Consider the following 538,983-nt stretch of genomic DNA (forward strand, 5'->3'; position numbering starts at 1 on the left):
GAGGGCTTTTTCTAGCTACTTTTGTCCACTTATGGAGCTGGGATTTGACCGAACCACTTGAAAACTGCATTGTTTCTTCTTCGTATGGTTTCCACTGTGTTTTTCCTCATTTCTTTACTTGCATTTTCTTTGTGTTCTTTTAAGTATTGATTATTTAAGTATTGATTATGATTTCCAATACAGCTTTGGATTTGATTTTTTCTGAACGTACTATATCATATTGAGATCTTCATTTGTCATTCTCCTTTATTACAGAAATTTTCTTCCAGTGAATGAACATTAATTTTGCCCTTACTTACTCACTGCTCTTTAGTAACAGTGAGACTCAAACATCCGAGAGACCGAATGAATTGGCCGTGAGGTTATGGGTGCGCAGCCGTGAGCTTTGAACCCCACTGTCGGCAGCTCTGAAGATGGTTTTCAGTTGTTTCCCATTTTTGCACCTGGAAAATGCTGGGACTGTACCTTAATTAGGACCATGGCTGCTTCCTTCCAACTACTAGCCCTTTTCTGTCCTGTAGTCACCATAAGACCTATCTGTGTTGGTGCAACGTAAACCAACTTGTAAAAAAAGAAATCCAAGAATGGTGCATGTAGGTGTGAACAGAGATGTACAGTAGTGCACTGGAAATATTAAAGAAATCCAAGAATGGTGCATGTAGGTGTGAACAGAGATGTACAATAGTGCACTGGAAATATTTTTTCACAGTTTTCTTGTCATCTGAAAGATAGATTGAAATTCATGGTCCTTGGTCTGGGAAAGGGGTAGTCTTCTTAAAGACGTGGTTGAAAGGGGTGGTCTTCTCGAAAAGTTTCACTGTGCATGCTGTCTCATCCAGAACAAATGCCAGGTCAAGGGTTATGTATTATTGTTAAAAAAATATTGAGGGGCAGTGGGGAGCTGAACTTATTTTTCATGTTACAGTTACATGTGACACATCATAAACCTTTTAACCTGTTGACGAGTGCACCTAAGGACAGTCAGTAGAGTGCGCACGGCATTTGCCGTTTGGTCCCACATGAGGGAGCATGGCATTTGACGTTTTAGGCTAGCACTAAGAAATGAATTGCTTACTGACGTAATATGACATCTGGCGGCGTTTATTGGAACTTTTTCAGTTATTTGAATAGTGTCGCTGTACAAATCCTAGTTCTGTATGACAGTGGTCTCTGACGGAAATGCGTATACTCCCTACAGTGTAAGAGTTTGGCGCACCATTAGCTTAAAGGTTACAGCAGTGTTACGATTGCTGCCAATGTGGATAGTTGTTTGTGCTCTTTGTAGCTATAAATATTTTTGGTTTTCATAAATGTAACTGTGAAAGTTTCTTCTTTTGTAAATTACAAGTGATGCAATTGAGTTTCTGGACACAAGTGATGATATTATAGATGAACTAAATAGAGATATTAGTGAAGATGATGTATTAAAAAAGTTTTGAAATGAATGTTTTCTCGATCCAAAGTATCTTTTCGCGTGTCTCAAAGTCTCTCAAAGTTGTAATAAACAAGTTTATTGACATTTAAAAAAAAAAGATTTCTTACTTCCCAGAGGTTGTTTATCAGTCAAATTTGTACTCGGATGTGGTTAATGAGATTTGTATAGAATAATTTTAATTTTCTGTGACTTTTTTGTTTCCCTACAGATTTTATGTAAATTTTCTTTATTCATTATTTGTTAATGTGTTTTATAATCTGAAACTCACTTGGGACCAGGGAGCAAAGTTCTCCAACATCATTGTACAACGTATTGTCAAAAATGTGTGTATACACTTCAGAGAAACTCATATCAATATTTGGACTATACCAAGGAGATAGGAGCCACAAGTAAGCTTAGAATCCCAAGTTATTTAATTGATTACAGTTTGTTTTTTTACTATAATCAATTCACTATCATGAAAACGTCACAGTCAATATTTGTAATTTTTTTACATGTATTTCACTTGTGAAAATGTAATGTGAGGAGCTGCATTATTGCATGGTACATACTGGTAATTGTAAATGTCTTCAAGGACAGAATTTTTGTGACAGAGCACCTTCTCGTATGTTCTGCTATGCTTCATTACTAATGCTGAGTAAGGAAGTAAGGTGCAGTTTGAGAGACAGAAGTATTGATTGCAAACTGTTCATTCCCTTGATATATGAGAGTCATGAGACTATACAATTCTTAATAAGACTGAAAAAGCCAAAGAAAAATGTTGAAATTAAATGCTCATAACAAAAGCCCAGAAGTTCAGGCATTTATTTAAAATAGGCAGGCAAATAAGCACTTAAAATTCAGGAAATAGGGAGAAAATTATCAAAATAGGCATTTAAAAATTACTCAAATATGCAGTAAATCATTAACATAGTAATTAAACATAGGCTACTTAATATACCTCCCTATCACATTTGAGAACTTACTCTTTCTATTCTTGATTACATGCCACAACAATATGTTTTCGTAAGTTTTCAACTGTCATAGATAGCTGCTTGTCACAGAGAACTTTTTCATCATAGAAAACAATCGTTTAAGTTTTTCTAGGTCTGTATTAGCACTCATCACACATTTACATTTGTCACTTTGCCTTTGTCTTCTGGGGGGGGTCCCAGCCTCTGGTTTACTCTTATCTTCAACGATCACCACAGATAACACCAGCGTATCATGTCCTTTCTCCAACTTCATAATTGCTTCTGGTCGTACACCAGAATGTGCTGGTATAAATGTCAGATCACTGTTATGTTCTTGATGGTATTGCAACTTCGTCTTCTGATACAGCATCGATCACCTTGCATATCTTGTTTAAATTGTTGGTGTCAGCACAGATCCAGATTCCCCACCTGGCTAAAACCGGTTGTGGAGGTAGAGAGACCTCTGGTGATATTTCCTTAAAAATCCAGATTCAGAAGATTTTCTTTGTGTTCAAAATGAACTTGTCAACATGGATACAAACTTCTTACTTCTTCAGTGATTCTGTGCAGCCTGTGAGCTAGACATTAGATGGAGCTTTTCTGAGAAGAGAACTTTCAAGGCTTCAGCAGCTTTTATCATATAAGGTGGCACATCTACTGCAAAAAGCAGGACATCATGTCGTATTCCATGTGGTCTGAGTAGCTTTAAGGAATTTGTAAACAACTGTGTCATTGTTAGTGCATACTGGTAATTCTAAAGGTCTTCAAGAACATAATTTTTACTCCCTCTATCTCTTCCGCTGTCAGAAGAAATATGGAAGGGTCAATTTGTGTTGTTTCCATATTTCCGATGATGTTGGCCGTGTAACATCCCATTGCATCTGTAGTTTTGCCAGTGAATATCCAGATTTTCTTTCCCGACACTCCTGTACGAATCCTCTGCAGACCTTCTTCATTACAGACAGTCAAATAAGTTTTTCTGAGTGTGGATTCTGACGGAACCTGTTCTTTAGTATACTTCTGCATAAACATTCTGAGGGACTGGTTTTCCAGTTTCCAGAAAGGAATTTCTGAGTCTAAGAAACCTCTCCTTAGATCCAGAGAAAACTGAGATTGTCTGCTGGATGTAGCAACCGCTGCTGATACGAGAGAGGTCTTCTGCCCAGATGTAGGTTTGGTTATTGCAAAACGTTGAATTACAGAGTGCCTTTTTTCATGATTTCTAGACTTTTTATGTATGTTGCAGAAGAGAACCATCAGTAGAAAGCGTGTCCGAACCAAATTCGCAGACGTATCTGTATAGTTTACTAAACAATGTACTCTATTTCGGCGTGATAAAAATTGTAAGTGTTCATCAATGCCCAAAATACCTTTAGCAAGTTCAGCAGCCAACTAACTGCTTATTCCATCTGATACAGAAGACTGATTATCTTTCTTTGGCCTACCTCCTTCCAGAAATTTGGAAAATTGAACTCTGCATTGTCACAAAAGGAGTGTTTGGAGAAGAAACTAGAATACTGATGCAGGAATGAGGGTGCGAAGGACAACACTAGTGGGATCTATAATTGGAGACATGCCTAGACACTTCCCTCATTCCTTCTCTTTCCCTGATTAAACCTCAATAACCTTGCATTTTTCCAGTAATGAGGTCTTTTATCATTTAAAGACCTTTGTTAAGTTACATAAAGGTTGGGATGGGATAAGGAAGAGAAATTTACAACTTTTTATAATTTTATCTATTTTTTTCTAAAATTGCCAATTGTAGGTAAAAAGCAACTCAAAATTTATAATTCATATTTTTTTAAATTCTAATTAATATAGGCAATGTCTAAATTATAGATTGTTTGATATAATTTTTCTTGTTATGTTGTGTAGAATTGATATACAGCGTGATTCAGCCACCCCTTCCAATGTAGTTTTATGCAACCCACAATATTCATTCCGCCCTGAAAACTTCGGCCTTGCCGGTATGCTCGGACAACACAACTGGATATCTTGGTATTTACTGCCTCACCATGAGAGGACGCCATAATCTTATACTCGTATTAAACACTGGAAGACATGCGCGTGCCTTCTAGATCATATGAACGTGACACGCCGGTGAAACACTAAATTGATATTGTGACAACAGTAAACCTAATACTTGCTATAACCTGCCCAGTGTGTCGTACGGAACCGTAGTGTAGTTGGTAAAGGCATGGCGAAGCGGGCTTGCATGTCAGGTGGGAGTTTCAAGTCCGGGGCAAAGATAGCAAATTTCTGAAATATTTGTTTAATACGTACCGCACGCAATGTAATTTCACTACCCGCTTTCATGCAAATTGTGTGTAAATGAATGTATTTGTGGCTCTAAGAAGGGCCGATTAGTTAGCAGACCGGAAATAATAGAAACACAACTGCCCTGACAATGTTTTATCACAGCAAATGCTCGATGTGATGACCGTTTTGGTTTATGCACATTTGGGCCTGGTGTCCAATAGATCGTCTTGCGTGCTGAAGCATTCCATGCGTAATTGCTCGGCAGGCGTCCATGATGAGTTGCCGGAGCTGGTTGGGGTTTTCCGGCTCTTGAGTGTAAACGACGTTCTTCAAATATCCACACAAAAGGAAGTCTAACAGCATTAAATCTGGTGATCTGGTGGGCCAAGAAACAGGGCCTCCTTGTCCTATCCATTTCTCTGGCAGTTCTTTGCTCAGATGGTTACGAACGAGTGAAGTCGAATGTGGTGGAGCTCAATCCTGTTGCGACCACATCGTCAAATGATCGAGGAAGGGCACATCCTCCAGCATCAGTGGGAGTTCCTGATGCAGAAAGTGCAGGTAGCATGGGCCCATCCAGTGACCCTCAAAGAAATATGGTCCAATCAGGCGATCCCCCAAGATTCCACACCAAACATTCACTCCTCATCGTACTTGATGGGCCGCCTGTCGCACCCAGTGAGGATTGTCTGGACTCCAATAGTGCATGTTGTGGCGATTGACGTTCCCATTATTGTGGAAGCGCGATTTGTCCGAGAACAAGATATGCGATACGAATGCTGCATCTTTGTCCAGCCTGCCTAATAGCCACTGACAGAACTCTTATTTGAGCTTTGAAAACCCACCCATAGAGCTCTTGGTGTAGCTCAAGAGAGTATGGGTGAAATTTATGTTCATGCAGTATTCACCAGACGGACAGCTGGCTGGTGTTCACCTGTCGTGCACTCTCCCTTGTACTGATGTGTGGATTATTATGAGTTGCCTCCAGAACGGCCTCTTCTGTTTCACCCAATGTAACGGGCCTATCGCGGACTGGTGATTGGCTGGAAATCATGCCTGTTGTCCTTAGGCATCTTTCAACACGGCAGAATGTTGTAGGAGCCGGGTGTCACCTGTCGGGAGACCGTTTCTGGTACAGATATAGTGCCTTGCACGCGTTTTGTCTTGCTTCCCCATAAATGAGGCGCTTGTCAATGTATTCCTCTGTGGAAAACATGCCGAATGACAGCAGAGATTACAGTACATTCAGGCCCTAACCAGCGGAGTATGCTCAGGGCACAAGGTGAATAACAGCGTCATTCTACTGTTTGAATGTGACAAACGTGGGCCTGAGTTTACATGTTCAATCATCATACCGATGCAGAAATATTTGAATGATGCAGGATTCGGACCGCCGCTGGCACATTCCGTCAGTTGCTAGGCAAACGCCTAACCACATTTGCTATGCTACACTGCTGGAAATATGCTGGTAGTACGACGAGAGCAGAGTACATACACCGTCCGGTTCTGTGTTTAACCTATGAGAGGTCGCAAACAGTGTTTGTTTGGGCTCTAAATAATTACGAATGTGTAGTGTAATAATAATAATAATCGTATGGCCTCAGCTACCGTGTGCAGACATTTCAATTTGACGCCATCTGGCTGTCTGCTCGTCAATTTCGACGTTCTGCTTTACTCTAGGCCCACTAGATGGCAGACCGAGTAAACCGAAACTCTCTTGGGCGTCTATGGCTGAGATTTAATGAATTTTGTCAGGTAAACACCAAATGTGTCACCAGAGATCTTTTACATGCCGACATTGTACGACATAGAGTGTCTAGTGGACTTTTTTCCGCCCTACAAAAATCCAACTACCTCTGCCGGGTAGATCTTGGGATCTGGAGGCTGACACTCTACCAACTAATCCACAGAGGCAGATTGTAATGTCATAGGATTCTGCTTACGGGCTGTCCCTTTCAATACCTTTTCCCCAAACTTTCGGCTAGTGGTGGGGGACGTTTTAGCCCAGAAACAATCGTGTTGTCGGTGCGTGCGCGCTTTTCGTGAACACCTGGAGCATTCCTCCGTGTGCGATCCGGCGTGTTTTTCAGCAAGGCGGAGGGTTTTTATCCATGTGCGACCTCCCATATTATGGAAATTACGTAAATATTTATGCTCAGTGTGTAAATATTTCAGTAGTGTAGTGCGTTCTGACATTCTGCATTGACATGGAAGAAGAAAACTAAAGAATTCGGAGACTGTCGGACACTGTAGAACGTGAGGAGCTGCAAGAACTGCTAAATGCAAATAGGGAACGTCCACTCCGAAGACAGTTCTTCACTAAACAGGCAGAAAGGACGCCAATTGATGATGGTGATGTGTTGAAAAACGACTCCCATTCTGAAATTTGTTCCTGAATTATAGGAACTAGGTAAACTAGATGAAGTAATACAATAAACCAACTTGTGTGGTACTGGAAGAGATCGGACAAAACCCTGGAACATTCACACACCACCTAAAAATGTTAGGAATTTTGGTCGCAATAAAATACAAACCCATTTATCTCAAGTGTGGAGACAAGCCATTGAAACATGCTCTCCATTAGATGTGTAGAAACTTTCTCACTGACGATATGATGAGTGACATAACCAAATTTACAAACATATGAATGGAGGAAAAATGAAAGTAATTACTCGCGGGAAAGAGACGCTGTGAACACGACTGCAGAAATTCCGTCTGGTATTTTGTGTATATGTCAGGAATTCTGAAAGCTCACCGCCTGAATTTGGAAGATCTCTGGGCATCAGTTGGTGCTGATGTGGAATTCTTCCAAAATTGAATGGCTCTCAAGCATTTCATGTTCTTACTATGAGCTCTTAGATTTGACGATATAAGTAGCAGAGAGGAACGAAAATCGCTTGATAAACTTGCGCCAATCCGAGAGGTGTTCAAGAAATTTGTGGAAAACTGCCAGTGTAATTTTGTAATTAGTTACAAAACGCATTGTTAAAGTAGGCAATAAAGGTGTTTTTTTGGTGTTTTAATTAAGTACAATTTATTCTAGATTTAATTTTTTTAACAAAAGGTACGAAAAAATTAGTTTAAAGCAGACGTATGATGACTATGAGTATTTATTTATGTTACTGTGATTCTTCTTCGTTTTGCCTCGTTACTGAGGCGTCATGTGAGAGAACTCTGTAGGGGGCCGTTCACCATGTCAATCCATCACATTGGTACTCGTCCTCGTTGTCTGGTTCCCTGGACTTTGCCCTCAACAATCAGTTTTTGAAGACTACCATCTCGGCGCATTATATGTCCAAAGTAGCGTACGATCCACTGAGAGACCTTACACAATAGACAAACTTTTATCTGAAGTTGGTTCAGGATTGATGTGTTCATGCGATGAGCTGTCCTAGGAATCCTTAACATTTTCCTCCAGTACCACATTTCAAAGCTTTCTATCCATTCACGATCACGTTTGAGGATGGTCCACGTCTGCGCCATACAAGAAGACTAGAGATTCAACGAGCTTCTTTTTTGTATTGATGGTGATGTTATTATCTTTCCAGATCTTCCACAGACGGATCATTGCTACCATTGCTATTTCAATTCTTCGCTTTATTTCATCTTTGGAACCACCAGAATTGGATAGTAAGAAGCCTAGATTACATACTGATGTACAACTTCACACCCTTCAATCTGTTTGATAATTATGTGGACTGTTGTTGTTCTTACGATCAACAATCATGACTTTGGTTTTCTGTCGATTTAGGCGTAATCCAATTTCTAGGCTTGCTTCCTCTACTCTCTTGATCAGCTCTGTCAACTCCTCTTCAGATGATGCTATTAGCAAATTTCAAGTTGTTGATCTTGCATCTGCCAATAGAAAATCCTTTGTCCCAGCCATCTAATGTTGTTCTCATTGCATATTCACCATAGAGATTGAAAAGTAACGATGACAGGATACATCCCTGACGAACTCCAGCCCTCGTACGAAACTGCTGAGACTGTTTGTTTTGAATCTTCACAGTGGCTGTATTTTCCAAGACTTGAGGAGATCAATCAAATGGAGTGGCAAACCCATGTCATCCAAAATTTTCCAAAGATGGTTCCATATGACAGTATCGAAGGCCTTTTGGTAGTCAATAAAGCACAGGTATACCGGAACATTGAATTATCTAGCCTTTTCTATGATTTGTCTTAGGCTTAAGATCTGTGCTCGAGTGTCTTTTCCTTTCATGAATCCAGTCTGGACTTCCGGAATTTGATACTCTAGGAATGCCCGGAGTCTCTTATGCAGGATATGAAGCATAACTTTACTGGCATGTGAAATCAAAGCAATTAAGCGATAATTTCCACATTTTTTCCTCAATCCTTTCTTGTGGATTGGGACAAAGATTGACTGTACCCATTCCTTGGGCCATCTTCTAGAATTCCATATTGCTTGGCAGATTTTCAACAGCATTTCAATTCCAGCATCGCCTGTAGCTTTCAAGACTTCTGCACTTATTCCATCAGGTCCACACGCTTTTCCAATTCTCAGCATTTTCAAAGCCATTTCTACTTCATCTCGGAGGATGCCAGGTTCAGGATCTGACTGTCGATCTTCACTTGGTCTTGTGCATTACATTGTTCACTGTACAGATCCTGGCAGTACAATCTCCATGTTTCCAGAACATTCTCTATATCCACAACATCATCACCCTGTGAGTTCTGTACATTCCAGGAATATGGCTTGAATTCTCAAGTGATTGTTCTAATTTTGTCAAAAAGATCCTTGCTGTGGTTTTGGTTTGCATGGTCTTCAATCTCAAATGTTACTAAGGAAATTATTCTTATCTCTTCTACAAGAAGACTGAATCCTTCTATCGAGATCAAACATTTGCTCTCTTTTTTCTTTAGTGTTAATGCCAGATTTTTTAAGGCACCTTCTTTCTTCTACAAGCTGAAGGGTCAAGTCAGAGATCCACTGTTGCCTTCTAGTATTTGGTACTCGAGATTCATTCAAAGAGGACACTATCCAGGTTTTAGTCACATTCCACAGCCCTTCTGCAGTTGTTACTGGATCCTGTAATATGGAGGCTCTTCGTGCCAATGATTCCTTGAATGACGGCATATTAACTACTTGTGGTATCCTGTGTGATCTTTTTAACTGTTTTTTGAAGTTTTATTCTTATTTCTGTTCTAAGAAGCTGATGATCACTGCCACGTACTGCACCTGGACAGGTTTTGGTGTCCATTACAGAAGACCTCCATCTTGAACTGATCAGGATGTAGTCAGTCTGATTTTTATATTGACCATCAGGCGAAGTCCATGTGTACATGTGCCGTATATGATGTTTGAAGACTGTATTAGTTATAGTGAACCTGTTTTGAATTGCAAACTCAAGAAGCCTGTTCCCTCGTTCATTTCTTTCTCCAATTCCATATCTTCCTATCGACGTTCTGACATGCTCATCACGTTGTGTTGAACCAATTTTGGCATTGAAGTCTCCCATAACAATAGTTAGTTCTCTGCTTGGAAAAGCTGAAACAGTAGCATCAAGATCTTGATAGAAGCGGTTGATTATTTCATCAGACGCATCTGCTGTTGGGGCATAAACCTGAATGATGTTGATTGAAAGTGGCTTGCATTTGAGACTTAGTGTTATAATGCGATCATTAACAGGTTTATATCCTTTCACTAGGCCATTCAGTTTGTCAGTGATCACAATTGCAACCCTGTTACTGCTTTTTTCTTCATTTCCAGAAAAGTAGACCCAATGATCACCACTTCTAAAATGGCCATTGTTTTTCCAGAGAGTTTCACTTAGCCCAGCCACTCCTATATTACACCTTTCCAGCTCTTGTATTATCAGGTGAAGTTTTCCTGAAGCTAAAAGTCCTTTCACATTCCAAGCCCCCTGTGGGTGGGGGCGGTAGAATAACACCCACGGTATCCCCTGCCTGTCGTAAGAGGCGACTAAAAGGGGCCCCAGGGGCTCTGAACTTTGGAGCGTGGGTTGGCGACCACGTGGCCCTTAGCTGAGTCCTGGCATTGCTTCCACTTACTTATGCCAGGCTCCTCACTTTCATCTATCCTATCCGACCTCTCTTGGTCAACGCTTGTTCTTTTCTGACCCCGACGCTATTAGGTTTGCGAGGGCTAGTGAGTCTTTCATTTTCACGCCCTTCACGGCCCTTGTCTTTCTTTGACCGATATCTTCATTTTTCGAAGTGTCGGATCCCTTCCATTTTTTCTCTCTGATTAGTGTTATATAGAGGATGGTTGCCTAGTTGTACTTCCTCTTAAAACAATAATCACAACAACAACAAAACAACTCACATTCCAAGTAGCCACATTCTGCTTTGTTCTTCCAGTCGCAAATTTTGCTTATGCAGCATGGTTGTCTACATGCACATGCCCAATAGCACATTTCACACTTTGCAGCCTGGTACCGCAAAAGTGCCGGTTGTCAGCCGGGTCACATGACGAATTAGATCCATTTAAAGCAGATATCATGATAGTGTTCATGGGGATAATAGTGTAGTGAGGTCCCCCTCTCTTCCACACCGCAGTACCACAACCGAAAAACCAGTCATTCTGGTGACGCTTGAGGCTCCCCGCTCTTGACCCATCTCGAGCATGATTTGCTCTGTGCATCAAGTCGATACTGATGCCGCTGCTGCCCAACATCAGGTTTTCAGTGGATTCCAGTGGCATTTCCTCCACTGAGGGACCACCGCCCTTCCTCAAGGAGCTCATCCGCCCGAAGCCGTTGGCTCCCTGAGGGTGTCAGGTTATTTCTCGCCGCCTAACACTCGGTGTGGAGTCGCTGGCTGTACGGTGTACTCCATACCGTCAAAAATACGTCCATTGTAATGGTGCCAGCAGGTGTAGACTCCAGTTCCTCGGCAACGTCGATAAGAGCATGTATAGTTTCCGTCTTTGTCATAGTTTCCATGGCATTGATGGCAGATAGAACAACATGGCTGACAATTAGGGCAATGCAAATATAGTAAATAATTATATTGAGTGTCTCTCTTAGTAATGTTGTCCATGGATTGAGGGCAAAACAAGATGACTATCGCGTATGGCATAAAAATACAATAGACTTACATTAAAAATCAATATCAAATGATCACAAATTCACTAGACAACACTCACACACAGTAAATATATGTCACAGTGTCATAAATACTGCCAGGAAGCCGCTAACAAAGCACAGTTCCCTTTATATATAGATATTTGATGCTCTTACACCACACTAGATCTTGCATTTGGCAGCCATACTGTGATACTCCACCTATAAAGGAATATCAATTGTCACACAAATATATCATGTGAAGCTCTGTTTGTCTTTATCATGATCACAGAGGAAAATTCTGTGAGCGACCTCTGATGTTCGAACATTCTACGCGCTCTCTCACGGGTTCAGATATTAATTACTGCACTGTTACCTAGTTTTGTGCATTGATTCCCTTCTTTGTTACACCCAGTCACGAGGCATGACACATTAACTTAGTTATATAGTAAAAGGATGTTGCTACACGATTTCAAGGCATCACGTTTTGCGAACGGATGATATAACATTTTGCTAGGGTTCAGAATATTATGTAAAATGTGCTCACTGAACATTAATACCAGACAGTACGCCTGCAGGGGAGTAGCACCCCTATAACCATGTGCACGTTAGTTGGGCTGCAGCAAACGATATTGGAAGGGGCTGCTGAATCATACTGTATATTAAAAATTTAGAGATAGATGTCAAATAAAATAAATCGAGGTTTTATCAACTGAAGTCCACTAGGTGACTAATGGGTCGAGAGTCTGGTCAGTCTGCGCTTGTGTGTGCGTGGACCTGACCCTCGCTCAGCCTTATTCCCTGTTTGATAATAGAATAGAAACAGATAAATGGGAAATGAGATTCTCAATAGAGATTTATGCAGTGTGAATATATCACCTAATTTATGTAGCTCCTTTTTATTTCTGTTTACACATACAGTACTGTATTGAAAATCTTTATGCTGTTTATTTAAAATGATAAAATTTGCAAATAATAGCAGAAAGAATCTGTAACAATGCAAATAAGAAGTATTAAGCTTTAAAATATGCATAGAGAGCTAAAATAAGCAACAAGGACAAAATAAAAATTATCCCTACCATTCTCAAATACACCAAAAGAATTTTAATATCTATATTTAACCAATTTAACACTTTAGCGTCGACGTGTACATTTGCTTTTTCCGCGGTAAACTGCTGAAATGCCGTATACATTTTTCAGGTTGTTGTGGGCTACGGATGTTCGTAATTTCACTCGTAGATGATAATCAAAGACATATTTTATGTTCAAAGTTACTATTTTTGTGTCCCCCCATTGGTGTGACATATGGTTATTAGGTTGACTATGCAACAGAGAAAACGCATGTCACCCCTACAGGGGTGACGGCCTTTTTACCTTTGTTGTTGTGAAACACTGTGCTCTGTACTGTGAGCTGTTGAATTACGCGCCTTTCAACGAGTTCCTTGTAATTTACAGTTTTGTGACAAGAAATTAATTCATGTTATGTGTTTCTGTGTTGAGTAAGCCATGATTACCGATAGAGAGATAGAAGAACAACCTGAAAAGGGTTCGAGTGTTGAATCAAGAGATGTTGACATTTAGGATTTGCAATGTGATGCCACCTTTTCCGAGTCAGAATTCAACAGTAGTTTCTGTATTGAGGACACTAGCAAGGATTCCGGTGCTGCATCGGGCAATGATTCAACCAAATCATCAGTCAGTGACAATTACTGGGGAACATTCCCAGGTTTGCAGAAACATTTTTTTTAAATTCACATGTAGCCCCGGTTTACAATTTCATCTGAGTGCTAAATCTCAACCAGTATGTAAGAATAAAGCAATAATACACTCCAATCCACATTATTTTCCTTGCCATTAATAATTGAATTCTGATGGTTGCGTATGTCACCCCATATGGGGTGACAAATGTCAGAGAAATTCCACTGTTTGTTGCGCAATGCCCAGCGTGCTGAGAAAGGAATGGGCACTGCTCTGCACTTTATGAACACCTTACGTGAACAAGCAATGCAAAACAACAGCGAATGGTAGCGCTAGTTTCGTGCGACGGCCTAAAATTGAAAGGCCTGGACACACTGCCATGTCACCTCATGAGGGGTGACATACTATATTTTGTATGAGGGTCCGTCACCCCACATGGGGTGACATCGTCTTCAAAGTGTTAAAAAAAAAGGCATTTTGCTTAACTTCTGGATTTTACTCATAACCATCCTGGGAATATTAGGATTGTGGTTGTCTTCTCCACATCTCATTTCCTTTTCCATATGGTAGCTAATGTATCAGGGCTCCCCATCTCTGCCTGTCTCTCTACCATCTCTGAAGACTCTTGTCTGCATCTTTGCAATACTCTGTACAACTGAGGTTTTCCACTGCTTTCTGGGCCTCCCTCTAGGTCTCTTTCCTTCTGTCTTCTCACTGAACGTTCTTTGAGGTAGGTCACACTTCTGGGATCCTCATCAAGTGGCCAAACAACTTCAGTGTGGTTCCATCTATCTTATTTTGAATTCTTTGTACTCCTATAGCATTCCTGACTTCTTCATTCCAAGTTCTCTCTCTCACTTTCATTATTTGAGCTGCTGTTTCGTTCCTTAAATGTCCATATGTTCCTGAAGCATAAGTCAGGATTGGTGCATAATACTGTTTGTACAATCTGTCTCTGCATTTCATGGGCACTTCCAAGTTCCACACTATTTCTTTACCTCTCTGGTAAAATCCTGATACTTGTCCTATTCTTGCATCAATTTCCTTGTCCACCTTTCCATCTTCTGACAAAAAATTTCCCAGGTGTTGTTTGAAGTTTTGTGCGACCTCCAGTGGTGTATATTGCCATGTATATTTATTATCCCTACGATTGTGATATTAATCTTTAAAAAATGTATTTTGTGATAAAAATATGATTAACAGAAAAGAGCAATATATCAACTGTTTAAATTGTACCCTAAGTATTTGCAGTAGTAACTGGAAGAGAACTTGCTGGCAGTACACATCTTCATTGATTTAATTTACATTCATTGAAATAGTGCACTGGTGCTTGACTGCCAAGGTGACTTTATTGGTACATAGGTGTCAGAAGTAATGAAGGAGCAATGTTTGTTGAAGTACTTCATGCCATACTATTCATTATTTTTAATCAGGGGAATCTTATATCCTATAGATACACATATATACTAGCAAAATATGTTTGGGAAAGTAGCTTTGATTATGCACAATTCCTCTTATTTACATGTTGTAAGTAAAGAGGAATCAAAGATAAGCACCCTCTCACTTCCTAAAGGTGAGATTTTGAGGACACTGTAGCTCCCAAATTCAAACTGACCTCTATTGGTGGTTTTGCAATATTTTGATACTTTCTAATCTACTGAGACATTGTAAAGCTCAAATTGCATTAAATGTGTTGTAAATTTGGTCGCACAAAATATATTTCTCTGTTGTGGTTTTAAATTTGTTTGAATTGTTAATTGCAAAGGCAACATCTTGTACAGATCAGACTCTGAATCATATCACATTGTATCACCTGTTTAAAGGTGGTATGTTTGAATTATGGAGATAATATTTGGAGTGGGAAATGCCTCTTAAATTTCTGTTTTACTCCTGATCTCTGTTAAAAAGTGCTACATGTATTTGTTGAATGTTAATTGTGCTCACACAAAAGTGCAGTATTACTACCGTTGGAAGCATTGTGTGAAGTTTTGTTAAGAGTTTAAAAAATTAGTAACTTGCTCCATCCTTAGTGAGTCATTGAACAAGAACTGTATGAAGGAGCTTCATATTTTACATTCATGGGACACAGTTCCATATTTACAGCAAACAATTTTTATAAAAATTAAGAGAAAAACAAAATAAGTGTAATTTATTATTATAGATATCAAGTATTATGGCTGACTAATTTTCAGCTCACAATATTTATAAATAAAGTAAATTATTGCATATTCTCAAATTATTCCTTTTTTTTTTTTTTTTTTTTTTGCTGAGTGAGAATCATTATTTTCAGTCTCTTCCATTATTCCCCATATTTCTGTATGTTGTCATTTTTTACCATGTTGCAAAAAAAGCTCAATTATGAACTCTCAAGACAAAGATGACAGAAGTAGTAAATAATATATTTAGGCTACATTGCAGGTGAGATTTAAATTTCTTCCTCTATTGCGGATTCTGTTTGGATTATCATAAATTTCATTTTACCAGGGTTCTGATTTAATTTCAAGTGTTTTTTGCAACATGGTATAAAAGGGTAACATAGAGAAATATGGGGACTAAATAGAATTGAAAACTATGGTTCACACTTAATTAATGTATTTACGTCTTTGAAAACAAAGATGATATGCCACAAATCTTATACACCAGGTCTTATTACATACACCCTCAAAACCACCTTGGTGACCAACAGGGATAATTCTAAACTCCAGGCTGCTGAAATGAAATTCCTTTGCACTGTGGTACAAAAGACTGGGAAGGAAAATATTAGAGGTGTGGGAATAGTAAATTCTCTCCTCAACAAGATTCAGGAATCAAAACTGAAGTGAAAAGGGTGCCAGTAAGCAGAACTACGAGGATGGAATTTGAAGCTGAGGTGGAAAGTCAACCTGAGGGAAGACTGAGAAGAAAGTTTAGAATATTTAGTGAAGAAGGATGTAGTCCAACTCAGCTGAATGGTCAGCGTACTGCCCTTCGGTTCAAAGGGTCCCGGGTTTGATTCCCGGCCGGGTCGGAGATTTTATTCGCTTCTGATTAATTCTTCTGGCTTGGGGACTGGGTGTTTGTGTCCACCCCAATACTCTCCTCTTCATATTCAGACAACATACCACGCTACCAACCACCACAGAAACACGCAATAGTGATTACATCCCTCCATATAGGGTTGGCATCAGGAAGGGCATCCGGCCTTAAAACAGAGTCAAATCCACATGTGCGGTGACAGGTATGGGAAAAGCGGTAGGAGAGGAAGTGAATAAGGATGTACTGCAGTGAGGACACGTTAGTGGAAAAAGAGTGATACAGCCCCAGGGGCTCTAACTTCAGAGCATGGGTTGGCGACCACAGGCCCCATAACTGAGTTCTGGCATTGCTTCCAGACTCCACACTTTCATTTAACCTGTCCAACCTCCCTCAGTCAACTCTTGCTCTTTTCCAACGGTATTAGGTTCTCAAGGCCTAGGGAGTCTTTCATTTTCACGCATTTCGGTGGCCCTTGTCCTTCTTTGGCAATATCTTCATTTTTTTGAAGTGCTGGACCCCTTTCATTTTCCTCTCTGATTGGTGTTAATACAGGATGGTTGCCCAGTTTTACTTCCTCTTACAACAATGATCACCACCACCAAAGAGACTACACCACACCCAGACATCTGGAGATGGTTTAATATGATGAATGTCTTCATAAAGTGGCTCTTTCTTACTCTTGACCACACACAAAACTAGCACAGTGACAGAAAATTAGTATTTTTAAGATGTGTTGCCAGTAGGGAAGAAATCTAAGACGATTGTTTGCCACATAGCAAATACAAAACTGTATTTCAAGTATAGTCAAACTTGTGTAACTGGAATTTTCAATTTGTGTTTTTTGTTTCCAGATAGAAACTTACATATTTTACATGTTACATATTTTCTATAACTCGATGTGTTAGGCTACTAAAAATGTTGACATCTTGAAGGATATTTCAACACCAACACACCGACTTAAGAAACTAAGGCCGAATGCACAGACAAGTTGTGACAGGCGCGCGGTGCAGGCAAGGCGATTGGGCAGAAAGAGCAGAAAGAGATGGAGAAATGGCTAGTTTTTCATGTGATTTTGTTCAGCATGTATTCTAACATGGAAGTAACAGTGGCGTTGTAGATCTTAATATTTTAGCCCCAGGGCTTTTAAATTGGGAGCATGGCGACTGTGGGGCCCTTAGCTGAGTCCTGGCATTGCTTTCACTTGTGTCAGGCTCCTCACCTTTATCTATCCTATCTGACCTCCATTGGTCAACACGTGTTCTTTTTTTACCCCGCCGGTATTACGTAGGTAAGGTGTAGGGAGTCTTTCATATTCACGTCCTCCGTGGCCCTCGTCTTTCTTTAGCTGATACCTTTTTTCGAAGTGTCAGACCCCATCCATTTTTTCCCCTGTGATTAGTGTTATATAGAGGATGGTTACCTAGTTGTACTTCCTCTTAAAACAGTAATTGCCGGGCTGAGTGGCTCAGACGGTTGAGGCGCTGGCCTTCTGACCTCAACTTGGCAGGATCAGTCCTGGCTCGGTCCGGGGGTATTTGAAGGTGCTCAAATATGTCAGCCTCGTGTCAGTAGATTTACTGGCACGTAAAAGAACTCCTACGGGACAAAATTCTGGCACCTCGGCATCTCTGAAAATCAAGAAAGTAGTTAGTGGGTCGTAAAGCCAATAACATTATTATTAAAACAATAATCGCCACCATTCTTATTGTCTTACCAAACTTGACCAGTCAGAGTAAGTTTTAGGTTCATGCTTTGTAGTTTAAACAGAAGAAAGCGTGGAACCTTTGACATAATGAGAGAGCTAGAAATACATCCAGATAACTACAGGATGTCCTCATCATCTTCCCTTATCCAGCTCTGGCCAGGTTTGAGGCATTTATGGTACTTCTCCACCTTCCTCTCTCCTTCCACCATTTTTCTTCCATCATTTTATCCCAGTCCAGGTTTCTTCTTCTACTCCTGTTTATTGAACCACTCCACTTATTTCTAGGTCTCCCTTTTACTCTCTTTCCCTCAAACTTCATCTCCATCATCTGTTTTGGTATTCATTTTCCCTCCATCCTCTTTACATGTTCAAACCATCTTAGTTTACTGCTATCAGTTCTCTCATTTAGGTTTTCCATTCCAAGCCTTCTCACATCTTCATTTCTCAGTCTGTCTTTCCTTGCCTTTCCTATCATACTTGTTAGGTATTTTATTTCGCTGACTTGAATTCTACTCTCCTCCCTACTTGTCATTGTCCAGGTCAATTTGGGTGCATAATACATTTTGTACATAAACTCGAGGAGGAGGAAGAAACAAAATAAAATAATAAGTGAGTTATTCCACCTTTTCAATACAAATTAAATAGTGTTCATTAATTAAACATTAAATGGGACTAGTTTCAACCTATTTAAAGGCCATCTTCCGCCATATCGCATGTAGAACAAAGTATTTGAAACACAGTTGTTTTAAAGATGGTCTTAAAAACTGTAAGTTTGACACTATGAAAAATTGTTTATAGAATTTCCTGAAAACACATTTGTTGTAAGAAATTAGTTCACTTAGCTGTAGGAATATACGAGAAGAAGAAGTCTTAAAATATTCTTCGTAGTATTCAAGAACTAGATACAATTCACATTTCACAGTCTTGATGAGATTTGGAAATGGGCATATATGCATAGTGTTGTGGTAGAGGAGGAGGAGTCGGGATATTCTTATCACTGCGAAGCGTAGATATACTTTAAAATCATTTATAATCTTGATGAGATGTAGAATTGAGCATATATGCAAAGTATTGCCTTAGTAAAATGTGAGTTGAAATATATCATTGCAGTGGAAAGGCAATTATATATAGTTGTGTATTAAAAAAAAATGTAAAAAATGTTGAAGGTATCCATGGAGAATAATGACTTTAAAAAATGAAAGTGAAAAGGCACTTGAAGATATGAATTAAGTTAAAAAATTTATATTCTTTATATTAAAATGGTGGAATGAATTCTCATCTAATGCTGATATAAAAGAAAGGAAAAATAAATAAAATTAGAAAAATGTAGGAAATTTAAGGGATGTAAAATATTGAAAAAAGAAAGAAAGGAAATTAGCCAAAATATGGCTCATCTTACAACATTTACGTAACCAAGTGTTGGACATATTAGTAAACTAACGTACTTGGAAGCAAAAGACTTGAGGTGGGGCTGAAAAATGAGGGAATGGGCATATATGCATAGTGTTGTTGTGGTAGAGCAGAAGTAGTCTTATGATATTCTTCTTATCACTACAAAGCGTATATACACTTTAAAATCATTCATAATCCTGATGTGATGTAGAATTGAGCATATATGCAAAGTATTGCTGAGGAGAGGTGGAATGAATAGAATGGAAGATTGAATTTAGATTGGTTAAATTAAAATTTTTAAGAATAATGATAAAAAGGTCAAAATGAATGTTTGTTTTCTTCACATATTTCAGGGCTGCCGACTGGGATTCGAACCCACTATCTCCCAGATGCAAGCTCACAGCTGTGCGCCCCTAACCGCACGGTCAACTCGCCCGGTGATGTGGGAATCGAACCCACCTCTACTCAGTTGACCTCCCAAGGCTTAGTGGACCCCGTTCCAGCCCTCGTCCCACTTTTCAAATTTCGTGGCAGAGCCGGGAATCGAACCTGGGCCTACGTTGGTGGCGGCTAATCACGCTAACTACTACACCACAGAAGCGAACTACAACTGAATTGTAATTTTTAAAAATCGTGAGTAACTTTCACCAGCGCTATGTGTAGGCTCTAGTAAACTCTATTATGCTTCCACTATGCCTTCGCGAAACATAGGTTGAAGATCGAATGTGGTGCAGCTAGGACGACGATGTCACAGAGGCTAGACATACAAGATGGCACGGCTTGGACGATGTCACAGCGTGTTTAACAAGGCTACAAGGACTATCTTTATAAGATAGAGTTTTGCTAAATTGTGACAAAAAGTAAGTTTATGGCCGCAAGCCACGATAATTTCAAATCACGCGGTTTTCTAATTTTCAACGAGGGTGGCAGCCTTGTGGGCACACATGATGCAGGATCTACTGCAGGCAACAGAAAATAGTCTTCATGACAGCTGACCCGGCTGACCAAAGCAGGCGAATAGCAACATATAAAATGTTCACAAATCTGAGATTTATAGTGCCTCTGTTTTAATTCTTCTATATAAGTAAGAATGCTGCTAGAGACAGCTTGCGAGTTTATGGCAAGCATATAGGAAGGATCTCTCCTCTACGCTACTCAGGTATCGTATCGCGTCATTTTCATGATTTTTTTTTCACCCAGTGAACTCGACAGGAAACTGCCAGATTATAACTGAACATTTTTGAGGACATATTTCCATGTAAATTACGAATTCTCTTGTCCTTCTTTAAAGTTTTGTACTTCTAGAAACATCACCTCTAATAGTCCTTCTCTTTTTTTAATGAAACGAATGCATGTTTATACTGTCCGACTCGTTGGCTGGATGGTCAGTATACTGGCCTTCGGTTCACAGGGCCCCGGGTTCGATTCCTGGTCGGGTCGTTGATTTTAACCTTAATTGGTTAATTCCAATGGCTCTGGGGCTGGGTGTGTGTGTGGCGTTTTCAGCATTAGAAATCATCCTAGGTAGGGCCCTCATCTTCAGGCATGCAGGTCGCCTAATAGGCCGTCTACAAGAAAAAGACCCGCACCAGGCCTCTCCGGAGGCCATACGCCATTATTATGTTTATACTGAGTATTATTGCTAATTAGCCCAGCTGTAGAAATATAAGAACATTGTAATTTAAGTAAATTTTATTATTTTTCGGATCAAATGTGAAAAAATACCATATAGATCAACATAGAAATACTGCGATGCATTTGATACGAGTACAGAAAACTGTGTCATTGCAGCTTTTCTACCAGTCCACTGTGAACAGCGACCAACAACAATTTTCTGTAGACCTGTGCACTGCAATGATGGGAGCTAATATCCCCCCTGCATAAACTGGAGCATCTTCAGACTTCAACAAGCTGCCGGGAGTAATCACCGAGTAGGAGACGAGTGGCTTTGCCCCGGTGGAGTCATTTAGGGTTGTGGAAGAAGTCAGGAGAAATTTTGACCGAACCTCTGGGAAGTTAGCCGCTGTCAGCAAAAAGTTCCATAGGCCTAAGAGTCCTGCAGCAATATTCAGGATGGAAAACGACGGTAAAAGTAGTCAGGGTGCTATGAAGTGAGATAGAAGAAGCAGTTAAACTAAAACCACATGAAGTGACTTCATTGAAGTTTTGTCCAATCACTTCCTGTGATGTTGAGAGGTTTATCTCAGTACAAAACATTCTGCCCGACTGGAGAACAAGATTGTTACCGGAAAACATTGAAATGTTGCTTGTTGTAAATTCCTTTTATAGTAATTGAGCGTGTTATTGAATTATAAGTATTTTTTCATGCCTATTTTACACGTTAGTGCCTATTTACATGCCTATTTTGGCTAATTTAAGAGCCTATATGCCTGCCTATTTTAACTGTTTTTAGTGCCTATAATTCTCGTCTCCAGTGATCACAAAGCTGTTTTTGTCTTAGTTAAAAGTGTGATAGAAAGGAAGGTCTTAAAGGTAGGACCGTTAGGCAATACTATATGCCTGATAAAACAGGTATGAGGGAGTTTAAAAAAAGTAAATATGATCGGTGGAAAACGGTAAATAAAAATGTAAACATACTCTGAGATGGGTTTAAAGCAATTGTTCATATAGAACTGGCAGTAAAGGAAATCGGCTAAGGATAAAATGATGGCAAGCATAATTGGCAGTTATACAAATTATAGTAAAAAGGAGAGGTCACAAACTGCAGCCTTGCCTCACTCCTTTCTGGATTCCTTCTTCTTTTTCATAGCCCTCGCTCCTTATCACTGCAGACTGATTTTTATATATATTTTAGATAATTCTTTGTTCTCGGTACCTGATCCCGATCACTTTCAGAATCTCAAATAGCTTGGTCCAATCAGCATTATCGAATGCCTTTTCTACATCTATGAACGCCATGTATCCTCTAAGATCAGACGTAAAGTCAGGATTGCTTCACGTGTTCCTACATTTCTTCTGAAGCCAAATTGATCTTCTCCCAACTCACCTTCAACTTGTCTTTCCATTCTTGTGTAAATAATACATGTTAAAATTTTGCAAGTGTGTGACACTAAACTTATAGCATGGTAGTTTTCTTACTTGGGAGCACCAGCTTTCTTGGGAATAGTTATAACAACATTCTCTAAAAATATAAATTTCATGATGATTGATCTGTATTGAACTGTGACTTCTCTTATGTTGGTCAGATTGGAAGGAGTTTTAAAGATAACTTACTTGGAACATGTCAATGCCCTGAAATATAATAAATTTTCAGCAGTAGGACAACAATGCACAATTACAATCACAAGTTTAATAACATTAAGCAGGATATGGAAATCCTCAAGGGTATGAAAAAAGGATCCCTCCTTAACAGAAAGCTGCTTCATAGATTTGGACCAATATTTTAATTCAAATTACAATCTGAATTACATATCCGCAAAACTGAATATTTTATATGACCTGCTCATTCATATTTTCAGAAACACAAAATCAGATAGTCAAAGTCCGATTTTTCGTTCTTTTCAAGGTATCTTGCTTCCGCAATCGTCTGTATTCCTGCATCCCTCAGCCAGCCTGTATCCCCTTCCTTTCTGCCTCCTTTCCTTCCCCACTCTCCCCTCTCTTCCTCCCTGCACCTCCTCTTCAAGGCTTCTGTAGAACCTCATCATCACTCTTCAGTCATGCCCCACATCCAGCTTTTGCTCCACACGTTGCAGCACGAGGTGATTCCCATACAACATATGTCATTTATTTATATTCTTCCCCCAAGCATAACTCTCTAATCTTGGCTATTATTTATTCAGGTCAACTTTACGGTCCGCATTGAACTGCAAAATCCCACCACCTTCTAAAAACTACCAATATATTTCGACTTCCATGCGCAACAATCATCAGCATTCAAGAGTCTTTAAACAGAAGAGCCCTTCTAATATCATGCATCTTATTCATCTTTTTTGAATATGTGTTTATGTACATAACTCAAATATTTTTAACATCTTGAGAAGACACCTTGACTTCAGCTCAATTGAACTTTTAATTGAATGCAACATACTTAAGGAGCCAGCATTAATCGAAATTCTATGCGTCAACCTTAACCAGCATTTTATGGCTCTCTATCAAAAACAAATTTTTAACATAGTGAAACTCATTTCTTGAGCCTTTCTTTGATGCATATGTGGTATGTACATATCATTTTAATGTCATTGATACTGCACTGTGTCTTAAATCGATTGAACTTTTAACATAATATATTTATATAACCATTCTTAACTTGGATTCTATGGGTTGTGTATACATTTTTATTTTAAGGCCATTGTGTCTGTATATTTATTTTATTCGGTGTATTTGTGTGATTTGCTTTATGGCTGATGATGACCTACAGTTAGGTCGAAACTAGTCCCGGAACAAAGATCACAATGCATAGTTTGTATTCAAAAGGTGGGCCTTAAATATTTAACTATTACGGTATTTTGATAACAACATTCTACTGAAAATCGGATGGCACTTCTCGTGTTTCATACATCTTACACACTAAATGGAATAACCTTGGCATGGTGGTTTCTCTGAAAGCAGTCAGTAATTTAGAGGGAATGTCATCAATTCCAGGCGCCTTGTTCCTATTTAGGTCTCTCAAAGTTCTGTTGAATTCTGACCTCAAAATTGGGTCTCCCATTTCATCAGCATCAACAGCCTCTTCTTGTTCCAGAACCATATCATATGTTCCTGCCTTGTCTTCTTTCCCTAGAAGTGGTTTTCCTTCTGAGCTCTTAATATTCATAGTTTCCCTTTCATCAAAGGTTTCCTTGATTTTCCTGTCAGCATCCACCTTTCTTAGGCCCATACAACCTTCAACATCCTTGCACTTCTCCTTTAACCATTCTTCCTTGATAGTCGTCATCATCATCATCATCATCATCATCAATCAATATCCCACTCCAGTCACTCAGGTGTGGTTAACAAGCCTCCTCCACTCCTTTCTGTCCTTCCACTTTTCCTGCTCCATTACTTCCACCACATCCAATCCAGCTTCTCTAATGTCCTTCCAAATCTGATCCATCCACCTTCTTCTTGCTCTCCCAACTGGTATCTTTCCCTTAACTTCTCTCTCCAATTCCCTTCTTGCTACCCATTTCTTTCCCATTCTTTTTTATATATCCGAACCATCTCAGTCTTGCTTTCTGTATGTTCTGTACTAACGGTTCTATATTTAGCTCTTCTCTGATTTTAATATTTTGAGTTCTATCTCTTCTTGTCATTTTAACAGATGTTCTTAAAAATTTCATTTCTACTGCTTGGATCTTACTATCTTGTCTCTTATTAGTTACCTACCAGCATTTCTAGTCCGTATGTTACAATTGGTATGAAATACTGTTTATATAATGTTAATTTCATTCTCTTGGGTACTTTGTCATCCCATAAAGGGTCTCTGACTTGATGATAAAATTGTTGTACCTTTACTTAATTTCAGAATTGATTTCATTACTTCCATTAATAATGCTACCCAGATATGTAAACTGTCCTACATTCTCTAACCGTTCTCCGTCTATGTTCACTTGGCTTCTCTTTTTCTCTTTTCCACAGTGCATGACTACAGTTTTCTTTTTACTAATTACCATTCCAAACTTCTTCAGATTTCCATTCCAAATGTCCAGTCTCCTTTGTACTTCCTTTTCTCTCTTTCCCCATATCACCACATCATCTGCAAATACCAAAGCATTCACTTCATCACTACTGATATTCTACACGTTTTATGATTTCATCCATCAATATAATAAACAATAATGGCGACAGCGCACTTCCTTGCTTGAGACATTTTTTTTGTATAAAATGTTTCAGAGTCACCACCCCCCACTTGTACACTGCTTTTACTCTCATGATACAACATTTTGATCTTGTTAATTAATGATTTTGATACATTCCTTTTCCATAGGCATTCCCATAAATGTTTTCTCTTAACTATATCATAAGATTTTTCCAAATCCAAAAATACAAAGATGATTTCCTTGTTCCTTTCCAAATGTTTTTCCATTATCGTTCGCACTGCCCAAATTGGCGACATACTGGTATACCTGTAAAATTTGCCGCTAGTTTGAAATGGTGAAATATATCAAAATCAAGAGTATCCCTTAATGACTTGGGATTTCAAGCTGTATTCTTAATAAATTTCAGCTCAATTAGTTTTCGAGCCTATCCATAACAAACAACCACACACCATCTCATTTTTTATTAATAGTATAGATACAGATGATGTCAGCGTAGATTTTATAGAGCTAGTTGAGAATAAATTATTTTGGGTAAACATCAAATGTGTCACCAGGGATTTTTTGTGTGCCAACATTGTACGGCATGGAATGTCGAAAGGAATTATTTCTGTTCCGTTCTTCAAACGGATGGTACGTAGGCCTACCTCTGCCAGGTTTGCGGTGGTGGCGGCTGCAATTATTATTTTAAGAGGAAGTACTACCAGGCAACCATCCTCTATTGACTCTTATCAGAGGAAAAAATTGGAAGGGGTCAGATATTTCGAAAAATGAAGGTGCTGGCCAAAGAAAGAAAAGGGCAAGGAAGGGTGTGAAAATACGAAACTCCCCTCGAAAACCTAATACGGTACCTTCGGGGTCGGAAAAGAACAAGAGCTGACCGAGGGAGGTAAGGCAGAAAATAGCCTATGAAGGCGAGGAGCCTGGCACAACTAAATGAAAACATTGCGAGACTCAGCTGGTACCGTACTTATAGTCTTCTGCCTCCTCGACAATGTGTTACGTATTACCAATGCGGAACAGGTTCCACGATAAGATTACAACCTACAGACATGCCGAGGCTGATTGGTACCGTACCCAAGGAAGACAATCATAGTGTACTCGTCAGCGAATGACGGGCCATCATGATCTCCTGCAGATACACAGTGAATGTGAAATGTCGTATGGCTTTTAGTGCCGGGATATCCCAGGACTGGTTCGGCTCGCCAGGTGCAGGTCCTTCTATTTGACACCCGTAGGCGACCTGCGCGTCGTGATGAGGATGAAATGATGATGAAGACAACACATACATCCAGCCCCCGTGCCATTGGAATTAACCAATTAAGGTTAAAATCCCCGACCCGGCCGGGAATCGAACCCTGACGCTGACCGTTCAGCCAACGAGTCGGACAGATATACAGTAATTAAATGATATAACCCCTCTGGTGACTCGATCGCTATTTCCTTCTTTCTTTTCATTGCGCACTGGGCGTTGCTTGAGGGTGATAAAAGAATTTGCAATTTCCGGATACAAACAGAATTACAGCAATAACTAAGTCTATTCGAAAAAAAAAAAAAAAAAAACCCTCCGTTTCTTTCTTTGGTTACATGCGGGACCTTTCTTTCGAGCGAATAAGAACCCCTTAAGTTTTCAGTTGCGTATACACCTACTGCAGAAAAGAATGGAATCGTATGCATACAGTTTATCACTGCACACTGCAGCAGTGCTGTTCAACGAAACATTGCATGCATTCTTCGTAGAAGATATTTGATTGCGTGTTGCAATACTCCGTAAGAATTTAAAATGAACCTACTATAGCCTACATAATAATAAAGCAGGAGAAATTCCCGTGACGCAAATCGCTGACATTGAAATCCTCGTTTCTCTGTCAACCAACAAACACAGGACCATCGCGTAGCCGCTATTTTCTAAGGTTGTAATGAAACAACCACAGCTAAAATAGCTATATAGAAATTAAATAAGATACATGTGACGACAAATACACTCTATAGTGAATACCAAATACAGTATACTGCACTCTAGAGTGTATTTGACGACGATGTGAGGTAGAGAAATCAGAGCCATCTACAGTGACTGTAGTCGGCTATGAGAGAAATGCATCTATCGTTGCGTTGGCACACCTTTTTTTCCTCTTTCTTTTCATTTCCTCCCCCCCACTTCTACTTTTAAATGACAGCATGTCGGCCGTCGGCCACAGGTGACATGGCGCATGATGTGTGTGTTTTGAAGAATATCATAAAATGACATGGGCGTTAGCAATTCCCCTTGAGATCTGGCGACAGTTACGTATTTTCATTCCAGAAGCCGTGTGTACCATATTTAATTCCTGGGTATGTTCGGACTGTATAGTGACTCTTAGTTTCCCAAAATATGGCCAACCCTTTTGAGGAAGAGGTGGACCAGGAACGAAATTTGCAGTATTTGAAAGCCTCCTCAGTGAATAGTGATATAAGTTATTCGGACATTGCTACGAAGCTCCTTAATGAAAATCTGCTTTTGACAGCGCTTGAACTTCATACGGAGTTAATTGAAGCTGGACGTGAAGTGCCGAAGTTGAAGGAGTTCTTTTCTAACCCTGGCAATTTTGAACATCAAGCAGCAACACGACCGGAGTTAACCTCAATTCGTTAGTACAAATTTTGTGATAATGCAGTTTTCTCAGAACACGCTTGATTTCAGAAAAGGGCACCTACAAATATCTCGTACATTGTCTTGGGTTATATTTTTCATGGATTTTAGCCTCTGTATCTATCTTATGCATGCATTTGTCTTAACGTAGAACCCCTAGAACACTACTTACTACAGAAATTGAAAACAATTACTATTAGGGCTCTCTGACAGGCACTTACCATGTTTTTGATTGCTGTGTCTAGTCTCGATGCATATGTGTATTTTTAACCACATTGTTATGATACTTGGAAGGATAAAAGAATAATGTAATGATTAGGCATGTTACGGTTAATGTATTATTTAAAGACTTCCTTGACAGGCTACGATGAAATCTTTATATTGCAGATAATGTTCTTTAGGATTCAGGTAATTTAGTGAGAATCAAGAAACTGACAGGGACAGTAACAGAGGGGTGCAGAGGAAGTAGCTCTGATTTTATTACAGGATGGTGTAATTTAGTTTAGTAATGTTTTATTTTACCTGGCAAGATTAAGGCCTTCAGGCCTTCTCTTCCATCTAACCAGGAACTGTCTATGGAGAAAGATGTAGAACTGAAAGAAACAGGACTCTTAGATATGAACACTCGTTCTGTTACAAGGGATCACAACTTCCTTATTATGGTCTTCTGTATTTTCACTAATTATTTATAATTCTCATCAATAAAGTCCAAAGTCATGATGAGTTTATACAAGCAGCTCTTTTATTTTCCCTCTATTCAAGGCCTGTAACACAGAACGGAGTGAAAATTTGCTTCTTAATTAGGACTTTAATTTTTAAGAAAAACTTTTGTAGGCTAAGTTGACAAGTGATTAAAACTAAGACATAACTTACTGGACAGTAAAAGCAGGAAATCCATTTATAGGTCTACTCGTTCAGAGATTCTTTTGCCAGCGGAATACAGTAGAGAACTCTGTCTTTTGTTACAAATAATTCAGCTAACAGGTTTTAATTGCAAGAAGGTCAAACTGAGAAGTTTAAATTTGGTAATTGGTTACATAGTAAAATTAGTCATCCTGATTGAAGTTTCTCTTGCAGTGCTATCTACTTCTATGTTTTCAGAAATCCTCGTCAAGCAATATAGAAATGTACGGAATCTTTTTTATGGCTTGCTCCGTGTGTCAGGGGAACCCGCATGGAAGGCGATAGCTGGGTGACTCATTTGCCGAGAGATATATTGCTCTGAGTGGTGCTGCGGAGCCAGCTAAAAAAAAAAAAAAGACCCTGTATAATGGAAATGTCAGCTGTGATTGCTTGCTAACTTCCTCTAATTTATCAACTTTTCTTAGGTTCAGCACATGCATTTTTTAAAGTGGCTACGCAAAGGATAGGTTTAAAGATCCAACATGGCACGGCTCAGTCAACATCACAATTCAGGAAATAGGGCAGCCAACATTGAGACATTAACTTACACAGCAAAAAAACATTGCAAGGCAATGTATTCCATGTGTGAGAGTGGACGAAAATTATATTAGATTTGCACATTAAGCAAAGAGGATTCTGGGCTCGCACCGTGGTGACAATGACAAGGCATTGGTTGGTTAGCAGTGTTCTCCCTAGGATCTTTTTAATGAGCACACCGCCCTGCCGTTTTTACAGACTTTCTACATATTGCACCTGCTCACCTCCTGAGTCCCAGACTAGCCTTAATCTCAGGGGTGATCAGTTCGTAAAATATAAAAAATTTCATTAAAAAAAAACAAATATATATCGGCGCACCAAATGAACACAGGGACGAACGGGGCAAGCAAATTAAGGTAACGAGGGACGGCTCATTCATGGATACAAATTATAGACTGGGATAGAATAGGACTGGGAAGTGACAACTTAAATTTCATGGGCATACTGGACTAACTACAATAAAAAGATATGGAAACTGTTTCCTATTGAAATTGCAATGAGGAGCAATTATTGACTTATTTTGCAAACTGCACACGATGACAATTATTACATTGGGACACTTCCATCCTGAAAAAGAAATGACATAATACTTGGATTCACCTCACTACTCTGGTAGTGTAAAATATTTGGTGAATTCGGCCCATTGGTTATTGGGGATTGAATCCACATCCTATGAGTGGATGTTTCACCGCTGGATATCTTCTTTCGGAGACGAAGGCATGAGAGTAACTATTTACTGTCATCTCCTCGTTCCGTTTGGACACGAGACACTTCCAGTATGTACATTCTGGTGAGCCGGACCCCCACCGTGGAAATGTTATCTTATCTAAAACGGGAATTTATAGTACGGACAAACTCTAGCCTATTATTTCCAGATTCACGAACATGCCAGGTATAGCCCTTTAACTCAAAGCTTAACTCAATATTTACTTTTGTCAATACGTCAAGACGTACGGAAAGGTTCATTACTATGTTCTGACAATGAAGACGTGCTATCCATGGGTTATTTCGCATCTACCGCTAACAATCTCCCACGTGGAAACCCAACATCTGGTTCTGACCAGTTCGACACATGACGACTGTTCCTATCATATCTTCCTATGATTATTAAATAATTATCATTATCATCCTATATCTGATCATTATCATATTCTGTGATTACCATAAATTATTTTATTATTATCATTAATTTCAATTATAATCCTATATTTGATTATTATTATTTGTCATCCGGGATGATTATATGCCAACCCTTGCCAACGTTTCAAACGAAGGGTCGTTCTTCCTCGTAATTTATCCGCACAATTTAATGATCAGTTTCCTAATAAAATATTATTATTATTATTATTATTATTATTATTATTATTATTATTATTATTATTATTATTATTATTATTATTAATAATTTACTTTTTTTGCCAACTCACAAACATTATTATTATCTCTCACTCGCAAACACACCCACCAGTATTACTATTATTATAGAACTTGCGAACGCACAAAGCACATAAAGCAGTATTATTATTATTATTATTATTATTGTTATTATTATTATTATTATTATTATTATTATTATTATGACCTTCCGTACGCAACACAAAATTTACTCTCTGGCACTTTCATAATCTGGTTGTCTGGTAACAAATTTTCATACTAACATACAAATAATCACCGCAGTGATTGAAAATCAAATAAATGGGTTAGCACAAACAGAAATCTAACACTTGAATTGAACTTAAATCAAAGTATTCACAAACAGCATGCATTAATTGAAAGAAATATCCCATATTTACATTATATACAACAAACAAATACTCAATTAATTAATCTAACCCATTATTACGTTAATATAAATTAGTTCGTCCGTCTATCGAAAAATAAAATCATGGATTCGGGAGGCAGGCCATGTTAAGTAACCATAATTAATCTACACTAGACCCCGTTTTGTCTCGATAACATCCCCAAATATTAAATTGGTGTACTCATTCCTATGTAGAATTCCATTGTCTCTTAGCAGATGAGAAGCCTCATGGCCCCATGGTAATTTACTCGTCCATCATATCGCACTTTATAAATTTAACGAAATAAAACACTTCTTGGCGACTACCCGTGATTAATACCTTACTTAGAGAATTTACATTAATTTAAACAAGAAAAAAAAACACTTATAGTTGCCTCTAGACCCTTTACATTTGCACAATTATTCTTCCGTGAGCCCGAATCACACGTCGTGACACATTATGATGAAATGTCATTTCATTCGAACCGGCGCGTATCGCGTTCTTTATCCGCACTTCCTGAAGTATTCGATGCTGTCTTGTGATCGCCTCGCTCCTACAGTTCCCTGCTACAATAATTGTTACACCGTCTATCATGAAATATTTATTTCAGGCTCTGAACACTGCCTTGAAAAAGTATTGTTGGCGTTCCTGTCGATCCTTTAAATTCCAACACATGAAATGTTGAGAAATGTATTAATTTCACATACAGTGATACTGATAATTTACACTCGATATACTGAATAATTATCACTGTTCGTCTTCACCTTCATGACTACTAACGTACTTTTACTCTAACAGAATCTATAATGCGTTTTCTGGTACTGAGTTACAGAGTCGCCGTGTCAGCCTATCAAATTATTTCGAACAACTGGTTCGACTGGTGACCGATAACAACTGGTGACTGGTAACAACGGGTGATGTGAGGTCCAACTGCCGGTTATATATGGACGGTATGGTTTCCCGCCGGGGTCATCCGCGGTCATATCAGAGGGAGGGGTTTGGTTATCCTAAATCGGTATTTGCAGGTGGATTTGGATCTCTTAATTTATCCCACTTAATGAACTGGCGATACATATTCATGCGTCATATTCTGATCTCATAGCGTTCGGCGATCACGGAGATATCGCTTGATTTCTGTCCTCCACTTTTCGCGCGCTAAGTCGGCGTCCGTGATGGCGTGATCGTCTTGACCAATGGCGAGCTCGCACGAGTCATTTCCAAGAATTCTTTACTTTAATTTATTACAATTACAATTAATCAACATTGGGATGATATCACAAAAATCCCCTCTGTTCAATTTTCTGGTTGGAATAATTTAATTACTTTTATTGGAGAAGCTAATGGGAGTTCGCCCTTGTTTCTCTTAAGTTGGTGCATCTGCGAGTCTCTGATAAATTTTGTCAATGGCTACCACCGCAGTGGTTAGTTCAAAAATCGCTTCCTTGCAACCTGACAACAAAATTTCTCGGGGCGTTGGAAATCCTAGTACGTCATATTCTTCGTATTTTGTGACACATCAGCTGCACCTTGTTCAGAAATAAATGCTCTCTCACTTCCTTGTAGTCATTACTTCTGTTGTTGTGAGCTCTAGATTTAATCCTCTTAACTTTCTGACCAGGAAATATTCTCCCCATAATGACAGGCTTCACTGTGGCGACAGATTGTCGCGACCACGTCTGGCTATGTCGAAATTCTTCTTTCCACACCAAACTGACATTGTAGGCCTACATAATTTAATATTCCCATATGTCTGCATTTGTATTATAATCATGATATGTAGGGCCCATCTCATCCGGGTACATTTTCCTGTTGCTCGGTAAAAATAATCTTGTGATAATCATGATATTTTTTTGCTATATCCGCTTCAAACTTTCATCATGATTTGATTGCTACTTCCATTCCGTTTCGATGGTGACTGATTTCGTCCCGCAGATTCTGGTTATTGAGTCTCAATTCTTCATTCTCTCGTTGAATCAGGTGGATCATGTTAACAAAATCCTGGACATCGCTGTCAGGCTCTCCACATTCTGAGCATGGTCTTGCTTCTATTTGCCTATGGATCAGTTGGACTTCTTCTCTTCCGTCTTCTTCATTATCCTCTCCTTCGTCCTCATCTTCTTCTTGGTTGTCCTCTGCTCCTATTCAAACTCTCTCGTTTTCCTCCTAGCTCCGAGTTGTCATTCGTCCTCGAATCTAGGGGCGTTTGGATTTAGCTGGCTACTATGTTGAGAATGTGACAACGGCGCATTCCTTTCCCCGTTGCGACCACTATTAGCCTCCTTCTTCCACTTGTCTTCTAAATATTGCTTGGTCTCCTGATGTAGCTCCTCCATAGTTTGTATCGTCACCTCTATGTATGGTTTCCCATCCTCTCGGTCCCAAATACTACATGGCTTGTCATCCTTTCGGTCATGATTTTTTATTGCCTCCTTCCATTTCCTCTTCTTCAGCTCATCGAGGTACTGCTGGGTTTCTGGGTGTCGATCCTCCCCATTTCTATGGTATTCCTCCGTGTAAGGCCTTTGGTTATTCTGATTTCTTCCGTAGTATGGCTGAGTTTCGCTCCTTCCACTCCGATATCCACGGTATCCCCTTTCGTCATGGAATTTAACATGCTTGGTTTGCCGGTTACCTTCCGCAAATCCTCCTCGATTATTCCATTTTCGAGGTCTCCATCCCTAATCATACAACCTCTTTGGCATTTGATCGGTACTCGTTCCCTGACTTCTGGTATTTATGGTCCTGGTTTCCATCTTCCTTTCAACATTATTGATCTGTTGCTTTCTATGCCTGGGTTGCCTTTGATTATAGTGATACGTGGTCTGATCTAACAGACGCAACAGAGCTTCCACTTGTACTGCCGTCCGAATATTTGACGCAATCATCATCCGTTGAACCTCAAATGGCAGCTGCTTCCCAATAGTGCTGATGAGTTCTGTCTCACTGACTGGATTGTCTAGCTCGCGCATCTTCTGAAATTGCGCCACGAAATACTCTGAATATTTAGTTGGGGACGATGTAGAATAACGTCTGGAGAACAACTCCAACCTTAGATCTTGTTGTTCCTCAATGCTCCAAAATTTCTGTAAAAAGCCTGTCGGAATCCCATAAAATCCTCGAATGTGTATAAGAAGGCCCTGAACCACATTGCAGGTGCTCCGTCCAAAAACTTCTCTACAGTTCGTAATTGCCGCTCCGCCGGAATCTTATTCTCACGAATATAGTTAGTGATCTCGCGGATGAAGCCTTTCGGGGTTATATGTCCTCGAGCGTCGTATCTAGGTGGTTTGTCGTCTGACATTTTGATGACGTGGACCACAGATGTCGGAAGGGCATTCGATGATGATGACGATCCGTCTCCTACTTCAAACTTAAGTCCGGTCGTATCAGCTTGTGACATGCCTTCCTTTTTATGAAATCCCTGATTGTCTAGGATATCGAACTCTCGGTACTGGAGATGGAAGTCCTGAACTGACCCTGGCTGTTCTAATCTGGCCTTGACCTGTTCCAGATCTTTTCTAATTTCATCCAGCTTTTCGGTATTACTGTCTGACATTTGCTTGGACACTGAATTCTGCCCCGTGTGAACCTGAAATTGTTCCACTATTCTGACCTCTGTGTCAGCGATCGTCTGGCTTTGTTCCACCAACCCTTCAGTTTTTCTAAATAATGCTATATTTGCCTCCTCACACTGTGTGAGTCTCCGGCTACGATCTTCCGAATTTGTCTTTATATCCTCAATTTAATTTCTGAGACCGGCTAGTAGTACTAGGGTACGAACAGTTTCACCCCGTAACTCATCGATTCCCTTTTCGTGCCTGTCCAAAGTACTTGCAGTATGTGCACCTTTACTTTCCACGTGGCTTCGGATGAAGTCGTTTTCCTTGCGACATTCACCCCTCACCTCTTCGATGTGCGCGTTTCGCGGTCGACCAACCTCGGAGCTGAGAGCTCCTGCATACTGGCCTTTACTTTCTCCTTAATTTCGTTACTTTCTAGTAACGCCTCATCCCTGAATCGATCAACCTTTGCATTGACACCAATAATACAAGAGTCGATATGCCCTTTCAATTCGTCCTTAGTGAAATGACACGCCTCCTGGACTTGGGTCATTTGGTCCCGTAATTCCCGTCCCAGTGAAATACTGGTGGCATGAACCTCGGCTATTTGTTCCGGGAGTTTCATTTTATTGATTTCACACGCGGCCTGTACCATATCGACTTTATTTTGTAACGAAATATTAGCTGCATGTATTTGTTCCGTCAGTTCCTGTTTAGTAGAAACACTAGCGGCATGAACCTTGTCCACTTTATTTTCTAGCGCAACACTGGTGGCCTGCATTTGTTCCGTCGTTATAGCCAAAGCTCGCATCACATCTTCCAATGTGATAGCTTTCACCTCTCCCTGTCCTTCTAACTGTTCACCTTGGGGACTCTCCCCACCTTCATCTGACATTATATCAAATGAGAAAAGAGGGCCGATCAGCCTCTCATCCTATCGCACACAATTACGACAATTTTGGGTCTAGGCCCTATCATACGGTTATATCCTTGTTAATATTTTCTAAAATTTTAAATTTCCAAATTCAAAACCAAAACAATATTTTTCGCTTTCACATCGCAAATTTCTTAGGTAAAGTATTTCAAATTTGCATATTAATTGCCCTCACGTGCGTATTATAGCTGAAATTCATATCATCAGTCACTCCAGACTATGACAACAACAACAATGATCGATAATACAACGATGAAAAACTTGAAGTCACCTGTCTTGAAATAATTTGAATTTAATTAACACAGTTCCATTATCCTTTTATTAATACTGGTGCTCAGTCACATTTTTACCAAATACATTATTCCTAACAAATTTTGCCCATATAAAATTCCTGCCCATGGATAGTTACATTTATGTGGAGTCTCATTAAATCACAATAAATTTTTAGTTTCATAGAAAAAGGGAATTAATAAATTAATGAGCCTTTATAGCAATGAACTACTATTGTATAATTATCCAGTCTAGCTCCGTTCGAAACTAACCTTACTTTAACATGAATTACTACTTGACACATCTAATGTAAATCCACTATTAGCTTAACCGTGATGCGGTCAAAATTTTATTAAAAATCCTGATTGGGTTTACATTTAAGTTAAAAAACTGGGCCTATCTATAATGCAATCGGGCACTGAGTTGGTCGCTCATGATATCGTCGCTAATACAACAAAGTTTGGTTTTTTTTTTGATGCGTCAAAATATAAAGTCACACGTTGCTCAAGCATGATGCAATTGGCCCTTTACGTTGGGCGCCATGATGCACCCGCTCACCTCCTGAGTCCCAGACTAGCCTTAATCTCAGGGGTGATCAGTTCGTAAAATATAAAAAAAATTAATAAAAAAAATCAAATATATATCGGCGCACCAAATGAACAGAGTTATGAACGGGGCAAGCAAATTAAGGTAACGGGGAACGGCTCATTCATGGATACAAATTATAGACTGGGATAGAATAGGACTGGGAAGTGACAACTTAAATTTCATGGGCATACTGGACTAACTACAATAAAAAGATATGGAAACTGTTTCCTATTGAAATTGCAATGAGGAGCAATTTATTGACTTATTTTGCAAACTGCACACGATGACAATTATTACATTGGGACACTTCCATCCTGAAAAAGAAATGACATAATACTTGGATTCACCTCACTACTCTGGTAGTGTACAATATTTGGTGAATTCGGCCCATTGGTTATTGGGGATCGAATCCACATCCTATGAGTGGACGTTTCACCGCTGGATATCTTCTTTCGGAGACGAAGGCATGAGAGTAACTATTTACTGTCATCTCCTCGTTCCGTTTGGACACGAGACACTTCCGGTATGTACATTCTGGTGAGCCGGACCCCCACCGTGGAAATGTTATCGTATCTAAAACGGGAATTTATAGTACGGACAAACTCTAGCCTATTATTTCTAGATTCATGAACATGCTAGGTATAGCCCTTTAACTCAAAGCTTAACTCAATATTTACTTTTGTCAATACGACAAGACGTACGGAAAGGTTCATTACTATGCTCTGACAATGAAGATATGTGCCGTCCGTGGGTTATTTCGCATCTACCGCTAACAATCTCCCACGTGGAAACCCAGCATCTGGTTCTGACCATTTCGACACATGACGACTGTCCCTATCATATCTTCCTATGATTATTAAATAATTATCATTATCATCCTATATCTGATCATTATCATATTCTGTGATTACCATAAATTATTTTATTATTATCATTAATTTCAATTATAATCCTATATTTGATTATTATCATTTGTCATCCGGGATGATTATATGCTAACCCTTGCCGACGTTTCAGACGAAGGGTCGTTCTACCTCGTAAATTTTCCGTGCAATTTAATGATCAGTTTCCTAATAAATTATTATTATTATTATTTTTGTAAAAATGAATCATCGTCCATAAAATATTTTAATTTCCTGTCATAATTATTATTCTCAAAATACTATTGCAAGTTCTTCTGCCTCTTCAACTTTTCATTATTATTATTATTATTATTATTATTATTATTATTATTATTATTATTATTATTATTATTATTAATATTATTAGTGGAGATTATCATTATTGTATCACTTATTCATCATGGATTTAATAGTTTACATAGATCTCACCATAATTATTCTCAAATTAATCAAATTCTTCCCATTATTCCTTTTCCTATTATTATTATTATTATTATTATTATTATTATTATTCCGTGGTTTCCCATTTTCACACCAGGCAAATGCTGGGACTGTACCTTAATTAAGGCCACGGCCGCTTCCTTCCAACTCCTAGGCCTTTCCTATCCCATCGTCGCCATAAGACCTATCTGTGTCGGTGCGACGTAAAGCCCCTAGCAAAAAAAAAAAATTATTATTATTATTATTATTATTGTGGTAACTTAATTTCACTATTACACAACCCTTAGCGATATTTATGGTTAATGCATAAGCTTTTACAATTTCGGTCTACTTTGCCACTAAGCAATTGATTTAAGACAATATTCACTTGGATTATTATTATTATTATTATTATTATTATTATTATTATTATTATTATTATTATTATTATTATTATTATTAAAAATGGAAAGTTTGATATTTTAATTTCAACTCTTTAGAATTGTCACATATGTTAAATCCCATTATGAACCACCAAGATCTGCTTTATGTCGGTCGGGACAACACGGTATTCAGGATCGTACTTTCAAGTTCGTACTGCCGTTAATTTTATGGGGACACCTGTCCTCCCAAGACGCATCTCACAACCTATGGCACATCGCGGCTGGGCAAATACCTCCAATGCCGGCAATTGCTAAACTATTCCTGCCAATTCATTTGAAGTCCATCTTTTTTCCATTGGAACTCTTCAAACATTTAATTCGTAAATTAATCCTCGGTGCGTGGATTCTACCACTCATAACACCGGAATCGGCATTTTATCTCATCTTAGGCCTTGAGATTCATCTATTTCATCATTACAAACAGTACGGCTCAATCTTATTTCATGCCGGATTTTCGTCCCTCATGACTTCCAACTCTAAATATGGGCTCAAACCACTCTGGGCTTTCAACATATCGTGACCATTCTAATTCACGTGCCTCTATCGCTTTGAAACAAATTGTAATAGTTAAGATAAAGTCCAAAAACGTGAAATCAACAATTTACGTAAAATCAAACTTACTGCCCGAATTAAATTCTTTAACGCTACATGTCATCTCCACATTGATTATTATTTGCACTAGCCAACTCACAAAGCATTGTCATTATTATTATACTTCAACTTGCAAACGCACAAAATCTTTATTAATAATAATAATAATACTAATAATTTACTTTCCTTTGCCAACTCACAAACATTATTATTATCTCTCACTCGCAAACACACCCAGCAGTATTACTATTATTATAGAACTTGCGAACGCACAAGGCACATAAAGCAGTATTATTATTATTATTATTATTATTATTATTATTATTATTATTACCTTCCGTACGCAACACAAAATTTACTCTCTGGCACTTTCATAATCTGGCTGTCTGGTAACAAATATTCAGACTAACATACAAATAATCACCGCAGTGATGCAAATCAAATAAATGGGTTAGCACAAACAGAAATCAAACACTTGAATTGAACTTAAATCAAAGTAATCACAAACAGCATGCATTAATTGAAAGAAATATCCCATATTTACATTATATACAACAAACAAATACTCAATTAATTAATCTAACCCATTATTATGTTAATATAAATTAGTTCGTCTGTCTATCAAAAAAATAAAATCATGGATTCGGGAGGCGGACCATGTTAAGTAACGATAATTAATCTACACTAGACCCCGTTTTGTCTTGATAACATTCCCAAATATTAAATTGGTGTACTCATTCCTATGTAGAATTCCATTGTCTCTTAGCGGATGAGAAGCCTCATGGTCCCATGGTAATTTACTCGTCCATCGTATTGCACTTTATAAATTTAACACAATAAAACACTTCTGGGCAACTACCCATGATTAATACCTTACTTAGAGAATTTACATTAATTTATACAAGAAATAAAACACTTATAGGTGCATCTAGACCCATTACATTTGCACAATTATTCTTCCTTGAGCCCGAATCACACGTCGTGACACATTACGACGAAGTGTCATTTCATTCGAACCGGTGCGTATCACGTTCTTTATCCGCACTTCCTGAAGTATACGATGCTGTCTTGTGATCGCCTCGCTCCTACAGTTCCCTGCTACAATAATTGTTACACCGTCTATCATGAAATATTTATTTCAGGCTCTGAACACTGCCTTAAAAAAGTATTGTTGGCGTTCCTGTCGATCCTTTAAATTCCAACACATGAAATGTTGAGAAATGTATTAATTTCACATACAGTGATACTGATAATTTACACTCGATATACTGAATAATTATCACTGTTCGTCTTCACCTTCATGACTACTAACATACTTTCACTCTAACAGAATCTATAATGCGTTTTCTGGTACTGAGTTACAGAGTCGCCGTGTCAGCCTATCAAATTATTTCGAACGACTGGTTCGACTGGTGCCCAATAACAACTGGTGACTGGTAACAACTGGTGATGTGAGGTCCAACTGCCGGTTATTTATGGACGATATGGTTTCCCGCCGGGGTCATCCGCGGTCATATCAGAGGGAGGGGGTTGGTTATCCTAAATCGGTATTTGCAGGTGGATTTGGATCTCTTAATTTATCCCACTTAATAAACTGGCAATACACATTCACGTGTTGTATTCTGATCTCATAGAGTTCGGCGATCACGGAGATATCACTTGATTTCTGTCCTCCACTTTTCGCGTGCTAAGTCCGCGTCCCTGATGACGTCATCGTCTTGACCAATGGCGAGCTCGTATGGGTCATTTCCAAGAATTCTTTACGTTAATTTATTACAATTACAATTAATCAACATTGGGATGAAATCACAAAAATCCCCTCTGTGCAATTTTGTGGTTGGAATAATTTAATTACTTTTATCGGAGAAGCTAACTGGAGTTCGCCTTGGTTTCTCTTTGGTGCATCTGCGAGTCTCTGATAAATTTTGTCATTGGCTACCACCATAGCGGTTAGTTCAAAAATCGCTTCCTTGCAACCTGACAACAAAATGCCTCGAGGCGTTGGAAATCCTAGTACGTCATATTCTTTGTTTTTTTATGACACATCGGCTGCACCTTGTTCAGAAATAAATGCTCTCTCACTTCCTTGTAGTCATTACTTCTGTTGTTGTGAGCTCTAGATTTAATCCTCTTAACTTTCTGACCAGGAAATATTCTCCCCATAATGACAGGCTTAACTGTGGCGACGGATTGTCGCGACCACGTCTGGCTATGTCAAAATTCTTCTTTCCACACCAAACTGACACTGTACATAATTTAATATTCCCTTATCATGAAATCATGATATCTAGGGCCCATCTCATCCGATTACAATATGTTAGTTATAAAATATTAATACATATTTGAGTTGTTGGGTGTTCTAAATTAAAACATAAATACTATAAAACTATTTATTTAATAATCGTTATTGTGAACAAAATTGCATATATTGGAGTTTAAATGTTTAGCTTGACTATCGCGTAGTGTCATGCTCAAGTGGTGTATGGATTAGTGTGGAATCGCATATGTGCACTCGATTCTGCATGACGGTACAAACCTGTATGGCACTCCACAGTAACAGAGTGATAAGCCTCGAGTTACATGATTATGAACGTGCAGTAGAACACTAAAACTTCAAAATACTCTTATGCCTTGTTTGTGATAACACTAAAATAGTTCAATTTTGCTTTTAATGTTTACCTGTCTGATATTATTGTTAATGCCCTGAGGGGGATAAATTGATATTTTTCATATTTTTTACGTCGAATTCCCCGCCCGACTACACATTTCTGCTACCTGGCTGATGAACATTTCTGGGGAGATCTCTGGTTAGGTTAGGTCCCAAACTTTCTCTCTCTCTCTCTCTCTCTCTCACACACACACATGTGCGCGAGAGCCTGGGGGGTGGGCATAAATCCCCAGGTTAGTTGCAGCTGCGGAGACAATTGGTCTACGTTGGTATGCCAGTACGTTTCTGCGCATTTTATTCCTGACACTTTCACTTCTGGATCTCTGGCACAAGAAATAAATTGCTTTAACCTGTGACTGATTAACAAGTCAGTGAATTTAACTTGATTGCTAGTTATTGTAAACACGACTACGATCAAGCGGTTATATCCTGCACATGTGAGGACAATTTCTAATTAACAAACTTGCCTTCATCACCCCTGGCCAGAACCAACAGAGTTTCGGTTAAGTAGGGGTGGTTAGCAGCACTTCTCCTCGCTGCTACTTCTGGTTTGCTTCACATAATTTTAATATGTTTTTACTGTTTCCTAAACATGCATACCTGCAATTGAATCTCTATCCTAACTTCTGGCTCAATTTGGCAAACATCATGTTTCTCTCCCACGGACATGAGTTACTGCACTTGTTAAGCTAAAAATTGATGTTTGCAAAGGATTTGTTGGGATTTTTCTTGTTCATTCCTGCCTGCTGCTTTTTGCCTTACTTCATTCTTGTTAGAACACCATTCTCTTTGAGGGAAGAATATCGTTCTTTTTTTTCCCTTCTTTTTTTTCTGAGCAGAATGTGATGATCCTCTAGGCTCTTTAAATCTAGTCGGCATGTAAAAGAGCTCTGATGTTTAGTGTTTACTTAACAAAATTAATTTAAACTTCACAGTTGGTTACCCAGTAGAATTCTGGTTTTTCTGCCCTCCGATAGGGTAAGGCGGACCATCAGCCTGTGTGGTGCGCTGATGGACGATGCTAGTACAGTAGAGTCTCGCTCAACCGACCTTCGCTTATCCGACATTCCGTGTTATCCGACACTGGCAGACTTAATTTTAAACTTTTGGTGGAGACTAAAGGATCTGCCAATATCTGGCCCCGTTCTGCAAGAAAAGGCGGTGTATTTCCAGAAGGAGGTTTAATGAAGGGGACCCTAAATTTACTGCCAGTGCTGGGTGGCTTCATCGGTGGAAAAAACGGTACGGAATTAGGCAGCTTAATATCTGTGGAGAAAAACTGTCAGCTAAATCCGACGAGGTTGTGAAATTTAAAAAGGAATGTCAAGTAATAATACTTGCTGAAGGATTAACCGGTTAACAGATTTTTAATTGTGATGAGACTAGGCGAAATTTCAAGATGCTGCCATCAAAAACTCTCGCAGCCCAAGCCGAGACGTCTGCACCTGGCTACAAGCGTAGTAAGGAGAGATTTAATGTTCTTGCCTGTTGTAATGTTACTGGGTACTTAAAAGGAAAATTGCTTATGATTGGTAAAGCAAAGAAGCCTAGGGCATTTATAAAAATATTTCTGTTAATGCTCTTCTAGTCCATTACACGAATCTGAAGGCTGCCTGGATGTCTGCTGACATCTGTAAAGACTGTTTTGTTACACAGTTTGTTCCAGATGTAGAAAAATTTCTAGCTTCAAACACTCTCCCTAGAAAACCTCTTCTTCAACTAGACAACGCTCCATCACACCCAAATGAACAGCAACTTAGAAGTGGTGACATCAAAATCACGTTCCTCCCTCCTAACGTGACGACATTATGCCAGCCAGTGGACCGAGGTGTACTGGAAACACTGAAGAGGAAATCTCGGCGGAAACTCCTTTCATCCTTGATTGTTGGCAAGTTTCTTTTCGTAAGATACTTGGAATGTTTTCGTTCAATACTGCATTTACTGTGCAATTGAACCGATAATTCAATAAATAGAGTGCTGTAAAATATGTTATTGTTTCAGTAATAGAGTACGGGCTTCCTGTTTGTTTTAGTTAATTTTCAAAGTAATTCTGTATTATCCGACATTTTCGCTGATCCGACATACCCCAGGTCCCGTTTGGGTCGGATAATCGAGACTCTACTGTATAACTAATGGATAGTGCAGTAACAGCAGTGTGGACAAACATTTCTGTTAGTCGCAGAGAATACATCCACAATATCCCCTGCCTGTTGTAAGAGACTCTCAACGTGGGAGCGTGGGTTGGTGACCACCAGTACCCGTAGCTGAGTCTGGCATTGCTTCCAATTACATGTACTAGTCTCCTCACTTTCACCATTCCTATCTGACCTCTTTTCTGACCTTTACAGCATACAGGGTGGCCAAGAAGTCCCTTTACATGTTATATCATAGGATACTTGGTTGTTCACAGATCGTCGTTTATGAACGTCTTCTTTTATTATGCCCCATAGTGCTTGTCTTATGTGCTGAGTTCTGGGGTTCTTGGAGGCCATGGCAACGGTGCTGGAAGGTCTTGTGATCTAAGTCCAATCCAGCGGTTTGGAAAAAGTTCATTTAGCTGGTTGTGGACACTCAGAGCATAATGTGCTGGAGCACTGTCGCGTTGAAGTGTCACGATTTCATTTATACCTTCAGCCCATAATTCTGGAAGCAACCACATGTTAATAATGTAAAGGTAGCTGTGCTGGTTCACAGGACCATCAAAGAAATGCGTTCAAGCAGATGGTCTGCTGTTAACCCTGCCCAAAGCATAACATGTGACAGATTACTTTTTGCCCCAAATAAGACGTTACGATTTTGTAAGCTACGATAAATCACACACTCGTCAGAGAGCATAACAGTGTTTTGATTATCTGCATGCAGGAAGTGTGCGAGCAGCATTTCACATGCATACACACGTTGCCCCAAATCAGGACTATGGTTTTGCAAAGTCGATCGTGGGATATCTAATTCCGCAGAACTCTTAAGGGTTGACTTCACCGGCTATTCAATTAATTCTGCCACACAGCACAAGTTTTGGTGCGAGTCGTAGGCCTTCAACTACGTGGTGCATCGAGAACACTTCCCGTTGAAAAGGTTTTCTTCTCCCACGTAAATAATGTTGGTCTTGATGGTGGTGGTTTTCCAAACCTCAGAATGTCTGTCGTTGTCTTCTTCGTATTCTGACGTTGGTGAATCCAAATAGAAGCCACTGAATGCTCGTCATCAGTGAAAGTTCTTGATCACGGTTTAACTCTTTCAACTGAAGGTAGTGAACTATGCGAGCTTTGCAGTGTAGCACATGACACGTCTTTCCCACGCTAACCGAAGTGAACGTGTCATTTGCAGGACTTGGTTTATGGTGGGAAATTGTTATCTCAACAATATGTAACAATAAATAATGTTGATAATAAATACTTGTAATACCTGTGTAACTGTCCTAGGCAAAGCGACTTCTTGGCCACCCTGTACAGTTTGCGAGCCCTAGGGTGTCTCACATTTTTATGTCCTTTGTGACCCTTCTCTTTCTTTTCCTGACACAGTCACTTATCAGAGGATTGGACCCAGAGCTATAGTGAACATTTTTACTGACCCGTGCCATTAACAAAATGGCGCATTCCCTTCCGCCCAACACCGAGCGAAAATGCAGGCGGAAGTGAAAATAATCGAAAAGAAGACAATGAAAAGAGTAATCAGTAGGGCTCAGAAGTTGAAAACCTGTAAATTGCCTAAAAAAAGACCTAAACATTTCCAAAGAAGGGCCTAGAAACTGGTGAAAAGGATGTAAAAATGCGATCCTAATTCATTCATAATTTTAGTTTTAGTTACATATTTAATAAGGAAAATAATATTTTAAAATGCAAAATTCTGGCAGTGTACAACATACAGTGTAAAAACGTATGTGTAAAATACTTCTTCTTTCAGACATTATATATTTTTAGATTAACATAATTTAAAAAAGGAATTCAGTATTTGTTAAAAGAGTAATTGCAGAATTTAGAATGAAATGTTTTTTCCACGTAGAATGAATTCAGCAAAACCACGGTGGACATCTTGGAGAAATGAATTTAAATTAGTATAAATGGAATCACATTTGACTTAACCACACTAGTGTTACCGGTACAGAAACTGGAATTCAGAAACCTTACCTCAGTTGGCTTTGCTGTAGTCATCTCCAGGTTCTTAAGTGGAAAGGATCGTCAATTTTCAGGCATGTTACAAAACATCGAGAAACTTCTCTCCACATCAACGGATGTTAAGGTTTCATACTCGAAGCAAGTGAGACTTCCTCTTCAAAAACTCTGACATCAGAATTTTCTCCTTTCCATATTTCACTTATCATGCAAATAATTTGATACCCCTGGTTTTTTCAAGCACGAGTTTCATTTTTAAAATTTTATTTTATTTTGTTTTCTCTCTTACTACAGAGAAGATGTTTAACAGGTGATGGATGAACTAATGAGGATTCGAATTGAGAATGGGCAGTCGAAACAAGGTGAAGTTGCAATAAAGGCCATTAAGTCCTACATAAAAGCTTAAAAAAAGGACAGATAAGCCAAAAATGCCAAATAAAGGACAAATTAAACCCACCATTTTCTGGCCTACAATGACCCAGAATGAACATACATTATGTTAGGCCTGGTCTTCGGACACTCGAGAAAAAAAAAAAAAAAAAAAAAAAAGGATTTTTCCTCAACTTTTGAGCCCTAGTAATCAATATACAAAACATTAAAGAGGAAAATAATACAAAAATATATGGTAAAATAGTCCACAATGCATTGCATGCTTACATTATAAGGAAGTAGAAATTATGCATATGTAATGTGGAATTCCTTTGAGGGGAGAGATGTGTTCATTGCGATGTCCAGGAACCCACCAGCCCAAGTGCATGTTCTTCTATAACCTCATGAAGAACAGCACAGGCTAGCACTGTGAAGAGGAGGTGGCCCTCCTCCTGATTGAATTGGATAATATGATTACAGCGCTCCTCCGGTGATCTCCGGTACTACCGAAGGAGGCAAAGCAGTCGTGGAGCTTTGGAGGTTAACTGGAGGGCCGCCTGCTGTTCACAGCACTAGTTTCACCTACGGACGTATTGGGCTGTAATTTCAAACTTACGCCCATGAATGTAGGCACCCTATGAAAGGCGTTGTCTGCATACACAGAAATTGGTCTATATCACTGATATTCCATAAAATACCCTGTAGCAAAGAACATGTAGTCATTCAAAAGAACGACTGCCTCCGTGCATTAAAATATTTTATCAACAAATTAATTACCATTGACATACACTGACTGACAGAGCAAATGCAACACCAAGAAGGAGTGGTTCGAAAGGGATGAAAGTTGGGAAAAAAACAGAGACGGCACGGACGAATAATTGATGTTTATTTCAAACCGATATGCAGGTTACACAATGCGCACGGCATCGACTCAGTAGGATGTAGGACCACCGCGAGCGGCGATGCACGCAGAAACACGTCGAGGTACAGAGTCAATAAGAGTGCGGATGGTGTCCTGAGGGATGGTTCTCCATTCTCTGTCAACCATTTTCCACAGTTGGTCGTCCATACGAGGCTGGGGCAGAGTTTGCAAACGGCGTTCAATGAGATCCCACACGTGTTCGATTGGTGAGAGATCCGGAGAGTACGCTGGCCATGGAAGCATCTGTACACCTCGTAGAGCCTGTTGGGAGATGCGAGCAGTGTGTGGGCGGGCATTATCCTGCTGAAACAGAGCATTGGGCAGCCCCTGAAGGTACGGGAGTGCCACCGGCCGCAGCACATGCTGCACGTAGCGGTGGGCATTTAACGTGCCTTGAATACGCACTAGAGGTGACGTGGAATCATACGCAATAGCGCCCCAAACCATGATGCCGCGTTGTCTAGCGGTAGGGCGCTCCACAGTTACTGCCGGATTTGACCTTTCTCCATGCCGACGCCACACTCCTCTGCGGTGACTATCACTGACAGAACAGAAGCCTGACTCATCGGAGAACACGACGTTCCGCCATTCCCTCATCCAAGTCGCTCTAGCCCGGCACCATGCCAGGCGTGCACGTCTATGCTGTGGAGTCAATGGTAGTCTTCTGAGCGGACGCCGGGAGTGCAGGCCTCCTTCAACCAATCGACGGGAAATTGTTCTGGTCGATATTGGAACAGCCAGGGTGTCTTGCACATGCTGAAGAATGGCGGTTGACGTGGCGTGCGGGGCTGCCACCGCCTGGCGGCGGATGCGCCGATCCTCGCGTGCTGATGTCACTCGGGCTGCGCCTGGACCCCTCGCACGTGCCACATGTCCCTGCGCCAACCATCTTCGCCACAGGCGCTGCACCGTGGACACATCCCTATGGGTATCGGCTGCGATTTGACGAAGCGACCAACCTGCCCTTCTCAGCCCGATCACCATACCCCTCGTAAAGTCGTCTGTCTGCTGGAAATGCCTCCGTTGACGGCGGCCTGGCATTCTTAGCTATACACGTGTCCTGTGGCACACGACAACACGTTCTACAATGACTGCCGGCTGAGAAATCACGGTACGAAGTGGGCCATTCGCCAACGCCGTGTCCCATTTATCGTTCGCTACGTGCGCAGCACAGCGGCGCATTTCACATCATGAGCATACCTCAGTGACGTCAGTCTACCCTGCAATTGGCATAAAGTTCTGACCACTCCTTCTTGGTGTTGCATTTGCTCTGTCAGTCAGTGTATAAATCATGTCTCATTTACTGTAGATACAAACCTGTGGATACTCACAACCATTAGGCTATATCTACATAGGTTCAATAGTTTCTCAGAAAAATGTAGGCCTTACCCATGAAGAATTTATACAATATCCTGCGTTTATTATTATTATTATTATTATTATAGTATTTGTAATTTCCGTGGCTTAAGCAGCAGCACGCCGGCCTCTCACTACTGGGTTCTGTGATTCAAATCCCGGTCACTCCATGTGACATTTGTGCTGGAAAAAACTGAGACGGGACAGGTTTTCCCCGGTGGAACTCCGGTTTTCCCTGTCATATTTTGTTCCAGCAACACTAAAATATCATTTCATTTCATCTGTCACCCATTAATCATTATTATTATTATTATTATTATTATTATTATTATTATTATTATGGAAATATTCCCATTACATTGGTGTCAGAATACAGTAGGTTCAATTTACATTTGAATTCACTTTTAATGTCTTGATATACTGTATGTCAAAAAGACGACAGATGTGAACAGAAATATAGGATGATTAGTTATGAGCTGATGGAGGAGTTCAAGTCTTTTAAGTGCTGTGCTGTAAAACATGGCACAATTGAATAGTAATCAATCAATCAATCAATCAATCAATCACCAGTGATTTGCATTTAGGGCAGATGCCTAGGTGGCAGATACTCTGTTTTTTTTTAAAAAAAACCTATTTCTTCAATAACTGCAAAGAATTTGGAAATTTATTGAACATCTCCCTTGGTAAATTACTCCAGTCCCTAACTCCTCTTCCTATAAACGAATATTTGCCCCAATTTGTCCTCTTGAATTCCAAGCTCTGAGTGAAAGTTCACCTCTGTCCCATTAAGAGCAGTAGAAACTTTCAGCTGTTCGCAAGAGTATAGGTTGAACGTAAGATTCGACGAAAGAGGATATAACTACTGCAGTAGCGTAGCAAGGATCAGCTGAGGGGGGGAGAACACAATGAAGGTGCTTGTGTAGTGCAAGACTTGTCATTAAAAGGATGCTGCTACAAGTGAATTATGTTGATATTCAGACTGCAGTACAGGACAAAATCTTACCTTGAACTACAGAACAAGAACAATACGATTAAGGTCAACAGTTTTACAGTAAATGTTATGTTCAGTTTACAATCTAAAATCCATCTTTCGAAGCTTCTTACAGAATAGATTCAAGAGATCTATTGGTTCCAAAATTATGTTTATGAATATTTATTTGGTTTATTGTTTGTCAGTTTCTGTTTATTTTGTAATCATTCCAAGGTGGGGGTGATACCATTTTAAGGGAAGACTGTGATGATGGATATGGTGGCGTTGCTATTCTGGTATACACAACATTATCTTACAGACAGCTAACTATCCAACATAGTGTACCATCGCCATTTCAACTGATTGCAGCTAGTATACACCTTCTAGAACTCTTACGATAGCAGCTGGATATTGCCCACCGAGAACAGCAGTCACCTTGGATATTTGGCAAGAAATCATGACGCAACTTCCTCCTCCACAGATCATCTGTGGAGACTTCAACGCTCACTCCACAGCATGGGGTTGTCCAACTACCGATCGCTACGGCAATGATATAGTCAATATGGTCGAACATTATAATTTAGTCATCCTGAATGATCATTCCCCTCCATTAGTTTCTTCACCAAATCGGCAGAAATCGGCAGTTGACCTCACTATTGCCACCCCCTCTTTATCCTTGTCCACCAACTGGTCCGACCTTACTGATTCTGGGGGTTCCAACCACTTTCCCATCACAATAGAGACTTCTCCTCCATCTCAGCACCAGAAAGTGTCAACAGGAAAATGGAACTGCTCTAAAGCAAATTGGCCAGTATTTACAGCCAATGTGGATGAAGAGATATTACGCCTTCCACTGTAAAATTCTAGTGGTGTCAGCTACAATCTCGATATCTCTGCTATGGAGAAAGCTGCATCCGATTCAATTCTCCTGAAGAAAGTTGGATCTACACACACGGGAAAACCAGCTGTCTGGTGGACCCCAGATTGCTCTCGAGCTGTTGTACGATGACGGACAGTGCTTCGGCAATATTGGGAACAACCCACTTTTGAGAGGTACCAGCAATGCCTGCACACTACAGCTGAAGTAAGGAGATTTTTGAAAGAAAGGAAAAGGCACAGCTGGAAGGAATTCTGTGCATCATTAGATAGCAATGCCAACATCTCCGACGTCTGGAACAAAATCAAAGCCTTCCGCCACAAAGATCATAGTCCACGATCCCATACGATCTCACCAGCCTGTATAGAGAGATTCTTTGACAAAATAGCTCCACCTTTCGTTGATTCTCAACCCCTTCAGTTCAACACGAACCCGTGTACTCATTTCTTATGCTCTCCCTTCACATTGGCTGAGCTGCAAAATGCAATAAAACAGTCCTCAAGTACTGCACCAGGTTTTGATAATATTTGTTACCCGATGCTGGCCCATTTATCAATCCATGCTCTACACTGGCTGCTTCGGATCATAAACGAAATATTGTCTCAAGGAGAATTTCCAATATCGTGGCTAACACAGATTGTGATACCAATCCTCAAATTCGGAAAGGAACCAGAGGATCCGAACGCTTACCGTCCTATCGCTTTGTCTTCATGTATACTGAAAACCCTCGAGTGAATGATTAAACTTCGACTCAAATGGTGGTTAGAATTTCACAATCTTCTACCACAAACTCAGAATGGTTTTCGAAAAGGAAGAAGTACCTATGATAGTCATGCACTGCTCACTACGGACATATATCAAGACATTTGCTATGAACAGTTATATGCTTTTTCTGGATATTTCTGCTGCATACGACAATGTTGATATCTCAAGATTAGTATCTAAATTGGTGGACCTCGGCCTTCCTCATCCGCTCATCAAGGGCATTTACAATCTTCTACATACCAGATGGATATATGTGTGTTATCATGACAAACCACTTGGCCCACGGAAAGTCTCACAAGGTCTGCCTCAAGGTGCTGTGCTTAGTCCCCTGCTCTACACCATTTACACCAGTGATCTAGAGAACATATTTTCACCCAGGATTAAAATATTACAATATGCTGACGATGGGTGTGTAAACTAGTGCAAGCTCTCTCCAAACTGTAGAAGCCCACATGGCTTTAGCTGTATATCAATTAGACCATTGGCTCCTTGAAAATAATTTATCACTATCACCTTCCAAGTCTCAAGTAGTGATATTTATGCGAAAAAAACCTGAAAGTCTCACCCTTAACCTTGAACTTAGGACCATACAACTTCAGAGTCAAACCTCAGGCAAGGTTTTTAGGTCTCACATATGACACTCGACTGACATGGTCGCCACATATATCTGAGCTTACACCAAAACTGGAACGATCTATGAATATTCTTCGTGCTCTCACCCGAACATGGTGGGGGGCTGATCCCTGTGTTCTCCTTCTCCTGTATCGCAGTTTGATCCGATCCAAAATTGATTATGGGAGTATGTTTTATTATAACGGAAGCAAAATCGCTTTGCGCAAGCTGGACAGAATACAATATAGCTGTGTCAGAACCTGCATTGGAGCAATGGCTTCGACCCCAACAAATGCGTTGTTACTAGAGTGCGTCGAACCTCCTCTTATTGTACGTCGACAGTATTTAGCAGACAAATTTGTATTAGCCAGGATGTACAACAATGAACCACCAATCTGCAGCAGTCTGGTTGATTTAGAAACAGTTATGAGAGAGCACGGACACCGAAAATGGATGAAAAATATATGCCTTCTGAACAGTCTTCAGTTTCTACGCCCCATACTTCCATCATCAACACCCCACAAGTCTTGCCCTGCTTTTGGGATTCTGTACTCGTACTTATTGTTTTTTGTTCCAATACATCTTTTTACAACAGACTTACTTTCTCTAACCAGAGTTCAGTCTTACTTTGTGGAATATACTCAAAGACAGTGGCCCAATGCTCTTCAAATCTTCACTGATGGCTCAAAAATACCCTCACCGCCTGCAGTGGGATGCGCTTTTTACTGTCCTGCAACTGAAGAATTTTGTTTATTCACTTTACCAAATGACTGGACTATTTTCACAGCAGAAGCTGTCGCTATTTCCGAAGCTCTAGCATACAGTTTAAGAGTTAAACCTTCTGCAGTTCTTATAATTACTGACTCTCTCAGTGTCTTGAAGACTTTACAGTCACCTACTACATACAAACTAACGGTTCATCAAATTCAGATCATTCAGAGAATTCGGCAACTTACTCGTCTCAATATTGCTGTGCACTTTCTTTGGATACCTAGTCATAAAGGTATCAAAAACGAGTATGTTGACTGGCTCGCTAGAGCAGCAACGCATTTGGGCGAACGGCTAGATTCACCAGTGTCTATTCGAGACTTCGTGCCACGTATCAAGCAGCGTTCCTAGACGCAAATTGAAGAAGAAAAGGGAAACGGGGAAAACAATACGCTGCAGTCCAACCATACCCTCCTCACTCACCTTGGTTCTCCAAATGGAATGCTTGTCGCCGATACATCACTTCTCTTATTCGCATGAGGTTCAATCACGGCAGTTTTGCAAATCATCTCTATCGGATAGGAGTCCTAAACTTGCCCTACTGTTTCTGTCACCGCCAAGCAATCGCTGACCTCAACCACATCTTCTTCTCATGCCATCTTTATAATGTACAGCAGGAAAAATTCATATCAACTTTACTTTCATTGAACTTCCAACTACCATTCAACATCCAGTGCATTTTATCATCCCAACAACCAGAGGTGTAAAATGCAAGCGCTATATTCTTAAAAGATACCGATTTAAGATTATGAAGTTTGATGTGATACTACTTCAGAAAAACTACATAAATATACTACAGTTGCAGTGTCCCAATTTATTCTTTTTTCTCTTTGTATGTGTGTGGGCGCATTCTGTACGGGCTCAGAACGTCATAGCAGTATAATATTATGGAAGATTCATATGTGTATATGTATTCTCAGTGTATATTTAATGTATATGCTTTGTATTCTTATGCATTTCTAGCTGGCTGTTTGGTCTGGCACCTAAAGCCAATTAAAAAAAAAGAAAAAAAAGGTGGGTGTGTGTTTCTAACCTTGGCTATGCCCCTGAACTGCTGCTGCTGCTACTACTACTACTACTACTACTACTACTACTACTACTACTACTACTACTACCACCACCACCACCATCCAAGTTTTCATTCTGTCCCTGTTGAGGACAGCGGATTTCCTTGACGGTAACACCGTATCTCAGATCAGGGAGATTTTATTTGGTGGAAGAGATGCTCGGTGAATGTGAGAGGTTTAATGGCCGTTGCCTGTACTAGGAAGTGTTCTCACATTTGTTTAAGTACTGGAGAATGGAAAACCATTCTGAGGACTGCCGACGGTGGGGACCAGCACAGGAGAATATAATTCTGCCAATAGCGATGAGGACAAGAGGCAAACAGTTTATGGAATCGGTTCCACCAGACGTACACTCACACAGCAAAAGGCCACGTGGTTTGAGTGACGTAGCTATCATCTTGGTATCTGTAATGCAGTCAAACAATTCAAGTATCAACTTAACGGAGGGGTGTAGTTTTGCACAGTAATGGTGATCAATTATAAATGTCCTGTAAAAATATGCATTCATTTTCCCCGTACCAAGTTCAAACTATGCGCTTCTCATTCAATTGGAGGTTTACCGGAGGCACCGATTGAAAGCGCCAGAGCCTCCTCTCCGTAAACAACCACTCCGTTAACAGCGCTAGCACATGCCATTCTCCATTGCTGAAGTGGCTACTAGCATTGCTATTGGATAACATGTAATGGGATGTGGAGTCATTCCCAGCAATTACATTCCGTTACCAACTCCCGCAGAATAAAAGTACAAGTAAATAGCACCTGTAAAGAAGCATGCTGTCCGCACAGCAAGAAAGAAAAAGGTCATTTAGTAGCTGTAACCTAATGTTAACATTGATGCTTTTATGGCTCGTACTTGTAGACATGGCTTTTGTGCTTACGCCGCATGAAGATGTTGATAATATACGAAACATGTACCACTTTTGACCATTAAAAGTTGCCTTAAGCAATCATTGTATCGACTAGGTGGAAAATAAATAAATACTTAATTGTGAATCTGAAGAAAACAAGGTGAAACTCTTTACGTTTCACAGAGAACTTTGCTCCGCGACTTCAGAAGGAAATCTTGACTGTTCATGAGGAAGACATCTACAGTAATGAGGGTTTGAATTTAAGAATGCTTCACTGATGGAGCTGTAGTGGTACACTTATTCGTTACCAGATGGCTCGCTGTATGTTGGCACAGCACTTCAAGCAGATGCTGATGACAAAATTAAGCTCCAATTAAGATGATCTATCATACCGTATGTGTGTGAGAAGTAACAGAGCGGACATCAGACAAATCAGGGATGAATTTGGTAGAAGAAATAGAAACTAATAAAATAATATAAATTCAATGAAAGACACCAGGATAGAATAGAACAAAGCTGAAGACCATTTCTCCACATTCTTTCTTTCCATCTGTTAGCGACAGGGTTAGCTTAGTGTTTGATTACGACCAGGGAGTGTTGTTACTTGTTGGCAGCTCTGAGAGGTGTAGGATGCAGCATGCGATGTCAGGGTTGATGCTGCACGAATTACCAATTACGTGGTAGCTGAGGCCGTACGATGATAATCTTCATCCTTCTCCTCGTCAACATCTCTAGGCTGCATATTGAGCTTAATTGTGTTTCTGTTATTCTGATTGGTGTAGGCCTCTTACTCAGACACCCCAGGTTTGATTTCCGCCATTCCAAGGATTTAAATTCTGAACTAAATGCCAGAATGGGGTTGATGCAGACTGAGGAGCTGTTGATAAATGCAGCTGGTCATGAAAGTTGAGTATTACGACTGAGGATGATGTCACAATCCATCATACCGAGCTCGATAGCTGCAGTCGCTTAAGTGCGGCCAGTATCCAGTAATGGGGAGATAGTGGGTTCGAGCCCCACTGTCGGCAGCCCTGAAGATGGTTTTTCGTGGTTTCCCATTTTCACACCAGGCAAATGCCGGGGCTGTACCTTAATTAAGGCCACGGCCGCTTCCTTCCCTTTTCTATGCCTTTCCTATCCCATCGTCGCCATAAGACATATCTGTGTCGGTGTGACGTAAAGCAAATAGAAAAAAAAAAGCGCAATCCATCATACGATTACAAAAGCAGATTGCAGATATTATTTATTTATTATTTAGCCTATGACTTACATAAAACACAGAACCACGGATAAACAAAGATAAGTTCATGATGGACATTTTCCTGCAGCTCATATAAATTACAAACCAGGTTCTTGAGCCATTCAACTACATTGGATGTTGCATCAATAAAATCTTGTCTCTCACCTGGGTAACACTGGATAGGACACTCAAAGGGGATGTGGTAGATTGTCTGGCATTCTCACAGTTGCAGCAGCTAATGGTTTCCAACCCCATTTATATGCCAAGGCAGTGTCCATGATTAGTGCTTATCTGATTTAATCGTGCCCATAACTGACGGGTTAGCTGGAATCCATTTTTTAAAATTATGCTGTTTGACTCGTTGCCATTGTGAAGATGCCTTAGTGGTAGTGATGGGATAATCAAATACAAAATTTGATTATTTCATTTTATTCGATTGTATTTCCCATTCCATTATTTTTCAGTTATTCATTTGAATGAATAGGCAATCGAATAGTGAATATTTTTTCCATCTGATTATATTTTTTATTATTCATTGAAACTCCATTCCAATCAATGAGGCAATTGAATAGTGATTTTTCCATTCGCTTTTCGATTATTCATCCGGAACTGCATTTGAATGCATGAGGCAGTTGAATAGTGAATGCTTTTGAAATAATCAAATGAAAAGTCATGTTATCAAGACAGTTAATTCACTCCTTTAGTTTCATCATTTGGAGATACGTTTGGAAAAAGGCGTATTTCTATTTTTCATATTTTCTTATTTCAATTGATTATCCATCCGACACACTTAAACCGAAAAATTGATTTTTGATGGATCCAAATATTCTATGCGATACAACTGAATGATATTAGAAACTAATTCGATGGAGGTTATTCAAATATTAAAAGTATTCGATAATACCATCACTACAACTGAATGGTATTTGAAACTCTTTTGATTATGTAAATAAACGGATGGAGGTTATTCGATTATTAAAAGTATTCGATAATCCCATCACTACCTGGTGAATCATTCCTCATTCCATTTCTGCTGTAGCTTGAAGTTGTTTACTGAGTGAATCAATCTTGCTGATATTGGATTTCTTCAAGATGTTTGGTGATGCAATATCATATGATCTGAAGTGTCAGCATTGAATGGTAACTGTGGCTTTGACACAATTTTTTTAAATTCTCAGATTAAGCTCTTTTATCTCCTAAAATGTGGAGGAGCAATATCACAGAGAGTTGGTAACCAGTAAACTGGGGTGGTATTAATGGTCCCAAATATCAGCCTGGACGATGATCTTTTTAACATGTCAGCTGTTGAGCCAAGCTGGTGCACAATAGTTAGCTACGGGGTAAACTAGGCCAAGTGCAGTGTCCAAAGTACATTTGCTTGAGCGCCCCATGAAGTGGTCGTCAGTTTGCACAGGGTGTTGTTTCTTGCTCCTAGTTTAGCTGAAGTCTGAAAAAGGATCTGTCCAGTGCCACACCCAGATTTTAGGGTGTTTATTTTGGTGAAGCTGTATGCCCTCTTTAGGAACTTGTTACTCAGATGGAAGCAACTTACTTCAGATTTTGTCATATTAGGGCAGAGTCTCCGGTTTTTGAAATAGTCAGTCAGTATAGGCAGATCAGTCGTAAAGGTTTCTTCAGGCACAGTAAAGGATCGATGTTGTCCCATATTTCCTGCTGAAGGTTTGTGGCATGAAAAGGTTGAGAAGGGTGGTGCAAGAACAGATCCTCGTGCCAGACCATTGCTTAAGTTTGAACTGGCTGCTGGTTTTGTTGTTCGTATGTCCTGTGAACAAGCTGTTACTGAGAAAACTATTTATTATGTTTACATTTGCTTGAGCGCCCCATGAAGTGGTCATCAGTTTGCACAGGGTGTTGTTTCTTGCTCCTAGTTTAGCTTGCAGGGTACTACAATTAGTAGTTTGTAAACAAGTTGTTTACCGGGTGAGATGGCTGTGCGGTTAGAGGCGCGCAGCTGTGAGCTTGCATCCGGGAAATAGTCGGTTTGAACCCCACTCTCAGCAGCCCTGAACATGGTTTTCTGTGGTTTCCCATTTTCACACCAGGCAAATGCTGGGGTTGTACCTTAATTAAGGCCACAGCCGCTTCCTTCTCATTCCTAGGCCTTTCCTATCCCATCGTCGCCATAAGACCTATCTGTGTCGGTGCGACATAATGGAAATTGAAAAAAAAAAAAAAATGTTTTCTCCAAACATTGTCATATGCTGCAGACAGGTCTGTGAATGATGATGATGCTGCTGCTGTTTTAGTTGTGGATATACACAATGTAGACAAACAGAAAAGAGTTCCACATTCAAACAGCTAAGTTGCAGCACTTGTTCCATGCAGTGGTCTCCTCCTCCATTGTATGTAAGACCTGTAGTCCACCAAGGAAATGTTCAGTTGGGACTTTCCTGTACTCTTTGGTGTACTGTCTGGACTGCACCAGTCATATCAATTCCCTGCTGAAACGCCACTTGTACAGATTCCTAGACCAGTATGGTATTGGTTCAGCCGTACCCATCTGTTTTGATCAATGGAAATCAGGCACTTCGGCTGATGGATTGCTGATTAGTTTTTGGTTACGTGGATTTGCCTCCAATGGGCTTTGTCCTTGTTGGTCTCTCATGTCACGTCACGCTTAGAAGGGACCGAAGAACGTAGGAAATCCAAAATGGAATATCAACAAGTTAAGCCAACAAATGATATTTCGGTATTTGGCATTTCATCACACAAGCTTCGTCCCAAGTTAAATACGAGAAAAACATAGGAGTTTTCTTCAGTCTAACTTGAATACCGGTCCATCAAAAAGTAATCGTATACAGTTTTGCAACGTTGTAGGAATGAAATAGGGCAACCTCAAGTTCATTCAGGCAATAAAATAGTGTATATTACAAACAATAATCTTGAATGCAGAGGAATTTATGATTAACGCACCACAATTCACAATAACAACTTATAATGTGAAAAAGTGTTTAGTACTAAGACACATTGTAGCACCACATTCAATGTATTTTCTCACAACACATCATCTGTTTTATGTAGGATTTGTTTTTAGTAACTTTATGGAATGTGACTGTGGACCAGCTGAGGATGACCCAACATGTAGGGGCCTACTGATGTAATACTAGAAAATGCCATTCCATTATGCATTCATAATGTAAAGTGTTTTCCTGATGTATTGAAAGGTGGACCAAGTAAATTCTTGTGTTAAGAAAATTCTTCTTTTAAACACATAGATAGATAGATAGATAGATAATGCCTTTATTGGTGGCAAAGTTAGGGCTCATGGCCCTCTCTTACACTTAACCACTAGATGAGTATACATTTACTTAACTTTTAATTTTGAATACAAATAAAACAAATAATATTAATAGCAATTACAATAATAACCATGAAAGAATCCTTAACTTAAAAATACACAAAATAAAATACACTCAAATGATGTAACTACAGTAATCCATTCAATCATCTCATTCAATTCCTTCATTCACTCAACAATTATCAAGCAAGTCACCAGGATCTACACAGCAAATGCTCACGGCAAGCCACTTTAAACTTGCGATGAGAAGGATTGTCTCTAATGTTCGCAGGTAGCAAATTCCATAACCTAGATACAGAGATTATGAAGGAGCGGTTGTACACAGAAGTGCGGTTTACAGGTATGGCAAGAGAGGAGCCAGATCTTGTATTGTGTTCATGATAGGAGGAGAGGTAAGAAAAAGGTGAAGATAGATAGTTGGGAGTATTAGTGGAAAGTACTTTGTGCATAAGTGGGAGCATGTGAAGTTCACGGCGCTGATGAACTCGAAGCCACGACAGCTTCTTATAATAAGGTGATATATGAGCATCATGTTTGCAGATTAAAGATATACCTTAACGCAGCTGTTCAGGCTCCAGTCCAGTTTCTTGTTACTGTCGCAGGTTATCTCAGTCAACACAGTGTCACAGTAGTCAAATATAGATAGTATCAGAGAGCAAATTATTTGTACTTTAAGTCGAACAGAGAATACATTAGCGAACTGTTTCACGGGATATAAGCATTTATGTACTTTATTACATGTGTTTATCACCTGTCGAGTCCAATTTAGGGTCTAAATCATAATAATGCCTAAGTTAGTCACTGAAGTAGAGTAGGGTATGATTTTATTGTTTAAAATTATTGGGGAGATGTCCTTTTGCTTGAGGGAATATAGGTTTTTACTGGTACCGATAATAATAACTTGAGTCTTAGATTGTGAGCTAAAATCCTGCATTCAATTACAAACCTCACTAAGATGTTGAAGGTCAGAATTTATTTTAGTAATTGCTGTATCAATATCACTCTGTTTTGAAAGATAGTAAATCTGTACATCATCCGCGTACACTTGCAATTTGCAGAATTTAAGAGCTTTTGATATATCATTAATTTGGACGATAAATAACAGTGGTCCGAGAACCGACCCCTGAGGGACACTGAGGGTCTTACTTTGCCATCCTGAACTCAAATTTCTAACTGTCGCACGTTGCAGGCAATTTTCAAGGTAAGATGAAAAGAAACAAAGTGATACACTATTAAAATTTAGCTCTCGAAGTTTCTGCAGTAGTAACTGACGATTGACAGTGTCGAAGGCGTTACTGAGATCTAATGATGTCAGTACAGTCACGTCCCATTGGTCCATTGCACGTCTGATATCATCTGTCACTCATAGTACAGCTGTTGCAGTGCTATGTCCTTTCCTGAAGCCAGATTGAAAGGAATTAAGGAGGGAATGCTTGGTAAGGTATTCGGTAACTTGTATATGAACTAGACATTCAAGCACCTTGGATAAGGGTGGTAGGATGGATACAGGATGATAATCTGAAGGAGAAACTAACGTGGAGCTCTTCGGGATGGGTCTAATTAGTGCATCTTTCCAAACATCTGGGAAAACTGAATTGGCTTTACATCGCACCAACACAGATAGGTCTTATGGCAATGATGGGATAGGAAAAGGCTAGGAATGGGAAGGAAGCAGCCATGACCTTAATTAAGGTACAGCCTGGTATGAAAATGGGAAACCACAGAAAACCATCTTCAGGGTTGCCGACAGTGGGGTTCGAACTCACTATCTCCTGAATGCAATCTTACAGCTGCGCACTCGTAACTGCACGGCCAGCTCCCTCGGTCACAGATCTTTTGCATGTTGCCATCGTACAACATGAAGTGTCATATAGTTTGCTCTTCAAAAATGCACAAGTACTGCTGGGTTAGAACCTGAAATCTTTATATCTGCAGGCGGACACTGATCTGTTATTCATTATCTGGAATAAAAACGATGTATCTGAGTGAACAAACGTATCATTTTCCCTGGAAAAGAGAATTTGTGTTCTTCTACTCCTTGTTCTTGTTTTTCTTCTTTGTGTTTAGGTCGCTTAGGACTACATGGAATCAACATTTGTTGGCTTTCCTTTTAGCTCAGTATTCATCTTTGTCTCCCCTGCTGGCGGGGTCCACTACATGGATTCGTTGTCTGTCTTGGCCATGTCGGGTGGAGATTGATGCTCTTCAGTTCTTTGTGAAGGGTATCAGCTCATCGCTGTTTTTGTCGTCCTTTTGGTCTCCTACTGGTGACTTCTAACATGTAAGCCGTCTTCACGATTGTGTCGGTGTCTGCCCTTAGTACATGTCCAAACTATCGTAGGCGACTCTTGCGCATTTTTTCTTGTATCGGTGCAACACCAAATCTCTCCCTGATGTGATGTGATCCAGTTTAGTGACGCCAGCTGTCCACCTCACCGTCTTAGACTCGATGACGCCCAGTTGACGCTCTGTCTCAGTCGTAGTCGGCCAACATTCGCAACCATACAGTGCAACAGGTCGGATGACGGTACGAGATTGTCTTTAATCCTCTTGTTGCAAGTGATGCCGGTGGTTGTTCTCCATTTCATTCAGGCTGCGGATATCCTTCGACAAGTCGGCCATCATCAGTAATCGTGGAGCCAGTATTTAGCTCAGTATTCATACATAACGAGTGGGTGTGTTTCTATTGATCTCTTCTTCCTCAAAACCTTGTGTTTATGTGCTTCTGAGTCCTACAGATTCAGCAGTCCTAATTCTTGAAGGACTCCTGTTTACCAGCCTCGTGGTATAGGACGAGTGTGTCTGCATCTCGCCCAGAGACCCTGGATTTCATTCACGGCCAGGTCAGGAATTTTTACCTGGACCTTCAGGTCCACTTAGCCTGTGTTATTACAGTTGATGAGCTATCTCCCGTAAGATGGCGGATCCGGTCTAGAAAGTAAAAAATGACCACCGAGAGGATTCGTTGCATTGACCTTGCCTCACGTTGCAATCTGCAGGACTTCAGGCTTAGCAGTGGTCGCTTGATTTGCAGGAGCTGGTAGTACGGGGGATGTACCAATTCGGTCTATTAGTCTTGTTTTTCACGAATGTGTGATTTTTTGTTTGACAGTCTATTTGGGTCTGTTCTTTCTAGATGTCCCAGGAATTGAATTCCCAGTTTCTGCATTGTATCTTGATTTTGGAGATTTGTTTAGATATCTGTATTGGTCCGTTTTTGGTTCTTGATCATAGAATTTTTCTCATGATTTTGTGTTCTTTAACTTCTGATTGCACCTTCAGCGTTTTGTGTTCGAGATTGAGACTTTCTGATTTATGAAGTGCTTCTGGGTTGATTACTGTTATATGTTGGATTTTGCAGTTCAAAGAGCAACATTTTTGTTATAAGTATTTTCTCTTTATTGAAAAACAGCTTTCATTTTTTTGAGCCTTATTTCTATGGATTTCTTTTCATTTCAGTTTTCTGTGATCCTTTCACCAAGGTGTTTAAATCTTTCACCGGGCGAGTTGGCCGTGCGCGTAGAGGCGCGCGGCTGTGAGCTTGCATCCGGGAGATAGTAGGTTCGAATCCCACTATCGGCAGCCCTGAAAATGGTTTTCCGTGGTTTCCCATTTTCACACCAGGCAAATGCTGGGGCTGTACCTTAATTAAGGCCACGGTCGCTTCCTTCCAACTCCTAGGCCTTTCCTATCCCATCGTCGCCATAAGACCTATCTGTGTCGGTGCGACGTAAAGCCCATAGCAAAAAATTTAAATCTTTCACACAGGAGCTCTCATTTTTGCCGAATTTGAGTTAATTTAGCATTGTTTGATGTCTGTCAAAAATTTTGTTTTTTCTGAAGAAATTTGCAGTGGAATTTTTGCTGCTTTTTCTTGTAGTATTTTAAGTTGCTTTTGTGCATTCAGGATGTCTTTGATGATTAGTACCATGTCCTCAGCAAAGGCTAGAAGTAATTTTAGCCAGGCTGAGTGGCTCCGGCAGTAGAGAACTGGTCTTCTGAACCCAGCTTGCTAGGTTTGATCCTGGGTCAGTCTGGTGGGTTTTTTGAAGCTGCCCAAATACATCAGCCTTATGTCAGTATATTTAATGCCTCTCTAGAGAACTCCTGTGGGACAAAATTCTGGCACCTTGGCATTTCTGAAAATCATAAAACAGTACTTGCTGGGATGTAAAATCAGTAATATTATTATTAGCAAATTCTCCCAATATTGGAAGACGTTAAGCAAATAATCAATTCTTCTTGTTGTTCCAACAGGCTTTTGTTCTTTCCAAGAAGGCTTGTTTACGTTCTTCCAACCACTTTGGTCTGTACTGTTTTTGGTATTATTATTATTATTATTATTATTATTATTATTATTATAGATTTATTCTTGGTGAGTATTTCCTTGATCTAGTCTAAATTCTGCTAGTATGTTAATGTCTATATAAATTTGGGTATAAAAGAGTTGATAAATGTATTTAAATGAACCAATGATTATCTCTAAAAGAGTATTTGTGTTAATTCGTGTTTTTTCCAGAAATTATGCTTTCAATTGTCAACTTGGAATGAGCTTCTTTTTATGTGTTTTAAAGTTCTCAGCCATAGGTTTAACCTAAAAGTGAAAATGTGTAACATAATGATGTGTTCTACATTAATGTGTTCTTAAGTGTAATTTCTGTCTTATAGTATAGTTTAAGGGGAGTTCCAATGGCTTGTCATGAGAACAGTTATTTTCCTAACATCACGTCTCTTTTCCTCAGTAACTACTGGTTATGATGATGAAAGTTTGCTGCCATAATTTGTAGACATTTCTGACAAATTGGATACAGACATTTTACTTTCCTATCAATGGGAGAGTACTGACACTGAAGAAAATGGAAATTGCAACATCCAGAAGGAGTGGTTCTACATTGCTGCAGTTGAACATGCAGGACGAGTGTTCGGTTGTGATTCAATAATTACACTTTCAGGTCCCTCTGACCGCAAGTTTGGACAAGAATCAATACAGGATGTGCCCACCACGAGCTGCAATACATTGATGAATTCGTCGAGGCATGGAGTCAATAAGGCCCTGGATCGCTTCCTGAGGAATTGTGGCCAATGCTTGCTGCAATGCACGAGTCAGTTGTTCCAGAGTTGTGGCTGAGGATGGTTGGTCACTTGTCGACCCATCATTTCCCACACATGCTCAATAGGACTGAGGTCCGGGGATCTGGTGGGCCTTTCTAAGGTTGTGATGTGGAGAGCTTATCTGGAGATGCATGCAGTGTGAACCTGGGCATTGTCCTGCTGAAACATCCCATTAGCAATGTTCGCCATCATAGGGACAACCACTGGATTGAGTACCCTATCAACGTACTGTCGAGCAGTCATAGTGCCCTCAGCAAGCACTAATTGTGATTTCTGGTGTTGGCCCTGTGTGCCTCTCGACAATAAGATCTGGGCGGCCCCTCTCCCTCTCCCTGGTACATCGGCGCACATGATTCCGGCAATCACTGCAGGCAAGACAGAAGCGCAGTCCATCACTACAGACGACCCTATGCCTTTCGTCGACCCACGTCGATCTTTCTTGACACCAGGCCAGCCTTACACGTCGCTGTTGTGGGGTCAATGGAACACCTTCTGCAGGGACACGGGCTCGTAAGCCAGCTGCATGCAGGTGATTACCAACTGTTTGTTGTGTAACGTGGGGTGCCACAGTTACTCGAATTTGCGCTGCTGTTGCATGGGATTCCATCCGGGCCATCCGAATGATGCGGCGATCCTCTCTCACAGTTTTCTGTCGCGCTGGGCCTGTGCCAGGTCTACGAGTGTGGGTACCTTCATTTGACCACTGCTGCCATACACGTTGTACCATAGATGCCTGTCGGCCAACACGTGCAGCGACACTCCATAGCTATAATCCAGCCTCACACAGCCCAATTATCCGAGCCCTCTCCAACGGCAACAGTTGTTGATAGCGTGCTCTTCTCTGTCGTCAAGGCATGTTTGACGGAGAACACTTCACTGCACAGACTGCAAGTCAACTACGCTACACCAGAGTCCGTATACTGGAGTTGATTCCTCTGCAACCAATCACGTGGGGAGACCTGTAGCAACAATCCAATGGGTCTGAAACTTTGATCGTTTACATACCTACATGACATCGTTCCATATCTCGAAAATCAACACAAACGACCAATGCCTTCATGGTGTTGCAATTTCCATTTTCTTAAGTGTATAATTTTGTTCATTGATGTCAATGTTTTTCTCAAAAGGTCTTTATAAAGTTCTGTGTATTATGGAAATCACTCTTCTTAAAAGACTATCTGTGTTAAAATGTTATATGTGTATCGCAGGACGTGTTGTTTTAGGAGCCAAGAAAAAGGAATATTGCTTAAAAATCAAGTTCTTTAAAAAACACACTTGACCTTTCACCACTTCCGGTGGTGTTCTTATGAGGCTCAGGAACTGACCCACTGACCCACACTTACATGCTGTACATACATTGATTCAGTACATTACTCACTCTTCTGGAGCTGCAGGCCTTCAAGGGCCTTGTCCTCTCCAATAGTAAATATACCCTTTTTTTGGCTGCCAGGATGTTCAGTATTAAGTTAAAAGAAGGTATATGATGGTTCCACCTTTCAATACTTTTAAAATAAGAAATGTAAGTTTTCATTCCTATTTAATTAAAATTGGTACCAATTTCGATCAGTATTCAAAAAAAAAAAAAAAAAAACCACAGAAATAAGATGCACAGTGCTCCTTCAAGATTTTAGTGTTTCACTAGCAGAAACCAAACAGAATTATTTAAACTTCACATTCTATTTTTCTATGCATTGCCTTACACTTATTTGTAATTGGCTGATGATGACCATGAATACTGGTTGAAACCGGTACCAATTTTAATTAAATAGGAATGTAAACTTACATTTCTTATTTTAATAGTATTGAAAGGTGAAACTATTATATACCTTTTAACTTAATATTGAACTCGCTTCAATACGGAACAATATGAAATGCTTATCTGTTAATGCCAGGATGTTGTTCGAGAAAATTCTTTGTTGCTTGCTCCTGGTCCATCTTTATGGTGTATCCGAGGTACCACAGTCTCCTCTTCTTGGCGTTTGTAATAACTTTAAGGACACTGTATAGGGGTGTAGACTTCTTCGTTGGTTGTGATGTGCCACTCTCCTTGATTGTGAAACACACCAAAGATCTTCCGCAGATCTTTCTCTCCCACACTCGTAGAAAATTCTTGTTGCACTCATTTAGGGTCCTAATATTGCACACATACAGCACAACTGGACAGATTATAACCCGGTACACAGTAAGTTTCACTCTTCTAGAGAATGTTGCAGTAGTGTCTGGAAGCCAAGGTAACACCTGTTCCCAGCTTCCACCCTCAACTTGTTTTCCTCAGTCATGAGGGCTCCAGGTACTTAAAGTGTGCTGCTCTCTCATAGGTTTTGCCTGCTTATTCCATGCCTCTTATGCTGTAGAATCTTGCTTTGTCTTGAGAGTTCGCCCTGTACTTGGTATTTCCTTTAGTGATCCACAAGCCCTCGCTCCTGTGCTGCGGACCTTCTGTCAGGTAGTTTGTACCTTCCCCGAGCAGAACATCATCGTCTGCAAGGCAAGTACTGGTGGGTTCTGTTACAGATGTTACCTCTTGGGTTCATTGGCATTTAGTGCATAGTGTGCTCCAGGCAGAGGTTAAACAGGCTTGTGGACAAAAAGGTTGGTGATATATGTCGGCACCTGCATCTCTTCCAATACTTGCCGTATGCTGTTGTAAACCTCCTTGTAGTTAACGTAGTGCTGGTGAATGTTGACGTAATCGTAACACTTTTCAAGAATGCGGTGTAGGGACAGTATGTGGTTTGTTGTTGATCTGTTCATTCAGTGCTTTCGGGGCAAAATTTCCAGCACCTCTTCTTATTGTTCTTCTCCTCCTCCTTTCATGCTACAGATGACCATTATTCAGCTGTTGGGGTTTGATTTTGCTCAGTATTGTCGCATCTTCTGGTGTAGCTCCTTTCTTTCCAGGGGTACCTTTCTTCTTTTTCTTCTTCCGAGAAAACCACAGACTTTCTTCAGGATCTGTCTTGCAGTCCATGTGCTTTGTAGGTAAGTCTGTCATTCCCAGTTCTTGTTTGTTCTTCTATTTTGCTTTATGTCCCACTAACTTCTTTTATGGTTTTCGGAGTGTTTGTTCTTCTAAGACTCTGTCAGACGTGGTGTGGACTTCCTTGTTAATGCCAGAAGGTGAACAGGTGGTTAGTCAGTCTATTAGGAGACAATCTTGTCACATGATCATAGAAAGCTACCTTTCTTTTCTTGACACAGTCAGAGACACCGTCTGTCTGAGAGTAGAGTTGTGAATCTCTGGTATTCTCCATCTTTGAGTATTGGACCTAGAATCTACCTGAGGATTCTTTTCTCTCTGACTTCCAGTTTTTCATCAAGCCTTTTCTGTTTAGTGACAGGTACTCCATGCCATAAGAGCTTCCAGGCAGATGACTGTTGTGAAGTATTTCAGCTTCAGATTTTGTAGCAATAATAATACACTTAGTTAGCTCAAATGCTACTGTACAGTCATCCGACCAGAGGTCCTGTTTGTAGCAGAATGCCTTGCAATGAATAAGAAAGGTTTTGTAGAAACACTAGAAGTCAACAAGGAAAGTCTTGGGTCGCAGTCACAGAAAATGGTGAGTACAGAAGAAGAAGGTAGAACCTGGAGCTATATTCACACGTATAAAAGATAAGACACCATTTGCAAAAGAAGAACTTTCTGCAGTCACCGGGCGAGTTGGCCGTGTGGTTAGGGGCGCACAGCTGTGAGCTCGCATCCGGGAGATAGTGAGTTCGAATCCCACTGTCGGCAGCCCTGAAGTTGATTTTCCGTGGTTTCCCATTTTCACACCAGGCAAATGCTGTACCTTCATTAAGGCCACTGCCGCTTCCTTCCCATTCCTAGGCCTTTCCTGTCCCATTGTCGCCATAAGACCTATCTGTGTTGGTGCGACGTAAAGCAAATAGAAAAAAAAAATTCTGCAGTCACCTGACACGAATGTTTCAGATCATCATCGGTCACTGCTGATCTGCATTTAGGGCAGTTGCCCAGGTGGCAGATTCCCTATCTGTTGTTTTCCTAACCTTTTCTTAAATGATTTCAAAGAAACTGGAAATTTATTGAACATTTCCTTAGGTAAATTAATCCAATCCCTAACTCCCCTTCCTATAAACAAATATTTGCCCCAGTTTGTCCTCTTGAATTTCAGCTTTATCTTCATATTGTGATCTTTCCTACTTTTAAAGACACCACTCAAACTTATTTGTCTACTAATGTTGTTCCATGCCATCTCTCTATTGACAGGTTGGAACATACCATTTAATACAGATATAGTTGGTCCGTTATTGGACATTATAAATTTTCCAGCTAACTCATTCCTGGTTGCCAGCGTTTCACCCCAGTGTGCTAAGTTGGGCTCATCAGTTGGTAAATAGCACAACTACCAAGACGTATGGCTAGTGCATACACATCACATACCACTTAGTTGAGCAGCTCGTGTCCTTTCTCCCAAGTCTTCCCAGCCCAAACTTTGCATCATTTTTGTAACGCTACTCTTTTGTCGGAAATCACCCAGTACGAATCGAGCTGCTTTTCTTTGGATTTTTTTTCAGTTCTCGAATCTCAGTTCTTTGCCTACTTTCTGGATGAGAAGACCAAAGGAGGTAGTAGAGGACTTACGAGAAATGGAAATCACATGGGAGACATTCTGAAATGTGTTCCTCTTTGAAGGGAACTCCAGGAAAAGTCCAAACAGGAAATGGGAAAAAGGTGTGCTGAAGAGAGAAAGGTTGAAGACCATGGAAGAAAACAGTTGGTCCATAACTGGCTGAATCAATAAATTAACTGTTGTTTAAAACATGCCAGCAGATAAAATACACATGGCTCCCTGGATACTTAATGCCAAGTATTTAGAATTTCAGATAAGTCCGAAAAGTGAAAATAGACTTTTTAAGAATACATTTTTACTTTTGGAACTCCCCTTAAGAAATATAGTGATCATGCACTTTGCCTACTTTTTTCATGCTGTTCACTCTGTACTTTCAGCACGTTCTTCCAGCCAGGCCACTCTTGATTCCTTAGATCTTGCACGTTACTCAGAAGATGGAGAACGGGGAGTTGACGAGAGGGTTGCTGTTCTAGAATTTGAACTTCGTAAAGCAAAGGAGACAATAAGTGCCTTGCGAGCTAACTTGACTGTAGCAACAGGTAGAATAGCTTTATAGTGTTCATAGTGCTCACACTTTTTTATCCCTACTAACACAGTATGAGCGACACTGAAATTATTGCAGCCCATGTTTCTCTAGCAACTAAGTGTTTGATTGTTTGTTTGTTTGTTTGTTTGTTTCTTTCTTTCTTTCTTTCTTTCTTCATTTATTCATTTATTCATTTATTTATTTATTTAACTTAAGACTAGTTTACACGACAACACTAGGTTTCGCAACTACTTTTATGATTATATGGATGGTTGTTCACATGGAGATACTAGTGTATTCCGTAGTTTCATGATATATTCTGCATTTTACTTCAGTATTATCTGATTTTTATCGATGCTCACTTCCTTGCAGCAACTACAGTCGTGGCAGAGATGATGTGACTCTAAAGGCTGAGAAAGGAAACAGATGAGTAGGGTCACATTTAGGATGTCCTGCGGTCTTACTAATAATATAATTGTAGAAGATTGAATCTAAAAATAAAATGTCTAACTCTACATGTTAATGTGATATTTTGTAAACATTAATAAATCATACGTTACAAATTTTAATAACTTCTTTTAAAAATTATTTTTGTTAGGAGGGAATTAGTAATGTTGAACTAGTGAATTCTTGGCTTATAAATTTACTAGTTGTAGTACCAGTCGTTGACAGGACTATCATATAGCATATGCAAAGTTATCTGACTCCCAAGCTACTTTCCGCCAATATTCAGGCTTGCTGATTTACTCAGGATGCAGTAGTAATCCCATTTATTGGAGATGAATGGGAGCAGAAGAGACAAATCACATCACAACAATAGTCAATGTAATGTTATTCTTGATCAATTTTATGAGCTTTCGATATATATTGAGTTCTTCCTTTTTTCATAACTGTCTCTTGTATTATTCTTCAAGCGATGGTTCCTTTGCAATTTTTCTCATTTTTACAATCATCTTCACTATTTTCCTTGTTGGTATGGACCGATGACCACGCGGTTTTACACCTTGAGACAATCAGGACAAAAACCTCTTCCATTTAACATGATTGAACAATATTTCCATGTTAGAAATGCTCGGGTTGATATAACTAAGAAACAAAAGTCTAAATTCATGAATTCTATTATGATAGTTGCTACGTTAAAACTGTACAAGACATAAATGATCAGAAATCGTGTTCTCTATAACATTTGTTATGTAGTACTTTTCAATAAGACCAATAAGGTACGAGGTGTGTTCGAAAAAAGACCGAACTGTGGCTAGAAAAACTTTATTATGTAGCTTACATCATTTCACAGACTGTCCCCTTCAAAATAGTCCCCTGCACTATCAACAGCGTGTTGCCAACGTTTCTTCCACTTTTGGAATGCTTCCTGGAATGCACTTTCTTTGATGGCGCGAAGTTGCCTCGTCGCATTCTCCTTGATCTCTTCAATGTCTTGGAAACGATGTCCTTTCAAGGTGGTTTTCAATTTGGGGAATAAGAAAAAAGTCTGCTGAAGCCAAGTCGGGAGAATAGGGCGGATGGGGCACAACAGGAATTTGGTGTTTTGCCAGATAACTGCGGACCGAGAGAGTGGCATGTGCTGGCGCATTGTCATGGTGCAACATCCAGGATTTGTTTTCCCACAGTTCAGGCCTCTTCCTGCGCACAGCATCTCTCAAATGCGTTAAAACATTCTGGTACAGTTCTTTGTTCACTGTCTGGCCTCGGGGTACAAACTCGTGATGGACAATGCCTTTCCAATCAAAAAACACAATCAGCATCACCTTGATGTTTGAACGACTCATTCGTGCTTTTTTCGGTCGTCTGTTGATGTGGAAGGTCGCCCAGGCCTAGGGTCTTCAACATTTCAAATGTTTCCACAAACGTTTTCCCAACTTTGAAGCAGAACTTCACGCACACGCGTTGTTCCTCAAGCTGTTTCATTATAGAATTCGACGAACATGTGACACACGCAATCACTTCAGAGGCTCTAACTCAACTGATAATGCAGGCAATGGAATGCGGAAAGCAGCGGTCTGTTGTCAGAAGTTGCCGCTAGGCGCCGCCATAGTCACAACTCGCTCAATGTTGCGGTTTGCGCACAATTTACAAAGTTCGGTCTTTTTTTAAACACACCTCGTATTTAAAAATTAAATTTAAGATGCCTTCCCCTAAACTATAATTTTATTCAGCGTGAATAAAATTTGGTAATACTAAAATTCAAAATAGCTTAGATAAGAAACAAGAAACCTTGAACAAAAAACTTTACAGTGTTACTATAAATCAAAAAACATAAATCAGTCAAAAGAATCCTCCATTAACATCGAACCCAATTCAACCTTTCACCCTCCAACTAAGAATCTAACTGACATTGTTTTCGAGGACAAAGAGTTACAGATTATCAACAAAGGACCCAAACATAATTGGTCTAATCCATACAACCAAAAGCAATACATAACAACCATTGCTGAAGTAGAACAAGTCATAGCTCAGCTTCCAATAGATCAACAACTTGAAACTAAATTCGAAGTCAAAAAGAAACTTCAAGAATTATTTAAAGATCAGAAAGTTAACACACCCCATTTACCTTCTACAGACATCAAAGGCTTAAAACAAAAAATAAAAGATAATGCCCTTATAATCACAAAGGCGGATAAAGGTAATGTGTCAGTTTTAGAGCTGGGATTTTTATGTAGTATCAAGTAGCATAATATGTACATAAATATGTAACAAAAAGCACCAAAATATGTAGCAAAATATGTAGAATGGGCAAAATATGTAATATCATATAATTAATATAAACTTACCATTTTGTCAGTTACAACACACTAAACACGCTTTATATTACATTTTCCAGCACAGTGAACAATTAAGTATTTTTCAATGTTCTTTGGAGTCATATCATATGAATATATCACACACATATTCAATAGAAACTTATTATTTTCAACACGCAAAGCACGTTTATTCCTTAAATTTTGTAGCACAGTGAACTATTAAGTATTTTTCGATGTTCTATGGGGTCATGGAAAGGCGTTTGTCACTTAGGATGTTCTTATATGCAGAGAAAGATCTTTCAACATCACATGATATAACTGGGGCAAATTTTAGGAGAGGAATGTTCACTGGAGAAATGTCCTCGAGAGGATCAACGTCATCTCCATTTAGAATTTGGCACACACTGTGAAATGTTGAATAACCAGGATTTCTTTTCAACACTTTTTGCAATTTACTCAATACACTTGCACCAGTTTCCCCATGCACAGCACTTAGTTTTTCAATAGCATCCTCTATGATGGCAATAGAATCTTGCAGTGGCAGTCCTGATGTTTCTAGACGTTTGATGGTTTTTGGAAGCCAGCAGAAGTTGCCCCTAATGTAGGTGATCGAGGAGACCACTTTGGAGTCACTAAAGGCAGTTTGTGATTCACTAATAGATACAGCATTTTCAGGATCAAAAGAATCTACCACAGTCTTTGTAGCATCTAGATGCTCACTATAGAATTTAACCGCTTCTATCCATGTCCCCCACCTTGTTAACACTGGTTCCGGCGGCAGTGGTATCGCTGGCAATTGCTGTTTGTAAGATAGCACTCGTTGTGGAGCTTTTAGAAAAAACTTTTTTGTTGCTGAAATTAATCTATTCACTTGTGGAAACTTAGCTCTAATATCTTCGGCAACACGTTGCAGTCCATGAGCCAAGCATGTAAAATGGAGCATATTGGGATAAAACACCTTCAAAGCAGTTGCAGCCTTAAGCATATATGCTGCAGCATCAGAATACATCACTAATACCTTTTCCTCTTTCATCTCAGTCAGCCACAGAGCTCTTAATCCATCATTCACAAATCTCGCAATAGTTGAGTGATTTGTATAGTCTAGCTCATTACAGTAGATCAAACATGGTTTTGAGGCGCTGTCAGGTTGTAGCTTCCCCACCACAAGATTTGCAATAAATCTACCCTTAGCATCTGTTGTTTCATCAACAGCAACCCATATGAATGAATTGCCTATATGCTGTCTTGTTGTGCATTACCTCGTCGTAGCAGACTTGAAGATAATTCTTGTGTAGTGTTGATTGGTTAGGAACATGTTGTTTGCAGTATTTTTCCAGAAAAGATGTGAATTCAGGCACTTCAAGTTTATACCATGGAATATTGGCTGCAATCATTGCACTGCATAAGTCTTTATATGAAGGGTTACTTGAAGGTGAAGGCTGCATCTGTGTTAAAAGGATTTGTTTCTTTTGTAGACCTAACTGTTGGTTTTTTTCTATGCAGAGCACTTCGTGCATGTTGCTCAAGCTGGGATTTCATTGAACATGCGATATGTTTGTTACATGCTTGGCAAATCACTACTTTGCAATCAGTTGCAAAGGACTCGTCAACTGCAATCCATGATTTTAACTTTGAAGCCAGCGAGGACGCTACTGGTGCCATATTGACTCAAGAGGAAACTGATGTTCATGAACTATGTTCTTCAGCTGTTCAAAAGAAACTAAAACCTAATTGAGACATTTCAAAGGAAGACAGCTCTAACAACATATTTGGAAAATCCTAAGTACATAAAAAAGAAGTTACAGAAATGCGCTTAGAAAAATATTCCTGGAAACTGCAACATGAAAGTGGCTAGTTGTAAAGCAATTAACTCTAAAAGGGATGAAAAATTTAAGACTGGCACGTGTAAAGTAACAGTTTTCCTGCAGCTAATTGGAACCTTTAGAATAACCTATTTCGCAAGGGTCTCTACCTGCACCTATCATCCTCTCAAATACCTGTCACTCAATTACCTTAATCCCCCTGTTGAGAGAACAGACAACAGCCCCACATTATGTGTGAAACTTCAATTCAGCAATTTATTATATGTGAAAACAGGAAAATGCTAAAATATGTAATTTTATGTAATATCACTAAGAATATGTAGAATACCCAGAAATACAAAAAAATATGTAAAATGAAATTCGGTAATAATAACCCTAATATTGTGTTTTGTGAACATATGACTTTTCCCAGCACCTAAATAGCAAGGAACAAAATATGTAATTACATAGAAATCCCAGCTCTAGTTATTATCCACAAAAAATAATACATAGAAAAAACCGAAGCATTTTTCTCAGATAATACTTTCACTAAAGTTAAAAAAGACCCGACTAACTCTGTCCAAAGAAAACTAAAACAAATACTTAGAAACATTAATTTCATCCTTAATGAGAATGAAATATCAAGCCTAATCAATATGAATCCAAGACTACCAACAGCAAGAGCTTTGCCTAAGATACACAAGCCTGACATACCCATAAGACCAATCATTAACTTCAAAAACAATCCCACCTACAAAACCTCTAAATTTATCAATAGCTTTCGAAAAAAGTACTATACTTTCCAAAGCAGAACCACAATTAGTAATTCAATAGAATTTTGTAAAATTATTAAGAACACTAAATTAAAACCATCTTTCACCTTGAACTCATTTGACATTACTAATATGTATTCTACAATCCCCACGAAAGAAACTCTAAATATAATTAAGAACAACCTAAGGACATACAGGAAACTTAGTAACCATGAAATAGAAGAATTTATGTTACTCCTAGAATTTACACTTAACAATAATTACTTTCCCTTCAATAACACAGTATATCAACAAAGTGGTCTCCCTATGGGATCTCCAGCATCAGGTATCCTTGCTGAAATATACATGGATCACTTAGAAAAACATAAAATTTTAAATGACGGAAAAGGTATCATTATCTGGCTAAGGTTTGTTGATGACATCTTTGCAATTATAGATGAACAAATCAATAGTAGCACTAATTTATTAGACCAAATCAACAGTTTAGACCCTTTCATAAAATTTACGTTACAAACCAAGAACAATAAAGAACTAAATTTCCTTGATTTAACAGTCGAAAGGAAAGGAGAAAAATTGTCCTTTACAATCTTTAGCCTTTAACATTCCCTTGTCCAAAAACGATCTCCAAAAAGACATTAATCTCATTTACAAAATAGCGATAAGCAATGGATACACAAAACACTACATACATTACATTAATGAATAAAATGAAGAATAAACCTCAAACGCAGCTGGTAACAGAACATAAAAAGAAAAACTTCTCCACTTTTACTTATAATAATAGGAATATTTACCAGATTACTAATATTTTTAAGAAACTCAATTTTAAAATTGCTTTTTGCACCAATAACATCAATCAATGTTTAATTTTCAATCATCAAAGCATTTCAAGTAATAACAAATATTTAAATTCGGGGATATGTAGGCTTAAATGCTCAAATTGTGCCAATTCTTATATCGGACAAACAGGCCATAATTTCTTAGTAAGATATCAAGAACATATTAATGCTGAAAAACATAGGAAGTACTCGGCCATGAGTCTTCATATGACCGAATATAAACACAGTTTTACATCGATAGAAAGGGACTTGACCATTCTACGAACGTTAAACAAAGGCAAATTAATGAATATTCTTGAAAATATCTATATTGAGATTGATCAGAAACAAAATCCCAGCCAGAATATTAACGAAAACATGGAAAATATCAATATATTATTAGAAGAGGCTACCAAATTAGACTCATCTAGAAAAACCATCAAAAAGGATCCCAAAAAACAACCAACACACCTCCTTCCGATTAGCTCCACCCTACACAATATTCCCCCTACTTTTCCTTCCGTTTCCTCTAGCCTATTACAGCGCCACTCCTCAGATAGCTCCACCCTACACAACATTTCACCCGCATTCCTCACTTCACCTACCTCTCCTTACGATATTCCCCGTCCACCGCAAGTGCCTCACATACGTACACAGAACTCAGTCAGTTAACGACACGGCGTAAGGGAGGACGTCAAATATGACACGATTGACTATAAGGTAATTAACTCTATTATCCTTTATTCTCATGAACATACATTTTTACACGGTTTTCTCCTTAAAATATCCTCCTTTTTACTCATTCTTTTATCGTTTCAGACTCATTTTAATAGTCCAACTGCAATTCAACTTCAACTACGGTTGTTTTATCAAGAGTTCCCCCCCGATAACTATACGTTAAGAAAATCTTGTATATCTCTAATATTATCTTCAAGATTAACAAATATACATGTCCCCAACATAAAGAAGAACCTTATCGCGATTTTACTTCGTCACTTGGATACTGACTTGTTGAAATTTTTAACCAACATGAATGAATATTTTATTTTATCATCATAACTATCATACGTGTTTTAATTTGCGTGCCATTTTGTCTAATCTTTTAGCTATTGTATCATCATAACTATCAATGTGTTTGAATTGTCTTGCCATTTTGTCAAATCTTTTACCTGAAGATGTTCCATAATCGGAATGAAACATGTCCTAGAGATTAAGCTGGTTTATATTATGTAATTAATAAAACTATTGTATAGAAATTGATAAGTATTGGAAGGTGGGAACCTACTTATAACTTAACCTTAGAACGCCTATGATTCGATCGACAGGAAGGCATTGACATACCTGCCAAGTATTCCAGTTTTCCCGTAAAATGTACGGATTTTGAGTGTGTTTTGCGGTTGTTACGGATGAACAGCGTTATTGTGTACGGATTTTGAATATCCACGCTTGGTTTTGCTTTCTGCGGTCAAATTGGATTTGTTTGACTTTCGATAGTAGCTGGTAATACGAGATGCAATGTTTGAAATTTGACCGGTAAATGTATCGATAATCACATTATCGATTATCACCGTGCTTTTTCACCTGTTCGACCTCAACTGCTACTTCATTCAGTGAGGTGTTCCCACACAAGTAGCAGGCTGCGATTTTGAAGAAAAGAAATCCGTGAAAAGTAGCAGGCTGTGAATTTATATAAAACAACTTCAGTAACTGCGTCGTGCTTCGTAGCAGCTGAAAGGCTTTGTTTGTGTGCATGTGTAACATTGGTGGTAGTTCTGAAACTCGTGGAATTGTGTGATGAATTTCTAATTGATTTAGTAATGTTCGTAATGAGTTCAACTAAGAAACGATATTATCAGTCTTTGCAGGAGGCATATTCTGCCTTGTTTTATACGATCACGAAAAGTGTTCCCAGTGTTAAGTGAAAACAGATGAGCACTCTTCAAGATGTATTTAATTTCAGGGGTGATCATAACATATACAGTAAAACCTCAATGCATTGTTTTTCAGGGGGCAGGGAGAAAATGACGACGGATGCGGGAAAACTATAAATGTGGGCAACATAAAAAATAGGGCAAAAGCAAAATAATAAAATACGGGTACTGTGTTGGGACATTTTTCATTATGTAAATATATTATTGGAGGCTGGCGCAGGTCTTTTGAGTTGTCATGTGATGGGCGATCTACACGCATATGAAAATGCGGCCCTACCAAAGATGAATTCTAATGTTTAATTCGGCAAACAGACAGACCCCGAACCGTTGGAATTAACCAAGGAAAGTTAAAATCCTCGACCCAATCAAGATCCCTTGAACCAAAGGCCAACACTTGCTAACCATTTAGCTCATACTATACATACCTGTATCAAAATATTGCAACCATGATATAGGCCTACGAGATTAAAATAATAAGCGTGACTTTTACGCCATTTCGTTTCACATTTCGTAATAATTGAGAACCTTTAAGTTCAGTTCTCTTATTGCAAATTAAAGATCTACGCGGATATTATGGCGATAACCTGTATTTTTGAAAAGATTCCGTAGACCCTTTGCAAACGATAGGTTAGATACCCAACACAGTGTGGCTCCCCGCAGCTCAGTTCAGACGATGTCACAGAGGTTAGAAATTCAACGTGGCGTGTCTTGAACGAGCGATTTCTACGTAGCTGCCAACTTAGGAACTAGTTACAAGTCTAGGCTATGAGAAAATATTATTGGTCTGGCTTGGTTAGGTCCGGCTTTTCATGTCTATTGGGCAGAGGGCAATAAAGCGGTCAACAGGCCTCTAGCATCCCACACACTCCACAAGGTACGACACGATTAATCACCCTGTGACTAATTGAAAGTTTAAATTAATAAACTTTTTTGTTTGTGCTTAATTGTTGTATAAGACTTGCAAGTCTTCGACTTGTTAAAAAATAAGGGTGGACAAATACAGTTTTAACACAGTTTCATTGTTATTGATACGATTTTAGATTGTGATGAAGTTGATCACGATAAACTTACACGATTGCCAATTTTTCTAAAAACCTTTCTTCAGCTGATGTTGATGCAGTATAGTGTCGAAACTAGTACTGAATGAAATATAATATGTTGCAGTTACATCTACGCAGCAAAATTATAATGCATTGAATAAGGTGTACCAAAATTACTTATAATAAAAACGTAATTAAAATGTACCATATTTGGCGCACTGCACAAATAATCGCGAAGTTGGCATCCCTAGCCAGCCCATACCAGCACAGAAAATGGTGACAAATTTGAGTTTTATGCTGTCTACCTTTTAATTCTTGTAAATAACAATACTTCTAGGGGTCGGTTAGAGGGCCAAGGAAAAGTGTTGGCACCAGGAGGCTCGTAGTGAAGTTGTGCGTGAATAACCTGCGCACAGCACTCCAGCCTGGAAGATCCTTGTTCAAGACTAGCAACTCCGAATCGGTCGCACGTTCTCGCGTAACAGGTTGCTAAGAGTATTCAGCATTTCCTCTAAATTAAAAAACTTTTACGTTTTTTTCTTGCGTACGATCGATCAATGTGGGAAAATTGTGACCGAGGACAAATAATTTTTCAACGATCGATGCGATAAAACGATAGCTTGAAAAACGATAGATGGGGCAAATTTAATATTGGTTTATATGGAACATTAAGGGACCGAATAAATTCAATGATGAATACGGGAAAACGACAGTTCCGGGAACGATGCATCGAGGTTCCACTGTATTTGACTTGTATTAGTATTGTTTATAATCCCCTCCCCCCTGCCGTCCTTTTTCATTAGGCCCCATTCACAATGCAAACGTAACCGTAAACTTGACGTAACGTAACCATAAAATTAATGTAAAATTTGAGGTATTCACAATGGAGGAACGTAGCATTACGTAAAGAGTACACAGCAGCCAATCAAAACACTGCCATGTTATTTAGCATGGAAGTTTTGCGCTATCTCGCAGTTTTATATTTTAATACCTTGATGGAATCAAACAACTTGGTAGTAGAATTCATATTAGGCCTACTTCAAACACCTCTTGCTTTGCTCCTGAGAGCTGTGTACCTGAAAAGGCGAACTAAGCAATGGTGCAGAAAATGGGTCAATTTCGGTAATCTACACTAAGAAATGACCCTCATCAGTTTTTGTACATGTGGATGAAACCTGAACTGTTTGACACTGTCTTACGATTTGATTCCCCTTTTCTAATAACCCCGATGAGCTGTTTGGATCTATTTGTTGGAATGATATCCTTTTTGTAAACTAGTAGTCCGTCATAATGTTACGAATTATACAGGGACACTGTTTTATCTATGACAGGGATTCTCTCGTCCGTCTCCCGCCATTTACCGTCAGATTTCATTGCTACAGGATATTTATTTCCAAGTATTATTTTTCGGTACAGCGTCTTTTTGTCGAAAGAAGTCATTATATCGTTCACAAAATACAATGTTTACATCTGCTCTGATTGGCTGGTTCTTAAAGCTTTAAAATTAACCGCAAGAGCTTGGAGTTTGCAGTCCCTAATTTTATGGAGTCGCAGTTAAGTTTACGATGGTGCATTGTGAATGTTTCCATTAACTAACATGGCCGCCAACTACTAAGTTCATGATAATTTTAAGTTTACATTACGTTAAGTTTGCATTGTGAATGGGGCTTTATATCCCAAGACTGTGTGTTGTTAAAAATTTCCCGCTTAAGGATCTTCCGAATTTCTCTTTTCGAAAGTTGGCAGGTATGCATTGATAAACGTCCTGGAAGAGTCTGGGCTGGACAATAAGACTAGAAACATTATCAACCGAGTGAGTTGGCCATGCGGTTAGGGGCACGTAGCTGTGAGCTTGCATCCGGGAGATAGTCAGTTCGAACCCCACTGTTGTCAGCCCTGAAGATGGTTTTCCATGGTTTCCCATTTTCACACCAAGCAAATGCTGGGGCTGTATCTTAATTAAGGACACGGCCGCTTTCTTCCCACTCCAAGGTCTTTCCTATTCCATCGTCACCATAATTCCTGTCTGTGTCGTTGCAACGTAAAACAAATTGTAAAAGAAAAAAAAAAAGAAACATCATCAAAGAAACCCTGACTAACACCAAATTAAAGGTTACGTTTCTAGGTTAAATTTCAGAACCCTTTGACATCAAAATTGGAGTCCAACAAGGGTATGGTATATCACCTATTCTTTTTAATTGTGACTTAGAAAAGGTCATTAAGGAATGGAGAAAAGCCCCCAAAGGAAAGGAAGTTCAAAGTGGACTCAGTTTTAAGGGATCTTAAATTAAACTTCATATAGACTGCTAGGCTTTTGCAGATGATCTTGCAATCTTAGCACCGTCTGTTGTAGCAACTGAGCAACAGATTGAGGAACTTTATCATCAAACAGGCAAAATAGGTCTCAAAAACAAAATATATGGCCAATATTAGGGACAGTCAACACAGGGCGATGTTCAAAATGTTGAAGTTTTCAAATGTTTAGAAGAGTGGCTAGATATTAAGAACAATGAAAAACAGGGTTTATACAGGGTGAACTTTAATAAAACCGACAAACTGCGGGGACTGATTCCTGATTGGAAATGGAGGAAAAAATGTCCTACGAACATGTATCCGGAAATGGATAGCGTGCGTGCAACGACAACAAATGGTCCTGGAACACAGTACATAGCTGAATCGCATCCATGTCATAGCAGATGTTCAAAGTGGCCTCCATGGGCTGCAATGCATGCGTTCAGGCGTCGTATCATGGATTGCCTCACTCTTTCACACATTCCGGCCTATTGCTGAATAGCGTCACAGGCGTTGTGAACACGCTGTTGAAGGGTCTGCACATCAGGAACTGGTGCAGCATACACAACGCTTTTAAGATGTCCCTAGAGGTAAAAATCCAGGGAGTTTAAGTCCGGTGATCTAGGAGGCCATGCAACAGGGCCTCTGCGTTCTATCCAGTGCCTGGGGAATATGTTGTTGAGGTGTTGGCGAGCTGTAATGCTGAAGTTGGGTGGTGCTCCATCATGCAGAAACCACATAACCTGTCTTATTGCCAAAGGCACATTCTCAAGCAATCCAGGAAAAAGTATTCTGCAGGAAGTCCAGGTACGTTCCTCCTTTGAGGCATTGTGGAATAATAACTGGTCCAAGTATATGGTCGCCAAGAATCCCTGCTCAAACATTGATGCTGAACCGATGCTGGTGAGATGCTTCAACCATTCTCTGGGGATTTTCTTAGCCCACAGATGACGATTATGCAGATTGACGATGCCATTTCTGGTAAAGGTTGCTTCATCGGTAGAGGACTGACACGACAGAAATCCCATAACTGTGATGGTCTGGTGCAAAATCCATGGACAAAATCCTTCCCTTAGAGGGAAATCTGCTGTTGATAATCCTTGCACTCATTGCAGGTGATAGGGATAATAGCGGTTGTTATACAGGATACACATAATCGTAGTCTGGCTTACACCATGTTGGCGGGTCACTTCCCTGGAGCTTGTACTAGGGTTCGTCTCAATGTCCTGTAGAACCTGTTCCTCCAGATCTGGTGTACGCACAATCCGCCACCTCCCTGCACGTTCGTCTGTCTGAAAGGACCCATGATCATACAAACGCCCAAAATTGGCTTGAAACATTGTGTGATGTGGTTGGTGTCTTTGAGGGTACTTGTTTTGGTATAGCCGTGCTGCCTCTCGACTGTTTCCATTGGCTTGGCCGTACATAAACACCATCTCGGCTTGTTCCTGACATGAATACCAGACCATTCTGCTTCTGACAGTACGCTGCTTCAATCACACTATCTGTAACAGAAGAAACACACTGCAAGTAGTCAGAGAAAATTTCATTCATCTGTGCCCTCTATCGTCGCAACGATGCATTTCCAGACACATGTTCATAAGACATCTTTTTCTCCATTTCCAGTCAGGAATAAGTCCCTGCAGTTTGTCGGTAGAAAATAAAGGCAGCAAAGATGAAGACGCTTGAGACATACAATAAGAGAGCATTCACATGGGAAGCTAAGACCAGAAGTTTTATATGCATCAGAAACACTGAGCTTGAGGAATAAAACCTCAAAATGAGAACTGAGGAAACTAGAACGAAGGATAGGGAGAAAGATCTTAGGACCCATTAAACACAAAGGGAGCTCAGAAAAAATGAGGAAGTGCGTAACAAGGTGGGCAAAGTAACAGGAAAAGGAGGCTGACTTTCTTCGGTCATGTGTTCCGTATGTCTGACGAAACAGATCCTAACACAAGTTTGGAATCTCGAAGGCACCAAGCAGTGGCTGAGCGGGATAATGAAACAAGATGTCTGAGATAGATGCATCTTTAAAGAAAAAATCCAGGATTGGAGGCACCTGAAGAGGAGGTCAAACCCTGGTCAGAGGACAGAAGAAACACTCGCACGTGGGCAAGGATACGTAAACATGGTTGGAAACCTAAATAAACGTGCTCCAATAAGTCTGTAATAATGTTTTTAAAAAATGTGAAAATATGTTTGGTTGTTTATGAAGCTATGAATGACATGATCCACCTGGGTCACATACAATATTACAGTATGACCTGGGGTAACAAATCTGTCTCTTCATGGAACCAAGAAACTGTGAAGGAAGTGCCTCAGTGGCTGTGAAGGTGTGTGGAGAGGGATGGTGATGAAGAAGAAGATCAGCATTTTGGCATTTAAGAATAGGGTAAACCAACAACATTGATTAAAAATAAAAAATGTTGCCAATTGTTTACATTGAAGGCAGAGCTGCTGATTAGCAAAAGTATTTGAAAGGATACTACAAAGGAGGATGCGAAGAAAGGGGGAAGGGCAGTTAGGGGAATTGTTGTATTACTGTACAGGGAGGGCGAGATGTTCCCCGTATCCCTGTTACTGTTTAGTATCAAATGTTGTTTAGGTTATGTTACTTACGCATTAAGCGTCCAGTATATCTGTGTGTTCCCCATCATGCTGTAAATACAATTTTATATATCTCCATGTTCTTGACTTTTTTTTTTTTTTTTTGCTAGTTGCTTTACGTCGCACCGACACAGATAGGTCTTATTGCGACGATGGGACAGGGAAGGGCTAGGAGTGGGAAGGAAGCGGCCGTGGCCTTAATTAAGGTACAGCCCCAGCATTTGTCTGGTGTGAAAATGGGAAACCACGGAAAACCATCTTCAGGGCTGCCGACAGTGGGGTTCGAACCTACTATCTCCTGATTACTGGATACTGGCCGCACTTAAGCGACTGCAGCTATCGAGCTCGGTGTTGACATATTTCTGGGCATGTCTAATGTTACAGTGCGAAATGTATCTTCAAAAACATTGCACAGTTTTTCATTTGTAGCATAACGACATGAGATACCTGCGCCTTAATGACTCCCCATGACGAGTTGTCGTGTGTGGTGAGGTCAGAACTTCTTGGTGGCCATTTGAAGGGAGCTGGTGCTACTAGCGAACCACGACATATCCACTATCCTGGGAAATGTTCGTTTAAGAAGTCGTGCATTGCAAGAGCGTAGTGAGCAACCATATGCGTTCTGTGAGGCTCCTTTCCTCAAGCTGGGGTATTAACCATGTTTGTAACATGTGTAAATAATTTGCGCCATTCGCACACCCTTCAAAAAAGTATGGTCCAAGCAGATGTGATGTCATCGCTGCCTATATCATTACTTTAGGCAGGTTCCTTTCCAACTTAACTCTATAATGATGATTGACTTTGGCCCATATGACAACGATTCTTCAATGTGAGCTGCGATAAATAGCACATTCATCCAAAAACATAACCTGGGCATGGCCTGCTGCATTTGGGAATTTAGTTAACAAAGCACGGCATGCTAAAACGCGCTCATTCCGGTCTCTATCCGATAACTTGTTTACGAAAGTCGGTCGAAAAAGTCTGAACTTAGGGTCTTATGTCTTATTTATTGTAATCTCATATTGTTATCCTCTGTATACCGAGTTCCAAAGCACGTTTACGCATTGAATGGATTGTTCAATCAAAGCACAGACTCCGGCACATGTTTCTTCTCGTATCTTCTTATTTCCACTCCTCGGCCTGTCTTCAACACTTCCCGAGGCAAAAGCACGTCTGTCCCAATTGATAAGTGTTGCTTTTCACGGTGGAGCCTTATTGAATCTTTCCAGGAATGGAGAATGAATGATCCAATGCATGCCAACAGTGTGGAAGTGTCCAGATCCCTGTAGGTTGGACAGAATAGTTCTCGGATATGACTGGACTGAGACAAGGAAGTGTGCTTTCACTGTTGTTGTTCATAATGGTAACAGATGAAATTGTGAAGGAGACAAAGGAAAAATATGGAGCCAGGGAACTGAAGGCGTTGTTGTTTGTAGATAACATTATGCTGAGGGGAGTAAGTGGAAGGGAAGTACAAGGTCGGTGGATGTATTGAGTGAGTAATTATGCCAGATTGTGGTGTTTGGCTTGGAGAAAAAGATAAGGGGCACAAGATCTTCAAATTTGGAAGCAAACTGATGTTGGATACAGAATTCGACATGGAGATCAGTAAAGGATTGGTAAAAGGATATAACAGAGTGTGAGGAACTTGATCTGGAAGAAGGAAGTGTAAAGAGGTGATGTATAAGATGTATGATTCTGAAACATGCAGCAAAGACCTGGGCACTAATGAAAAAGCAAGAGAATAAAATCCAGACCATTGAGGTGAAGTTTTTTAGAAGTGTGGTTGGAAATACAAAAGACAGGGTAAGAAAAAAAGGATGTCTGGAGTGAAATCATAGTGTAATAGCTTTCTGTCAGAAATAAACTGACAAGTAAGATGGTTTGGATGTGTTAAGAGGATGATGGAGACTGTGAGAACAGACTAAGGTGGTTGGATTCTATCAAGAAGGAGCCTGGATTGGAACACAGTTGAAGAGCAGCTGCTTAGTTAGAGAAGATGAAGTGTGCCATTAACATTGTTATTTTTCTGGAGCTGGAAAAAAGGAAAATTGATCATTATTTTAGAAATGTTCATACCAATGTTCCATGTCAATTTGTTAGAAGACAGTACTTGCCTCTGAATATGTTGAACAGTAGACATCCCTCTCTTATTATTCCCTTGTTTTCCATTTCTTTGGTGCTATAACTTCTTGCAAGTTATAGAGACAAGATCACAGCAGTGTCTTAAAAAAGCAAAGGAAGTAGTTTTTACATTTCTGTGTATGAAATCAAACATTAGATAAACTTACAATAAGATAACCGTACTGATAGGAAAATACTGTATTTACTTGCATACATCGTGCACTTCTTCAAATTTCAAGTTCAAATACAAATTGTGAGAATATGCAAGGGCCAAATCCACTTATGCGATACAGTACGCACCCGCGACCCTACAGATGTGGGAAAAGTGGTGGAAGAAGAAAAAGATGCAAGGAATTAGGGAATTGAAAAATGATTAAAATTAATATACTTTTAAGAGTAATAAAGCATCATACCAAAACCAAACTAAACCCCATGGTGCAACAGTCTGGAAGGGCCATGGCCTACCAAGCCACTGCTGCTCATCCTAAAGGCCTGCACATTACGAGGTGTTGTGTGGTCAGCCCTTATTCTTGGCTTTCTAGACTGGGGCCGCCATTTCACCGTCAGATAGCTCCTCAATTGTAATCACGTAGGCTGAGTGGACTTCGAACCAGCCCTCAGATCCCGATAAAAGTCCCTGCCCTGGCCGGGAATCGAACCCGGGTCCTCCGGGGAAGAAGCAGGCATGCTATTACCCCTACACCAGCATCATACTTTCATATAATATCACAACTCAGATAAAACTTGGTTTATCCACCTATTCATTACTCTACAGGGTCTCTCATATAAACTCAGACCGAACGCACAATGTTTGTACTCTGCGCCACGGCAACTGCCTCAGCCAAACTTATCTCGAGCACAGCTGTCCTGCTGTAATCCTGTATACAATCTGATGTGAAATCTTGCCTTATAAAAGATGCTGGAAGTTTCGTCCTTCCTGTGTTATACAGGCATTGTATCTGGTAACCACATTCTGGGTGACGCGAGTGAGTTGTACCACTGTAATGTTTTTGATTTCATTCTTAATGTTTTCTTTCAGTTCCTCCAATGTGTGAGGATTTGTTTGATACACATTTTCTTTCAGTTTACCCCACAAGTAAAAATTACACACTGTTAGATCTGGAGAACAAGGGGAAAATAGACCACCACTGATCACTCTGTCTGCAAACACTTCCGAGATTGTAAGAAAGGAATCTTCTGCTGTATGAACAGGGGCTGAATCTTGTTGAAACCACCCATACATTCCATTAACTGATGGAAGAGCAGCGTCAAAATTCTATCTTGGTACCACACTGCATTTACTGTCTCAAAAAGACTAGGCCCAGTTATTCGTATTGCACTAACAGCATACCAAACACCAATCTTCCTATCATAATGAGAGACTTCATAAACGCCATTAGGATTTTCAGCACAGCAATAGCGAGAGTTATGACTGTTTGCATGATCATTAAGATGAAACCAGAACTTTTACATATGTAAATACGGTTTTGCAATGATAACTGTCTCACCATGTTAACAGCTGAGATGAATGGAAGGTCAAGAACTATTAAAGAAACTATTATAGTTTTATTTTGAGTCCACCTTGTCAATACACCTTATAATGATAGAAAATTATTAATTTAACATCAATGTTTCGGGAAAATCATCCATTCTCTTCATCAGTGATGTCAGTTCAAGGAATCACTGATGAAGGGAATGTATGATTTTCCCGAAACGTATGTTAAATTAATAATTTTCTATCATTATAAGGTGTATTGACAAGGTGGACTCAGAATAAAACAATAATAGTTTCTTTAATAGATTCAAACAAGTCAATACAGGATCAAATAAAATACCTATTATGGTTAAGTTTATCAACAGGTCAAGAACTATGCACGCACCTCCCATACTGCAGCTACCGTAGCGCAGAGTACAAACACTGTGTTCAGTCTGGATTTATATGAGAGACCCTGAATACATTTCAATCTATGAAATTGATAAAAGTCACATCAACATTGCAGACATGTTTTGACCCTTTGGGTCAACATTAGTACATTACAATAAGACAATAACATTATGAACAAGTTGATTAAAAGTCTCCTTTGGAGAATTATAGTGTTCAGTGTCTGTGAGATATTAAGACGAATTAGTAATATGATGAATTGAGAACATCCTTCCTAATAAAAGTTCTTTACAGTTCTGTTGCTAAAATACATTGTTCGTTAAAATCAGACATTGACTTATGTCGTTAAAACTATGAAAAACAGAATAGCATGGTGTTGCTCAAGTCTTCCGATGAATGGTTTCGAATTCTTTTATCAGTCTCATAGATTGTTCAATACACTATACATTCAGTCTCAGAGCTGAACCTGCCCATAACGGAATTGTACGGGTCCATAAACATTTTCTGTTGTGGACAGCTAGATATACAGTTGAAGTAAATGCATAACTACTAGTTATTGGGGGTGTGGAGTTGAACCCCGGCCCAAACATGGACTGGGAGAAGATTAAGGAGTTGATAGGAGAAGCTGTTAAAGAAAATGCTGGAGTCGAGCAGGTAAAGAAAATGACAAAGGACCAAGCTAAGGGTTTTGAAAATATGAAGGTATGGTTCCAAGAACAATGGGGAGGCACGGTAAAAAAGGTAGAAAGTAATGATATTACAATTGGAGTGTTAAGGGAGAAAGTTAAAAACATGGAAAAGGAGGTGGTATTTTTGAAGAAGGAGATGGACAACATTAGCCAAGAAAGGATGAAGAAATGTATATTCATAAATGGGTTGCAGGAAGAAAGGAGTGAGTAAAAAGCGAATATTATATACAAAGTGGTGGACGTCGTCCAAAATAAAATGAAAATCAATTTCAGCGAAGCGGATATTGACGATGTTGAAAGGGTAGGAAAAGTGAAAGTACAGAGACCAATTAAAGTGGAGTTATTATCAACTCGGATGGTGGACATAGTGTTAAGAAATGCAAGGAACTTGCAAGGTGAAAAAATCTAGGTCAAGAGAGACTTGGGAAGAGAAGGGAACAAGAACCTGAAAATTCTGAAGAAGCATATAGGGAAAGCTAGGCACCAGGGTCTTAGGGCATATATAAAGGATCAAAAGCTGGTGGGATCTAATGGTATTTGGTGGCATGTCTGGTCTGTGGCAAAATTGAAAGTCATGAAGGAGGAGCTCAAACAGGAAGAGGACCTAACAACGCAGCAAAATGGCAGACAGGAGGCCGTCCAAGTGGAGGGAGGGAACGTGGTAAGGATTAATGGAGAGTAGAGTCAAGAGGACAGTTCAGTGCAGTGCAGTGAGGGTGCAAATTTAAGACCACAGATACAGGAAGTGCTGTTAGATAATGTTGCTAAAGAAAAAACAGATACAGTGATTGATGATTTGAGGGAGGAAAGGAAACGGCGAGGTACTATGATGAAAGGGTGAACCAGGAGCCTTAAGGACCTGTGGGGGGGGGGGAAGGTATAGATGAAAAGGAAAGGAAAGATAGTAATAAAATGTCAAAGTACGATGGAATGGAGGTAGAAGGAGAGAGGAAGTGACGAGAAGCAATTACAAAGATGTAAATGGGGAAGGCAGGGAAAAAAGCTGTAACTAGACTGGAAGATAGGCCTGTAAATATTGAAGGTTTATTGGGTAAAATAGGTAATAGAAGTAAAAAATTTTAATAGAAAGTTTTGACATTATAGCACTCTTAGAAACATGGCTATAGGTAGGCAAGGAGATAACTTGGGGGGGTTACAGTTAGGCACAATTCAAGAAAAAAATTGAGTAATGAAGGGCGTTCGCCTGGAGGAATAGTTGTGCTAGTTAAAGAAGAGATCAGTGAATTAATAGAGAATATTGAAAGCGACCTGGAAGAAGTTATATGGATAAGATTTAACATGGGTAGGGAGAAAGGGAGATAAAAATATGTTTGCTTGACTTTTGCCTACTGTCACCCCAAGGGATCCCTATATACAAACAATAAGTTTTTGAGGAATTACTAACAGAAACCATTATTGTTAGAGGGATGTATGAGGAGGACGGAATATTATTACTTGGGGATTGGAATGCCAGAACAGGTGAGCGAAGTCCAATGTACAGTAAGGAAGACGAGATGACAATAGGGATAGGAAGAAGAAGTAATGATAAGGAAATTATTAGTTACGGGGGAAAACTTATGGAATTCTGTGAAGTAGGGAACTTTTTCATCTTAAATGGTTGTTGTGAGGGTGACTGAGAAGGTAAAATGACTTATTTTACAGAACAGGGGTGGGGGTGAGTGTTATTGACTTGGTAATGAGTTCGGAAGACTGTTAGAGAAAATCAAAAGTATAGGGGTAGGTGATTGGGTTGAGTCACATCATGCACCGGTATGGGTGAGAATAGTAAGAAGGAGAGAGGAATTAAAGGAGGGAGACAGAAAAAGGTCCTCAGAGAGGGGTAGCAGCTATACTAAATATAAATGGACAGAGAACACAAAACAGGAACTAGACGACCTGATGGAAAATGAGATACAATTAATTAGAAGTGGATGGGAAAGAGCTTTGAAGGAAAATAACATAGTGTGCTGGAGTTAATAGAATATCCTATAAAGATGGTGGCACGGGCAGTTCAAGATAGTAGAAGGAAAAGAATGGAAGGTGGAGGGTGGTATAACAAGGAATGTGAGGCTTTTAGAAGAATAGTGATGAGAGCGTTAAAAGATTATAGAATAAAAAGAGGGAGCAAATAACGACAAGTCTTTTGTAGATTAAGGAAAGAGTATGAATGTTTAGTCCTTAGCCCTAAGGCTAGTTGGATCCTCAACAGCTCCGCCATCAGCTGTCATAGATGGCTTAGGCAGCACTGAAGAGGCATACTAGGGAAATGCGGAGTGTGGTAGTTTCCCGTTGCTTTCCTCACCAAGCCAGAAGTTTCTATTACATATCATTCTGCCAAGCCCACTGAAATGCATGCATCATCTGACCCTATGAGCAACATTTTTACACCATTCATAGCAGGGACTGGCTGCATAAGGAATGGCATTACTAGCATCACTCATACCTCGGTCACTTTCATATTGTCAAAGCCATGGATAAGACTGAGACAGGTCAATGAACGTAACAAAATTGCTCTAGCCTATACCAGAAGACATAGTGCACTGTAAACACTAGGTCCCGTCAGCAATACAAACTTAAAATTGCTGAGAGGAAGAAGCTATGGATGAAGAAACAATCAGAGCTAATAAATAAGGAATGCAGGATGAATCAACCTGAAAGAATGTGGGAAAGAATAAATATAATTAATAGAGTAGGGAAGGGGGTCCTGGGAATCAACCTGGGAGGAGTCATTATGATTCTGGCAAATGGGAGTGAAATGCGTTGTTGCCAATCATCTGTAACATGAAAATATTGGATTCAGCAAGAGAATACAACTAGTCTCTTTCACTCCAACTCCAGCACATAACCTGCAAGAGGTGCCCCTGCTAAGCCGAGCAACCCAGTGGAAGGTTGGGTACCAATCCCAGCGGAAAGTTGGGTCAGCGAGTAGATCAGTGCTGGGGGTTTCAAGGCTTACAACCTTGACAGTTAACAAATTATTACCTGCGGGTAACCACCCCAAACTTTTTCTTAACTCTCGCAACATGGAGAAAATGACTAACGGGAAAAACTACTCCAGGTGGTATAAAATCCACCCCCAGTTTTGATGGGGCAAGCAAGCCTTTGGATTCTGGGGTGCTTGCACCTTGTGTTAGACGAAGAAACGTTTTAAGTTCTTGGCGACCATCAACATCAACTCGCTCCTAGTGACAGGATAACTAAAACATACACTAGATGTTTTAACTAAACACAACATCCTGATAACAGCTGTACAAGAGACCAGATTCCTCGATCAAGAAGTGATAGAATAACAAGGTTATTGGATCTACAAAGGACAACCCTGTGAAAGAGTGATGAAGAATATGCCTCATTTGGGGACAGGCTTCGTAGTTAGCAACAAAATGATCAACTCCATCATCTCCTTTTCATCTCCAAATGGAAGAACGTCCACTATAGCTTTTAAAACTTTCAACAAAGCATACACAGTTGTTAACTTCCATGCACCTACTAATGACACCAACAGGAAAGATATTGTAAATGTAGAAACCTTTTGGAGGGTACTCGAAGAGACAATGGACTGGATCCAAAGCACCACATAACTATTTTATTGGGAGACTGTAATGCCCAGATTGGCAAAGAGAGAAAATTCAAGAACATAGTTGGAGATTACCCATCCCACAAGAGGACCAACAGGAATGGAGAAAGACTGATTGATCTGTGCAGAAATTATAACTTAGTCCTCAAATTTACAGCTTTCAAATGCCTTCCTAGGAAAGCCATGACTTGGAGATGCCCTAACCCAATGCTTGGGGAATTCCAACTGGACCACGTAGCCATCAGTAGAAGCAACAGCAACGAAGTGCTGAATGTCAAAAGTATTGAGAAGACCACTATCTTTCTTTGATCAAAACCAATTTTATCCCTCTTAAAAGAAGCAGAGAAATCCACTGCATCAAGTCGCGAATTCCAAGGTTCAATCCAGCCAAGCTGAAAGATAATTACTTCACAAAGACCCTTGCTAAAAGCAAAGACAAAAAATTGGCCCCAACTACAGAAGGCACTAATAGATGCAGCGACAGCCACCATCCCAGCGGTCAGAAAGAACAAATATCCATGGTGGACAACTATTTGTGACAAAGCATTAGAAGAGAGAAAGCAAGCATGGCTAAAATGGAACCATAACAAAAGTCTGGATAACCATAAAAACTTCTTAGAAGCTAGGAAAACTGCTACTAAAATTATCAGAAACACCAAAAGGCAGTACAATAAAGATATCATTGAAAAAGCATAGAGGGATTTTCAAGCAAACAACACTAGAGACTTCTACCAAACTTTAAAATCTCAAATAACACCCTATTTAGCCCTTACACTTCACCTTCGGGGAGCTGACGGAAAGCTGAAAATGAACAATGAAGAGTGCGCCACAGTTCTAGCAGAGTATTTCAACAACCTTCTAAATTCAAAGGAACCTAAGGAGAAACTGCATTTCGAACCTCAGAATGTTACTAAGTCTGACTCTCTCCCACCAACAAAGGGGGAGATCCAGAAAGCCATTTCAGAATTGAAATCTAACAAAGCAGCGGGCGAGGATGGAATCATAGCAGAGCTCTGGAAATATGCTGATGAGGAGTCAATCCAAAGTATCCATGAAATCATATCTAATATCTGGGTGACGGTAGAGTTACCTAGCGACTGGACCTCAGCTATCATCTCAATAACTACAGAGGGATTTCCCTTATATCAGTGACGTACAAGATACTCTCCAAAGTATTACTCACAAAAGTAGAGGCTCAACTAGAATCCTGCATCGGAGAGTACCAGGCTGGGTTTCGCAAGTCAGTGTCATGCACCGAACAAATCCTGAACCTCAAAACCATCATCACTTACAAAAAATCCTAAGCACCTCACCCTAAGCGGCAACATTTGTTGACTTTCAGAAGGCCTACAATTCAGAGTCACTCTTCCAGGCACTTGCTGAACTGGGACTAGATAAGAAAACCTTGAAACTAGTGAAAGCAACTCTTACCAATACTACAGCCAGAATCAAATTCAGAGGGGAAACTGTCCCAGAGCTTTGAGATCAAAACAGGTGTTAGACAAGGGAATGGCTTATCTCCAATCCTCTTAACTGCCTACTCGAAAAAGTCGTTCGTGAGTGGATGAAAATGCTAAAGGATGACTCTGGATTGAGAATAGGCTACAAGAAAGAGAAGTTAACAGTCAACTGTTAGCCTTCACAGACGACCTTACACTCCTGGCATCCAATGTGGAGGAAGCTATCCTTCAACTATCCTCTCTCTACCACATAGCAGCTAAAGTAGGTTTGAAGATTGCCATCAACAAAACACAGTTCATCACCAACATCAGAGATGCACCCTAATCAATCCCACTGGGGGACAAATCAGTACAAAGGACTAACTCCGTCAGATACCCAGGAGAATGGATAACCCCCAAACATGAATGAAGATCAGGCCATGAACAGCAGATGCATCAAATTGGAAAGCGCCTACCACCTATGTAAGAGTATGTACAAATCCAAATCTCTCTTCCGTAACATAAAAAATCAGGCATTACACTACTGTAGTGAGACCGTCAGTACTATACGTCTCAGAATGCCTAAACATGGTAAGAAAAGGGCAACTTAGAAAACGGGAGCTGAAGGAAAGGAAGGTCCTGAGAAAAATCCTGGGCCCTATTAAAGAAGAAGGCAAGTACAGAATCAGGCATAACAATGAACTGTACCAACAATTGGAGAGCATTACAACATCTATGAGGAAGAGGAGATTGAACTTCTATGGTCATGTCATGAGAATGGACAATCAGACTCGCCTCCAGAATCTTTAACACCATCTCTAGAGGGAAAGCGACTAATGCCAAGTGGGCAAGACTTGTCAGAAAAGACCTTCAAGAAATGGACATTGTTCCCAGTGAAATCTATGACAGGAATAGGTACAGAACATTGATCAGAACATCCAACTCTCTCCATTCACTAACATAAAAAATAGTACGTCCGGGAGGAGGTGTGAAATGGACTCAGGAGCGAAAAGACATTCACAGTGCATGTCAACTGTTCCAAAAATTCTACAGGATTACAATTACTTATTCACTTGTATTGAATTATATTATATGTATCTATATATACTTACATTACCGCAGCCGAAGCAAATACGGGATCATTAAGCTATTCTTCATTTTACATTGACGTTTGAAACCACAGTGCCTGATGTTGAATATATCGTGCTGATCACCGGGAGCTGGCAAGTTACTTCAATTGATCTACTCATCTTCAGCTTCAGCACGATTATGGATCTTCATAGGTGTTCGATTGTGTTATGACTTTGTGCCTGACAGTGTATACAAGCTAGCTCATTTAACCGTTCTCCGCTTTTCATAAACATTATAAGACTTTGCCTAACACTGCGTGTGCCATACTACCGTTCAGAAAATTACGCACTGTTTCTTTTAAGTGACTTACATTATACTTCTGAATTTTACAGTGTCTACCCCCGTCATTTTTATATCGCTTCTTCTACTGATCCGGAGTGAACTTGATCTTTTATTTTCTTTTTCCTATGCATTGTTTTTCATGTGTTAATCGGCTGGTGATGACCTGGACTAGGGTCGAAACCGGTACCACTTCTACTTATTATTAAATAAGAATGTAATCACTGCATTTCTTATTCTTTTGTATTGAATAGGTTGAACCTTTTTATTTATTACTAGCTGATGTACCCGTGCTTCGCAACGGGATTATCAGAAAGACTGACTTGGTGGTTTTCCTAACTGAATTCAACATAGGTCATTACCAAAAAGGTCAATAGGAATGTAGCGATTGAAAGCAATGTTATCGTATAAAATACTCGATCAAATGAATAACCGCACACTCTCACGCTTTCAACGAACAGTACTACGGTGTCGATCTAAGAGTCCAAAGTTCCAGAGCTGGAATAACCAGGTCGCAGACTGCCGTGAACACTCCTCTGTCATTATTCCGTTAAATATGCACACTACTCATTCCAATCAGTGGCTCAGAGTAGGGATTGTATAGCTCGAATACTATGATGAACCAGTGTGTTACGTACCAGATATATCAGAAAATGTATGAACCAGAGGAATGGCATGCTAAAGAAGAAAGTTATCTTACACCCCAGCTACTTCCCGCCAATATACAGGCAGGCTGTTACAGTTGGTACGAACAAGCGAGTTGGCCGTGTAGTTACGGGCGCGATGCTGTGAGCTTGCATCCGGAAGATAGTGGATTCGAACCCCACTGCCGGCAACCCTGAAGGTCGTATTCGGGAGATAGTGGGTTCAAGCCCCACCGTCGGCAGCACTGACGATGGTTTTCCATAGTTTCCCATTTCCACACCAGCAAATGCCGGGACTGTACCTTAATTAAAACAACGGCCGCTTCCTTCCACTTCCTAGACCTTTCCTATCCCATCGTCGCCATAAGACATATCAGTGTCAGTGCGACTTTAAGCAAAAAAAAAGAAAAGATGGCATTCCGTGGTTTCCCATTTTCACACCAGTCACACCAGGCTGTACCTTAAAGCCAAGGCCGCTTCCTTCACACCACTATTCATTTCCTATCCCATCGTCACCATAAGACCTACCTGTGTCGGTGCGACGTCAAGCAAATTAAAAAAACCTCGGTACGCTGCAGTAATCCTATCTATCGGGGATGAGAGGAAACAGAAGACAAAAAGCACATCGCAACAAACAAGGGTCAATGTAATGTCATTGTTGATAAAGTTTATGGGCTTTCTATATTGCAGGCCTTCACATTAGTTTTCTTTCGACTCTGTGATATTAGGGTGTCTTACAAAGTAATTTATATCATAGACTGTAGTTCCTTATTCTCAGACTTTACATACCGATTTTCACTAAATTCTGTTTACCAATTTTCTCGTGACTCGGCGCTGATATGGACTTAGTAACAAAAATCCAAATTCATGAATATCTCCGATTATATGCGGTACGGTAACAATGTATAAGACATAAGTGATTGGAAATTGAATAACTTCTTACATAACTACTACTAACTTACGACATAACTTAAGTTATGTTAGTTATGTAGTATTTATCGATACGACCACTAATAACATAAATAACTTATTTGAGAATTACATTTCAGACCTTCCCCTAAACCACCATTTCACTCAGCGTGAATAAAATAATTTGCAGCCTAGATTGCATTAGTTCATCACCCGACATTACATACCGATTTTTTAAAAATTATTTTCAGCCGTTTTATCATGATGTGTGTGCATACATACATGCATACAGACAGACAGACAGAAATTATGGAAAAGTAAAAAATGCGTTTCGTTGTTATTGTTGACATGACCGATACAGAAATACCATTATTTTCAAATTCTAAGTAATGTACAGACAAAACTCTTATTTTATTTATATAGATTTATCGATACGACCACTAATAACATAAATAACTTATTTGAGAATTACATTTCAGACCTTCCCCTAAACTACCATTTCACTCAGCGTGAATAAAATAATTTATAGCCGAGCTTGTAGCGGTTCATCACCTGACATTACATGCTGATTTTCATTAAATTCTCTTCAGCAGTTTTCTATTGATGCGTGTACAATCATACAGACAGACAGACAGACAGACAGACAGACAGACAGACAGACAGACAGACAGACAGACAGACAGACAGACAGACAGACAGACAGACAGACAGACAGACAGAAATTGTGGAAAAGAAAAAAATGCATTTCCTTGTTACTGTGGACATGACAGATACAGAAATACCATTCATTTCAAATTCTGAGCAATGTACAGGCAAAACACTTATTTTATATATAGATTACATTTCAGGCCTTCCTCTAAACTACCATTTCACTTACTGTGAATAGCATTATTGACAGCCTATATTATAGCGACCTATTCCCCGACTTTGCATACCAATTTTCGTGAAGATACGACCACTAATAAAATAAATATTTGACAATTAAATTTCAGGCCTTCCCCTAAACTACCATTTCACTCAGCGGGATTAAAATAATATATAGCCTAGATTGTAGCGGCTCATCACCAGACTTTACATTCCGATTTTCATTAAATTCTCTTCAGCCGTTTTCTCGTGATGCGTGTACATACAGACAGACAGACAGACAGACAGACAGACAGACAGACAGACAGACAGACAGACAGACAGACAGACAGACAGACAGAAATTACGGAAAAGTAAAAAATGCATTTTCTTGTTACTGAGGACATGACCGATACAGAAATACCATTCTTTTCAAATTCTGAGTAATGTACAGACAAAACTCTTATTTTATATATATAGATTTCAATTTTAACTGTGAAGGACTACTGGTCAAAGAAGAAAGTTGCTAGAGATAAGAACCACGTGGTCCATAGCAGGCCCAAATGGAACTAAAAAGGAGGGAAGGGATAATAAAAAAAAAAATAAAAAAAAAAAAAAAGTTGATTATGATCAGTGGGTGACATATTTTAGCGAGTTATTACGAGGAAGAGATGGAAAGGAGGCAGTTCATGTGGGGCAATATGGAATGTTAGTATATATGAACTAGATAAGGAAATTATAGTAGAAGAATTTCAGGGGGTGATAGGTAAACTGAGGAGGAGATTGGCAGGGGGAAATGGTATTGGCAATGAATTTTGGAAAGAAATAAGTAAATACAGTCAGATGGGGGAGGGAATTGTAAAATTATTTAACAGGATTTTTAATGGGGTTAAAGTACCAAAAGAATGGGAATATGGGATTATTTGCCCAATATATAAAAAGAAAGGGAATAAAAACCTCCCGAATAACTACCAAGGTATAACTCTCTTAGACTCACTGAGCAAGATCTACACAGGAGTCTTGGCAAATAGGTTAAGAGATTGGTCTGAAGAGAATGCTATATAATCGATATTCCAAGGAGGATTCAGGAAAGAGAGGCAAACGGTAGATAACATCATGACTGTGAAGATGATAATAGATAAATATAAGGGTAGGGAAAGAGGTAGTGTATTTCTAGCAGCTTTTGACACCGTGTGTAGAAGAGCGGTAACAGAAAAATTAGGGAGGTTGGGAGTTTCTAGAAAGATGAGTTGAGCAATTAAGGCGTTATACCATAACGTATACTGCAGTGTCAAATTAGAGGAAAATTTAATTAGCAGGCCGATAGTGTACAAGGATGGTCTGGAACAAGGCTGCAAATTATTGCCAATATTATTTTTATTATTTTTAAATGATATACTGGATGGGCACGAAGGAGCAAATTGGGCTGTACCGGCAGTGAACAATTTAGAGATTCCAGGTTTGATATTCGCAGATGATATATTGTTAATGACTCTAACAAGAGGGGATTGCAGAGAAGTATGAATATATTAGCGGAATATGCAAAGAAGTGGTCATTAAAAATTAATTGCATCAAATCGAAGGTGGTGTTTATATGTAAGAGGAAGAGGATGAAACATGGAATGAAATGGATGATACAGGGGATGAGAATTGAGGACGTTGAGAGGCTAGAATATCTAGGAGTGCTGCTAAATAGCAGAGGAGGATGAGACGATCACATTAAGAGGGGTAAATTGAGAGGGATCGCAGCTCTCGCAGTGGTAAAAATTCTAGTGGCTAAATACCCAGGTATAAACTATAAGATAGAGTAGAGCTCTATATGGGGTACAATTATGGGGACAGGAAAAAAGGGACAGTTCGAAACAGATAATACACAAATTTAGTAAGGTAGTTATTAGACTGATGATGTAGATGGCGATTCCCATAGGGAATCTGAAATATTTGTTCCGAATGAGTAAATTTATAATACCAATATAAATGGTCCATTATTGGACATTATAAATTTTCCAGCTAACTCATTTCTGGTTGCCATCGTTTCGCCCCCGTGTGCTAGGCTGGGCTCATCACTTGGTACCTAGCACACCTACCAAGACGCTGGCTAGCGCATACCGTGGAGGCCACTGCATAGGCTAATTGTAGCCACCAGCTGTGCCAATGCACTATGAGACACTTAGTCTCATTACCAAAAATTGAAGCCTGCTTCGCCATCAGATGATATAGATGTTGATTCCCATAGGGAATCTGAAATATTTGTTCCGAATGAGTAAATTTATAATACCAATATAAATGGTCCGTTATTGGACATTATAAATTTTCCAGCTAACTCTTTCCTGGTTGCCAGCGTTTCGCCCCCGTGTGCTAGGCTGGGCTCGTCAGTTGGTACCTAGCACACCTACCAAGACGCTGGCTAGCGCATACCGTGGAGGCCACTGCGTAGGCTAATTGTAGCCACCAGCAGTGCCAGTGCCCTATGGGAATCAACATCTATATCATCTGATGGCCAAGCAGGCATCAATTTTTAGTAATGAGACCAAGTGTCTCATAGTAACATAGTAACAGTAACATATGCATGTCATAAAATATCAATGCTTGTTTTCTAAACCAGTTGTTGTTTGAGTCATCAGTCCATAGACTGGTTTGATGCAGCTCTCCACGCCACCCTATCATGTGCTAACATTTTCATTTCTACATAACTATTGCATCCTACATCTGCTCTAACCTGCTTGTCATATTCATACCTTGGTCTACCCCTACCGTTCTTACCACCTACACTTCCTTCAAAAACCAACTGAACAAGTCCTGGGTGTCTTAAGATGTGTCCTATCATTCTATCTCTCCTTCTCGCCAAATTTAGCCAAATTGATCTCCTCTCACCAATTCGATTCAGTATCTCTTCATTTGTGATTCGATCTATCCATCTCACCTTCAGCATTCTTCTGTAACACCACATTTCAAAAGCTTCTATTCTCTTTCTTTCTGAGCTAGTTATCGTCCACGTTTCACTTCCATACAATGCCACGCTCCACACAAAAGTCTTCAATCTTTCTAATTCCTATATCAATGTTTGAAGTGAGCAAATTTCTTTTCTTAGGAAAGCTCTTTCTTGCTTGTGCTAGTCTGCATTTTATGTCCTCCTTACTTCTGCCATCGTTAGTTATTTTACTACCCAAGTAACAATATTCATCTACGTCCTTTAAGACTTCATTTCCTAAATTAATATTTCCTGCATCACCTGCCTTCGTTCGACTGCATTCCATTACTTTTGTTTTGGACTTATTTATTTTCATCTTGTACTCCTTACCCAAGACTTCATCTATACCATTCAGCAACTTCTCGAGATCTTCTGCAGTCGCAGATAAAATAACAATATCAACGGCAAATCTCAAGGTTTTGATTTCCTCTCCTTGGAATGCGATTCCCTTTCCAAATTTCTCTTTGATTTCCTTTACTGCCTGTTCTATGTAAATATTGAAAAGGAGACAAACTGCAGCCTTGCTTCACTCCTTTCTGGATTGCTGCTTCTTTTTCAAAGCCCTCGATTCTTATCACTGCAGACTGATTTTTATACAGATTGTAGATAATTCTTCGTTCTCGGTATCTGATCCCTACCGTCTTCAGAATTATAAATAGCTTGGTCCAATCAACATTATTGAATGCCTTTTCTAGATCTACGAATGCCATGTACGTGGGCTTGTCCTTCTTGATTCGATCCTCTAAGATCAGACGTAAAGTCAGGATTGCTTCACGTGTTCCTACATTTCTTCTGAAGCCAAATTGATCTTCTCCCAACTCAGCTTCCACTTGTTTTTCCATTCTTCTGTAAATAATACGTGTTAAAATTTTGCAGGCATGAGATACTAAACTAATGGTGCGGTAGTTTTCACACCTGTCAGTACCGGCTTTCTTCGGAATAGGTATAACAGCATTCTGCCGAAAATCGGATGGGACTTCTCCTGTCTCATACATCTTGCACACTAAATGAAATAACTTTGCCATGCTGGTTTCTCCTAAGGCAGTCAGTAATTCAGAGGGAATGTCATCAATTCCAGGTGCCTTGTTCCTATTTAGGTCAGTCACAGCTCTGTCAAACTCTGACCTCTAAATTGGGTCTCCCATTTCATCCGCATCAACAGTCTCTTCATGTTCCAGAACCAAATTATCTACATCTGTACCTTGATACAACTGATGGATATGCTCTTACCATCTTTCTGCTTTGCCTTCTTTCCCTAGAAGTGGCTTTCCATCTGAGCTCTTAATATTCATACACCTAGATTTCCTTTCTCCAAAGGTTTCCTTGATTTTCCTGTATGCAGCATCTACCTTTCCCAGCAACATACAGCCTTCGACATCCTTGCACTTCTCCTTCAGGCATTCTTCCTTAGCTACCTTCCACTTTCTATCCACTTGATTCTTTAATCGCCTGTATTCTTTTCTGCCCTCTTCATTTCTAGCATTCTTGTATTTACGTCGTTCATCAGTCAGGTCTAGTAACTCCTGAGTTATCCACTGATTCGTAGTTGATCTTTTCTTCCTTCCTAACATTTCTTTAGCAGCCCTACTGACTTCATTTTTCATGAGTCTCCACTCTTCCTCTATAGTGTTTCCTTCAGCCTTTTCATTTAGTCCGTTTGCAACATGTTCCTTGAAACAGTCTCTCATCTCTTTTCTTTTTGCATTCTTTCCTTTCTTCAATTTCTTCAACTTCAGATGGCATTTCATGACCAATAAGTTGTGGTCAGAGTCCACGTCTGCTCCTGGGAAAGTTTTGCAATCCAACACCTGGTTTCTGAATCTCTGCCTAATCATAATGAGGTCTATTTGATACCCTCCAGTGTCTCCAGGTCTCGTCCACGTATACAGCCGTCGTTTGTGGTGTTTGAACGAAGTATTGGCAAGGACTAAATTATGATCAGTGCAGAATTCAACCAGCCGACTTCCTCTTTCGTTCCTTTGTCCCAATCCAAATTCTCCTACTGTACTACCTTCTCTTCCTTGGCCTACCACTGCATTCCAGTCTCCCATCACAATTAGATTCTCGTCACCTTTTACATATTGTATTAAATCTTCTATCTCCTCATATATTCTTTCAATTTCTTCATCATCCGCTGAACTAGTAGGCATATAGACCTGCACTATTGTGGTGGGCATTGGTTTGGTGTCTGTCTTGACAACAATAATTCTTTCACTATGCTGGTCGTAGTAGCTTACCCGCTGCCCTATTTTCTTATTCATTATTAAACAAACTCCTGCATTTCCCGTTTGATTTTGTGTTGATAATTCGGTAGTCACTTGACCAAAAATCTTGTTCTTCCTGCCAGTGTACTTCACTTATACCAACTACATCTAACTTTAGCCTATCTATCTCCCTTTTCAGATTCTCTAACCTACCACAACGATTCAAACTTCTAACATTCCACGCTCCGACTCACAGAATGTCAGTATCAATCTTCCTGATGATCGCTCCCTCTCGTGTAGTCCCCACCCGGAGATCCGAATGGGGGACTAGTTTACCTCCGGAATATTTTACCCGGGAGGAAGCCATTATCAGTACATCATTCATACAGAGAGAGCTGCATGTCCTCGGGAGGTAGTTACGGCTGTAGTTTCCCGTTGCTTTCAGCCGTGTAGCAGTATCAACACAGCTAAGCTATTTTGAGTATTATTACAAGGCCGTATCAGTCAATCATCTAGACTGCCGCCCTTGCAACTACCGAAAGGCTGCTACCCCCCTTTCGATGAACCATTCGTTAGTCTGGTCTCTCAACAGATATCCATCCGATATGGTTGCACCTGCGGCTCGGCTATCTGCATCATTGAGACACGCAAACCTCCCTACCGCGGCAAGGTCACATGGTTCGCAGAGGAGGTTCAGAGGACACATAATATCATTGTATATTTTAATACTATCACTCATATCATGTGACTTTCTTCATTAGATTTAGTAATGTTTTAAAATCATAAGTTAACTTTGGATCTCATGACCAGCTGAGGATGACCTCTGTGAAGGTCGAAACTGGTACTGTATAGTAATAAGACATAATAAAGTATTTAATAGGTGGACGGTACCCATTCTTTGTGATTGTGAATGCAAGTATCAATACGGACATGAAACTCATACTCATACAATATACATCTGGTATATTGAAGAATGTTACATTCTTCACATAATATGTACAAATATGTAATATTATTAAGAATATGTAATAGTATGTAAAATGGAATGCAATTCACAGAGTTTTTCATTTTCAGTTGTCTATAAGTAAGGGAATGTAATTACATAAGAATCCGGCCCCCAAAACCTTATAACAGAAATTAAAGTGCATGAAATATACAATGGTTAGATTATATGCGAGTAAATACTGTACAGTATTACTTTGTGTTCATGCTTCAAACTGTCTTATACTTTTTTCAGTCTACCAAGTTTTAGTGGAATAATATCTGTTCTGATCATGAAGTTTCAACAATTGCAGAGTCTGAGACCACTACTCCAGATGGAGACGGTTCTTCAAAGCTGCCGTGCAACGAGCCCATCAAACCTCATGAACAGCGAGCTCTCAACTTCCTTCTCAACGAATACTTGTTGCAGCATGGCTACAAACTTACCTCCATTACATTTGCTGATGAAAATGAAAACCAGGTGAGTAAATCATTTTAATACTGAATAATAATTGTTTTCAGAATTAAATTAGATAACTAATTTGGATCTTCCTGCAAAGATCAAGACACAAAAAGATGTAAGGGAAGGATGTATCCTGTCTCCAGTATTTTTTAACTTATACTCTGAAGCTATTTTTCATTTTGTGTTTCTGAAACTAACCGATTCAAATTTCGTTGATTATTTTAACCATGATGGTTCAGTTTTGTCCGTATTGACTTTGCTTCATTCTATGAAAACACTTGTTAGTCTTCACATTTTATTACATTACCTCACGTACATGTTTCGAGAGCTCAACTGCTCCCTTCCTCAGCAGTACAAAACATGTTAGACAAGTGAGATTTTGTCTTAATTTGACAAATTTTGGATACCAGATGAAATTGGAGCGAAAAGAACTTCACGATTATGGCCCGCATGGTTGCACAGAATTAATAGGAGAAATTCCGTTTTATTTTTTATTTTTTAAATCTTAGCAGTGTAAAATAAGGAACAGGATTTAAAGGAAGACAAGTTTTTTCAAGAAAAGAGCAGAGAGCCTTTCAATATTTTAGCATATAGTGACTGATTTAATAGGATTTTATTAATTTTTTGGTGAGTTTTAATTTTTAATTTACTAAATGGCATAGTAGGGTTAAATGATTGAACAGTTTAGACACAGAAAAGGGATGTTTAACGTTTTCAAATATTATGTATAATTTATCTTATTGATGACAGTGTTGGTCCTAATGTGTCAGTGACCTCAAGATAGACCAAATTTGGAAAATGAGAATAAAATAACACTTTAGTATTACTAGGGATGTTTAAATTCTGTACAATGAATAGTATAGGGTAGAATTAAGACATAGATTATAATAGCAAGTCCAAGGATTTAAGGATTTTTGTTGATGTTTGGTACCGCTGAGGAAAGGAGCAGTTGAGCTCTTGAAACGTGTATGGGAGGTAATGTAATAAAATGCAGAGTATTGACAGGGCGGAAAGTGTTTTCATGGATCAAATCTTGTTGGCGTAACTGATAACCATAATGGTCAATAATAAATTGATTCTTATTGACAACCAATATATCACATTAAAAGGTCAAAAGGCATAGCCATTCCAATGTGATATATCTCGTTGGCATGTCGTGAAGTGTTAAATGTTACCAGTGCAGCTATACGGTGTCAAACAATGGACAGAGTGATCCAAGTGAAGGCTTTTAAAGTATGAATGTATTGCAGAATGATCAGAATCCAACAAGGAGCATCAACCCTTGAGAAATGCAGAAAAGGAGCCTATTTTGTTCACATCTTCTGAGATCATACAAAGCAAAATAGAAGGGAAATGTGGACATAAGCTGAGGAGATTCCTCCGACTGTGATTGGACGTCCATAATATGGCATAACTCCATGGCGATCTGTGAACAGACCAGAAGAAGGGTAGAATTAATCTGACTGAATTGGAGTCGTTCATATTTGTAACCCATTGTGTGGAAGGAGACCCAAAGTAGCCAATGAGAATTTTACGGCAGAGCTGAACAAAAGTGTCTGGGGTATAAACATTGAATTTCTATATTTTGACTTCTTGTGCTACCTAGTGTCTTCTTAACAAAGTGTTACGGAGCAGTGTGAGTCTTCATCACTCATCTTATCCCAATTTTGGAACCACAAAAAACTGAAAAACGATCACCCGACTTTAGGTTATGGCTTTTAATGCTGGCATTGTCAGAGACGTGTTCAGCTCGTGTGGTGCAGGTCTTTCTATTTGACGCCCATGGGGTCTTGCGTGTCTGGGCACGAGGAGATGATAATTGATGATGATTATTGTAGCGGCAATTGGGGGGTTTAATAAAACTATTATTAAAGAAAGAGCATTTGGAACATTAAACAAAGTTTAGAATCATTAAAACCGTATCATAAAATCAAAATTAAACAAGGTAAAAATCATGACAACTACAGGCAGGATGTGGACAGCAGAAGGAACCCTACAAGGTTGTGTATCAAAGAACTTTAGTGGCCGAAACTGTGACTGGTAACCCACCAACCTGGACCCAATGTTTGGGAAGCTAGGGTCTGCCTGTCACAAGTCAGGAGAAGGGGCGAGTGATAGAGGAGTACACCTCTTTAAAAAAACCTTGGTCCAGCTGAACCAGTTCAAAAGTTTTATAAAACAGAAAGTGGTAAACTGTCATACAATTCTACAAAATTGTGAGTCATAAGCTTTTATGTAACACCACATTGTTGTTTTACTGGTGTTCCTGAAATTGATGAAGTAATTGTTGTACACCACATTGTCAGTACGTAAACCTATCTGACAATTTCCTGTCGCCTGTCTCCTATAAAATGGTAATATTCATGAAATAGGGTTCAGGTTGTTCAAAGTGAGAAACTGTCAATTTATGATAGTGAATTCTGGTTTCATACAGATACCTGGATGTAGAGGCGCGCCGCTGTGAGCTTGCATCCGGGAGATAGTAGGTTCGAATCCCACTATCGGCAGCCCTGAAAATGGTTTTCCGTGGTTTCTCATTTTCACACCAGACAAATGCTGGGGCTGTACCTTAATTAAGGCCATGGCCGCTTCCTTCCAACTCCTAAGCCTTTCCTATCCCATTGTCGCCATAAGACCTATCTGTGTCGGTACGTTCCAACTCCTAAGCCTTTCCTATCCCATCGTCGCCATAAGACCTATCTGTGTCGGTGCGACGTAAAGCCCCTAGCAAGAAGAAAGAAAGATACCTGGATGCAAATACTTACAAAAGGGTCCCTTTCCAGGGTTACGGTGAAGTCCTTAATGGCTGCTTCGGCGGAGAAGGTGACCTTTGGAATGGCAGCTGCAGGCAGATGAGGCAATAGTTGCAGAGATCCAATGACCTAAATGGCAGAGGAAGGTTAATACCACCATGACAGATAGGCCAGATGAGTTGTCTTCAGGCAGTGTCCTCCATGTTAGGAGCGGCTGCAGGGGTGTCTGTTCTCCATGTTAGGAGCAGCCTAGTTGATATGAGGAAGGACATGGGAATCCACCTCATTACTTTTCCCAAGACAACCCAATGGCTTTGCTCAATTCTAAAAGTTTGTACATCATCATCATCATTATCTAAAGGCTTTGCCTTGTCGCTGCAACCATTGATCTCTTCTCTCTGCGATCCTTTTCATCTCTCCATAACCTTGGCATCCCATCATCTCAACTACCTCTTCAATGATCTTCTTCCGTGGTTTCCCTCTGTCTTTCTTTCCCATCACCTTGCCTTCGAACAAGTTCTTTATGAAGTCATTATGCCGGAGAATGTGACCAAAAACTGACGCTTTTCTCCTTTTTATCGTTGTTATTAAATGTCTCTGGGTGTTTATTTCTGTAAGCACTGCTTCGTTAGTTTTCTTCTCAATCCAGCTAGTTCTTGTCATCTTCCTCCATAGCCACATTTCCACTGCCTTTAGTCGTTTCACGTCCTCCTTCAAGAGAGTCCATCCTTCACAGCCATATAACAGCACACTCCAAATGAACGTTTTGATAAACAATTTCTTTTGTTCAGTATTTAAGGATTTATTAGTTAAGAGCTGCTTCTTCTCCTCAAAGGCTTTCTTACACAGGGAAATTCTTCTTTTTATTTCCACAGTGCATCTGTTGTCATCGGTAATAACTGATCCTAAGTAGCAGAACTTGTGCACCTGTTTTATCAAAATATTTTCAATTCTGAGCTGTGCCTCTGGCTTCATTTTAGATTTGCTTACAACCATAACATTAGTTTTATTTACATTAATGTTAAGTTGGAAATCTTTTAAGATGGATGTTAATTTGTTGAGCATGATCTGCATGTTCTTCTCATTGTCAGCCAGAAGTGCAATATCGTTGGCAAATCTAATACAGTGTACAGTTGTTCCATTTATTTTAATGCCAGGTGTTTTCATGGCTTCTTCAATGTACAGATTAAATAGTAATGGTGATAAGGAACACCCCTGTCTTACTCCTTTCCTGATCCTCACTGTGCGTACTTTATCATTACTTTCGATGTTTATTCTTTGATTGATGTAGAGGTGCTGTGTAGAGGTGATGTGCTTTTCTGTCTTTCCAGTCCAAATTAATGTCCTTCATAATTTTGAACAGTCTTTTCCACTGAACATTGTCAAAAGCTTTTTCCAGGTCTATAAAAGCCATACATGTATTTCTGTTAAGCTCTAGTCTTCTCTTCAAGATGGTTTTAAGTGCTATAATAGCTTCTCTTGTTCCTACTCCTTTCCTGAACCCAAACTGATCATCATCTAGATTCTGCTCAATTTTCATTTTGATTCTGTTTTTAATATGCATGTGAATATTTTTGCTGCATGTGAAACAAGACTTAGTATTCTGTAATTGGAGCTTTCTGTTGAATCTCCTTTTTTGTGCAGAAGTACTGCTTTGCTTTCTACAAAATCCTCTGGCATATCTCCGTTTTCATAGCAGTACCTGGTTATTTTGAAGAGTTCATCCTTCATCCTTTTTCCAGAGTTTTTCCACAGTTCAGCAGGCAGTTTGTCTGGTCCAGGAGCCTTTTTCTTTTCCAGCTGTTGCAGTGCTGTTTCGAATTCACTTCTCACTATGGGAGGACCTAGTTCATCTTGTGAAACCTGGTCTTGTTTTATGATGTACTCATCTACATTGTCAATTTCTTCTCCATTATATAGATCCTCCAAATACTCTTTCCATCTCTTCATTACCTCCTCATCTTCTATTAAGACTTCCTTCCGTATCTTTTATTACACTGGATTTCATTTTAGCTTTGAATTGTGTTCTTTTTACTTGATTGTATGCTCTGTCAACATTTCCGATTTTCATATCATGTTCTATGCTTTTACAAATGTCATCCATCCATCTTTCTTTCGCCTCTCGGCACTTCTGTGTAACTAAGTTTTTTATTTTCTTATAGTTTATCATTCCTTCTGGAGTATTTTTCCGGTGTTCTTTGTTTCTTTCCTGAATGAGATTTAGTATTTCTTCAGTCATCCAGTTCTTCCTGGGTTCAAGCATCTTTTTTCCTAGCACATCTGCTGCCGTTGTAAGTGAAGCTTTGACAGCGTCCCAATCTGTTTCGTTGCAGTTGTTGTACATGACCGTGTCTGTCTTTTCTTCGAATGCTACTTGTGTTAATGGATCATTTAACTTTTCTAGATTCCATTTCTTGCTTCTTAGTTTCCTAAACTTCTTCAGCCTAATTAGACATTTTGCTAATACTGGGACATGGTCGCTGTCGATGTCTAAGCCAGGATAGCTATGGCATGACGTTACCTGATTTCTATACCTTCTCTTAACTAGAATGTAGTCAATTTGGTATCTGTTATTATTTCCTAAATCTTTCCATGTGTAACGTCTTCTATTAGGCATGTCAAATACAGTGTTCATTATGATCATGTCCTGTTCTTCACAGAAGTCCATCATACGTTCTCCTCTATCATTTGTTTGTCCTAGACCGAATCTGCCAGCAACTTTTCTAGTACTATTGCTGCCAACCACAGCATTGAAGTCTTCCATTATGATTATGTTATCTTTGTCATTGTTTAGTTTAATTATATCTTCTGTTTTATTATAAATTTCCTCAACTTCATCGTCGTCATGTCCGGTAGTAGGGAAGTATACCTGTATTACCATATCTGTTGGTTTGGCAGCTATTTTCACCATAATTATTCTATTATCAACATGATATGTGTTTAACACGTTGTTTGCCCACTTCTTTCCTAATATTACAGCTACTCCATATTGTCCACCATTTTCATTTCCACTGTACACAATTCTGAATGGGTCACTGTGGAAATCACCTTTGCCAGGCCATCTAGTTTCACATAATCCCATGATATCTATTTTGTTTTCATCCATAATTTGTTTTGAGTTCTTCTAGTCTTCCTGTTCTTAGCATTGTTCTTGTATTCCATGTCCCTATTTTAATCCCTTCTCCAAACTTCTGAGGTTTCCACGTTCTGATGACCTGGGATACCTCAGTTACTCCCCTGCCGGATCTTGGTGTTCGAGTACCATGATCAGTAGTATCTAAGTTACAATTCGTACTATCCATGGTTGCTATACTAGGAAAAATAATGTGGTGGTTTCCCATTGCCTTCCAGATCGCAGTTTTACTGCCATTCAAGTCTTCCTGACCATGCCAGTAAATTTTCAGCGACAGTCCAGTAGACACCTTAGTCCCGCACTGTGCTGATACTGATAGCGCTGCTTCCACTACCAGGAAGAGAGACTCCGCCTTTCCAGGTGTTGGGACATATCTTTATCCACCCTTCAAGCTGTTGGTCCTCTTCACCTGTAACCCTAGGTAGGGGCCCTATAACAGGGTGCTACCATCCGGAGCCAGATGGACCCTGGTTTTTTAACGAGGTTTATACTCCTCCTGCTCCTCATTCCTCATCACTTGCGAGATGAGGGCCCGGGCTTGCAACCGGCATGGCAGGAGTTAAAAGTTCGTACCTACTATTAAATATAATTCCGGAGTTTCAATTCCCCCTATTGGATCTCCGCGGGGGGGGGGAGACACAGGGTTGAGAGAAGCCTCGAATCAAATATATTCACTCCGCAGAGAGATATGTGGAACCTGAAATGTGAGGGGTTTACTACAGACTGGCAAACTATCAATGACACTACATGGCATGAAGACCTTGGGACTGTGTGAGACACACTGGAAAGGTGCTGGACATTTCACCACTACCAATGGTAACACAGTATATTTCTCTGGACATAATCATCAAAGTTGGAATGGTGTAGCGGTCGTCGTTCCACAGAAGTTATGTAGTGCAGTCATTGGATACTGTCTTCATTGATCTTTCTGCAGCTTATGACACAGTCAACCATCGGATTCTTCTAACAAAATTGTATGACATCACCAAAGACTTCCATCTAATGTGCAACATTAAAAATATTCTCCAAAACCGAAGATTCTTTGTGGAATTTCAGGGAAAAAGAAGCAGATGGAGAACACAGAAGAATGGGTTACCGCAAGGCAGTGTGCTCGCACCACTGTTATTCAACATCTATACTAATGATCAGCCTCTACCTGAAGGTACCCAGAGTTTTATCTATGCTGATGATTGTGCAGTCACTGCTCAGGCCAACTGTTTTGAAAAGGTAGAACAGACTTTATCCAAAGCTCTGAAAGAATTTACCAACTACTACAATGAAAATGATTTGAAGCCAAATCCTGCGAAAACTCATAGCTGTGTATTTCATCTCAATAACAAAAAAGCAGCTAAAACCTTACAAATCACCTGGGAAGGAATCCCTCTTCAACACTGTTCGACTCCAAAATATCTGGGAGTGATTCTGGACCGTACGCTTACGTATAAGAAACATTGCCTAAACGTGAAACAAAAAGTGTCTGCCAGAAACAACATAGTGCGGAAACTTCGAGGCACCACCTGGGGAGCTCACCCTTGCACTGTGAGAACAAGCGCGCTAGCACTGTGCTACTCCACTGCTGAGTATGCTTGCTCCGTGTGGCATAAGTCCAGCCATGCCAAAAACATAGATGTAGCACTAAATGACACCTGCCGTATTATCACAGGTTGTTTAAGACCTACTCCCATAGATAAACTCCACTGTCTCGCTGGTATAGCACCACCTGAAATCCGACGTGAGATTGCTGCTAGGCATGAGAAAAGCAAGGCTATGACTATGGAAGGCCATCCTTTGTATGCCTGTCAACCAGCACATCCTAGGTTGAAATCAAGAAAGAGCTTCTTGACAACCACTGAAGCTCTTAAAGGAACTCCACAACAAGCAAGAATCTCAATGTGGCGGGAAAAATGTCAACATTTGAGAGAATGGATGGTTCCAAAGGAAGAACTTCCTCCTGGACATTCTGAAAAGTGGACAACATGGAAGGCTCTCAATCGATTACGCTCCAGTACCACGAGATGCAAGACCAACCTACAGAAATGGGGCCTTCCTGCGGAGACAGTTTACTGCAAGTGTGGTACTAAGCAGACTAACGAACATCTTCTACTGTGTCCATCTTCTCCAGCCACTTGTACCATTAAAGATCTAATGAGAGCAACTCCAAATGCGCTTGTCGTGGCCAATTTTTGGTCAACCAATGTTTAAAATTTTTTGGTTTAATTTTTGTCTCTCTTACTTTGTACTTCTGACACGATAAATAAATAAATAAATTGGATACTATCCTGTTAATGATAGAATTATTTTCATGAACATGAATTCAACACCTAGTAAATTAAATATTGTACAGGTGTATGCACCAACATGTGCTACTCATGAAGATGAGATAGGCAAATTCTACAGTCAATTGAATGCTTTATTGATAACATTCCTCAAAGAGAAGTTCTCATCATTCAAGGCAACTTCAATGCTAAGATTGGTGACACGTCATCCAATAACCATCTTAGTGTACATATTTGGCCATATGGGCTTGGGACTAGAAATGATAGAGGAGATCGTCTTCTGCAAGTCTGTATAGATAAGGAAATGGTTGTTACCAATACACTCTTTCAACATCACCCTCACTGCCGATTTATGTGGATATGCCCTGGAGACAGGGTATGAAATCAAATTGATTTTATCCTGATCAGAAGTCTGAGGAAGTCATCTGAATGTGATTCAGACCATATCTTTGGCACATGAGAATGTGACTGAAACTCAAAACCATAACAATTCATTCATAGGTTGTTCTGCCATCCGGCAAGTCCAGTCATGGCTGTGACCTCCATATCTCTCGATCTTGTGCCCTTTTCTTCACTGCTGCATAATCTTCCTTTCTTTTTCTAGTGCTGTCTAATAACTGGTATCGTCTCCTTCCCCTTCCTCGTTTTCCTTTTATCATCCCTACAGTTGCTATTCGTAGTAAAGTGTTGTGTCTTAGATTATGCCCTATCCAATTTTTCTTCCTATTTTGGATTATGGTCATCATGCTCCTCTCTTCTCCCACTCTCTTCAGAACTTCCTCATTTGATATTTTATCTTCCCACTTTACTCCTTCAATTCTTCGCCAAATCCACATCTCAAATGCCTCTATTCTTCTCTGTTCTTCCTTCCTTAATGTCCATGTTTCAGCGCCATATAGAGCTATACTCCATATGTAACACCTTGCAAGTCTCTTCCTCAGATCTTTCTCTAGCGGGCCACAAAGCAGTTTTTTCTTCTTGTTGAAGCTTTCCTTGGCTAAGGCAATTCGAGCTTTTATGTCTGTTATAGAGTGAAGGTCTTCAGTCACAATACTTCTAAGATACTTAAACTTATTCACCTGTTCAATAATTTCTCCCCCTATCTTGATTGTTGCTTTTTCACCTTTACCTCCAAGTATCATGAATTTGATTTTCTTTTTGTTTATGCTCATTCCGTGCTCTTCACACTTTTTGTTTAATTCTCTCAGCATTTTGCGGAGGTCCTTAACAAAGGCACTGGAAATTAAATTTGATGGAATGTTCTAACACTGCTACAAGGTGGCAAGCTGGAAAATGCGAAACAAGAGATGAAGAAAAATCAACTGGACGCCTTAGGAATGTGTGAAGTAAGATGGAGAAGCTGTGATGAGGTAGAAAGTGGAGACTACAGGTTGTTTTATTCAGGAAATGAAATTGGTGGTAGTAATGGCGTGGCAATTGTAATGGAGGATTGTAATGCAGAGGTTGGTGAAGGAAGAAAAGAAATAGTTGGAAAATTCGGACTGGGTATAAGGAACAACAGGGGTGAAATGTTGGTTAATTTCTGCAAAGAAAACTCACTTGTGATTGAGAACACTTTGTTCGAACATCACAAGAGACACCGTTACACGTGGACGTCCAGGTGGAATGGTGAGAGGTATCAGATTGATTATATCATGATACAGAACAGGTACAAAAACTGTCTAAAGAATGCAAAAGCACACCCCAGAGCAGGTTCAGACCACAATTTGGTGGTGGGAGATTTGCAAGTGCGGTTGGAAAAAAGTGAGAAAGGGTACACCAAGAGAATATTTTGACCTAGAAATTCTAAAGGAAAATGGTAAAGATAAGGAGCTGGAAGACATATTTATATCAAAATGGAATAGAGGTTCTAATGAAAAAAATGCAAATGAGACTTGGAAGAGAATGAGAGGAAACCTCACTGATTCTGCAGAAGTAGTAGTTGGGAAAATGACATCTGCAAGAATAAGGAAAGAATGGGTCACAAATGCATTGCTGAGCAAGATGGAGGAAAGAAGGAAATGGAAGAATGTAGGATCTGAGATTGGGAAACAAATGTACAGAAAACTGAACAATGAATTAAGGAGAGAAACAGATCAAGCAAGGAAGACATGGATGGAAGAGAGATGTGAGGAAATAGAGAAACTAGAAAAGGAAGGGAAATATGAAGTGATGTATAAATTAGCTTCAGAACTGGTATTTGAAGGGAGGAAAAGCAGGATCAGTATGGAAATAGATGTGATGGCACATTGGTGTATAAACCAGAAGAACCAAGTGAAAGGTGGAAAGAGTATATAGAGTTCCTATATGAGTATGGTCAAAGAACAAATGATATAGAAACAGCATTCTGGAAGGGGAGGTAGGAAAAAGCTCTGAAAGAAATGAAGAATCGCAAAGCAAGTGGGGTTTATGGATTACCGGTTGAGCTTTTTAAGAGTCTTGGAAATAAAGGAGTGAAAGAGTTAACATATCTCTGTAATAAGATATATGAAGGCGGCGAAGGCAAATGAGTTTCTTTCAGTAGTAATGGTATCAATTGAAAAGAAAAAGAATTCAAAATGTGAAGATTTTAGAACCATCAGTCTGATCACACATGCAGCCAAAGTATTACTAAGAGTACTGAACAGAAGACTTCGTGGAAGGCTAGACAACTGTATCGCTGAGGAGCAGTATGGCTTCATGAGAGGTAAAGGAACAAGAGATGCAATTGGACTATTAAAAACATTAGGTGAGAGATACATTGAAAGAAGAAGAGAAATAAATGCTGTGTTCATTGACCTGGAAAAAACTTTTGACAGAGTACAGTGGAAAAAGTTAATGAACATTCTAAGCAGGAGCAGAGTTGACTGGAAGGAAAGAAGGCTGATTAAGAATCTGTATCTACAGCAGAAGATAAGAGTGCAGATAGGGAATGAGATGACAGAGGAAACCACAGTTGGAAGGGGAGTAAGACAAGGCTGCTGTCTCTCCCCCATACTTTTTAACATGTATTTGGAAGAGATTATCCAGAAATGCATGAATGGAAAAAGAGGAGTGAAAGTTGGTGGTAGAAGAATAGAATGTATTAGATTTGCTGATGACGTGGTCCTACTGGCAGAGAGTGAACGAGGTATGATGACGATGCTAACAGTTCTAAATGCTGTCTGTGAAGAATTGGGAATGATAATTAAGAAGAGAAAGACAAAATGTATGGTGATATGCACAAGAAAAGTGAAGACAACCATAAGTTAGGCCAGGAAATAATAGAACAGTTGGATGCTTTCAAATACTTGGGAAGTGTAATAACAGAGGACATGAGGTGCAGTCGAGAGGTGAAAACTCATATTGCGATTGTGAAGGAAGCATTTAATAAGAAGAGTAGACTTTTTTGTGGGGGCATCGATAGCGACTTGAGGAAGCGATTTGTGAAGTGCTTTGTATGGAGTGTGGCACTGTATGGAGTTGAGACATGGACATTGCAAAAAGAAGATGAAAGAAGACTGGAAGCATTTGAGATGTGGATTTGGAGAAGAATGGAAAGTATACAATGGATAGAAAAAGTAAAGAATGAAAAAGTCTTGAAGATTTGGGGAAGAGAGAAATATATTCAAAGTAATCAAGAAGAGAAAGCACAATTGGATTGGTCATTCGATGAGGAGAGATTGCTTGCATATAGATGCTATAGAAGGAACGGTAAATGGAAAAAGACAAAGAGGACGGAGAAGATATCAGATGCTGGACAGTATCAGGATAGAATACAAGTATGAGGAAACAAAGAGGGTGGCAAGAGACAGGATTGCGTGGAGAGCTGCCATGTGGAGACCTGCCATATGGCAGAACACTGATGACGATAGAGCTCTATGTAGCTTCAGCGAGGCTGTTTGCCCCAAACTACAGTCATTAGGAATAAATTCCACTGACACTGCAAATTTGGTATGGAACAACCTGAAGATTGCTGTGAGTAGTGCAAGCAAGGAAATAAATGAGCACAAATCATTCCCTAGGAAGCCATGGTTAAGCGCCGAAACTTTGAGGCTAATAGAGGAAAGGAAACAACTAAAAAGAAACAATGGTTTTCCGTGGTTTCCCATTTTGACACCAGGCAAATGCTGGGGCTGTACCTTAATTAAGGCCATGGCCGCTTCCTTCCCTTTCCTAGCCCTTCCCCGTCCCATCGTCGCCATAAGACCTATCTGTGTCGGTGCGACGTAAAGCAAAAAAAAAAACAATTATCAAACTGATGAATATTTACAAATGCATGCATTATTATCTCGGAATATTCAAAAGCATTGCAGACTTGATAAGGCAAACCAGATTCATGAAATCTGTGAAGAGATTGAACTGCATAAGCAGCACTGTCAAGCCCGTGATCTCTTTGTGAAGGTAAAGAAAATTACCTGCGACTTCAAGCCCCGTTCGTGGGTTGTGGAAGATGAAGATGGTACCCTCATTGAAGAGAAACAACTGACCATTGAAAGACAGAAAAGATATTGTGAAAATAAATATGGAGTTATGACTACCAGAAATGTTTGCAAAAAGTACATCTCTAAACAAATTCAGAACCGGAGCATTCAATACTGAGGAGAGAAGTAGAAGATGCAGTTAAACACTTGAAGAATCATAAAGTATCAGGAAGTGATGGCACCACTGGGGAAATGATTAAGGAAATGGGAGAAAAAGGAGTACATTTAATGCATTTCATCTGGAACAAGATACCGGTCTGTGGTGTATGGCCACAAGACTGGCTCATTTTCATCTTCATTCCACTTCACAAAAAGGGATCAACAAGGAAATGCGGGAATTATCGAACCATCTCACTAATATCACATGCAAGTAAAATATTATTGCATATCATAAATGAACGTTTGAAGTGTTACATTAGATATCAGCTCCCATCACAACAGGTTGGCTTTGCCAAGGGAAGAGGAACTAGAGAATAGATTCTAAATATTGCCATTGATGCTTTCATGGCCCATACTTATAGACATGATACTGTATAGGCTTTTGGGCTTATGCCATGTCAAGAAAATAAGGTGAAATTCTTTACGTTTCACAGACGAAATAACAATAGGGAAGCGAACTACCTATGTAAATTCTTAATGGCTGGCAACCAGGTATTACTGTACTTAATTGATAGCCAGTGTCCCTGTTGAAATTGTTAGGATTTCTATGTTGATGTTGAAATTTACTCATTCGGGATAAATATTTGAGGTTCGCTGTGGGAATCAACATCTATGTCATCTGATGGCCAGGCAGGCATCAAATTTTGGTAATGAGACCAAGTCTCTCATAGTGCATTGGCACTGCCGGTGGCTCGAAGTAGCCTACGCGCAGTGGCCTCTCCGGTATGCACTAGCCTTGTGTCTTGGTGGATGTGCTATATACCAACTGATGAGCCCAACTTAGCACACTGGGGCGAAACGCTGGCAACCAGGAATGAGTTAACTGGAAAAATTATAATGACCAATAACGGACCATTTATATTGGTATTATAAATTTACTCATTCGGGAAAAATATTTCAGGTTCCCTATGGGAATCAGGATCTATATCATGGTAGCATAAACACAAAAAAGAAATACAAACCCTGATGAATTGAAGTTGCATCAAACAAAATTACAAGTTTAACATTTGAAGCGACCACCACCACCACCACCACCACCGGTCATAGGAATTTTTTAACATTAAATCAGAATTACTGAGATCAAGCTTTATGAAGAATTTAAGTTACAAAACTGTTAGGAAAGGCTTGCCTCGTGCCAACGTGAACATGGATGTAAAACCTTTTTACACCATCATAAATTACAGTTGTTTTCTGATAGAAGTCTCAATGGGTAAACTCTTGTGACAAATTAAAACCTGAAATCAAATAAAATAAAGTTACATTAGGAAATTTAAGATTTGCTTACTCCAAGAGAAGTCAGAGCTCCCATGGAGCACAGAGCTTCCGGACAACACGTCCGCTTTACATAATGCCGCAGAGAGAGAATGAAACTCCCATGGATGCACTTCCTGAAGGTAGCCCGCACTGGGTGGTGCAACAAGAAATGGCACAGCAAAATTAATGACCAGTGACTGCACAGTAGTTACCTTTTGATTAATTTAAACCAATCAAATTTGTAATTTGACGCTTGTTGTCTTGTCCTTGGAAACTTCTCGAAGCTTATATCTTGTGCAAGTTCCATAAAAATCTACATGTGCAGTACAGAATGTCCCCCAAATTTTGACGATAAAATTTAATACAATTTTAAATGATCCAAAAGTTACTTGAAGAAGGCGAAGTATATCAACTCTTGCAGCATATGTCACAATGATGGTGATCATAATTAAGTAGGAAAAGGATGAAACCCATTGTCAGGATATAGCCTACTCCTGCCGAATAACACTAAAGGGCTTGACGTTCCCGTCTGACGGACAAAGTGGCATCAATAAGGGCATATGGATACTGCGGAGATGTTTGAAATTCTATCCAGGCTTTTGACATGCAGTCAAATAATTAGAAATTGTGTCCACCTCTCCTATCTTCCTGGCTGACATTGTGAGGGTGAATTCGTTTCCCACCAGTGGGACTCGAACCGGCTAACCACGGTATCAGGTCAGACCATATAGACTTGATGCCTTACCAATCGTGGCCACCAGGCAGGCATAGCCATTGATAGAATTTTATGCATTGAAAATGGGTAATACACATCTAAATACTCCTTTAAGACTTAAACATGCACCTGAACTTCACTTACTCTCTTCCCTGTAGGTCCAGAAACTGGAGCGATGGTCCAAATCTGGCGTTGCTTCTACTACTCCATTCCATCTTTTATATCAGACATTCCATATCACATCACACACAAAAAATCCAAAATTTTAGAAAACTTAAAATCTGGATGTAGGAAACAAAATATTTTCCTAAATAAATGGCGCTCACAGAAAAAGTATTTAAAATCATTGTATAATATTATTTGTTGTAACTTCTGTGCCTGTATTTTCAGATATCTGTTGAGATAGAAATTGAATGTGATTATTGAGATAATCATTAAAATGAAGTATCCTCAAATCTGAAAGTGCTCTGGTATGAAACAGTCTCAGTAGCTTTATCACTGACTAATGAAGTCTTCAAGTGGGGTTTTCACAGGGCAGTTTGCACAGTGAAATAGGTGCTCAAGATCTTGAATTGCATCACAGTTGAGTGCAGCCTTGGTTGTCTGTATTAGAGTTTCTAACCTGTCAACGGTCTTCGAGACAGGACAAGATTGTTAAGTATTAATTTGTCATTATCAGGTCATTAGATTTTGGTAAATACTTTTTTGCTGAAGAAGAGAATGACGTTTTCTCAAAACGTGTACAAATAATAATATGTATTAAAAAGTTTTTTGTATACACTAGTATTGACAAGGTGGATCGTACACTCATATTCATAAAACTCATTCATTGACTGCATTTGCACAAGACCTACAGTGCCAACAGCTCAAGGCCTTATGGTGTGGGGTGCTATTGGGTACAACCACAAATCACAGTTGGTGCGTGTCCAGGGTACTGTGACCAGTTTGACCGATGTGAATGACATTCTGCGACCCGTAGCCATACCCTTTCTGCATGACACTCCAGACTCCATATTTCAGCAGGACAATGTGCGACCACATGTTGCTGCATGAACACATGCCTTCTTGTTGTCACAGGATGTCAGACTGTTGCCCTGGCCCGCCTGATCACTGGACTTGTTGCCAATCAGAAATGTGTGGGATATGGTCAAACGACGGGTGCGACGCTGTGACCCAATGCCAACCACCAATGATGAACTGTGGAACCAGGTGAATGTAGCATCACGCATTGAACAAGTTATCTGTGCCCATGGAAGACCCAGTGCCTACTAGGCAACAAGACACATGCTGAACCTAGGTGACTGAAATGCTAATCATTTCTGCAGAACATACTAATGAACATGTCCTGTGAATGTGAACTTCCTATCTCTCGTCTTTTAAGGTGTTCTGTTTTATATGAACATGAGTGCAGTATCTCCTGTTTTTGAGTATTGTGACATTGTCACAGACGGCATGTTATCAAGATTTTTCTCTACATATTAATATAGAAATCCCAGCCCTGGTTATAAGAAATGTAAAGAAACAAACAAGTACCAACACATAAAGAGGGATGGGCTCCTTCTGTGTTCCTAGTTTTTTTTACATTTATCTTTGGTCCTCCTTTTTCTTGTCTTTATCCAGTGATGTATGTTTACTTTAAAGAGCTACTCTGTTTTGAAGTTCCTCTCTTATCTTGAGATTGAAATGTCCAGTCCCAATGCTTGCTTGTTTACCATTATTTTTCAGTATTTGTGTCATTTGTTCTAGGATTTTGAAGACTGGGATGATGTCGGCCTTAACATTTCAAAACCTGCTGAACTCTTGAGCCTTTACCGTGACTTCATGCGCAATGCTGGGCACGCGCGGTCACCGTGTCAGAGTACAGCGTGTCAGACTGATCCAGTGCAAGAAGATCTGAAGAGAGACATCCAGCTGCAAGAGATGGTTAGTAATTTGTTTATCCCGCTCTCTGTCAGTGTTCTTCCACCACTCCTTGGGCATATCAGTCACTCTTCTCTCCACCTCTTTGTTCACTTTCTCTATGCATCTTTTCTTCAACATACCTCTTGATCTCCTTCCATCGTTCTTGAAATTCTTGTTTCTTCCATTCTTCTCACATGGTCTGTTTCTCTCTATTCCATCACCTCCTCATCCTTGTACAACCCAGCACCATACCCAATGCAACGATACATACGGTCTTTTAAAGGGTCAAATAAACAATTTAGTCCTTGGAAGCTATCAAGTATGCACCTTACCACTTTCCAGGCAACTGGCTGTAAAAAAAAAAATCTATTGTGAGATTCAAACCTCCTACCTCGAGCACTGTCCACTATTACATATCTCCCCGTCCGCTTGCCATGTGAGCTACAACGACACTTGACCTACGGCGCCCACTTCTCAGCCTATACAGTACCGTGCTCCTGTTCTCTGCATCCACCTCCTGTTTTAAAGTACGTGTTCTGCGTATCTGTGCTCGTTTTACTGGTTTGTACCCATAATGAATTAATAGTGGCGCTTACGATTCCTGCTGTCTTCTAACCCGTAAACACACATCTCGGTATGTTACCCTGGTTTAGGGAGAAGGACTGATGTCTTTCAGAATTGTAGCAAATGTGACGGGATGCATAAAACTGGATCACAAGGGGCTGGTGGACCATCCGGTATATTTGCTTTAAGCAAATTAATTATTTGTTGTACATGTTTTGTTTCTTAGGAACATCTTCAGCTACATTACATTGCTGAGGTAAAATTACAAGGAATTATTCTTCTCGAAAAACATATTAAAAAGTACCTTGATATGCTTAAAAATATATTAATTAAAAAAAATTAAAATAATGAAAATATGTGAGGAGGGTTGTGTGGGCCAGTTAAATAGGAAGGGAAAATGGATCTACTTATGTTCTAACCTATTTTAAAACAATTTCTATTTACTTGAACAGATTTTAAAATTTTTTTAGTATTCAGCACTTTTGTTCATCTTTGATGTGTGTGTTTCCTAGTTGTTTATTATTAAAAAGTTTTTGAAAAAGACATTTTTCTTGTTGATGTTCCATTTTAAATTTAAAAGTATTTTCTTCAGCTGCTCTTTTCCAAGGTCAGTATTGTTGTTTGATTTAATTTTGTGAAAATGGGTGTCGTGAATTTTGTTTATTACGGGATCTTCTGACTCTGCAAATAACCTCAGCCTTTTTGGGTGGGGTTAACTTCCAGTAAGTAACCAGGGGAACCTGACCCCTACAGAGCGCGTCCCCAGGTGGCGAATACGGGGTCCCTACAGTACGTAGGGCTGGTTGAAATACCCAATACAACCTGCGGACCAACAGGTAGCCCATTTCCTGGGGGCTTTAAAATACTGGGACACCCTCTCTCCAGGGGTCATAAATATGGAGGGGCCTTGCCCTGGGTTATGAATGAAGACCTCAACGGCATCTACGGTGGAGAAGATGGACTTCGGTACGGTGGAGATGGCGGAAGGGGCAAACCCATAGTGTCTGTACTCCAGAGGAGCGGCTACAAAAGGCGTCTGACTCTATGTTAGGGGAAGCCTAATTTGAACCTGGCAGAAGGTGATAAAATGCCTTTGAGAGTGGCGAATCCATTGTACAAACAGCCTATTAAATGAGTGCGAGTGAATTGAGGCCTCGGAAAATGCTATGGCGTCGCCCTGAAGTGACGGTGCAGTTTCCGGTGCTTTGGGGCAACTGTGATAAGTGGGCTACCAGACATCACAAGAATTGCTATCATCAATGTCATGACTCTGAATGGCAAGGTAGAAGAACTGATAGAGTATATGGAGAAAAAAGACATAGCAATGATGGGAATAAGTGAGACAAAATGGAAGGGGAAAGGTCAAAAATTATTGAAGAAAGGGTATAGATTATATTGGAGTGGAGAAAAGATGGCAACAAATAGTGTTGGTGTTATATTGAGAGAAGACCTAGTGCAATATGTGGACAAAATTGACCAGATCAGTGACAGGATAATTAAAGTTAGACTTGAACTTGAGAGTGGAATCAAGGATTTTATACAGGTTTCCATACAGGTTTATGCACCCCAATCGGGGAATGTTTAGAAGAGTTTCTAGAAGAACTGGAAAGTTGTATTGAAGACAAAGAGGTTATAATAATGGGAGACATGAATGCACATGTTGGAACAGACAGACAGGGAAAAGAAAAGATAATTGACCCCTATAGTTGTGGAAATCAAGATGGAGATGATTTGGTAATAGATTTTTGTAGAAGGAATGGATTAATTGTTGGCAATATGTGGTTCAGAAAAAAGAACTCACAAAAAATAACTAGATATGGTTGGGGAGATAGAAAGACAGACAATGATTGATCTTATTCTGGTGGAGAAGGAGAAATGTAGACAACTGGAAGATGTGACAGCAATGCCAAGAGCAGATTTCGAAGGAGACCGTAAAGTGGTGGAAGCCAAATTGAGACTTGGTAAAATAACAAAGTTAATAGAAAAAAAGGGAAATTAAAATAAAGGGATGGAAGTTAAAAGAGAAATTGCGGGAAAAGTTTCAAGAGGATCTGAAGAAAGAAAATCCCAAAGATGACTTGAACAGTGTGGAAGAGGAATGGACATGTTTCAGAAATGGATTTGTAAACTGTGCAGTAAACATCTGTGGAAGACTATCAGGGAAGAAGAAAAAAAAAAAAAAAAGGAAAAGGAGACTCCATGGTGGAACAGCAAGGTAAAGGAAGCAGTTAAAGAGAAACAAGTGGTTTGGAGGAAGTGGATAGGATGCAGTAGTACAGAGAATTGGCAGAAATATAAAAAAAAGCCAAAAAGGTATGTAAGAAAATAGTACAAGAGAAACGGAAGAGCTGGAAAAGTTTCACAGAAACTTTGCAGGAAGATATAAAGGGAAGTAAAAAGGTTTTGTGTGGTTTGGTGAAGAATAGTTTACGAAAGATGAGAAGAATACTTCTCAGAATTGCTAATTATTAAATACAGTGAACAGGTAGATGAGAAGGTGCAAAAAGAAAAATAGGGGAAAAAGAAGAAGAAAAGGAGATATCAATGTTAGAAATAGAGGAAGCCATACAAAAGATGAAGAGCGGTAAAGCAGCAGGAGTCAATGAGGTAATTACGGAAATGATAAAAGGAGCAGGACCAATAGGGCTACAGTGACTGTGTAGATTATTTAGAATAATCTGGAGGAAGAAAGAGATCCCAGAAGAGTGGGGAAAGGGTTTAATTATCCCAACATTTTAAAAAGGTGATAAAAAGGAATGCAATAACAGAGGGATCACCCTTATTGCCCATGTAGCTAAGATATTTGAGAGAGTATTGGAAGGAAGACTGTGGAGGAAACTAGAAGGAGAAATGGAAGAACAACAGTATGATTTTAGGAAAGACAGGTCAACGTTTGACCTGATCTTTACATTAAGACATATGATGGAGAAAAGATGGGAGTTTGGAAAAGACATAGTGATGACCAGGGAATGGATTTATACGTACTAATAATGATTGAAATATGTACATATATATTTAGTTATTTTTATTGAAATATGGAATTATATATGGACTTAAAATTACACATATAACATTAATTCCTATTTAATATCAAAGTTCAAAGGAGCTAAACAAGTAGATCTACATGCAACATAATGTTGTACTTCTCATTTTAATATATTTGAAGAACACACGATCTTTTATTCTCTGTTACCAAAACAATGGATTACAAAATGTTCTTTTAAGTGCTGGAAAGTGAATCTTCTCCTATTATCTCTACGGACAGATTTATGACTGAAACTGTGTTCAACATCGGAAGAGGTAATGGGGGCATAATTCAACTTCACAATATTTGCTGGGGTTAAATCCAATGTTAATTTCACACTTAAATCTTCACACAGCATTGCAGCAACCTTTGGCATTTCGTCATATCCAGGGTTCTTTGAAAGTACAGTGGCCATCTTCATGTTTGCTACATCTGCAACTTTACCTGTACCACAATTTAGTTGTTCCAAAGTTTTATTCACAATTTCACAACTTTCAGAAAGTGAGAGATGTTAGTTTTGGAGCCTTTTTAGGGTTTTTGTGATGCATGAAAAATTATGCTGAAAGTAACTAAAGTCATTTCTCACACTTGTATCACAGACATCTGTTTTCGCGGCTTCAATTGAGGCTGCAACTTCAGAGTCCATAGCATGCAGAACGTTCTTAATACAGTCTATATATTCAACATAATATTCAACCGCTTGCAGCCACGTACCCCACCTAGATAGAATCGGCTTGGGCGGCAATGGAATCTCTGGGTACATTTCTTTCAAAAGATGAACTCTTCTGTGGGCTTTGAGAAAAAACTTTTTTCACTGAGGAAATCAATAAATCTACTTTGGGGTAACTGCCTCTTACCACTTCTGCCACACGATGAAAGGCGTATGCTACACATGTTAAATGAGTCACCTTAGGATATACAACACATAATGCTTCTCCGGCTTTTATCATATAAGGTGCGGCATCGCTAATAAAAAGTAATACTTTATTATACTTAACGCCCTGTGGCCAGAGGATACCCATAGCCTCATTGAACGTTTTGCCATAGTTTTTTTATCGCACTTTTCTAGAACATCACAGTGTAAGAGAATCCGTTTACAATAATCTTCGCTTAACAAACCAATGATTACGTTGCCAGTTAGCCTGCATTCTTTGCCTGTTGTCTCGTCAATAGAAACCCAAATTGGACAGTCTTTAATCTCTTGCCTTATCTTCTGAACAGTTTCATCGTATATGGCTGAACATTTTTCTGAACGCTGACTCATCCGGGATGGATCGTTTAGTATATTTCTCGAGGAATTCCCTGAAGCACTGATTATTCAGTTTGAAGAGAGGTATGTCAGCAGAGATGAGAGCTCGGCAGAGATCGGTGTTGAACTCGGACGTTACACTGGAAGTTGCTGGTTGTGTCAGAAACAACTGTCTCTGCTTGGAATCTCATTGTTTGTTAGCCTGGTGTTTACTAGTTGAAACGTGCTGTTGCACACAAGGAACCTTTGAGTAGATGTCACTGTACAATGACACAAATTACAAAATAATATCTTACTGTCAGTTGATAAACCATCTTCTTTAAATTCTGATACATAAACTTTCAATTTTAAACTGGTTGACTGAGCTACTTTAGGCATACTGTAACAATGTTAATGTCTTCAAGAATATCAGTATACAACTGCACACACTGAACGTACAAGAACACTATGATCCGTCTCACTGCTAATTCAAACTATGAATGACTGGTAGTGAACTAGATGGAGTTATGAAGCAATCAAAGGGAATGCCCGAATTACGAACTAATCCGGAAACCACTAGCACATCGTCGATGAATAAGATTTCCCTACTTACGAAATTATGGCACAGAGACAGTCAATGTTATGTAATGCAGCTTATCAGTGTTGTAAGTGTGATTCAGATAGTCATGGTACTGACTGGCTGATCTCCACTTCTGGGCTCAACCTCTCTCTTTCTTCACACCGCTTATCAGCTTATTTTATCAGCCCAGACATGGACAGGCATGATAATGACCTGCACACCAGTTAAAATATTAATTTTTCAAATATAGATTTTTAATTTATTTCTCCATTATTGAGATTACTGCTAATTTAATATAATTTAATACTTTTTAGCTGAAATATGGACTACTCTGATTTTAATGACTGAGAATATGGAACATATGTGCTAAACTCCAAAATATGGAAAAATATGGAAATTTTTCAACTCCACACGTCATGATTCGTAAAGATAATGCAAAATATAATTAATTTTACCTTTACATATAAATCCGTTCCCTGGTGATAACATTTTGAGAAGGCTTATGACAGTGTGCCCATACATTTGGTATGGGACACATTAAGGAAAAAATAAGTTAACAGAGTGGAAGTGCAAATGATAAAAGATATGTACAAAAATTGTGTTAGTAGTGTGAAGACTAGTATGGGAAAAACAAAATGGTTTAAAGTCGAAACTAGTCTCCAACAGGGAAGTGTACTATCCCCCAAACTATTCATCATTGTCATGGATGAAATTCATAAGAACATTGAACAGAGATTGGGAAGACAGGCAACAAAAACCATGTTATTTGCAGATGATATAGTGATATAGGGTGAGGATGAAACAGAAGTGCAAAAACAAGTAGATGTATGGAATCAAGAGATAGAAAAATTTGGGATGAAAGTAAGCACAGAGAAAAGTAAAACAATAGTGATGACAAGGGGAAAGAAGGAAGAGAAAAGATAAAACTGAATGGTAAAATTCTGGAAGTGGTTAAAAGTTTCAAGTACTTGGGAAGTGGGATCACAGAAAATGGAAAGATTACCAAGGAAATTGGAAAAAGAATACAACCAGCAAACAGCTTCTACCAGAGTGTAATGGTTATTTTGTGGAACCAAGATGTCTCGAACAAATGTAAGAAAGTATTATATTCAACCTATTATGAACCCATACAACAAAACGAGAGGAGAGTAGAATAGAGGCAGCGGACATAAAATTCCGAAGAGGTATTGAGGGTAAGACCAGAAATGTAGAATTAGAAATGAAAAGATAAGGAAAAGGACAGGAATCTTGAAACTTCATGACAGGATAGAAACAACAAATTAAGGGTTATAAATTTCATGGTGTTGGTCCGTATTGAACTGAGAATAACATATGAGTAACAACACAGTAAAGGTTTCCACCTATTCAATACAAAATATATTAACAATATTTTAAAATTACATGGTACTAGTTTCGACCCATCTAGGGGTCATCATCAGCCACATCAAAGCAAAGATCACTCTTGACGAAATCCTAAGAACATGTTAATTTTAACAGTAAGATTATTATGGAATAACAAGTGAATGTGGTAAATGAAAAGAGATGTTAGTATGGGACAGGTGAGTAATAGCTAATAAATATACAAGGAATATACATAAGAGGTTTGGAACAAAGTATAAAAGGGGGCTTAGTGTTGTAAAAATTATATAATCATGGAAAACAGTAAGTCCTTATAATGAAGAATGCAATGTGAAATGACACACATAAAATTATATATGGCTTAGGAAGAGTGGAGGTGGTTTAGGAGGGGAAGAGGGCTTAAGGTGGGGTTGAAGGGTGCGGGAGAAAGGGTAATTGTCTCGGAAAAGTACCTTTGATTAAATTTAGGATTGAGTTTTGGTTGGCTGCATTATTGTTTCTGAGGAAAGATAAATAGATCGAAGAGTATGTTGGGTTTCTCTGAGATTTCATTGAGATTGTGACTGGCGTTAAAGTATTGGTCTAGGTGTATGTAGTAATTTTCCATTATGTCGAGTAAAGGGCCCTTGTTTGCTAATACGAGGATGTCCATTTCTTGTTCGATATTGGTGAAATTATTGTTATAATCTTGCATGTGTTGGCCGATGGCTGAAAACTTGTTGTATTTTATTGCGTTAGTGTGCTCGTGGTATCTGATATTGAAGTTTTCACCGGTTTGCCCGATGTAGGTTTTTCCATAGGTGTTACATTTGATCTTCTAAACTCCTGATTTTAAAAAACTGCTGGTCCTGTTGATGTGTGAAGTATTGTGTAAAACGTTTATGTTCTTATAGTTGGTTTTGAAGGCTATTTTAACGCATTGTTTCTTAAAGATATTGGTTAACTTGTAGATATCATTGTTGAATGTGAATGTGGAAAATGTTAGAGGTTTAGTTGTTTCTTTTTTGAGGGTAGTTTTTGGGCAATATTTATGTTTATTGATTATCCTTTCTATAAAATGGTTGCTGAAGCCGTTGAATTTTGCGATTCCGCGGATTGTGTTGAATTCGTTCTTTAGATCTTTCTTGGTCATAAGTATGCTGAAGGCTCGGTGAACTAGGCTGTTGTATGTGGCTCGTTTGTTGGACTGGGGGTGCACTGAATCTTGGCGAATGGTGGAGGCTGTTTGAGTGGGTTTTCTGAATATTTTATAACTGAAAGAATCTGAGTTTCTAGTGATGGTTAAATCTAGAAAGTTGATTTTTAGATTTGATTCGGATTCTAGTGTGAATTTGATATGACGATCAATATTGTTGAGTCTTAAGAGGGTGGAGGATGCGTTAATTGATTTCTCATTCATGATTACAAAGACATCGTCAACATATCTGGCCCAAAAGAGAATGTTTTCAAATTCATTGTCAATTATGGTGTATTCGAGGAAATCCAGGTATATTTCTGCTAAGATACCAGAGGCCGGTGACCATCTTGTTGATATGACATTGTCGAAAGTGAAAAAGTTATTATTGAGGATTAGTTTTAATACTGTGATAAAGTCTTGTATCTCTAGTTTGCTTAAGTGGCTGTTTTTGTTTAAATTGTTTATAATTATCAGAATTAATTTTGATACTTGTATGCTTGGGTACATGTTTACAATATCGAAAGAGTGGATAGAGTGATCAGGTTGCAAATTGAACTTGTTAAGTTTTTCTACTAGCTCTGATGTGTTTTTAATAGACTTTTTGGATAAAAATTGATAATTTTTCCTTAAGAAACATTGGATGAATTGTGATATTTTGTATAAGGGGCTTGGTCTATAGTTGATAATTGGGCGGATGGGAACTCCGGCTTTGTGTATTTTGGGAAGAGCTTTAGCAGTGGGGAGACCTGGGTTCATTTTTATGAGTTTGGATTTTTCCTGTTCGGTAAATAAAAATGAAGTGTTTTTAAGAGTTTAAGTAGTTTTTGAATTTTTTGGGTGGGGTCTTTTTTGATTATGGAAAATGAGCTGTCTGTGAAAAAGTTTTTGTTTTTTCAATAAATACTTTTTTATCCATGATAACTTGCATTTCCTTTGTCAGCTTTGGTTACGATGAGTTCGTTGTTTTTAATTTTCTTCTTGAGGGCGTATGTGAACTTTTGTTCAGCTATTTTTTCTCTATTAATGAGGTTATTTGCGGGGTTGGTTAAATTGTGGTGGAGGATACCAGTCAGTTTCCTTTTAACATCGATTCTAACCTCATTTTGCGTATCTTCCGGCATTTTGCTAATAGCTAGCTCTGATTCCATGATCATAGTAGCGGCTATGTTGAGGCTGTTCAAGTTTGGCCAGTTGTGTTCCGGTCCTTTCGATAAAGTTAAGCGTTCACTTTCACTTAAGGGCGTGTTTGATAGATTTACGACAGCTGGATAAACTGTGTACGATCGAACGTGTTACTATTGGAGTTTCTAGTTTGTTGGTTATGTAGTTGGCAGTTTTTTAGCCTGTTGAGTTTAATCTCTAAATTTGACTGTTTTCTGGCTAGTTCGTAGAATAATTTGTTCTCTACTCGTTGATAGAAAAGTGTCCATTGTGCGTTTGAAAGTAGTTTAGTTGCTGCGAGGTGAGCGTCGTATAATTTCTGATTCAAAAAAGATTTTTTCCTGTACAAGAATTTAATTTTGTCTCTTAACCATATTAATTAATTCAGATAATTATAAACAATTTGAACAAAAACAGCCACTTAAGCAAACTAGAGATACAAGACTTTATCACAGTATTAAAACTAAACCTCAATAATAACTTTTTCACTTTCGACAATGTCATATATCAACAAGATGGTTTGACAATGGAGTCACCGGCCTCTGGTATCTTAGCAGAAATATACCTGGATTTCCTCGAATACACCATAATTGACAATGAATTTGAAAACATTCTCTTTTGGGCCAGGTATGTTGATGATGCCTTTGTAATCATGAATGAGAAATCAATTAACGCATCCTCCACCCTAAGACCCAAAAACTACCCTCAAAAAAGAAACAACTAAACCTCTAACATTTTCCACCTTCACGTTCAACAATGATATCTACAAGTTAACCAATATCTTTAAGAAACAAGGCGTTAAAATAGCCTTCAAAACCAACTATAAGAACATAAACGTTTTACACAATACTTCACACATCAACAGGACCAGCAGTTTTTTAAAATCAGGAGTTTAGAAGATCAAATGTAACACATGTGGAAAAACCTACATCGGGCAAACCGGTGAAAACTTCAATATCAGATACCACGAGCACACTAACGCAATAAAATACAACAAGTTTTCAGCCATCGGCCAACTCATGCGAGATTATAACCATAATTTCACCAATATCGAACAAGAAATGGACATCCTCGTATTAGCAAACAAGGGCCCTTTACTCGACATAATGGAAAATTACTACATAAACCTAGACCAATACTTTAACGCCAGTCACAATCTCAATGAAATCTCAGAGAAATCCAACATACTCTTCGATCTATTTATCACTTTCCTCAGAAACAATAATGCAGCCAACCAAAACTCAATCCTAAATTTAATCAAAGGTACTTTTCCGAGACAATTACCCTTTCTCCCGCACCCTTCAACCCCACCTTAAGCCCTCTTCCCCTCCTAAATAACCTCCACTCTTCCTAAGCCATATATAATTTTATGTGTGTCATTTCACATTGCATTCTTCATTATAAGGACTTACTGTTTTCCATGATTATATAATTTTTACAACACTAAGCCCCCTTTTATACTTTGTTCCAAACCTCTTATGTATATTCCTTGTATATTTATTAGCTATTAGTCACCTGTCCCATACTAACATCTCTTTTCATTTACCACATTCACTTGTTATTCCATAATAATCTTACTGTTAAAATTAACATGTTCTTAGGATTTCGTCAAGAGTGATCTTTGCTTTGATGTTGCTGATGATGACCCCTAGATGGGTTGAAACTAGTACCATGTAATTTTAAAATATTGTTACTATAATTTGTATTGAGTAGGTGGAAGCCTTTACTGAGTTGTTACTCATATGTTAGAAACAACAAAGCTAAAGTGGTATGGGCATATGATGAGAATGGGAGAAGAGAGAGTACCAAAAAAAGCTTTTTCAGAGAAGTTAACAGGAAAGAGACCACGTGGAAGACCCCGAAAGAGGTGGACAGATTCAGTGTGGGAGTGCATAGGGAAGAAGGGAGGAAAACCGGGAGATGTACTTAAAAAAGGAGAAGAGTGGTGGAGAGACAGGCAACGATGGAGGTACTTGATCCACAACCCGACCCGGGAAGCTGGAAATGGGAAATGGAGATGATGATGGGATCCTCTGAAGCTGATTGCTGTCTTATTGTTGTTGTGAAAAAGGCTTCCCCATAATCTTTTGTGTCGGCAGCCTACTGTGAGATGGAAAGCTGTATCAGTTGCCGCTAGACCCCTTCGGCTATCTCCAGTGCTCTGGTCATTTGTATCAACTCCTCGTTAGACCTGGTGAGTAAACAGAGTAAACTGCACAAGCTAAGTGTATCCTTTTGACTTGGATCCCTCCAAAGTTCTCTCGGAAAGTCCTGTAAAGCCCACTTTTTACTCAGTTTCTCATCTTCACTTTACTGTATGTTTTCTCGAGCAGATCCTCTGCAGCCAGATATGAATAGAAATACAGTAAAACCTTGTTAAGACGTTTCCACAGGGGGCAAGGAGAAAGCACGTGTTAAGCGAGAAAAGGTGCTACTGAATATACGAATAAAAACTATCCAACAGGGATATGGAAACACTATACCCTATCTCAAATAACCTGGGAGATAATGTAAATACCAAAAACATGTGGTAAATGCTGCGGTACTGTCTATCTTTTGGTAAGACATTAAAAATACTTTACATGTGTTAAGTAATGTTATTTCCACTTAAAAGTTATGTACGTCATCTAAATGCATTTATCTTCACTTTTCACTTTTAAAAAGCTGTTTAGTTTCAATTTATAATTGATACTCGTGCATTAAAGTGCCTTTTGAGAGGGACAGTGTGGCAACAGTGGAACAACTATTGCAGTGTTCAGTAGCAGTTCCTTTAGCTAACATACAACCCATGTGCTTTCTGTTTACTGTCGTGTTCCGGGTGTTATGGGCGCACTAGTGATTTTTCACATTATTACGAGTACGAGTTTCTTTCATGCTAATATTTAGTAATATATGATTATTAATTAAGTTGGTAGTCAGTCTTTGTCTTGGTGTTTAGGATTTAGTTAACCGTTTCAATTTACATTTACATAACCTGTGTTAAAGTTCTGTGTGGAGTGAATATGGGTGAGCGCGGTCCTTCTCACATAAAGCATGAGAAGTGGAGAAAAACAGTGTGTTCGCAACATTTTTAAGAAGTTTAGTGACGCAAATCCTGGTAGTACTCTCGAAAATATAACGAGGTTACTAGCCACTATTACTTAATGTCGTCCCACAGCATATTAAGAACTCGTGTGGCACGTACCTAGATGATATCGCATTGCAATCGGGAAGGCAAGTTTTAAGGTTACCTCCATACCATTGTTCCTTAAATCCAATTGAAAGTGCGTGAAACCAGGTTAAGGGCCATGTGGCTAGGAACTACAAAATTTTCATCCGTGCAGAAGTAAGAAAACTATTGGTGGAAGGGATTGAACTAGTGACCCCTCAACATTGGGAAATGTGTATAAAACGTTCCATCGAGATGAAAGAGAAATGAATGTGGGATATAGACCAGTTAGTAGATGATGCCATTGAATGAAGAGTGATAAATGTAAACGACTCCGACAGTGATGACGAGACGATGATAATATGGAGGGAATTAAGTAACCTATCTTTCTTCTGCAGGCGACGTTGGTGAGTACATTAACTTTCAGAATTGTATTGAATATCATCTTGATTCATTCTGGTGATTGTATAAATGTTGGGTCTTCTCGTAACATGTTACAGATTATTTGAACTAGTTATCGATCTCGCGGTTTCTTGACTAATGTTTTAATGCGACTAGTACTACAGTGGCCGGACTTGTTATTCTTATCTCCCAGATAATTTGACATAGGGTATAGATATACAGTAAACTCTCGTTAAGACGTTTCTGCAGGGGACAACAAAATAGAATGCGTTAAGCGAGAAAATGTACCACTGAATACACGAATAAAAACTATCCAACGGGGGTGGAAACAGTAGATACGATTTTTTCCGTTATGGCATTTTTACGTTGTATATCCGCGGGTACAGTGTAAACGATATCTACTATTTCTAAATATGAGAGGATAATATTTAAAGGTGTGAAAAACACGAGAGAACGAATGTGAAGACCATTTTCTGCTGGGGATTATAAAATAACAGTGCACTGAAAGTTGTGAAAATCATCAGACGACAAAAATGTGAAAAAATTTCCACGGGGAGGGGGCATGAAAATATCAAGTATTATTGTAGATCACACCCTTTCTTAAACAAATGGTAGTAGAAGCCTTTTATTTCAGATCAGTGGGTTATTAAACATTATTTTCTGGTCACACTCTTAGGCAATGAATTTGAGGTTACACTCGAACATGTGCGACTGCAACTTTGGCTGCCATTTTGAAACTTTGATTTGACCAACTCGAATGATTGAGTCGATGCCAGTTTTGCGCTACCTCTGCATGGTTAAAGTTGTGGGTGCTAGTCCACTTTCGGATAGATTTTAATTTTGTCTTCATTAGTACGGAATTTCAAGACATTTTCCAAATTCATAACTAGGCCATCACAAGACATATACACCACGCTAGTCAACTTCAGGTGATTATGTCTCTACTTCAGATGTAGGCGGGCTCTTGCTGGTAAGATGTGGTGTTTCCAGTGCGCTATGTCTTCTGGTGTGGGCTAGAGCAATTTGTAACTTTAATTGACCTGTCTCAGTCTTATTTTTAGCTTTGACAATATGAAAGTGACCGAGGTATGAGCGATTCTAGTAATACCGTTCCTTATGCAGCCAGTCCCTGTTATGATTAGTGTGAAAATATCGCCCATAGAGTCGGTTGGTGCATGCATTTCAGTGGGCTTGGCTGATATGCAATAGTAACGTCTGGCTCGGTGAGGAAAGCAACGGGAAACTACCTTATTCCTGCTGCTTAGGCTGTCTGTTATAGCCTTTGATGGAGCTGTGGAGGATCAAACCAGCCTTCGGGCTGAATACCCAACAACATACAGATGTAGGCTATCAGGCGACACATATTCCCTACCCTTCATCGTACCACTCAACACAAAATAAATTTTTAATTTCTGAATGGAATGTGAAATACAAGCACAAACAGGCTCACTTTGTTATTCAGCAGTCTCGCTGCTAACTGGCAAGCAAAACTAAACATTCCTGAGGCTAACAGTTTGATTCCTGAAGGTGCAACTTATCCTGTGAAGTTTAGGAATTCAAGACCTTTTGCCGTGTCACGCACCTGTAGTGAGGGCTCTTTCTTACCCGAGTTGGAAATTACGTTCCTTTTACAAGGGATGACAACATTTTCAGGGCTAGGAAATATGTGATCATACTAAGTGATGAAAATGAAAACCTACAACCTGTTTTCAGTCAAGGACCGGGTCAGGAATGGAATGAATGAAGTCCCCATCTTGCGGCGAGGATATGAATTGTGCCGGCTGCCGAAGCCTGTCGCACTCCTCTGGGGCAATGATTAATGACTGACAGATGAAATGAAATGATAGTGGAGAGTGTTGCTGGAATGAAAGATGACAGGGAAAACCGGAGTACCCGGAGAAAAACCTGTCCCACCTCCGCTTTGTCCAGCACAAATCTCACATGGATTGACCAAGATTTGAACCACAGAACTCAGCAGTGAGAGGCCGACGCGCTACCGTCTGAGCCACGGAGGCTACTTGGTCGTACTAAGTGACAATAACGAAAATTCTTGACGCGATAAGTGAGTTTTTTTTATTATATAGACTTAATAAGATGAGACTCGGGACTTTGAATTTATGACGTTCTAAGCGGGAAAACCTGTTAATGAGGAACACACTAACAAGGTTTCACTGTACCATCTATTACGTATTGTTGGAATTGGGAAGAAATGCATGCTGCTCCAATTTTTCATCTTCCTGGTGTGGTCTAGCTGGAGATGAACAAACATCACTAGCTGCTGTTTGTTTATGCTATCTTTACTTTGTCACACACTATTTCACCTTCTCTGCAAGAAGATGATATTGAAAAAGAATTGTATTGTGATGATTACAGAGTACAGATGCCTTTTGCAACCACTTCACTGAAGTACATATGTTGCTGACAGGAGAATGTTATTTTGTTTTATCTGTCGCTGGGACTGGGGTTCTCTTCCGCCATCTAAACGGTTGACTCTGTTCTCCTTTCTGGTGAATTTATGTGTCATTTTCTACACAAAGGCCAAAGAGAGGATTCCTCCGCCCGTATCCGTTGGTCCCCCTTTTGGGTGTCAAGTTTGGTAATGACCGCTTGACCCTTGGCCGGACAGTTGCAGGTAGTACCTTGTAATGTCAGATACGGTAGCAAGATAATCCTGACCTAAAGTATGATAGGAAAGACAGATGTGAGGAGTTTGGTATAGAAAACCTATATGAGAGAATGATAGGAGTAAACTAAAATGGTAAAGAGGATGGAGGAGAAAAGAATACCAAAACATTTGATGGAGATGAAGTTTGAGGGTAAGAGAGGGAGAGGGAGACCTAGAACAAAGTGAATAAAGAGAAGTGCAGGAAGAAGCAGCCTGGACTGGTACAAAATAATGGAAGAGGAATGGTTGAAGGTGAGAGAAAGGTGAAGTGCCGGCAGGAGGTGGATAAGGGAAAAGGGAGCGGGATGGTTAATTTAGTGAAAGTGACAGTTTTAGTAAATGTAGGAGGGTAAATATGAAAGAGATAGTGCTAAGGGGGAAGGTGGCAGTAATTCATTCACAGGCAACAGGTGGTGGTGTTCGTGATGGGATTTTTCATATTCCGGTACAGAAAATTCTGCTAATCTTTCTGTTAGTGTTTACGTTCCCGACCACTTGGAAATGAACTCGGCAGACAAAACTGTACGCCTAAAATAACTCGTTGATGGGTCATGTGAAGTGAATGTTGGACTCGTCACTAGAGGATAAGAGAAAATACAGGGTCTCTCTTATAAACCCAGGCCGAATGCACAGTGTTTGTACTCTGTGCTACAGCAACTGCCTCACATGTGGCAGCCCTGCTTTAAGTGTGTATAAAATCTTACATGAAATCTTACCTTATAAAAGATGCTGGAAGTGTCATCCTTCCTAATGAGGGACTTCATAAACATTAGGATTTTCTGCGGTTCAATAGCGAGAGTTATGACTGTTCACACGACCATTAACCTTTTAAGTGCCGAGTTCCCAGTTTACTGTTTGGTACCTCAGTGCTGAGTTTTTTCATTCGTACATAAAATTTTTTGTAGAAGTCTCAATTTTTAACTTATTAGTGGGGCGATTGGCTTAAAATGTTTATAAATGTTGGTTGTTTATAAATCTAAACGCAAATGGAAAATCCTATACTTATGTTCAATATTATTTTGAGAGAAAACAAAATTCACTTATGAGCCCATGGGTGCATTACCTTTATACAAAGTAAGGAGCCCAGAATAATATTATTTCCTAAAATCTGTAGGCAACTAATACATGTAACTTTTTTTTGTTAGTTGCTTTACGTCACACCGACACAGATAGGTCTTTTGGCGACAATGGGACAGGAAAGGGCTAGGAGTGGGAAGGAAGCAGCCGTGGCCTTAATTAAGGTACAGCCCCACCATTTGCCTGGTGTGAAAATGGGAAACCACGGAAAACCATTTTCAGGGCTGCCGACAGTGGGGTTCGAACCTGCTATCTCCCGAATACTGGATACTGGCCGCATTAAGCGACTGCAGCTATCGAGCTCGGTATGTAACTTCTTAGAAGTATATAAGTTGATATTTTAAAATACTTACCAAACCTGGAATGTGGTGATAGTTAAATATTTTCTACTGGTTGTTTGTGATGCTGATTTGTTCAACTATCTGCACCAATTCCACTGGCAAAAAAGTTTCTAAAAAAATCAATGATTTTTGGGTTTTCATCAAACATTACTTGGCCCTCAGAGCCTGCCACAGTTACCTGAAACTCTGGTGAAGAAAAGTAATCCATCCGCTACGAAATTAGCGATAAAATAGCTTTTGTACAAAACCGTGTTTTTCTTCTTTAGTTTAGAAGGAGTCTCTGTTTCTCTCTCGCATACAATATTTTTGGCACTCTCTCTATCGCTTAACAGTTCCTTAAAATGATTATCTCCATTATCACTTTCTGCTGTGGTTAATAACTGAAAGATTCTGTGATCCGAAATAACATCGCTGTAAGAGCAAATGAGTTGTTGTTTCGCCATGTTTGTTTACATCACAGATGAACTCTACAAATGTCTACAATGCTCTGTAAGTTACTTCCCGAAGCTACAATCTCTGATCAGTTAATTCTACATAATGCCCAACAGATGGCAGAACATATCAGAGATCAAATTTGCACTCGAAAGTGAACCGGGAAACTCAAAAAAATTACAATTCTCGCTCACCGTCTATAGACGGGCGTAGCACTGGTGGACCGGCCGCGTCAGCCCGTCTATAGGTGGGCGTAGCACTCATCGGGTTAAGATAAAACCAATTCTCATCCGAAAACAATACAAGCTGTGGGTCGAATAAACGATCATTCAATGATGCAAGACACCACTCGGAATATCTCACTCTTGTGGCCGGATCAGCAGGTTTTAAACAATGGGCCCGTGTAAACCTGTACGTTTGATGTGTAACAGCTTTGTAGCTCTGTGTGCAGAAGAAACCGAAAACCCTACTTGTGCTAATTTGTGAGTGATATATTTGGTGACAGTTCAAGATTTGCACCAATGTCATCTAGCTTTTCCTCTGTTAAAACTGTTTGTGTGTGCGCATGTTTCTTATTGAGCACTGAGCCACTAGTTTCAGATTAATTTACAATTACGTGAATCTGTCCTCATGAAGGTGGCACTTCGCCAGGAAATTGCTGAACAAATGCATCACATCCCCATCGAGCCGACTCTTGCATATGAAAATATGGTGTTGCCATCATAACTGTCTCATCATATCAACAGCTCAGATTCAGACTGGTTATTGATGCTAGGTCGAACAAGTGCACGCTCCTTACAAGGTCAAGGCCTCTCCTACAGCTGCTTAGGTCTCCGAGAGTAAAAGCGCCGGTCGGTTTATAAGAGAGACCCTGGAGAGGGAGACTAAGGCGATGATGTGGAACTAAACCATGCCACAGAGCTAGCTGCAAACAGAGGATTGTGCAGGCACTTAGTTAATTACAGAGGCCTTCAGACTGAGCGCTGAAAAGCGAAACATAAAGATGTATTATGTGTGTGATTTAGGACTGTGTTCATTTAAACCATTGTTGTTGCAGGTTGTCGAGGTGGAGCAGTTGAAAGAACAGCTCAGCAGTCTGGAGCAGGAGAAGCTGGAGCTCAAGCGACTCTGGAGCATGGACAACAGGCTTGCTCTGGCAGACGCGTCCATCGCCACCACGCCTGGCTCTGACTTGGGGGGCACGACGGCGGAGAACGTGTCCATGCACAGCGCCACTCCCGAGCGCTTCGAGCTCCTCGAAGCCGACACCAAGGCTTCGGAGGACGCAGAAGGTCGCACCGTCCTGAGGGGAGATGACGATGGCTCTGCTGTCAGTTTGGCCGACACGGATGTGGAATGGACTCGCCTGGCACTACCGAATGTCGACCAGTCCATGGATACAACACCTCCGGTGGAATCATCTCCAGAACCAATACCCGATACCACACCTTGTATCTCGTTGAGTAGTCCCATGTCCAGGTGAGATCGTAACTTCACTTTTCAGATACATGGTATAACAAAATTCATTACTCCAAACAAATATGTATTATTGAATAACGATGGGTCAGTTTTTATTGTGAATGTGAATTAAACTATTTCATTTCAGTTTAATTGTAACAGGAACATCCTCTTGCTGTCTTTGGTACATGTTCAAAGACACCAGGCAGAGAGTAAGCAACTGCAAACACCTGAGCGACGAGCTCTTCAAGTCTCAAGTTTCCTTAAGTGGGGTGAGGTCACATGTTATAAAGAACCTTCATTCATCAGTTTCCAATCTATAATTAAAACATAATAAATCATATATAGCAGAAAATAAAAAGGAGAATGACAACTTGATCATGTTTGTCTGGATAAGAATCACCACCGGGAAATCTACAATGTCAACGTTCTGAGAGGGGCAGATACCGGATCAGATCATTACTTCTTGATAGAAATAAAAATTAACTTCACCCCATTGACAAAGAAAAAGATCCCACCCCAAAAAGAAAGGAACTTAGACCCTCGTAAATTGATAAATAACAAGGAATATGAAGAACGAACTAGGAATATAAAAATAACATGATCTAGAGGAAATAATTCCCAATTGAAACAAATAGCTGAACAAGTAGCCCCAATAAATCCAAGAAAAAATCATCAATGGTGGAATCGGTGAATGTGATAAAACAGTGGAAGATAGACACTAAGCTTGGCTAAGGTATTGGAGTCAAAAAAACTGAAGAATCACACTTGAAACTCAAAAAACAAAGAAAGATAACCCAAAAAATGATAAGGCAAAAAATGATAAGGAGGGTTAAACGCCAATACCAAAAAATACACTTCTAATGATAGAAACAAATAGCAAGAAAACAAACTCAAGAGATTACTACAAAATATATAGCAGACAACTACAAAGATATGATCCTCCAGCATCAGTGTTAAAAGATAAAAATAATAATATGGCCCATAGCGATAGAAAACATACAGAAACATTTAACAAATTACTAAATTGGAAAGATCCTCCAGAACTTCTTGAATTAAATACAGAAACCCCAATTAAAACACCAGCAGAAAATATGAACCCACCCACAATCCATGAAGTCTACAAAGCTTTGAAAGAGCTCAAAAACTACAAAGCAAGTGGAGGAGATCAAACATTTGCAGAACTTCGGAAATATGCAGCAGAACCATTGAAAATATCATTACGCCAATGCATAGTGAAAGTCTGGAACAAAGAAGAACTACCAGAACATTGGACTACAGCTATAATACATCCATTACACAAAAAAAGGAGAAAAATCAAATCCAGACAACTACAAAGGAATTTTCTTTTCAGATTGTACATTCCTTGTAATTCCCTGTCAATAATTCTATACAATCATAGTAAAGATCAACTTGAACTGGAACCAGGAGAATACCAAAGAGGATTTAGGCCCTAGAGAGGCTGCCTGGAACAGATTAGCAATGGATGTCTACAAAAGAAGGCAAAAGCAACAAGTCATAACCTTTGTAGACTGCAAAAAAAGCCTATGATTGTATCCATAAATCTTCAGTGAAGATACTAAGGAACTTTGGACTTCATTCCAAATTAATAAAAATGATAAAATTAACCATAACAAACACAAAATTCAAATTAAAATTCAGAGGAGAAATTTAAACAGGGTTAGGACAGGTTTATCGCCATTAATTTTCAAATGTGCTCTAGAATACGTGATGTGGTAATGGTACAAGGAAAAGCCTAAGAACATAAAAATTGGAACCAAGAAAGATCAAATAAACTTAAATTGCTCAGGATCCGCAGACGACTAACATTTAAGAAGTCAGAAATGAAATAAGTCTACAAAATATAGCCCAAAAAGTAGCACTACAAATATCATTCGAAAAGACTGAGATATTGCTAGCAGATCGACTAGTAATAAACCTTATAACAGTAAATAACAGGGAAGTAAAAATAGTTAAACAATAAAAATACCTATAGGTCATTGCACATTAAGAAAACAGTACTGCTCTTATGGACCTACAAGGAGTGAACACACCCCCTCTTAGAAACCCATAATTCCTTGTGATCAAGGGATATTATACTGTACTTTGTAATGTATTATGAAAGATAAAAAAGATGAGGCATTTTTGCTCGTGAGTTATTAAAATAACTATGTAAGAATTTGTTTTTCATAAATACGCTTGTAGGGAGGAGGCACACTGACGGACACAGCCATTGCTTCTTTTCCTTCTTCTGTGTTGCTCTCGTACAAGCCTTGTGTAGTCCCTCACTCTGTGAACTGCCAGCAGATCACTTCTGTAGTGAAGTTGTCTACAGTATTTATTTGTTGCATATGCTTTAAATCAGTGCCTAATTGCAGTAATAATTATTAAATTAATGTCATAATGGTCCACCTTTTCAGTACTATAATTATAGTATATTACTATATTATATACTATATTATGACATTAATTTAATAATTATTATTGTAATCACAATTCAATACGGATCAAAACCATGAAGTTTATATCCTATGAATGCCTAATTGTCTTGTGTTGAGTGATGGTTATGTGATAAGTATACGTGTGTGATTGCTTTCTTTAACATTAATACAGTGATTTATTTGTGTTATGGCTGAGAATTACGATACAGCATCACAGTAGTTCCCAGCCTTGCCTGGAGAAATTCATTAAATAAAGTTAAATATATCCCTCACCCCTCGAGCCCATAAAAATTATTCGTCTATTTTCTCCCCCAATTTGCCTTACACTTCAATGCTGAGGTTTTTTATGTGCCTTAGTTTACCTCTTTTTTGCTGCTTAGTTTCTTCCGCTTTTTATCTTGAACTGAAATATTGGATTTCACAAATTTATGGGCCGCCATTTACACGTGATGGTGTTGAGCAGAGCCGTTTGATATGACAACCCTGTTGACATAATGGAATGAACTATAGGAAAAATTACATCATACACCTTGGAAGAGAAACCTGAATGTCAAAGAACTAATAAAATGGTAAGAGCTCAAAAACTGACATGGTCTACCTACAATTAAAAAATGTCTATTGAACAAAACAAAATTAAAACATTGCACGGCGGTGGTTCAACCAGAGGTGAAGCTTTTTATAACCTTTTCACTGCCGAATATTGATGACCAGGTGAACCCTCTGGGCCGGGTTTTTTAAAGAGAAAGAAGCACTTTTACAGATAAATTTTTACTGATAATATTAAGGGAATTCATATGGATCCCTTAGCCACGCTGCCCAATACGGGGTTGGGGATGAGGTGAGATGATATTTTAAAGCGTGTTTTTATGGCCGGATGCCCTTCCTGATGGCAACCACAGGTGAGGAGTTAATGGAGATGAAATGATTGATGGTGAATGAAACTGGGTAAGGACGTGGAAGGAATTGGCTGTTGCCTGTGAATAGGAACTGTCCCGGCATTTGCTTGGGAGTGAAATAGAAAAACAACAGATAACCATTCTCAGGAGAGCAGAGCTTGGCTTCATAGCCATAGCATGTTAACATGCACGACTACTCTGCTCAGTGATATTATTGCTGAAATTGTTTATCCAAGAACTGGATTACCAAAATCATTAACATTTGAAAAAAAAAAAATATCTGAGGAGGGGGCGACGATTCCCCATCAGATTCATCATTACTACTTTGTCTAGCACTTTCTTGTAGTTCAGTATCGCCCCCGATATGTTCTCCATCTTCCATATCAAAATACAGCTCTCTGGAATCACTAGTTATGAGGAAACATTCAATTCCTATATCAACAAGAGATGAATGCATACTTCGAGAGGCTACACGTTAGTGGGAAAGATGTTTCACTCCAGCAAAGCCGCAATAATATCAGATCACTTTCAAAACACACGAAATGGAGTGGTATATCTGCTGTACAGAACTTCTTTGAGCATTTCCATGGAAATTCAAAGCATGACACTACATCCTGTTCATATACGCGATCAGTGAAGTAGACACTGCACCAAAACGTATATGGACAGGTTTGGTGGATGAGGCACGGCGTTCAGCGTATACATATGGGTTTTGGCATTCAATGGGTTAAAGTCACTCAGAGAAACAGAATTGACAGAATCCTAAAATTAGAGAGAAGAGGAACTAGAACACGCATAAATAAAGAATATAAAAAAGATGGACAATGATTGATAGTGCCAAATGAAGTGGTGTACAGAGAACTAGAGCGCATCACGGTTACTGTACGGAAGAAGAGGATCTCGTTTTTTGGTCACATTATATGGAACATTTTATGGCCGGATGCCCTTCCTGATGGCAACCACAGGTGAGGAGTTAATGGAGATGAAATGATTGATGGTGAATCAATAATTAATATATAGTATATTACTACAAAATATTTAGCAGACAGCTACAAAGATATGATCCTCCAGCATCAATGTTAAAAGATAAAAATAATAATATGGCCCATAGCAATAGAAAAAATACAGAAACATTTAACAAATTACTAAATTGGAAAGATCCTCCAGATTTCCAACAGTGGAAATGGAGTTTCAGAGGTTTCAGAGTTTCAGAATGGACAGAGTAAGAAATGAGAGAGTTCAGCAACTGGTAAATGAGGTACCCCTACAGGAAAAGATAGAAAAATCAAGGCTGCAGTGGTATGGACATGTTAAAAATGAAATGGCATATGGCTTTTAATGCCGGGAGTGTCCGAGGACAAGTGCGGCTTGCCAGATGCGGGTCTTTTGATTTGACTCCCGTAGGCGACCTGCGCGTTGTGATGAGGATGAAATGATGATGAAGAAGACACATACACCCAGTCCCCGTGCCAGGGAAATTAACCAGTTATGGTTAAAATTCCCAACCCTGCCGGGAATCGAACCCAGGACTCCTGTGGCCAAAGGCCAGCATGCTAACCATTTAGCCATGTTAAGAGAATGGGAGACGAGAGGATACCAAGAAAGATGTTAGAAATGGAGTTGAAGGGAAGGAGACCTTGAGGTAGACCGAGGTGAAAGGTGTAAAGAAGAGCATCGAGGCAGGAAGAGGGAACTGGACGACAGTGAGAGAAGAGAAGTGGTGGATAGAGACCCTTGTGTTCCAAGCAGACCCAGCCTGTGGTTGGAAACTGCTCCAGATGATGATGATGATGATGATGATGACACCAGAAACCAGATTACTAAGAGAAACTCTGGAATCTGAAACAACAAGTAGGATGGATTAAGGAAATTAGAGTGGGCATGGAAGAACTCTGGACAATTTGCAAAACAAAACAGAAAATTTAATAAACTGAAAAACATAAAAATAAAATTTAAACCAAAAACAAATAACATACAATGAAAAGGGTGTTTACAGATGAGAACAGAACAAATTAAAAGCTCTGGACAATTCGGAAAGAAAACTTATTGGAGAAGATGATCAGAAAATGATTGACAGAAGTGGTCCAGTGAGACCGTAAAAGCAGCGGCAGCAGAAGAAGAAGAACAAGATAAGAAACACAAATTGGGACAAACACAATGGAAATTGAGTGTGGGAAGAATTGAATTGAATTTATTGATGATGATGAAAAGCCCCTTTATGTAGCATCTCCGTATAACACAATACAGGTTTATGAACACACTAACTACATTTTATGAAATAGAAAGAGAACACAAAAGGACAAGGTCAGAACTTCACTCTTGATATGGGAAGAAAGAAAGCTGGATAAACACAGAAAAAGGGGAGAGACGTGGGATAAAGAGGAACACAAGTGGTGAAACACAGGACAAACACAAAAGGGAAAAATGAAGCCAACGGGTCAGTGTTAGAAATGATAAGGAACAAAAGTGCAGTTGCTATCTTTCTGTTTGTGAGTTGATTTGCACTTGTTTGTTCCTCCCCTTTGGTCTTTTCTGCCATCTCTAGAGGTTTGAGGATTGAATTTTGTTACATGTGGTTAGTGGAATTCCATGAAAGTCACATGCTTTTTGCTGGATGGTTGTAAATGATTTAAAAGCACTAATTTTTCAGTTTTACTGTTTGTCAGTAACTTCATTGTTAGTAAAACTGACCAGGTGAGAATTTATCCTTGATTGAGAATTTGTAATTATTGAAATGGAGTTTTATCTGATACATCCTGGTACATTGATACAGAAAGAAACAGTAATTTCCCTTCCCAGGGTCTGACAGAAGACTGTAAATATCCCTCTCTTAAATCACTTGGAATGTGTCCAGTGAGTGATAGGATCTTGGTATAGCAAATATCATAATTAATGTGCACATGTATTCTCCCTTAACATGAAATAAAACTAAAAATAATGCCCGATACTGCACTCGCTGTTGTGAATTTATTCTCAATAGATGATAACTCGTAGTTTTGTTCTGCCTAAAGTTTCGAGTGCAGAGCATTCTGCTTTATGTGAAAAGGTACTACCATTAATTTCTAGAATGAGCTCCAGTTTTCATTTGTTTACAAGAAATGACACTCTTCAGAAAGATGAAGCGCATAGTGTTATTGTGTTGAAGTGTCAACATTTTAATTGAAAATTTAATGTGGGAGGGGCAACTGGATTGAATGGTAATGAAAGTTAGCAGGACAAATACACCTTGTATCCTTACCCTTGAGGGAGAGAAAATTGAATGAATGAATGAATGAATGAATGAATGAATGAATGAATGAATACCTTGAAATATCTGGGGAGTACAATATCAAATGACGGAAGTGCCAACGACGACATATTGAACAGGGTGCAAAAAGGATCCAACTTCTTCCATCAACTACAGAACATAGTATGGGACAAGGGCGTTCCTCAGAAGGCTAAACAGATCCTGTTTAAGAATTATCTCCTGCCCATCATGACAAATAGTCTGGAGAGTTGCATCACACCTAAAAGGGAAGCAAGTCAACTGCAAGCTTGTGAAATTAAAGGAAGGACACGATTAGAAATGATCTGATATGAAGAGGCCTGCAGGTCGGTCTGACCATGGAAGAAAGGCTTAGAGTGGAAAGGCTGAAGTGGCTAGGACACGTTAAGCGGATGCAGGTGACTCGAACACCGAGGAAGTATTTTGAAAAGATTGTTCCAGGACAAAGACCTATTGGATGTCCTAGAAAAAGTTGGTTAGACCAGATTAGAGAAAACCTAGAGAAGAGACGAGAAACATGGGATGCCCTAGAGAGAGAAGTACACCAGAACTGAGCCTAAACCATTCCTGTAGATTCTGTAGCCTCCTGCCTTCAATTTTACCTTGGAAGGTAAGCTGAAGGAATTTTTGAATGATATGCCCAGAGTACTCAAGTTTCTTCTTTTTGATGTACATGACCTTTAGCTCTTTGTTCAGGCATTGGAGTACTTCATTGTTATGTTTTCTTTCAACCCATGATATTCTGCGGAGGTGTTGGTGGCACCACATCTCAAAGAATCGAAGTTTTTTGCTACTTGTGTCTGTTAGGGTCCAAGTCTCAGCACCATAAAATAAGACAAAGTACATAACACCAAAGTACACGAACACAGAGCTTGTTCAGAGTCCCTGTTACAAAGAAGTTTGCTAATTCTCTTGAATGCAGTCCATGCCTGTTCAATTGTGGACCTAATTTGAACAGCATTGCTCCAGCTGTGATCAAGTACACTGCCGAGATACTTAGAGTGTTCGACTTGCTCCAATGATGTGCTAGCTACTGTCAAGTTAACAGGTTGAATGACATGTTTGCTTGTGATGATTACTTTGGCCTTATTCGTGTTTAAACGTAGACCTGCTGCAGCACCGTGTTCAACCACACAGCTTAGTAATGTCTGCAGATCTCCAGCACTTGTTGCAAGCAGAACAGCATCGTCTGCATATCGCAGATTATTTATTATGATCCCATTAACAACGATGCTCTCCTGTTTTCCTTCTAGTGTTTCAGAAAATACCCTTTCAGAGTAAATATTCGAAGCGGAGATAGAACACAGGCTTAGCTCATTCCTTGCTCTATGTCAATAGCATGGGTCTTTGTGCTGTCAACCTTAACTGATGTGGTCTGATTCCAATACAGGTTAGCAATAAATCGATATTTCTACCATGCATGCCAATATCATGTGGGGTATGCAGCAATGTTTCATGTCACCTCATACGGCAGGTAGTTACAATTACTAATTACTTTTTCACAAAGTAATTACAATTACTGCACAGAATGCGAGTCTTTAGCGAATCACTGACATTTTTTTTTCACATGAGGATGGAATGATACCAAAATTTGCAATGAAAAATATATTACTCCATTTTGTGTTATGTAGCATAGAGACATCAGTCGGTCAGACTAATCAGACTTTCAAAATTATTGCTCCCAAGCAAAGTTTGAATGTCACTTTAGTGTTTTCGTTATTTTGAGGATAACTAATTGAAAATATTTATTCAAACAGGGGAATGCCTTAACCCCTCCACTGTCACTTGTTTATTCCAGCTCTATTCTCGAGCACGTAATCCCTGTGGGTGGGAGCGGTAGAATAACATCCCTTGTTAGAGGTAGACCAAGAACTCTCAACTTGGAATCTTGGGTTGGCAACCATGGTTTTGGTAGGTGAGTCTGGCGTTACTTGTATCAGTGTCCTAGGTCAACAACCATGACGATATTAGGTTTTTGAGGCCAAGGGAGTCTCTAATTTTCATGCCCTTCATGGCCTGTCACTTTCTTTTGCTGATACCTTCGAATTGTCAGATCTCCTTCCACTTAGTGTTAGTTGTCCAGTTGTACTTCCTCTTAAAACAGTAATCACCACCACCATCATCTCGACCACATAGTACACAATTATCTACATATCAACCAAGAACGAAGACAGTCTGCCAGTAAATGAACGAATGCACAATGTATCCTGGAATTATATCCTTGGCACGTTGCCTTGCGATTGGTGGGGCTGCTAAGTTGCCAAGCTCTGAATGCACGGTATATTGATTTCTAGACTGTAATGATTACAACTTTATTTCCATAAATAAATTACAAGTAATAATTACTTTTTGTGAAAAGTAACGATTATGAGTAAAAATGGTTAAAAAAATAATCGTTACAAGTAATTCAATTTCTTGCCAACTCTGGTTGTATCACAGAGAGAAAGAAAATCCACAAGAGATATCTGCCCTAGAACAAGGGGTACCATACAGTAACAGCATCAAATTAATAGTAATTTTCACACCATCTTAGGGTAAAATGAGCTAACATATTTTTTAATTTTGAAATTCCCCTGTTGTATAGCTATCCACCATCAGCAAAACTTTATCATGATGTCTCTTTCAAATGCAAAATGATACTTCACACAAAAGGAACGGTGATAGGGATGCTGAAAGAGTTTTAGAGGCACAAGAGTGCTATATTACACTGATCCTGAACATATTTTTACAACACGTGCCAGTACTTTTCTCTCTAGATTTTCAGATAAAGGGGTATGTATTATATTGGAGTAAATACAGTGAATATATAAGAAGCATATGGAGAGCAGTGACTTAACCAGTTGTAGAGAACACACAAAAGAAACACATTAGACCTAAATTTTTGGCTGCTTGCCGTGGTAGAATGTGATGATAACACTGGGGAAGGAATATTTCAGGTGCTGAATAGAGAAATTAAGATCAAGGTGCTGAAACGGGAAAACTTTTTATCATTTGGTTGCAACAATGCAAATACAATGGTTGGTAAATTTAATGGAGTGTCAACATTTTTGAAACAGCAGAATCCTTTGATGGTTCTACGAGGCTGTGTCTGTCACCTACTTCACTTAGCTGCCAGAAGGCTACTAAAACATTGGAAGCAAGTGCAAATGTGGAGACATTGTTAGTAGATATATATATATTTATATATCTTTCTTAAAGAAACTCCAAAAGAAAAAAAAATTGAAGATGTATCAGGTAATGAGTATACCTTAGCTCAAAAGCTGCAGAATCTTGAAAAATGTCAGCACAAGATGGTTCTCTCTCACTGCTTCAATAAAGAGGGTATTAGAACAAAGGGAGCCATTGGAATTGTTGTTTCATAATTGGTGAAGAAGTTAAAGTCAGAAGAAACCAGCAGTAGCAAATTTCTTGCAGTGAAAGCATCAATTGAAAATGATGCCATGCAACTTAACTTGTTATTTGTGAAGAACACACTCCCTGTTTTCACAAAGTACAACATCATGTTGCAAGTAGAAGCTCCCTCCATACATGAAGTGACAGGATACATAAATGAATTGTTGATGGATTTAATGGTGAGGTTTATGAAAACAGTTAGAAGTAAGTTTGAAAAGCATTACCGATTTAAAATTCATTAGCAGGAGTTGTCAGAAAGATGATGTAACTGGACTTACAACAAGACAGCACATTAAGCGAGGAAGTAAGGCTGGCAGCTTATCTGGAGATGACATGAGACAGTTCTCCAAATTGGTAAGAAATTTCTTCATGTGACTCCATTTTGGACAAATTCCGTTTCCGTGACTGTGGTTAAGCATGCAGTAGTAGTGGATGTTTCATTTTCATCAGTGACTTTTTTGTTTGTTTGTTTGTTTGTTTGTTGAATTGTTTCAGAACATAATTAAGAACACTGACCAAGACAAACTGAAAGTGGAATTTGCTTCCTACCAAGCAGATCCTTAAATGAAGACATTTCAAACTTTTTTCCTCAAATTTGCTTTACGTCGCACCACACAGATAGGTCTTGTGGCAACGATGGGACAGGAAAAGGAAGCAGCCATGGCCTTAATTAAGGGACAGGCCCATCATTTGCCCAGTGTAAAATGGGAAACCATGGAAAACCACCCTCAAGGCTCCCGATTGCAAGCTGATAGTTCCGTGACCCAAACCGTGCAGTGGGCTAAAATTTCAAACCTGAAAAATGAAACCTTAAATATTCTGCAAGTGATGCTGATGCCTCACAGAAATGCTTCAACTGAGCGAATATTCAGTTCTTCTTCAAGTGATGCTGATACCTTGCAGAAATGCTTCAACTGAATGAACCTTCAGTTCTTCAAGTGTTGCTGATACCTCCCAGAAATGCTTCAACTGAGCGAATATTCAGTTCTGAGTACAAAGACTCTTACAAGGGAACATCGACAATGGTCAAGTCGCCAATCACAAAGAAACTTGGAAAACACATTGAGGTACATGTAAAAACGATGTCGGCATCAATTTTGGGTGCCAACATTCATTAGGGCGTTAACTACGGGGCCTAAAAGTTGCGACATTTCAAATTCTGCGCGATCAGCGATGAATACCTGCTGGCCAATGCTAAGCCTGCACACTGCGTGCTTGGAGACACGCCTCTGCACCTCCTCCCCTCCACGCTCCAATTGGTTCGCCACCACACGTTTCCCTTTTCCCCGCTCTTGCCAGCTGCTTAGCTGTTTAACGGGACCGGCTCTATACTTTGCTTCTTTTCGTACTATAATTATTGAAATCCTTTAAATAATGTTCCGTTTCACACATAATGATAATAAATAACCTGCACTAATATACCCGTATTTTATTCCAATGTCACATTTTCATTCCTGCTAATTCCGGTGAGTTGTCACATTCGTGGGTACAACTCCGAGTTAAGTACCATTGGGCGTGGTCAAACGTGGGATGGGGAACTGCGTCCTACCTACGCTTAAATTATTATTTACTTCTAAAACGCCTTAAAGCTGTCAGTAGTGTCCTTTAGATTTGACATACATATGGAATTAATTAAATTAAATCGTCCACCACTAAATAAATCTCCCGCCTTTAAACAACGTTAAATACCTTTTTATGTAAAGAAATTACGTGCCCGGGTAGAGGATCTCATTGAATGTTATAGGTCCAGATCTTCATTTTATGTCCCCTCACCACCCGTACCCATTTTGTTTACGCTATCAGTTGTGTCATAACGAAACAACATCGCGGACGACAACAACAACAATTATAAACTCAGAGTTTGAAACTACTGGTATTTTCCGTATTGCGTACTCTGGTATAAGGAATAGGCCTATAGGTAGAATGATTTTATTTGTGCTTGTACTGAACGATTTATTTATGTTTTGCAGTGACAGGCACAACACATTTCAATTGCAGCAATGGTTGCCGAATATAAATACATTTAATGCATAGGCACCTTTGATATGAGTATGACATGGAATGTAGTAAAGTTTGACGTAATAAGAAAAGCCTTGAAAAATAAGAAAGATGTGCATTTATATATGCAGTAGATATACAGTAATCACAGGCAGGCCTGTAGTCTTACTGTACCGGTACTTTTGCATTATAGCTGACAAAGGTCTATGTATTCAACAAGTACCGATATTAAAGTATCACACTACAGTCTTCTGGGTATAATGGCAGTTATATACGCAAAAAGTTAAATGGCTATTGTACGAACTGGTACAACAACAAACAATTACAAGGCAACACAATAAATTACTCCGTATAGGCCTACATTACATCGAACAAACTCCCCGCCAGTAACTGATAGTAAACAAAAAACACTTTGGTCTATTCGAAACATTAAAAAATAGTGAAAAGAAAAACAAAACAAAACACAATTAATAACAGGTGCCATTTTTTTTGCTAATTGCTTTACGTCGCACCGACACAGATAGGTTTTATGGCCGCGATGGGATAGGAATGGCCTAGGAGTCGGAAGGAAGCGGCCGTGGCCTTAATTAAGGTACAACCCCAGCATTTGCCTGGTGTGAAAATGGGAAACCATGCAAAACTATCTTCAGGGCTGCCGACAGTGGGATTCGAACCCACAATCTCCAGGATGCAATCTCACAGTCGTGCGCCTCTAACCGCACGGCCAACTCGCCAGGTGCAAACGTTTTCATAAACATTTCAGAAAACGTAAACTGACTAATACAGTGTGGAAATTACAAAGGAGAGATATGAGGAAGGCTAATAGATTACCCAAAGTGTAGCACCGGTTCTCTTCGACAGCTAAGAAAAGGGGCTGGCGAGGGGAAGGGAAACGTGCAGTGGCGAACCAATTGGAGCGTGGAGGGGAGGAGGTGCAGAGGCGTGTCTCCAAGCACGCAGTGTGCAAGCTTAGCATTGGCCAGCAGGTATTCATCGCTGATCGCGCGGAATTTGAAATGTCGCAACTTTTAGGCCCCATAGTTAACGCCCTAATGAATGTTGGCACCCAAAATTGATGCCGACATCATTTTTATGTGTACCTCAATGTGTTTTCCAAGTTTCATCGCGATCGACGATTTAACTATTGCCGATGTTTCCTTGTTAGTGCTCTGCTGGTCGTGTATCCGTGGGTACAGAGAAAATTATATCTTCAATTTCTTAAGATGTGAGGAAAGTATTTAAAGGTGTGAAAAACATGAGAGAACAAATATGAAAACCTTTTCCACTGGGGCTAATAAAATAACAAATGCACAGAAAGGTGTGAAAAATACCAAACAATAAACGTGAAAACGTGCATCGGGGCCAATAAAAATATCATAATAGTATTGCAGATCACACTCTTTCTAAAACAAATATTAGTAGAAGCCTTTTATTTCAGAGCAGTGGTTTATTATTTTCTGGTCATGCTCTTATACAATGTATTGGAGGTTACACTCGACCATGTGCGACCAGGAGGAATGTCTTTGGCCGCCATTTTGAAGTCGACAAAACTTGGAGTGATGGATACGAAACTCGAACTCAACATTCGCGACCTTTGCGGTTAAAGATGCGGACACCAGTCCACTTTTTGACAGATTTTAATTTTGTGCTCATTAGTGAGGAATTTCATGACTGTCCGTGTCCGTAACTAGGCTCTCACAAGACAAATATGCATCACAGTAGTCAGTTTCACATGATTTATGTTCCTAATCCAGATATAGGCTACCATATCACGCGACAAATATTCGCTACACTTCACTGTACCACTCAACTCAAAATCAATTTCTAACTTCTGAATGCAACGCAAAATACAAGCATAAACAGGCTCACTGCTTTTTAGCAATCTCTCTGCTAACCGGTAAGCAAAACTGAACATTCCTCAGGCTAACAGCTTGCTCCCTGAAGATGCAACTTATCCTGTGAAATTCACAAATTCAAGACCTTTTCTCATAATCACAAGTGTGGTGACAGCTGTTACCTGAGTTAGAAATCGCATTTCTTTCACAAGTGATGACAAATAACCTTTTCAGGGCTAGGAAAAATGTGGTTGTACTAAGCGGTAATAGTGAAAATTTGTGACAGTGAGTTATTTTTATATAGATTTAACACGATGAGAATCAGGACTTTGAATGTACAATATGCTAAGCGACGAAACATGTTAATGAGGAATGCAGTAATGAGGTTTCACTGTAACTGTGAAGATGCTGCAAGAAAAGTAATTTAGTTATGTTTGTGTATGAAATTGTTTTTAATACGTAGGAGTAGGAAGGGAAAAAACCCACAACAATTTTGCCTGAAATGTCACGTTCCCCACAATGTCTTCTGAGATTCATGCTTCTGATGAGCACTGCTGCTCTGATGAGTGGGGAGGAACATTTTGATGATCTTGACGATGCCCTACTTCTGAGGTAGTCTGGTTTTGCCTGTTTGCAGCATTTTATGAAGGAGAGAAACAGCATAATACTTACGTCTATCAGCTAATCTTAACTAGGATAGCTGACAGAGGAACGGGCTGATGCAGAAACGCAGGGGTACATTTAGAATGAATTGAACGTAGGCATTATGCACCTGTTAAAGTTTACACTCAAATGAATGTTGTAGACTAAATTACCATCAAATATTGGGAGTATTAGTTTCAAGCTGGTGACTAGTAGAAAGTCCCTTATTTTGGACAGTGAGTGGAATGAACTGAAAATATGTTGACAAATTGTTTTGATTAATTACTTATTTCCTCGATAATAATAATTTTGTGCATTCACTTACACAATCTCCACATTAACAGCTACATTGAGTCCTGGCTTCTCCCCTTTCTCACCTTTGCTTCCACATCAATTTAAAATAATTTTTATTCATGATTTTTATTAGTATATTGAAAAACCATTACCATTTTCTGGAAGAATTAGGATCAAGGATGTTTTTAGAAGTAACAATTTAGTGTCAAAACAGATATATTTTCTACAATTATTTTAAAAGGAATAAATAGCCTTTCTGCTATGATTTATTACAATTTTCTTGTCTGTATGGTGATACAAATATGACATGTAAATTTGATCATTTATGAATCCGATTAGAATTCTAGAATTATTCGCTAGTTGCCCAATACAAGACCAACTACAGTACTCAGACCACAATACAGAAGAAAAGAAAAAATATTTTCCCTTTGCATAAAGCTAATGATCATGAATACATCTTTCAATAAATAAAACTCAAATATTGATAACGAATGATTTATTTACATCATTTCAGAGAGCAACCAAGGCTACGGCAGCAACTAATGTGACGTTACTGACAGTACACTTTCTATTTCAATGCACTCTATTTATACAAATCCACAGCCGCAGCATCTTTGACAACCAAGGCCTATGGTAACGACTAATGTGACGTCACTGATGGTACACTTTCTATTTCAACACACACTATTTATACAAACCCACAGTCCCAGCATCTTTGGTAACCAAGACATTGATACTTTGTCATTATATGAATTTTTCATTTAAACAGTGTTATGTGGCTGAAGATGTTTATAATTAAGGCTTGGAAGTTCATGCCCTAAAAAACTAAGAAATATGCTCTTAAAAACTTGAAATATGCCAATAAATATACACTATTAAAATTAAAAAATGGCAGTAGACAAGTCAGGTTAGTATTGATAAAAATAAACTTACATTTATCCCTTGGAGGTTGAAGCAGAAATGGTCCCGCTGTAAATGCTGAGTGATGAATTGCAGTTGACAACCATCACTTTGCACAAATTTTCAACTGAAAATTCTGTTGTCTTGCAAAACATTTGTAACGTGAAAAACTTCTTTCCACATCACGAGATGTTATTGGGGCATATTTAAATGATAACTGTTCCACAGAAAGAGGCAAGTCTCTAGGTGTGACAGACGGTTTTCCTTCGAAAATGTCTCGTATTGCACAACAGTTTATAACCAGGATTTTTTGAAGTTACATAATTTAGTTTTTCTTTTACTTTTTGTCCTATACTACCAGGAACACAATTTAGATTGGATATCGTTTTTTTTAAAAACAGTATTTCCTTTAAGGGAGATCCTACAGCTTCCAGTGACGTTTGGCGGTTGGCAAAAAAGAAAAATGGGCATTTATAAAAACAAGATTCTCTTCTAACGCAATACCTTACAGAATATTTTGCACTGTTTGTATTGATGCAGCTTCATTCGAGTCCTATGAATTAACAACCTCTTTGAATACTTCTATGTGCTTAGCATAATACAAATCTGCATCCAGCCATGTTCTCCATCGTGTTAACACTGGTGCAGGAGGAAGTGGGATATTGGGTGCTGTTGATCTAAGCACCTTGACTCTTGAAGGAGATTTAATAAAAAGTTTCTTTGAACAGGCCACAAATCGATCTACCAGTGGGAAAGAATTGCGTTTTATCTCAGCAATGCCATTAAGAGCATGTGCCTAACAAATTATATGAATGAAGTTAGGAAAAGTGCCTTTCTGTGTTTGTCCTGATTTTACCATATACTGCAAGTACCTGCATCGGTAACAGATAAAAGTAGCCGGTCGTATTTGATTACAGATGACCATAATCATTTCAATGAGTCCATCACACACTGCGTTACAGTTATATTGTTAGTGGCTGGCAATTCACACACATTAAGAAGATATGGTATAGTCTTTTGTTCCTTATTTAAGGTGCCCACAATTACATTAGCAATAAATCGCCCCTCAGAATCAGCGGTTTCATCAGTAGACAACTACACAAACTGATCCGCTAATTCATTTAGTAAATTTGACAATACGTTATTGTAACAACGTCCTACGTAAGTCTTACGCAATGTATTTGCTTCAGCGCATGTTGTCGAGTGTATTTGGCAAGAAAATGTTTTAATGTGGGGTTATTAATTTTATACAAGGGAATATCAGCAGCTAAAAATGCTTGGCACAAGTCGTATGAAAATTCACTAATCCTACTTCCTAAACATTCTAATAGTTGTTTTGGCTGAGTGGCTCGGATGGTTAAGGCGCTGGCCTTCTAACCCCAACTTGGCAGGTTCGATCCTGACTCAGTCCGGTGGTGTTTGAAGGTGTTCAAATACGACAGCCCCATGTCGGTAGATTTACTGGCACGTAAAAGAACTCCTGCGGGACTAAATTCCGGCACCTCGGCGTCTCCGAAGACCGTAAAAAGTAGTTAGTGGGACGTAAAACAAATAACATTATTATTATTATTATTATTATTATTATTATTATTATTATTATTATTATTATTATTATTATTATTATTTGTTTTTGAACAGGCTCTTTATTTGCGAGTTTGCTGGTTAAGTTCTCGTTATGTTTTGCTGTGTTTATGTTTTGAACTTTTTGAAATCTTTTCTCACTCCCTATAGTTTTCTCACACGCTCCACAGAACAGTACCCTATTATCTTTAGATAATATTAAGTCACCTGAAAACTCCTCCTGTAAATTAGTTAATCTAAAACTCGAAGTTGCTCTTATTTTTGGCATTTAAAGAACTTTTTAACGGACACTTTATATGCGAAACATACTTTGGTCACAGCCAGTCGACAGCTAAGCACAAAACTTGAGGGTGGATGATGAAACAGAGGATTCACTGTGTGACATCATAACTCCTCACCACATGACAAGTTGTGTCATCATGCAGAACATTACTGCCAACATTAATCAAATGAAAAAAGCTGATTAAAATATGCCATGTATGCACTAAAATATAGAAATAGGATGCATTTATCAAAATCTCAAAAATATGCAGTTATATGCAGCATAAAAGCATGTTCATATGACTGAAAATTCCATAATTTGTGCACATCTATATATATAAAATAAGAGTTTTGTCTGTACATTGCTCAGTATTTGAAAAGAATGGTATTTCTGTATCGGTCATGTCCACAGTAACAAGGAAATGCACTTTTTACTTTTCCGTAATTAATTTCTGTCTGTCTATCTGTCTGTCTGTCTGTACACGCATCACTAGAAAACGGCTAAAGAGAATTTAATGAAAATCGGTATGAAAAGTCGGGGAATAGGTCGCTACAATCTAGGCCATAAATAATTTTATTCACGCTGATTGAAATGGTAGTTCAGGGCAAGGCCTAAAATTAATTCTTAAATATTTACATTATTAGTGGCCCCATCTCATGAAAAATTGGTACGCGAAGTCAGAGAATGAGCCACTACAATCTAGGCTATAAATTATTTAATTCACGCTGAGTGAAATGGTAATTTAGTGGAAGGCCTAAAATTTAATTCTCTAATATTTATATTATTAGTGGTCATATCAATAAATACTACATAACCAAACGTATATAGAATTAAATTTCCGACCATTTATATCTTATACATTTTTTACTGTACCGGCTATGATAATACAGATATTCATGAATTTGTATTTTTGTTGCCAATTCCATATCAGCACCGAGCCACAAGAAAATGGGTTAACAGAATTTAATGAAAACCGGTGTATAGAATTGGGGAATGAGAAACTACAGTCTAAGCTATAAACAATTTTATTCCCCCTGGATGAAATTGTAGATTAAGGGAAGGCACCTAAAATGTCAAATACCTATGTTATTGATCCTAACGAAAAGTCTACTACATAACAAAAGTTATAGAGAATACAATTTCCGGTCATTTATATTTTATTCAGTTTTAACGTAACTATGATAAGAGTGGTATTTCAGATTTGGAAGGAAACTAAATGTGAAGGCCTACATTATCTAAAGGGCATAACATTCCATTCACCATTGTTTGTTGTGATGTTCTTTGTCTCTTTTGCTGCCTCTCAACTCCGATAAATGGGATTACTGCTGCGTACCGAGTATAATAGCCTGACTAAATATTGGCGGGAAATAGCCAGGGAGTTAGAAAACTTTCTTCTTTAGCATGCCATTCCTCTGGTTCATACATTCTCTGATGCGCTGTTTTGAATGAGCAGTGGGCATACTTAAGGCAGAGGCTCACGTAGTAGAGTACTAGTAGTAGTAGTTTTTTTTTTTTTTTTGCTAGTTGCTTTAAGTCGCACCAACACAGATAGGTCTTATGGCGATGATGGGACAGGGAAGGGCTAGGAGTGAGAAGGAAGCGGCCGTGGCCTTAATTAAGGTACAGCCCCAGCATTTGCCTGGTGTGAAAATGGGAAACCACGGAAAACCATTTTCAGGGCTGCCGACAGTGGGGGTCGAACCTACTATCTCTCGAATACTGGATACTGGCCGCACTTAAGCGACTGCAGCTATCGAGTTCAGTAGTAGTAGTAGTAGTAGTAGTAGTAGTAGTAGTAGTAGTTTTTTTGTTATGGCAGGGGAAAATCTTTTAAAGACACCACTCTGTGTGGGAGTTGGATTTCCACCAACTAAAAACCCCTGCCCTCTTCACTCAGACCATTCTGGAACTGCTTGTCGGCATGACATCAGAATGGAGTGATGTATGTTATTAAGTTCTTCCTTCCTCTTCTTTCTCCTTCATCCCCATAATGCTTGTCGCCATTGCCTTTACTGTGTTCCAGGCAAACGGGCTCTCTAACATAATCTGAACCAGATTCCCTGGCATGAGTTGTCGGCCAAGTTGTTGGCAGGCTTTTCTTCGTTCTTCTTCCCATCGAACACAGTAGAAAAACGTGTGTTCTACTGTATCCCTTTCAGAACAGTACCAACAACCATCTCCCTGCGTCTTTCCCATCTTCATGGAGTATACGCCGAATCTTCCATGTCCTGTCAGGATCTGCGACAGATAGTAATCTACCTGCCGATGTCTACATTTAAGCCAGTCTCCTATGTTGGGTATTAGCTTTTTTGTCCATTGGCCAACATCGGTTGTGCCATCCCATCGGTCTTGCCAGTCTAGTAAGAGTTGGTTCCTCGAGGCTTTCTTTTCCTCAGCAGATATAGTTGCACCCCTTTCATGCCAAAGTTTTCTCTCTACAACGAGGAGGTCAATGGGAATACTGGCAGCTACAACTTGTAAAGCTGCTGTCGAAACAGTTCGATATGCACAGGTAACTCTGAGCAGCATTTTCCTCTGTACTCTTTCCATAGCTCTTCGGTGAATCTTCCTCCTGAGTGCATTGTGCCAGATAGGTGCAGCATAAAGTAAAATGGAATATACTGCAGAGCACATAATCTGTCTCTTAACTGTTCTTGGTCCCCCGATGTTAGGCATAAGTCTGGCTAATGCCGATGCCTTCTTCTCTGCCTTTTGGGTTACTGCCTTCACATGTGCACCAAATGTGCAATTCCTGTCAATAAGAACCCCAAGGTATCGTACAGACTTTCCTGGGATAATCACTGTATCATTTAATAAGAAACGGACATTTTTCCAATTCCTGGAACCTTTCAAAATTACAGCCTCAGTCTTATGTGAAGCCAATCTCAACTTATTATTTACCATCCAAAGGTTAACTCGTCTCAGTGATTCATTTACTCGGAAGGTCAGTTCTTCTACATTCTCTGCTATTACCACTATTGCAAGGTCATCTGCATAACCAATAGATGTTGTCCCTTTTGTCAGCTGCAGGCGTAAGACACCATCATATAGAATGTTCCACAAGGTGGGTCCTAGGACAGATCCCTGTGGAACGCCAGCACTCATTTCAAGATCTTCTAAATCATGAAATCGTATTCTTCGTCCTTTGAAGTACTTAACGATTATTTGTTGTAGATACTGAGAAATGTTCATCCTACGAAGTTCTCTCAAAATAATGCTCCAAGAAGCAGTGTTAAAAGCATTTTTGACATCTAGCGTATCAAGGCACCCCATTTCTCACTGCTTTCTGCCTGTATTTGAATCACCCTCTCAATAGCTTGGGTTGTGGTTCTACCCTTTCTAAATCCAAACTAGTTCAAAGAAAGTCCTCCCTGTTGTTCAAGTTCTTTCTCCAGTCTAGTTTTAATCAATCCTTCGTAAAGTTTGCTCAAGGTGTTTAATAAGCACAGTGGCCTGTATGCTGATGGATCTAATGATAGTTTCCCTGCCTTCAATAACAGCACTAGCTTGGCTACTTTCCACTCATCGGGGAATTCACGCTTTTTTAATAAATCATTGAAGACTGATAAGATCCAACCAGGTGCCACCTCAACTGCATACTTGATGGCTTCTGGTGGGATTCCATCTACACCTGGTGCCTTACCAGTCTTCATATTGCGTGCTATCTCTTGTAACTCAACCATAGTGAACGGTTCTGCAACACAAAAATCTGATTCCGTTTCAAGTCTGTCATTAGTACAAGGGAACAACTCCATTGCTATGGCTTTCCTTCTATCAGCTGGGAGCTGAACTGGTACCCTGTTGATTATTCGACTGGTCACTATCTTATATCCCGCTCCCCAGATATCACTGTCTAGATCTTCGCATAGTTTTTGCCAGAGATTTCTCTTAGAATCCTTTATTAGCTTCATTAGTTGCCTCTTTGATGCCTTATAGTCAGCTTCTAATGGTATTAAGTTGACCTGGCTGATTTTTTTCCTAGATCTTGTAAGAATTCGTCTCTTGCGATTGCAGTCTTTCCTTTGCTTGTCTATTTCATTGTTCCACCAGTAAGGGACTCGTGTTTTATATTTTGTTGATCCCCTCAATCGGCTGGTCCTACAAGCATCTTTAAGAGCAGTAGTTACATCTTTTAGAGTATGTTGCACTGTATCTACAGTTTGTGACATCCACTCGATTGCAATTTTAAAGGTTTCCCAATTATAGTTCCACACCGTTTTCGTGATATCATTAAGCTTCTTCGATCCCTTAACTTGAAAGTAAATAAAACGATGGTCGCTGAGAGATTCATCTTCCATAACTTCCCAGTCAACAATGAATGATGCTATACCCTGCGCTGAGCAGGTGACGTCTATGAAAGACTCTGAGTTCCCTCTGGAAAAAGTTGGTAAGATTCCAGTGTTATGAACCACCAAGTCTAGGGTCGCTATCCATTCTGCCCAATATTCTCCCCTACGATCTGCAGTTGGTGCCCCCCACAGAGGCGACTTGACATTTAGGTCTCCGAGAATGATAGATTCAATACCTGACGCCATGCAGTCCTGAACTATTGCATCTACTTCAACTTTGAAAATATCAAAAGGGATGTTAGGAGAGATATAACAACAATAAATCTGGTATTGCTGAAGTTGAATACACAAATATCCTTCTTCTGCCCTTATGCTTAGCACCTCCAACTTATCATTTAAAAAATATGCAGCTCCATCACATCTTTTGTCTGTGAACCAACCACCTTCGGCTACTCGCCTTCTGTTCGGCTCGCTAACAAGCACTAAGTCTGCTTTCTTTTCCAAGGCTGTCGCATACATGATGTCATGACTGTCGAATTTCCTCATGAGATTCGCCTGCAGTATGTCCATTATTGGTCGTTTAAATTCAACTTCCTTGCCTCTAATATTAGCTTCCTGTAAGTAGGGCATTTCATTTGATCTGAGCGGTGGCCCTCCACTTGGCACATGGTGCAAAACGAAATGTTCCCACAATCTTTCGCCAGATGGCCTTCTTGTCCACAATTTAGACAGCTCCATGACCGGTCGTCCTTAACGTCGTAGTGTGGTGCTTTATGTCCAAATCCAAGACATTTAAAACACCTTGCGACTGTAACTTTTTCCTTCACCATACAGGTTGCCCATCCCACATTTATTTTCTTTTTCTTTAACAGTATTTTCGATGGTTCCGTTGGCAATATTACGGTAGCATTCAGATTTTGCAAGTGATAAAAATCATTGCTATCCGTATTGAAGATACTGAATGTAGGATGCTAAAAGGTTAGTTTTTTCCACCTATTCAATACATATAAATTTTATAAATTAGGAATTTATTATTGATTCCACTTGAGACATGTTTCGCCCTTCATTGAGGGCATCATCAGTCAAAATATCACCTCAAGGTAAAAAATCAGGTAACTGGTTAGTAATTGACATGTACAAATTAATACATATTATTACTACAATTACAAAAATTAAGTATGGGAAATAGTTGTACAAAAGTGATGGTTGAACATATAGGTTTATAGATGAAAAGTCAGCACCAATGCCTAAAAATTAACATAGTAGAGTTCGGCAGTGGTGCTCTGGAGAAACAGTTGACGCAATCATAGGAAAATAAAAAGTTAAAAAATATTTACATTAAAACAATAAAGGGAGAAAAGGTATAGTGTTCGGCGTCAATGTTTGTAACCAAAAATTAATGTCAAAGGTTGGTAACTATACAGTATTTACATTGTTCAATTGAACAGTTGAGATAAAGTTTTAAAAAATATTTACATTATAACATTCAGCGTAAATGTTTGTAATAAAAACTAATGTCGATAGTTGGTAACTATATAGTAATTACATTATCTAATTGAATAGTTGAGAATTTACAAATATATACATAATTACACAAGGGCAGCTGGTGTGCAAGGATAAAAAAATTTTAGTACCAAGTGCGTCCTGATGTTTTAGAGGTTGGAAGAAGGAATTAGTAATGACATTTCAGAAATATGTAGAGCAGTTTATTTTAGTTAAAATCACCGGGGGTAGGGAAATATATCATAGCCAAATGAGGTTTTATAGGCATCAAGCTGGAAGTTCTTCAGTTGCAGTGCCGAGATCGGTACGGAGACTGGTCAGTGTGGATGGAGATTCATGGGTATTCCGTGCGTTTGAACGGCAACAATGGTGACAGTTATTAGTGGGTAATTGCTAGTTATATGGGTAATTGCTAATTATGAAAATGTTGCGGGTTGAAACTTCGCTTATTCTTTTAGTTGACTTCTGTAGCATCGAATGAGAATGTGAAGACATCGGTGTGAAATGCCGGTGAGACAAATTGTTATTGTTCCGTGGAATAAAGTATGGCGGACTTCGGGATGAAGTTATTGTTCTTTTCTGGTCTGGTGAGATAGAATAGAGTTGCTTGTGTTGTGAACTGCTGTGGAGAGATTAGAATGTATACGGCAACTGCAGAGTCAGAGCGTTAAAGCTGGGGTGGGGCATCTTCTCATTCTGACTGCGAAGAGGAGCTGTAGTGGCACGCCATATTTGTGCCGATGTGCGCTGGGTTCCGGCGTGTTGTTGAAAGTTGTATTGTATGCAGTGGAAGTTATCTGTAATTGAGATGTTAATAGTATTAGTTAGTGTGTAAGAAAGGTTTATGGTAAGTAATGAAGAGTGAATGTTATGTTACATACCTGATGTGTCGCTGAGAGGTAATTGATGATGAGTATTGGTGGACTAAGAAGGAGGCTCAGTCGGTAATACGCACATGCGGTTAGCAATGGCGGCGAGAGGGGTGGAGAGCTTTGGGGTGGGAGGGGCATGGGCGGAGTCATGCGCAAAGGTGAGCTGTCAGAATATGTTCAACCATCACTTTTGTACAACTATTTCCCATACTTAATTTTTGTAATTGTAGTAATAATATGTATTAATTTGTACATGTCAATTACTAACCAGTTACCTGATTTTTTACCTTGAGGTGATATTTTAACTGATGATGCCCTCAATGAAGGGCGAAACATGTCTCAAGTGGAATCAATAATAAATTCCTAATTTATAAAATTTATATGTATTGAATAGGTGGAAAAAACTAACCTTTTAGCATCCTACAAGCATTCAGATTTCCGAACCTCCCCGGTCTTACGGACGTAATATTGATCTGAGATTCTTCGACAGCAGCTTCTAAGGAGAGTGCTGCTCTGAGATAGTTTTCATTTAAATCCGGATCCATACCGTACACTAGAATTGTTGTCTCCTTCCTTTTTGTTGAAACCTCTATTTCCTTGACGTTTTTAATTATCTCACGTTGTAATACGTCAGCCTTTCCTTTGCCTTCTACAGTAAGTATAAGGTCATCCTTTGCTGTTTTCCTTATTCGTTTTATTTTAACGCCAATTTTTTCGATGTTTACTCCTTCCTTTACTGTTTTAAGCAATTCGGCGTACGTTTTTCCCGCAGCTTTGCACGTAACTGTTTCCTGAGTATTGTCATTTAAGGATTTCCTTTTTGATGTTAATCCCACAGAAACAGCCTGTTTTACCTGCGTTTTACCCGATTCCAAGCACCCTATTTCAATATCACTCTTACGAAACATCCATTCCAAGATTTTCCTTATATAATTCCGATCAAGGGTATCCGGGATAGTTATCAGCACCTTCTTTCTTGCATGAGTCTCAGTTATCTCTCTCCAGTGGGTGAGACATGAATACAGGCTCTGCAGGTCATTTACTCCATCTTGATTAAATGAATATGGTATTACATATACATATCGCAGCTTCTCCCGCTCTCCTCCTCGACTCGTGTAGGTTTGCGTAACAGTGCGCAGGAATTCCGTCTTACCTTCCTCCAGATTAGAGTTCAGCAAGTTAGAGATTTCTGTATGCATATTCTTCATGCTTCTCATAATTCCATCCTCCTCTGTAAGATGTTTGGGATTTACAACCATTGATGTATCCCAATCAGTCAATTTCCCTATATTTCCGGAGATGACGTGCGTGTTACTGTAAACACAGTCAGGCCATTCCTTATCCAATAGCTTCTCAAACTCGTCAAAGCATGTAGCTTCCAAGAGGGTCTGCTCTATATCTAGCACTCTGTCACTGAATTGTGCCTGTGTCCCAACATCACGGGTTATTTTCTTACTGGAGGTAGTGCCCTGTTCCAAATCACTCCTAGCCTTTGGATCTTCATTCACATTAAATTGTTCCCATTCCCACGAATGACTACGGATTATTTCTGCCATTTGTCCCATTTCTTTAATACCTTTCTTTATCTCCGCTTTTGTATTGGGAGTCATCTTAACTAATGCTAATAAGTCTTCACTATGCTTGACTAACTTATCAATTTCTAGTCGCATCTCTTCTAATCCTACTCTTTGGTTTATAGTCTTCGTACTCTGTAGTTCCATGGTTACGTCCAGCTCCTCATCCGACATAGTATCTGTTTGGTTTTCTACATCTATTTCAACCTCTTTGGATTTGACATTTCTATTCTCAGTACCTCTACTCTCTTTTCTCTTTGAAAACATAACCTTAAATCATTTAAAGCAATATAAATGGCCTATTTACCTTGTCAGAAAAGGGATGCCTCTTTAGCTCTTCAAAGAGAGATAATACCGCGTTCTGAAGGGCAGCACTTCCACTTATAATCGCAATATATTTTAACCATACACAGCCTTTAAAAACACCACTTAATTAAGCAAATACGCGGAGCACTAAACAACACCAGCCATTCAATAGCAGCACGCGAGTAGTAGTAGTAGTAGTAGTAGTAGTAGTAGTAGTAGTAGTAGTAGTAGTAGTAGAACAACAATTAGGGCTATTCCAAATTATAGCACCACAATTCACTAAATAACTCAAAATTCAACCCTGAAAAGAGCTGTTTCTTAATAAAAGTGTCTTCCTCTTAATTTTTATTAAGTTCTATATTCATTTTATTCCAAATTAGCAGTGAAGAGGAGGTTTCTCCTCTGGCTTGAGGGAAAATTTGCCTCCAAGTCATATCGATTTTTCCACCACCACTGTAATGAATTGATACTTTCTAACTCATCGGGTATTCCTACGAAACAGATTAGTAAAAGGGCATCGTTTTTGCCTTGCGAATCGCCACTATGTGACTGCCTCCCTGCCGAAAAGGGACGAAGAGTGTTCACGGCTCACGGCAGTCTGCGGTTTGGTCAATCCAGCTCTGGAACTTTGGACTGGTAGATCAGCAGCTTAGTCCTGTTCATTAAAAGTGAGAGAATGTGTGGTTTTTCATTTGATCGAGTATTTCATATGAAAGCATTGCTTTTTTCGCACCATTCCTACTGACGTCATTTTAACGCATGTTCGTTTCAGTTGGGAAAACCACTAAGACAGTCTTTCTGAGGACGTAAAAAGGCAGGTGGAGAGCGAGTGTCTACCATTATAATGAAAACTCCCAAACCTGATTGTGACTGATGGTATGCAAGTGGGTTTACCATTACAGTGAAAATTCCCTAACTCGGTCTTCATATGAGAAAAGATGTTTGGTGACATCCCCGTCATGTTTCTAGGGTAACATTAAGAGCAATGCAATTTCATACAATCTTGCTCACAACGTGTACAGTACCTAACCTACAATTCAGTATACAATGTAGAATTCCGTATCGAAGCACGGGTACATCAGCTAGTAATGAATAAGCATACATTTTTAACCCCTAGAAAAAACATGCAAATGCAAACTTCTGAGCCCTATTCATAATATACGAAACATGTACCACTTTTAACCAATAAGTTGCCTTAAGCAATTTAGTGTATCGAAAAGGTAGAAAGAAAAAAAAAACGTAGTTGTGAAGGCCTATGGTAACGACTTATGTGACGTCACTGATGGAACACTTTCTATTTCAACACACTCTGTTTATACAAATCCACAGCCTCAGCATCTTTGGTGACCAAAGCTACGGTAATGACTAATGTGACATCACTGACGGTACACTTTCTATTTAAACTCACTCTGTTTTTACAAATCCATAACTGCAGAATCTTTGGTGACTAAGGCCTATGGTAATACCTAATGTTATAATAGTTGTAAATAATAATAATATGTAAAATAAACACCTAATGTGACGTCACTGACCGTACACTTTGTTTTTCATCACACACTGTTTATATAAATCCATAGCCTCAGCATCTTTGGTGAGTACACTTTCTATTTCAACACACTCCATTTATAGAAATCCACAGCCACAGCATCTTTGGTGACGAGGTCTGCGATAACGACTAATATGACATCACTGATGGTACACTTTCTATTTATACAAATCCACACCTGCAGGATCTTTGGCGAGTACACTTTCTATTTCATTATGCTCTGTTTATACAAATCCACAGCTGCAGCATCTTTGTTGACCAAGGTCTACAGTAACGACTAATGTGACATCACTGACAGTACACTTTCTACTACAACACACACTATTTATACAAATCCACAGTCGCAGCATCTTTGGCGACCAGGGCCAACAGTAACGACTAATGTGACATCACTGGCAGTACACTTTCTATTTTTTACATGCTCTGTTTATACAAATCCACAGCTGCAGCATCTTTGACGACCAAGGCCTACGGTAATGACTAATGTGACGTTACTGACGGTACTCTTTCTATTTTAACACTATTTATACAAATCCACAGTCGCAGCACCTATGGCGACCAGGGCCAACGGTAACGACTAATGTGACGTCGGTGACGGTACACTTTCTCTTTCAACACACTATTTGCACAAATCCACAGACTCAGCATCTCTGGTGACCAAGGCCAATGGTAACGACTAATGTGACGTTACTGACGGTACACTTTAACTATTTCAATGCAGTCTATTTATACAAATCCACAGCCGCAGCATCTTTGGCGACCAAGGCCTACGGTAATGACTTATGTGACGTCACTGACGGAACACTTTCTATTTCAACACACACTGTTTATACAAATCCGCAGCCTCAGCATCTTTGGTGACCGAGGTGTACAGTAATGACTAATGTGATGCCACTGACGGTACACTTTCTATTTAAACACACTCTGTTTTTACAAATCCACAGCCTCAGCATCTTTGGTGACCAAGGCCTATGGTAATGCCTAATGTTATAATAGTCGTAAATAAGAAACAATAACATGTAAACATGTATAACATGTAAAATAAACACCTAATGTGACGTCACTGATGGTACACTTTGTATTTCATCACATACTGTTTATACAAATCCACAGCCTCAGCATCTTTGGTGAGTACACTGTCTATTTCAACAAACACTATTTATAGTAATCCACAGCCACATCATCTTTGGTGACCAAGGTCTACAGTAACGACTAATGTGACGTCACTGACGGTACACTTCCTATTTATACAAATCCACGGCCGCATTATCTTTGGCGAGTACACTTTCAATTTCAATACGCTCTATTTATACAAATCTATAGCCGCAGCATGTAAAATAAACACCTAATGTGACATCACTGACGGTACACTTTCTATTTATACAAATCCACAGCCACAGGATCTTTGGCGAGTACACTTTCTATTTCAGTACGCTCAATTTTGTATTGATATTTTATACTAGGTTTTCATCGAGTGAAACTCATTATTTTACATTTATTAATATTGAAAGGCAGGTTATTATCTTTGGTGCACTTATTTAGTTCGTTCAAGTCCCTTTGAAGTTTGATGCAGTCATAATCACTTCAGATCAATTTAAGTAACTTTACATCGTCGGCAATCAATAGGACTTGAAAAAATGTTATTCTTTCGGGGAGGTCTTTCAAAAACAATAAAAATTATAATGGCCCCAAATTCGATCCTTGTGGAACTCCTGAATGGGGGTGAACTTACTAGATAGGTGCATTTTATACGTTACGACCCAACTCGGTCATTTTGACTTTAGTGTTGTTATTCATTTTTCTTCTCCCTAGTCTTTCTTTCTCCATTTGTTCAACTTGGTACTTTATGCGTGTTTGGCTCAATTTTATGGCTGATTGCCCTTATGGAGTGATGTATGGTTGGTAGTGTGTTGATAGGGAGATGTGTATTAAGGCAAACACAAACACCCAGAATCGAAACCAGGGCCCTCTGAACCGAAGTACGCTGTGACGAGTGCATGGCTTCTGAAACCAGTGGAATGCTCTTAACTATACACACTTTTGTTCAATGTTGCTAAAAAAAATGCTTAAGAAGAGGTACAACTCTGTAGGTTATTAAAGAGTACGGGAAATATCATTCTTGTCCACTGAAACTGAGCTGGAGTTACGTATATTCACTGGCAGATATATTTGGAAGATGATGAAAATGATGGTGACAGTGTACTTCAGGATCGAGACTCACACAGCGCCTTATGCCCATAACTGAAGGCTCCACCGTAACAAATTTATAATAAATTCAAAAATATCTCCTTTAGAAACCTGATCGAAAAGACCATGTGCGACTTGACAAGCGGCTCTTTTTTCCATGGCTGTTGCTCTTGTTGTTGACTTACTAATTGCAGCAGTAATGCCGTCCAGCAGAAATGAGGAGATAAAGCACTCCTCAGTGTAATGAGCTTGCAACTCAGTGATGTTACAGCATTTAAGGCCTAGGCTTTTCAACCTTCTCTTTTATGATTCCTTCCTCTGCCTTTCTTCCAGTGATCATTCCTTCACATTTTTCTTCTCAGTTTGATAGTTGTTTATAACTACTACTATACACAGAAATGTAAAAAATATGCAAAAAGAAATGAACAAAATCAAATAAATTGTGTTGTTGGAGCTAACTTCTGGCTGTTACACTATATAAGGAAAGTTGTCCTAAGATATTCTTGTGTGAAGTTCCTACATCTATCAATGAAGAAAGAAAATATCCTTTTAACATTGCATGATGTCAGACGTTCACATGAAAAAAAAATATTTTCATGAATTCCTCTTCTGTTGCAGTTTCTTTGCTACTTTGTCAGATTGTTTTGTACCCAGGATTTTTATTTTATGTTTGACTGTGCTTATCAAATACAATTTTAGCAATATCATGAGTAGGGGTATTTCATTTGCCATGACAAAGAATAGTGCAGTGTATTCAAAACTTTAAGGAAGAAAACAACAACGCAGTTCAAACTGGTAGAAGAACAAAATAACTCGGAAATATGTCTAGTTGACCTTGTTCTTCCTCTCCGTTTGTCTCCTTCACAATGTTATCGCTATCCATTATGATCTGTGATTCTTAGTCCAGTTACATTTTGAAACCATGAGGCACACAGGCAGTATTCAGGAAAGTAAAGCTGAACATGTGTTGCAGGTCCCTCCCAGCTGCGTTTCAACGTGAAGTGTTGGCTCGCTGTTTCATCAACACGTCGCGACAGCAGGACGGGCACATCCTCGACGACATGCTTAATGAAGGAATCTCAGAAGATCGTTTAGTGAACATATTAGCCCAGAGTTTACCTCGAATAATTCCCAACGTTATCCTTAATAAACGTGAGGTAAGTGTATGGTCATAATGAAGGGGAGGGGAGGAATAGATTATCAGAAAAGACAGATATTCCATTCCTCTTGTTCTTATTGGATAGTTATATTCTTTTGTTTTTGTTATAGTAGAAGCCATTTTCCTTTCTTAGTTTTGACTTAGTTAATACTCATTCTGTAGGCTTTTGAGGGACGTGAAGTTCCCGTGCCAATCTCACAATCCTCTTCCATCCTTTTCGATCTTGAGCATGCTCTATCCCGTTATCAATTTGGAGGGTCCGGCATATCTTGTAGATCTCCTTCTTCCAGGTGCTTTGGGATCTTCCTGAAGGTCTTTTCCCGTTAAGATATCCCTTGTATAGATCTACTGGTGCTCTGTTATCCTGCATCCTCAGTACATGTCCAGCCCAGCGCAATCTGTTGGATTCTATCAATCAGTCAATATCAATCAATACTGATCTGCATTTAGGGCAGTCGCCCAGGTGACAGATTCCCTATCTGTTGCTTTCCTAGCCATTTCCGAAATGATTTCAAAGAAATTGGAAATTTATTGAACATCTCCCTTGGTAAATTATTCCAATCCCTAACTCCCCTTCCTATAAATGAATATTTGCCCCAGTTTGTCCTCTTGAATTCCAACTTTATCTTCATATTGTGATCTTTCCTACTTTTATAAACGCCATTCAAACCTATTCGTCTACTAATGTCATTCCACGCCATCTCTCCGCTGAATGCTCGGAACATACCCCTTATGATGATATAGATGTTGATTCCCATAGGGAATCTGAAATATTTGTCCTGAATGAGTAAATTTATTATACCAATATAAATGGTCCGTTATTGGACATTATAAATTTTCCAGCTAACTCATTCTTGGTTGCCAGCATTTCGCCCTCATGTGCTAGGGTGGGCTCATCAGTTGGTACCTGGAAGGATTACAACAACTATCAAGGTATCTCATTGATTAGTATACCAGGCAAAGTATTCACTGGTATCTTGGAAGAGAGGGTGCGATCAGTCGTTGAGAGGAAGTTGGATGAAAACCAGTGTGGTTTCAGACCACAGAGAGGCTTCCAGGATCAGATTTTCAGTATGCGCCAGGTAATTGAAAAATGCTACGAGAGGAATAGGCAGTTGTGTTTATGTTTCATAGGTCTACAGAAAGCATATGACAGGGTACCGAGGGAAAAGATGTTCGCCATACTGGGGGACTATGGAATTAAAGGTAGATTATTAAAAATATTGAAAATAGGTGCAATGAGTATGATATAAAAATTAACCTCTCGAAGACTAAATTGATGTCAGTAGGTAAGAAATTCAACAAAATTGAATGTTAGATTGGTGATACAAAGCTGGAACAGGTCGATAATTTCAAGTATTTAGTCTGTGTGTTCTCCCAGGATGGTAATATAGTAAGTGAGATTGAATCAAGGTGTCGTAAAGCTAATGCAGTGAGCTCGCAGTTGCGATCAGCAGTTTTCTGTAAGAAGGAAGTCAGTTCCCAGACGAAACTATCTTTAAATCGGTCTGTTTTCAGACCAGCTTTGCTTTACGGGAGCAAAAGCTGGGTGGACTCAGGATATCTTATTCATAAGTTAGAAGTAACAGACATGAAAGTATGATTGCTGGTACAAACAGGTGGGAACAATGGCAGGAGGGTACTCGGAATTAGGAGATAAAGGCTAATTTAGGAATGAACTCGATGGATGAAGCTGTACGCATAAACCGTCTTCGGTGGTGGGGTCATGTGAGGCGAATGGAGGAGGATAGGTTACCTAGAAGAATAATGGACTCTGCTATGGAGGGTAAGAGAAGTAGAGGTAGACCAAGACAACGATGGTTAGACTCTGTTTCTAATGATTTAAAGATAAGAGGTATAGAAGTAAATGAGGCCACAACACTAGTTGCAAATCAAGGATTGTGGTGACGTTTAGTAAATTCACAGAGGCTTGCAGACTGAACGCTGAAAGGCATAACAGGCTATAATGATGATGTATGTATGTATGTAGGCCTATGTTTAAGGTCTTTCAGCACATCTGTATTTCTTTTGTGTTCCCACTTAGTGACTCCTGCTGTTCGTCGCATGTATTTCATTTCAGCTGTAGTTATTCTTCTCTCATCGCATTTCCTCAGGGTCCACACTTCACTTACATAGCAAAGTACAGGTCTTGCCAAGGTTTTGTAGATTCTTGTATGGGTGTGTTTTTGAACTAATAATGGTCTAAAAACTTTATTGATGATTCCCAAACGTCTGTTGAATTTGGAGATTTTCTCGGGTATGTCCAGTTCTTCAAAGAAAGTTTGTAGCCGAGGTATTTAAAATCATTTACTTTTTCCAAAATGTTGTTATATAAGCAGATCTTGCTTCTTACTGGTTCCTTGCCACAGAAAGCCATTAGTTTCTTCAGGGGATATTTCCATTGAGTACTTTTCTGAGACTAGGTTTAGGTTATGCATTGAACACTGTAAATCATCTTCTCAGGTGGCGACCAGCACTAAGTCATCTGCAAATAATATTGTGTCCGGCTGTAGATTTCTGTTAATGTGGATGGAACCATGTCTTATTTCTCTAAATTCTCATATGAGCATTCATATAGATTATGAACAGGAGAGGGGAAAGACCGCAACCCTGTCTTACTCCTGTGTTATTGTTTTCCACTCTGATAATTTATCGTTGACCTTTATGGAAATCAGGTTATGTTTGTTGTAGGGTGTGGTCAGATATTAAAATATTAAGTAGGGTATTGCGGTTTACTTTGTCGAAAGCTTTTTTGAAGTCCACAAAGGCAATATGTGTTTCTACGTTTAATTCCCTGTGTTTTTCTTGAAGGATTTTCATTGTGAAATAGCCATCGCTGCAAAATCTTCCCTTTCTGAATCCAAATTGTTCCTCTCCCAGAATATTCTCATAGTGTTTGTACAGTTTATTTTTAATGATGATGGCGTATATTTTACAACCAGAATTTAATAAGTATATGCTTCTGTAGTTTCCACAATCATTTTTGTCACCTTTCTTGAAAACGGGTATAATTATTGCTTTATTCCAGTTTTCAGGTGGGTTTTCTCCTTTCCAAATTCTATTTAGGAACTGAGTGAAAAGATTCGCATGAATATTTGAGTAACTCTATATTTAAGCCATCTTCCCCAGGTGTTTTATTGAACATTAGTGTTTTCAGGACTGCAACTAGTTCTGCCATTTGAAACATGCTAATATGGCATGTTCATTAAATTGATGTTTTCTATATTGCAAAGAACTTGTGTCAGCCTCATCTCAATTGACTTATGTATTTCCATGATTGTACCCTGGTCGTGTGCATGGAGGATCGTTCTTTCAGCGAGACCTTTGTCTTATCTCTTTGGAGTGAATCTTTGCATTGTTATGAGTGCTGAATATAAAGATGGAGCCCTCGCAGATTGGAGCCGCGTTCTTATGTTATAAATGGGTTTATAACAGATTCAAACATGACCCATACTACCGTGCTTCTTATTATTTAAATTACTGATATGGCAGGTACGTTAATCTTTATTTTAACCATGCTTTTACGGTGTTTGTAAGACATTCTTCACTATCATGCATAGCTGATTGATATGCGTCCTTGTACTCAGAGCGAGAATGCGTTGTCTGTTGTTGACGTGATAGCATTGTGTTCGTGGCTGGGTCTCTGATTGATTTATTTTGGTGCACTGCATTGTAAAATACTTTGCCATCGTATGAATGTATGCCCTGCGTCTCGGCTCGGAGATCCATTTCGGGTCGTACGGAGTGCATAAGTGATGGGCTTATGCGTGACCGTTAGGTCACTAATATGTTGCTGCTAATTGCCTGAGCTGTGTACGCTCTCCCTAACATATGTGAGACCCCATATTTGTGATCAAGTGAGTCACATTATACGACTTTGTGTTCAACTTATTTGCCGGTGCAACTGCTCGTATCATTTGCCGATGCTGGCAGTGTATGTGTTTGTTTGCGTGTGTGGGCGTGTGAAAGGAGAGTAAGGATGAGGTATCAATCAGTTTATTAAATATTTTAATCTTTTCTGGACCTCATGCTTGTCGTGGGTAGGGTTATTCTTGTTTTGCCTTGGTGTCCGTCCTGGCCGTTTGCTGACCTGGAGGCCACCATGTTGTTTATTTTCATTTGGGCTATGCGCTTACCTGTGCTTCTCTTTGGTTTTGAACTTTAATTCTTTGGTCCAGAGATGCTGCTCTCTGTGCTAAGATGTGATCTTGTGTGTTTATGTTTCTCTGGGTTTATTGTTTACTATTCTTTTTCTGCTCCTCGCTACATGGGGAATTATGATGTGTAGTAATTGTTGAGACGATGTGGAAGTAATAATAGACGCGTGGGCTTGGAATTTCATTATGCTCACTGAAAGAATGATCGAATTAATCCGTGTGGATTGTAATTGCATCACGGTATTATGTAGTGAGACTACTGTTGAAAAGGTGAGTGTGTTGTATTAATAATTTCAAGTGTTTTGAAAAGAAAAGATGTGGTCACACATCAATGATATGATCTCCAGTTGGATGGGTATTGAACGTGTATGTATTATCTCTTTTTGTTTGCTGGCTTCATTTCTTATTTGTTCCTTTTTTTGAATTTTCTAATATTTTCAATAAACCCTCATTTGAATTTGTTTTTTACTGTTAGTAGTCTTAGTGTTTATCCCATACTGCGTTGAACTGAGGGACATTTACAGTTCAGGGCTGTGTCATTAGCCTTTCCTGGTTGGGGTCCACGCCTTGATTCTCCCATTGTGCGTATCATTATATGTGTTCGATGTGTGGATTGTCTGAGTGAAGTGTCTGAATAGGTGAGACGTTCTGTGACCATACATTTTGAAAGTGATTTGACCAAGTGTTGCAGGAGATTGTGTTAATTCTGAGTGTGTCTTTAGTTTTCCTATTTAAATTTTTCAAAATTTTGTAAGTCTGTGGTTGAGGTCTGGTTATGTCATTTTCTAAATGAGATACAAAGTCTTCCCAGTTCCTCTATGGTATTAGCGCACTTCTCTCTTTGCAATTGCTCGCTTTCTGTGGTATTTAATTTTGTCCTCATCTTTCTTAGTCCATAAGTACTTCCTGTAGGCCTTCTGTTTGTCTTTGATAGTTTCTTTGATGTTTTCATCCCATATTCTGAGTCCCCTGTTCCTCTGCCATTTCGTTTCGGTGCCAAGCCTTTTTTTGGCTGCTTGTTTGAAGATGGTTGTGTTAGGTCTTTCCATTCCTCTTCAGCATTTTCTGTTGTTGGAGTTGATTGCGTTAATTCAGCTAGTTGTTGTTGGTAGAGCCATCTAATACTAGGATCATGAAAAAGTTGTACTTTGTAGAGAGAGGTTGTATTTGATTTTGTTGGTTTCTTCATCTTGCTGTGCCATCGAGGTTTTATTCTAATGGGACAAATTAATAGGTAGTTATCTGTTTCTAATTCTGGGCCTCGAAAAACTCTTGTATCTAAAATCATCTCTGCTACTTTGATATTGCAAATAGCATTATCTAGTATTGATTTCGAGCCTCTTGCAGAATGAAACTTCAAAGTTACCTACTTTAATGTTCCTTTCAAAGTACTAGTAGCAATTTTTCCTGATACCCATTATACAAACGAGGTGGCAAATAGAGTGCGGAAGAACTCTCACTTTTACCAGCAAGTACGAGCACTCCTCTAGGATCCCAAGGTACCAACAAAATGAAAGCTGGTGATGTTCAATCAGTATTTCATACCAATACCTATGGTATCGAAACCTCCAACCTCACTAGGACTCATCGAGCTTGCAGGCATCTCGAATGAAGTTCCTTAGATCCACAATTCAAACAATAAAACTGGACAAGTTAAGGAATGATGTGGTTAGAAAGGAAGCTGGTATTGAGACATCATTGTTAGCATGTCCAGACTTAGGTGGTTTTGGCATGTGATGAGGATGAAGCCAACAAGGACAGCGTTTGTTAATTTGGAGAGGCATGTGGCAGGAAAACTGATGGTGGGAAGACCAAGAACCCACTGGATGGACATCGTATATAGAGATGAGGGAAGGACACTGGAGGACATTGTTAACTAGCCTGAATGGATGAGGCTGACCAACAGTACCCAGGAAACTGGAACTATAAAATGATGATGATGATGATGATGATGATGATGATGATGATGATTGTAGTTATTACTACAAAATATAAAACGTGAAAACATAAAAAAAGAAGCATTAAATTGGCACAGGTACACGAACATGTGTTCATCAAGTGACTTCAAACAGTTCCTGCCCACTTCAAGAGCATTTGAATTAGCTTAAGTCAAATCATTCATTGTACATCTGGATAGGTACAACAGACAGCATAAGAGATGCTGTGTTGTTTGAAATTCGCCCCAGTCATACTGAACTGTCTTAGTTGGAAAATATCACTTATATATACACTGCCGGAAAAATTAATAGCAACTTCGTGAATTTTCTCCTCATATCAAACTAGATTGTCCCTTGTTCTTGCAACTTCATCTCACTGTCTGTTCTTCCGGATTGGCCAGTTCTCTGTGATGATGAAGATGTGGATGACCTATTCCAATTCTCCAGAGTAAAATAATGCCTAAGAATGAAGTAATACCAATATAAATCTGATAGCCAAGCAGGCATCAATTTTTGGTAAAGAGACAAAGTCTCTCATAGTACATTGGCACTGCCAGTGGCTCCAAGTAGCCTACGCAGTGGCCTCCACGGTATGCACTAGCCAGCGTCTTGGTAGGTGTGCTAGGTACCAACTGATGAGCCCAACCTAGCATACGAGGGCGAAACGCTGGCAACCAGGAATGAGTTAGCTGGAAAATTTATAATGTCCAATAACGGACCATTTATATTGGTATTATAAATTTACTCATTCGGGACAATTATTTCAGATCCCTATGGGAATCAACATCTATATCGTCTATATCATCTATATCATAAGATTGAAGTGTCGTCTTCTTGGTCCATAAATTGCATGGCTGTTTCTGCTAATTGATAGTTTGCAGGGCACACTGGAAGTGCCAGCTGAGCTTGTGTGCATCCGTCCTCCAACCCCACAGAAACTCCTTACTCCATGTCCTCTCAGTTTGAAGGTCCTGAAAAAATTCTGTACAGGTAAACGTACATCTCAATTTGTAAGACCCCGATTTTGAGGGCATCAACGATATAAATAACCAACTTGTACAAAAACCAACAATTAAAAAGTTTCAAGAAAAGCCTTTCTTCCGCTTCTCGGGAAAATGTCGATCTAGTATCGACGCACTCATATTTACAGAGGTTCCGACACCTGCACGGCTTTCTTAATGGAGGGGAACATTATCTTATGGTACTAACGTTCTTATTTTCGTTTTCATGACTACCTAACTCGGAAGAATTCACTACCATTACGGAAAACATATTCATGATTACTTGTAGGCCTAGGAACTCGCTCATTCGCTTCGTATGAGAGACTTTTTTTTTGGTCGCTGGATAGAATCATACTTAAGTTCTGGCCATTTACACAAAAGATAGAGAAATATACGTACCCCCAAATCTTAAAGTACCTTGTTTGAAGACTTAACATGAACAGTAAATTGATTTTGTGTTACTTAATCACAACTGAACACCGTCCTCTTTTATCACACATTTCTTCTGTATTTAAGCTATGTGGGCTTTCTTTCTATTGAACAGAAGCATCACAACTATACTTTAGTACCTGTGAATGTTGAAACATAAGCATTTTAAACCATATTAATATTGACACAGTTTTAAAACTCTATTTACACTGATGAGTACAGCGGAGGGAGCTTTTTGCCTAACAGCTGAGATTTCAACATGCTCTGCTCACAGCAGTGATTCTCTCACAGACGGTGGTGCCAGTGCTGCCTCTAGTGTATTATTTACTAACTCTATGGTCTCATTGATAGCTCCTCCATTACACACAAATAGGCCAGCCATGCTGCAAGGCATGCAGTTCATACAGAATCTTATGGGCGACTCTTAGCCACGTATCGGAGAAAGCTGTAGTTAACTGCGCTCTCTCACGCTTTCAACCTGATGTTCTGTCGTTCACAGATCCTAACAAGGTTGCCACATCACCAGTATCTGAATGGGTATTGATCTTTAGCTCGCTAACAACACTCATTATGAAGGATGGAACTACTCATCGATGTATATTATATCTTTCATTCTGGTGGTTTTGCAGCTCTGGAGATCGTGTTATGAAGCTGCTCCTGTAGTGAGCTGTCCTATTTAGTGGTGAAAAACTAAGGTACAACCTGTTTCCAAAATATCTAGGAGTCACCTTGGACAGGACTCTGTGCTACAAGGATATCTAATCAAACTCTCTCATAAAATTGTAGAAGGGATAACATCCTACACAAGCTTTGTGGCAGTTCCTATTATAGAGCCTCGACTGACTACGTGCGATTAACAAGTATCATTCTGGTGTAGCTGGAGAGTGCGCATGTACATAAAGTAGATACCACGCTGAATGATACCATTCGTTGCATAACTGGTACTGTGAATTCAATCTCCTGCCATTGGTTACCCGCACTCAGTCACATCCCATCACCCCATCTAAGGAGAAGGGAAGCACTGTTGAGAAAAGCAAAGATGATCTGGTTATCTCCCTCAATTCCAATTCACCAGGATTTTTGTTACCCACCGCCACAATGACTTTGATCTAGGAGATCGGCAAATGTACTGGCTGGTCAATTAATGACCTAAATCATTGTTGGCAGGATGAATGGTCAAATGCAACATCTGGAACTAGTGCTTATGTGTTAAACCCAGCAAAGAAAATGAAGGGTTTCCACCTACACTACCAAGAAAATTATGGTGTCACCTCGACCTATCATCGCATCATCGCTGCAAATATTTGTGCCATAAGTGGTGGTGGAAAGGTATTAGGAATATGGAAATGATATGGTAGTAATGTTTCTAGATATTGAAAAGGCATGTGACGGTGTCCCAAGGAATTTGGTATGGAAAACATTGAAAGAGGCACAGAGAGGGAATGAAACAATGCAGATGGTAATAGCAGTGTATTAAAATTGCGAAAGCTGTGTTAGAACCAAAGTGGGTCAAACTGAATGGTTCAGAGTTGAGACAGGGTTAAGACAGGGAATTGTATTGTCTCCCTTACTCTTCGTTATCATCATGGATAGAATTCTACATAATATCAAGGAGAAGATGATGGGCGAGCAAGTAAAGTCTATGCTCTTTGCTGATGACATTGTAGTCAGGGGAGATAATGAAGAGGAAGTACAAACACAAGTTGATTTATGGAATGAGGAGATAAGAAATTTTGAATGAAGATTAGTACTGCGAAAAGTAAGATTTTGATCATAAGAGATAACAGAAAATCCAGGGGAGTGATAAAAATAGGAAATGAACCTCTTGAAGTAGTGAAAATGTTTAAATATTTGGGCAGCATGATATCACAAGATGGAAATTTGGATGGAGAAATTGATTTAGGAATACAGCAGTCTGCAAGTTTCTACTAGTGTGTGAGAGAAGATGTGACAATGAAGTGCAAGAAGGTTTTATACCCGTCCCATTATAAACTTATACTGTCCTATGCTTCAGCAGCCTGGACGTTAACTAAGCAGAACCAAAGTAAGATACAAGCAGCTGAAATGAGGTTCTTGAGGAGCATACAGGGAAAGACAAGACAAGATAGAATACAAAATGAGGAAATAAGGAGAAGCTAGGGAGTTTGTAAGCTTAAAGAAGAGATTGATATAGCAAAGCTAAAATGGTTTGGGCATGTGGTGAGAATGCCAGGAGAGAGAATACCAAAGTGGATACAGTGGATACAGTGACTGGAAAGAGGCCTAGGGGACATCCTAGAATGAGATGGAGGAGTTCTGTTGTGGACTGTATTGCAAATAGAGGAGTCTGTAGCAATAAAGTACTAGAATAGGAATGGTGGATAGATGATTAAGCTCATGGGCTTTGGTACACTACCCTACCCAGAAAGAATCTGGAAACGGGAATGGATGATGATGATGATGATGATGATGATGATGATGATGATGAAGAAGTGGTGGTGGATAGATTCTCCAATGTGTGAATGCAATGAGGAGGAGCAGACCGTGGACCATGTCATCCGGCACTACATTCCTACTCCGGAAACCTCAGTGACCTGTTTCATCTGGTGGTAATTATTGTTTTAAGAGGAAATACAACTGCCCAACCATCCTCTATTAACACTAATCAGAGGGAAAAAATGGAAGGGATCTGACACTTTGGAAAATGAATGTATTGACCAAAGAAAGATAGGGTCTGTTGGGCGTGAAAATATGTCTAGGCCTCCATACGGAATACCGCCAGGGTCAGAAAAGAACAAATGTTGACCAAGGGAGGTTGGATAGGATAGAATGAGTAGCCTAGCACAAGTAAGTGGAAACAATACCAGGACTGAGCTGAGGGCTCCGCAGTTGCCTACCCGCGCTCCCAACTTAAGAGCACCTGGGACCCTTTTTAGTTGCGCCTCGTGACAAGCAGAGGATACTGTGGGTGTTGTTATACATCGCCTTCTACAGGATATCCTGTTTCATCTCATGGAAGTAATTGTGGAAAATTTCATGGAATTTAGCTAGTTATCTGTCTATGAAAAAGGGCAAAACCAGAATGCGGGAATGTTGTAATTTTCTCTCAGGCTTTTCCTTCGCCATTGACAGTGTACTTTTTCTAGTAATTCTGTTGTGTTTGTTCTTCCAGGAGGTCATTCCTCTGATGATCTGTGCAATCCATTTGCATCCAGATGCCACCGAGAGGGATCGTCTCTTGAATCTTCTGTTCAACCTGAAGAAGAAGCCTCAGGAGGAAGAACGGAGGATTATCCTAGCAGGTGAATCATATTTTTATTGCTCCCACCACTTGCATATTATAGTGTTTATCCCATTCCTGATCCTGCTTTTTAATCTAACAGCACTTTTTCCAGCTGAATTTAGTCTTCAAATCAGGATGTTCATTGGAATCAGTGATACAGCACGTTCTTATACAAACTTGAAAATTATGTTTAACTTTCTGCTTCTAATAGTGATTCGGCTTATCTCATTGCTCATCGTTCCTCACTTCCGGTTCACAAAGCTTCATAATTTTGTAGGTTTGTTGATAAAATAAAAGCCTTTTTGTGACTTAATGAGTTTGACTTTAAGAAATGGAAGATAAAAAGCAATCGAAAGTATCCACTTAAGGATAATGACCTATCTTTGGTTTACGTCCTTTTCTAGTAATGATGCTTACTAAGTATAAGTGAAACATGTCCTCGTTCTAACATCTGTATAATGGTTATACCCTAAACATAAGGATTGGTATATATTGGAAAGGTGGTTTAATTAATGTTGTAACTTCTATATTCTGAAATCCAATACGGTTTATAAAGAGATTCATAACTTGCAAATACCTAGTTTTTACCAGAGATGCTTGGAGATTTGCCAGGGAGAGAGGCAGAAAATGTTTTAATCCTCTTAATCATGCAGACAGATTTTCCTATGTATGTTGCAGCTTGCTGAATACACTTGCTGAGGGGGAAGAGTAACTCTTTAGTTTCTTGTTTCCATATCACAGCAGACTGCTACTTTAGATATTACTTTTCTCTTTTCACTATCACACTCTTGGACATTTTAGCCCGGAATGTTTGTTTCTGAGTAGGAGTTCTAAGGTTTCGCTGCTAAGTACTCGGATTTTTCTCAGCCATTGTAATACGTTTCAAAAGTTCAGTTTTCACATATATTATTCTTTGCTTTACTGTAAAAAATAATAATGGAATTCTAAGTTTTGTGATTACACTGACTGATATCTCACGGCGATGCATAATCGAGTCATTTTTTATCTCATAGGTTGCCAGTCTGTATGTTCACGATAACCGAGACCTACAGTACTGATTCAGTACTAGGGAAATGAAGTGTCACTAAAACTTTTGCAGATACTATGTTTATATTGATATGTTGGGTTTCTTTTCTGTGTTTATCTTATCTCTGTGGGTCAGTGGTGGATTGTCGGACTCCAAATCAAGGTTTTGGATGAAAAGTCTATTAGACACTCCATGTCGTATGATATTGGCATGTAAAAGATTTCTGGTGACACATTTGGTGTTCACCCGATAAAATCAAAACTTTTCTCTGCCTTCTAGAGAAGAACAGAATGTCAAAATTGTATTGCAGACAAGCTAGATGGCATCAAATTACAATACCTGCAACACTATAGCCGTGGTAATAATAATAATAATAATAATAATAATAATAATAATAATAATAATAATATTTTAGGAGAAATTTCTGAACCATTTGAAATCAAAACAGGCGTTGGACAAGGGAAAGGTTTATCTCCCTTAGTTCTGGAAAAAGAAAGTAGAGGTATAAATATTGGTAGATGTATCCAAAACAATATTTACCTTGCTTGTCTAGTATTTGCTGATGGCATTGCTATCCTACCTAACTAAAGACTGGAGGCAATTCAGTCTGTAGAAACATTCCATAAAATAGTAGCCAAAACAGGACTCCAAATTTCGTATGAAAAGCCAAAATACAGTATATGGGAGGGACTAGATTAGGTTTCAACAGTCAACTGTTAATCACCAAATATGAAAATATTGCTCTAGTAGATAAATGTAAGCATCTAGGTGAAAATATTGAACCAGCAGGGTTAAATCAGCAAGCTAATAAAGAAAAATCGCAAAACTTCAAAGAGCATACAAAATTATTTGGATCAGCTAGAATAAAGTAACTACAGTGGCACCTCGATTCTCTGTTTTTGGAGGGACCATAAAAAAAATGTACAACATGGAAAAACGGAAAATCCGGGTACGAATGAACCATCAACAATTTGGCTAAACATCACAAAAAAGAATATGTATGCTTATAATCTTACAAACGCCACTAAACCAAACCAAACTGCAGTCCCAATGGACCTTCCGCCTACCAAGCGACCGCTGCTCGGTCCGAAGGCCTCCCGACTACGATGTGACGCATGGTCAGTGTGACGAATCCTCTCGGCCGTTATTCCTAGCTCTCTAGACCGGGGTCACCATCTCACCTTTAAATAGCTCTTCAATTAAAGGTAATTGTAGAATGAGTGAACCTGGATCCAGCCCTCATATCCGGGTGAGAGGCAGGCAAGTTTGAACGCGGGCCCAGCTTCAAACATTAATTACCGGTACGCGACTTAAAAATCTTGAAACTTTACATTCAGTTTTACCGGGGAAACTTCTTCAGTTTCCTCTGAAAACTTCTTTCAGTTCAGCAACTTTGATCAGTTAAACTGTTCGAAAAACCTAATAACACCAAGCCAAACAACAATCGACCACAAGTAGTTTTTAGTTATCTAATCAAATAAAGCACATTGGATACAAAAGCGCCCAACATGATGGCGAAATCCCTTTCTTTTTAATCTTTCGTTGTAATTTGGTCATCGGTATATTGTTCATAGTCAGTTTATGGAAATCTTGTACTGCGTAAATTAGGCCTACATACACTTTTTAAAGGTTATGTTGAACTTGAGAATATGGTTTCGAATGTAAGTATCGATTCTCAAGTTCTTGAATGCATTATATCCAGTTCTGCCCGTCACCAATCACAATCAAATTGGAAAGAAAAGAAATCATCAGAACTTCCCAAATTATGGTTATTCGCGACCTTGAGCTCAGCTGGAAAGCACGCTTGCTGTACAAGTCGGTTTGAGTGCGAAATGATACCAAGTTTTTAAATGGAACATGCGCAGATAAAACGACTGCGGTCTTTATAACATTTTAACACAAAAACGTGAAATTCCCAGTCTTATATTAGGACCAAAACAGTAATAGGCAATCCCAAAACCTCCCATGGCTTTATGTATGTAAGGTGCAACATCTGTTAAATGTAGATGTTTTGCAAGTACGAACATTTGACGAAACTCATTCCGCCTTCAAGTAGAGCTGTCGAAATGCGCTCTGTCTCCTTCCAATTGTTGTGTACACTCTTTGCTTTATGATTTCGGTTCTCTAAACAATACCACCCGAAAACGTGATGCTAAGATGGTCCCTTATGCAAGTTAACCGCCGATCGCTTTTCCGTATAGTACTTCCTCAAATTACCCCAATGACGGGACGTTAACACCAAGATCCGTAAGTATGCCATAGCCACCCTTTCATGAGATCCAGTTTCTTGAAAAACGCGTGATCAAGGGTTTAGCATTGATGGGACTGAAATTTCTGGACGCTTGATAAGGGAAATCGTTTCTTCAAGGAACGCATGTGGGATTTTTACAACATGACTTAATTAGGATGCTCGCGGGACCACGTAATTTGAACGAATAATACGGGAAAACGTAGCTTCCGGGAACGTATAATCGAGGTTTTACTGTATATCAAAAAAGGCAAAATTATTACATTATAACACAGTAGTTAAAACAGAAGCACTTTATGCATCTGAAACTATTATAATTGGTGGCAAATCTCAAATGAAGATGATCAAAGAACAAGAAAGAAAAATCCTCAAGGAAAATCTTAAGACCAAGAGGCAAAAATAGAATTTGGATGGAAAAAGGAAATCACATGAAATCTATTCAAGTTACAGAAAGAATCACAGATATAATCAGGAAACGGTGATTACAATTTTATGGTCACTTATATTCAATATACAAAGTTAATCCCAAAAATAATGTTTCCAGTTTTTTAAATAAATATAAAGACCTGTTTATTTCTACAATGGTTTACATCATTTTACAGCTTGAACATTTAGCTATTTTCTACATGCATTTTTGTAGACGTTGTGACAGTTTTTATATGTCCATGTCATACCAGCTCACCGCCATGCTGTTTAGGAAGTTGTGAGCGACGCTTCGGGAAACCTCAGGGACCTAAGTGTACAGATAATCCAGGGTGGTCCGCCGATCTTTACCCATAATTTGCTCAATCATCACGACTGTCTCAACGGAAATGTACGGTCTCCCGCTCCTTTGCTCGTTCGTCGTGAATTTCTGTCGGACCGGCTGTAAACTCTCTACACCACTTACAAAAATTTTTGACATCTATGCATGACTCACCATACACTTCCGTCAATTGGCGATGGATTTCAATCGGTTCAGTACCTTTTGCGTTCAAAAACCGAATAACTGCACGCACTTCGCACTTGGCAGTAACATCCAACGGGAGCTTCATTCTCAACGGCGCTAAGCCTCAGCGCGGTGTGCGCAAGTTCGTACGCGAGCGTAGGAAACACCGTTCACAATATTGTGACCAACAGCCACTAGGAGATTATTTTTGGGATTACCCTCATAGAATGGATAATAACAGGCTCACAAAGAACATTTTAAACTTAGCCTTATCAATGAAAAATCACAGTAATTGTCTAAAAGAAATCAGTGAAGACCTAAATGAAATTTTCATTAATGAAGAAACCATTCAAGGTAGAATAAAATTCAGAACCTTAATTCACAAACACAAATTTTCTGTAAAGCTCCTCTGACTAAATACGGGATGGACTGAACAACGTAAAAAGGAACACACTGAGAGGATGAAGGTATATTGGCAAGAGGAGAAGAAGAAGAACAAAAAAAAGTGCTAATAAGTTCAAACGCGCTCCTTAGTTGGGCATAACGAATTTAAAAAATATTTTCTTTTTCCTTCTCTTTCCCTATTTTCTTTTCATCCGACTCTTTCCTCATCAAGACTGAGGATGGCCCCCGTGATGAAGCTGGGAAGCAGCGTGTTCTGGAGAGATGGATGTAGATTGATGTGGATGTTTCGTGTTTTCAACTTAGTCCTTGTAACACTGAGCTGTCGTTTTGCTCATCCTATTATGTACTGTCTCTGTGTATTACATTTTATTAATGCAATGAAGAGTTGTTGCGAGCAGTTAATTCCTTAACATTCTGTCTCCTGCAGGTATCGTTGGCATCGCTCGATGTTCGGGTCTGAGTCTCGTGGAGAATGAGATCTTACCTCAGTGTTGGGAGCAACTTAGTCATCGGCATGTGGAGCGAAGGTTGTTGGTTGCTGAAGCCTGCAGTGCATTAGCTCCATATGTCTCTGTAAGTTCATGGATCAGCTATAATATTCCTATGTTTATACAAGGTGTGGCCTTTGGTCATGGATGATAGCATGATAACTACTTATGTTACCTGTTTCAAGAGTTCCATTTGTTAGACGTTATTTCAACAGAGCTAAATTTCGTTACATACATATTGTACATACGAAGGCTATGCCAAAAGTTCTTAGCAGCCCATAAAGCATAATTCTGCGGACAATGGGATTCATTTCATTTGAAGGAGCGATTTGGAACATGTTTGTGCAATAGTGTTGGCTACTTAATGCAAGATTCGAAGCAGTGCATCTATTCATTCAAGTGTCTGAGTGAATCGATTCACAGGAACGGCGAGCTCACGGCACACGATTCAGCTTACTCCCAGGGAACAGTCCTGAGTGGCGCACTCACGGCTCACTAGTGGGACACTGGACGTTGGCGGGGAGCCGAGCTTCTGCTGCAGCGAGACATTGAATCAAGGCACACCGAAAGAATCGTGCACAATCACGGCTCTGTGAGACACAAGATACACATGGCTCCTTATCGGCACACTGGACACTGTAATAAATAACACTAGTATGTTTTTATTGTTCACCCACCTAACAATACAACACAAAAAATAGGACTTTGTCCTTATAAAAGTTAACATAAAATTAATACATTGGATGGTACATGTATTGCCTATCAATAGTAGGCATCATCAGCCATATTTTTTACTTAAGAACAGATCAGGTACCCGATTGGAAATGACTTATGACCTTAATTAAGGCCATTGCTGCTACCTTCCTAACCTTTCCCATCCTGCGTCGCCGGAATCCTTCGATGTACAGTAGAAGTCCGTTATAGCGAGAATTCATAACAGCAAAAAATTTACTCGCTATAACGGATTGTCGTTATATCTGATTTTTTGTAAAAGTCGGGAACCCCCCCCTCCCCCTTACACATTAAAATCAGTATGAAATGACAGTCAGCTTGCACAAAACTTGTATTTCCGCGGATAATATCCATTCTAAGGCGAACTTGTTTGTAATTTTTCGAAATCTGATATTACGTGAAAGTGTATGTTTAATTTCATTCTGAAAAATTATAGTACCATATTTCTCCGAATCCAAGACGCCCCCACCTTTTCCTTCAAAATATTTATATCAGTCTTAAAAAGTGCTTTGTAAAATCACAGTACACATTTTAGACTATTTTTAGAGCTGAACATTGGCTTTAGTTATGGCGTATTATTTTTCGACTGCACAATTATTCTCTAATTCAGTGGGTTTAATAGCCATTCACTTGTAATTGGCATCATAATATCAAAGAGAACCCGTTGAAAATTTGTCAGCAATACCTATTTCACGCTTCTCTACAATACAATACAATACTTTCACTCAGCGTCAAATACAACTGGCTGCCGCTAGATGCACATGCCAGCTTTGGCCAACTTCAGCGGCTAGCGATGAATAGGCCTAATCGTGGACGTTGAAGGTCAACGAATGAGTTTATTGCGCCGCGGTATGATAATTCCGCTCTTGCATTTTTTGTGCACATACCCCACAATTTCATCTGCGACGTCTTTAAAGTGTCCATGTTGCGGACCACTGAATGCATTTTTTGTGCAGTACGTATTTTTTAAGCTATCCTTGTCTTCACGCTAACGCCGAATATTGGCTTTAGTTAGGCCTATGCCATATTTTCTTTTGGGCTGCACGATTATTCTACATTTCCGAGTGTTTAATAACCATTAACTTAAAATTGTCATCATAATATCGACGAGCACCCGTTGAATATTTGCTGGCAATACTTCCACGTATCTTTACAGTACGATTATCCATCATGCAAATATCCCTGCTATGTATAAAACTTAATTTTACTAAGCGTCAGGTACAGTGGATGCGCTATAACTCTGCTACTGAGTAGCCATGGCCTTTCTAAGAATTCGAAGGCTTGCATTTTTTATGCCATTCTGCAGATTTGAGAAATGATTGTGTAGAGAGGCTAATATTGTGTAATTCTCTCTTCACTATTTCCCGAGATCCAGCAACGTTACACATAGGCACTGAACAACCGGTCGCCGCGGGCTAGCGATGTATAATAAAGAGACGGTCGTTTATTGTCAACGAGTTTTGTGTGCACGCGAGGGGGTTGAAAAGTAGCACGGTGGTTACTACGGTAGTTGCCAACACCGCGAATGCAAGACTACCCTTGATATTTCACATGATATTCTGAGGGAAAAAATTGTTGTCTTGGATTCGGAGAAATACGGTATCACTCCAGAGGCTTCTGTGGCAAACATTTCTGTTTTCTTCTTCAAACAGCGTCACCTAACCTATTACATGTTATGAATCTCATTGCAGTAGAATAACAACTGCCAGATCGTCTCAAACAACCAACAAGGCTAGTCACCTCTCTGTCAACACTAGGGTTTTCAACATGCGCTATATTGCAAAATCTCCCACATCTAAGGCTTTATTGAACACCCTATTTGTTGAATCTATGCTAGACAGCTCACAAAGATTGTTTTAGAAGGAGACACAACACATCTATACTGATGTTTCAAGCGCCTTTTAACCTTATCACGCAGCCACTTGGAGTTAACAACTCTACTCTAATTCTACGTACCTGATTCTCAATCAACAACATTCGAAGATTTATTTTTCGATATTTTAATTAATCCACGCTTCATTAATATAAAATAATTTGTACAATCCAAATGTATGTCAGATCATTATGACTGTGTTTCGTTCTACAAATAACATATTGGTATTATAAATTTACTCATTCAGGACAAATATTTCAGATTCCCTATGGGAATCCACATCTATATCAACCAATTTATTTTACAAACTATTGTATTGTATATATTCGTACACATGGGACTATTTGCTACCCGACAGTTGAGTCATCAGCATCCATTTAGCAAAACCATATATCCAATCAGAAATGTATATAATATGATGTTATTTACACTCTAAAACATTTCTGGTGGCCAACTGTGGCAATATGTACATTCTAAAACACTTTCTAACGGCCAAATGTTTTAAAGGTAGCACATTGTTTTATAAGTCTTCCTAACATATCTGAGAATCAGATTGGTTACACACTAGCGTAAAATGAAAAATGAATTTGCATGAAGCAAAGTTAAATTTTAAAATGTTTGTATTCATTCTTATAAGATCGTAAACGGCACATTGTTATGTTGTGGTTTGTAGAACAAATAGGTTATGATGTACTGGGCTTCATCGATCGTAGGTTCAGCAAGTGTGATGTATACCCTTGAATTTGTTGATAATTTCTTAGTTTGTTGTATATAAAGTTCAACATGAGTGCTAAGGGAATCTCCATCCGATGCTAAGCCGTTTAGATCAGAGGGAACATGTACTATCTGCAAAACTTTTAGTGATACTTCGTTTTACGGGGATGAGGAGTAAGGAGGGAGCTACAACGGTTCCGGTAATACTGCCAACTGAATGGAAATGAAATCTGAATTGAATCAATATATATTTTTACTTTGCTATGTAAATAACAACAGTATTTAAAGTGTTACAATTATACCACCAGATGTCTCATAGCGATGCATAATCAATTCATATTTTTTGTGTCGGAGGTTGCCAACACGAATCTCGAAGATAACCGAGGTCTACCGTTTCAGCACTAGGGATCTCACTAAGTATACATTTCATTACCCCACCTATTCAATACAATTAATTCCACGGTTATGTGGTTAAATGAACATAGAAATTACTAGATTTAAAGGGACATGTTTCACCCTTCTTTTATTGGGCATAGCAGCCTTATTTAATCTTAAAACAAGCTTTGGTTTGAGGACATTATCACTTATAAAAATTGAACTGTTGATTTCTTAAAAGTATTAACACTGTGTAATAGTTATTATACCAAATAAAAATATTGAGACATAACATATACAACACATGCTAAAATTACAGTACTTTAAACAATTTAAAATGTTCATCTAAAAAGAAAAGAATTTTGTGTCATATTAATTCTAAAAATAACACATGTCCGACACTGAAATGGATCCTCTTCGTAAATAGTTTGAACATACGCATCGCTTGGGGATCGGATTATTGAACCCAAGACTTCAGTAGACAAGAATGGTATGACAAAACGGAAAAGCTGAGGCTGAATTATGTTTTTTATGAACAACACAGGAGCTAAAAATACTTGACCAGAAAGAAGGCGAATGGGTTAAAATGATCTCATGTTGAGTAAACAAAAATCATTGTATGATGACTAATGCAAGAAGACATTGATATGTTGGTTAAAGTCGCTGCTGAGACAAATTTATCAGAGATTCGACGGTTTTATATGACAGTCTATTGAATCTATTGAGCAGGGCTGAGTGGCTCAGACGGTTGAGGCGCTGGCCTTCTGACCCCAACTTGGCAGGTTCGATCCTGGCTCAGTCCGGTGGTATTTGAAGGTGCTCAAATATGTCAGCCTCGTGTCGGTAGATTTACTGGCACGTAAAAGAACTCATGCGGGACTAAATTCCGGCACCTCGGCGTCTCCGAAAACCGTAAAAGAGTACTTAGTGGGACTTAAAGCAAATAACATTATTATGAATCTATTGAAGTTGTAGACATCCAAGGAAAAGAACCCGTAAACTATGTCCATCTTAATGTATCAGCAGCGTTCCCTCACACTGTTTTGGATTGACTCTGATAAATTTGTCTCAGCAGCGACTTTAACCAACATATCAATGTCTTCTTGCATTAGTCATCATACAATGATTTTTGTTTACTCAAATTGATGAGATCATTTTAACCCGTTCGCCTTCTTTCTAGCCAAGTATTTTTAGCTCCTGCGTTGTTCATAAAAACATAATTCAGCCTCAGCTTTTCCGTTCTGTCATACCATTCTTGTCTACTGAAGTCTTGGGTTCAATAATCCGATCCCCAAGCGATGCGTATGTTCAAATTATTTACAAAGAGGATCCATTTCAGTGTCGGACGTGTGTTATTTTTAGAATTAATATGACACAAAATTCTTTTCTGTTTAGATGAACATTTTAAATTGTTTAAAGTAATTTTAGCATGTGTTGTATATGTTATGTCTCAATATTTTTATTTTGTATAATAACTATTACACATTGTTTATACTTTTAAGAAATCAACAGTTCAATTTTTATGTGATAATGTCCTCAAACCAAAGCTTGTTTTAAGATTAAATAAGGCTGATGATGCCCAATAAAAGAAGGGTGAAACACGTCCCTTTAAATCTAGTAATTTCTATGTTCATTTAACCACATAACCGTGGAATTAAATTGTATTGAATAGGTGGGGTAAGAAATACTCTTTTGTATACTTAGTGAGATAGCTGTTTTCAATACGGAACAAGGATGAGAGTAATGGTTTGTAATCAGCACTAGGGAGCCGAGGTATCACTAAAAGTTTCGCGGACAGTAGAAATGTGAATCCGACTCAAGCTCTAACAAGTGGTAGTGGTAAAACTGCAGATGTTCTCTTTTGTACATGTGGATCTTCCTAGTACTGCATTGGAGTCCTGTTGTATGCTATCTGACACTCCTGAAGCAATGTGTTGTGTGCGGTTGATGAAACTAATCTACTTTGATAAGCGGAATGTTTCAAGCTGTTAGTGGAAAGATGTTTTGGATTGACATTAGTAGACAAATAAGTTTCAGTGGAATTTTAAATGTAGGAAAGATGATAAAATGAAGATAAATCACCGGGCAAGTTGGCCATGTGGTTAGGGGCGCACTGCTGTGAGCTGCACTGTCAGCAGCCTGAAGATGGTTTTCCTTGGTTTCCCATTTTCACACCAGGAAAATGCTGGGGCTGTACCTTAATAAAGGCTACGGCTGCTTCCTTCCCACTCCTAGCCCTTTCCAATCCCATCGTCGCCATGAGACCTATCTGCGTCAGTGTGACGTAGAGCCAATTGTAAAAAAAGAAAAAAGAAGATAAAGCAGGATTCCAAGAGCACACATTGGGGCAAATACTCATTTATGGGAAGAGGAATTACGGATTGGAATAATATATCAAGGGAGATGTTCAATAAATTTCTAACTTCTTTGAAATCGTTTAAGAAAGTGCGAAGTAAAGAACTGATAGGGAACTCACCACCTGGGTGATGCAGATTATTGATTGATTGATTGATTGATTGATTGATTGATTGATTGATTGATTGATTGATTGATTGATTGAACACGGTGCTCACCCTACAAGCAGCCTCAGGTTGAACAGTAAAATCAGTCTCGTGCACTTCCAGTGTAGTTAATCATATCGCATGTTTCAGAGCTCAATTCGCAACTCCCTGATGCTGTCCATGCTACAGCAGATGCTGCTGGAGGATAAGGACGAGACGGTCAGAGAGATGGTGGTCCGCAGTCTGGCTCTCATTGTCACGTTCATGGACGATAAGGACAAATACTTCCAGGTAAGCGATCAGCAGATTTGTATTATGTTCGCTTGTGAGGTGATTACCTGCTACATTCAGTCCGGTTTTATGTGTAGTGCGAGGAGTTGGCTATGACAGCAATGGATGATCCATCGCGGAGTGTTGTGATCTCGGCTACTCGAATCCTAATGCCGGTTGTGGCTAAGTGGGCCCTGGACTTGGGACGTCTGCAGTCTCACCTGCTCTCTCGGTTACTGCTGAAGCTGAAGTCTCAAACAAAGGTATCGTAACATTCATCAAAGATTGTACACTTACGTGTTCTCTGAAAATAAATTTCAACACCTGTAATACGAGGGCTGATCAACAAAGACTGAGACTGATTTTTTCCCGTAGCTTCCGTGATAGTTTCCTATCTGTAATGTAAATATTTGAAAAGAGCCGTTTTTTTTGTATAGTGTCCCTAGGCAGCAGCACTCTCTTATCGGTAGGTTGGTAGTAATGCTCTATTTTGTAGACGCTACGTGCATTTCGCATACCAGACAATGGAGGTGATGTGAGAGAAGCAGTACGGCGCAATCAAATTCTGTTTTCATTTAAACCATACAGCCACAGAAACTTATGAAAAGCTGAAGCATCATTATGATCCTGAAGGAAAACAAGCAAGCACAGTGTGGAAATCACCAAAAAGGGCAATAGTTGTTCCATCTGCAGGGAAAGTGATGGTGATCACATTTTTTGACTGTAATGGAATGATTTACCAACTTGCAGTTCCCCCTCACACTACTGTTACTACATGTCAGTATTGGCTACACTGAAGAAGCACATTGCAAAGAAACAACCAGAGCTTTCTCGGACTGGGTGGCGACTTCATCATGACAATGTACGGCCTCACGTCGCAAATAAAGTAATGCAGTTTCTGGCTCGATTCAACATTACCTGTGTACCGCATCCATCTTATAGCCCTGATCTTGCACCCTGTGATTTTTTTTAAAAATTCCCATCACTAAAGGCAAATCTTAGGGGCATTCGATTTGAGAACACTGAAGCAGTGCTCAAGAAAAGTGAGGCGATTGTCAAGGACCTGACAAAGAATGGTCTGCAGCATGTGTTCAAGGACTGGCAGAGATACTATAAAAAATCCATTGAAGTAGGAGGGGACTACTTCGAAAAAGATCATGTAAACATTGAAACGGAGTAATAAACATCTGTGAAAAAAATCAGTCTCGGTCTTTCTTGTTCAGCCTTCATACTATAAAGCCCCTCTCTTTTACCATAGACAATTTCCTAACTTCATTCCTCATGGAGGATTTTCATCTTGACAGATTTTCAATCTTGATGTGGGGAGGGCTTAATAAAAAATAGAAGTAAATAACTGTGAAAAGCATCAATGAATAATGAGGTCTTAAAGCTAGAAACCATTCATCAGCATCTGGTGGTACTTGTGCAGAATTTTTATCAGAGCAACATGGCAACTGTTTGGGTTAACCAAGCAATGTTCAGAAACTTCAAAGGAGAAGCTAGTACAAGACAGTGCTGCATTCTCTTACCCATCTACACGAGAACTGTCAGAGGACTGGGAAGTAGGTATTTCTATCGTGGGTAGGAAGATCAGCAATCTTAGGTACCCTGACGACTGCTGATTGTGGGCAACTGTTGGGGAGGAACTACCAGTTCTCATGGAGAAGCTGGTATTAATTAGTAGGGAGTGTATCTATGTATGTTCAATCCTCAGCCCTAAGGCTGGGATGGCCTGTAAATCAGTAGATGAAAGACAATAATAATGTTATTTGCTTTACGTCCCACTAACTACTTTTTTAATTTCTCGGAGACGCTGAGGTGCCGGAATTTAGTCCCGCAGGAGTTCTTTTACGTGCCAGTAAATCTACCGACACGGGGCTGTCGTATTTGAACACCTTCAAATACCACCGGACTAAGCCAGGATCCAACCTGCCAAGTTGGGGTGAGAAGGCCAGCACCTTAACCGTCTGAGCCACTCAGCCCGGCAGATGAAAGACAAAGGTAATGATTGTCGACAGACAGAAAGCCAACCAAGCAAATGTGAGGTAGATAGCTGGTGTCGAGGTCGTCCAGAAATTTGTCTACTTGGGCTCCATGATTTCCAATACAAGAGGGTGTTCCGAAGAAATCAAGAGAAGATTGGGTATTGCCAGGGCCGCCACCACAAAGCTGATTATGATATGGAAGGACCGTACTGTTAAAAGAACACGAAACTGGAACAGTCTCTACTCCCTCATGCAGCTGACACCTGGACAATCAAACAGGCAGATATGAGGAAAATAGAGAGCTTTGAGATGTGGGTTTACCAATGCATTTTCCGAATTTCTTGGACTGAACACCAAACTAATGCATCCGTGCTGGAAGAACTAGACTTCTCAAGCGGATCATCCAGGCTTACGTCCGGTATTCGAACACATTGCCAGAAGAACAGGTACTCTGGAGAAGCTTATGGTGGAGGGAAAGAGATCGCGAGGAAGACATCAAATTAGATGGGTGGGCCAGCTGCAGCCTCCTTCCACGTGACAACCTTTATAACGACAGATGTGGAGAAAGAAAATCAGGACAGTTAACACATGGATGCCGCCGTACCCTGTCAAGGGTACAGGATTGAGGAGGAAAGCAAGAAGCGGTTATATTCAAATTTAACAACATAATACATTAAACTAGAAAAAAAGAGGCAGTATACAAGATATTAAATAATAAGATCGAAACAGACTTTCAACATATTAGATCGTGCTACGTACATGTAGTACGTGTTGAAGAGATGTTAAGTACAGAATAAAAATGGCCAGCCGGACACCAGTGGGATCCGAACCCACAACCTCCCGATTTCGCGTCGGTTGCTCTACCAATTGAGCTATGGTGGCCTAGGCCATCTTTGTTCTGTTTGAAAGGATCTGAGCTACAGGTCTGGCACTGCTGCTAGCACACTGTAGAGTGAGTTTAAGTCGCCCGTTGTGGGGCATGTCAATGAATATTGAATTTTCACGACCGCATTGTAATCGAAACAGACTTTCAACATATTAGATCGTGCTACGTACATGTAGTACGTATTCCTCAAGAAGAATATGAGGAATTAATCAGCTCAAAAAGTTCAGCAGAATTTAAGATTCCTTGTAAAACAGTGGGCTGGTCCTATTCTATGGGAGCATGTAACAAAAGGAAGATAAAATTTAAAGTTACAGTTCACATGATTATCAAAACAGTTACTCTGATCCAACAGGTAGTAGCTTGCACCTACAGCTACAGTACATAAGTGCTTTTGAAAGGAGCTGGTAAAAAGTAGTTTAACAAGCCCAGGAACAACAAGGAAGTCTAGCAAAAAAAGAAAAAAACACTCATTATACCTTACATACAATTTAAAATAAGAACAAATGATGTGCTTGGTGTAACCTGCCCTGTGTATTTTTTCAGCAGATTGTTGTTACATGGCAGAATAGGCAGAAAAGTTAGTAATATCATTAATATCATTCATTTGTGATACAAAAAGTAAAATAAAGGAGTTCTAATTAATTAATTAATTAATTTTAATGTTCGAAAAATGTTTAACCATTTTTACATTAACTGCAAGGTCATTTACCTGGTTGGAATTTGAGAGTTTGGCCCATATTTTACAACCAAAAGTAGAAATAAATAAAAGCAAGGGGTATTTATAAATATCATATCATGCATGTGACATTCTGAACCATTTTTCATTAACTGCAAGGTCATTTACCTGGTTGAAATTGGAGTGTTTTGTTCATATGTTAGCACCTAAAATTAAAATAAATAAAAGAAAGGAACATTTATGAATTACATATCATGCTAGTGACATTGTCAAAGATTTTACATTAATTTCACGGTCAGTTACGTCATTTACCTCACTAGAACTGCAGTGATTTTTCACAGAGATAATTTTCGAAAAGTAAGGGGTTGCGATATTTTCCCGTTTTGTGAAGTACTTACTGTTTTCTGGCTTATGAACTATCCACTGCAGCATTAGAAGTCCAGTTAGAGTTTTCGTCTCAGTTGGATTTGTATCCACTCAATTTCTTGCTCATGGCCATGGTTTCAATTTCGGATGGGCTTATAAAAACTGTTTAGCATACACATTGGTCTGTTCGGCAATAAGTTGAAACATATCATCACCTATGAACTGTTCGAAATATTCCAACACATTGGATTCTTCAACGAAGTCCACATTTACACCACTAGCACCAGAAAATACGAATTTCTGACGTGAAACACCACGCTGCGGGAAAGGTTGAAACATGTCTAGCACATCACCTTCATCCGATTCATCATGTTGTTCACCTTGTTCTTCATTCTCATTCTCTGAACCACTTTTACTATCAGACTCACCTTCATTTGTATCAAATCACTCATGTTTGGATTTCTGAGAAGATAAATCGTCACAGTCATTCCCTAAGTGTTGAATAATCTCGTCTTCTTCAAGCGTTTCGAACTTACGCTTTGGACTAGATGCTGCCATATTTGGCCTACTGCGGACAAGTAGCACCGCACAGTTGTAAAATAAAAATAAATAAGCTTCAAGAAGCGTAACATGTAATATTTGCTGAAATGGTGCAGGAAAAACATCAATTAAGACGACAATACACGACGTGGCAAAGTAGCTCGTCATACCCAGGAGATATTTGCGGTAAAAGACGAGTACGTATATATTCATCATGCCCATTACCCTGTAACATTCAGCGTACGAATATGTACGTCATGCCCAGTTAAGAGGTTAAGGTGACTGGAGAAGTCACAAAAGAACTGCATAATGAAAAGATTTACTCTGCTGCTTACCAAGATCCCCCACACTCATAGCCGATCTGATCTTGCAGGCTGCCGAGACAGGAAGACGAGGTTTGCTGTGGGCTATTCAGCCTCCATGCCTTGACCAGTGTCCAGTCGATCGTCTCACCCTAGCCAGTACAATTTAAGCGTGTCGTACAGCTTCGGTGAGGTTCTCAAACTCCCACATCACAGTTCTTATTTTCTTGAAGGTTTACACAAAGATCACCGTCACTCGCTGGCATGCCTGGCGTCCATCTTTTTGGAAAAAAGGTGCATGGCACATACAGGATAAGAAGAAAGCCACATTAAGCCAGGAAGTGAGAAGAGACAGGAAAGAGAAAGCTGAATGCAATAGGGAGGCTGAAACAAGTTCATGGTCCTGCTGTAGAATGAGTAGAGTTGCAATTTAAAAATCTTGTAATTATTCCATATTGACTTTACAGTAAAGAAATAGTCCACCTTGGTCAATAACCAAGTGTTGATTACAAACAGCAAGCACTATTAGACCTTCTTCAATCTTGGAAAAGAATATAAAGTTTATAGAAATGCTCTAGCAAAAAAAAAAAAACACCACACTAAAAGTCTGTAAAAAAGAATTGATCTTGAAGGGTTTCAACTTGTCATAATGTAAAAAATACAAAAACCTAATAAATAATCATAAAAGAGAATATATAGAAAACAAGTGTTCTTGAAGTCTTGCAGAAAAGTATTAATCATATCAGAAATATCGTGCTGTAGAAAACTTACAAAAATGACAGAAAAATTAAAATGAAATATATTGTCGATATGGAAGACAAAAGAAATGTAGCATAAACATGAAACTCATAGACTGCCAAGCGACAAGGGAGAGGGAAGAGGAAATCATGGGAGGGGGAACTTTTATGAAATGACAGGAAGAGTTATTAATGTCAAAAAGAATGTTAGTTTGTTCAGTAATTTCATTTAAATTGAAAATGGGGTTAATCTTTTATCTAAATGGATGAAAATATTTTCATAGATGTTCAATAATTTGCCCTTATTTTCTTTATGGAGAATTAATAGGTCTTTTTCAATTGTCGTGAATTCATGCTGGAAATCTGACATATGTTCATTTACAACTGAAATTCTATTGTACTTTTTAACTTTTACATGTTCTTCATAACAGATATTGAAATTTCTATCAGTTTGGCCAATGTAGCTTGAAGTGCAGTTTCGACACTTGAGTTTGTAAACACCTGAATTGAAATAATCTTACTCTTATTCACTGTGTGTGTGTGATTTTTTTTTTTTTTTTTTTTTAATAAGTTGGAATTAGTATTCTGAGTTTAGAAAGGTAATTTTTTTTATCTTTTTATTTTCATCATCATCATCATCATCCTAAACCATCTCCAGTTTCCCGGGTGTGGTATATGAGCCTCCTCCATCTCATCCTGTCCTTGTACCATTCTTCCTCCACCAACTTGTCCCAATCATGACCTCTCAGCAGTACATCGCTCTTAACTAAATCTATCCATTTCTTTCGTGGCCTTCCCACGGGTCGTCTTCCTTCTACTTTTCTGTCAAATTCCTTCCTTGCAGTTCTGTTTACTGGCATCCTCTTCATGTGACCAAACCACTTCAGTCTTGATATCTGAATCTTATTGAGGAGAGAATCATCTATTCCTACTTCTTCTCTAATTTTCTCATTCCTAATCTTGTCTTTCCTGGTTTTCTGGATCATAGTGCGTAGGAATTTCATTTCAGCTGCCTGAAGTTTGGAATTATCTCTATTGGTCAGTGTTGTGGTTTTGAGACTGTATGGTGTATAATAGGACTTGTACAATGTCATTTTTGTTTTCATGGGTATTTGCTCATCCCACAGCAGGTGTCTTACCTGGTAGTAAAATTGTGTTGCCTTATTGATTCGATTGTTCACCTCATGTTTTGCTAGGTTGTCATTTGATATAACGCTACCCAAGTATTTGAAAACTGGAACGCTGTCCAGTTGAGCTTCATTTAACCTGACTATTGGTTCTGCTCCTTCCCCATACACTTTCAACACCACTGTCTTGGTCTTGCTGATGTTTAAACCATATTTCTTAAACTCCTCATTCCAGCTTTGTATTCTCTCTCCCAATTCCTCTTCTGAGTCACTCCAGATCGCAACATCATCTGCAAATGTGAAGGCTTTGATATCTCCATGTTCTTTCCTTTTAATAGATTTCATTACTACATCCATTACAATAATAAATAGAAGTGGTGACAATGAGCTGCCCTGCTGCACTCCTCTCTTTGTTTCAAACCAGTCCGACAAACCACATCCTACTTGAATACAGCTTCTGTTCCCACTATACAACATTTTCACTTTGTCTATGACGCTGTCTCACACTTGAAGTTCTTTCATGCATTGCCAAATTCTTTCCCTTGGTACACTATCGTATGCTTTCTCAATGTCCAAAAATATTAGAAATAAAGGCTTGTTCTTCTCCCAGTATTTTTCCATTAGCATCCTAATTGCAAATATAAGGTCTGTAGTTGACCTTCCTGGTCTGAAACCATACTGCTCTTCTTCCAAAATTGGTTCAACAATATCTCTGATTCTGGTCTCTATTATTTTTTCCAATATTTTCAGGACATGAGACAGTAGTGTGATACCACGGTAATTAGTACATTTTCGTCGGCTTCCTTTCTTGAACAGAGGTACAATGATGCACATCTTCCAGTCCTCAGGAATAGTATTTTCCTCCCATATCTTGTTGAGCAGTCTATAGAGTCATTGGATTCCTGGAACTCCCGCTGCTTTCAGCATATCTGCACTTAGTTCATCTATGCCCACTACCTTTCCTTTCTTCATGCTCTTGAGCGCATTTTGAACCTCAAGCCATGTAATTGGTGGTTCAGTTGTGGTTCCTCGACTTGGCTCTCCTCTATCCGTTATGTTTTCTGTATCTCCATTCAGCAGCTTTTCGAAATAGATCTTGAGTTCTTGTTTAATTTCTCCCTCTTCTTGTGCCAGAGTTCCATCATCACGTTCTATTGCTTTTATGGTCTCTTGATCCCTTCGCTTGTTTTTCACTACTCTTTATAGCAATTTCATATTTCCTCTACTGTCCTCTTCCAGTTTGTCTGCAAACTCATTCCATTTCTTCTCTTTTTCTTCCCTTACAATGTTCTATACAGCAAGTTTCTTGTTCCTGTATACTCCTTGGAGTCTTTGTATTTCTTGTTCATTTCATTCTTGTTCCTGTTTTTGTTTTTCCTTGTCCAGTGCCTTCTTTATTTGGTTTCTTTCTTTCACTGCTGTTTTCACTCTATCATTCCACCAGGGTGTCTCCTTTTTTCTTTTGATAGAACTTGTAACTCCACATGGGTTTTTGGCTTCTCCCACAAAGGTGTCTTTGAAGGCCTTCCATTCTTCATTAACGCTGGTTACTTCACACTTCGGCAAACTCTGTTGAATCCTTAGTTTGTATTCTTCCTTTATTTGGACTTCTTGCAACTTCCAAGTTTTAACCCTTGGTTTTTTCGTAATAAGTTTCTGCGTTTCATTTGCCTTATGTTTGAAGTCTACTACCAACAATTTGTGGTCACTGTCCATGCTTTCACTAGGAATGACCTTTACATCTGTGATGTACCTGCCACCATCTTTATTTGTGATTATGTAGTCAATCACTGTTCTATACTGGCCATCTCAACTGTACCTTGTTATTCAGTGACTGTCTCTTTTTTTTTGAAGAATGTCTTTTTGATTATAAGATCATTTCTTCTGCACAGATCTAATAGTTGTTCTCCTTCTGGGTTCCTTTGTCCAAATCCATGTGGACCAATGATGTTCTCGTACCCAAGTCTGTCTACCCCAACTTGCGCATTTAGATCTCCAATAATAATAATAACATTTTCCTCATTAACTGTATCTTCCAGGTCTTGCCGAAATTTCTCTTTGTCTTCCTCACTGCAGCCTGTCTGTGGGGCATACACTTGTATGATGGTGTACTTAGTGTTCTCCAGTTTCATGAACATTTTAATGATTCTATCACTTTTGCAGATAACTTCAGCTGTAGCATCAGTCCTTTCGTTAATTAAGAATCCAACACCATTTTTCGCTACCTTCTCCTGTCCACTCCAGTATAATTTATAACCTCCACGAAGTGTCTTACTTCCAATCCCTTTCCATTTGGTCTCACTTAATCCCAATATTGATATTTTTCTTTTATCCATCATGTCTTCTAACTTCCCAGTTAATGATAGAATGTTCATAGTTCCAATTCGGTATTTGGGTCTCTTTTTTATTTGGGGTTTCCTTTCAGAACATTGTATATCATCAGCCTTACGGCCATCATACTTTACAATTGTCTGAGAGGACGTGTCAGTCCGGTCTATAATATTCTTTCCGAGGCTCTTTTTCTTATTGAAAGCAACTGTATTCAATACTCTCCTGCTGACTTGCTAGGCCTAACGCATAAGAGGATTTTCTTTCAGGGTTTACTCCCTTAGCCTTTGAGGATGCCTTCCTCGTCCTACAAGGCAGTAGGTTCCATCTGTACACCCCAGAAGGATGGGTTGCCTCTTCCGTCCATCTTCTCCGCCGTAGATGCCGTTGAGGTCTTCACCCTTAACCCAGGGCAAGGGCCCTCCATATTTATGACCCCTGGAGAGAGGGTGTCCCAGTATTTTAAAACCCCCAGGAATTGGGCTACCTGTTGGTCCGCGGGTTGTATTGGTTATTTCAACCAGCCCTACATACTGTAGGGGTCCCCTATCCGCCACCTGGGGACGCGCTCTGTAGGGGTCAGGTTCCCCTGGTTACTTATTGGAAGTTAACCCCACCCACAAGGAGTAAGGTTATTTGCAGAGTCTTTTTATTTTATTGGTGAAAAATATCTAATTCCCTCCATGGGAACTTAGAATTTTCCACATCAGTCTAGTCGATTATAGAGACTAGTCGCTAGATATGGAGTCTTTTTTAGTAATTTAGTGGTATGATTTCAATGATAATGACTAGTGACTTTTGTAGAGATTTTAGGAGCCATTTGGAGACAATTCTGACTAATTTCAATTTATCTCAATACAAATAAAATAAGTGTGTCTGTACATTGCTCAGAATTTATAAAGAATGTTATATCTGTACCGGCCGTGACCACAGTATCGAGGAGAAAAGCACGTTTTAATTTTCAGTAATGTCTGTCTGTATGTATGTATGTATATACGCACATCATGAGAAAACGGCTGAAGAGAATCTAATGAAAATTGGTATATAAAGTCGGGGAATAAGTCGCTACATCTAGGCCATAAACAATTGTGTTCACGCTGAGTGAAATGGTAGTTTAGGGGAGGCCTAAAATATAATTCTCACATATTTATGTTATTATTGGCCCTATCGATAATTCTACATAATTAAAGTTATATATTATTAAATTTCCTATCATTTATGTCTTATTATACATTTTTACCGTACCGGCTATGATAACAGAGATATTTATGAATTTGGATTTTTGTTGCTAAGTCCATATCAGCGCCGAGGTATGAGAAAATGGGTGAACGGAATTTAATGAAAATTGGTATGTAAATTGGGAAATAAGGAACTACAGTCTACACTATAAATAATTTTTTCACCCCATTCAAAATGGTAGTTATGGGGAAGGTGCCAAAATTGAATTTTTAAATACATATCTAATTGGTCATATCGAAAAGTACTAGATTACAAAAGTTATAGAGAGTACAATTTCTGATTATTTATGTCTTATTCAGTTTTACTGTACTGACTATAATAATATTGTGAAGATGATTATGTATTGTTTGAGTCATCAGTTCATAGACTCGTTGGATGCAGCTCTCCATGCAACCATATCCTGTGCTAACCTTTTCATTTCTACGTAACTATTGCATCCTACATCTGCTCTAATCTGCTTGTCATATTCATACCTTGGTCTAATCCTACCGTTCTTACCACCTACACTTCCTTCAAAAACCAACTGAACAAGTTCTGGGTGTCTTAAGATGTGTCCTATCATTCTATCACTTCTTCTCATCAAATTTAGCCAAATCGATCTCCTCTCGCCAATTCGATTCAGTATCTCTTCATTCGTGATTCAATCTCTCACCTTCAGCATTCTTCTGTAACACCACATTTCAAAAGCCTGTATTCTCTTTCTTTCTGAGCTAGTTATCGTCCATGCCACGCTCCAGACGAAAGTCTTCAAAAACATCTTTCTAATTCCTACCTCAATGTTTGAAGTGAGCAATTTTCTTTTCTTAAGAAAGCTCTTCCTTGCTTATGCTAATCTGCATTTTATGTTCTCCTTACTTCTGCCATCATTAGTTATTTTACTACTCAAGTAACAATATTCATCTACTTCCTTTAAGACTTCATTTCCTAATTTAATATTTCCTGCATCACCTGCCTTCATTCGACTGCACTCCATTACTTTTGTTTTGGACTTATTTATTTTCATCCTGTACTCCTTACCCAAGACTTCGTCCATACCATTCAGGAACTTCTCGAGATCTTCTGCAGTTTCAGATAACAATATCATCGGCAAATCTCAAGGTTTTGATTTCCTCTCCTTGGATTGTGATTCCCTTTCCAAATTCCTCTTTGATTTCCTTTACTGCCTGTTCTGTGTAAACATTGAAAAGGAGGGGGGACAAACTGCAGCCTTGCCTAACTCATTTCTGGATTGCTGCTTCTTTTTCAAAGCCCTCAATTCTTATCACTGCAGACTTATACAGATTGTAGATAATTCTTTATTCACCTTCAGAATCTTATATAGCTTGGTCCAATCAACATTATTGAATGCCTTTTCTAGATCTACGAATGCCATCTACGCAGTGTTGCCAACTTATATTTTCAAGGTCCGCTAAATACTACAAAAAATCTGCTAAAATTCCACCAAGAAATCCAATCTCAAATAATAAGCAATAAAAATGAGCAATAATAATAATAATAATAATAATAATAAAAAAATAATAATAAATAATAATAAAAGTAAATGTGTGCACTCACCTGATCTGTGAGTTTCACTGGGATTAACCCCTGCCTGCGAGCCAGCGAGCTAAAACTTGCAGGCATTTTACTGCCGGGTGCAAACTAGGTGAATCCCCTACCTCAAGGGCCACACACAGAACAGGCCAGTTCATTAAATGTTCTTCCTTCCTAGCATAAATATAAACGCTACTCTCTCGCAGTTTCGTTATCTGTTGTCATTCGTCAACTAAGAGATAAGTAACCTTTCCCCATGCATTACAAATTTATGATACCATGATTTCATAACATCAGGTCCAAATAACATGTTTTCCTCATGTGGCTGCTAGCTCCTGACAATAAATACGGAATAGCTCGGAGACAGACTGGAATACAAATTTAGAAAAAATGTAAAATGGATACAACACTAAATTCTGCTATAATAAATCTAGAATTCTGCCAAGAAATCTGCTGTCCGCTAAATTATATATTTCTCCACCGACAGTCTTCTAATTCCGCCAGATTTAGCGGAAAATTTGCTAAGTTGGCAACACTGCATCTACGTTGCTTGTCCTTCTTGATTCGATCCTCTAAGATCAGACGTAAAGTCAGCATTGCTTCACGTGTTCCTACATTTCTTCTGAAGCCAAATTGATCTTCGGGAGATAGTGGGTTTGAACCCCACTGTCGGCAGCTCTGAAAGTGGTTTTCCGTGGTTTCCCATTGTCACACCAGGCAAATGCTGGGGCTGTACCTTAATTAAGGCCACGGCCGCTTCCTTCCAACTCCTAGCTCCTTCCTGTCTCATCGTCACCATAAGACCTGTCTGTGTCGGTGCAACGTAAAGCAACTTTAAAAAAAAATAAATTATATTCTCCCATTTCAGCTTCAACTTGTTTTTCCATTCTTCTGTAAATAATAGTGTTAAAATTTTTCAGGCATGTGATACTAAACTAATGGTGGTGTAGTTTTCACACCTGTCTGCACCGGCTTTCTTGGGAATAGATATAACAACATTCTGTCGAAAATCGGATGGGACTTCTCCTGTCTCATACATCTTACACACTAAATGGAATAACGTTGCCATGCTGGTTTCTCCTAAGGCAGTCAGTAATTCAGAGAGAATGTCATCAATTCCAGGTGCCTTGTTCCTATTTAGGTATCACAGCTCTGTCAAACTCTGACCTCAAAATTGGGTCCCAGTCACGAGCGAGACATCGAGAAGTGCGGACGTTTTAGTGAGCTGAGGTGCACAATGTGGGAATAATGCTACAGCAATACAGGCTAAGAATTGGAAGATGGCATGGTGCAAGGCGGTGTTGGAAGGAAGGTGGAGCTGAGAGAGGAAGAGAAATTAGTGGTTATAAAGGTCTGTTGGAGATTATGTTGTTTGCGACGGTTATTGCGACGTTGCTGGTGGTAGGAGGTATAGAATAGAACCCGGGTCCAAACCAGGGGCCGTTCAGTTGGGAGAAGCTTGAAGAGATCAAGTGAGTGGTGAAGGAAGCGAGCAAACGAGAAGAAATAAAGGAAATGATGCAGGAACACCAGGCAACCCAAATGAAGGAGATGAAGGAATTAAAACTTTTATAAAAGAAGAAATTGGAGGGGTAAATGACAAGTTAGTGGAGATAGAAGATGAGGTAGGGAGCTTGAACAAGAAGGTGGTGGTACTGGAAGAGGAATTGACAGCAATGAAGAGAGAAGTGAGGTTAGCGAGGGATGAATCAGCAAGAAAAAATGTGTTTGTGTATGGTGTACCTGAAGAAGGAACAGAATCAAAAGTGGAGTTAGTATTGAAAGTGGTGGACATAGTTTTGAATAAAATGAAGATATAGATGATATATATAGAGTAGGAAGGAACAAGGAACATAGGCCAGTGAAGTTAAGATTAATTTCAACCCTGATGGCCAATATAATTCTGAGGAATGCTGGAAATTTGGAAGGATCGAACATTTATTTGAAGGCTGAGATTGAGAAAGAAGACAGGATGCTGTTGGATGTCTATAAGCGGCATATGTGGCATGCTAGAGCTCAGGGATTGCGAGCCAAGATAGTGGGAAGGTGTCTGGTAACTTCAGGCAGAAATTGGTTGCGATCGTGGACACAGGAGGAACTGCTGAGGATGGAAAAATGTGGGGAGGAAATGAGTTGCAGAAATCAAGAGCAGGGCGACATCAGTACGGAGAAGGAAGAGAGAAGACGGGACTGCGGTGTCAGCGGTCAGGTGGCGGAGACAGCAGAGTCCTTGATGAGTCAGAACAAGCCAGGAAGGAGTGAATCAACAAGTAGGACACTAGACCATAGTGAAGTGGATATAGGTAGTGAAGAGGTGACGGGAAGGGAAAGGAGTCAGGGTGGTGACTCAACCTCCCCAAATGAGAGAAATGCAGAAAGAAACCTGGAGAGAAAGCAGGCGTTGAATAAGGCGAGGTCATTAAGTTTAAAAGATCTATGGGGTGGAAGAAAAGGCTGTGGCACGGAAAAGGCGAAGGATGGGGGGGAGAAGAAAGAGAGGGAAGGGGAGAGGGATGGGGTGGAGGCAAAAGGAAGAATTACGAGAAGTAAGAGGGGAAGTGGTGAAATGCAGAAGTATAGGGAGGGAAGGGGAGGAAATAAATAACTAGAGATGGTGATAGGGGTGCTGAATATATTTATTTATTTATTTATTTATTTATTTATTTATTTATTTATTTATTTATTTATTTATTTATTTATTTATTTATTTATTTATTTATTTATTTATTTATTTATTTATTTATTTATTTATTTATTTATTTATTTATTTTATTTATTTATTTATTTATTTATTTATTTATTTATTTATTTATTTATTTATTTATTTATTTATTTATTTATTTATTTATTTATTTATTTATTTATTTATTTATTTATTTATTTATTTATTTATTTATTTATTTATTTATTTATTTATTTATTTATTTATTTATTTATTTATTTATTTATTTATTTATTTATTTATTTATTTATTTATTTATTTATTTATTTATTTATTTATTTATTTATTTATTTATTTATTTATTTATTTATTTATTTATTTATTTATTTATTTATTTATTTATTTATTTATTTATTTATTTATTTATTTATTTATTTATTTATTTATTTATTTATTTATTTATTTATTTATTTATTTATTTATTTATTTATTTATTTATTTATTTATTTATTTATTTATTTATTTATTTATTTATTTATTTATTTATTTATTTATTTATTTATTTATTTATTTATTTATTTATTTATTTATTTATTTATTTATTTATTTATTTATTTATTTATTTATTTATTTATTTATTTATTTATTTATTTATTTATTTATTTATTTATTTATTTATTTATTTATTTATTTATTTATTTATTTATTTATTTATTTATTTATTTATTTATTTATTTATTTATTTATTTATTTATTTATTTATTTATTTATTTATTTATTTATTTATTTATTTATTTATTTATTTATTTATTTATTTATTTATTTATTTATTTATTTATTTATTTATTTATTTATTTATTTATTTATTTATTTATTTATTTATTTATTTATTTATTTATTTATTTATTTATTTATTTATTTATTTATTTATTTATTTATTTATTTATTTATTTATTTATTTATTTATTTATTTATTTATTTATTTAACAGAAAAGTTCCCATGAGCCTCTGGCTCGTGATAGGGACAATACAGTACATACTTTTTTAAGGCAACACAATAATTACATTTCATATACAATGGCTTTTCTGTAAAGTGACAAGTAATTTTTTTTTTTTTTTTTTTTTTTAATACATGTTAGGATCGTAATTTTTCAGAAGTATATTCAGATGTTGCATGGCTGTAATATACTAAATATGTACAATATATATATTATTGTATTAATTAAAGCAAGTTATATAGAGATTATATTAAGATATCTGTAAAAGAGTAATATTCCTTCAGTTTTTTCTTAAAACATATAACCGATTTAGAGTTCTTTATAACAGGAGGCAACACATTGTATTCCCTAAACATTGATGATTCTATGCCTTTCACTCCGTACTTTACTGAATTAGAATGAGAGGGATATATCCTTAATGATCCTCTAGTTTCATATCCATGAATTGAGAGGTTGATGGGGAAGTTAGGAAATAGGGAAATTGTGGATTTAGTGAAAGATTTTGAGATAATTGCTCTAATAGAGACGTGGTTAGGGAAGGGGGTTGAAATTACATGGGACGGTTATAGAGTAGTAAACGTGTTAAGGAAAAAAATAGGGAAGGGGGCATAGTAGTTTTAATAAGAAATGAGATAGCTGAATGGGTGGAGACATTACAGACTAGGGTAGAAGGGGTAGTGTGGTTGAGAGTAAAAATGGGGAAGGGGGCAGCAGAAGCAATTTGTTTGGCACTGCTTTATAACATCCGAACGTTTCAGTTTATGCAAATAAACATTTTTTTGATGAACTGATTGAAGAAATAAACACAATTAAAAGGATGTATGTTGAAGATGGGATGATTTTATTGGGGGATTGGAATGCGAGTGTGAGCAATAAGGTACCGGTGTACGAGAAAGAAGTAAAAGTTGACGGGGAACTGCAAAGAAAGAGTAAGGATAATGGTGTAAATAGTTACGGAGAAAGGTTATTAGAGTTATGTGCTATAGAACATTTATTTTAAATGGGTGGATGAAGGGGGACAGTGTGGGAGATTTGACGTGTGTTGTGTTTGAGTCATCAGTCCATAGACTGGTTTGATGCAGCTCTACATGCCACCCTATCCTGTGCTAACCTTTTCATTTCTACGTAACTATTGCATCCTACATCTGCTCTAATCTGCTTGTCATATTCATACCTTGGTCTACCCCTACTGTTCTTACCACCTACATTTCCTTAAAAAACCAACTGAATTTTCTTTTCTTTTTTATTTATTTTTTACATCGCACTGACACAGATAGGCCTTATGGCGATGATGGGACAGGAAAGGGCTAGGAGTGGGAAGAAAGCGGCCGTGGCCTTAATTAAGGTACAGCCTCAGCATTTGCCTGATGTGAAAATGGGAAACCACGGAAAACCATAAAACCAACTGAACAAGTCCTGGGTGTCTTAAGATGTGTCCTATCATTCTATCTCTTCTTCTCGTCAAATTTAGCCAAATCGATCTCCTCTCACCAATTCGATTCAGTATCTCTTCATTCGTGACTCGATCTATCCATCTCACCTTCAACATTCTTCTGTAACACCACATTTCAAAAGCTTCTATTCTCTTTCTTTCTAAGCCAGTTATCGTCCACGTTTCACTTCCATACAATACCACGCTCCAGACGAAAGTCTTCAAAAAATTTTCATTCCAATATCAATGTTTGAAGTGAGCAAATTTCTTTTCTTAAGAAAGCTCTTCCTTGCTTGTGCTAGTCTGCATTTTATGCCCTCCTTACTTCTGCCATCGTTAGTTATTTTACTACCCAAGTAACAATATTCATCTACTTCCTTTAAGACTTCTTTTCCTACCGGGCGAGTTGGCCGTGCGCGTAGAGGCGCGCGGCTGTGAGCTTGCATCCGGGAGATAGTAGGTTCGAATCCCACTATCGGCAACTATCCCATTTTCACACCAGGCAAATGCTGGGGCTGTACCTTAATTAAGGCCACGGCCGCTTCCTTCCAACTCCTAGGCCTTTCCTACCCCATCGTTGCCATAAGACCTATCTGTGTCGGCGCGACGTAAAGCCCCTAGCAAAAAAAAAAAACCTCATTTCCTAATCTAATGTTTCCTACATCACCTGCCTTTGTTCGACTGCACTCCATTACTTTTGTCTTGGACTTATTTTCATCTTGTACTCCTTACCCAAGACTTCATCCATACCATTCAGCAACTTCTCGAGATCTTCTACAGTCTCAGATAAAATAACAATATCATCGGCAAATCTCAAGATTTGGATTTCCTCTCCTTGGACTGTGATTCCCTTACCAGATTTCTCTTTGATTTCCATTACTGCCTGTTCTATGTAAACATTGAAAAGGAGAGGGGACAAACTGCAGCCTTTCTGGATTGCTGCTTCTTTTTCAAAGCCCTCGATTCTTATCACTGCAGACTGTTTATTATACAGATTGTAGATAATTCTTCGTTCTTGGTATCTGATCCCTATCATCTTCAGAATCATAAATAGCTTGGTCCAATCAACATTATCGAATGCCTTTTCTAGATCTATGAATGCCATGTACGTGGGCTTATCCTTCTTGATTCGATCCTCTAAGATCAGACGTAAAGTCAGGATTGCTTCACGTGTTCCTACATTTCTTCTGAAGCCAAATTGACCTTCTCCCAACTCAGCTTCAATTTGTTTTTCCATTCTTCTGTAAATAATACGTGTTAAAATTTTGCAGGCATGAGATACTAAAGTAATGGTGCGGTAGTTTTCACACCTGTCAGCACTGGCTTTCTTGGGAATAGGTATAACAACATTCTGCCAAAAATCGGATGGGACTTCTCCTGTCTCATACATCTTGCACACTAAATGAAATAACCTTGCCATGCTGGTTTCTCCTAAGGCAGTCAGTAATTCAGAGGGAATGTCATCAATTCCAGGTGCCTTGTTCCTATATAGGTCAGTCACAGCTCTGTCAAACTCTGACCTCAAAATTGGGTCTCCCATTTCATCAGCATCAACAGCCTCTTCATGTTCCAGAACCAAATTATCTACATCTTTACCTTGATACAACTGTTGGATATGCTCCTCCCATCTTTCCACTTTGTCTTGTTTCACTAGAAGTGGCTTTCCATCTGAGCTCTTAATATTCGTACACCTAGATTTCCTTTCTCGAAAGGTTTCCTTGATTTTCCTGTATGCAGCATCTACCTTTTCCAGGACCATACAGCCTTCGACATCCTTGCACTTCTCCTTCAGCCATTCTTCCTTAGCTACCTTGCACTTTCTATCCACTGGATTCTTTAATCGCCTGTATTCTTTTCTACCCTCTTCATTCTTGTATTTTCATCGTTCATCAATCAGGTCTAGTATCTCCTGAGGTATCCACTGATTCTTAGTTGACCTTTTCTTCCTTCCTAACATTTCTTCAGCAGCCCTACTGACTTCATTTTTCATGACTCTCCACTCTTCCTCTATAGTGTTTCCTTCAGCCTTTTTATTTAATCGTTGTGCAACATGTTCCTTGAAACAATCCCTCACACTCTTTTCTTTCAACTTGTCTAGATCCCATCCTTTTGCATCTCCTTTCTTCAATTTCTTCAACTTCAGATGGCATTTCATAACCAACAAGTTGTGGTGAGAGTCCATGTCTGCTCCTGGGAAAGTTTTGCAATCCAACACCTGGTTTCTGAATCTCTGCCTAATCATAATGAGGTCTATTTGATACCTTCCAGTGTCTCCAGGTCTCATCCACGTATACAGCCGTCGTTTGTGGTGTTTGAACCAAGTATTGGCAAGGACTAAATTATGATCAGTGCAGAATTCAACCAGCCGACTTCCTCTTTCTTTCGTTTGTCCCAATCCAAATTCTTCTACTGTACTACCTTCTCTTCCTTGGCCTACCATTGCATTCCAGTCTCCCATCACAATTAGATTCTCATCACCTTTTACATATTGTATTAAATCTTCTATCTCCTCATATATTCTTTCGATTTCTTCATCATCCACTGAACTAGTAGGCATATAGACCTGCACTATTGTGGTGGGCATTGGTTTGGTGTCTATCTTTACGACAATAATTCTTTCACTATGCTGGTCGTAGTAGCTTACCCGCTGCCCTATTTTCTTATTCATTATTAAACCGACTCCTGCATTTCCCCTGTTTGATTTTGTGCTGATAATTCGGTAGTCACCTGACCAAAAATCTTGTTCTTCCTGCCAACGTACTTCACTTATACCAACTACATCTAACTTTAGTCTATCCATCTCCCTTTTCAGATTCTCTAACCTACCACAACGATTCAAACTTCTAACATTCCACGCTCCGACTCGCAGAATGTCAGTATCCATCTTCCTGATGATCGCCCCCTCTCGTATAGTCCCCACCCGGAGATCCGAATGGGAGACTAGTTTACCTCCGGAATATTTTACCCGGGAGGAAGCAGTCGTCAGTACACCATTCATACAGAGGGAGCTGCATGTCCTCGGGAGGTAGTTACGGCTGTAGTTTTCTGTTGCTTTCAGCCGTGTAGCAGTATCAACACAGCTAAGCCATGCTGAGTATTATTACAAGGCCATATCAGTCAATCATCAAAACTGCCGCCCTTGCAACTACCGAAAGGCTGCTACCCCCCTTTTCGATGAACCATTCGTTAGTCTGGTCTCTCAACAGATACCCATCCGATATGGTTGCACTTGCGGCTCGGCTATGTGCATCATTGTGACACGCAAGCCTTCCCACCGCGGCAAGGTCACATGGTTCGCAGAGGAGGGATTTGACGTTCATTACAACAAATGGAGGGAGTGTAGTGGATATAGGAATAAGCTCAGAGATAGCGTTAAGGAGAATAATAAGTTTTGATGTGTTAGAATGTGGGTTAACGGAACATATGCCTATCAAAATAAAATTGAGAACTTTGGTTGCTGATGAGAAGGGAAAGATGGAGTAAAGTAGGGAGAGAGATAGGAATGGAGGATGGAAGTATGTATGGGATGATAATACTAAAGAGAAATTGAGACGACATTTGAAAGAGGAGGGAGATATATTAAGAGTAGGAATTGAAAGGCGGCAGAAGGGAACGATATGGATAACGTGCTAAAATTAATAGAACACTCTGTGTGGAGGGTGGGGAAGAAAGTGAGGAGAAGGGTAGAGGGGAAAAAAGAATAAAATGAATGGATGGTTTGATGAAGACTGCAGGGGAAAACGTGAGGTTGTAATGAGAGCCCTAGCGGAGTTTAGGAATGAGGGTGTGCAAGAAAAAAGGAAGGAATATTGTAAATTGAGAAGGGATTATAAGGAGGTATTGAATGAGAAAAGAGGATGGAAGGAGGCAGAAGCTGAAAAAATAAATAGATATTGTAGAGAGAAGAAATTTGAGAGGATTTGGGAGTCAATAAACAAGATCAGAAGAATGAAACCGGTGGGGAAGGGGGATAAAATAGGAGAAAACGAGTGGGTTAGGCATTTTAAAAGGCTTTTAGAAGGGGAAGGGAAATTGGGTAGAGAAATAGACAAGTCACATATAGGAAGGGAATTGGAAGTAGTCATTACAACATTGGATGGGGAGATAACAAGGCAGGAGGTAATTAGAGTATTAAAAAATGCTAGACCCAAGGTTGCAGGAGGTGTGAGTGGTATTTCCAATAGTGTATGGAAGGAGGTTGGGGCAAATGAAATGATGTTGAGGGGGATTGTGAAATTCTTTAATAGGTTGCTCGAAATGGGGAAATTTCCTAGAGAATGGAGGAAGGGGGTATTATGCCCTATTTATAAAAATAAAGGAGCTAGTAGTGATCCTAACAACTATAGAGGAATTACACTCCTAGACTCGTTGTCGAAGGTGTACACAGGGGTTTTGGCGAATAGGATAACAAATTGGGCGGAACAGTACGGTAGGATATCTGAGTTCCAAAATGGATTTAGGAAAGGAAGGAATACAGTCGATTATGTTTGGATTCTGGACACTTTGATTACAAAGTATGTAAGGATAGCAGGGCGTAAATTATATATAGCAGCGATCGATTTAGTAAAAGCCTTTGATACAGTCAGTAGGGAGGCGCTATTTTTGAGATTAAGGGAGATTGGAATGTTGAAGAAAATGAGGGTGACAATAGAAACAATTTATGAGGAAGTGTTTGTGATGATTAAATTGCAGGATGGAAGGTTGAGTAAGTGTTTTGAATCGAAAAGCGGGGTGAGACAGGGGTGTAAGCTGTAACCGCTACTACAGTGGTTACACAAAACAAAGCACTAAATACAGTAAAGGGGGGAAGGTAAGAACAACTACACAATATCAGAAACCACTACACACTCAGAGAAACATTAGCTGAAATTACGCAGATCTCTGCCGACCAAAACATACGTGAATATCAGTAGGGCCAACTAGTAGACAATAAACCAGGAAAGTGGAGACAGGCAGGACCTACCGAGGGCATGGAAATGGCTTAGATTGCAGATTCCGAAATAAATCAACTGTGATCCTTAAATTTGAAAAATGTTATTTACAAAAGGATTTTACAAGTACATTCCAAACAAAATCCCCCAACTTGCAACTTACGAACTATATGCTCCGTGATACACATAACTTAGAGGTTCTTTGATAATGTCTTTCTGCAAGTTCAAATTTCTAACCAACTATACATTTAGTTACAAATCCAGTTGTACAATGCAATTTACAGTGAAGTAAACGTACTCTCCAAAACTCTAGCGTACCTCAAGAGACACTGAACTACCAGAAGCAAACCACAAGGTAAATATATTAAACTACAATCTACATATTTAGTGAAACAAGAAATGGGAATGCCTCGAAAACAAACAGGCAAGCCCAGCTGAAAAGCTAAGGCGTCATAAATAATTAATTTGGCGAATCTAGGTTAGGCTAGGGCAGACTCCTATATGAAAAACCAACCGAACATTACGGAAATTTTAGCCGGAACGGAATTCAAGAGTGCTTACCCGAAGGTGGCCCATCCCGGTAGCGAGGCGTCGTACACGACATAAAACTTCAGACAGACCAAGACAAGACAAGATCAAGACAAGACCGAATTCTCACGAACGCTGCCTCGCTCTCTATATATAGGTAAACCCTGGCCTTGGAGTAGCCAATCAGAATGCATGAGTCCGCCTACCCCTCCTAGGTTCACCAATCACAATTCCTACTACAGTCGCGAACTTTAACTAAGCTTCTTGAATACGCACGTTTGCGAATCTTCCATTTCCACATAACCAACAAAAGGCAACACACCCTGTTCAAAAATTCCTGTAACAATTTTCTAGATACTTCCAGTACGTACAGAACTGAAATCTACTATTTATAAATACATATGTTACAAATATTACACTGTACAGGTTAGGTCGTTACAAATGAAACATATTACCACACTTTACAAATAAAGTCTTCAATAAACATTTTCCACTTCCACTACATTGTTCACCTGTGACATAAGCTATCCCCGATATTATTTATATTATTTATAAATAATATTTTAGAGGATCATGGTGGAGAGGCATGGCAATGCCCTTGGATAGGGAAAATGGAGGTTCCGGGGTTGCTATTCTCAGATGACCTATTGATTTTGGCTTTGACGGCAAGTGGGTTGCAAAAAGGATTGGACAAAGTAGTTGAGTATACTAGGAAATGGTCTCTCAGAGTAAATGTAAGAAAGACTCAGATAATAGTGTGTAGGAAAAGGGGTGGGAGAAAGAATAAGGAAGTCTGGAGGCTAGATTAGGAAGAAATTAGACCAGGGGGAAAAATTGAGTATCTAGGTGTAATAATTAGTAAGAATGTTTCTTGGAAAAATCAGTGTAAGAGGGCAAAATTTAAAGGAAGGGGAGCGCTTGCGGGAGTAGGGGTATTAGAAAAGAAATTTCCAGATGTTAAATACAAAATTCAGAAAATGGTGTTTAAATCACTGGTAATGGGCAAAATGCTATTTGGGGTCGAAGTATGGGGAATGGAGGAGGGCAGGGTTGAACTAAACCAGGTGGTGGCGAAATTTAGTAAGATCATGATGGACCTCCCGAACTGTACAGCCAATGCTGGTGCTAGATTAGTCTGTAAAGAATTGATAGAGGTTGAAATCCCTAAGAGGGTGTTCAAGTATTGGATTAGATTGGAGGAAGGGAAGGGTGGGGCATTAGTACAAAAAACGTTTAGTTTTCAGAAAGGTATGACGAATGGAGGTTACTGGGTGAATAAGTGCAAAAAATGGTTACAAAAGATTGGATTGGGGGTATATGGAGAGGTCTGGGGGGCTGGTAGGATTAAATGGGTATGGGAAAGGATAAAGGGAAGACTACTAGATATTGAAAGACAAAGCTTAATAGGGGAATGTAGAGAGAGAGTCTCTTTATCAGTATTAAATAAATTGGTGGAAGTAATAAACCCGAAAACGGAGTTTGAGGGTAGAAGGGATAAGAGAGGTTTGTATTGGTGGGTATTGGGTGTTCCGAGGAACGGGGATGGGTAGTGATAGATGTGTGTTATGTGGAGAGAAGTGGCAGGACCTGCATATTTTTAATCAGTGCCAAGCTTTGGGGGAGATAAAGATCAAACTACTAAGTAAGCTTGATATGGTAGGGGAAAGCTATAAGATGACATCTTGGTTATGTAGAGAGTGCAAGAAAGGAACGAATATAGCGAAATTCTTAAATGTGGCCAGAGCTAGATTTATAAAGAAATTGAGGGAGTAACAGGGGTTGTGCAGATAATGTGATTCTTACCGAGGGAGAAAGGGGGGAGGCATTCTGCTCAGAGGAATGGATATCCGCCCTGAGCAGATGCGGGAAGGGTATCATGGTAACCCAAGGTAACTAGAATAAAAGGTAGGCTACTCCGGTGGTTGAAGCTTCCATTGGCTGGAGCGCTATGACGTCACGCGATATGAACGACAGCGAGTAAGGTACACAGTCGCAGTACCGCAAGCCTATAAGTTCTCATGCCGGTGAAACATCTTCTCAATCTTTCATCAGATAAGTCTGGTTTAGTCCGATTCAATAAGTAACGGCACTTCCAATAGATTTTAAAACATGAAAATGCGTTAAATTTTGTCACATGCTGAGCAGGTAGAACATCGACTATCAAATACATGACATATAATACGATAAGAAATAAAATATTGCCATGCAACTCAAAATAATTTATTTATTTCTTGGTGAAGTAAATATTTATATCAAATGGCATAGGAAAATATACATCATATCGACATCTTTATGGAATTATATTAAATTATTAAAACGTACGTGTCAGGAGACTTAATTACTTGATGAACCAGCTCAAAGCTTAGCCTTCTTATTGGCATATTTTCTCAGTGCTACTTCCTTACACTTTGCATTAAAATGCCATATCCTAATAAATGTCCTGGTCCTTACGTTAGAGACAAATTATTTTGTCATGGAATACTGGAAATTTTAACTTAATAATAGAAATTAGAGTTTTCATTACGTTTTTGCATCTGGATACAGTCTTGCCTTGAAACACACCAAATGAAATTTTGAACTGGGCTATGATTTTTAACCACTCATGACTGGGATGTGTGAGGTCCTCTTTCGTAATAACCGAGATCCAGTAACAGGTCTCTTCTCGCACAACATTTTTGTCTCTTTCTTCGTATTTACTGTATATCGGATCACGGATACTGTATTATTTCACGAGCTTCGAAATATATTCAGAAATATAAGTTATTAGCTCATAATAATGTCAATGTTATTGGATTTTATGTCCCACTAACTATGTATTTGAGCACCTTCACCACCGGACTGAGACAGGATCGAACCTGCCAAGTTGGGCTAAGAAGGCCAGCGCTCTGCCATTTGAGTTGCTACTCAGCCCGGCTATTAGCACACAACAATAATTATACAAAATATGATTTTCATTCAGTCATTCATATCTGACACGTTTTTGCCGTACGAGCTGTAATAATGGAGATATTCAAGAGTTTATTACAAAGTGTTTCAACAACCAAGCATTGCTGACGAAGTATTGTTATGCCATCACCGTAGCAAACTAACTGGCTATGATAGTTGTTGTCGTTACTCTCTTTATAATATGCAAAATAATAATAAAGTTATTTGTGTTACGTCTCACTAACAGCATTTACAGTTTTCCGAGACTTGAGGTGCCGTAATTTCGTCCCACGGGAGTTCTTTTACGTACCGACAATTTATAGCGCCACACACGTTTCCATAATATGTTGACTGCATTTTAATCAGTACAGTGGTTCTACTTCAGATACTGACAACACGAACACTGTTCACGTAATGAACCACTATAAAATTATTATGTATCCATGATCCGATATACAGTAAATACGTAGAAAGAGACAAAAATTTTGGTTGTTCGGTAAGTCACTTGCTTTCTTGGCTTACGCTGCGTGAACCATCAACGATAGACCCCAAGTGTAAGCGTACAAAATGTAGAGCATAGAAACCTCTACAAAAAAGTCCGCGATGGCACATACCTATTTCCAACCAACTGCCCTCTAGAAGCGATTTTATGCTATAGGCCGAGGTAAAAAATATACCTCCTTAAAATTAAATAAGTATTTCGATATTATCTTCGAGTTCCTCATCAAAATAAATTATTTGGCCTCCTCCAGTATTTTATAAGGATTACAATAACCTTGTCAGGACATTATTTGCTTGAATGGTTCAGAAGTTATGACCATTTTAGACTGTAGTGGTAATAGTGTCAACAGGACGGGTGAGCGCTGTCTCATATCACATGACGTCATGCAGAAGGCGACCAGGGAGAGAAACAAGTGAGCGCGATGCGGGAAGAGACACCCCTGATGGTAACCATGATATCAGAAGAGGAGGCTGTAGTGTTAGGGGAAAGGGGGAGGAGCACCTTGCCCTGTGGAAAGGTGATCTGCCTGGGGCAAGTTGTTGGGAAGTAGATAGAGAAGTAGTGGGATGGGAGGAGGTGATAGATTAATGACTTGAGGAATATGAGAGTAGATGTGGATCGTTCGTTGTTGAAAGGCACTAAGTCCACATTTTTGACAAATTCATTTTACAGCGATTTTGCGTTCTGAGAAGCAAGATGCATGTTTTGGTGTTGAAAGGAACCATTTCCTGGCAGCGCTTGTGCCATTACCATAGCCGTCAGGTTAGTTATTCCGTGTTGAAAGGAACTTAGTCCTGCAGTTAGTGCGTTTCAACACGGAATGTCTACCAGCACCAACCAACCTATGCAGAGAGTGCTGCTGTGTCCCGGATGTCAAGATTGGCGCGCTTGTTTCATTTGTTTACATAGATGTTGAGTGTTGTCACTGACAATATATCCTACATGGTTGTTGTGCTTTGCATATTATTACTCTTCTTCTTCTGTGTTCTTGAAGATATTTTCATCATGGACAACGAAGTTATGGCAGGAAAGAAACGTAAACGCAACGAAGAAAATTATTCCAGGAATAAAGTAAAGTGATCAAGGGTAAAGGGTACTGCATATACAAGCTATGTAGGAAAGGCAGTTCCTTAGAAAAGTATTGGACCTTCCTGCAGGTATGGTGGAAATTATAATTTTTACCTAGATAGAATCTGTTCAACCATTTCACTTCCATAAAAGGGATTCGAACGATTATTGATACTGAAGTTATGATTACTTAATGGATGTCAGACAAAGAATTTACCTAGGTAACTTGTTTGTTTTAGGTGCAAGTGTCACTGCTTCAATATATTGCAAGAAGAAGAGGGGCTGCAGATATTTAATGCTTTTTACGATTCATCATCATCATCATCATCATCATCATCATCATCATTTCCCTTTATCCAGCTGTAGCCGGGTAGGGGCAAATATGGTTCCTCTCCACTTTCTTCGGTCTTTCCACCACTCCTCCTCCAACACTGTGTCCCAGTCCAGGTTTCTTTCTATAATGCTGCGTTGGATGGTATCCTTCCATCTCAATCGTGGTCGTCCACGGCCTCTCCTTCCTTGGATTTGCATTTCCATCACCTTTTTTGGCATTCTTTCGTCGCTCATTCGCTTTATGTGCCCAAACCATCTTAGTCAGCTCTTCTCTATTCTACATTCATTTTTTCCACTCCAATTTCTTCCCGGATTTTCTCATTCCTTATTTTGTCTCATCTACTCTTCTGTATCATACTCCTCAAGAATTTCATTTCGGCTGCCTGTATTCAACTCTCATCCTTCTTTGTCATTGTCCAAGTTTCTGCTCCGTAAGTTGTTATGGGTACGTAATACATCTTGTACATAGTATCCTTTGCTTCCATTGGCACATCTTTGTCCCATAACACATTTCTTACACTATGATAGAAACAACTTCCAGCTTGAATCCTTTTACTAATCTCAGCATCCAGTCGAGCATTCTCCATTAATTCACTCCCCAGGTATTTAAACGTTTCCACTACTTCCAGGGGCTTGTCTGCAAGTCTAATCTGACCTTTCCCTTCTTTCTCCCCTCTAGTCATAACAAGAGTTTTACTCTTTTCTACACTTATTTTCAATCCACATTCTTCAATCTTCCCATTCACCACATTCAACTGTTCTTGAACCTTCCTGTCCTCTTCTCCCCAAATCACAATATCATCTGCAAATAACATCATGTTCATTTCTCTTCCTCCATATGCTGCTTTTGCTGTTCTCATGATGTCATCCATTACTATTGTAAACAGGATTGGTGATAGAACACTTCCCTGTCTCAGCCCACTAGTTATTTTGAACCAACTTGTTCTGCCAACTTGTGTTTGCACGCAACTACAACATTCCTTATACAATTATGAAACAAAAAATGAACAGGATATCCACTTACAGGGACTGATTGAATGGCATCCCATTAAACGACGAAGACCTAGGGCTGTTAATCAAGACTGAGAACGATCAAAAGTGGAACGTGAATCACCATATACATATTTTGTTCTTAGAAATCAGGAGCGTCTGCAGGTCTGTAGGAATGCATTCATTAGTTTGCACGGAGTAACACAGAAGCGTGTATTCAGGATTGCTAAGCTGTTGGCGAAAGGCGAAAGCCCAGTGGACAAGAGGGGATTCAATAAGAAGAACAGTGCTATATCACGTGAAATCTGCACTGAAATTCGGGACCACATTCTCAAGTTTCCAGTCAAAACTTCTCATTATGGGGGTAATGAAGGAAACTATTGGGATGCAAGGCTGAACCTTAAAAAAATGCATGATTTATTTTGTGAGGAACATCCTAATCTTGAAGTAAAATGTACATTTTATGTTGATTATTTCAATAAGAACTTTGGCTACAGATTCGGTAAACCCCAAATAGATATGTGCAGTATCTGCGAAGAACTTCAAGTCAAAATGAATTCGCTGCACTTATCACAAAATGTTAAATTAGCAGCAGCAAGTGAGCTAAATATTCACAAACACAGAAGTCACAAATTTTATTCTTCTATGAAATCATGCCAGTCTGATAATACAGCCTGTGTTGCCTTTGACTACATTCAAAATTTACCTGTACCTCATATACCTGTCAGGAAATATTCTACCTAAGGCAGCTATGGGTACATGTATTTACAATACACAACCTTCAAGACAATAGTTCCTAAGTATACATGTATCATGAGGGGCAGGCCAAGAAAGGGGCCAATGCAGTGTGCACATTCATATTGGACTAACCAACGAGATTAAACTAGGCACGAAGAAACTTCACTTGTACTCGGATGCGTGTCTAGGCCAAAATAGGAATCATTCATTTATTCGTTTCTGCATGGGCATGGTCGAAGATAAACGATTTGAGGAAATTATTCACCGCTTCCCTATTAGAGGTCATTCCTTCCTGCCTTGCAATAGGGATTTTGGTGTTTTCAAGAAACAAATTAAGCGCTGCGACAGAATCTACACTCCAAAAGAATACTGTACAATAATAGCTAATGCAAAAAAGGATGTTACGATAAAAATGGTCATGTTACGATAAAAATGGTCGAAGGAACTGACATCATTGATGCGGATGCGTGGTGGCCTAAGCATTATAGGAAAACAACTCTAAGTGATGAATCAACAGGGAAGGACGTTCCTAGAAGTGCGAAGGTGGTGTTTGCTCCTGCATCGTTTTCCGAGTTCCAGTATTCTGCAGATCATCCTGGCAGAGTGATTGCTCGTCCCTTCATTGGGAGTATAGCCCATCACACATTCCATTTGTCTCAGCCTGGGCCAAGAAATGGTCCTCTTATGAATCAGTTGATGAAGGCCTATGAGAAAGGACGATTACCAATCAAAACAGCAAAAAAGGATGATCTCAAGAAGGTTCATCGTTATGTAACGACTTCTGAGGCGAGTAAAGCATTCTTTGATGAATTACTAGAATGGCCGTGTCAGTGAAAAAGGTTTACCTGTCTTTTTCTAACAGTATTACTTGTTTTGCTAATATGCTTTTGTTCCTCAATATCTGTGACTACAGTGCAGCTGTTTTATTAATAATGGGTTTATTTAAACATACCGCATAACCGAATAATAAACAATTCCGTGTATTGTTTGAAGAAAGTAACAGTTATTCCATTTAAGTTACCTTTTATTTTCATGTTTGCATATACATATATTCATTTAGAAATAAAGGAAATACACCAAGAACAAAAAAGTTATTGCTCGTTTACAGGTTCTGTTCGTTCCATGTTGAAAGGAACTAAGTCCAGTTACGTATTTTGTCTGTAAAAGTGTTAGTAGCATACGGAACAATACAATTTTTACTTTATTATAACGGCATGTGTGTGCACTTTACAATGTACAAACAATTATGTCTCATATTACAATACAAGAGCGGAAAAATAGTTTTTTGTGTTTATCTCAAAACTTTAAAAATTGGACATAGTGCCTTTCAACAATGAGCTATTCATGTGTTTATAAGAAGAATTGGTAACAAGGGAAAGCCTGAGAAAATTAGGTAAGAGTTGAGAAAAGGGGAGGTTGAGTAGGCTTGAGGGTAGTGTAAATTTAAGAAGCTGGTATATAGTTTAAGTTTATCATGGATAGTTGAAATGAAGCTTAGGTGGAAGCTTTAAAAAAAAAAAAAAAAAAAAAAAAAAAAAAAAAATAGTGAGATGACTGAGTGAACTAATGGACTTGGAATGGAGTACTGTCTGTTTGTGTGTAAATGAGGAGTGGAAAAACAAATGGATTGTTTAAGTGTATTTGTGTGAGGAGGGAGTATAAAGAAGGTGTATGTAATAGAATTGAGATAGATTAAGTGGGACTGTAGTTAAGGAGAAAATGTTGGCAGTATGGAAATTATGAAAGTAGGTCATATGAAAAAAAAAAAAGGTTAAATGGTGTAGATGCCTTGATGAGGGGTGTAAAATTGATGGATTGTTGATGTTTATGTACTAAGTTTAATAGGATGGAAGAAATGGGATAAGTCTAACAGTTTGATGTAAGTATGGTGCTGTAGATTGAGAAGATTGAGTGAACTAATGGACTTGGAATGGAAACTGTTTGTTTGTGTGTAAGTAAGATGTGAAAAAAAGAAGTTAAATTGTTTTAAGTGCGATGATGAAGGATGTGAAATGGTTGTTTGTTGATGTTTAAGTCTTAAGTTTAATAAGGTGAGATGTAGTGGGCGAGAATAGTGTGAGAGAGGAGAACGTGACGTATCAAGGGAAGACAGAGGGGTTCAGACTTGACTCACCCCAAAGAAGTTAGGCTTGAGCATGTCTGCACGGGAAGAAAAAGGAGAGGGAAGATAGAGAGCTGACAATGAACGGAGTAGGTGTGACATACATAGCGGAAGTGTGTGGCAGGCCATGTGTTGGGTCTGGTTTCCGCCAAGATAGCTTGTCACACATGATAGGGAAGGAATACGTTGTCAGCAAGTGTAGATGAGATATGAGATCAGTTCTTACGTGGCGAGGCTGGTGGCTGCGATCAACAGGTTGGTGGGCATGTATTCCATACCAGGGCTGACTCAGCGACCAGTCTACTAAATTTTTTTTTTTAGGTGGTAGGTAGGAGTAGGGGAATAGGGTAGTTTGTAGTGTGGTGCTTCCTGCACGTATGCTGGCTATTTGTGTACGTATGGGAGGACACTGAGTAGATGTAGAGGTAGATAATTTAATTAAGTAGTTTTAGGAGAGATGTAGTGCCTATTCTTTGTTTGTTCTGTGTTTCGCTCTGTCTTTATTACCTGTAAGCTGATGCACAGTGGGTCAAAATCGAAATCTAGGAGGACAAAATTTTTTTTTTTATAATTAAAAAATCAAAATTTGTTACTTCTACAGCATTCTCATATAATTGCCGCGCACTATTCTGGGATATAAACGCATCTTAGTGTAAATCTGTCACCACTGTTCTAGGTGGAATATTATCTTACCTCCTGCGCTGTGCGTGCGTATCTCACAGTCTGAATTGGAGAGTGAATGTAAGTGACTGTGGTTTGGTTGTCTTTGAGGTTAGTGTGATGCTTTAAGGTGGAACATGCAGCTGAAGGTATGATCTTTACATTTGTAACGGGTTTCAGTTATTAATGGGCGTAATTGTTACGTAATTTTAGCTATATTTGCATCATGTAATATTTAACTATTATATTTAAAATTGTTTTTTCACTTAGAGTTTTAGTATGTCGCGTCACTCTGCGTCACTGTCTACTTAATGTTAAAATGTAGATAAAGTCTTGTAGTTTACGCCTGTTATAAGAATTTTTGCATCTTTTTGCAACTTACTTAGTTATTTTACGTTTTAGAAGATGCCGCGCAACCAGTTCTCTCACGTTTACAACTGTTTGAAGCACTGGGTTCGAAGATTGTGTCAAAAGTGGAACTTTGTGACTTTGTCAAAAGTAAATTAGGGATAGACATTTGTTCTGAAGAGATAACTGAATGTCTACAAGGAGATTTAAAGGATTTTGTTGATAATTTTACCAGGCAGTGGAAGCAGGTTCATAGAAGTAGAGCAAAATTCATTTCAAAATATTCTGGTGGTTAAAAGAGAAGATAACATTTTCGAAAATTGTGTATGATTCTAAATTAACAGAAAATTTAAATCCTCCTATTCCATCGGCATCGAAAGTCGGAAGGCCTAGAAAGCTTTTTCATGAAAGTAGTGAAAAAACAAAGAGACGAAAAATTCAACCGCTATTCTCTGCACATTCAGAACAAGAACTTATTCATGTCACACTAGTATCATTGCACATGTCTGCAAAAATGGTTAAAGAAACTCTTAAGTCTCCACATAGAGCTACTAAAATTAAAAAACCCTATATATCACCAGCTGTAAAACCTGTACCACTTACCGGTGAAGAGTCTCTATCATTCCTTGTAGATAACAATTGCAGCAAAAGCCAATATATGAATATGCGACTTGAATGCAAAAATAGGAACTGTAATATTTTCCCACCTTACCACATCATTAGAGAAACAAAACAGAAATGCTATCCACCAAGTGAATCAATAACAATAACAGAAACATGAGCCACAATAACATTGCAATCACTGGTCGACCATACAATTGAGCGCCTGGCAGTAGTTCAAGAAGATGTTTTGAAACAGTATATTTCTAGCAATGATACAGTTCATATTATATTAAAATGGGGGTGTGATGGTTCAAGCGGACATAGTCAGTATAAGCAGAAATTTACAGATGATGATGGCAGTGACAATGATATTTTTGTAGTTTCAGTTGTTCCATTACAAATCTATTCTTTAAATGTAGAAAGCAACAATGAAAAGAAAATTTTATGGCAGAACCCACGACCTTCTTCGACACGATTTTGCAGACCTCTTAAATTATTGTTTGAAAAGGAGACTGTAGAATTGACTAGGCGAGAGGTTCAATTAGTTGAAACTGAAATAACGTCCCTCCAACCAATTAAAATAGAAGTTGATGATCAATACATATATATTAATCAAACTCTATTGCTGACCATGTTGGATGGAAAAGTCTGCAATTCTATTACAGGTTCATCAGCACAGAGGTGTTATGTGTGTGGTGCTGGTCCCAGAGAAATGAATAACACACTCACAAAAACAGTTTGTCCTGAAGAGAGCTATAAATTTGGATTATCTACCCTCCATTGTTGGATCCGTTTGTTCGAATGCCTGCTATATACATCTTACAAAATAGAAATTAAGAAATTGTAAGCAAGAGGGGATGAAGATAAGACAAAAATAGAAAACAAAAAGAAAGTAATACAAAATAAATTTCGATCAGAAATGGGTCTGCATGTTGACAAGCCAAGGCGTCGGAAATTCGAATGATGGCAACACTGCTCGCCGTTTTTTGAGGATCCAGTCTTGTCATCCAAAATCACGGGTATAAATGAAGAGGTAATCAGACGTTTTTCTACAATTTTGTGTGCTCTTTCTTGTCAGTTTCCTATAAATACACCCGCTTGCAAAACCTACACCCAGGATACAGCAAAATTGTATCTAAATCTGTATCCATGTTATTATATGCCAGTCACTATGCATAAAGCATTAATTCATGGTGCAGATATAATTGATTTTTGTACTATACCTATCGGGCAATTGTCAGAAGAAGCCCAAGAAACACGTAACAAAGTTTTGAGAAAATACAGATTTGGATATTCTAGGAAATCCTCACGAAAACATACAAATGAGGACATATTACTTATGCTGCTGATATCTTCGGACACAGTAATTTCTCATAAAACCACACTTCTACATAAAATGAGAAGAGCATTATCCAGTGACTCCTGAAAGAACCAGATGTACCGGCCCATCATGAACAGCATGCGGCAGTGAATGACGATGATGCTTCAGATGACACACGTGATGAGTCATCAAGGTCAGGGTCATCGAGTGATTAGTGATAGTGACTGAAGTGCTGTCTGCAATTATCCACAATTGCAGTCTTCCAAATTAAAGGTAAACTGAGTACAATCTATTGTAGTTTATTGTAGTTTAGGCTCTATCCAACTCCTAGTCAAAGACAATTTCTTGCATGTGTAGACGTAGATGTAGCTTAAAAAAGGTCTTAACTGATGTTTATTATGAAGTAAATAAATTATATACGTTGCTTTCACTCTAAATTCACGATTAAAACGTAAAAATAATTTTGTCCCCCTAGATTTCGATTTTGACCCACTGTGCGATGGTGTACACTAGGGTGGGTAATAAAGATATGTATGTATGTAAAAAATTTGGTCTCCCATTTCATCAGCATCAACAACCTCTTCTTGTTCCAGAACCAAATTATCTACATCTTTACCTTGATGCAACTGTTGGATATGTTCCTGCCATCTTTTTGCTTTATCTTCTTTCCCTAGAAGTGGCTTTCCATCTGAGCTCTTAATATTCATACACCTAGATTTCCTTTCTCCAAAGGTTTCCTTGATTTTCCTGTATACAGCATCTACCTATCGTAGGACCATACAACCTTCGACATCCGTGCACTTCTCCTTCAGCCAGTCTTCCTTAGCTACCTTGCACTTTCTATCCACTTGATTCTTTAATCGCCTGTATTCTTATCTGACCTCTTCATTTCTAGCATTCTTATATTTCCGTCGTTCATCAATCAGGTCTAAAATCTCCTGAGTTATCCACTGATTCTTAGTTGATCTTTTCTTCCTTCCTAACATTTCTTCAGCAGCCCTACTGACTTCATTTTTCATGACTATCCACTCTTCCTCTATTGTGTTTTCTTCAGCCTTTTCATTTAGTCCTTGTGCAACATGTTCCTTGAAACAATCCCTCACACTCTTTTCTTTCAACTTGTCTAGATCCCATCTTTTTGCATTCTTTCCTTTCTTCAATTTCTTCAACTTCAGATGGCATTTCATGACCAACAAGTTGTGGTCAGAGTCCACGTCTGCTCCTGGGAAAATTTTGCAATCCATCACCTGGTTTCTGAATCTCTGCCTAATCATAATGAAGTCTATTTGATACCTTCCAGTGCCTCCAGGTCTCGTCCACGTATACAGCCGTCGTTTGTGGTGTTTGAACCAAGTATTGGCAAGGACTAAATTATGATCAGTGCAGAATTCAACCAGCCGACTTCCTCTTTCATTCCTTTGTCCCAATCCGAATTCTCCTACTGTATTACCTTCTCTTCCTTGGCCTACCACTGCATTCCAGTCTCCCATCACAATTAGATTCTCGTCACCTTTTACATATTGGGTGAGCTAGTAGGCATATAGACCAGCACTATTGTGGTGGACATTGGTTTGGTGTCTATCTTGATGACAATAATTCTTTCACTATGCTGGTCATAGTAGCTTACCCGATGCCCTATTTTCTTATTCATTATTAAACCAACTCCTGCATTTCCCCTGTTTGATTCTGTGTTGATAATTCGGTAGTCGCCTGACCGAAATTCCTGTTCTTCCTGCTGACGTACTTCACTTATACCAACTACATCTAACTTTAGTCTATCCATCTCCCTTTTCAGATTGTGTAGTCTACCACAACGATTCGAACTTCTAACATTCCACGCTCCGATTCGCACAATGTCAGTATCCATCTTCCTGACGATCACCCCCCTCTTGTGAAGTCCCCACTCGGAGATCTGAATGAGGGACTAGATTACCTCTGGAATATCTTACCTGGGAGGAAGCCATCATCAGTACATCATTCATACAGAGAAAGAGCTGCATGTCCTCGGGAGTTAGTCAAGGCTGTTGTTTCCAGTTTCTTAGGCAGTCCATATAATCTAGGTGGCACTGCATCCCCCGGGGACAGATGTTTAACCTCCTCTTTTGGAATTGAAGATTGCCTTAAGAGCTTCACAGTGGTGTTGGACACACGAGCGGTGGGGTCACGTGAGCTCAGTCTGTAAACAGGCTCTGATAATATAGCGGAGTGGTTATGGACACTGACGAGTATAAGAATAAGATCCCAGCTATAGCCGAGTGGTTATGGACACTGATGAGTATAAGAATAAGATCTCGGCTATATTGTCAGAGCCTGTTTACAGACTGAGCTTCCATGACCCCACCACTTGTGTGTCCAACACCACCGTGAAGCTCTTCAGGCAATCTTCAATTCCAAAAGAGGAGGCTAAACATCTGTCCCCAGAGGATGCAGTGCCACCTAGATTATATGGACTGCCTAATTTCCATAAAAAGGATGTTCCCCTCAGACCTCTTGTTAGTGTGATAGGTTCTCCTATGTATGCTCTGGCTAAATACCTAAGCAAATTGTTTCAGTCACACATAGGACATACTGAATCATACGTCATGGACTCTTGGTATTTCGTCAACAAACTGTCAACCATAACCCTTCAACCTAACGCACTTTTGGTGAGTTTCGATGTGGAGTCCTTGTTCATTAAAGTGCTGATTCACTCGGTCATGCCTGTCATTGAACACCTGTTCCTGAGGACATTACTAAGCTATTTTACCACTGCATGACTTCCAGCTATTACTTGTGGGGTGGGAATTTTTACAAACAGAAGAACGCAGTGACTATGGGAAGTCCACTTTTGCCCATAGTGGCTAATTCCTTTACGGAGCATTTTGAGAAGGAGGCTATTGCTTCGGCGCCTGTCAAACCTATGATATGGTGGAGGTGTGGTAATGATGCATTTGTGGTCTGGACAGAAAGTCCTGAGAAACTTCATCTATTTCTAAACCACATAAATCAGCAACATCCTTCAATAAAATTCACTATGGAGATGGAGTCCGACGGATGCCTTCGTTTCTTCGATGTTCTAGCAAGAAAGAAATCGGACGGCTCCCTAGGATACCATCTATCGTAAGCCTACCCACACAAACCACTATCTTCATGCAGATTCTCACCACCATCCAGCATGAAAACAAGGCATTCTCATGACACTTGCCAAAAGAGTGAGACGAATTTGTGAGCCATCAAATATCCAGGTGGAGATGGACTCTCTGTAAGTCGCATTGAAGGGTAATGGTTACAGCGATTTGCAGATTCATAGTCCTGCATCCCAGAGAAACAACCAAGCAAAGCTCACAAAAGGAAGAAGTGAAGGGAACTGCCTACTTGCCTAAAATTCACAACACCACAGATCGAATTGCCAAGGTCCTCTGCAAACACAATATAAAAACAGTGTTTGGCACCACCACTAAAATTGCTCCCAGTCTGAGTAAAACTAAGGACAAATTGTCCCCACGTTTACATCCTGGGGTATACGAAATTCCCTGTACTTGCAGTAAGGTATACATCGGCCAAACATGCCGGTCCATTCGTACCCGTATCAAGGAACAGAACGTAATATTCATCTCAACCAGCCAGACAAATCAACAATAGCTGAGCACGCTCTATCGTCGGGTCATGATGTCGTGTTCCAAGACGCTCGAGCTCTTACCCACACTGGACACCACAGGTCCAGGATTATACGGGAAGCTGTGGAAATACGTAGAAATCCTAACAGTTTCAACAGAAACACTGGCTGTCTATTAAGTAATACCTGGTTGCCAGCCATTAAAAATTTATGTAAGTAGTTCCCTTCCCTGTCCCTTCACTATTGTTATTTTGTCTCGGTGTTTTCCAAATTTATACATTCCTCATCACCAGATTTTTCGTTCCAGGCTTGTGTCAATGTCATATGTTACGTACACATGTTATGTGAACCTCTTTTACTGATTCTGATGGTTCGGTCAGCTTTCGCTTTGAACGCTAGCGCTGTGCCACATCCAGGGTGCCATCTAGTGGCAAATGAACGTACCATTTCCACTTCTATTATAACGTCTAAATTTAAGGCGTCTGTGTTTAATAAGCCTTTCTCGTGGAAAGTCGAGATTTTCTTCTGTAGACGCAGAGCACAGTTCTCTGTGAAACTTAAAGAATTTCACCTTATTTTCTTGACACGGCATAAGCCCAAAAGCCTATACAGTATCATGTTTAAAAGTAAGGTTAAGTTTGTTAGTGACGTGTAATTGGAAGGACGTCCATTTGAGGTGGCAAAGGAGAGTGGAAACTTCTAAATGAGTTTCATATAGTTTGTGGTTCAGAAGAATTTCTTTTATGTGGAGAAATTGGATTTTGTTTTTAATCCAAATTTTATCTGTTTTAAGCTGAGTCGCACAAGCTTTTCTGTGTTCCTATGAGTTTTCTTAGTGAATTTTAAAAATTTGGGGGTTGAGTTATTGATCAAGCATTTTTTCAAAAATCGTAAGTCTTGCCCTAATTTGCCAACCTTTGAGATTGCAATAGAGGTTAGCTTTCTTGCCTGTCTGGATGGCATTTCCATTACAAGATATTAGAATCATTCCGTATTGACGGTTTTCACTTTACAAAGGAAAAAGTTAAATGTATCCTCCTAATTCAGTACAAAACATAAATCTATTATTAGATGGAGCAATAAAATTCAAACATGTTTCAATACGTTTGAGCCATCTTCAGTGAAATAAAGGGGGGTTAAAGTAATCGAGATAATACAAGTTAAAAATGTGCTAAGAACAAAATGAAGGAACAAATGTAAAACAAAAGAGACAGATGAAAATAAAAAGAATAACAATATACAATATTGACATCACTAGATGGAGCAATAAATAACTCGCTGAGACAAATTCAGTAAAAAAATATTAATATAAAACATAATTGAATCCAAAAAATGTGCTAAACCTAAGAAAAAAAAATAAAATAAAAAATAACAGAAGTCGAAACATGTTTGAATTTTATTGCGCCATCTAATGATGGATTTACCGGGCGAGTTGGCCGTGCGGTTAGAGTCACGTAGTTGTGAGCTCGCATCCGGGAGATAGTGGGTTCGAATCCCACTGTCGGCAGCCCTGAAGATGGTTTTCCGTGCTTTCCCATTTTCTCAAAAGGCGACGGCCGCTTCCTTCCCACTTCTAGGCCTTCCCTATCCCATCGTCGCCATAAGACATATCTGTGTCGGTGTGACGTAAAGCCAAAAAAAAGATGTATTTATGTTTTGTATTCAATTAGGAGGATACATTTAACTTTTATGTTTGTAAACTCAGTTTGATTCTGCTTCTCGGTTTCATCAGGAGGATGGGCATCACCACTCATTGAGGGCCATCTCGCCAGATCTCTAGTCTTGATGCTGTATTCAGTATTAAAAACGGATCTTGCAAAATTACAGTTTCACACTTGTCTATATGTTTGTCTCCTCTTCCCAGACTAACCTCTCATTGTGCTGTGTGTCCTAGCCTACTCCTCCGAACTCGCCGAGTGCTGCAGCAAGCAGACGAGGTTACGAAAGTGACCAGCGGATCGTCTACACTGTCACTGTACTGCAGACTCTCCTGCCGTATCTCCTGATGTGTGCCACAGCTGTGAAGCCGGTTCTGCAGCGGGTGGGTCCTGATACACTAGCAGTGGAACGTAAGATTTCTTAGTTTATCTCTTTCTCTCTTTGTGACTTGAGTGAGGGGCAGAAGTTGGTATACTATTTAAACTGCTGGTGATCTAGACTTCGGATGTTGAAATATAACAGCTTCTGGGCTGCTTTCATCAACGTGTGTTAAACCTTAATCCTGAGGTATACAGATTTAACTCTGAATTGGACTATTCATTCTGTTTCATCTAGGAGGGTTAATTTTAACTTTAGATTAAGGCTGGAGTTAAGTTAACCTCTTATTTCACCTGGGTTAAACTGTTAACTCGAGGTTAAAAGCAAAATGGCTGCCGTAAATCATGTGTTTGATGTAGAGTTGCTTTATTTATATATGTTAAATGTTGTTCCTAAAAGAAATAGGCCTATAATAGGAAGGAACGACTTTCAGAATCTATCTGAGCAACAATTAATGTAAAAAAAACCATGGTCAGTAAAGTCTTCAATGAAATTCGCGAGTGTTTAGAATACACAACCGAGCAAAGCAGACCTCTCTCTCTTATACTAAAGGTATTCATTGCATTAGGGTTTTATACCACAGGGTCGTTTCATGTAGTGGTTGGAGACTACAAGGATTATTTTTCTGTCAATTATCAAGTAATCAGTGATTCTAACCTCAAAATTCATTATATGGTTGCAAGATAGCCTGTAACAATGGCAACACTATTAAATTCCCCTTTTATTTTTTCCCTTGTGTCCTCCTTTTCTTTTAATTTTTCACGTCAGTCTTCTTGCATTCTTCAAAGCCTTGGTACTTGGCTAATTCAATAAATAATGTTTTTTCTAAAGCAGAAAAATTCGTGCCCTTATTTCTCTTCTGAACTTCTACCATTTTTCAATCACTGCAGTCAGTTCTATCACGGTCACGAAAGAATAATCTCTACGAATACCACAGAACTGTGGAAGAAAACTAAATACCGCGCAAAAAATAAACAAAAGAACCGTGCACGAGTGTGTTCATAATCTTTGATTTTTAGTCACGGCCTCCTTGATCGGTAGGCAGCTGTTTCCGGGGAGGGTTAATACAGTGTTAGTTAACCCTCCTGCCAAAATAGCTTGGTGAAATGAGGGACTCATAACAATGAGTTAAAATACTAACCCTAAGTTAACAAACCCAGGGTTAGAGTATATTTAACCCATGTTGATGAAACTGGGCGTATTCAATGAGATCTTGAAGTATTCTCTGACCAGATTATTCAGTCTTCTTAACCTAAGAGCCTCTATATGACTCTAATATTTGCAGATGGTGTTCTGATCTGGGAAGAAGATTAAGCAAAAGTACAGGAGAAACTAAATCTTTGGACTGGCAAGTTTAAAGAATATAAACTAAACATCAGTAAAACAAAAACTTTTGAAATGACTATCAACAGGAAAGGCACAGATTCAAACATTTTTCTGGAGGGTACTCTGTTACAATCTGTTTCCAACTTCAAATACCTTGGAAGTATAATTTCAAAAGATAACACATAAAACCAAGAAATAATAGGACTCAGAAAGCTTCTCAATTTTATTTTCAAGTGAGAAATCTACTCTAAGTTGATAAAATACCCCAGAAAGCAAAATTGACCATGTTTTATCACTAGTTCATTTCAATTCTCACATATGGACTTGAAACATGTACCCTGCATAACAAGGCAAATAGTAAAATCCAGTCAACAGAAATGAAATTCATCAGAACAATGAACCAAAAGACCAGAAAAGACAAGATTAGAAATGAAGCAAAGAGGAAGGAGGCTGGCGTCAAAATACCTGTTACCGAGCTTTCAGGAAGACACAGTGGTTTGGACATGTTATGAGGATGGACAGAATGAGAACAACAAGGAATTACTTTGACAGAGAACTGAAAAGGGAGAGGCCAGTTGGGAGACCAAGGAATCGATGGATAGGCAGCGTAATCTGAGGTAGACAAGAGGAATGTGAAGTGGGAGGACAAAGAGGAACAGAAACTATACTTCGACAGGAAGAAGTGGAGAGTGCTTGTACACCACACCCGGGAAACTGGAGCTGGAAAATGATGATGATGATGATGATGATGATGATGATGATGATGATGATTATTTGCATAGTTTGGTTGAGCATTGTATCAGTCTTTTGGACGTAAGCGCTGTTCATCCAAACTGCAGAAGAGTATACTACTTGGCATGTAAGCGAATACTGTACACTAAGGGAACAACCTTATTCTTTCTCCCCTATTAATAGCGAAAGTACTGATTTAATTTCTAACTGTTAGGTTCGATTCAATGTCGCTAACCATACAGTTTAGGGACCTTACTTGCCGATACAACATCCTACTGTCAGTGTTCATATTGCAGGTTGGCACTGTGTACAGTAAACCTCGATTCTCCGTTTTTGGAGGGTCCACGGGGAAAAAACGTACAACACGGGAAAACAGAAAATCCAGCATTGAGTGAACCATCAACAATTTGGCTAAACATCACGAAAATGAAATGCTGGTACAGTGAAGCCTTGTTAGTACGTTCCTCATTAACACATTTTCCCGCTCAGCACGTCGTAAATTCAAAGTCCCGATTCTCATTGTATTAAATCTATATAAAAATCCCTCACTTATCGCGTCTTAGATTTTTGCTATTACCACTTAGTACGATCATACTTTTCCTAGCCCAGAAAATGTTATTTGCCATCCCTTGTGAAATAAACGTGATTTACAGCTCGGGTAAGAGCCGTCGCCATAGTTGCGTGATTACGGAAAAAGTGAACCTACAGTATTTGTGCTTGTATTTCGTATTTCATTCAGAATTTAGAAATTGATTTTGTGTCGAGTGGTACAGTGAAGTTTTTTTGCATGTGATACAGTAGCCTATGTCTGGATTAGCTGCTAGCCCCCTTTAAAAAACAATCATGATCAGGAACATAATAGTCTAGGTATGGATACAGAAAAAGTGAAATTCCTTACTAAAGAAGAAAGCAATGTAAAATTATTAATAGGCGACTTCAACGCTCAACTAGGCAGGGAAAGAAAATACCAGGACATCATTGGAAAATGGCCAGCACACAAGAGAACAAATAAAAATAAAAATGGAGAGAGACTAGTTGACCTGTGTAGAAACCATAACTTAATCTCAAAATCTAAAAGAAAAACTCTCAAGAACTCATAACATGGAAACACCGTGACTACACTAAAGGAGAATGGCAACTGGATCACATCGGCATGGGGAAATATCACCACAAAGAGATCTATAATGTCAAAGTCCTGCGAGGAATAGACATAGGTTCAAATCACTACGTAGTTAAAATTAAAATTAAACTCTCTCCCCAGAGGAGAAAATAAAATCAAGTCCCTAAAACTAAAAGAAAAATAGATTCTATCCAGCTAATCAACAATGAAAATTGCCAAAATGCAACTGAAAAAATAAAAATCACAGATAAACTTGAAGACTTAAACCTTAAACAAATAGCAGAAGACCTGGTTCCAATTAAACCTCATAAAAAGCACCTATGGTGGAAGAGCGAATGTGATGAAACAGTGGAGAAAAGACCTCAGGCATGGCTATTACATCAGACCCAAAAATCAGAATATCCTATCAAAATATAGTAAAACAGAGATAAGAAACTACTACCCAAGGAGAATAAAAAGATAGCATCATAAGAAGATACTGCAATTAATTGAAGAAGAATTCAATAAAACTAAGAAATTCTGGCTAAATATTTCAACAAGCTTCTAAATTGTGAGGAACCTACAGAACTTCTTCATTTGGACACCAACACCCTAATAAAAATACCACCAGAGAACATCAATTCCCCCACAATAAAGGAAGTCTACCAAGCACTGAATAAATTAAACTACAAAGCGCCAGGAGAAGATCAGACATTTGCGGAAATCTGGAAATGTGCAGGAAGATCAGCAAAAGTAGCTCTCCATCAGCAACTTGTCTCTATCTGGATTAAAGAACTACTACCAGAACACTGGACAACAGTCCTCATTCACCCACTGCACAGAAAAGGAGACAAAAACCACCCTAATAACTACACGGGAAACTCACTCCTAGACATAACGTACAAAATCTTTTCAATAATCATCCCTGATAGGATAAGTTTACAACTTGAGAAAGAACTAGGAGAATATCAAGGAGGTTTGAGACCCTGGAGGAGCTGTCCTGATCAGATCATTAGTCTTAAGTTGATAAGAGAAGAAACAGATATATGGTTGTAACATTTGTAGATTTCAAGAAAGCTTTTGATTGCATCCATAGAGAATCCCTGTTCAAAATTTTAAGACACCTTGGACTACACCCCAAATTAATAACCATGATAAAATTGACTCTCACTAACACCAAATCAAAAGTGAAGTTTAGAGGTGAAATATCAGAGTCATTTGAAATTAAAATTGGGCTATGGCAGGGAGATGGGTTCTCACCACTATTATTTAATTGTGTTCTAGAAATGGTAATGAGGGATTGGTTTAGAAAAAGTCCCCCAAAAATAAAGATTGGCCAAAAAATCAAAACAAATTGCCTGGGTTTCGCCGACGATTTAGCATTACTAGCAGTTGATATAAAAGAAGCAAAATCCCATATATTGCCCCCCTTCTTCTTCTTCTTCTTCTTCTTCTTCTTCTTCTTCTTCTTCTTCTTCTTCTTCTTCTTCTTCTTTTATGACCTCAACATTGCAAATAAAATTAGCCTCAAAATATCATTTAAAAAAAAAAAAAAAAAACAGAAATTATGTCCCAAAAACCAATACAATTAAAAGAAGTTACCATAAATGTTAATAAAATCAAAATAGTAACTCAGTTTAAATATCTTGGAGAAGTAGTAACACATAACCTAAATTTTAAAATTTTGTATCCAAACAAGAACAAATAGATTAGCTAAAGCACAAAAATTAACATGAGATACCTACAAAAAGAAATGTCTATCAATAAATGCAAAAATAAAACACTATAACACAGTTATAAAACCAGAAGCTACATATACATAAGAAACACATTTTCACCCGAATACTATAAACAGTCAAAGAAAATTCAGAAAATTGAAAGGAGGATTGGAAGAACCTGCATCAACAAAAAATACCAGAAAGATGGACAGTGGCGGATAATACCTAACAAAGTCGTGTACAAAGAGCTAGAACCCATTACAGATACTATGCGTTAGTGGAGACTGGGATTCTTTGGACATATCATGAGGATGCAGGATTCGAGACTTCTGAAACAACTAATACAACACAATCTCGTCTCAAAAAATAGCACAACAGGATGTAAATGGATCAGAGAAGTAAGAGAGTATCTGAAGGAAATAGGCCTTACAACTGATAAGATAAAATTGAATACAAAACTCAAGAATACAAACCTCCGCTTTACCCTTATGTGAAACAAACCAACAACACGCACATTTTCGACTGAGAAAAGGCCATGAAGATCGGAGTGTCTGAAGAAGTACTGGGAGGACCGCAGAACCCGAACAATCCCTTCAAAGAGACCTGAACAATGGACTGACTGAAGTGATCCTATGAGGTTCTAACCGGCACCACCCTCTAGAACCCCGGTAACATCCTAGCGGTGATGAGGTTAATAACCTTACCCACCAGCTGAGGAAAAAAGGAAGAGAGAGAGAGAGAGAGAGAGAAAAAGAGACTGGTGTGAAGGTTGCTATTGTGTCCGCCCCAAATGGGTAGATTAAGCGAACACAAGAGAGAACAAGGGGGAAAGTGAAACAACAAGTCACAGGACATCAAAAAAATTCAAGGATAAAAACAACACCAGCAAACAACATGATACTAAAATTACCCAAAAGGAAGAAAATAGAGACACTTACCCAAAACGTGGAGGAAAAGCGGCTTAAGGCCCGTGGACACCCAAACAAAGAAATAGTTGCAGCGCTGCACCAAATGTGGTAAATGAAAACCAACTTTTAAGTGATATGAAAGAAAACTTTAATAGACATTTAAATGAGAGGTAACAATTCAAAAAGATAACATCTGGAGTGTACCTAGGTTCATCTTTAAAAGGAGATTAAAGTCAGATAATAACTTGAACCAGGTTGTTTAAAAGAATGTAAATACTCGATTAACAGTAATTGGATTAACTTGCAAGAAATTAATATGATTAGTAAATAAATAGCCAACAAGGTAGCTTTAAATAAGAGAATGTAGACTTCATTTAACAAATAATAAAGGAACTAATCCGTAAATATCAACAAGAAAAAAAAACAACAGTGACCTCCATACCTCAAACAAGATAATTAAAATATTGATTTAAATGTGATCGATCACGCGTTTAAGAGAAAAACAAATACCGTGCTTAGCTTAGTAAACAATCCGTAGTTCCATGACCTTTAGGCCGGTTGCCTTTTAACTTTACCACAATTCGTTCCAATTTCTACCAAGGGCAATTTCCAAGGGCACACGAAAATAAAGGTAGAAGTTACACATTTCGCCCAGACAATGAACGAGACGAAACGACAAAGAGGTTGGCTGAAATAAATCACTTTATATGAAAGAAATGCCAACGATACCAGGCAACAAGAATATTTCCATCCAAGAAGCACACACGAACCAACAACAATCCCCGTTTAAAACAAAAGCCCCCAACAATTACCCAAACACACGTTGCCATAGTAACGGACAAGCAAAGCACCGTCTACAAATGAGAAGTAAAACCAACGGTATAAATTAAAATTAAACAGAGATCCCAGAAACAATGCAAAAAAAGGTCAAAGTAAGGAGAAATAAATCCCAGAAGGCAAGGAACCCGAAGGAAAGCTAACCCCGCTACCTTGGAAACAGCGCCTTGGTTCACACCTTATGGTACAATAAAGTGCAAAAAAAAAACTTTTACTTAATTTTAAGATAAACATACCAATTTCTTTCACCGTGCGAACTGCATTCTAAAATGATTAATTGCCGAAACCGTTTCCTATGGTTCACAGACGCACACGATATCCAGCACAAATTTCGAAGAGGAAGTCTTAATCCAAATATTATTATTATCATTACAGTTATCTTGAAGTACGCCGAAACACATAAATCTTCTTGCTTCCCCAGAATTACTTTAATCCAAAACAGTTACATACCTTTGAGTCCAGAAAATTGAGAAGTTCAAACCTGGCCATTGTTATTGAAGACAGGCAACCACGAGGCCGTGAACTAAAGTTCTTCACCAAGGATCCTGGAGAATTATCGTAGCAAAAACATAGTCCAATGAAACAGTAGGAGGCCAGCAACTAATGAAATAAGGGATTATCCCTCTTAAGTTGGATTTCACGGGGTTTCAGCACAACCACCCGCCGGATAGCGGAACACACACTTTCACGTCCATCCATGGCGGGTACAGGACGCAGACTCCCTTGGAAGTAGTCGCTAGAAGTCAACAGTAGACTCGCGTCACACCACTCACGCACGCGCAGTAGGCGCAGACTCAGAACTCATAACAGCCGCGCATGGCATGCTATCCTCAAAAAAGTATATTGGCAAAAGCCGATTGACACAGAATTTCCAAATGGCAACACACACGCCAGTTCAAAAAGGTTATGGGGGGAGTCTCAAACTACTTAATACTGTCTCAAGGTCATAAAACAAGAAGAATAAAAAGAAAAAAATTCTTTCAGAATGTACTTGGTATCCGCATCTTTAAGCACACAGGGGTCGCGAATGTTGAACTCGCACCTTCGAGTTTTGACTCGATCGATTTGACTTGGTCGATGTTTTTTCAAAATGACGGCCCAAGTCATTCTGTTGCAGTTGCACATGGCCGAGTATAACCTCCACGTTGTTGTCTAAGAATGTGACCAGAACATAATGGTGTTTTATTTATTTATTTGCTTTACGTCGCACTGGCACAGATAGGTCTTATGGCGACAATGGGATAGGAAAGGCCTAGGAGTTGGAAGGAAGCGGCCGTGGCCTTAATTATGGTACAGCCCCAGCATTTGCCTGGTGTGGAAATGGGAAACCACAGAAAACTGTCTTCAAGGCTGCCGACAGTGGGACTCGAACCCACTATCTCCCGATTAGTGGATACTGGCCGCACTTAAGCGACTGCAGTTATCGAGCTCAGTAAATGATGTTTTATAACCCACTGCTTCGAAATAAAAGGCTTCTATTAACTATTTAGTTTATTTTCTGGGTTGAACCGTGTTGTTGTTGTCTGTACATCACGTACAGTTTGCCGACGTTTTGAATACATTGCAGTATTCTTTGTCAAGGCGACTGAAATACCCCTACTCTATCCGAAGTAGTCAGTCTCCCAGGCAGCAGTCACAATACAAGAGTGGCCCTGACCTTGGTCTTTTATATCCTAGCCTTTTGGCTGACGTACCCCCTGGCTGTCTCGTGAGAATTCTGGAAGATATGTGTCACAGCCAGGTAGTGGGAGCTTGCCCACGCTGTTATGTAATTGGAGTTTTGGCCTGCGTGTTTATGTTGTGGTCTGTATGTCTTAAACTATGAATGATAGGCATCCAAGAATTACTGATTTTATATCCTTCTTCTAAATTCATATTGTTCGGATGTTTCTTGATTTCGATAGCCTCACACATTTTCCTTTCCAGATTCCAAGGGATATCTGCTAGGATCTTGGTCTTGTCAAATGATATCCGTGCCTTGTTTTGTAGGAATGCTTGGCTACCACTGAAATATCTGTTATGGTTCCTGGTGTGACGAATATGTTCTTTTAGGCGGGTGGAGATCAGACGTTTTGTTTCGCCAATATAACACGCTCCACAGCTACATTCAGTGTGATATACTCCAGGAGCCTGTAATTCTATTGTGTCCTTTATTGGTGGTAGATAACGGGCTAGCTTCCAGAGTGGTTTATAGATAGTTTTTATGTCGTATTTGTCCAGTATCTTGCCGATCCTGCCTGTAGTGTTTTTAATGAACGGCAGTATCGCTGTTTTCGGGCAGGTTAGTTCTCCTTTCCTGTTGTTTTCTCCTATGGTGGCCTTTTCTTTGTTCTCTTCTGATTTTCTAAAAACTCGTCGGATGTTATTGAATGAGTAGCCATTTTTCCTGAGGGTTCTTGTGAGGTGTTTTTTTCTCTTCCTTGAGGTGTTCTGCATCTGATATCGCTATGGCCCTGTTACAACATAAGACTAATACTGAAGCCTCCATCTTATCAATACATTTATTTACATACTATCATTCTTCTTCTTCTTCTTTTATGACCACATAGGATCACTTTAGTCAGTCCGTCGTTCAGGTCTCTTTGAAGGGATTGTTGGGGCTTTGCGGTCCTCCCAGTACTTCTTCAGACGCTCCGATCTTCGTGCCCTTTCCTCAGTTGAAAATGTGCGTGTTGTTGGTTTGTTTTGTGTAAGGGTAAAGCGGAGGTTTGTATTCTTGAGTTTTGTATTCAATTTTATCTTATTTTTGGTGTCTTCTGTTGTAAGGCCTATTTCCTTCAGATCCTCTCTTACTTCTCTGATCCATTTACATCCTGTTGTGGTATTTTTTGAGACGAGATTGTGTTGTACTAGTTGTTTCAGAAGTCTCGAGTCCTGCATCCTCATGATATGTCCAAAGAATCCCAGTCTCCTCTTACGCATAGTATCTGTAATGGGTTCTAGCTCTTTGTACACGACTTTGTTAGGTATTAACTGCCACTGTCCATCTTTCTGATATTTTTTGTTGATACAGGTTCTTCCAATGCTCCTTTCAATTTTCTGAAGTCTGTCAGTCTTTGATTGTTTATTCAGGTAAAAGAGTGTTTCTGCTGCATATGTAGCTTCCGGTTTTATAACTGTGTTGTAGTGTTTTATTTTTGTATTTATTGATAGACATTTCTTTTTGTAGATATCCCATGTTAATTTTTGTGCTTTAGCTAATCTATTTGTTCTTACTTGGATTGAGATTTTTTCATTTAAGTTATGTGTTATTACTTCTCCAAGATATTTAAACTGAGTTACTATTTTGATTTTATTACCATTTATGGTGACTTCTTTTAGCTGTGTTGGTTTTTGGGGCATAATTTCTGTTTTTTCAAATGATATTTTGAGGCCAATTTTATTTGCAATGTTTTGAAGTTCTGATATCTGGGTTTTTGCTTCTTTTATGTCCACTGCTAGTAATGCTAAATCGTCAGCAAAACCCAGGCAATTTGTTTTGATTTTTCGGCCAATCTTTATTTTGCGGGGACATTTTCTAAACTATTCCCTCATTACCATTTCTAGAGCACAGTTAAATAATAGTGGTGAGAGCCCATCTCCCTGCCGTAGTCCAGTTTTAATTTCAAATGTCTCTGATGTTTCACCCCTAAACTTCACTTTTGACTTGGTATTGGTGAGAGTCAATTTTATCATGGTTATTAATTTGGGGTGTAGTCCAAGGTGTCTTAAAATTTTAAACAGAGATTCTCTATGGATGCAATCATAAGCTTTCTTGAAATCTACAAATGTTATCACCATATCTCTGTTTCTTCTCCTGTTATAGTCCATTATCAACTTAAGACTCATGATCTGATCAGGACAGCTCCTCCAGGGTCTGAAACCTCCTTGATATTCTCCTAGTTCTTTCTCAAGTTGTAAACTTATCCTATTAAGGATGATTATTGAAAATATTTTGTATGTTATGTCTAGGAGAGAGATTCCCCTGTAGTTATTAGGGTCGGTTTTGTCCCATTTTTGTGCAGAGGATGAATGAGGGCTGTTGTCCAGTGTTCTGGTAGTTCTTCTTTAATCCAGATAGAGACAAGTTGTTGATGGAGGGCAACTTTTGCTGAGGTTCCTGCATATTTCCAGATTTCTGCAAAGGTCTGATCTTCTCCTGGCGCTTTGTAGTTTTTTAATTTATTCAGAGCTTGGTAGACTTCCTTTATTGTGGGGGGGATTGATGTTTTCTGGTGATGTTTTTATCGGGGTGTTGGTGTCCAAATGAAGGAGTTCTGTAGGTTCCTCACAATTTAAAAGCTTGTTGAAATGTTTAGCCAGAATTTCTGCATTGTCTTTATTGTTATGGGCCAGCTTACCATCTTCATCCTTCATCAGTAGGGTCGGGGGTTCATATTTTTGGAGCTGCTTTCTGAAGGTTTTGTAGTAGTCCCTTGATTTAGTTTTACTGAACTGTTCTTCAGTTAACTGCAGGGTGTCCTTATGATGTTGTCTTTTTATTCTTCTTAAGACTTGGGTAGTTTCTTTTCTCTGTTTTACTAGCTTTTGATAGGATATTTCTGTCTTTTGGGACTGATGTAATAGCCATGCCTGATGTCTTTTCTCCACTGTTTCATCACATTCACTGTTCCACCATTGGTGTTTTTTACGTGGTTTAATTGGAGCTAGGTCTTCTGCAATTTGTTTAAGGTTGTGTACTAAGTCTTCAAGTTTGTCTGTGATTTTTATTTTTTCAGTTGCTTTCTGGTAATTTTTGTTGTTGATTAGCTGGGTAGGATCTATTTTTCTTTTAGTTTTAAGGGCTTGCTTTTGTTGTCTCCTCTGGGGAGTGAGTTTAATTTTAATTTTAACTACGTAGTGATCTGAACCTGTGTCTATTCCTCGGAGGACTTTGACGTTATAGATCTCTTTGTGGTGGTATTTGTCCATGCAGACGTGGTCCAGTTGCCATTCTCCTTTAGTGTAGTCAGGGTGTTTCCATGTTTTGAGTTTTTGAGGTTTCCTCTTAAAACATGTAGATTTTGAGATTAAATTATGGTTTCTACACAGGTCAACTAGTCTCTCTCCATTTTTATTTGTTTTTCTTGTGTGCTGGCCATTTTCCGATGATGTCACGGTATTTTCTTTCTCTGCCTAGTTGAGCGTTGAAGTCGCCTATTAATTTTATATGGTATTTGGGGATGTTATCTATTGTCTGGTCCAATAGGTCCCAAAATTCTCCTGTTTCCTCCTGGTCTTTTGAGGAGTTGTTTTTATCATTAGTGGGAGCATGGGCATTTATTATAGTATAGATTTTATTAGATGCCTTTAAGGTGAGCGTTGAGAGTCGTGGAGACTGTGATCTGAATTCTTGAACTGAGTTTATTATTTTAAGGCTGACCAAAAATCCTGTTCCAAATTGTGGGACATTCTTCATCACTCTCTTCCCGGGTATACCTTTATAAAGTCTGTACCCTTGAGATTCCAAGGCATCCTGGTCAGTGTTTCTAATTTCCTGTAATCCCATGATAAGAATTTTGTGTTGGTCCATTATGTCGGTGATCACTTTTAGTTTACCGGTTTGCATGAGTGAGTTTATGTTGTGTGTAGAGAAGTATGTTATCTGCTTTGGTTTGATTCTTGATTTTGTCTCATTCGTGTATGTAGTACTGGGGTATTTCTGTGCCTCCGACTTCACGGTATCTTTCAGGTGGCAGCCCACCGTATCCGAATGCTGCCTTCTCTGAACTCTTGGTTCAGCCGGTGGAGTATTCCTTAAAAGACCTTCCATGGTTGACTGTCAAGGTGTCACCTGTGTGGGACTAGGTCCCGAATTACAACTCTGGATGTGATCCAGTGAGGTGATAATGAGGCCGCTCCTCTGGAGTACAGACGCCTTGTGCAGCCGCCCCTAACCTGGAGAACAGACGCTGCATAATGGATTCCAGTGGCATTTCCTCCACTGTGGGGAACATCACCCCACCCAAAGGGGCTCATTCGCCCGAAGCCGTTAGCCCCCTTAGGGAGTCAGGTTATTTCCCGCCGCCCAACACTCGGCGTTGGCAGTTTTACAGCTGGGTGCCAGACCAGCAAACCCTCCTCCTTTCTCATTCCGGACTTGGGACCGGACATTCACAGTACCGGTTTCGACCCTACAAGGGTCATCCTCAGCTGACAATTACAAATATAGTTCTTAAAACATCACAATAGAAAATGTTGTACAGTCGTGACAATTGTCCAATTCAACAGACCGTCTAAAACAAATAATAATAATAATAATAATCGTATGGCCTCAGCTACCGTGTGCAGACATTTCGATTTGACGCCATCTGGCTGTCTGCTCGTCAATTTCGACGTTCCGTTTTACTCTAGGTCCGCTAGATGGCAGACAGAGTAAACCGGATCTCTCTTGGGCGACTATGGCTGAGATTTAATTAATTTTGTCGGGTAAATACCAAATGTATCACCAGAGATCTTTTACATGCCGACATCGTACGACATGGAGTGTCGAATGGACTTTTTTCCGCCCTTCAAAAATCCGACTACCTCTGCCGGGTTTGAACCCGCTATCTTGGGATCCGGAGGCCGACACTCTACCACGGATCCACAGAGGCAGCTGTCTAAAACAAATGATACAATTAAAATAGTAAAATAAGTTCTCTCTTCTTGAATTGTAAAAGGGTTACGTAGTATAACAGGACATGTCATTTGCAAATTTTTTCGTTGTTTTGATCAGCGTAAAAATTGAAACTTGCAATGCTATGTATGCACTGATAGTAGTATTCTTGAAGTGTCCACTATTTTGCGTTAAAACTTATGGCTAATTGATTAAAACATTTTGAGGGTTTATTCTTGTAATAACTATATTGTTTGTTTCATCGTATTCCTCTGCTGGTAGTATGAGCGTCTTGAAGTGACTTGGACACTGTTTTTGAAGAATTGGGTAGTTGTCTAGTATTCAATTCGAGGCATATTCAATGTATATGTACATGACTCATAATATATACTAATTCTGAGTTGATAGTAAAATGCATTTTGTAGGAATAAAAATTTGTTTTAGCGACGTGCTCCTTAATTTGGTGTTGTATAATTTTATCAAGTATCAATTTGTTTTACAATACTTGATATCATGATTTTGAAAGATAGCGTGAAGGCTTCTTTCTTTTATGTTGTAGGCCGTATTTATTCTATATGTTGACACTGTTGTGCATTACACGGCAGCACATCGAGTTCCCAGTACTTCTGTTACAGTGTGTCCTGTCTGTGGCTTACAGGACACACTGAAACTTACGTGAAGGACTCCCGACAGATCATCCAGCTCCTTAAGGACCAATCATTTGAAAGTACGGACTTGTTAGTAAGTTTTGACGTCACGTCACTTTTCACCACGGTGCCGCTAACAGAAGTATTTCCACTATAAGACCAGAAACTTCCAGAAGACCTTTCAACACTAGCTAAAGATTGCCTAAACGCCACTTATTTCTACTTCAACGGGGAGTTCTACGAACAGACAGAAGGGGCCGCGATGGGGTCGCCGCTCTCTCCAATAATAGCAAACATGTATATGGAACACTTCGAACAGAAAGCCTTAGCCACATCTACCGTGAAAACGAAATATTTTCTCCGTTATGTTGATGACACATTTGTAATCTGGCCTCACAGGAGCAATAACCTGCAACTATTTCTCGACCATCTCAACCCTATTCACGTAAATATTCAGTTCACCATGGAAATCGAAGTAGACGGAAAACTACCATTCTGGATGTCCTAGTAAAACCCAACATCAATGGGACTCTGACTCATGCAGTATACAGGAAACCCACACACACATACAGGTACCTGCACACCTCGTCTCTTCATCACCTTTTAAAGTAATAAACTTCATGGTTGGGTTCCGTATTGAGTTAAGACTTAAAATAATTGTGATGTCGTTTAAACGACAATTATTTTATTCATTTGTTAATTTTAACATATTCTGGTCATATTTATTGTAACTTATGTATAAGGTTTTTACTTGTACGTCATTCCACTACCATCAATCCTCTTGTTCATCCATATTAATTTAGTTTATGTCTTTTGCTTGCAATTTCGGCTAGGCTGATGATGGTCCAAAAAATGGACCAAAACTAGTACATGACACTGTCATATTGTAATGTTTTGTTAAACGTTAAATGATTTTAAGTATTGAGAAGGTGGAGCAATAAATCTTGTCTTCATCACCCATCACAAAAGCAGGCTGTCCTAACATCACTGGTTAACAGGGCCATGGCGATATCAGATACAGAGCACCTCGAGGAAGAGAAAGAACACCTCACGAGAACCCTCAGGAAAAATGGCTACTCGCTCAATAACATCCGACGAGATTTTATAAAATCAGAAGAGAACAAAGAAAAGGCCGCCGTAGGAGTAAACAACGGGAAAGGAGAACTGACCCACCCGAAAATAGCGATACTGCCATTCATTAAAAAAACTACAGACAGGATCGGCAAGATACTGGAAAAATACGACAAGAAAACCATCTATAAACCACACCGGAAGCTAGCCCGTTATCTACCACCAGTAAAGGACAAAATAGAATTACAGGCTCCTGGAGTATATCACATTGAATGTAGCTGCGGAGCGTGTTATATTGGTGAAACAAAACGTCTGATCTCCACCCACCTAAAAGAACATATTCGTCACACGAAGAACCATAACACAGATATTTCAGCGGTAGCCAAGCATGCCTACGAAACAAGGCAGGCTATCGAAATCAAGAAACATCCGAACAATATGAATTTAGAAGAAGGATATAAAATCAATAATTCTTGGATGCCTATCATTCATAGTTTAAGACATACAGACCACAACATAAACACGCAGGCCAAAACTCCAATTAAATAACAGTGCAGGCAAGCTCCCACTACCTGGCTGTGACACATACCTTCCAGAATTCTCACGAGACAGCCAGGGGGTACGTCAGCCAAAAGGCTAGGATATAAAAGACCAAGGTCAGGGCCACTCTTGTACTGTGACTGCTGCCTAGGAGACTGACTACCTCGGATAGAGTAGAGGTATTTCAGTCGCCTTGACAAAGAATACTGCAATGTATTCAAAACGTCAGCAAACTGTACGTGATGTACAGACAACAATAACACGGTTCAACCCGGAAAATAAACTAAATAGTTCTTCACGCCGTGGAAGCTTCACCTCTAAGATGGTTTCTTTTAACATTTGTTTTAGATACATTTTATCATGATTTTATCAAATGTATTCCATTTTCGTATTATGTGTACCGATATTTTAAGTATAAAGGCTACAAGGCTAATTTTCTAGCTTCTTTTTTAATATTATGTCTAATATTTTAAAGATTGTATTAAGGCTGTAGATGCCCTAAAAATGAGGGCGAAACAGTCCCAAAAGTGTTAAGTGTTAGTATGTATTTGTAATCACATAAGTGGCCGTTATTCTTGGCTTTCTAGACCGGGGTCACCATCTCACCATTATATAGCTCCCCAATTAAAGGTAATGATGTAGGCTGAGTGGACCTGATGTACACCGAGTGGATGCCAAAGCTTCCCATCATGATCCACCAAGTGTATAGAGGATGTTATTTCTTTATATGAATGATTAAAGTAAGTATTGAAAGTGGAAATAGCAGGAGAATTGCTCATTTCTTTAGTTCTTTGTTTAATGTCTGTTTACAGGAACATGAAGGAAATTTGTGAGCATTCCCTTTCTGTAGTAAATTTTGTATTAATATTTTTGTGTGTTATTCGAGTCAACCCTTAATGCTTCTCTTTATGTTTGCAGGGTCTGACTGGTCTAAACATAGCCATGGGTTGACGAACCCATCTGTCTTCTATGAAGGCGAATTTGATGTTAGCTTGATCCTTGGTGCTTTTGATCTCTGCGTGGAGGAGGAAGGATATGAGGAATGGTCGGAATTGGAATGGGTCAGCACCCATTTGTGAGTAAAATATTAGGTGTCGTGTATTTCCTTTCTTTGGTGAAGGGGACAAGCGTTAGTGACAGAATCTCACCCGACATCATCTACCTGTCTTTTTCTGTTGGGGTTGGACAACTGTTTCCTAGATGATATAGATTTTTATTCCCATAGGGAACCTGAAATATTTGTCCTGAATGAGTAAATAGATCCGTTATTGGACATTATAAATTTTCTGTCTAACTCGTTGGTTGCCAGCTTTTTGCCCCAGTATGCCAATTTGGACTCATTAGTTGGTAATTAGCACACCTACCAAGACGCATGGCTAGTGCATGTAGTGGAGCCATTGAACTATGAGAGACTTGGTTTCTTTTACAAAAATTGATGCCTACTAGGCCATCAGATGATACAGATTTTGGTTCCCATAGGGAATTAATCGGTTTATTATTCTAGTTTTTATGTTTGTTTTGTGTATAATGTTTTTAATTACAGTAGAAGTCCTCTATAGCGAGTACGGCATATAACGAGAACCCCGTTATACCGACAGTATTTTGGTGTCCCTTCAAAATTCCTATATTAAACTGTGTATTATCCTTAGGTCACAGCGAGGGCCCTATCACTGACACATCTATTATTACAAGCGATTAAGTGCGCACGATGTTTTCCGTTATCGATATTTATGCACCCCAGTGATTATGTTGCATGCAAACGATTATCTTCAGTATCATTTCCTTGCTATGTCCACTAGCGAGTTCTCTCGTCGACATTCGAAGGCGTTGTTGGAGTCTATTAGTAATACCCATCGACTGCTGTTCCGTAAAGAAAATTTGAAATGAAAGAGAACATATTTTCGTAATAAATGCATAAATAACGTGTCCGATAACAGTTCTTAACTCGTTAAGAATAAAGGGTGACTAAACGATCACTTAATTTTAATGCTAAATACTGCAATTAAGTAAAAATGGGATACACCTCGAGATATGGCAGAGTGCATAATTGATTTCACAGGTTAGTTTATATTTTCTTGCATCTAGTTAAATTACGGAAAGGTTGTTATCATGTAAATTTATAGCGAAAAGGTTATTTCTCTACTGGCGCTTTGTTTTCATCATAAATATAGTATGGTTAAGTTAGGATAGGTGACGCTGTTTGAATAAGGTCACTGAAACGTTTGCCGCAAAATGCAATCGATCATCTTTGGTACGGTGTAGTTTTCTCACTATGTGCATTTGCGAGCGCTCTCGTCGACATTCGTAGGCGATGTTGGAGTTGATTAGTAATACCCAATGACTACTATTCTCTAAAGAAAATTAAAAATGAAAGAGGATAACAAGTTTTCATAATAAATGCATAAATAACATGGCCGATAGCAGTTGTTAACTCGTTAAAAATAACGGCTGAAGTAAACGATCTCTTAATTTTAATGATTATTATTATTATTATTATTATTATTATTATTATTGAATATCAAAAGCAGTTTGGAACCCTATTTTACATAGTATACTAGGGTTATAGTTAAAATACATATTCAGTTTTACAATGAAAATGAAGTCGTGTATCTAATCGACGGAAAAAGAAGTGGATGAAGTTTATAAAATATTCGTAACAGTATGGCTTCTTAAACAAATGATACAGGGGTTTTGATAATGCATTGTTGCAATAATTCAAATGAGAGTTCTAGTCATGCCTTCTCCTTTCAAATGCAGCACATTCAAACAGTAGGTGGTCCACTGTTTGTGAGGATCCGCAAACACACACGTAGCCATCAGGACGATTGATTCCAAATCGATGAAAATAATAAACAAATTTGCCATGACCAGTCAAAAATTGAGTGATTTCAAAGCTTGGCACTAACACGTTACTTTGCAGGCAGTTGAAAACCTCAGGGAAGAATATTTCTCTGGTGACTTGGCCTCTAGTAGAAGAAGTCCAAATGTTGTTCCATTGATGGATTACATGCTTCTTTATGATTTTTTTTAGCGTAGCTAGGTGACGTTTTGTCATAAGAAATTTCCAAATTAGATGTAGCCGCTGCTTTTGCCAGAAGATCAGCTTTCTTGTTTCCAGATATTCCACAATGACCATGAATCCAATCAAAACAGATGTGCGGACTTTGTTGAGCTGTGGTTCCAATAGCTACAGCTATTGGGTTCAGATTATATTTATTAATTTAATATTTCATATTTTAATGTTATAAAACCAAAATATTACAGGAGTTCCAAAGGCACTGTGAAACTTTGCTGAACTGTTATGAATATGTCACTCCATTAGATGACGAACCTTATGATTTTGGCAGCACAAATATCACTAGTCTGACATGGTTGGAAATAGAGACAGCAATATCTAAGCTGAGAAACAAAACACATCAACTGGATCAGATGAATTAAGTGTTGAGATGATCAAAGCACTAGGAGAGGTTGGACAACAGTGGATGTACAGGGTACTAAATAGAATCTGGAAAGAGAATGTAATACCCAATGTTTGAAAGCAAGGAGTCATCATCCCATTGTTGAAAAAAGGTGATAGAAAGAAATGTACCAACTACAGAGGTATAACTCTGCTGTCACATGGCCTCAAAATCTACAAATCCATCCTTAGAGCAGGATTAGAAAATATGTTGAACCTACACTTGAGGAGAAACAAACATGGATTTAGACCTCAATTTTGTCACCAGAATGCTCTATGAGAGGTATTGGGAGAACGGTAAAACACTTATAACTGTTTTTCTGGACATCGAGAAAGCATATGAACATGTACCATGCAGGCATGTATGGGAATGTTTGAGATATAAAGTGCCCGATGTCATCATAACACGAGTACGACAATTATATGATGAAACGAAGTGTTGTGTCCAGGTCCAGGATGGAAGGTCAAGTTGGTTTGTAACGAAGAGTGAAGTCCAGCAAGGAAGTTGTCTTTCACCACTTCTCTTATAATCATAATGGATGAAGTTTTAAAAGCGGTTAACAGAAAGGATCCAACAACTAATGCTCTGGTATTTGCTGATGATGCAATGGTATGGGGTGAGACAGAAAGGGAAGTACAAACTAGACTAGATCTCTGGCATGAAGCTTTTACAACCTTAGGTCTCAAATTCAGCAAAACGAAGACAGTAGGCTTGGTGATGAGTAGAAACTCTCCTACTGTTCATCTAAGAATTGGAGATGAGGAGATGGATATTGTAGACAACTTCCAGTATTTAGGTAGTGTTCTGTCATCAGACAATATCATACATCAAGAAATTAGCAACAGAATACAGAAAGCTTCCGAATTCTATCACGCTGTACGTTAGATACTTTGGGATGAAACATTTCCGTTAGTTTCCAAGGTCAGCTTGTACAAAATATATCTAGTACCAGTATTGACGTATGGCCTGGAAGCAGCAACACTTAGGCCCGGTTGTATAAAACTTTTGATCTGAGTTTAAAGAGGAAAAATGGCTGCCAGTAAAGTTGAACTTCGATTTTCCGTTGTATAAACGCTAATCTAAGATCATCTCGTCTTGATCTAAGTTCAGATTTGGCTGCCGAATATTCGTCGGTTAATCTCCTTGAACTTAGATCATTATCATTCATATTAAACATTGAACTAGACCTGAAGACTTGAGAGTGTTTCCTTGTATCGTATCTGCGTAAGAATACCGTACCTTAATAATATCAAGGTGCGTTATAAATATATTGAATGCTAGTAGTTAAAAAATTTTGCTAAAGATCGCTCGATTTTTTTCAGAAGTGAGGTTATGTGAATATCATATAAACAATAGCCTACTGCTATACCAACATGTTGTTACTTAGTTTTCTATTATGTTTCAAGTTTACAAAACAAAGCACATATATTTTCTTTAGCAGGGATGTCGGATTATCCCGACTTTTCGTCTGATGAAGAAGAGTTGATTTTACAACGAGCTCCTCGCGTCTTTCGGCACAGACGGAATCCGATTATTGAATTGTGTGAAATGTTCAAAATAAGATTTCGTGTATCGAAAGATGTTGTGGAACGACTGGAACTAAAGTTAAGGGACACACTACAAAAACCTAGTCAAATAAATGATCCCCTGTCACCCATGTATATGTTCCTAACAACTCTTAGGTTTTATGCTACAGTAAGTTTTCAAATGGTTGTTGGAGAGCTCTTTAACATTGACAAGTCAACGGCTTTCTCTTTCAACTTTGATGTCACCATATAGGTTCTTTTATTTTCTATTATATGTTTGTACCATGACAGTACAATATCCACCAGATCAGCCTTTTCTTTCTGTGTGAAGTTCCTTCCATGTTTACTTCGCGAGATTTCACTATTATCTTCTTCTCCTTCTTCGACAGTATTTCATTTGTTGACAGTCACGGCCAGGTCAATCCCACTATTTAAGTATTATCCAACGGGCCGAGCTATTTCGTATTTCATTTGTTTTGCAGTGTTGCCACGTCCAATTTTTTGAACTCCGATTACATTTGAACTACACATGTGTAAACCGAGTTCAGTTTTATACAACGCGATGAAGTCGTAATCTCAGTTCATTTTCAGAACTAAGTTCTTAATTGATCTCCAGTCAGATGTCTTTATACAACCGGGCCTTAATGGACCAAGAAAGAGTCATCTTCAGGCAACAGAAATGAAGTTCCTCCGTTCTTGTCTACAAAAAACAAAAATGGATAAAGTAAGGAATGTGGATATCCGACAATAGCTTGGATTGGAAAGAAGCTTGGTGGAGACTCTAGAAGTGAAGAGATTGCAATGGTATGGTCACGTGAATAGAATGGACCCTCACAGGACTCCTGGAACATACTTTGACCACAATGTTCCTGGGAAGAGACCAAGAGGAAAAACAGATAATGAAGGAGCTTGAAATTAGAGATGTGAACTGGCGTCACATATATGAGCAGCATCTGTGGATGGATAGGACAAACTGGAGGAGGCTCATACACAACCGCACCCGGGTTGCTGGAGCGAAGAAATGATGATGATGATGATACTGAAATTAAGTAAGAATGTGATACACCTCAAGATACGGCAGAGTACATCACAGATTTCAGAGGATAGTTCGTATTTTCTCACGTCTAGTTGTATTTCGGAAAGGCTATTCACATGTAAATTTTAGTGAGGTTAACTCATTTCTCTACATGCATTTAAAATATGTTTTCATGACACATATGTGGTTAGGTTAGGTGACGCCATATGAAGAAGAAAACTCTGGAGTGATATCGTATTTCTCTGAATCCAAGACGATTTTTTCCTCCAAATCTCATGCGAAAAATCAAGGGTCGTCTTGCATTCGCGGCCTAATAGTAATGGATACCACTGGAAACTCTCACGGTAACCATGCTGCTTCTTCCTCCCCCCACACGCACGCACACACAAAATTCGTTGACAATAAACGACCGACTCTTTATTATACATTATTAGCCACGACAACCGGTTGTACAGTGCCTGTGTGTAACGTCACTGGATCTCGGGAAATAGTGAAGAGAGAATGACATTCTATTCAACAGCGTTTCTCAAATCTACAGAATGGCATCAAAACATGCGAGCCTTTGAATTCTTAGAAAGGTCACGGCTACTCTGTGGCAGAGTTATAATACAAGAATATTTTAGTGATGGATAGTCGTAAAAATACATGGAACAGGTATTGCCGGCAAATTTTCAACGGGTTCTCGTCGATATTATGATGCCAATTTTAAGTTAATGGTTATTAAACACTTGGAAATGTAGAATAATTGTGCAGCTGCAAGAAAATATGGCATAGGAATAACTAAAGCCAAAATTAGGCGTCAGCGTGAAGACAAAGATACAAAAAATGCATTCAGTAGTCCGTAAACAAGGATGCTTTAAAGAAGTCGAAAATGAAATTGTGAGGTATGTGCACAAAAAACGCAAGGACGGAAAGGCCATACTGTGGCACAATAAACTCATTCGTTGAACTTCAATGTCTGCAATTAGGCCTATACATCGCTAGCTGCTGAAGTTGGCCGAACCCGGCGTGTAGCGGTACCCGGTTATATCTGACGCCGAGTAAAAGTACCGTAACAGTTTTATAGACAGCAAGAATATTTTCCTGACGGATCGCCGTGTTGTAGAGATGCATGGAATAGGTATTGCCGGCAAATTTTCAACGGGTTCTCTTTGGTATTATGATGCCAATTTTAAGTTAATGGTCATTAAACCCACGGAAATAAAGAATAATTGTGCAGCTGTAAAGAAAAAAAAAATGCGGTATAATGAAAGCCAATGTTCGGCATCAAAGAATAGTACAAAAACGTGTATTGGTACTGCACAGCAAAAACATTCATATGATTTTACAAAGCACTTTTTGAACCTGATTTAAATTTTTGAAGAAAGATGTGGGTTTTGTCTTGGATTCGGAGAAATACGGAACTGTAATTTTTTCAGAATGAAATTAAATATACACTTTCACGTTGCATCGGATTTCAAAAAATAACAAACAAGTCATAGTGTGGATATCATCCGCAGAAATGCAAGTTTGGGACAAACTGATTGCCGTTTCATACCAATATTAATGTGTATGGGGGTTTTCCGACTTTTATATAAAAATTAGATACGACAATCCGCTATAGCAAGTAAATTTTCCGCTGTTGTGAATTCTCACTATAACCGACTTCTACTGTATTAGACCAGATCTGATAGAATTTTATTTGGGTGGGACGGATTAGGATGGTATCATCAGCATATCTTAAGTTGTTGCTATTTGTTAATTACAGTACATCAAAGTTGGAGAACACGCATCATGTTACGTTGCCTCTAGTGTGGTGGCAGACGTCACTTCGCGCAACTGTTGTGACTTTTCTCGCCTGGCCCAACTAGACGAACTCGCTCATTCACACCCAGTATGAGTGTTACTAAGGACTGACAGTTGTATTAGTGAACTGGTTTTTTGCCCTGTATATACTATTATAAAGAGACAAGGTATGTGTTCTTGGCTGCGCTAATCTAAAAAACTCCTGTACGGGTTTTGATGAAACTTTCGCTCGTGTCTTTATTTTAATTGTAGGAATAACATTGGTTTGGTATTATTTCACTGTGTTGGTAAACAAAATTTGCCTCTTGTCTCTATACATTTGTCTTCTCTCAGGCACCAAAGCTGCACTCTGACACCAAAGAATGGAGAACAGGCCACAGAGTTACAAAGTACTTGATGTAAGGAATAAGCCAAATAGTCTGTTCAAATCTGATGATGCAACAAAAAAGATTTTTATGGTTGTATTTGTAAACAACTAGTGTACTTACATCAGGAATACATTTCGTCACTAGCTATTCTCATACAACTTGAGAGTGTTTTGTTAGTGGCATGTGTTTAAAGCTTCCTAGCTTTATTTCTGATGGTTTTCTCTAGAGCTCATGTTATTAACCCCTCAAGCCGAGCTGCTCACTTCCCAGCCAGTATTTTATTGAAGCTCAACAGAGATTTAGACACCATCGACTTAAAGAATTCATAATGTTAAATCTACAAAACATAATATAATGAAAATTTTAGGACTACTTACCAAGATCATGTCCAAAGTTTTTTAGTAATATACGCGATGACTGCTCTTCAGGGTGTCCATAACCACTTACAATATTTACAAATATATATGATTTGGATGTGTTCCACGTTTGGTATTTGTTTCAGATATATTTACAAAACAAGCAAGAAATATTTTTGCTGGTGATGTAGACAGTCTGAAAATGTTAATGTATAATTTTCAGGAAAGACTAAATGTTAAAAAGCCTTTTAGGCCCCGTATATGTATCCCATGTAGAATTGTCAACAAATGTAAAAATCACAAGATGAGTTCAAACCTGTCCCGTGCCATTGTTTGAGGGAATATAGTGGGTTCCAAAAATCCATCCCTGGTTTTTATTTATTTATTTACTGTATATTATTTAGCATATGGCTAGAGACACAGTGTCTATTGTTGTAAGATATACACTATATACGTATGTCCATATTGTTTATATAGTCTATAGCCTCTGGAGTCGCAAAAGCAAAGTCACTAGCACTGCCATTGTATTTTCTAGTCCTGCATTCTTTGATGATGTGCTTTACTGTCTGTCGTGTAGCACCACAGTCACACTCACAAGTTTGAAGGATGAGTTTTCCACCTAATCAGTACTTTATTTTTAAAAATGTTTAGAATTACAGTAGAAGTCCGTTATAGCGAGAATTCATAACGGCGAAAAATTTACTCGCTATAACGGATTGTCGTTATATCTGATTCTTGTATAAAAGTTGGAATACCCTTCATGCACTTTAAAATCGATATGAAAAGGTAATCAGTTTGTTTAAAACTTGCGTTTCCGCAGATGATATCCACATTACGGCTTACTTGTTTGTTATTTTTCGTAATTTAGTATTAAAAACTTCATTTTTTGTCCGTATTGACTCAAGATTTTACAATGCTTAGTAAAGCTAAAGGTTCCACCTATTCAATACGTTATCGTAATGCTCTATTTAGAACATCACATATTTATTTATTAAACTTTCTTAATCCGATACTACGTGAAAGTGTATGTTTAATTTCATTCTGAAAAAAATATAGTACCGTATTTCTTCGAATCCAAGATGAACCCCACTTTTTCTTTCAAAAAATTTAAATCAGACTCAAAAAGAAGTTTGTAAAATCATATGAATGCCTTGTTGTACAGTAGGCCTACGCATTTTTAGACTATTTTTAGACGCCGAACATTGACTTTCGTCAAGCCGTATTCCTTTTTTTTTTTTTTTCCTTTTGCGGCTGCACAATTATTCTTTATTTCCGCGGGTTTAAGTACTTAACTGGCATCATAATACCGAAGAGAAAATGAATGAAAACCTACAGCCTGTTATCCAGTCATTGACCGGGTTAGGGGTGTAATGAATGAAACATATATAGGCTATTATTACGATGGGGTCGCCACTCCCAAAGTGATGTATATTAATGACTGATAGATGGTATGAAATGGTAATGGAGAGTATTACTGGAATGAAAGATGACAGGGAAAACCGGAGTACCCGGAGAAAAACCTGTCCCGCCTCCGCTTTGTCCAGCACAAATCTCACATGGAATGACCGGGATTTGAACCACGAATACCGAAGAGAACTCGTTGAAAATTTTCCGGCAATACTATTCCATGCGTCTCTACAATACAACGATCCATCAGGAAATTATTCTTGCTGTCTATAAAACTATTACTTTTACGCAGCATCAGATATAACCGGCTACCGCTACACGCACGTCTCGCTTGTCGGGTTCGGCCAAATTCAGCGGCTAGCGATATATAGGCCTAATCGCGAACGTTGAAAGTCAACGAACGAGTTTATTGCGCCACGGTATGGCTATTCCGCCCTTGCGTTTTTCGTGCACATACCGTACCTCACAATTTCATCTTCGACTTCTTTAAAGCTTCCTTGTTGCGGACCACTGAATGCATTTTTGTACAGTAGGTACGCATTTTTTTAGCTCTTTGTCTTCACGCTAACGCCAAATATTGGCTTTAGTTAGGCCTATGCCGTATTTTCTTGCGGCTGTACAATTATCCTACATTTTCGAGTGTTTAATAAACATTAACTTAAAATTGGCATAATATCGACTAGAACCCGTTGAAAATTTGCCGGCAATACCTTTTCCACGTATCTTTACAATACGACTATCCATCACGAAAATATTCCTGCTGTCTATAAACCTTAATTTTACTAAGCGTCAAGTACAATAGGCGCGTTATGACTCTGCCCCTGAGTAGCCATGGCTCTTCTAAGAATTCGAAGGGTCGCATGTTTTGATGCCATTCTGCAGATTTGAGAAACACACAGGCACTGTACAATCGATTGTCGCGGCTAGCGATGTGTAGTAAAGAGGCGGTCGTTTATTATCAACGAGTTCTGTGCGCGTGTGGAAAGAAGCAGCGTGGTTACCGCGGTAGTTGCCAGTGGTATCCATTAACGTACTGTTAGGCCGCGAGGCCCGCGAATGCAACAACCTTTGAGTTTTCGCATGAGATTCTGAGAAAAAAAGTCTTGGATTAGGAGAAATACGGCATCACTCCTGAGATTTCTGTGGCAAACACCTCAGCTTTCTTCTTCAAACAGCGTCACCTAACCTAACCGTATATGTAGCCTATCATGAAAACATATTTCAAACGCATGTAGAGAAATAACCTCCTCGCGAAAAATTTACATGTAAATAGCCGTAAGTAGACGCGAGAAGATATGAAATATCCTCTGAAATCAGTGATGTACTCTGCCATATCGTGAGGTGTACCGCATTCTTACTTAATTTTCGTATATAACATTAAAATTTAGATATCGTTTACTTCAGTCTTTATTTTTAACGAGTTAACAACTGCTATCGGCCACATTATTTACGGATTTACTGTATTACGAAATCGTGTTATCCTCTTTCATTTCGAATTTTCTTTAGAGAACAGCAGTCGATGGGTATTCCCTACTAATCAACTCCAACATCGCCTTTGAATGTCAACGAGAGAGCTCGCAAATGCACAAAGTGAGAAAACTATGCCGTACCGAAGATGATCGATCTCATTTTGTTGCAAACGTTTCAGTTTTCTTATTCAAACAGTGTCACGTATCCTAACTTAACCGTACTATACGTATGATGAAAACACACTTCAAGCGCCAGTAGAGAAATTATACCTTTCTCGCTATAAATTTTCATAATAGCCTTTCCGTAATTTAACCAGACGCGAAGCACTCTGCCATATCTCGAGGTGTATCCCATTCTTATTTAATTGCAGTATTTAGCCTCAAAATTAAGCGGTCGTTTAGTCAGCCTTAATTTTTAATGAGTTAACAACCGTTATCGGACACGTTATATACGCATTTATTACAAAAATATGTTCTTTCGTTTCAAATTTTTTTTTTTACGGAACAGCTGTCGACGGATATTACTAATCGACCCCGACATCACCTTCGATTGTCGACGAGAGAAATAGCTAGTGCACATAGCGCGGAAACGATGCCGAAGGCAATCGATCGCATACAATATCATCGCTGGGGTGCATAAATATCGGTAACGGAAAAAATCGCGCGCGCTTAATCGCTCGTAATAACGGATGCGCCAGTGAGAGGGTTCTCGCTGTAACCGAAGGACAATACACAGTTTAATATAGGAATTTTGAAGGGGCAGAAAAAAGCCATCGCTATAACGGAGTTCTCGTTATATGCTGTACTCGCTATAACGGACTTCTACTGTATTTACATTAAAACAGTACCAGTTTCAACCTGTAAATAGGTCATCAGTTGTTGGTGAACCTGCTTAATAGCTATTGTACACATTTACAGGTCGAAACCGGGACTGTTTCAATGTAAATAATTCTAAACATTTTGTAAAATAAAGTATTGATTAGGTGGAAAACTCATCCTTCATACTTGTGTGCTTAAATTATCAATGTGGATAATGAAGCTGATAGATTATTGTACAGTTACACTCAGGCATTGGGATTCTGTTCCACTTGTAATGGAAGGCTTCACAGTTCCTGTGCTTTGTTCGGATCCTGTTCAGTGCGGACCATAGTCTATGAGGGAGGTTGAAACCAAGTGGCGGCATCTTCTTCACAGAAGGTTTTGTCGGGCAGTATTTGTCGTTAAGTCTCTTCTGCCATTCAGCGGAAGTTTGGTAGTTGCTGTTCCACAAGTTCATGGCATCTCTAGTTGGTGGTTTTCTCGAATGCAGACGATTAATATTTGCATCGCTGGGATGTCATTATGTATTGGGAGTTCTGGGTTATTCACTATTTTACTGAATTCTCTTAGGAGAGCATCTTTACGTCTGAGATCTGGAGGAGGGATATGACTTAACACTGGTAGCCACTACTTGGGAGTAGATTTGATTGTGCCAGTGATGAAATGCATTGTAGTGTTCAGCTGGGTATCAGTAATGTTTGTGTAGGCACTATTTAGCCAAACAGCAGCACAGTATTCAGCAGTCAAGTACACCAACCCTAAAGCTGAACATCTCAGAGTTGCAGCTGTAGATCCCCAAGTTTGTTGGAAGTTCTTACTTTGGCAGAGACGTTCAGGAGATGTTGTTCTATCCAGTGTGACTCCTTGATCAGTATGAGTCAACAGCAATATATATCGATCTGTTACGTATTAGTTGTAGTTATGAAACAGTGATGGCAGGACTGTACACAACTTCTGGATTCTTAAGGTAAAAAAATGGTGAAATAGATGTTCTAATTTCCACCTGCACCAGTCGTTTGTGGAACGCCAAACCAACTGAACAAGCATAGTCCACTGGACTTACAATATGTGTTGAACCAGCTTGGGAGGTTAAGAATGCGTGGAATACAAGCTCACCTGTCATATCTTGATAAACTAAAGATTGATCTCCAATTACATTGCTGTGCAACCTGAATCCACCCAGACTGGGCGAGTTGGTTGTGTGGTTAGGGGCGCACGGTTGTGAGCTTGCATGCAAGAGATAGTGGGTTTGAGCCCTGAAGATGGTTTTCTGTGGTTTCCCATTTTCACACCAGGCAAATGTTGGGGCTGTACCTTAATTAAAGCCACGGCCGCTTCGTTCCCACTCCTAGGCCTTTCCTATCTCTTCATCGCCATAAGAGCTATCTGTGTCAGTGTGACGTAAAAAAAAAAAAAAAAAAGAGAGAATCCACCCAGTGTCTGTAATGAGAGCAGGCTGCACAACATCACTTGATGCAACCATTCTTACTGAAGAGCTCACCTACAGGGTCCCTACAGACTAGCTATTTTAATTTAAACATCCTTAATTTCTTGTAAAATTTCCACAGTCAGTAAATTCCAGGGTCAGACCTTCAAATAATAACAAACGAACTTTGTTAGGGGCAAAGGGTTTACAGTCATTCCTGATTCATTTAGACCCAAAGTATTGAGACTTTAAAAAAAAATTAGCACAAATTTCAACTTTCGGTTTGATGTGGTCAAGAATAATGGGGAGTTATGGTGAATAATGATAGCTAAAATGAAGGAGTTCTAGAGACGAACTCTTGTGCCATGGAGTCACGAGTTATACAGTACTAATTTTACTGTGTCACAACATATTCAAATTTTACATGGCCCTGGGTCACTGATTATTGATATTTCACCTTTTAAACTATATATTGTTTATAATTGCAAAGCTATGAAGCTGAACTTACTATAAATTCCAATGTGATTCTTGAAATTCTGTGCGGGGCGCAGTACATGAACAAAATGAAAGACATTATTGTACGTCAAAATGTTGAATCTATCATTTATAGCTCATTTTAAATTTCACCTAAGAAAATACATGTGCAAGAGCTGATTAGGCTGACTTTGATGTGGATGACTAGTGTGGCGAATAAACAGACTCTAGGTAAATATGTGACGATAGTGTTCTGTAACTGTTACGATTTAATTGCCATAGGTGATAGAAAATAGCCAACCCACGAGAAGTAGAGAAGGAAATACTAGTAATGTATAACAAAAGGGGAAAAAATTAGTGTGTAAATTAAGGACATGGAGGTAGGACAGTGCAGATTACTGTTTTTAACACTATTAACTTTTTTAAAGTTCTCTGAATGTGGACTTTATATTTTAGAAATAAAGTGAAATTGCTGTTAATGCTAGATACTTTTACTGTGTTCAGTTCCAGGCACTTTTGTCGTGCATGCATTATATCGAGGTTCTGCTCTGTTTTAGGTTACCAGATCTCCTTGATGTTGCAAAGGGTGTTGAAGTTTCCCATGATGCGGTGGTCACTGCATTCATTAAACTGTTCAGCGAGTTGTGCTTTGGGTTTGGGAAGGCCATTGTCAGGCAGAAGGTATGTTTGCTAAAGGAAGTACTGTATTTATCTCATGGTTAGAATTACACACGATAATATAGCTTTTGGGCTTGTGTTGTGTCAAAAAAACAAAAAAACAAAACAAGGTAAGATTCTTTACATTTCACAGAGAGTTTGCTCTGCCCTTCCTTCCTTCCTTCCTTCCTTCCTTCCTTCCTTCCTTCCTTCCTTTCCTCCTTCCTTCCTTCCTTCCTTTCCTCCTTCCTTCCTTCCTTCCTTCCCTCTCTGCTGGGCTCAGACGGTTGAGGCGCTGGCCTTCTGACTCCAACTTGGCAGGTTCGATCCTGGCTCAGTCCGGTGGTATTTGAAGGTGCTCAAATACACCAGCCCCATATCGGTAGATTTACTGGCACGTAAAAGAACTCCTGCAGGACTAAATTCCAGCACCTTGGCGTCCTACGAAAACCATTAAAGAGTAGTTAGTGGAACGTAAAGCCAATAACATTAATATTATCCTTCCTTCCTTCCTTCCTTCCTTCCTTCCTTCCTTCCTTCCTTCCTTCCTTCCTTCCTTCCTTCCTTCCATTCCTTTCTTCCTACTTCTCTCCTTCCTTCCTTCCTTCGTTCCTTTCCTCCCTCTCTACTTCCATCCTTCTTTCCTTTTCCTTCCTTCTCTCCCTCCTTCCTCCTTCCCCCCCCCCCCTTCTTCTTTCATTTTCCCTCTTTCCTTCCTTCCTTTCTTTTCTTTCCTCCCTCCCTCCTTCCCGAATGTCACCTTGTTTTCTTGGCGCAGCAAAAGCCCAAGAACTATATTAACTTGTCTGTTATTACGGGCCATGAAAGCATCAACGTAAATACACTTGTATTGCTTGTGTTACCAGGTGAAGCCAGCAGTGGTCCAGCGATTGCAGCAGCTTGAAGCTACACTTGCTGTCATTGCCCGTGGAGACAATTGGCCACCTCTTGCTCTCATACCAGTCTACCTCGTAGGAGTCCTCGCCACTCTACCAGTAAATATATCATTTAATTGCATACTGTAACATATGAGGAATTATTGGGCCAATTGCAGAAAAGGTGTTTAGACGATGTCTACAGTTAAACAATGTCTAAGTGTGGCTGCCGCATTGCAATAAAATTATTTATGACTTAGACACTGTCTAAAACTGATGTTCAACTGGCCATGTTTAAACACTGCCGAGAACACTGTTTAACCTCCAATGCAGAGGTTATGTACCATGAAACATATAATTTGTGTTATCATGTTGAGACAATTCCAAGAAGAAAGGTTAGCCAACAAATTATCAAACAAATTAATTTAAAACACCACCTAATCGGTACTTTATTTCTTGCCTTGTTGTACAGGGGATTAGGTGGTGTTTTAAATTAATTTGTTTAGTAATTTGTTGATTGAATTCAACGATACGATCATGAAGTGGACAGCTTGCAACAAGAAAGGTTAGTGCGATGGCCTCTCTGTGGGTCATCTGCTGCGAAGTCGCAGCAATTCATTTGAAATGTACAGGGAGGTACAGTTTAAAATACAATTTTGCTATTCAAGAGATCGTATAAGGGACTTGTTTCTTGAGACTGACATAAGGGGCAGTCCGGTAACTGTCAACTTGATCATAATTCTTGTCAACTGATATATTTTATTATACATCGGAAAATTTCCCTGGAATTATAGGTCACTTTGACTACATCCATCAACTGGGAGGGATTCAGTTATATTATATTTTCTGCCAAGTAAGCACACATAATACAGTAAAACCTCGTTAATTCAAAGTCGTTGGGACGCAAAACTCGGACTTACGTATTTTGAACAAACCGCCAACTTGTAATTTAGAAATGACAAACCTTGCCGCGTCATAAAGTATTCTAAGACCCGTTATTGCACGCAATTAACCTTGATTCCCAGTTTAAACCTTTCAGGTGCCTTGGAAGAAACTATTTCCAAAGTGTATCCAACAAGGTTCATTTACATTATTCAAATAATGCACTTGGATAATTCAATAGCAAACATAACCTCATGCAACGAAAGAAAAAACTTTTCAAAAAGGACAACTTACGCTGGCTCCCCTGCACAAATTCTTTATTTTTTGGATTACTGTACTCTCACAATAATAATTATTAAATTAATGTTTTTCAATACTATATTATGCAATATTATTGAATTACATTACTAAACTAAGACTAGTTTCGGCCTTGGCTGGCCATCTTCAGCCTTAATGTAATATATCTAATAACTAAACAAATGTAAGAACACACAGTTGATATGAAAACTAATGTACAAACACACAATTAACATTAAAATCTGGCATGAACTAAGTGTAAAATCTGTAAAATAAATTAGGCTCTAAATCAGAGCCTCTCAAACGCCCAAAATCTCATGTGTGCAAACAACGGCGCAGAGTTCCTGTGCACAGTGCATCGGTCCCACTCGGCTCGGCTCAGCTCGGACCAACGCTTCATCTCTGGGCTACTTGGCTAAGCTAACTCAGCTCAGATTTGGAGCGCTACGGAGCAAGTGAGGAGGAGGGAGACAGGGGGGGCAAGAGAGACAGGCGTGGGGAAAGAGAGAGAGAGCACTATTGCTCCAAATCGAGGAGTGGGGGTCTGCACTCTGGTCAACCAAGCGAAGTCGTCTTTTGCTCCATGCACAGTGCATGCGCCTGGTGCCCTGCTCTAAATTCTTAGCATCTGGAGTATGCTCATTATCCAGACTTTTTCTTGTATTGATATTCATAGAATTGTTAGTTCCATCACTGCTAATCCTTACAGTTTCAAAACGGGAACTGGTAAATGTTGGTTCTGTAGTCTGATCATCAATCACCAAATCTACTTGAGTGGTGTTAGCATTATGCAAGCCACTGGATGCCACTGTAAATAACCACCAGCTGACGCAAAACTGCTAGATGGTGTTTCCATATCAACCAACGTAAATAAAATGAAATGTTCCCATAGTGCTTGTTAAAAACATGCTGAAATGCTGTTGGACATTGTCAGGACGGCACATGAAGATATGGTTAAAACTGACACATTCTTAATTTGTGGCTGGTATAACTTCGCAAGTCATTGCGGTGTCCATGAAGTTAACCTGAATAAATGATAGATAAAATGAGATAAAATCAGTAAATAGAAGAGGGGAGAGAGAAAGAGAGAGAGAGAGAGCATGTTAACGAAGCACTACCAACTGAACATTGTTTGTGCTGAGAACTTCATTCCGTAAGATGACATAACTTCCTCCCACACATTTAGCTGTTCCTGCACTCTCATACTTCTTAAATTATTCATCTCACTGGCCTGAATTTTTCTTTCCTGTCAGTGTCGAGGTCTGTGTCAGTATAACACATCTTATTCATCACCTCTTTACACTTCCTTCTTCCAGTTCAAGTTCCTCACAGTCTGTTGTATCCAATCTTGCATCAGTTCACTTCCCAAGTACTTGAAGCTTTCAAAGTCTTTCCTCCCAGTATTTACAGTACTCTAGTCATAACCATTCTCCACACTTATTTTCATTCTATAATTACCAGGGAAAAAGAAGGAATAACAAAGTAAGGGATGCAGTGAAAAAACAAAAACAAAAAAGCATGGAGGAGCAGGATAGGAGGCAGAAATACAGAGAGTAGGCAAAAGTGTAATGAAGCAAAGAAAGCATATCAGAATATTGTACAGGAAGAGAAAAGAAAACTTCACAGAAATCTTGCAAGAGGATGCTGAAGAAGGTGTTGTGTGGATTGGTTAAAAGTAAAATAAACAGGAGAGAAGATACAAACTTTGTAAGGACAGATCCAAGACAAATTTGGAATTAACCGAGCTCAATAGCTGTAGCCACTTAAGTGTGGCCAGTATTCGGGAGATAGTGGGTTCGAACCCCACTGTCGGCAGCCCTGAAGATGTTTTTCCGTGGTTTACCATTTTCACACCAGGCAAATGCTGGGGCTGTATCTTAATTAAGGCCACAGCTGCTTCCTTCCCACCGAGCTCGATAGCTGCAGTCGCTTAAGTGCGGCCAGTATCCAGTATTCGGGATATAGTAGGTTCGAACCCCACTGTCGGCAGCCCTGAAAATGGTTTTCCGTGGTTTCCCATTTTAACACCAGGCAAATGCTGGGGCTGTACCTTAATTAAGGCCACGGCCGCTTCCTTCCCACTCCTAGCCCTTCCCTCTCCCATCGTCGCCATAAGACCTATCTGTGTCGGTGCGACGTAAAGCAACTAGCAAAAAAAAAAAAAACAAAAAAAAAACAACTTCCTTCCCACTCCTGGCCCATTCCTGTCCCATCATTGCCATATGACCTATCTGTGTCCATGCGACGTAAAGCAAGTTGTAAAAAAAGAATTCGAATTACTTAATATCAAATTCATAGAACTAGAGGAAGATGGGGAACATGATAAAATAATTGTGTGGAAGAAAACCAAAGTTAAGATATAACAATTTTGGAAATAGATGGTGTCATGAAGAAGATGAAAAGAGGGAAAGCATCAGGTGTAGATGAGGTGGCTACAGAGATGATAAAGGTCAGCAGGACCAATAGCGTTACATTGGATATACAGATTATTTCAAGTGATATGGAAGGAAAAAGAAGTACCAGAAGATTGAAGGAAGACTCTGGTTCATTTAGATGGGATAGCCAACTTTTGATCTAATTTTTGCATTAACACATTCGCTGCCACCATCTTCTAAAATATCTTTCTCAGGAGCTGTTTTGGCCGTATCAGTCAGTCCTAATAAATGGCACTAAATTTTATCAAAAACGTGTCCATTGAGTTAAAAAAGTAAATATTATGCATTTAGAACAGTATTAATTTATTGACTCTTTAACCCTTTGCAGTCCAATTTTCTGTCACATGTTCCAACAGTCTGGTCCAAATTAATTTTGCACATTTTTACCTAGTCAGATTAAACCCAGAACTTATATTAGTAACTATAATTACAATATTATTATGATGCTAGCAAATGTGCTGGTGCTTCGCTACAGATTTTTATATATAATAATAAGGTTTTATTATGAATCCACCTGTTCAATACAATATAATGTTGTTACATTTAAAATAACTTCATTAGTTAAAAAGTTATATATGGGACATGTTTCGCTCCCTTATAGAGCATCATCAGCCAAATTTGAATCTCAAATAATTGTTATTTACGTAAATAAAGACTTAAGAACTATTAGAACATTTTTGACAAACTTAAAACTTATTCTATTAGAAAATCATAAAATATAAAATCTTTGTATACATGGCTTAATTACATGTGCTTAATAGGAAGATACATTAAAATTATGGAAGAGAGAGTACTAAAATATAAAATAAATAATATATATATCATGTCCAAAATCCTAGAAAGACGTGAAGATCAATCTTAGGAGCTAAAATTTGAGGATTTTCTTAGCAATGAGATCTGGTAAAAAAGATATTTATCCCTTGTGGATAAGAGTCTATAAAGATTCAAATTTATCGTCAATTTGATGATTGAACTTATAACAGGATAAATGTTGGTCTTCAAGAAATTTAAATGCTTGTTGTCATGTGACCTCGGCGAATGCTGTTAAAAAGATATGTTCTTATAGATGTCAATGACCGTTCGTTGAACTAATGGATTTGATAAGGTGATTGAAAGGGACGTAAATCAACGTTATATTGAAAGCTGCTGCTTGGTTTATCTTGTTGAATGTCTGTAACAAGAAAAGGAATCTTGTAAGTAATCGGAATTTGTGTTGCTAGTTAAGAGTGTGCTTCTAGAAACTTCACTTACCCCTCCAATTGCTGTTTGTCGGTTTGGTGTTGTCCGAGGTTATGTGGTGACTGTCTGTTCTGTGTCTACTCCTTGTGTTGTAAGAGTGAGGTGGTGGGGGTTGAGGGGGGGAGTAGGGGTAGGAGGAGAAATTTTTGTGGGTGTGGTTTTGGAAGGGGAATATCTAGTAGGAGCGCAGGGAGGGGTTGAGTTCTTTAATATTGGATGATTATTAGTTGTTTTGGGAATGAAAACTTTGGCAAAATTACTTTTTTCTAGATTAAGCGTCTTTAAGAGTTTCGGTAATTGTTCGTGTAACGGATTTCTTATTTCAATTTCGTCATTTAAATTTTTTTCCTTATTGAAATACTGGTCTAAGTGGATATAAATATTTTCTAATTCTGTCATTAGTTTACCTTTTTCTATCTTCTTTATAATTTTTAGGTCTTTCTCTATGGTTGTAAATTGGTGGCCTGACTCTCTCATGTGAGCACTCATCGCAGAATGTTTGTTGTGCTTTGTAGCATTAACGTGTTCTAAGTATCTTGTGAGAAAGTTACGGCCAGTTTGGCCAACATATGAACATTTACATTCTACACATGTTAATCTATAGATGCCAGAACTTAGATAAGGGTTCTTGTTGGAATTTATACTATTGTGGTTGAAAAAAATGTTTCTGTTTGTATTTTGTGTTTTGAATGCTACATTCACATCTCGTTTTTTGATAGGATTAGTTATTTGAAAAATGGCTGGATTGGTGAATGTAAATGTTGCGAATTTGGACTGCTTAGTTTTTTCGGGAGTAAGATTAGTTACTAACTTTTGTTTTACTTTATTGATGATCCAATTGACTATATTTATTTTATATCCATTAATTGAGGCCAAGTCTTTTATAAAATTGAGTTCCTTTTTTAAGTTACTCTCTGAAAGGGGGATTTTGAAAGCTCTATAAACTAAACTGTAAAAAGCCGCCTGTTTATGTGATTTTGGGTGAAGAGAATCATTTTTTATCGTTAGAGGAGCGTATGATGGTTTTCTAAATATTTGAAATTCAAAACTATCTCTTATTCGTGTTACATTAGTATCCAGGAAGTTTATTGAGTTGTTAGTTTCATCTTCTTTGGTGAATTTTATATTTGGGTCAATATTATTTAAGAAACTTAGGATTTTTTCACTATCATTTTTTTGGCTATCTATTATGACAAAGGTGTCATCTACATACCTGATCCAAAGGCAAAGTCCATTTATTTTTGTGTTTATTTTGTTTTGCTCCAAATGATCCATATATATGTCTGCCAGTATGCCCGACGTGGGGTCTCCCATTGCTAGGCATGTTTGATGATAAATCTTTTTATTAAATGTGAAGTAATTATTGTTTAATACAAATTTCAGTAGGTTTACAAATTCATCTATTTCACATCTACTTAATTTACTGTATGTAAGGAGATTGTGTTTGATGATATTGATGGTTTCTTTAACCGGTATATTTGGATACATGTTGGTTACGTCGAATGAAACCATTTTATGTTGTGGTTGTAAATTGAATTTTCCTAGTTTATTACAAAATTCTATTGAATTTTCGATTGTCGATTCGTTGTTAAATTTGTAATGTCTTTTGAGGAAATAGTGTATAAATTTGGATGTTTTATACGTGGGACTATTTCTACTGTTTATTATAGGACGTATGGGTACGTTGGGTTTATGTAATTTGGGCAATGCCCTAGCTGTTGGTAACTTTGGATTCATATTTATCATTTTTTGGTGTTCTTGTTCATTAAATAAAAAAGTAGAATTCTTGAGGATAATTTTTAGATTCCGTTGAATCTTATTTATGGGATCCTGGTTTACGACAGTGTAGGTTTTGTCTGAAAAGAATTCTTCTGTTTTTTCAATATAGTCATTTTTATTTAAGAGGACTGTGGTTTCACCTTTGTCTGCTTTGGTAACAACTACATTATTTTTGTTTAGTTTTGTTCTTAGTGTCATTATTTCTGTTATGAGAGTGGGATTAGAACTTTTGTTTATTTCCCTTACGAAAACCAGGAGCTTCTTTTTAACTTCAAATTTGATGTCGTTTTGTATATCTGGTGTTAATTTATTTAAGTTTGATTCAACTTCTGCTACTACATTGATTACGTCTTCTACTTTTTGAGAGTTAGGCCAATTAAATTTTGAACCTTTATCTAATAGGTTCATTTCATTACCAGTGAAGTTTGTGTTTGAGAGATTGATAGTGGTGGGAATGTTTTTAAGGTTAGAATTAGGATTATTTGCTCTATTGTTAGATTTGTTATGATTTGGTTTGTTTTCTTTTAAGAGTGTAAGTTTGTTATCTAGGGTTTTTTGTTTCTTGTCTAAAACGTCTGCAAGTTTCTCTGTTATATGATTTTGGATAGAGTTCCATTCTAAAGGAGATAATTCTTGTGCAATTTCCAAGTGTGTACGATATAATTGCAAGTTCAAAAATGATTTCTTCCTATATAGAGCTTTAATTTCACTTTTCAGCCAGATCTCATTTACTTTGTTTTGAGTATCTGCTACCTTTGAATTAGATACGTTTTTTCTTTGTATAGATTTTAAAAACCTAGGTACTAATTTACATTTCAAACATTCTTTCAAGAACCAAATATCTTTGGATATCTTACTGATTTTGATTTTGAGATTCAGATATCTATTCTTTTTGTTTGTATTAGCCTGGTTGGCTATTTCATTGCAAGTGACTAATCTCATGTTTTAATCCGTATTGAAATCTGTTGATATACAATAATAAGGTTTTATTATGAATCCACCTGTTCAATACAATATAATGTTGTTACATTTAAAATAACTTCATTAGTTAAAAAGTTATATATGGGACATGTTTCGCTCCCTTATAGAGCATCATCAGCCAAATTTGAATCTCAAATAATTGTTATTTACGTAAATAAAGACTTAAGAACTATTAGAACATTTTTGACAAACTTAAAACTTATTCTATTAGAAAATCATAAAATATAAAATCTTTGTATACATGGCTTAATTACATGTGCTTAATAGGAAGATACATTAAAATTATGGAAGAGAGAGTACTAAAATATAAAATAAATAATATATATATCATGTCCAACGAACGGTCATTGACATCTATAAGAACATATCTTTTTAACAGCATTCGCCGAGGTCACATGACAACAAGCATTTAAATTTCTTGAAGACCAACATTTATCCTGTTATAAGTTCAATCATCAAATTGACGATAAATTTGAATCTTTATAGACTCTTATCCACAAGGGATAAATATCTTTTTTACCAGATCTCATTGCTAAGAAAATCCTCAAATTTTAGCTCCTAAGGTTGATCTTCACGTCTTTCTAGGATTTTGGACATGATATATATATTATTTATTTTATATTTTAGTACTCTCTCTTCCATAATTTTAATGTATCTTCCTATTAAGCACATGTAATTAAGCCATGTATACAAAGATTTTATATTTTATGATTTTCTAATAGAATAAGTTTTAAGTTTGTCAAAAATGTTCTAATAGTTCTTAAGTCTTTATTTACGTAAATAACAATTATTTGAGATTCAAATTTGGCTGATGATGCTCTATAAGGGAGCGAAACATGTCCCATATATAACTTTTTAACTAATGAAGTTATTTTAAATGTAACAACATTATATTGTATTGAACAGGTGGATTCATAATAAAACCTTATTATTGTATATCAACAGATTTCAATACGGATTAAAACATGAGATTAGTCACTTGCAATGAAATAGCCAACCAGGCTAATACAAACAAAAAGAATAGATATCTGAATCTCAAAATCAAAATCAGTAAGATATCCAAAGATATTTGGTTCTTGAAAGAATGTTTGAAATGTAAATTAGTACCTAGGTTTTTAAAATCTATACAAAGAAAAAAACGTATCTAATTCAAAGGTAGCAGATACTCAAAACAAAGTAAATGAGATCTGGCTGAAAAGTGAAATTAAAGCTCTATATAGGAAGAAATCATTTTTGAACTTGCAATTATATCGTACACACTTGGAAATTGCACAAGAATTATCTCCTTTAGAATGGAACTCTATCCAAAATCATATAACAGAGAAACTTGCAGACGTTTTAGACAAGAAACAAAAAACCCTAGATTACAAACTTACACTCTTAAAAGAAAACAAACCAAATCATAACAAATCTAACAATAGAGCAAATAATCCTAATTCTAACCTTGAAAACATTCCCACCACTATCAATCTCTCAAACACAAACTTCACTGATAATGAAATGAACCTATTAGATAAAGGTTCAAAATTTAATTGGCCTAACTCTCAAAAAGTAGAAGACGTAATCAATGTAGTAGCAGAAGTTGAATCAAACTTAAATAAATTAACACCAGATATACAAAACGACATCAAATTTGAAGTTAAAAAGAAGCTCCCGGTTTTCGTAAGGGAAATAAACAAAAGTTCTAATCCCACTCTCATAACAGAAATAATGACACTAAGAACAAAACTAAACAAAAATAATGTAGTTGTTACCAAAGCAGACAAAGGTGAAACCACAGTCCTCTTAAATAAAAATGACTATATTGAAAAAACAGAAGAATTCTTTTCAGACAAAACCTACACTGTCGTAAACCAGGATCCCATAAATAAGATTCAACGGAATCTAAAAATTATCCTCAAGAATTCTACTTTTTTATTTAATGAACAAGAACACCAAAAAATGATAAATATGAATCCAAAGTTACCAACAGCTAGGGCATTGCCCAAATTACATAAACCCAACGTACCCATACGTCCTATAATAAACAGTAGAAATAGTCCCACGTATAAAACATCCAAATTTATACACTATTTCCTCAAAAGACATTACAAATTTAACAACGAATCGACAATCGAAAATTCAATAGAATTTTGTAATAAACTAGGAAAATTCAATTTACAACCACAACATAAAATGGTTTCATTCGACGTAACCAACATGTATCCAAATATACCGGTTAAAGAAACCATCAATATCATCAAACACAATCTCCTTACATACAGTAAATTAAGTAGATGTGAAATAGATGAATTTGTAAACCTACTGAAATTTGTATTAAACAATAATTACTTCACATTTAATAAAAAGATTTATCATCAAACGTGCCTAGCAATGGGAGACCCCACGTCGGGCATACTGGCAGACATATATATGGATCATTTGGAGCAAAACAAAATAAACACAAAAATAAATGGACTTTGCCTTTGGATCAGGTATGTAGACGACACCTTTGTCATAATAGATAGCCAAAAAAATGATAGTGAAAAAATCCTAAGTTTCTTAAATAATATTGACCCAAATATAAAATTCACCAAAGAAGATGAAACTAACAACTCAATAAACTTCCTGGATATTAATGTAACATGAATAAGAGATAGTTTTGAATTTCAAATATTTAGAAAACCATCATACGCTCCTCTAACGATAAAAAATGATTCTCTTCACCCAAAATCACATAAACAGGCGGCTTTTTACAGTTTAGTTTATAGAGCTTTCAAAATCCCCCTTTCAGAGAGTAACTTAAAAAAGGAACTCAATTTTATAAAAGACTTGGCCTCAATTAATGGATATAAAATAAATATAGTCAATCGGATCATCAATAAAGTAAAACAAAAGTTAGTAACTAATCTTACTCCCGAAAAAACTAAGCAGTCCAAATTCGCAACATTTACATTCACCAATCCAGCCATTTTTCAAATAACTAATCCTATCAAAAAACGAGATGTGAGTGTAGCATTCAAAACACAAAATACAAACAGAAACATTTTTTTCAACCACAATAGTATAAATTCCAACAAGAACCCTTATCTAAGTTCTGGCATCTATAGATTAACATGTGTAGAATGTAAATGTTCATATGTTGGCCAAACTGGCCGTAACTTTCTCACAAGATACTTAGAACACGTTAATGCTACAAAGCACAACAAACATTCTGCGATGAGTGCTCACATGAGAGAGTCAGGCCACCAATTTACAACCATAGAGAAAGACCTAAAAATTATAAAGAAGATAGAAAAAGGTAAACTAATGACAGAATTAGAAAATATTTATATCCACTTAGACCAGTATTTCAATAAGGAAAAAAATTTAAATGACGAAATTGAAATAAGAAATCCGTTACACGAACAATTACCGAAACTCTTAAAGACGCTTAATCTAGAAAAAAGTAATTTTGCCAAAGTTTTCATTCCCAAAACAACTAATAATCATCCAACATTAAAGAACTCAACCCCTCCCTGCGCTCCTACTAGATATTCCCCTTCCAAAACCACACCCACAAACATTTCTCCTCCTACCCCTACTCCCCCCCTCAACCCCCACCACCTCACTCTTACAACACAAGGAGTAGACACAGAACAGACAGTCACCACATAACCTCGGACAACACCAAACCGACAAACAGCAATTGGAGGGGTAAGTGAAGTTTCTAGAAGCACACTCTTAACTAGCAACACAAATTCCGATTACTTACAAGATTCCTTTTCTTGTTACAGACATTCAACAAGATAAACCAAGCAGCAGCTTTCAATATAACGTTGATTTACGTCCCTTTCAATCACCTTATCAAATCCATTAGTTCAACGAACGGTCATTGACATCTATAAGAACATATCTTTTTAACAGCATTCGCCGAGGTCACATGACAACAAGCATTTAAATTTCTTGAAGACCAACATTTATCCTGTTATAAGTTCAATCATCAAATTGACGATAAATTTGAATCTTTATAGACTCTTATCCACAAGGGATAAATATCTTTTTTACCAGATCTCATTGCTAAGAAAATCCTCAAATTTTAGCTCCTAAGATTGATCTTCACGTCTTTCTAGGATTTTGGACATGATATATATATTATTTATTTTATATTTTAGTACTCTCTCTTCCATAATTTTAATGTATCTTCCTATTAAGCACATGTAATTAAGCCATGTATACAAAGATTTTATATTTTATGATTTTCTAATAGAATAAGTTTTAAGTTTGTCAAAAATGTTCTAATAGTTCTTAAGTCTTTATTTACGTAAATAACAATTATTTGAGATTCAAATTTGGCTGATGATGCTCTATAAGGGAGCGAAACATGTCCCATATATAACTTTTTAACTAATGAAGTTATTTTAAATGTAACAACATTATATTGTATTGAACAGGTGGATTCATAATAAAACCTTATTATTGTATATCAACAGATTTCAATACGGATTAAAACATGAGATTAGTCACTTGCAACAGATTTTTATATCGTGTATGGATTTCTAAATAAATTACTTTACACGCCGTAATTGAGATTTCATTAAATTTATTAAGGTGTAGACCTCCACTTCGAGATTCACTAATTCTACACGGTACATGATATTAACAATCGCTTTGCACTATTAGACGCTCCTTTTTTCCTTCTACATGTTTGGTTCTAAAACATTTTCTAGTATCTCCCATATTTATGGGTTAAATTGAGCTCGAAACTTTGAATAGGGTGAAATTTCAGTACATTTATAACGCTTTACATTATTTTTTTGCATACTTATGTATAAGCTAGAATCGTGAAATTTGGTTCACATATGGCCTTTAATCGTGCCAATGTGCACACCTAAACTTGATGACTCTATCTTTCTTATAAGTGTATCAAACAATGAAATATATGTGTAAAAATCACCAGATTTCTTAACAATCCAGAAATACAGCCAAATCTAAATTATAAGGGAGATAGATGTGACAAAGTCATAGGACCAAAGTTGTAGATCACTCCAAATGGAACGGAGATTGTGCCATCTGTTTTGTGATAGGACTTACCGTTTAGTCAACAAATTGCTCTAAAAGGAATGTCTGCACAGTCATTAATTTGCCTCTATATTTCGATATTTTGGGGGGTAAAAAGGAAAAATTTGAACATCGTGGAAGTTTTCGATCGTTTACAGGCTAAAATCTATAATTTCGCCAAATTTCAATTTTGTGGCTCGTCTGGCAGATTGTGTCGCCAACTTGATTTGGGGGTAAGGGGGATAAAATTAGGAAATACACAAATGTTTTTTAAGCCCACAGAACCTATAGGTTGTTGCTTTGGATAAATTATATGACTGCATTCCTATGCTGAGCCCAAAATTTGAAGCCCCCAATGTGCCCCCTTTGGGGAATTTTGAGTTTTTCGATTTTTCTAGGGATGCTTCTCCGGTACCAAATTTCAAATTTCTGAAATTTCTTGAAGTGTCTCATTAATTCACGTCTGTTTTCATTTTAAAATATTTATATATATACATCGCTCCAGACCAACTTGCTTTTATATATATATAGATGACTGATAAGCATGAGCACGTTTAATAGTGCAGACCTCCACTTTGAGATTCACTACACATAAACGGTACATGATATTAATGAACGGTTTGCGCCATCAGACACCCTTTTTATCGTTCCACATTTATGTTTTTAAACTATTTCCTCATATCTCCTGTATTTAGGGCGTAAATTGAGTTTGAATATTTGAATACAGTGAAATTTGGGTTCATTTTTAATGCTTTACATTATTTTTTGTATATGCTAGAATCATGAAATTTAGTCCACATATGGACTTTGATTGTGCCAATGTGCACACCTAACTTGATGATCCTATGTTTCCTATGAGTGTGTCCAACAATGAAATATACTTGTAAAAATCCCTGAATTTACGAACAATCCGGAAATACGTCCAAATCTAGCGTATAAGGGAGAGAGATACGACTAAAAGTCATCGGACCAAAGTTGTAGATCACTCAAAATTGAACGGAGATTGTGTCATCCGTTTTGTGATAAGACTTACCGTTTAACCAACAAATACCTGTCTGCACAGTCATTAAAATTGCCTCAATATTTTGATATCTTTTGGGGGTAAAAGTGAAAAATTTGAACATCTTGGAATTTTTCTGTCGGTTAGAGACTAAAAGCTATAATTTCTCCAAATTTCAAATTTCTACCTCATCTGGCAATTTGTGCCGCCATCTTGATTTGGGGCACGGGGGATAAAGATTCAGAAATTCCTGAAAATATTTTAAGCCCACCAAACCTATAGGTTGTCATTTTGGATAAATTATACGACTGCATTCTTATGCTGAGCCAAAAATTTGAGGCCCCTCCAGTGTGCCCCCTTCAGGGAATTTTGAGAATTTTCGATTTTTCTAGGGATCCTGGGGTCATCAGCTTCTCCTGTACCAAGTTTCAAATTTCTGAGACTTCTGGAAGTGCCTCATTAATTCACGTCTATTTTCATTTTTAAATATTTATATATACATCGCTCCAGACTGACTTGCTTTTATATATATAGATGACGGATAAGCATGAACACGTTTAATAGTGCAGACCTCCACTTCGAGATTCATTACTCCTAAATGGTACATGATATTAACAAACGGTTTGTGCCATCAGACGCCCCTTTTATCGTTCTACATGTTTGTTTCTAAACCATTTCCTCGTATCTCCCATATTTAGGTCGTAAATTGAGTTCGAAAATTTGAATAGAGTGAAATTTGGGTACATTTTTAACACTTTACATTATTTTTTGCATACATATGTATCATGGATCATGGAACTTGGTCCACATATGGCGTTTGATTGTGCCAATGTGCGCACCTAACTTGAAGATCCTATCTTTCTTATAAATGTGTCAAACCATGAAAAATATACGTGTAAAACTCACTAAATTTACAAACAATCTGGAAATATGGACAAATCTAATGTTTAATGGAGAGAGATATGATTAAAATTCATAGGACCAAAGTTGTAGATCACTCCAAATTGAACTGAGATTGTGCCATGCGTTTTGTGATACGACTTACCGTTTAGCCAACAAATACCTTAAAAGGAATGTCTGCACAGTCATTAAAACTGCCTCCATATTTCGATATCTTTTGGGGGTAAAAAGTGAAAAATCTGAATATCTTGGAATTCTTCTGTCGGTTAGAGACTAAAAGCTATAATTTCTCCAAATTTCAAATTTCTACCTCGCCTGGCAGGTTGTGCCGCCATCCTGATTTGGGGGCACGGGGGATAAAGATTCAGAAATTCCTGAAAATTTTTTAAGCCTACCATACCTATAGGTTGTCGTTTTGGATAAATTATACGACTGCGTTCTTATGCTGAGCCAAAAATTTGAGGCCCCCCAGTGTGCCCCCTTCAGGAAATTTTGAGAATTTTCCACTTTTTTAAGGATCCTGGGGTCATCAGCTTCTCCTGTACCAAGTTTCAAATTTCGGAGATTTCTGGAAGTGCCTCATTAATTCACGTCTATTTTCATTTTTAATTATTTATATATACATCGCTCCAGGCCGACTTTCTTTTATGTATATAGACTATATTACATAAACATGAGTCCAGTGAGTTACTTACAGCTTTACAGCTTTGCTCTAGAAACTTCAGAGATATCGATCGACCTCAGTCAGGTCAAAGAACTTCAGTAAATAACTTCTTAAATAGAATGAAACATAATGTCGAGGTATTGGACCAGTTACAATAAACCAAGATGTCGAGGTCACCTCGACGTTGGACCGGAAAAGGTCAGTGGCACTTCAGGACGTGCTTCGGATGAGCGTGCCATCTGACGCTTTAAAGAGTTAAACAATACTTTTCTTTTGTACTAATTATGTGTATAACAATGCATAATGTGTAAATAAACATAAGTTTGTTGGAAATTGTGACAAAATCCAGTTTTATTGTTAAAGAAATAATAGAAACACAAACATGCCAATTACGTCCACATAATGTTTACGAATGGCACAAGTGCTGAGAGGTTTATTTGTACATCTATTTATGACAGGTGACACTGTACCATAGACAGTATCCTGGTTGACCTGGACATGTCGGGCATCCATAAATTGTCTTGTTTGTCTTCCTTCTTGAGCACAGGCTGTACATCTCTTCCTCCTAATCTGTTTCTTCCCTGGTGTTGGTTCGCGCTTTGCGAGAATGTGCTGCTGTGGCACATCACGTGATGGGCGGTTCTTTTCACTTGTTGAAGGTAACAGCTGCTTGATGACATTCAATCAGAAATCATGAAGTGGTGTAGTGCCACCAGAGTACTTATTGAACAAGTAAACTACGTAGAATCATTTCAACAAAGTGTATAAAAAGTTTCTTAGGCCAATGAACTGTTTTCCTGTGGGATGGATAATAGGATAGCATCTGATCCCGTTTATCCACTCCTGGCATGAATTTGTTGTAACTAACAACTGGCAGAGGCTTTTTTACTGTTTCTTTCCATCTGTTTTTCACTTCCACAACTCTATTCTCATACTCCGTTGAGATGTAACTTACATCATATCTCGTTTATCTTTCCACTTGCCTATCATAACTCCATCAGCATATCTAGCAATTGTCTCCCCCTTTTTCCAGTTTTTCAACTTTCACTTCCTAGGTGAATTTCTTCTATCCGACCTTAGCGTTCCAGTACAGAGCGTTCCTTAATCCAAGAGTTTCTTAGCCGAATCAAAACTGTTGTAAAAGTTGTCCATAAAAATGTGGTGACCAGCATTTATCTGCTAATAAATGGATAACTACCTTCTGTGCATGAACTTTACCACCACAATCACCTAATGAATCAGTATATATCGCAACTTTCTGGGTGAATCCTTTCGCTGTTGCCAGCATGTAAAATTTCACTCCATATTTATGCTGCTTGTTCTGGATGTATTGACGAAATAACAAACGACCTCGCCAAAGAACCATGCTTTCATCTAGTGATAGTTCACAACTTGGATAGTACACTTCTGATATCTTGTTGTGGAAATATGTGATCACTGGTCTTATTTTGTACAAGCTGTCACTTGGTTTTGGTTCACCTTCAACAGGATTTCGTGAAAAATGAAGAGCGTGCAATATCAGAAGAAACCTATTGTAACTCATACTCACTGAAATTCCTTTATTATGGAATAAAACTTCTTTCTTCCAATAAACCTGTAACCTATTCATTTTAGTGTACTAGATGGCAGAGAAAGGGATTTGTGATGGACAATCCGTGGCTGAGTTTTATTATTATTATTTATTTTACGCCCACATTGGAGCACTGAAATCAATCTATATACAGTCAAGTCTTATGAATATTGGTTACAAATTTGGTTGATGTTTCTTCTTTTGTTCCCAGAAATGTTTCATTCTCTCTGACCTGGCTGCCCATTCTTCATCAGTTATGTTGTACTGTTTGCGTGTATAGGTCTTCAGTTTAAGTCTCACGTCGTAATTTCTCAGGATCCTCTTCTCTTCTCTGTTTTCAATTTGTTGAATTGTCAAGCCTAATTCATTTAAATCTTCCTGGACTTCTTTGAACCAGTGATTTTTAGTTTTACTTTTCCAAAAGTAGTTGAATAAATGTTTGAGTATCCTAGTCCCTGGTAGTCGTAATATGTGACAGAAAAAAGCAACTCTTCTTTTCCGCATTGTATCTATTATAGACTCAGTCTCCTGGTATACAACTTCATTAGGTAGTAATCACCATTGTCCATCTACTTGGTGTTTTTTGTTTAGAATTGTTCCAATGATTCATCTATCTATTTTCTGTAATTTATCTGTAGTTGATTTCTTATTCAAATTGAATAAGGTTTCACTAGCATAGGTTGCTTCAGGCTTAATAACGGAGTTGTAGTGTTTAAATCTTGCATTTATTGAGAGAGATTTCTTCTTGTAGGTTGGCCAAGTAATGTGTTGTGCTTGTTTTAATTTGGTAATTCCATTTTCAACTGATATTTTGTCTTTTAAGTTCCAAGTTATAATCTCTCCAAGATATTTAAATTTATTAACAACCTTAATTTGTTTGTTATTAGTCAGTGTGATAGGTGATGTTTCCACTTTGAAAGATGGCATTGTTTCCGTCTTTTCAAAGGAGATTTGTAATCCAATTTTTGCTGCTATTTGTTCTAATTCTTCAATTTCTTCCACACTACTTGCAAGTAGCGCAAGGTCATCTGCAAATGCTAGACAATTGAGTTTGATATTTCTGCCAATCTTGATGTTTGGCTGACATTTTTTAGACCATTCTCGCATGACTTTCTCCAGTGCACAGTTAAACAGTATTGGTGAGAGACCATCCCCCTGTCGAAGTCCAGTCCGGATTTCAAATGATTCAGACAACTCTCCTCGGAATTTTACTTTTGCTCTAGTGTTCTTGAGGGTAACGCCAACAAGATTGAGTTTCTGGTGTAACCCAAATTCTTTAAGGATTTTAAGTAATGACTCACAATGAATACTGTCGCATGCTTTCTTGAAGTCAGCAAAAGTGATAACTAGCTTTTTATTTCTCATTCTTTAATGGATCATAATCCACTTAAGACTAATGATTTGGTCAGGACAACTTCTTCCAGGTCGAAATCCCCCTGATACTCTCCATGTTCTTGGTCGAGCTGTTCCTGAATTCTGGTGAGGATAATTCTAGACAGGATCTTATATGTGATGTCAAGTAGAGAGATCCCTCGGTAATTATTTGGATCCAGTTTATCCCCCTTTTTGTGTATTGGATGAATTATAGCTGTATTCCATTCTGCAGGCAGCTTTTCACAGTTCCATATGTCTATGATGTGTGTGTGTAGGTTTTGAAGTGTTTGGTTATTTGCATTCTTCCACAGCTCTGCAACCACTTGATTTTCTCCTGCAGCTTTATAATTCTTGAGCCAATTAATCGCTTGAAATACCTCATGGAAATCTGGTGGAATAACCTTGTCTAAGCGTGTTTTAATTTTAGGATCAGGTGAAAATTCATGAGTGTAGGTGGAGTATACCCTGATTGATATTGTTTAAATGTCCTGTAATAGTCTCGGTCTTATGTTGTTTGAATGATTCATCTATGTTAGCTAGGTTTTCCTTTTGATGGTCTCGTTTGTTTCTTCTAAGTTCTTTGGCCGTTTGCCTTCTAGCAATAGTTAGTTCATCTCAAGATTGTGCCGTTTTCTTTCGTTGGTCATTTAGCCAGGCTTTGTGTCTTTTCTGTATTGCCATGTCACATTCCTCATTCCACCAGGCGTGTTTCTTTCTCCTTTTCATAGGAGCAATTTCTTCGGCAATATTTTTTAGTTTATCAATAATCGTTTCCAGTTTGTCGCTTAGAGGTGTTTTGGATCTCTCTGTATACACAGCATTATTTATCAAGTAGCTGGGGTCATATTTCCTACTCCTAGTGAATTTAGATGGCTTGTGATGTTTTCTTGGGGTTAACTTGATTTTAATCTTTGAAATATAATGATCAGAATTGATGTCTACCCCACGAAGGACTTTGACATTATAAATTTCTCTATGGTATTTTTTATCCATTGCTACGTGGTCTATCTGAAACTCACCCAGTTTAACATTAGGGCATTTTCAGGTCATTAATTTGTGTGGTTTTCTCTTAAATCTTGTGGTTTCAAGAATAAGCCCACGGTCTGTGCAAAGCTCAATTAATCTTTGACCATTTCTATTTGTCAATTTGTGTGCTGGCCATTTACCTACCACTGTGCGATATTTTCTCTCTTGTCCAATTTTCGCGTTGAAGTCTCCAAGCATAATTTTAACATGGTTGTCAGGGATATTTGAAATCAGTTGGTCAAGCTCCTCCCAAAACATTTCAGTTTCCTCTTTATTTGTCCTGTTTTTTTTTCATTTGTTAGCGCATGGACATTAATCAGTGTATATATTGTGTTCTCTACTCTGATTGTTAAGGTTGCAGTTCTTAATGAGTTCGATGAGAAATCCTCCACTGAATCTAATATGCTAGTATGAACTAGGAATCCCATTCCAAATTGGAGAACATTTTTCATTACTCTCTTTCCTGGAGATCCTTTGTAAAGACGATATCCCCCAGATTCAAATGGGTCCTGATCTGTGTTCCGAAGTTCTTGTAGGGTTGTGATTAGAATCCTGTGTTGATCCATGACATCAGTTAAGTGTTTCAACTTCCCAATTTTCATTATTGAATTATTGTTTAATGTTGCAAAGAAAGAGAATTTTCCTGGTTTACTGAATTTAAGTCTGTGTCTGTATCCGTGGTTCGTCTGTTGGGCTTTCACAATTAGAAATAGGAAAGGATTTCCACCAATACTTGTTTATTGCACTTATTATGGTACAGGACCGGTTTCGACCCCTTACATAAGGTCATCTTCAGCTGAACCATGCATACATATCTATGTGATGAAGCTATGATTAAGCAATACAGTACAATCTTATGATTAAGCAATATAGTACAATCTTAATCATAGCTTCATCGCATAGATATGTATGCATGGTTCAACTGAAGATGACCTTATGTAAGGGGTCAAAACCGGTCCTGTAGCATAATAAGTGCAATAAACAAGTATTGATAGGTGGAAATCCTTTCCTATTTCTAATTGTGTAATTCGTCAATACGGAAATGAAGATTATAGATTATGATGTTGGGCTTTCAAGCGTTACGATTCCCCATGATCTTCTATGTGACACCCCACCGTATTCGAATGGTGTCTTTGCTCGGGTCTAGAATGTTGGATGTCCAAGCCAGTGGATTCTTTCATTAGAAGACTCTCCATGATAAGTTGATTGTCTGATCATTGATCAATGTTCTGACCGTGGTCAGGAGTTACAATCCTAGTTGTTTAGGACTGGGAGTAGACATTTCCTCCATACCCCTCAAATGTTATGGTTTTCCCGCCAATATTCAGGTGGCTGATTGCAGTGGTTTCTCACTGGGCGGTGGGGTCGCCACATCCCTACACCTGGCTGGGTTTTAATTAAATTTGTTGGGTAAACACCAAATGTGTTACATGCCAACACTGTACAACGTGGCCTCCACGGTATGCACTAGCCATGCGTCTCGGTGGGTGTGCTAAGTACCAACTGATGAGCCCAATTTAGCACATGGGGGCGAAATGCTGGCAACCAGGCAACCAGCTGGAAAATTTATAATGTCCAATAATGGACCATTTATATTGGTATTATAAATTTCCTCTTCAGGACAAATATTTCAGGTTCCCTATGGGAATCAACATCTATATCATCTGATGGTCAAGCAGGCATCAATTTTTGGTAATGAGACAGTCTCTCATAGTGCATTGGCACTGCCGGTGGCTCCAGGTAGCCTTTCTCCATTTTTTTTTCACTCATTCCCAATATGGGGAGATATTTCCTCTTCATCATATCGATAAGTTGTCCAGTTTTTCCAGTCAGGGTCAAAATATTCATAGTCCCAATTCTTACGTTGTTCTTTGGACATATCTGTCTTTCATCGGAGCCATGTTGGCCGTCATACCTCCCAGATCTGCTCGAAGATTTTGTCGATTTCGGTATTATTTTTTATCTCCATCTGAAGCTCGTTGATTGTTGAAAGCAATTCGAAGACGCTACCACTGGCTTGCTAGGCCTACCGAGGATCTTCACGTCGATACTTTGTTATGCACTAGATGGTCGGTGCCTGACATGCATTTCCTCACGTCAGTTAAGTCTGTGGTTTACCCGCCAATACTCGGGAGGCTGATTGCAGTGGTTGCACACTGGGCGATGGGGTCGCCACATCCCTACGCGGGAGCCGATGACCTTCGATGTTAGGCCCCTTTAAACAACAAGCAACAACAACATCATCATCATCATCATCATCATCATCATCATCATCATCATCATCATCCCTACGCCTTGCACTTTACATACCGGTACATAAAGCCATGGGAGGTTTTGGGATTGCCTATTAGGCTACGGTTTTGGTCCTAATATAAGACTGGGAATTTCACGTTTTTGTGTTAAAATGTTATTTAAAAAACGCAGTCATTTTATCTGCACACGTAACATTTAAAAACTTTGTATCATTTTGCACTCGTACAGACTTGTACAACGAGCGCGCTTTCCAGCTGAGCTCAAGGTCACGAATAACCGTCATTTCGGAAGTTTGTATGATTTTTTTCTTTCCAATTTGATTGTGATTAGTGACAGGCAGAATTGAATATAATGCATTCAAGAACTTGAGAATCGATACTTACATTCAAAACCATATTCTCGAGTTCAACATAACCTTTAAAAGTTGATATAGGTCGAATTTATGCGGTACAAGATTTCCATAAACTATGAACAGTATACCGGTGACCAAATTGCAATGGAAGATTTTAAAAAAGGATTTCGCCATCATGTTGGGCGCTTTTGTATCCAATGTGCTTTATTTTATTAGATTAGAGAGTTAAAAACTACTTGTCCATTGTTGTTTGGCTTGGTGTTATTAGGTTTTTCGAACAGTTTGACTCATCAAAGTTGCTGAACTGAAAGAAGTTTTTGGAGGAAACTGTCGAAGTTTTCCCGGTAAAACTGAATGTAAAGTTTCGAGATTATTAAGTCACGTACCGGTAATTAATGTTTGAAGCCGCCCCTGCGGTCGAACTTGCCTGCCTCTCACCCGGAGAGCCCGGCTTCGATTCCCGAGCATGTCAGCCATTTTTGCCTGGATATGAGGGCTGGTTCCAGGTTCACTCATTCTACGATTACCTTTAATTGAGGTGAGATAGTGATCCCCGTCTAGAGAGTCAGGAATAACGGCCGAGAGGATTCATCACACTGACCATGTATCACCTCGTAATCTGCAGGCCTTCGGACCGAGCAGCGGTCGCTTGGTAGGCGGAAGGCCCAGTGGGGCTGTAGTTTGGTTTGGTTTAGGGGTGTTTGTAAGATTGTAAGTATACATATTTCTTTTTTGTGATGTTTAGCCAAATTGCAAATGGTTCATTCATTCCCGGATTTTTAGTTTTTCCATGTTGTACAATTTTTATCGTGGTCCCTCGAAAAATGGAGAATTGAGGTTACACTGTACTGCATTTCTTCCACACACTGTTCCTCTGTTCACTTCTCGCATTTAGAAGGTTGCAAACTATCAACCTCGTGGTCTGTACCAATGTAATATACAACAAAGTGAAGTAAACCAATGAATCAACCTCATCGGTACAATAAAATTTTTTGCCTTAGCCCGCTGTCACACAGAGCATCCAGCGATCAAGAGGAACCAACTGGCATTGAGTACTTACGACTAAATTAATTTACCTTGTTACACTTGTCATCGATCGAGAGGGATCGACTGCACGGAAACAGCCTATACTCCCGCCCAGTACCGTACAGGCTACAGACGTATTCATATTCGCAAGCAGAAAAGAATGTGATGTGAAAGCGATGATTTGGGTGAAGATATGATTCTAACGTATGAATATATTAGGAGAAAGGAAATAACCAGACGATCGCAGTGTACAAGGTAACGAGCCATGGAGAATTCCACCAACGTGTGCCTTCGTTGTGGAATAACGAAGAAAAATTTAGGAACTAGTACCGAATGCCCATCAATAATTACGGTATAAGGAATTAGTGGAAAAAATGAAGTCACTAATAGACATCAGGCAAACAAATTATAGGAAAAGTATAAGTTATGAGGAAAGGCTGACACTATCGTTAAATTCAATATTCACAACGATTTTTTAAGGTTTAAAGTCAGAAGCGATGTTCACCTCCGAAACAACTATGTCCGTGGCAAAATATAGATTAGTGGCAGGTATATTTCTTTGATCATTAGTCCAGCCCGTGGACCGCTATTCACACAGACGCGTAACAACTGTCGTTTGTTTTCTCGCTCGCGGCCGCCTTGGAAAGGATGTTCTGCACCAGTGCTCAGTGCTGCCAACCTCTATACTAAGGAACTATGGACAGGACAGGATCTAGGCAAGACGATTGGTTTGGACGGTTAGGATTCTTGCCGTGGACAAGACCATTGGTCTGGGCGGTTAGTATTCTTGCCGTGGACAAAACCATTGGTCTGGGCGGTTAGAAGCCGCAAAGCGGCGTTAGGCCCCTAGTTTTGTATATGGTTAGGATAGGATCTAGGCAAGACCATTGGTCTGGACGGTTAGGATTCTTGCCGTGGACAAGACCATTGGTCTGGGCGGTTAGAAGCCGTGAAGCGGCGTTAGGCCCCTAGTTTCGTATACGGTTAGGATAGGATCAAGGCAAGACCATTGGTCTGGACGGTTAGGATTCTTGCCGTGGATAAGACCATTGGTCTGGACGGTTAGGATTCTTGCCGTGGACAAGACCATTGGTCTGGGCGGTTAGAAGCCGCGAAGTGGCGTTAGGCCACTAGTTTCGTATACGACTTGCGCTTTTATTGTGCTGCGGTTGGTAACGGATTATCATCAACATACTTGACGGGAAGGAGATCACGTGCCACTTTACATTGGCCAATAAGAATACAAGTACCTCCAACAAAAGCCTCACAACATTGGCTTATTGTACTTCAAATATAAGACTAATACCATTTATGCTTATTTGTTTTAATGATGCTGGTTCTTAGGACATAATTACTGTCTTTTCAAATGATATTTTGAGGTGTTTATTAGATGGAGGTTAACAGCTTTTTAATTATTTATTTTCATACCACTTGGTGAGACCCCACCCACCAAAATAATAGACGTATTAAGAAATGCTTCCAGTCAAAATTTACGTTACCTAATGTAGAAATAATGTGTTCAGTTTTATTACAATCCTGTAAATAATTTTGAAAGAAAGAAAAGTGCTCATATGTTCTTAATATTGTGGATATGAGAAAAGCAAGGAAAAGCAATGGAGTTCCTCACACTGTTTCTCTCCCTTATGATTCTCTGCAAATCTCTTGTTGCCTGTCCTCTTCTATGTTATTGTGCCATGTTCAGAATAGTAGCATATTGCTTTCATAACAAGCGTGAATTTCTGTACTGTCTTTTGTGTAAAGATTCCAAGTCCAAATCCAAACTTTGCAAGAATGACAATCTTGTCTTAATTTATATCATTGAAGACTACAACAGCTTCAAAAGCAGCTAATTTTACCAAATGGCTGTGAAGGAAGGTTGTCTATGACATCTCTTCCAAAGTAAATTCTCTTTAGGATTCTGTGTATTCACATATGTGTATATTTCTTGAGGAGTTCAGGTGAGGCTAGTGCTCTGTATACTAGCTTAATAACTTTAGGAAAAGCTTCTGAAATATTGTTCTAATGAGTAAGTTGGAAGTGTAATAGACCGATACTATTATCTTTGTCAATTTCGGTATTTTTTTTATCTCCATCTGAAGCTCGTTTGATTGTTGAAAGCAATTCGAAGACGCTACCACTGGCTTGCTAGGCCTACCGTGGATCTTCACGTCGATCCAGTACATGTCACAACTACATGTAAATTACACATAAGGTCTTGTTTATTACCCTCATCACTAATCATAAAGTACTGTCTCCCCAAACTTTGCACTGGCAAGCTGATCTAATTGCTCACTTAGCAATAATAAACCTATTAATCTAAATCCTGCACTTCCATCCAAGTTACTGGCAAACTCCTTGGTACAGAGTGACAACTCTTTCCACAAAGTTCTGGTAGGACTCTCTTTCTTATGACTATGTTGATTTTGCCTTTCTGTATATTGTGCATATGTAACTTCCTTATGGATGTGAACACTACTAAGCCTATCTGTCCATCCTGAAATATTTTCCTTATGAATCAGTTGAAGGGAAATCCTTCAATTTCACCAAAAAATGAGAACCAAACACTGTAAACAACAATAGGTGCTAATAACAAGCACCTTGCCTTTTATTTTTAGAAGTGAAGAGTATGCTTTTTTTAACAACTAAATACCATGGCTGTTTACAGTAGAATGTTATTTAGGGCTGTTGCTCAGGTGGTAAATGACTTCATTTTGCTATATCTTACATTGCCTGTCAAAACTGTTTGTAAATACTGATTATATAATGTTTGACAAAGTAGGGTGCATGGCTCTTGCAAGATCTTGGATTAACTTACAGAGTAATTAATCTACTCAATCTTTTATTACAAGCATGTAACTATCATATGAATATATTTTTAATAAATTAAATTAAAATTAAACTTTGGTAGAAACACCTGTCAAAATAGTTACAAATGAATTTTTCACCTTTGTTTTTCATTGTTTACAGGGATCTACAGCACAAGAAATAAAATAATGGGTCTACCTTGATGCTCTCAGTAGGCCTATATGTTATTAATAAATTATAAGTAACAGACATGAAAGTAGTGATTGCTGGTGCAAACAGGTAGCCTATCAATGGCAGGAGAGTACTTGGAATGAGGAGGTAAAGGCTACCTAAGTTCCAGAGGTATAGGGTGGCAGGGAGGGATTCTGAAAACGAAAAAAATGAAAACCTACAACCTGTTTTCCAGTTTTTGACCGGGTCAGGGATGTAATGAATGAACCATATATAGGCTATTGGTACGATGGGGTCGCCACTCCCAAAGTGATATTTTAATGACTGATAGATGCTATGAAATGAGAATGGAGAGTGTTGCTGGAATGAAAGATGACAGGGAAAACCGGAGTACCCGGAGAAAAACCTGTCCCGCCTCTGCTTTGTCCAGCACAAATCTCACATGGAGTGAACCACGGTATCCAGCGGTGAGAGGCCGATGCGCTGCCGTCTGAGCCACGGAGGCTCAGGGAGGGATTCTGTCAGGTATAAATGTAGTAAGAAGTTTGTCCTATGCGAACGACTTGGTCTACTGAAACCGTGCAATCTAATATCTTGCAACTTTAAAAAGGATGCAATGAATATGACATAAAAATTAGTCAAGACTAAAGTGATGGCAATAGGGAAGACACCTAAAAGAGAACTGAATGTCAGGTTGGGAATACAAAACTGGAACAGGTAGATAATTTCAAATAGGTATTTAGGATGTCTATTCTCCCAGGATGGCAGTATAGTAAGCAACATTGAATATAGATGCAGTAAACCTAATGCAATGAGCTTGCAGTTGCAATCAACAGTATTCTGTAAGAAGGAAGTCAGCTCCTGGACAAAACTACTCGTATCTATACACCGGTCTGGTTTCAGGCCATCTGTGCTGTAAAAACCTAGTGCAATGAGTTTGCAGTTGCGATCAACAGTATACCGTAAGAAGGAAGTCAGCTCTTGGACAGAATTATCAATACGCCGGTCTGGTTTCAGATCACCTGTGCTGTACAACTTCTTACTACACACACACACACACGCACACGCACACAGAAAGGACCTATTACCAGTATTTCCAAATACTCCTTTCTGTTTTTTCTTTGCTTAATGTCATTTTCAAAGTTTTAAATTTAACGGGTTCGAGTTTACCCTAGGTTCCCGTTGCCGTAGTTTCAATTCTTTCACCTATTAAATACCTTTGTTTTATATATATTGTAATGTTAAATCTATGTTAAATGTTATTCTGTGTTAAATCAAATTTTCTCTAAGTATATCTTGATTCCGTGTCATGGGACTGTATTTTGTTAAAGCCTTTTAAACACCCTTCATTGGTGCATAAGCATCTGTTGCTGTGTAATTTAACTTGCTTCTTGTAAAAACTGTCTTTGTTAATTTTTTATATAGTTGATCTAGAGGGTGTTTCTTGTAAGTCTTTTCTCCCCCATAACGCCATACGTTCCCATGGACCATATAGGGCCCCCCGCACGTTCCACAATCCTATCTTAGTTGTCATTATTGGGCCTATAAGTTCCCAGCGTACAATTTGATTTTGCGTATTTAGAAGTTTTCAGTCACGTTTCCATGCTCTGACGTGTATTCACCGCCACGGCGTCATTTTACTATTTCTTTAGTCACCTTTTGTCAATATTATTATCGCCTTATTATTATTACTATTATTAGTATGTGTAGGCATAATTATCCAGAGTACGGTTACATTATCCATTCTAGAGCCTCTGTATTGGCCTCTAGAAAATCAAACCAATCTCCAGGATAGGCTCTTCTGCTACACTCCTTTACAATGTGTTCGATGGTTTGAAAAGGAGCACCACAGTCACACTCGGGGGATTGTATCTTTCCCCATTTATACAGGGACACAGCACAAACTCCATGACCACATCAAATCCTATTAAGGATGGTCCAAGTTGTTCGTGGGGGATCAGACCTCAAATTAGGTGGAAAGAAAGGCCAGAGATGTTCACCTGTTTTTGAGATCCATTCTTCCTTCCATTGGGCATAGGGGTTGAAATTGTCTTCTGTGAGCTTCTGAGCGAACTTAACTGGCGGATGTCTAGATTTCAACCTGTTCCTCTGAAGGTCAGGTGGATGGGCAAGTCAGGGTTCTCACTTATCTTGGAGTATTCTCTCAACAGTGCTTTTGCTATACGGAATGAAGGAGGCATGATGTTGTTCAAAACAGGAAGCCAGTGGGTAGGAGTTGATCTTATTACGCCTGAAATAATCCTCATTATGTTGTTGAGTGTCCATAAGTTTCACATGGCAGCTGTTGATCCACACAGGAACACAATATTCTGCTGCAGAGAAAACTAAACCAAGGGCAGAACATCTCAAGGTAGTTGCAGAAGCACCCCAGGTTGTACCACACAACATTCTGCAGAATGTTGTTACGCCCCCTAATCTTTGCTGCTGTATTTACTAGATGTTGCCTGAAGGAGAGTGTCCGATCTAATGTTATATCTAAGTACTTTGTTATTGTGTCTGAGGACCTAACCGTTAAGACACTTGGAGAGTACAGCTTGTCATTTTGTTATTTAGATGAAAGCAGGACACCTCAGTTTTGCTGGTGTTTGGTTGGAGTCTCCATTTCTGAAAATAGTCACTAAGAATGGAAAGGTCATCAGTTCAAATTTTCTCCGTTTCTTTCAGGTTACTATGAGTTGTAGCTAAAGCTATATCATCAGCATAGCAAAATTTTGTAGATTTCGTTAGTGGCAAATCTGATACATATAGATTGAACAGGAGAGGAGCCAAGACTGATCCTTGAGGGAAACCATTATTCAATATTCTCAGCTTTCTAGTCCTATTCCCTGGAACAACCTGAAAGAGTCTATTATTAAGCATGATTCCAATTAATTGCACCGTGGTTTTGCATGGTAATACCTGAAGAAGTTTATACAACAGCCCTTCTCTCCAAACTGTGTCATAAGCAGCAGAAAGATTAAAAAGAAAACAGCAGAGGTTTTCAACTGTTGTTGAAAGCCTGCTTCAGTGCATGTTATGAGTGCAAGGACTTGGTCACAACAGCTACGATTCTGCCTAAAACCAGCTTGGTCAACAGGAATATGTTGATTAATTACAATGCTAATTCTGTATTGTTTTTCAAGGAGTTTATAGCAGCAACTGAGGAGAGCGATTGGTCTGTAGTTTTGTGGTATTTCTTTTGGTTTGCCAGGTTTCAGTGTGGCAAGGATTTTAGTCTTCTTAAACTCTTTAGGAAGAATACCTGTCTGAAGTATGTTGGTAAAGAAGCACGTTAACCACCTTCTAGCATTCCGTATGCTGTTGCTTTGCGTCCATAGGTTAAACCTTAAAAAGCCCTACATGTGATCCCTGGGTGATGCTAAGGAAGCAACAACATTGGCTGCTGAACCTATTTTCCAAAGATCTCCCAGTAAATAATGGAAACTGTACGAAGTTGTGATCAGGTGTTAACACTGACAGCACAGATTGAAGCAGGATTCCAGAAAAGACTGAAGACTGCTGCAGCTTTTGTCGACCTTATATCAGCCTATGACATGGTCTGGAGAGAGGGACTGGTGCTCTTGCCAGAAGCTAGCATGCTTACTAAACAACATGTTAACCAACCGTCGACTTGCTGTATTTCTGAACGGTGAAAGGAGCAGGTGGAGATCTCTAAATAATGGTTTACCCCAAGGGTCAGTATTATCTCCCATTCTATTCAATCTTTACATCCATGACCTGCCAAGAACAACTTCAAAGAAGATACAGTTTGCAGACGATCTAGCTTTAATTACTCAGAGTACGGATTTGGCACACTGTGAGGATGTACTTACAGAGGACTTAGCTACCATGTGTGACTACAGTATTTTCACAAATGGAGACTACAGCTAAATCCTAGTAAAACGGAAATAACAGCATTCCACTTGCATAACATGGAAGCTAATCGGAAGCTACATGTGGTTTTTAATGGAACAGAAGTTTCCCACAACTTCTTCCCAAAATATCTGGGTGTTACACTGGATCGATCTTTGTCATTCAAACAGCATTGCTTGAATCTGTCAAAGAGCTGAGTACAAGATTAAATCTGCTGCATAAACTAGTGGGAAGCAACTGGGCTACAGATGCAAACACTCTTCACACTGCTTCACTTTCTCTAGCATATTCGGCTGGTGAGTACTGCGCTCCTGTGTGGGAAAACAGTGTACATTCGAGCAAGATTGACGTACAGCTCAATGAAACCACGAGAGTTGTTACTGGTACAGTGAGGTCCACTCCTACTCAGTGGCTGCCGGTTTTAGCAAACATTGTTCCTCCAGATCTGAGGAGAAAAGCAGCGAAAGTACAGTTGCTCAAGAAGACCTTTGCACACAGGAACTCACTCTTGTTCAGTGCCTTACGAGATCCACCTGTGATGAGGTTAAAATCCCAGAATCCACTCTGGACTGATCTAAACTCCTATGAAAAGTTCAGTGTAACAGCAGAATGGAGACAGCGATGGGAACAATGTCCACCCACCAATGACTTTCTGATTAAAAACCCAACGAAGAAAGTGCCAGGTTTTGAGTGGTCAAAACTCAACCGTTTCAGAACAGGCCACAGCAAGTGCCAATATATGATGAAAAAGTGGGGATATTGTGAAAGAGCTGCATGTGAGTGTGGTGCTGAGAAGCAGACATTGCTTCACGTTGTTGAGAGCTGTCCACTGTCAGCATTTAAGGATGGCTTACACCAAGTGCAGTGAACTGGTTGTTGAAGCTGGACATTCTAGTTTAATTACTTCTATATTTTAATTTATATGTTCATTGTATATTTTTAACACATTATGCTTGCAAATGCCATATGATAATGATAATGATGATTTTAATTTATATGTTCATTGTATATTTTTAACACATTATGCTTGCAAATGCCATATGATAATGATAATGATGATAATAATAATAATAATAATAATAATAATAATAATAATAATAATAATAATAATAATAATAATAATAATAATAATCCCGTGTGGGGATTTACCGGTTACTTCCATCGGGCACGTCCCATTGGAATTGGGGAAGCTCGCTGGCTCTACCGCCAGCAGAGTCAGAGGGTAGTAGGGAAATAAAATACCACCGTGAAAAAAAAAACTGGTCCCTTGCCAGGGTTACGGCGAAGACTGGTAAATGACCAGAAGCCAGAAAACATCTTGAGGCAACCTCTAGGGCTAACAACCCTAGTTGTAAAAGGATGGGTACCCGTCCAAAGCAAAGTCAAGTCAAAAAGCAAATTTGGAGAATAAACTCAACAGGCTAAAAAACTGCCAACTACATAACCAACAAACTAGAAACTCCAATAGCAACACGTTCGATCGTACGCAGTTTCATCCAGCTGTTGTAAATCTATCTAACACGCCCTTAAGTGAAAGTGAACACTTAACTTTATCCAAAGGACCGAAACACAACTGGCCAAATTTGAACAACCTCAACATAGCCGCTACTATGATCACAGAATCAGAGCTAGCCATCAGCAAAATGCCGGAAGACACGCAAAATGAGGTTAGAACCGATGTTAAAAGGAAACTGACTGATATCCTCCACAATTTAACCAACCCCGCAAATAACCTCAATAATAAAGAAAAAATTGCTGAACAAAAGCGCATATACGCCCTCAAGAAGAAAATTAAAGACAACGAACTCATCGTAACCAAAGCTGACAAAGGCAATGCAACAGTTATCATGGATAAAAAAGTATATATTGAAAAAACAAAAAACTTTTTCACAGACAGCTCATTTTCCATAATCAAAAAAGACCCCACCCAAAAAATTCAAAAACTACTTAAACAAACTCTTAAAAACACTTCATTTTTATTTACCGAACAGGAAAAATCCAAACTCATACATATGAACCCAGGACTCCCCACTGCTAAAGCTCTTCCCAAAATTCACAAAACCGGAATTCCCATCCGGCCAATTATCAACTATAGACCGAGCCCCTTATACAGAATATCACAATTCATCCAATGTTTCTTAAGAAAAAATTATCAATTCTTATCCAAAAAGTCTATTAAAAACACATCTGAGCTAGTAGAAAAACTAAACAAGTTCAATTTGCAACCGGATCACTCCATACACTCTTTCGATATTGTAAACATGTACCCAAGCATACAAGTATCAAAATTAATTCCGATAATTATAAACAATTTAAACAAAAACAGCCACTTAAGCAAACTAGAGATACAAGACTTTATCACAATATTAAAACTTATCATCGACAATAACTTCCTCACTTTTGACAATGTCATATATCAACAAAATGGTTTGGCAATGGGGTCACCGGCCTCAGGTATCTTAGCAGAAATATACCTGGACTTCCTCGAATACACCAAAATTGACAACGAATTCGAAAACATTCTCTTTTGGGCCAGATATGTCAACGATGTCTTTGTAATCATGAATGAGAAATCAATTAACGCACCCACCACCCTCTTAAGACTCAACAATATTGATCCTCATATCAAATTCACACTAGAATCCGAATCAAATCAAAAAATCAACTTTCTAGATTTAACCATCACTAGAAACTCAGATTCTTTCAGTTATAAAATTTTCAGAAAACCCACTCAAACAGCCTCCACCATTCGCCAAGATTCAGTGCACCCCCAGTCCCACAAACGAGCCACATACAACAGCCTAGTTCACCGAGCCTTCAGCATACCTATGTCCAATAAAGATCTAAAAAACGAACTCAACACAATCCGCGGAATCGCAAAATTCAACGGCTTCAGCAATCATTTTATAGAAAGGATAATCAATAAACACAAACATCGCCCAAAAACTACCCTCAAAAGAGAAATAACCAAACCTCTAACATTTTCCACCTTCACGTTCAACAATGATATCTACAAGTTAACCAACATCTTTAAGAAACAAGGCGTTAAAACAGCCTTCAAAACCAACAATAAGAACATGAATGTTTTATACAATACTTCACACATCAACAAGACCAGCAGTTTTTTAAAATCAGGAGTTTATAGGATCAAATGTACCACCTGTAAAAAAACCTACATCGGGCAAACCGGGAGAAACTTCATTATCAGATACCACGAGCACACTAACGCAATAAAATACAACAAGTTTTCAGCCATCGGCCAACACATGCAAGATTATAACCATAATTTCACCAATATTGAACAAGACATGGACATCCTCGTATTAGCAAACAAGGGCCCTTTACTGAACATAATGGAAAATTACTACATACACCTAGACCAATACTTTAATGCCAGTCACAATCTCAATGAAATCTCAGAGAAACCCAACATACTCTTCGATCTATTTATCACTTTCCTCAGAAACAATAATGCAGCCAACCTAAACTCAATCCTAAATTTAATCAAAGGTACTTTTCCAAGACAATTACACTTTCTCCCGCACCCTTCAGCCCCACCTTAAGCCCTCTTCCTAAGCCATATTTCATTTCAATACAAGAACTTACTGATTTCCATGATTATAATTTTTACAACACCCCATTTATACTTTATTCTTTGTTAAAAACCTCTTAGTATGTATATTCCTTGTATTATTAACTATTACCATAACATCTCATTTCACTTGTTATTCTTTAAAATAACATTGTCTTAGGATTTCGCCACAAATGATCTTTGCTCCAATACGGCTGATGATGACCCCTAGATGGGTCGAAACTAGTACCGTATAATTTTGTAATTTTGTGAATATATTGTAGTATTGAAAAGGTGGAAACGTTTACGTTATTATTATTATTACTTATATATTAAAAAGCATGATGGCACAAAATTTCAAGAAACATACCCCAGGGGGTAAATCTTTGGATAAATCCCTCGTCGTGAACGCCACGGCGCACGAGTCTCGTTCGGATTCTGGGGGAGACTCGACATCATGGAAGAGACGAGTCGGAGCGTCTCGGTGTACCCCGAAGAGTCAAAAACACAGGCCAAAATCTAAAACATTTCTAGCAACTTTCAACATAAATTCACTTACACAAACTGGCAAGCTGAAAACCCTCACCAAAGCTCTTCACGAAAATCAGATATCCATAGTGGCCCTACAGGAAACAAGTACCCAGATGAAGAGATTTTTGAATCTGAAGGCTACCGATTTTTCAAGAGCAAAGCGCAAAGAGGAATCCTCAATGGAGCTGTGATGCTTGGAACCGCGTTTGCTGTTAGAACCAAGATCCTTAAATCGGTTGCAAATTTCGAACCTGTGAATGACAGATTGTCTATACTCACAATTAAATGCGCGAACAAAACCTACGCCCTAGTTAACGCACATGCTCCTACAAACGATAAGAACAAGTCTGATCCAGACGAAGTTGATAATTTCTGGGACCTACTGGATGAAAAATTGAACAAAATCCCTAAACACCATGTCAAGCTTTTGGGTGACTTCAATGCCCAACTAGGTCGTGAGCAGAAGTACAAGAAAGTTATAAGAAATTACCCTGCTCACAAAAGAACCAATCCCAACGGCAAAAGACTGGTGACCATTTGCGAAAATCACAACCTGCAGGTCATGTCGACCCACTTTCGCCATCTACCCAGAAAGCAAATGACTAGGCGTTCTCCCGTCCAAGCTCTCGGAGAGTTCCAAATTGATCATGTTGCGATCTCCAGGAGAAACAGCCCTGAGATAATGAATGTCAAGGTAAAGAAAGGCATCAATGTGGCCTCAGATCATTATATGTCTCTTATCAAATTCAAACCAATTCCCGCAAACACAAGGAAGACAACCAAACAGATCACACGCTTCGACAATGATAAACTTCGGCAAAGGGTCGAGGAGTTCCAGGAGAAGGCTAGACCAAATGACTGTGACTTTAACAACGCCAAAAGTCTCCTTGTTGAGGCCGCCAAAGACGTTGCAGAAATCAAGAGAAGCAAAAAGCATGCCTGGTGGAATAGTACCTGCGAATCAGTCCTCCAAGAAAGACTCAATGCGTGGAAACAGTACAACTCTACGAAATCAGAAAATGATTGGAAAACCTACAAAACCCAACTTGCCCAAGCAGCTAGGGTGTTCAGAACTGAGAAACGTAAATACGAAAAATCTCTCATTGAAAAGATAGAACAAAACTTTAGGAAGAATGAAACCAGAGAGTACTACAGAGCCTTCAAACGCAAACTCACTGGCTATAAACCACCATCTCTATGCTTTGAGCGAAAGGACGGCACACTGGTGACGTCAAATGAAGAAAATTGCAGCATTCTGGCAGATTACTTCAAGAATTTACTTAATTGCTCTAAACCGCAAAGCGCCATTGAGACCAAGGAACCCTTACTCAGGTACCCAGATTCCAGACCACCCGACAGAGATGAAATCAAGCGCCACATTGCCCGTCTCAAAAATAACAAAGCGCCGGGGGAAGACTCAGTAGTAGCAGAACTATGGAAAAATGCCCCAAGAGGAATCACTTGATATCTTGCAAAAGCAAATAGAAGAAATTTGGTACAAGAAGACCCTACCCGAAGATTGGAAAATAGCTTTGATCCATCCATTACACAAAAAAGGCAGCATGAAGAACAACAACAACTACAGAGGAATATCTTTGCTACCCGTGACTTACAACATTCTATCACTTGCCATCCTGGAGCGTTTGGAAGCACAAGTCGAACATCAAATAGGTGAATACTAAGGAGGGTTCAGAAAAGGTCGCTCAACAGCTGAACAGATCCAAAATCTCAAAACGATCATCAGATAATGTACACTAAGGTCCAAGCAGTATGTGTCTGTCTTTGTGGACTTTAAGAAAGCGTACGACTCCATTGACCGGGAAGTCCTGCTAAATATCTTAAATGAATTTGGAGTTGATTTGAAACTGCTGGCATTAATTAGAGCCACCCTGGCCGATACAAAATCCAAGGTGAAGTTCCACGGATGTCTCTCGCATTCCTTTGACATCAAAACAGGAGTCCGACAAGGTGACGGGCTATCCCCGATACTCTTCAACTGTGTTCTTGAAAAGATCATCAGAACCTGGCGGGTGAGATTACAGGAAACCAACTACAGTCCATTGAGAATAGGAACCAAATCCAAGGGGATCGCAACAGACTGCTTAGCATTTGCCGATGATATTGCTGTTCTCTCAAACGACATAGAAACCGCTAGAGCTCAAGTTGAAATTTTAAAGGAAATTGCCGAACAAACTGGTTTGCAGATATCGTTTGAGAAAACAGAAGTAACGACTAACATCAAAGAGACTCCATACAAAATACGGGGACATCACCTGAGTAGACAAATTCAAATACCTGGGTGAGATCATCATGAAAAATGGACTGGACAAAGAAGCACTTCAAGAGCGAGTACGCAAACTGGAAATAGCCTACCAAACATCCCGCACAATATACAACAAAAAATGCCTTTCCCAAAACACCAAGATACGTCACTATGAAACAGTTCTGAAGCCAGTAGTTCTATATGCAGCCGAAACCCTGTCTCTAAATGCCAACAGAGGACTCCTTGAAGAACTGGAGAAAAGAGAACGCAAAATTGTGAGAGGAATTTTGGGATCAAAGTACAGAAATGGAATCCATCAAAAGAGATCCAACAAGGAAGTCTACAGCAAAATAGAGAAAATTACCGACACAATCAGAAAAAGACGGGCACGATTTTACGGTCATCTCAAAGGATGGACAGAAGAAAGTTAACTAAAGAAATCTTTCACTTTTTTGATTCAAACCCCAAAACCACAATTCCCTGGTTTAGAAATACCAAAGAAGACCTGCAAATGCTACATATCTCAGCTGAAGACGCGTTTAACAGAGATCTCTTCCGCAAGAAAATATTGACGAACGGGCTAAACCGAGACGAGCAACCGAAGAGAAGACACGGTGCCCCTTGGACAGAGGAGCGTAAGCAGGCCCACTTACAAAGAATGAGGGAAATTTGGGCTCTAAAGAAGGCCAAGTTCAGTGTCAAATGCAACAAGACTTAATGTGGTCCTTGATGGCCCCAGCGAATTATATATATATATATAAAATAATAATAATAATAATAAGAAGAAGAAGAAGAAGAAGAAGAAGAAAATACGACTTTGACTTTCTTAAGCCTTCAAGGGAATTGAGGGGAAGGGAGGGAAGTAAACAAAATTAACTATGGGCCTAATTCATAGACAGCACTTAAAGAACACACACATTGATACAGTAAGTATTCACTGGATATGTGGCAATGCTATATACCGTATTATGCCCATGCTTCCTGGATCGCATAGTTCTCACTACCGAATAGTGGAATGATCTATTGTGTTTTGTTTATCAAAGGACATCGCGCAACATTTGTTGCCATTTTTGAGGTTAAAATATCGTCTATATTGCATCTGGTTATCAGAATGGATAAAAATACAGTGAGCTGAGACGGCACCTGCAAGAACTTGTGTCGAAGTACATGCACATAATATAGAACAAGCAGACCGGTGCAGTTTCTCAGCAGAATATGAATGACTTGGGAAAAACTTGTTGTGGGCAATGCAAACTACGAAAATGCCCAGAGTCTAATTTTCTTGTTAATATAATACTAGAGGACCCGTGCTGCTCCGCAGCATTCATTATAAATAGGTCAGATAGTACGTCTTATATGCCTGTCGTAGTCATATTGTTTTGACTGCCCTTTTCAATTGTTTTATAAATATTTCATAAGAAACGCATTATCTTATGCCACAGTTCGTAGTCAGAATTTATCCATTCTTTATCCTGCAGTTCTTGATGTAAAGCTTGGTATTGTCAAATAGTGAATATTAAAGGTAAACTTAAATATTATAACCAAGAGGTCTGCCTATTCAATACAATTTAAAATTTATTATATTTAGTAAATGTTTCGTCCCCTACGGGACATCATCAGTTATAATAAATTAACATTAATATATCAGAATACAAAATAGATATTAGTAAAAATGGCAAGACACATTAAAAAACCTTGATGTATGGTACGACATTTAAAATACAATCTTAGCAAATTTTGTTAAAATTGTAGGTCATATCATCGATAAAAGCAGTTGAATTGTCCATTAAACTCTTGTTAATGTTCTTGGGAATAACAGTTGTGCTTTGCATAATCTTAAATGATCGCTGTTGTGAATAGCACTCTTGATTTAAAGTATTTCTTGATGAAAGATAGATCTTTGATACGCATTTCTTAAATAGTTTATACATTAAATATTTCAGAATTTTAAGTCAACTTGGAGCCGTAGTGGTAAAGCTCTCTGTAGTAATGAATATAATTTTTCTGAAAAAAAAAAAAAAAAAAAAAACTAAGTGGAAGTAACGATAGATGGAAGATGATGATGATAATAATAATAATAATAATAATAATAATAATAATAATAATAATAATATGATCGTGTTATCACTGCAATCAGCCACCCGAGTATTGGCGAGAAAACCATAACTATTCAGGTAAGGAGGAAATGCCTGCCCGCAGCCGGAGAACATCTTGAGGCCCTCCAGGGCTAACAACCTTGGTTTTATTCAGAATGAGCAATTTGCTCCAAGCTAAGCTAAAGCTTCTCAAGCATGATGGTAAAACAAAGACATGAAGTTAATACCCCAGGTGGCAACTTTTCAAAGAAATCCACCGTCGCTGAGAAGCGACGCATGCATCCCGTTCGGATTCTGGGGGGGGGATGTAACATCATGCTAAAGACGAGTCGGAGCGTCTTGGAAATCCTGAACAGTCACGAAAGCTGAAGCCCATATCTAAGACTTTTTTGGCAACGTTCAACATAAACAGTCTAATACAAACTGGTAAGATGAAACACCTGACCAATGCCCTCCACGAAAATAAAATCGCAGTAATGGCTCTGCAAGAAACTCGCTTCACTGATGAAGATACGTTTGAGTCTGAAGGGTATCGGTTCTTCAAGAGCAGATCCCATAAGAGAGTAATGAGAAACACTCCTATCTTCGGTACAGCTTCTGCTGTCAACACCAAAATCCTTAGGTCAGTCTCAAATTTTGAAGCTGTTAATGATAGGTTATGCCTACTATCCCTGCGTTGTGCAAATAAAACATATACGCTAGTCAATGCACATGCTCCAACTAGTGAACAAAACAAAAAAAACCTGGAAGGCACAGATAGATTCTGGAACGTCCTGGATGCCAGATTAGCAAAAATCCCAAAACACCACGTCAAGATCCTAATGGGTGATTTTAATGCACAAGTAGGACGTGAACGGAAACACAGGAAAGTTGTTCGGCTCTACCCAGCACACACAAGAACCAACAAGAATGGAGAACGCCTCGTTGACCTATGTGATAACCATAACCTCCAACTGATGTCAACACACTTTCGTCACTTACCAAGGAAACAGATGACATGGAGGTGCCCAAACAAAACAATAGGAGAATTCCAAATAGACCATGTTGCTATATCTCGAAGATACAGTCCGTAAATCATGAACGTTACCGTAAAAAATGGAATAAACATAGACTCAGATCACTACGTATCTGTAATCAAGTTTCGGCTAATCCCTCTCAACAAAAATAAGAACAAACCTACCTTACGCTGCGCTTGACCTATATGGCACCTGACGAAGAAATATCTACAAATTTTAATTCTTTAGCTGCCAATTTCACCTTGTATTACGGAAATTTGAATATGCTATTTGTATTTGAAAGTATTATTTAATAAGTCCTAACTCGTATGAATTATAGCTTTTGTTTCACCCTTCATGGACTGTTTTGAAATGGCATTACTGAATATCTACAATTCGAACCTTCACTGCCAAGTTCATCTCGCACCATGAGTTCGGATGTCACGTGCAATTCTAAGAGGCTGTTAAATCCTCACGCGCATTTGAACTACACTCGCACCATTGCCATTCAACGAATGATTGAACGCAGACCTTTTATGCCAAATCCATCAAGAACCTACATTTCCGAGTGTGTTTCATGTGTTTTTTGCATTTATCGAGTCCAAACTCATGCTTGTGCAATTTCTGTCTCACCCTTCACAGCTGTTTTTTTGAATTGACGCTTATTGAATAAGTGATTTCAATCCCTATCTGCCAAATTTCATCTCAACACAAATATTTTTAAAATGTTATGTGCATTTTTGAGACGATTGTGTTTATTGAAATCTAACCTATGTTTTGTACTACACTTGCGGCAGGCAACATTCAATGGAAGAATATCTGAAATAATTTGAATCTCCAATGCCAATTATCTCGTACTTCCGCATGGTTTTGTTACAGTTTATATGTATATATGTTTTTTGTTTATGTGTTTATGTTATCTCATGTTTATACAATTTTGACTCGCCCTTCATGACCATTTTGAAACTGACATTGTACTTCACGTCTTCATATTTTCTCTTTTAATCACACTGATGTAACACCTTGTATAATATAAATGTCTACATGCTATGCCTATTTCCCACATTTTGGCTGAAGATGATGCCAAAAAGGGTCAAAACTAGTTCCAAGTGTAAATATATGTTGTAAATGAACTATAACATTTATTTGTATTGAAAAGGTGGACCCTTTTAAGTTTCCTATCTTCCATTCTCAGTTCAATACGGACAAAAATGAAATTCTTAGATTTAAACCTACCATAATTCGCTTTGACACAAAAAAGCTCAGAGAAAGAGAGAATGAATTCAAGGAACTTGCCCAACCAGTGAAAAAAGACTTCAACAGCACGAGAAAGCAGATGATACAAGCTGCAAAAGGAGTGGCCAAAATCAAGAAGAGGAAGAAGCACACGTGGTGGAACGATAACTGTGAGGAGACCTTAGGGGATCGTCTGAATGTCTGGAAAAAGTATTACACCTCGAAAAAAGAAGAAGATTGGAAGATGTACGAAACACAACAAGCACAAACAGCGAAAATAATACGCAGTGAGAAACGCAAGTATGAAAAGGAGCTACTGGACAAGATTGAACAAGACTTTCATAGAGGTGAGACCCGTGAATACTTCAGAAATTTTAAAAAGAAGGTACAAGGATACAAGGCACCTTCCCTTTGCTTTGTAGGGAAAGATGGAACTCTTGCAACATCAAATGAAGAAAACTGCGAAATCTTAGCTAAGTATTTTAACGACCTTCTAAACTGTGAAAAACCAGCCAATCCTATCAAAACAAACAAACAAGTGAGCCAAAACCTGCCATTTTCTCCAGCACATTGCGATGAAATCAAACGCCACATAAAGAGACTGAAAAATAACAAGGCTCCTGGTCAAGACTCCATGATTGCGGAACTGTGAAAACAAGCCCCGGAAGAAGCAATTAACATCCTACAGCAAACCATTGTAAATATATGGGAAAAAGAACAACTACCAGAGGACTGGAAGCTGGCCTCGATCTATCCTTTACACAAGAAAGGAATTATAAGAGATGTGAACAATTACCGTGGAATTTCTCTTCTCTCTGTACCCTACAAGATCCTTTCACTATCCATCCTTGAAAGACTAGAACAGCAAGTTGAACACAAACTCGGGAAATACCAAGCAGGTTTCCGAAAAGGCCAATCAAGTGAAGAACAAATACTTAACCTAAAATCCGTAATAAGATACCATATGCTGACCAAATCCAAAGTAAAATTCCAAGGATGTCTCTCTGAACCCTTTGAGATCAAGACAGGCGTTCGACAGTGAGATGGGCTGTCACCTCCTTTGTTCAACTGTGTACTTGAGAAGGTAATACAGGAGTGGCAAAAGACGTTAAAAGAAAGAAATCTTTACAAACCTGTAAGGATTGGGACAAAGAAAAACCGGAGTGGAAATAGATTGCTTAGCGTTCACTGATGATATAGCCCTCATGACAGAAAATTTCGAAAGTGCAACAGAACAGATCAATGTGTTGAAGGAAGTAGCAGAACAAACAGGTTTACAAATTTCCTTTCAAAAGACAGAAGTAATGTCAAATATCAAAGATGATATGGCACAACTAAATACCAAATATGGAACGATAAACCGTGTTGGTAAATTTAAATACCTTGGGGAATGGATTCAGCAAAATGGACTTGACAAAGAGGCCATAGCAGCAGGAATCAAGAAAATGGCAGTCACTTTCCAAACCACCCGCAACATATACAGCAAATGGTGCTTTTCCCTGAACACAAAAATTTGTCACTACAACACTGTCATCAAACCAGTATCGCTGTATGCATCTGAATGCCTTATCCTATCCGAGAAATGTTTGCTTGCGGATTTAGAGAGGAAAGAAAGAAAGATCCTACACACCATACTTGGCCCAAACTACAAAAATGGCATCTACATTAGAAAACCCAGGCAAGAAGTATACTCTAAGATAGAGAAGATCACGGGCACAATGTGTAAAGGCAGAGTTCGCTTCTACGGTCATATATGACGGATGATCGACTTTCGATGGATGAAACTTATCTTGAGTATATTTGACTCGGAACCAAAAACCTCATTGCCAAGGAAAGTTAATGTCAAGAAAGAACTTTAAGAACTGGGACTGCAAGCAGAAGATGCACAAGACCGAAATTTTCTCAGAGCAGCCATCAAGACTTTTAGGACTTTCCGGGACGAAAAACGGGCAACTGGTGCTAAATGGACGGAAGAACGTCGTGCTAAACACAGTGAGCTAATGAAGACTATGTGGCTCAAGCGAAAAATGAACAAATGCCAGATTGTTAAGTGAGGCTTATCGTGGTCCCTAGTTGGCCGATTAGCGAAGTTGAATAATAATAATAATAATAATAATTGTACCAGGAGGTACACCTCAACACCGCACTTTCAAAATAAGCACCTTAATGAACTCGTCTATCGACCAGAATGTGAAATTGCTACTACATAAACTTTTAACTTTAATCAGAAAATGTCACCACTGAAGTATTAACTAATTGTGTTATTGTGAAGTTTCCTAAACTGATTTGATTTCTCTTGCCTTTGTTTTTGCCGTACATCAAGAAGTTTGGACATTTTTTCACAGATATCATTACCAAAAAACTATGGTCATGCACTCTGGTGCAAAGTAAAGGAAGTTGTTATTGAAAGAAATTTTGTGTTTATTGGTTTTCTAAACCTTTATTTGTTTTTTTAGGTAATTCTAGGTTTGCAGCACTTCTTTCTCATTCCGCCAGCTTTGAATCTGGCCAATCAAAATTTTCTGTAATTAATTTTGAGCCTATCACAGGCTTCTTGTTCAGTTTTGAGTGTAATTTTAGGGGTCAGCCAATAAAAATGAGTGCGTGTGTCTGGATTAGCCCAGAATCCTATCGAACCTTCCCTGAGGGTATATAAACTGCAGCGTTTCAAGTTTCCTTGTCTCACTTGATCGTCGTCTTTCTGAGCGTGTGTGTTAAGGCAGGAGCCAGGTAATGGCCACCTGAATTCTCTTTTCTGTAGCTACCTCCGCAGAGTTATCCGAGGGGAAGGTCCGAATTTTTAACTATGTAACAACTTTTCTAAAATGTAAATTTCCTTTTGGCTAATGTAAAATTTCATAAAGTCTTTAACTGAAAATCGGGGATAGAGAGTGAGTTACCCTCTCGAGCTCCCCTTCATCTTGGTTTGAGGTGACTAAAATTTTGTAACTGTTTTCTTCCTGTAATGTATTAAATTTTATTTCCATGCGAGTCACCTCAGTAGCTTGGGACTAGCCCCAGTTTCATCGGGCCCAGAGCCCTGTTAGGGTTTTAATATTTCATTATCTTGGAGCGCAAGTGTACGCCTCCATACAGTTTGTGTTCGGGCCATTTATTTAACCTGTTCTATTCCCGCAAAGGCCAAGTAGGTTGAGTACTAGATACCCCTGTGTAATACTATTTCCATTTGTAAATCGTGCTTTGTTAGGCCAGAGAGTGTAAGATTTTGATGTAATGTTGCCTGATGTGGGTGAAAAGTCAGGGTGATGATTATATTAACATATTTATTGAAAATCGGAAACAAACTAACTGGGGCTTTGTATTTGAATTTGAAATGGGAGAAAATGATAATGAAACTGTATTTGGAAACTTTTTAGTTAAATTGGTTGAATTGTGGCATTTATGTTCACCACTGGTAAAAATTAGTCGCAATGGTAAACTTAAAAGCAAGAAGGTGAACTGGTATACTGATGAATTGACTCAGTATAGAGAAAGAATGCTTTTGCTGTATACAATTTATAAAAACTCTTGTCAAGGAGGAACCGAGCAGAATGGCGTGTATAAAGCTTATCTTAATTGTAGAAAGTGTCTGACTCGTTGGCTGAACGGTCAGCGTACTGGCCTTCGGTTCAGAGGGTCCCGGGTTCGATTCCCGGCCGGGTCGGGGATTTTAACCTTAATTCATGCCAAAACTTTAGCTTGTGAAAAATATACTGAGAATGCACCCAACAAATGCAAGGCGGCATGGGATGTTATAGTACAAGAAAATATCCCTACTCGAACTCAAGACACATTTCTCGATCCGGAAGAACTGAATAATTATTTCTTAAACTCTGTAAAAGAAATTGGAGATCAAATTAAGGCAACAGGTACAGCTGCGAGTGACTTTCTTCACAATCAATCCCCCTGCCAAAACACTTTCCATTGTGTTGAAATCATATGTGATGAAGTAATTAAAGTTAGCTTAAAATTATTAAACTCTAAGAGTATGGATTGTTATTGGTTATCTAATTACATCATCAAAAGAATAATACATTTGATTTCTGAACCTCTAGCTTTTATTTTTAATAAGTGTTTAGAGTTTGGAGTTTTTCCTGATCTACTTAAAATTTCTAAAGTTATTCCAGTATTTAAAAGTGGCGCCAAAGACTTTCTTCAGAACTATCGTGCAGTCTCAATTGTTCCAATAATTTCTAAAATATTTGAATCACTTTTGTACAATCAACTTAGCAACTATTTTGAAACTTACAATCTCCTATCTGACTGTCAGTTTGGGTTTCGACAAGGTAACTGTACTACTACTGCTGTTCTTGAAATTGTTAATCGGATATTAACGGCTTTTGAAAACAAGCAGGCGATCTCTGTGGTGTTATGTGATCTAAGAAAATTAATCATGAAATTTTACTTGCAAAGCTTGAGATGTATGGTATCGAGTATCTCTCGCTGAACATAATTAAGTCATACTTAAATAACAGATATCAGTTTGTCTCAATTAAAAATAGGTATTCCACTTTGAAGAAAGTTACACTTGGTGTGCCTCAGGGCTCTGTCCTCGGTCCATTTTTATTCATTCTGGCAATCGATGATTTACCACAAAATGTCATTCTCTTATATCGTACACGGATGATACAACGTTAATTACAAAACACCAGAGCATCTCAGGTTTGCATCACGTCACAGGAAGCTCTTGCAACTGCATTGCATTGGTTTTCATCCAATAGGCTGTTGTGCAATCAGGATAAAACTCAATTTCTCACACTAGGATTATCCAAAGATATTGAAAGTCAGTCAGTCGAACTTTTGGGTTTTCATATTGATGCCAAATTGAACTGGGAAACACACATTGATCATGTTTGTAAAAAAATGTCACGAGTAGCCTATTTGATATGGAAATTGAGGGATTTAGTTAGCAGTGACTACCTAAGGATGACATGTTTTGGTCTCTTCCAGTCACACATTACTTATGGACTGTTATTATGGGGACATTCTTCTTATGTATATAATATTCTTCTAATACAGAAAAAGGTTGTCCGAACAATGTGTAGGGCTGGTGCAATTGACCATTGTCGACCTCTCTTCATTAAGTGTAAAATACTGACAATTATAAATTTGTATATTTATATCTCTTTGACATATGTTAAAAGCAACATAAATGAATTCAGTACTAGGGAAAACATTCACCTTCACTCAGGGTAAAGCAGACATTGACATCCCAGTTCACAGGCTGTCAAAAACTGCTCACTCACATAAAATCAGTTGTTTAAGATTAATAAATTACCACATTCTGCACGGTCCACTCCTTTAAGTAATTTTAAAAGAAAAATGTATAATTGGTTAATAATACCTCTGAATTCTTAGAAATGCATAATGTTAGTATTAAGTTTTAATAAAAGGTGTATGTTCATTTAGCATTAGTAATATTAAGTACTATATTATCAGTTGACGAATCCTATTTCATTGTATATGATCAATGGCAAATAAAGATTCTTGATTCTTGAGTGGGCTGTAAGAAATCGAGAGCATGTAAGCTCTTTTCAAAATTTTGTAATAATGAAGGGTGCCTTTGCAAGGCTAAATATTGTAACTTCTGGAGCAAATGCTCTTAAATCAGGATGTTTCCGTCCCTGTCTAACCATTAATACTTCGTACGTTTTGTAAACTGGATCCGGTATCTCAGAATTTGTAATCTAAGGGCTTGAAGACCCTAAGCTGTAAAAATTCACTAATCTGGGATTCTCTAAGTCTTGTTTCAAGATTGCTAATTGTACATGTCATGTTGTTATGTTCACTTAGTGAAAAAATTGTTAAGTTTGCAATTCTAAAAGAAATATAACCTTTTAAAGTTTTAATTCAATTCTTGATATTGTAGTTAGACCCATTCAAGCCCACGCCTTCTTTCACATCTCTGCATTCCACAGATACCCCGGAACAAGTGGTAGGAGAGCGTGGTTGAATAGGTCTAAATTAAGCCCCTTTTGACGGCTAAAACCGCATCCGCGCCAAACTCTAAGAATTTTTCCAAATTATTAACTTTCTGTCAACATGTCTGGCCCTCGCGAAGTCCTCGCTCCTGGGTACTGATGCAAGGAGGAATTGATTTATGAGTTACTCATCAGAAAGTTCCAATCTGGAGGCACGGTTGTGGCAGATACTGCCAAATTTAGAGTTGCCAATTTGTATCTCAATTTTGTGGGAAAAGGAAATTGATGATGCTCTATCCACCATCATTGACAACACCACCAAATTAGCATCGGTAGTAACTTTTTTTGAAGTAAGCGATCCATCTGCTAACCATCTTAAAAGAGTACAGGCTAGATTGTCCCATTTTTATAATAGGGCTAGGGACCTATTGTCTCTAAAGTTGAAAGAAGACCATGCTAAGGAGGCTAATAATTTAGTTGACCATCTATCAGAAATGTCAAATAGAGTTAGTCAATTGTTGACTGGGGCAGCTGCTCCCAAAACGGAGCAAGTCCCTTTAGTAAACGAGGAAGACTCTGCCAAAGTTTTATATAGTAGAAAATCTGTCACCACTCAACTAACTTCTGCCCCATTGGATACTGAGTGTGGTCACCCTAAACAAATTCCACCTTTCTTTTTGAACAGTAACTCCACTAATGATGTAATTTCCTTTCTCAGGTTCTTAGTTGAATTTCAGTATCATTCTTTAGTCTTTTCCCTCTCTCATTCTCAAATTCTTCAAATCATGTATCCATATTCCGTAGGCGTCCTTTCGGACAAAATAGTTAAGGCCATTGCTGATCGCTCATCTATAGAAGACTTCCATGCCCACATTTTTGCAAATTTCATTCCGGCTAGAGCAATGTCATCTTTGATCCAGAAGTTCTATTTTAGAGTACAGCGATTGGATGAGAATCTTGCTGATTTTATCCAAGACATCGAGTTCTACACCCGGGTGTTCGCACTCCACTTTTCGGAAGACCAAATAGTGCAAACTATTGTGGAAGTTATCTCTCCACCTTATAGGTCTTACTTATGTTTCGCGTCTCGTCCCCAAACATTTGCAGAGTTGGAGGCTATAGCGGTGTCAGCAGAAGGAATGAGGTATGCCGACACCTTAAGAGTTGCAAAGGAGCCCCCTCCATCTTCTAGTAATTTTCAGCCTCCACTTCGCCAAACTTTCACCACGCGCAAATGCTATGCTTGTGGGTCAACGGAACATCTGCATAACAAGTGCCATTGATAAAATCGGGTGAGACAAAGAATGGAGCGGGGTCATCACAAGGTTGTTTCAAATGTGGCTCGTTTACCCACCTCGCCAAGAATTGCCCTAATGTCAATAGCACCCCCTCCTGCTCAACTTCTGGTGCAACCTCTGTGAACTCCAATAATAGAAAGTGACTAGTGTCATCGGCTGACTTGGCATGCTCATCTTCCCAAGGCTCAGCCCCTGTAAAACCCAGCGAAAGCTATGGTAGGGGTAAAGGTTCTTCTAATCTATCGTTTGAAGGCCCGAAAGAATGCCTCAGAATTGCGGTGGAGACCCCTGCGCTAGGGCCATTCCTCAAAATCGAAGTGAATAATGAGTCTGTCACGGACTTCTTAGACTCAGGGAGTGAGTGTTCTATAGTTTCGCCTGAATGGTATTCCAAATTAAAGACTGTTTGTAAGTTTCCTGACTATTGTTCATCTTCAGTCCAATACATTTCAGCGAACTCATCTCCATTAGAAATTTTAGGTTTCATCCTTGCTAAAATTTGTATTTCTAAATTCACCTGGAAAATAAAAATATTTGTGGCTAAACAATTGTCTTGCCCTGTAATATTGGGGGCTAATTTTATGGCTTCTACTCGTCTGGTGCTCAACATTCAGAGCAAGTCGTGCACCTTCAAATTTGCTAATAATTGTAAAATTCTTTTGCTGAAATGTAACTCTGTGTCATGTTCATCTGTTTCGCCTACCCAGGATGAGATGTTGTTAGACCTTAGACATCTACCTGAGGAGCAAGCTGAAAGTATTCGTAAATTGTGTCAGTCATTTCCTGATGTATTTTCTGATACTCTTGGCGTTACTGACCTTATCGAATACAAGATTGAGGTAATGGATTTGATTCCAGTTAGATTTTCGCCTTATAGACTGTCTCCACCTAAAATGAAGGCTCTTAAAGAGATCATCGATCAAATGCTAAAAGATGGTATTATTCGACCTTCTAAGTCGGCGTATTCATCGCCCATTTTTCTGGTGCCGAAACCCCAAGGTGACTTCCAGCCTGTAATTGACTATAGGGCTTTAAATCGTAAGGTGGCGTTACAATCTGTGCCCCTTCCTGATCTTCACTCTTGTTTTTCATGGTTTTGGAAAGCCAAGTTCTTTACCATCCTAGACCTGATTCAGGTGTACAACCAGATCCCTCTAGCTGAAGTATCGAAACATCTAACTGCTTTTGCCACGGATTGGAACTCGTATGAGTACAACTGGGTGCCTTTCGGGCTCCCCAAGCTGGCAGCTGTTCTCACTAGACTGCTAGATAGGGTCTACTCCGACATCAAATTTGAATACTCGTATCACTATCTTCATGATGTCGTATTTTCTGAGACCTTTGAGGACCACCTAGATCATCTAAAGGAGGTACTCAATCGCCTTCTTAAAGCTGGGTTGACTGTCAAATTATCCAAGGTAGCCTTTGCTAAACCTTCTATGTCATCCTACGGCACATTGTATCGCCCGATGGTGTTTCCATTGATCATTCTAGAACACAGGCCATCCTTGATTTCAAACCGCCTAAGGACATCAAAGGTATATCCAGGTTTATAGGCATGGTGAATTTCTTCAAGAAATTTATTCCTAACTTCGCTAACAGAGCGGCGCCTTTGAACTTACTGCATAGGAAAGGTGTCAAATTCAATTGGGGGCCATCTCAACAAGCCGGTTTTGAAGATCTGAAAACAGCTCTCTGTAACGCCCCTGTTCTTGCAATGCCAGATTTCTTAAAGAAATTCATTGTCCAAACCGACGCCTCATCATCGGCGGTGGCTGCTGTCCTTCTTCAGGAAACAGAACTCAGAAGGTGACCCATCGCCTATACTTCTAGGACATTATCGGCTCAAGAGGCCAAATATTCCATCTATGAACTGGAGGGTTTGGCAGTGTTGTTTACTTTAGAGAAGTTCCGCCTCTATCTGGAACATGTCAAATTCAACTTAGAAACAGATAACCAAGCCTTAAGTTGGGTATTAGCTAGGCCGCATCGTACTGGTCATATAGCGCGCTGGGCCATCAGGATTTCGGCCTTCCAATTTGTTGTGAGGCATATTCGAGGATCTGAAAATGTAGTTGCGGATGGACTAAGCCGCATGCTTTTTTCACGACGTGGAGACCACCGAACAGGAAGATAGTTCTTCTCTTCTCATGCCCATACCGTCGGGCATTAATATCATTTTAACTGATGCCCCCATGTTGTCTCGGGATATTGAAAAATACCAACGTGAAGATCCAGTGCTGGTTCCTATTATGGAAACCCTTGCTTCTGGGGAACGTCATCCCTTATGTATTGAGAAACGGGGTTTTGTGTTGCCTGTCGAAGCATGATCAAAAAATGAAAGTAGTCGTTCCAGCTGTGCATGTGCCTATGATCTTCAAGTACTGTCATGAGACCCCATTAGGGGGGCATTTAGGCATCTTCAAAACTTGGGAAAAAATCTGAGAATTGTTCATTTGGAAAGGTACGGACGGTGAAATTCGAGAATTGGTAAAGGCTTGTAAATCTTGCTTGCTTAGTAAACCCATTTTGTCTAATAAGCTAGGTCTATTGTCATCTCACCAAGCGTCACGCTCCATGGAACGCCTATATATAGACTACGTCGGACCCTTCCCCCAATCGAAGGTGAATGCCAATAAATTCATTGTAGTGTGTGTGGATGGTTTCACTAGTTTCACTGGTTATTTCCGACTAAGTTGGTAACTGCTCAGTCCACTGTTTCTTGTTTGAATACTATATTTGCTTCTTTCGGCCCCTGTCGACATATAGTTTCTGATAATGCTAAGGCATTCACATCCAACTAATTCCGTAAATTCTGTTTTTATCTGTCTATATCACATGTAACTACTTCAGCTTATTACCCTCATCCAGCTCTGGCTGAACGGGTCAATCGTAATCTTAGGTCTACTCTAATTGCGTTTCATCATGATGATCATTCCAGGTGGGATACGTCCCTGCATTGGTTGGCCTTTGCTTTAAATTCGGCGGTTCATGAGTCCCATAAGTTTATTCAAGCTTCTCTCATGTTGAAATTTGTTCCTAACACGCCACTCTCTAATCTGTAGTCACTTAATGGTATATTACCAGAGGCAATAGATCCCGATAATCTTAGAGATCTATGGAAAAAGGCTAAACATAATCTTAAGGTTTCCCATGAAAAGGTTAGGGAAAGATATGATCGTGGCCGGAGGCCCACCAATTTAAAAGTCGGAGATCAGGTCACGGTTAAAAATTTTGTTTCTGCGGGCAAGCTTGCTCCTAGATTCCATGGGCCATGCGTCATTCTAGATTTTTTGACACCCGTTACGGTATTAGTCAGTAACCCAGCCACAGAGAAGATCTTTAGGGATCACCTCTCTCAGGTGAAACCTGTGTAATTGTTGTTTAATTTAACCATTAAAGTGTGGCAGGAGTCGAATGTTATGTTTCTTTGTAGAAATTATTTTAAAATAATATTGATAGATTTAAGGCCTCTTGCCCTGCTTGGTGTATTACTTGATATGTACGGTCTTCCCCTCTGATTTCTCCTGTCTTCAATTCCCTGGTACCCATTACCAAGCCCCCGTCTCCTGTATCCACATATTATTGGCACACACTCACTTTAAACGCCGCCCGCCCCTCTGCCTCACACCAATAAAGATCGTCCTCTCAAAACTTCATCAACACATCGCTGTCGCCCAGTTATTATTGTTTCAGTACCCCCTCAGCCGTCGGCGACCGTGCCACGACACCTGGCGAGAGATACCGGCGAGGGGTATGGGCCCACTCCACTCTAGTGAAGACTCCTGGTGGACAGCGCGCTGGAGCTCCATCCTTCCGGCAAGGGCTGAGGTGTGGTAACCCCACCGCCCATCCATCTGGGGACTGATCATGTACATCTAATCTGCGGCGATCATCACCACGACTACCCCTCTCATAGTATTGGGAGAGGTGCATCTGAGGGTACTTGGGGGCTCCGGGCGCCCTCACCTGGTTATCGGCAGCGGCGGCAGGTCTTGCCATCAAATGTAATCACCATGTAATTAACTTCTGCACTCACAGGAAGGCTTCAATCTGCGTTGGTCAAAATTTTCTACAAACCAACTTTCGGAAAAAGACTTATAAAAAAATTTCTTCAACTGGAAATGTTTTCTCAAATTTCCTCTGCGTCACACCAAGGAAGGACATTTGGGGGGGAGGTCTGTACCGGGAGGTCTGTACCGGGAGGTACTCCTCATCTCCGCACTTTCAAAATAAGCGCCTTAATGAACTCCTTTATCGACCAAAATGTGAAATTGCTACTACATAAAGTTGGAACTTTAATCAGATGATGTCACCACTGAAGTATTAAGTAATTGTGTTATTGTGAAGTTACCTAAACTGATTGGATTTCTCTTGGTTTTGTTTTTGCCATACATCAAGAAGTTTGGACATTTTTCCACAGATGTCACTACCAAAAAACTATGGTCATGCACTCTGGTGCAAGGTAAAGAAAGGAAGTTGTTAATGTAAGAAATTTTGTGTTTATTGGTTTTCTAAACCTTCATTTGTTTTTTTATGTAATTCTAGTTTGCAACACTTCTTTCTCATTCTGCCAGCTTTGAATCTGGCCAATCAAAATTTTCTGTAATTAATTTTGAGCCTATCACCGGCTTCTTGTTCAGTTTTGAGTGTAACTTTAGGCTTCAGCCAATAAAAATGAGAGGGTGTGTCTGGATTAGCCCAGAATCCTCTCGAACCTTCCCTGAGGGTATATAAACTGCGGCTTTTCAAGTTTCCTTGTCTCACTTGATCGTCGTCTTTCTGAGTGTGTGTGTTAAGGCAGGAGGTGGGACAGGTACAACAGCCAGGTAATGGCCACCTAAATTCTCTTTTCTGTAGCTACCTCTGCAGACTTATCCGAGGGCAAGGTCCGAATTTTTAACTATGTAGCAACTTTTCTAAAATGTAAATTTTCTATCGGCTAATGTAAAATTTCATAAAGTCTTTAACTGTAAATCGAGGATAGAGAGTGAGTTACCCTCTCGAGCTCCCCTTCATCTTGGTTTGAGATGACTAAATTTTTGTAACTGTTTTCTTCCTGTAGTGTATTAAATTTATTTCCATGCGAGTCACCTCAGTAGCTTGGGACTAGCCCCTGTTCCATCGGGCCCAGAGCCCTGTTAGGGTTTTAATATTTCATTATCTTGGAGCGCAAGTGTACGCCTCCATTCAGTTTGTGTTGGGCCCTTTATTTAACCCGTTCTTTTTCCGCAAAGGCGCAGTAGGTTGGGTACTAGATACCCCTGTGTAATACTATTTCCATTTGTAAATTGTGCCTTGTGAGGCCAGAGAGTGTAAGATTTTGATGTAATGTTGCCTTGAGTGGGCTATAAGAAATCAAGAGCATGTAAGCTCTTTTCAAAATTTTGTAATAGTGAGGGGTGCCTCTGGAAGGCTAAATATTGTAACTTCTGGAGCAAGTGCTCTTAAATCAGGATATTTCTGTCCCTGTCTAACCATTAAGACTTCGTAAGTTTTGTAAACTGGATCCGGTATCTCAGAATTTGTAATCGAAGGGCTTGAAGTCCCAAAGCTGTAAAAATTAACTAATCTGGGATTCTCTAAGTCTTGTTTCAAGATTGCTAATTGTACATGTTATGTTCACTCAGTGAAAAAATGTTTAGGTTTGCAATTCTAAAAGAATTGTTTTAATTCAGTTCTTGATATTGTAGTTAGACCCATTCAAGCCCGCACCTTTTTTCACATCTCTGCATTCCACAGATACCCCGGAACAATAATAATAATAATAATAATAATAATAATGTTATTGGCTTAACATCCCACTAACTACTTTACGGTTTTCGGAGACGCCAAGGTGCCGGAATTTAGTCGCACAGGAGATCTTTTATGTGCCAGTAAATCTACCGACATGAGGCTGACATATTTGAGCACCTTTAAATACTACCAGACTGAGCCAGGATCGAACCTGCCAAATTGGGGTCAGAAGGCCAGTTCCTCAACCGTCTGAGCCACTCAGCCAGCAGCAATGGTATTTTTTATGGCAGTTCTGCTGTATAGAACGTTTGCCTTGTGAGCTCATAGGTTAGTCTCAAAGGAGGGTTTTTTTGCCAGGCAAAGAACTCTTTCAAGATACATGGCCTTCACTCTCTAGTGTAGCTAGGTTATCCTTCGATAAGTATTTCCAGATACTATCTTAGTCTTATGTCATGATGGGGTATGTTTGTACTGTAGACTTTTTTTTTCGCTTAGCAGCATGTAACTTATTAGGAACCCTCTGCCATCTGTTGAATATATTTGGGAAAGGTTAGAAGAAAAATGAGGGAGTAGTATTCTTCCGTGTCTCTGGCTTGACGGGTAGTAATCAAACATGACTGCATGCAATGGCATTACTAAGGATGAAAATCTCATATATCAGAATATTAATGTAAGTGTTAGTCGCTGAGCAACCTGCTAAGTACAGAACGCATTGCGGGTTAGGGTAAGCCTTCGCCTGCAATTATTGGAGTGATCATTTAATGATTTGATTTTAGGATTACTCAAAGTTGGCTGATTTTAGAGACCTATCAGTGTCTCATGATTCGCCGGTAGGTAATTCCAGAGAGAACAAAACAAAAATGGAGCAAATCAGTGCAGGTGAGCGGACAGACGGAGTAGCCAAAGCTGCTTTTCATAAACACTTTTAATATATGGATGTTGATAGTTATCCAGTTACTCGAACCTATACAAATATTCCTCCAAACGTAAAATATCTAGCCTTACAACGCGCTTTTAATGATTTGAAAAATATATCCACAGCCCTTACGTTGTGGTAGGCCTAATCACTTCCCCAATAAAATGTAAATAGTATGTTTTGATGTGTGATGCCATAATTTCAGAAACTTCTGATATAATCTGACAAACGATTGGTTGACTAACTTGATATAATTAGCACAAACCAACCTGAAAATAAATGGTGGTACTGCAACACTTTCATTTTTCTGAGAAGTCAGTATCGTTCTTACTATTCTATAGGCGAATACCTTAATTAAGTGAAATAGTAATAACAATAATAATAATAATAATAATAATAATTGTACCGGGAGGTACACCTCGACACCGCTCATTCAAAATAAGTGCCTTTATAAACTCCCCTATCGATCAAAAGGTGAAACTGATAATACCTTAACTTGGAACTTTAATCGGAAGATGTCACCACTGAAATATTAAGTAATTTTGTTATTGTGAAGTTTCCTAAATTATTGAATTTCTCCTTGTTTTGTTTTGCTATACATCAAGAAGTTTGGACATTTTTCCACAGATGACACTACCAAAAACTATGATCATGCACTCTGGTGCAAGGTGAAATAACTTATAACTTAAAGTTTTGTATTTCTAGGTTGTCCATAACTGACTCTATGTTCATTTATTTTGGGGTTGGCAACACTTCCTTTTCTTTCCGCCAGGTTTGAATGTAGCCAATCATAAATTTTTGTAATATTAATTTTCAACCAATCCCGCATTTCTTGTTCTCTTTGAATTCACCAATAAAATTTCAGAGGGCGGGCCAGGATTAGTCTTGAATTCTCTCGAACCTTCCCTGAGGGTATATAAGTTGCGGCTTTTCGTGTTTCCTTGCCAATTGATCGTCGTCTTTAAGTTTGTGTGTGTTAAGGTGGCCAGAACATCTATAAGGTAATGGCCACATAAAATTCTATCTTTCTTGCTGTCTCCGCTACTTTATCTGAGGGGAAGGTCCGAGTCTTTAACTGTGTAACCTACTTTTCTAAAATATAACTTTTCTTTCGGCTAATGTAAAAACTTCATAAAATATTTAATTGTAATTCGGGGATAGAGAGTTGAGTTACCCTCTCGAGCTCTCCTTCATCTTGGTTTGAGGTGTCTGCAATTTTGCAACTTTTTTTTCTGTAATGAATTACAGTTATTTCCATGCGCGCTACCTCAAGTAGCTTGGGATTAGCCCATTTCATCGGCCGAGAGCCCTGTAGGTTTTCATTTTTCATTATCTGGGAGCGCAGTGTAAGTCTCCATTCAGTTTGTGTTCGGGCTGTTTATTTAACCTGTTCTTTTTCGCAAAGGCCCTGTAGGTTGGGTACTAGATACCCTTATGTAAAAACCAATTCAAATTGTAAATTGTGACTTGAGAGGCCTGAGATTGTAAATTTTGATGTAATGTTGCCTTGAGTGGGCCGTAAGAATCTGAGAGTCTGTTAGCTCTTTTTCAAAGTTTTGTAAGAGTAACGAGTGCCTCTGGAAGGCTAGATATTGTATTTTGGGAGCAAGTGCTCTTGAATTAGGGGATTTCTGCCCTTGACTAAACGAATCCTTGTTTTGAATTAAAGTTGTAAACTGGATCCGGTATCTGTGGAATTATTTAGTATTAACGCCGGCTGGTTGGCGTTAGACATTCAGCAGTTGTTCCTCACTCTCTCTGCACGCTGTTACATTCAACCTGAGGTGAGTTTCATATCTTCAATTCTTTTCTATAGTACCGCGTATCGTTCTCAATAACTCATACTCATTTCACTATTTCCTTTTTAGGTCCGTACTGGTTCGAGATTAACACTATTTACGGCCCATTTCCATCTGGCACATAAAATAATATTCAAGATCTTAACCATAGTTTCGGCCTCAGCCACACAGTTCTTTACATTGGAAAATACTAGAAGCAATACTCAAACAAGAAAAAACACATCAGGACTTACATAGTCAAACAGACTGTTGTTTCAATAAGTTTTAAGGAAGAAGAACCTGTATTTATTATCTAAAACAGTATAAGTCGCATATTATGAGGAACTAAGAAACTGTGTTAAAAATGACAGAGGTTTTTATAGAAACATCAAATTTCCTGTGTATCAACTATATCAAACTATAGTCTTTTTAAGCACCTAAAAAACAATTCTAGACGCACAAAAAGATACTTTATTTTTTAACAAAACATGTTACTTGTATAACATAAAAAAAGGGTTAATACTAACTAGCCAAGTTTTAATATTTTCCATGTAAAATAGGACTTGTTGTTTTAAAAAACTGGTTAAATGGCAAAAAGTAGATTCTTTTATCAATTTTACATGATTCTATTGTACATAAAGTATACCAAACCATAGACTTTGCCAATTATATATAAAATAATTTTAGATGCACTAAATAATATTGTATTTTTCAAAAAAGACATGTTAATTTGTATAGTACAATGGGCCTATGCTATTTAGCCATATTTTTAATGTTTTTCATGTAAGAATAGGACTTGCTATTGCATATTTTTAAATTTTTGAATGTTCCTTGCTATAAAAAACTCAATGGCTGATGATGGCATAGTGGATTGCCGAAACCGGTACCAAAGATGTATTTTATGATAAGTTAAATAAATATGTGATGTTCTAAATAGACCATTACGATAACGTATTGAATAGGTGGAACCTTTAGCTTTACTAAGCATTGTAAAATCTGTGGAATTGTAAAACTAGGGGCTTGAAGCCCAGAATCTGTAAAATTCACTAATCTTGGATTTTCCTAGTCTGGTTTCAAGATTGCTTTTGTACCTGACATGTTATGTTCTCTAAGTGAAAATTTGTTAAGTTTTTTTTTTTTTTTTTTTTTGAAGAAATATAACCTTTAGTTCAAGTTTTAAATTAATTTTGATATTGTAGATAGACCCATTCACCCCGGCACCTTCTTTAACCTCTTTCTGCTCCACGGGTATCCCCGTAACAATAGAGGAAATCAAACAGATAATTACATCATTAAAGAACAACAAAGCACCTGGAGAGAATGCGATAATTGCTGAACTCTGGAAGTCTGCAGGTGAAAAGGCGATCGATAAACTAAAACTGAGATCATTCGCGAGATCTGGGAAACAGAGAAGATCCCAAATGATTGGACAGCAGCCCTGATTCATCCCCATACATAAGAAAGGTGACAAAACAGATGTAAACAACTATCGCGGCATCTCTCTTCTCTCAGTAACATACAAAATTCTCTCCAAACTCAGGCAGAGGAGCAACTTGATTCACAGTTGGGTGAATACCAAGGAGGCTTTAGAAAAGGACGATCTTGTGCAGAGCAGATCATGAACCTTAAGTCTGTCCTGTCGTACTTAAAATCCAGGAATAAGAATTTTGTAGTTACTTTTGTTGACTTCCAAAAAGCCTACGACTCCATAGATCGACACACACACCTCCGTATTCTGAAGGAAATGGGCTTAGACAACAAAACGAGAGTTATCATTCAACAGACCTTAACCAGCACTACGTCCAGGATGAAATTCAGGGGAGAAATTTCGAACGTCTTCGAAATTAAGACTGGTGTTAGGCAAGGGGATGGAATATCACCACTTCTCTTCAACTGCATTCTGGAGAAAATCATTCAGGAATGGCGCAAGGAGATGTGCAAGGAAGAGGTTGAGAATGGCCTTAGAATAGGATATAAGAAAGATGATCTTATCATAGACTGCCTAGCTTTTGCAGATGACCTAGCGATCTTTTCTGATTCCCTAGATACTGCTGAAAAACAAATTAACCAACTGAGAATCCAAGCAGCAAAAGCTGGCCTCCAAATCTCTTTCCAAAAAACAGAGTTTATAACCAACACCAAGGCAGCTCCCAGAGAGCTCATTGTGGAACAGGGAAAAATCAAGCAGGTGGAAAAGTTTAAGTACTTAGGTGAGTGGATAGTACCTAACAACTCTGAGAAAGAAGCAATCATGTGCAGAATCAACAAGATGGAGGTGGCATATCAGCTGACTAGGAATGTCTACAACAAAACATCAGTGTCCATCAATGCCAAGCTTAGACATTATTGTTCTGTTGTACGCCCGGAAGCACTGTACGCAGCAGAATGCCTTGCATGATGGAGAAGCTAGAAGCTAAAGAAAGAAAAATCCTGAGAAGGATTCTTGGACCAATCAAAGAAAATGGTGAGTACAGGAGACGACACGACAATAACGATCTTTACCAGCATATGGAGACGATAACGGACACGGTTCGGAAAAGGAGGATTAATTTTTATGGCCATATAGCACGCATGAGCACACAGAGACAGACCAATAGGATCTTTTCCTACTTTCTTAACAAGAAAACCAAGGGACCCTGGTTTATCGAAGTAGAAAAAGACCTTCAAGAAATAGGAATCACACTCGAAGACATCCAGAAACGTGCTCCTCTCCAGAAAAAGCTCCAGGGATACAAGAGGTTCCAAGAAAGGCCAAAGTTGAAAACAGGCAAGAAGTGGACTGATGAAAGAAAGGAGGCACACAGAACGAGAATGCGTGAGTACTGGGGAAGACTTAAAGCTCAAGGATGCAAACGGTTGAAATAACGTGGTCCACAGCAGGCCGAAACGAAGAAAGAAGAAGAAAAACAACCACCACCTGAAAGTAAGAGTGGCATAAAATCGAAAAACAATATCTTCGTTAATGATGAGATAGTGAGTCCTGTAGAGGTTATGTTCACTCTCAATCAAAGGAACAAGAATATGCATAAATGTCACTTTACTAAAACAAAATATTTAAATTGGTGGTCACATTACATTTTGACAGGATTTTCTATCTCTACTGTGTGCACGGAAAGCATTCTGTGAATGAAATACAACATATTCAGCAAAATCATTATCCTCCATCTTACTGCAACATAAGTGAGTCACTTAAGTGTGTGTGGGAGGTCCACTTATAGTAATAAGTGGGGCACTTAAGTAGGTAATATGGAATGAAACCTGGCAGAAAGTTTTTAATCTAAGACTACATATAGTTAATTTTGTTTACCTCCCCCCTTCCCCCCATCCCCTTCAAGGCTTAACTAAGTCAAAATTTTTATCGTGTTGTAAATGTTTTAAGACTAATACGAGAAAAATATGTTTTTATACTCTTTAATTATGTCACCTAAACATATTGTAGCTGATGATGTTCAGTTACTAAACAGAACATGTACTACTAAAATGAAAATTTGCGTAAAGCAAAAATTTTTATTGTACCGATGGGGTTGATTCATTGGTTTACTTCACTTTGTTGTTTAGAAGGTTCTTGGAATGATTTTTTTCCTTATCTCCACTGATTGAGTTCTCTCTTCTTTTTCACATAGACTCTGTCTTACAAGCCCCTAACTGCTAGCTGAGATATTTCCTTTTCCACAGGACCAAGAAGGGAGTGAAGAGTTGGGCAGCATGCTCAAGAGGTTCATGTGTGCGTTAGCCATATGCGGGGCTCCACTGGAGGCTCTAGAGGTGAGTGTCCGTGGACTGTGCGAGGTGATGTCGCTCCAGGAGTTGGTCGTCTCCACGTTGTGGGAGGGCGTGGTGCATCCTCGTTCCGTGGTTCGCGTAGCTGCTGCCTCTCTCTTCGTGGCAGTGATCGGGAACATCAGCGAAACCCTGCTGACGGCTCGTGTGGCTCCGGCTTTAGTCACTCTTGCTAGTGACCCTGATGTGTGAGTTTTATCAATATCATAATTACACTGGTGTCAAAAATTAAAGCAACCAATGTACTTGTCTCAGTCCTGTGGCCAGTTCACCATTCAATCAAACCAAGTGGCATTCATATGTAACAAGTGCAGCTACTTGACAGGTGGCATTCCCATCGCCTTACAACCATGACAACAATAGTTGCCCTTGCCCTTACCACAGGCTTGACTGCATTTATCATTCCAACATCAGCTGTCACCATATTAACATTCCACCATGATGAATATAATACCTAGTGTGATTACTCGGCTCTATTAACAAGTCTATATTAACCTACATGTGCCCGCCGGGTCGTTAACGACTCATGGTGTGTATCCCCCACTCCTGTTTTGTACAATGTCTGAATTATTACAGTAATGCTCCACAGTATTACCTTACACATTATTGTTTGTATCTCAAAATCTTGGCGCCTTTCTCGACAACAATGTGCGTGTTGTTTCCTTATTTATACATGCATGCCCTCATTCGTGTTCCACAGAAAATGCAGTGCTGAGGAAAAATGTAAGTATCGTTCACAAATGGCATGTTATATATAGTTCAGTGATTGGTTTGGGTCAAAGTATATTTATATTAGGTATCTATATGGAAAATGTTCTCTCTTGAGTCGTAAACATTGGTTTATTGACAGTAAAATTTGCCTGGGTCATTGCAGTTGGTTTCTTTTCAAAGTTTTCAGTTTTCAGTTATTTTCTTGTACTATAAAGCTCAAAAGCGTATTATCTTCTGGAGAATAACTATAAATAAATATATAATTATCTGCTTAATTTTTAAATTTCTTTATGGTTTTGTGTTGTGTTGTTTTCCAGGGCTTTGTGTATTCTGACTACATTTGAAATACTTGAGCAACTTGATACTCTGCTTGATGATGACGTAGTGGGCTGTATTGATATATTTGTAGAGCCATCTGTCTTTCGTAACAATGTTTTCAGTTGACCTCTACTGATTTCATTACTGTAATCGAAGGGCATCAAGTTTACTGCACTGCCTGAATAAACCGTATCAATGAGTGTCCTCTAATGAATGAAGAAGACGTGAAAAAGTTGTAACGAGGTTCGTATGACTGCTATGTAGATGAAGCAAACATAGTGTTGTTACCCTCCACTCCAGTGAATTTGGCGTGCATCCCTTAGGAACTGTGAGATGATATTCTGCTGCCACTGAGAGTAAGACAGGTGTAGATCAACCAAATGTAGCTAAAAAGTACAGCACCTACAAGGGGGGTGTTGATCATATGGATGGCAATATTTCCACTTACCCGATTGCAGTCAGCGAAAAGAAGTGATATGTTCCTATAATCTTCTGGATGTTTGACGTAGCACAGAACAATGCCTTTCAACTGGCAAAATCAATGGGATACTTATCAGGCATTTTGAAGTTCCACAGAGAAGTTGCAAGGTCACTTCTAATGAAAAATGGCTTACCAACATCGCTTCCAGGATCAAATTGCCTCCTAGTTACTCCTCGGATTATACCTACGTCAGCACGAAAAGGAAAGGCAGAACATCTCATTCTCGTGCAGCAACCATGATGGCAGTGTGCTGTTTGACATAATAATACAACAAAGACCTGTATATAGTGCAGGATTGCGCTCCATGATAAGTGTTTTTTGGAATTCCGTAGGGCTTAGGAGGATTCAGACTGAATTCTCTAACTACCTGGATACAGAATCAAATAATTGTAAAGATACATTCTCGGAGGAACAGAACATCTTCTAACACAACTTGTTATTATATATGGTATGTGGTATATAATAATAGAGCATTTGGATCAGTGTTTGGCTCAATCACATTTTATAATCAAATATTAGTAAAAAGTGTCATATACTGAGCTCGATAGTTGCAGTCGCTTAAGTGCGGCCAGTATCCAGTATTCGGGAGATAGTAGGTTCGAACCCCACTATCGGCAGCCCTGAAAATTGTTTTCCGTGGTTTCCCATTTTCACACCAGGCAAATCCTGGGGCTGTACCTTAATTAAGGCCACGGCCGCTTCCTTCCCACTCCTAGGCCTTTCCTGTCCCATCGTCACCATAAGACCTATCTGTGTCGGTGCGACGTAAAGCAAGTAGCAAAAAAAAAAAAGTCATATGAGAAAATTATTATATGTATGAACTGAAAAATAGACAAAGAAACAGGAAAGGTCAACTTCATTTCTAAAGTCACAGTATCTGCCTGCCGGGTCGTTAACGACCCATATTAATAAAACAACTTATACAAATAATAACATTATTTAATGCGTGTAGTATGAGTTCTGTACCTCTAAGGACTGCTTTAGTTGAATATCATAAAGAATGTATATAAAAAGAGATACGGGCATATATCTGCGCAGTGTTTCTTGTGTGCAATCAACTAGTTTTCTATTATTTCTAGAAAATGTCATACTGTTTCGTTCCTGATTGTAAATCAGGTTACAGAAAGAAGCCTGATGGTAGACGTTTTTTATACCGTCAAAAGAAAATAATCTGCTTGCGATGTGGATGAGAGTTATTCCGTGGAAAGATAAGCAATTGTCAGCTAAAAGCAGAATATGTAAACTGCATTTTTTGGCATATTTAATTAACATACAGGTGGACTGTTTTGTTGTGAACGGTAAAAAAGTTGAATTTCCTTGTGTGAGGTGGAAATTGAAACCAGGAGCAGTGCCTCTTAATGTTTTCCAAATTTACCAAAATACCTATCCACTAAGGTAAAATTGCGAAAGGCATCCAGTAGGAAAAGAATGAAATCAGTATCAAGAGGATAAGGAACAGGAATCACGATGTGAGTGAAGCATTAATGGCAACAGTGAGCGGTAAGGTTCAAGGTCAGCCTAGTTGTAGTCAAATTCACGACCAGTCTAGTTTTCTTAGCGATGCCCAGAAGCCAATAGTGTCTCTCAGAAAGTGATTAAAAAATGCAGGCTGAATGTCTCTTTCCTCAGTCAAAGCTAGGATTAATTTCCTACATGGGCAAATTAAGAAAACAATGTTTTATGGGCTCTGTTTAAAAAGTTTTTTAGTATGTAAAGCACAATATTGCTTTCGCTTTTCATAATATTACATTTTATCTCATGTGTTCTCTTATTTAAGTCCAAAGATATTTCTTCGTGGGGACTAAGAATATTATTTATAACTCTCTGACAGTATTATTCATAAGTCTATACAATTTAGTGTTCTATTTGGTTATTTGCATATCAGTGTAATCTCCACTAAAACAGCTGACCATGTAACATTGGTGTTAGGCTCCACTAGCGCCGCTCTGTGGTAGTGTACTTTAACTCAGTGAGTGATCTCGCTAGGTATTCTATTTGTCATGATTCTGCTATGGCACAGAGAAGGCTCCTGGAAGATAGGGCAATAGAAAGAATGGAAGCTTATGTGGCCAGAATGTACACCATTCTCTTGTTTCTCGGATGTGGCAGCAGTTTGAGTCTGAGACTGTAACCCACAGACTGAGGCAAGGACGACCAAAAGCGACCTCAGAACGAAGGACAGAATGGTATTACCAACATTCTGCATAGCACTTGGTATTGGACCTCTCAGCATCCACAGGAACAGTTGTATCTAGGCGAACAGTGTACAGAAGGTTCATTGTTGATGGTACCTTTAACATGTATTCATGGAAGAAGAGTCGTCAACATGTTATCAACTGGGCAGACAACAGTGGGCCAATATTCTCTTTGTTAATAACTCCAGGTTTGGTCTCCTGAGTGATTCTGCATGTGGAGCATGATTTCAGGCCTCCAACATTGTATCCATAATGGTGAGGGAAAGCTCAATGATTACAATACAAACACCTCTTTATTATGTTGTACATGTAAACCAGCAAGTTTAAGCAGTCAGGTGTTGTGACGAGATCCTGGCACCCCATATTCGGTTTTTCTGAGGTGCTGTGGGTGATAAGACCCATCCTGATCAAGCATGGTTAGTTGCTGATTTCTTGTAAAAAGAAGATATTTTTCGCTTGGATTAGGCTGTTTGCTCTGTGGACTTAAATCCGATAAAGCATATTTGGGATGCCCTAGTGCAGAGGTGCTCACGCTGGGCATTTCATCCCGCAGGTGCCCAGCACTGGAAGCGGGCGGGCGGGCAGCGTACGCTATTCAGCCACAGTGATGTGGTTACATCACAAGCCGTGAAGGTTGGGCGAAGTTCTCCCAGTCACTCTCAATCACTGCCATGATACAAGAGTTTGAAATGGAGGCAGAAAATAATTAAACAAGGAGGGCAGAAATCCATGTCATTTTTAATTTACATTGTAAGAAATAAGTTTTTTTATGTTCATTGCAGTTTACATATTTTGACCAGATACAATAAAGAGGCCTACAAAGTCAAATAGTTTTGTAAGGAATGTAATGAATTACAGTTTTCACTATTAGATTTCAAGAGGTGCTTTAGAAGCATTTCTGATATAATACAGAGTTAAGGTGGATAAGCTGTGGCTTGTGGTTGCTTGGGTTTAAATTATCTGGTAAACTTGCCAACAATCCAGTCATGCTTACTGGGAATAACATAAGTTAGGTTATTTATTTGAAGGCATACCGGTACTGTACATCTATTTGATAGATACATTTACATTGTTGTTACACTTTAATCTTGGACAGTAAATATCTGTCCCCACTCATGATGAAACTCACTCGCCATTTAGAGGCTAGCTATTATCATCAGTTGCCTGATAAGTTTTAAATAATATTTTCAAATTCAGTGAACAGGGAAAGTTGCACAACACTACAACACTGTGCAAATTCAAGCAGTAAACTTGTTGAATTATGTAAATATATTACATTTTGCTGAATGAATAATAGGAATTTTACTTTTAAAAAAATGGAAATACTGTCATTCCCATCCAAGGAATTGTAAATCTTAGCTTGTACACTTCAACCCTGTAACTTTGTAGATTGTAACACAAAAATTATAATGTGTTAGTGTTCTTTGAATGTATAAATATAAGAAAATAAAACTGACTGTTTATATCGAGCACAGTATAAATCAAACCATAATATCTTAAAAAGGTCAGTTTTCTTGCGATTATAGGTTTTCCCCCCTTGTTGCCCATTCAGCATTTCATTGAGTAGTGAAGGATAGCTTCGTAAGGACAATTGAACGTCATTGTTCCCTTGCTGCAAAGTGTGTTCACTCTCTGTGACATGTTTGTTACGTAAACTGCCTGCATTTGTCGCGTCAGCCTGGCCTTACTGGGTCCCCAGCTGAGCACCTCACTCACACACCTGGAGTTATAAGCTGCTCTGCAGGGAGGAATGATGACCTTATTTGCTGCTGCTACATTGTCATCAGACCTGTATTGCTACCAGCACTGGTCACAGACATAACCCATTGCACTGGTGGTGTGTTACTGGAACTAAATTTGGAAAACTCTTTCTTTTTGTTCCCTATTCTTTGTTTATAAGTACTCATTATGTCCATCAAATGCATGTTCATTCACTTCCTGTGCATGTTGCTGTAATTTTGAATAGAACTTTTTTTTTTTTTTGGTCAACAGTCCTTTGACTGGTATGGTTCATTTCTCAACTTACTCTTTCCCTCCTACTTTTATAATTAATATACATACTTACCTTACCTTCCCATCCCTCTAGATTCAGACTGCCAGGCCAGCTCTCTGTGCTCACCTTGGTCATTACCACAACATTCAGTAAACATACTATGAATGTTAAGTTTTGCCTGGTTTACTGCAGTTCTTCACAGCACATCCTACATCCATCCTAATCTGTTTGTTGTACTGATCCATTACACCTGCCTTGTACACTAAGTGAAGAAGTTGTGCCTATCTCTCCTTTGAGTCAGATATCGACAGATCGCTTTCTTCACGCCCACTTGATTCTTGATCTGATTGGCCCATTTCACCAAACACCACACTTTGAAGACCCCTATTGTCTTCCTTTCTGCAGCAGTTATCCTGCAAGTCTCACTCCCATATAGTGCCACATTCCAAATATTTTCAGAAATTATGGTCTGACATGTGTATCTATGTTAGTGGCTTTCTTTACTAACACTAACCTACGTTTTATGTCCTGTGACTTTCAGAAATACTTCAAGTAAAAGAGTTACATTTACTTTAACTATGAGAATGCAGGGACAAGTTGGCCAGCTATTAAAAAAGAGAGTGCAGGATAATGCGAAAGATTCTAGGCAACAGATGGTTTGTCAAGGAGGTGCAATTGAGATCTAATGAGGAATAATCATATAATGGCTTGTGGCCTCCGGTGGGCCGATGACCTTCGACGTTAGGCCCCTTTAAACAACAAGCATCATCGTCATCATCATCATCATCGTGTGGCCTCCAGAGAAGCCTGGTGCCGTATAGGCGACCTGCGTGTCTGTGAGAATGGAGCCCTATCTAAGATGAAATCTAATGCCGCAAATGTCACAAACACTCAGCCCCCCAAGCCGACCCAACTGGGAATTGAGCCCGGGACCCCTTGAACCAATGGCCAGCCATTCAGCAAGATAGAATCAGTTTAAGAAGAACAGATTTGTGTCTAGTAGGCAGATCCTCTGTGACTGATGACTGACTGACTACGAAGATCTGGCAACAACTCGAAATGGTGAGACAGGGATGAAATAAGAATAATGACAAGGATGAATTGGTCAAAACCTGAACAGAACCAGAGCCCAGAGAGCTCTGACAGACGACCGAAGGAAGACACTGAACAGTGATTTTGGCAGAAGAACAAGATCTAGACCAGTGGTTCTCAACCTTTGAGGGCCTGCGCCCCCTTTGGATCCATAAATTATTTCATGCTCCCCTAATTAATTATTGATTTACGAAAGTTCTGTCTTTCTCTCAGGGTTAATAGCCTATCTCAAAATTTGTTTTATAATGATTTTATTATTATTAATTATGAGTGCCTAATTCATAATACTATGTATTTTTAAATAACTATAATGCAATCACTTTACAAAGAAAGTCATGAATAACACAATAAAACCACAAGAGAATAAAACAAATGACAGTAAATATTTAACGGAGGATTCTACACTCACTGCAATTAACATTTCAAACTACTCATTTGATTTGTTTTCGAAAGAACAGAATTAATGATTAATAAGACGGCTGTCACTGTTTTTCTTTTTCATAATTCTTTTAATGTTTGTTTCCAATTGGAATAGTGCACACCTCAGGTCATTTTTAACACCTAGCCGTGCTCGATATTTTGATTTGATGTAAACCAGCATGGAAACTGCACAATACAATTTGAAAATAAAATAAAATTGTTAAAACTATTTCCTGTAAATTTGTGATACATTCATATTTATCATTTGATTCATTTCTTTATTTTCAATTTTTGTCATTTTGTTACATTTTTTCCCCACGTAAAAATGTTTGTGTAAAAATTATAAAAAATGCAATAATTTTTACGATACTTCATGATAAAAATTTTTGTATTTTAATTTTTTTTCACACATTTCATTACACAATTCATAAACACGAATTGCTTGTCCCACCGTTACTATAAAGTATGATAATTTTTTCTACATGTACCATTTAGGGGTGACAAAGGTAAGTTTTTGTAGTAAATTATTTTCTTTGCCACAACTTTTTACTGTTCAGCAAATATATGTGTCTTTTATTAGGGGCTACCTGGCCGAAACAGTAAAGGCGTGCTCGGTTCGCCCGGAAGGACGTGGGTTCGAATCCCTGTCAGGAAGTCGTAAAATTTAAGAAATGAGATTTCCACTTCTGGAGATGCACATGGCCCTGAGGTTCACTCAGCCTACACCAAAAATTAGTACCAGGTTAATTCCTGGGGGCAAGGCGGCCGGGCGTAGAGCTAACCACTCTATCCCATCACGTGCCGAGGTTACGAATAGTGGAAGCCTTTACCTTCCACCCCTCCAAGGACCTTCATGGCCTGTACGGAAATGACTTTGCTTTGCTTTGCTTTTGTGTGTTTTTTATTGTTCAACACAGCTCCTGTGAAATTTGCCAATGCCACCACAGGTTGAAAATGAAACCGGTGGTTTACAATTAGTCTATAGAGACTCAACTCAGAAGCAGAAACAGAAGAAGAAATTGGGATAAACACAGAAAATGGGAAGAGGTAAAATAGATGAATGGTAAAACATTTGTGACCAGGTGAGTTGGCCGTGCGGTTAGGGTCGCGCAGCTGTGAGCTTGCATCCGGGAGATAGTGGGTTGAAGCCCACTGTCGGCAGCCCTGAAGATGGTTTTCCGTGTTTTCCCATGTTCACACCAGGCAAATGCTGCGGCTGTACCTTAATTAAGGCCACAGCTGCTTCCTTCCAACTCCTAGGCCTTTCCTATCCCATCGTCACCATCAGGGGCGAAGCGACAGGGTAGACAGCGTGTACCCTTAACATTTTGTGAAAGAAATATTGTCTAGTTAATTCAATTACTTTTTAGAACATTAGATATTTCCAGATTCGTGACATTATTGTATTCCCCGCTTTACTTATTTTCGTCTCACTTCGGCAATGCTAAGGCTCGCGTTAGTTACACGAAGCACGTAGGCGAAAGTAGACGCTGTCCATTTTGTGTATTTTCCCTTTGATTTTCAAAGCTTTCAGATAGAGCAACACTAACGCTATCTCTAGGTGCTGACTGTGGAACTATGACTTTCCTATAGCGAGATGTCTCCGCCCAGTAGACAGACTTACCAGCGTCTCTTCTTGCTCTCATTGGCTAGTATTTGGATCTCTCTTATAAAAGGTGCTCTCATTGGCTACCATCTTAGACATGCTTTTAATGTTATTAATTTGAATTTACTTTATTATAAGACACGTCTAAAAATAAATTATTAATATTTAAATACGAAGTATAGTAAACTTACACCTAATAAATGAATGACAGCATCAAAGCCCGTCAAATACGTGCATTTTCTTGCCCGCCAATACTAGTTGCGGTATTATAACCCCAATAACTATTGGCTTCCAATCTTAATAAGGTACTCCAGAGTACGCATATGGAAAAAATTGCTTAACTTGATGCTGAATGTTCCGTTAAAGTCATTTTCTAGTGAACGCGCTATGGGTGCATTCAAATGAATTAAAACGTATTTAAGGAATTGGATGACCATCCAGAGACTGTCTAACTTGGGAACTCTAGCTATAGAGAAGAAATTTCTGTGGAATCTTAGCAAGATGCCTGACTTCAAGACGAGAGTAATAGATATATTTGCCGAAATGAAGGACAGGCGCATTAAACTCATTTACAAGAATATTGTTTAAGTTGACCTGTACGAACAACTATTTATTTCTCTTACTAAATCTACATAACAATGAAATATAGTGCTATTTTTATTCTAAAAGTACGTTGTTATTTGACAACTCCCGCGGCCTATTTCGTCTATATTTAAAAATAAAGTAAGTGCACGTAGGGTTATAGGTTGTTATAGGGTTTGTCTTATTTTCAGAGTCATAATATAATACTGAATACAGATGTATGCGTCGAAAACAAAATTCCATATAATAATATGAAAAAAACACACTTTAAATAAAAGAAATCTCTGTCTACCCCCTTACGTGGTTCACGCTTCGCCACTGGTCACCATAAGTCCTTCTGCGTCGGTGCAACGTAAAACAAATAGCAAAAAAGAATTGTGTCTTGCATAGCAACTCAGGTGTATGGGGTCTGCTGTTATTGTAGAGATCATTTCCTATGAATTGTTTCAGATGTTGATGTGCCATTCAGATGGAGAAAACCTTACCTCAGTGTTTGAGCAATTTACTGTTATTTTATGTCTATTGCTGGGGACAGTCTTTGGCCTAATGGCCACGAGAGGAAGGACTTGAAATGTTTTTTCACTCACTGTGATCCCCGTTGTTTTCCACATTAACTCCTGTTCTTTTAGGACCATTTCCTCTCAGCCTTTGATGAACTCATTTCCGCTTCTTATTTTTAGTGACAGGGTTGCAGGTGGGTGACAAGATGTATTCTCATTGAGAGAGGAATATCAGTTCTTGATATTGTAGAAAAGGGAGTGATAAAAATACAAGATAATGACAGATAAAATAGAATAGAGGACAAGGAGGTGATATTGTATGTTATTTCAGTCTCCTTTCATCCTCATCTCACACTCGTGATGATCTCGACTGTCACATTCAAGCGCCTACCAAGTTCAGAAACATTCACTCACTATTGTACCTTACCTAACGTCCTCTCCTTTCGCCCGGCTGGCCAGTCGGTAGAGCGATGGTCTGTTCGGAAGATGGGTCTAACAAATATCTAAAATTGAAGTAGGATGGTGCTAACTACTATACGTGAATGAAAATCCAGAGATAAGGGATAGAAAAGTTAAATCTTCGAAAACTTAAAATGAAGGTAAATTTTCCCCCAAAAAATATTATGACCTTCCAATGCCGTGCAATTACATGTCAGGGAGTCATTGAAGGTCATAGGAATGATAAATGCATGTGGACGGCATGGTGGTAAAATAAACTATTGATGTGCGGCGAATTTATATATTCGTAAGATATGAGCCGACACAACTCGCGAATTGATAGTAGATCTTATGGATGAGAATCGATAGATCAAGCTCGGAACCCCATGGTACACATCGGACCGCGTAAGAAAAACCGTGTAGTCACAAGCGGGTATCAATAAATATTTGCAGTAACAGCTGAGAAGAAAATAGGCCAGACATCACATCTAGTATAACAGACGTCAAGGGGGCCATGGATTGAGCCGGAATTATATACAGTCAATTATCTAACAGGCGTGTGGTATGACGTATTTCAGGTGGAGAAGAATAAACAATGGTAGCCTGCATTCCTTTGTGAATCTCTAAGATAACGTTCCTCAATGTCAAAGTCAGATGTAAAGCAGTCAGGATCGTACTCGTGTAGTTTATGAAAAGCAGCCTCGTTTTTTATTGAAATAATGAAGCTTGATTTTGTTTTAAATGTCAATTCTTGAATAGTACAAAAAGGATTGTGAAGCAGTAGAGAGCTCAGCCCTTATATGCGAATTAAAGCTCATAAAATTTAAGAAGTTGAGGCCTAAATACGTTAACAAACTAAGTATAGCATTGAGCGATATAAAATTTACACAGGCCAGTATTAATCTATAACAGTGGATTTAAAAAAATCTGTACGAATTCGATCTAACCATTCTGTTCAAGTTTCAGGTTGAACTCAAGATGTTGCCTATATTTGTGAATAAGGAAATTCATATAGAAGAGATGTCCGAGTAAACCATTAGGATCCTGGTGGATCCACACTCTGCCGAAATGAATGAGATGGCTGAAAAAATAACCTGACGACCAATACCTATGGAGAAGCGAAGAAGTCAGATGAGTAGTCGAACCTTGCCCTTCTTGTTTACTTGTAGATGCTTATAGTAGAAGTAGATTTTTTTTTTTTAATGTCACACAGGTGATATAAAGTGAAATGACTTGAATGTTCTAACGTGCTAACGGTGTTGGTAACGTCATGTAATGCTACTACATATATTAGAATATCGTTTTCCGTTGGTGAATACTAGGGTTAGGCGATCTTTCCTGCGTTGTTTTCCGTGTTAGTGGAACAGCTATAAGGCGTGTGTGATCTTGAATGCCCACAGGTAAGTTTTGATGTGCTGATGTGTGAAATATTTGAAGTGGTGATCTTATGATAATGTATAATTCCGCGGAGTGTTGTGATATGTTTAGTGGATCGACTCAGTGATGGTTGTATGAATAATAGTGAAGCTCTTCAAAGATATTTAGCTCATTTATGTAGGGAATGATGATTTCTCATTATGTGGTGGACATTGTGTAGCGTAAAATATGTAGGGTCATCTAAAGGTATAGTTGACGGTATAAGCAGAGAATGATTTATTGAGTGGTGAATTGCGGTAGTAATTTAATTCTTTGAGATGGCCAATGGTTAGGATAATAGTATTGAGAGGTATTTCCGCCGCGTATATTTGAGTTTATTAGATGAGCGTGTTTCGTAGCGTTGTTTGAATGCTTTTCGAAGAGTTTGGTTAGGCATGCGAGCTGACATGAGTTTAATTTGGTATCACACGGGTAGCGGAATGTATTTACGAATATACGAGTAGGGTCTTCGACAAGCTACTCGAACGACAATTAGATTGTGAGATTATTGTCACCTGTACTGTAGATCAACTTGTGGTATTGCTAGATGTAGTAAGTTAGCGCTGTAGGTGTATTTCCAGCAGGATGGAATGGAGCCGATGCAACGCAGATCGTCTGGCATTTGATAGTTTTCTTATTTATGTCATTAGATAGTACCTTATTTCAGGTGCAGCCACATGATGCCGTTGGTTGGATGGAGACATGCAGTTAGTTGATTATGGAACACTGATATTATTATGTATTTGATGGATTTTCGGTGTTTATCATGCGCTGTTAGAAAATTCAAGTTATTACTCAGTTAGTTAGGTAATTATAATGAAGTAATAAGAGAAGTAGAGCAGGGAGGACAGGTTCGTCTAGTAATATGTCAGAAATGAACAAACAAGATGAACGATTTGAGACTGAAATTGCTGATTTTCCATTATATTACTTTATATTTATTTAATCGAATCAGTGTTGCGTAATGATGTGATTTTAACTTAATGGCTGACAATTATTTTTCAAGATGGACTTGATTCTTTAAATACGGTGCGGTAGCGATGCACAAGTTAATATATTTTTACGTTGCATATTCAGTTGTTCAATTGTAGTCAGTTATTTCATTTTATTAAAATTATTATACTTCCAATTTCTCATTCCAAATATTCATTTATGCTTAGTTTTAGTGAACTTATTATCTTGAAACTGATGTTAGATTATTATCGGACTAATTATTGATAGGATGTGACCGCTTCCTTTCCGAAGGGCCATGCCCTGAGTGGAGGATCATGTAAACCCCTGAAATCTAGTCGAGCGAATTATAAAATTTATTATCATCTCCGAGTTAGGCATCCCACGAACGGTCACAATATCAAAAACATTAAACAAAACAAGAAACACAAATTTTTAACAGAATAGCCTTGAAAGTTGCAGGTCTCTGCCTGAATCATGTGAAAGTCTTTATCATTCTTGGAACCCTGAGTAATGAACATGGCATGATTTTATTTAACAAATAAGTTTGAACATTGTAGATGTCGTCATTTAAAACGTCCAACTACATTGGATTAGGAATGTACGATTTGCTAATTATTTCCACTAATATGACTCCCAATGGTTAGCGAACAAAAATGTAAAACATACGCTAGGTTTGGACCACTATAATACCCCAAAAAGATCACTGACTCGACAATGGACGCGATTCCACATACATAGACATGAGTACAGAAACTCTCATCCCTTAAAAATGAAGCACTCGGGGTTATCCCATTGAACAGTTGACAACACAGTGACAACAAAACAATAAAACACATGGACATCCACACACACAAAAATATTCCACTGGGGCTGAAATAAATACGTAAACAAACACTTATGCTGACAGGTTGGTGACATCTCTAGCACCTGGTCTATCAACTGTAGGTGGTCATTAGCCCCCATGTGGGCCAACAGATATGGCAAGGTCGTTAAGTATCAGCCTTAATTTCAAACATGGCCCTTTAACTCTCTGCAAATACAAAATTTAAAAAAATCCAGACCCATTTAGTCGGCGAGACATTCACAGCTGCAACTCATCTATCAAGGATTTTCTTCTGAACTGGGCGAATGTTTTTCTCCCTCACATGGGGAGACTTCACATTACAAGCACTAAAGCCTTTCAAAATTACTCATTACAAATATCACATTAATCTGGTTTATTTTCCCCAGGCTCGCAAATCACATGAGATGTATAATCTACCACCAGGCTATCTGGAACATATTCCATGTCTCTACATTTCACATTCAACAGGTTCCTCTTCAAGCCTCACGCAGAGCTGAGAATTAGCCTGCCGGAATTTCCTTGAAAACCCTATTATATCAATGATGGGGCTACATTGCCCACAGCTGAAAATCTCGTGCATTACTGTAACCTAACATGCCGTTCCTAGTCTTAGATTGCCTGTCACTCACAGTGATACTTTCCCAGTTCGATTATAAGGCACTTCGCCTACTTTAGCTTCTGCTTGATCTTGACATCTCAAATTATCGTAAATCCCGACGAGACAGGAATATTACAAGTAATAAATCTCATTGTAGACCATATTGGACATCAGATTATGAACTTTAAGATAAGAATAATAGTTAACACCACTTTTCCAATACTTAACACTCGGTATCTTATTTTTTTTTCCGTTACGATCTTGAACTACCAGTAAAAATGAAGCAGCTTCAGGCGTGATCAATTCCTGTTTGAAGTGTTACTACTCCATGTCTGCTACAATATGTGATTTCTCTTGCCCGTCTCACGTATCTATACAAGATTGTGATTTAATTTTTTCTTCATTCAAAGGAATATAATCATCATTTTTTGTCATGATGAACATTCTTATTAACTGACTGGCAACATGAGTTTGATTATTACACTGCCAGCTCTGTGTTGTACCTTATGTTTTTAACCTCTGGCAACACGATTACGTGTTTTTTTTTTTTTTTTCACTTAGCCATGATGAACACACATATTTTCACTCCTGTTTTATATTTGAACATTCTGATTGACTGACTGGTAGCAATGATACCCTAATGATTTTAATTATTTCACTACCAGCTCTGTATTATACTTTCTGTTTTTATCCTCTGTTTCAACACGATTGTGTGTTTTTCTCTTAGCCATGTTGTAATATTTTATCTTTCTTTCACACTAGTTTAAGCCTATTTGATTTTCTAAATGTAAATGTTGTTTCTTAGGATACCATATATTTTAAGGACACTAGGTTCGGGGCCCTGACCCAACTTCAGGCTAAGATTTATTTTCGGCTGATGATGCTTACGACAGTTAAGCGAAACATGTCCCATCTTACAATGCCTGTTGTAATGTTTATTTCTTAAATATAAGGAAAGTTAAGTATTGGAAAGGTGGTGTTAACTATTATTCTTATTTTAAAGTTCATAAGACAGGAATAACCTTATATTACCTGTATGTGGAGCAGACCTAACAAACACATTATTCTCATCCAAGATAACCCCTACAAAGCTAGAAATATTGAGATAACACATGCAATGGTCCTAAATCTATTTACAATTATGAAACAATGAAAACTGCCATAAGGCATAACTAAGATTAATATTTACAAAAGTGCAAAACCTAAGTCATGCTAGAAATGGTGTTCAAAACTTATCTGTCATGATGAAACCGTCGCTGATCCTTTCGGGCCACTTGGCATGCTTAACAGGCCGTTATAGTCTATCAGCTTTATTGTCCATATTGATAGTTTGAGCACACAAGTATGAAGGATGAGAGTTTTCCACCTAATCAATACTTTATTATACAAAGTGTCTAATAATTTTAATGACTTTAAAATACAGTATGGGTTTTGACCTGTTAAATAGGTCATCGTCAGCTGTTGATGAATCTGCTTATTCAATAGCAACTGTACAGAATAAAACACTACTAAGATTAAACAAGAATGCCACTGTTCTAATAAAATGTTTGGTTTCCCATTTTCACACCAGGCAAATGCTGGGGCTGTACCTTAATTAAGGCCACGGCCGCTTCCTTCCCATTCCTAGGCCCTTCCTATCCCATCATTGCCAAAAGACCTATCTGTGTCGGTGCAACGTAAAGCAAATAGCAAAAAATAAAAAAATAAAATGTTATGTTTAATGTCAAAATATATACATATGGTACAGTGCCTGTAAAACAAGTACAGAACCTCATATTCTACAGAACATAATGTTCCCCGCATATTTGCGGCCCAACAACGCACTTTTGTATCTACCCTGTACAACCGTTGGACATAATGTGCAGCATAAGATATTTGAAATTGACCCAAGGATATCAGTGACTCTTTAAACTTCAAGAATTGTTTCCTGTTTTTAACATTATAGCATAATATTATTATTTTTGAATATGTGGCATTGGACTCCAGGAAGTCAAAGCCTTTTAACTTCAAAAGCTGTACCATATGTATATATTTTTACATTAAGCATAACATTTTATTAGAATAGTGGCATTCTTGTTTAATCTTAGTAGTGTTTTATTCTGTACAGTCACTATTGAATAAGCAGGTTCATCAACAGCTGACGATGACCTATTTAACAGGTCAATACCGGTACTGTATTGTAATGTAATTAAAATTATTCGACACTTTGTACAATAAAGTATTGATTAGGTGGAAAACTCTCATCCTTCATACTTGTGTGTAACAGGCCATTGACACACTAGCGACGTCCATCGTCACAGGTCCTCGGGTCGACTCTAGGGGGTGGATTACCAACTACTGGTGACACAGGTGTAGAATAATATATTGGAAGTGAAAAGAGTTTGTAGAAGATTTTACTTGTAAATCCTTTTAAGTAGTACTTACTGTATGATCTGGAGTGTTGTGCTACACTATTTTATTCCATTCTGGTACCTAACCTGTACAGTGTAAATATTTTGGTAACATATGGTATTTGTAACTAGTAGATTTCATTTCTATATTTACTGGAACTGTCCAGAAAGGTGTGACATGAATTTTTGAACAGGGTGTGTTGGCCTTTGTTAGTTATTTATTCCAGAAAGTATGTTCTGACTATTCTGGAAATGGAAGATTCGTGATCGTATGTATTCGAGAAAGTATTTAAACATCGTGACTGAAGTAAGTGTTGTGATTGGTCAATCCGGGCAAGCTCCTGTGTTCTGATTGACTACTCCAAGGCCAGTGTTCCCTTTATAAGGGGCTAGGCAGCATTTCGTGAGAAGGCTGAGGTTTTAAGTCTCTGAGCTGTCTTGGTCTTGGCCTGCCGAGCCTGCCGAAGTTTTTGACGTGAACGTCTCCTCGGTACCAACATGGGCAGCCTTGGGGTAAGCGCTGTTGCTTTCTGTCGGATTTTAAGTCCCATTTAGTTTTCGTTGGTGTATCACAGGAGTTTGCCCTAATCGCCACTCTTTTGATCAGATGTGAAAAGGTAGTTTTCATTTCACTCGAAAACGTAATAGTATTTTCTGCGTCCTCTTACCTTCAATATTGTATTTGTAGAATTTGATTTGTACTGAGATGTACTTGCTTAGCTCTTTGAACTTGAAGGAAGCTCTCGTCAAAGAATATATAACTTACGTGTCTCTAAGAACATGTGTCTGTATCTTACGAAAGGTGTATCAGTATTTTCCACATTGACTAAAACTGTTTGTAATTTATTTATTTTGTAAAGTCCATTTTGTAAATAATATTTTGAAAATCAAAGATCACTGTTCATTTTTCCGAACCACAACCTAGAAATATCCATGCCCCTGGTAGGTTCCCAGTTACGTCCCACGTTCCTTGTTTGTTATCGTCAAGTTGCCCTCACTGATATTTACTTCTGCTGTTTTCGCCACAGTTCATTACATGATTATAGTGTGTATAGTGTTTAGGTACCTTGTAATTTGATTTACTTTCCCGCCTTTACTATGTTTATGTAACCGCTGAAGTACCGGTTACAACTGGAATCAGTGCAGGTTGATAATTTAATGAATAACTTCCAATGCTCCTCATAGTTCGTCTTGCTTCAAGACGATCTTAATAAATTCTCCCTCTATTATCGACGGGCACTTCTCATATATGTTCAGACAATACCCACAGTAACAGGTTCAGAATTCACCAATGACCCTTTTCACATCTCACACTCCTTTAATAAGTTCCAAGAGGGACGTGGTACGAGGGAGATCCCCAACAAACATTGCTTTCTCCTTTGTGCCAAGTAAGCTTCAGTTCCCACTCTCCATAAAAAATGTGAATATTAATTAGTCAGAGCATTAATATGAGATATTTTCAGCTAAAGACATTTGGAAAATTACATAACACTTCTCTATTTTACATTCGCAAACAACAGTTGACTGGCGTCATTTGCTCAACCAGTCAGTCATAAGATCTCCTGCTCATCTACTGGCAGGATTGAGTTAGGTAGTTCCCCTAACTTCTGACTCTGCCACAAGCCTTGTTTCTCTTTCATATGAAAACCACACCCTTGCGTGTCGAGGGTGGCCAACTATACTGCTACCCTGAGCGTTCGCAGGCTTTTCCAGTTTTCATACCTCGGAGTCTGTAAATAATAATTCAGCATTAAATATTGGCCTTATCACATAATACAGTATGAACCTAATTGGCTCTTCTTCCCTGCATGACCTACTCAACACCACTTACTCCATAACACTTCATCCAGCATCATCATCTGTTCTGTGCTCTGTGACCACTCCATTCACTGCCAGCTCCATCAAATTACAGTTGATGCCTGTTCAACATTTACCTCTATCTTTCCCATACAAAATCCACAGTTTGATGTACTCAGATCCATGGAAGCTCCCGGCCTTCAAATTAGATGAGTGCTCCTTTTTTCCCTTTGTCTTGACTCGCCTGTCTTTGCCCTCTTTTTACTTCGCAACATCTGTTTTGTCAACAGTGATTACACCATTCTTATTCTATCCTACACTGAAAGGTTTGTACACAAATGTTGTGGAGCCATACATTTCTTTTACAAGGAACTACAAGGGCGGATCAAATATAAATGGGAATTATATTTAAAAATTTATTGCATCAACCATAAAACTACACATACAGAGATCCCTACACAGTGTCTTGCCTTTGATACACATTTTCTCCATCAGATTGGTAAGTTTTTGATACCGCCCTGATAGAAAGAAGGACATGTGCGGAGCCAGTTGCAAACTCTTCTTCTGCATCATAATCGAACCGTTGTCCTCCTGGTCTTGTTTGAGTGATCCAGACAAATGGTAGTCGCAGGGCAATAAATCTGGACTGTACAGAGGGTGTTCCAGAGGTGTGCAGGGAATTTCTTCCAGTTTTTCCCATGTTAAAGCGGCATTATGCAGCCTTGCATTGTCATGGAGAAGAATGACGTTTCGGATCGGTTGCCGGCATCACTTATTGCGATATGCAGCTTTTGCTTCATCCAAAAGGTGACAGTAATAGGCTGCATTAATTGTCCTTTGTTCGTGAACAAAATCCACCACCAAAACGCCCGTGGAGTGCCAGAAAATGGATGCAAGCACCTTTTCAGCAGATGGGCATGTTTTGGCCTTGACCGGACCTGCATCGTCCCTTCGCCATCACTCCATGCTTGCTTGCTACTACTACTACTACTACTACTACTACTACTACTAAAATGTTTTCGCGCTTCTCCCCTGAACGGGAAGATGGGCCTCCTAGACAATGACGCCATCTCTCAGGCCAGGAGATTTGTAACCATGAAGGAGACGTGCGGAAAAGGGTTGGCGGCCGTGGTCTATACTAGGAACTGTCCCGGTATTCGTCTTAATACAGGAGGATGGAAAACTGTTCTCAGGGCAGTCGACGGTGGGGACCAGCCCCTCGCCTTCTCCCGAATACAGAGGCGTAGAGCCGCTGCCACCCCTCCTCTGCTCGGTTGGTCGGTCAGAGTGCAGACCTGTCGGACCAGCCGAAACCCACTCTGCAACTGCCGACCTTGCTTGCTTTACTCTGGGGTGTAATGATACACCCAAGTTTCATCACAAGTCACAATATGACACAAGAAATCCTTTAATATTAAAAACTTCATCTTTGGTCCATATTGAATGGAGATTAACATACAATAAAGAGGAGTGCAATTGATTCACCAACAGTAGTTAGATACAATACAAAATGTGATAGTGCTTAAAGAGAAAATCATTCCTAAAGTATTAACAAGTTTAAAACTTGTTGGTCAAGTTGTAAAACAAAGGTGAAAAATATTAATGATATTTGAATGAGTCTTGATCACGTTTTAAAGTTTTGAGTCTTAAGTGTGGCGTTGTTAACCATGGAAATAGTTTTGAATGGTGTCATCTGAAATCTGACGTAAAATGTTGTTCCCCTGTAGAATGTTGACAATAAAATATGTAAACTTACTATTGACTTGTAGCATCAGTTGTCGTAAGGTGAAACACTAAGCCATGATGTAATTAAGCCAGTGCATCTTGATATAGGCATGGATATTAAAGTCATTATAAAACCAGAAATTTCTCGATCCAATGCGGGACCTAAAGTGTGAAAAGGAAAAGCTTTTAGATTAGAATAAGACAATAATACAGGGAGTAGGAAATTAAAAGCTTTAGAAGTGGGCTCGCCTCGAGCGGCCAGTTGTGAATATGGAGTTCAGAGAGGAACTGAGTGCTGGGCTTGCTAGGAGCATGGTGCAAGATTAAAGGAGGGAAAGGGGTGGGTCAGGAGGGAGGGGAAAAAGGGGTAATGGATAAGGTAGAGTCAGACGGGCGTGGTAGGGAAGGATACTGCGACAATGTGTTAAGTATAATTTGAAAGAATAAACTGTTTTTGGGAAGTTTAACACTATTGAAAACTGAAATAAGGACATCAAACAAGATTCTGGGCTTTTCAGAAATGTCATTCAAGTTCAAATTCGGGTTGAATATTGGTCTAAATGTATGTAGCAGACTTCTGTGGTATCTAGTAAGGGGCCTTTACTCAACGTGTCCAATATCGTTAAGTTCTAATCTATTCCATTAAACTTGTGTTTATAGTCATGAATGTGTTGACCTACTGCAGAAAACCTATTATACTTGATTGCGTTAAGATGTTCAGCATACCTACTCTTAAAATTCCTGCCCGTTTGCCCAATACATAAAAGTATGAAGTATGTCAGTTAAAAGAAGAGACACGTTCATTAGTGCTTGCTTAAGCTGCCGCTAAATTAGTTGGGTTGTCCTTGCTGATTACTGAAAAAGAGTCATCTTTGAAAAAGTTTTGTGTTTTTTCAAGATAATCTGTTTTTCCCATAATGACAGTAGCGTTCCCCTTATTTGCCTTAGTGGTAATAAGTTGATTCTCCTTGATTTTCTTCTTAAGTTTAATAATGTTTGTTCTTTCTGCGAAACCTACGTTAGTTTTATTGAAATCAGGAGAGGTGAATATTTTATTCAAATGTCTTTTAACGTCCAGTCTTAATTCATCTTGTGAGTCCTTCGGCATTTTATTAATAGTGACCTCTGTTTCAATAACGAGTTTTGAAGCTATACTAGGTGTGTTGACGTTAGGCCAATTATGTTTCGGACCTTTGGAAAGTATTGAACTTTCTTCCTCATTTAGTACTGTGTAGTGTAGTACGTAAATTGTAATAATATAGCACAAATGTACTGCATACAACAGCTTAGTTGATCGCGCGTTCAAATTCCCAATGTCAAAAACAAACCTGAACAAGGAACTCTATATTATACGTTCGATAGCTAGATTTAATGGCTATAATGAAACATTCGTCGAACGCATAATCAGTAAGTTCGGACATCGATCAAAATCAAATTTGATAAAAGATAAACCTAAACCCAAGTTATTTTTCACTTTTAATAAAAACATTTACAGTGTCACTAATATATTTAAGAAGCACAACGTCAATATCTCTTTCTGCACTAACTTAGTCAACAAATCTAACCCATTTGCATAGCCAGGTGTTCACAGGTTTCAGTGCAACGATTGTAACAGTTCGTATAGTGGGCAAACAGGCAGGAATTTTAAGAGTAGGTATGCTGAACATCTTAATGCAATCAAGTATAATAGGTTTTCTGCAGTAGGTCAGCACATTCATGACTATAAACACAAGTTTAATGGAATAGATCAGGACTTAACAATATTGGACACGTTGAGTAAAGACCCCTTACTAGATACCACGGAAGTCTGCTACATACATTTAGACCAATATTTCAACCCGAATTTGAACTTGAATATCATTTCTGAAAAGCCCAGAATCTTATTTGATGTCTTTATTTCAGTTTTCAATAGTGTTAAACTTCCCAAAAACAGTTTGTCTTTCAGATTATACATAACACGTTGTCACAGTATCCTTCCCTACCACGCCCGCCTGACTCTGTCCCATCCATTACCCCTCTTCCGCCCCTTCCTCCTGACCTACCCATTACCCTCCTTTAACCTTGCTCCATGCTCCTAGTAAGCCCAGCACTCATTTCCTCTCTAGAGTATTCACAACAGGCCGTTCGAGGAGAGTCCCCTACTAAAGCTTTTAATTTCTTACTCCCTGTACTATTGTCTTATTCTAATCTAAAAACTTCTCTTCACACTTCAGGTCCCGCATTGGATCGAGAAATTTCTGGTTTTATAATTACTTCAATATCCATGCCTATATCAAGATGTACTGGTTTAATTACATCACGGCTTAGTGTTTCACCTTACGACAACTGATGCTACAAGTCAATACTAAGTTTACATATTTTATCTTATTGTCAACATTCTACAGGGGAACAACATTTAATGTTGATTTTAGATAACATTCAAAATCTACAGAGGAACAACATTTTACGTCAGTTTTTAGAAGACAACATTCGAAACTATTTCCGTGGTTAACAATGCCACACTTACGACTCAAAACTTTAAAAACTGAGCAAGGCCCATTCAAATATTGTTAATATTTTTCACCTTTGTTTTTCAACTTGACTAACAAGTTTTTAACTTGTAAATATTTTAGGAATGATTTTCTCTTTAAGCACCATCACATTTTGTATTTTATCTAACCATTCTTATATCATTATTAAGGGTCCATAGTTTTGTACTTCAACATGTGTATATCTGTTCATTTGTCCTGTTTTGGCTGATGATGGTGTCCAAGACATCGAAACCGGTACCAAATAAATAATGTTGTGATTTTGAATTAGCTTTGTATTGAAAAAGGTGTATCAATTGCACTCCTCTTTGTTGTATGTTAACAAGAAATCCTCTCCCTCCTCCTCGTAGCGATGCAGGAGTCTCTGACCAACTCCCTGGCGTAAAATTTTTTGTTCCTGGTTGAGGAGATGAGGAACCTACCTAGTAGACAATTTTTCTGAAATGGAGTTCATCTCCAATGATGGTTTGAACACTTCCGTAACATATGCCTACGGCTAAAACAACTTGCGAAATGTTTATTCACCGATCTTCACCAACAATGTTTCGAATGACAACAATGTTGTCTGCAGTGATGCTTGTCTCCAATCTCCTTTCATGCGGTTCATTTTCCACAGCTTCTTTTCCTGCTACAAATTTTTTAGCCCTCTCAAACACTCGAGTCTGCGAAAGTGTTTCTTCCCTAAACTGTGCGCGGAACCATCTGAAAATTTCAGAAGATTTTGTGCCCTCCTTTGCGAGAAATTTGATAATTATGCATTGCGCAACAGACATGTGGAGCTCTTGCTCACTCGTGGCGTACTGAAGCATTCCAGCTCTCCACCATTGTTCGCGTGCACAAGCCTCTTCTCCAGACACCACCACCAACATCCTGGCAAAGCCCCGCCTCAGAATTATTACTAACAGCAGCGGTACATTCAAATTCCCGTTTATATTTGATCTGCCTTTGTAACAGTGGCTATGTTGTGTTCTGATTCAAAAATGTTGAGATTATGTGCAAAATCATATAACACCATGTATTTGTTAAATAAATAAATAAATGCCAGTCTCGGCCAAGTGGAGGTACGTACTTTCTCTAGTGCACCATCGCTGCTTTGTTCTAGAGGCTTGCAGTGGTATTTCAACGGCGCACTTACCGCTATCATTTTGGGAAGGTGTGGCAGTCCAACTGATGAGCCCCCTGCTATATTGGGGTGAAACGCTTGTAATTTCACAACCAAAATGTAAACTCTTTTCCTCAACGTGAGGTGGTGCAGCTCTTTCGAGGCACACCCCCAACGGAGGTGGCCTGCATGTACCATTTTAACCACGTACCAGTCCTTGTGCCATTCCTAAATTTCTGGCAGTACCGGAAATTGAACGGGGGGCTCCCGAGGATGACAGCTAATAGTACTAACCGTTACACTACAGCCTAAAGCGTTTGAATGTTTTTAATATTTGTTATTAAAATTAAATTATAGTTTCCTTCTGGGATCTTCATCTTTGAAATACAGGACTGTTAAACAGTGTGTTACAAAATACAATAACAAAATTGTCATTTCTGTGTTATATCTCGACTTCTGTCGGAGCTGCACTTCTGTGATTTGGGTCTGTATTTTACCTTGCAAGTGGGATTTAAGTATCTTTTCCTCTATCATGGATTCTGTTCAGATTATCGGAAATTTGGGATTACTGGGGTCCTATCATATGTATGTGTGTATGTATGTAATGTAATATATGTATGTATGTATGTATGTATGTTTGTTGACCCAATGAGCTATTAGCTTTTTACAGCTTTGGCTTTACAACCAAAGGGAAAAATGTTTAATATTCAACTTTGGTCACAACAATATTGGCTGTACGCTGGAGATAATAAATATATTTGACTATGGCAATAGTAATTAATACATTTGTACATATTTTTGTAAAAATTATTAGAAAGACAGACTAGTGAAAATTTTCTAATACTCCTTATCTCATTTAGCGATTTGTCATATAATGCTGTGGCAGTATATGCTGTACTTTTTATTCCATACCTCGAAGAAGATACATGGCCAGTGTATATTTGATCTGTTGACCTAGTTTGGTAGTTATGAATGTCTTTCCTGTACCTGATTTCTGTATTTAAGGAGATCATACCATTTTTAAATTTGTACAGGAGTTGTGCTTCAGAGTATGTCTTACGCATCCTGAATGTTAAGATGTTCATGACCATGTATATCTCATTGGAGCTTTTCAGAAAGTTGTATTTATAAAATAACTTATGACCCTTTTTTGAAGTATTTCGAATCAGTTTATTTCTTCTCTATTATACAAACCTCATATTACACACTACGTTCCTGCTTTCTATACAGATACTATTTCACTCCTGTTCACTGTCTTACCTGATTATTTATTGTGATGTTTTAACAGCCACAAGGCAGTGTAGCATGGTACAAACAGAGAAGCAAGGGAGCCAAATGCACGTGTTAATACAATGATTTTATTTTCAGCAACGTGAGAGCATCAACTCTTCCAGCATTTGGGGCCCTCATCACAAACACGTCTTTAAAGGAGGTGAGATTCATGACAAATGTGTGTAATGAAAGTTGTATCTCAGTCTTTCTGTTTGTCTGGTCTTGAACACAGCAGACTGGAAGAATTTTTTCCAGTATTGAAAATTTTCTTGTTAGACAGCTGAATTATAATATTAACTTTTCATTTCAAATAGTTTCAAAATTAAGATTTTACTCTCTTTATTTCTTATAAATATTCACAGCACATTATTGAAGTAACAAAGTTGAATACCTAAGAACTTTTAAGCTTGATTCTTTCCTCTTGCTTCAGACCATATTTAATACTGTAGTAATTACAACCATCTACTCAAAACAAGTCCATAGCAATCAGCTCTGATGATCACTGTTGTCATAACATCTGAACAAAAAGTTATATGAATTTTTCTTTATACTGAAATAACTGTAATGAAATGGATGTTGATTCCCATAGGGAACCTGAAGTAACTGATAATTTGGCTGTCAAAAATATATTGTATATAACGCATCCAAGACGTTCCGTAGACAATGGGGCAACAAAATGGCGAATTTTTTTAATTTTTTTTTTTTATTTTGAAGAAATATATGGAAAAATAAAGTAGTTGGAGTTATTCATTTCTGTGCAATATTAAATTCCTCTGTTCAGCAATCACCATTCTACTAAATGTTGAATATAGTACATGTCTCAGACAGTCAACCTGTAACAGTATAATTTATAGGGAATATGTGGAATTACCGGTACACCTTAATTTAGTACATGTGGAATTTAAAAGAAAAAAAGAAACTGTCATTTAACTTGGTGCCATGTCATACTACACAGCAATTGGCCGTAAATAGTTAATTGTTTTGCATTTAAAAGACCTGATTGGAGTAAATTGTGAAATAACAGTGGGCTGTCTCCTCACCATTGGATCTTTGGTGGAACTTTGTTGTTTATGAACTTGGTATTGGTTGGCTCGCCAACTGATTTTCAATGGTTTTCCCAGCGTGCTCTGGTGTCAGCTGCTGGAACCGTTGTTGTTGTGCGGCAGCTTTCCTACCATCAAGATGTCCGTCGTGTGTGTTCCTGGTGTTATGGCCTGTAAGGAGGCTGTGAGTGTTTTCAAACCACCCTAGCTTGTGCTTTCTGTGCGGCATTACCTTAACTTTTAGTGGTGGGTGGTAAATTATTAACTTTGGTCGAAAGTTTTTTTATGTCATGTACCATGTGACCCCTCGGAGCAAGCCTGTTACCAAGGGATCATGGCTAGTCACAACAGTAGGTTTGTGAAGAATTTACCTTATGAAACAGCCTCATCACTTTGGTAAGTCCAACGTTGTATTACCTGTACACTCTCTTGGCAAGATGTTAGTGTGTTGCTTCAAGAATCCAACATGTCGGCTCGGCATGTAATATTACTTCTGCTTTTCACTTGAAGGTGCCATTTGCCTTGTGACACCATAAGGTTAAAAAACGTGAACCTTTTTGTGACTGAAATTGTGTAACTGTTTGAAATTTTAATGTGCCCACTCAATTATCTCATATTCTGGCGGGTGAAAATGTTGATTGGAAAGAGTTACTTCTGGGTAACTACAACCGCTGTTATAAGTTAGCATGTGGCTTTCGATGATCTACCCTTTATGACAGGATCTGTGATAAGTTAAATTGCTGTATTGGATGTTGTTAATTCAAATTCTTCCCCGTGGAAAGAAAAGAAACTGGAAATATAGTTTTACAAACCAAGGTATCATAATATTTAAGTGATTACTGTAACGTTTTGTAAATTCTACACCCGAGTAAATACTGAAGTGTGTGTTAGGTTTAATTTTATCCAGTTTTCCTTTTGACATATTCGATTTTCATTTGAAGTTATTATTATTTTATCTCTTACTTATTTTTGTTTGGTGGCTACTGCTTCTGAAGCTACCCTCCATTTATAGCATTGTTGTGGAATGCTTCCTTCTTTTGTTATCTTGATAATGGTTCTGATTAGTGCGCATTGTCGCAGTGTGAGTTGATGGTTGTGATTACGCAATGTGATGTCCGGTTGCTGGTTGTTGTGTGATGATTTGGTGCAGTTGGTGTGATGAACTGGGTCACGGAAAGGCATTTATTTCTTTTAATATTATTGTTTAACCTTATGGTTGGTTCTCAAGGTTAAAATTAATTCATTTTGACATGAGCTCTATACCTTATTCAAGCTTGTCCTATCTTAATGTTACTTCTTGATATTATCGTCCTGGTTCGAGGATGCGGATAGATTGTTTCCTTTAAAATGCTTCTGTGTTCACTAGGGTATCTTAAACTATGTTGTAATTATGTATGGTAGTTGAGCCTGTTGGCTTTGGTTTTTAAGAATTTGGTAAAAGGCTAGTAAATGGGTAAATTGTAGGGACGGACGTACCCAGGAAAGTGTACATAATTTATGAATTTTAATGAGTACTCATATCCTCCCTTTTAAAAAAGCAAAGGGAACTGAGCTTGGAAAATAATGTTGTAATGATGTTTGACTTAAATTACAATTCAAGTTTGAATTTTGAACCTTCTTGTACTCTATTCATTGGTTAATTTTGAAGACTTCTAGTTCTGTGATCACGCTTTTAGTAGTAGTTCTCTTTTAAAAATGAATCTTGTTTGAAGCTGTTTAATTTGTCTCAATTTGAATTCTATATTTTATGTTGGACCACCCATCCTGCTTTTCGTTCTTAAATTGTATTAAATTTTGTTCCTTAAGTGTGACGGTGAATTATTATTGTAGTTGAATTGCTCTGTCCTTTGACCTTATTCCACCCTCTGTTATGGTCCTAGACCCTTGGTTTTGCCCAGATTCCATCGCTTTCCAGTCCTTTGTCTTTAATTATTGAGGCCTGCCCTAAGTGATTGGCGTGTTTTCGCACTTGGTTGGCCTCTAATCCTGTAGTGGTTGGGCTAGCAATCAAAGACCTAGGCTGCGGTGTTGTGCCGCCAGTTGTTTGATTGTCCTTTTCTTCAGTTCTTGGTACGCCACAAACCTTTTACACAAAGTTACGAATAAACTATTAAATATAGGTCCTTTGATTCTTGTGTGTGCAGTCGGGTACAAAAACAATTGTTTTAAGAATTTAGTTATTCATTAACATGCTCTGGGAACATATTTCTTAAATTTGATTGACCTCCCTACATTAGAAAAGAATGTTTTGAAAGTAACTAAGTTTTCCTCCTCAAAGTAGGAGACGGAGTGTGTTTAATGAACTTTAGGAGTCTTCGTATAGTTATGTGATACTGAATTTATTTGTTCAATTTCCAAAGATCACACCATTTCCATTTTGGAATACAAATAAAATTAATGTTTTTTAATAATTATCTCAGTAATATCATGAATAACCCATGTGATTTTAGATATCATTAAAAAGCTTATATAACCGAGCAAGTGGCAGTGTGCTTGCATTCGGGAGATAGTGGATTTGAACCCCACTTATTATTGTTTGATTGGAAATTTACTGTTATTGATTCATTGGAAATGGTATGTTCCGAGCTGTCAGTGGAGAGATGGCGTGGAATGACATCAGTAGACAAATAAGTTTGAGTGGTGTCTTTAAAAGTAGGAAAGATCACAATATGAAGATAAAGTTGGAATTCGAGAGGACAAATTGGGGCAAATATTCATTTATAGGAAGGGGAGTTAGGCAATGGAATAACTTACCGAGGGAGATGTTCAATAAATTTTCAATTTCTTTGCAATCATTTAAGAAAAGGCTAGGAAAACAACAGATAGGGAATCTGCCACCTGGGTGACTGCCCTAAATGCACATCAGTAGTGATTGATTGATTGGTTGGTTGGTTGATTGATTGATTGATTGATTGATTGATTGATTGATTGATTGATTGATTGATTGATTGATTGATTGATTGATTGATTGATTGATTGATTGATTGATTGATTGATTGATTGATTGATTGACATATTATGAGTCATAGCCTTACTTGTGCTCAGGTGGCTAGGGCTCAACAATTCACTGGTGGTCCCTAACCCGTTAGAGGAGAGATCCTCACTTGGGCCAGGTGTAAGTAGGGTAGCATCCTGCTTCATGAATTTATTGAGCTCAGAACATTTTAAGCAAGCCTCGGACCTATGGGAGTAACGGAGTCTTACTCATATTTGACAGGCGAGGGACTCCTTCGAAACAACTTGGCGAACGAAATGGAATTCGATGGGGATCTATCAATATTAATGGGGCTTATGGAAGAAAGAAAGTAGAACTGGCTGAGTCAGAAAAGAGGATGCATCATCTGGATGTGCTAGGAGTAAGTGATATTCGGGTAAGGGGAGAAAACTAAGAAGATATACGAGATTATAAAGTGTACTTGACAGGTGTTAAAAAGGGAAGGGCAGAGTCTGGAATAGGGATGTTCATCAGAAATACTATTGCATGCAACATAGTTTCTGTTAGGCACGTAAACGAGCGAATGATGTGGGTAGATTTGGCAGTTGGAGGAATTAGGACGAGAATTGTCTCGGTGTATTCACCATGTGAGGGTGCAGATGAGGGTAAAATCCACAAGTTTTATAATGCATTGAGTGACATTGTAGTCAGGGTCAACAGCAAGGATAGGATAGTGCTAATGGGGGATTTCAATGTGAGAGTTGGAAGTAGAACTGAAAGATATGAAAGGGTGATTGGTAAATGTGGGGAGGATATGGAAGCTAATAGGAATGGGAAGCATCTGCTGGACTTCTGTGCTAGTATGGGTTTAGCAGTTACGAATATGTTTTTTAAGCATATGGCTATTCACTGCTACACATGGGAGGTTAGGGGTACCAGATCCATAATAGACTATATCTTAATCGACTTTGAATTCAGGAAATCTGTTAGGAATGTCCAGATTTTGGGGAATTTTTTGATGAAACAAACCACTATCTGATCTGTAGTGAACTAAGTATCTCTAGGCCTAGGATAGAAAAAGTGGAATCTGTCTTCAAACGAATAAGGGTAGGAAATCTCCAGGATGAGGAAATTAGACAGAAGAACGTGGACATGATTAGTGAGAAGTTCCGAACAGTGGACAGTAAGCAGGTTCGGGATATAGAAAGAGAATGGGTGGCATGCAGGGATGCTGTAGTAGCAACAGCAAGGAACAACTGAGTGTAAAGTTGGGGAAAAGCAAACATCTTGGTGGAATAATGAAGTGAAAGCAGTTTGTAAATGTAAAAAGAAGGCTTATCAGAAATGGCTCCAAACAAGGACTGATGCAGGCAGGGAATTGTACATTGATGAAATAAACAGAGTGAAACAAATAGTTGTTGAATCCAATAAGAAGTCTTGGGAAGATTTTGGTAATCACCTGGAAAGGCTAGGTCAAGTAGCAAGAAAACCTTTCTAGACAGTAATAAAGAATCTTAGGAAGGGCCAGTTAATCTGCTATGGTAATAGAGTAGTGTCTGCAAGCCGAGTGTTGGGCAGCGGTAAATAGCCTGACCCACTATAAGGACCAACAGCTGAGGGCGGAGGAGTCCTTATAGAAGGGAAATGGGCCCTCGGTGGAGGAAATGCCATTGAAACCCCATATCACCTGTAGCGTCTGTACTCCAGAGGAGCGGGTAAAAAAGGCATCTGTTCTCCATGTTAGGAGCAGCCTACAAGTTTCGGCTGGCAGTAGCTCTAAAATGCCTTTGGGAGTGGCGAACCCATCATAATAAAAGCCTATATGATGACAAATGTACTGAGGCCTCGGAAAATGCCAGGGAGTTCCCCACAAGCGACGTACCAAATTCTAGGGCGTTCCCCACAAGCGACGTGCAATTCTTGTGATGCTGGGAGAAATGTGAGAAATGGTTGACCAGCAACCAAATACATCAAGATAGCAACCATCAATGTAATGACACTAACAGGGAAAGTGGAAGAAATATTAGATTTTATGGTTGATATATAACATTGCAGGGAATCAGCGAGACCAAATGGAAAGGAAAAGGTGAGAGGAAACTACAGAAAGGATACACCTTATACTATAGTAAAGGAAGAGAAGCCAAAAATGGTGTAGGTCTCATAATTAGAAAAGACCTAAAGGAATACCTGGAATTGGTGGAAAACATAAATGACTTCTACACAATTTTGGGACTTCAAATTTATTAAATCGTGTTGTGACTTCGCGCCTGGCAGTGTTTGCAGGCTTGTTCAATGAACTGGTCACCTCTTCTCGTAAACATTACAAGGCACAGTACCGGACATTGCGTGTGTTGTGCTACTCTTCAGGGACTTGCGCCTTGCTACATAAGTGACTGATCTTCGACTACTTCTAGATTTTATGATTTAAAATCACATAGTGCTAATCCCTATTGTCTTTTATTGCTTCTTGAACTGCTTTTGTGAAAAACTTATCCTTTAATTTTTCGTTTTCTTATGTATTGTTTTTGTATTTTTAATCGGCTGATGAGGACCCAGATTGGTGCTCGAAACCGGTACGGCTTTTAAAGAAATAAGAATGTAACACTATATTTCTTATTTACTTGTATTAAATAGGTTGAACCAATTTATTTCTTGTTTCAATTTAATTGTGATACAGTTCAGTACGGAACAATATGAAATTTTTATCTTTAAAAGGTTGATTAAGGTCAGATTGAGACTTGAAACTGGTGTTACAGATATAATTCAAGGGTATGCTCCACAAACAGAAAATATAGATACGGATCTAGAGGAATACCTTGAATACCATATATAGGACAAACAAGTTGTGATCATAGGAGACATGAATGCCCAAGTAGGTCAGGAAAGAAAAGGAGATGAAGAGATTATAGGTCCATTTGTATATGGGAAGATAAACAAGGCTGGAGATATTTTGGTAGACTTTTGTAGAAGAAATGGCTGATCATTTGTAACACATGGTTTCAAAAGAAAAACAGTCAGAAGATAACAAGATATAGTTGGGATAACCAAATCAAAACTCTGATAGATTACATTTTGGGTGAGAAAGGGTAGGGAAAATGTTGGTAGATGTAACAACCCTCTCAAGTGAATCTTTCGAAGGAGATCACAGAGTTGTTATACAGAGTTGTCATAGGTAAGTTAAAGATGGGAAAGATACAAAAGATGACTGAGATTAGGCAGAGAAAGCTAAGAGTGTGGAAATTGCAGGAGACGGAAATAAATGAAGAGTTCCAGACACACATTAAAAAAGTATACCTGAGGAAGACATCAGAAGGGTTGAACAAGAATGGGTATACTTCATCATGGTCGAGTCTGCAGAAAAGACCTGTGGAAGAGTATCAGGAAGGAAGAACAAGAAACGCCCTGGTGGAATGACAGGGTAAAAAAATTTAGTTAAAAGGAAGAAACAAGCTTGGAAAAGATGGCTGAGAAACAGAACAACAGAATGCAAAACAGAAAATACAGGCGCTGCAAGATTTAGTGCTCCAAGGTGGTTCAAGAAGAGAAAAAGAAATGTTGGCAAAAAATTCAATGAATCTCTGCAAGAAGATACAACCAGAAACAAAAAGATCTTATTCCAGTGGGTACAAAAGAATAAAAACCCAGGTGAAGGTGCTAACTTCATTAAAAATGAACAGGAGGAAGTGATGACACAGAAGCAGGATAAATTGCAGAGGTGGGGAAAATACTTTGAACAGCTTTACAACGTGCATAATACCTCGCTACAAGGAGAAATCATAAAACGAGATATATTTTCAGATGGAAGATTAGGAAAACAAGGTGTCCATGGCAGAGATTAAGTGGGCCACTAAAAGAATGAAACGAGACAAGGCAGCTGCAATTGATGAGGTCACCATAGAAATGATAATAAGCAGCAGGAGCAGTTGGTCTACAGTGGTTGTATAGACTCTTCAGAGTTATATGGAGAGAAAAGAGTGGACAAAAGGGGTCATTATACCAGTTTTCAAGAAAGGAGACCGGAAGCAATGTGAAAATTGCAGAGGAGTGACACTGATACATCATACAGGTAAGATCCTTGAAAGAATCTTGGATAAATGAATGAGAGACATAGTAGAGGGAAAATTGGCAGAACACCAGTATGAATTCAGAAGAGGCAGGTCCACATTTGACCCAATATTTACATTGCGTCAAATGATGGAAAGGTATTGGGAATATGGAAAGGACAGGGTAGTAATGTTTCTAGATATTGAAAAGGCATATGGCAGTGTCCCTAGGAATTTGGTATGGAAAACCTTGACAGAGGCACAGATTGGGATTGAAACAATGCAGATGGTAATAGCATTGTATCAAAATTGCGAAAGCTGTGTTAGAACCAAAGTGGGTCGAACTGAGTGGTTCAGAGTTGAGACAGGTTTAAGACAGGGAAGTGTATTGTCTCCCTTACTCTTCATTATCATCATGGATAGAATTCTGCATAATATCAAGGAGAAGATGATGGGCGAGCAAGTAAAGTCTATGCTCTTTGCTGATGACATTGTAGTTTGGGGAAATAATGAAGAGGAAGTACAGACACAAGTTGATTTATGGAATGATGAGATAAGAAATTTTTGATCGAAGATTAGTACTGCGAAAAGCAAGACTTTGATCATGACAAGAGGTAACAGAAAATCCAAGGGAGTGATCAAAATAGGAAATGAACCTCTTGAAGTAGTGAAAATTTTTAAATATTTAGGCAGCATGATATCACAAGATGGAAATTTGGATGGAAAAATTAATTTAAGAATACAGCAGTCTGCAAGTTCCTACCAGTGTGTGTGAGACATTGCATGGAATAAAGATGTGCCAATGAAGTGCAAGAAGGTTTTATACTCATCCTATTATAAATCTACAGGGAAAGACAAGACGAGATAGAATACGAAATGAGGTAATAAGGAGAAACGGGAGTCTGTAAACTTGAAGTAGAGATTGATATAGCAAAGCTAAAATGGTTTGGACACATGATGAGAATGCCAGGAGAGAGAATACCAAAGAGAATGTTCATGGATACAGAGATTGGAAAGGGGGCTAGGGGACGTCTTAGAATGAGATGGAGGAGCTCTTTTGTGGACTGTGTTGCAAATAGAGGAGTCGATAGCAATAAAGTACTAGAAGAGGAATGGTGGAAAGATCGAGTAAAGTGGAGGGGGCTTTGGTACACTACCCTACCCAGAGAGAATCTGGAAAAGGGGACGGTTGAAGAAGAATAGGACCGGAGGGAAAAAGGAAATGAACAGTGTTTTGGGTAATTCAGGTGAACTCATAATAGATCCCAGGGAATCACTGGACAGGTGGAGGGAATATTTTGAAAATCTTCTCAAAGTAAAAAGAAATCTTCCTGGTGGTGTCGCAAATATGAAGCTCATAGGGAGGAGGAAAATGATGTTGGTGAAATTACGCTTGAGAAAGTGGAAAAGATGGTAAATAAATTTGAGTGTCATAAAGCAGCAGGAATAGATGAAATTAGACCTGAAATTGTGAAGTATAGTTGGAAGGCAGGGATGAAATGGCTTCATAGAATAATAAAATTAACATGGAGTGTTGGTAAGGTATTTTCAGATTGGACAAAAGCAGTAATTTATTGTACCTATCTATAAGCAAGGGAACAGGAAGGATTACAACAACTATCGAGGTATCTCATTGATTGGTAAATGGTACCAGGCAAGGTATTCACTGGCATCTTGGAAGGGAGAGTGCGATCAGTGGTTGATAGGAAGTTGGATGAAAACCAGTGTGGTTTCAGACCACAGAGGGGCTGTCAGGATCAGATTTTCAGTATGCGCCAGGTAATTGAAAATGCTACGAGAGGAATAGACAGTTGTGTTTATGTTTCGTAGATATAGAGGAAGCATATGACAGAGTACCGAGGGAAAAGATGGGGGACTGTGGGATCAAGGGTAGATTATTAAAATCAATCGAAGGCATTTATGTTGACAATTGGGCTGCAGTGAGAATTGATGTTGGAATGAGTTCTTGGTTTGGGGTACTTTCAGGGGTTAGACAAGGCTGTAATCTTTCACCTTTGTTGTTCGTAGTTTACATGGATCATCTGTTGAAAGGTATAAAGTGGCGGGGAGGGATTCAGGCAGATGGAAATGTAGTAAGCAGCCTGGCCTATGCTGATGACTTGGTCTTAATGGCAGATTGTGCCAAAAGCCTGCAGTCTATATATTGCAACTTGAAAATAGGTGCAAGAGTGTGGTATGAAAATTAGCCTTTCGAAGACTAAATTTGTCAGTAGGTAAGAAATTCAACAGAATTGAATGTCAGAATGGTGATAGAAAACTGGAACAGGTAGATAATTTCAAGTATTTAGCATGTGTGTTCTCCCAGGATGGTAATATAGTAAGTGAGATTGAATCAAGGTGCAGTAAAACTAATGCAGTGAGCTCGCAGCTGCTATCAACAGTATTTTGTAAGAAAGAAGTCAGCTCCCAAACGAAACTATCTTTACATCGGTCTGTTTTGAGACCAACTTTGCTTTATGGGAGCCAAAGCTGGGTGGACTCAGGATATCTTATTCATAAGTTAGAAGTAACAGACATGAAAGTAGCGAGAATGATTGCTGGTACAAACAGGTGGGAACTATGGCAGGAGGGTACTCGGAATGAGGAGGTAAAGGCTAATTTAGGAATGAACTCGATGGATGAAGCTGTACGCATAGACTGGCTTCAATGGTGGGGTCATGTGAGGCGAATGGAGGAGGATAGGTTACCAAGGAGAATAATGGACTCTTTTATGGAGGATAAGTAGAGGGAGACCAAGATGATGGTTGGACTCAGTTTCTCTGATTTAAAGATAAGAGGTATAGAACTAAATAAGGCCACAACAGTAGTTGCAAGTAGAGGATTGTGGCGAGATTTAGTAAATTCTCAGAGACTTGGGAGACTGAACGCTGAAAGGCATAATGGTCTATAATGATGATGTATGTATGTGTTTACTAATTTGTTTTTTAATTGAAACCTACATTTTTTGTTTTTGGGTGGGGGTTAGTTTAGTTTTCTCCTTTGTTTTTTCTATAATCTGTTCAAATATTTTGTAAATTTGTTACACTGAATTAGTTTTGACAAAGTAAAGAACCTCACCATTATAAATTAACAAAGTCAAAGCCTCTTGCCTGCTAGTCTCAAAGACTTTCAGGCAAAACACCCCTGAGCCACCATGTTGGATGACTGACCACGTAGCTAAGTTTGAACTTGCATCATCTTCTTCTGCAGCTCTAGAGTTAATGATTCATATTTAGATGTGATAAGAATGTTGAAATATTTTATTGTTTGAACATTTGCTTCATAGTTACATGTATATTTTTACAAGGCATATAAATTCATTGTTGCTTATAATAGAAGATATACATAAAAAGAGATTTCTGTATAGAACAATCCACAATATGAACAGAAAATCTTTACATCTCTGGTTGTGTTCAGATTCAAGACAAGACCTACATGCAGCTTCAGAGTTTCCTGTCTGACTGCTCAGTGCGGGAGAACCATCAGATGCTGATGCAGTTGGTTATCACGATGGGAAACATCGTCACTGCATGCGAGCCTTGGTTTAGGGAGGAAGGTAAGTCAATCTCAGATGTTCTTCTCATTGATCTGTGTGGTAAAAGTAGACTATAGATCAGAACTTAGGTAGTCTTGTTGTAAACGATATAAAGGAGCAATGTGAGAATCTAGGTATTCTTGCACATTTTAAAAATGTTGTCAATGATGTTTCCTTGGGAATTTGCTTACATTTATTTGTTAAAAGTCAGCCTCATAACTGAACACCACAAGCCAGGACAAAGGCCGAGTGATAGCAGAGTAACACCTTGTTAAATAACTTCACACTCATACATTTTCTCTGCTGCAGGGAGAAGCGTAGAATAATGGGTGGGTTTTTTTTGGGCTTAGAAGACGATGGAGTGAGTTTGTGTCCACAATTCTATGTTCATAGTTAAGATTAGAGTGAATTTACCTATCTGATGGATCATTGGAAACACACCCTGCTTCCACTGCATTCAGTTCTGTATCGATTTAAGGAATGAGAGTTTCCACTTGATGTAGCTCTCCATAAACTTCTTGTCTTCTACATTGGTGCAATTAACATTTGCTGTGTCACCAATGGTTCTGAACATGGTGAAGAAGACTTCAGTCAAACAGATACGCATAATCACCGCTATATAAAGGACGTGCTCGGCCTTCCCTCCATGTCTGTCTTGTCTACGAATTACGCTCTCAGCCATCAAAAATGGAGCGACGTACTCGATTTGAATGTCTGCGGTTCATCGAGGTAGATACTTGGTAAGGAAAGATCTGCAGTGTGTTTGTTGTACAACAAACTGATGGGTTTCCACGTCATGCCCTGTGCGAGATCTAAATCCATCCACATTAGAGCAAGAAGCAACACGTGTAGAAATTTGTTATCGTTTGCAATCAAACTTGTAACCTTTACTACGGTGGTTACACAAAACAAGTACTAAACACAATAAAGGAGGGAAGTAAGAGCAACTACACACTATCAGAAAACACTATACACTCAGAGAAACATCAGCTGGCCTACACGGATCTCTGCCAAAAACAACATAATACGAAATATCAGTAGGGCGAACTAGTGGACAATGAACCAGGAAAATGGAAGGAAATACGACCTATTGAGGGCATGGATATGGCTTAGGTTGCAGATTCCGAAATAATTCGCCGTGATCCTTAAATTTGAAAATATTATTTACAAGTGAAAATTTTACAAATGCATTCCGAAACGAAATCCACCAAAGTTGCAACATACGAACTATAAGCTCTGTGATATACATAACTTAGAGGTTCTTTGATAATGCTTTTCTGTCAATTCAAAATTTCAAATCACTATACATCTAGTTACCAAAGCAGTTGTACAATGCAATTTAGTAGGTCAAAAGCAACGTGAAAGCAATTACAATTTACAGTGAAGTGAATGTACTCTCCTAAACTCTAGCGAACATCAAGTGACACTGAACTACCAGAGGCAAACCCCAAGGTAAATGTATTAAATTACCATCTACATATTTAGTGAAATAAGAAATGGGAATGCCTCGAAAACAAACAGGGAACCCCAGCAGAAAAGCTAAGACGTCGTAAATAATTAATTTGGCGAATCTAGGTTAGGCTAGGGCAGACTCCTATACAAAATAGCAACCGAACATTACGGAAATTTTAACTGGAACGGAAAGTAAGAGTGCTTACCCGAAGGTTGCGCCATCCCGGAAGCGAGGCGTCGCACACAACGCAGACCAACACAGACTAAAGGCAGATCAGGCCAAGACAAGACCGAATTCTCATGAACGCTGCCTCGCTCACTATATATAGAAAACCCTGGCCTTGGAGTAGCTAATCAGAATGCACGAGTCCGCCCATCCCCTCCTAGGTTCACCAGTCACAATTCCTACTCCCATCGCGAACTTTAACTAACATTCTCGAATACACACGTTCGCGAATCTTCCATTTCCAGAATAGTTAGAAAATTCCTTCTAGAAAACATAACCCACAAAAGGCACACACCCTGTTCAACAATTTTCTAGATACTTCCAGTAAGTCTAGAATTGAAATCTACTATTTACAAATACATATGTTACAAATATTACCCAGTACAGGTTAGGTCATTACAAATAAAACATTATATCATACTTAACAAATAAAGTCTTCAAAAACACTTTCCACTTCCACTATATTGTTCACCTGTGACAAAACTGATTCTGATATCAACATACAAACAACATGTAAGTAAGAGCTTGTATTCATATAGATGACGCTACTGACTTAGTGTACAAAGGCTGGTTGTCACGATATTGATGGCGCTAATATATCCATTTACTTCAAAAATATTAGGTATAGAGATCTACCTATTCAATGCTTTAAAAATACTAAATACAAGGTGTCGGGGTTAAAGGTATAGTAATATAAAATGTAATAACTTGAGAAGCAGTGGAGATATTTACTTGTGGTTTGTTTCTACTAGTAGAGTAACTCAAAATGTTTGTTTACATACCTAATAATTCTTGATATGCGCACCATTAGTGGCACGACAGACATCTAATCAGTATTCCAGTTCTCTCCAAATGTTCTGCAGCATTGTAGGCATAACATTTGCGATAGCTACACAAATGCGATGATGCAGATCTGGTAGATCACAAACTGGTGTCTGGTACAGTTGATTCTTGACAAATCCCCACAGGAAAAAATCAAGTGGCGTAATGTCGAGGCTTCTAGGGGGCCATGAAATTGATGGACTACCTCTCCCAATCCAGCGATCTGGGAACTCACGATTCAAGAAATCTCTCACAACTTCCACATAATGGCATGGTGCACCATCTTGCTGAAAGATCACGTCATAAGGAAATTGTGGCACAACATATTGCTCCAGCATGTCTAGGTTACGTGTTCCATGAACTGTAGGCTCCGCGAAGAAGAATGGACCAATAACCGTGTCCTTCAACAATCCACACCACACATTCACTGTCGGAGAGTCCCGTTCCAACTCTATCACTACGTGGGGGGGTTCAGATCCCTATATGCGGCAATTGTGCCTGTTTACCGTGCCGGAAATATGGAATGTAGCCTTGTCCGAAAAACAGACCGAATCGAGGAATGCCTCGTTTCCATCAATTCTTGCCAGAATTGTCTCAACGAATGCCTTCCATAGCGGCCTGTCCTGAGGTTTGATTTTCTGATGAAGCTGCAGTTTGTACGCCCGAAGGCGCAACATTTTATGGACGACATCGTGTGCTGTCGAACGAGGTAACTGTAACTGCCTACTTGCTTGTCGAATTGACTTACGAGGGCTCCGCTTGAAGGACTCGCGGATTAAATCAACAGTAGCCTCTGAAACTGCATGCTTGACGTGGCAGCCCGACGTCGACAGCAAGGTCCCAGATTCTTGAAGGCGCCTGTCCCATTTCATGATTGTTACGTAAGTGGGAACATCATTAGTTGGTAACAGTCCATACTCATGCCGAAATCTACGTTGTACTAGTGTAACGGATTTTATCTCCGCGAGCGAAAGCACACAAAACACCTTCTGCTGTGGAGTCTACATGGTTACTGGCGCTCTTGTCATGAACAATACAGTTACGTTCATGCGCTTGTGGCACCACCGCCACCGCAAGCGAACACAGAAAACATTTTTGAGTTACCCTGGTTGTAGAAACAAACTGCTAATAGATATCTCCATTATTTCTCAGCTTATTAAATTTTATATTATTACACCTTTACCATGTTAGAACCATTATCGAAATAGCTTGGCTAATAGCACCTTGCCAGGGTTATGGCAAAGCCCTTAACGGGAGAAAGGCACCTTCGAAACAGAGCTATTGGTGGATGAAGCATTCCAGTACTCAATCTGCTGCAATGTAATTAAAGTAAAGGACTAAGGAAGTTGATTCTGACAGAAGAACCCTCAAGTGTGGTAAGGATAGCAGGTCAGCAGCTTTCAGCAATAATAGTGTGCATTTCCGCACCCGACCTGCTGGAGTGGGGAATAGGTGATGACGGGAAAGAAACAGACAAGAGAGAAATCAAGTCAAATGTACAGAGATTGACTCAAGAAAAGCCTCAAATAGGAAGATGAAAATAACACATGATGGGATGAACACATTAACAGAGGAGGAAACAAACCAAAATAGGAGACAGCAACAATGACAGTCTCTGGATCTTCGTTCATTGTTGTTTTGTCTTCACATAGAAGGATGTTTTGCTCATCAACTTTGCCATGGACAATAAAGGCTTTATCGAATTCAATTTAACCCTCCCATCAGGCGTGCCGTGTTTTGTTACATGGATAGGAGCGTGGGCTAGCCCACAATACATTTCAACGGTATTTAATTATCCTTCAAGCTTAAAATTTAGAAACATATTTTATATCGATCTTTAGACTATTCTGAGCATCGTTGATACAAAATTTAAAAATTTTCATCCATTGAAAATTCTTGAAAGTAAATAAACCAAAGTAGTGTATTTTCAATTTTGACGTGATTGAAATTTAATTCAAGTTTAAGGTTCTGGGTTTCATCATTATGAATGCATACTTTCATCAAACTCATATATTTTGTAGGTACATTTATTAAAATTAATATTGACGAAAATTTATGGTTTTACAAATTACCCAACACCACACGACAAAAATAGTCCACTCAACATTCTAAACAATAAAACAGTATTGTTATGGTATTTGCTTTGTTGAAATAAAGAAAATAATTAACAATTTCATATAATTGCAGAATTTAGTTCATTTTTAACACCAAGTTGAATTTTACAATAAAACTGAAACTAAAAATTCGTGCAGGTTCGTCATGCCTAATGAATCTTTTTATGCATCTCTTGTGTGGAACATTAAACAAAATTCACTGCTGTCAACTCTGCACAGTAGGTGTTCATTTTCAAATTCTGAATAGTCACTCATTGATGCACTCCTGACACATCAGCGCTGAATGTCGAGGGCACACCTTTCTGCTACAGCGCACACAACTCTTTCTTGTTGTCCTGTCTTTACCACGTCCACAAAGGAAGCACCAGCCAACTTTGTTATCTTGGATTTGAAGTGCAGGTGGTTCATCTGTAGTTCCCAAAAGATCCTTAGCCGTCTCAGGGGAGCCGGAATCATAGGCAGTATAGCACGTCTGGCGATCTGAGGCTTCATAAATTCCCATGTAATGGTCTCCAGAAACTTTTGTCTTGGTGTAGGCTGGTAGTTATGATTTGCAGTGTGCACTCGTGAAGTATTGATACCGCTAATGTTCACAAGATCAAAAAACACCCCCATCGGCCACTGTTTGGTGCAGCGGGCAACGTCATACTTGGTACTCATTTGATATAAAATGTTCATTCCAACCTTAGTGTGTTTATAACATGTAACCATGGCAAGTTTTTCTATATCACCTGTTTCATTGTCAATCTCTTTGTCATGTGCATTGACGACAGCACCAACACTGCCCTCCTTTTTTGGGACAGTAAGATACAAGGGTCATGTCTTTATGAAACCCAAACAGGGATGAATGTTCTTTATGATTAGTATTTGGCTGAAACTCTTTTGGAATCCCTTGTTTTTTCTTGCAAATGGTCCCAAAGTACGTCAGCTTCTTCTCAGTGAACAATTTTTGTCAGAGGAATGGAAGTGAACCAGTTGTTCCCTGTCACATTTTGACTTGTACCTTGAATGGGCTAGACCATCCTCAGTACGACTTCAGCAGTAGAGTCTGACATTTGGAAGGCTGTTTTCCAGTGTAAACCTATAAATTCACAGTGTAAATACTCTTTGTACAAACCAGACCAGAAACTTTTACTCCATATTTAGCTGATTTGCTGGGCATGTACACTTTGAATGGACACTTTCCCCTGAATGCAACCAACTGTTCATCGATGGTACAGTACTTGCTGGATGAAAATGAATGTTGAAAATTTTGTACGAACATCTCAAATATTTTTCCGTTCGGTGAAAATTGGTCCACTTCTCGGCGCAGTGCACAATCACGTGTATATCGCACCTAAGGCAACGCAAGAGAAAATGGAATCTTTTTTCGCTCATAGCAAGATAAAACGATTCCACTCCAGATCCACAGGAATTGTCCCATACTTGATTGCTATTTCTTCGGTTTACTCCCAAAACAAAATTCCAATGAAGGCACAAATTTCAGTCTCATCGGTAAGTCTTGCATCTCTCTCACGCAAAAATTTCTTTTTCACCTCCTCAATATAAATGTTTGTATAGGTAGTAATGGTTTTCACAATATTAGCATTGAAAGAGAGTTCAAAACATAGAAGCCCTGACTGCACATTCATAGCACTCCCCTTTGGCCCTGGAAAATGCATAAAAATATTGTGTGCCCAAGTTCTAACATTACGAGCTGCAGTATCCTTTCTCCATCAAAAATTATATTTTCCATAGTAAAACATGTTGCTTTGCACGTGTTCCTCTTCAGAAGTCATATCGTCAGAATCCTCCATCACATTTGCTTTGTCATGTATAATTCCCTCCGTGTCAGAGTTATGAATCTCCTCTGTCACCTGATCCTCCTCCCCTTCATCGCTGTCACCATCCACCTCTGATTCTAGTTCACAGTCCTCATCCAACCATTTGACAATACAAGACTCATCACTAAAACCAGTAGATGTCACTTGGACGCGATCACTGTTGGTCATAACACGGATAGGCGCGCAGGCTTCAGTTGTAGCCTAACTGACTTTGAAGTGAAGTTGTGGAAAGTCAACTTCAGCAAACAGTGCCAGAGCACTCTAAATCCCGAGAACAGCATGCCAAAGAAAGGTACTGATAGTTTCCCTCTCTACAGCCCACGAGCCTAGGAGCGGGGGCAAAAACTAAATGGCTGGTGTACACCTGTAGCCTGTGCAACTAACGGAGGGTTAATCCTCAGTCTTGATGGGGAAGTGTGGAGTATGAAAAAGGGAGGGGAGATACAGGAACACAGGACAAACAGAGAGGGAGAAATGGTTCATAAGAGCTTACAACAGTGACCTTGTCTTTTCTTTCTACTTCTCTCTCTTCTCATTCCAAACTTCTTTTCACCTTCCTGTTGTTCTGTTGTTCTGTCCAGTCCACGACCCAAGGTCTCTAACTAACTACAGTCGAAACGACTCCGACGGGACCACCAATTAATGTGTCGTTATGGGTGAAAGTTGCACAAAGTCTTTTTTCTTTTTGTTGCTAAAAATATCATATCTGTAAGCTTCAGGCTGCACACATACATGGTTAATTAACAAAATAAGTTAAAATTTAAAAATACAGTATTTATGGAGTGGAGCTCAGAGGACACAGTACGCATACCTATAATATAAAACAATAAGCGAGGTAACAAGTACCAATAATGTCGCACGCAGTCTTGGCTAATAAATGAGATGTTCTCTCTGTCCTTCTATATTGCAGAAATCCTTTGCAATGCTGACGTTTGTTTCCCCATTATGTAATCGCTATATTATGAGTGACTTTTCTTCATTATTAAACGGGCCGATGACCTTCGATGTTAGGCCCCTTAAAACATCATCATCATCAATATTAAACATTTCTCTTTCTTTTACAACATCTTCACAGCCATGTTTGCCTTGACTAACAGATAATCTGATTTGAAATCTACAATCTACTGAAAACAAGAGTTTGAAAACAAGCTTTACATTGCTGTCAGCAATCCGCAAACGCGTAACAAACAAAAATCAACATTGGATGTTATAGTCAATACATCTCTCCAAAATTGTGATAACAGTTCGTCATTTGATATGATATGTCATACTAAGCGATTTTTTAAAATACAGTATATATATAAAATCATCTAGGTAGACAGTTGGGTGAGGGTATGGTTGGATGACGTGCTGGCCATGTGGTAGCAGGAGATTTATAGATATTGATGACTGTAACATCTCCTATCTTGATTACAATGGAATGGACATCATCTCTTGTGCTTGTGGAGATCAGGGAAGCATTCTCTACTGTATTTCGTACATATGTTGCACTTCCATATGCATGATGGAATGTTGCACTTAGAAGTTCATAACCTGATATTTTAGCTATGGTACGCAATTGGTCTTCATTTGCTACATGAGTTTCCTGCAAAGCAATTACATCAGTATTGTTTTCCAGAGATAGTCTTGATAAAAACTGACACTTTGATCTGCTTAGCCCTTCTATGTTAACCTGCATTATTTGAATACTTCGACCTAGGTTGGGACTGTTTCCCTGAAGTTTGTCATTGTGATACGTTTTAAGGCAGGAGATCTCAAGGATTGTCTGGCTGCCAATGCTTTCTTAGCACCACACATGGGTCACGTGTAGGGCACTTTGAGGTTAAACCTACGGACGTGAAGCAACAGCGTACCTTGGGACAGTACTTTCACAAATGGAGATTACAACCGAATCCAAATAAAAGTGAAGTTACATGTTTTCACCTTAGCAACAAAATGGCCAATCATGAACTGAAGGTTCAGTTTGAGAACACTTGTCTTGCTCACGATATCTAGGGATTATTCTTGACAGAACTCTGTCCTTCGAGAAACATCTTCAGAATACGGCTGCTAAGTTACGATCTTACAGAAGCTGTGTGGAACCACCTGGGGATCATTAGCATCTACCCTACGGTCTTCAGCTTCTGATCTTGTGTACACTGCTGCAGAATACTGCTCATCGATATGGCTGAACAGCAGTCACACCAAATTAACTGACACTCAGCTGAATCACACTATGCGTATGATATCAGGGACAATTAGATCTACTCCCACTTTCTGGCTACCTGTTCTATCCCATATTCCACTACCTCACCTCCATCAAGAAAATGCTCTCCTACGAGATTATAAGAAAATAACTAACAACAGTCATTTGCCAATCCATGGTGACATGAATGATGCTCTTATTAACAGGCTAAAATCTAGACACCCACCTGTTAGAACAGCCAGAAACCTGGCAGATGCTAACTTTAATCTGCTTCAGGCCTGGAAGCAAGTATGGATATCCAGTGCTCCATCAGAATATCACTATCTACCATGGCTGAAAAACAGACCAGAGGGTTTTGATCTTCCACGGGAAGACCTGGACAACTATCAGCAGGATTCGCACTGGTCATGGCAGATGTGCCGACTCCCTCCATAAATGGGGAATACTTAATTCGGCAGCGTGCAGTTGTGGTGCTGAGAAGCAAACAGTTCGGCACATTGTGGAGCAGTGTCCTCTCACTGCCTACCAGGGAAACCCAAGAGACTTTTTTCTGCTCTCACCCTTGTGTGTTGGCTATGTAAATAATTTGAACCTATAAATACTTCAAACTGTAAATATTATGTATTACTATTTTATTTATATGTAATGTGATGCGTTAGCCATATGCTAAATAAATAAATATATAGGATTTAGACGGGACCGTTAAATTTCGCCGTTATATGCAATACATTGTTAAAAGCAGTGTTGCAAGAAACGATCTCGACTGTATTCTCGTTGTTCATATTCAACTCCTTGACAGTCTTCGTCATTGTTTTAGGTTTATTCCTTTCTTGTTCATACTTAGGGACAAAGTACATATTCTAGAGATTTAGTGATTTGTTTTTGTTTTTTGTTTTTCTGATATTTTCAGGATAATTCATAACTACAATGTTTACAGGACTGTTTTACTATTTTGTTCCAGTTATCATTCCACAGCTGTGTGCTCTATCATCGTTTGCAGAACTGCTGTCCAACCAGACTAGGCGAATGGATCTGGCCACAGTGCTCATAGAGGCATTCTCAGCTGCAGTTTACTGTTCACTGTCCAAACACGTGATTAGTGCTTACCTGCTGCCTGGGCTCAGGTGAGCTGCCAACTAAAGACACTCAGATGTGTTGATTCTCATTTCCTCTGAGCACTGTAGCAGAATGCTTTTGCTTACAGGTCCCTGGAGCCAATAAGTAGTCAGTCGTTGCACATTCACCACGAGACGTTGCTAGCCATGATCAGAGGAGCGGAATCTAGAGTCGAAGTGCAGCGTCCCATGGAGAGGTAGGACTTGTATTTCTATCATTTTTCTTATTATTTTATTAATTCATATTAACTGTGATTGTTTGTTTTTTCCTTTAACTCGTGTGGTGTAACAAACTTGTTTATAGTCACACTCTACCTGTTGGTTTCATGGAAATGGACACGTGTCATTGCTGTGCCTACTGCATGTAACATGGTGGTGGTTATTGTTTTAAGAGGAAGTACAACTGGGCAACTGTCCTCGTTTACACTAATCAGAAAGAAAAAAAAAAGAAATTTGAAGGTGTCTGACACTCTGAAACATTAACCTATTGTTCAAAGAAATACAGGAGCCATGAAGGGCATGCAAATGAGACTCCCGAGGCCTCAGTACCTATCACTGTCGGAGTCGGAAAATAACAAGAGTTGATGATGGGAGGTCAGATAGGCTAGTTGAAAGTGAGGAGCCTATCACAAGTAAGTGGAAACAATGTCAGGACTCAGCGAAGGGCCCTGTGTTCGCCAACCCATGCTCCCAAGTTAATAGCCCCTTGGACCCCTTTTAATCGCGTCTTATGACAGATGCCGCCCCCATCCACAGGGGGACTGTACTATAGGAATGCTCCAGGTGATATCAGAAGAGAGGTCACAGCCAGCAACAAAAGCCTTAAATCACCACTAAATTTCCAGAATATCTACTTTGTCCCTAAGGACAACCTGCGGGAAGTAGAATAAAATACAGAGAGAAAGAAAGAAAGAACTTTTGAACCACTTCAGAGCCCCTAGAAAGATCAGTACAGACAGCCCGAGTCACCAGAAAGAGAGAAAGAGTTTTCAGGCTGTTAGACTTGATGGGACCAAAAGAATCCCTACCTTCTTGTCGCACAAAGAAATAGGTAACCTGTCAGCCCATGAACAAAGCTCAAGTTGAAGTCTGGCAATCTGTTCTTGTGGCGTGCCTTGTATCCATCCAGCTGCTCAATGAGGTATCATATGTTAGCTGTACCTGATGTCCTTGTGGGGGCAGGAAATGTGTAGCAATATTTTACATATAATTTTAATTTCTGACTCTTAATATGGAAAGACCTTGGCAAAACGCTCAGTGATATATTGAGTGAGAGGTAAGGCAAACACAGACACACTTACGTGGGCTCACTGCTTGCCAGTGATGAATGTAGATGACATTCTAGGCTCCAGTATGAACGACAAAGACCTGCAATTATATCCAAGAAATATGCACGAAATATTAACGATGGGCTGACTCAGATGGTTGAGGCGCTGGCCTTCCAACCTAAACTTGCCAAGTTCGATCCTGGCTCAGTCTGCTGGTACTTGAAGGGGCTCAAATACGTCAGCTTCATGTCGGTAGATTTACTGGCACATAAACAAAATCCTGCAGGACAGAATTCCGGCACCTCGACGTCTCCAAAATCCGTTACACCATTAACATTTCATTTATATAATTTTAATGATCAGGAGCCTTTGGGAATGGCAACCCCATTGTAACAATAGCCTAAAGTCAGTGATGGAATACCATCAACACCCTGAGCTGGCAGGAGCTGGACAAGGGGAAATGAATGAATGAATGAATGAATGAATGAATGAATGAATGAATGAATGATCAGGAATTGTAGCTTCTATAACTCTTATTATGTACAGATTTGAGATATTTGGAGATATTTTAAAGTTTGGGAAAGATATAATAATCGTAGACATGATATAAGCTTTTGGGCTTTTGCCATGTTAGAAAACAAGATGAAATTCTTAACGTTTTGCAGAGAACAATCATGTCTACAATAATGGGCGGCGAAAGCATCAATGTCAGTATAATAATCACTGATATCTGTAATTCTTCTTCTTCTTCTTCTTCTTCTTCTTCTTCTTCTTCTTCTTCTTCTTCTTCTTCTTTTCTTCTTCTTCTTCTTCTTCTTCTTCTTCTTCTTCTTTCAGTTTTACACCACATAGATTCACTTCAGTCAGTCCATTATCCAAGTCTCTTCGAAAGAACCGTTCGGGCCTTGCACCCCTATTATTACTTTTTGAGTTTGTTTCCATTTCTCTCCTGGGTCTGATTATGAATCAAGGACCTGCATTGTTGCCTGTCTCTTCACTACTCTTTTCCTGCTTTCAATATTTCTTCTATCTTCTCTGTTCTCTCCTCAGCAAGCAAGCGGCTGCGCAGTCTGAGTCACATAGCTGTTGGCTTGCATTTGGGAGGTAGTGGGTTCGAACCCCACTGTGGTTTCCAATTTTCACTCCTGGTATTATTATGGATGACCTTTTAAAAATAGTATGTGTTCCAGTGAACTTTATTGCAGGACATTTTATGCTATACAGTTCTTACATACATATTTGTTGATATCTTTAATGATTTAGGCAGTGTAAGCTGAGAAACTGTTTGCTGTTGTCACAGTAATTATAATTACTTACCAGGGACAATAATCACATGTGGAATCAGTGCAACACCACCCATTCTATGGATAAAATCAAAATTTAAAAAAAAGAATTACAATTCAACTCTCTTACCAGTGTTTCATGAAATGAATTTAAGATAAAGAAGATTTAATAAATATACTCTGCTGTAACAAGTAACACTGATAAAATTAGGATGAGAAATTTAGAATGAGGTACCTCAATTTACCCAATTTAAATACAACTAGTTCTTGGAAATGAATTAAGTAAGGTTTCTTGAAAGAAAATCATCTAAACTGTTAAAGGGGATTTAAATTGTCTTAATTCTGGAACTCCAAAATGATAAACTGTAAGTTGAGCAAGATATGGAGATATAAAATACCAACCATTCTCAAAAATCATGTACTTGAGATGACAATTAATAGATGAACAAGTATCTATTCAATCATGATTCAGGATATAACCACGAAGTTGATAAGGTTCAAGATCACACATCCGTAGTGTGCATTGCATTTTCTGCCATGTTATAAAATGGCTGTTGATAAACTTAACCATGGTTGTTTGATCCGTATTGACTAGTCTGAATATATTACAGAACTATTTTAAATAGATTTATAAATTGGCATCAAAATAGATGTATGGACCATGCGAGATGGAATTTATGCAAAGCAAACTGTGATTCAGAAGTTCACAGGGGGTCGAACTCGGAAAAATAGAGCATGATCACGAAGGCTGTAGAAGAAAAGAACATTGAAATGCTAGGTAGATTGTTTAAAAAAAAAAAAAACAAGATAAATTATATATATTATTATCACACAACTATCTGCCGAAAGATTAAATGGAAGACAAAGTCATAGTTTGCATATAATCACAAGGAAACTAACAAAATATGTATAAAATATTCTGCAGGTAACTGAAGAAAGAAGAAAATATAGTAGAACGTCACATATTTAATATAAAGGAAGTGTTCCAGTTTAAAATAAGAAGAGAAAAACTTAGCAGGCAAGGCAAGTGGTCAGACAAGGACCAGAATATTGATTACTGATGGAGTAAAGGATTGCCAAGTAAATACAAGACGAGGATTTCAAGAAGGAAGAAAATTGAGGGAAATAGAACGTCAGAAAAACGAAATATTATCTGAATTCTCTTTCAGTTGAAAACAGAATTGATACTGGAGCAGTCGTGAACCCAGTATAACATATTTGAAAGCAATCATATTTATTATCTAACATATAAGAACACTTATACATATCATATTTGTATTCTGTTAAGCTTAGCGCAAGAAAGAAGACCGTTAGTATGTGCAACTAGATCCGCAGTGGACCATCTTGAAGATGAGTGTGTCACGGATGATCCCACCAATCTGATGTAAAATGGAAGACCAGCTGATCTATGAATTCCAGCCAGCCGAGCGCAGCAGCCGTAGCTTGGATGGCTACAGATTCATCATAAACCGGAGAATGACTAGCTAAGTTTTCTAAATTATAGTTCTTAATTAAATTGATGTAGGATAATATTATGAAATGATAGCCTAAATTGTGTATCTATGATATTAATGGGATCAGTGAAGTGTAATGTCAAAATCTAGCTCTCATGGTTAAGATATATTAGGATCAATATACCTCGATTGGGAAGAGTGACAGTGTGTATTGAATATAATGTAGTAGATGTGGAGAATTTATTATTGATACCAGGTATGAGCAGAGTTTACTGCAGCATAATGACAGCATATGTTGAGAAATGGATATCGTAAATGGGTCGAGTAACCTAACGTGTTGCTGGTCATCATGATAATATGGTATAGAAGAGATATGCAGCCAATATGAGTTATTCTTTGTCAATGCAGAAACAGAAAGGAGTATCATAATATTCTAGGAGGTTAGATGTCATTGTGGGAAATGAGATGTGATCCAGTGAATTGAAGATGTTTTCAATGGAATAGAATACGTCGTGAGAAATGTGTTTACGAGCAAAGGTTATGAGATTTAAGAGGAATGGCTACGTTATGAAGGTGTTATGAATGAATTAAATGATATGCAGGTTATAATGAAAGAAATAAGAAATTGTCGAAAATAATTTATATGAAAAAGGCACAGAAGTGATAGAATGAATATGAAGGATACGTTTATTAAAGCCTGGATTGTATACAAGAAGCATTGGCATGGAAGGACATCTCACCATGGGAGTAGAGAAATATAATGAAGGTGTAGCTAACCGAGACAGGTAAATGTCATGTCAAATAATTCTCACTATATCCATATGTTGAAAATAAAGATATAATGTTAGGAAATGCCCTTAATAATTATCCCATGTTGGTATTGCACAAGGTAATATGTGATGTATAATGCTGTAAGGATCAATTTTGACATCCATAGTTATAATTGAGCTATCCAATCGAAAGGAGTGAATCAATTTAAGAGGCGAATGTCATTTCATTGAAGGTAGAACTTAGAATCTTAAATGAGAGTTGTGATTAATTAAGAACTGAAATAATTAGAATTCAGTCCTAGATAATGATTTCATGAGGTTATATGATGCTATTTAAAATTATTAAATGCAGAATGGTTAGACCAGTAGGTGCCAGAATTATGCATGGCAGTAGAAAATAGCAAACTTAGTGAGTCATTCAACGGTAATCAAAATAATTGACAGTGGCAGAAAAACAATTTAGTTGGTCAGAAACAATGTTAAAAGCTTAAAGATAGAAAATATGTATTTCTTTAGAAATTATTTTAATAATTTTCAATATACATATATATATATATCTGTGAATATAATATGATAAAGGAGTTCAATCATCAGTTTGATGAATGGAAATGCAGAGTTAACTCATATCAAGACTGCAGGTGATCGTTTTTAGAGAATTGGGATATACATAAAGACAATCTTATAATATTTATTTGGAATTTTGAAGTATGAAACTAAACAAATTATATTAATTTTCTCTTATAGACATGATGCTGTATAGGCTTTTGGTCTTATGCCGTGTCAAGAAAATAAGGTGAAATTCTTTACGTTTCACAGAGAACTGTGCTCTGCGTCCTCAGAAGAAATCTTGACTGTCCACGAGAAAGGCTTATTAAACAATGACTCTTTGAATTTAGACATTATAATAGAAGTGGAAATGGTGCGTTCATTCGTCACCAGATGGCTCCTAGGCACAACGCTAACACTCGAAGTGGAAGCTGACCGAACCATCAGAACCAGTCTAAGCGGTTCACATAACATGTGTACATAACATATGACATTGACAGGTGTATGACATAGACACAAGCCTGGAATGAAACGTCTGGCGACGAGGAACGTACGAATTTGGAAAACACCAAGACGAAATAACAATAGTGAAGGGGCAGGGAAGGGAACTACCTACGTAAATTCTTTATGGCTGGCAACCAGGTGTTACTTAATTGATAGCGTTGTGCCACATCCTGGGAGCCATCTGGTGGCGAATGAACGTACCATTTCCACTTCTATTATAACCTCTAAGTTCAAAGAGTCATTGTTTAAGAAGCCTTTCTTGTGGACAGTAATTAAGTAATTCCTTGTCCCTTCACTATTGTTATTTCGTTTCGGTGTTTTCCAAATTCGTACGTTCCTCATCGCCAGATGTTTCATTCCAGGCTTGTGTCTATGTCATACACCTGTCAATGTCATATGTTACGTACACACGTTATGTGAACCGCTTAGACTGGTTCTGATGGTTCAGTCAGCTTCCGTTTTGAATGCTAGCATTGTGCCACGTCTGGTGGCGAATGAATGTACCATTTCCACTTCTATTATAATGTCTAAATTCAAAGAGTCATCGTTTAAGAAGCCTTTCTCGTGGACAATTGAGATTTCTTCTGAGGACGCAGAGCACAGTTCTCTGCAAAACGTAAAGAATTTCACTTTATTTTCTTGACACGGCATAAGCCCAAAAGCTTATACAGTATCATGTCTCGCACCGACACAGATAGGTCTTATGGCGACGATGGGATAGGAATGGCCTAGGAGTTGGAAGGAAGCGGCCGTGGCCTTAATTAAGGTACAGCCCCAGCATTTGCCTGGTGTGAAAATGGGAAACCACGGAAAACCATCTTCAGGGCTGCCGACAGTGGGATTCGAACCACCTATCTCCCGGATGCAAGCTCACAGCCGCGCGCCTCTATGCGCACGGCCAACTCGTCCGGTAGTATCATGTCTATAAGTACGGGTCGTGAAAGCATCAGTGGCAATAATTTTCTCTTTGCTAAGCTTATTATTATGTTAATAAATTAGTTGGTTAAGATTAAATATGTGTAATATATTTATTTATAGGTTGAAATGGTAGAATAGTTTATTGAAAAGTACCGTATCTGTTGCGATTCTCGTCTTTCTAAAGCGTTAAATTAGGTGCGAAGGGATGGAGACATCCATCAGAAATGTTGGGTCATGGATTATAAGCAATTGCACCACTCTTCGGGATTCATGTTATGCAAATTTTACAGTAAATATATTCTGAGATCATCTGAGTAGTCGGAGAATTTTATTTACGCTGTTATTGGACGCAGTAAGGGCGCAGTAGTAATTGGCTAATCATCATTCATATCCAACAAAATATTTTTTAAAGAAGCGAAAAGGAAAAGTCCCAACAAAAAAAAAAATGACAGTATCAGGCAATAAACATAAACAATACACAAGGCATCTTAGAACATACGGTTAACCAGATTTAAGTCACTGAATAATTTTGATGTTTCGTTTACTTCAATGTACATATTACATAAGTACTGTTGAAATGAATCCAAAGATATACTGTACTATTAAGCCTAACCTCACATATAGTAAACTTCATAAGAATTTGAATAAACTTTAACCAATAATTGGAATCATAACATGATTTCAAATTTTACCAAGAAATAATGTTAACAGAAGAAAACTTTGGTCCTAACAGTTATGAAAGATTCCCAATGAGATAGTTATGAAATGTTAATGCCGAGTACAAGTATAGTTTTCATGTCAATGTAACCAACATAAGAAATGGATATACATAAAATTTCAATTTAAAACTCACTGATAATTATATTTGATCTTTCAATTTGAAGTTCCAGATTAAGTGCCTTCTTAATTAAGATGATATGTATATGATAGTTACATAATGTAAGTTCAAAGTACTATTGATAATGGCATAAATACAAAAAAGTGCCCAATATTAAATAAGAATAAGAATTGAAATGTAAAATTTTGATGCCTTTATGCTGATGTTGAATCTAAGTTTGGTCCTTGGCCAGAATCATACTATAAACCTGTGTACTTCCTCATCTTTTGAGATGAATGTATACAACCATCCAACTTAGAAGCCATCTCCTCGCCGACTACAAATATCACTCGTCTTTAATTTACATCTAGTTATTCGCTGCATTGTCTCAGTTACGTATAGTGGCCACTCGATGCTCCACCAACTGAATGAAAGTTTAGGTAAGTCACGCCAATAGATAGCATTCAAATGCACTCCAGCTGCATTTCCTTGCAACTTAAGGAAGTGAATAATTAAAATTAAACCGAGCTCGATAGCTGCAGTCGCTTAAGTGCGGCCAGTATCCAGTATTCGGGAGATCGTGGGTTCGAGTCCCACTGTCGGCAGCCCTGAAGATGGTTTTCCGTGGTTTCCCATTTTCACACCAGGCAAATGCTGGGGCTGTACCTTAATTAAGGCCACGGCCGCTTCCTTCCCACTCCTAGCCCCTTCCTGCCTCATCATCGCCATAAGACCTATCTGTGTCGGCGCGACGTAAAGCAAATAACAAAAAAAAAAAAATAATAATAATTAAGGTATAAAAACACCGATTGATGGAAATTATCCAATTATTCGAAATATAATAAAAGTTCTGTAGTAACATCACAGCTGTCACTACCTTTGAGTTGTTTCATAGAAACCATTACCGGTACTTTCCTTGGGAGATCATCTAGGCACCAGCATTAGCCACATAGGTACCTGTCCTGCGAGGGATAAAGGAACACCGAGACGGACAGACAGTGTTGAGTTTTATACATGTACAGATTCACTGAAGCAGTTATGTACAAAAGAAACATTGTAAATACTTTTTTTTAATGTGATTTGAAGCACATGGAGTGCATTAACATGAGGATGAATGTATCTCAGTATTCTGATGGATGTTTAGATTGACGCTTATTAATGGACATGATAATCTTTTGGGGCTTCTCCATGTGAAAGATATAAACTGTTTCGCGAAGACTTTGTTCATATCTGTATATCTGTTCATATCTGTGTCGGTGCAACGTAAAGCAAGTAGCAACAACAACAACAAGACTTTGTTCCGCATCCTCAGAAGTGAAGCTTGTCCTTCCATAACTGTGACTGCTCTAGCAATGCTGAAATCACATGACTGTAGCTCCAACTCTCTCATTAGGGCTGTACTTTAATTAAGACCAGCCGGGCTGAGTGGCTCAGACAGTTGAGGCGCTGGCCTTCTGACCCCAACTTGGCAGGTTCAATTCTGGCTCAGTCCGGTGGTATTTGAAGGTGCTCAAATATAGTCAGCCTCGTGTCGGTAGATTTACTGGCACGTAAAAGAACTCCTGTGGGACAAAATTCGGCACCTCGGTGTCTCTGAAAACTGTAAAAGTAGTTAGTGAGACGTAAAGCAAATAGCATTATTATTATTTTTATTAATCAAGACCATGGCTGCTTCCTTCCCACTACCAGCCCTTTGCCGTTCCATCATCGCCATAAGACCTATCTGTGATAGTGCGGCATAAAGCAAAATTGTTTAACACTTTCAACACTACCATATTTTAACATGGATCCTGGTTGTGAACTGGGTCTTTTTGCTAATTTTTAACACGTTATTATGGAACAGCAAAACATATTACATGCCTGATTTTTGTACCGTATGAAGGTGTCAACCATCCAAAATGAATTTAATTATACTAATCTTATGAAAAACATTAAAGAAATAGTACGGAATTTTTTTTTACATTGAGATTATACCAATAAGCTTGCTCAAACAATAAAAAATAATCATTTAATGCAACTACTTAGGCCACCAATAAACACAAATACAGTGGAATAAAATATTTACCTATTTAGGAATAGTTTGTTTTCGTATAGTAGTCCTGAAAACATTGGACTATACACAGTCCTACTTTGCACTCCTTGCACCACCATCTACTCTCTTTTCTGATGCGCTTACCACTTTCCTTCTTGCCCCTGTCTGAGCATACCTTGCAATAACGAGTAGCATTCACTTTATTGTTCGTTGGAGGAAACTTTTCTGGAAAATGGCGAGCAAAAGTCCTGTCAACACTGGGGGAGGGAGTAGGTTCCAGCCTTGAGATGTCTCCTCCTCCTTTAGCTGCTAACCGCGAACTGATCACTCTCATGTAATCCACAACAGATATCTTTGATTTTGAGATCTCTTTATATAGAATGAAACCATTCACAACAGACATAAGGAACAAATGGAAGAATAGCTTTTTCCACCATTTTATTGTCATCCATGCAAATGGGTAATAACTGTTCAGTTGATCTGCTCTATCAACACCAGTTTTATTTATATTGTAATCGATGACTACGTCAGGCTTTAGTTTCTGTATGACACCACCCTTCGATCTACCAGAAACAAGTGTAGTGGAAGCCCTATGTTTTGTTTAAAGGCATAAAACATCCCGCTTGCTCTTCCACTTTGCGGCAAGAAGGCGCCCTTTCCTCAAAAATATCATCTCGTCCTTCTTCAATTTTTTTGTCTTGAACGTTGGTGGTAAACCCTTCCTGTTTTTCATGACAGTTCCAACAGCCAGGGTTTTCTTTTGCCACAGCATATTCAGTAGGGGGGGCTAGTATAGTATGTATGTATGTTTAGTTCTCAGCCCGAAGGCTGTTTGGATCCTCAATAGCTCCGCCATCAGCTGTCATAGATGGCCTAGGCATCACTGAAGAGGCGTCTAGGGAAATGAAGAGTGAGGTAGTTTCCCGTTGCTTTCTTCACCGAGCCAGAAATTGCTATTACATATCAGTCTGCCAAGCCCAATGAAATGCACGCACCAACCGACCCTATGAGCAATATTTTCACACCATTCATAGCAGGGACTGGCTGCAGAAGGAATGGCATTACTAGCATCACTCATACCTCAGTCACTTTCATTTGTCAAAGCCAAGTATAAAGCTGAGACAGATCAATGAAAGTAACAAAATTGCTCGAGCCCATACCAGAAGACATAGTGCACTGTAAACACTAGGTTCTGCCAGCAAAGGCACCTAGTATAGTACCTGTCCATATAAATACAGTTGTCCTGTGGTCCTGAGTTATGTAGTGGGTCATGACTAGATTCCCCCTTCTTGATGTAGGTGGCATTGTCATTTAGGTGCAACATAAATAAAATTCCAGAAAATCTATCACGACTCAAGAATCGACTGGGAAGTCCTGTCTGATAAAAGGGATCAGTAGACCAATAATCACTAAGTTTGGGTAGCTTCACCACACACATATGCAAAATTGTTGCAAAAAAAAACAATAAATTTTGTGAAGTTTTACTGCAGACCACCAGTGCCACATGGAATTTTCCTTCAGTTTGCCCTGACGTTTCATTGCCGCAATTGTCGTACCTGCATATCTGTTAGTTTCTGTTTTTATATTTTTGATCACATCGTCACTAAAAAAAATATCACTGAAACAATACATTTCATCACTCCCCGTGTAAAACCGAGTAGAACCAGATGCCGACTGGAAGACAGGTAGCTGTGGTTGGTCATCTGTTTCTGACTGTGAATCATCAGCCTGCATCTCTTCGTCTAAACTAAAAAGAAAAAAAAATTAACAAATTTCTGTAGGCGAAGTATTACTATGGTTTGTATTCGGAGTAAAATAATACAGCTAAACACTTACGTTCCAAAGTGACGTAATAAATAAAAATCTTACCTGAACTATCGCTTGATACGTTATTCGGTTCGTAAGCAGGGTCGTCATCACTTTCATCCATCTCTGAACCCGCTTCTCCCGATAAAATATCCAAAATATCACTATCATTGAGCCGGCGTGAAGACATGTTTACACAGTAACACAGCTGACAGCGTGACAGATTTGGCGCGCGCAGCACACGGCACACCGAGTGCTTCGGTAGAGGTCACGGCAAGGAGAAAATACCCTACTTATCATTTCAGTTCGAAATTCTCGATAACTGCTGCATTCTAGTGGTCACTAGATGAACTATTAACTCCAACCAAGGGACGGGAACTGCACGTGATACGTGGAGCTGGATATAAACACACGAGAAAATCATGCCCGTATCACATACGGGCGCCGTCCAGAAGCAGGAAAGCAGCGCGCCCGTATCCCGGACGGGCATAGAGTTGAGAGTATTAAAAAATATGCATATTCTCTTCCTCCTCTGTACACATCTACCTCTTTCAAGTCCTTCTTGTGATCTCTTTCTTATTATTTTCTCTCTAAACACTTCCTATAGAACTCAGTCTTCTCCCATTCGCATCATTTGAGCTTGTTTGTTTCTATCCTGTTCTGGACACTACATTGTCTTCCTTACGACACCTCTAAGGAATTCCATCTCGGCAGCCTAAGAAAAATAATGAAATTTAGTGATTCAGTTTTGTTTATGCTGATGTATTAGTCTGTTTGACTCTAAAATTGTCTGCCTTAGGTCCGGGAGCATCAGTCTGGCAAGCGCCACTGCAAATGTCAATCAGGGGATGGAAGACATGAAGCAGAGGGTGACCAAGATGTTCCAGAAGCCTGCAGTGAATCGGCCACCCAACCTTTCGAATCTCCACGGCATCTTCCGCAAGAAGTGAATCTCATGAGGTGCCTTTCTTGTTAATTCCATACTCGACGTAGGACACGAGGTGTGATTTATAAATAAGAAGCTTTTTACATTTTTTAACTAGAACCAAATGTGTGTACTACAAGTGCAATTTGATGAGATTCTAACTATTTATTACTGTATCACAAGCAGGAACTCCTAGAGTTACAGAATGGTGCAGGGAAATCGAGAGTACTTAAGGATAGACAGGTAGGAACACACAACAGGATAAACAGTGTAGGAAGACAAAGAAATAGAAAGAGAACACAAGAGGATAAGGACAATTATCTGGCTATCAGTCCCAGTTCTTCTACATGCATTTAGCTTGTTCATTCTTCATCTTAATGTGGGAAGTACAGGATAAGAGGAATGCCAGATACATTAAGGACAAAAAGACTAGCAAAACAGGAAGAGAATGAGTCAACTAACAAGGAGAGGCCAGACCAATGAGCTTCGATGTACCTGTTGGGGAATATTCAACAGTAACTCGTGTAGAAGGCTTTAGGTCAATACGCTTTTGTTTTCGAAAAATTAAGGTCACATGCAGTGGCGAAGCGTGAGCTAAATAAGGGGGTAGACAGATATTTTTAAAGTTATTTAATCGTATTATAAATATTATATTAATGACTCTGAAACTAAGACAAGTCCTATAACAACCTACTATATAACCCAATGTGCACTCCTTTTATTTCTGTGTAAGTTATTCATAGTGTTCTACGGAGCAAAATACTGATTTACTTGAGAGATAACCTTCAGTACCTATCATCTAGAAATAATCTCCAAACAAGGTCATTAACTAACTCCTTGCTAAGTCTCCCTACCCATCACTCTACTAGTAACAGCAAATACAATACTGTATTTGGTAACAGTGATTCATTCATCCCCGCTACTGTCCGCCTGTGGAATTCCCTGCCGGCTGAAATTAGAAACATTCCTAGTACTCAGCTGTTCAAAAGAAGGTGTTGCAAACATTACTTGTATACCAGAACATAATCCATAGAGCATATCTAAGATAATGTACTTTCTTCCTGTAAACATGAATGGTAGGATCTATGCCATGAGCTTTACCAGTTAGTCTATAAGTTGCACAGTTATAGTATGTTGTAGAATTTAACATGAATTAAATAGTGTATTATGGTTGGGCATAATAGCAGGCTCTATAGCTTGAGCCACGCCATAGAAAACAAGACAATAAATAAATAAATAAATAAATAGGCTGCGGGGAACTGTCAAATAACAACATACTTTTAGAATTAAAAATAGCAATATAATTCATTGTTATGTAAATTTAATGAGAGGTTAATCATAGATTTTCGTACAACTCACCTTAAACAATATTCTTGTAAATGAGTTCAATCCGCCTGTCCTTCATTTCAGCAAATATGTCTATTACTCTCGTCTTGAAGTCAGGTGTCTTGCTAAGATGTCACAGCAGTTCCCAAGTTGTACAGTCTCTGGTTGGTCATCGAATTCCTTAAATAGGTTTTAATTCGTTTCAAGGCATTCATAGCCCGTTCGCTAGAAACTGACATTAACGGTATAGATAGCATCAAGTTAAGGAATTTTGTTGTTTCCATATACACACTCTGGAGTTCATTATTAAGAATGTACGCCAATAGTTGCTCTAGTCGAATATATTCATCGGGATCAGAGTAAATGTTGATAACTTCATTCTTAAGTTGATCTACATGGAAAACCTTAGGGTACATGGCCATGAGTTCGTTTAAATGCTGTTGGGGAAATTGTGAATGATAAATATTAAATTTAGTTTCATCAAGTAGTTCTACAAAACGAAGGCTTTCGTAATTACAGAAACATGTTTCTAACTGAAGCAACACTGAATCAAGAACCTCGTAGGCAACTCTTCTTTGACCCTGATTAGTATTCACGACAGCTGAACACAAAGCAGAACATTTTTCTTCAATTTCTTTAATTACTTTATCACTTCTGAGAGATCTGATGTTAGTAGTAGCAAAAACAAGAAGTCGGTGTAGGCAAAAATTCTAGAAAAGAGACAGAGGAGGAACAAAAATTTGTGATTGTTCAATATATTGTCTATTCCTATTGCTGTCTGGATTGATTCTGGATCCCAGTTGTCAGAATTTATGATATGATCCACTGCTCTTTTCAACTCGGAATACTATTTTTTCGCGGTACTAACAGCCCGAGAATGATAATTCCATGGGGTAGAAGAAGGATGAGGAAGCTGAAAACCTTGCTCTCTCAGCAATTCTGCACGACGTGAAGAACAAGAGAAAAATGTGTGGAAGACAGATAAATTGCATATGAACAATTTCACCTCTTTTATAGTTTTCGCAGCATGAAGAAGAATCAAATTGAGTTGATGGGCGTAACAATGTACGAAGATGGCATGAGGATAAGACTGTCTGACAATTGCCTGGACATTTCCTTTATGACCATATATTACTGTAGCTCCGTCATACGTCTGACATACGAGTCTGGTATCATCAATGTTTCATTCTTTCAGAACTGAGATAATGACATAAGCTAAACCCCTCGCAGTCTTATCAGCAGACACATCATAAAAGCCTATAAACCGCTCTTCGACTTTACCATTAACACAATACCTCACAATAATACTTAATTGTGATTTAACGGAAACATCTGTAGTTTCGTCAGCTTGGACAGAAACTAATTCAGCTAATTCTATCTCTTTTCGAATACGTTCCTGAACGGCAACAGTAACAACTTTAATCAAATCATTTTGTATGTCACTAGAAGTACCTTTGAAGACATTTTATGATTCTAAATGGTCTTTCATGAAAGATTCCACCGAAGCCAGTAAATCAAGAGTAGCCAAGTAATTCCCTGTATTAAATGAACATAAAGAAGAACATTAAGTTTATCGATGACCCCTGAACGGCAATTCCTGCATACGTAAGTGGCAAACAACGTCTCCTAATCTGCTGACAATTTTCCTATTTTTTGAAACCATTTCATTGTGTTTAATGGCCTGTAGTCTCTGCCCCTCTGAAACGGCATGATCGAAACGGCACCGACCCAACATGTGAAATTTCTCGGCGCACTTTATATGATTCTCAGATTTTGCTTTTTTCTCAAAATTTTTTATGATGCTTACACCTGTTCTGCGCCAAGAATCTTCCCCGTCAACGCCAAACATCAAGCAATAAAAACACAATAACTTTTGTTCACGACCTTTACCAGTTCCACACAACCATTGATATTTATCTTACCAGCTTTCCTGAAATTTTCGAACAAATTTTCCGTCCTGTTGTGATAATGTTAGGTCAGGCCGTTTCTGTAAAGTTTTTATCGTTATCTTTTGTTCTAATGACAAGGAGGAAATACCATTGTTAAGTAAGTACACAACTGAATCAAAGTCAGAACTGTTAAATTCAGAAGCCATGATAGGCCTCTCATCAATAAACACAAACTACCACACGAGAAAACAAGAATTGCACTTTATATTTTATCACCAGTAACTATTCACTATTCCTTTATTATAAGACACTAGCACACACATACCCTATTAGCCACTTGCTCTCACGTCTCACACCACATTCGTAACTTTGAAACTGTAACTGTTCGTTTCCGTCATAATGCCATACCGTAACTAATAGTGGCGGGCAAGGAAATGTATGACTGGAAAGATGTTTTGATCGAAAGATCAGACAATCAATGATGATGAGTCTTCTAATGAATAAATCCACCAGTGTGGACAAACAACAACAAGGATCTGCACAAAGACACCACTCGGAATCGGTGGGGTGTCAAGTAGAAGACCTAGGCGAATCGGAGCGCCTGGAAGCCCAACAGACAATTGACAGACAGCTGACAGACAGTGGACTAACCCAACAATGTAAGAAGAGACTTAAGTTCAACAAATCAGGAAAATTTTCATACTTTGCAACATTAAACATTAATTCACTAAGTAAGGTGGGCAAGTTGAAACATTTAACTGATGTGATGGACCAACATAGGATTTTAATAATGGCTTTACAAGAACTTAGGAACACAGACCAGGACCCAATTGAATCAGGAGGTTATCGTCTCTACAAAGGACCTCCAGGAGAAAGAGTAATGAAGAATGTCCCTCAATTTGGTGTAGGTTTTCTTGTTCATAGTAGCATAATAGACTCAATTGAAGAATTTTCTTCAAAATCTTCGAGGATGGCACTTCTAACAATTAAAGTAGGGAATAAAACTTATACTTTAATAAATGTCCATGCACCAACAAATGACAAAAACAATAAAGATAGAGAAGGAGTTGAAAACTTTTGGGAGGAACTTGATTACATATTAGCGAAGATCCCTGATGAGCATATAAAAATCTTACTTGGAGATTTCAATGCTAAAATAGGCAGAGAAAAGAAGTATCGCACAGTTATAGGAAAATGGCCAGCTCATAAATTAACGAACAAAAATGGCCAAAGATTAATTGAACTTTGTGCAGATCATAGACTCGTTTTGGAAACCACCAGATTCATGAGGCGACCACATAAACTTATGACATGGAAATGCCCTAACGTAAAATTGGGAGAGTTTCAGATTGATCATGTTGCCATGGATAAAGATTATCATAAAGAAATTTATAATGTCAGAGTCCTCCGTGGGGTAGACATTGACTCGGATCATTATATCTCAAAAATAAAAATCAAGTTAACACCAAAAAGGAAACACAAACATAATCATCTCAAAGCAAGGAGAAATTATGATCCCAGTTACTTAATAAATAATAAAATATATTTAGAGAGATCCAAAACACCTTTAAATGACAAATTAGAGACAATGATCAACAAACTTAAAACCATAGCTGAAGAAATTGCCCCAATCAAAAGGAGAAAGAAACATGCGTGGTGGAACGAGGAATGTGACAAAGCAATTCAAGCAAGACACAAGGCATGGATAAATGATCAACAGAGGAAAACGGAAAAATCTCGAGAAGAACTAATTAATGCCAGAAGACAAACAGCTAAAGAAATTAGGACAATTAAAAGGAATTATCAAAAGGAAATGCTTAGCACTATAGAAGAAACATTCAATCAGCATAAAACAAGAGACTATTACAAAACATTCAAGCAATATCAATCTAAATTTACCCCTCCCACACTTATGTTAAGAAATAAAAATGGTAAAATGGCACACAATAATCAGGATAATGCTAACATTCTTGCAGAATACTTTAAAGAGTTACTTAATTGTGAGGATCCTGTGGAACATTTAGAATTTGATCCTAACCCAAAAAATAAAACTCCATTACAAAAGATTATACCACCAGTTTACAATGAAGTGAAAACGGCAATTAATGCACTTAAAAACTACAAAGCAGCAGGAGAGAATCAAATAGTAGCAGAAATATGGAAGAATGCTAATGATCAGACTATTCAAAACCTACATAAATACATCATTGATATTTGGAACACGGAGAAGCTTCCTGAGGAATGGAATACAGCGATAATCCACCCGCTGCACAAGAAAGGTGATCGCTCCGATCGAAATAATTATCGGGGGATATCCTTACTTGATATTACATACAAGATTTTATCCAAGATTATATACACAAGAATCCAAGAACAACTCGACCAAGAACTTGGAGAATATCAGGGAGGATTTCGACCAGGTAGAAGCTGTCCAGATCAAATCATTAGTTTAAAATGGATAATGAAGCACCAAAGAGTTCGAAGTAAGGGTCTGGTCATCACGTTTGTAGATTTTAAAAAAGCATACGACAGTATTCATCGTGACTCATTATTAAAAAGCCTTAAAGAATTTGGCTTACATCAAAAACTTGTTAACCTCATTAATATGACTTTTAAAAATACGAAGGCAAAAGTTAAATTTAGAGGTGAATTATCAGAATCATTCACTATAAGAACTGGACTTCGACAAGGAGACGGACTTTCACCATTGTTATTTAATTGTGCATTGGAGAAGGTTATGCGTGAATGGAACAAGAAATGCCAACCAACTATCAAGATCGGTAGAAATATTAAACTCAACTGCCTTGCTTTTGCGGACGATTTAGCATTACTTGCAAATACAATAGAAGAGGCTAAATTTCAAATTGAACAACTAGAAATTATAGCTAAAAAAATGGGATTACAAATTTCATTTGAAAAAACAGAAATGATGCCAACTTTTAAAGTTGATTTACCAGTTATTCAGCTGAACAGTAATAAAGAGATTAAAATTGTTCAGAAATTCAAATATCTTGGGGAAATAATAACATGGAACACAAATGAAAAAGAAGCAATAGAACACAGAACAAGTAAATTTAAACAAGCACAAAGACTTACCTGGCCAACCTATAAAAAAAAATCTCTTTCGATAAACGCTAAGCTGAAACACTATAATTCCATAGTTAAACCAGAGGCAACCTATGCTAGTGAAACTTTATTCAAATTAAATGTAAAATCTACAACAGACAAATTACAGAAAACTGAGAGAAGAATTCTTAGAACAATTATTAATAAAAAACACCAAGTTGATGGACAGTGGAGATTGTTGCCTAACAACATTGTCTATCGTGAATGTGAATCAATAATATCTACAATGCGTAAAAGAAGAATTTCCTTTTTCTGTCACATATCAAGATTAGCAGACACCAGGATATTGAAACAACTATTCGATTACTTTTTGAAGAATAAAATCAATAATAATTGGTTCAAAGAAGTTCAGGACGATTTGGAAGAATTGGGTATAACTCGGCAACAAATCAAAGACAGAAAAGAGAAGAGGATTTTGAAGAACAAAAGCATAAGTCTCAAACTAAAAGCAGTTGAACGGAAACAATATACTATATCGGACACACAAAGGGCTTCCAGGTCGGAGAGGATGAAAAAGTTCTGGGAGAAGAAGAAGAAGAAATTAACTCAAATGTATTGATTTCAGTGCTCCAATGTGGGCGTAAAATATGTAAATAAATAAAGTCAATTCAATTTAATTATATTTAAAGCATGCCTGAGATGGTAGCCAATAAAGAGCATCTTTATAACTGAGGTCCAAATACTAGCCAATGAGAGCAAGAAGAGACGCTGGTAAGTCTGTCTACTGGGCGGAGCAATCTCGCTATAGGAAAGTATTAGTTCCACAGTCAGCACCTACAGATAGCATTAGTGTTGCTCTGTCTGAAAGCTTTGAAAATCAAAGGGAAAATACACAGAATGGACAGCGTCTACTTTTGTCTATGTGCTTCATGTAACTGACGCGAGCCCGAGCATTGCCGAAGTGAGTCGAAAATAAGTAAAGCGCAGAATACAATAATGTCTTGTCTTTGGAAATTATTAATGTTCTATAAAAATAATTGAATTTACCAGACAATTTCTCGTTCACAAAATTTTAAGGGTACACGCTGTCTACCCTGTCTCCCCTGACGCTTCACCCCTGGTCACATGTCACAACGAAGGATCTGCTTCGGACCAAGTAGAGGTGATAGAACACCGAAAGGCGAATTTTTTTTACTTAAACATGTCAGGTCCGTAACCCAATAATTTCCAAAAAATTTATGAATCCCCTATTCCAATGCAGTGCATATGTACTTGGAGAGTTACACTACAGTCGACCAGAATGAAGGTCTAGTGGTCACCTTACTTGTCTGCAAACGTCGACGATGTGAGTTCGAGTCTTGTTGTAGCTGCATATCCTGTACAAAATATATGTATTTGTACAAGTTGCTTTACATTGCACGATACTGCAAGGTTTTATGTTCTTGTGAGAACGTTTAGGCCTATTTTAATTTCAGGTAGAAAATAAAGTGCATTGCAATTTGTGTAATACTGTTCCATTTTTATCTTCATGTTCCCTCAAATAAGAATTTATTTTACCGAAAGTTAGGGGAATACAGTTGTGAGCTTGCATTCAGGAGATAGTGGGTTCGAGCCCCACTTTCGGCAGCCCCGAAAATGGTTTTCTGTGTTTTGCCATTTCCATACCAGGCAAGTGAACATGCTGTACATTAATTAAGTCCACGGACACTTCCTTCCCAATCCTAGCCCTCACCTATCCCATTGTCACCATAAGACCTGTGTCGGTGCGACGTAAAGCCAATTATTAAAATATATATATTTTGTACAAAAAATGCAGCTACGACAAGACTCAAACTCATGTCTTCGACGTTCGCAGACAAGTCCGGTGAGCACTAGGCCACCACCACTCCGGATGACTGGGATACATCAATTTTTTGGAAATTATTAGGTTGCAGATCTGACATGTTTAAGTAAAATGTGTTCGCCTTTTAGTGTTCTATCACCTCCACTTGGTCGGAAGCGAATCCTGCGTCATGACATTTGACCTCAATTTTTTCGAAAAACGAAAGCGTATTGACCTAAACCCTTAGTTCATCTCAGATTAATGTTAATTGTGTTTTTGTATATTAGTTTTCATGTCATTTGTGTGTTTTTACATTTGTTTAGTTATTAGATGTATTACATTAAGGCTGAAGATGGCCAGCCAAGGCCAAAACTAGTCCCTAGTTTAGTAATGTAATTCAATGATATTGCATAATATAGATTACCAAAAAAAATGTACGATCTAAAACTTGAAGACAAAAGACCAAGAGGGCGACCAAGACTCAGGTACAAGGACATGGTGAAGATTGACATTCAACAGAGAGGACATACTTTGGAAAGCATTGAAGAAGGAGAGAAGTTCAGGGACCGCAACTGGTGGAGAAACCTCGTTTGCCGACCCATCGCTTAAGATGGAACGACGTGGGATATGTATGTATATGTATGTAATATAGTATTGAAAAAGGTGGACCATACAACATTAATTTAATGATTATTATTATGATCACAATTCAGTATGGATCAAAACCATGAAGTTTATATCCTATGACTAAAACCTTCTTACATGAGTTACTATTGAGGGTCCCCCAACAGATACATGGAAGTTCGTCGAAATCAGTTGGACGCAGGGTCTGGCCTCTCCTTGTAAGATCTGTCCAAATGGCCCTGGAAAGCAGAGATGAGGTCGTCAGGAGCTGAGAAGAGACGACGACCTGAGATTGATAAGGATGTAAAGATTGTTCTTGTCCTGGTCTTCTCCTGTTTCCACTGTCATCCTGTTTTGTGCTCCCCTTCCCATTACTCGTCTTGATAGACAAAAGCAACTATTCTTTCTCTTACCTGATGTAGCTGTGAAAATAAAAACGAGGCCTGGTCAGATCCATGTCATGATTAACATGGGTTCTAATTCATCTGCTGCTCCCAAGTAGTTCACATTATCAGGGGGATTGTGTGGTTCTTGCCTGGAAGTCCAAATGGCACTTCCTCATGTTCAGCCTTCACAAGGTTAATTCTTAGTGCTAAGCAGGCTTAGAACTAATCGCTCTGTTCCAGTTCGTGCCAAGATTACCTCCTGCTCACCTGTGCGGAAAAGGTATTGATGGTATAGGTCTCTTGAGAGGCATATTTCTGTTGATCAGTGATGAAGGGAATGGACGATTTTCCTGAAACATGTATAATAAAATAAATAATTTTCGATCATTATAAGGTGTATTGACAAGGTGGACCCAACATAAAACTATTTTAAATAGTTTCTTTAATAGATTATAATTACTTCTTTCGTTTTGGCCAACTGTGGACCACGTAAATTCGAATTCAGCTGCTTCTGGGCATTGATCTGCGCCCAGTAATCCTTCATTCTTTCACTCCACAACCTTCTTCTCTCTTCCGTCCATGGTGTTTGGGTCCACAAACTAACTTTTTCTTGGAAACTCTTTGTGTTCTTTATTTTCGACTTGTAAGTTTCCCTGTTGCTTATTTCCGATCCTTGTATTCCAATTTCTGTCAGGTCCTTCTTCACTTCCTGATGCCAGCGTAGCACAGTTTTCCTGGTCTTAAGAAACCTTACTATCTGGTTGGTCAGTCTTCCCGGGTCCATTTTGTAGATGTGTCCAAAGAACATGGCTCTCCTCTTCCGGATGGTGTCTGAGATCTTTTCTCTCTTGCGGTACAGTTCTTGGTTTGCTTTCTTTCTGTGTGATCCAGCCTCTGTTCTTTGGGCTCCCAGTATCTTCCTTAGAATTTTTCGCTCCACCAGTTCTAACTTCTTGACCACTCCTACCTTTATCAGGTTCAAACATTCAGCTGCATATAAAGCTTCTGGACGGATCACTGTCTGGTAATGTCTGAGTTTTGCATTAATTGAGATCTTCTTCTTGTTATAGGTGTTCATACTTAGCTTGTATGCCAAGTTCATTTTGTTTTCATTTTGTTAATTCTCAATATCAGTGCCTCTTTCTCTGACAGGTTGTTATCTATCCACTCTCCCAGATATTTAAATTTCTCCACTTTATGAATCCTCCCTCCCTCCACTGTCATCCCTCTGGGTGCTGTTTCGATGTTGGTCATGTACTGTGTCATCTCGAAGGAGATCCATAAGTCTGCCTTACTTGCTTGTTCCTGGAGCTGGGCAGTCTGGTTCTGTGCCTCCTCTGTTGACTCTGACAGAATCAAAATGTCATCCGCAAAGGCTAGGCAGTCGACTACAATCCCTCTATTATATCCCGTTCGTATACCACCTATTCCTTGCATTTTCTTGCGCCACTCTCTAATGACCTTGTCAAGAACACAGTTGAATAGAAGGGGAGAAAGCCCATCTCCCTGTCTGACCCTTGTTTTTATCCTAAAGGATTCTGATAGTATCCCCCTGAAAGTGACCTTGGATGTTGTGTCAGTCACAGTCTGTTTAATGAGCTCTCTCGTCTTCCTATCTAGACTCATTTCTTCTAGGATACGGATGATTGTTTCTCTATCTACCGAATTGTAGGCCTTCTTAAAGTCCGCAAATGTGAGTGCGAATTTCTTATTCCTCTCTTTCTGGTATGCCGTGATCAACTTCAGGTTCAGGATCTGTTCCGCGCATGACCTGCCCTTTCTAAAACCTCCTTGATACTCACCAATTTGCGGTTCCAATTGTTTTTCTGCTCTATCTAGCAGTGCCTTTGAAAAGATCTTATATGTCTCTGGTAATAGTGATATTCCCCTGTAATTGTTGATGTCTGCCTTATCTCCTTTCTTGTGAAGAGGGGGTATTAACGCTGATGTCAATCCATCTGGCAGCTTCTCTTGTTCCCAGATATTTTGTAGGATTCTTGTCAGTTCAACGATCGCTCTGTTGTCAGCAAATTTCCAAAGTTCTGCAATAATCCCATCTTCTCCAGGTGCTTTGTTGTTCTTTAAGGTCTTGATGATTCTCGTCACTTTGTCCACATTGCAAGAAATCAGCTTCATTTTCCGTATCAAATTCTAATCACAGAGGCTTACAATAATTGAAAATCATCCACCTTTTTGATACTTTTTATTTGCTTTTTTGCAGATTAACTTCTAAACGACTTGTCTGATTTTGTTCAAAATAAGAGGATATGCAGTTCCTATCATGCAGATGTATCTACATACAAAATAAGTGACATGCAAAATAAAAATATGCCTAATTACCTTCTTGTTGGAATAAAATTTGAATCGACAGGTGTCCATGACCACTCGGATGAGCATTCACTTATATCACTATCATTATGCACATAACATGTAATTTCCTGCTGTGCATAATCATTATCACGAAAACTTTTGTTATAATTCGAATTATTCTCATCACTACTTTCACCTAATATGCATTCGAGAGCTGCATAATATAAATATAGACCTAGCGAGGATGCAGCCATGTTGCTTACGACGATCAACGTGGATGAAACAAATTATTTTTATGCCAACACAATGCCGCATTACGGTAGAAGGTACTCCCTTGCATAGAATGATACCCTGTGCTGCGAGCCGTGCTAAAAGTTCACGTCGACAACCAACAGATGGCACATCTAAAATATTACTAGCCTAGTCGTACAGTTATACGTCAAACCACTCCTGGCTTATGTTTTGTAGGTCCGTACATGTCGAGTCGGCTTGAGCGGTTAATCAAACAAACAAGGTTGCCAATGAATCCTCAACTAAGGTTAAAACTTGTATGGTCAATAATTAAAACAGTGATATAAATATTGATTGGCTATAATATTTGAACATAACTTTGATTTGGCTATGACTGCAGAGGAGAGTAGTTGAGGTTTTCTTGTCCATTCTGTCATTCTAGTGGAGTTTGTCTAGGCTTACTGATGGGCTCTATCTTTCTAAAAAAGATATACGTAAGCATTATTTTGAAAGTAACTACTCTCTCTTGCAGAAACCTAAAGAGATCAAGTTTCTGTTTCTTCTTGAATATCTTTAGAACAGGGATGTGGTGAAGAATGGTGCGTATGCGGCATAGACACTTTTCTTCTTTGTGAATTTGTGTGTCCTTGTCAAACATGCCAGTGGCAATAGCTGTGTTGGGGTTGGTGACCAGACTGATGAAGGAATGATCTGTGATGACAGTTGTTGATAATGTTCCCATCATCCTGGGTTCAGTAAGCACATTGCTAATATCTCGTCATGGACCACTAGTGTCTTGTATGTCATTGTGCTAGACTCGGGTGTATTCAAGTCGTACATGAAAAGGAAGACATGATGGGATAAACACAGTGGTAGGTCACTGCTAGAAGAGGGAGCATTAAAACACTAAAGGACAAGGACGCACTGTGGTCCCCTCCTCTCATCAATTCCTCTCCTTCTCAGCCCTCAACGACCTCTGAGCTTCATCGGGAGGACACACATCGACACTCATTGACAGATTTTCAGTCCTAGTATAGGAAAACGCAAGAAAAAAGGAAGGAACAAATAAAGAAATATGAAGATCAGGAATACAGGAGAAACATAAAAGGAGTGAGAGGTGCTAACAGGCTCTTTTAATTCTAGTATCCACCCTTTATCTTTCCACATCGAGACTACAGATCTATCAGGATGGCTTTCCCAGATTGCGGATTGTCCATAATTAGTATGGATTTCACCTCATGATTACGGCTGATGTTGTCCCAAAGTGGATGAAACATGAAAATGTTATTTTGAAATGAATACATACGAAGGTTGGAACTTAAATAGTGGCAACTATTTATTTACAACAGATACAAAAGAGTTACATGTTAGCAAGCTTCACTGCCCTTCATTGTAGTCACCAGCATTGTGTATAACCCATTGCCAGTGATGTGGAAGTCATAGTATACCTTTAGCAGAGCGTGTTCTGTTGATGGTGCGAATGGAGCGGTCTACTGCCTGTCGAATCTCTGCAACAGTTCAGAAGCAAATGCCACAAAGTGGTTCCTTCATCTTCGGAATCAAATCAAAGTCACAAGGACTTAAGTCCAGAGAGTATGTGGATGGTACAGTACTTCCCAGTCCCATCAACCGAACAAATCAGGCACAGCTTGTGCTGTATGCGCCCGAGCATTGTCATGCAAAATGATGGGTGGATTCTGCAGAAAGTGTTGCCGCTTCTTTCTCAAAGCTGGTTGCAGGTGGTGCTCCAAAAATGAACAGTAATACTGTGCGTTGGCAGTCTGCTGTGGAGGAATGTAATGTGTTAGGATAACACCATCGCATCGTACACAAGGATCACCGTAACTTTCACTGTACTGGGGCTCTGATGAACTTTTGACTTTCGTGGTGACCCATAATGACACCATTCATTCGATTGGCATTTCAGTTTTGGCTCATACGATTTGGCCTGTGTCTCATCCAGGGTTATGATACGGCTTAAGAAAGTCTCACCTTCGCACTCATAGCACTCCAAGTGTGTCTTAGCAGCATCATAACGCAACCATTTTTGCATTTCCGTCAAATCATGCAGAACTCATTGTGATGCAATTTTTCGCATGCCCAGGTGTTCCTTCAGGATGTGAAGCACAGGCGTATGCGCTAATCCAGTTTCTTGGGCAAGCTCACAAATCGTCTGGTTTCGATCACTGTCCAGTAATGCGGCAAGAGCATGCACTATTTCCTCACTGATGCTTGTAGGACGACCTGCCCAATGAATGTCCGCAACAGTTTGCCGACCATTGTTGAGGCTTTTACCCAACATGCCACTGTTCTGTAAGGCAATGCAGATTCCCCGCAAGCCTCTTGAAGACCATGACGACACTGTCGTGCTGTATGACCTCTGGCACATTCAATCTTGATCCAACTCCGTTGTTCCTGTTTGGAAAACATAGTGACAACATTACGGTAGACCACTAGCTCACAAGTGACTTTCTCTCGCTTGTGGGCACGCAGGTGATGTGGGAAGAGCGAGTCCATTTGCTCTGAAGTAAGGTAGGTATGTAACCAACGTTTGCTATCAGCGATAATATTAGATTCCATTGCATAGCGTCTCCACAGCAGTGTTGTCACTATTTAAGTTCCAACCCTCGTATTTATATACAGTTTATTCTTCCTCAAATGACTGAGGTTGCCAAACTGACAAAGAATATCATACGGTATAAATATAGTACCTAATCTAATTACAATACAGAATAACAATAATAACTCTATTGATAATGTAGAGAAAGCAATAGTTAGTCAGAAAGAAGCAGCAGATTAATTACTTTAATTGATTTAATTAAGTGGTTGAAGCATAGAGGTGATGCTTCAAGGTTGCTATCGAGGCTTTCAATGTTTGTATGCTCCAGTAGTTTAGGTATGGTGCTCTTTGCACCCAGCATAAGCCCTATGACCTCCATGTCCTCAAGGTTGCACGTATTGTACTTTTGCATTTTAAAGGTGGAACGTTTTCACTAAAAGCTTATACAAGTGACAATACAGGCTTAACAGTGAAATTTGTTTCTTGTAGTACGGTGTTATGGTCAAAGGTGAAATTATTACGGAAAAGTGATATCACAAAAACAATTTCTATAAAAGAAAAGAAAGAAGGAAAAATGTCCATTCCTTTCGAGCATTACTGCTGAACCCTCCTCATTTCACTGCTTGTGAGTTGGCAATAATACTTACTTGATCGTTGCTTCCTTTTGCTACCCGTGAGCATTGAGCTCTACCTCTGCTCCTCTTTGGGTAATATTCTATGTGACAGTAACTCTCCCACTGGAAGAGTTTCCAGTGTTCATGAGAAAAATCAGGCAATTCAGGCTGACATTAGGCACATCTACACTGGAATTGCTTATAGTTCAGAAGACAGGGGAAGGATGCTTCAAGAAAAAGCAGCTGCTGGGTGTGAAACAGCCTACAAAGAATGTTTTGTCACAGAATTAATAGGTAATGTGCAAATCTTGTGTAAACATGGTATACATTGCTGTCACGAAGGTCGAAAATGATGTCATTATTGACAAGGGAGGAGCATGCATCGGATTTGACTCGAAAATTTTCTGAGGGTGGTGGTGGGGGTTTATTACCGATAATTCACTTCAAAGGTTGGCACCTCTCCTTTCTAGTGTCTTGCCTTCTGATGAAGTTGGGAAGTACTTGATGAGGGCTGAGAAGAACTGGGATTGACTTGGACAGAGCCTGCCTATAATATGAGTGTAGTGTTTTCATGTTTGTCATCCTCTCCTCTTCTCAGACTGACCCGTCATTGTATTTGTGTGTGCCTGTCTCATGCTTGTTCTACAGTCAGTCAAGATGTTATCTTAATGTGCCCATAGCAATGATGTTGGCCTTCACTGCTGGTACCTAATGGATAACTGTTGTCTTCCAGGCTGTCAGCCTGCTGCTATATGGTAGACCTTGTCAAGACAGTCGGGTCTGCCAGTGTGGTCACCTGTCTTGACAAGGCTTACAGTATAGTTGGTGAACTTCTTCATTCATAACCATTGTTAATAAACAAAAGATTACTTGTTGATAGTTATTAAAAATGTTTATATCAATTTGTTAACCAAGTTGGCAGAGAAAAATTTGCTAATGAAATTAACATTCCCAGTGCAAAGTGTTTCTAATGTCAATTTGGAATAAATACCATGTGTGGGATAATCTGGCTGGTTTGTCCCTCTTGGCTAAAAGGAATCTCATTTTGTATGTAAAGTTGTTATAAATGTGTTACAATATACTCAAGATAGTGGACTTGATGTTTTCATTCACGCAGCAACATCAGAACTGACTTAGAAATCACCTAGTGGAATGGTTAGAAGCATGCCAACATGTTAGCATTGATGCATTTACAGCCCATACTTGTAAACATGAGCTTGTGCCGCATAAAGAAAACAATGTGAAACTCTTTACGTTTTGCAGAGAACTTTGCTCTGCGTCCTCAGAAGAAAATCTCAACTGTTCACGAGGAAGACTTCTAGAATAACAAGGCTTTGAATTGAAGAATGCCTTACCGTTGGAGAATTGTAGTACGCTTGTTCGTCACCAGGTGGCTCACTGCATGTTGGCACAGCACTCCACGCGGGAGCTGACGACAACATTAAGCTCCAATTAGGATGTTCTATCACACTGTCTGTGTGTGAGAAGTAATGGAGGGGACAAATGTGGTAGAAGAAGTAAATAGAAACTAATAAAATGAAATGCAATGAAAGACACCAGGATAGAATACAACAGAGCTGAAGGATAGAAAGTATGTGGAGAAAACTAGAGGATGAAGTGAAACAGTGCGAGAACAAAGGAGGACATCATTAAGATAACTTCCAGATTTCAAGTTCCTAAGTATTTATCCTATTCTGTCCTGGTGTCTTTTTATTTTATTTCTGTTTATTTCTTCTACCACATTCGTCTCTGATTCGTCTGATGTTCTCTCTGTTACTTCTCACGCACACATCTTAATTGGACCTTAATGTTGTCGTCAGCTGCCGCTTGCTGCACTGTGCTGACATACAGCGAGCCACTGGTGACGAATGTTTTCTTGACACGGCACAAGCCCAAAAGCCCATATCATGTCTACAGCATGCTAACATATAAAATAAATCACATAAATGAAGATTTTCTTTGAAATTTCATATGTGTTGTACAATAACAAAAATATTAACTCGCCAGTTTTCTTGCTTGATGTGGTAGACAAAGAGCACGATTGTTCAGTTGTTTTGTTGTATTTCTATTGAAGCTATCTCTTTTCAGTCTTGACCCAGTTCATTTATAAGTGTTAGACTCTTCAGTCTGCCGAGACTAAGTTTGAGTAAATACATTTATAGACTGACTGAAAGAAAAAACATATGGTAAGAGTATTACATGTAGCAGTAAAAGTGCAGCATGTCATTGACCTAGCCAAGGTCAACGAACTGCAGCCAATGACAGAGCAAGGTCAAGCGTTTCTCAAGAACTTTGCAGTAAATGACAGAGTTGAGACAAAGGAGGACTTCATTAAGATAAGTTCCAGATTTCAAGTTTCTAAGCCGGGCTGAGTGGCTCAGATGATTCAGGTGCTGGCCTTCTGACCCCAACTTTGCAGGTTTGATCCTGGCTCAGTCCAGTGGTATTAGGTGCTCAAATACGATAGTCTCATGTCGGTACAGTTACTGGCACATAAAAGAACTCCTGTGTGACTAAATTCCGGCACTTTGGCGTCTCCAAAAACTGTAATAAGTAGTTAGTGGGACATAAAGCAGATAACATTATTATTCAAGTTTCTAAGTATTTAAACAGAAATAAACATAAATATCCGAGTGTGATTTGATAGAATCTGATGATGTTCTTTCAAGAACAAAACGTATCATTCTATTTTAATGAAGGGTTTTTTTTTTTTTTACCCCATCTGTAATACTGTTACCGTATGTTTTCTCTTTGGGGTAGTTTATAAATTTATTTACCCAAAGTTAGTGTTGGCAGACCAAACACAAACACAAACACAAAGTTCTCCCAAACAAAAATGGGATGTTCAAATTGTGGTAGGTAGTATGGTATGATGTTCTGTGGTGTAGTGGTTAGTGTGATTAGGTGCCACCTCCCAAAGGCCTGGGTTTGATTTCCGGCTCTGCCACGAAATTTGAAAAGTGGTACGAGGGCTGGAACAGCGTCCACTCAGCCTCGGGAGGTGAACTGAGTAGAGGTGGGTTCGATTTCCACCTCAGCCATCCTCGAAGTGGTTTAACATGGTTTCCCACTTCTGTTACAGGCAAATGCCGGGATGGTATCTAACTTTATGCCGCAGCCGCTTCCTTCCCTCTTCCTTGTCTTTCCCTTCCCACCTTCCCATCCCTCTACAAGGCCCTTGTTCAGCACAGCAGGTGAGTCCGCCTGGGCAATGTACTGGTCTTCCTCCCCGGTTGTATCCACGACCCAAAGTGTCATGCTCCAGGACACTGCCCTTGAGGTGGGATCCCTCGCCGAGTCCGAGGGAAAAACCAACCCTGACAGGATAAACAGATTAAGAAAGAAGTAGTATGGTATGATAAGGGGAGTGTTTGGATGAAAACAAATACCAAGTACCCAATCAGAGGAAGATTGCAATCCCTGACCCAGCCGGTAATAGGACCATACTGCCAACGAATCAGACGCCACTAAAGTCTGTATCATGCAGATTGGAAAGTATTTGGGTAATTTAGTTCATGAAATTTATGTCAGTGTATTAGGCCTACTGTTGGCTGCAGTACATTTTGTCAGGTATCAGGTGCATTTTGTTGGAGAAACAAGTATTAAAAGAAATCAGATCATGTATGTAATACAAATTTGTGGAAAAATGTAGTCGTTGCCTGCTCTAAAGTCCACATTTTAGAATGGCCACTTTGTTCCATATAAATGTGCACTCACTACTATGTTTGTATATTAAGGTGCCACTGACCTTTTCATATACATAATCTGAAGTGCGAAGCCTCCGTGGCTCAGATGGCAGCGCATCGGCCTCTCACCTGCTGGGTTCTGTGGTTCAAATCCCGGTCGCTCCATGTGAGATTTGTGCTGGACAAAGGGGAGGCAGGACAGGTTTTTCTCCAGGTACTGTGGTTTTCCCTGTCATCTTTCATTCCAGCAACACTCTCCATTATCATTTCATTTCATCTGTCAGTCATTAATCATTGCCCCAGAGAAGTGCGACAGGCTTCGGCAGCCGGCACAATTCGTAATCTGGCCGCAAGATGGGGGCTTCATTCATTCCATCCCTGACCCGGTCATTGACTGGAAAATAGGTTGTAGATTTTCATTTCAATCTGAAGTGCACACTCCAATGAGCCTGCTACAGATAACTCGTAAAACCTCAGTAGCATACTGTATATTGTAGAAGTTCTTTGTTTTCTGACTATTTATGCCAGTTTATCACCGTAGAAAAGTGTGTGAGGTTTGTAGTGTGTCACAAGAAGTTTATTTTTACACCTTTTTAAGATTTGATAAAGCCAATGTTGAGTGAACAAAACTGAAAAAACTAAGGGTCCTACATTAGGAACTGGAGATAAAATGAGGGCTCTTTTAAGTAAGATACGTGGGTGACCCTGGATTTCAAAGTGATGTAGGAGTGATGGCACCTGAAAATTGTACTTATTCTGTGTTGTATATCCTAATAATATTAAGTGTATTCATTTTTAGTATTTCTAGACTTATATTATTGGCATTTTGTATATATGTACAGTATATATACTCACCTTGCAATCTGAGCAATGATGGATTTGAATCTCCTTGCACAAAGTTAAACCGTTATATTCTTTTCCCCCCAGTCTGTCCGTTTAATTGGTTGGTTTTGAGTCTGTTTAATATAAAATGTAACTTAAAAGTTTTTCACTCTGTCGAGCACGCAAGTTAAATATACATATTACACTATAACATACCTATAAAAAAACAAGGAATAAAAATACACACACTGGTACTAAACAAAGAATTATATGTTTCATTCTTGAAAGAACATCATCATATTCTATCAAATCGCACTCATATATTTAGAATAGTTATGTTTATTTTTATTTAATACTTACGAACTTGAAATCTGAAACTTATCTTATTCTTTGTCTCTACTTCAGCATTTACTGTGAGGGTTTTTTGCAAAACTATTGCTCTGTCATTGGCGTGGGTCCAAATCGTTGCAGTCCGTTGAACTTCTTTTGCCACGTCATGCCCCCCTCCTTGGCTATATCGATCTTCTTCTTTAGCCTTGCTTTCATATCCTCTATCTTCCTCCATATCTCCCCACCATTATAGTAAACTTCTTCTCTTTTACATCTTCCACAGCTTTGTGTTGTTGTTTTTTTTTTTTTTTTTTAATGTTTACACTTTGTAAGATAGATTTTTTTAACAAGACAGCATAATGCTTTATAATACACAAGGCTCTCGCTAATTTGATCATTCCTTGCACAGTGTTTGAAATAGCCTTGTTTATCAAATCCAATATAACAATGTAAAATTCATATATTGAAGAAAAACTAACAGAAAAATGTAATTGTTGAGTTTTCTACATGAAGTATCCCTCACACAATTTACTAACCTAACAGCGGTGATAATAGATTTTTGAGATTTTGATACAATACTATACAACAAAACTTTCACCGAAAGAATGATTACATTACAATTAAATAGAAGTATGGCATTATTACACAATAACAGAGCCATTTAGTATTTGACTACACAGTAAGAAAGTAACAACACTAGAGAGAACTACACAGACATATTGTCTGATTGAGACTGCCAGACTGACAAATGTACGCAGTAAGTGGATGAATCATATCTCATTTCCCTTGCTCACAACGTATGTTAAAAATGCAATTACTATATGATGGACTGCGTGAGTTGGTCATTCAGCTGTGAGCTTGCCTCTTGGAAATAGTGGGTTCAAACCCTATTGTCGGCAGCCCTGAAGATGGTTTTCTATGGTTTCCCATTTTCATACCAGGCAAATGCTGGGGCTGTACCTTAATTAAGGCCATGGCCGCTTCCTTTCCACTCCTATCCCTTTCCTATCCCATCGTCGCCGTAAGACCTATCTGGTGGCACAAATCTGTGTGAAGCAACGAGCTTGGAGCGGGAAGTAGGGGAAGAAAGATAGTGGAGGAGTAACTGCTGCTGAACTATTTGGAGGGAAATCAAGCCTTGTCACCCTAACGTCATCTCACCAGCAGCCGATGTGAACACTCCCACTCCAGTACATGCTATAGTCTGCTGAGCGAGTCTCCTCTACTTGCTGTGGTACTGTACTAACCGGTTAGCTGCGTTGAATGACATTTTGCACGTATTTACACTAAGTAATATTTGAAAAAAATAGAGGAAATAATTAGGTGATAGGCAACAGGGTTTACATAAATTTTTTTTTTAAATAATTTCTACTGCCATCACTTGACTCTAACTTGTCTAAAATTTCCACTTCCTGTTTCAGATCTATGCTACTATGCTTTGTTTTTGAAGACATTGTTATATTGGATTTGATAAACAAGGTATTTCCCAGACACTCTCTATAATTAACACACTACTTCAAACTCTGTGCAAGGAATGATCAAATTAGCGAGAGCCTCGTGTATTATAAAGACAATTTCAGAATTTGTTGATACATTGTAGCACAGCTGTTGATAGCAATTCATAACAGTGTAGAAGCTCATCTCTACAATAGGGGGGCTGGATTAACAAGAGTTCATTGTATCTACAAAAATCTGAATCAAAGTCTGACATGGTGTACAACTAGTCACTATTGCAGTAAGTCAACAAGTGAACTGTGCCAAAAGGTTAGAAGACAAAGCATCTTACTCAAAGCAGCCTACTCATGACTGGCCACTCCATTTCTTTCCAGAATTCTTACGGGTGAAAAAAACACAGGACCTGCTCTGTAGTTGGTCGGCGGGTGCAGAGGCAAGGTGGCCATATCTGGTGCGTGATTCTACAACTCTTCTTTCCGGCTGACCAACTGAGGAGAGGACCGGTGGCCACTTCTGCATTCGGGAGACAGAGTAGGGCTGGTCCCTATCATCGGGTCTCTTGAGAACGGTTTCCATTCTCCTGCACTAAGGCGAATGCCTGAACAGTTCCTAGTATACTTCACAATTGCCAATGCCCTCACCTTCTCCGTACCTGAAATCTCCTTGACCTGAGGGAGGGCGTTGCCTTCTAAAGGGTACAGAATGAGAACCTTTCAGTAGTAATCCGTAGTTGAGCAATCTCTTGTCTTGAAATTGGCCTGAACGTTTAAGAACTTCCTGACCTTTCTCCCAGTTTCTTGGGTCGACAATTCCTGTCGATTCGCCCCAACCCCTTCCCAACACTAATCCTATGTGATGGATGTATTCTGTATTACATTTTTCTGTCGTATGAAGATGTGTATTTAGACACCGCCAAGAGAAATTGACATTATGCAGGTAAAATCTCCAGCCCAGCTGCAAATCGTAATTAGTAATCCAAATTGCATTTAAAAAATCATCATTGCCACTGCCATCTAAGTACACTTGCATCCTTATATATGGTAATCTTCATTCACACTGAATGGTCATAAATAGAGATTGGTCCTGAAAAATGTAGACACTCTTTGATAGTTAATATCTTTCAAACAAAATGGCATATCGTTACAATTCCTGCATTGTAGTGTAGTTCATTGCTTTCCTAACAGATGATGGTCATGTGAATGGTACGATAATCTTGGCATGCGTTTTCCAGCAGATGACAGTGCAGCAATTAACAAAGTAGTTGTTTGAGCAATGCAAGGCCGCACTGAAGTGGTACTGGAAGGAAGAAAACATGATGGAGGTACAACAGCAATGGCGTAATGTGTATGGAACTCAGCCACCAACATGTACAACAATTTATCGTGTTCGGGATAAATTTGAAGCCGACAGGACTGTTCAGAATGGGCGTAAGGAAAGATCTGGCCAACCAAAAACATCAACAAGTCCAGCTTCCAGCACTGCTGTGTCGCAAGATTTTACTAGTTCACCTCAAAAATCTGTGAATCAGGTTGCACTTGAAAGCGGGATAAGCCGGTCAACCGTACAACGAATTCTGAAGGCTGCAAAGTGGAAAATGTACATTCCAAGATCGCTGCACGCTATGAACGAGGATGACCCGAATCAAAGGATGAAGTACTGTGAGCGTTTTGAAGGCATGCTTCGCAAGGATGAATGGTTTGTAGGAATAGTTATCTGGTCTGGCGAGGTGCAATTCAAACTGAATGGTACTGTAAATCACCATAACTGCATGTACTGGGCTCCTGAAAATCCTCACGTTCATGTGGACAAACATATTAATCTACTCGGTATTATTGTGTGGTGTGGTCTGTCATCACTTGGTTTGATTGGCACATTCTTCATTGAAGGTACCATCATTGGTGATGTGTATTTTCATGTGCTGCAAACATCGATTTTACCTGCCATACGAGAGGTATTTGGAAATGAAAGATTTTACCTACAAGAAGATGGCGCTCCACCTCACTACCACAGAGATGTCAGAGCCTACTTGGATGAAAATCTACTTGGACAATGGATAGATCAAAGAGGAGCTCTTGTGTACCCACCACGATCTCCTGACCTTACACCTCTTGACTTCTACCCATGGGGGACCTTGAAAAATGAAGTCTATCAACAGAAGCCAGCTACACTGAACGAACTATGAGAAACCATAGAGGTGTCCTGTGTGGCTATCACACCGGCAACACTGACAGCCATAGTTCGATCAGCAGTTCAGCGGTATTGATGTTGTTTGGCTGCTAGTAGGGGTTGCTTTGAACATATAAAATAACCTTCCCCCCGTGCAAGAATTGTAACGGTATGTCATATTGTTCCATTAATATTGACCATCAGAGAATGTCTACATTTTTTTTAACCCCTCTGTATATCTTATGGCTGGGAACCATCTGAAGTTAGCAATACAGAATGTGCGACATGATATTACCTAGCAACCGTTGATGGATGGCCATGACCAAGAGATATATAAAACATATTTATGATCATTTTCCAAATGGGGACACCAATTTTTTATATCAGTACTACGTACAAATGGTGCTGTGAACAAAAAAGTTTTCTATAGATCTGATTGTAACAGCTACAGCAAGATGTAAACACAGCACAGTTAATCAAAATGTGCCAATGCACAGTCGCTGTTTCTGATACTGTTTGCATCAAAATTGTGTAACACATTCCTTTCTATTTGGGAAGTTGCTCTGGCAACCCTACAAAGTTGACGCAATCAAAAACAGATCTCAATAACTTAGCGAATAACTTAGTAAAACCTGTCAAAATGATGATGGACTTTCACTCACTGACAAGTATAATTGTATTCTTCAAAACTCAGTTTTGTGGGTTCTTAGATGTCTGTAGAGGCCTGTTGACATATATTTGGTCTGGTGTGGGCTGGTTGTGTAGTGTTGATTTTCTTCAGAAGTTCCCGTTGTTTCCTAGCATTGTGCTTGTCAGTTTCTATTTTCCGACATTGTTGCTCAGAGCATTGAGCTCCTTCGAATATATTACGGCGCCATATTGGACAAACAAGTACAGTAGCTTCCCAGTTGTTAGTTTTAAGTTGACATTTCTTCTTATACGTCTTTACCTGGAGTGTACCACTACATTGGACCAGTAACAAAGTAGCTCACTATACTAAGAAGAAAATATAGAGGTTCCACCTTTTCAATACACTGTTATTAAGTTGTACCAATATTAAGTTATAACATATTAACTTTGGGACCGGTTTTGACACATTTATAGTGTCATCATCAGCCGATTAAGAGAACAGGGCAAAAGGACTAAATCATAAACAATTAGAAACACACAAATATAAGACGTTATTCACAGTCAAAAGGATGTACGTAGAACAACACTTTTTATGAAGAAGTAAATTCAGTTGAAGTTCATTTGTAACGTGACAGTCATGTATATTCCTGCTGTGCTGTAATCACATAAAAACAACATTGAATTGATGGTGTTGACATATATTTGGTCTGATGTGGACTGGCTGTGTAGTGTTGATTTTCTTTAGAAGTTCCCGTTGTTTCCTAGCATTGCACTTGTCACTTTCTATTTTCCAACGTTGTTGCTCAGAGCTCATGTAAAAACAACGTTGAATTGATGGCGATTACAGCACAGCAGGAATATACATGGATGTCGCGTTAAAAATGAACCAACTGAATTTACTTCTTCATACAAAGTGTTGATATTTCTACATACATCCTTTTGACTGTGAATAACGTCTTAAAATTTGTGTGTTTATAATACCAATATAAATGGTCCGTTATTGGACATTCTAATAACATTATAATGTATATGCAGTAGAATCTCGCTCAACTGACATTCGCTTATCCGACATGCCATGTTATCCGACACCGGTAGGCTTAATTTGAACATTAGGTGGAAGCAATTCTGGGAGACCGGTGTTGGGGGTGCGACTGGGGGACAAGCACTGGCAGTCATTGGTAGGATTGTTCAGTGTAGTATTGGTTGGGCGCGGATGTTATAGTTTTCATATCCTCTGTATGGCGAGTAAACGGAAGAAAGTGATTGTTTCTGTGGAAGATAAGTTTAGTGGGTTAAAGAGACTGGACAGAGGGGAAACTCTTCAAAAAGTGGCTTCAGATAATGGTGTTGGACGAGTTACAGTGGGAGACTGGAAAGTTAAGAGGGAAGAAATTGAAAAGTGGTGCTCTACCAGAGCACTGAAAAGTAGAAAAACAATGAAGAATGTGTGTACGAAAAAGCAAGTGAAGAACTATTTCTTTGGTTCACTCAAAACCGGGAAAAGGGCCTGTCAATATCTGGCCCCATTCTGCAAGAAATGGCGGTGTATTTCCAGAAGGAGTTAAATGAAGGGGACCCTAATTTTACTGCCAGTGCTGGGTGGCTTGATCAATGGAAAAAAACGGTACGGATTGTGCTGGAAACACTGAAGAGGAAATATCGGTGGAAACTCCTTTCATCCCTCATAGAGAAAATGGACAATGGCAACGACATAATAGAAAAGTTTAAACGAAAGACATGAAAGACGTGGCATACTAGATTCCGCAGTCTTGGGAAGAAGTTGAAACGACATTAGAAAGTCTTGGAACATATTGTTGAGTGAAGTTGAACATCGAGAAGAGGTGGTACAGGAAGACACGGAAAACATTGTTCCCTTACTGAATTGCATCCTGGCTGTGAGGATGCTACGACTCAAGATGTGCGTAAGTGTTTGAACTGACTGACCCTGATATTATTGGTTTTGTGAATGCTAACTAAAATGACGATAATGAAGAAGAAGAACAAGGCATTGCACAACAAAAGGAAAAAACGGTGACTCGCAGTGAAGGATTATAGTCGATGGTGGGGTCTCGCAGCAAGAAAACGTGAATCAGCAGGCAAGCAGACATTATTGATAAGTTTCTTTTCGTAAGACATTTGGAATGTTTTTGTTCAATACTCCAACTAGTGTACAATTGAATAGATAAGTCAATAAATAGAGTACCGTGAAACATAGTAATACAGTATAGCCTTCCTGTTTGTTTTAGTTCATTTTCAAAGTTATTCTGTATTATCCGACATTTTCGGTGATCCGACGTACTCCAGGTCCCATTTAGGTCGGATAATCGAGACCCTAGTGTAACTGTTTATGATTTAGTCCTTTTGCCCTGTTCTCTTAATTGGCTGATGATGAGATTATAAAAGTGTCGAAACCGGTCCCAAAGTTAATATGTTGTAACTTAATATTGGTACAACTTAATAACAGTGTATTGAAAAGGTGGAACCTCTATATTTTCTTCTTAGTATTGTGATTCTCCATTCAATACAGACCAATTATGTTTTTAACTTTAAAAGTACCTCACTGTCGAATGTACCTTCATTCTGGACCATTAAGATTTAAGAAATCTTGCGCACATCTTCTACAAGCAGATTCAGTTTGCTAGCTTGTGGGTAAGGTGGTGAGATAATATGGAAAGATTGCTCCTACTTGCACATTAGAAAAGTAAAAGAAACCCACTACTGCAAGATCCAGACGTCATTGAATTACTTTGTGTCTGGTCAAAGGACTGTCATATGTGTCACTTCCACCAGCTGCTGACAAGCTTCACTTTCGTGTTCACTCGGAGCACTGCCTTTGTCTTACGAGAAAGCAGTCTCTGATAAATGCTAGTTCCAGTAGAATAGCTGAGATTATTTAAGGCTTACAGTGAGAAGGTGTTCCTTATGTACTTTTCAGTTTCATTCCTGACAAATTTCACTCTCTTCTGAGAAGAGCTTTTGGTGTAGTTGCGTGTATATGTAGAGGTGTTCTTTGCTAGGGTCAGTCAATCAATCAATCACTACTAATCTGCATTTAGGGCAGTCAGCCTTTTCTCAAATGATTGCAATGAAATTGGTAATTTATTGAACATCTCCCTTAGTAACTTATTCCAATCCCTAACTCCCCTTCCTATAAATGAATATTTGCCCTAATTTGTCCTCTTGAATTCTAACTTTATCTTCATATTGTGATCTTTCCTACTTTTAAAGACACCACTCAAACTTATTCATCTACTGATGTCATTCCACGCCATCTCTCCACTGACAGCTCAGAACGTACCACTTACACGTTATAATTAACTCCATAATAGTCAAGGAAATAAATGAACATACACATAACATTGTTTTTCTTCAACTAACATTTCCATAACTGATTTACATCTTTACAGATGAAAGGGTAAGTGTTTATAGGTACATTCTCCATTTTTTCTTTTTAAACCCACATTCTCTTCAAAAATACCTTTCCTAAGCATTGATTCTCTTCTTGTTACAGACTTTACACCAAAAAGCTCTAATCAACATCAATATACCTTCGACTTTTGCTCCTTCAAGCAAGATAAATACGACTATAGACAGCTGAATACCTCTCCTTGCTCCCACAACTACGTAAAGAAGACTTTTATCTTAACACATTTGACTTTCACTCCTTCGAGCCAGTTAAATACAACTATAGACAGTTGAACAGCTACTTAAAGAAGACTGTCGTCTTACCTTAACATACGAAATTAACATCTTTAACAGTCTACCAGCTTTACTTTTACTTATCCTTGAATAGGAGTACCTATTCAAGGAAACACATTTCTACTTCATTATAAAGATTGAGCTGTTTATTGCTCTACCCTCAACAGGTTTTGGGCGCATTAACTCAGTGCTACGGAGAGTGTAATCTCGTGAACTTGTGACATGCAGCTTGATACTACGATTTTAACCAAGTACATTCTAATAATTTTATGTTAGACAAACACCTACATTGATATCCTCTTTTTACGATTTGTAAGAACAATCAAGATCCTGATTATTCACCTTTCAGGTTCGAGTCTGAGGCTGATGATGCCCTTAAAAGGGGCAAAACCTGTCCCTTGTAACTTTTATGATAAGATTTACTAGATCTCTTTGTATTGAATAGGTGTATATTAAAAATAACACTTGTAACATTCTTTGTATTTTTTACCACTTAGTCGAGCAGCTCATCTCCTTTCTCCCAAGTCTTCCCAGCCCAAACTTTGCAACATTTTTGTAACGCTACTCTTTTGTCAGAAATCACCCAGAACAAATCAAGCTGCTTTTCTTTGGATTTTTTCCACTTCTTGAATCAAGTAATCCTGGTGAGGGTCCCATACACTGGAATCATACTCTAGTTGAGGTCTTACCAGAGACTTATATGCCCTCTCCTTTACATCCTTACTACAACCCCTAAATACCCTCATAACCATGTGCAGAGGTCTGTACCCTTTATTTACATTCATATTTATGTGATTACTCCAATGAAGATCTTTCGTTATATTAACACCTAGGTACTTACAATGATCTCCAAAGGGAACTTTCACCCCATCAATGCAGTAATTAAAACTGAGAAGGCTTTTCCTATTTGTGAAACTCACAACCTGTCTTTTAACCCCGTTTATCATCACAACATTATCGAGGTCATTTTGCAGTTGCTCACAATCTTGTAACTTATTTATTCCTCTGTACAGAATAACATCATCTTCAAAAAGCGTTATCTCTGACTCCACTTCTTTACTCATATCATTGATATGTATAAGAAAACATAAAGGTCCAATAATACTGCCTTGAGGAATTCCCGTCTTAATTATTACAGGTACAGATAAAACTTTGCCTACTCTAATTCTCTGAGTTCTATTTTCTAGAAACATAGCCACCCATTCAGTCACTCTTTTGGCAAGTCCAATTGCACTCATTTTTGCCAGTAGTCTCCCATGATTTACCCTATCAAATGCCTTAGATAGGTCAATCGCGATACAGTCCAATTGACCTCCTGAATCCAGGATATCTGCCATATCTTGCTGGAATTCTACAAGTTGAGCTTCAGTGGAATAACCTTTCCTAAACCCAAACTGCCTTCTAGCAAACCAGTTATTAATTTTGCAAACATGTGTAATATAATCAGAAAGAATGCTTTCCCAAAGCTTACATGCAATACATGTCAAACTGACTGGCCTGTAATTTTCAGCTTCACTGTACTGTACTGTAATGTCTTTACGTTTCTACAGCACATTTCGGAATATCATTTGTGATATTACAGCTATTGTAGGCTAGCGTGTCTTCAGAACAGTAACAATGAGGAATGACAACGGTTAATGCCAGTTGTCACTGTTAGAAATGTAGTTCATTCTAGAGTTGAGGAGAAAGATGTTACATTAAGATTTTGGCAGTGAAGAAGGTCCTTATGTCTTCTTGCCCCGACCACATAGGTCTGCTGGCTCCTGTGTTCTTCTCACTCGTAAGTGACATTGCAAAAATTCCCCGCTGGATGGCTTGCTGAAACAGTGGGCGCTCATGTATGGACTCATGCGGGATCTCCAGTTGTTCGAGATCCGAGTTGACCGAAGCGATCCACTTGTTTCTGGATGCCTGCTACAGCGAAGATCTTGTTGGTAAGTCTGCAGGGGTTCATTCGGGTTAGGTGCCCATTGAAGACCAGGCGCCTTTTCCTTATATAAGTAATGATGTCTTTCTGATGTTCGTATAGCTGATCGTTGTGCCCAATTCTGTAGGTACCTCCTTCTTCTCTTACAGGTCCCAGTATTCTCCAAAGGATCTTACTTTCTTTGAATTCTAGTTTCCTGAGAGGGCCTTTCCTGGTCATCACGAGACACGCAGAGGCGTTCTTTGTTATTGCTCTGAAGATGCTCTTGGCAGCAAGATCGAAACATGTCAACCTGTAACACAACCTAATATCCCCAGAATACCGTTGTCATGAAAGTCTTTGTTTTAAGATTTAAGAATATCATGTTGGTGGTATATGTATAATGATATAACCACTTTAAAGTGACTACCCTCAGAATATTTGGATGTGGTTCAGTAAATAGAGAATGGTGTATTACAACTTGCATTCTGTCATCAACATTTTCCAATTTTTTCCCGCTGGGAAGAAGTGTGTAAATTTGTGTTCTAAAATTACTGTTCTCATCTTGTGAACCATCAGACCTTTCATCTTTTGCAGACTGGTTCATTTGGTGTTTATTTCATAAGAGTGAAAAGTGGGTGCTGAAGTGGCGTGTGTTGTAGCAGAGAACAGAAGTTGATTTTACCATTAATGCGTTCACAGCCCGAATTTATAGACATGATATAGGGTTTTGGTTTGGTTCTGGAACAGGAAGAGGCTGTTGATGCTGATGAAATGGGAGACCCAATTTTGAGGTCACAGTTTGACACAGCAGTGAGAGACCTAAGTAGGAACAAGGCACCTGGAATTGATGACATTCCCTCTGAATTACTGACTGCCTTAGGAGAAACCAGCATGGCAAGGTTATTCCATCTAGTGTGAAAGATGTATGAGGCAGGAGAAGTGTCATCTGATTTTCAGCAGAATGTTGTTATACCTATTCCCAAGAAAGCCGGTGCTGACAAGTGTGAAAACTACCGGGTGAGTTGGTCGTGTGGTTGGGTTCGAATCCCACTGTCGGCAGCTCTGAAAATTGTTTTCCGTGGTTTCCCATTTTCACACCAGGCAAATGCTGGGTCTGTACCTTAATTAAGGCCATGGCCGCTTCCTTCCCACTCCTAGGCCTTTCCTACCCCTTCGTCGCCATAAGACCTATCTGTGTCAGTGCGACGTAAAACAAATAGAAAAAATGTGAAAACTACCGCACTATTAGTTTAGTATCTCATGCCTGCAAAATTTTAACACATATTATTTACAGAAGAATGGAAAGACAAGTTGAAGCTGAGTTGGGAGAAGATCAATTTGGCTTCAGAAGAAATGTAGGAACATGTGAAGCAATCCTGACTTTGTCTGATCTTAGAGGATCGAATTAAGGAGGACAAGCCCATGTATATGGCGTTTGTAGATCTAGAAAAGGCATTCGATAATGTTGATTGGACCAAGCTATTTACGATTCTGAAGGTGATTGGGATCAGATACCGAGAACGAAGATTTATCTACAATCTGTATAAAAATCAGTCTGCAGTGATAAGAATCGAGGGCTTGGAAAAAGCAGCAGCAATCCAGAAAGGAGTGAGGCAAGGCTGTAATCTGCCCCCCCCCCTCTTCAATGTTTACATTGAACAGGCAAAGGAAATCAAAGAGGAATTTGGAAAGGGAATCACAATCCGAGGAGAGGAAATCAAAACCTTGAGATTTTCCAATGATATTATTTTATCTGAGACTGCAGAAGAACTCGAGAAATTGCTGAATGGTATGGAAGAAGTCTTGGGTAAGGAGTACAATATGAGAATAAATAAGTCCAAAACAAAAGTAATGAAGTGTAGTAAAACGAAGGCAGGTGATGCAGTTAATATTAGATTAGGAAATGAAGTCTTAAAGGAAGTAGATGAATATTGTTACTTAGGTAGTAATATAACTAATGATGGCAGAAGTAAGGACAACATAAAATGCAGACTAGCACAAGCAAGAAGGAGCTTTCTTAAGAAAAGAAATTTGCTCACTTCAAACATTGATATAGGAATTAGAAAGATGTTTCTGAAGACTTTCATCTGGAGCCTGGCATTGTATGGAAGTGAAATATGGACGGTAACTAGCTCAGAAAGAAAGAGAATAGAAGCTTTTGAAATGTGGTGTTACAGAAGAACGCTGAAGGTGAGATGGATAGATTGAATCACGAATGAAGAGATATTGAATCGAATTGGTGAGAGGAGATCGATTTGGCTAAATTTGACAAGAAGAAGAGATAGAATGATAGGCCACATCTTAAGACACCCAGGACTTGTTCAGTTGATTTTTGAAGAAAGTGTAAGCGGTAAGAACGGTAGGGGGTAGACCAAGTTATGAATATGACAAACAGATTAGTGCAGATGTAGGGTGCAATAGTTATGTAGAAATGAAAAAATTAGCACAGGATAGGGTGGCACGGAGAGCGGCATAAAACCAGTCTATGGACTGATGACTCCAACAACAATAACAACAACAGGCTTTTGGGATTATAACGTGAAATTCTGTTCATTTCGCAGATAACTTTTCTCTGCTTCTTTAGAAGAAATGTCGACTGTTCACAAGAAAAACTTCTCCAAGAATGAGGTTTGAATTTAGACGTTACTAATAGAAGTGGAAGTGGTACGTTCATTCATTAGCAGATGACTCACCGTATGTTGTACAGCACTAGCATTTGAAGCGGAAGCTGGCGGAACCATCAGAATCAGTCTGAGATGGAGTCACATAACATAACAGGTGTACACCCAGATGAAAATATGACATTGACACAAGCCTGGAATGAAACATCTGGTGATGAGGAACGTACGAATTTGGAAAACACCGAAAAGAAATAACAGTAGTAAAGGGAAAATAGTGAAAGGGCTTAATTGATAGCCCGTGTCCCTGTTGAAATTGTAACGATTTCTACGTATTTCCACAGCTTCCCGTATAATGCTGGACCTGTAGGGTCTACTGTGGGTAAGAGCTCCAGCATCTTGGAACACGACATCATGACCCGAAGGGCTTGCTCAGGTATTGCTGATTTGTCTGGCTGGTTGAGATGAATATTTTGTTCATGTACCTTGATACAAGTACCAATGGACCGGAATGTTTGGCCAATGTATACTTTGCCGCAAGTACAGTGAATTTTATATACCCCAGGATGTAAAAGTGGGGACAATTTGTCCTTGCTTTTACCTAGAGTGTGAGAAATTCTATTATTAATGTCTAAATTCAAACCTCATTCTTGGAGAAGTCTTCCTCGTGAAGAGTCGAGATTTTCTTCTGAAGGCGCAGAGCCAAATTCTCTGCAAAATCTAAAGAATTTAACCTTATTTTCTTGACATGACATGAGCCCAAAAGCCTATATCTTGTCTACTAGTAGTTGATTTGGTGGTGAGAGAAAGATGATCTGTTTCAAGAGTGTTATGATTTGTTTTGTCCAAGGTGTCAGGGTTGTGGACAAATGAATTTTGCTGCTATTTTATGTTTTTCTGTGGTTAAGTTGCCTTCTATTTGCATGAAGTTTGATTTGTTAACAGTGATATTCCTGTTGAAACTGTCGTACCCGTCTCACTTTGTTGTTGAACAGTCCAATGTTTTTACGTTTGCATAGCTCATGATTATGTTATGTAAGATTAAGTATAGGTGTAATGTTTCAATGAGATACGCAAGTACCTGCAAGTTTTCTTGGACGCTGGCTTTAAATTAAAGTAAGAAGAGGGCCGCTTTGGCGTTCATTTCCGCAGTACTGCCATTCAAAGAGAGTGATACAAATGGAGAGAAGAAGTACGTTGAGCTCTGTCTGAACAGTATTTACCTCATGCATAAATAGAGGCATTTGTAGGGTGTAACAATAAAGTGCAGCTAAATATTCCTCACGTAGAAGAAGAAAATATGGTGTATGGACATGTGTCCGAAAACGCTGCATTTCCATGTTCTGCAACACACAGGAACAGAACATACCATTTCTATTTCTTTCATAAAATGCCCTGCATGAGCAATATGCCATACTCCAGGGACGATTATGCGATTAAATGTTTAAAGTCCGATTTTTGTATTGAAAATAATGGATGCGGCGATTACGCGGTGGCGACGATTATGCCGGGGAATACTAGGAATACTGTGTGGGATAGCAGACACGGTGAACTACTAAAACAACCAGCTCTGCTTGTTTTAGATAGTTTTCGAGGTCACCTCGTGTACGAAGTGAAGCAACTTCTCAGTAAAAATAAGACACGGCAGATAGTCATTCCTCGTGGCCTAACATCTGCTTTGCACCCATTAGGCGTATATATTAACAAACCCTTTAAAGACCACTTACTTCGATTTTACGAATGGATGATGAGCGGCGATCAGCAATTGACGCCCGCTGGAAATATCAGGCGTCCACCCTTGGACTTGTTATGCTCGTGGGTGATGAAGAGCATTTGTGTAAACATGATAATGTCATACATAGTATTTTTCAGGCAATAGCACAAGATGTCGGGTGATCGAAACATACCAAATAAGGAGAAAGGATCTGAGCACCCAAGGAAACTTACGTGTGTACTGTGTATTTTCATGTTTTTGTTTTGTGGCTAGACTGTCGCATTTATTTGCAAAAATGTTTTTTTTTGTTGTTGTTGTTTTGTAATGGTAAATTTTGGAATTCATTAATCTTCTGGCATCTCAGTGTATCTTTGGCTGTTATTGCTGTTTTGTCATCTAATTTTGAGTATATCACTCAGTGATCCTTGTCAGTTGCAGAATTTTTGTTTGTTTGCATGTTGTGCCAGAACTGCTATTAAAAATTTTGACTTGATGAAGAATTATTGCAATCAGTATAAAGACAAAAATTTGCTACTTCTTGCTTCCTTCGTTGATTTCCAGGAGATTCCTAGATTTTGCAATGGTTTATGGTTGGTGTCCTTGGTGTTTTGAGCTTGATAAGTCCTCCTCAGAAATCTCATGTGAAGTGGTTAGGATTCAAACCACAGCTGTTTTGGTGGTGCCGTTAACGTAGCCTGCTTAAGAATTTAGATGTTGAATGTAGACCTCTAGTTTACAGTTACCAAGACTAACTGCATTGGGTGAATGCTGAGTGAACTAGAAATTAAAAGGAATTTTGTGTTGAATTGAATTATGTCCACAGACATTTGCCTCTACCTTGTCCAGAAATGGCCTTAGGCAAGCTAAGAGTAAACAGCACTACAGATAGTTTTATTTATTTATCAGCATATGGTGTTTAGTGCTACGGGTGCCCGAGGACATGTTGCAGCTCACCTGGTGTAGATCTTTCTATTTGACGCCCAGGGACGTACTGCATGCCTGGCTGTAGAATGATTATAATGAAATAGGAAGAATGTGAAATCTGGTGTTGGCACATAGCTTGCTCTTGTTGAATAACACACAGGGGTCTTCTTCTTCTTGTACCATATCCTCATTGGATGTCGGCTGTCATCAGGGTGATCTGGTTCTTGTTCTGAGGGATACTGAGCCCATACCATTCTTGTAGATTCCATAGCCAAGATATTCTCCTTCTTCCCCTATTTCGCCTTCCTTCAGCTTTACCTTGTAAGATAAGCTGAAGGAGTGTATATTTATTCTTTCGAATGATATGGCCAAAGTACGGTACTCAAGTTTCTTCCTTTTGATGTTGTGCATGACCTGCAGCTCTTTGTTCAGGCATTGGAGTACTCCAGTGTTACGTATTCTGTCAACCCATGATGATCAGAGGAGGCATCGGTAGCACCACATCTCAAAAGATCAAAGTTTTTTTGGTGGTCTTGTCTTTTAGGGTTAAAGTCTCAGTTACAGAGAAGCAGAGGGGTCTGCTCAAGGCTTAATGTCTCCATCTGCCAGACAAATCACCAGCAACAGCGTCATATGCCCTCACTCTATATGAAAACTGTGGCAAGGTTTGGAATTTAATCCAGGCTATTGGCATGCAATCTAGTGATTAGAAATTGTTTTCTACCACCTCTCGTACCCTGCCAGCCAACATTCTGATGGTGAAAGGCTCTCCCACCAACAGGACTCAAACTGGCTAATCGTGGCCACCAAGCAGGGTACGGTAGGGGTACATTATGGTTGAGAAATAAGTATAAATAAATTTTTCCCTTAAATCTCCAACCTAAAATCCAGGCTTGTCTTATGGTCTGAAAAATACAGTATTAAGAGCATTAGAAAATAGTCTCTCTGTGATCATAACTATGTTAGTTGCATTCAGTATTAATTAATAGTGAGTATAGACTGAAATATTAGTTATTTTAAAATGTTCCAGAAGAGCAAAGAGAGGGTGGAAGGAAAGGAGTGTTTGTTGTTGGGTCACTAATGCAAAACAAGTGACTGTTTTTAAGAGATGTTCAAATGGTATAGCATTAAAATTAGAAGCTGTAGAAAAGAGAACATGACAATAAAGCAGCAGAAAGATCCTGTGGATCACCACATGCTTCTTGAAGAGACAGAAGCTGTTGACAGAAGTGAACATTCAGACAACAGCGAAAATTGAGGATTGAAAATTAGTTGCTGTAATTTCATTTTACAGTATGATATTGTTTGCTTGTGGTTGAAGTGTAATGTTCATTGATAACATTATGGTTGAGAAATAGGTATAAATAAATTTTTCCCTTAAATCTCCAACCTAAAATCAAGACTTGTCTTATGGTTTGAAAAATACAGTATTAAGAGTATTAGAAAATAGTCTCTCTGTGATCATAACTATGTTAGTTGCATTCAGTATTAATTAATAGTGAGTATAGACTGAAATATTAGTTATTTTAAAATGTACCAGAATTAATTGCTGTCAATCTAGGTTTTTATTTTAATAAATAAGAATTTGTGCTACCGCTTTGCATTACTGACCATTTGCAACAGATACTTACTTTCATGTCCTTTGTGTTTTCCCTCAGGTATGTAGTGTAGAAGTTGTTGCCAAAGGTAACTTGCCTTACTTACAGTGGATCTGCTTTCCATTGGTTGTGATGTCTGTTGTTTCCTCTATGAACCAGAAGAGGGAGTACTCCGTAGTTTAGCATTCAGTCTTCTAACTTCTCCTTCCCCTTTTGACTAATAAAATATAGCCTAAATTTCAAGTTGGACTAACAGGAGCTCAAATGCTGAAGTATCACGTGGCTATTTCTAACCTGGTAAGGCAGACCTTCGGATGAGCATTATTACAACATCTTAATTGTATATTTTATGTGGTAGAACATGTATGGTTTACAACAAAAGGAGTGTTTAGAAATACTGGTATAGGTTCTTTCTGTGTGTATGTAGTAAGCAGTTGTACAGCACAGGTGTATAGATACGAGTAGTTTTGTCCAGGAGCTGACTGCCTTCTTACAGAATACTGTTGATCGCAACTGCAAGCTCATTGCACTAGGTTTGTCCAGCAGTACCGCACAGGTGGCCTGAAACCAGACCGGTGTATTGATATGAGTAGTTTTGTCCAGGAGCTGACTGCCTTCTTACAGAATACTGTTGATCGCAACTGCAAGCTCATTGCACTAGGTTTGTCCAGCAGTACCGCACAGGTGGCCTGAAACCAGACCGGTGTATAGATACGAGTAGTTTTGTCCAGGAGCTGACTGCCTTCTTACAGAATACTGTTGATTGCAACTGCAAGCTCATTGCACTAGGTTTGTCCAGCAGTACAGCACAGGTGGCCTGAAACCAGACCGGTGTATAGATACGAGTAGTTTTGTCCAGGAGCTGACTGCCTTCTTACAGAATACTGTTGATTGCAACTGCAAGCTCATTTCACTAGGTTTGTCCAGCAGTACAGCACAGGTGGCCTGAAACCAGACCGGTGTATAGATACGAGTAGTTTTGTCCAGGAGCTGACTGCCTTCTTACAGAATACTGTTGATTGCAACTGCAAGCTCATTGCACTAGGTTTGTCCAGCAGTACCGCACAGGTGGCCTGAAACCAGACCGGTGTATTGATATGAGTAGTTTTGTCCAGGAGCTGACTGCCTTCTTACAGAATACTGTTGATCGCAACTGCAAGCTCATTGCACTAGGTTTGTCCAGCAGTACCGCACAGGTGGCCTGAAACCAGACCGGTGTATTGATATGAGTAGTTTTGTCCAGGAGCTGACTGCCTTCTTACAGAATACTGTTGATTGCAACTGCAAGCTCATTGCACTAGGTTTGTCCAGCAGTACCGCACAGGTGGCCTGAAACCAGACCGGTGTATTGATATGAGTAGTTTTGTCCAGGAGCTGACTGCCTTCTTACAGAATACTGTTGATCGCAACTGCAAGCTCATTGCACTAGGTTTGTCCAGCAGTACAGCACAGGTGGCCTGAAACCAGACCGGTGTATTGATATGAGTAGTTTTGTCCAGGAGCTGACTGCCTTCTTACAGAATACTGTTGATCGCAACTGCAAGCTCATTGCACTAGGTTTGTCCAGCAGTACAGCACAGGTGGCCTGAAACCAGACCGGTGTATTGATATGAGTAGTTTTGTCCAGGAGCTGACTGCCTTCTTACAGAATACTGTTGATTGCAACTGCAAGCTCATTGCACTAGGTTTGTCCAGCAGTACAGCACAGGTGGCCTGAAACCAGACCGGTGTATTGATATGAGTAGTTTTGTCCAGGAGCTGACTGCCTTCTTACAGAATACTGTTGATCGCAACTGCAAGCTCATTGCACTAGGTTTGTCCAGCAGTACAGCACAGGTGGCCTGAAACCAGACCGGTGTATTGATATGAGTAGTTTTGTGCTGTACTGCTGTACAAACCTATTGTAATGAGCTTGCAGTTGCGATCAACAGTATTCTGTAAGTAGGCAGTCAGCTCTTGGACAGAACTACTCGAGGTTGGTCGGCATCTGCCATGTATTCTAGTGGAGGATAGTGTTACAGGGATGTTGAGGACAGTACAGTCTCCGAGCCAAGGGAATTAACCATTTAAAGTTAAAATCCCCAACCCGGCCGGGAATCGAACCCAGGGAGCTCTTAGTCGAAAAGCACTACGCTGACCATTGATCCAAGGATCCGAACAAATAGTGTCATGCAAAACATTTCTGGTCAAAATAACTAACGTACAGACATGTCAGTTGTGAACTTTAGTTGTTTAGCTTCAGGGTTGGCAATAGTGCCTCGCATTTTCCTCTGTAGTGTGAAACAGTTGATTAAGATATGTTGAATTCATCAAGCATGAGTTTGTGTGAATTTAATTGAACCTGATACACTGGCGAGCTTAAATAACAGAAAAATTTTTAAAAAAACTATTTTTTTGTTTCATGGCACATGACCGGACAGGTGTTTTATGCCAACAATGGGATAGTGAATTGGCACTGCCCTCCACTACATGCATTAGTCATGCATCTTGGTAGGTGTGCTGGTTACTAACTGATGACTGCAAATTGTCACACTGGGGTGAAACGCTGGCAACAAAGAATGAGTAAGATGGAAAAATGTAAAATTTCCATAATGCACCATTTATATGTGAATTATAAAGTTAAGATTGCAAGAGATTCTCTGAAAACATTTCAGTTAAAACCTTCAGACCATCTCATAAAATGCCTGAAGTATGACAGCTGTAACCTTCTATTAAAAGCTTGGAGATACATACCTTCTGAATTATCCATTTATTTGTCTTCTTGGCTATCCAAGGGATATGTAAAATTCTCTTCTAGTACCATGGCTCAGGTACATCTTGATGTTGTATGGTCCAGCTTTCACAACCAGCTGTGGAAAAGACTAATGTCTTCACCTTTCTAACTTTGGCGTTCATAGACACATCAGAGCGTTTAAATCCTGCCCTGGCAAGTGCTATCCTTCAGCGAATTTCTGGATCGCTAGAGCTGTAACGATTGATGCTTGTTGCCAGCAGACAGAAATTATCCCCCACTTTGCCACTTTGATCATTTCCTTATTTATCCGTGATACTTGACGGTGAACCTGTCATTAGAATTGTTGTCTTGCTAACATTAAAATGCAGTTTCATATTTTCACTCTGTTCTTTTATCATTATGTTGTCCTCCAAATCCTGTTTCAAAGTGGTGGTTTTTACATTCAGGCCCGCAATGTTAAATCCATGAGTGGTCTTGTCCATTTCACCTTTTCTGATGATGAGCACAACCTACCATGTCTTTTTTTTTTTTTTTTTAACACGAATACATCAGGTAAATGGAGAGAGTTCAGTTAGCAGCGTCTTCACGTTGAAATGTTTTCTTCTCCCTGTAGAGTCTCTTCTGTTCGGCACTGGTGAGCAGCAACTTTTTGAAATCACCATGAGATGCTCTTTCTGAAATTCTGCTTGAATAAATTTGCCATATGCCAAGACATTAACAAATGTTTGCACTAATTTTGTTGTTGAGTTGTTATAGCATAATAGTGTTATAACTAGGGCCTGGATTCTTAAGTTCTAACTACTTTTTTTTATCTAACTAGGAAATTTCAGCATATGTTTGTGTTTTATGCACATAAGATTATACAGTAATGTGAGATTCTTATTGAACCTAAAAAGGGCTAAATGGAATTTCAAGACTTACAGGCTAAAACAGTTCTTTGTGACATAATTTAGGAAAACCTTATAATTTTTCTCGAATCCATGTGGAGTCGCCAGTTATTTTTCTATATTATATGAAAGCTGTAAATTTGTTCACACCTTCCTGAGGGATACTGATGGAATACAAAGCAGTATTCACTGAAAGAGAATGGGAGAATCCTTTCTTTGAGGTCATAAATGCCACATTGTCCATCTCCGTAGTGTAATGGTTAGTGTTATTAGCTCCCGTCCTCGGGGGCCCGGGTTTGATTCCCAGTACTGCCAGAAATTTAAGAATGGCAGGAAGGCTGGTATGTGGTTGAAGTGGTACATGTAGGTCACCTCCATTGGGGGTTTGCCGGAAAAGAGCTGCACCACCTCGGGATGTGGACATGAGTTTAACGCCATATTTGCACAATCGTGGACATGATTTAGCCTCTAATGAGCAGGTGGGCCAAAACCATTGACTTCAAAGAGGAAGACGAGCCAGATGCTGCACGCAGAACGTGGCCATACCATTGGAAGCGCCTTCCACACATTTTCTCCATAATTTATGCCATGCCCACTTACTGATGTGGTGGATTAATGCGGTGCCCATTGACCAGCAAAGCGTTTGTATCTCATGGCTTGAAATTGGCTTTCAGGGATTTTGTTGCACAATCGGCATACAGCACCATATAGTGAAACTTTGAGCGAAGAGGCATTCTTTTGTCACAAAGTGACATCCCTCCACCGTATCCACATTGCATGTATCCGAGCTTGCACTTCATTGTTACTTCCACAGGTGAGATCCAAGGTATCTGAAGCTATTTGTGTTTTCTAAGCCATGGCCCTTCAGGGCTGTTGCATCACGGGGCTCACCCCTGACTTGGATGATACCATCACTTGGATTAGAGTCTAGGTATTTCATCCACATGATGTTCAGCTAGAGACTATATAGGGAGAGACAGTTGTTCTATTCTTCAACTTGTGCTTGTGTGGTGTCTGTGAGTGCGATATTGTCCAAGGAACACTCCGTTGCTAGTCCCAGATGATGGAGCTGTGGTGACAGTGTCAAGCTCTGGAGGACACCAACTTTAACAGGGAAGCTGTCTGAGGTGCCGACACCACAGCCTACCCTCTAACAACAAACTGAATAGCAAATTTCACTTTTGAGGGTTGGCTAGGGTTTCACGACCTATCACTAGCAAGTGTATACAGAACTTTCTTTGTTAAGTTGTGTCTCCTATTCACTATATTTCTTTTCAGGTTGTGCACATGCCAAAACAAATTTGATAGGCAGTGGATTCCTCACTACTGAAGAAAAAACAAATTCTTGTCAAGCCTGTCAAAACAAGTAAATCTAAATAAGAGTGTTGGATTTTTGCCCCTAGGGTCGTATTTACTAATGAACAGCAGCAGCATTTCATATCTGTTTGACTTTCTACATGCAGTTCTTAAAAAGCAATAAATAAGCTAAATTATGATGCAAATCGTCCTCATTCTTTTCTCTATATACATCTCAATTGTAAGTTTATCAGAAAATTTATATAAAAGACTGAAATAATTGTTAAAAACCTAAAAAAAAACCCACTAATCTATGATTATGAAATGCCAAAATAGCTTTTGTAAAAACCTTAAAATCCAGGCTCTAGATAGAACTCATTAAACATGTTTTATGTATAGTTCACTGTATTCTGCATGAAATATCTCTCGTTTCACTTCTTAATGTATGTGTTTGCTATGGACTGGCTGCCTTGAGAAGTGCATCAATCCCTTGTTGTGACCTGCATTCACTTTTGTATTTGTACACACAACTATGTTCCTTATTTTCGTCTCACAAAAAACTCTGTGGTTCCAAGGTACCTGGACAAAACGCAATCCATGTTTGAGGCTGGTCTCAGTTTCTCTGAGATGGTTCTCTGTAGGATTGAGGATGTCGCCTAGTAGATATATTGATTTGTATGTTACATTTTTCATAGCAACATTAACTCCGTAAGTTCATAACAGCAAAGTTTCAAGCCACAGTTTGACGTTGTTGTATTAACAATATACTAACATGCTACTGCATGAAACTGGCATTTTTTCCCACTGTAGTGCTTGTAGCAACGATACCAACTGTCACATGGTGCTGCAAACTACTTGAAGAATGCAAAAAAATGAAATCATGCGGGAAAACTGGCATTCCTATAAAGTAACTGTTTTTCCAAGGACCTTCATATTATAGGCATTAAAGAAAAGCTTCACTCGTTGAACTCTTTACAGCCATTTTCTCCTAATTAACCAGAAAACAGTTTATCAAATTATACATTATATAGATTCAATTCAACCCTTACCTTCTATATTCTTCTCTCTTTAAGGTTCAAAGTTGTTTATCTCCAAGTAATGTGTTGTATTTGATAAAAAGTAAACTGTGATCTTGAATGTTCCAAATAAACTATGTCCATATTTGTTGAATGTAATTTTAAAAATGAATTTGATTATGCCTACTGTACAGTAGGGATAGTGAATTGTGAATCTCAGCAGCACAGTAATTTGTTTGTAAAAGAAAGAAACTGATTTCTAAAGGGCTGGAGATGATGCCTGTTTCACTATTAGCAATGCAGCCTTTAAAACATAATGAATGAAAGCATTTTATGAAGTTTGTATAGGTATTGTTTTTGAGATGTCAGATATGCTATGGATGCCTGTTAATTCAAATTTCAGGAACACAAAGATCCTTATACAGTAGAATCATGTTAATCCAGATGCTGATGAACTGAACGTTGCTTAATCCGGATAAGTAAAAGGAAAATCCTTGTCAAAATCATTCTTCATCACATAGTTCAGTGATGGATAACATTGTTTGCCTATTCTTGTGTATACACACAGCTGTTTACCACCAGCTGTACATCATTGGACATTCTCGATCAGTGCCCCTAAGGTAATGAACTTAAAAAGCTGTAATTTTGTACTTAAACAATGTTAGCTGAATATTGTAGAAACCTGTCCTGGTGAGGCTGCGCCAATGCTAATTCCCCATTAAACGCGCCAGGCCAATCGGCTATATACAGCGAGGGGGCAGTTGGCTCTGGAGCAGTCGTCAGCGGGGACAGGAGGCAGAGCCAACTACAATGAGGTACAAAATTAGTACTGCACCTATTTATTTTAATCATGGTCCTAGTTTTGGCCTAGTGATATTAGGCCATCATCAGCCATATTTATCTATTTACCTTTGTTTCATAACATAATCAACTATTATGTAATTTAACATCAATCTATTCTATCTTAATTTTTCACCAATTGCTCTTAATTTTATATCTTCAAGGCAGTGATTTATATTTGTTGAAGTATACCAACAGATCATAAGAATTTTCAAGTGTTGTGTTACATCCTGAAGACACTGACTTATTTTAGTGGATATTGATTATTGGGTCAGAACTATTTTCAAGTATTAGCCTATCTATTTTTGTTATATGTAGTTATATGTTATATGTAGTGCAGAAAATTCTAACTAATGAAGATAATTCACTCAAATGTCGCATTCATGGTATTGAATGTTATGACTAATGGGCCGAAACTAGTACCATGATAAAAATGAATTGAAGTACTAATTTTGTATTGTATTGATTAGGTGGGTTACCTCATTTATCTGCAATAATTATATTGTTATCAATACGAAACATAAAAATTATAAACTTGAATGTTAGGTGAAGCAGTGAGGTGAAGTGCTAATCATCTGACTGGCATATATGATAGTTTGTTTGCATCAAAACATAAAACCTTGGTAATAAACAAATGCACGAAAGACATTCCATCAGTATCATTAACCAGCGGAACAATTACCCCAGTATTAGCTGTGAATGGTGGCAAAGTTGGCCTGAATAGGTACTGAAAACTTCTTCCAGGTAGCATTCTGTACGTACTTATTCAGATTCACTGTCTCCATCATTTTCTTCTTGAACGAGAATATGGTAAGTTCATCATCCAAGTCGTCATTGAGCAGCACCTCCAGTATTTCATCTATTTCCAAATAACCTTTCTTGTTTATTTCACCACACACTTGTCAGCTCTTCCAATATGCGCTTTAAAACACGAGTTTCTCTCCAACGCTCTACCTCGACCTTTGTTCAAATAAGAAATAGCCGACACATGGTTTGCACGTAAACAGGCTGAAATGTATACTGTCTTTGAGGTTCACTTCATTTATCTACCATCTGTAAATTAGAAACATAACTACGACATAATTGGAGCTTGGTTTAAATTTTGTTGGTCCCTGGGAAAGCTTATCCGACTTAGGGGAGTGAACGTGGTGATGCTGTTCTGTGAAACATAGCTTGTTCTTTGTATTGTATTTGAATGTGTTCTCATTATGTCTTTGAGTAACTTCTTTTTTTGGACAGAAATGGAAAGACAAGGATCAAAGCAGTATAGGAAGAAAAGGTACACTATGTACCGTGTGTGTGAGGTGAAGCGAATGAGAAATGCTGTGTGATCAACTACATTTGTTCAAACTGGCAAAGCAGTGTAATAAACTTTTCACAACATATATCAGCATGTTTTGTTGTTGTTAGCATGGTCTCAATAAATGGCCACATTGTGGACTGTGGAATCAGATTTAATTTCCCCGCCAGTCATTCGAGTGTTACCTGTCACTCAAAAACATGCAGAAAATTCTAACTAATGAAGATAATTCACTCAGATGTCACATTCATGGCATTGAATGTTATGGCTCACCTATTCTTCATTCCTTGAACGACTGCTGGCTGCGGTACAAATGTTTAATTTGAAATAATTTCAATAAGATTGGATCCATGTGCTCTAAACACATCACATGTTCGGACGGTAACTATTTCTGAAACACCGCTGTATCCACGAAATTGATATGTATCAGGAGTAGTGTCTTTGTTCTCCAATTTCCAATCGCTACGGTTCTTTTGTGTCACCGGACGCACACGTTTGGAATGACTTTGCGTGGCATTTTCACTCTCACTTTCTTCAATACTCTTCACGCTCGAATAACTTTCACTTTTGCTGTCACTACCCTAGAACATAATTATTGCCATAATAGCCATCTAAAACAATGTCTACAAGCGCATTCAAACTCCCATCATTATCACGATGCCGGTTCTACTGCATAATGGATACTGAATGCTGATGAAAATAAACTGTTGTTCAACAATCCTTGTGTCGCACAGAAATTGTATACCAACAGTACATGTTACTAGTTCCTTACAGTGAGAACTTACATTGCAAAGAGGATCTAATGTACGAAGATAAGCAAGTCGTTGCAAGCTGAGCTAGTCATTTGATTCATAAACACCGGGTGTGACCACAGCTCGTCAATTGTTGCGAATGGGTTAATGCACTTTTAGATTATTTTGGTTACTCCGATCAATGTATCCTCCCAGTTAGTCCGGATTAACAAGGTTCTGCTGTACAATAAAGAGAATAGAGTTTGAAGGTTGTGAAGTATCATTCCGTCTCAGAGAGAGTGTTATTTTCTGATAATGTGCAGTGGCTTACTTATTTTGTATATAATATTGTATACTCTGTATTAAAGTGGATGATGACACTTGTTCACACTCTACGTTATTTCATTACCGTGTGATATCCTGTAGTTCCATTTCCTTAGAGGGTGACTTGGAGTAACAGCTTATTGCTTTCACTCCACACTTTGACCTGAACTAAGTTCTGTTTAACTTCTCAATGTGGATGTAAGGAGAGACTTGACAAGTCTAATTCTGGAGGTATTTCTCTCAACAAAAACAGACTTGGACATATTCAGCTAATTAAACACAAGTACAACAAAAGAAAGATCTTCATTGGAGTAATCATATGTATGGTATTGTAAATAAAGGGTACAGATTTCTGCACATAGTTATGAGGGTGTTTAGGGTTTGTAGTAAGGATGTAAAGGAGAGGGCATATAAGTCTCTGGTAAGATTCCGATTAGAGTATGGTTCTAGAGTATGGGACCTTCACCAGAAATTACTTGATTCGGGAACTGGAAAAAATCCAAAGAAAAGCAACTCAATTTGTTCTGGGTGATTTCCTACAAAAGAGTAGCATTAAGAAAATGTTGGGCTGGGAAGACTTGGGGGAAAGGAGACGAGCTGCTCAACTAAGTGGTGGTGGTGGTGATTATTATTTTAAGAGGAAGTACAGCTAGGCAATCAACTAGTGATGGGCAACGCTCTCGCTCGAGACTCGAGACTGACGTCACAGACCTCGAGAATCTCGAGACCAATCCTCCTGAAGTGCAAGCTGTGTGACGTACCAGTAACTACGACTGTAAAATTGATAGTATATCATTTGCAGTTATGGCGTGAAATAACGTTCTCTTACGAAAACGTGTGAGCCAATACATTTTTTCAAAAGCCTGGAAAAGTACTGCATGTTCAACTATGAACCATTAACTAAAGTGGAAACAGAATGTCAGTTTATTAAACTGTTCACGACTTATTTGGGGTGGACATCTTAGGTGAATAACCATGCATAATTTGTGAATAACTGAAGATAGGATATACACCTACTTGGATACTATAGGCGTGCATTATTCGAACCTGAGACGGGGAAGATGTGCTTTGCTACATACGCAACCCCCATTACACATGAGTGGAACGTGTAACAGGGGTGATGGGCAACGCTCTCGAGACCGATTCTCGTGTGCTGCGAGCTGTGAGATGTCCCAGTAACTACGAATGTAAGCTTGATAGTTATCATCAGCAGTTCTCACTAGAGGTGTACAAACTCCGCATTTAGCTTGCCCATGCTTGCCTGGAGAGCAGGCAAGCAAGCTAGCCGCACGTAAACAACAGTACAGGCAGGCTGCTGCACTCCTGGCCAGATCAAGCTCAGCCCAACTTGGGCAGGCTACAGGTTAGCTTGCTTGCTTGCTTTCTTCTTCCTGCTGCGTTAATGGATGTTTGCTCGTTCATTGTGCTGATATGAGATTCGCGTGAATGCAGCCAGGAAAGAGGTTGTTATATGCCAGAATTTATATAGGATTCGTCAACACAAATATTATTTTATATGGTTATTTAATATTGTGTTAGTCATTACAAAGTTATGTTGAAATTTATTTCGTAATTTAGACGTCTTATGTAATTAATTAACAAATAATATTTCTCTCTATCAAAAATAGTTAGTAAAAAGTAGGTTCTCTGAACAGAATATTTCGATATTTAAATAAACATAATGACCGTTGATGGAAATATGACCATAAATATAATGTATTAATTATTATTCGAGAAAATTAGAGGCAGATGTAGGTATAGGTCATAAATATATTTAAAAAGATTAATTTTGTAGGTAATATTTTTGAAATACATTTAATAATTTAGAAACTCCTTCCCCAGAAAACCAAAAGAAATAATTATAAAACTATTCAGTTTAGAAGTGTAATTTTACCACTTGCTCTCTTAGTTTGTGGTTGCCTCATACTGTGCATATTGCATACCAATATTTAATACATGGACACATTATCGTTTGCGTGTGTCACCGAGGTCATAAGTCTTTGCGAATCAAGACGGGGACGTTTTTCGCTGATTAAATTTCCCGACCAGCTGAAGACCCTCTCGCTGGCGGCACTCGTAGCGGGTATGTTAAGCACTTTTTTCGCTACACAGGCAAGTCGGGGCAGCCTGTGCGAATTATTTTTCCACCACCGCAGTATATTTTCGTCAATAATAAACCCCTCTTGCAAGTACCTACTGTCCTCATCATATATCATTGGCGAATTTTCTGCCTAATCGTCAAATTTCGCTTTCTTACGTTGCACTGAATTTTCTTCATTTGAAGGACTACTTGTCTATTTTGATTGGGTATCTGATCTGAAAATATATCCGCCCAAGTTATCGATATTTTATGGTAATGTTAAAATATTAAAAATATCTAATTTGCATAGGTATAATAATAATAATAATAATAATAATAATAATAATAATAATAATAATAATAATAATAATGAAGAAATAACCACGGAATCTTACCTTGAGCACACATTTGTCGAGCTGCCTCAAAAACAGACATTTGTTCTCCTGCATTTAGTTTCTTTAATGTGCGATATTTAGGCACCAAAAAGTTGCAATTTTGTTTAACATAGCGACTTCAAATTTCTGCTCCAGGAAGACACCACCGGTTTGTTTCTAAAGCTTTAAGTACTGAAAACTCGTTTAGTATGAAAACACTTTTACATTTAAATATCAAGAGACTCGCATTAAAATTTAAAAGAAATGAAATATTACCTGTTCATCATCATACTATGGAGTGCAATGGGCTTTTAAGGCATAAAACCACGGAAGGACCAGATATAAAGTCGGCTCCTCATCACCCTCAAGATCAACTGTGGTTTCCTTAAATGGCTTAAGAATGTTATGACCAGGCCAGTAATGTTCTGATCATACCCGAGCGTTTTATCAGAGGCACCCTCCTTCTCTAAAATAGTTCTCTTAGCATCTCTCTGGGAGTGAACTGATTGCAGCATGTCAAAATAACTGTTCCACCGAGTGGAAACATACGGTTTCATAGATGGTTGTAACCTCCCACATAGGCCTCTTCTCTTAAAGTACGAAGCCAGAGATTTCACTGAATGGATAACAGCTAACACATTAGGAACACTTTCTTTCAAAAAGAGTCGTTCAGAACATGCTTCAAGACTCTATTAATAATATGAGCCATGCATGGAAGACGCTTGTATATGCTGAGGGCCTTAACAATATTGCTTCCCTGGCCTGTTACAAATGTAATTTTGTAAATATCTGCATGAGAAACGCCGTGTCTTTTCAAACGATCTTCCAATTCACTGCGAATATTTTCACCAGTTACTGGACAGTCAGGGAAGGCCGAACACAAGTCCGGCAGTCCGAACGGGTCCCAGGCAACCTGTCAGGCTTAGGGAAACCCAGGTTTTGGTTTGCTGTGACTAGCGCGCTCAGTACGCGTGCACTCTTGCTTCGCTGGCGCTCAAGCTAAGCTGCTTTGCTTGTTGCAGAGTAGCTTGGGGCAGGCAAGCCTGAAGAACAATTTGTACACCTTTAGTTCTCACATGGAAACGTGTATGGCGATAATTTTTGTCAAAAGCCTAGGAAAGCACTGCATGTTGAACTATGAGCTCCTTACCATTAACGAAATTTAATGCAGAATGCCAGTATCTTAAACTGTTCACGAGTTATGTCAGGTGGACTTCGTAGCTGAATAACCCGTATAATTTGTTAATAATTATTATTAGAATGTAATCCTACCTGGATGCCTCACAATCGTTGTCGGCAGGGTGGTTTCTTGTGATTCAGACCGGGCCGGAGGTGTTCTGTGACGATTCCTCTTCATTGATATTATGCGTTTGTAAGTGCCGGATCATCCCAGAAGTATTTCTGCCAATGTATTTTACTTCTTTTGAATAAGCAACACAGTGGACTGTGCTGTGACACCTCTTAAAAATAACAGACATCCACGACTTACGTTGCGTTTCGGACATCGTCTTCAAGTTGTCGCGTACAGTTCGACACAGTTCACATTGCACCGTCATATATCGAAGTACCTACCTAATTATGACGCGAATACTCTATATCAATTTCACATTCCACTCATGCGTAATGGTGGTTACATATGCAGCAAGGCGCATCTTGCCTCGTCTTGAGTTCGAATAATGCACGCGTCTAGTATCCAGGTACGTGCACCTACAGTAGCCGTCAGGTTCTGTACTTAAACCACTCATTCGTGTACCTACCAGTGAATACAACGCCCGAATGCGCATCCTTTATAATTATGTTTTACTTCGTCAAAACAGACCTCGGTATAAATAAACGCCCTAGTCGCTTGTTGACACGTATTTACGAGAATGAGAAGGCCCGTTGTTGGCTATTCGCATATTCGGAACAAACAACATTCAGCTCCGACTACCTGCAGGCCTACGAAACGCTGCTTGTCGCACATTGCGAGGATAATGCTCTCGAGATTTCTCGAAATTTCTCGCGAGAAATAATGCCTGCGCTAATCTCGAGAAATCCCGAGAAATCTCGAGACCTCGTCTCAGACTGCCCATCACTACAATCAACCTCTATGTAACACTAATCAGAGAGAAAAAGTGGAAGGGTTCCGACACCTCAAAAAATGAAGGCATCGGACAAAGAAAGACAAGGGTCACAAAGAGCGTGAAAATGAAAGACTTCCAAGGCCTGAGCCACACCCCCTCCCATTGCGAAAAACAATCCCAGTACAAATAAATACCATGAGAGATTTGAGACGTAGATCGCCACTAGGGAGGGCCAAAAAAAACAGCCTTGAACTGGAAAAGAGCCTCTTTACAAATTAAAAATAGTAAGAGACTAATTTTATAAGTAATAAAATTCAAGTACATGTAATAAGGGTTTATTAAAATCATAAAATGAAGGTAGAAGGAAAGGAAAATAATCAATTAAAAGGATAAGAACAAGTACATACATAAGCAGTCCTGGTCCAGTTGATGGCACAACATTGTTACGTGAGCATGAAGTTACCAAACCCAAAAAAATATTAACACTTTCGGTGGGCTCACTCAGTTAAGTACAATATCATCATTGAATGTCCCAGTATTAATATTGGTGCCACAGATCAAGGAGTGTGTTCTCTCCACGAGTTTTAGTTCATATCATTTATATCATAGCATCGTTCTGACACCACCCTCAGTAACAATCACCACAGATCGTCTAACTCCCACGCATCAAGGGGAAAACCCCGAGCAGAAAAGAAAAGAAAATATGTAAGATATCAGTATGGCACAAAGAAAAACAACACTGGACCAAGGAGATAATGTAAATAACCAAAGGGGAAAATCCCAGGCATGCGTATAGCCTAAATGAAAGAAACATAAAACATGGCGGCCCTATAGGTAAGCGAGCGGCCAAGACAGGTGCGAAGGCAAAAGAAATAGCACCGTAAGAAATTGCAAGAATAAGATACAGAAACAAGATCAAAATGTAAATTCAGCTGATTGATACGTCATTCTTTCACTCCCCTCTCATACTAACATTCGCGCACACATTCAGGCACAGCCGGGATCGGCAAGCAATATGAGCACCAGCGTCACTTAACGACAAACTCAATTTCATATAGCATGACAGTAGTATAATAGGACAGTTCGGGCGCCACCACCACCACCGGGCTCCCAGAGGCCTCCTCCACCACCACCACAGCCAGAGGCCTCCTCCGCCTCCCGCGGGAAATTTGAATTGATAAACAAAGCCACGTGCTTTTTGACAGCTATCATCGACAACAACGCATCGCTAACCTCAGTACTGCCATCTTGACGGGCCTAAACCTCAGTGGTACCAACTTAACCTAACTAGCGCGAGATTTGAATAGGTAAACAAAGCCACGTGCGTTTTGACAGACAACAACGTACTGCTAACCTCAGTACTACCATCTTGACGGGCCTAAACCTTAGTAGTACCAACTTAACCTCACTAGCGCGAGATTTGAATCGGTAAACAAATCCACGTGCTTTTTGACAGCTGTCATCCGCCATCTTTAAACTACAGAGCACCGTGCTGCCCTCTTTATCGCAGTAGCTGCAAATTCGTCACCTGTCATCCGCAGTGCTGCCATCTTAACGGGCCTAAACCTTAGTGCTACCAACTTAACCTTACTAGCGCGAGATTTGAATCGGTAAACAAATCGACGTGCTTTTTTGACAGCTGTCATCCACCATCTTTAATCCATAGAGCACAGTGGTGCCCTCTTTAGCTACTTACCTTTGAAATGTGGTGGCGGATAATTTGAAAAATGCTTTTTGATAGCAGCCATCTTTGAGCACCGCGCTGCCCTCTTTAGCTAGATACCTGTGGTGGCAGGCAATTCCACGTGACAGCAGCCATCTTTAATCAAGAGGGCACCGTGTTGCCCTCTTTGTAGCGGCGGCAAATTCCACGTACTCTTGTTTGGAAACAAACTCACGTGCTTTTTTCTGACAGTTGTCATCCGCCATCTTGCATCACAAACCTCAGTGCTGCACTCTTTAGCTAGATACCTTTGAAATGTGGTGGCGGCAAATTCCACGTGCTCTTGTTTGGAAACAAAGCCACGTGCTTTTTTGACAGCTGTCATCCGCCACCTTTAATCAATAGAGCACTGTGCTCCTATCATGCGGGCAATTTCGTCAGCTGTCATCCGCCATCTTTAATCCACAGAGCACCATGCTGCCCTCTGTAGTAGCGGGCAATTTCGTTAGCTGTCATCCGCCATCTTTAATCAAGAGAGCACCGTGCTGCCTTCTTTAGCTAGATACCTTTGAAATGTGGTGGCGGCAAATTGAAAAATTCCACGTGCTCTTGTTTAGTAAACAAACTCACGCGGTTTTTGTCAGCTGTCATCCGCCATCCTACATCGCAAACTTCAGTGCTACACTCTTTAGTTGAAATATGGTGGCGGATAATTTAAAAAGAAAAATTCTACAGCAGCCATCTCTCGACGCCAATTGCACAAGATGGTGGCTATACATGACTCCTTAAAGGTGCTTATGCAAGATGGCCGCTATACATAGGTTCTTATGAGACTCCCTTGATGTTTGCGCAAGATGGCGGTTATACAAGGCTCCTTATGAGACGCCCTAGGGATGCTTGCGCAAGATGGCGGTTGTTCTTATGAGGTGGCTTAAGGGTCCTTGCACAAAATGACTAGAGACGCCCTAAGGATGCTTGCGCAAGATGGCGGTTATACAAGGCTCCTTATGACACGCCCTAGGGATGCTTGCGCAAGATGGCGGTTGCTCTTATGAGGTGGCTTAAGGGTCCTTGCACAAGATGACTAGAGACGCCCTAAGGATGCTTGCGCAAGATGGCGGCTATACACGACTCCTTATGAGACGCCTTAAGGGTGCTTGCCCAAGATGGCTGCTGCTCTTATGAAGAAAGCTAGCTTAGAGGCTAACGTGTCATGCTAGTTCGATTCATTAAATTTGGGGCTTAAATGCAAAATGTTAAATATCTCGAAAACGGTGCATCGTAGAGCAAAACGGACCAATTTTTTTCTGCCCAATACCTCGGTCCGCAGTACGAGGAACAAGAAAAACATAGTCTAATCATGAGATCAACGGTTCGGTTCCTACTTAGGCCCTTTGGCATTCGCTCTGTTTTAGCTTGTATTGAAGCAAGTCTTCGTAACATGATGAGGTCTAGCTATGGGAGAGAGTATAACGTGCCGTGCAGGTTCGATTCATTAAATTTGGGGCTTAAATGCAAAATGTTAAATATCTCGAAAACGGACAAAAAAATTTCCACCTGATACCTAGGTTTGCAATATCAGGAACATGATAGCATAAGAAAAACACAGTCTAATGATGAGATTGACGGTTCGATCCCTACTTAGGCCATTTGGCATTGGCAGCTATCTAATTCTACAAGATGGGGGCTATACATAGCTTCTTATGAGGCAGCTTAAGAGCGCTTGCACAAGATGGCTGCTGCTCTTATGAGACGCCCTAGGGGTGCTTGCGCAAGGTAGCAGCGACAAGACGGTGAATATACACAGCTCCTTATGATACGGCCTAGAGGTGCTCCCTCAAGATGGTGGCTGCTCTGATGAAGAAAGCTAGCTTTGCATCGTGCAGGTATCTTTACAGCACTAAACATCATACCTTTGAAATGTGGTGGCGGGTAATTTATAAAAATTCTACGTGCTTTTTCTTAACAGCAGCTATCTTTAAACAATAGCGGCTATACATAAGCTGTTAAGGCCTCCTCTTATGTCAAGGCATAGCTCTATCGGGATAGCTAGAGTAAGCACGTGCTGCAGTGATGACGTGATTAAGCATCTTTAGAATTGCAAATCACTAAAGAAACATAACAAGACTAGAATCGAACACTGCACTCTATGTCGTGAACTTTATCATGTGATCGGAACATTGATTGAAGTGTTTAGAACACTAAATAAGTGATCAAGACTAAAATAGAACACTGTACTCGATACAACATGTGTTTAGAACATGTCAGGGGATACCTTTGTTCTAAGAAGATTAGGTTACCGCACATTCCTTGTAGGGCTAATAGGCTAAAGGGCTAGGGTGCCTCTCCTCTCTTTATCCGGGCTTGAGACCGGCTCTACAACTAGAGGCGGAGTTAACACCCTAAGGAAGGAAGAATGTTGGGAAATAATCTATATGAATATAGCTACTCGATCGACTATATACTACAGATGGATGACTTAGGTGAGGGTAAGCGCTTACTTAATAATACCTATACGACGTAATTTATGTTCTATTTCCAAAATATCTTCTTTTTACTGTGTGTAACCAGCATCATGATAGGCTCTTAGCAGTTGTAAACGTTTTACGAGTACGTTGGGGTCTTTACAGTATCTTATATCTACATAGGGTAACAGAGGCTTGTTGTGAACTTTGAGTCTATATGCAGACAGTTGATGTGTAGGGACTTGTTTTGATGTAATACGTGCTTCAGCAGTAGCGTTTCTAGGTACAAACTTAACTTGTTTCGATAGCGATGAAGCGTTAAAATTTCCTTCTTCTTTACCTTGCATCTCTTCTTGAGATGTTTGCACTGCGACAGAACGTGTAGTAGGCTTAGGAAATGAAGTAAAATCATCAAGCTGTAATGGCAATGAAACATTAAGATTTTCTTCTTCTTCTACTTTCCCTTTACTACTGTTTTGATCAACATCATTATCCTTATTATCATATTCATGATCTTGCCTCTCTTTATCTTGAAGTTTGTGCTTAGTAACAGAACTTGCAGCAGGCCTAGACAACAAGGGAGAATTAAAAATCTCTCGCAGAGGTGTACTTTTTAAACATAAATCAGTGTTCGCTTGAATATGGTTGAGCTCTTTGTATTTTGTTCCCGATGAGGCTACATTACACGCGGCTTCATGACGTTGAGCGTTGTAAGCGTTCTTTAACTCTCTTCTACAATGTTTGCATTGAAAAATTGTCCTACATGATATCTCATGACGTCTCTTGTGATAGCTCCGGGAAAATGTTTTTCCACACTCTTCGCAAACATACCTAGAAATAGGTTTTTCCATGACGGACTTTTATCTTCTGCTAACAGATTCTTCTTTAAATCTACTTGACATTTGATACTCTCTACTTCGATGATGCGAACAGCTTAGCGATTAACAGTAAACTAACACGAAAGCGTATAACCAAGATAGCAACAGTAAGGTTTAAGCCCATCAAGATGGCAAGAGTGAGGTTAGCGACGTTCTGTTGTTGGATTTTAAATTCCGCGCTATAACATGCATAAGGTGGCAGCCTTGAGGTTTACCGCCGTAAAGATGGCAGCAGTGAGGTTAGCGACGCTCTATTGTCCTTCAAATTGAGGTTAGGGTCCGTCAAGAAGACAGCTGTCAAAAAAGTACGTGGCTTGGTTTTCCAAACAAGAGCACGTGGCAGTGACATCACGGTCACGTAATCAATCCTTAGCTCTGCGTCGTTAAGAGCAGCATTAGGATTAGCTATGTTTAAAAATCTTGGGAACAGAGCAGCAGTATTAATAGCCATGTTTTACAGTGTGTACTCATCACCTATCGATTTTACATGCATCAAATATCGCACTAATCTTCTTCTACTAGAACGTGCTGCTATCTTAGCATAACCTATACGTATGAACCTAAAGTATAAAGAATAGCCATGTTTCAAAGCGTGTACACATTACCTATCGATTTTGCATGCATCGACTATCATACTAAACTTCTTCCGCTAGATTGTGCTGCTATCTTAGCATAATTTATACACATGTACTTAAGGTACAGAGAATAGCCATGTTTCAAAGCGTGTACACATTATCTATCGATTTTGCATGCATCAAATATCGCACTAAACTTCTTCCGCTATCTTAGCATAACCTATACGCATGAACTTAACGTACTAGGAATAGCCATGTTTAAAAACGTGTACACATCACCTATGGATTTTGCATACATCAACTACCACACTAAACTTCTTCTACTAGATTGTGCTGCTATCTTAGCATAACCTATACGCACGAAGTTAAAGTACAAAGAATAGCCATCTTTCACAGCGTGTACACATCATCTATCGATTTTGCATGCATCAGCTATCGTACTAAACTGCTTCCGCTAAATTGTACTGCTATCTTAGCATAACCTATACGCATGAACTTAAAGTACAAGGAATAGCCATGTTTAAAAGCGTGTACACATCACCTATCGATTTTTCATGCATCGACTGCCATACTAATTTTTTCCGCTAGATTGTGCTGCTATCTTAGCATAACTTATACGCATGAACTTAAACTACAAAGAATAGTCGTGTTTCAAAGCGTGTACACATCACCTATCGATTTTGAATGCATCGACTCTCATACTAAACTTCTTCCGATAGATTGTGCTGCTATCTTAGCATAACCTATGTGCATGAACTTAAAGTACAAAGAATAACCATGTTTCAAAGCATGTACACATCGCCCTGAACTCCTTCCGCTAGATTGTACTCCTATCTTAGCATAGCCTATACGCACGAACTTAAAGCACAAAAAATAACAATGTTTAACAGCGTGTACACATCTGCTATTGATTTTGCATGCATCGACTATTTTTTACCGCCAGAGTGTACAACGATCGCATATGTGTATTGCTAACGTATGTGTATAAAGTTAAAGCACAAAGAATAGCTATGTTCCAAAGCGCGTACACATCACCTATCGCTTTTGCATGCATCGACTATCGTACTAAACTTCTGCCGCTAGAGTGTACAACGTTCGCAATTGTGTGCTGCTACCTATGTGCGTGAATTTAAAGCACAAAGAATAGCGTGTACACAACACCTGTCAATTTTTCATGCATTAACTCTTGTACTAAACTTCTTCTACTAGAGCGTGCGATCATTGCTTGTGTGTGCTCCAATCTTAACATAACCTATGTGCACGAACTTAAAGCACAAAGAATAGCCAAGTTCAAAGCGTGTACACATCACCTACCGATTTTGCATGCATCGTCTTTCGTACTAAACTTTTTCCACTAGAGCGTGCAACAACCTTATAAGTATGCTGCTAACTTAGTATAACTTATACGCATGAACTTAAAGCATAAAGAATAGCGATGTATAAAAATCTTGTGAACATAGCAGCAGCAGTAAGAATAGCAATGTTTTAAAAGCGTGTACGCATTGCCTATCGATTATACACGCATCAACTAGAGTACTAAACTTCTCCCGCTAGAGTGTACTGCTATCTTACTATAACCCATGTGCACGGATTTAAAGCACGAAGAATAGTTAAGTTTCAAAGCGTGTACACATCACCTATCGATTTTGCATGCATCAACTATCGTACTAAACACATCCCGCTAGAATGTACAACGTTCACATGTGTTTGCGCTGCTACTTTAGCATGACCTATGCGCACGAACTTAAAGCACAAAGAATAGCGATGTTTGAAAATCTTGCGAACATAGTAGCAGTAAGAATAGCAAGGTTTAAAAGCGTGTACATATCACCTTTTGATAATGCATACATCAACCATCGTACTAAACAACTTCTACGCGAGCGTGCGACCATCGCTTGTACATGTGCTGCTATCTTAACATAACGTATGTGCACGAACTTAAAGCATAAAAAATAGTTATGAGTAAAAATTTTGTGGACATAGCAGAGTTTTACTACGTAGGTGTAGACATTGAACTTTGCATGCTCAGGCAGCATACTACGTGACCGTGACGTCACTGCCACGTGCTCTTGTTTGGTAAACCAAGCCACGTGCTTTTTTGACAGCTGTCTTCTTGACGTACCCTAACCTCAATTTGAAGGACAATAGAGCGTCGCTAACCTCACTGCTGCCATCTTTACGGCGGTAAACCTCAAGGCTGCCACCTTATGCATGTTATAGCGCGGAATTTAAAATCCAACAACAGAACGTCGCTAACCTCACTCTTGCCATCTTGATGGGCTTAAACCTTACTGTTGCTATCTTGGTTATACGCTTTCGTGTTAGTTTACTGTTAATCGCTAAGCTGTTCGCATCATCGAAGTAGAGAGTATCAAATGTCAAGTAGATTTAAAGAAGAATCTGTTAGCAGAAGATAAAAGTCCGTCATGGAAAAACCTATTTCTAGGTATGTTTGCGAAGAGTGTGGAAAAACATTTTCCCGGAGCTATCACAAGAGACGTCATGAGATATCATGTAGGACAATTTTTCAATGCAAACATTGTAGAAGAGAGTTAAAGAACGCTTACAACGCTCAACGTCATGAAGCCGCGTGTAATGTAGCCTCATCGGGAACAAAATACAAAGAGCTCAACCATATTCAAGCGAACACTGATTTATGTTTAAAAAGTACACCTCTGCGAGAGATTTTTAATTCTCCCTTGTTGTCTAGGCCTGCTGCAAGTTCTGTTACTAAGCACAAACTTCAAGATAAAGAGAGGCAAGATCATGAATATGATAATAAGGATAATGATGTTGATCAAAACAGTAGTAAAGGGAAAGCAGAAGAAGAAGAAAATCTTAATGTTTCATTGCCATTACAGCTTGATGATTTTACTTCATTTCCTAAGCCTACTACACGTTCTGTCGCAGTGCAAACATCTCAAGAAGAGATGCAAGGTAAAGAGGAAGGAAATTTTAACGCTTCATCGCTATCAAAACAAGTTAAGTTTGTACCTAGAAACGCTACTGCTGAAGCACGTATTACATCAAAACAAGTCCCTACACATCAACTGTCTGCATATAGACTCAAAGTTCACAACAAGCCTCTGTTACCCTATGTAGATATAAGATACTGTAAAGACCCCAACGTACTCGTAAAACGTTTACAACTGCTAAGAGCCTATCATGATGCTGGTTACACACAGTAAAAAGAAGATATTTTGGAAATAGAACATGAATTACGTCGTATAGGTATTATTAAGTAAGCGCTTACCCTCACCTAAGTCATCCATCTGTAGTATATAGTCGATCGAGTAGCTATATTCATATAGATTACTTCCCAACATTCTTCCTCCCTTAGGGTGTTAACTCCGCCTCTAGTTGTAGAGCTGGTCTCAAGCCCGGATAAAGAGAGGAGAGGCACCCTAGCCCTTTAGCCCTTTAGCCCATTAGCCCTTTAGCCTATTAGCCCTACAAGGAATGTGCGGTAACCTAATCTTCTTAGAACAAAGGTATCCCCTGACATGTTCTAAACACATGTTGTACCGAGTACAGTGTTCTATTTTAGTCTTGATCACTTATTTAGTGTTCTAAACACTTCAATCAATGTTCCGATCACATGATAAAGTTCACGACATAGAGTGCAGTGTTCGATTCTAGTCTTGTTATGTTTCTTTAGTGATTTGCAAGTCTAAAGATGCTTAATGACGTCATCACTGCAGCACGTGCTTACTCTAGCTATCCCGATAAAGCTATGCCTTGACATAAGAGGAGGCCTTAACAGCTTATGTATAGCCGCTATTGTTTAAAGATAGCTGCTGTTAAGAAAAAGCACGTAGAATTTTTATAAATTACCCGCCACCACATTTCAAAGGTATGATGTTTAGTGCTGTAAAGATACCTGCACGATGCAAAGCTAGCTTTCTTCATCAGAGCAGCCACCATCTTGAGGGAGCACCTCTAGGCCGTTTCATAAGGAGCTGTGTATATTCACCGTCTTGTCGCTGCTACCTTGCGCAAGCACCCCTAGGGCGTCTCATAAGAGCAGCAGCCATCTTGTGCAAGCGCTCTTAAGCTGCCTCATAAGAAGCTATGTATAGCCGCCATCTTGTAGAATTAGATAGCTGCCAATGCCGAAGGGCCTAAGTAGGAACCGAACCGTTGATCTCATCATTAGACTATGTTTTCTTGTTCCTCGTACTGCGGACCGAGGTATTGGGCAGAAAAAGTTTTGTCAGTTTTGCTCTACGATGCACCGTTTTCGAGATATTTAACATTTTGCATTTAAGCCCCAAATTTAATGAATCGAACTAGCATGACACGTTAGCCTCTAAGCTAGCTTTCTTCATAAGAGCAGCAGCCATCTTGGGCAAGCACCCTTAAGGCGTCTCATAAGGAGTCGTGTATAGCCGCCATCTTGCGCAAGCATCCTTAGGGCGTCTCTAGTCATCTTGTGCAAGGACCCTTAAGCCACCTCATAAGAGCAACCGCCATCTTGCGCAAGCATCCCTAGGGCGTGTCATAAGGAGCCTTGTATAACCGCCATCTTGCGCAAGCATCCTTAGGGCGTCTCTAGTCATTTTGTGCAAGGACCCTTAAGCCACCTCATAAGAACAACCGCCATCTTGCGCAAGCATCCCTAGGGCGTCTCATAAGGAGCCTTGTGTAACCGCCATCTTGCGCAAGCATCCCAAGGGGTCTCATAAGAACCTATGTTTAGCGGCCATCTTGCATAAGCACCTTTAAGGAGTCATGTATAGCCACCATCTTGTGCAATTAGCGTCGAGAGATGGCTGCTGTAGAATTTTTCTTTTTAAATTATCCGCCACCATATTTCAACTAAAGAGTGTAGCACTGAGGTTTGCGATGTAAGATGGCGGATGACAGCTGACAAAAACCGCGTGAGTTTGTTTACTAAACAAGAGCACGTGGAATTTTTCAATTTGCCGCCACCACATTTCAAAGGTATCTAGCTAAAGAAGGCAGCACGGTGCTCTCTTGATTAAAGATGGCGGATGACAGCTAACGAAATTGCCCGCTACTACAGAGGGCAGCACGGTGCTCTGTGGATTAAAGATGGCGGATGACAGCTGACGAAATTGCCCGCATGATAGGAGCACAGTGCTCTATTGATTAAAGATGGCGGATGACAGCTGTCAAAAAAGCACGTGGCTTTGTTTCCAAACAAGAGCACGTGGAATTTGCCGCCACCACATTTCAAAGGTATCTAGCTAAAGAGTGCAGCACTGAGGTTTGTGATGCAAGATGGCGGATGACAACTGTCAGAAAAAAGCACGTGAGTTTGTTTCCAAACAAGAGTACGTAGAATTTGCCACCGCCACAAAGAGGGCAGCACGGTGCCCTCTTGATTATAGATGGCTGCTGTCACGTGGAATTGCCTGCCACCACAGGTATCTAGCTAAAGGGGGCAGCACGGTGCTCAAAGATGGCTGGTATCAAAAAGTATTTTTCAAATTATCCGCCACCACATTTCAAATGTAAGTAGCTAAAAAGGGCACCACTGTGCTCTATGGATTAAAGATGGTGGATGACAGCTGTCAAAAAAGCACGTCGATTTGTTTACCGATTCAAATCTCGCGCTAGTAAGGTTAAGTTGGTAGCACTAAGGTTTAGGCCCGTTGAGATGGCAGCACTGCGGATGACAGGTGACGAAATTGCAGGTACTGCGATAAAGAGGGCAGCACGGTGCTCTGTAGTTTAAAGATGGCGGATGACAGCTGTGAAAAAGCACGTGGATTTGTTCACCGATTCAAATCTCGCGCTAGTGAGGTTAAGTTGGTACTACTAAGGTTTAGGCCCGTCAAGATGGTAGTACTAAGGTTAGCGATACGTTGTTGTTTGTCAAAAAGCACGTGGCTGTCAAAAAGTACGTGGCTTTGTTTACCTATTCAAATCTTGAGCTAGTTAGGTTAAGTTGGTACCACTGAGGTTTAGGCCCGTCCAGATGGCAGTACTGGGGTTAGCGATGCGTTGTTGTCGATGATAGCTGTCAAAAAGCACGTGGCTTTGTTTACCAATTCAAATTTCCCGCGGGAGGCGGAGGAGTCGTCTGGGAGGCCTCTGGCTGTGGTGGTGGTGGAGGAGGCCTCTGGGAGGCCTCTGGCTGTGGTGGTGGTGGAGGAGGCCTCTGGGAGCCCTGTGGTGGTGGTGGCGCCCGAACTGTCCTATTATACTACTCATGACTCCAAGGTCACAAACAAGGTCCCATTTATAACAGGAGTTGCATGTACAGGACAAACGAATTCAGCTGTGGGATCAGAGAAATCCTGCAGTCATGCACAAACCCATCAGGGTTCGCACTTCGTACGACTCGCGTAGAAGCTCGCGCCGACACAAAGGGCAAACAGTTATTAGATGGCGAATTACATAAAAATGCAGCACACATGAACAGAAGTAATATGAGACCCAAGCATCAACATATCATAATCACAATAACCACAAGAAAACATGCAGTACATTCACACTGCGGAGCGAACGACGCATATCAATCAGCTATAAATGATAGAACAAATATTACGAAAGAATAGCCGAACAAATATTACGAAAGAATGCTCATACCTGGTGGAATATATTAACAGCAAAGAAAGGAGAAGGATGGTAGTATAGGCTAAGTTTGAATCGTTCAAAGACTTTTCTGCAAGTAAATATCGCAACTCCGATCTGCGTGGGGTACATTTTTATTCTTCTCCCTAAACCAAAACAAAGATTCGAGTCAAAGAGATAAAATTAACATCTCGTCGGAAAGATGCGACCATCCGTGTCAACATCGAGGGAGCTGCCCTCTCTCGTATAATCACGGAAGTAGTTAATTCATTCAAGGTGAGGCCGGAAGAGGCCATTAGCAATAACAGAAAAGTAATATTTATGAATTTGCCATGCAGATATAGCTCAGGCCTCAAGTGCTCTAATACCGTCGGGGTCGGAAAAGAACAACAATTGACCGAGGGAGGTCAGATAGGATACATGAAAGCGAAAAGCCTGGCATAAGCAAGTGGAAGCAATGCCAGGACTCAGCTCAGGGCCCTGTGATGGCCAGCTTGACTAAGTGCTATGTGGAATGTTCCGAGTTGTCAGTGGAGAGATGGCATGGAATGGCATTAATAGACAAATAAGTTTGAGTGGTGCTTTTAAAAGTAGGAAAGATCACAATATGAAGATAAATTTGAAATTCAAGAGGACAAATTGGGGCAAATATTCGTTTATAGGAGAGGAATTGGGGGATGTTCAATACATTTCCAAATATTTTGCAATTATTAAGTTATTTAAGAAAAGACTACCAAAAAAACACAGGGAATCTGCCACCTGGGCGACTGCCCGAAATGCAGATGATTGATTGATTGATTGATTGATTGATTGATTGATTGATTGATTGATTGATTGATTGATTGATTGATTGATTGATTGATTGATTGATTGATTGATTGATTGATTGATTGATTGATTGATTGATTGATTGATTGATTGATTGATTGATTGATTGATTGATTGATTGATTGATTGATTGATTGATTGATTGATTGATTGATTGATTGATTGATTGATTGATTGATTGATTGATTGATTGATTGATTGATTGATTGATTGATTGATTGATTGATTGATTGATTGATTGATTGATTGATTGATTGATTGATTGATTGATTGATTGATTGATTGATTGATTGATTGATTGATTGATTGATTGATTGATTGATTGATTGATTGATTGATTGATTGATTGATTGATTGATTGATTGATTGATTGATTGATTGATTGATTGATTGATTGATTGATTGATTGATTGATTGATTGATTGATTGATTGATTGATTGATTGATTGATTGATTGATTGATTGATTGATTGATTGATTGATTGATTGATTGATTGATTGATTGATTGATTGATTGATTGATTGATTGATTGATTGATTGATTGATTGATTGATTGATTGATTGATTGATTGATTGATTGATTGATTGATTGATTGATTGATTGATTGATTGATTGATTGATTGATTGATTGATTGATTGATTGATTGATTGATTGATTGATTGATTGATTGATTGATTGATTGATTGATTGATTGATTGATTGATTGATTGATTGATTGATTGATTGATTGATTGATTGATTGATTGATTGATTGATTGATTGATTGATTGATTGATTGATTGATTGATTGATTGATTGATTGATTGATTGATTGATTGATTGATTGATTGATTGATTGATTGATTGATTGATTGATTGATTGATTGATTGATTGATTGATTGATTGATTGATTGATTGATTGATTGATTGATTGATTGATTGATTGATTGATTGATTGATTGATTGATTGATTGATTGATTGATTGATTGATTGATTGATTGATTGATTGATTGATTGATTGATTGATTGATTGATTGATTGATTGATTGATTGATTGATTGATTGATTGATTGATTGATTGATTGATTGATTGATTGATTGATTGATTGATTGATTGATTGATTGATTAGGGGTCTAAAAGCAAATCTGGCATAATCCAACCCAATTTTAGAGGAGAGACTAATTTATTAGAACTCTGTAACTAGAGGAGGTAAATGCATATTTTTTTAATAGACGATAACCCTTCTACTCTTAAACATTTTAAAATGTAACATAACATAATATCTACGATAAACTGTGAGCACTGATGTTATTAAAACTGGAAACTGACAGGTTTGCAACTAACAGGTTGAGATTTCCACTTCTGCCTCCAACATTCGTAGGAGATTGCCATAATTGCAGGTTAAGTAACAGAAAATCATGCTCAAATAAGAGTTCAGTGTATATTAACAGCTGTGTTTAGTCACGTACCATAAACATCTAAAGCATCAAATCATCTATTTCTACAAAAATGTCCTCTCCCTCACTGAGTTCTTCCTCATTCTCTGCCACGTCATTCTCCATTGTTTCCAGCAAATCTGTGTAAAAGTGGAGGCTCATTTCTGCCAAAAAGTGGAGATTGCCACTACTTTAATCTTGTCACTTACGTTCTATGAAGTGAACCTTCTGTATTTGTCACTACTGTCTCCAACGAACAGCAATATTAGTTGTCACTAGCCCACATGGTAGCCTCTATCCTTACGGCACCAAGCAGGGGCGTAACGTTAGGCCTGCAATGCAGGCGGGCCCAGGCCTTGAAGGGTCCCGTGACTCCTGGCAAAAAGGAAATAAAAATGATATACGTATATCTAGCTTAATGTCACTATGAATGAAAAAGATCTGGGCGGTTCTGTAGGATCGGCCGAAATAGTTTGTTTTTTTTACAATTTGTACGTGGAGAACACCGCGACATGCTCCTCAGAAAACACCCACACAGAATTGTTTAAAAATAATGAAAGTAATAAAAATTGATACCAAAATATCATATATTAGTTAGAAAATGATACTTTCTTGATGTGTAATATGAGTTTGTATTTTGCACAAATTGTGGAGAACATTTAACTTTCGTCACACATTTATTTGACAACAGTGTATACTGCCAAAAAGAAGTTTGTGTAGTAAGAACAAATACTGTGGCCAGAGTTGGGAGAGCAGTGGGGAAATGATCCAAGCCTACTCAATTTTATTTTGAAAAATTATTTGTGTATGATATCTCTTTTGGAAGAATTAGGGTTTTGGATTTACAAAGAATAACTATTTTTTAAAAAGGAGGTTGTACAAAATTATTATTAATTTGTGAAAATGGTTCATGGTGTGGGTTACTGTAGTCGCGTCCTAGTTCGTGAACCATGGGCAACGGCTGAGTGGCCTAGTAAGTGGTCCTGAGAGTCGGGATACCAGTTGCTATGGAATGGGAGTGGGCATCTTCGACATATTCTGAGTCACGGCCCTCTTTGTGCTCAGACGGGTAGGACTATACAATCCACCGGTGGTTCCTAACCTGTTAGAGGAGAGATCCTCACTTGGACTATGTGCAAGTAAGGTAGCATCCTGCTTCATGAATTTACCAAGCTCAGAACATTTTAAGCAAGCCTCGGACCTATGAGAGTAACGGAGTCCCACTCCCATTTGACAGGTTAGGGACTGCTTGGAAACAAACTTGACGAACGAAATGGAATTCGGTGGGGAGCTCTCAATATTAATGGAGCTTATGGAAGAAAGAAAGCAGAACTGGTTGAGTCAGCAAAAAGGATGCATCTGGATGTGCTAGGAGTAAGTGATATTCGCGTAAGGGGAGATAACGAGGAAGAGATGGATTATAAAGTGTACTTGATGGGTGTTAGAAAGAGAAGGGCAGTGTATGGGGTAGGGCTGTTTATCAGGAATACCATTGCACGCAACATAGTTTCTGTTAGGCATGTAAATGAGCGAATGATGTGGGTAGATTTGGCAGTTGGAGGAATTAGGACGAGAATTATCTCAGTGTATTCACCATGTGAGGCTGCATATGAGGATGAAATTGACAAGTTTTATGAAGCATTGAGTGACATCGTAGTCAGGGTCAACAGCATGGATAGGATAGTGCTAATGCGCGATTTCAATGTGAGAGTTGGAAATAGAAATGAAGGCTACGAAAGGGTGATTGGTAAATATGGGGAAGATATGGAAGCTAATGGGAATGGGAAGCGTTTGCTGGACTTCTGTGCTACTATGGTCCTGCCAGCAAAGGCATACAGTCGTTGTACAACATCTGAATTTTCCTTACCAGTCATTCAGGCACTCTTTTTTTCCTCGGGCACTTCTAGATCTTATCTCTTATAACACTGTCATAGGCCTTTTCTATATCCAGGAATATAATGACCAGGTTCTTGCCTTTCTAGCAATACATTTCCATCAGCATGCAAGTGCTAAAAAATCCATTGTTGATCTGTTACTTCTGAATCCATATTGCTCTTCCTCTAACTGTGGTTCAGTGATGGTTCTCAATCTCCTTTCTATCATTTTCTCTAGAATATTTAGCCTATGAGACAGCAGTGTTATTTTTTATTAAATTAGTTTAGAGTCACTTTAACCTTAAGGTCTTATCGTGACTTCTAATTGTAGAATTTACATTAAATGACAGTAGAGTGAAGAATGAGAGGATTATAAAAGATTTTGGTATTTTAAATTGAACAGTTAAATTTTTTAATAATGCACCGTTCATCAGTTCCAACTGCGCCACGATGGGCGTCCAGTTTTTTGCACCGGCTATTTCCCCTCTTCCAACTACACGTATTGGAGTCAACTGTATGGAACGTGCATTAAATATGATGCTAAGTATCGGCAGCTACATTTATCTCCATTAATCCGTCAATAATAAATTCTTTACGCCTTCATAATTTCCGATTAAAGTAATGATCTCTATTCCACGTTTCACTGTTGGCGTCAAATTATTCTCCGACTTGCTACACGATACCTCTCAGGGGTAAATAATATGGGTCAATAAAATATATTTTTTACGTGAGATCAACTGAGGACCCGCATATCCTCTCTTATAGTTTACCAGCAATTCTATTTTTCCTTAAATATCAATAAAAAACATAATTGAAACTCATCCAACCAAAAATAATCCTGAAAGAATTCAACGTAAACTGGTCTGCTATAATAATGAAATAAATTGCAATAATAATAATTTAAATGTTCAAATTCTTGTTTTATTCACGATCATGACTTGCCTTGGGATGAATTATTTGGTTGTTAAAATATCTAATTACATTCAACGTCTCTTCATTCAAAGGATAAATCAACAAAGTCTTTGACTGAGATCAGATCATTATTTCATTAAAGAATTAAGGTTCTCACAATATAAAAACAAAGAAAAGTTTACGAATATCACATATCGTAACTATCAATCTCATTAGTAGCAATCTTGCTGGATATTTATGAAATTAAAGTGTCAAGAAAGTTAAAATGTGAATAAAATCATAATTGAATGAAATCAGAAGTGTGGTTAAAATCAAAATTGAACTAGATCAAAAATCTAGTTAAAATCATAAATTGATTTAAATCAAAATTTCATTAAATCAAAAGTGCTTATTTATCTTCTCAACAAGTCATTATTCTTCTCGTTCATTCTTGCTTGATTTTCAGTTGTAACGCTAGCAGAAAAAGCAAAGTTCCAAATATCATAGCTTCAAATGACTATTCTAAATATATTCTGATGCATAGAACAATAACAATCAGTTTCACCTATTACTGGATAAATATCCATATTATTTCCTAAAAAGTAAATGTAGGTATCGCCTAATAAATTCTAACCATTATCCTATCAGGTCTTACATCTATCAAGATTCACGATCGCATGTAAGTTCAATCACTAGCTCATAGAATTCTAGAGAATATTGCTGGTGATAATTATTTACATGTCAATGGCAGAGACTTAAATTATGAAGATGCTTCCTCCCATCAACTCATGTCTTCGACAAAAAGAAATCAAACAAGACTTATTACAACATGTGAAATTCGACTAGAAGAAATCAGGTTTACACCTTAATATTTATTATTTGGAAATTTTATTTTGATGACTGTATATGGTTATCAGCCTAGGGATTCGGTAATGTATTTCACCGTATGAATATCCTATTAACCCAAAACATCCTATGCCGCAATCACGACAATTAGTAGTAATGGTTAGTATCACGTCGCGTGATCACTACCAATAAATCACAAATACATTTCTCTTTCCATATTCCAACCGTAAACATTATTATTTATTATTATTTAATCTCCAAAGTGCTGTGAACCCTATTTTACCATAAGGTATGTTAGGGTTGTAGTTTATACAAAATATACAATTTCTCTGATAAAATTCAAAATACATAAACAGCAAAATAGACATGAACAGAAATGGAAAAATAAAAGTACCGGTATGGTATATCCAATCCAAAATACTAAGAGTACCGTACTAATATTTAAAAATATCAGACATACAATATATACAATATGTTACAGGTGAACTATGTAATGCGAGTGGAATGTATTTTTTTTGAAGACCTTGTTTGAAAAATACGATATGATGTTTTATTTTTATTGACCTAACCTGTACTGTGTAATGTTGTAACATAGGCATTTGTAAATAGTAGAATTATGTCTATAGTTCCTGGAAAGATCCAGAAAGTTACATAACTTTTGTACAGGGTGTGTTACTTTGTTGGTATGTGTTGTAGAAAGTGTGTTCTGTCTATTCTGGAAAAATACGACTTTCGCGATCATGCGTATTCTAGAATGTTAGTCAAAGTTCGCGATCGAAAGTAAGGTTGTGATTGGTGAGTCTAGGTGGCGATAGGGAACACGTGCACGCTGATTGGTTGCCTCCAAGGCCAGTAATTCCTATATATAGTGAGCGAGGCAGTGTTCAGATTAATTCTGTATCCTGAATTCTGTCGATCTCGGTTTATCTGACTGCGAGCAGTCTATCTGGTTGACGTCCCCCGGCTTCCGAGATGGCACTCTCCTCGGGTGAGCACTCTTGAATTCCGTTCCTGCTAAAATTTCTGTAATGTTCCGATTTGCTTTTCACACAGGAGTCTGCCCTAACCTCGCCTAGATTCACCAAATTAGTTACTTATGACGCCTTAGTTTTTCAGCTGGACTTACCTGTTCGTTTCCGAGGTATTCTCATTTCTTGTTTCACTAAAATATGTATATGTAGTTTAATATTATTTCCCTTGGGGTTTGCCTCTGGTAGTTCTGTATCACTTTAGGTACGCTAAGTTTTGGATAACCTTTTTCACATCACTATATATTGCATTGTACAACTACATTGGTAAATAGATGTATAGTTGATTTGAGATTTGAATTTACACTGCTACGAAACAAGCTATGTACATCACTGAACTTATAGCTCGCAACTCGGAATTGTATGTGAAATATATTTGTAAAATTATGTGGTAAATAATATTCTTCGAATCTAAGGATCACGGGCATTTATTTTGGATTCCGCTATCTAAGCCATGTCCATGCCTTTGGTAGGTTCCCAGCCCTTTCCATCTTCCCGGTTTGTTGTTCACTAGTTGGCCCTACTGATGTTTACATACATGTTTTGTTGGAGATCCGCGTAATGCCAACTACTGTTCCGAGTGTGTAGTGTTTTCTTATATTGTGTATTGTACTCTTACCTTACCTTTCACTGTGTTTGTGTTACCCCTGTAGTCTGAGGTAGCACAATACATATGTTAGGTAGCTAATAAAGCAGACAATATCAAATTATATATGTTTAAATACATAGTCAATAAATTCTGAAAACTGAGAAGTGCAGCATTTTTTATAAAATATGAAATTTAGTGGTTTTTCAAAATAGCAACTGTAAGTTAACAAATGCACCTTAAGTTCAAAACGTGCTCTCTCAAAAGCAGGACAGTTGAGCAGAACGTGTTCTACAGTTTGAATGTCTTCAGTGCAGAAGCACAATGAGCCATTTTGTGTTGGAATTTTGAATCGCTCGAAGTAAGTATTGAATTTACCATGACCTGATAGCACTTGAGTTAAATGAAAGTTGCACACTATATATTTACATGTCAGCCTACTATATACATTTGGAAAAACCAGGTCTTTGGTTACTGAGCCATTTTTACTTGTTAACCACAGTTCATTCCAGCGAGAGAGCATTTCATCCTTTATGGGTCTTTTGACAAAAGAAATTGGGCATTTAGTATAATTCTCTGACAAGTTAGAATTACAAGCTTCTTTGGCCAATTGGTCAGCTCTTTCGTTCCCTTTTATGGCGGAATGACCTCGCACCCAACCGAAACATATATGTTTATTGTACTTTGATATATTCTCTCTTACATGTACTGCCAAATTGTGTAAGTTATATTTATCTTTTATGGAGTTCAGCGCCGCTTGTGAGTCACTGAGTATAGTCGCACAAGTATTTTTGTTTATGTACCACTCGACTGCTTTCAGTATTGCAAGCAGCTCGGCTTGAAACACGGAACAGTATTCCTTTAGTTTTATTTTCTCAGAATGAACTTCGTCTTCACCCGCATATACCACGAAGAGCAAGCCCACTAGTGTTCCGTTGCTGGAAATGCGAGAACCATCTGTGTATATTGAATGGCTGTGATCTCTGGTACATGGTTGGTCAAGTACAGATCTCATATAGTCTGCTGGATGTCTGGCGGCAGTATGATCTGCAGGAGGTTCAAGTTCCACTCCTTCCAAATCCCGCCGATGTATTCTGTTCTTCTTACAGTTGACAGAAGTTGACATGCTGAGTCCTGTGAGATGCAGAGGTTCTATACCAGAAATAATAAGGGCAGCGTCTGTCGATATTGTACGGTAAGCGCGTGTGATGCCTAACACGAAACCTCTTTGAATTTGAGACAATTTCTGTTGCGCCCATTTTTTATGCAGAACATGTTCGAAAGCAGGGACACAATAAAGCACCATTGGTTCAACAGCTCCACGATATATAATCTTCAAAATTTCCGAGTTTAGTCCCCAGGTGGGTCGTGCTACCTTTGTCAGGCTCCTATACAATTTGGCTGCTTTTGTTTCCAAATGTTGAAAGTGCGGTCTAAATAAAAGTTTGCTGTCTAAAATTATTCTTAGATATGTCATGCTATCCTCAATATCTAATTTTAGGCCGTCTAGTTTAACCACCGGTGTCTCAAATTTCCTTTTCTTGGTGACTAGCATAGAAACAGTCTTAGATGCGTTAAATTTCAATTTGTTGTTCTGTCCCCACCTTAGAAGTATGTCGAGTGTTTCATTTGCTGCAGATCTCTGCGAATTACAGTCTGCTGCAAAATGGCCATAACCGCAACATGAGTGACAACATATGACAGGGAAATACTCTTTAACATTGCACTTTATGTAGCCAATATATATAGTCCTCTCCGTGTAAGGACGTACCCTAAGGGTGCAACCTTACCCTTTCTCCCCTGTAATATTAAGGTATCGATTTATAGTTACTTTTCTTGCTGTTGGGTATTTTGCAGGTCTTTTTCAGTGTCGGTAACCATACAGTTTAGGGACCCTACTTGTCGATACGACGTCTTACATTAACCGTTAATCTGGCACGTTGGCAACGTTCAATCACTGTTCTAGCATGAATTGCGTATTGCCACCGCATCGCCGTTAAAGTCACTGGTGATACATTTGCGAGAATATTTAAAGCATATTTTCTTTTTCTGTGGGATTGTAAATCTATTTGGCTAATACCAAGTAAGTAGAATTGTGGCATGTTCGGATAATGCATTTATTAACATTGTTTGCGTGAAATGATTAAAGTGCTCAAGTACGTCAGTCTCATGTCTAGATCTACCGGTACACGAAATAACTCTTGCGGGACGAAATTTTGGCAGTAGAACTTATAACATTATTATTTTCATATCCGCAGTGAACTTGAAACCTGACCTAATTTCCGTTCACGGAGCTTGGCACATTAGTATTCCTATATGTTTCCTGATAAGCTTGAAGATATAACCAGCCTGCAGGCTGAAAATATGCCCAATAATTTCTCTCCTTACTGGTTACCGGTGTTGAAGAGAGAAGGAAATGTTCGCGCAAAAGAAAGGGAAGTCATTGGATGTCTGGAACTTTCTAAAATCACACTGCAAAGACTTATGAAATAAATTGCATCGTTTAACACGCCCCTCTTGTCAAGAATATGGTTATAGTACGCCTAGTGTATATCAAAATAAAGACGGATAATTTGAGTGAGAAAGTGTGTTTATTTCCTTAATTCCTCATTGAGCGTGGAAATCGACGAGATATTCATAATTATCTTGATTTATTTGATCTTATCTTTTATCATTTACTAGGGTAGGGAAACACTGATTATCGGTGTTTCCTACATTGAGGTTAGTTTGTTATGGTTATGTCTGGTGATTTTAATATGTAACCAGGCAGGTTGGCAGCAGTGATCAGCCATTACAAAAAAGAGAAAAGAAGAGCATCGGGCGGCGATATTTACTTTCTGGGGTATTTCCTTACGTGGAAATTACTATAGCTTCTCTTCTTTCATCACGCATAGTAGATCTTAGGCGTCACTTCTATCACTGCATACTGGCTGTCGCCGCTCCGAGCTTTCTTCACAAATCTTTTTTCCAAGACTTGCGTACGATCTAGTAGGCACTGCTTTATGCACGGTTTCTGGTTTTTAATGGCGTCCACAAGGTCCTCCTCCAGAAAGTCCGGTTCAATACCATGAATAATGAGTCTAGGATTCTTGTGTTTTGGTATTATAGCCGTCAGGTCCGGGGAAGTTTCTTGAATGCGACTGACTAGGTTCGTGCATTCATCATGATTCCTTAATTCGAATAACACTCCATTTCTACTATCTGCGCACTTTTTAGCGATAGATTTGCGTACTGGTTTGAGGAGTTAGGAGGAAGTACTTCCGGTTCCATTAGTACTGCCAACTGAATGGAAATTAAATTGAATTGAATCGATAATATGATCAATCGATATGAATTTTCTAAACCTTTGTTATTTTAAGCCAACAACTGTGTCACACACACATGGATGCATATCTTATTCCTAGAGTGAATTCTATAGTATGGCTTTGCTGTGGAAATAACAACAGTACTTGTACGTAAAGTGTACACCAGACGTCGCACAGCGATGCATAAGCGATTCATAGTTTGTGTTTCAAAGATTGCCAGTACGAATCTCAAAGATTGCCGAGGTCATCCGCTTCAGCACTAGGGTGCAAATCTATCGCTAAAAAGTGCGCAGACAGTAGTTTTCTTCACTTTATTTACTCCTACATTTAGAGAACTGGATTTAGTTGTAGCTTGCAATAGGCGTAAAGTCTGTTCGGAGTTCTTTATCGTGTCTTTGTTCTTTGGTGAGATGAATACCACATTTCTAGTCTTCTTAATGTTTTGTTTACTTATATGAGTACGAGATACTGTGTCAGAATAAAGCGGCTGTTCGTGTTCGTTGATCTGTTGTTCGTGTTGATCTGGTTTGCAGGTTAAGGTATTCTCCAGTTTGATCAATTCCTCATGAATGTTTGCTAATACTGTTTTAACTATACTCACGAAGTCAGTAACATTTTATTTCCACTTCTTATCCAGTCGTTTGTCACTATTTAGAACTTCAAATATGTTCTTGATTTCTTCTTCAGCTGAGCTATGAAGTTTTGCATGTTCGTTACTCACGGCTATCTTGATACTTCCCTCGCCATAAACATTATAACTCCACATTATTCTTGTCAACAAATATATCCCTCAGAAAATTCATACTTATAAACTCATCATTACGTCGTATGTACTCTTAATTACACATATAAATATCTATCATTTCTCCGTTAGCTGCGTATCGTTTCATTATTCCATTATAATATGACAATGATGCATTAATGGGTTTAATTTCTATTCAAATCCACATAATCACTATTTCCTGTAAAAGAAATATGTGTATGAATGAATCAGCCTCGTATTTACTTCCATGCGGTGACGAACTGGCAGTAACTAAGTCTTAATATCCTATGAAACCATCTATTTCCACTCCGCGTTACAGCTGGATTAAATCACATTGTGTATAACACTTTTCTTTGGCAATAGTCGAAATGTCGTTTTCCAATCTCTCCACATTTTACTATAAGCATCCCTACATAAGAATGTTGATTTACGTAATCGAAGAGTACCTACATCCATGATTTGAAGACAATTATGATCATTTCTTAGCGAAGACACTGCACATTGAAAGCAATTCTTGAAGATATAAATGTAGACCTTCTTAAAATCACATTACTAACATCTACGCATTACTGCATGGATGTATGGATATTTTGAATAGATAAAACTGCATGGAACATAACTTTTATCTGCTGGCGTTACTGGACTGGGCTAGATTCCAAGTTGATCATCTCTGGTTCCCTGGTTCCCGGTGATGGCTGCGTCATATATTGGCAGTGGCTTCCAGTTTCGGGCTCGTAGAGTCAGTTGGCCAGGTGTCCATCAGTTGTCAGTCCCATCTCCGACTTAGTTACTCCTCTTGATGCCGTCGTTTGCATGTGATAAAAACATATTTAACACCATCATTAGTACCATAATTCAGTCTCGCATTAAATTCTCCTGGGTCTAATTTCTACTTTTAAAACAGGTTATTCCATTAAAATTCAATGACAGTCTCCAGTTATAAGACTTGTAAATACTCTAGATAACTTCTCGTTTATCGTAAATATATATTTTGAGTTGGCGATGTCTTACGTTTCACTAAGTAACTCGCGTTAGCTTTCAATTTGAGCTTTGGTCTCCGATAATTTAATTCTTCTTCTCTTTTCTTTAAGTTTTCCTCCTCATTAACCTTGATATTTAGTTGTAGATAGGCATAATATCTTTATAATATTACTCGATCTTCCAATTATTCTTCAAGTCTTCTTCCGTAAAAGCTTCCTCCTTCTTTTACGTGACGAATTTCGCGTGAATGGTTTCGTTCCGACGCTCAACGTAATTCTGATTGTTCGCTTTGCCATTTTAACAATTTAAAATATTCTGCATTTTTCTTAGTCACGGCCGCGTTGATTCTATAGGTCTGAATGTCTTACTTCCTGACCACGGCTTATTTGATTCGTTAAATCTGTATTTTTTTCGACAAATTCACTGTTTCTTTAATTCTATATGCCTGTACTTTTATTATAACATAATCACGGCTTATTTAATTCTGTATGTCCGTACTTTCTTCTAATATATTTCTCTTCTATATGATCTTTGTCATTTTATTACGATGCATGGCAAACATTGGTGTCGTAACATCTCGTTTTAATATGGCCAGGGCAATGAAATGGTACAGTACAGACCAGTGTCTTTGAAAAACTTGATCGTTTGCTTGCACAGTGAAGGAGATGAGAGTGCCTCCTTAATATCCTTAGGGTACGAACATACCGAAGATGCATCGCAGCTCGCGGTTGCTGTTTACATCGCGGTCGATGCCTCGATGTCACCTCCTAATAACACAAACACACAGTTTTAAATGGAACAGTTCATGTCAAAGATGCTCGCATCAATTCACCATCGCGATTTACCAGGAGATCTAGCGTGATGACAAAAAAGTTTGTGTTTCCATCGCTATAGAATGGGATGCATCGATGTAGCTCTCTCCTGATTGGCTTGTCCGGATTGAGATCACGTGATATATCGCCCCGTTCTACTGTGCCCTTGATCCAGGTGTTCACAGAGTCCGCGTGTGTATTCGAGAGGTAGTTATTGTAGTTCACAGTATCAATTCTTGATTCCACATTGTTCTATATGTATTGGAACGTCTCAAGGGGCATTCTCATGTATGAATGGAATATGTCCGAGTGGTGTTTCAGTTCTTCAAATAAGTTGTGATATTCCCCCAGCGCCTGCCTTCTTTGATTTATAGGATGAGTATTCTACTGGCGGGCTGACCGATTTGAAAGTAGCCTCCATGGTGTGCTTATGTACAATGAATCACTGTCTCCACTGTCACTTGAAAATTCTCTATACTTTAAAAGCTCAGCAATAGAGGATAAATTATCTTTAACTTGAACGCAAGTTAAAGTAATTTCAATGTGGAGATAACATGTGTCATGAATATTTTGATTCGGGCAGTAAATTTGATTTTAACCTTAATCGTTAACTTTTTTGGACTCCATAATAATCATAAATATTTGTTTAGAAGTAATAGAGGAACATGTATAGGGTGGTCACGATATGTTGAAAGCCCAAAGTGGTTTGAGCCCATTTTTGAGATCGGAAGTCGTGCGGGACGGAAATCCGGCACGAGATGAAAGTGGATTTTACTGATGTTGATGAAGAAATAGATGGATCTTAAGGCCGACATTGAGGTCGTATGCCGAGACCGGTGTTATGAGTGGCAGAATAGAGTCCACGCACCGAGGGTTAATTAATTAAATGTTTGAAGAGTTCCAGAAAAAATGGATTTCAAAACGAAAATGGAAAGAATAATTTAGCACTTACAGAGATTGGATGTAGTTGCCCAACTGCGAGGTGTTATGGGATTTGAGATTTGTCTTAGGAGGACATGGTCTCCATGAATTAACGACAGTACGAAAATAAGGTTGCGGGTTCAAATACCCTTATTAGGTCCCGAACGATGTGAAATCGGATCTGGGTGGTTCATATTTGGGAGTTAACATATGTGACTAAGTTCTAAAGATGGGAAATAAAAAAATAAATTTTCGAAAGAATAATAATAGTAATAATAATAATATTCCAAGGAAATCATAAATCAATTGCTTAGTGCCAAAGTAGACCGAAATTGTAAAAGCTTATGCATTAACCATGAATATCACTAACGGTGGTGTAACACGTGAAATTAATTTACCACAATAATAATAATAATAATAATAATAATAATAATAATAATAATAATAATAATAATAATAATAATAATAATAATAATAATAGTAATAATATTTGAAGAAAGTAGACCGAAATTGTAAAAGCTTATGTATTAACCATGAATATCGCTAACGGTGGTGTAACACGTGAAATTAATTTACCATAATAATAATAATAATAATAATAATAATAATAATAATAATAATAATAATATTTGAAGAATCAGAAGAAGATTTTTATTTTTTATGAACACAATAATGATGGTGGGAATTGAATTGAAAATATTGAAATTTTCAAACTACTTTAATAATAATAATATTTGATGTATCAAGAAAGAAGCTACTTTTTTATTTCAGATGAGAATAATAAGAGCGAGAAGTTGAAGTATTAGAGCGAGGATGATTACGGGTTACGATAATCACGATCTCCACTATTAATAATTATGTTGATAATAATAATAATAATAATAATAATAATAATAATAATAATAATAATAATAATAATAATAATAATAATAATTAAATTATTATTTCGTATGGTGATGATGAATGATACTAGGGAAGTCAGCTGGCGAAATAACGTTGTGCCCGTTCACACGTCCGCGACAGCTTTCAAAATGGCGCCGACTGAAGGTATGGGCCATGTAATCTATAGGAAGCAAAGAATAGACACCAGTTGCGATGACACAGAAGGCCATACACGTCATGGAACGGTCAAGTATTCAGGGTGAAACGGACAGTGGACTGTCTACTGTATTGTTTTACAAAAAAAGTAGAAAACTTGATTGTTAAGAAACCTCCATCTTAAATTTTCTCAACGGAGAGTGAGGACGGAATTACCGACCGCGGTATAATTCTTTTAGGAATAACTAAGGATCTAAAGATATATTAAAGGAAAAAGCATCGGAAACGAGAAGAAACAAGTCAAATCACCGAAAAATAGCATAGTTGACTCGAGATATTAAGAAGGAATCGCCTACAAGAGCTACGAGATACGCGTGGGTGGATACTCAGCGCAGTGATCTATAATCTGCAAAGGGAGACCAAGCCAACATAAAAAGGATCACACACAAGAAGAAAAACATCTCCAATGATTGAATCAGAATAAAAATAAGTTTTCCCCAAGATCTACAAGAAGGGCAGACAGAGAATAGATGCACTGAAATCATTACCAACGAAATCGAGGATACGTCGGAGAGCCACGAAAGAAATATTAAAATTAAGGATTACAGACGTCAAAAAAGAATTGTATAATGGCTGTACACTGCACTATAATCATTAATTTAGATGCTGACAAGAGGACCATGAGGATGATGTGCTAAGTACACATGATGGACCAAGCTGGGGACCAGTACATCTTGCTATACGACCGAGCCATGATGAGGAAGACGACGGGAAATCATCCGACCGAGCCATGATGAGGAAGACGACGGGAAATCATCCGACCGAGCCATGATGAGGAAGGCGACGGGAAACCATCCGGCCGAGCCATGATGAGGAAGGCGACGGGAATCCAGACAGCACTTCCGTGATGAAGAAGCGGATGATGTACCAGATGTCCAACCCATGACCTAACCGAAGACCCAACTACATCCATTTGGGAGCAGAACAGCTGGACCAGGGACAACCATGAGCGAGCTAAGTCATTTACAATATTTAAGCGCATAATTTTGGTTTGCCTACACATGTACCTTAGGTATGTGCCGATGGGCCAATTAGAGACCGATACATAAGAAATGCAAGTGAATGTTACCAACGAAGTGTGAGATATTTAAGTCCGTAGTTACATGACTAGCAATATAGCAGTAGTTTCTGATGTAATGGATATATACGTCATCGTATATCGGTCAAAATACACGTATGTAGCGTGAGGTTTGAAAAAGAAGCTTGGAAACAGCTGATCATAATGACATACTGGCAGATTACAGAGATTTCATAGTGGTAAAGCTACAAGTCGACGTCACGATTCGTTGCGCGCGGTGTAAAAATAAACAGATGGAATCACGCATTGTTTTGCTTCACAGTAAGGGCATTGAACTCAGTCATAGGTTATGAGATATAGCAACTTTTTAATGTTGTTTTAAGAAACAGTGTGGTACTTTGACATGGTCGTGTGTTTGGGAACGCGACGAGTTATTATTGAGGCTACGATGTTAAGATATTATATGGATGTTGAAATAAGGTTACGATTGTGCTAACTGGAGGAAAGGTATGAGTTATATAGTGATATGAGAAGTTTTATTCGCACTACGAAGGGGCCATTGAGTGCCTGCAGTTTAAGATATGCCACACTACATTTTTTTTAGATTCGTATACGTAAGATTGCCCACACCGCTGGAGCGACCTAAGCCAAGGTATGAACAGAATTTACTATTGTAGAAGTATGCTTGTGACGGAATCGTATGTCAACTTTGGATGTGTTGTAATGAATATCGGAATACAACGATACGTTTGTAGCTGTATTTGACCAAATGCATTCACGACACCGATATATATGAGAGTATGTTTCTGAACACCGCGACATAGCGCTTGCATAGTAACTGCGTATGAATAAAGTAGCTTGCATTGAAGTAGAATGTTATGGAATATAACGAAGGAAAGGGACATTGAACCTAAAACGACATGTGTATGACAGCCAAAGATTATGTTGAAATTAGTTAGATAGCTAAATAGATTAACATATTCTCTGTTTGAACTTACATTTTCTCGACGAACTACAGCTAGGGAAAGGCTAGAATAGGAGCCGTATTTAACAGGCACTAGGAACGAATGCCTTAGTTCGTAAGAAGTTATCCATGCACAACGAGAACGTAGCAATAAAATATGAGTTCGGATTTACTCAGATTTACTCAGATTTATTCAGATTTATTCAGATTTATTCACATGGAATTATGCATATAAGTTCACTCATATGGATTCATCCGGTTAAATTTACGCATCTAGATTTACTTATTTCAGTTTGCTTATATGAATTTACTTATTAGTGACTCGTCATTGACTGAGTATTACCTACAATTTACCATGTGATGTTTTTCAACGCTCAATGCTAATTGGATCGGCGAGTAAATATATCCGTGATATACAGTTCAGTCCTCCGATTTAAAAATTATGTTTTGGTTCAATTTAAGGTTGAACTTATTAGTGGACTTGAGATACACTTCGGCTTAACATTGTGTCTAAGTGAGACTTGTTTAATTAGTCTTAAAGCAAATGAGCTGTCGTAACAAGTTGATTGTGTTGGTATTACACCTATGTCTCAACTGCAGTATGGACCTTAGATGTCCAGTGATCTATTGTAAATATGTACATACTCAATTTTTACTTCACGAAGGAACTGATCTTCATAGTTTAATACTGGATATTGTTTGCCTTTCTACGAGCCAGTGCTGACTCATAATCCATACTTCTTTTTACGCAATTCCAAATAATGCCTCGCATAAAATGCCAATTTAATAATTCAATATTTTATCAATAAATATCTTATTTATTTTCTACAATTGTATGTGTCATGAATTATTCCATTACAGCCTAGTTCATAAGTTAGTTGCTAGCTAAGAGAAGTATTGAGTAATTACGTATTCCATTTAATCATGTCCAGTTCTCACGTAGTCAAGTATTCAGATAAAATTTGTCGACGGTTACTACTATTACGTCGTGAGTTTCTATAGGCGTCACCCGTGAGTTGCTAATCTCTTCGTACTCACGTTAAGCGTATCTTGTAGTAAGATTACATGTCTTACTTGCCATTAGAAAACCCTGAGATATCCGCTGAGCGACCCCATTTCGTCTGACTAGGCTGCCCAACGACGAGTTGAAATGGAGGTATCGGGTAAAGAATGTAACGTTCGAAAAGACGCAATTGTTACAATGTTATAATGTCACGTTGTTGTAAATAATAAGTTAAGTTAATATTTGTAATATGAAGGCAAATCCGTACATCTGGACCATTAGTTTAGAGTCGCTTTGTTGTTCCTTCAGTTAACGATTAGCATATCTTGGTTAGGAACCCGGGGAGAGTTGTAGTTCCCGGATTGGTCTCATCTACATAAAAGTGGAGGCGATGACAGAGGTCATGTGATCGCGCCCACTTGGCCAACAGGTAATTGGTCCGTGACCATCAATGGTCATTGTGTTAACGAGGGTAAATCTGATACCTTCAGATATCAACGGATGGGTGATCAAAAGTGTCAAATATTGTGTAAAAAGTTTCAGGAATAATTTGCCAATACCGGCAAATTAAGGATCAACAGATTTTGGTTGTGTGTAAAAAATTAGTTTGTTTACTTAAATAAAATGCTCATTTAGCATTTGCAAGGAAACAGTTCCATGTTCTTGTTCTTGTAGAATAGTAAACCCTTGGTGACCGTTTAAATATCCGTCCCCACTCCTAGGACGGAGCCTTCATATTTTTCCCTTTGATCTGATCTAATATATTTTTATGTGTTTGTATGATGAGCCTTAAAGTTTATGATTAGAGTGTCCCGTTCAACCCTGTAGTACTAATTGGATGGCGCCCATACATTTAATTGGAGATCTTATATCTTCATAAATTATTTTGTTTATTAGTTGCGATAGATTCAGACCGTAACACTCCCTGAGATAAATGCTGGTTGGGACTCAGGCTTTGAGCGGGTACAGTATACCATGGTACTGGCGCCATTTGTCATACAGTGAACAGTCTGTAATGACGTGCTTCACAATCAACACACTATTGCATGTTTCTTTTCAAGGAGGTAGCTGTGGCTTATAGTGGAGTGGCGATAGGACTTGATCTTGCCTGTGAAGGCTGTGAAGATAGGGTACCGGTAGGACTGTAGATTCCGTTGTTACTTCATGGAGCTTGCTGTTTGAAGTTTGAAGACCTTTCATCTTCCACTGTTGGTATAATTTCGTTTTAGCATAGGCAATAATGTCAGCTTGAGGGGTACCGGTAGCTATTGTTAGAACACCTAGCGGGAGGTATGTAGCGTCTCTAGCTTCCCGATCAGCAGATTCATTGCCTTCAATACCTCTGTGTGAAGGTACCCACACAAGGATGAATTATTTGCCTTCTTTCATGATGTTAAACAACAGTTACATTTCTTGTACAAGGATGTGTTTCGATAATGGACTTTCTATTGCATTTAATGCACATTTTGAATCAGAAAAAACACGAAGGAGTTATTGCAGGTGCTGGTTTTCATAATATGTAGCATAACCTGCTTTATCGCATGTAGCTCATTAGAGAAAACTGTATAGTAGTCAGGCAATCGGTATATCATAGTACGTTCAGGATATATAATCCGACATCCATTTCTTTCCTCACATTTTGATCCGCCAGTATAAATTGCAGTGTGCGTTGGGTATTTATTAGAAATTTCAAGAAATAATTGATGGTAGTGAGATCTGTCAATTTCGTCTTTGACACTGGAATTTATTTCAAAATTAATTGTTGGAAGGGTAATAGTCCATGGTGGGACATTAAGAGTGTGGTCCGAGAGGAGTACTGGAGGGATATTTAAATTTAATTCTTCAAGGAACTTAGCTATTCTGACATTGAAGTGCTGTGGTTGTGATCCTGATTTAATGTGTGCACCTTGGTGCTTGTTCGGAAAAGCATACAACTTAATTCTTGATTCACTCATAGTTGCTACCTTGAGCGCGTAAGTCAAACTTAGTTGTCTACGTCTAATTGCGAGTGGTGGTTCATTTGCTTCTATTTGAATGCTGGCTACTAGACTGGTGCGGAAGGCTCCTAGAGCAATTTGAAGAGCTGTGGACTGTATGGAATCAAGGATTTTGAGTGAAGACATTCTTGCGGAATTGTATACAATGCTGCCATAGTCTAATTTAGCCGTAATAATGGCTTTGTACATGTTCATTAGCACTTAGTAGTCTGCCACACAGTTCTTTGCTGCCAGGATCTTCAATATGTTCAGCCTTCGCAAGCAGTCTTCTACAAGGTTTTTTAGGTGAATTATCCAACTTAACGTATTGTCGAATAAAACTCCTAAGATTTTCATAGTTGTTACTGTTTCAATTTTGTGATTCTCCATGCACAGCTCAGGGTCTTGTACAGTATGTTTACATTTGGAGAAGAGTATGCATTTGGTTTTAGGTTTGGAAAACTTGAACCCTGTAACTTTAGCCCATTTTTGGATATTATCAATTGATTCTTGAAGTAACTGTTGAGTAGTCAATTTATTGCTTCCTGCACTTAATATAGTCAAATCATCAGCAAAGAAGACAAACCTTTACTGGTAGGTGAATGTTGGAGACAATGCCATTTATTGCGACGAGGAATAATGTGACACTAGTGATTGATCCTCGGGGAACTCCATTATCAATGGTTACTTCACGTGAAAGAATTCCATTTGTCCTGACTTCAATTCAGCGATCTCTAAGGAAATTATAAATGAAGTAGAGCATATTTCTTGAAATATGTTTCATCAGTGTTTCAATTAGTCTTCCCACACAATGTCATATGCCTTCTCAATGTCTAAACTAACAGCTATGAGGTGCTCGTTATTGAGAAAAGCTTCTCGGACTTCTGATTCTAAACATATCAGTGTATCTGCTGTTGAACGTGCTTTACGAAAACCATTTTGTGCATCACTAAAAATGTGCATATGTTCCAAATACCAGTGTTGACAATTTTCTCCATTAGCTTACACATTGTATTTGTCAAGGCGATGGGACGATAATTATCTGGGATCAACATGTCCTTTCCTAGTTTGAGTATGGGCACTACAATAGCACAACGCCATTGATCTGGAAATAGTTTTGAACTCCATATAGTTGAAAATAGCAAGTAGATAATTGAGTGCACTATATGGAAGCTGTTTTAAAAATTCATATGGAATGGTGTCTGGGCCGGGACTAGATCTGCCGCATTTGTTGAGTTCTGTAACAATTTCTTGCAACTGTAAAATATCATTATAAGCATAGTTCTGTCTAGTATAGTTTCACTTAAGTCTATTGGATCTCGAGTTGTTTTCATGTGAATAAATTCAGGTTCACAATTGTTATCGTTTGAGATTTCTGAAAATGATTTAGCCAGTTGATCAGCTACTTTTTTGAGGTTCATTTGTAATTGATCCAGCGACTGGATCTCTTAGATAAGTAATACAGTATTTATTGTATTTACCGCTTATTCTTTGGATTTTATTCCACATTCCAACCAAACAGTACAGAGAAGGGTCACTGATATGGGAGAACAAGTAGAAAAAGCGCTCATTAAATTGGTTAAGGAAAGCACATATTTCTCGCTATGTCTTGATGAAAGCACTGATCAGTCAGATGTCAGCCAGCTACTAATATTTGTACACACCATCTTCGAAGACTTTAGTAGTAAAGAGGAGCTATTTGATGCCTGCTCTCTTCAAGGAACAACAAAAGGGGAGACATTTATGATGCTCTTAAAAGAACTGTCGACAGAGTTGGGGGCTTCAGTAAATGTTCAGCCATTGTGACAGACGGAGCGCCAGCAATGACAGGGGTTAAGACAGGGATTGCTAAAAGAAAATGACATGGCTAATGATCCACTGTCTCATTCACCAGGGAGCGTTGTGTGGGAAATCAATTAAGAAAACGGAATTTTTTGAACTTGTGGTTACAATTATTAATACGGGATGTTAAGAGGTGGAAATCGGGCTCTTTTGCATAGAAAATTCAAACAGTTTCTGCTGTAAATTGATGCAGAATATGGAGACTTGCTGCTGTACCACCATGTAAGGTGGCTGAGTGCAGGGAAGTGCCTTCAACGTTTTTTTTCAATTCGCAAGGAAATCCCCATATTTCTTAATAAGTTTGTCTCGTCAGATACCTCAGAACTAGAAGAGAAAATTCAAAGCCCAGAGTTTCTAAAGCAGTTAGCTTTCCTAACAGACATGACAAATCACCTCAACACCTTTAACGTGAATCTTCAAGGAAGAAACCATGAGGTGTCAGATATGGTGGGAACTGTCTACAATTAGCGGTGAAGAAGGACCAAGAAACCATACATTTTTCAGATTTCAGTTCACACATTCAAGAGATCATTGAAGAATTCCATACATGATTCAAGGAAACTGAAATTCTGAAAAGCAGTATACAACTTTACGTGAATCATCTTGGAGCTGCAATCGAGGACAAGAACCACAACTACACCTTGAGCTGAGCGATCTACAAGCCGATGCGTTCCTACCGACAAGACAAGAAAAGGGATCACATTTTTTAAAACTGTTACCCAGCAAAAATACCCAAAGTTAGGACAATTTGGACAGAAAATGACTTCAATGTTTGCGAGCACGTACATATTGTACCTGTCCAAGGCTTTAGTACATAAACAAGTTACTGTGGTTCATAAACACGATATGAGAATGGAGCACCTCCGATGAGCTTCGAACTCGCCTGGTTATTAAAGTCTCATCTTCCACTACTAGAATGATTCGCTAGCTTAGCCGGAGAGCATTGCGGGTCTGACTGGACCGTCCGATGGGGCGATAATCTTCTAATAATCTCTATAGTAGGGGGATATTAATTATGAGAGGAACACTAGTTCATTACTAATGAGAAGAGAAACTATTATATAACAACTTTAATATACTAGTGAAACACATCTTATTCACATGGATATGCCATACAACACTTTACAAATAATCTTTAGGGTGGTCTTGAGTTGATAAATGTTGGTAGTCTCTTCAAATCAAAATCAAAATCTCTTTATTTGCAAATGAGGTGTCTACCTCGGTGGCAAATGGTACACAAAAATACATTATTGTCAAGCACTAAATTTTAAATTAACAAGAGACGAAGAAAATTTTCCTAGAATACAATATTATACAATTTGCGCTAATAATTTGTTCTATTAAACACATACATCATCCTTAATAAATTTATATTGTTTACAAGATTCTACTTATAATATCTTACAAACATAGTCAACTCATATACAGTATGTGAAATTACTTCTAATAATAATATACAACTGGTATAAAATTAAAATTAACATTGAATTTATTTACATATTTATATTTTACCCATTTTGGAACATAAGTAGCATAACGACCTGCTGCGTCTTAACCAGAGCCCCTTTTGCCACCACTTTTCAGAGTTCCTGAAGGGCCTTCACAGCTACCTTGCGGTCCCAGGGCCCTCGAAGTCACCACTGTACTTCACCCCTACAGGCAGTCCCCTACTTGGGCTGTCCAAACTCCATAGACCAGGGGTTGGAATTAATTTAATCACACACATTTTTATTTACAATATCCTGCACTGGTCGAATGCCCTTTAACATTTCATTTATTTTCTCTGTTGTTGTTTATTCTCTTCTTGAATATCTGTACAGATTTTGGAAAAGGATCAAACACTACCCCTGGTAAACTGTTCCACTCCTTCACGCCCTTCCCAATGAATGAAAATTTACCCCAATCGCTTCTGCTAAAATTCCTTCTAATTTTGTACTTGTGGTCAGTTCTACCAATATAATTATTTTCCAACTGAAGCCTCTCACGGATATCTCTCCATGCTTCTTCTCCTGTATAGGCTCTATATAATCCTACAAGTCTAGTTTTCTCCCTTCTCTTACTTAAAGGTTCCCAACCAAGTTCCTTTAGCATTTCTGATACACTACTCTTTCTCCTGAAATCCCCTGTTACAAACCTTGCTGCTTTCCTCTGCACACCATCTAGTTCTTTTATTAGGTATTCTTACACTTCATCTTACGTTCAATTATTTCAAACTTAAGAGGCGTTCCTTCTTGAACTATTTACACTATTTCAAACTTAGAGAGGCGTTTCCTCTCGGATTATTTGCACTCTGCACTTGCACTTATCACTTTGCGCACACATTTAATTAGTATGGGCATACCACGCTATGATTCTGTTTACCTGTCTAGAATTAATATACTCAAATTATATCAAGTTACGATATCCTATGAACTGAAATGAACGTACCTTTCTATGACTACATTTCCGAAACTTTGTAAGTCGTATCTCATCATTTCCATAAATTAATCATTGCTGAATATGCAATATAATACACACGCTTGTTTCATTAGGATTCCAGCATATATATTCACATGATATATGTACAACATTGCAACCCTGAATACAAAGAAATGGAATGACTTCAACATCCAATATCTCATTAACATATAATTGGCACTTCCCGTAATGAAATATACAAAACAGGTGCAATTTAAATACACTAGATGAAGTTGCAAGAAGTTCAATCCATCTGTCGGTAGTAACAGCGAACACAAACTTTCACTGTATCCAAGGAGAGAACCTCGGTCTCCTGAGACGTGAATATGCTAATCGGTAACCCTAGTCGTTTTAAATTGTTAAATAATAAATTGGTGGGATCGTTCATCTCAGAATAATGGATCTCAATAGAGGGGAATACGACAGAAAATACTTCTCTACTCTTCACAGACAGAGCGAGCGCTCGGGTCCGTCTCCGTCCCCTTCTGCCTAGCATCATAAATCACTCCAGCCGTGGCCTGGTTCACTTTAAACACACAAAAGGTCACCTTTTCTGGGTCCCTTTAAATCTATCCTTTCACAGCGCAATACATCATTCCTTTCCTGTTATTTACATCTCGTATCTATTTCCGGCATTCATTATTTTAACTGTAGCGCGGCATATTCCTCGCGCTGATCATTTAACTCGAATAGAGCTTCATCTACATTTCGCAATACCATGTCCAAACTACAGCCTGGACAATAATCTGTCCCCTTCCTCTTGATACGCCGAGAACAAGCTACTTTGGGGATGAATCTCTTACACGGGTCAAGTTATTCCAAGCAAATCCCAGCTAAATAAGTACACAATGCATATTTCATTCTCATATCTCGTTCGTTGTCTGCGATGTCTTAAATTCTAAATGGGGTGTTTCTATATCATTATGCGAAGCGTCCAATAAACATATTGAGAAACTCGTTAGGACTCCTGTTATCTAGTAAATTGGTGATGATCTGAGTCATTTATACAGAATATTTACGCCCTATTATTTTACGACACTTAGCACTTAGTTTATCTAGAGTTCTTAAGTCTACGTCATGCATTATAATCCCTCATAAATAAACAGAAATGAAATACGGTTGCCCCAACCATGAAGAAATATTTCCATCAAATGAAATGCTGTTATCCCGCTGAAATAGCATATTGGCGATCTACGTTACACCTACATGCAAATTTAATCTGTATTTAAACTAGGGTACGACGTTCAAAGCTACAAATAGTTGGAAATGTACTCATCCTTCAGGAAACCACGAACACAGCTTTACAAGAGGGTACACCCATGAATTTACTCGGTTTGCATGATGCCTTCAGCGATGTGAAGTCCTGTGGTGTCCTACTGGCAAGTCACAAACATGACGGCTTGATCTCGTGCGAAGTTCCAGACGATCTCTGCTACACCAGGCGAAATTCCAGCAGGCAGCTAGATGTCTCGTTCTCTCTGCGACACAGGGTGAAATTCCGGCAGGCAGCTAGATATCTCGTTCACTCCGACGTTCTTGTAGACTCCTTATGTAAATGAGGGGAATTTATTTCATGTGAATGCGTTAGTTTATATTACACATCACAGATTAAATATATGTTGGGTCTGCTCAATGACACAAGCACCCCAGCCTAATGACGGTTATGTCTCTGAAGCCCGACGTTATTCCCTTCTCATCTACCTATCCTTCTTATTGGCAGCTATTCTAGGTCCTGAAGCTCCACTGATTAACTTAGAAACGTCACTGGATATGCTACTAATGTGTTAGACTTCTCGTATTACACAACAATAATTCAGGCATACTCTATTACACTTACTCATACGTAAGTCGAGCTCTCTACTGCGTTAGGGATAGATCTAACGTGGCGCTGCCCTTAATCATGTCGACAATGAGCCGTTCATTCAATTTTCTAATATTTCACGTTCAGATCGAATACACTCGCTCCACGCACTTAGTTAAATACGTGCCTATTTATGTTAATTGAGCCGTATTAGTTTAGGCATATATGAGGCTCGATGCACGACCTCTTCGTCACACGAACAGCGATCATCACGGTTTCGTACCGTTCCTACTATATTTGTTAGCGGCACACTGTACACGCAAACAGCTTACGCAGATTGTGGTTATTTCCTTATACATTCACAGACTTTAATCAATCACTGTATTACACTGCTCGCACTACTGAATGATTTCTTCATAAAAGACTCACACACAAATCATGACGAACTGGTAACGAACTGATGTCGAACTGAAAATGAATTCCTGGTGTTTGTTCCTCAGCTCCTTACTATATAGGCGAGATGCCCTGAAGCTGGCAGTGAGGGAAAAACACACCCCCTTCTCAAAATGTGCTCCGGTAATACGTAACGTAGAGTAACGAACTGGATATCAAATTGTAGCTCCTGTATTCCCATTTTCACTGAGTGAATATTATTAAAATAGATTCGTGGATTCTCAAGCAATCTTAAAAGCGTCCTGACGAGCGCTAGGGGAATCCTTGAGCTGGCTGCCACGGTTGGGACCCAACATCTGGTAACCATTAATATGCGCCCTTGTTACGGCGTAGCTACCGTTCTTTCCATTATGTAGAGCACTTCTCGGCCTCATAAATATGTGAAAAATTCTCTGATTCAAATGAATGTTTGCACGTGACTCTCCGTTGAGTATTTCGCGATTTATATTAATTATCTGGAGAAAAACAATTGAATTCGACGAGTTGGCAGTGATGAATGAATGAGGGAAATACGGTATAATGTCAGATTCCACGTTGGATGTACTCCACGAGCTCTACTAGTGACCTAGATTCTCTGTCACGTGATAACGCGTCTCTTTTCCTCTCGCTCATGGTTGGAGTGAGAAAACAAGTACAAGTGCTCCTGCACCGCCCCGCTGCTAATTACCGACAACTAGAGTTGGAAATTCTAAGTTCCCATGCAGGGAATTAGATATTTTTCCATAAATAGAGCACGTCAAAAACAGATCAGATGTAAGGCTTTTCAGGCGTTTGCTCTATTAACCAGCGTTTCGTCTTAGGTCTGACACTAGACTCATCAGAATGGGATGTGTCAGACTCTACCCACTGACGCTGCGGTGTATGCAGGTGAACTTCGTTCGTTCGAACTTGTTTTTATTCCCCACCCTGAAGGGGTGGGGCGGGCCACCTGAAGGGTTACGCCCTCCCTCTGGCCGGGAGCTTGGGTGAGGTTGAGGATATTGATAGAAGGAGAGGGGAAAGGGGATGTGTGATGAAGGAGTGGGGAGAATAGGGGACGCTTCGCTAAGGTCATGTTTTTTTTACAAAAGATAGGGGGCTTTATTGAGCAGAGATACAATACAATATGTTAAATACAGAGCTTTACATGACGGTGGGACGGAAAAGATGGAGGGCTAGGAGATGGTAAAATGAGGAGAAGTTAACAAGGGAGGTGAGGATAAGGTGGGAAAGGTCAGGGTTAGGTAAGGTAGGCAGAACGTAGTTGGGAGGTGGTGGAGCGGTAAGATGAGGACGAGGAGATTGGGGAGATGGGACGGGCCGGGGACGGCTGCGTAGCGTGGGAATACGGTGCGATGGAAGTGGAGAAGAATGAGAGGGTTCAACCCTATGATAGCGGCCATAGATGTGGATGCCTTGGTCTATAAGGCGCTGGACGTCGGTGTGTGTCGGCAGCTGGAGTCTCACCAGAAATGTGGGACCGTTGGAGTTATATATGCAGGATGCTCTCTTGACAGGTACTCCGGCCTGGCGAAGGTCACGTGTGATGGCAGCAGGCGCTACGTTGGGGTCCATACCGCGGAGAACACAGCATTAAATTGAGGTATGATCAGATGGCGGTGGTTGCGAAGATGGCCGTGCCGCATTGTCGGGAGGATCGGTAGAAGTTCCCTCGATAGATGGTAGTTGAGACGTTTCCTGGCGACGTGTCTGCTCAGGGTTGGGAGGGAGAGGAAGAGGAAGAGAGGTCAGTAGAGGAGATGGATGGGACGAGGTGCACCAATAGAGCATATTTCCATTCGTAAATTGCTAGGTGGGCAATAATTCCATTGTGGAGATTTATCTCCCGTATGCAGTTATCAGACTCTGCCTCTTATAATGGTCTTCTGATAAGTTCACCTGCATCACTCAGTTTCTTCAAGTCATCGTGGACCGGCCGCTATCGTCAATTCTCATCTCATCTCTGCACACGTAATACCCTGTAGAAGCTTCCAGATCATTCGAGAACGTTTCAGACTTTTCTTCTGTGGACTCTTCTGATTCAACAGCATTTCCTTCTTCGCCCAAAATGAGCGAATCTCCACAGAGCGATCAGGCTCGTCTGCTCGCCCAACTTGAGCAGCAAGAAATGGATGATCAAAGTATTAAAATTGCTCTTCCCCGCGACAACGACGACTCACCCAGCCCAGACGGCGGACGTAAGAAGGTCTGCGCCGCCTCTCAAGCATCTGACGCCGAATCTTCTGGCTCCACTACACCGGTAGCAGCGGCGCTGAGCGAGCAGGCACACCGTCCTCAGTCGTTGGGATCCACCGTCTACTGAACCTCTCTACTGTGCCCACACCATCTACGTCTATTTCACCCTCACCGGCGCTATATATGCTAGAAAATGTCCGTAGCTACTCGAAGCAGCAAATAACCCTGCTCTTCCGAACCAGGTCCGTCAACGTAGTTCTCGCGCCACTTCCGCCTCCCCACCTCCCCGGTTCCACGTCATTAAACTCACGAATATCGATCCTCATCTTGTCAACGCCCGTACTATTTATCAACTTATTTCCCGCTTTACCCCAAATCTCGCCCAATATAACCTAGAAATCCAACGTACGCGCTAAGGGTTCAGCATTAAAACATCAATCTCCTTCTACAAACACTTCACCGAAGCCATTGGTGTCCATCAACTGGGTAAGCACACCAGAGCCACCAACCTTACGCAGCAGCGACCAGCGCCTCGTCAACCACTTCCCTCACTGACCACCCACCTACTATCTGTGGTGGCGAATGGTTTCGAGCGTGACTACTCCGACGAAGTAGTGCACGCCCAACTACAACTAGGAGGCCACCTTATCAACAGAGTTGTCCGGATCAAGAACGAACGGGGTCCAACATCTTTAGTGCGCATCCTCTCTCGGGTCGTGAATACCCTGGACAACCTCCTGAAGGACGGCGCCTTGATCTATGCTCACCGTCATCGTGTTGAGGCGTCACGAGCAGCCCCACCTCGTCGAGTTCGCTGTGACCGCTGCCAGCATTTTGACCGCCTTCCAGGCACACCCTGCGTGCACCCATAGGTATGTGCCATTTGTACCCAGGAGCATCCCGCTTTCTCTTGAACTAACAAACAGTCTCCTAAATGTGTTAATTTTATTGCAGTGAGTCATACCCTTCTTTCAGTTATAAATGTAAAGTGAAACCTCTACCTGTTCCTAATCACCCTGACACTGCTGTACCTGTCATCTCACAGGACCTTCCTACCCTCGCCCCTTCCACTCCCCTCCCCTCCCCACCCTAAGTACGGAGAACATCATCCGTTTCATGATTATGGTTCTCCAGAACGTCCTTCCCTTCCGTCGCCAACAGATTCTCAAACAAGTTCAACTTGCGGCACGGTTGGTTTTAAATACTCATGTGAATGTGGTATAAACGGAGAATAGAATGCACTTTGCATTCTTTCCCCTCAACACCAACTCCATTATTCGTTAATAGTCTAGCATTACACTTTACTATTTAAATATTAGATCTGTTCATGCCAACCGCGCCCTTCTTAAAACCTCACTTTCCCTGTATGCCCCCGATTTTTTCGTTCTAAGTGAAACCTTCCTAACAGCCCAACTTTCCTAACTATACTTTATTCCGTGCTGATCGACCCTATAAATCTCGTGGTGGTGGTGGCGTGGCGATTGGCGTCAGAAGGGCTGTCACAGTCCGGCAACATTACTATAATTTTCCTACAGATTTTCAAGAGTATCTTATTTTAGAAATTTTCACTCCTACCCAGTCATTTGCCATAGTTACACTTTATCTTCCCGCTCGCAACCACCGTCCACGGCTTTTAACAAACATATTGACAATACTTTTCGCGATTATATCTTCGTCAGTGACCTTAATATTACCTCTTATACCTTACATGATCTGTCGCGTTTTACTGCTGTTTGTCACAATATCCGGGGCATACATTTTCCCTGCCCCTTCCCCATTTTACCTGCACACAATATTACCTCTGATGTCCTCATAGTCTCTCATTCCTTCTCCAATATCCTTAAGATCGAACCCTGTTTCATGGTTGGTAGTACACCCTTCCGGGCCTCGAATGGACGACCCACGCATAAGAATGCCTCCGCGTAACCTGGTAAACAACCACGGATGGGACTATAATGAAGAGCGGCTCGAATGCCTAACGAGCCTCGAACCGCTCCCCTCCTACTTTCTGTGCTGGTCTAGGCAGCTCGAGCACTTGGGGGGTGGTACGTTCGCAAGAAGAAAAAACAAATACTTAAGATGGAGCCTTATATAATGTGAAAGTAGGATCTCTGGGTCCAGCTGTCTACTGGATACTGCTTAGCACTACTACAAATGACAAGAATCGTATAATGGGGGTTACGAAAACTAGTTTATTCAGAATTATGACATGAAAAAGAACAACCCTATACAATGAATTCTCCGCATACGGGAGGAGAAGAAAAAAATTAACACTGTAAATTGACTCGCCTGAGGGCGTCGTTTGCACAGAGGTATAATTGAGGTTTTGCGACCACTATCGTCTATCTTTCCCTCATTAGTTCGTACCTTTGTCGTTAAATTTATTATTCTGTCGATCACACCGTGTTAATCTGAGCTGATGTCTCCCTACTTGATACATTCTATTCTTAGCACGTAATTAACCGGTTCCTACACTACATGACTGCCATATTTAAAAAAATATTATTTACATAATACACAGACAAAAACACACATAACACCAAGCCAAACCCCCGGACTTCCTTTATCTAGCACCAAGACAAAACAACGTTGAACATCGGTTCTGTTTGAACTCAAAATAATGCACACTAAACATTAAACACATATATATGTACACATCATGTATAAATGGGGCCATTCCTGTAAGAACAACATGGTTATCAATATCTTCTGCCCCAGCGCAAGCTTAATGGAAGCTCGCACAAGGTGGCCCACTCTGACCTGGGTTCGAACTGGACGCCTTCCGACTGAGAGGTACATTTCTGAAATCCCTAAATTATCTACGGTCTCATACTACCGGATATTGGTTGATCCATAATCATTTATTAATTACCTTCTAAATCACCGTGATATTATCATTTACACAAATGTTCTTAGCCAAACAATTTACAACAAACAGACAGGCACGGTGTGAAACCTAGAGCCCGAGTCTTTACGACGGTACCACGGCAGGGCCGCTTCGTTGCGAAGGGAGAGAAGCAAACACACACCGAAAAAAGAAGGGAAGGTCATTCGCTTTACTGCTACCGTCACTCATTCATTGGCTACGCCGGATTCCTGACCCCTTTCAATTACAGCGCCCAGCTCTCCTTCTCGGAGACACATATTTCCGGCCCACTTCATTTGTTTATTCATCTTACGGCAGAATTCCCAAGAAATACTCATTTATCCTCTACCTTCTCATTCTTATCGTTGGGCGCCGACTGTGGGCACCATCACTTCCGAATTATCTCATCGTAAAACTATCTAGACATTCGGCCCTCTCATTACGTCTCATATCGCGTATCTTCTTTCCTTGGGCATGGGACTCTCATGATTCCTCTGTTCCATGCTTCTCATTCTCTTCGCTCATCGACCAAAAAGTTATGTACACTGACTGACAGAGCAAATGCAACACCAAAAAGGAGTGGTCAGAACTTTATGCCAATTGCAGGGTAGACTGACGTCACTGAGGTATGCTCATGATATGAAATGCGCCGCTGTGCTGCGCACGTAGCGAACGATAAATGGGACACGGCGTTGGCGAATGGCCCACTTCGTACCGTGATTTCTCAGCCGACAGTCATTGTAGAATGTGTTGTCGTGTGCCACAGGACACGTGTATAGCTAAGAATGCCAGGCCGCCGTCAACGGAGGCATTTCCAGCAGACAGACGACTTTACGAGGGGTATGGTGATCGGGCTGAGAAGGGCAGGTTGGTCGCTTCGTCAAATCGCAGCCGATACCCATAGAGATGTGTCCACGGTGCAGCGCCTGTGGCGAAGATGGTTGGCGCAGGGACATGTGGCACGTGCGAGGGGTCCAGGCGCAGCCCGAGTGACGTCAGCACGCGAGGATCGGCGCATCCGCCGCCAAGCGGTGGCAGCCCCGCACGCCACGTCAACCGCCATTCTTCAGCATGTGCAAGACACCCTGGCTGTTCCAATATCGACCAGAACAATTTCCCGTCGATTGGTTGAAGGAGGCCTGCACTCCCGGCGTCCGCTCAGAAGACTATCATTGACTCCACAGCATAGACGTGCACGCCTGGCATGGTGCCGGGCTAGAGCGACTTGGATGAGGGAATGGCGGAACGTCGTGTTCTCCGATGAGTCACGCTTCTGTTCTGTCAGTGATAGTCACCGCAGACGAGTGTGGCGTCGGCGTGGAGAAAGGTAAAATCCGGCAGTAATTGTGGAGCGCCCTACCGCTAGACAACGCGGCGTCATGGTTTGGGGCGCTATTGCGTATGATTCCACGTCACCTCTAGTGCGTATTCAAGGCACGTTAAATGTCCACTACTACGTGCAGCATGTGCTGCGGCCGGTGGCACTCCCGTACCTTCAGGGGCTGCCCAATGCTCTGTTTCAGCAGGATAATGCCCGCCCACACACTGCTCGCATCTCCCAACAGGCTCTACGAGGTGTACAGATGCTTCCGTGGCCAGCGTACTCTCCGGATCTCTCACCAATCGAACACGTGTGGGATCTCATTGGACGCCGTTTGCAAACTCTGCCCCAGCGTCGTACGGACGACCAACTGTGGCAAATGTTTGACAGAGAATGGAGAACCATCCCTCAGGACACCATCCGCACTCTTATTGACTCTATACCTCGACGTGTTTCTGCGTGCATCGCCGCTCGCGGTGGTCCTACATCCTACTGAGTCGATGCCGTGCGCATTGTGTAACCTGCATATCAGTTTGAAATAAACATCAATTATTCGTCCGTGCCGTCTCTGTTTTTCCCCAACTTTCATCCCTTTCGAACCACTCCTTCTTTGTGTTGCATTTGCTCTGTCAGTCAGTGTATTTTTTTCTTTTGACCATACATTACAGACTCCGGCCTCCCAGGGTCTCATGCCGGTTACAGACAAAAAAACTCCAGACAATTCTGGTCGAATAATCAAGATCACGGGAACTTGTAGATTGTCCCTCACAATTACCTAAATAAATAGTATGTGCCGCTCTTAGCCGGGACTTCTTCTCTCATGCTGTACATGTCATAATCATATGTGTGATCTACGCATGCATCGTGTGGCTGACCCATGAGTTTCCCCAGCATATACACTGACTGACAGAGCAAATGCAACACCAAGGAGGAGTGGTTCGAAAGGGATGACAGTTGGGGAAAAACAGAGACGGCACGGACGAATAATTGATGTTTATTTCAAACCGATATGCAGGTTACACAATGCGCACGGCATCGACTCAGTAGGATGTAGGACCACCGCGAGCGGCGATGCACGCAGAAACACGTCGAGGTACAGAGTCAATAAGAGTGCGGATGGTGTCCTGAGGGATGGTTCTCCATTCTCTGTCAACCATTTGCCACAGTTGGTCGTCCGTACGAGGCTGGGGCAGAGTTTGCAAACGGCGTCCAATGAGATCCCACACGTGTTCGATTGGTGAGAGATCCGGAGAGTACGCTGGCCACGGAAGCATCTGTACACCTCGCAGAGCCTGTTGGGAGATGCGAGCAGTGTGTGGGCGGGCATTATCCTGCTGAAACAGAGCATTGGGCAGCCCCTGAAGGTACGGGAGTGCCACCGGCCGCAGCACATGCTGCACGTAGCGGTGGGCATTTAACGTACCTTGAATACGCACTAGAGGTGACGTGGAATCATACGCAATAGCGCCCCAAACCATGATGCCGCGTTCTCTAGCGGTAGGGCGCTCCACAGTTACTGCCGGATTTGACCTTTCTCCACGCCGACGCCACACTCGTCTGCGGTGACTATCACTGACAGAACAGAAGCGTGACTCATCGGAGAACACGACGTTCCGCTATTCCCTAATCCAAGTCGCTCTAGCCCGGCACCATGCCAGGCGTGCACGTCTATGCTGTGGAGTCAATGGTAGTCTTCTAAGCGGACGCCGGGAGTGCAGGCCTCCTCAACCAATCGACGGGAAATTGTTCTGGTCGATATTGGAACAGCCAGGGTGTCTTGCACATGCTGAGGAATGGCGGTTGACGTGGCATGCGGGGCTGCCACCGCTTGGCGGCGGATGCGCCGATCCTCGCGTGCTGACGTCACTCGGGCTGCGCCTGGACCCCTCGCACGTGCCACATGTCCCTGCGCCAACCATCTTCGCCACAGGCGCTGCACCGTGGACACATCCCTATGGGTATCGGCTGCGATTTGACGAAGCGACCAACCTGCCCTTCTCAGCCCGATCACCATACCCCTCGTAAAGTCGTCTGTCTGCTGGAAATGCCTCCGTTGACGGCGGCTTGGCATTCTTAGCTATACACGTGTCCTGTGGCACACGACAACACGTTGTACAATGACTGTCGGCTGAGAAATCACGGTACGAAGTGGGCCATTCGCCAACGCCGTGTCCCATTTATCGTTCGCTACGTGCGCAGCACAGCGGCGCATTTCACATCATGAGCATACCTCAGTGATGTCAGTCTACCCTGCAATTGGAATAAAGTTCTGACCACTCCTTCTTGGTGTTGCATTTGCTCTGTCAGTCAGTGTACAAGAGCCGTATTGGACATTAACTAACAACCCTTGGAGATGGTTTTCCCTGCTCATCAACACAATTGTTCCAAGCACCCCTAGGGGAACTCAAATATTCTTCTATCCTTGTTTCCCTTACTTGCTAGGATATTCTACATATTACGAATAATAACCCCTCTAAAAAACTAATCACTAAGGAAGAAATGTGTCGTCCGGGGAGTTAGCTCCCTTGAATTTACGTTATCATGATAAAGAGCAACAAATTTCCATATTAGACATGCATTATTTTACAACATTTAGGTATTACAAAGGAAAAGCTCATCTCATGACCCGGTTATACTTTAACGTGCTAAGAAGATTATATTTTGATATCATCTCATCTGTTTGATGGCCGTGGTTTTTCTTTCCACGGGAGACCCATGGCGGAGCATACTGCTGCATGGCCTCGGCGCTGGAAACGAGCGTGTTGTCCTTCGACCCTGGTCCACACAAGTCCGTCATCCTGGTTGGTTCGTTCACTGCTGCAATCTTAAAATATTCCAAAGGGGTAACACTCCATAACTCGTCACACGGTCCTCTGTTTACCGCGACACACACACAGAATTTACACAATAAACAAGCAGGTCATTCTAATCACAAGCGAGTGCATTCAGCCCGAATCGGGTGGCTCACAGTACTTGAGAACCCTGACTCAGAGTAGCGATTTGGTTGATACCAATTTGTTGATATCACGTACTCATTTAGACCGGCATTGTCCATAGCCGAAACCCGCTACTCGGCTCGCGGCTTAATTAATTGACACGCGGCACTGAGACATTTGCTTAGGCTTGCTTGGCTATCACTTGACTTCCCATCTACACTTCACAAGGCTTTTATAATTCACGGCCGCGACGGACACAATAACACTGCCTTAGTATGCGGTCAATAGGTTTCGGACAGCAGAAACTGGAACACAATGTAACACACAGTTCTCTCTCAACGACCCGCTAGGAACTGTGTCCAGCGACGGCCCGCCCGGCCTTTATTATCTTCACACCGTAAGACTGGGGGCGTTGGTCTTTCACGGTTCATTACGGACAACAGCTCCTTTCATCCCAGGAATTCCAGACATTTAAATGGTGCGTACTTTAACCCTCTCTTTCCTCTTCTATTTGAACCAGGTGTGATCTACCGACGATCGGCAGTTCTCACATAATTTGATTCCCGCCTTTTAATTATTCCATTAGCGTCCTTTGGTGGGTGGAATCATCTCTGAGCGCGATTCTTAGCTTGGGGGTCGCTTTACATTCACATGTGTTAGCAATACGTTACAGCTGGACATATTTTCAGTCTGGAATACGCAAAAAATTCAGCTCAATTCACTGGTGTGCCTCCCATAATTTTCCCATGTCTGGATCAAAATATCCCATAAGATTTACGCGCCAAAATTCGACGTTGGCATCTGTGGAACGTGCATAAAAAACCGAAAGTTCTTTCTGTTAGTTTGGAACCCTGGGAAACTAGGCCACACCTCAGGGCGTGTTTAACTACCGTAGCGTCGCGTCGTATCTCCAACTCTGTCTTAAAGTTGAGAGGGCTTTTTCACGTGGGCTTGGCTCCAGCCCAACCTTTCTTTTGTTTTCCAGGTGATCGTTCGCGGGTTTCGTTCTGGCCACACGCCGCTCGATCCCTTCGCCCATCATCCTACCAAAGCCGCGACTTTTAGAAATAATTTTAATAGGGTAGAAAGGGACCTATGATTTCAATGAGCTGTACAGGACACTGTACTGTTTCAGTAGCGATGATGCTCCTGCACTTATTACAATTCATAGTTTTCTTTCCCATACACCTACTTCCCCTCCCCGACCTCCCCCTACGCGTCGATATAATCATACCAATTGGACTGCATACCGTCAAATTATTACTACTTTACTTCGTGAATCCCCTTCCCCCACCTCTCCTACAAACCTTCTCTCTCTAGTTACTAAAATAGAACATGCTTTAATAACAGCAGATACCCTTCATGTGCCTCGCCACTCATATACCCCATACAAACCCCCTATTCCACCCAAAGGACTCCAATTACTTCGACTCGCTCATGACTTATATCGTGAATATGTTCGTACTCGCGACCCAGACACTTTACTACAACACACACGTACGTCTTATATCAAAGCTATTCGCCGTAAACAATAGGCTATCGCCTGTACTGATCTTTCTGACTCTCCTAACCCGCGTCACTTCTAGACTACTCTTAAACGCCTTACTCAAACCACCAAACCTCTTCCTACATACCCCATTCATCACCATAATACTGTCCCCACCACTGACAAAGAAAAAGCCGACACCTTTGCCCAATATTTTACTACTATTTACTCCCCCACTTATTCTCCCACTTTTCATCATCCCGAAGAACCACTCATCCACGAAATTGCCCACCCCAATCGCCTTGACTTACAACCATCCTTCTCGCATTACGGCAACATTGACTATACTAATCCTCTTAATGCTCCCATTACTCCTGCTGATATTCGTTCCTTCGCAATCGTCACAACACCGCTCCTGGCTCTGATAAAATTACGTATCGTCATATCCGTGAATCTCCCCCCCTTCTCTTCGACTTACTCAGTATACTCTATACTACTATGCCTTACACCGGTTTCTTCCCTGAACATTGGGGTAAAGCAAATAATCTTCTATTTCTCGAACCTGGTAAGCTCCCTTCTGACATCACTTCCTATCGTCCCATCAGTCTGTCAAGCATTCTTTCTAAAATCTATGAAGGGATACTAGCCCGCAGAATTTCCCATTATCTTATCTCTTTAAACCTTCTCCCATCTTCTCAAGCCGGATTTCGTTTTCATTTCTCTTCCCATGACCATTTTTTCCATATTACATCATATCTTCATACTTTCCTTCGCCCTCGCAAGTCCACAGCGTTGGTATGCCTGGATGTCAATAGAGCCTTTGACTCTGTTTGGCATCCGGGCCTACTATTCACACTCCGCCTACTCCCCCTCCCTACTACGCTCATTCGCTTTATTTATAACTTTTTGCACTCCTGCACTGCTTGCATTCTTATTCATCATACCCCATCATATTACTTTCCTCTCACTTCAGGTGTTGCACAAGGTAGCCTTTTATCTCTGATCCTCTATCTTTTTTTCACTCATGATATTCCACATCCTGATCCTCCCCTCCGCCTATATCAGTACGCGGATGATCTTGCGATTCTTGCACTCTGTAATAACACTGTTTCCCTTACTAACAAACTTCAATCCTACCGTGATGTCCTCAAATCCTGGTTCAATTCTTGGCACATCTCTGTCAATCCTGTTAAAACTCAATTCATGGTTTTTCGTAAAAAAAATTCCCGTCTCTGCCCTCCTCATAATCATGTCCCATTTACACTATATAACACCCCCTTACGGGAAACTAATATATTAACATGCCTTGGTATCCTCTTCCAGAACAATCTCCGCTGGAATCATCATCTTACAGCTGCTTATAAGAGAGCATACTCCCATTTTCGCGCCCTGCGTATGCTCACCGGACATACCTGGGATTTTAAACCCACTCACATCATAAACATTTATAAATCCTTCATACGTCCCATCATTACATATGCCTCCCTCACTTGGATCACAGCTGACGTACCACAGTATATTCAACTACTCAAACTTGACCGCTACGCTTTACGCATCCCTCATCGACTTCCTCTTGATACACCCTCCACCAACTTCGCTCCCCTTTACTCTTTTCCTACCATTCTCGAACATCTTCATTCTCATCGTTTGAAATACCTCACCACAGGACAACTTTATAACCATCCTCTTATTACTGAATCACTATCCCTTTCCCCCCTCGCTTTGGCCATTCTGAATGACGCCCATACCCCTGCTACTTCTCATCTCTTCGCCCCACCCATTACTTAGCTTTCCCACTTTGCCGCCACTGTCACTATGTTTATACAGATTTCTTTTTAATCAACTTGTCTCTGCTTCTGAGTACAGTGGTGCACACCACACTTGTAGTACTGCGTGATTTTCGTTTCTTTTCATTATTATTATTATTATTATTATTATTATTATTATTATTATTATTATTATTATTATTATTATTATTATTATTATTATTATTATTATTATTATTGTTACGGACTTTTCCGTGGTAGGTAGAGGTGAAAGAAGGTGCGGGTGTGAATGGGTTTCAAGCTACGAAATTATAGTGCAATTAATTTAAAAGTTAACAAGGTTATATTTTCTTTTCGAAAACAAAGAAATAACAAGCATGGCAGGTACAAAGTAGCAATTCAAAAGGGGTTAGTTACAATATTTACAGAATTTGGGCTTCGCGCCCTGACTTCACAATGCTTGGGCAATCAGCTCAGTTTTACCCCAAACACAAGTTTTAACAGAGGGGAAGAAAACCCCATTCATACCTAGGAGCCCTTGCTCCAAATTACACTGAAAAACCTCCATGAGGCATACAACCCAGAATTTTCAAAAGAGCCACTCGCTCTCAAAATTTAAGCCTCTCCCAGGCCACACCAAACTCCACCTTCAAGTTGTCCTCAACGGACATAAACACAGGGGAAAAATACCCAATCTACTGAGGTCTATTAAAAGAAAAGCAGGTTAATTAAATGACCTCTAAAATAACAATTTGAGAGGAGGCGAACTTGCACTCCTAATACACTTTGATTAAGACCTACTTGGCACTAGGCCGTTAATACAAGGGCTAATCCCATGCTAAAGAGGTGACTTAAGAAAAGAACAATTTGTTTTACATTAACGAAAAATAGGTTGAGAAAATAAGTTCACCTCAAGACAATGTGAGTGGGAGCTCGAGAGGGTTAGCACTCTCTATCCCAATATGTCGTTTTACAAGAGAATAGATGAAAAGAGAAGTTACATTTTAGGAAAAGGTTACATGGCTGAACGCTTAGAACCCGCCCCGAAAGTTAAACTGCTGAGCTAGTAAAGAAAGAAGTTATTAATCGGCCATTACCTTGTGTTGAACGGCTGGAGAAGAAAGAGGCGCTTCCCGCCCCCTGCTATGTACTTAACACACTGAAAGATGGAACAGAAGTGGCCTAGAGACCCAAAAATCAGCAGTTTAAATACTCTCGCGGAAGTTTCTAGGCGTTAGGGGAAAGGAAACACCCTCCCACAAACTCTTTATTGGATAGGACCCCGCAACAGATTCAAGTTGGGGGAAGATACATCTGATTGGATAGAAATTAATTTAAGAAATTCGGGATTGGTTAGGTTCAACACAAGGGGAAGAAAGGGGTAAATATTGCCAACTTAAACAATGATAGAAAGAAATTTAACAAAGAACAAACTCTTGAAATTAAATTTTCTCCAAAAAAATAGTTCTTTGACTCCGCACTAGGTTGCACTATTGTAGATCTTCAGTAGTGTCATCTAGAAGAGAAAGTTCACACTTCTTACTTCAAGCGAAACAAAAACACATCAAAAATGACACAGTTCAAAAACTCAAAATTTTCCACGTGGTGACATCTTCTGAGACGGTAGAAAATTAATACTGTCAATCAAGTTCAGACTTCCTCCAGCAGAGGAGTTTCAACAGGCGCACATTTTAAATTAGCGGAGTGGAGGTGTACCGCCCGGTACAGACCTCCCCCCCCCAAAAGTTCCTCCAGGGATGACACATGAAATCAGTTTGAAACAAGGTCCAAGTTATGCTGTGGGTATGAAGATTGATTGCCAAAAAATTTATAAGATTTTCTTAATTTGGGGTTGATTTGGTTTCAAAATTTGTTGTTGCAGATGAAGTAAAGTCTTTATATTTGTAGAAGTTGAATTTCAGAAGATAACTTTTTATACTTGAAAGTGAAGAAAAAAAATTTCAAGGTCCACCAAATATTGCAGTTGAATTCCCAAGTGTAGTCATTACTTATAGTATCTGTTCATATAGTAGATGGAGATGAAGTGGGATGGCCAGACCGGCCGTTGCTGCTTGCGTCCAAAGAAGGTCGCTCGGACCTCTCAAGTACCCTGAGATACCGCTCGCCCGCACTATGAGGGGAGCAGAGGTGTTGAAGCACGCCGCGCCCGCGGTGAACATATACAGGCTGCGGGCAAGTAGCAGGTCGTGCGCCGCACATCAGCCTTGGCCGGGAGGAGAGCTCCGGCTCGCCGTGCACACGTCGTCCTCGCTGGGGCCGAGGGGGCCCGTCCTCAGCTCCAGTTGCTACACGGCGCCGCGCGGCTGCGGGGGCACTGAAACATTAAAGCTTGGCGGCAGAATTGTGTTGGACCATCATCTTTTTTGAGGGTACAGGCTTGTGGAGAGGTTGAGGGGCCAGCGGCGTGCAAATATCCATGGCATAAGTCAAGCCACTGTGTGAATTGAAGCAGGAGACGGGAGCGTGGTAATGGCCGAGGTAAGGACAGGATGGCAGTTTAACAATCGGGGAGGTTTACAAGAAATGCTTACATATAAAATAAAATAGAAGGAGCAGAATGCCTTAAGAGTGGAACTCAAAAAAAATATAACCTTCACATTCCTATCAAATTATATGAAGCAAGTTGACACAAAATTTACACCGGTTTCACCTGGGACAGGTGAACCCTAAATATCCTCTCGGTGGCTGGATTGCTTAATAACAACGTAACCGGGGTGAGGAAATCGAGAATTATACAAGGCCCATGAAATCTGGGGGCAAGCTTGCCCGCGGGAACAAAATTTTTGACCATGACCTGGTCACCTACCTTCAAAGGGGTGGGTCTCCGTCCACGATCATACCTTTCCCTAACCTTTTCATGAGACACTTTAAGATTGGCTTTAGCCTTCTTCCAAAGATCTTTAATGTTATCCGGATCTATTGTCTCGGGTAGAATGTCATTCAGAGACCAGAGGTTAGAGAGCGGCGAGTTGGGAACAAACTTGAACATCAAAGAAGCTGGAGTAAACTTGTGAGATTCATGAACCGCCGAATTCAAAGCAAAAGCTATCCAATGCAGGGACGTGTCCCACCTGGAATGATCTTCATGATGATAGGCAATAAGTGCTGACCTGAGATTACGGTTAACCCGTTCAGCCAGAGATGGTTGAGGGTAATAAGCAGAAGTAGTTACATGAGAGATTGATAAGTCAAAACAGAATTTACGAAATAAATTAGATGTAAAAGCCTTAGCATTATCAGATACAATATATTGACACGGACCAAAAGAAGCAAAAATAGAATTTAAGCAGGTAATGGTAGACTGAGCGGTAGCCAGCTTAGTCGGAAATAACCAAGAAAATCTGGTAAAACCATCTACGCACACAAAGATGAACTTGTTAGCATTACCCTTTGACTGGGGGAAGGGTCCTACATAATCGATATACAGACGTTCCATGGGGCGCGACGCTTGATGCGAAGACAAAAGGCCTACCTTGGTGGACATGGTGGGTTTACTGAGCAAACAAGATTTACAAGCTTTTACAAGTTCCCGGATTTCACCGTCCATACCTTTCCAGATGAACATTTCACGAATCTTCTCACGAGTTTTAAAGATTCCAAGATGCCCTCCTAATGGGGTCTCATGATAATACTTGAAGATCATAGGTACAAGAACAGCTGGAACGACAACTTTCATCATCCTATCATGCCTCGATGGGCAACATAGAACACCATTCCTCAGAACATAAGGGACAACATGTTCCCCAGAAGAAAGGGTTTCCATTATCGGAGCCAGCGTCGGATCTTCACGTTGGTATTTCTCAATATCCCTAAAAAGCATGGGAGCATCTGTTAAGATGGCATTAACACCAGATAGTATGGACTCGGGAGGTGATGAACTGTCGACCGGTTCGTGGGTCTCGACGTCGTTATGAAACATACGGCTGAGTCCATCAGCAACAACATTTTCGGTACCTCTGATATGTCTAACATCAAACTGGAAGGCGGAAATACGAATAGCCCAGCGGGCTATACGACCAGTACGACGCGGCCTACCTAAGACCCAGCTTAATGCTTGATTATCTGTCTCCAGGTCGAATTTGACGTGTTCCAGATAGAGACGGAACTTTTCTAAGGCGAATAAGACTGCCAAACCTTCGAGCTCATAGATGGAATACTTGGCTTCTTGAGCCGACAATGTCCTAGACGCATAGGCGATGGGTCGCCTCCCTAGTTCAGTCTCTTGAAGAAGGACTGCAGCTACTGCTGACGACGATGCGTCGGTTTGGACGATGAATTTCTTCGAGAAATCAGGCATAGCAAGTACAGGGGCATTACAGAGAGCTAATTTCAGATCTTCAAAAGCGGCTTGTTGAGAAGGTCCCCACTCGAATTTGATGCCTTTCCTACGAAGAAGGTTTAAGGGCGCCGCTCTATTAGCAAAGTTAGGAATGAACTTCCTGAAGAAATTCACCATACCAATGAACCTGGCGATACCTTTGATGTCCTTGGGAGGTTTAAAATCACGGATGGCCTGTGTTCTAGAATGATCGACTGCTACACCATCGGGGGACACAATATGCCCTAGGAATGACATAGAGGGCTTAGCAAAGGCAACCTTGGACAACTTAACAGTTAACCCAGCCTTACGAAGGCGATCGAGAACTTCTCGCAAATGATCTAGATGTTCTTCAAACGTCTCTGAAAATACGACGACATCATCAAATAGTGATATAAGTACTCGAATTTGATGTCGGAGAAGACCCTATCTAGTAGCCTAGTGAGCACAGCTGCCCCCGTGGGGAGCCCGAAAGGCACGCGGTTGTATTCATATAAATTCCAGTCCGTGGCAAACGCTGTAAGGTGTTTAGACTCTTCGGCAAGGGGAATTTGATTATAGGCCTGATTCAAGTCCAAGATAGTGAAGAACTTGGCCTTACGAAACCATGAAAAGCAAGAATGAAGGTCAGGAAGGGGCACCGATTGCAACACCACCTTCCGATTGAGAGCCCTGTAATCAATGACAGGCCTGAAGCCTCCTTGGGGTTTCGGGACTAGAAAAATAGGCGATGAATACGCCGACTTAGAGGGCCTAATAATACCATCCTTCAACATCTGATCGATAATTTCTTTCAGAGCCTTCATTTTAGGTGGAGATAGCCTATAAGGTGGAAAACGGACAGGAATCGAATCCGTGACCTCATTTTTGTATTCAATAAGGTCAGTAACACCAAGAGTATCAGAGAACACCTCTGGAAATGACTGACATAATTTACGAATACTATCAGCCTGCTCCTCAGGTAGATGTCTAAGGTCTAACAACATCTCATCCTGGGTAGGCGAAATAGATGAACATGACACAGAATTACACTTTAATAGTGGTATTTTACAACTAGAAGCAAATTTGAATGTGCACGACCTAGACTGGAGATCGAGCACAAGACCAGTGTGAGAAATAAAGTCAGCTCCCAATATGATGGGGCAAGTCAGGTGCTTAGCCACAAACAATTTAATTTTCCAAGTAAACTTAACAATACGAATTTTGACCAGTACGGAACCTAGAATTTCTAATGGAGATGAATTAGCCGAAACATATTGAATAGAAGATGAAACATAGTCAGGAAGTTTACAAACCGATTTCAATTTAGAATACCATTCAGCCGAAATAATCGAACAAACACTGCCTGAATCTAAGAGAGCTCTTATAGGCTCGTTATTTAACTCAATCTTAAGAAAAGGAACAGGTGCGGGGGTATCCGCCGCGATCCTAAGGCACTCTTTGGGGCATTCAAAAGATGTATTCGAAGACTTATCGTTCCCTGAATTCTCGACCTTTTTGCCAGGGGCTGAGCCTTGGGAAGCAGAATTAGTTGACTCAGCCGCAGCCACTAGTCACTTTTGATTGTTGTTGGAAGTTACACCAGAAGTTGAGCAGGAGGGGGTGCTATTCGAATTGGGACAATTCTTTGCGATATGTGAGAAAGCCCCACATTTAAAACAGCCTTGTGATGAACCAGCTCCATTATTTGCCCTACTAGTTTTGATCAGAGGACACTTATTGCGCAGATGGTCAGGCGACCCGCAAGCATAACATTTACGGGGGGTGACTGATCGGCGAGGTGGAGGCCGAGTATTACTAATGGAAGGCGGGGGTTCTTTCGCGACACGCAAAGAATCGGCGTATCTAACTCCTTCCGCTGAGACGGCCAATGCTTCAAGTTCCGAGAAAGTTTGCGGGCACGCCGCAAAACACAAATATGACCTATAGGGAGGTGAAATTCCCTCTACAATAGCCTGTACAATCTGATCTTCAGGAAAATGAAGGGCAAACACCCTAGTATAAAACTTAATGTCCTGTATGAAATCAGCCAAGTTTTCATCCAAGCGCTGTACACGATAATAGTACTTCTGAATAAGGGAGGACCTGGCCCTAGCAGGGATGAAGTTAGCTAGCAAATGGGCATGGAAATCCTCAATAGATGATTGCTCGGCAATGGCTCTTACGATTTTATCAGAGAGAATACCAATAGCATACGGATAGATAATTTGCAAGATTTGACATGGAGAAAGAGAAAAAACAAGGGCATGATCCTGGAATTCCACTAGAAATCTTAAAAATGAAATTACATCACTGGTGGTATTAACGGAAAACTTAGAGATACCTCTGAGCAACATTGCCAATGGATGAGGCAAGCTGCTAAACCCGGGTGACATAGTAGGTAAAGGTTTCAATGGTAAGGAAGTTAATTCAGAACGTATGTTACTCAATGATGCACGACGTTCGGATTCGTTGTCCAATGGGGCAGGGATAGTTTGAGCAGTAACGGTTATTCTATTAACTTCTCCCGTGGGAGGCGCTTCCTCACTACCTGCATTTACTATGATGGCTTGATCAGATTTGGGAGGAACTTCCCCAGTTAACAATTGAGTGACCTTACTAGATAATTCGGAAATATTTTCCAGGAGCGTACTAGCTTCCTTCCTCTGAACATCATTCAGTTTTAGAGACAACAGATCGTTAACCCTATTCGAAAAATGATATAGCCTGCCTTGCACACGCTTAATTTGATTAGGAGACGGATCATTTTCATCAAAAAAACTAACTACAGAAGCTAGCCCAGTAATATTCTCCGTGATCGTGGAAAGAGAGTCGTCAATTTCTTTCTCTCCCAAATTGGGGATAGAAATGGGCAAATCAAGGGACTCTCTAAGTTTGTTAGTGTCTATTGCAACCGTGCCTCCAGATTGCACATTTCTGATAGTTAATTCATAGATCAACTCCTCCTTACGCAAATAGTTAAGAAGGAGAACATCGCGAGGGCCGGGCATGATGACAGACCAATTTAGAAAAGGTCAAAAAATTCCAGCAACTGAGAAAACGGTTATAGTTCGGATCAAACAATATTTAGCTGTCAAAAGGGGCTAAATTGAGACCCATTCAACCACGCTCTGCTACCACTTGTTACGGACTTTTCCGTGGTAGGTAGAGGTGAAAGAAGGTGCGGGTGTGAATGGGTTTCAAGCTACGAAATTATAGTGCAATTAATTTAAAAGTTAACAAGGTTATATTTTCTTTTCGAAAACAAAGAAATAACAAGCATGGCAGGTACAAAGTAGCAATTCAAAAAGGGTTAGTTACAATATTTACAGAATTTGGGCTTCGCGCCCTGACTTCACAATGCTTGGGCAATCAGCTCAGTTTTACCCCAAACACAAGTTTTAACAGAGGGGAAGAAAACCCCATTCATACCTAGGAGCCCTTGCTCCAAATTACACTGAAAAACCTCCATGAGGCATACAACCCAGAATTTTCAAAAGAGCCACTCGCTCTCAAAATTTAAGCCTCTCCCAGGCCACACCAAACTCCACCTTCAAGTTGTCCTCAACGGACATAAACACAGGGGTAAAATACCCAATCTACTGAGGTCTATTAAAAGAAAAGCAGGTTAATTAAATGACCTCTAAAATAACAATTTGAGAGGAGGCGAACTTGCACTCCTAATACACTTTGATTAAGACCTACTTGGCACTAGGCCGTTAATACAAGGGCTAATCCCATGCTAAAGAGGTGACTTAAGAAAAGAACAATTTGTTTTACATTAACGAAAAATAGGTTGAGAAAATAAGTTCACCTCAAGACAATGTGAGTGGGAGCTCGAGAGGGTTAGCACTCTCTATCCCAATATGTCGTTTTACAAGAGAATAGATGAAAAGAGAAGTTACATTTTAGGAAAAGGTTACATGGCTGAACGCTTAGAACCCGCCCCGAAAGTTAAACTGCTGAGCTAGTAAAGAAAGAAGTTATTAATCGGCCATTACCTTGTGTTGAACGGCTGGAGAAGAAAGAGGCGCTTCCCGCCCCCTGCTATGTACTTAACACACTGAAAGATGGAACAGAAGTGGCCTAGAGACCCAAAAATCAGCAGTTTAAATACTCTCGCGGAAGTTTCTAGGCGTTAGGGGAAAGAAAACACCCTCCCACAAACTCTTTATTGGATAGGACCCCGCAACAGATTCAAGTTGGGGGAAGATACATCTGATTGGATAGAAATTAATTTAAGAAATTCGGGATTGGTTAGGTTCAACACAAGGGGAAGAAAGGGGTAAATATTGCCAACTTAAACAATGATAGAAAGAAATTTAACAAAGAACAAACTCTTGAAATTAAATTTTCTCCAAAAAAATAGTTCTTTGACTCCGCACTAGGTTGCACTATTGTAGATCTTCAGTAGTGTCCTCTAGAAGAGAAAGTTCACACTTCTTACTTCAAGCGAAACAAAAACACATCAAAAATGACACAGTTCAAAAACTCAAAATTTTCCACGTGGTGACATCTTCTGAGACGGTAGAAAATTAATACTGTCAATCAAGTTCAGACTTCCTCCAGCAGAGGAGTTTCAACAGGCGCACATTTTAAATTAGCGGAGTGGAGGTGTACCGCCCGGTACAATTATTATTATTATTATTATTATTATTATTATTATTATTATTATTATTATTATTATTATTATTATTATTATTATTATCACTATCACTATCAATACTCCTTCCAACATCTTATTACTATTTTATTCCTATTCTTATACTTAATTCTTATCTTATTGTTATTGTTATTCTTATGTTTGTACTTATTATTCTCTTTAGTTTTAGTTATTTTTAGTTTTTATTAGTTCTTAGGTTAAGTCAATCTACTGTATTTACCGATCATTTAAATTACTTATTAGCCTCCTGTGACAGTCATTTTTCCTGACTATTTTATTCACAGTACGTGTCGTGTACTGTAGTGTTTTGTTTGTCACAGTGTTCGTGCTTCACGTCTATTCTAAAGGCTACTTTTTATTTTCTACAGTACAGAGTGTCTGCCGTTTTTGTTTCTGTGTCACAACATCTCAGTCTCTGTACATTTATACCTTCTGGGCTTGTGATATATCTGCTTTTACAGACGCTTGTAAACTTACGTGCAGTGTGGTCAATGACCTCATTCTTTGTTTATGTTTCTCTCTGGACTCAGCACTTGTTTCAAGGCCACAGCAAGATCAAGGCCTACCACCCCTATGTTTGTTTTTGTTTACACACCCATGCTCTGTTTGTAAATATTCTCTCATGTCTATAATATATTGTGTTTTCTGATCAATAAATGGGGTGTTTGTGGGGGTCTATGTCCTGGGTGGGGTGCTCTGCGGGCTTCCCTTGGGGTCCATCCTGTTGTCACGGTTATCCCTCTGCGCTTACAGGTTTCATATATATTAATTTTCATTTTACGGTACGTACAAGACATACATATGTATATAAGTTGACACCGAGTGTGTCATATTTTTTCGTATTCCCCTCCTCCAAACGTTTTGGTTCTGGGCTATTCGCCGCTGAAATCTGTGTCAAACTAGCTTCATTTCGTTTCCTTCCCTCTCCTGTTTAATTTAAAACGCATGTAACTTGAGTAGCGCCCTTTTTATTCTTCATTGAATCTACAGGAAGTAATGGACCTTGGTTGCGGTGACCTCTACACGGAGTGCTCGTACTGCGATGCTCCGCCCTTGACCAATGAGAGCTCTCTGCTACGAAACCCCTTCATTGCCGATTCTTGCTGTAGGGGAGAGTGGCCAGTATTGAGTTGCGTGTAGTTGGAGATAGACCTGTGTTCGGCGTCTCTCAGGTGTGAGAGGTTTTCTGCGTATATCATTGACGTTGGGTGAAGGAAATTGTGAAAGGGCTGCTTCTCTTGTTTTAATTTTTTTTAAATCGTCGAGGGAGCGTCACTAGTCTGTATGTTTATGTTAATTTTCGTTATGGCTTCATCATCAACGATGTGAGTATTAAAATGGCGCTACGGCTTCAACTCAATTCAGCGGAATTTTTCGGCACCCTCAAGAACTTTGTCTCCTTTCGACTTTCGTGAATGTGAGAAACTATTATGTGGTGTATGGGACTCTAGGTTGCTTTTGGTCGTCATGATCTCGGCTTTCAAAAAAACCAATTTAATACCTATAATGTAACATTTCAGGTTAATGATTATTTTTTTCTATATTGATCTGGGGTGAAGCTAGATCATTAAAATTATCATGTAGAAATTTTTTTGAAGATCTTGTAAAGTTTACATTATTTATCGTTATCAAATCACCCCAACTAGGTTGAGTTTTAAACCATTTGAGTTCTATGCAAGAGGACGGGAGTTTTATTTTAATTTTCTCTGCCCTTATTTTAATTTTCTTGGTTCTTTCTTGTTCTTTTCGAGTAATATTACGCTTTCTTCTTCCTTTTTCGGGCTACTGTTTCCGTGGTATCCTTTGGTTATGCTTGGTACATGGCGTTGGTGCGTTACTATGACAACGGGTGATTATTGAGATGGTTGAAATAAATAATGTGTGGGTGGATGATGTTTTTTCTGTTTTCTCGGAGTCTTCCGACCTGGTGTCACGATTCTAATGATTGTTTGTTTTCCCTTTACCTTTATTGAAATTTTGAGCTTGCATTGGAGCTATTTTATTTAAAATATTCTGTTTTAATTGCTACCGCTCTGATGTGTCGTTGGGTTTATTTAATCTGGACGGCCGGTAAATCTTTCCCTTGGTGAGAACTCTGTGGTTATGAAAGTAATTCTCAAAGGATAATAATAAACAAATGTTATTATTTTATTCTCCCTTTTCACTGGTATGTTGAGGCCTAATTTATGTTATGAATAGTTCATTTTTTTGCGGTGGTCGACGACGATATATCACATTAAACTTTTCTTTGGTGTGTTAACTTAATTTTAACCTTTTTAATTTTTCCTGCCTTGACGTTATCCCTGCTAATATTTTAAACTATTTTATTTACTAAATAAAACCTATTTATTTCCTTTTCAAAGAATATGTGGTTCTCCTTTTAAACAGTTGGCAATTTGATACCAGGTACTTTTATTATTTTCCACGGGTTTGGTGAGACACCCTTCCATTACTTCAGGTAAGTTTCTTCCTAGTTTTATTTTGGCGATGTTTGAGGGTGTCTGTTCACGCTTCCTGTTGTGCCTTTGAACTAGCTCACTTGTGTACCGGCTAGCTGGCTTTCATTTAATTACTGCCGTTATCGTAGAGGTTGTATGTTTGTCTACGTAACGGGACAAAGTATATTTCACTCTCACAACTCTCCTCCTTCTCCTATGGCCTAAGAGCTAAGCGTATAGGTGTCGGCCCGCCCATCCCTCCTCGAGGTGTGGGAATGAAATTACCATTTTGATTGATTGATTTTTCACCTGCATACACCCTAGCGTCAATGAGTAGGGTCTGACACATCCCACTCTGATGAGTCTAGTGTCAGACCTAAGACAAAACGCTGGTTAATAGAGCAAACGCCCGAAAAGCCTTACATCTGATCTGTTTTTTGACATGCTCTATTGGTGGAAAAATGTCTAATTCCCTCCATGGGAACTTAGAATTTCCATTCGGAATTGCTAGGCGGGCAATAATTCCATTGTGGAGATTTATCTCCCGTATACAGTTATCACACTGTGCCTCTTATAATGGGCTCCTGGTAAGTTCACCTGAATTCTCGCATCGATCTCGCCATTGGGCATATCCAATCGCTGTTTCTCCTACTATTTTTGCTCGGCTGGGTTGCTCGTTAACTGTAATCACACCGCCGACTTCAAGAAGCAAGTGGCTGTACTCCGCACTGGATGTGTGCTATGTCCACCACAACCACTCCAACGACTACCACGACCTCCGCCTTCACACTCTCACAACTTTAACTTACTCCCATCCTTACCCAGACGTTTTTCCGTCGCTACATATAATCGCACCCGGCCAGCTCATAATCCCTATCAACCTCGTCACTACGTACGCCATCTGTTCATATGCAACTCACTTCAGAACGCCCTAGCCTTCTACGTATCCCATCTCGCTACTTCCATCACCAGCGAATCACCGAAACGCCAGCATCTACTACCGCAATCGCCTCACCGCCAACTTCGTCACTACCACCACCACCATCTCAACCCGCTGTGTTTAGCTGCATCCTTCGCGGCGTTGCTACAACCATCACCGAACAAGAAGTCCTCCAGGAACTTCAAGCAACAGGAGTCACAGCACGGCGGGCGTTCCGCATACTGAACTCTTCCGAACCAACCATCTTAGTACATCTCCATCTACCGACAGAAGAAGCAGTCCATCGCCTCATCGCAAGTGGAGCGCGCATCTACTGATATTATCATCCAGTGGAACTCTCTCGCTCTCCTCCTCGACCTATCCTCAGACGTCCTTCTGTCTCTACATATCATCGCACCCTATCAACCTTGTCACTGCGTGCGTCCACAACTTCCCGCAACTCCTCCTTTCTTCCACCCTCCTCCACATACAGATCTCTATCAACTCCACACAACTTCCCTAAGTCACATCACTGCAGCCCTACAACTCTTCAACCCATTCTTCCACCCTGGCACTCCCGTTTAACACTTCACTCCTTCTGCACACCCACTCTATCACGCATCTCCCTAGCCAAGTCCTCCATGACTTAGCAACATCGTTTTCCCATCTTTCTCCTTCATCACACCTCACTCTCACTGCACATCTCCCAGCCCGAGCGAGAGCGTCACTGTCTAGGGGGCCCGCAACGCCCTTCGAGCGGGGAATGAAAACAAAAAAAAGTTTACCTGTGGTTGGTAGGGGGACTCACAATTATCATTTTCGTCGTCCGGGTGACATCTCACCTATAATTTCGCACCCCGCTGACCATAATAAAGCACATAGGCTGGCACCGAGATGGAGGTCGGCCTCTCCTCTACCTACACTTGCCTCGTTTGTGATGTCCACCTCGACATTCTGGAAGAGGATATTCTCACTGCCCTTCGACCATCTGGAGTCCACTGCGCTTCCCGGCTCTTCACCGGCCCAAGACCTTCAGACGTAGTACTGCTCTATTTGGCCTGTTCAGCCGACCGGGACCACATCATTCATCATGGAGCACTGATCAACAATCGTCTTCATCGTGTGGTAGCTACGCCCTCAAACATCATGGCACAGCTCCCCGACAGTGACCAAGAAACACCTGCATCCGTCACTTAATTTCCAGCAACAACACTACCTTCATACCTCTCACCACCTCTTCCTTCGCCACCTTACTACACCTCCCCTGTCATTACCACCACCACTTCTGCTCACACCTCCTTTAAATTTCCTCTCACAACTTCCGTAATGTCCCATCCTTTTCCCCTTATGACGTTTCCTCCCCCCGCTTCTCTTTCGCCTGCTCAAAATCCCGCTCAGCTCCAGCCGCCGGTCGAGGAAACTACAGCACATCGCCTATCATCGCCACCACCACCGACAGAACAACAGCCAACTTCCAGCTGCGTCGTCTGTGGGGTAGATCCTGGTCTCCCTTCTGACCTCATCGCCCATACTCTTCGCCAATCAGAACTCCCGGTACAACGCGCCTCCCGAATCTTCAACGCCAATGAACCTACATACCTGCTGCGGCTCCATCTACCAACGCCCGAAGACGTTCACCGCCTCGTCCATCATGGCTTATACCTCTACAGCCGTCACCACCGCGTTGAACATTCCCGCTCTCCTCCCCAATCCTTGAATCAACCTCCCTCACATCATCGACGTCCCCGGCCTACCCCTCCTCCCCAATCTTCTACTTCCAGTCACCATTTTCCCCCACCTCCATCCAGTTCCTTTTTCCCACATCTGCTGCCCTCCGACAATCTTCGCCTTCTCCATACGTCACCTGCGCACTTCTCCTCCTTTTATCACCTCTTCGCTCTCCACTTTTTCCCCTAGCACAACTGTTTAAATCTAGTTTCTCTGTATAGCTGTATGATTCACTTGTATTGTACTTAATTCATCTATATATATAAAATAAGAGTTTTGTCTGTACATTGCTCAAAATTTGAAAAGAATGGTATTTCTGTATCGGTCATGTCCACAGTAACAAGAAAATGCACTTTTTACTTTTCCGTAATTTCTGTCTGTCTGTCTGTCTGTCTGTCTGTCTGTATGTATGTATGTATGTATGTATGTATGTATGTATGTATGTATGTATGTATGTATGTATGTACACGCATCACGAGAAAACGGCTGAAGAGAATTTAATGAAAATCGGTATATGTATAGTCGAGGGATGAGTCGCTACAATCTAGGCTATAAATCTTTTTATTCACGCTGAGTAAAATGGTACTGTAGTTTAGGGGAAGGCCTTAAATTAAATTATCGAATATTTATATTATTAGCCGCCCTATCGATAAATACTATATAACTAAAGTTATATAGAATTCAATTTCCAATCATTTATGTCATATATATATTTTTACCGTACCGGCTCTGATAACTCAGATATTAATGAATTTGTATTTTTGTTGCTAAGTCCATATCAACGCCGAGCCACGAGAAAATGGGTTAACAGAATTTAATGAAAACCGCTATATAGAGTCGGGGATAAGAAACTACAGTCTAGGCTATAAATAATTTTATTTTCCCCGAGATGAAATGGTAGTTTAGGGGAAGGCACCTGAAATTTAATTTTCAATATCGGTACCTATGTTATTGGTGCTATCGAAAAGTACGGTACTACATAATAAAAGTTATAGACAATACAGTTTCCGATAATTTATGTTTCATTCAGTTTTACTGTACCGACTATGATAAGAGTGGTATTTCAGAAGGCCTACAATATCCAAAGCGCTTAACACTGATCAACAATAACTTTACATTGACCATTGTTTGCTGTGATGTTCTTCGTTTCTTATGGTGCCGCTCAACACCGATAGATGGGATTACTACTGCGTACCGAGTATAACAGGCTGACTGAACATTGGCGGGAAATAGCTGGGGAGTTGGAAAACTTTCTTCTTTGGCATGCCATTCCTCTGGTTCATACATTTTCTGATACTACTGGTACGTAACACACTGGTTCATCATAGCATTCGAGCTATTCAGTCCCTACTCTGAGGCACTGATTGCAATGAGTAGTATGCATATTTAACGGAATAATGACAGAGGAGTGTTCATGGCCAGGGGCGGTTTCTCCGAGCATGCTACGCTTGCTGCGCAAGCGCAATATTTTTCTAAAGCAGGCGAGTTAAAAAAATTACATTATGTACCGTATCTGTAATAGATCTGCATTATACAAATCGCATGTTGCATTTGTCTTGGCGAGTCCAGGGAGGCTTGCTCGTATCTTAGGAGCTTCAGTGGAGCTGTCGACACAGCGAGAAATGTATGCGCGCGCAGGTTTCTTCTCTCCAAGGCCGGTTGCAAGCTGTCACGTTTGTAATGTGTAGTTGGAAGCTCTGGTCTGAGAGCTACAGATCTAGTGTGTTGTGTCAGTGAGTAGTGTACTGTAAGTTCCTGATCATCTATTCTGAATGATTTGACGTGCTGCAATGGGTTCCGAACCGTGCATTATTGACAGCTTGTTATCAAATCTATTTTCTCGGAGGACTATCCAAGAGAAAACAGACATTATTAAGAATGGTAGGCCCTGTCCGGCGCTGCCAGATTTAAAGACACAGCATAGGGAGAAAAACAGAGAATATGTACGTTCGTTCTCTGTATCTCAGCTATGTTGTCGATTGAAAAAGGATTGCTTGCAAAACTTAGATTCCAGTCCTCTTTCTATGTTGAAGTTATTGATGGGTTTGTAAACAGAAGCCGCAGAGTAGAGTTTGTTTTTAGGTAGGAAGATCTAATAAATAGTTGCAGTTTTTCTGTGTACATAGTTTGACGTTTACTTCTTTAAATTATATTATCACTGGCTTGTCATGATTTGTTAATAATTATAAAATTTGTCTGATTTTTATTCTTTTGGCCATTCTTGAAGGTGTGACGTAACCAGTTTGAATGCATGATTAAAATGTTCATGTGATTTAGCGATTTTTGGGTTTATGAATTTTATTCATTCAGAACTATGCATGTCCCACCCCACCAACTTTCACGAATGGAAGAGCAAGCCTGACTTTCATGACCAGCATTCGCCCCTGTTCATGGCAGTCAGCGACCTGGTTGTTCCAGCTCTGGAACTTTGGACTGTTAGATCGGCACCGTAGTACTGTTCGTTGAAAGTGAGAAAGTGTGCGGTTTTTCATTTGATCGAGTATTTTATATGATTGCTTTCAATCGCTACATTCTTACTGACGTTTTTGTAATGACCTATGTTGAATTCAGTTAGGAAAACCACCAAGTCAGTCTTTCTGAGTATCCCGTAGCGAAGCACGGGTACATCAGCTAGTAATCTACTAATAAAGGCATATGTATCATTATACCTCACTTAGCCAAGAGGCCTCTACCCCCCATATTTTTTCACATCACCTTTTCCCACCTCCCACTGTCCACACATCTCCTCCACCCCGCCCAAGCTCTTCGCCAGAGGGAGGGCGTAACTCTTCAGTGGTCCGCCCAACGAGCTAGAATAACATAGAGAGGCGGAAGCGCTGCCTGGGTGAACCTAATAGAACGAACGTCCGCCATGTTTCCTGTGGTCACACAAGCAAGGGGGCATGGCCTTTAAATGACGAAAAGTGTAGAAAATGCGCATTTTTGAATCGCTGGGGGAGAATTAAAGACCGTTGCCGAAAGCTTGAAGTATGAAAGCGAATACCGCCACTTCATGGTATTGGCACGAGGCCAACATCACGATCAGTTGATTGTAGGGTAGTTCGAAATCATCGCATAGTGACATACGAATAGGCCTCGAAATCGGAACAAGAGCATTACCCTGATTGGCTGTTGTGGTTAAGCATAAATTAGAATAAAAACGATGGACATAAATATTTTGGATAGGAAACCTTAAAATCATAGGGACCTACAATAGGTTACAACCTCATTCTGTTCATATTTTTAAAATTATTGCATCCTCATGAGTACTGTGTTCCTTTCTTAATCTGTTTACCCTCCCGGGTTGGTTCTTCCCACGGACTCAGCGACGAATCCCACCTCTACCACCTCAAGGACAGTGTTCTGGGGATACAAATGTGAGGGAGGGCTGCACCTGCTATGCTGAACAGGGGCCTTGTGGGGGGGGGGAGAAGGAAGCGGCCTTGGCCTTAAGTTAGGTACCATCCCGGCATTTGCTTGGAGGAGAAGTGGGAAACCACGGAAAATCACTTCGAGGATGGCTGAGGTCGGAGTCGAACCCACTTCTACTCAGTTGACCTCCTCAGGCTGATAGAATCCCGTTACAGCTCTCGTGCCCATTTTCAAATTTCGTGGCGGAGCTGGGAATCGAACCCGGGCTTCCAGGGGTGGCAGCTGCTCACGCTAACCAGTGCACCACAGAGGCGGCCCATGAATACTTTACCACAATAATCGTTTAGTGTAATTATTTATTATAATATAGGGGGGATATCATGTTTCTCCCATTACCATATCATACTGGGATTACTAGCTGAAAGGTAAGCTGGAAAGTTGTCCGTTATGAAGTGTGGCATAGTTTTAAATACCAAGGCAACAGACATCTACAATAAAGGCTGCATACATTTCAAAAATAGCAGTAAAATACTGTATTTACCATACTTGATGTACGTTTGAACGAAATAAGTGATTTTTTGTGGTTACGTTTTCTTGGTGGTGGGCGCTCCATTTCCTTTATTTGTAAATGTGAATGAAAATTAAATAGGGCTGGAAATGTACAGAGCATAAGCAACTGAATTGAGTGGGATACCATTTATCTCTTTTCGCCCTCACAACGCATTGTTCGGTTAATTCCTTGTTCTTTAAACGAAATCTGAAACAAAATTCGACAAATAATTACCGTGGGTATCCGTACTTTCGCTAAGTAAACAATAAAATGGATTTAATTACAAACAGAAATTACAAAAAGGAATCTCGGCTATAACTCAGTAATACTTATTTAAAGTACGATATATCCTTGGTTTTATTACTCCGATTAGTACAACCATACGCTGAGCTTACGGCTGGCATTCTTGAAAGCGAGAATCTATGTTTTCACTTCTTAAAATTTAGGGAATTAAATTGGCATGCACGATCTCCCTGTCACCTCAACATATGCTCTCGCGCCAATTCGCTTTGTTTTGACAACCGTTAACATGGCTGCCCCTTATCAACTTGCTTCAAGCAGGGAGCGCTGATGTCAGGTATACAGCCCCTCTATGTTATTCTACCTCGTTGGGTCCGCCCCACCCCTTCCGGGTGGGAAATGAAAACTTTTCGCACGCACGCACAGTTCACCTGCATACACCCCAGCATCAGTGGGTAGGGTCTGACACATCCCACTCTGATGAGTCTAGTGTCAGACCTAAGACGAAACGCTGGTTAATAGAGCAAACTCCTGAAAAGCCTTACATCTGAACTAGAGTTGGGTCGCGCAAGTCAGTGTACTGCCATTCGTTTCCCGGAGTGGGTGGGAAAATCCTAACTTGGACAGTTTTTACCGTAGAATGATGCGGAAAACGGCACATTTCATCTCCTGGGTATAATGACATACTATAGATGACGTTGTGAACGGTCACAATACGTGAAAGTGTTTTTTTCATCTATGAAATTCGTTAAAAATCAATACAGAAGTCGACTTTCAGATTCTTCCTTGCTCCATCTTTTGAGATTAGCAACAACAGAGCTGGAGGTAGACATTCGTTCATTGGTAGATGCAGCTGATCGACCACACTACTCCCACTAAATTGTCCTTCTTTCAGTTTTATTTTGACTACATTATTAATTTCAGTTATTCTTAAGGCATTTTTTCTTTTTTTTTTTTTTTTTGTCATTCGTCAAATATCAATTCAAATGAACTGCCATTGTTGGGTGCTCTTCTTCAGAATTCAATTGTCCTGGGTATAATAGTGTTGATTTTTAATTTCATTTCTTTATGCTGATGTACAATAGTGTTAAGCAATTAAAATTATCAAACCTTCATTTCAGTTGAACTATGAACATTATTTCATACTGGTACCTCTGTTCTATTTGTAGACTTTTACGAAAATTAGCCTATTATTAAAGTGCGGCCCGCGATCATACGTAAGGTTTCCAATGTTGCCCTCGAGCTCTTACTAATTGGAAACCCCTGTTCTAAATGATTCCCAATTTGCCTTATTTAAATTTCATTTACAGTATTGGGGATTTGATGTGTTGTCTGGAGAACTTTGATCATCGTCAATTATGATGGGAAAGTGGTCACTTCCTTGTAGAGTTGAACAAATGGACCAGTTAAACAGTGCAGTTATGTCTGGCGTATATATAGTTAAATCTATGCTACTGTATGTTCTGTGTGCTATATCAAAACGGGTTGGAGCAGTTGTGTTCAATAATACTAGAGTAAATTCCTTCTCTATTTCTTTCCCCCTTGCATCAGTATTGCGACTACCCCATAAACTGCTATGGCTATTAAAATCACCTATCAAAATGAAGGGTTTGGGGAGTTGGTGTATTAGGTTTCTTAAATCATCAGCATGAGATGTACTATTCATAGGAAAATAAACATTATATACGCATATAGCTTGTGGTAGGCATAATGAAGCTGCGACTGCTTCTAAATCAGTAGTTAAAGGAACCTCTTGATGGTGTAAATTATTTTTAACATAGGTAGCTACGCCTCCACTTGCGTGATTTGGATTAATTTGGTTTTTATAATTTATGTTGAACTGTCTTAAACAAGAAACAAAGTTGTCTTGAACGTTAGTTTCTTGTAGACAGACATCTGAAGGCTGATGTTTATTTAGTAGAAGTTGTAAATACTCTTGCTGTGATCGAAAACTGTTGAGGTTTCATTGAAGCAGTTTTATAGTCATAAGAATGACAAACAAGTGTAGAGGGAAATTCATCATCATTATGTGAGGGAAGTAGAGTCATCGCTGGAGTAATCTGGAACTAAACTGTTAATTGCTTCATTTCAGTTTTCACTGCTAGCCTTAAGCAGTTTCTTGACTATTCGAGTACTCCTGTTTTTTATGGATTTTTCAGTGTAGTATAGATAGAGTTTTTGAAGGGCTTGGGCTAAACCCTCTAGATCTTGGGTGTAATTGGAAGCTATTGTTGTTATGTCATGTTTTCAAAGAAGGAATGGAGTTGAAAGGACTGAGGGTTGGCTTTTAGAACTTGCTTAATTGATTTAAGCATATCACTAATAGTTGTGCTTTCTTTTTCTGTCTTTGGTTTCTTATACGTTTGTTTTGTCTTGTGTTTTCCTGCCTGTTCACTTGTAGGTTAAAATGTTAGGGGAGCTTTCTTAAAATCAAGGACTTTTCTGTCTGTAGTTTCACTGCTAGATAGTGATATTGGCCTCTTTAATCCAGCAGATGAACACATGAGGGGTTTGAGGAAATTCCAAAGGAGAGCTTAGAGTCCTTTTGACTGAGGGTAAAGGACCACAGTTTTGGTTTTGGGAACACTGAAGAGTTGTAGATGTAGCAGTTGTCTATAGAGTAGTTTGTGAGGGAGTACAGGTAATATTTTCTTGACAGTTTGTTTTCATTTTTTTGTGTATCCTCTACTAGTTGAGGAAATTCCGTTAGATTGACCTTAACATGAGAATGACTGTTTTAATTGAGTGAGGAATCTTCATTCATTATTTCATCATTATCAGGACAGTTTCTAGCTAAGTACCCCTCAGTTTTACAAAGGAAGCAGGTGGGTGTGTCGGAGGATAAATAAATGTAGTAATTGGTACCCTCATATTCGATTTGGAGTGAGTCTAAAAGTTTGTTAAAGTCTTCATTTTGAACATAAATCTGTCTCCGAAAACTGAGTGAGAAAATCCAGGGATTGTTAGACCTGCTCTAATAGGTGATATCTTTGACATTGGTTTAATGCCGAGTTTGAGAAATTCTTTTTTCAATAACAATATTGGGTATCACAGGGCAAACATTAGATAGAATAACTTGTTTGTTTTTAGTTAGGAGAGTTCTTATTTCCAAGGAAACACTATTTATGAAAATCTTGGGGTATTTTGAAATTAATTCTTCAACACACTTCTGACTTGCAAGGAAGATACATTTTCTTCCATTAGATATCCTTGAGACAAATCGGAGGTTACTAGGGATGGTCACTTTTCCAATTGCTAGTATATAATCTTGGATACTAATACCATCACAAGATTCAATAACAATAGCTTGATCTTTGGTAGGATAGGATTGCATTGCTGCAGAGTAACTTAACCTTGGATTGTTAGGAGACTGATAAGTGTTTTAAGAACAGTAACAGAGATTGTCATGAGGTTACCTGGTTCACCGGTACAGGTGGAAATTGTGCTTTCTTTATCTTGTTGATTCATGAGGTTACTTGAGACTTGCTGATTTTCATGATTTAGATTCAGTGAGAAAAATCTTACCCACCTCCATCAAAAGAGGCGGCCATTATTGGTTAGCTAAGAGGATGATGTTAGGTATGAAATTAATCCTTTAATGAACACTAATCTCCAACTTGCAAATTTTACTTACAAAAGTACTTAGTAGCTTCACTCTGGTGCTTCAGATGGTAAAATATAGCTTAGCATTACTGATTATTCAATAGTTCTAAGCGGTAATATTACACGTGAACACCATGTAAGTCACTGCCACCTTGATCTTTTGAGCAGTGTTATTCCTCTATAGTTGGTGGGTTTCCATCTGCTGCCTTTCTTAAACAGGGCAATTATAATGCCCTTGCTCCAATCTGCAGGTATTTTGTTGTCTATCCATACAGCATTTAGTACTCTGTGCAGCCATTGTATACCCTGAATCCCTGCTGCCTTTATCATGTCCGCATTCACTTCATCTGCACCTGAAGATTTTCCTTCAGGCATTGATTTTAAGGCTGTCTCAGTTTCTGGCCAGGTGATGGGAGGTTCCTCATTGTAGGCTTGGATTTCCGGTTCTGTATTTTGTTCTTGAACTGGTCTATTCAGCAGGTGGTCGAAATGATTCTTCAGAACTTCTCTCATGTCACTTTCTGTCGTAGGCCCTAACTAGATTTCCATTTTCATCTTCAAGTGCCTTTATGGTATTCATTGGCTTCCTTTTACCTCTGATAACACTGTACAGTAGTTTCTTATTGCCTCTGCTGTCTTCCTCCAGTTTCTGAGTGAATGTATTCCATGCCTTGGTCATTTCTTCTGTAACTGTTCTTTTAACGTCCAGTTTTCTGTTTCGGTATAATTGTTCGAGATTTTCTGATCATTGCCTTGTCTCTAGTAAGATCCGGTTTAGTTTTCTCCCGATCGCTTTCTTTCTGTAAGAGATTTCTTTCTCTGATTGCTGCTCTCACTCTTTCATTCCACCAAGGTGTTTCCTTCTCCCTTGTTTTCATACTTGTCTTTCCACAAACTTCAGTTGCTTCCTTAATCAATGTGTCCCTTAGTCTGGTCCATTCTGTCTCCCCATTTTTCCTTTCATCTCTTGGTAACAGGGTTTCTTTTCTGGTTCTGACACTCAGTTCTCTTATCTGTTTTCTTGAGTTCCCATACTTCGATTTTTGGCATTTTCCTATTCTGTACTTTTGGCACATAGAAGTTACTCAGGTCCGCTACTAATAGACGGTTATCACTGTCAAGACTCTTGCTGGGTATTACTCTAACATCTGTTACCATTCTGGTCCTTTCTTCATCTGAGATGACATAATTAATTACAATCTTTTGTAGTCCATCCCAACTATATCGTGTTATCTTATGGCTCTTATCTCTTCTTGAACCAACTATTTTTCACCACCAACCCATTCCTCATACAGAAGTCATTTCTTCCATCATATCCATGAGGTCTCAATATATTCTCATATCCTGTTCTGTCTGTCCCAATCTGTGCATTCAGATCTCCTATAATGATTATTCTCTCTTTACTAATAACCTTTTCCAAATCATCAAGAAACTGGTTCTTATCCTCTTGACAACATCCAGTTTGAGGTGCATACACCTGTACCAAAGATAGTTTTTCCTTCCCTTAAATGCACAGTCACCTTTATTATTCTCTCACTAATATACTGAATGTCAGAGACTGCTTCTAGATCTTGACTCATGATGAAACCAACACCATTACTCTCCCTACCACTCTTCATCATCTTTCCAGAGCTAAAAAGCCATCTCAGGGGACAAAGATTGTGAGCAATGAAGAAGTCTCTACAAGTGCAACAAGAGCAGCGAGAGTACTTTTGCAGAATGATTCCAGCAATGTTTCCAAACACTTAACACATGCCAACAGAATTGTGTTACTTCGGAAGGGAACAATTTTGAAGGAAATGTCTAAATGAATGAAGGCCAATTTATTTTTATATTATTAACAAGTTCTGGAAGGGGACTTTGAAAATGAGACACATTCCAAACCTCAACTAAAGTTAGGTTGAATGGAGAATCCCACCATCCAATACTTATTTGTTTCTTATTACTAGTCTATAATGTATTTATGTAACATAATCCAGCTTAAAATCTAATTACAATATTAAAAAATTCTTTAGGAGTTTCCCCCGATCATCATATTTTGAAATTTTACATTTTAAGTCTATCTTCAAGATACTAAAAGTACATACTTCTCCAGCTTTTGAAAAAAGAAGATGCCTTACGTCAGATTTTATCTCAAACTTGAACATTGATTTGTCGAGGTTTTAACCCAACATGAAGGAACATTTTATCTTATTATTATGATCATCATAAGTGTTTTTATTTGTTTATGCCAATTTTTATATCTTTTTAGCTGAAGATGTTCCATATTAGGAATGAAACATGTACTTTTTAATATTGTAATTAGATTTTAAGCTGGATTATGTTACATAAATACATAAACTAGTAATGAGGAAAATCAGGAACTTGAAATATGTAGTTACTTTTATGGATTTTAAGAAAGCCTACGATTCAATTGATAGAAATGCACTAACTGACATTATAAAGGAATTAGGACTCGATAATAAAACAACTGAAGTCATTAAAGCAACGTTAACAAACACAACATCCAAAGTAAAATTTAGGGGTGAACTCTCAAAACCTTTTGAAATAAAGTCAGGTGTAAGACAGGGAGATGGTTTGTCACCTCTGCTTTTCAACTGCGAATTAGAGAAGATAGTTCAAGAATGGAGAAAGCCATCAATACTAAAGATGTTCAACTAGGAAGAAATCTAAATAAAATCACTGTAGATTGTCTAGCTTTTGCTGATGACATGGTGTTTAATTACTGACTCACTGGATAATGTTCAAGAACAAATCAGAGAGTTACAAAAACAAGCAGCTAAAATAGGACTACAAATATCATTTGAAAAAAAAACAAGTTTATGACAAACATCAGTGATGCCCTGCAAAATATGACAATTCATGACAACACAATATGTAAAACAAATTGCTTTAAATACATTTGAGAGTGGATAACGAATGACACAAAAAAAAAAAAAAAAAAAAAAAAAAAAACAGCTATAGAAATTAGAGTGCACAAAATGGAATGGATGTTTCACATGACAAAAAAATGTATATTACACTTAAACTAACAAGAACTGGAGATCTTGAAAAACTAGAGAAGTTTGAAAGAAGAATTTTGAGAAAAATACTGGGAGCTAAATGAAATAATAATGCAAAATTCAGGTTAAGACCAAACAGAGAGCTATACACAAGAACCTCGCCTATCCAGCCCCCATTAATCCGGATCTCAAGTTTATCCAGATCGAAAATAATAAAAATTTATTTTTAATTGTACAGTATTTCTTTTACGGGGTCGATTCTTCTTGAATGTCTTTTCTGCCGAGAATAGTTAACGACAAGAATTGGAAGTAAGTTGACTGCGGTCTATCAAAGGTACTGTCCCGGCATTCACCTGGAATTGAGAAAGCAAAACCATGGACTCTTCTGAGTTCCTCGACACATTTGCACACACTCCCGGATGCTCGGATGTAGATATGAACGACGTAAATGACTGGTTGAAAAAGACTGTAATTCAGGCTATGGCATAATGGCAGATGAATAAATTATTGCCTCTTGTTCCTTGGCAGGTAATGACAATGGTGTATTTGAAAATGAAACCGTCTCTCCATCAGCAATGAAATGAAATGGTGTATGGCTTTTAGTGCCGGGAGTGTCCGAGGACAAGTTTGGCTAGCCAGGTGCAGGTCTTTTGATTTGACGTCCGTAGATGACCTGCGCGTCGTGATGTGGATGAAATTATAATGAAGACGACACGTACACCCAGCCCCCGTGCCAGCAAAATTAACTAATTATGGCTAAAATTCCCGACCCTGCCGGGAATCGAACCTGGGACCCCTGTGACCAAAGGCCAGCATGCTAACCATTCAGCCACGGACACGAACTCCATCAGCAATGAGCAACAATGCAGCTGGACAAACTCATGGTCTATTTAAAATCCCAGACTGAAAACACACTGGCAGAACTGATCCTTGGATGTTAGTAAAATGTTTTCGTGAACGTGCTGTGCGCAAATGCTATACAAAAGTAAAACAAAAAAGCTCACACGTTATTTTAGTGCATAAAACAGAATCGTAGATGTAAGAAAAGTGTTCTTATATTATTTGTACAATTGAGAAAGGTATTACTGTACAATTTATGTTAGTATATTATATAACATGTACTGTATTTGTTTTTTTTACTTTTTCCAGATTATCTAGATTTTTGATAATACGGATCAGTTCCGGTCCCACTTAATCTGGATAAAGGAGGTTCTTGTGTATTTGAAAATTGAAAACTAACTGACATAATGAGAAAAAGAAGACTACAATTTTTTGGGCACGTTTACAAAATGGATGACAACAGACTAACCAAGCGCATCTTCAACCTTCTGAATAGTTACAAATCCAAACCCACATGGTTCATGGAAATTGAGAAAGACATGAAAAATGCTGGAATTAAAGCAGGTACAATTAAAAAAGAACACTTTTTAGAGAAGCAGCTCAAAAGGCAGTGTTTCAGGAGTGGAGGAAACCAACAACTAGAAGAAAGTGGACTCAAGAAGAGGAGGAATGACAGTCTTGAAGGATGAAGGAAATTTGAAAGCAAAGGAAATCGAACACAATGAAAAGTAACCAAAGTTGATTCATCGTACCCTCCTATTTGAAAGAAAAAGAAGACTAGTAATAAAAAACAAATAAGTACTGGAAGGTGGGATTCTCCATTCAACCTAACCTTAGTTGAGTTGATGCCAATACGGGAGAAAAAATGAGATTTATAAGTTGTCATTCCAGCCCTATTACAACATTTTATTTCACCATTTACAGTACAATTGTTACAGTATTTATTGATAAAATAGCACTTATTACTATGTACCAAACCTTGATGCCATCTGCGGTAGCGATATGCTGAGACACGTTCCTTGTGATTACACGTCTGTACAGAACTGCTAATCAAAGCTGCTCTACGATACGGCAGCAAAACCAATCTTCCCTTCTCGCACAATGGGTTGACTTAAATCGCAGACAATGCAGGGCGAAAGGAAAGCTAAGTTGGAAAAGAAGAACTCGGCTACACTGAGTCAAAGGAGAAGACTTAAGGGAAGATACTTTTCACGACTTGAAAATGTGAGGAAACCAAAGGCAAATTTGTTGACTCCTCATTTTGCCCTGTATGTCTCATTACGATGCCGCTATTGGTGCACCTCTTGTGGTGCTGTTTGAGGACTGAACCAGCCTATGGGCTAAACATTTAACACACATCAGGGTGATGAGCTAAGTCAACTCTAAATTATCGGCTCTAAACTTTAAATGCATGATCTTATATTTTGACATTTAAAAGTTATTTTTGGAAGGTTTCTTCTTGAGTCTGATCCTGACCCACTTTGACGTTACAGTAGGCTTACCACATCCTAACTGCTAGGTTTCAGTGAGGCTATCCCTAACATGGAGAAGAGATAATGCACGCTCGATTTCAGTGAGGGACATGGAGGGAGCTTATCCATTCAAAGCCATAGGCCACTTTTTCTATCCACTCATTTGTGTTCATTCGCTGAAGAAAGTGTACTGCTCTCTCACTGCGACCCTGGCCTACTTGCAGTAATTCTTGTCTTTGTTCAAACAAACAAACAAACAAATAAACAAACACTTCACTCAATGCAGAGAATAACAAGATAAGTAAAAAAAGTGAAACTTCTCAGGGTAGAATTTTTTGTTTTTAAACTGTCAGGTCGGGTACATCCTGCTACCATATGCGACAGTAGACGATACTACCTGTGACTGTCTGGCTAAGTGTTGGGCGGCCATTACCAAACCTGGCAAACTAACGGAGAACCAATGGCTATGGGCAAAGGAGTCCAGCCGTAGAGGCTTGTTGAAGCCTTTGTGTAGGAAAGGACACATAACTTCAAAAGGAAGATGCTGCCTTACAGATGTGGCAGGGGACTCTAAAGGCTAAGGGAGGGTAATGCGAACAACAGGAAGCATGATCAACAAATGGTAAATAAGTTAATATGGGAAGGGCATCTGATTCAGAAATTGATGGAACCAACTAGAGGGAAGAATATGTGGTGCTGGTACAACTAGATGAGCTCTATAGAGAAACCGAAGTAATAGATGGTATTAGTGATCACAAAGCTGTTTTTGTGGTAGTTAAAAATAAATGTGAAAGAAAGGAAGATATTAAAATTAGGACTATTAGGCTGTTAAAACAGGCATGAGGGAGTTTCTAAAAAGTAACTATGATTGGTGGAAAATGGCAAATAAAAATGTAAACAGACTCTGGGATGGGTTTAAAGCAATTGTTGAGGAATGTGAAAATAGGTTTATACATTTAAAGGTGGTAATGATCCACTATATTATAACAGAGACTAAGAAGGAGGTGCAGGTTGGAAAGAAATAGAGTTAGAAATGGCTGTGGAAGTAAGGAGAAATTGAAGGAACTTACTAGGAAATTGAATCTAGCAAAGTCAGCTACAGATAACATGATGGCAAGCATAATTGGCGGTTATACAAATTTTAGTGAAAAATGGAAGAGTATGTATAGGTACTTTAAGGCAGAAACAAGTTCCAAGAAGGATATTCCAGATAACATTATTGAACAAGGGTGTATGCGAGGATCTTCAAACGGCAGAAGTATTCACTCAACAGTATGCAAAAATTGTTGGTTACAAAGATAATGTCCAGATAGAGGAGGTGACTAATACTAAAGAAGTATTAAAATTTACCTATGACATTTACAGTAAGATATAAAAGTTGAAAACTAGAAAAGTAGCTGTAATTGATAAGGTTTTGGAGGAATTACTAAAGACAATGGGTTGGGATATAGTACCATATCTGAAGTACTTATTTGATTATTGTTTGCATAAAGGAGCTATACCAAATGAGTGGAGAGTTGCTATAGTAGCCCCTGTGTATATAGGAAAGAGCATGTAAGCTTTGGGGAAGCATTCTTTCTGATTATATTAGACATGTTTGCGAAATTAATAACTGGTTTGATAGAAGGCAGTTTGGGTTTAGGAAAAGTTATTCCACTGAAGCTCAACTTGTAGGATTCCAGCAAGATATAGCAGATATCCTGGATTCAGGAGATCAATTGGACTGTATCGTGATTGACCTATCTAATGCATTTGATAGGGTAGATCATGAGAGACTACGGGCAAAAATGAGTGCAATTGAACTTGATAAAAGAATGACTGAACGGGTGGCTATGTTTCTAGAAAATAGAACTCAGAGAATTAGAGTAGGCGAAGCTTTTTCTGTCCCTGTAATAATTAAGAGGGGAATTCTCCAGGCAGTATTACTGAACCTTCATGTTTTCATATATATATCAATGATATGTGTAAAGAAGTGGAATCAGAGATAAGGCTTTTTGCAGATGATTTTATTCTGTACAGAGTAATAAATGTTAAAGATTGTGAGCAACTGCAAAATGACCTCGATAATGTTGTGAGATGAACAGTAGGCAATGGCATGATGATAAACGGGGTTAAAAGTCAGGTTGTGAGTTTCACAAATAGGAAAAGTCCTCTCAGTTTTAATTACTGCGTTGATGGGGTGAAAGTTCCCTTTGGAGATCATTGTAAGTACCTAGGTGTTAATATAACGAAAGATCTTCATTCGGGTAATCACATAAATATGATTGTAAATAAAGGGTACAGATCTCTGCACATGGTTATGAGGGTATTTAGGGATTGTATTAAGGATGTAAAGGAGAGGGCATATAAGTCTCTGGTAAGACCCCAACTAGAGTATGGTTCCAGTGTATGGGACCCTCACCAGGATTACTTGATTCAAGAACTGGAAAAAATCCAAAGAAAAGCAGCTCAATTTGTTCTGGGTGATTTCCGACAAAAGAGTAGCGTTACAAAAATGTTGCAAAGTTTGGGCTGGGAAGACTAGGGAGAAAGGAGACGAGCTGCTTGACTAAGTGGTATGTTCTGAGCTGTTAGTGGAGAGATGGCGTGGAATGCCATTAGTAGATGAATAAGTTTGAGTAATGTCTTTAAAAGTAGGAAAGATCACAATATGAAGATAAAGTTGGAATTCAAGAGGACAAATTGGGGCAAATATTTGTTTATAGGGAGGGGAGTTAGGGATTGGAATATCTTACCAAGGGAGATGTTCAATAAATTTCCAATTTCTTTGCAATCGTTTAAGAAAAGGCTGACTGCTCTAAATGAAGATCAGTAGTGATTGATTGATTGATTGATTGATTGATTGATTGATTGATTGATTGATTGATTGATTGATTGATTGATTGATTGATTGATTGATTGATTGATTGATTGATTGATTGATTGATTGATTGAGATAACCCGGACAGAAAATCTTCTCTAATGTTAGACATAGCAAGTCAGTTGGAGAGTAATTGCAATCGCTTTCAATACAAATACGAGCCTTGGATTGAAGAACTGAAGACAATAACAACAGCTAGGTCCATACGACGGCTTACAGCCTAAAGCTTCACTAGCTACGAAACCCAAATCAAGACCCAGTCGCTGGATTGGAAAATTGAATATTCTAACGCTAACAAATAAAACTGAAGAAATAGTTGATATGATAAAAAGGAGGAAAATTCCTATCATGGGGATGAGTGAAACCACATGGAAGGCAACAGTAATAAGACACCTCTGCCTAGACTATAAACAATACTGGTCTGGAAATAACTGGGAGTCAAGAAGTGGAGTGGGCTTTATACCTCATAAAGATATTGATGTTTGTAGCCAGATTTAATTTGTCAGTGATAGAATAATTAAAGTGTCAGTAAATTGGAATGGAGACAAATATCATATAATCCAGGTTTATGCTCCACAATCAGGATGTTCAAATGAAGAAAAAGAAGCCTTCGTGTCCAACTTGGATTGTGAAAATTTGGTAGTAATGGGAGATTTTAATGCTCAGGTTGGATCAGACAGACTGGGCTATGAATCCTCCCTGGCTCCTCATGGAATGGGAAATAGGACGACAGAGGAACAATATGGTTGAAAGTAACACTTGATTCAAGAAGGACACGCATAAGATCACAATATATAGTTGGGACGATCAATATGGAACTGGTATTGATTATATACTTACCAACCAAGAAGTTTGGAAGATTGTAAATGATGTCAAAGTAGTTCCTAGTGAAAATTTGGATGGAGACCACAGGCTTTTGGTTGCAGATATCAAAAGAGAAGACCTCCTAAAGTCGATAAAATGTTTGGAAGATGTTATGAAAAGAAGATCTGAGATCTGCAATTGAGGAATGGGATAACCTGAGGAGAGTATTGGTGAAGACAGCTGAGAGAGTATGTGGAAGGCACAGCCAAATAAAAAAATCCAAAGAAACAGCATGGTGAAATGAGGATGTAAAAGCTGCCGGCAAAGCTAGAAATGGCACAAGAAGAGCTTTGTACCATGCCAAAGTGCGAGGAAATCCAAGTGAAATCGAGGATAAACTATCATTTTACAGAGAAACAAGATTACAGGTCGAAAGAATAGTTGACAATGAGAAAAGGAAATGCAAAGAAGATCTTGTCAGTACAATAGGGCAAGACAAACACAAGAAGTTCCTGTATAGCATTGTTAAAAACAAAAGTAATGATAATAGTACTATCAACACAGTAGAGCTCCCAAACAGAGAGGTAACTAGAAATGAAAATGAAATATTACAGGAGTTTAGTAGATATTTTAATCACTTAATGAACTGTAATACAACTGACGACACACAAGACGACCCTCTAAACCCTATAAATTAATGTAGAAAGTTTGACCTGGCTGGAAGTGGAGACAGCAATATGTAAAGTGACCAGGCGTCCCGTTTTGAATGGGACAGTACCATTTTTCAACCTGCTGTCTCGGTGTCCCAACAGATTTTGTCGGGATGCCTCTTTGTTCTGTTTTGTTGGAAAATGAATTTTAATTTTAGTCTCTATTTTCATCAACGTTAATATTTTAAATGATTATAGATACTGAAATTTGTGTATGGCAAGGTAACTGTTTTTATGTCCATAACAACTAAGCTAGCTAAGAGTAAAGAGGGAATATAGGAGGCTGCGACAATATTTGTTATGAGCAAAAAGTAATATGGCAACCCTGTTACTCTGCCTGCATTTGTTTTCCTTGCTTGAAGCGAGTCCCTAGTTAATTCTCTCAACAACAGCAGTTTGAGTGTCGTATGATGCAGGATTAAAGATGCCAAAACGAAAATGTACGTTCACTACTGCATTGCAAAAAAGGTAAAGTGCCTTATTAACTTAGAATTTATAGCAAATTTATTGTAATTCATCTCCCAGTAATTATGTATAGATCAACAAATACTTATTTTCTATCGTAGGTACACATTCATAAAGAAAACACTGACCGATTGTGATTGTGATGTTTGTTGCACCATTTGTAACACCAAATTCTCTGTGTCCCATGGAGGCTAAAGCAACATTGAACAACATCTAAAATCAAGGAAATGCAGAAATTGCTACATCGTCATCCAAAAGTGTAACTTCATTTTTTTGGCCAACTTCAACAACAGACCGTGAACTGCACTTGGCTGCAATTGAAGGAGCCTGGACTTACCACATGGTTGAAGAAAATCATAGCTTTCGCTTAAATGACTGTGCTTCGAATCTAATAAGAAATTGGTTTGAACAGAAATTCTCTTGCGGTCATACGAAGTGTGAAGCCATTGTTGTGAACATACTTGCACCTCATTCTTATGAAATATTTCAGAAGGAATTGAATGAAGTCAGGTTTGTTACAGTGTTCACAGATGCTTCTAATCATGGGGAGAAAAAGATTTTTCCTGTTATGGTTAGGTACTTTTTACCACTACAGGGTGTCCGTGTTCGTATTTTGGAAATTGGTGAACGTCCTGGCGAAACAGCAGATATTGTTACCAATTATCTGATTGACGTGTTTGCAAAAAACAATCTTAACAACAAGATAATTGCATTCTGTGGTGACAATACTAATAGTAATTTTGGTGGGGCAGCACGTAAGGGATCCAGAAATATTTTCCAAAAACTTAGGCTGTTATTACATCGTAAAATCCTTGGCGTTGGATGTGCAGCGCATATAGTGCACAACACAATTAAGACTGCTGCTGATTGTCTACCTATCGATGCAGAACTTGTTATTCACAAAATATATTACCATCTTCACTCATACACTATTAGAGTAGAATCACTAAAGGATTTCTGCAATTTTGCTGAGATTGAGTACAGGAAATTGTTAGGTTATAGTAACACCAGGTGGTTAGCGTTGATGCCAGCACTTGGAAGAGTTCTTGCAATTTTTGAAGGACTGAGGTCATATTTTCTGAGTCAGGAAAAATGTCCAATGATAATGAAAGATTTTTTTGAAAACCCATTGGCAAAAATTGTTCTTTTTCTGCACAACCAAGCTACAACTTTCCACCAGGCAGTTCTTCAGGTAGAAGGTGAGTTAACAACAGGAGTTGAAGTAGCCATGGCACTTTCTATGTTGAAAGTAAATGTGACTCAGAAAAAGGAGAACAATTTTATCCCAGATGTTGTAAAATGTGCTTTGCATGAACTACAAGATGAGGGTAAGGTGAAAGTAGAGGATTTCCAAAAAATTGCTAATAGTTTCTATGATTCATGTATTCAGTACTTAAAAGTCTGGACTGACAGATTTGAAGTATATAAGAAATTTGAATGGATCTTACTTAACAATGTCCTGAAATGGAATGATGTTGAAATATGTATACCTACGATTAAAATTATATCTGGAGAATCAAATGTTGATGATAATGCTATTTTCAGTGAATTTGTTTATGTTAAGCAATTTGCTACTGCAGACAAAATCACTCAATGGAATAATGAAGGAAAAGAAGCCCATCTGAGATGGGTAGAACTGTTTCAGTATTTCTCTTCTCAAAAACTATCATTCAGTACTTTTTCTAAGGTTGTAGAATTTGGGTTATCCTTGCCAGGTACTAATGCACCTGTAGAGAGAGTTTTTGCAAGTATGAACAAAATATGGACATCAGAAAAAAACCAATTAAAAGATGGAACGCTGAAAGCATTGTTGCTTACCAAAGTCAATCTAAAATACAGTTGCTTTGAATTTTTCAATTACTTGAAGCAAAATGAGAAACTTCTGATGATAAGTGTCCCGTTTTCAGCTTGAGAAAATATGGTCACATTACAATATGTAAAATGAAAAAAAACAAGTCTGCAGAATTGGATGAGTTCAGTGTGGACATGACCAAAGCACTTGGAGAACCTGGAATACAATGGTCGTACAGAGTACTAAATAAAATTTGGGAAGAAAATGAAATCTCCAGTGACAGGAGGCAAGGAGAGATTATTCCACTATTTACGAAAGGTGACTGAAAGAAGTGTAACAACTATAGAGGCATAACCCTTCTATCACATGGGTTGAAAATACACTGACTGACAGTGACAATGCAACACCAAGGAGGAGTGGTTCGAAAGGGATGAAAGTTGGGGAAAAAACAGAGACGGCACGGATGAATAATTGATGTTTATTTCAAACCGATATGCAGGTTACACAATGCGCACGGCATCGACTCAGTAGGATGTAGGACCACCGCAAGCGGTGATGCACGCAGAAACACGTCGAGGTACAGAGTCAATAAGAGTGCGGATGGTGTCCTGAGGGATGGTTCTCCATTCTCTGTCAACCATTTGCCACATTTGGTCGTCCGTACGAGGCTGGGGCAGAGTTTGCAAACGGCGTCCAATGAGATCCCACACATGTTCGAATGGTGAGAGATCCGGAGAGTACGCTGGCCACGGAAGCATCTGTACACCTCGTAGAGCCTGATGGGAGATGCGAGCAGTGTGTGGGCGGGCATTATCCTGCTGAAACAGAGCATTGGGCAGCCTCTGAAGGTACGGGAGTGCCACCGGCCGCAGCACATGCTGCACGTAGCGGTGGGCATTTAACGTGCCTTGAATACGCACTAGAGGTGACGTGGAATCATACGCAATAGCGCCCCAAACCATGATGCTGCGTTGTCTAGCGGTAGGGCGCTCCACAGTTACTGCCGGATTTGACCTTTCTCCACGCCGACGCCACACTCGTCTGCGGTGACTATCACTGACAGAACAGAAGCGTGACTCATCGGAGAACACGACGTTCCGCCATTCCCTCATCCAAGTCGCTCTAGCCCGGCACCATGCCAGGCGTGCACGTCTATGCTGTGGAGTCAATGGTAGTCTTCTGAGCGGACGCCGGGAGTGCAGGCCTCCTTCAACCAATCGACGGGAAATTGTTCTGGTCGATATTGGAACAGCCAGGGTGTCTTGCACATGCTGAAGAATGGCGATTGACGTGGCGTGCGGGGCTGCCACCGCTTGGCGGCGGATGCGCCGATCCTCGCGTGCTGATGTCACTCGGGCTGCGCCTGGACCCCTCGCACGTGCCACATGTCCCTGCGCCAACCATCTTCGCCACAGGCACTGCACCGTGGACACATCCCTATGGGTATCGGCTGCGATTTGACGAAAGCAACCAACCTGCCCTTCTCAGCCCGATCACCATACCCCTCGTAAAGTCGTCTGTCTGCTGGAAATGCCTCCGTTGACGGCGGCCTGGCATTCTTAGCTATACACGTGTCCTGTGGCACACGACAACATGTTCTACAATGACTGTCGGCTGAGAAATCACGGTACGAAGTGGGCCATTCGCCAACGCCGTGTCCCATTTATCGTTCGCTACGTGCGCAGCACAGCGGCGCATTCCACATCATGAGCATACCTCAGTGACATCAGTCTACCCTGCAACTGGCATAAAGTTCTGACCACTCCTTCTTGGTGTTGCATTTGCTCTGTCAGTCAGTGTATATGAGACCATCCTGGAGAGAAATATCAGAAAATTTTTTGAACCTAAAATTAAGGAAGAACAACAACAAGGATTGAGAGTGAACAGATCAGCGCTAGACCTCATTTTTTCTACAAGAATGCTCTTTGAAAAATACTGGGATAAAAATAGAACAGTTGTAGTTGTATTCTTGGATATTGAGAAGGCATATGATCATGCACCACGTAAGCACATATGGAAATGTCTGAGACGTAAAGAAGTGCCAGATGCGATTATAGCTTGAATAAAACAACTATACCGAGAGACAGAGCTGTGCGCAAATTCAAGGGGGCAGGTCAAACTGTTTTGAAACCAAGAGTGGAGTCCAACAAGAAAGTTGTCTATCACCACTTCTCTTCATTACTATAATGGATGAGGTTATAAAAGCAGTGAAAATGAAGGATCAGACAACAAATGCACTTGTATTTGCTGATGATGTTATGCTATGGGGTGAAGTTCAAGCTAAACTAGATCTTTGGCAAGAATAATTTGAAATAATGGAAATGATCATCAGCCGAACTAAAACCGTCGGTTTAGTGATGAGTCAAAATCCTGAGAGTGCAAAATGATGAAGTACACATTATCAATAACTTCAAATACTTAGGATCTTCATTTCTTCCGGTAATACCATAAACCAAGAAATAGGTAATAGAATACAAGCTGCATAAAAATTCTACCACTCCGTTGGTCAATTACTTTGGGATGACTCATTTCCTCAAGCTTGCAAGCTCACACTGTACAAAACATATCTTGTACCAATTCTAAAATGCGGACTGGAAGCAGTAACGTTGAGTAGATCTGCACAAAGTCGCCTACAGGCCACCAAAATGGAGTTCCTTCGGTCATGTCTCCAAAAGACAAGGAGAGACAAAATAATGAATGAAAATATTCAGCAACAACTTGGACAGGAGCCTGTTGGAAACCTTAGAATTAAGCAGATTACCATGGTATGGACATATGAGAAGGATGGCTCCAATTAGGACCTCAAGAGCATACTATGAAAGAAATGTTGTTGGTAAGAGGAGGCCTCGTGATAGTTGGGAAAAGCAAATTTTCAAAGACCTTGCCAAACGTGATGTAAATTGGCAGAAAAAGGTAGAACATCAGGTGTGGATGGATAGGACGAACTGGCAAAGGCTCGTAAACACCCGCACCCAGCCTGCTGGAGCGGAAAATCAGTGATGATGATGATGATGATGAAACAATATGAAATCAGCGATAAGTGAGAGAATAAGATGGCGACTAGTGTGTGTGAGTCTGTGATATCCGTAGTAGATAATGGTGTAAGATGCAGTGAAAAATGTGGCAAATGCAGAAGAGTAGTTAAAAATGGGATTCTGTGTCGTAAGTGTGATGAATGGTACCATTTTCGTTGTGCAAATATTGTAAATAGGACTGATATTGAAGAAAGTGAGTGGCTGTGTCCCGAGTCTAAACAAACTGAGAGTGAGGCAGAACAACAAGAAAGAGAGACTTACGAAACTAAAATTAAGATTTTAGGAGTGCTACAAGAGGACTTATGCGCTCTGAAACATGAAAATGAAAGCTTAAAGGACAGAATAAAGAAACTGGAAGATAAAGAAGACATTGGAGAAGAAAGATCGCCGTGGACGGAAGTGACGCGTGGCCATTTTAGGCCTAATGTTAAACATATGGGAGAAACTACGTACAACTTAAAACCGGGAAAAAACTCTTTGCAGTGCCAAAATAGATTTCAGTTATTGCAGCAAGTTCCAGAAGAAGACACACCAAGTTTTCCAAATAATTTTAAATCTAGTGGAGGTAAGCTACAGAAGAAAACCAACCGAAAGTCAAGATCGCCAAAGATTCATCTCTACACAGACAGTCAAGGGCGGGGTATGGCAGAAGGCATCAAGGATGAGCTGCAGAATCCAGAGACTGAGGTTTTAGGACTAATAAAACCAGGTGCCAAAACTGAAGACGTCCTTTCAAGTTGTGATCCTGTGTTAGAGAAGGACAATTATGTGGTGATTGTGAGTGGTACAAATGACAGTGCTGCAAATGAAGGTGAGGAATTAATTACGACTCTCAGAGGTAAGATTTCTAAACTACCTGACTCAAAAGTAATTGTAGTAAATGTGCCACCCAGGTTTGACCTTTTAGAGGACTCATGTGTGAACAAAGCTGTACATGATGTAAATATAAAAATCAAGAGATTAAGTAAGAGTTTTAGAAATGTCCATGTAGTAGATACTTTAGGTCTTGGCAGGCAGATGTTCACTAGACATGGGTTACATCTAAATGGTAATGGAAAAGCAACTCTCTGTAGACAAATTGCTACAATTATCAACAGAGATTTGCAAACTAATCTGTACTTAAGAAAACCCATACCACTAAACTGGCACATACAGGGAAACTTGCCAGAAAACCCAGACCCTTAAATCAAGATCTATGTACAAGGATCTGGGTTCCAGGGAAGTTCTCAACTCATGAGTCAAACGTTACCCAATTGTAACAGTCAAGTTTTAGGGAGGAAGGAGGTCTGAGATTGCTCTTGGTAAACTGTCAGAGTGTAGTAAATAAACAATTAAAATTCGGTACATTGATGGAATCTTATGAGACGGATGTGGTGATAGGAGTGGAATCGTGGTTGAGAGAAGGGGTGGGTAATACAGAAGTATTTCCAGAAGGGTATACAGTCTATCGTAGAGACCGAGGAGATAAAAAGGGAGGAGGGGTATTTATTCTGGTGAAGGAAACTTATTGTTCGCATGAATGGTTTACTGATGAAAGGGATGAAATATTAGGGATAAAATTAGTTTGTGATAATATGAAGGAGGTGGGAATTATAGGAACATATAGGCCTGGAAGAGAGGAAAGAGACATGGAAATATTTGAGAAAATAATAGATTATACTCATAAAAACAATAATTATACGGTAATAATTGGGGGAGATCTAAACTTGCCTGAAGTTGAATGGAATGGAGCTGCAAGTGAAGCCCATGAACAGAAACTGGCAAATAAGTTAATTTGGGAGGGAGGATTTACAGAAGTAGTACAAGAACCAACTCGTCTCAATAACTTACTAGATGTATACTTGATTAAACCATGGGAAATTGTTGATAAAACTAAGGTAATTGAAGGAATAGGTGACCATAAGGCTGTAATAATGGATGTAAGACTGGTACAAAAAAGGCTTAATAAGAGGGTCACACAAGACAAGAAATTGTACAGAAAAACTAAAGTTGATGAATTTGGGACTTACCTTAAATCACAATTCAGTTGTTGGATAAGTGAAGGGAGTAATGTGGATACACTTTGGGCTAAATTCAAAGGAATCATTTGGGAAGGAGAGAAGAGATTTGTACCTGTTAAGAAGGGTAAAATGACCTCAGACCCTGTTTATTACACAAGGGAAATAAGAAAATTAAAAAGAAAATGTAGAATAGTAAACAGGAAAATCAAAGAAGGTAGGGAGAGTAGAGAAAGTAGAAAACAGCTAATGAGGGAACTGAATAGAGTGAAAAAGGAAGCAAAAGAGAATTATATGAATGGCATTCTTCAAGAGGGTAATGACCACAAAGGGAAATGGAAAAAGCTGTATTCATATATTAGGAATCAAAAAGGAAAAGGAATCCAAATTCCTACAATGGTGGGAGAAGGGGGTGAACACTATTTAACAGATACTGAGAAAGCAAACCTCTTTAGTAGGGAATTCCGAGATTCAGTAGAAGATTGTCAGGACTTGGAAACCGTAACAGAAGATAGAGAGGGAGAGACACAGAGGGAAACAAGAAACTTCTCATTCACAAATGAAGATATTTTCAGAGAAATCCAACTGCTTCAACAAGGAAAAGCAGCAGGAAGTGATCAAATTACTGGGGAGGTATTAAAGACAATGGGGTGGTATATAGTGCCTTATTTAAAATTTCTCTTTGACTATGTCATAAATAATAGTGTGATACCAAAGGAATGGAAAGAATCTATAATAATACCAATTTATAAAGGAAAGGGTGATAAAAGGAAACCAGAGAACTACAGACCAATCAGCCTGACCAGTATAGTTTGTAAAATACTGGAAAGTTTAATAGCAAAGTACATCAGAGGGATATGTGATGATAAAAATTGGTTCATGAGGAGCCAGTATGGATTTAGAAAGAAATTTTCTTGCGAGGCACAACTGGTGGGATTTCAGCAGGACATATCAGATCAGTTAGATTCAGGAGGCCAGTTAGATTGCATAGCCATAGATCTTTCCAAAGCCTTTGATAGAGTGGAACATGGAATATTATTAAAGAAATTGGAGGGAATAGGATTGGATGTAAGGGTTATACATTGGATAAGAACATTTCTAAATTCAAGGGTTCAGAAAGTCAAAGTTGGAAATAATATATCCCAGGAAGAGAAAGTCTGGAAGGGAATTGCACAGGGTAGTATAATCGGTCCGTTACTTTTCTTAATATACGCAAATGATTTAGGGAACAATATAACATCGAAGATAAGATTGTATGCAGATGACATAATTGTTTATAGGGAAATAAATAACATTGAGGATTGTTCAGAATTACAAAGGGACCTTGACAGTATCCAAGAATGGGTTGAAGAAAATAATATGAAGATTAATGGAGGCAAATCAACTGTTACAACATTTACAAACAGGAGCTTTAAAACTGAATTTGAATATACTTTGGATGAGGTAGTTATCCCAAAAGATGGCAAGTGCAAATACTTAGGTGTGAGATTTGAAAGTAATTTGCACTGGAAGGGTCATGTTGATGACATTGTTGGGAAAGCATACAGATCGTTACATGTCATAATGAGACTACTTAAAGGATGCAACAAAGAATTAAAAGAAAAAAGTTACTTAAGTATGGTTCGTCCATTATTGGAATATGCAAACAGTGTTTGGGATCCTCACCAAGAATACCTAATAAAAGAACTAGATGGTGTGCAGAGGAAAGCAGCAAGGTTTGTAACAGGGGATTTCAGGAGAAAGAGTAGTGTATCAGAAATGTTAAAGGAACTTGGGTGGGAAACTTTAAGTAAGAGAAGGGAGAAAACTAGACTTATAGGATTATATAGAGCCTATACAGGAGAAGAAGCATGGGGAGATATCCGTGAGAGGCTTCGGTTGGAAAATAATTATATTGGTAGAACTGACCACAAGTACAAAATTAGAAGGAATTTTAGCAGAAGCGATTGGGGTAAATTTTCTTTCATTGGGAAGGGCGTGAAGGAGTGGAACAGTTTACCAGGGGTAGTGTTTGATCCTTTTCCAAAATCTGTACAGATATTCAAGAAGAGAATAAACAACAACAGAGATAATAAATTAAATGTTAGAGGGCATTTGACCAGTGCAGGATATTGTAAATAATAAATGTGTGTGATTAAATTAATTCCATCCCCTGGTCTAAAGGAGTTTGGACAGCCCAAGTAGGGGACTGCCTGTAAGGGTGAAGTACAGTGGGGACTTCGAGGGCCCTGGGACTGCTATGGTAGCTGTGAAGGCCCTTCAGGAACTCTGAAAAGTGGTGGCAAAAGGGGCTCTGGTTAAGACGCAACAGGTCGTTATGCTACTTAGGTTCCAAAATGGGTAAAATATAAATATGTAAATAAATTCAGTGTTAATTTTAATCTTATACCAATTGTATAGTATTATTAGAAGTAATTTCACATACCGTACTGTATATGAGTTGACTATGTTTGTAAGATATTATAAGTAGAATTTTGTAAACAATATAAATTTATTAAGGATGATGTGTGTGTTTAATAGAAAAAATTATTAGCGTAAATTGTATAATATTGTATTCTAGGAAAATTTTCTTCGTCTCCTGTTAATTTAAAATTTAGTGCTTGACAATAATGTATTTTAGTGTACCATTTGCCACCGAGGTAGACACCTCATTTGCAAATAAAGAGATTTTGATTTGATTTGATTTGATTTATCAAATGTTGTCAAACCATTCTGCATTATATGATGTAACTTTTTAAATAACGATTTTGGTTTGATTTTCGTTAATTCAAAATATCAATGAAAGTGTCTGCTTTGGATGTCGAATGATCAGGCATTATTTTCTGATGTGGATGAGTTAAAATCGAAGTGGTGTAGATCACATTTGTGTATTATTAACTGTAAGATTTAACAGTTATCTTTAACGTAGGCAGCTGTGTAAAGTCACTACCAGTAATGCATTTACAAAACAATAATGTTCATATCCATAATACCAACCAACACACATAAGACAAACTGACTTATCTGGATGAAGCCACTTTTACTAACGATATTCAGAATATTAACAAATTAACACAACTTCTCTGGTTCTTACCAATGACTGTTGTGTATTCTTGAATAATCCGGAAGTAAATTTTGGCTATTTCTTCAGTCGGGATGCCCGCTAGGAACCTAAATCTATTTTCCCTGTGTTTTCCCTGGGATATTGCAGTTTTCCCGAATTAAATTCAGTAGGGAATGGTACTGTAGAGTGATGCTCCAGTATGTTTATTATACTCTGGAATCATCATCTTGAAACATATTTTGCATGAACACTTACAATGGCATGTATGTATGTTCAAAATAACTTGAAATTAATGTATCATAAGTCAAACAAAAAGAAAAAACTCTTAAAAAAGAAGAGAAACATAATCAACCTCAAAAATTTAGAAGCAAACAAAGAAGAATTCCAGAAAGTCATCCAAAGAAAGTTTCAGGTAACAAAGGAAGAAGATCTAGTAGTTAGATGTATGAAAATTCGAACTGATCAGGACACAATAGAATATTCTGAGCTATGTAAGACATTAAGAAGAGAAATGAAAGCTGATATACAGAAGTTCAATGAAAAAACCTTAAGAACAAGTGTAGAGAACAAGGCAAGTTTAAAGGCAGCTAAACATAAGCTCACAATTGGTAAAAAAACAGATCATAGCAATTGATGGAGACAATGGTCGAATTACTGAAAAGGAGGAGATTTTGAATTTTATTAGAGACTTTTATAGCAGTCTGTATAGTAAAACAAAGGAAGTTTTGATAGCACCTGACCTAAAAAGTGTAACTAAAGTTCAGATATACTTCCTTCAGAAGTCAGATATGCTATAGACAACATGATGAAAGGAACTGTTGCCGGTGAAGATGATCTTTCTGTTGATATTCTGAAGCTTACAGGTGATGAAAAGTAAACCACTTGACTAAAATCTTCACATCTTGTTAACACAATGCTTCAATCCTAGCATCATGGAATAAAGCAAAGATAGTAATATTGCATAAAAAAGGAAGTATTCACAATACCCAAAACTATTGCCCTATAAGCTTGCTCTCTGTTTTGTACAAACATTTTATGAAGATCTTGTTACACAGAATCAGCTCTACCCTTGACTCAGCCCAGCCAGTTGAATAAGCAGGATTCTGCAGCAGCTTTAGCACAATGGACCACATTCTGGCTCTGCGTGAAGTGATCAGCAGAGCAAATGAATACCAGATGCCTTGATTTTGAAAAGGCATTTGATACAATAGCCATTCAGCTATCTTACAAGCCTTAGATGAGCAGGGAGTTGTAGTGGCTTATATCAGAGTTTTCAATAACATATACAAGACCTCTTCAGCCTTTGTTAATGTCAGTGAAGCAACTTCAGAATTCCCCATCAGAAGAGGTGTTAAACACGGTGATCCAATCTCTCCAAAGCTATTCTCAGCTGTTTTAGAGATGGTAATGTCGAAGTTAAATTGGGAAGGAAAGGGCACAAGGATCAATGGCAGAAGGCTTAACAACTTGAGATTTGCTGATGACATTGCATTACTGGCAAATGACAATGTGAAACTCCAGACATTAGTTACTGATCTTGCCATGGAATGTGAGTCAGTTGGTTTGAAGATGAACCTTTCCAAAACAATAGTCATGTCCAACAAGTGGGTCACAGCAGGAATTGTGAACATCAACAACATGCCGTTAGAGAAGGTCAAGGAATGTATCTATCTGGGCCAGAAATTTTTTGACGCATTAAGCTAGGATGGCAGGCGTATGGAAGAAAATCAACTGTCTTCAGATCAAATATGCCAGTAAATCTGAAGCAAATAGTTTATGATCTGTGCAGTCTACCTGTGATGACTTATGGCTGTGAGACCTGGACACTGAATGAATTTACAAAAGGGAAACTTAGGACAGCACAGAGAGGCATGGAAAGGTCAAAGGAAAGATAAGAAGAGAGCAGATGACATCAAATCAATCACTAAAGTTAATGACATTCTTGAGAGAATAGCCACCTTAAAATGACAATGGGCTGGACATATTGCTCGAAGGGAAGATGACAGGTGGATGAAGCTAGTGTTAGAATGGAATCCAAGAGATCATCAAAGGCCTAGAGGAAGACCACCAGACAGATGAGACAAAGACATCAAGAGAATAGCTGGTGCCACCTGGCAGAGAACTGCTCGAGACCGTTCTACCTGGAGAGTTCTGTTAAAGACTTACCTGAGCTCACGACTTAAAGAGGCCACATCATGTAATGATAGAATTGGCTGATGATGATGATGATGATGATGAAGTCAAACAAGCTACACCTGATCATCAAGTGCCAATCTGTGAAGTGCGTTAGCAGTAATACCAGAAACACTACAACTAACAAAACTGAACTGCACTAATGACAGCAAGCCTGTCTTCAGGGACCTTATTCTTGAAATTGGTGTGAGTAAGCGTGCCAGTTTCTAAACAGAAACATATGGGTTAGTGTTCTGAAACTCAGGAATCAGTGCAGTAGCAAATGGAAGTGTTGTTCGAATACGTATGCTGGTCAACTTCTTATGCATAGGAACAAGCACCATTCACACATTCCTTAATAGTGAGGCAAAATTTATAATAATTATCACCTCTACGTTATGTAAATCAAATGGGTAAGTTTTAAAACACTGGGCATTTTAAAAGGAACATTAAGAAGTTAAGAGCATTTTACTGATGTAGATTAACTTTCAGTGGTGTGTTATTCTATATGGCAGTCTCCCTCATCATTGTGTTTGACAGAAACCCATATGGGGGTCCCAAGAACTCAATATGAGAACAAAACTGCAGATCTTCAACAGCAATGTTAGGTCTGTGCTGCTTTATGCATGCGATACCTGGAAAGTGACCAAATCTTTGACACAGAAGACGCAGACTTTTGTGAACAAATGTCTTAGAAACATCTTAGGGATATACCGGCCAGAAGTGGTGTCAAATGAGGAACTATGGTAGAGAACGCACCAATTACTGATTGAACAGCAGATTAAGAAAAGAAAGTGGCAGTGGATTGGCCATACACTGCGTAGACCTGATGACAGCACAGCAAAACAAGCTCTCGAGTGGAATCCTTAGGGGCAGAGGAGCAGAGGAAGACCTAAGATGACATGGAGGAGGTCAGTAGAGATAGAGAGTGAGCAGCTTGGGTATACATGGGGAAAGCTGAAACACATGGCATATCAATGAACCAGATGGCGAAACTTTCTCTCGGCAGCAAGCCTAATTTTAACGTGACAAGAGTTTTCCCTGTTTTTGCAGAAAATCGGTACCTGTCAGTATTATCACAAAGTGACTACACTTATTAGTGTCAAAAGATAGAGAGCATTGGCCTTAGCAGGTTATGGCAAAAATGAAAAAATAAGGAATGGCTTTTCCCTAGGATGAGTGATTTTATCCATGAAACTCAAGTAAACTTGTATCGAATGCATTCCACTGGACCAGTGGTCAGTTGAATCTTCAAAAAGATTACTGAGGCGCCCAGTTTCGTTATTTATACCTTATCCTAGTGACTATTCATTCATGTAGTATTTTCTGTTTTGCTAACCAGTTTCACTATGCCGTGGAGCTGGGTGTGCCTGCCGGCCAACCAATGAGAGAAACTCATGTTAAATCTCCATTAACCCTTCTTAGCATTGTCATGTGATAATACCACCTTAGATGCTGATTGCCTTCTCCTTTGGCTACAGATGTGTGAAGAATACACTTAAGGAGAACAAACCAGGCAGAAGTGCAAAGCTGTGAACAGGATGTTCTGCAATAGGGAGGAAATTTTGATTTGTTCAAAATGGCTTACATTGGCAAGGAATATAATAATATGGAATGTTATTGGCTTTTTGTCTCTCTGAGTACTTTTACAGCTTTTGGAGACACTGAGGTGGTGGCATTTGGTCTCTGTAAATGTACCGACAAGAGCTTGACGTATCTGAGCACCTTGAAATTCCGGATTGAATTTGGAAGGCCAGCAGTCTTTTGTCTGAGCCACTCAGCCCAATGGAGTCCTGAGGGCTAGATACGCTTTTCTGCACAATCCAACAAACTTTTACATGAGTTAATATCTGTACACCAGAAGTAAATGGCACTATCTCCAATATTTAAAATGATTAGTTGCATGTTCACTGTATTTTCTACGCTCTTTCCCAGGTACAAAAACTATCCTACATGGAATAATACGCAAGCTAGTAATCAAGTCCACTATACTTCCAAAAATATATGTAATTTGAGAAGTGTGTTAAAAGGTTTAAAAAGAAAGTGATCGTGATTCTGGACGAAGAGTGAAGTCCCACAGGAAAGTGTACTGGCCCCACTGTTATTTATCACAATTATGTAATGAAGAGCATTGCTGCCCCCCGGTATAGGGGTAGCGTGCCTGCTTCTTACCCGGAGGCCCCGGGTTCAATTCCCGGCCAGGCCAGGGATATTTACCTGGATCTGAGGGCTGGTTCAAGGTCCACTCAGCCTACGTGATTACAATTGAGGAGCTGTCTGACGGTGAGATAGTGGCTTGGGTGTAGGAAGCCAAGAATAACGTCCAGGAGGATTTGTCATGCTGACCATAGAGCACCTCATAATCTGTAGGCCTTCAGGCTGAGCAGCGGTCGCTTGGTAGGCCATGGCCCTTCGGGGCTGTTGCACCATGGGGTTTGGTTTGGTTTATAAGGAGGAGCATTAAGGAAACATCAGGTGAACTCAGTGCAGTTGCCTTTACTGATGGCATCATGATCTGGGGAGACTCTGAAGACAAAAGTCAACGCGTGGATAGTTAACCTCAAAATCAGCGAGATGAAGAGTGTCGTAATAGCCGGATCACCGAGCATCAAACTGGGAGAATACAAACTGAAGAGTGAAGTACCTGGGTAGCAGAATTTCAAACAATAACCTAGCCACAAAAGAGTTCCGTCTTCTACAAAGTAAGAACCCTCCTTTGAAATGAAAAGATCCCAAAGAAAGCAATAGTTATTCATACCAATCTTGAAATGGTATCGAAACATGCACCATCACTAAGAGAGACTCATCAAGACTTCAGCCAACCGAGATGAAATTTCTGAGGTCCAGCATCCAGAAAACCAAGATGGATAAGTTAAGAAATGAAGTGGTGAGGATAGTCATGTCTGCTAGACAGAGTCGGATTGTCATGACAGCAGTGGATCGGACACGTGAATGGAATGGAACCTAAGAGGATGGCCCGAATAGAGCTGGAGAGAGAGGTAGATGGAAAATGGAGGTTTGGAAGATCTAGAACGTGTTGGGTAGACGTGATCAAGGCTGATATTGCAATCAAGGGAAGTACACTGAATGGTGTCATGAAGAACAAGACATACATGAATAAAGGAGAGCTCAGGTACCATCCGTAAGAGGAGAGCCATGTTCTTTGGACATATCTACAGAATGAACCCTGGAAAACTAACCAATGAGATAATAAGATTTTCTGAGACCAGTAAAACTACACTGCGTTGGTACCAGAAGGTGAAGAGGGACCTGGAAGGAATGGGAATACAAGGAACGGAAATCAGCAAGAGGGATGCTTACAATCAAGGATCAAGGCCATGAAAGGTTTCAAGAAAAAGCTAGATCCCGTACCCAAGGACCATGGATAGAAGAAAAGAGAAGATTGCAGAGTGAAAGGATGAAGAAGTATTGGATTAGGATTAAAGCCCAGAAACAGATGAAGCTGAATTTGAATTATCATGGTCTATAGTCAGCTAAAACGAGAGAAGAAGAAGAGGCTTCTCAACACTACCTGGGAAACTGGAACTGTAAACAGATGATGATGATGATGATGATCACGGTGATGGAAAAGAAACTTCCAAAACTTTTCATTTAAAAAATGATTCAAAACAAACACTGAAAAACATGCATGTTTGTGACATAGTACCCTTTACCTCTGGGTTCGAGATATTTACATCTCTTTTTGAGGTCAGCAAAATGACATGCACGAGTTCTGACTAATAAGGGTCTCTCTTCTGTGTAATACTGATATCAGAATGAACAACAAGGTATTATGACTCATACCAGAGATTACATAAAAACCTTTGCTTCTGTTTCCCTAAAGCCGGACTGAGTGGTTCAGACGGTTGAGGCCTTCTGACCCCAACGTGGCAGGTTCGATCCTGGCTCAGTCCGGTGGTATTTGAAGGTGCTCAAATATGTCAGCCTCGTGTCGGTAGATTTACTGGCACGTAAAAGATCTCCTGCACCTCAGCGTCTCCGAAAACCGTAAAAGTAGTTAGTGGGACGTAAAGCAAATAGCATTATTATTATTATCTGTTTCCCTAAAGAGGAATAAGACCACCCTGGCTTGGGCCACTCTCATCCCATTGCAACTCAAGGTGAAGCTGCCTTGGTGGGTTTGAGGTAATCCTTGGCATGAAGAACTGGAGGAGCATGGCACAGAACAGGAACTTTTGAGGGAGGCCAACACCCGTCAGGGGCTGCTGTGTCAATGGTCATGATGACGATGATGTTATGTTCCCATCACAACACTAATACTGTATATAAAACACATCTGAGCAACTTGTACATCACTGTTCTTGCCAACAGGTTGTTTTGCTGAAACACACACGTTATACAGGGTAAGGGTCCAGAGAGAATTTCGCCAAATAAATGTCTGATGATTTCACTGGGGTGTTTTTCACATTCTGATTATCCTGTCTTCAAAGAGACGATCTTGGCAATTGGAATCAAACTTGTGACGTTGGGGACAAAGAAAGCTGACCACTTGACAAAAGTCAATTGTTGAATAGCTACTTGCTGCAAAGGTTGAAACATTAAACAAAAAGGTCCTACCTCAAAGAATACAGAATTCAAGGCTTTGCACTTGCACCAACACACACTGCAATGAAAAAAAAGAGCATTAGTAAGGTTCGCCTACACTATTCAGACTTTCAGTATGTACACAAAGAAGGTATTGTGTGACAGAAGTCTCAAATGTCACATTGAATTAAGTTTATGCATTCCTTCTGACTGAGGTAGTTTACCTGGGCTGTCTCTTGGTGCCATTATGAGTCCCACATATCTGAGATTTCAGGTTTATCTGCGCTGATTCTGTCTGTTCCGTTGTTTGTCAAAAACTCTAGAATGGTAATTCTTCTTCACCCTTGCCTTGAGCAGAATATCAACATGAATTCTGTTTATCATAATATTAAAATCATAGCCATTGATACAAAGTCCTCCACTGAATGTCCACAATTTCATGTGCTTGCAAAATGAAGCACCACTAATGATTTTTGCTAACAGGTTGTGAAAAGTTTCTATGCTAATGGTCAATTGGTTTGCATGACAAAACTGAGCTACAAGAAAGAATCTGATGTGGCACAACTCATGGCAGAGGAAAACAACAACAAGATACAGATGATATTCCAGAAGGGCAAACATGTAACATTGGAACAAAGAACTGTTTTTACACTACAGACCACATTAAATTCCTTCAGACTGCACATGAAAGGAACAGCAGCAGCTACAACAGCCATATTCAACATTTAAGGGTTGTCCAGCCTTTCCCTTCAAACAGCCATGTTGCTTTTCAGTGGCTATCGTTGCTTATACGATCAAGAAAATAAGGGAGAAAATGACCATAAATGCCCTTCACACCCTAGAAGCCATGAAAGCGAGCTTCTTAAAAACTGCCAGTCGTGTATTCATGCTCCAAATAGGTTTCTGAGCTTGCCAAGGAGACATTGCTGCTGAAGACCTACCATCCACATCCTCCTGCACAAAACTACTACAAGAGAGAGAGGATAAATGGAACTCTATTCACTTGACAAATCAGTCTTGGATGGACGCAAACTCCCTGGCAGTGCACGGCTAACACAAAATACTCTTCAAAATGAAACTGCACAACGAATCTGATCTCAGATGTATTTTTGAACTCTCTGGCCTTTCCTGTCGAAGATTTCACATTACAGAGTTCAGAAAACAGCAAATACCCATAATTTAGTATGTCCGAGGCATAAAATCATCTGCACATTTGCAGAGAAACCTGTATACTTAGATTTATGTGATCAACAGAAATGGATGGAGAAAATCTCCAGAATAGTGCTCAGGCTTCTCTTTACCTCGGTCAGCTTCTTCCTAAGCACAGTGCTTCTTCAGGCATTTAAAGTGAAATCTGATAGTCTAGAAACAAAGAAAATATCTCCTCTAGTATAGCACTTTTGAATACACATTAAAACTGTGTGAGGCTTGGAAGATCAAATTTACTATTATTCCTCTCTTCGCTACTTCAGCAACAACACCAGGTTGCAGGACATTTTGGAAAAAAAAAAAGTTATTATCTCTCTTAGGATCAATTTGTACCGCACATAGGAATTTCAATTTCTACAGTGTTTGTTAAACAGCAGTTATTGATAGGACCAATATTAATGGAGATATTCCAGAATTAATTTTAGAAACTAACTCTGAACTACCATTTCATCCAAATTGTACTTTCTTCTCCCCTGACTTCAAATACCACTTTTTATTAAATAGAGTGTCAGAAGTTCTTGTTACAATAACATACTGAAAGTGTTGAATAGTGAACACCGTGGAGAGAGGTGTTGGTGATGCTGCGCTTACACAAAGTAAACAATGGTATGTACACACAGTAAGCTCTTGATTTCATAAATATTTCACAATTCATGATTACTGATTATGATAGTAAATGATGCCCCGTTGCATTCATTAAACCAGATACATAACACATTGCAATTTGATGATGGCACTTCTTCATGCACGAGGCACAAGTAAAAATATTGGCTCACTTATTGGAGTTTAAAAAAAATTCTCTCATGTCCTTGAAAGAGTCTTTAGTCTTTACGTTGAACCTAAGCTAAAGCTATGGAATATATTGAGATACAGGCACCATCAATGACTAAAACCAAAATGGAAGAAAAAGGATATCATATTTAGTGGAAGAACATATTCACAGTGTACTTCAGATATACATTGCTGAATATTACAATATCTACGAAAATTTTAAGTATTTACATTTTGATAACAAGTCCATCATACCAACAATCAATTTTTATCTTCAAGTGGACAAAAAACCATTGGTGGAGAATTGAGGACGAGTAGGAAATTGCTCTGTTTTGCTGTAAGTAATTTTAAAATTAAATTTATTTGTGCAGAATTTTAAAAACTTTTATTTACGTAATATAAACTTGTACTTCAAAACTATCAACTTTACCAGACAGTTTATTGTCCATTAATGAAAATTAATTGTTCAAGGAATGAGTGGTTAGCAGGGAAGCTGGGATTGTTTCATCATTGTTAGATCGGGTCATGTCCAGATTGAGGTGGTTTGAGTACGTAATAAGGATGGAGCCAACAAAGACAGCACATGTTGACTTGGAGAGACATGTGGCAGTAAGACCAAGAACCCACTGGATGGACATCGTAAAGATTGGGGAAGGACACTGGAGGACATCATTAACAACAGAATGTATCTCTTCCATTCTGGAAGAGGCTCATCAACAGTACCCGGGAAACTGGAACTGTAAAATGATGAAGAATTAAAAGTTGCTCATGGAGTTTCCAAATAGACTTGTTCAAGTTTAGTATGTGTGCTGGATGAAAGAAGAGAAAGGCAAGACTCAATGGATGCCACTTTGTGATGTCACTGGCGGTGCACTGATAGCGAGCTGAAGTCCTTCCTTAAACACTGTATTGTAATGGATACCAAGTTATGCGAGAAGTCAGTGAAATTGTTGTACATAATTATTTGTGCATGTTATTATCGGAAGCCGTAAAGTCCACAGTCAAGTCCTAGTTTAAGCTAGCTACTTCCAGTATTTAGGATCACCCGTGCAGCACTGAAGGATAGTGGTATGGGCTCAGAGTAGTTTAGAATTCGGAAGGTGGAGCAGCAGATGTCCACAACTTCACCTTCAGAGGCAAGACAGACTAGTATATTGATCTGAAGATCATTTAGCTTGAACCGAATGTTGCGTACAATCACATAAAATGGCACTGTAGGAAAATGCTAAATCAAAGAAGAATCTTTAAATGGAAACCCACACTTCTTAAATAGTCAAATTCAGATATTAAAAAGAAATAGCATTTTTTTTGTAAAAAACACTGCAAAATCATTACTTTACTCTAACAAGGGAGCATCTGAAGGAGGTGAATCTCTCCAGTCATCTTCATCTGAAATTTTTTTAAAATGTTTACATGCCTTGGACACATCACGTTATTCCGTGACTGTCAGCATTTAGAAATATTGAAGCAAGAAAAAATAGAGGAGGTGAAAAAGCTATATGAAAAGTCATTTATCTCCGTGTTTTAAAAGGAAAATATTTAACTCATGGAGTACTCGTATGGCTTGCAAAACTTGGGCACTAAGGCACAAATAAGAAAATGGCACAGAGAGTGATGTAAAGAACTAAGCTGAACATAAGCCAGAGAGATCAAGTGTGAAGGATGCCTTGATTCAAGCTAAGTATCTGAAATGGAAATGGGCAGGACACGCCATGAGAAGTCCAGCTGACAACAAGATGAATAATCCTGCAGAAACAGATGGATCCACGCAGGATCATCATCACTAGCAACAACAAAAACTGCCCTATATCTCTTGATTTGTGTGATGTATAAAATCTGATCAGTGCAGGAATTTCACAATTACAACATAGGTCCTGATTGCTTGTGAGCCCTTCAATACAATATCCTAGGGACAGGGTCAGGATTATATGCACAACATTATTACACAGAAAATAACTGTCTTACTAAATAATGGTTCTTTCCAGAAGAAGTTACATTTCTAATGGTGTTAAGGGGAGATTAAAAATCTCTGAGCAGATTTCACTTTGTTAGGAAGTGGTTGTGTTCACTCAGTGAATGTAGAACGGGTTTAGTCACAACATTTCTGTTTATCTGTCAATACCAGTATAATCAAGAAGCGTTTCTTTTTTAAGTAAGGGTAATCACGTAAAACTACAAAAGACAGATTCATTTAACAGTGGTGATGATGAATATTCATTTTAACCTCTAAAGATCCAAGGCCAAATTAGACATTTTAAAACACATTTTTGTGTTTAATGGGCTTCTAGATAACAAAATAGAACAAATCTGCAAAAATAATATTTTAGGTGGGGGACAAAGTTTTGGCCATGGATAGGGTGACCAGATGTGCTGTTTTCTCTGGACACGTCCTCCTTTTTTTAGACCAATGTCCGGGGTCCAGGCGGATTATTTAAAAAAACCCAAAATGTCCTCCTTTTTGACTGAATCTAATTTTGGGGTAATCTGTTTTACTACTTCGTTTTTACAAGTATTCTTCATTATGCAACATCATCATTATATCGTACCAACATACAGAAATGTGACTATGGAAATACAGTACATCGATTATTCTATTCGTGCCTTGTGTGACATGAATAAGGGAAACTATATTTTTATATGAATTTATTTGACTTGTGTACTGGGATTTTATTCCCCTTTATTGTCCATTGTTTGGAGATGCGATCTACAACTCAAAATATTTAAATCTGTGATCTGCTTTATTACATCGATATCGATATGGAGATGAATTCTATTCGCTCTATCGGAAAATCGATACTGGTGTATGACTCGTTTCTGGACAGTGAGCTCCTACTACCTGCAGACTTTCTCTCCGACCAAGCTACAAGATGGCGCGTGTGTTGGAAAACATATTTGAGTGTCGGGGTAATGGAGTTAAACACTCCTGGGTAATGTGCCTGTAAATTAAGACCATGCCTTAATATTTAGTGTCAAAGTTATTTCTGTTTTAAATTTTTCTTTTGAGATTTAGTAATGCTGGCCATGTGAATACCTTCAAGTATGTGAGTTATTGGATTACATGTTTTTGGATATGCAGAACTGAAAACGTAAGTGATTACACATTCCTGACAAATCTGGGAACATTTCTACGGCCATGGATTAGTTGAAGAAGATATTACGGTAAATCGAAGTAACTAGCCATCGCTCGTCATGTGACATTATTAAAATTAAGCCTAGCTATTATAAAAGCAAACTTTTCGACAATGATTTGCTTCGTTAATCAGAACGATGTTGTCTGCAAAAAATTTGTAATAAGATAAGGACAAGACTTTAAATTGTTATTGTAAGATTTTAAAATGTAACTGCAATTAAGTTATGAGATAATTTGGAAATGCAGTATATGGTCCTATGAGTGTTAAAGTCTTTAAGTTAGTTTAATTTAGTTGAGATTATCGTTGTGTTAATTTTCTCCTCCTAATTTTTTTGGAATTTTTTTTGTGGGGAGGGGGCTATTTCATTCTATCTATTTTTCCTTTTTCTAGTATTGTGATCATTGTACCGTAATTTTCGTGTGATGCCCTGTGTTGGGTGATTTGTTGTACTGGCATAGATCTTCTTATCTGTATCTTCTGGGTCGGGTTTAAATTCTATCTCATATGTGCATTGTCGCGGTTCCAAGGCCACCTCGCATTTACAGTAATTTAATAACAACAATTTTGAACCTCATCCGTTAAAAGAAATGTTAAATTGAATGAAATTAGATCCTATTAATTATATATTATTATTATTATTATTATTATTATTATTATTTATCTTCTGTAACACCGCAGTTTGTAGGAAATTGAAATTTGTTCCTCCTATTTCTTAAATCTTTCTTTGGTTTACGCTCACCTGACTTATTCATATCCGTGTTTTGTTTTTTCTCATTATTTGTTACGTCACTTATCTGTACACATTAATTCAGCCGGCTTTGGCCGTTATTATTGATAGCTTGGCTTGGCAAGCTGCATTTTTCTGTTTGTGTGTAGTTGTTCTGTACTATTTGTGGAACTTTTATATATTTTCCCTATTTTGTGATCGTTTAAGGGAATTTTTCTGCTATTTATTAGTTTATCATTCCATTAATTTATTAATTTTCAGTGTAATATTTATTTGTTGCTATTTTGGTCACAATTTTGAGTTAGTGTATGTGACCATATTACTATTATTGTTTTTTAATAAAAATTCACGTGAAAGTTACTTGAAGCAAATTTCAATTTAATTAGATTAATTGTACGTAGGTAAACTTACTGGCCAGAATTTTAATTTTTTAAGAAAAGGTTTTATTTAATATTAATTATTGATTTATTTAAAGGAACCAAATTCTCAATTTTCCCTATGTTTCAATTCATTGTAAGAATTGAAGAAGGTACCAGCTTTTCAGTATTTGGAGTGTAATTATTCATGAATTTTTAACTATTTTTAAATTAAATATTTCACTCCAATTTTAATTTGGTGTTTTCATTTGGTGTACTTAGTCACATTGACCTAGCAACTGATCACGTATAAATTTAAGATCCTGCCCTCTTAATCTCTGATCTTTCTGGGCCCCGTGCACGTTTTATGTTCGTATGCTGCTGCACCCAAGGTAAGTACTTTGTGCTTTCGTATTGTTTTTTGTTGTTTTGACTGGGTTCATTAGCTGTGTACTTGGGCTGTTACACCTCGTATTGCGATAACATATGCTGTATGCTGCATACTTCTCTCTCAGCAACACTGCTACGTTAATGTGTGACAAGCGACAGCTTGTTTTAAATGGATAACTCTGGAACTAATATTGATTATTGTACATACATACATACATATTCCACATCGTTCCATCTATATGATGGGTCGACGAATGAAGCCTCTCCAGCAACTTCTATCTTTGTACTTTTCTCCTTTTTCAATGCTGTCCCAGTCCTCTCCTCGTTCCTGAATATCGTTTTTCACCATGTCTGTATATCACACTGATTATTGTGATGTATTCTGTATTTAACTACAAACTGATGATATGAAAACTTCTGATCAGTTCTGCAATTTCAAACAATGACTGAATGAGAGCAGTAATGACCCTGAATTAAACAAGTCGCCTTGTAGTCAGAAATGGGAAAATAGATTGTAGTTCAGAGTTATTAAAATTTACAGAATACTTTTTCCTGAACCAGGGCACAATGCAAATATAGAAAGGGTATTTTGATTGATCTCACCACAATGGACTGATAATAGGAATAGTTTCAAAGTAGAATCTGTCAAAATCCTCTTAATGGTTCAATATAATCTAATGGAATTTACATGTGTATAGTTTTATATGCTAGATGAGCCATCACTCTTTAAGGCAAGTGAGAATTGTTGTGTCCTCTTTTTTTTCGACATTGTCCTCCTTGTTACGTATTTGCATCTGGTCTAGCTAGCCATGGCGGTCTTTGGGGGTTCTGTGAGAGGAAATTTTTAAAGTTAAGAAGACGACACAACAATTAGAAATATAAAATGCAGAATGTATCATATAGGATGACCACAAGTTACAACGGTAATTGTCTGAGCAAAGAAAAACAAAACCAACAAAAAAACACATGATACATTGGGTTGCAAGAGGATAAAGTTTAAATTCTGATCTATAGAAACAGTGACTGGATTCCTAGTTTACGTATTATTATGTTATTTTAACAACCGATGAATGTTATGAATTAGTGTAAAAACATTTATGTTAAAATTCTTCCTAATAAGTGAGTGAACTTATCTCAATGAAGTGTGCTTTCTCTCTCCTGTAAAACTTGAAGTGTGATTTGATCAAATATGAGAACAAAACATGCCATGTGTTTTTAATTACATCTTGTTCAGGTATAAGATGTTTCCTATCAGGCAGTTTCGAATTTTGTTTATCCTGCATTCGTTTTGACAGACCGAGAAGCCTCACAGTTACAGATGTTTTACTTCTTAGACTCACGGGGGCCTTGATCTTGGACTGGGATTTTAAAGCCAAATCCCCTTCCTGATGCTACATAATGCTTTTAAAACCGTACTAAACAAAGTTGTGAGGATCTGAACCAGGGATCTCTGACTGACCACTAGCTTCAGTGATCAGTCCGCTGTGATTCCCCCCCGCCCCCCACTTCATGACTATATTAATTTTTTAAAACACAAACACTGCAGGTTTTGGTAATAAGAGTAGGACCGCGATAATCTGGTACTCGATAGTCCAGCACGCATAAGAAATTGATTTTTCCCGTATTTTGATGGATTTAGCGGTTGGCACGGTTGGCAG

The 538,983-nt window shown here is 39.1% G+C and overlaps 1 protein-coding gene across 1 annotated transcript; it reads left to right on the forward strand.

The window, feature by feature from the left end:
* Window positions 1–27,449: 27,449 nt before the first annotated feature.
* Window positions 27,450–426,176, forward strand: LOC136857459 (RAB11-binding protein RELCH homolog). Its single transcript, XM_067136130.2, has 21 exons — window positions 27,450–27,886; window positions 68,795–68,956; window positions 102,953–103,119; window positions 119,580–119,756; window positions 137,952–138,373; window positions 169,110–169,293; window positions 179,971–180,100; window positions 185,117–185,262; window positions 191,523–191,663; window positions 191,741–191,905; window positions 231,009–231,183; window positions 247,525–247,681; window positions 261,288–261,411; window positions 262,254–262,382; window positions 321,925–322,217; window positions 347,088–347,151; window positions 358,430–358,568; window positions 368,131–368,293; window positions 368,374–368,481; window positions 380,482–380,642; window positions 421,886–426,176. Exons 1-20 carry the CDS (start codon window positions 27,631–27,633, stop codon window positions 380,630–380,632), a joined length of 3,453 nt encoding a protein of 1,150 aa, XP_066992231.2. The 5' UTR covers window positions 27,450–27,630; the 3' UTR covers window positions 380,633–380,642; window positions 421,886–426,176.
* Window positions 426,177–538,983: the final 112,807 nt, after the last annotated feature.

This window comes from Anabrus simplex, chromosome 1, assembly GCF_040414725.1.
Source record: "Anabrus simplex isolate iqAnaSimp1 chromosome 1, ASM4041472v1, whole genome shotgun sequence".
In the NCBI taxonomy this organism is placed as follows: domain Eukaryota; kingdom Metazoa; phylum Arthropoda; class Insecta; order Orthoptera; family Tettigoniidae; genus Anabrus; species Anabrus simplex.

What these genes read in the sequence shown, in the direction of transcription:
- LOC136857459 (XM_067136130.2), top strand. Translation starts at nt 27,631, where the DNA reads ATGGCCAACCCTTTTGAGGAAGAGGTGGACCAGGAACGAAATTTGCAG. An exon ending in TAACTTGACTGTAGCAACAG is followed by an intron (nt 68,957 to 102,952) that starts GTAGAATAGCTT and finishes CAACAATTGCAG; the next exon opens with AGTCTGAGACCACTACTCCA. An exon ending in CTGATGAAAATGAAAACCAG is followed by an intron (nt 103,120 to 119,579) that starts GTGAGTAAATCA and finishes CATTTGTTCTAG; the next exon opens with GATTTTGAAGACTGGGATGA.